We start from the raw sequence: 576,716 nt of genomic DNA on the forward strand, positions 1-576,716 counted from the left end.
AATCACAAAATGATAGTTAAAAAGATCACATATATGTCACGAACAGCAATAATGATGATATACAGCTTCAATAACGGTCTTAATTTTCTCATAGGCTAACTGATTTTGAGACAATTAATATACGAAACTTGTTCTTTCTAATATAAATAGAATTTTAAACTGATAGAATACAGAAAACATAAAATTCACATTAAGAGTATACATATGATGCCGATTTATACTTATTGACAATACTATTTAATGGTTAGAAAACAAAATAACAAGACAATAATCTTTACAACTGTAAACTTTTCAGATAAAGAATATGCATAATATGTTGGCAACTTTCACAGAAAACCACAGCTAAATTTGCCCAATATCCAGAAATGTATTTTATTAGCTGTATCAGAAATTACCCAAGAAGTCAAGGCCAATAAATATTCTTTCTGATTGTGCAGAGATGAATATATGAGCTATACCATGAGCTATATATTGCCAAACATTAAGACTGTTTAAAACCTTTAAACTTCCACAAACTTCTGGTATGACAGACTTCTAAAATTCAAGAATTAAAATTTACAAAAATAAATACCACTCTTGACACTCAACGGACATCTTCACTTTAAGGCCTTTGTCACAAATCTGAATCTTTATTGTTCTGAAATAAATGTTATAAACATAACTCAAAACAAAAACTTCAATATTCAGTCTAAGAAGAGGTGTGGCTCAATGCCCATAACATGTAACAAGAAAACTTCCTTTAAAAAAAAAAGGAAAAAAAAAAAAAAAAGTACTATGAGAAGTCTTTCATATGAATGAAAATGCACCCCTTAGGTTTTTTCCCCCTCATCTCATTAGCCTGTACACACATCAGGATCAAAAGGTTTGCATTTTCTTCACAATACTTCTTGCTATGATGCTTGACGAACTTTATGCCACTCAACAAATTCATCAAGAAGAACAGGCCCTAGAAATAAAAGAAACAACTTTTATTAGAATTCAGTGAACTTATCTCTTAAATTATATAAAACAAACTCTATGGTGACAATAGGGAACTGACCTTTCCCTTCTTTAGGTATTTTCCTTCCAGACTCCCTCTTCTACTTAATAGGTGCTTTCTTGGCCTTTTTACTTTTATTTTTTTAAAAAACATAAGGGACTTTCCACAATGGATATTTGCAGAAAACCATGTTCTCAAGATTCAAGTGTTTCATGAACTCTCTGATAACTCAGTCAATATTAACCTCTCCCTTTTTCTAACTGCCCATGGCTTTCTGCTAATTAATTATTAAATAATCTGAAAAGTGTTTAACATAGTATTTCTGTTACCTCACCAAGAAGTGTGTAAGTTTACTGAAGGTGTGGCCATATACTGTTCCAGGTACAGGACCTACTATAAATCTGAACACAAAGCAAGTACCTAATAAATATCAACACCTGCCTTAAGAACTATTGTAAAAAGATATTTTTATATTACAAGGAGTTCAAATTTACTTACTTACATAAATCAGATAGGCAATTTAAATAACCTCACTGTTTATTGTTTGGAAATGTAGGGAAAACTCACTGCCATAAAGAAATATGCTTGCCCTATTCTTACAACCCTCTGGTGAACTCACTTTTTCTCTCACTTTTAACGGGTATTTCTCTACTGTAAGAAAAACAGGAGACTAGCATAATAATAAATGACAACTGAAAAGCAACCTAGATGTTGTCATACTGTGGACCAGCACACCAGAAAGCAAGTGCAACATAAGCCACTATTTGGTTCCAACCTAAATCCTATAGAAGAACACAGGAACAGTTCTGTCAGATTTTGTAATTTTTCAAACAAATCTAGAAGCTGTATTTTTATTCAAAACCTCTCAGTTAAAACGTTGACTCAAATGTACATGGAAATACCTATCTACCGGCCAGATGGAAATACCTATCTACCGGCCAGATGGAAATGCCTATCTACCGGCCAGATGGAAATGCCTATCTACCGGCCAGATGGAAATACCTATCTACCGGCCAGATGGAAATGCCTATCTACCGGCCAGATACAGTCCTTGAGCTGCCAGTTTACTGCTGTGAGGTATTATTTACAAAAATATTAAGTTTTACACTATTGTGTAAGTGAAAGACACTATATATACAGAAAGAAATAAAGTTATCCTTTCTTCAGTATTTTGTTTCCTCAGTGTCACAAAAGTCCCTTAACCTCAGTTTACATTTATAGGAAGGTATCTTTTCTGTGTGGGCTTCCTTGGTGGCTCAGTGGTAATGAATCTGCCTGCCAATGCAGGAGACCTGGATTCAACCCCTAGGTTGGGAAGATCTCCTGGAGAAGGAAATGGCAACCCACTCCAGGATTCTTGCCTGGGAAATTCCATGGACAGAGGAGTCTGGAGAGCTACAGTCCATGAGGTCACAAAAGAGTTCAACATGACTTAGCAACTAAACAACAATAACAATCTTTTCTATACAATGCTTTGCAACATGAAAACAACAACATGCAGCCAAACTTGTGATGGGAGTGAAAAACTTACAGCTCTAGAAAATTCATCTGGCTTATCTAAATAATTCATCATTGCCTCCAACACCTATGGCATCCTGGGTTTTCCATTCAACGGGACTGACAGATATTTTAATTTGAACAACTGGAAATCACTGGGCTACCCTGGTGGCTCAGACAGTAAAGGCATCTGCCTGCAATGCGGAAAACCTGCGTTCAATCCCTGGGTCGGGAAGATCCCCTGGAGAAGGAAATGGCAATCCACTCCAGCACTCTTGCCTGGAAAATCCCATGGATGGAGGAGCCTGGTAGGCTACAGTCCATGGGGTTGCAAAGGGTCGGACACGACTGAGTGACTTCACTTTCACTCAATAATTTCTGACGGAAGTTACTTTGACATTATTTGCCATTACGTAAATGGATATTATGATATTAAATTTAAAGCTTTTGCTACTATAGCTGTTTTGCTTTCCTATTTTTAAAATCATGACTGCACTTTTCTTACATAGTAAAATGCCAGGAAAGACAGGAATAAAGCAGAATTTTAGCTTCTAGCTGCAGAAATTATATTCTAAATTTAGCTATAGTGCTCTGCTACCAAGTAATTGAAAATATTGTATTTACCAGCACAGATTTTATAATGGTGCTCAATCTAAGTTCCCTACCTTCTATACCTGCCTCCCCCCACACACTTCCCACACAATTAAAACAAGAAGGTCTGTTAGGAAGTTTAAAGTCTTTATGGTAAATCCATGTTCTCATTTAATAGCTTTAAGAACTATATTTTCATAAGAAAACATTGTATTATATACTTACAAGCACCATCTTCATCATAGTTACTAAGATCGGCATGGACTGTTCTGCTGAATTCTAACACATTGTACCACTGATCTTTGTTCATAACGCGATACTTTGATTGCTGTAGAAAATGATATAAACATTTGGATTACAGACCAAGCAATATCTATTAGGATTTGACGTCAATAAACATAGTTGTAACTTTGTTGTGATTTAGTCTTTCCTAAAACAGTTATTCCTCTTTTAATTATTTGTGTTTCTAAGAGAATTTTCAGGGTCATTTAGATGTTAACATCTTCAAATTTATTTTTTTCTTTTTTATTTCTGAGGAATAACACAGCATCAAGGGCACTAACAAAAAGGGTAAAGCTTAATAAATTTTTACCAATGTATATGCTGTGTAATCACCAGTGAGATCAAGCTATATAATGTTTCTTATACACAGTAAACTCCCTCCTGCTGCTTCTCATTAAATTGTTTCTTTGCATAAGATTTACTATTTAGCCACATGTGAAGTTGGCATTTTTCAGGCTTGGGTTCAAATCTTACTTCTGTTACTTAATTGAGTGACCTTGGGAAAGTTACTCATTGGCTAAGTAAAAATAAAACATAATTCAAAATGGTATTATAAAGATTTTAAAAGATAATATATGTTAAACACCCTCCACACAACAAACATTTGAAAATATTTAGTTCTCTCAGCAACCTTTACATGGGAATATTTTTACAAGGAATGATATTTATCTCTGTGCCCAAATTACTAATATGAGGAAGATAGATAATGTCCATCAACCAATCTACTTTATTAGGCAAAAAGATTTAAGTGTGCACATAAGACCTTTTTATACTGTCTCTTATCACAAGCTTTAAACAAAACTAATCTGGGGAACTTGCTATGATAAACAATCAGCTTCATGAGAAATTATTTTCAAAGCAAAAGCATCTATATTCAAGAAATGGTAAGAAGTACACCAAAAGACAAAATTGCAAAAACAAAAAAACACTACCAAAGAAAGAAATGGAAAAAAAGGACAGTCTCTTCTTAGAATCACGTTGAACAACAGGTACAAGAATAAAGCCTTTCTTCTAAAAGAATACTTCCTTTATAAATTCAGCATACATGTCTCAGTAATCACTCTGTCTAAGTACATTCTCATATTTGGGGACATAAAATAGTAAACTTTCTAACTGTGGTGTTGGAGAAGACTCTTGAGAGTCCCTTGGACTGCAAGGAGATCAAACCGGTCAATCCTAAAGGAAATCAATCCCTAATATTCATTGGAAGGATTGATGCTGAAGCTGAAGCTGAAGCTCCAATACTTTGACCGCTTGATGGGAAGAACCGAGCCACTGGAAAAGACCCTGATGCTGGGAAACATTGAAGGCAGGAGAAGAAGGGGACAACAGAGGACGTGATGGTTGGATGGCATCACCGACTCAACGGACATGAATTTGAGCAAGCACCAGGAGATGGTGAAGAAAAGGAAGCCTGGCGTGCTGCAGTCCACGGGGTTGCAAAGAGTCAGACACGACTGAGCAACTGAACAACAACAAGATATTTAAAGTTTATTCTAATTCTTTAGACTGAGCCTAAGCTTTAATACTAAAATTGGTTCTCTTAAATTGATTTTTTTCAGTCTAATATTCTGTATATAGAAAGAAACATGATTTAAAAGCTTGAGATTTGTACGCTAGCATCAATTCTCTCCTGAAAAATCCCAAGAAACTAATTTTACATTAAGGGCATTTGTGATAAAATATATTTTTTGAAGATTTATCTTTTTGTTTTTTTTTTGAAGGGAGAAGAGCTGTGAGGAAGAGAATACACACAGCTTATGCACAAAATATATTAATGAACATGAACTCATGTCTAAATGAGAGCAGTTAGGTATACACTTAAAACAAATTTTCAACCACTTATACAGATTTTTTTTTTAAAGCTACAGTCTTTTTGTTTTTATTCATTTAAAGGTATGCTGTTCATTCAGCTTAAGTTTTTAAATATTATTTTAAAAATAAAAACATACACATACCTCTAGGTACTGGTAAAATACTGAAAACAGTGGCCATGTCCTCCCAAGGAGAAGAGCTAACATAGACTTAGCAGTATCAATATCAAGGCTTCTCTGATCTTTATCCTAAAACAAAAGATTAAAAAAGTTCTCCTAAGTGTGGTTTCAAGATAATAAAAAAAATATTAAAATTGCAAACATGGAAATTCCACCTACCCTTGCAAAATCAAAGGCATATCTGTAAATATTCTTAAACGCAGAAATATCATTCAACTGTGAGCGCAAAAAGTCAAATTTGTTCTGTAACTTTTCTGTGCAGTCACACCTTAAATTAAAAAATCAAATGTTATATAATTAAGAAAATTAAATATAAGTATCTTTGGGGGTTAGAATGAATGCATTAAATAAAAAAGTGAGCACATTTATGAAGTTAGTTTAGCTTTAAATTCTCTCATTCACAAATTTAGAATAACTGTTGCCTTCTATCTACCAATACAATGCAAAAGGGAAAAAGGGAAAAGAAAACCTAGCAATCTATGAAAGGTCACTCCAATAACTTTTCTTTAAAAAAAGACACCTACAACTCAAGCATAAGCTCGAATAAAATCACAAATATTTGGTAAAAAGAAACATACTAAGATATATGCTTTTACCACAAATAAAGTTAAAATGACAGAACAAATAAAATTAATCAGGCCTCTGACACAAATTCGCAGGCACCATCTTGGTGAAAGAGACTAACCATGATTGCTTTTTAAAGTTTAGTAGGTAATACAGAGGAAATATATTAGTGATTCAGTCATAAACTCAGATTCCTACTACATTTTTAGTACACAAAAAATCAAAGTATATCAGTGACAGCACCTAACTTTACATAAGGTACATATACAAAAGAATGCAAAAAAGTAACAAATGTTATCTCTAAAGGTACAACTAACTAAATATAAGGAACTAAAGAGGTGGGATGTTCCAAAGTATTACTGGCTTTCTGATTTTACCTGGGTTGACTTACTCCACTATTTGGCAAGAAACAAGGCAGATAAAAGATAGAGCCTTTCACAATTGGCACAAAGCTCCAATCTCATCTCCAGCCAGAGCCCAATATCCTTAAAATGTAACTGTGCTCTAGTTATATTTCACTTACCATTCCCAAATGCCATATCTATGCTTTAAGCACATATTTTATCTACTTGATATGCTGTTCCTTCTAATATTTTGTCAAAAAATTACTCACCAAAACTAACTCAGTTTGTCCTCTCTCAGATCATCTGATTCCCTTCAATCAAATTAGTTGTGCCATCTACCGTGACCAATACTTTTACACGCAAAACTGATTTCAGTACTCATGACAACACACCTAGCATTCTCAGATTTAAGTGAGACCTTCACTGTTCTAAATCAACAATGTGACGTGTAGTAACTTATCATTTTATTAATGTGTAAAATATCTAAATAAATTTCTAGTGTTGCTTAACGCTTGCATTCTTAGAATAAGCCAAACTTGGTCATGTTACCTGTTTTATACACTGCTGGATATTTTGCTTTGTTCATAAATGAGACTGGCTGTAAATTTCATTCTTTCACATTCTTTTTGCTAGCCTTGTAACAAGCTTATAGCATAAACCTCAAAAAACCAAAATGAAAAATGGTACACTTTCTTCTATCTTCCAAAAAAATTTACTCAACATTGGATTTAGGATATGAACAAACTCAGCAGCTGAAAAACCACCTGGGCCTTTTTACTAAGAAAAGGAAAACCTTTAAACTACTAAATCAGCATTTTAAATGGTTATTAGACCATTTCGATTTGTTAATGTCTTTTTGAATCAGTTTTGGTCATTTATACACATTTCTGATTACTTATTTCACATATAATTTTACTTAAATATGCCAATTAAAATATTTTCTAACATGATTATATATTTTTGCCTTTTCTTTGTTCTTGATTACCTTGTGAGAATTTCTTAATTCTCTCAATTGTATCTTTTTTCTATTTTACCAGGGTTTGAACACTTTTAATCTCCTTTCTTTTTTCTTTGGGTTAATCCTTTTCCTAAGTTAGATACCAGTTCATATGGTTTTAGATTTTTCCCTCCCCTTTTAATATAATATTTAATGCTACCGACTTCCCTCTAAGTAAAATTTTAGCTTCACCCAAAGCTTTGTCAGTATTAATTGGTCTGATTAGTCACTTGTAAATAAGGCCTTTACAAGTGTGATTTCGGAGGAGCTGTAAGGATAAAGTCTTGCTAGAATAAGTTTAAAAGAGCGAATGAGGAGAAACTAGAGAAAAGAAGCCTGGACAATTGCTTTCAAAGAATCTGTTTCTAAAATGGAGAAGAGGAAAGAGGCAGTAGAGTGCAATGGGGAAGAAAGGCAGAAAGTTCACTTTAAGAAAAAAAAAGAGAAACAACTTGCTTCTAAGATGAAGTGTTATTTCACGTCTCTCCTGTTAATTCAATTAAAACCCAATACATTATATACAAAACAAACAAAAATAGACTCTGAAAGAATCTGAGAAACGATACAGTAGCATGTTCCCTGGGTTTTTTTCTTGCCTCATCTATCCCAGCTTGGAGCTGAAGGAGTCAGCAAAACAGAAATGCCAACGAGGGCAGACAAAAAATAAACATACAGAAGCCTGCTCTCCCCCTCTAGCCCAAAGTAAGCAATCTGGCAAGACAGAAATCGTTAAGGGAAAAAAAAAACAACAAACCACTCTTCTCCAGTCAAACACCAAAGAGAAAACTGGCTCAATCCCTACCAACGCCAGCAAAGGCTGAATGGGGAACCGAATGGTCCACCCTCACCAGGAAATGCGGGCGTTCTGGGGGCTCAGTGGTCAGGAATCCTCCTGCCAACGCAGGGGACTCGGGTTGGATCCCTGAATTGGGAAGACCCCCTTGAGGAGGAAATGGCACCCCACTCCAGTATTCTTGCCTGGAGAATCCCATGGACAGAGAGCCTGGCAGGCTAGAGTCCATGGGGTCACAAGAGTCAGACACGACTTAGGGACTAAACAACAAACAAAACACTAGGATATAAGCAGGTCGCCCTCTCAAATTCTGCAGTGTCAGTGGAAACCACAAGGGGTACATGAACTCCCACCAGGCAGTGAAAAGCAGACACTCCTCCTCCACTCTTGGGAGTGTCAGAGGAGGATTTCGAGTCAAGGCTTTCAGCTTTACCCAGGAATGCGGCCGTCACTCGAGCAGTGTCAATGGAGAGAAAGCATCTGTAGAGGCCTCTCACCTCTGCTGACAGTAATGAGGACTCCTCCCCAGACGTCAAGGATGCAGAGAGGAACTTCACTTGCTATGGGCACTGGAAACTAATGAGGCAACAGCCCTCAGTTCTCCTGCCCAAGTGGTATTAGAGGAAGCTAGCTAAAACAGAAGCCTCAACTAAGATCCAGACTTTCATAACAAAATAATACTCCAATCTTCCAGGTTTCAATTTTTTAAAAAAATTGCCTGCCTAAGCAAGAACCAAGATCTCAAACAGCAAAAGGGCAATCAATAGATGCAAACCCTGAAATGATAAAGATGTTTAGAATCATTCGACTCAGATTTTAAAGCAGTTATAAAAATGCTTCAGTAAGCAATCAAGAAGAAATTAAAATAAATGAAAAGATAGAAACTATCACCAAAGAAACTGAAAGTCTAAGGAAATAAATATATAACAAAAGAACCACAATTTTTGAACTGTAAAATACAGGGCAGACTTAAGCCCTAATACATCAGTAATTACATCAAATATGTGTTTTAAATAAACCAATTGTAAGATTAGAGACTGACAGAGTGGAACAACAACAACAAACACGGTAAACTCTATGCTGTTCAGAAGAAACTGACTTTAAACATAACAATATAGGTGGGCTGAAAGTAAAAGAATAGAAAATGATATATTGTACAAACAACTAAAAGAAATGAGAGGTGGCTAAACTAGTATCAGCTAATGTAGACTTCAGAGCAAAGAATTTATCCAACTAGAGAAGAATATTACATAATGACAGAAGGTCAATTCACCAAGAAGACGGAACAATCCCAAATGTGTGCACCAGACGAGAGCTGCAAAATGTAAGGAGAAATAAACAAATTCACAATTACAGTTAGATTTCAATCTCTCTCTCTCTCAGCAATCGACAGAACAACACAGAACATCAGTAAACGTGTAGAAGAATTCAACACCAACAATCAACAGGATCCAATGGACATGGAAAGAACATTCTACTCAATGGCAACAAAATACTTCTTTTCAATCCTAAACCAAAAAACACATCTTGACAGATATAAAATACTTGAAATCACACAGAATATGTTCTTCGACCACAATGAGACCAAACTAGAAAGTAAAACTTAGAAATTAAACAGCCAACTCCTAAATAGTCCATGGGAATGGAAACCAAAAAATATACTGAACTGAATGAAAATGAAAACATACATCAAATTTTTTGAGATACAAAACAGTGCTAAGAGGGAAATTTATAGCACTAAATATAAATACAAACATTAAAGAAGAAAACAGTCTCAATCAACAATCTAAGCTCCTGCCTTTGAAATCTTATCTAGATTCCAAAAACAGGAGCTTAGATTATTGAAAAAGACCAGATTAAATCTATGGAAAGTAGGAAAAGTAAAGAATTAAATTATCAGTATCAGGAATGAAACAAAGTACATCATTAGACCTGCAGATATCAAGAGGATATAACTTTGATAACTTAAGAAGAATAAGTTATCAAACGGACTCAGAACTTCCCTCGTGGCCCAGTGATTAAGAATTCTCTCTCCAGGACTTGCCTGGTGGCTCAGAGGTCAAGAATCCACCGATCAATGCAGGAGACATGGGTTCAGTTCCTGATCCAGGAAGATCCCACATGCCTCAGAGCCCTAAGCCCATGCGCCACAACTTGAGAGCCTGGAAGCTGCAACTACTGAGCCCACGAGCCGTACCTGCATGGGCTCTGCACAAGAAGCCACCACAATGAGAGGCCCACACACAACTAGAGAGCAGCCCCTGCTCCTCCCAACTAGAGAGAAGTCCTTGCAATAATAAAGACCCAGCACTGTCCTACATGGATGAATGAACAAATAAATTGAAAAAAAAAATTTTTTTTTTTAAAGAATTCACTTTCCAATGGAGAGGAGGCCGGTTCGATCCCTGGTGAGGAAACTAACATCCCACACGCTGCAGTGCGACTTAGCTCATGCTCTGAAACAAGAGAAGCCCCCATGCAACACAACAAAGACCCAACATAGCCAAAAACAAAAACAGGTGACATGGACCAATATTTGAGTTGTGTAACTATTAAACTATTAAATAAACTGAATGCAAAAGTTAGAAACATCTATAAAAGACATATACAGGTTCAGGTGGTTTTACTGGAGAATTTCACCGTCTTTGAAGATCAATTCTACAACCTCCTTCAAAAAATAAAGTATAAGCAAAAACTTTCCAATTTATTTTATAAAGCCAGTATTACCTTTACCCTAAAATCAAAGACAGTTAAAAATCATCACAGCGAAAAAACATTTACAGCTATATATACTGATGAATGTTAATGACTTATGGTGATAGTATTGCAGGAATCAAACCCATGTCACCTATGTCTCTGCACTACAGATAGATTCTTTACCCACTGAGCTACCTGGGAAGCCCTTAATTTTGTAATATATACATATATTGAATGTTTTACATCTGAAGCTAATATAACATTTTATGTCCAATATAACTCAATAAATAAGAAAAAGAAAATAAAGTTATAGACCAATATCCCTCATGAGTCCTTAACAAAATATTGGCAAATAGAAATTAAGCAATATATAAAAATAATTATATACCATGATCAAGTGGGATTTATTCTAACTATGCAAGATTGATTCAGTACTTACAAAAAAAATCAACATAATTACATTAATAGGCTAAAAGAAGAAAAACCACATGATTATGATTTAATGCAGAAAATGTGTATTTAAAGTATTTAATATCTACTCATCTTAAACTTCACAAAGAAACAGAAATAGAGAACTTGCTCAATTTGATTTAAAAAAAAGAAGAAACCTACAAACAACCCACCAGTAACAATACTTAATGGTGAAAAACTGACATCTTTATCTGTAACACAGGGAACCAAAACAGCATGTCCACTATCATCACACTTATCCAACATAGTAGTAGACATTCTAGCCAATGCAGTATGTCAAGGAAAGGAAATGTAAGATGTACAGAAAAGAAAAAAAACTGTCCTTATTTTGCATCATAATCATATGACACAACTGTCCATGTGGAAAACCCAAAGCACACACACACGAAAATCTTAAAATAAGTGTGTTCAGCAAGTTCATAGGATACAAAGTCAATTCTATTTCTATATATTAATAATGAACATATGGATGCTAAAATTAAACATACAATATTTATAGTGACCAAAATAAAGACGAAATATTTAGGTTTAATTCTTAGAATACATGTACAGGACATCCATGTTTTACAAAGAAATGATGAAAGAAACCAAGCACCTACGTAAATGGAGACATATCTATCCTGGAAGAGTCAAAGAGTAAAGATGTCAGTTCTCAAATTCACATGCACTTTAACAAGAATCTCAGTAAGATTTTTTGTAAATATGTAAGATTATTCTAAAATTTTTGGAAAAACAAAGAGACTGTAATAGCAGAACATCCCTGTTGGTCCAGTGGTTAAGACTCCATTCCTAGCATAGGTTTCACTCTCTGGTCGGGGAACTAAGATTCCACACGCCACACAGTGTGACCAAGAAAAAAAAAGGAGGTTAAAAAAAACTGTAGTAGCTAAAAAAAATTTGAGAAAAAATGAATCAGCCTACCTGACTTCAAGACTGAGTACACAGTTATAGTAATGCAGACTGTGTGGTATTGGAAGAAGATCAACAGAACAGAACAGGGAACCCAGAACAGACCACACGGTTAAGTCCAGTTGCTTTTTGATGAAGGTAAAAAGCAACTCAATAGGAGAAAGAGTTTCTGCACCAAATGGTAGTGGTGCAAATGGACATCCACAGATAAAAGAAATAAACCAAAAATCTAAGTCTCATATCTTTGATGGAAATCAATTCAAAATGCATCACTGATTTAAAAGTAAAATGTAAAAATATAGAACTTCTAGGAAAAAGAAAATAAGGAAAAATCCTCAGGATCTATGGCTAGGCAAAGAATTCTTAGACTTGACACTTAAAACACATAAGAAGGAAAAAACTAATAAACCAGATAGCATCAAAATTTAAAACTTTTATTCTGTATAAAAGTCCTTGTAAGAGAATAAAAACACAAGCTACAGACACGGAGAAAACATTTTCAAGCCACATATTCAATGAAGGACTTAAATCTAGAATACAGAGGACATACTCAAAAATCACAGAACACACTCAAAATTAATTTTAAAAAATTAATCCACTATAGCTCTTAGTCTCTTTTCTATTTTCCTCAAATATGGTACATCACCATTTTATTATATCCATCTCCTTTGCAGTTAGTTCTCTACTGAGTTTTAAATCTTTTATATATTTCGCTTTTAGAAATTATCTGAAATCTGATCATCTGAGACCATTCTTTTTTTTAATACACATTAATGTAGTTATTTTATACTGAGATTGTAGTAACTCAAAATACTAACCTTAAAGAGTCTTATTTTGAAGTTTAAGATCTGTTTCCCAACTTGTTTAGTGATTTCTGATTGTTAATGATCACTGAACTTTTCTCTGAAGAAATTGAGGCTTCTGTTTAAAATGCTTTCCTGTACAGAAGAACTGCTTCCACTAAACACATGGGAGTACTAATTACCTGAGACAACAGTAAAATGCATTTTTGGATTGTGTCTAGGTCCTCATGACAAAGAGCTCTTTATTTTGACAATGCCTCTCAGCTTGCAGGATCTCAGTTCCCAATCAGCAACTGAACCCAGCCAGGACCATGAAAGTGAAAGTCTTGAGATCCTAACCAACAGGAAACTCCCCCAAAAGCACTTTTAGTTAGGAATTCTCTCAACTAGAAGCCCATTGTCTCCAACTGCATATGTCAAACCAAGCCCAAGCAAACAAGTCTCCCTCTATTGGATAGATTTGGCATCAATAACTAAATGTGAGAGGTTTTAACATGATTCTCATTGCAATTTGTCTACAGTTCCCAACAGGCATAAAAGGTTAATCCAAGTGACTAAGAATAGGCAGGTATCCTCAGGATAAATGCCAGTTCCATAGAGCCCTATGGAATTACCATCTCTCATAATTTTTGGTTTCTGATTTATTTTTCTATAGTCAAGTACAAGTATTTTTTTAAAAGATGTTTTATATTTTAACTAACATTTAGGTGTGTAAAATGGGAAATGATTTGCTTGCATATTTAGGATGCTGTAACTGCCAGAAATGGAAATCAAAGTTTGGATAAGTTAATCATTTGTCTGGGGCCTACTTCCTTACATATGAATACGTACACAAAATGTTTCAAGAAGAAACAAAAAAAATTTATTCTTATCATTTATGAGAAATTTATTATTTACTATTTCAATAAAGGGCTTCTACTAGTGCAAACATTCAAAGTTTTAATGAAAGTTGAAAATGCAGTTAACTTCTACCAGAAGAATATGCAAAAGAAACAAATTCTCAGATTATATGCTATTATAATAGTGTTTGAAAACTGGGACATCTCAAAACTTGAGATCTCCAGAGTTGTCAACTGAGAATGTTCCAAAGGTCCTAGTATGACTAGTCACAGGTGCTCCCGTTCCCATCAGGACCTACCTTTAAGTAGGGGCCTCATTTTCTACATCTTTGAGCTTCATCAGCAGCTTTTCACATTTTTTTTTTAATGATGTGACTCACATTTTCACACAAAATCTTAACAGACTTGAGATTTAGGAGGTAAAACAAGTTAAAGGATACCTCCCTACTTTAAAAGCTTTTTTTCTCTCAATACCTCCAGAATTCAAAAATCGTCCTCATAGTATTAACATGGGGCCTGGCATATAGGCCCCAGCATTCCAAAACTGTCTGTTAAATAAAGGTATGAGTATCAAAAATAAAACACAAAGTAGATGATGTATTACAAAAGGTTTCAAAATTCCCATCTGGGAAAAAGTTAGTGGAAAACTATAGTTCAAACAATTGTTAAGTGTGTAAGTAGTGACTAACAAGTCTCTCTAGGAGATAATCTAAGAGATTACAATCCTTTCCAAATATTTTACATTCCACAGTTGTGTGTGCTCGGTCATGTCCGACTCTGTGCCCCCATGGATGGTAGGTAGCCCACCAGGATCCTCTGTCCATGCAATTTCCAGGTAAGAACACTGGAATGGGTTGCCATTTTCTGCTCCAGGGAGGTACACAAAGTAACAATATTACTTAGGATGAGACCTCAATAATACAGAGATAAAGAACAAAGTTTCAAGTCAAACAGAGAATTGAAATTCCAATTTTTCCACTTCCAGCCATGTGGCTTTAAGCAAGTTATTTAATCTTTTCCAGTCTGTTTCTCATTTTAAAACCACAAAAACAATGAGACAGCCATAAGGTTACTAATGAGGATCATGTATTAAATGTGTAACACAATTTTAGCTTGACAGGCTGAGTTAAACACAAATTTCCACATTTATCAGAAACATCATAAAGACATGGCTGAAGCCAGCAAAACCAGTAAACACGCCCACGCTGTTATTAACAGACAATTCTGATATTTAATCTAGCTCCAAAATAGACTCACAGGAGTTAATAATCTTGATACCTCTTAACTCAGCAAGTGTAGGAAGAATGTTTCTTCTGAACTAAAAAGAAACACGTACTATAAGTAGTACAGCATGGAAAATAAGAATAGTCTATTTTTGAATATCAAATAAAACTATAGTTTTCAGGGAACACTGGCACAATACAATAACCATCTTCAAAGTCACTGCTGTTAGAATGAATAGAAATGGGTTTAAATTTCAACATAAAGGCTTAGGGATTAATTTCCTAAATATTGTTAAACATTTTATTAACAAGAGAGACTTGACTTTCTGCTTCATTAAAATGAGAGAAAATTTTCATTTAGGTCTAAGTGAGGTTTTCTTCCTTAATCTTCAAGTCCTAATAAGAATGCTGTGACACACTGATGCTATAATAGGAAGAATTTTATTCACAAAGTTATGGATTTAGAACATTCTCTGAATCAGGTCTATTGACCTCAATACAAAAATTCCACCTCTGGAGGCATTTGGAAATGTGGAGAGGGGGCATTCTGAAACAGTCATGGTGACTCTGCGGGAGAGCAAAGGGGAAGAACCACACCAATGACAACTGGTACTTGGGCCCCAAATGCTAAGTGAATGATAAATCATATGCCACACACAGTATAGCATACAATCTACTCAGATCTTCTACTCTCACCAAAACAAATTATATAAATGCTCCCCATTCATCTCTCCTGTAGGAAAGTAAAGTCTGTCAAGCCTTTACTCTTCAAAGTACAGAGCTCAACATGGAGACCAGAGGGTATACAATTTGTAGTCTACTGGAAGACAGCTTAGTGTACTACCGTTCTCATCAGATCCTATTCTTTCTTTCTTCATGATCATAATCTAGTATACTCTTTTCAAAGATCTATGCCCACAATTTTTCTCATCAGATCCTATTCTTTCTTTCTTCATGATCATAATCTAGTATACTCTTTTCAAAGATCTATGCCCACAATTTTCTCTAACAGCATGGTAATTCATCTTTGCTCCAACAACAAACTTTCAGCTGGTACATGTGAGAAAAGTCCTTTGTTCCAGTAAGTATGGCAGAATAAAATTTTCAAGTATCCTTGGAATCTTGCCGCTATAGATCCAAGGAAGAAGATCCATATGCAACATTTTGTGTGTAGCAACGTATATGCATTATAACGAGGATAAGGTTCAGTTTTCCTTAAGATTTTCAAGAGTATATGATCTTAAAACATTTTTTTAAAAAATCAACTCTATTGAAATCATCCCCCAAATCTTTGATAATTCCTGTGCTCAATAACCTGCTGCCTTCCCAATCTAAAACATATGGTTTAAACTCTCTCAACATATTACTCAAAGTCCTGCATAATGCAGCCATATCTCAACTATCTGGAGTTTAAAACTGCTGTCAGTTTCTTTTATGTACCTTTTGATTCCAGCAAACTAGACATATGTTTTTCCTTCTCGAGGCTCTGCTTACAGTTTTCTCTTGAAACATTTTTCTATATCCTCAACCATTAAAATCCTAATCATTGTTCAAAGGTCTAGTTCAAACGCTACACCCATAGCGAAGACTTGCCTGTCTACTCAGTGGTAATTAATCTCCTTAGCAGCTGTGCTTTCACAGTATCTGTTACTTTTACTCAGCACCTGTCCCATCCCACATGGATCTATGGTTTGTTTCTCAGTCGTATCCAACTCTTCAGAGACCCCGTGGACTGTAGCCCACCAGGCTCCTCTACCATGGGGTTTCCCAGGCAAGAATATTGGAGTGGGTTGCCACTTCCTTCTCCAGGGGGCTTTTCTGACCCAGGGATGGAGCGCACATCTCCTGGATTGCAGGCACATTCTTTATCGCTGAGCCACTGGGGATTTATTTATATTTACAGTATTGTAACACTCTCCCGCCCTGCTAGAATGTAACTAAGTAAGAGCTGTGTCCCATGCCTCACTGTGATCACCAGTAAGCAGCACAGTATCTTAGATAAAATAAGGGTAAATATCTATTAAATCTGACTTGAAGGGAAATTTGACTATTAATAAACAACAATGAAAACAAAATAAAGCAAAATATCTGGAAAGGATATGGCAATCACATCCCCAAAACTTACAAAATGACCATTCTACTCCAATTATGTACAAATTCACACCCATAAATTCTTTCAAACAAGAGAAAACAATAATTCAGTTATGGAAAGTCTATGTGAATAACAGCTTTAAAATAAATAAATGTTTTCAAAAAAAGTATTATGAAAACAATTAAGTATTACACAATTACAGATTTTAATTAACCATGATTATGATATTCTACTATTCATGACCATAATGTATGTCTTAACTATCAGACTGTTTCTATTCTTTAGCAGAGCTCTACTCAAGTTTTCTAAGGGTTAAAATTAATTAATTTGAAACAGCTGATAATTACATTAAAGTGATTCAGGAGTCATCAAATAACCATGTTCAGGTTAAATTAAATCCTAAAAATAGAAACAGCTATAAAAAGAATGAAGTCTGTAAAATTTTATACTTCATAATTGTAAAAACCAAGTATACTAGAAAACTATACATTTTTTAAAAAACTGAGAGCTCTGTCTCTCTTGGTTTACTTTGAAAACTATTTTATACAGGTTCCTTATAAGAGTATTCAGGGGCTAATAAGACTTACCCAACTAAGAAAAGATACTTTGTACATCACATAGCAATCTAGATCATCAGAGGAAAAAAACTATTTTCCCAGTCAAGAATGCTTGCCTAATTTTAGTAACTTCAAGGCTCTACACTATAGAGCTCTAGGCAAATGGGTAGGGGATAACACATGAGTGAAACAAAAACCTCTGGGTCAATTTTAAGTGCTAAATATTGCTTTTATTATGTAAAGCCTGTGAACTTCCTGCTGGAAAGATTTGCTAATAATCAACATGTTCATGGGTTCATCAATTTTCCTAGCATATACCTAAAGCCATATGCAAATACTAGAAACATTTTTGTTTATATATGTTATACAGAGGCTCCTTATATAATATCAAGTTATTCAAAAGCAATTAGAAACTTTTGGTTTAAAAATATGCAAACACTTGTTAGCTGAGATATTGAAAAAAGTAGGACAAAAGCAGCAGCAGCAGAGTACAGAAAGCAACTGCAATGCCAAATAAAGGCCTCACAATTAACGAGCTATGTGACAACCAATACAGGTTTTAATAAAACAGACTGAGCTGTATAAAATTCTTTATATTCTTTGCATACTCCTGTATATTTATCTTTCTCTAAAAAGTTAATTAAATGGTGGCAAACACCTCAAAGAATTTCAGAAGCAACATTGTTTTAATCTGCCATGTTATGACACCTAGATGAATGGCAGAATCTGCAGTCTTGGTTAGAAACACTATGATTTTAAAAGTTAATAATGGCCTTCTATTTTATAAAGACTGCTAACAAAGGAAAACACAAAGGAATGTCACAATAGGAACTGCAGTATGGTAGACTGGTCATCAGGAAATTAAAATTCTAGCTCTGCTATCCTTAGTTCCATAGGAACTATGTAAACTTTGGCAAAAATGTTCTTCACCTCTCTGAATTTCAGACTCCTCATCTCATCTAGAAATAATAAAAGTGAGAGAGTTGACTTTGTGTTCTCTTTTCTTTATATCTTTGTGTTTGTATATACACACATAAAATATCTAAATGTTAATCCTGGTTTAAGAAACATTAGACACTGAAAATTCAAAAATATTTAAGTTTCATATGAACAAATACACTTGAAAAATCAGGTATCCTGAAAGTTAAGGATAGGCAAACAAGGAGTAAACAACAGCTAAGCGTGTTAATTAAAATCATACAACAGGAAACTAATTAACCTCCAGTTTGGGGCTCCAAAAATATTATAAGTTTATGCTTGCTCTATTTTAGAATGTTGACTATTAATTACTTCCTGGATAAACATCAGGAATATGACATAATATAAAATTAACACACAATTACCAATTGAAACTAAGCACACTGTACTCTGGAAAGCCAAAATCAAATTATTTTTATAAAGAAGCAATTTTGTGAAAAAGAAGTAATTTTGTAACTTATAAAAGCATTCAAAAGCAGCATACAATGTGAAAGTATACAACTATAAAATGGCTAAATGTTGCACACTTATTTATTAATGCCAAACAATATTTCTTTTATTCTTTAAAACTGTCATGTAAGTCACTTCAAATTTCTTTTTTAAGTTAAGTATAAAACTGAAGAGAGAGGAGGTCCCAGAGCTCAGAACTCCTGAAGAAAAAACTACTCACGTAGTAGAATTCTGTATTCTGAGAAGGAAGTCCCTCATTGCTCAAACATTCCATGAATAAATAACTTCTATCATAAAGCTCTAGTTCATGCATCAGGAGAATAGGTGGGTTTTAACAGAACTGTTCTTAAAGATTCTTTCTTAGAAAATATGAAAAATGGAGTAACTGTTCATTTCGCAAAGACCATAATATAATTTTTTTCAATCCTGAACTGATTATTATAGATAAAACTAATTTAAGGTGAAGACTTACTCCTGAAATTACGAAGCACAAAATATCAATTAAGATTTTCAAATAGGCCATCAAATTTGTTTTTTAAAAAAATTTCTTACTGTAATGAAGTCATCCCCTTTAACCATTCTTCCTTGGTAAAAAATCCCATGCTTTCAGCCTCCAATTTCCACGCTAAAACTAACATAATAATCTGGAAAGAACAGAACATAAAGGATAGGGGAGAAGTCAGCACAGAGATTATCATGTCTATATTTATCACGGAAAGCATTTTTATACAACTATTTCCATCCTTCAACTATTAAAGAGTACAATCTCTGGAATTATTAACTGTAAAGAAATTTAGACGGGTCAATTTCTTAAAAGCAAAACATTCTAACAGTTTCTGAAGGTAGAATCTCTCTTACTCTATTACAAAAGACATTTATATCAAGAAAGATAATACATGCCCAAGTTAAATTCACTTTAAAAAACCTAAATGAAAATCTGCAATATTCATGAAGAAACAAAATTTTCTTATAAGATTAAACTGTTCCAATTTTTAGAAATTTATGAATATTCTATACCCCACTTGCATTCCATTCTACTTAAAAATAAAACATACATTTTCAGGTTCAACACCAATGTCTTCACAAAATTTTTCCATTCCTTCTGGCCCTACAACTTCATCAGGACCTTCAAAGACAAAAATAATTTATATATTTTATTGTTATAACTTTATATCAACATAAAACAGAAGCCACTGTGTTAAAGGAATTTATGACTACATAACATTTTTTTGTGAATAACTGACTTTGAATTTTTATATACCTTTGATAAAGTATGAATATTTGTACAGATTAAATTTTTTTAACTTTGAAATCCTCTTTGAACACATTATAAAATATAATAAAGGACATAAAAACAAACATTAATGACAATCACTAGGTTGTACAATCACTTGACTCTATCCTTAAAAATACATTTACTGAGAGCTTCCTCTGAAGAAATTTTTTGACAATGCATCAATATAAAAAAGCACAAGGTTTGAGCTCCTTATTCTACTAGAATGTGCCAGTACCAATCCACAATCCACAATTCAAGACAGTAAACAGAGGAGAATATCTGTTTCTTACTAAAACAGACGGTCATTCATTAACCTTCTGAAATATATCCATAAAAATTTAATATTTTTTAAGATATAACAATAATGATATAAGAAAATGGCTACATTGAGATTCCAGAATGAGAAATTTTCCAAGTAAAGCATGAATACTATGTAATCTTAATGTAAAAATAAATGCTTAATCCCTCAATTAGCTATGTCTATTATTAGTTCAAAAATTAAGGACATTTTTCCTATTTTTTCCCTTAGTAACACTAAGTCAGTATATCAACTTTCCTATTTTTTATGTTATCTTTTGTTTGGTAAGAGTAAAACAAATTTGCAACAACATAGATGAACCTCAAGGGCATTCTGCTAAGTGAAACAAGTCAGAGGAAGGGAAATACAACATGAGCTCACTTGTATAAGGAATCTACCAAAAACAATCAAACTCAAATACAGAGAAGTGATTGGTGGTTGCCAGAAGCAAGGGTGGGCAAGATGAGTGAAGGTGGTCAAAAGGCACAAACTTCCAAACGTAGTAAATCCTGAGGATGTAACATGGAGCAGGATGACTATAGTGTTAATAATACTATTTCGAGTATTTCAAAGTAGCTAAGAGATTAAATTCTTAAAAGTTCTTATCACAAGGAAACAAAATTTGTAGCCATGCGTAGTGACAGGTGGTAATAATTTTGTGATAAAATCATATATCATTATGTTGTATACCTGAAATTAATATAATAATATACCTCAATTTAAAAGGCTAAAATAAAATTTAAAACTAGATATGATACAAATATGTTTACCACACCTGGTTTTGGAAAGAAAACACAGTCTTCAAACATTAAAGTAGCTAAGAGAAACTTGTTTCCTTTCTTAAGGACTAAAAATACTCCAGCTTATATGTCATGGACTAGACCAAGGCTGCTCAGGTGGCATTTTATATCACCATCTTTAGTTCATAAGCACAACATGGGGCCAATGTCCTATGGCTTTTCTTAGTAGAAAAATGTAACTACCCAGTATGGGACCAGTTAAGTTTTTATTGTCTCAGATGAGGTCCAGACTGCTAAGATGATATTAACACATGATCTGAAACTAAATGTTTTAAAAATTCTTTGGTCTAAATAAGTATTGTACTTTTTTATACAGTGAAATGTTAAAAGGTTAAGGAGTGATAATTATAGGAAACTTTCACTTCCTAATATACATTTGGAGACTCTTTTATGAAAATGTGTTAATTACATAATTTTAAAAGCACACATACATAATTAAGGTGTTAAAAAAATAACCGAATATGCATCCTTATATGTGGTTTGGATGAAAATAAAAACCAGATAAAGAACTGAATGGAAGAAAACAAAGCTTTTTTAAGTCATGATTGAAATATATTTTAAACTTTTTTAATGCAGCAAGAAAGCAAGCTTGTCCTCCACACTGTCATCACTAGTAATTATAAGAGAAAGCTGAAGAGTCATATTAAGAAATATCAGTTACTGTCATAAAAAATAGCCTCCCTGGAAAATGGGAGACTACTGATTAAAATTTGATAAAAATCAAATTAAACTGTGTTATATAAAGATACATAAGATACATATAAGACCTTTTTGTAAATGTCAAGTGACTTTCACAAAACAAATAACAACAATCTAAATCTAAAACCAAATCTATACTATAATGTTCTTTTCCCCAGATCACATAACATCAATTATACTTCTTCAAACAAACTCTTCCAATAAAACTACTTCCAGGGTAAAACCTCTGGAGTAGAATTTAACTATTTCAGGCACAATATGGGTTTCTACTCAACTTAAGAAGCTATGAAAATGATTTAGTTCACTCTACCAGCTGGTAACTTTACTGCTGCTGCTGCTAAGTCAGTTTACTAGGACTAAGCAATTATATCCCCCTTTTTTTGATTCTTTTTAAGACTTTAAAATGCCTTTTCACTTCCAACACCTTTCTTCAACAACAGGCCTAATATATTCCTGAATTCTTGCCAATGCAAGTATCACTCAAAATGAGAGGTCTTATGAAAGGGAAAAACTATCAGGCTTTTCACACACCACTTATGACCTACAATATCTTATTAACAAGATCTGTGGCAAAACATTTTGTTGCAGTTGTTTCGCTCAACTGTGTCAGACTCTTTTGTGACCCCATGGACTGCAGCCCGCCGGGCTTCTCTGTTCAAGGGATTTTCCAGACAATAATACTGGAGTGGGTTGCCACTTCCTCCTCCAGAAAACGCTTTTAAAATTTAAAAGAAAATCAATTTTCTGATGGTTTAATAACCATATAGTTCCCAGCTATATCTGCAGGGTCTAAAACAATGCCAGCCGGAGCAAATGCTCAGGGGAAAAAAAAAATCTGCTCAAAGCATGACACAGCACCTTAAACATAAGCTACATAGGAGCTACATTGTTAATTTTTTGGAACAGTATTATAAAAATATACAACCAGTAAATCTGATGCTGCAATACTATCACTCTTTTAATAATAGCTAACATTTATTGGGTTCTAACTACGTACCAGGTACAGTACTAAGTGTTTTCTTTACATGTTTTATCTCAGAAGGCACAATTATTGCCTCCATTTTAAACAAGGACATCTCAGTTACTCTAACTGACAGACAACTAGCACCTCCTCATCGTTTAGGTCTCTGATTGAAGTAATCTCCAGAGAGGCCTTCCCTAGTCAGTTTATTTGAAAGTCTATCCCAACTTTCTACTTTCCATCCCTGCATCACACCACATTACTTTTATAATCTTCCACCATGTGTAATTATCTTGCTTACTTACTGTGTCTTTCCCATTAGAAGGCAAGTCCCCCAACGGTAGGGATCTTGTCTGACTTGTTCACCACTATATTCCCAGCACTCAGCACAGTGCCTGACACATGGATACAAGTGCTCCATAAATATGCATCATTAGATGAATGACAGAATATTAGTTAACCTCAAGTATACTTACTAATATATTTTTTGGAAAAAGAAAACTGGCTTCTGCGTACAAATTTTAAAACAAGATAGTAGCAGCTAAGCATAGGCTACATGGTCAGAATGACCAGGGTTTGAATCCAGGCTCTTGTCATTGTATGATCTTGGGCAAATTACTTGATCTAAGCCTGTTTCTCATCTATAAAACAAGAATACCACCAACTACTTAGCAGAATGGTCACAGGAAAAAAATTAGATAAAGAATAAAGATAGCAATTAGTTTGCTGGCTATTAAAAAATGTTGGCATAGAAAATAAATAGTTAACTAAATCTAATCCTACGCTACCCAGGAAAGTCCCTATGAGAAGTAAAACAATCAAGCATGAAAGAAAAAAAAAAAGACTAATTAATTTTATGTATTATTTATTATTTATTATGTATTATGTACCCTTTATAGGTGAAATAAGATGACCAGCCTTTGATTCTATATCTTACCATGCATACCAGTAAAACTGGCATTTTGAATACTGGGTCAACATTTCAAATGGAGGTCAAAAGAAAATGAATTCCCTCTATTTAATTTGGGTTAGTGGTTGTCTTGGGATGCCAGTAATAGCAGCTTTTCTGGTCTATAAAGAATCTGTTCTGTTACTAAACAATTTTTAAATTATATTGTTGAGATTGCTCAGAGGATACCAACAGTGAAGCTACTGTCTCTCAAAATAGTCTTTTTCCATACATAACCTAAAAAACTAAATCTTAAGTTCAAAATTCCCTTGAGATCTAAGCCTTATTATCACTAAATATAAGACAATGACTGCATATACAGTGTTTTATTCTAAACAAACACTCTGAGGATGATAGGTAAAAGGGGGAAAAATCTCCAAAAAACCCAAACAGGGAGGCAGGTAAAAGAAGGAAACAGTTGGGGGTGGAGGGCAGATTTAAAATCAATAATTCCGAAAAAAACTAAATCATTCTAATGATTCTATGGGGAAAAAAATGTATAAAAGTTAATATGAATTAATCTCCCCTTTAACTGCTATGAAGAAGTTAATAATAAATGAGAAACAAGTTTCTTTTTCATATACTTAACTCTGGCCTCATCCCAGGCTTTTGACTTTTACCTCTGAACTAGTCTCATCCTAGACCTAGAGTTGTTCATTCACCACCTATAGGATTTAGTGCAGGTTAAACTAGCTTCTTCAAGAAATTTTCAATGACACTTTCAAGGTTGGGTTATATACTCCTCCTATGAACTCTCACAGTGCATCTCCCTAATATATTAATAGCATATAGAACACTATACTAACATCAGTCTGTTTACTTCCTTATTTATTATTGCATCTCCAGTGGAAGTGAATGGCTAAATAAATGACTGTGCTGCTGCTGCTGCTAAGTCGCTTCAGTCACGTCCGACTCTGTGTGACCCCATAGACGGCAGCATTAAAGGGTAAAACTGTCATGGAATGATATATGAGTTTTACATCTTTTACTATGTCTTCCCAAAAGTTTCACAAAAAAAAGTTTCAGAAAATACAAGCTTATGGTTCAGAAAAACTTCAAAGAAAACTGAAAAGAAAAGCAAGAACCATATAAAGTATAAAATGTTCTATTACACAGTTTTCCAGAATACTAACTCTACTGTAGCCAGTGGACACAAACCAATAATGAATCTATTTACAAATTTTACTAACAGTAAATGAGTTTCACCCTACCCACTAAACATATACTGAATTACATATTTAAAAAGATATCAGCCTGAAAGGGCACGAAATTCTTGGCCTAACCATAATCCTCAGTCTTGACCCTGATCTCATCACACAGCACTAACACAGAGCAGGCCTGCAATAAATATTTGTCAAATGAATGAACCAAAAAAAAAAAAAAGTTTTAAAGCATGTGACTGATATCTTCTTATATTAATTTCATTACCTGCATACTCATAAAACCAAGCCAGGCACTTCTTGCTTGAAAAATGTTCCTCTCCACTTATTAGTCTAGCAGGGGGTTGGGATCTGCAATAGCTTAGAAAACACACAAATGCCTAAGAATTTTATCAAGTCTCAACTTTTAGTGAAAAGCTAAGTTCAATATGAACTACTTCAATTCAAACCAAAGTCTCTCTCTTTTTTTTTTTTTTTTACAGTTGGTGTTACAGGGAAAAACTGGAATTGTTAAATATATGCAATTTGAAACAGTAATCTACACATAAAAATTTCTGGCTAACAAAGCCCAAATGCTACTTTGCTCACTATCAAATACCAAAAATATCACTAAAATTATTGCTCCCAGATTTCAAAAGACCACACAGAAGTTCAACCTAATGGTCTCAATGCAGGACTGATAGTTGGGAAAATATAAATCTTTACAGTGATTCTGTTGATTTGCATAGAAGTTCTATATCTGTATAATTTGAAAATGAACCTTACAAAGTATATTTTGATACCCAGTGAATCAATATTTCAGAATATTATATATTAGGAGTTGTTTATTTACCATCTACCAAGCTTAAACAAACATTTTAAAGATAAAAGATAATATAGGACTTAAGGTATAATTAGATTCCACAGATTAAAAAGAAAGAAAATAGATCATACCAGTTCAAACAATTGAGCCAAAGCAATTTAATCCCAGGATCTACCTTTTTCATAAAATAATTAAAATTTAGAAAGTTTGTAAGTGGCCTCTAAGATTTAACGAATAGAGAAACTTTTCTCAAGGAGCTCAGTTATACTACCACAGTGACAGGAATGCTATAACTTCTGCAACTATGTAATAGTAATGTAATATAAAATAAGGGTGCCAAATAAAAATTTTAAGTTGACAGAGCAAAGTATCACCTGAGTGCTAATACTAACGGCTCAGCTGTTTTAATGTGCTTAATTTAAATACTTTTAATACGTTATACATTTTAAGATTGCTACAAGTTAAAGTAAAAGAAATCTAATTTGCATGCTTCATACAAATATGAGCTAGTGGAGTATATGTCAAATTCTAGTATGAGTTATTAAGAGGTATAAGAATACAGCAGTATCTTTCACAGTAATAGTCAAATACCCTCGGGCTCTTCCGCCAACCACGGTTAATAAGAGGAAAAATCCAACTATTTACAAAAAGATGAAGCAGACTAAAGAGGTCACCTACCTTACATTTTAAGCAGATTTCTCTTTAAGGAGAGCTCTACCATTATCTCCTCTTAATAATGCTGGCTACTTTAAATGGCAGCATCTTAAGTTCTTACATTAAGTGCCAACCAGTAAGACAGTCAAGACACCCAATAAGGAGATTTAAAAAACCCACTTCTGACACGTAAATTGCAATGATTTTTTTGCAGCATACAGTGTTGCTGTAATGCCTTAATGACATGCTACAACGGAACCAAACCACTATACAACTACAACTCTGCCTTGCTTTTTCTCCAAGAAATGCAGAGTATAATAGCTCTCAAATTATTAATATTTATGTTGAGAGCTAACAGTATCCTGATGGCTAAACAACAAAATGCATGCAGGGCCTTTTCAACTTTGCACCCAGCGACTTGGCTATGGAGGCACTATAGCCAGGCACTTTATTTGGCAGGTGGAGGCACTATGCTTCCAGAAAATGGGGCTCCTGCTGGGATGGTGCGGGTTAGATCACTCCAAATACTAAATCTGGAGGCCAATTCCAGCACAAGGAGCTTCTCTTTCTATGACTCCCAAAGCAGCAGTCAGGACGAAATTCCTCGCGCTCTGCTCCTTTCTTCACGGTCTACAGAGAAATTCTAGAAGTGACCCTTGCACGGATCTGTACACTGCCAGGTCTGGATTGAGGGCGGGGGAGGCTTAGAGAACGGGGGGTACTCGTCTCCCCCACCCTCCCCGGCACGCAGAGTCGGACGGGAAGCGACTCTCAAGAGTCCCTCAGCGGCGCTGAGCACACAACCCAACACGAGGTGGAGCCCGGCACAGACTCACGCGGTCCGGCGCCTGCCACCCCGGTTTATCAGAGGGGGCTCGCCTCTCCCCGGCCCGAGGCCTGCCCGGCCGCCTCCTCTTTCGGTCCTGAAGCAAAAAGAAAAGACTGAAGGGCAGGGGGCGGCGGTACCTGGAGATTTTACACTTTTTGAGGCCTCCGTCTTCCACCGCTGCCGCTGCCACCCCAGGAGATTTTCTCTTCTTCTTCACCGGCATCTTCCGCCCTCCCCGGCGGGCGGGCAGGCGAGCCGGGGAAGGGGGTCGCTACCCGCTGAGGACTCCTCAGGGCTGGCTCCCGCTTCCCATAGACAGCAGCAAGCGAAGGAGCAGAGCTGCCAGCCCGCCCCCGAACGGCGGAGCCCTGCCGCCGCTCGCTCCCAGGTCCCCTGCCCGTCCTTCTCAGCGCAAAGCCGCGGGGGCTCCCCGCCTGCAGGCACTTCGGCGGATCACACCGGCAAGAGAACGCTGACGGCACCGCACCGCCGCCAGTCACACACTACTACAGGCAGAAGTGCAGCATGACCCGGATGCGGATCGCCCGAGCCCGGAAGTAACGCGTCTCAGAGAGGGCCGCCGGGGGCGTGGCTCCCGGAGGGGCGTGGCTCCTCTCTGCGTGGCTCCTCTCTGCTTGGCCTGGTTAGTCTGTGAGGGCGCCTCCAATGAAGGAGTTGGGCGCTACCGACTCGTTGACCGCCTTTAGTTGTCAAAGCTATCCTGACTTTTCTCACGAAGCTTCCAATCTACCTTAATACTGATGGTAATCCCCCCAAAAATGTCTTAGGAAACCACTAATACTCTGCAGAATGCCATTAATTGGTTCAGAATGGACATGTGATTCTAGGCAGGCCAGCAGTGCCAAAGACCTGAAACTGAAGCATCCGGAAGCAACTTTATTTCCTATGGACTTGAACCTGAGAGGAGGTGGAGAATGAAGCCAAAACTCAGAAGAGAGCTGAATCAAGCAGAAAGAAAAATCAAGAAGACATTGTATGATATGAGTCTGTGCTGTACCCTAGAATTTTCAGATACTTGAGCAAATAAATCTCACTGCTTTGCTTATGCAATTAAGTTCTCTGTCAGTAGACCAAAAGAATGTTATTTTTTAACCCAAATTAGAACAAAATCAAGTTTCTATAAAGACATACCACTTGTAAGTAGAGAACAGTTCAGTTCAGCTCAGTCGTGTCCGGCTCTTTGCAACTCCATGAATCGCAACACGCCAGGCCTCCCTGTCCATCACCAACTCCCGGATTTCACTCAGACTCATGTCCATCGAGTCGGTGATGCCATCCAGCCATCTCATCCTGTGTCCTCCCCTTTTCCTCCTGCCCCCAATCCCTCTCAGCATCAGAGGCTTTTCCAATGAGTCAACTCTGCATGAGGTGGCCAAAGTACTGGAATTTCAGCTTTAGCATCATTCCTTCCAAAGAACACCCACGACTGATCTCCTTTAGGTTGGACTGGTTGAATCTCCTTGCAGTCCAAGGGACTCTCAAGAGTCTTCTCCAACACCACAGTTCAAAAGCATCAATTCTTCAGTGCTCAGCTTTCTTCACAGTCCAACTCTCACATCCATACATGACCACTGGAAAAACCATAACCTTGACTAGATGGACCGTTCTTGGCAGAGTAATGTCTCTGCTTTTCAATATGCTATCTAGGTTGGTCATAACATTCCTTCCAAGGAGTAAGCATCTTTTAATTTCATGGCTGCAATCACCATCTGCAGTGATTTTGGAGCCCAAAAAATAAAGTCTGACACTTTCCACTGTTTCCCCATCTATTTGACATGAAGTGATGGGACCAGATGCCATGATCTTCATTTTCTTAATGTTGAGCTTTAAACCAACTTTTTCACTCCCCTCTTTCACTTTCATTAAGAGGCTTTTTAGTTCCTCTTTACTTTCTGCCATAAAGGTGGTGTCATCTGCATATCTGAGGTTATTGATATTTCTCCCAGCAATCTTGATTCCAGCTTGTGCTTCTTCCAGCCCAGCGTTTCTCATGATGTACTCTCCGTAGAAGTTTAATAAGCAGGGGGACAATATACAGCCTTGACGTACTCCTTTTCCTATTTGGAACCAGTCTGTTGTTCCATGTCCAGTTCTAACTGTTGCTTCCTGACCTGCATACAGATTTCTCAAGAGGCAGGTCAGATGGTCTGGTATTCCCATCTCTTTCAGAATTTTCCACAGTTTATTGTGATCCACACAGTGAAAGGTTTTGTCATAGTCAATAAAGCAGAAATAGATGTTTTTCTGGAACTCTCTTGCTTTTTCATGATCCAGTAGATGTTGGCAATTTGATCTCTGGTTCCTCTGCCTTTTCTAAAACCAGCTTGAACATCAGGGAGTTCACGGTTCACATATTGCTGAAGTCTGGCTTGGAGAATTTTGAGCATTACTTTACGAGCATGTGCTGCTGCTGCTGCTAAGTCGCTTCAGTCGTGTCTGACTCTGTGCGACCCCATAGACGGCCTTCTACCAGGCTCCTCTCTCTCTGGGATTCTCCAGGCAAGAACACTGGAGTGGGTTGCCATTTCCTTCTCCAATGCATGAAAGTGAAAAGTGAAAGTGAAGTCGCTCAGTTGTGTCCAACTCTTAGTGACCTCATGGGCTGCAGCCTACCAGGCTCCTCCGTCCATGGAATTTTCCAGGCAAGTGTACTGGAGTGGGGTGCCATTGCCTTCGTGATATGAGTGCAATTGTGTGGTAGTTTTAGTATTCTTTGGCAAGTAGAGAAACATGTTAAAACTCAGTGTGATCAGCAAAATCTAGACTACCAAAAGATGTACAAAAAATGACAGAGATTCAACAACAAAGTATTAGAGTGAGGGAAAAAGAAGGAAATTGTAAAAGATTTTTTTAAAAAAGATCAATCATTTTTCACATGTGATTCTTACATCTTTATTCAAATGACATAAACAATATTTTGTCCTATATTTGTCCCAATGTATGGGACAATTGGAAAATTGAACATGAGCTGATATTTCAGAAAATTCTAGAGAAGTCAAAATTGTGTTTAGGACAGGTATCAGTGATGCTTGGGAACTGGGTTGGAGTGGTGATGGAGGTTGAAAACTTGACTGCAAAGAGGCCCAGGGGAATTTTTTTTTTACCTTTTAATTAGAGTATAACCAATTAACAATATTGCGATAGTTTCAGGAAGACCGCAAAGGGACTCAACCACATATGTACATGTATCCATTCTCCCCTAAACTCCTCTCCCATCCAGTCTGCCACATAACAGTGAGCAGAATTCCAAGGGGACTTTTTAGGTAATTATCATATTCTATGTCTTGATTGATGTGGTGATGTATATACTTGTTAAAACTCACTGAAATGTGCATTTCAAAATGTATACCTCATCAGGCACATAGAGAGGCATAAATAGGAATGTTTATTGTGGTTATTGTGTCCCTTCTCCGCTGTCATTTGTTGCGTGACAGTGGGGAAAGACAATCGTTTCTGAGTTTACATGTCACTGGATGATAGAGAACCACTTCCTTATGTAAGGAAGAAAGTCCTTTCATTCTTGGAGATTCTGGAGATTCAGCAGAATGTAGTGACTGGTTAGGAGACTACCTGCATCTATAGAATTCTCTGAGGAAAAGACACAAGTCTGGGTCCATGTAAAGTATCAACTCATTCAGTCAGTTACTCAAACAATAAGTGATCACTTAACCCAAGAATTACTGAATTTAGAGATATAAAAGGAAGGCATGACTCCTGCATTTATGAAGCTTACAGTTTGGAGGAGGAAATATAGGTAGCCTATTTGCATTTAAGAGAACTTTATGAACAAATAAGGTCAATAATCTATGCCTGTCAGTTATATGAAAGGGAAGGTGATTTCCCTGGGAATCACTTAGATCATTTTCTTCATTGCTTTCCCTGATCAGTACCTAATACCACCACTGTACCTCCATTCTCAAATGGAGTATTCCCTTACTCCAATTACAGTTAACAGATGGAACATACTGATAGCATCACTGTCTGTGAGCGGTATAGAATTGCCTAGTTATGTAGTTTTTATCATTTTTTTGCTGTCCACCAATATACAGATATACATTATTTTTCATTAAGAAGGCACTTGGAATGGATATACAAAATATGGCAGTACTATCATTCTTTGTTGTGTACTATGTTTTTTTAGAAAATAAGAGTCAGTGATAAGGAAAGGGTGTGTTGAAGCATTTATCTTAAATAGGAACTCATGTGGTCTGGTTTGAGAGCCAAAGAAGACACTAAGTGACTTTAACCAAGACACAACTTCTTTTATCTTTCATCATATTCTACTGTTACATAGAAGGCTATAGAGAAAAAAAAAAAAAAGCTACTGAATACTATCCATATATAAAACAGAGGGCATATATTTATGCCAAATAGGGCAGTAGGCAAAAGGACCAAGACTGAGGCATAGCTTTGATCTATTTGACATCCTGGTTATAAATTCATCCCTTAGTTTTTGGAGTTATAGAATGAAGCCATGAAAAAAATCTTTTTAAATGGTTGCGTCTATATCAAAGCAGCTAAAAATAGTGTCCTAAAATGTGTTAATTCATATATCCTGTATGTAGTCTATTTTTTTCTTAATCCTTATTTGAAATAAAGCATTTCAACTTGCCAGAAAAATAAACAATACAGAAATTAAGTGATTTATGAGGTATCACTTTATCGTGGTCCTGGTTCTATACAAATACTTTCCTTCCCATACGTTAGCATTTATTCTTTCAAAACAACCTTATAAGTAAAAATTTTCTAAAATATTTTTGTATGTATCAACCTAGAGAAAGAAAACTATGGGACTTCCCTGGTGGTCCAGTGGTTAGGACTTGTCACTTACACTGCTCAGTCTCTGGCATGGGTTCAATCCTTGCCTCTAGGAACTAAGATCCCATTAAAATGAAACAGGGCAGCAGCATCATCAACAACAGAAAACAACGTCTAAGAAAACAATAGAAAGGCAAGTGACAATGAAAATATGACAATCCAAAACCTATGGGATGTAACAAAAGAAGTTATAAGTGGGAAGTCTATAGCAATACAATCTTACCTCAAGAAACCAAAAAATCTCAAATAAACAACCTATCATTAATCCTAAAGCAGCTAGAGACAGAAGAACAAAAAAAACCCCAAAGTTAGTAAAAGGAAAGAAGTCATAGAGATCAGAGCAGAAATAAATGATAAAGAGATGAAGAAACAATAGCAAAGAATGATGAAACTAAAAGCTGGTTCTCTGAAGTTCTAAAATCAAAACTGATAAACCTTTAGCCAAAATCATTAAGAAAGAAAAGGAGAGGACTCAAATCAATAAAATTAGAAACTAAAAAGGAGAAGCTATAACACACACACCAGAAATACAAAGGACCATAAGTCAGTCAGTTCAATTCAGTCGCTCAGTCCTGTCTAACTCTTTGCGATCCCATGAATCGCAGCACGCCAGGCCTCCCTGTCCATCACCAACACCCGGAGTTCACTCAGACTCACGTCCATTGAGTCAGTGATGCCATTCAGCCATCTCATCCTCTGTCGTCCCCTTTTCCTCCTGCCTCCAATCCCTCCCAGCATCAGAGTCTTTTCCAATGAGTCAACTCTGAGCATGAGGTGGCCAAAGTACTGGAGTTTCAGCCTTAGCATCATTCCTTCCAAAGAAATCCCAGGGCTGATCTCCTTCAGAATGAACTGGTTGGATCTCCTTGCAGCCCAAGGGATTCTCAAGAGTCTTCTCCAACACCACAGTTCAAAAGCATCAATTCTTCACCGCTCAGCCTTCTTCACAGTCCAACTCTCACATCCATACATGACCACAGGAAAAACCATAGCCTTGACTAGACGGACCTTAGTCAGCAAAGTAATGTCTCTGCTTTTGAATTTGCTATCTAGGTTGGTCATAACTTTCCTTCCAAGCAGTAAGCGTCTTTTAATTTCATGGCTGCAATCACCATCTGCAGTGATTATGGAGCCCCCCAAAAATAAAGTCTGACATTGTTTCCACTGTTTCCCCATCTATTTCCCATGAAGTAATGGAACCAGATGCCATGATCTTTGTTTTCTGAATGTTGAGCATTAAGCCGACTTTTTCACTCTCTTCTTTCACTTTCATTAAGAGCCTCTTTAGTCCCTCTTCACTTTCTGCCATGAGGTTATTGATATTTCTCCCGGAAATCTTGATTCCAGCTTGTGTTTCTTCCAGCCCAGCGTTTCTCATGATGTACTCTCCATAGAAGTTAAATAAGCAGGGGGACAATATACAGCCTTGAGCACTCCTTTTCCTGTTTGGAACCAGTCTGTCGTTTCATGTTCAGCTCTAACTGTTGCTTCCTGGCCTGCATACAGATTTCTCAAGAGGCAGGTCAGGTGGTCTGGTATTCTCATCTCTCTCAGAATTTTCCACAGTTTATTATGATCCACACAGTCAAAGGATTTGGCATAGTCAATAAAGCAGAAATAGATGTTTTTCTGGAACTCTCTTGCTTTTTCATGATCCAGTGGATGTTGGCAATTTGATCTCTGGTTCCTCTGCCTTTTCTAAAACCAGCTTGAACATCTGGAAGTTCACGGTTCACGTATTGCTGAAGCCTGGCTTGGAGAATTTTGAGCATTACTGTACTAGCATGTGAGATGAGTGCATTTGTTTGGTAGTTTGAGCATTCTTTGGCATTGCCTTTCTTTGGGATTGGAATGAAAACTGACCTTTTCCAGTCCTGTGGCCACTGCTGAGTTTTCCAAATTTGCTGGCATATTGAGTGCAGCACTTTCACAGCATCATCTTTCAGGGTTTGAAATAGCTCAACTGGAATTCCATCACCTTCACTAGCTTTGTTCATAGTGATGCTTTCTAAGGCCCATTTGACCACACGTTCCAGGATGTCTGGCTCTAGGTGAGTGATCACACCATTGTGATTATCTTGGTCGTGAAGATCTCTTTTGTACAGTTCTTCTGTGTATTCTTGCCACTTCTTCTTAATATCTTCTGCTTCTCTTAGGTCCATAGCATTTCTGTCCTTTATCGAGCCCATCTTTGCATGAAATGTTCCCTTGGTATCTCTAATTTTCTTGAAGAGATCTCTAGTCTTTCCCATTCTGTTGTTTTCCTCTATTTCTTTGCATTGATCACTGAGGAAGTCTTTCTCATCTCTCCTTGCTATTCTTTGGAACGTCTGCATTCAGATGCTTATATTTTTCTTTTTCTCCTTTGCTTTTCACTTGTCTTCTTTTCACAGCTATTTGTAAGGCCACCTCAGACAGCCATTTTGCCTGTTTGCATTTCTTTTCCATGGGGATGGTCTTGATTCCTGTCTCCTTACAATGTCACGAACCTCCGCCCATAGTTCATCAGGCACTCTGTCTATCAGATCTAATGAAGCTTAATGAGGGTCAAAACGGAAGGAATTCAGGAATTTGAGAGCCAAAGTGGTAGGTAAGAAGTACATTTATTTAGAGAGATACATATTCCATAAACAGAATACAGTCCATCTCAAAAGGCTTGAGTGTGGCCCTGAAATATGGGGTGGTTAGTTTTGATGCATTGGTTAATTTCATAGGCTAATAAGTGGAAAGATTATTCCAACTATTTTGGAGAAAGGGTGAGGATTTCCAAGATTTTGACCACTTCCCATTTTCTGTCCTTTTATGGCTGGCCTTGGAAATATGTCACGGCTGGGTGTATCATTTAGTGTGCTGTGTCATTCATATTGCATGTGCCACTGTGTTACAGTGCGTATATAATGAAGCTTGAGGTCAGCTGGAGGTCAACTCTTCCACCATCTTGGACCTAGTTGGTTCTAACCAGTTTTTGTGATATCCTCAATGGCTATGCCATTCTTTTAAAGATTGTGCCCTGCCACCTTCCCTCTCATTTCAGTGAATATATTTCACAGTGGTGTAAAATTTCAAATTCTACATTATTAGCTGTCTTTAGTGATTAACAGTGTCAATCAAGGAAATGCTTGAAAAAATGGGAATTGCTACTATTACCCGAAAACTGGATTCACCTCTTGGTGAGTGTGAGGCATTAGGTAAAAACAAGCCAAAGATCAGGAGAAAAAAAAGATATATTATTTGCAGCAAGTAAGTAGAATACTGGGGATCTTTCCCCTAACGGCAAAATTCAAGGAAGTTTTAGGCTAAGGGTACATGCGTATTCATGAAGGGCCTTATTGGAGGAAAATTCAGCTTTGAATTGGGGCAGAGGTTGACAGACAAGCTTTAATTGACCGAAGTCTGGAAGGTCAACATCATCATTCCATCCTCCACCTCAGTACTGGCCGTAGCTTCTGCATAACTCAAAGCTATATTATTATTTAGGAATATTATTAATATTAATATTATTCAGCTATATTATTATTGAGGAACCAGGACCTTGCTCAAGCCTGCATTATTGTGTCTTGACTATTGTGTCTTATTTTCCGCCTTCCTTCCCTTAAGATCATTAATTATGTGACATGTTCACAGGCAAGCATTGTGGCCAGGCTTAGATCACAAAATGACTTAGAGCAAAATGGATTCTTCTGTCACGAAAGCCAGGGACCCCCGACCCTATCTGCCTTGTGGCTCAAACAGTAAAGAATCTGCTGGCAATGCGGGAGACCTGGGTTCAATCCTTGTGTCAGTAAGATCCCCTGGAGAAGAAAATGGCAACCCACTCCAGGATTCTCACGTGGGAAATGCTATGGACAGACTGGTGGGCTACAGTCTATGGGTCCCAAAGAGTTAGACACAACTGAGTGACTAACATTTTCACTTTCTTTTCTTTAAATTTATCCGAAGCCACCTTGCTGAGTAAACTGATGCTGCCAATGTTTTGATGTTCTATTCTTTAGGCAAAAAGCTGTGATGTTAGAGGGTTATTCTATCATAGAACTTATTTTTAAAAAAGATGCTAGGCTCTGAAGCAGAAAGCTCTGATTTAATTGCATGTTATTTAACAATCATTTTATGTAAATAAAAATGGAAATAGCAATGGAAAATAAAAGACTCAAAATAATAGTTTATGTGAACATTTTAAATTAATAGTTACCATGGTATAAAACTTCCTTTTCCCTTTAGCACTTTACAGCAGTGGTTATGCATAGTTTAAAAATAACATTAAAGGGCATTCAGCTGCAAATCTGAGTAAGACTGTTTCCTTTTAAGCTGGATCATGCACACAGTAAGCACCAAAGCATCTAAAAGAAAAATCAGTATCATGTTAAGGAACTGTTGACTGAAACTGTCCACCTTAGCCAGATATGATGATAACTGCTTGCCTGAGCTTTCTCACAACAGGAGGTTCAGATAAAGAATGTAGTACCAACATTGGAAACTAACCAGGAGAATTTGAGAGGGGCTGAAAGGAAGGAGGAGATATCAGTCTAGAATTGTTGTTCAGTTGCTAAGTCAGGTATGTCTTATGAAAATAGCTGGAAAGAATTCAGGAGGTGCACAACGGAGTAGGTAGGAGATGCCAGCCCCATCAGCCTCCCAGAAGCCCTCACGCTGGAATCCATATTGGTTGAGAGATGTGCATGTCACTAGGAAAGACCCCGAGCCAGACCAAATTTGGCAACAAGCAAGGTGATTGGCTAAAGACAGCTTGGAAAGCTAACCCTATTACCTTGAAACCTGAGACTGCAGGCTGCATGGCAGAGCGTCTCTCCTGGCCTTCCTTACCTTATTTGCTATCTGCCAAGGTGCCCCTGCCCAACAGTCTTTTGCTTTGTCAGTATGTGTGACTTCACAGTTCATTTCTAAGTGTTAGACAGGAGCTTAGTCTTGTGGTCTCAGAGAAGGCGATGGCACCTCACTCCAGTACTCTTGCCTGGAAAATCCCATGGATGGAGGAGCCTGATAGGCTGCAGTCCATGGGGTCATGAAGTGTCAGACACAACTGAACGACTTCACTTTCACGCACTGGAGAAGGAAATGGCAACTCACTCCAGTGTTCTTGCCTGGAGAATCCCAGGGACGGGGGAGCCTGGTCGGCTGCCATCTCTGGGGTTGCACAGAGTTGGACATGACTGAAGAGACTTAGCAGCAGCAGCAGCAGCAATCTTGTGCTCTGGAAGGGGTCCTTTTTCCTACAACAATTATAGAGGAACAGATTACCTATGAATGCATTTTTAAAATTTTTTATACTAAGAATATTTTAACAGTATTTTTCACTAGCATATCTCATTACACTGAAAGGCAAAATTAAAAACTCTATATTTATTAGACAAGTAATTATCACATAATTTGGTATATATGCAACAGGCTTCATTAAGACAGCGTTCTGTAAAACAGCTTTACCTACAGGGTAAAGTAGGCTATGTAAATTAAACTGGTCTGGGTGTGAGACTATGGGGTAGGTGAGTACATACCCTATCTGCAGTCTGGATGAGTTAGCTTAGCACAGAGCAACAAAGAAGTCAATAACTCAGTTGTTTAAAACAACAAAATGTGTTCGCTTGCTCTCATGAGTTGGTCAAGGGTCAGCTGGGGACCCTGTTCTTTGTCATTAGAACAAATCTATCCAGATTTGACATATCCATCAAAAGTCACAAATGTCATTGAATGTCTAGAACATTATTGGTTACTATGGCAGAGGAAAAAGAAGACATTTTATTTTGCTTAGTCTAAGCAACATTTTTTTTCTTAATTTGAAAGATGTTAGAATGTATGATAGTCATTAGAACTGTTCTCAGATAAATTTTTAGAGCCTCAAGTTTTCTTTCTCCTCAATGTCAATAAGATATATTGTCAATTAAAGAAAATTGTGACTATTCAAGAGAACACTTATATAAGGTAATTAATAACGAAGTTCAAAAGGTAGAGCAAAAAGTTACCACAAAGTTTACAATTAACTTTCACATTTAATTTTTAATATGTAACAAAGCCTTAGTATTCAAATAAATAGTAGTTAACATCTGACAGAAGACTCAAACTATCTAAATTATTTAATCATAGTGTCTGCATTTTCTCATAGTGAAATCCAAAAGTATTATCTGCAAGGAGTTCCAAACTTTGACTTTGTTCTCCTCCAAATGTCAGCTTCTGATTGTTTTTGTTAGTGGAGACAGGGAAAAATCAACTCCACATTATCACATTTCTTGCTATTCCCCCACCATGCCCAGGATTCGTTGTGGGAGTGGAGGTAGACAGAAGTGCAGATGAAAGAATAAACTTCAGTTATACGATGACCCAATAAATACTAACTCCTTTACTCACATGGCTCCTTCCTCTCACTCCTTATATTTTCAACACAAATGACTACAGGAAGCATCAACTGCTTCCTAGACTCCAGGGTAATGGTTAAAGACTCCTTTATGACTTAGGAACAAAGTTTGAAGAAATAGAACTTCTATTATTTCATGGGGACACATAAAAATGTATAGAGGTAAACATATTTAAGTATTTGAGTTGAACATTAAATGTCATATGAGAATGTACATTTCATTGTGCTGGTGATTGAAATCTGTAAATAATTATGCCTCAGAGTAAGTTTCAGCTTCTCTAAGTCTGAAGAAGAGGTTCTGAAATTACATCCTTTCATGTACAGCTCTCCCAACATTGTCCAAGGATAGTAACTAGATGATTATTATACTTTAATATAAAAATGATATTATAACAATCCTATGGCACTTTGTTTTTAATATAATTTGCCAATATTTGTCAACCATAATGGATAAAACATAAAAAGCCTTTTCTTATCTTCGTTTTCTTAAATAGATATAGATAACGTAGAGACTGTCTAGAACAAATGATCCCCAGTGGAAACTTGAAATATTTTCGGGGGTCTCTAATGTCAAACTATTTCCACAATAATAGATGTTTTGTGCCTCTTTCATTGTGCTTGACCCTTGATGGTGTAAAAGTAATGGTGGGCAGAATTCTAAAACAGCCCCAAGGTTTCCACTCCCTGGTGGGCACAATTTGTATAACCTTCTAACCTTGAATGTAGGCAAAACCTGTGAATATGGCGGGCTATCACTTCCATGCTTCAGTTGACTTTGAGTTAATAAAGGAGATTATCCTCTGGGCTAGGTAAATGCTTGAAAGGAATGGGGCCCTTAAAGAATTGAAACACAAGAGAGATTTGTTGTGTGAGAAAGTTCTCCATCCTTGGCTTTGAAGATGAAGGTAAAGAATGTCAGCTTATGGTTGGCAAAAAAGTGGGGACCTTGGTCTTGCAGCCACAAGGAATTTAATTATCTCAGCTATATGAGCTCGTATGGATGTGAATATAAGAAGGTTGAGTGCTGAAAACTGGTGCTTTCAAGCTGTGGTGTTGGAGAAGACTGCTGAGAGTCCTGTGAACTGCAAGGAAATCAAACCAGTCAATCCTAAAGGAAATAAACCCTGAATATTCATTGGAAGGACTGATGTCGAAGCTAAAGCTCCAATACTTTGGCCACTTGCTGTGAAGAGCTGACTCATTGGAAAAAACCCTGATGCTGAGAAAGATTGAAGGCAAAAGGAGAAGGGGGCAGCAGAGGATGAGATGGTTAGGTAGCATCACTGACTCATTAGACATGAGTTTGAGCAAACTCCAGGAGATAGTGGAGGACAGAGGAGCCTGGCATACTGCAATCCATGGGGTTGCAAAGAGCTGGACACGATTTAGCAACTGAGCAACAACAAAACGAGCTTGGAAAAGGACACTAAGGTCCAGATTAGAACTCAACCTGGCCAATATATTGAACTCAACTTTGTGATACTATTAGTAGGGGCTGAGATGCAGTTCCCAGACTAATAATGGACAGAATTGAACACTAATAAAGGAGGGTTATTTAGGCCACTGAGTTTGCAGCCCTGGAAAACTAACCCAGTGTGGCTAAACTGCTGGCACCTTTGCACAAATCAAGGCTGGGACACTGAAATATTCTAGTAGACATCCTTTCTTCTCCTCCATGTACTCAAAGGAAAAGATACCAGTTTCATTTAAGAATGTCTTCAAAGACAGAGTAAATAATTTAGTCAGATCTCAAATCTTGAGTTCAAGTCAGTTTAATGTTCTGATGGATGAAACACCAAAAGCATTTATGCTGAATACTGAAGTACAATGGTTGCCTTAAGGAAAAGAAAAGAAAAAACAAAAACAAAAACAACCAGGAACTTGTGTGACTGTTTGAGTTTTGATCAAAACTAGCAGCTTTTACCACTGAAGACAATTTTTACTTGAACAGATGACAATTACCCTTAAGACTTGGGTATTTGGCAGACATTTTTTCCCCTCAAAAATAAATGAAATAGGTCTATCATTTCAAGAAAAAAATGAACAATATTTGTTGCCAATGATGAAATTCAGGCTTTCATGAAAAATTAGAATTTTGGAAAACTTAAATTCTCTACTACTGTAAGCTTGACAACCTCTCCATACACAGACTTTTTCTTCTGGTATCAGTGGTTTATTAATGAATGTGATTTTATAACACTATATAATGAAATGTATTAACATTTGGAAGATCTACATAGCTCAAATGTTTTCCAAATGACCAATACATGAAGTTACAAAATTATGTATGGGCAAAATATCCATTCAGAGTGCAAGATAACCAACGGGTTTTAATGTAACTGAGTATGAAATGTTTATTGATATGGTTCCAGATTCCAAATTTCAACTGTCCTTCAAGAAACTGCTGTTTGTGGGGAATTCCATGGTGGTCCAGTCATTAAGGCTCTGTGCGTCCACTGCTGGGGGCATGGGTTTTACCCCGGTCTGGTACTTAAGGTCCCACAGGCCATGCTGCATGGCCAAAATAAGTGCCCACACACACACACACAACACACACACACACACACAAACACACACAAAGAAGGAAACTACCATTTGTGGAGTTTTGGTTTAATACCATGGCTATCTGAAAAGACCATAAAGTTCTTTCTGTTTTCCAGCTACACATGTTTCTGTTTTCCAACTACATATCTGTAGTGTTCTCCACATACTTCAACCAAAACAACATATTGCAAGGGATGGATACAATAGTAGATAGAAGATATATTAAATAACTGCCTCTTACTAAGGCATATATATACTAAAGAAATTTGTGGAAACGTAAAACAATATGACTCTTCTGACCAAACTTATTTTTATATTGGGAATTATAATTATTTTCATCAAAATATATTATTTATGTTAACAAGTCATGTTAACTTATTACTTTTATATTTAAAAATATTTATTTATTTGGGTGCATTAGATCCTAGGTGCAGCATGCAAGCTCTTTTGTTGAGTTCTGAGGGCTTCTCTCTGATTGTGGCTTTCGGGCTCCAGAGCATTTAGGCTCAGTAGTTGCCCTGTCTGAGCTTGGTTGCCCCAGAGCACATGGGAAATTAGTTCCCTGACCAGGGATTGAATCGGTGTCCCCTACATTGCAAGGTGAATTCTTAACCACTGGACCACCAGGAAAGTCCTGCTTATTATTTTTAATTGGATGAATAAATACATATTTTATAATCTGTCTCACTTTGAATGACTACTGTAGTAAATTTTTACAGAAATAATGCACAGAAACAAATTTTTTCTAAAGGCCTCAATAAATTTTTAATGTATAAAGAAGTCCTGAGACCAACAGTTTTGAGAAATGCAAATATTTTAAAAAATTAGAATCCTTGGTTCAGAAAGATTTTGGCCCCTGATCTCTGGTTCACATTGTCTGTTTGAATGTTACCTGCTGGCTAACTTCTAAATCAATGCTCCACACTAACTTTTTAAATTTAATTTTTTTTTAATTTTTATTTTTACTTTATTTTGCTTTACAATACTGTATTGGTTTTGCCATACATTGACATGAATCTGCCACAGGTGTACATGAGTTCCCAATCCTGAACCCCCCTCCCACCTCGTACCCCTTATGGCTGATATCAATTACTCTTTGGTTGTGTATGTGTGCTAAGTCGCTTCAGAAGTGTCCAAGTCTTTGCAACCCTGGACTGCAGCCCTCAGTCCATGGGATTCTCCAGGTGAGAATACTGGAGTGCGTTGCCCTGCCCTCCTCCTGGAGCTCTTCCCAACCCAGGGATGATCTCTTATTCCTTCTGCATTGGCAGCCAGATTCTTTACTATTAGCTGCACCTGGGAAGCCCTACTCTTCAGTTCAGTTCAGTTCAATTGCTCAGTCATGTCCGACTCTTTGCGACCCCATGAATCGCAGCAATGCCAGGCCTCCCTGTCCTTTACCATCTCCCGGAGTTCACTCAAACTCACATCCATCGAGTTGGTGATGCCATCCAGCCATCTCATCCTCTGTCGTCCCCTTCTCCTCCTGCCCCCAATCCCTCCCAGCATCAGAGTCTTTTCCAATGAGTCAACTCTTTGCATGAGGTGGCCAAAGTACTGGAGTTTCAGCTTTAGCATCATTCCTTCCAAAGAAATCCCAGGGCAGGGTCCAATTGCTATTAAAAAATAGGCCCACACCACATAATATAAAATGGTTCAAACACAATAAATGTTATTCCTTGCTTAACAATTTCTGGCTCTACTCCACACTGACTCAGGAGCTCTGGTTCTGACTTTTTCATGGTTCTGCCATTTCTTGTTGCTTTGTTAGCTCCATCCAGCTGGCAAAAGGTAAAGGTATAGTTACTTCTTTGAAACTTTGCCTTGGAAGTGGCACACATTACTTCTGCCCACATTTCATTTGTGAGAATTAGTTAATGGCCACACCTGGATGGCAAGTACTTCTTAGCTGTGAAAGGGGAGACATGATGTTAGAGGCTAACCTGCTGTCTACCATTGTGATAAAGTGTCTGGAGAATGAGTCAATAGGATTTGAAATAAATCTTCATTCCGTAACTTACTATCTGTGAGATTCTTTATTCTTTATTCAAGCTTCCTGAGTCCAGGGACATTGTCTTGTTTTCCACTCTAGGCTTAAGTCTGGGTAAACAGCTGTGAACAAGATATACAACATCCTTACCCTCATTGGGTTTACATGTCAGCTGGACATCTAGGTTAATTTTTTTTTTTGACATCTGGCTTAAAATGGATTGAAAACTCAAATTTCATATCTTGCGGAAGGCCAAAGGGCATCAAGATTTTAAATATTTCTGGGAGGATGAGATTCTCATGATCTCAACAGCTTTCTATATTCATGTCCCTACACATATTGTCTTTTCATTCATTTTAATTCACAGTGCCAAGGATACTTAGACATTTTATACATTTCCACCAAAATAACTCATCTAGACTAAGCATTTGTGAGTTATGGAAGCTTTCCTTAAGATCCTGGGAAGGGTCATTATGCCCATTGCAGAGCAAGAATCTCTGTATCCATAGTAGTCATTTTTGTTTCAAAGGCCTTTTTGGCTACCCAGTCACCCTGGGTTCCTATTTGGAGTTGCCAGCATTCTACCTCATTGACTTCTCTCCCACATTTCAAACTGTTTGTAAGAATCTAATTCATTTCCTTTTATAATTTAAAGAACTTCAGGTTTCTTTAGTTTCCATTCCCAGAATTCAATCAAATAAAGTTAGCCACTGTTTCCACTCTTTCCCCATCTATTTCCCATGAAGTGATGGGACCAGGTGCCATGATCTTAATTTTCTGAATGTTGAGCTTTAAACCAACATTTTCACTCTCCTCTTTCACTTTCATAAGAGACTTTTGAGTTCCTCCTCACTTTCTGCCATAAGGGTGGTGTCATCTGCATATCTGAGGTTATTGATATTTCTCCCAGCAATCTTGATTCCAGCTTGTTCTTCTTCCAGCCCAGCGTTTCTCATGATGTACTCTGCATAGAAGTTAAATAACCAGGGTGACAATATTTAGCCTTGACGTACTCCTTTTCCTATTTGGAACCAGTCTGTTGTTCCATGTCCAGTTCTAACTGTTGCTTCCTGACCTGCATACAGGTTTCTCAAGAGGCAGGTCAGGTGGTCTGGTATTCCTATCTCTCTCAGAATTTCCCACAGTTTCTTGTGATCCACACAGTCAAAGGCTTTGGCATAGTCAATAAAGCAGAAATATATGTTTTTCTGGAACGCTCTCACTTTTTCGATGATCCAGCGGATGTTGGCAATTTGACCTTTGCTTCCTCTGCCTTTTCTAAAACCAGTTTGAACATCTCAAAGTTCACGGGTCATGTACTGCTGAAGCCTGGCTTGGAGAATTTTGAGCACTACTGTACTAGAGTGTGAGATGAGTGGAACTGTGTGGTAGTTTGAACATTCTTTGACATTGCCTTTCTTTGAGATTGGAATGAAAACTGACGTTTTCCAGTCCTGTGGCCACTGCTGAGTTTTCCAAATTTGCTGGCATATTGAGTGCAGCACTTTCACAGCATCATCTTTCAGGATTTGAAACAGCTCAACTGGAATTCCATCACCTCCACTAGCTTTGTTCGTAGTGATGCTTTCTAAGGCCCACTTGACCTCACATTCCAGGATGTCTGGCTCTAGGTGAATGGTCACACCATCGTGATTATCTGAGTCGTGAAGATCTTTTTTGTCCAGTTCTTCTGTGTATTCTTGCCACCTTTTCCTAATATCTTCTGCTTCTTAAAGCTAGGTCCATACCATTTCTGTCCTTTATGGAGCCCATCTTTGCATGAAATATTCTCTTGGTATCTCTAATTTTCTTGACGAGATCTCTAGTCTTTCCCACTTTGTTGTTTTCCTCTATTTCTTTGCATTGATCTCTCAGGAACGTTTTCTTATCTCTCCTTGCTATTCTTTGGCACTCTGCATTCAGATGCTTATATCTTTCCTTTTCTCCTTGGCTTTTTGCTTCTCTTCTTTTCACAGCTATTTGTAAGGCCTCCTCAGACAGCCATTTTGCTTTTTGTCTTTCTTTTCCATGAGGATAGTCTTGATCCCTGTCTCCTGTACAATGTTAGGAATCTCTGTCCATAGTTCATCAGGCACTCTATCAGATCTAGTCCCATAAATCTATTTCTCACTAGGTCATACCTGAATGGTCTACTGGTTTTCCCTACTTTCTTCAATTTAAGTCTGAATTTGGCAAAAAGCGATGTTTAAATAATATTCTGTTAAAATCCTCACTACAACCTAGATAATATTTCCCTAGTTTACAGATGTGGAACTTGATGCTGACAGAATGGTTTGCTAATGAGTGCTGGGGAAAAGGGAGCCCTAGAACTCCTTCAGCCTTCCTAAATCCACGCCATCCTGTTGCACTTGAAGACTAGTTCCATGTCTCCTAGTAATGATGCGTCCTAAGAAGTCAGCTGCTGCTGCTGCTGCTGCGTCGCTTCAGTCGTGTCCGACTCTGTGCGACCCCATAGATGGCAGCCCACCAGGCTCCCTCGTCCCTGGGATTCTCCAGGCAAGAACACTGGAGTGGGTTGCCATTTCCTTCTCTAATGCATGAAAGTGAAAAGGGAAAGTGAAGTTGCTCAGTCGTGGCCGACTCTTAGTGACCCCATGGACTACAGCCTGCCAGGCTCCTCCGTCCATGGGATTTTCCAGGCAAGATTACTGGCCTGGGTTGCCATTGCAAGAAGTCAGCAGAAAGCACTAAAGGCGGACTTGGCCACCTGACCCACACTTGCCCTAATCCCCCGCAATCGATGACGGCGGCGAGCAGCTAAGGAGCGCCGAGGTGGTCGATCGGCCCTTGAGCTTGGCGTGCGCGTGCCCGAGGCGGTTAATGCCGCCACGCAAGGACGTGTGCGCCGTCGCCATAGCGACTGCCCCTGGCAACGGCGAAGCCCCGCAGGCCGCGGGCGAGCTAGCGGCTGGGGCTGTCCGCGCCTCTCTTCTCGTTCATCCGCCTGCTTTCTCCGTCGTTCGCTCTTGCTGCCCACCCTCCCCGGTCCTCCTCTCCGGAGTCATGGCTGGCGTGCCCGGGGACGTGCGGAAGCTCTTCATTTTCGCCACTACTCGGAACTACTTTGGGCTGGTGTCGGAATCCTGGGACCACGCGCTTCTGGGCAATGGCCCCGAAATCAACAACTTTTTGGACGACGGGAACCAGATGCTCCTCAGAGTGCAGCGATCCGACTCCGGCATCGCCTTCTCCAACGTGGTATGCCTGCCTGCACCCCGCCCCGGCCTGCCTTTCTGTCCCGGGCTCAGCCGGACGGATGCCGGGTCCCTGGGAGCCTCCTGGCTTGGGTCCTCCTCCAGGGCCCGTGGCTATCCCTTCCGGACGAGCTGCGCGGGCCCCTCGCTTCACTTCGTTTCCAAGCTTGCATCCCGCCTGGCCGGAGGAAGCTCCCAGTCCGCTCACCAGCAGAGAACAATTACAGTCTTTCTAGTTTTTTTTTTTTTTTTTTTTTTTAATACTACATTTACGTTATAACTAAAAACACTAAATTTATCTTATTTATTTAAACTTTTTTTTTCTTTCTCCCTTTTCAGGTTCTTTGGGGGCAAGTTCTAGTGTATCTTTATATATATATTCTGAGTTTAAATTTACTCGAGGCAAAGAATAGTTAGAAATTAAAGTCTTTTACGAAATGATAAGATAGTTTAAATTCTTTTTTGTTGTACAACATGTGATGTATTGACGTTAATATTTATTTCATTGCTGCTTCTTCTGGCAGGATTGTTTAAGAAATGGGTGTACCTGCAACCAGCAGATAAACACACATAGGCACTCAGAGTAATGTAGAGAAACAATTGCCTCACATGTTAAAGGGGCTCAGTAAATGGATGAAAGTTAACAAATCATAGTCATATTTTTAAACCTCTTCCTCTGGTGTTCATCCATATCCCTAGGTCTAGCAGAGTATTTGATACACAGCAAACATTGAATGCATTTTTGTAGGATGATTGAATTATTCACCCTGTTATGAATCTTTAGTCTTGGATTTGACTCAATTCTATTCAATCACTGTATTTCCAACTCACTATATATAAGGCACTTTCCTTGGTTTAGTAAGTTTACAAAGATGTAAAAAGCATGGATAATCATAGTTGACAACTGCAGTCCGCCAGGCTTCTCTGTGCATGGAATTCTCCAGGCAAGGATACTGGAAGGGGCTGCCATTCCCTTCTCCAGGGGATCTTCCCGACCCAGGGATCAAACCTGTGCGTTGCAGGCAGATTCTTTACTGTCTGAGCCACCAGGAGGCCTGCTCCGATAAGTTAGTATTATATAATTCACAATAAGACCCCCTGCTTCTGCCTTCTGGAGCTTCACTCTGGATAATCTAGAATGACACATACTCAACAAATGATAAAATCAAGCACACTGCTGTAAATGCCTCTGAAAGTTTCAGTTCAGTTCAGTCACTCAGTCGTGTCCGACCATTTGTGACCCCATGGACTGCAGCACGCCAGGCTTGCTTGTCTATCACCAACTCCTGGAGCCTGCTCAAACTCATGTTCATCCAGTTGGTGATGCCATCTAACCAACTCATCCTCTGTCATCCCCTGCTTCTCCTGCCTTCAATCTTTCCCTGCATCAGGGTCTTTTCCAGTGAGTCAGTTCTTCGCATCAGGTGGCCAAAGTATTAGAGTTTCAGCTTCAGCATCAGTCCTTCCAATGAATATTCAGGACTGATTTCCTTTAGAATCTGAAAGTTTAGATAGAGTGTAATGGGAAAACAAGATGAGGGGTTTGGATTTGTAAAAAATATATCTTGGGTTGGGTAATGAAAATTGAATCTATAACTTTTTTACTTAAATACTTAAGCTAGTAGAGCCCAACAGTGTATTTTGTATACAGTCATACATCACAGTACAGATACTTAGTCATATTTGAAAATGTTTTTCTATATCTTAAGTTGTACTTTAGATGTCTGAGAGTCAGCATGATTTAACAAATTAACAAATATTAATTCACCCACTATGGTCTGGCATTGTCCTGGGTGCTAGGGATAAAGCCATGAATATGTCAGTTTATCTTCAAGGAGTAACATTCGAATGGACAAAAATAGGTTAAACACATCCACACAGATGGGGCTTCCCTTCAGCTGGTAAAGAATCCGCCTGCAATATGAGAGACCTGGGTTCGATCGCTGGGTTGGGAAGATCCCTGGAGAAGGGAAAGGCTACCCACTCCAGTATTCTGGCCTGGAGAATTCCATGGGCAAGTCCATGGGATTGCAAAGAGTCGGACACGACTGAGCGACTTTCACTTCACTTCACTTCATCCACACAGATATGTAATGTAACATAATTTTAGGTATTGATAAGTGCTGCCAGTAAAAATAGAGTAATCTTAAAGTAGTGATTGGGGTGGGGTGAGGAACTGCATTAAAATAGGGAAGGAGGGAATGCCTGTTTGGATTGGAGCCCTTTGAAATGAGATTTGAATGGTGAATTAGTTGTAGGCAGATTTAGGGAGGGGCTTCCCTGGTGGCTCAGAGGATAAAGAATCCGCCCCCAATGCTGGAGACCTGGGTTCAATCCCTGGGTTGAGAAGATCCCCTGGAGGAGGGCATGGCAACCCACTCTAGTAGCCTTGCCCAGAGAATCTCCATGGACAGAGGAGCCTAGAGGGCTATAGTCCATGGGGTTGCAAAGATTCCAACATGACTTGAGCTGGATCTCATCTTGGTTTCAAGGGGCTGGGAAAAAAAAAAATTACACAGTCATTGCTGAAGTTTAATGAATAACCGAAGAGTGGAAGTTTAAAATATGGACTGAGCATTTTGGACCTTATACACCATTTAGGTTGAAATACCAAGTTGTTGGTAGTTTTAAGCAAGAGAGATGTGATCTGGTTTATGCTGTAGGATAGAAGCTGGCGCATTTGTTTTTTTTCTTATAATGGGCTAGATAACAAATATTTTGGGCTTGGGTAGATTGTAAGGTCTCTGTCACAACTTGGCCATTGCCGTGAGAAAGCAACCTAGACTATGTGAATGACCGAGTGTGACTGCATTCAGCTTCATTTATGGACACTGAAGCTTGAATTTCATATCTTGAAATATTATTCTTTTGATTTTTTTTTTAAAAGTAGAAATAATTTTGAGCTTGTGAACTGTACAAAACAGGCAGAAGGTTGTAGTCTGCTGATCCCTGATGGATCCCAGAAGGTGATAGAGACATTTTGCAACCTCAGAAAAGAAATTATACCTTGCTTGCATGCTAAGTGCTTCAGTCATGTCCATTGACACTATGGACGGTAGCCTCCAGGCTCCTCGGTCCATGGGATTCTCCAGGCAAGAATACTGGAGTGGGTTGCCACTTCCTTCTCCAGGGGATCTTCCTGACCCAGGGATCGATCACATCTCTTATGTTTCCTGCGTTAGCAATCAGGTTCTTTAACATTAGCACCACCTAGAAAGCCCAATGTATACCTTAGTAATTATCAGATTAGAGTAAGTTAAGAGTAGATAGCAGTTGCTGATGATAGGGAAACTGGAAGATTAGGCTAGGAGTGCTGATTCTTTACTCAGGGAAGGATGAACAGCTGTAGCCACCTTACCTTTTGCTTTAACTCTGACTTTGGTTAAGGCAAAGCTTGTTGTCCTGATGCCCCACAGCACCTTGGCCAGTGACATAGTTACTGTTTTCAAAGTATGATATTAAAATGTGTGTTTTGTGAATATTCTTTCTTCACATAGGTGGAAGTAGAAAAGTTCAAGTGTATGGTCTATTTAATTACCAAGAAATGAATTTTTCAAATTACTTATCTGCAGTCTGCAGTTCTCACTTGCTTGTAATGGGAATAAAATGGTCATACTATATAGAACTCTACTGGGTGAAAATGAGAGTCTGAGAAAAGCAGTAATGCCAAGTAAATGACTGGTCCTTCCTAGTGGCTAAACAGATACAATGATTAGGATAAAAGTAGCACAGAAGCTCACTCATCTTTAGCGTGTTTCTTCACGCACAGCAGTGAACTTGTTTGAATTTTTTTTTTTTTTTAACAGCATAGACTTCTCTTCCTGGAAAAAGAAATGAGAACAATTTTGTGAATATGTGTATAATGCAAAAACTTCTTTAAAAAAAAAACTATTCTAAACAGTATAGTTTACAGCTCATGAACTAGTTGCTGTGAACTGGCCTATTTTAAGCATGATTGGGTTAGTGAATTCCAGTTTAGCTCAGACAGTTTTAATTTTAAATAATCTAGGTGTATGACAATTTAATAATAGAGTTTGATGCTCAAATACTTTATGCAAAAAACATTGGTTCAAGTAAAGATGATTTTAGGCGATAGACAACCTGTTTTTTTTTTGTTTTTTTTTTTGGTTTTTAGGTTGTCTGTTTATATAGAACTTAGTTTTGGGTAAGAGGGTAGTTGGGCTTCCCAGGTGGCATTAGTGGTAAAGAGCCCACCTGCCAGTGCAGGAGACGTGAGAGATGTGGGTTAGATCCCCGGGTCAGGAGGATGCCCTGGAGGAGGGCATGGCGACCCACTCCAGTGTTCTTGGCTGGAGAATTGCGTGGATAGAGGAACCTGGCAGGTTGCAGTTCATAGGGTCCCAAAGAGTTGGACATGACTGAAGTGACTTAATATGCACGCAAGAGGGCAATACACGTCCTTGTTACGGAGTTTCTGGAGTAGGGTGGAAAATTATACTACTCACCAATATGTACCTGGGCACACAGTTTTGATTTGTAGTATTAATGAATCTGGCTGGAGTGGAGTAGTTAGCAGTGTATGTCAACAATATTTTTGTAGTGCTTTTGTTAATAATCACATCAATTACCAAAGTAGCTTTATGATACAATCACCTATAAGTGGGGATACAATTTTCAAACCCAGGTTTTCTTACAGAGCAAAGACAGACTGATTATAATATACTATAATTATTTCTAAAGTATACTTTTACCAAGGGATAAAATTATAGATACAGCATTTTAGGATAATATTTTCAAATACTAACTTCATGAAAATAACATTAAAAATCATTTGTTTATCACTTTAGATTGATTTTGCTGACACAAAAGATAAAGTGCTGGTGTTTTTCAAGCTGCGACCTGAAGTAATTACTGATCAAAATCTACATAATAATATTCTTGTTTCATCTATGTTAGAATCACCTATTAATTCCCTTTACCAAGCTGTTCGGCAAGTATTTGCACCAATGTTACTAAAGGTGAGTAAATTAAAGTAGCTTGCATGATTATTGATTTTAGCCTAAGTCTTTGGATAAATGCTTTCATATACACAAATATAAATATTTATTGGTAATGTTGGTATTTTAGTTTATAAATTAAAATTTTTTTTAATTAAAAAAATAATGTAAGCTTTGTTGACAAATAGAGAAATTGGAAAAAGATGTAAAATGCAATCCACATCCATTCTTAAATTGTGATAGTAAATGACCTTTATAAAGTTTTAACTGTTGAAAGGACTTCTATCCCTCTCTTAAGAGATGGAGGTAGTGCCAGGCTTTGAGTGAAACTGGTATATTTGGACTTAGTTTTTGACAAGGTTTTAGGAAGCCTGTTTGGCAAGATATTGATCATCATGTGCTCTTGTCTGATTTTATTTAGGATCAGGAATGGAGCAGAAACTTTGATCCCAAACTTCAGAACCTTTTGAGTGAACTAGAAGCTGGTTTGGGTGTAGTTCTACGAAGATCAGATACTAACTTATCAAAACTGAAATTTAAGGAAGATGACACACGAGGTATTTAGCCATAATTTTATCAAAGAAAGTCAAAACTGTTGCCTTATTAGTACATAGTAAATTAATATACTGTTTCAAATATTTCTTTGCACCTTTGGATCGTCTCTGAGCTTGAGCTGATTTTCAGTGTATAGATTTATGTATGGATATGGAGAAGGGGAAAGTGTAATCTTTTTTAATGTGCAGTTTATGGAAATAATATGGTTGATTCTCATTGTTTTCAGCAGTTCTGTTTTATTAGGTCACGGTGAACACTGAGTTAGCAAATGCTGAAACATTGTGCCTAGGACCCTGTGAGCCTCTGGTCGTAACATTTTCACCAGCTGCTCAACATACAACTTCTTTTAGGTGTGTTTTTTAGACACATTATTTAATATATATTGTTGATGAATTATCATTGAGCTCGTGGGCAACAGCACTGTAACTCATGCCTGTATGAAGTTCATCTAACAGAAGCGCGTTCTCTTTAAGGCGCATCACAGTGCTCTAGTGCTAGGGACAGGAGACAGCACTGTTGTGCTCGGGGTCAATTTAAATAGCAAAACCACCCACAAAAAGCACAAAATGTGAAACTATGACACTACATAGACTATGAAAAACACATTTATTTACAGTAGGAGATAGAAAAAAGACAAGCAGTGTTGCTTTGTTCAACCTTCAGTTCAGTTCAGTCGCTCAGTCGTGTCCGACTCTGTGACCCCATGAATCGCAGCACGCCAGGCCTCCCTGTCCATCACCAACTCCCGGAGTTCACTCAGACTCACGTTCATTGAGTCAGTGATGCCATCCAGCCATCTCGTCCTCTGTCCCCTTCTCCTCCTGCCCCCAATCCCTCCCAGCATCAGACACTTTCCATTGAGTCAACTCTTCACATGAGGTGGCCAAAGTACTGGAGTCAGCTTTAGCATCATTCTTTCCAGAGAACACCCAGGGCTGATCTCCTTCAGAATGGACTGGTTGGATCTCCTTGCAGTCCAAGCAACCTTAGCTGGAAACAAAGGTGTTGGGCAACTAAAATTTCTCACAGCTCTGTGTGTCTGCAAATGACCATGAGTGCTCTGAGAGTAGTGACTTTGGATACATATAAATGTTAATGAGTAGGTGACTTCATAAATACAGAATCTGTGAGTAATGAGGATTGATACTAATTGTTTATTTGCAAAGATAATAAACCAGTGACTGTTATTTTAAAATGTATTTTTTTCTGAAGCTGATTATAATTTTGTGGCCATAGATAAATTATTTCCTAAGAACAATTAAGATGAAATTCATGACATACAGAAATCATTGGTTTAAAATATTAGATGTAGTTTTATACTCTGCTTGAATAGTAAAATAAATCCTTTCTAAATCCTTTCAGAATCTCATACAACCAGAAAGATTAGTGAATTTATTTCCAGCACGTGATTAAGCAACTAGAGATTGTCCATTTCATTAGGAAACTTCAATGCAAATTTGAAAGAAAACTGTTTTAATTTAATTAAAACTGTTTTAAAACCTTTATTTTTTCTTCCAGTTTTATTGAGATATGATTGACATACAGCAGTGTAAAAGTTTAAGGTGTATAGTATAACGATTTGACATAAAATACATCAAACAATGATTATCACGTAAGTTAGTGAATATCCATCACCTCATGTGGATACAAAATTAAAGGAATAGGGAAAAATCTTTCTTGTGATGAGAACTCTTAGGAGTTACTTGCTATCTTATCTCTCTCACGTATGACCTATCAGTGCTGCTTACTATTTATCATGCTGTCGCTCCCTTGGCGGCTCATTGACATAGAATCTACCTGCCAGTGGAGGAGGCATGGGTTCTATCCCTGGCCTGGGAACGTATCTTGGAGGATGAAATAGTAGCCCACTTCTGTATTCTGCTGGGATTCCCTGGTGGCTCAGAGGTTAAAGCATCTGCCTGTAATGCAGGAGTCCTGGGTTCGATCCCTGGGTCGGGAAGATCCCCTGGAAAAGGAAATGGCAACCCACTCCGGTATTCTTGCCTGGAGAATCCCATGGACGCAGGAGCCTGGTGGGCTACAGTCCACAGGGTCACAAAGAGTCGGACACGACTGAGCGACTTCACTTCTGTATTCTTGCCAGGAGAACCTCATGGACAGAGGATCCTGAGGACTGTAGTCCATGAGTTTGCAGTCAGACGTGACTGAGTGACTGAACCACAACAACATTGCATCCCTACTAATTTATCTTTTGAAATTTGTACCTCTTAACCACCTTCATTCAATTCACTATGATGAGTGTAGTTATAATATGTTGCCATGGAAAGATATTACATATTTCTTAACTATATTCCCTACAGGGTACATTTGATACCAGTGACTCGTTTATTTTGTAACTGACGGCTACAAAGCTTAGGTTTCTCCAGAAACTTGTAGTTGAAGCCAGGCATGGCGGGTGGGCAGGGGTAAGCACATGGTGGCCCTATAGCTCGTGCCTCACTCTGGCCATGAGCTGGTGGCACCAACTCTTTATAACTCTGCTTTTGTTTTATTGTTCATTTGTTTCTTAGGTTCCACATATAAGTGAGATTATTCAGTATTTGTCTTTCACTGCCTGACTTACTCAGCATAATGCCATCTAGGCATATACATGTTATCACAAATGGCAAGATTTTGTTCTCTTTTATGACTAAGTAATAATATTCCATTGTATATATGTACTACATCATCTTTTTCTATTCATCTATTTATGGGCATGTACCTTGCTTCTGTATCTTGGATATTGTAAATACTGCTGCAGTGAACATAGGAGAACATATATCTTTTTTAATTAGTGTTTTTGTTTTTTTCATTTAAATGCCCAGAAGTGTAATTGCTGGATCATATGATAGTTCTAGTTTTAATTTTTTGAGCAATCTCCATGCTGCTTTCCATAATGGCTGCTCTACTTTCCCTTCCATTTTTCATGTGCCTGTTGGCCATCTGCTTCTTTTCTTTGGAAAAATGTTTATTCAGATCCTCTGGCTATTTAAAAAAGTTTTAATAACAAAGCAATGTTATTTTTTGATATAGAATTATATGAATTTTTTGTTTATTATGAATATTAACCCCCCTTCCCCACCTTACTGGGTTTCCCTAGTGGCTCAGACTGTAAAGAATCTGCCTGCAGTGTAGGAGACCTGGGTTTGATCTCTGGGTCAGGAAGATCCCTTGGAGAAGGGAATGGCTACCGACTCCAGTATTCCTGCCTGGAGAATTCCATGGAGGAGCCTGGCAGGCTACAGTCCATGGTGTTGCCAGTATCTTGTGGTTTTACCAGATTCATTGATGAGATCTAATTTTTTTTTTCTTTTGTGGCATTGTGAGGATTTCCTATGTATAGTATCATGTGCAAACAGTGACATTTGAGCTTCTTTCTTTCCAATTTGTGTTCCTTTTATTTCTTTTTCTTGTCTGATGGCTGTGGCTAGGACTTCCAGTACTATGTTGAATAAAAGTGGATGAGAGTGGCCATCCTTGTCTTGTTTCTGATATTAGAGGAGGTGCTTTCAGCTTTTCACCCTTAAGTATGATGTTAGCTGTGGGCTTATCACATATGACCTTGATTATGTTCCCTCTATACCCCACTTTGTTGTTGAGAGTTTTTAATCATAAATGGACTCTTACTTTTGTCAAAAGTTTTTCTGTATTTATTGAGGTGATCTTGTGATTTTTATTCTTCAGTTTGTTAATGTGGTATCACATTGATTGATTTTTGGATATTGAATCATCCACATCTCTAGGATAAATCCCACTTGACTGGTGTATGGTCCTTTTAATGTATTGTTGAGTTTGGTATGCTCATATTTTGTTGAGGATTTTTGTACTCATATTTATTGTGATACTGACCTTTAATTTTCCTTTTTTGTGATTCTTTGTCTGGTTTTGATTTTAGGGAGATGCTGGCCCTGGAAATTGAGTATGGAAGGATGCCTTCCTCTGTAGTTTTTTGGAATAATTTGAGAATGATAGGTGTTAACTTTTCTCTGCAATATTTGGTAGACTTCACCAAACCATGTGATGTGTGAAGCCATCTAGTCCTGGACTGCAGTACTTGGGAGTTGTTTTTTACTAATTCAGTTTCATTACTGGTAGTTGTTCTCATATTTTTCTATTTCTTCCTGATTCATTCTTGGGAAATAGTACATTTCTAGGAATTTGTCCTTTTCCTCTAGGCTGTCCATTTTATTGGTGTATAATTGTTTTTAATAATATCTTATGACTCTTTGAATTTTTGCAGTGTCAGTTCCTTTTTGTTTCTGATTTTATTGATTTTGGCCCTCTGTCCTTTTTTCTTGATGAGTCTGGCAAAGTTTATCAATGATGTTTATATTTTTTTAAAGAACCAGCTCTTAGTTTCATTGATCTTTCTATTACTTTTTAGTTCCTGTTTCATTTATTTCTGCTTTGATCTTTATGACTTCTTTCCTTCTGCTAACTTTTGGCTTTATTTATTCTTTTTTTCTAGTTACTTGAGGTGTAAAGTTAGGTTGTTTGAGATTTTTGTTGTTTTGTGGAATAGGCTGTATCACTATAAACTTCCCTCTTAGAACTGCTTTTGCTCCATCATGTAGATTTTAGATTGTTGTGTTTTTATTTTCATTTTTCTTCAGGTATTTAAAAAATTTTTTTGCTATGATTCATTGTTTGTTTGTAGCATGTTGTGTAGCCTCTACTTGTTTGTGATTTTTTTTTTTGCAATTTTTTCCCTGCTAGTTGATTACTTGTCTCAGAGCATTGTAGTCAGAAAAGATGCTTGATCTGATTTCAGGTTTTAAAATTTGCTGAGTTTTGTTTCTGTGGCCTAGCATGGGATTTGTCCTAGAGAATGTACCATATATATTTGAAATAAATGTATATTTTGCTGCTTGTGGGTGTAATGTCCTATATATGTATCTATAAGTTTATTTGGTCTAATGTGTTGTTTAAGGCCATTGTTTCCTTATTCATTTTCTGTCTGAATAAGATGTCCATTGATGTAAGTGGGAGGTTAAAGTTCCCTACTATGAATTTATTATTGTCAGGTTTTCCCTTTATGTCTTAATATTTGCTTTATGTATTAGACGTTCCTATGTTGGTTGGATATATACTTACATTGTGTTATATCTTCTTGGATTGATCACTAATCATTGTGTAATGTCCTTCTTTATCATTTGTGACAGTCTATTTTTTTTTATTTGACATGTGTTGCTTTCTTGATTTCTATTTACTTTGAATACTTTTTCCCATCCCCTTTCAGTCTCAGTGTGACCTTAGATCCAAAGCAAGTCTCCAGGAGGCAACATATATATGGGTTTTGTTTTCATATCCATTCAGTCATTTTTAAAGTACTTATTGATAAGTGTGTACTGATTGCCATTTTGTTAATTGCTTAGGGGTTGTTTTGTTGTTCGTTTTTGTTCATAGAAATTGTAAAATTCATTTTCTGTACTTCGTGAATAATACAGAAATGTGCGAAATCAGCAAATGAAGCCAATTACTTTCTGGCTTTTCATTTTTAATTGTTTCCTTCTTTTTCCTAGTTTTTTTGGGATAATTGACATGTAGCATTATGTAAGTTTCAGGTATATAATATAATAATTTGACTTGCATGCAGCATGAAATGGTTGTCACAGTAAGTTTAGTGAACATCCATTATGCTGTAGATACAAAGTTAAACAAAGAGTTTCCCTTATGATAAGAAACCTTAGGATATATTCTTTTTAGAACTTTCACATATAACATAAAGCAGCACTATTTACAATATTGTACATTATATCTTTAGTACTTATTTAATCTTATAACTAGTAGTTTGTATCTTTTGAGCAGCTTCATCTACTTCCCCCTCTCCTCATTCCCCACCTCTGGTAACCAACAGTCTAATCTCTTTTTCTATTAGTTTATTTGTTTGTGATATTTTGAAGTTATAATTGACTTATAATAATATATTAGTTCCTGGTATACAAAATATAGTATTTCATTTTTTCTTTACATTTCAAAATGATAACCATGATAATAGTTGATATTTCTTATTTTTCCCTTTCACTTTTCAGGTATTCTTACACCAAGTGATGAGTTCCAGTTTTGGATAGAACAAGCTCATCGTGGAAGTAAACAGATTACCAAAGAAAGAGCCAGTTATTTTAAAGAATTATTTGAAACAATTGCAAGAGTATGTGATTCGTATATAGTTATATATCAGGTTTTGATAGAAATACTGTAGCATTCAATTTTTTATTAGCTTTATCTCTGTTTTAAAATCATTATTTGATGGCTTTGGACAAAATATATTCTTCAGATGTAGCAGAGTTTACTTAAGATATGTTATTAAAATGAGTACAACTTAGAAGTCCAAACTTCTGAAAAGTTAAATTCTAATCACTAGAAAGTATTTTTTGCAAAAATATTATTACTTTTGCTGTCTTGCATACAGGGTTATCATTACCATCTTTCTAAAGGTTCGATACAGGTTACAGGATGCTTGGGGCTGGTGCACTGGGATGACCCAGAGAGATGATATGGGGAGGGAGGTGGGAGGGGGGATTCAGGGTTGGGAACTCATGTACACCTGTGGTGGATTCATGTCAATGTATGGCAAAACCAATACAGGATTGTAAAGTGAACAAGAATATATATATATATATATATATATATAAAATTACTTTTATGCAGGTATATAGAAAAAAATGAGAAGCCCAATATTAAGAGGTTTGTCCATGTGGAGATAATATGTTCTTTTGGAAAATTGTTCACTTTTTTCATATTAGCAGTTTGGAGGAATCTGAAATATAAAAAGTCTTAGTTTGATACTTTATTAGATTATTGATTATTATTTGATTATTATTTATTGATTATTCCTTGATATATCTATGGAGAGGTTAAATAAGTGACCATTTTGTTTTACAAAAATCTATTCTTTTCAAAATATTTAGTAATTTTTTTATTCATTCTAAGTATTATTTCATTATTGCCATTTGAATGAAGTGTTTGAAGTGGTTTAAAACTTTTTTTGTGGCAGTGATGAAATTTAGAATAATATACCATGTACTAGATTTGTACTATCAGTAACATTGTGCAACCCAGGAAATGAATGAATAAGAATAAATGAAGTGAAAAAGGTAGTGTATAAATAGTGTTAAATAAACACTCTATTGGATAAATAAAACATGAATCCAAATTTAGAGGAAAGTAGGCCAAGGGTAAAAATAAGTTTATAGGGTTTATGCAATTCTTATTTTTTCTTCTTGCTTTTATGAAATTTATGTTTGTGAAGGATCAGATAGGGTATTTGCATAAAGAAGTTATATAGCATCTGATAGAAGAAGAGGAGAAAATAATGGCAGATATTAGAATTGTAGCACTTCTGGCAATGTTTTGTTAATATTGCCCTCGGTGCAAATATGATTATGTTTAAAAATGAATGCATTTCGGTTTTAGGAATTTTATAACTTGGATGGTCTGTCCTTATTGGAAGTGGTTGACTTGGTGGAGACAACTCGGGATGTTGTAGATGATGTGTGGAGACAAACAGAACATGATCCTTATCCTGAATCACGAATGTTACATCTCTTAGATATTATAGGTACTAGTAAAGAAATACACTTTTGAAATTTTGGAAGCTTGCTTTATTTTATTTTCTATTTTTTCCTTTAAGTCCTTCTCTGAAATGCTCCTTAATAGAGTAATTGTTGCTTAAAGTAACTCTTAGAGCAAATTATATAGGATTATTTAAGTAGATATTGGTACATAGTTAATTTAAATCATAGTGTCAATTTCTTTGATAATCAAATTAACATAGATTTTTTTATGTATGTGAAAAATGCATGTATTAGTTTAGACTTTATTTTTAACCAACTGAAAAGTTTAATGTATATTGGATTATCTGTCAATAAAAAAAATATAAGTTTTGACTTAGAATATACCTTTCTCATTATTATCCTAAGGAGCTATCAGACAAGTACATAAAAGGACATTTTTTACAGCATTGTTTGTAAAATGAGAGTAGAAACAAATAGCAGTTGAGAACTGATTATGTAGTGTCATATCCATACTGTGAGACTGAGGCCTTTAAAAAATTCTATGTATATTTCTGCGCTTCAGAGATATACATAATATAATGAAAGATGCAAATATATAAATACATGTGTGCGTGTGTGTTTTAAAAAATATTTATTAACAGTGCTTGTCTAAAGGTGTGGATGTGGTATTTCATAGATTGTTGACCTGTTAATTTATATATCATTTTAATTTAATAAAAAGCATGTATTCCATAGTTATTTGTTAAAAAGATATGTTCATTAAACGTTCGTTTTGCACCTTCTTAGGTGGCTCATTTGGAAGATTTGTTCAGAAGAAGTTGGGAACGTTGAACCTCTGGGAAGATCCTTATTACCTTGTGAAGGAAAATATGAAAGCTGGTATTTCAGTTTGTGAACAGTGGGTGACTGCCTGTAGTCATCTGACAGGTCAGGTGTGGCAGCGCTATGTTCCTCACCCGTGGAGAAATGAAAAATATTTTCCTGAAACACTTGACAAGCTTGGCAAACGCCTTGAAGAGGTATCTTCATTTGGGGCTTTGTTTTTAAGTGTGAAGTAGGTTCTTACTTGTTTGAGAGTACATTTTATAATCATGAAGAACTACACATCGGATGGAAATTGTTTAAACTCTCGGGAGAGGAGAAGCGCTCACGTTCACGTGAGATGATTTGTGCGGCTTGTGACACAACATCAGGTGCCCAGGGGGTGCTGAGTGGTGGTGTCCACATCCTTCCTTTTTCTTTGGTGTGTGGCTGTTCAGTTTTTAAGTCATGAACTTCTATTTTGTTGTTCTTTGTTATAAAAAAGATAACCCACCCATCTACGTATGGAAGCTTTCAGAGTTTCTCTTGGCTATTGAAATTATTTTGCAAGCAGAGACAGTATTTTAGGGAGTATTCAGTGGTAATATTTGAAATAGCTGCTTCATTTATGTAAATCAGAGTTTCAGTATAGAACTTACATACTTAACTTGAAGAGGCAGGCAAAGATTGCAGAGCTGACTTTTTCCCTTTGTGCTTAAGGGAGTCATTGTCCTTTGGGGATTTTTTGTTGTTGTTGTTTTGGTAGTTTATTTCATTTTTTCCTGCCTGTGCTGTGTGGCTTGGAGGATCTTAGACCAGGGACTGAACTCAGGCCCAGGCAGTGACAGTGCTGACAGGGAATTCCTGCTGCTGTTGTTTTTAACCTCTTATGAGGAACTTGAAGCATACATAAAAGCAGCATGGTATAATGAATGTCAGTTTCAGCAGCCACTGGCGTCCTTCAGTTCTTGTTCCATCTTTGTCCTCCCTGCCTTCCTTTTTTTTTCTTGCTGAAATATTTTTAAAGCCAATCCATGAAATCTTGTACTTTTACTCTTAAAAGGTAATCATAATATCAATATCACACCCAACAAAATGAGAATAATTTCTTAATATCATTATTTATGTAATCAATATACAAGTTTACTGATTGTCTCAGAAATATTTTTAGTTGCTAAATGTTAGTTTACTTGAACCAAGTTGCTTTGTAGGCAGTAGCATGTAGCTCTCATACATTAAAGGAGGCAAGTAGTGTCTGGTTTTCCCGCTTTTCATGAGTTAAGTTTGATCTGTGGGTTCATGTACGATTAATCTGATTTATCTGTTAAAATGCTGTTCACCAACTTTTTCTTAATGATTGATTGTGAGATGGTGTTTTAATTCTGTTCTTTCTGCGTTTATTAGTGATGATGGAAGAACTTTTTATCAGTTTTTTAGGTACCTGAAATATATTTTGTATAGGAATGGCAATATAGACAATTACTTTTTTCCTTTTGTTTATCACTTTTTAGAACAATGCATAGTAAGTATCATAGTAGGTTTCATAGGCAGTCAATGATTTTTAAAATAATACCATTATGAAACTATGATTTTTTTAAATATTTCAACCTGTTGTATTTATTATTGTAGTTATTATTACTATACTCAATTTGTCCCACCTTGTACAAAGAATACCCCTTTAAGTTGTGTCTCTATCATTTTGATATGAAGCCAGTATTTCTTTGGTAACTTTTTTACATTCAGACCTCTCAAAATGTACCTACCCATCTTCTACATTTTCCATTTTGTATGTGGAATTAGTCATTTCTCCGAAGGTCTTGTTAGAGGAAAATAGAGTTTAGTGACAACAGTCTGGTTGATGAAGTAGTAAACATTTAACTGTCAATGCTTTTAGGCTTTCTCAGTAGACAGCATTGTTAAATCAGTATTTTTGTTTTTATGAAGAGAAAAATAAATCGTGAATTTGTGCTGATAATTTCAACACAAATGAAAGATTATAGCATTTTTACTTAGCCTTTTAATTCCTTTTGATGGTTGGTAGAAAATTTAAATAAAAATGAAATGTTTTCCAACTGTTTGTAAGTTATACATAATGGAGTTGTTAACAGATTGTTTCTTTATTAGAAGAGCAAATTTAATGCAGACTAATGAAAATCAGAAGGTTTGCTATAGTGAGGAGGAGAGACTAAAACTTTACTTAAAATAAGTATTAAAATCAGTTTAAAAATATTTAGATTTTATATGTATTCACTAGATTTGAGCACACTGATTGATAGTACAGTGTGTCTTTGAGCATCACTTTGAGTATTGATGAGTAGTAATTATCACGTTTATAGTTTCAGTTTTATTTTTCATTTTAAGAAACTGAGGTTAAAGAAATTCTTGCCCAATAACTTTAGCTTTTGGATTATTTGTGTTGATTTATTGATATGAGTAAATTTCTTGTTTTAATATTTTATGTTTTAGGTCTTGGCTATTAGAACAATTCATGAGAAACTTCTCTATTTTTCACCTGCCAGTGATGAGAAAATCATATGCCTGGCTCGAGTATTTGAACCTTTTGCTGGCCTGAATCCTGTGCAATATAATCCATATACTGAGGTTGAGTATATATATGTTTGTCTGCATAATTTCCTATTTGTGTTGTTCTTTTTAAAGGCAAATTTTGAAAATATTAAAGTCTAACTGTATCGTTATTTTTTTTAGCCTTTATGGAAAGCTGCAGTGTCTCAGTATGAAAAAATTATTGCACCTGCAGAACAAAAAATAGCAGGAAAATTGAAAAGCTATATTTCAGAAATTCAGGACAGTCCACAACAGGTAAAATATTCAAATAATTAATTTTTAACATTTCTCTTAAGCTATTTGAGGAGATATGTGTATTTTTACCTAGTTGATTCATTTGGGATGAACATATACTCATTTTGTTTTATATTAGCTTCTTCAGGCATTTCTGAAATATAAAGAGTTGGTGAAGCGTCCAACCATAAGCAAAGAATTGATGCTAGAAAGAGAAACTTTATTGGCAAGGCTTATGGACTCAGTTAAAGGTAAAAGTTATCAGAGATTATAGTGTTTGCTTAAAAATTATTTTTGTAGATTACTTTTCTTTTGTTGTATACCATTTTTGATTAAGATATTTTTATGGCATCTATATGTTGAAGATTAATTTATTGTTTCTGTAATAGATGACAGGCTTTTAGAATTAGCTGGTTATTTCCTTTCTCTCACTTGATACATGATGAGGTCCCTGAGGATGACCAACTATTACTATTTTTCTATACACAATATTTGACATAGTGTTTGGTACATAGAAGTCATTTTGGAAAACTTTGCTGAATGTATGTAATCATTTATATGATTTAAATGTTTACAGATTTTCGATTAGATTTTGAAAATCGATGCCGTGGGATTCCTGGCGATGCATCGGGACCACTTGCTGGCAAAAACCTTTCCGAAGTTGTCAATAATATAGTTTGGGTTCGCCAGCTGGAACTGAAGGTATTTATTTAAATAAAAGTTGAAGGACACAGTTGTGAAATGTGCTAAATTAATGTAAAGGCAATCTAGAACTGTAGTGAAAACATTAAGAAAATATTTCCATCTAATTTCGTGTGATAATTAGAATTCTGAGAAACTGAAAAATATGAAAAATAGATAATTTTCAAAGGATCTTTAAATTATTTGAAGTGTATATTTACAGGATCCTGGTAGGTGCAAAATATATATCTATAAGTATGTTTATATAAATAAATCATCCTAGGTGGAAAGGAAGTTAAAGAGATAGAGAAAGGTAATTATAGTATTGCTTAAGGTAGTGTCAGCAATTTATAGATTTAAAGGACTATTATTTTAATATTTTCAAAGTTGATCTAAGAATCTTATATGTTTACTAATTTGTGTGTGGTACAATATCTTGCATTTGACTCATGTAATAAATATTTGTTGGTTATATGATTAAGAGCAAGCAAATTATTATTATTAGTAACAGTATTATAAAGGCTGGCATATTTGAGAATTCTACTTACTCAAGTTTATATTTTGATGTTTTTTTCTCTAATACTCTGCTTAATTTTGTCAGTCAGCTTTCCAAAATGCTGCATTGTTCTTTGTATAGTTGTGGAGGAAAGGCATTCTTCTTTAATTGCATCCACATTGGCCTAATTATTGTTTGAGCTCTTAACCAGAGCATTTAATAAAGAGCATAAAGTAGTACATAACATATTTAAGACTATTGTTGAGTTCTTAGAGTTTCCTCTAAATTTCCTTTATCGTACCCTGCAAATTATGCCTTGTATGTGTTATTGTCTGTGTTTTGCTATTCTGAGGTGGTGTAATTCAGAAGCACAGTAGCAGTTGATATTCTTAAATTCACTGGAAAATCTTCTATTTTACTGTTTATGGATAAATGGGAAAATAGTTTCTGTATCACAGACCAGAGAAGTGCTGATTTTATGCTAATTTTGTGGGAATTTAAATAATAAATATTCTTGTAATTTGGCTTTTTAAGGTGGATGATACTATCAAGATTGCAGAAGCTCTTTTATCTGACTTGTCAGGGTTTCGATCTTTCCATCGAAGTGCTGAAGATCTCTTAGACCAGTTTAAATTATATGAACAAGAACAATTTGATGATTGGTCCAGGGATATTCAGTCTGGTTTGTCTGATTCCAAATCTGGTTTGTGGTAAGTATAAGTATACTACACAGTGAAATCTACATAAGAATCTTTTTCCTTATATTATTAATTCAGTGACAAGATTGTTTTCTGTTTGGTTAGTTTTTGATGATCAACTTTTAAGTCATTGAAATTGGAAACTTTGACCCCCTTTCCTTTGCTTCTATTACCTGTTCCCCAGAACAGCAGATCCTTAATTTGAAATTAGGCTTGCATGCTCCATGGTTTTTTGTTATTGGTATATGAATGTTTTCCTACCTTTTTATATTAATATTATATATCCCCCACACAGACACTGTAAATGAAAATTTCATTTTTCTAAGCTCCTTGAGATGAAGAATGTTTCTTTTTGGTGTCTAATATAGTAAGGGTTTATAAATATTTATTAGGCTATATTGAATGTAATTTAATTGGTTAACCTTATTATTCTAATGGGTATCTAAAATGGATGGCCTAAAAATCACCATTGTTTCTTTGTTCAGATCAACTTTCCCTAGTGTGTTATTGTCCGTAGTTTAAAAAACTTGCCACGTTTTCATTTTTAGAAACTTGGTACTTTTTAAAAGTAACTTTGGCATAATATGAAATTCTGTTTGTTTCACCTATACTGCTGTAACAAATAATTAGGCCAAAGTGGTAGCTTCCTAAACTGAATGAATGATTTTTTTTCTTTTATCTTGCATTTTGGCTTTGGAAGAAGAATTAAAGAACTAAAGGTGCTAAAGCATAATGATTATAATTTTATGCCATTTAATTCTTTCCTTTTCTACCCTGAGCCTAAAATATGAGAGGTGGTTCTACCTGCCCCCTTCACCCAAAGTAAAGAGTTCTTTGGTCATTTGGTTTTGGAGAATTAGTACATTTATCACTACAGCTCTGGTGGAGATCCACTGTGTAGGATAGTGTATCAAAAGCGTTGAGATCTGCAATAAAAACCATATTTAACTTTGTTCAACCTATGTGTTTCATATTTGGTGATGAAACTCCAAACTCTCACTTTGTTTTTTTTTTTGGTAAACCCATCATTGTCACATAGAAATAAGTGTGTTTTGGAACATATTTCAATATATGCTGGAATGTAGAAACTAACTTTGAATATTAGTTTCAAACAAAGGCAAAAAGTGTCACTGTTATAATATTCTGAGAGGCTTTATGTTCTTGTAGGACAGTTTGTGTGTGTGTGTGCTCAGTCACTCAATCATGTCCAACTCTGAGACCCCATGGACTGTAGCCCACCAGGCTCCTCTGTCCGTGGAATTTTCCAGGCAAGAATACTGGAGTAGGGTTGCCATTTCCTTCTCCAGGGGATCTTTCCAACGCCGGGATTGACCCTGCGTCTCTTGTGTCTCCTGCATTGGCAGGTGGATTCTTTACAGATGCATCACCTGGGAAGTTTGGACAGTTTGGGCTAAATTATTATTTTAAGCCATTTAAAAATATCTGCTTTTTATTATACTTCATTTTATGTGTTATTAAGAAGACTGAAAGATTAGTTCTTTGCTTTTCAGTAGCTTACTTTCTAAGACCTGCAAGTTCTCCTAATTGTGAAAGTGATTTGAAAGAAAGAGTATTATATAAACCTGATCCTGAAAGAAGGGTCATAAAAAGGTAGTACTTTAAATTTATCTCAGTGTTTTCACAATCCAGGGAGACTTGAGTGTCCCAATGTAAATTTTGCTATTGTGGCTTTAGAAGAATCAGGAAAAAAACAGTCTTTACATAGTGAAACAAAGAATAGGGGAATAAAGTATTTGAATATCTCTGTGTTCATTGGAAGGACTGATGTTGAAGCTGAAACTCCAATACTTTGGCCACCTGATGTGAAGAGCTGACTCTTTTGAAAAGACCCTGATGCTAGGAAAGATTGAGGGCAGGAGGAGAATGGGATGACAGAGGATGAGATGGTTGGATGGCATCACTGACTCAATGGACATGGGTTTGGGTGGACTCTGGGAGTTGGTGATGGACAGGGAGGCCTGGCGTGCTGCAGTTCATGGGGTTACAAAGAGTCAGACACAACTGAGTGACTGAACTGAACTGAACTAATATTTTAATATTCTTTATTATTGATCCTTTAATAGAAGTATTAAAGAATCAGATAGACTGACTAAAAATCTAAAATATATTTTAGAAAGTGAATCAAATTATGATGGATTTGATGTCTATTTTGAATTTTAGCTGAATTTTAAGAGATTGACTTTTCTGAGTTCAAAGACTGCTTGGTTGAAATATTACTATGATGGTGTATTTTGGATATTATAGTTTGTTATCAAGATCTGAATCATGAAATGTTATGTGAAATAAATGTAATTTGAAAAATAATTAAAAACTGTTTTTTTACTTGAGTTAATTTTGTTTGTTAGGCTTCCCTGGTGGCTCAGTGGTAAAGAACCCACCTGTCAATGCAGGACATGTGTGTTCAATCCCTGGGTGGGGAAGATCCCGTGAAGAAGGAAATGGCAACCTCCTTCAGTAATTTTGCCTGGAAAATCTCATGGACAGTGGAACCTCATGGGCTATATAGAGTCCATGGGGTTGCAAAAGAGTTGGACATGACTTACTGACTACTGCCGCTATTAATTTGCTTCAGTCGTGTCCGACTTTCTGCGACCCCATAGACGGCAGCCCGCCAGGCTCCGCCATCCCTGGGATTCTCCAGGCAAGAACACTGGAGTGGGTTGCCATTTCCTTCTCCAGTGCATGAAAGTGAAATGTGAAAGTGAAGTTGCTCAGTCGTGTCTGACTCTTCACGACCCCATGGACTGCAGCCCACCAGGCTCCTCTGTCCATGGAATTTTCCAGGCAAGAGTACTGGAGTGGGGTGCCAGTGCCTTCTCCGGATTTAGTGACTAAAGAGCAACAATTTTACAGCAAAGTTGTAAAAACTGTTATGTTTTTAATCAGTCAAAAGGGTGAGAACATGAAATTGTGAAATTCAAAAAGTTATTTATTTTGTTTTGTAGTATTGAGGCTAATAGCCGAATTATGGAGTTGGATCCTAATGACGGATCATTAAAAGTGCATTATTCAGATCGGTTGGTGATTCTTCTGAGAGAAGTTCGTCAGCTTTCTGCACTTGGTTTTGTTATTCCTGCCAAAATACAGCAAGTTGCAAACATTGCACAGAAATTCTGCAAGCAAGCAATTATTCTGAAACAAGTATGAAATGATATTTTTGAAAACATGGCTATTCTGAGTTTATTACATTAGAATATTTTAAGGGCTTTGTTTTCTGCTTTTGATTTTATTAGGCTAATAGAATAGCACCGTTAAGTCTTATGAAGTTATAGTTTGTAAATGACCGCATTACAAACTTGGCTTTGTAATCCTCTTTGTGGGAATTTTATTAGCTTGAGGTATTAGTTACTGCTTTTCATTCTCAAAGCATTTGGAAAAATAGAATATTATTCTTTCTCTTTTTTTTTCTTTTTTCTTTCATGTTGCTATCATGGACCCTAAAGGGCTTTCTAATTAAGAGCCCTCTGTCTGCCTGCTAGGGGCCGATTCTTAGAAAATTATCCAGCTGATGGACAGGTTTCTGTTTTTGTTCATTTTCTTAGTCTTCCTGAAGCACACTGTCATCAAATCATCTGCCTGTTTAAAATCAGCTATTATTACCTCATTGTCTGTCTCCTGAGCATAGTATCCAAGGCCTCTCTTAATCATGCCCTAGCTGACGTTTCTGAACGTGGTGGATACTCACCCCCTCATGTTGCATGCTTGCTTCGGTAATATGAACCTTGGCTCTCCTCTGAACCTGTCTCTCTGCACTGATTCCTGTTCCCTCTGGTCGAAGAATTCCAAGTAATCCTTTAACTTGCACTTTATTTGTTTTGTCTTCTTTTAATCAATGGTTGTTTATTTTGTATGCAGTGTGTAAGTCATTCTTAGAACAGTTTTATATAGTTTTGGAGTTTTACATTTTTTCTCTCATTTAATTAATAGAGGACAAGAACAGTATCTTTTGTGTATTTAGTTTCTCATTTATTGTTTCATCCAACAAAGATCCATTGAGCACTTGTACTGCCGGGTGCAGTGTAGTGAGTATATAAAAATGAATATATTGCTATCATACTCAAGTGTAGGGCTTCTCAACTTTCACACTTTTGACATTTTGGACTACTTTTTTTTTTTTTTTTTTTTGGTGAGGGATGGCCTGTGCATTGTAGGATGTTTAGCGGCGTCTCTGGTCAGTAGCACCTACTTAGTCCTTACAATTGAAAATATCTCCAGACATTGCCAGATGTCCTCTTGGGTGCAGATCATCCACAGTTGAGAACCACCGGTCTAGTGGGAGAAAGCAAACTGAACATTGAGTTCTCCTTAACTATCAGGCCTTCTGGTAAATACTGTATTTATGTTATTTCGGTTTACTCCCACTCCCAGTTTTACTGATCTAATTGAGGGTCAGATTTGTGAGGCAGTGTTCTAGTGCTACTCTGCTAGTGAGCTATGAAGCTAGAATCTGAGGTCAAGTCTCCCTGACTCCAAAGCCCGTGTTCATCCCACTGCAGTTCATGCAGTGATGACATGTGCACGAGACTGAGTGCTGTATTACAGGTGGGCTTCTCTGGTGGCTCAGCAGTAAAGGGTCTGTCCGCCAGCGCAGGAGACACGAGTTTGATTCCTGGGTGGGAAGGATCCCCTGGAGAAGCACACGGCCACCCACTCCAGTATTCTCGCCTGGAGAATCCCATGGACAGAGGAGCCTGCCGAGCTGCAGTCCATGGGGTTGCAAAAAGTTGGGCTCGACTAGTGACTAGAAAACAGCAACAGTATTACAGATAGAATTCAGAAAGTCCTGTGAAAGAATAGAGGTGGGGGTTTTTATTTTCCTGGGTAAGGTAGAGATGTGCTGCTGGGCTTAGTCTGTCCGTCATGTCCAACTCTCTGTGACCCGATGGCCTGTATCCTGCCAGGCTCCTCTGTCCATGGGGATTCTCCAGGCAAGAATCCTGGAGTGGGTTGCCATGCCCTCGTCTAGGGCATCTTCTCAACCCAGGAATCAAACCAGGATCTCTTGCATTGCAGGGAGATTCTTTACCAGCTGAGCTACCAGAGAAGCCCAGGGTAGGGATAGTATCAGATAAATCTTTACAGAGGGATGATGTTTGATGTGAGTTTGAAAGCGTATACATATGTTTTCTCAGGAGCACAAGGTGGAGTGAATGATCATTTCAGAGAGAGGGACTCTATATTCTAAAAGCTGAGAAACGTTCCCAAACATGAATCCCCCTCCCACCTCCCTCCCCATAACATCTCTCTGGGTCATCCCCATGCACCAGCTCCAAGCATGCTGTATCCTGCATCAGTTTGGGAACGCATGTAAGAATTAAAGATTTTAAAATTTAAAAAAAAAAAAATAAAAAATAAAACATTTTAAATCTTAAAAAAAAAAAAAAAAAAAGCTGAGAAGCTTACTGACTTCTCTATCCTAAGTATTTAGTGTAACAAAATAAAATCTCAGAGGATAAGTGAATGGTTATATGGTATTTATGTTTACTCCTAGAACAACCACGGGAATCTATTGTGTTTAGATTTATTCACCTATTTTTGGCTGTGCTGGGTCTTTATTGCTGCCTGTGGCCTTTCTCCAGTTTCTGGCCAGCTGGGGCCACTCTTGTTGTGGTGCAAGGCTCTGGAGCTTGTGGGCTCAGTAGTTGTGGTACTCGAGCTTAGTCCTCTGTGGCATGTGGGACCTTTCCAGACCCAGGATCGAACCTGTGTCCCCTGCATTGGCAGGTGGATTGTTAACCATGGGGCCACCGGAAAGTCCCCTGTAGATATACCTTTACTTGTGAGCACACATTTAGCTAGAGTGCGGAGTATGCAGTAGGATATTTGACAGGTAACAGTCTGGCCAGATTGCTGTAATTTTATGTTTTATTTTGCTTCTGTTTTTCCTGACTTGTTTTTTTTCTGGAACTACTATTATGATATAGAATAAGTAGAGTGAGTATTCCCTACCAAGTACATTTTTATGCATGTTAGAAGAAAGAAGTGACCTGCTATAAAATTAGTTAAATATTTTTTAAGCACCTGCTCTGTGCCAAGAATTTTGTGACATGCTGGGAGTACAAAAATTAAGACAGTGTCTTTAAAGTCCTTAATTAAATTCACTCCACAGCGTCCCCTTGATCTTCTTCCCTGAACCTGTCTTTTGCCTCTCACAGAGTTAGCAGTGTCCTCTTTTGTCCACCACTAATCCTTGTAGGTATGTCTTATTTTTTTTTTTTTGATTCATTGATTAATTCAACAAACGTGACACTATTGTTGCATGGATTAATTCAACAAACATGTGACAAACATGTGACACTATTACCTGTGACACTATTATGGGAAATAGCAAATGCTTGAGTAATACAGTATAAGGTAGTGATGAGCACATAATTGAAGAAAAAGCAAACAGTAAGAGGATTGAGACAAATCCTGCCATTTTATACTGAATGGCCAGGGGAGACCTTAACGAAAAGGTAGTAAGAGACGTGACATAAAATGAGGGACAGAACCATGCAGATATCTGGAGGAAGACTGCTGCAGGCGGAGGGAATGAAGGACGTGGAGAGTTGCTTAGGGAAGACTCACCAAAGTTAGAGAAACGACACGCAGGCTCATTTGGCAACAGTGCAGTTCAGGAGGGGATTGTGCAGGACTAAAGGCCAGTGTGTGTATAATGTACCAGGGTACGATTTTAGATTTAGGTTTCATTCTTAGGTGTATTGACAAACCATTGTAAGTTTCAAGGTAAGAATTTTAGGATTTTGCGTTTTATTCTCAAATATATTGGGGATTCATTTGAAGATTTTGAGTAGGTAAAAGATACGATTTACATTTTAAAGGACTGTTCTGGCTACTTTGAATACTTTGACTAGACTGTCGGGCCGCAGTTGGAAAGAGAGACCAGTTAGGAAACTGTTGTACTGGTCTTGCCAGGAGATGAGGGTGCTTGAAATGGGGTGATGCTGATGGAGGTGGGGAAGGGGTTCAATTCAATATATGTTCAAAACATATATTAAAAATATATTCTGAGTATAGTCTTTTACTTATAGTAGAAGTATAGAGTTCTACTTATATGGGATGTGAGAGAAGAATTAAGGACAACTCAAAGATTTTTTTGGTGTGAGAAATGGATAAATCATTGTGTTATATACTGACAAGGGAATTGGTTTCAAGAATTGCAGGAAGAGTTCATTTTTTGTAGCACTTTAACATGCTTAATGGTTTCCTCTGATTCCCTGTGAGACTGTGAAATTCTTGATTTCAGGGACTAGGTTTTATAGTCTTTGTTTAATCAGCCCCTAGAATATGACTTGGCAAATTAGAGGAACTCAGCACATACTTACACTTGTTGCTTTTGTACGTTAGTACATGCATAAATGCTCTATTGGAGATAAACTAATTTTTTGTTAAGTTTTATACTTGAGAAGGGTTAATATTTCCATTCAAATAATTAAAAATGAAGAATTGAAAATTAAGTGTGCTATTTATTATTAATTATTGCTAATTGGAATTTTTCTTTGTAGGTGGCACATTTTTACAATTCTATTGATCAACAGATGATTCAAAGTCAGAGACCAATGATGTTACAATCTGCCTTAGCATTTGAACAGATAATTAAGGTAAATGGACTTTTTATATTATTATAATTAGATTTTACATGTAAAGTGTTTCTTATTTGTTGGTTTTTAGTATACCCTGAGCTTACCATAGCCATTGATCTAAGGCTATATTTTGCTCCCCGATGACTTCCTCCAGTTTTATTAAGTAATATTTTTTACAGCTGTATTTAAACAGTTGTAATGTTTCACATGTTTTGGTGCTTATTTTGATCAATTGAATATATATATATTATACTAGCTTATATGCTGTTACATTTACTTTTTCACTGAAGTGTGAGGTCCTTGTACACAAGACTCTCTAGTACTTTTCCGTTCTCTCCTGATCTTATAATTTACTTTATTTGCTCTTTACTTATACTTATTTAAATATCCACACATATGAAATTAGGAAAACGCACAATAGTTTTTAAACTGTTAGTATGTGACTGTTCACTTTTTGAAATACACATTTTTAGTCTTCACAGACATGAAATATTTTAAAAAATTAGTAGAAGAGGACTATACCCTATAATTCTTGTTTTTACAGTGGATAGCTGGTGTCATGGTTCTTAAGACTACTCCCAGGTTCGGTGATTTATAGGAGGACTCATAGGACTCAGGGTATTGTTGTACTCACAGCTAATTCATTTATGATTTATTACCGTGAGAGGATGCAAAGCAAAATCAGCAAGGGAAAGGTATATGGACTGAAGGCCTGGCTAACCCTGGTGCAGGCTTTCAAGAGTCCTTTCCCTGTCGAATCACCCAGGGCATGCTTAAGTCCTCCAGCAACAAGTAACACATGTGAGCTGTTGCCTTCCTAGGAAAGATCATTAGCGACTCATTGCCGAGACTTTTACTGGTCATGTAGGTATTTTCCTCCTTAACATGTGCCAAAATTCCGGAATTCCAGAAGACAGTCAAGTGTTCAGCATAAACCACATTCTTTAGTTGCAGTGAACCACTCTTAAAAATTAGAGTGTTAGGAACTCTTGCAAAATCCAGCTTTTCAGATGCCAGCTAAGGGCCAATCTTTTAAGCAAACCTTTTAAGGGACAGCAGTCAGACCTGCTAAGTTAGCTATTTTTTTGCACACTAGTACTCAGGCTTAAAATTTACTAGAAGTTACATAATTCATATTGTACATGTTATTATTATTTTTTTCTATTGCCAGAGTTCAATATGAGTTTATGGTGGAAAATTTCAAAAATGTAGGTGAACAAAAACAAAAAATGTTTTAGTATTGTACTACTGAGACTTGGCCATTCTTAAACAGTCTGGTGTCTATACCCTTTTAAACATTTTTCCTGTGCATATTTACAAGTGTACTTTTTGAGAATAGGATATTACTTTATTATTTTTAACCTTTTCATAGATAATGTTTTAAATCAAGTGTTTAGAACTCTTTCTTCTATAATAAATATATTCAAAATTATATCTGTTGATATTTCTAAAGACAAAGCTTATTTTGAGGATTTGAATAACGGGAAGTAAACAATTACGTTTTTTGGTCAGTTACTGAGTTGTCTGACTCTTTGTGACTCCTTGGACGGCAGCATGACAAGAACTCTTTTTTCCCCCAGAGCTTGCTTACATTCATGTCCATTGAGTTGGTGATGTTATCTGTAGCATACATCTCATCCTTTGCCACCCCCTTCTCCTTTTGCCTTCAATCTTTCTCAAAATTAGGATCTTGAAAATGAGTTGGCTTTTTGCATTAAGTAGCCAAAGTATTGAAGCTTCAGCTTCATCAGTCCTTTCAATGAATGTTCATGGTTGATTTCCTTTAGAATTGACTGGTTTGATCTCCTTGCTGTCCAGGGGCTCTAGTCTTCTTCCGCACCATAATTCAAAGGTGTCATTTCTTTGGCAGTCAGCTTCCGTTATGGTCCAGCTCTCACATTCATGCACAACTAGTGGAAAAACCATAGCTTTGGTTAGATGGACCTTTGTTGGCAAAGTGATGTCTCTGCTTTTTAATACACTGTCTAGGTTGGTCATAGCTTTTCTTCCAAGGAGTGTCTGTTTTTTAATTTATTTTTTTATTGAAGGGTAATTGCTTTACAGAATTTTTTTAAATATAAATTTATTTATTTTAATTGGAGGTTAATTACTTTACAATATTGTATTGGTTTTGCTATGCATCAACATGAATCCGCCACAGGTATACACGTGTTCCCCATTCTGAACCTCCCTCCCACCTCCCTCCCTGTACCATCCCTCTGGGTCATCCCAGTGCACCAGCCCCAAGCATCCAGTATCATGCATCGAACCTGGACTGGCGATTCATTTTATATATGATATTATACATGTTTCAATGCCATTCTCCCAAATCATCCCACCCTCTCCCTCAGAGTCCAAAAGACTGTTCTATACATCTTTGCAGAATTTTTTTGTTTTCATGTGTTTGTTAGCCATCTGTATGTCTTCTTTGGAGAAATGTCTGTTTAGGTCTTTTCCCCACTTTTTGATTGGATTGTTTTTCTGGTATTGAGTTGTATAATCTGCTTGTATATTTTGGAAATTAATCCTTTATCAGTTGTTTCATTTGTTATTATTTTCTCCCATTCTGAGGGATGTCTTTTCACCTTGCTTATAGTTTTCTTTGCTGTGCAAAAGTTTTTAAGTTTAATCAGGTCCCACTTGTTTACTTTTGTTTTTATTTCCATTACTGTAGGAGGTGGGTCATAGAGGATCTTGCTTTGATTTATGTCGAGTGTTCTGCCTGTGTTTTCCTCTAAGAGTTTTATAGTTTCTGGTGTTACATTTAGGTCTTTAATCCATTTTGAGTTTATCTTTGTGTATGGTGGTAGGAAGTGTTCTAATTTCATTCTTTTACAAGTAGCTGTCCAGTTTTCCAAGGAGGGTCTTTTAATTTCATGGCTGCAGTCACCATTCACAGTGATTTTGGAGCTCAAGAAAATTTGTCACTGCTTTGACTTTTTTCCCTTTTATTTGCCATGAAGTGATGAGACTGGATGCCATGATTTAGTTTTTTGAATGCCGAGTTTCAAGTCAGTTTTTTCACTCATTCACCCTCATCTACAGGCTGTTTAGTTTCTCTTCATTTTCTGTTAGAGTGATATCATCTGCTTATCTAAGGCTGATGATATTTCTCCCTGAAATCTTGACTTGACCTTAAGATTCCTCTAGCCTGGAATTTCACATGATACAGTAAGTATGTAAGTTAAATAAGCAGAGTGACCATATATAGCCTTGTCGTACTCCTTTCCCAATTTTGAACCGGTTCCATGTTCAGTTTTAATTGTTGCTTCTTGACTCACATACAGGTTTCTAAGGAGATAGGTAGGGTGGTCTGGTACTCACATCTTTTTAAGAATTTTCCACTGTTTGTTTTGATCCACATAATCAAAGGCTTTAGTGTAGTCAAAGAGGCAGAAGTAGATATTTTTTTTGGAATTCCCTTGCTTTTTCTATGATCCAGTGGATGTTGGCAATTTGATCTCCGGTTCCTCTGCCTCTTTGAAACCCAGCTTCTACATCTGGAAATTTTTGGCTTGTGTACTGCTGAAACCTAGCTTGAAGGATTTTGAGTATAACCTTGCTAGCATGTCAAATGAACTCAGTTGTTCAGTAGTTTGAATGTTCTTTGACTTTGCTCTTCTTTGGGATTGGAATGAAAAGTGACCTTTTCCAGTTCTATGGCCACTGCTGAATTTTCCAAATTTGCTGGCATATTGAGTGCAGCACTTTCACAGCATCATCGTTTAGAACTTGAAATAGCTCAGCTGGAATTTCATCACCTCCACTAGCTTTGTTTGTAGTGATGCTTCCTAAGGCCCACTTGACTTTGCACTCTGGGATGTCTGGCTCTTGGTGAGTGACCACACCATCGTGGTTACTGGGCCATTTAAAATGTTTTGTATAGTTCCTCTATGTATTCTTGCCACCTCTTCTTAATCTCTACTGCTTCTTTTAAGTCCTTAACTATTTCTGTCTTTTATCATGCCCATCCTTGCATGAAATGTTCTTTTGACACCTCAGGTTTTCTTGAAGAGATCGCTAGTCTTTCCCATTCTATTGTTTTCCTCTATTTCTTTGCATTGTTCACTGAGGATGGCTTTCTTACCTCTCTTTGCTATTCTCTGTAACCCTGCATTCATATGGGTATGTCTTTCCTTTTCTCCCTTGCTTTCCATTTCTTTTCTTTCCATGGCTATTTGTAAAGCCTCGTAAGACAACCACTTTGCTTTCTTGCATTTTTTTTTCCTTTGGGGTGGTTTTGGTCACTGGCTCTTATACAGTGTTACAAACCTTTGTCCATAGTTCTTCAGGCACTCTGTCTACCAGATCTAGTCCCTTGAATCTGTTTGTTACCTCCACTGTATAATTATAAGGGATTTGATTAATGTTTTTGAACTGAGGTGTTGGAGAAGACTGTTGCGAGTCCCTTGGACTGCAAGGAGATCCAACCAGTCCATCCTAAAGGAGATCAGTCCTGGCTGTTCATTGGAGGGAATGATGCTGAAGCTGAAACTGCAATACTTTGGCCACCTGATGTGAAGAGCTGACTCATTTGAAAAGACTCTGATGTTGGGAAAGATTGAAGGTGGGAGGAGAAGGGGATGACAGAGGATGAGATGGTTAGATGGCATCACCAACTCAATAGACATGAGTTTGGGTAAAGTGCAGGAGTTGGTGATGGACAGGGAGGCCTGGCGTGCTGCAGTTCATGGGGTCGCAAAGAGTCAGACACGACTGAGCAACTGAACTGAACTGAACTGATACCTGAATGGCCTAGTGGTTCCCCCTACTTTCTTCAATTTAAGCCTGAATTTTGCAATAAGGAATTCATGGTCTGAGCCACAGTCAGCTCCAGGTCTTGTTTTTGCTGACCGTATAGAGCTTCTCCATGTTTGACTGTAAACATAATCAGTCTGGTTTTGATATTTAGCATCTGATGATGTCCATGTGTAGAGTCGTCTCTTGGGTTGTCGGCAACGAGTGTTTGCTGTGACCGTCATATTCTCTCGACAGAACTCTGTTAGCCTTGCTCTGCTTCATTTTGTATCTCAAGGCCAAACTTGCCTGTTGCTCCAGCCACCTCTTGACTCCCTACTTTTGCATTCCAACCCCCTGTGATGTAAAGGACATCTTTTTTTGTTGTTGTCGTTAGTTCTACAAGGTGGTGTTCTTCATAGAACTGGTCAACTTCAGCTTCTTTGGCATCAGTGGTTGGGAGATAGATTTGGATTACTGTGATGTTGAATAGTTTGCTTTGGAAATGAACTGAGATCATTCTTTTCTTCTTGAGGTTGCACCCAAATAATGCAACAGACTTTCTTGTTAACTACTGAGGGCTGCTTCATTTCACCTAAGGCGTTCTTACCCGCAGCATTAGGTATAATGTTCATCTGAATTAAATCTGCCTGTTCCTGTCCATTTTACTTCACTGATTCCTAAGATGTCAGTGTTCAGTCTTGCCATCTCCCCTTTGACCACGTCTAATTTACCTTGACTCGTGGGCCTAACATCTCAGGTTCCTATTCAATATTATTCTTTATAGCATTGGACTTTATTTTTACCACCAGACACATCTTCAACTAAGTGTCATTTCTATGTTGGCCCAGCCTCTTCATTCTTTCTGGAGACATTAGTAATTGTCCTCCACACTTCCCCAGTAGCAGTTTGGACACCTTCCAACTTGGGGGTTCTCATCTTCTGGTGTCCTGTCTTTTTGCCATTTCATAATATTCATGGGCTTCTCCTGGCAAGAATACTGGAATGGTTTGCCATTTCTTCCTCAGATGGACCACATTTTGTCAGAACTCTTCAGTATGATAGATCCATCTTGAGTGGCCAATAGCTTCATGGAGTTCTGCAAGCCAGTACAAGGCTGTTTTCCATGAGGGCGAAATAATTATACTTAGCATATGTTAAATGAGACACAGTAGGGCACAAAAACTGAGATGGAAGGAAAAGGAACACTAAAGTTCCTTGTACTCCCCTTGCTACTCACTCTAGGGATTCTAATTTATTTACTTTTATATTCTGTCAGTACAACAGTAAGAGGTGTGTGTAACTGCTCAGTAAATACTTTTTGAACGGATTCACTACATATTCTGTTGAATATTATAATTGTTTATTTTCACCATTCATCAGCTATTTATTGAGGTCACTGTATGGCAGAGACTTTCTTTGTCTTACCATTTGCCAGTTCAAGTGAAGTGTAGAAACTTTGCTTGTAGCTAGGTCTCTTTACTCCATTCACTTCAATTCAGTTCAGGTCAGTCGCTCAGTCATGTCCGTCTCTTTGTGACCCCATGAATCGCAGCACGCCAGGCCTCCCTGTTCATCACCATCTCCCGGAGTTCACTCAGACTCACGTCCATCGAGTCTGTGATGCCATCCAGCCGTCTCATCCTGGGTCGTCCCCTTCTCCTCCAGCCCCCAAACCCTCCCAGCATCAGAGTCTTTTCCAATGAGTCAACTCTTCTCATGAGGTGGCCAAAGTACTGGAGTTTCAGCTTTAACATCATTGCTTCCAAAGAAATCCCAGGGTTAATCTCCTTCAGAATGGACTGGTTGGATCTCCTTGCAGTCTAAGGGACTCTCAAGAGTCTTCTCCAACACCACACTTCAAAAGCATCAATTCTTCAGCGCTCAGCCTTCTTCACAGTCCAACTCTCACATCCATACATGACCACTGGGAAAACCATAGCCTTGACTAGACGGACCTTAGTCGGCAAAGTAATGTCTCTGCTTTCGAATATACTATCTAGGTTGGTCATAACTTTTCTTCCAAGGAGTAAGTGTCTTTTAATTTCATGGCTGCAATCAACATCTGCAGTGATTTTGGAGCCCCAAAAATAAAGTCTGACACTGTTTCCACTGTTTCCCCATCTATTTCCCATGAAATGATGGGACCAGATGCCATGATCTTCGTTTTCTGAATGTTGAGCCTTAAGCCAACTTTTCCACTCTCCTCTTTCACTTTCATCAAGAGGCTTTTTAGTTCCTCTTCACTTTCTGCCATAAGGGTGGTGTCATCTGCATATCTGAGGTTATTGATATGTCTCCCGGCAATCTTCGTTCCAGCTTGTGTTTCTTCCAGTCCAGCGTGTCTCATGATGTACTCTGCATAGAAGTTCAATAAGCAGGGTGACAATATACAGCCTTGATGTACTCCTTTTCCTATTTGGAACCAGTCTGTTGTTCCATGTCCAGTTCTGTTGCTTCCTGACCTGCATACAGATTTCTCAACAGGCAGGTCAGGTGGTCTGGTATTCCCATCTCTTTCAGAATTTCCCACAGTTTCTTGTGATCCACACAGTCAAAGGCTTTGGCATAGTCAAGAAAGCAGAAATAGATGTTTTTCTGGAACTCTCTTGCTTTTTCCACGATCCAGCAGATGTTGGCAATTTGATCTCTGGTTCCTCTGCCTTTTCTAAAACCAGCTTGAATGTCAGGGAGTTCACAGTTCACATATTGCTGAAGCCTGGCTTGGAGAATTTTGAGCATTACTTTACTAGCATGTGATATGAGTGTAATTGTGTGATAGTCTGAGCATTCTTTTGCATTTCCTTTCTTTGGAATTGGAATGAAAACTGACCTTTTCCAGTCCTGTGGACACTGCTGAGTTTTCCAAACTTGCTGGCATATTGAGTGCAGCACTTTCACAGCATCATCTTTCAGGATTTGAAACAGCTCAACTAGAATTCCATCACCTCCACTAGCTTTGTTCATAGTGGTGCTTTCTAAGGCCCACTTGACTTTACTTTCCAAGATGTCTGGCTCTAGATTAGTGATCACATCATCATGATTGTCTGGGTTTGAAGATCTTTTTTGTACAGTTCCCGTGTATTCTTTCCACCTCTTCTTAATATCTTCTGCTTCTGTTAGGTCCATACCATTTCTGTCCCATCTTTGCATGAAATATTCCCTTGGTATCTCTAATTTTCTCGAAGAGATCTCTAGTCTTTCCCATTGTTTTTTTCCTCGATTTCTTTGCATTGATCGCTGAAGAAGGCTTTCTTAGCTCTTCTTGCTATTTGGAGCTCTGCGTTCAGATGCTTATATCTTTCCTTTTCTCCTTTGCTTTTTGCTTCTCTTCTTTTCACAGCTATTTGTAAGGCCTCCCCAGACAGCCATTTTTCTGTTTTGCATTTCTTTTCCATGGGGATGGTCTTGATCTCTGTCTCCTGTACAATGTCACGAACCTCATTCCATAGTTCATCAGGCACTCACTCTATCAGATCTAGGCCCTTAAATCTATTTCTCACTTCCACTGTATAATCATAAGGGATTTGATTTAGCTCATACGTGAATGGTCTAGTGGTTTTCCCTACTTTTTTCCATTTAAGTCTGAATTTGGCAATGAGGAGTTTATGATCTGAGCCACAGTCAGCTCCTGGTCTTGTTTTTGTTGACTGTGTAGAGCTTTTCCATCTTTGGCTGCAAAGAATATAATCAGTCTGATTTTGGTGTTGACCATCTGGTGATGTCCATGTGTAGAGTCTTCTCTTGTGTTGATGGAAGAGGGTGTTTGCTATGACCAGTGGATTTTCTTGGCAAAACTCTATTAGTCTTTGCCCTGCTTCATTCTGCATTCCAAGGTCAAATTTGCCTGTTACTCCAGGTGTTTCTTGACTTCCTACTTTTGCATTCCAGTCCCCTATAATGAAAAGGACATCTTTTTTGGGTGTTAGTTCTAAAAGGTCTTGTAGGTCTTCATAAAACCGTTCAACTTTAGCTTCTTCAGCATTACTGGTTGGGGCATAGACTTGGATTACTGTGATATTGAATGGTTTGCCTTGGAGACGAACAGAGATCATTCTCTTGATTGCATCCAAGTACTGCATTTTGGACTCTTATGTTGACCATGATGGCTACTCCATTTCTTCTGAGGGATTCCTGCCCTCAGTAGTAGATATAATGGTCATCTGAGTTAAATTCACTCATTCCAGTCCATTTTAGTTCGCTGATTCCTAGAATGTCGACGTTCACCCTTGCCATCTCTTGTTTGACCACTTCCAATTTGCCTTGATTCATGGACCTGACATTCCAGGTTCCTATGCAATATTGCTCTTTACAGCACCAGATCTTGCTTCTATCACCAGTCACATCCACCACTGGGTATTGTTTTTGCTTTGGCTCCATCTCTTCTTTCTTTTTGGAGTTATTTCTCCACAGATCTCTATTAGCATATTGGGCACCTAACGACCTGGGGAGTTCCTCTTTTGGTATCCTATCATTTTGCCTTTTCATACTGTTCATGGGGTTCTCAAGGCAAGAATACTGAAGTGGTTTGCCATTCCCTTCTCCAATGGACCACATTCTGTCAGACCTCTCCACCATGACCCACCTGTCTTAGGTTGTTCCTCAGGCATCGCTTGGTTTCATTGAGTTAGACAAGGCTTTGGTCCTAGTGTGATTAGATTGACTAGTTTTCTGTGAGTATGGTTTCAGTGTGTCTGCCCTCTGATGCCCTCTTGCAACACCTACCATCTTACTTCCGTTTCTCTTACCTTGGGCGTGGGGTATCTCTTCTCGGCTGCTCCTTACCTTGGACGAGGGGTATCTCCTTACCACCTCCGTTCCTGACCTTCAACGTGGGATAGTTCCTCTAGGCCCTTGGGATGCTCCTCCCAGCCACTGGCCCTGGCCTTGGGCGTGGTTGGCTCCTCCCAGCTGCCTCCCCTGGCCTCCGGCTTGGGATGGCTCCTCAGGGTCACTGCCCTTGGCCTTGGGCGCAAGGTGGCTTCTGCTGTCCGCCCCTGACCTCGGACATGGGCTGTCTCCCCCCGGCCGCCCCTGACCCTGGTTGTGGGGTAACTCTTCTCCCCGCTGCCCTGACCTTGGCCCGCGGGGTGTCTCCTCCCAGCCGCCACTGACCTTGGAGTTGGGGTAGCTCCGCCTGGCCGCAACTGACCCCGGATGCGGGGTAGCTCCTCTCAGCTGCCGCCCCTTACCTCGGATGCAGGGTAGCTCCTTTCAGCTGTCCTGTGCCGTTGCAGCCTTGCGCTCTAGGCCTCTGCCCCTGACCTCAGATGTGGAGTAGCCCCTCTTGGCTGCGCTTAGTGCGCCGGCCCGCTCGCAGCCGCCTGCGCTTAGTGCGCCGGCCCGCTCGCAGCCGCCTGCGCTTAGTGCGCCGGCCCGCTCGCAGCCGCCTGCGCTTAGTGCGCCGGCCCGCTCGCAGCCGCCTGCGCTTAGTGCGCCGGCCCGCTCGCAGCCGCCTGCGCTTAGTGCGCCGGCCCGCTCGCAGCCGCCTGCGCTTAGTGCGCCGGCCCGCTCGCAGCCGCCTGCGCTTAGTGCGCCGGCCCGCTCGCAGCCGCCTGCGCTTAGTGCGCCGGCCCGCTCGCAGCCGCCTGCGCTTAGTGCGCCGGCCCGCTCGCAGCCGCCTGCGCTTAGTGCGCCGGCCCGCTCGCAGCCGCACGTATTTCGTCTTAATTATTTAGTATCCTCTACACACAAAGAATACTGTATCAGATTGGGTTTGCTTCAGTCATCAAATATCAATAAGAAATTTATGAGAAGAAGGCTAGTTTATTTTTTAATTTGCATTTTCTGCATCCTAACATTCTCTTTTCCTTTCTGAAGTTCTATGCTTTTTTAAAAAATCATTTTCTTCTTATTGAGAAAACTTTCTTTAGCCATACCTTCAGTAGGTTTGCTGGTGACAAATTCTCTTAGTTTTCCTTTCAGAATGTTTTTATTTTACCTCATTTTTGAAGGATGTTTTCAGCAAGTGTAAAATTCACAGCTGACAGTTGTTTTCTTTTAGCACTATATTTTGACTTTGCTTTTTTAAAATTTAGAACCTAGGAAGTAGTTAACATATCAAATCAGAATCAAATACACATGAGTAATAATGGCAAACCATTTGTGGAGTACATACTATGCTAAATGATTTGTATAATTAGGTAGTCCTTTATTTGTATGAATATACATGCATACATAGATATACATATACATACATTCATAGGTTTTTTTTGGTATATGTTATAATTTCATCATATCATCATCATTTCTGTTTCGTACATGAAACCCATGCCTTTAAGAGGTTCAATTACAAGCTTACTCATGCAGCTAGCAAGCAGAATGCATAGGACTTGAACTCAGAACTCAAATGTTCAAACACTACCCCCAATTGACTATTCAGATGCTACATTTCAAAAAAAACCTTTCCAGAATTGCTGTTGTAATCTATTCATATATCCTTATAGTATAAGCAGCAGCTAGTACATTACAGTATGTTTTTCATAATTAAACTTTTAGTCAGTTGTAATGAGGCCATGGACCTACAATCCTAAGGCAGTTCCTGTTTTTGGAGGCAGGGTTTTCTTAGCACTTTTTTTTACATATTCTATCATTGTTTTTTAATTAATTAATTAATTTTAATTGGAGGATAATTACTTTACAATATTGTGATTTTTGCCATACATCGACATGACTCAGCCACGGGTGCATGTGTCCCCCATGCTGACCCCCCATCCACCTCCTCCCTTCCCCATCCCTCAGGGTTTTCCCAGAGCGCTGCCTTTGAGTGGCCTGCTTCATGCATCGAACTTGAAAGTGTCGTTCCACTTCCTCTTGTCCCTCATGGTTTCAGCTAAGAAACCTACTGCTATTTTCATTCCTTTCTCAGTGACACTTTCTCTCTGACACAGTGAGGTATAGCTGGAGGACAGGGTGAGTGTATATATTAAATTCTGCTTGTGTCTGCAGATGCCATCCTGACAAAAGTGGAGTACTGCCTCGCACTGCTTCCTTTTTAGTTGGGTGCAGTGGGAGTCTGGTGCCCCCTTTTGCCCCACTGAAGACTTCCCACCAAAGCGGGATACCAGCTGGCGGTGTCTTATTGCCTCCACGCAGAGGATCGGCCCTGCTACCCCCTGAGCTCTGGGACCTGGTGGGAGGATGCGGAGCGTGGTGCACACGCGCTGTTGCAGGCTGGGGAAGGTGGCGCCACTGACCTAGCAGGGGATGGAAGAGAAGCGCCTCTCCTGGTCCCCTGAAACTGCAGAAATGGCTGGGTTTCTACTCTGTTGGGTTGGAGTAGGGGGTGTGTGTGTGTACTTAGTCACTCAGTTGTGTCTGACTTTTTGCGGCCCCATGGACTGTAGCCCACCAGGAGTAGGGTGTGTACCCTAAAAAGGTTTCCCGTCATTCGGCCACTGTTTTCCTGGTCCTGTGGCTAGAGGGAACAAGCTTCTTCTGGAGCCTTTTTCTGTCTGTCTCTGGGGGTGTTTCCAGGTTGTAGACTTCTCCAGCATCCTGTCTGGGATATATGACACACTAAGGAAATCCTGTTGTGGTGTTTCTTAACTCCCAATGTTTTTAGGCTGTCCACCTCCTTATTTCTATCTTTTAGTCTTCCTATGCTTGTTTGGTGTGTTATGCCTAGGTGTTTTAGTTATAAGAGGGACAACTTAGATGTGATGGAGCTGTTCAATCCTGCCCAGAATGCCTTATCGTTTATAAAATGGAAAAACTATTGTGTGCTTTTTTATTGCAGGTTAGTGTTATGGACAGTTGTACTAATGATGTAGATTATTGAATCTTTAAAAAAAAAGAACTATATTTGAACACTGTCATTTGTTCTACCTTAGAATTCAAAAGCAGGAAGTGGGGGAAAGTCACACATTACCTGGGATAATCCTAAAGAATTAGAAGGCTACATCCAAAAACTCCAAAATGCTGCTGAACGACTTGCCACTGAAAATAGGAAACTGAGAAAATGGCACACTACATTTTGTGAAAAGGTATATATTATATATAAAATTTAATAAGTTATGAATAGTATTATTTAAAAAGTAATTTGGATATACTTTTAAATAACTTCTTGGGAATAATTTGAGACTTGCTGGTGCTGGTGCTGGTGCTAAGTTGCTTCAGTCATCTCCGACTGTGCAACCCCATAGACGGCAGCCCACCAGGCTCCCCTTCCCCGGGATTCTCCAGGCAAGAACACTGGAGCTGGTTGCCATTTCCTTCTCCAGTGCATGAAAGTGAAAAGTGAAAGTGAAGTCACTCAGTCGAGTCCCACCCTTAGCGACCCCATGGACTGCAGCCCACCAGGCTCTTCCATCCATGGGATTTTCCAGGCAAGAGTACTGGAGTGGGGTGCTGGTGCCTTCTCCGAATTTGAGACTTAAAGTTGAAAATAAAGGGTTCACAGTTGTCCTTCACCCAACTTCCCCTATTGTCAACAACTAATGTAACCATAAGTGAAGTGAAAGTGAAGTCGCTTAGTCATGTCCGACTCTTTGCGACTCCATGGACTGTAGCCTACCAGGCTTCTTCGTCCATGGGATTTTCCAGGCAAGGGTACTAGAGTGGGTTGCCATTTCCTTCTCCAGGGGATCTTCCTGACCCAGAAATCGAACTCAGGTCTCCTGCATTGCAGGCAGACGCTTTACCCTCTGAGCCACCAGGGAAGCCCATGTAACCATAGTATATTTATCAAAACTAGGAAATGGCATTGCAGGCAGACGCTTTACCCTCTGAGCCACCAGGGAAGCCCATGTAACCATAGTATATTTATCAAAACTAGGAAATAAACTGTTTTGAATTTTACAACTTTTTCATTGAAGTCCTTTTCCTTTTCAAGGGTCCAATCCCAGATCCCACCTTGTATTTACATTTGAAGGCTCTGTAGTCTTTTCTCCCTGAGTCTTACCTTGTGTTTCATGACCTTGATACTTTTGATGAGTACTGATCAATTATTTTGTCTGTTGGCTTGATTTTATATGATGCCTTCTCATTTTTTAGATTGAGATTATATGGTTTTAATAGGAATACCACAAAAGTGATATTTTGCCTTTCTCAGTACATTGATCAGATATTGATATGTGTTGTTATAGGTTGAGTTAATTTTGATCACTTGGGTAAGGTGGTGCCTGTCAAGTTTTTCTATTGAAACTTTTGTGTTCTAATTTTTGACAGGTGGTCGTTCTTATGAACATCGATTTGCTTCGGCAGCAACAGCGGTGGAAAGATGGATTACAAGAATTGAGAACTGGCTTAGCAAGTGTAGAAGCGCAGGTAGAGTGTTTTACTTTATGTCTACACTCAGAAATATGAAATTTTCAGGATTTGAATATATTAATTGATGAAAAGTTCATAAAGGTTATCTGTAAATCTTTGCTAATGAATTTCTAATAAATTTAGGATTTAACTGAATTATATATAAAGACCATAAATTAGCAGCACTTTTACAAGTAAAAGTACAAGCTTTTGTTTGTCTTATGGAATGCCAAATCCCTTAATTTAGACTCTGTAAACAGGTTTTCTGACTTGGTGCTTAAATATCTATCATTCGTTAGTTTTCTTTTAAAAGGTGATACGTCTATTGCGACAAAGTTAAATGTAGGCAGAAGTCAAATTACTGAAATAACTGTTTCAGAATTTCTTTTTGTTATATTTTAGTAAATGTCATTTCCACATATATTTTGATATTAGATGATCTGTGTAAAAGTAGTTAGCACAGAATCTACCTTGAGATGTTGGTGGAATATGAGTTAGGTGTTTTAAACATTTATATTTTTCGGTTCAAACGTTAAAAAATTAATAAAAATTTAAGTATTAGAATTTATATGTTTATGGTTATATGGAAGCAGAAAAAGTATGTAATGTATTCTGAGCATTCTCATATTTTAAATTTATCATATTTTTAATGTGCAAAATATTTAGGGAGTGGGAAGGGAATAGAAGAGTATACTTGATGGGAATTTTGAAAAAGTGCTAAGAAATTTATAAGATATGGTTTCTGTTATTACTGTTGTTTTTATAGGATCATAAAATAAAGTCCACGTATAAAATTCATTTACTAGTAACTTGATTTTTAAAATTTTGCTGGTCTTTTTGTATACTTTTTATGAACACAAAGATTAGAGATTTTCATATTTGACTTTAGATATACAAGTAGCAATTAATATATGTTTAAGATATTTAAGATGAGGGATTTTTTGCTTATAATTTTACCAAATGTTACGTAAAAGCATTAAATGGAAACCTATTCTACCACCTAATTATTAAATAAAAAAATGTGACTATAACTTTAGGGATTTCAAGCAAGTGACATGCATGCGTGGAAACAGCACTGGAATCATCAACTGTACAAAGCCCTGGAGCATCAGTATCAGATGGGCTTAGAAGCGCTTAATGAGAATCTGCCAGAAATAAATATAGATTTAATATACAAGTAAGATTTTTAAAACCCAATTTAGTTTTCAGTCTATAATTTTTCAATAATTTATATTTTAAGGTTATTTATTTGCTTTCAGACAAGGACGGTTGCAATTCAAGCCTCCTTTTGAAGAAATTCGAACTAAATATTATAGAGAAATGAAGAGATTCATCAGCATTCCTAATCAGTTTAAGGGAGTGGGTGAAGCAGGAGATGAATCTATTTTTTCTATTATGATTGATAGAAATGCAAGTGGATTTCTGACTATTTTCAGCAAAGCAGAAGATCTGTTTAGGAGATTGTCAGCTGTTTTACATCAGCATAAGGTATGGGACATGAATTTGTCAGTCCTATTATAATATTCATCTGATTGAATTAGTATCAAATGTACAACTCAATAGTTGATATTGTGTGGCATAAAATAAAAATATGCAAACCAGAGGGCCAAAGTTGAGGATTCTGTTAAAAATCTAGATTTATGCTACAGATGAGAAAAAAGTTACCGTTAATTTTTTTCTCTTTGATTATTTGAAGATTTGAGAAACTAATTTTTCTTTCTTTTCTTCTTTTGAATGATATATCAACTTGCAATTTGATATGACTCTCTTGTGTCATTTTTAGTTCCTTTCAGAAAAATATATAGAAAAATGTATCCTTTTCTTCATTCTTTGGACTGAGAATATGCCATGGCGGGAAGCCTTCTGCGTTAATGAAATTGACATGATTTAATTTCTTACTTTTGTGTAGATGAATGTGAAAGTGAAAGTTGCCCAATCTGTTCCACTCTTTGCAGCCTATACAGTCCATGGAGTTCTCCAGGCCAGAGTTCTGGAGTGGGTAGCCGATCCCTTCTCCAGGGGATCTTCCCAACCCAGAAATCAAACCCAGGTCTCCCGCATTGCAGGCGGATTCTTTAACTGAGCTGCTGAGGAGTCCCAGGAATACTGGAGTGGGGAGCCGATCCCTTCTCCAGATGATTTTCCCAACCCAGGAATCAAACTGGGTCTCCTGCATTGCATGCAGATTCTTTACAAACTGAGCTATGGGTGCATCATACTAACTCTTCAGAAATAAACTCTAATTGTATTTATTGTTCATTTTATTGATCCTGAGGAGTGACTGAGAATTCAGTAAATTTCTTAACTGCCACTGCAGTGCTGCTTCTGCATTTTATTTTTCTAGGATTAATTGAATCTGGACAATGTCAGATTTGTAACCTATAGTAGCTCTTGGCTTGGTAGAAGTGGTTTTGTGTTTGTATACATCAAACTTGAGAATGTAAAGCAAAGGTTTTTTGCAGTCTCTTCAAAAAAGTTTTATGATTACTGTACTTTTATATATATATTTTTTCCCTGTTCATTTTTTAGGCTTTATGGTAATGATTATATGTGCATAACTTAAGTTGGAATTTACCTAAAACTTCTCTTTTGCCTCTTTTTATTGTTCTTAATATTTGGACTCTAATCTTTTAAATGTTCATTTATTAGTTCTAATTTTTAAAATAATATGTTTTTCATTTAAATAGGAGTGGATTGTAATTGGGCAAGTTGATATGGAAGCTCTAGTGGAAAAGCATCTTTCTACAGTTCATGATTGGGAGAAAAATTTTAAAGCACTGAAAATAAAAGGGAAAGAAGTAGAACGGCTTCCAAGGTATAATACAGAAGTTAAAGAAGTTAAAGTAATGTTTAATATAGTGGCAGTTTTTACCATGGGTATAGACAGGTGCTCTTCATTTAGTGGTACTGAAGACAAGTCATTGTCTTACCTTCTCCGGAGCTCAGCTATAATGCTTGAGAGTCATCTGAGTGGAGCATTGCTGAGACTGAGAGAGCCTCTTCTAGAGGTTCCGCTGGCTGAGACCTAGTTGGATAGAATAGACTGGGGAAGAGGCTTCTCTCAGATCTAACATTTGATGTGCCCGGGCATAGTCTAAGAACTGTGAGAAGCTACTACTAGTGGGAGCATCAGTTCAGTTCAGTGTAGTCGCTCAGTCATGTCCGACTCTTTGTGACCCCGTGAATCGCAGCACGCCAGGCCTCCCTGTCCATCACCAACTCCCAGAGTTCACTCAGACTCACGTCCATCGAGTCAGTGATGCCACCCAGCCATCTCATCCTCTGTCGTCCCCTTCTCCTCCTCCCCCAATCCCTCCCAGCATCAGAGTCTTTTCCAAGGAGTCAACTCTTTGCACAAGGTGGCCAAAGTACTGGAGTTTCAGCTTTAGCATCATTCCTTCTGAAGAAATCATAGGGCTGATCTTCAGAATGGACTGGTTGGATCTCCTTGCAGTCCAAAGGACTCTCAAGAGTCTTCTCCAACATCACAGTTCAAAAGCATCAATTCTTTGGTGCTCAGCCTTCTTCACAGTCCAACTCTCACATCCATACATGACCACAGGAAAATCATAGCCTTGACCAGACGGACCTTAGTCGGCAAAGTAATGTCTCTGCTTTTGAATATGCTCTCTAGGTTGGTCATAACTTTTCTTCCAAGGAGTAAGCGTCTTTTAATTTCCTTGGGGGATATTTGACCTTAATTTTGTATGGCTCTCCTTTCAGAATGCCCCGAGAAGCACACAAAGCAGCGCTGCATCTAGGTAGTGCCCTAAATGTGGAGGAAACCCTCTGAAGGGCATTTCATAACCCAGAATATCCCCTTTACTCTCTGAAATTCATATCAGTTCTGGGTTCTGAGCGGTCAAGAAAAAATAGGAATTACTAAAATGTAAATAGCTCATTTACAAGCTGGTTTTAGAAAAGGCAGAGGAACCAGAGATCAAATTGCCAACATCCACTGGATCATGGAAAAAGCAAGAGAGTTCCCAAAAAACATCTATTTCTGCTTTATTGACTATGCCAAAGCCTTTGACTTTGTGGCTCACAATAAACTGTGGACAATTCTGAAAGAGATGGGAATACCAGACCATCTGACCTGCCTGTTGAGAAATCTGTATGCAGGTCAGGAAGCAACAGTTAGAACTGGAAATGGAACAACAGACTGGTTCCAAATAGGAAAAGGAGTGCTCAAGGCTGTCTATTGTCACCCTGCTTATTGAACTTATATGCAGAGTACATGATGAGAAACGCTGGACTGGAAGAAACACAAGCTGGAATCAAGATTGCCAGGAGAAATATCAATAATCTCAGATATGCAGATGACACCACCCTTATGGCAGAAAGTGAAGAAGAACTAAAAAGCCTCTTGATGAAAGTGAGAGAGGAGAGCGAAAAAGTTGGCTTAAAGCTCAACATTCAGAAAACGAAGATCATGGCATCTGGTCCCATCACTTCATGGGAAATAGATGGGGAAACAGTGGAAACAGTGTCAGACTTTATTTTTTTGGGCTCCAAAATCACTGCAGATGGTGACTGCAGCCGTGAAATTAAAGACGCTTACTCCTTGGAAGAAAAGTTATAACTGGTAACCTAGATAGCATATTCAAAAGCAGAGACATTATTTTGCTGACTAAGGTCCATCTAGTCAAGGCTATGGTTTTTCCTGTGGTCATGTATGAATGTGAGAATTGGACTGTGAAGAAGGCTGAGCACCGAAGAATTGATGCTTTTGAACTGTGGTGTTGGAGAAGACTCTTGAGAGTCCTTTGGACTGCAAGGAGATCCAACTAGTCCATTCTGAAGGAGATTAACCCTGGGATTTCTTTGGAAGGAATGATGTTAAAGCTGAAACTCCAGTACTTTGGCCACCTCATGCAAAAAGTTGACTCCTTGGAAAAGACTCTGATGCTGGGAGGGATTAGGGGAGGAGGAGAAGGGGATGACAGAGGATGAGATGGCTGAATGGCATCACTGACTCGATGAGTGTGAGTCTGAGTGAACTCCGGGAGTTGGTGTGCTGCCATTCATGGGGTCGCAAAGAGTTGGACACGACTGAGTGACTGAACTGAACTGAATCTATCTTCACTTTCTGTGTTTGTTTTATTTCTCCTATTGTTGTTTGTGCTTTGAGTCCAGGATAATAATTTATTTTATAAATCTTTAAATAAGTATGTTACATACTGTGACAAGTAAAATATTTAAAAATTTGAATATATTCATGTTGATACTTTAGTATTTTATAATGTGCTGCTGCTGCTAAGTCGCTTCAGTCGTGTCCGACTCTGTGCGACCCCATAGACGGCAGCCCACCGGGCTCCCCCGTCCCTCGGATTCCCAGGCAAGCACACTGGAGTCGGTTGCCATTTCCTTCTCCAGTGCATGAAAGTGAAAAGTGAAAGTGAAGTTGCTCAGTCGTGTCCGACTCTTAGCAACCCCATGGACTGCAGCCCACCAGGCTCCTCCATCAATGGGATTTTCCAGGCAAGAGTAGTGGAATGGGTTGCCATTGCCGTCTCTGTTACAATGTGCTACTTTTTAAAAAATGATACATTGGATTATTAAAAACTGTAGTATTATAACAGAACCATTGTTTAATGAAAAGGTATTATGTATGAGTATGTGGAAGACATTTTTGTTAAATAAAATCTAAATGGGCTTAAGGATCACAGTCTTTTTCATGTCAAAATATGTCCTTTGGCATTTTTCAGTGCTGTCAAGGTAGATTGCTTAAATATTAATTGTAACCCTGTGAAGACTGTGATTGATGATTTCATCCAGAAATTATTTGACTTGCTTGTTCTTTCTTTGAAGAAGTCCATCCAGGGTAAATATACTTGTTAATTGTTTTTAGTTATGAATATGAGTCTCGATGTTTAAAATAAAAAATAATCTAGAGAAAAGTATGAAATAAAAATCAGCTTAAGATGATAATTTTAGTAAAGTAGGAAACTCCATGAGGTCTAAAAATTGAAGACTTTTTATTATTTGCAGTGTGAGCTAATATCAGTTTGTTGCATATTTAACTGAAAAAGGGGGTAATTCTGGTATAATGTATATGTCCTTACCTTTTCAGAGGACGTCAGGCATGCCTCAGAAATATTGCAGGTTTATTTCCAGACCACTGCAGTAAAGAGATTATTGTGAGAGTCATGTGAATTTTTTGGTTTTCCAGTGCATATAAAAGCTTTGTTTACATACACTGTAGTCTGTTAACTGTGCAGGAAGCATTGTGTGTAAATAAACAATATACATGCCTTAGCTGAAAAACGCTTCATTGCTAAAAATGCTAGCCATCATGTGAGTTCAGTGTGTCATGATCTTTTCGCTGGTGGAGAGTCTTACCTGGATGTTGATGGCTGTTGACTGATCAGGGTAGTGTTACTGAAGGGCGAAGTGGCCGTGGCAGTTGTTTAAAATAACACAGTCAAGTGTGCTGCATTGACTGACTCTTCCTTCCATGCAGTTTCCCTGGAGCTTTCAGTGCTGTTTGATAGCATTTACCCACTGTAGTACTTCTTTTAGAATTGATGTCAGTCTCCTCAAACCCTCCACTTCTTCGTTGACTAAGTTTATATAATATTCCAAGTCCTTTGTTGTCATTTCTGCAATCTTCATAGCGTCTTCAGCAGGACTAAAGTCTCAGAATTATAAGTAACCAGTTGTCTGCTCATCCATTAGAAGCAGCTCCTCATTTGTGAAAGTTTTATCATGAGATTCCAGCAATTCATTCACATCTTTAGGCTTCACGTCCAGTTCTAGGTCTCTTGCTGTTTTTTAAACCACATCTTTAGTTACTTCTGCCGCTGAAGGCTTGAATCTCTCAGAATCATCCAGGAAGATTGTAATCAGCTTCTTCCAAACTCCTGGTAACATTGATGTTCTGACCTCCTCCCATGAATCATGAATGTTTTTAATGGCATCTAGAATGGTGAATCCTTTGCAGAAGTTTCCAATTTACTTTTCTCAGACCCATCAGAGGAATCAGTGTCTGTGGCAGCTGTAGCGTTATGAAATATATTTCTTAAATAATAAGAAAGATTCGAATGTTGAAATTACTTATTGATCCATGGGCTGCAGAATGGATGTTGTGTCAGCAGGCATGAAAACAACATGAATCTTGTTGTACATCTCCATCAGAGCTCGTGGGTGATCAGGTGCATTGTCAGTGAGCAGGTGTATTTTGAAAAGAATCTTTTTTTTCTGAGTAGTAAGTCTTAGCAATGGGATTAAAATATTCAGTAAATTATGTTGTAAACAGATGTGCTGTTGTCAGGCTTTGTGTGTGTGTGTGTGTGTGTGTTTTTTTCCATCAGCCTTTGTTGTTCTATTTCAAGAGCACAGGCAGAATAGATTCAACGTAATTCTGAAGGGTACTAGGAGTTTTGGAATGGTAAATGAGCATTGGTGTCAACTTACCTGCATTAGCCTCTAACAAGAGTCAGCCTGTCGTTCGAAGCTTTGATACAGGCATTGACTTCTCTCTAGCTGTGAAAGTCCTTGATGATATCTTCTAATCGAAGGCTGCTTCATCTGCTTTCCAAGTCTGCTGTTTAGTGAGCTGCCTTCATTAAACTATCTTAGCTAGATTATCTGGGTACCTTGCTGCAGCTCCTCCATCAGCGCTTGCTGCTTCATCTTGCACTTTTCATGTTACGGAGATGGCTTCTTTCTTTAATCTCATGAAGCAACCTGTGTTGGCTCAAGCTTTTCCTCTGCAGATCCCTCGCCTCTTAGCCTTTATAGAGCTGAAGAGGGGTGGGCCGCGCTGTGAATCAGGCTTTGGCATAAGGGGCTTATGGCTGGTTTCATCTTCTGCCCACATCACTAGCACTTTCTTTGGATCAGCAATAATGTTATTTCACATTGTTATCATTTGTGTAGTCACTGGAGTAGTATATTTAATTTCCCTTAAGATCTTTTCCTTGGCTAAATGTTTGGTGCAAGAGGCCTAGTTTTTGGCCTATCTCATCGTTAGGTATGCCTTCCTCACTAAACTTAATCTTTTCTAGCTTTTGATTTAAAGTGAGCGATGTGTCACTCTTTAACTTGAATACTTAAGAGGCCATTAATTGACCCAATTTTAATATTTTTGTGTCTGAGGGAATTAGAGAGGTGGAACAGTCAGAATATATACAACACTTATCAATAAGTTCGCTGTCTTATGTGAGTGTGGTTCATGGTACTCTAAAACAATTAATAGTAACATCAGTGATCACTGATTAAAGATTACCATAGCAAATGTAACAATATGAAAAAGTTTGAAATATTGGGAGAATTACCAAGATGTGATACAGAGACATGAAGCAAGCAAATGCTGTTGGAAAAATGGCACTGATAAACTTGCTCCATGCAGGGTGGCCGCAGACCTTCAATTCGTGAAAAATGCAGTAACTACAAAGCACGATAAAGTGAAGCACAATAAAACGAGGAATGCCTGTACTGTTTTCCAAAATATCCGTGTTTCTTTTTTATTTAAATTGAAATGTGTTCTAGCATATTATTTAAAAGACTGAAAAAGTTGCCAACTTATAGTAAAACTTACTAAGAGTGAGTAAATACATTTTCACTTTCTTCTAACAGTTTTTAAATGTGATATGAAACAATTTCATGAGAAGAGTTCTTTTTGCTTATTCTATACTTTGGATTTTTCTTTATGAAAGCAAATGACAACTTAGGATTTACTGTATTTCATATAGTGATTGCTTCTAACATTACTTGGTTTAGAAATTATGTAATTGAATTTTTTGATGATCATATTTCTTATATTTCAGTGTTTCCTTTTCAGCTCATTTACATGAAATTGACACGTTCGTTACTGAGGCTATGGAAGTCTTAACAGTTATGCCCCAGTCTGTGGAAGAGATAGGTAATGCAAATTTACAATATAGTAAGCTACAAGAACGGAAGCCAGAGGTGAGAATCACAAAGTCATTTATTTGCTTTTAACTGTACTGGAATGATTAAATCATGTAATATTATGTGACTGCACATATCATATAATTATAATATTATAAGGAAGTCTATAAAATTAGTCTGCTTATGACTGGACTCTTGATGTTATGTTGTTGTAATGAAACAGTAACCACAATATATATTGTTTTCAGAAGTATTTGTGACCTTTTATGATGTGGCTTATTAGAATAAGACTAAACTTAAATAGTTCATGCTGTTACTTCCAAGGTTGTACTTTTATGATGCTTAAATATGAAGTTAGTGCTGAATTAGGAGTACACACACACACACACACACACACACACACGATGGAAGAGCTCTTAATTAGAGACAAAGATAAAAAGGTAGTTAAAGATTCATAAAAACAGGATCCAGAAGGCTAGAACCTAGAATAAACAAGCCAAAATTTATAGAATATGTTATAGGTGATCTTAGTTATGTTTGGAGGAAAGAGGAGAAATAATTCAAAACAGATACAAACTTTTATGTATTCCTCTTACATGATAGGTTGAAAATTATAAGATATATTAGAGGTGAGAGAAATAATATACCTTCATGGGAGAATGAATTATAAATTTTATATGGTAGGCTTAAAGGTATAAAGAGGGTTTAAAGGCAAATAAAATAGTGTACTTGTCTAGTGGAAGGAAGTAGCTAAAGAAAGAATAGCATAGTGAACTGTGGCAGTTAGCTAAATCATGGAGGCATTTATTTGACAAACACTTATTATAGATTGAAGGGAGGAGGAGAAGGGGACGACAGAGGATGAGATGGTTGGGTGGCATCACCAGCTCGATGGACATGAGTCTGAGCAAGCTCTGGGAGTTGGCGATGGACAGGGAGGCCTGGCGTGCTGCAGTCCATGGGGTCACCAAGAGTCGGACAGACTACAGATCACCTGATATATTGCAGGCTTTGTGCTAGGCACTGTGGTTGCAAGTATGGTTGCTCTGTTACTGAAATCTGCGTTCGTGTGTAAGTGTGTGTTGTGTGTGTGTGTGAGAGATGGAGACGGAGAGAAAGAAAGGAGCATGAGGAGCTAGATTAGTAAGAGGATGAGCGTGCCCAACTGTGCAATGTTTCTCAGGGTGGTGATCCTGGAGACCGTATCAGACAGATGACGTCTGTATGCACTGGGACCTGCAGGGTAAGGAGGCAACCGTTCCGAGATTTAGAGGGCAGATGGAACATTGGATACGAAGATCTTAAGGTAGAGGACCTTGATATACTTAAGGAAGTGAGATAGGTGTAAATATTGTCAAGAAACTTAGTTATCAAGAAAGCCATATTATTCAAGGAAAAAGTGGTTTGAGTGAAATTAGAGAAGTAAGCAAGGGCCAGATTATGAAGGGACTTTCAGACAATCCTAAGGAGTTTGAGTTCCTTTCTGAGAGTAGTGGAAAAATTTTAGAGGGATTTAAGCAATGAGAAGATAAATGTGGATTGCATTTTGAAGTGATTACTCTGGCTGCTTCGTGGAGAATGGATTGAAGGGAGACAATAGTAGCAGAGAGTTAGTAGGATACTTCAGTTGGTGTACAAAGGATGATCCAGGCTTATACCATGGTCTTCTGATGTGTTAGAAGTAGACAGGGGATTAGAGGAAAGGAAATAAACATATCTCTTAGGTTTTTGGCTTAAGCAGCTAGGAAGCTAATGGTACCATTTGCTGAGATGAAGATGACTATAGAGGAATTGTTTGGGGATTGGAGGTAGCAGGGATTGACATGTCATGTAGAATGAGGAATTTGGAATTTAGAGTAAAGGTGAAGATTAGAGATATACATTTGGAAATCATTTTAATATTCATGATGTTTAAAGCCATGGAATTGAACTAGCTCATCTGATTGACAAACTGTAGAGTGTATAGAATAAGGTTTAAGCATTTCAAAATTTAGAGTTCAAGTATAGATGGAGGCAGCAAAGGAGATTGATAACGACGTGGGATGAAAGACATGAAGCATATCATCACAAAAACTAAGGGAAATAGATGTATGTTGGGAACTACATGTGAGGCAGGGTGTGGCATGAGACAGAATAAAGAGCTAGGCAGAATCCAGGTCATGTGAGCCACACGATTCTATGGACACTGAGGAGTCACTGCTGAGTTTTCAGCGGCAAGATGTTACAGAAGGGTGTTTTGATATGTATCTCTGTTGGTGTGTGGATAAGTAGCTTTGCATGCAGATAGACTTGGAAACGGGCTTACAGGTGACACTAATGGTAAAGAACCCTCCTGCCAATGCAGGAGACAGATATGGGTTTGATCCCTGGATTGGGAACATCCCCTGGAGTATGAAGTGGCAACCCACTCCAGTATTCTTGCCTGGAGAATCCCATGGACAGAGCAACCTGGCAGGCTACAGTCCATGGGGTCGCAAAGAGCTGGACATGACTGAAGCAACTTGGCTCGCTTACATGCACGACACAAACTTGGAAACTTGTAATGTCTTCACAGGCTTAAGTTCTTTTCACACTGGAAATGAGAATCCTACTCTTTATGGCTTCACTGATAGCTCAGTTGGTAAAGAATCTGACTGCAATGGAGGAGACTCCAGTTCAGTTCCTGGGTTGGGAAGATCCCCTGGAGGAGGGAAAGGCTACCCACTCCAGTGTTCTGGCCCAGAGAATTCCATGGACTGTAGAGTCCATGGGGTCCCAAAGAGTTGGATGCAACTTTTAGTTTCTGTCTTCTCTCTCACTGGTGTTCCTAGTACAACATGGGTTCTTGGTTAATTGTTTCTCTGTTTCTCAGGAATTACAAACTGGCCATTGAGATGTATTTGATTTTGTGTTGTTGTTGTCTGTTATATAAGCATAATTATTTTTAAATATCTTTCAGTGGATTTTACTGCTTTGATGAGTAGCAAAAGTACAGTTATAAATTACAGGACACTATTGTTTTATGGTGCTTTAAAAGATCTAGAAGCAATTTGAGCAGTTTAGCACTTATTGACCTACACCTGGACTGTTTAATGGACTGCTCATTATATACAACTCAGGGCATTTCAGGCAGAAGCTAAATACAGAAGCTTGATTCTGATTCTTCAGTTTTTCCTTTCTTTCTTTCTTTCTTTTATTTTTTTCTTAATATATATATATATTTTATTGAAGTATAGTACTTACAATGTTTCAGGTATACAGCAGGGTGATTCATTTATATGCATATATTATTTTTCAGATTCTTTTCTACTATAGGTTATTATAAGATATTGACTGTAGGTCCCGGTGCTATACAGTAAACCTTTGTTGCTTGTTGCAACAAAAATTGGAAAACATAAACTAAATGAAATGGTAGCACTGAATATGAAATAGAAAAAGTGAAACAAACTAGATAAAAGTAAAAGATCATATAGTCCAGTTGTTTTTGAACATGACTGCTCAATAGAAACATATCTGGAACTTTGGAGGAAAAAAAGCAATACCTGAGCATTTGCATTTTTCAAAAAATTTCAAGATAATTCTGATATGCGTCTGGATCATAAAAAGTGATTACAGATTTTTCTATTAAATGGTAGTTTTGGTGATATAGAATTCTATAATTTTTCTGTTTGTTGACCAATCATGATACAATCATATTAAGTGGGTAATTGCTACATAATCACAATAGTGAAAGATGTTTCTCAGATTTCACAATCAATAGCCAGACAAAAAAGATAATTAATTGCAAACCATAAAAGTCTCCAGCATTTTCTTTGAATGGAACCTGTATAATAAGAATGTTACTTTGAACAGGTATAGTATTGTCTTTCTATAATCACGATTTAATTTAGTTTCATATTACCACTTTCATTATCCTTTTTAACTGATGTTTGAGTGCTTTAGTTGAGTTTGCATGTAATAATATATATTTGAAACTATATCTAGAAATTTAACAAATTATATAAAAGCAAAAATCCTGAAAAAAAGCAAATCATAAAACAATTTTAAATAAGTGGAATCTTAATAAATTTGATAAAGTATGTTGTTTTTCACATATTATTTTTTACTTTTAGATTTTGCCCTTATTTCAAGAGGCTGAAGATAAAAATAGACTTTTACGGACTGTGGCAGGTGGAGGTGTAGAAACAATTAGTAATCTGAAAGCTAAGTGGGATAAATTTGAGTTGATGATGGAAAGTCACCAACTTATGATTAAAGACCAGGTAAGAAGCTTTCTTTGTTAAAATGAGAACAGTTTTTTCCCTCATTTACAATTTCTTGTCGTTATTCCATTATAGCTCACATTTTTAAGAATTTTAGATTGTTGATGGAATTGATTTCCCTCAGCACTTCTATATAATAAGATATTTGTATAAGTGATGATCATGTCACAGAGTTTACCTTCACTTTATGCCATACCAAGAATATATGTGACAGTCTTATCAGACTTGCTTATGAATGGTTTGTTACCTGCTGTGTGTGGTGTCCTGTAAGAGTGCAGTCTGGAAGATTGTGCTCATATCCTACTGACCAGAACCTAGTGTTCTGGTGGTGAGCTGCATGGGAGACTGGGAGATGCCCTTCTTTATTAAGCAGCTGTATAATCAGGTAGAACAACTGCATGTCACTGAGTAAACTTTTTTCATCATATTAATTAATTTTGTTGATAGTTATCACAGATGCTGTTAGTCACATGAATGGTTTTGTAATGTTGATGTTTGCAGTATATCTTTTCTTATTGTAAATTTAGTGTCTAATTTATTTTTGAGTTAATTTATTGTACTTAAATAATGAAGAAGAATCTTTAGAAAAGTTGATATTGATGGTTTTTGACCTTTAAATAGAAAATATTGGAAGTAAAAATGTGAATATAAAGTAGAAATTTACATTGAGTTAAATTATGTATACTCTTGACTTACAGATTGAAGTGATGAAAGGAAACGTCAAATCACGTCTTCAGATTTATTATCAAGAACTTGAAAAATTTAAAGCTCGTTGGGACCAACTAAAGCCTGGTGATGATGTTATTGAAACAGGCCAACCGAATACTCTTGATAAAAGTGCAAAGTCAATAAAAGAGAAGAAAGTTGAATTTGATGATCTTGAAGTCATAAGAAAAAAGCTGCTGTATGTTTATTCTTTAAAACTGACAGTGCTCATTTTGGAAAAAAAGTTTTATGTTTATATCTTAAGCTAGTAATGTACCTGTATCTGTTATATTAATGTCTTTTTATAAGCTTCAGCAGGTTTAAAAATACCAGTATTAAGTGCCCATGCTACTGTTTTCTTAGGAGTTAGGAAAGAGAAAAGCAAATAAAACCAAGTTTCTGGTTGGGCCTAGAAATAGAAATAATAGAAGTAATAATAGCAAATTAAATAATAATAGAAAATTAAATTTATTTAAAAGTTAAATTAAGGAGTTGGAATATACTTGCTTTATATGATCTCATTGTATTTGAAAATGGAATATATAAAATTAATGGAAAATTACTTTTAGAGCTTCTGGAAAATGAACCTAGTGAAAAGATGAAACTTAAAAACATTCATTGTTTTATGTTATAATAATATAAAATATTAAGTTTAATAATTGCATTAAATATTGTATATTAATGCATATTCATGGAATCTAGAAAAAGGGTATGCTGCTGCTGCTGCTGCTGCTAAGTCGCTTCAGTCGTGTCTGACTCTGTGCGATTCCATAGACGGCAGCCCACCAGGCTCCCCCGTCCCTGGGATTCTCCAGGCAAGAGGAAAACGGTATAGATGATTTTATTTGCAAAGCAGAACTAGAGACACTGATATAGAGAACAAATGTATGGACACCAAGGAGGGAAAGGGTGGAGGCTGGGATGAATTGGAAGATTGGGATTTATATATATACACTCCTGATACTATAAAATATAAAACAGATACCTAATGAGAACGTACTGTCAGTTAGTTCAGTTCAGTCGCTCAGTTATGTCTGACTCTTTGTGACCCCATGGACTGCAGCATGCCAGGCCTCCCTGTCCATCACCAACCAGCTCCTGGAGTTTAATCAGACTCATGTCCATCGAGTCGGTGATGCCATCCAACCATCTCATCCTCTGTCATCCCTTTCTCCTCCCAGTTTCAATCTTTCCCAGCATTAGAGTCTTTTCAAACGAGTCATTTCTTCACATTAAGTGGCCAAAGTATTGGAGTTTCAGCTTCAGCATCAGTCCTTCCAGTGAATACTCAGGAGTGATCTCCTTTAGGATGGACTGGTTGGATCTCCTTGCAGTCCAAAGGACTCTCAAGAGTCTTCTCCAGCACCACAGTTCAAAAGCATCAATGGTTCAACTCTCACATCCATACATGACTACTGGAAAAACCATAGCTTTGACTAGATAGACCTTGGTTGGCAAAGTCGTGTCTCTGCTTTTTTTTTTTTTAATTAAAAAAAATTTATTTTATTATTATTATTATTTTTTTACTTTACAGTATTGTCTAGCTTGGTCATCCCTGGTGGCTCAGATGGTAAAGCATCTGCCTACAGTGCAGGAGCCCAGGTTCAATCCCTGGGTCGGGAAGATCTCCTGGAGAAGGACATGGCAACCCACTCCAGTACTCTTGCCTGGAAGATCCCATGGATAGAAGAGCCTGGTGGGCTGCAGTCCATGGGGTTGCAAAGAGTCCGGACACAACTGAGCGACTTCACTTTCACTTTCACTTCTAGGTTGGTCATAACTTTCCTTCCAAGGAGCAAGCGTCTTTTAATTTCATGGCTGCAATCACTATCTGTAGTGATTTTGGAGCCTCCCAAAATAAAGTCTGACACTGTTTCCACTGTTTCTCCATCTGTTTGCCATGAAGTGATGGGACCAGATGACGTGATCTTAGTTTTCTGAATGTTGAGTTTTAAGCCAACTTTTTCACTCTCCTCTTTCACTTTCATCAAGAGGCTTTTTAGTTCCTCTTCACTTTTTGCCGTAAGGTTGGTGTCATGGAGTTATTGATATATCTCCGTGCAATCTTGATTCCAGCTTGTGCCTCATCCAGTTCAGCATTTCTCATGATGTACGATGCATGTAAGTTAAATAAGACAATATACAGCCTTGATGTACCCCTTTCGTGATTTGGAACTAGTCTGTTGTTCCATGTCCAGTTCTAACTGTTGCTTCTTGACCTGCATACAGATTTCTCAGGAGGCAGGTCAGGTGGTCTAGTATTCCCATCTCTTGAAGAATTTTCCACAGTTGGTTGTGATCCACACAGTCAAAGGCTTTGGCATAGTCAATAAAGCAGAAGTAGTGTGTTTTTCTGGAACTCTTGCTTTTTCGATGATCTGGTGGATGTTGGCGATTTGATGTCTGGTTCCTCTGCCTTTTCTAAATTCAGCTTGAACATCAGGAAGTTCACAGTTCACGTACTGTTGAAGCCTGGCTTGGAGAATTTTGAGCATTACTTTGCTAGCATGTGAGAAGAGTGCAATTGTGCAGTAGTTTGAGCATTCTTTGGCATTGCCTTTCTTTGGGATTGGAATAAAAACTGACCTTTTCCAGTCCTGTGGCCACTGCTGAGTTTTCCAACTTTGCTGGCATATTGAGTGCAGCACTTTCACAGCATCATCTTTTAGGATTTGAAATAGCTTCATCTGAAATTCCATCACCTCCACTAGCTTTGTTCATAGTGAACCTACAGTACACCTCAGGAAACTGCATCAGTGCTCTGTTGTGACTGCAATGGGAAGGAAATCCAATAAAGCAGAGACATATGTATTCATATAGCTGATTTGCTTTGTTGTACAATGAAACTAACAACATTGTAAAGCAACTATAGTCCAATAAAAAGGAATTAAAATATTAAATGTTCATAAAAATTGATATAAGTTTGGTCTGTTTAGGCAAATGCATCCATAAATTAATTGCTTTCATAGATGATTGGAGGCTTTAGTACCATGCTTATTAAGTGACATTACACTAATTAGGAGAGGAATATCTTTCATTCTCTGTTGGCTCAAGCAGTAAAGAATCTGCGTGTCAGTACTGGAGGTGCAGGTTCAATCTCTGGGTCAAGAAGATCACCTAGAGGAGGAAATGGCATTCTTGCCTGGGATATACCATGGAAAGAGAAGCCTGGTGGGCTTCAGTCCATGGAGCTGCAAGAGTTGGACACAACGTAGCAACTAAACAACAACAATCTTGCGTTCTAGAAACTAATTCTTTCAACCAAGAAGAATGTTAATGGATATTCTTTAATCTATTCTCAGATTTATCCACAAATTTGTGTAATTCTCAACATTTGTTATATATGATCTATATTATGTATATAATATATATTGATATATTATGAATTTTACTTTGATTCCTTTGGAAAAAGTGCGTATTAATGAATTTAGAGGAGCCCATTGGTAAGTAGTTAAAGTAAAATTCTCATGTTAAGTAGCCATAGCCTCCTACTGTCTACCTCCACTGTCATATCCACGCACACAAACATACACAGGGAATGCAGTTAAGTTGTTAGTTTAACTTACTGACATTTAACAGTTTTTCTTTTGTAAAAATCTGATATTTCACTACTTGTTTCTGCAGTGATGATTGCCATCATTTTGGCCTAGAAGAGCCCAACTTCTCTTTGGCATATAGCATCTCTAAGGATATTGAGAGCTGTGCACAAATTTGGGCCCTTTATGAAGAGTTTCAGCAAGGATTTCAAGAAATGGCCAATGAGGACTGGATTACTTTTCGGTCTGATTCATAAATAATATTTGCATTCTGATAGTTTTGTGGTATTTTTTGGGATGTAAACTTTAGGATATTTTTCTACTGTTTTACAGGACTAAGACCTATCTGTTTGAGGAATTTTTGATGAATTGGCATGACAGATTAAGAAAGGTTGAAGAACATTCAGTAATGACAGTGAAGTTACAATCAGAGGTTGACAAATATAAAGTAAGATAGTTTTATTTATGCTATTGTTTAAAAATGTAGTGTTCATGTATGTTTTTATTATGCAGTGATGTCACCTGGGAAGCCCAAACTGTAATTTTAGTTTATCTATTTTTAATGATTCCATTACACACAAAAAATACAAAGTATAGAGTAAATCAGAAAAGTTACTAATATTTCTGCTTCAATGTGAAATAAGTTAAAAGTAAGAAATTTATGGTTAAATTTATTATAAAGTGGAGTATTTGAAACTTAGCAATTAGGATGTGGGCCATTTAGCATATTTAGGATATAGGTCATTTTCTAAATTTATAAAAATAGAAATATTTTAGGTCATGTTTTAAAATATATCAAGTTAACAAAGGGAAATTTGCATGTATCCACATAAATGTTTAATAAAAAGTATTATACAATTCTTTTTAATCATTTCAAGATTAAGTAAGATAATATAGTTATTAAAATGTTTATACATAACTGTAATAAAATTAAATAGTAATTTGCATTTTGCTAATATATATATACATGCATATCTTTTTTTTTTTTTAAACAGATTGCTGTTCCTGTCTTGAAGTATGTGAGAGGGGAGCATCTTTCTCCAGATCACTGGCTTGACCTTTTTCGTCTTCTTGGCCTTCCGAGGGGGACTAGTTTAGAGAAATTACTATTTGGTGATCTGCTTAGAGTAGCTGATACAGTTGTTGCCAAAGCTTCAGACCTTAAAGTAAGAATCATTTTTATAAATATCCCATAGATCTGACCTTTGTTAACAGATATTTTTGCTTTATATTTTATTTAAAACAGCAAGTTAAATTTCTTTCTTCCCTTAAAGTGACAGTGTTCCACTATTCTTTTATTCTTTCATTAGTATATCTGAATCTGTAGATGGGGCTATTGAAACAATATAAACCCCTTCCTTGAGAAAGAGAAAAAAAATCTGAAATAATAGATGTCTTACTTTAAGATAGAAGTCAGCAGACACTTACAAAGCATTTTACATGAAGTACACTTAAGATCATAGGGTATATTATAAACAGAAGCTCAGGGATACAGAAATCCAGAGAACTAAACAAGGAACCAATTTGCTGATCAGTTTTAGCATAAGCCACAGGTAGAAGTAAAACTTGCACAATTATGTCATAAGTAGTAGACTCTCTGTTTTGTGTTCTGCCTGTAAAAGGACTTTTGATGTTAAGTTGTTTTATTTTTCTAATACATCTATTTTCATCTTTGCTGATTACCCTGGCACATATGAAGATAATCATAAGATTATAAAGCATGACTTCTATAGGAGGTAACTCTAGATGATTGTTAATCATTTTAGATGTATTGGAACTTCCAGTTAAGTTACCAAAAATACTGCTGAGTTCTGCAAAATTTAAATATTTTTGTGGTTTGGTTTGCAATGGATGTTTAAAATTTTTTTACAAGTAAAAGCATAAGGCAGAACTTTGTATATATTTTGACTATGTGAACCAGACATCCCTTCATATTTTAGCCAGTAATTCTTTGGATTGCATCTAAAATATATCCACTTACCTTTTTTTTTTTTGCTTTACAGTGAAAAGTAAAAATATATCTTCTTATAAAATAGATATAGCTTACCTATTTGTATGTTGAAATAATAAATATGGATATTTTGTTTTAAATAGGATTTAAATAGTCGGGCACAAGGTGAAGTTACAATCAGAGAAGCTTTGCGTGAACTTGATCTGTGGGGAGTTGGAGCAGTATTTACATTGGTTGATTATGAAGACAGCCAAAGTCGAACCATCAAGCTGATTAAAGACTGGAAAGATATAGTAAATCAAGTTGGAGATAATAGATGCCTTCTTCAATCCTTAAAGGATTCCCCTTATTATAAAGGGTTTGAAGATAAAGTGTCAATTTGGGAAAGAAAACTTGCAGAGTTAGATGAGTATCTACAGAATTTAAACCACATTCAGAGGAAGTGGGTATATTTGGAACCCATTTTTGGCCATGGAGCATTGCCAAAAGAACAGACACGCTTCAACAGAGTTGATGAAGATTTTAGGTCAGTACTCTACATAAATAGAGGACACATGCGATGAGTTTTTATTCATATTGTGAGGTACTTAATAAAGCTAATTACTTTTTACATTGTTAGTATTATCTGTGTCCTCAACTTTTTTTTTTTTCTTGGTTCCTTTTGAGAAACTATTTTCTCTCATTGAGTCGTTTACTTCTTGAGTAATTTTGATGTGGTGTCTATCTTTACCTATATTAATATTATATGTGTGTGTGTGTGTGTGTGTGTGTGTAGTCACTCAGTCATGTCTGACTGTGACCCTATGGACTGTAGCTCACTAGGCTCCTCTGTCCATGGAATTCTCTAGGCAAGAATACTAGAGTTGGTTGCTATTTCCTTCTCCAGGGGATCTTCCTGATTCAGGGATTGAACCTGGGTCTCCCGTATTGCAGGCAGATCCTTAACTGTCAGCCACAAGAGAAGTCTAATTGTATAGGTAATATTATTGTATAGGTAATATTATTGTATAATTGTATTGTATAATTGTATAGGTAATATTATCTATATAATATTAATATTGGGGATTCTGAAGTGGCTCAGTGATAAAGAATCCACCTGCCAAAGCAAGAGATGCAGGTTTGATCCCTGGGTCAGAAAGATCCCCTGGAGAAGGAAACGGCAATCCACTCCAGTATTCTTGACTGAAAAATCCTATGGACAGAGGAGCCTGGTGGACTGTGGTCCATGGGGTCACAAAAGAGTCAGACACAACTGAGGGACTAAACAACAACAATATGAATATTATTATAATAATATTACTATATTATAGCAATAGTAAACTTACTAATATACCCTTCCTAAAATTGCCAGTTACTTTCCCACTGTAAATCTGATGGACATTGTTTTTTACTTTATCTCTGACTAGTATCTAATAGAGTTGAGCATTTCCTCCTTCTTAGAAAGTCTATTCCTTTGGCTTCTGTGATCCTGTCCTGTTTGGTTGGACTATCTGGCCTGACTATCTGGTTCTCCTCCTGGTTCCTAGTCCTCAGCTCTCTCTAAATATTTAGATGCAGACATTCTCCAGGTTTCTGCCTGTAGGTTTTCTCACTCCATATTCTCTGTTTAATGAGCTGAACTTCTTTCAGAATCTATTCACGTCTAGTTGCTGAGGTCTCCTCAACTTGTTTATTAAGCCTATCTTTCTTTTCTGATCTCCAAATATATTAAATATCCTCAACATGTCAAAATTAAATTCATAACTTTATTTCAAATCCCTTTCCCACAAGTATTTTCTCTGTCATTTCTTTCCCAATAAATGGTACCACCTAACTGCTGAGAACAGAAGCATAATGGATATCTTTGACTCCTCTCTCCATTTCCAAGTGCACTGTTACCAAATTTTGTTGATTGTAGCATACTTATCTATTGTATTACACCTTTTATATCTCTACTTCTTTGGTTTTATTCTAAAGTATTCTAAACTTTTCAGACTACTGCAGAATCTTTTGACTTGTTCTCTTCTTCTCCAGTAAGTTTTTCACACAGAAGCCAGAGTAATCTTAAAAAAATAGTTGCATTACTTGTTTCCTTTATTAAGTAAAACTTTAAAATGGTTTCCTATTGCTCTAAGGATAAAACATATCTGAGGATCTACTCCTATCCCATTTCTCTAAAATACTGAGCTCTTTCTCATGATCTTTGCCAGAAACTGCTTCCCTCCTACTCATTGCCTTTTTCTTTGTTACTTAAATCTCAGCTTAAATTACTTTCTCAGATAAGTCACAGGTTAAGGGTTTTCCCATTAACCACTTTAACAAGTTTTTGTACTTTTCTTTCTTAGCATTTATCATAACTTTATTTGAATATTTGGAGAAATTGTTTAATCTCTTTATCTGTCACTGGGCCATTAGCTCTATGAGGTAAGGCTTAATATTTGTTTAGTGAGTTGATAAGAGAATATGCAATAAAGGAGATTAAAAATGGTAATGGGTTATTATTAACTTTAAGGATTGTGTATTAGATTTATAATAATGTATTACTGTTATACTGGTATTACTAGTTTGTTTTAAGCAGACAAAGAAAAGCCTCCATATCCCTTTTTCAGCCAAAGACTATTAAAACAGATGTGAAAGTAAGTTTTTTTCTTCTGCAGATCAATAATGCTTGACATCAAGAAAGATAATAGAGTCACAACATTAACTACTCATGCAGGAATCAGAAACTCTCTATTAACGATACTTGATCAGCTTCAAAGATGTCAGAAATCATTAAATGAATTTTTGGAGGTATTTTTTTTTTAATCCTTGTATAATAAATTGCAAAGTGCTTTAATATCTTAGTTATTTGAAAAGATAAGTTTTTTCTTTTTGTTTTTAATTTTTAAGGAAAAACGCTCAGCATTCCCAAGATTTTACTTTATTGGTGATGATGACTTATTAGAAATACTGGGCCAGTCTACTAATCCATCAGTGATTCAGTCTCACCTTAAGAAGCTTTTTGCTGGTAAGATTCAACATTTATTCAGCAGATATTTATTGAGTTTCAGCTATCTTACAAGCATAATGTTAGGTTCTTAGGCAGACTGTTGAATAAAATGCAGATCATGTATTCGAAGAACTCAGTTTAGTGGGTGAGGCAAACTAGTAAGTTGACAAATTTCTATGATCAACATAAGCAGTGGTGTTATAGCTGCGTCCATGAAACATCTGTGAATCATTTAGCTCAGTTTTGCATATGTCAAGATGACATCTTGAGTGAGATCTAAAGAACATATGTCTTAGTGTTAGACACTCAATTGTGCCCGACTCTCTGTGACCCCATAGACTATAGCCCGCCGAGCTCCTCTGTCCATGGAATTCTCCAGGCTAGAATACTGGAGTGTGTTGCCATTTCCTTCTCCAAACATAAGTCTTGAAAGTGAAAGTGGAAGTCACTCAGTCATGTCCAACTCTTTGCAACCCCATGGACTGTATACAGTACATGGAATTCTCCAGGCCAGAATACTGGAATGGGTAGCATTTCCCTTCTCCAGGGGATGTTCCCACCCAGGGATTGAACCCAGGTCTCCTGCACTGCAGGTGGATTCTTTACCAGCTGAGCCACAAGGGAAGCCCAATATAAGGTCTGGAAGTGAGGAAGAACATGTCCCTTCATTACTAAGTTTAAAGGTCTCCAGAGTATCATCCTGGAATGGAGATGTAAAATTGGGAGTCATCTGTGTAGAGATGATAATTGTTTACTAGCTAAGTTCTGTCTGACTCTTGTGACCCCATGGACTATAGCTCGCTAGGCTCCTCTGTCCATGGGGTTTCCCAGGCAAGAATACTGGGATGGGTTGCTGTTTCCTTTTCCAGGGGATCTTCCCCACCGACGGATGAAACCTGAGTCTCTGGCATTGGTAGGTGGATTGATTACCACTGAGTGACCAGGAAGCCCATAAATGATGATTAGGTTATAGGAATAGGAGAGATTACCTGGTAAAGTGGAGAGTTACAGTGCCATATGCTTTGATGTTGTTGAATCATTTCAGTTGAGTAATTGCATTTGGAGTTGGTTTGCTGCACAAACAATGATTGTTATTATTTTCTTAAAATATTATTTGTTGGAAAAAGAAATTTCATCTTCACTTATATTCAGGGATTAGCGGATTATAGGCCTACAGGCCAAATCTGGTTTACTGTCTGTTTTTTTTTTAAAGAAGCTTTTGTTGAAAGGAATACCGCCATGCCCATTATATCTGTAGCTGCTTTTGTACTACAAGCATAGCGTTGAGTGATTGACAAAGAGAGAGGACCGTAGAAACCGCAAATAATTACTCTTCGTTGTTTTACAGAAGTATTTGCTAACCATTGTGTGTCCTAAGCTTTAAAGTGCTTATATCTATAACTGATTTGGCCTATGGAGATAGTAGAAAGAGTTCTTCTAATCACAGAGTTTGCTTTCAAGTTCTACTTCTACTATATGTTAGTTACTAGTTTACCTCTCTGAAATCTAGTTTCTTTCTTTAAATTGTAAATAGTAACCTATGGAGTTTTTCTGAAGATACAAACTAGGTCATGTCTATTTTTTATACCATAAAGTGAGTGTAAATTTTGGGAAAAGGAAGTGTTGTTTGCTTTCCCCCTTTGCTCTTATCTTTTCATCTCACATAAGTGGAATCATCAGTATGTATTCTTATGCGCTCATTTGTGCCTGGCTTTTTTCAGTCATCATAATATTTTCAACTATATTTTATTCCTTTCTTTGCTGAAAATAGTTTCTCATTCACCTTCTGGGTATTTGGTTTGTTTCTAGTTTTTGGTGATGAAAAGCTGTTCTTTTTTATTATATAACTGAACTAATATAATTCTAATATATAAATATGTTATGAAGTATCCATTTTGTAATCATATGTAATATCTAATAACTGTGTTTAAGGAAGCTTTGCATTTAAATTGTTTCTTTTGTAATATAGGCATACACAGCGTCTGTTTTGATGAGGAATTAAAACATATAACTGCAATGAAATCTTTAGAAGGAGAAGTTGTACCTTTTAAAAATAAAGTTCTTCTGTCCAATAATGTAGAGGTAAGTAATTCTTTTCAAATGTGAAAGTATAAAAAATTAACAGTATGAACTTTGTATCAAAAGTAATTTGGTCAATTTGTAGAGTATGTTGGTTAATTTAGGCCTTTTAGGAACCTTTCTCATATCTTAAAAATAATTTTTTTTGTTAAGTTCACAATGATTTAATATTAAGGACAATATGAATTTTTAGTTTTTAGAACTGCAGCATGTAACTTTGAAAAGAACTTTTGCTTTGAAGTCAAAAAGACTTGGATATTAATTGTAGCTCCACAACTTATTAGCTAAATAACTTTGAGTCTCAGTTTTCTTAACTATTAAATGAGAAGTCCTACTAGCTATTGCAAAGCCTTTCATTGAAACTTAAACGAGATAATTGGTGTTAGGTACACTATAGTGTGACTTCCCAGTGGCACCAGTGATTAAGAACCCATACACAAGACACAAGGGATGTAAATTTGATCCCTGGGTCGGGAAGATCCCCTGGAGGAGGGCATGGCAGTCTACTCCAGTATTTTTGCCTGGAGAATCCCATGGACAGAGGAGCCTGGCAGGCTACAGTCTATAGGGTCGCAGAGTCAGATACAACTGAAACAACTCAGCACGCTCACACGCATGCACACTATAGTGTTTGGAATATAAGTTCTCAATAAGTCTTTGTTCTTTTTTTCTTCAGGATCTGAGTTGTATAAGATGATTTAAGTGAACAAGTAAACTTGAAACTAGTGCATTTATACTACCACTATTGATTAATTTGTTCTATTGGACTAGAAGTGCACTGTCAAATGTCTATTACAGTTACACAGATAAAGCCAACAGCATTAGGATGTATGCATCAAATTATAATTTTTAAGTTCCAAAGTTATCTTCCAACTACAAGTCAGGTCCATGCCTTATCATATATATATCTATACAGTTTATAAAATGTCCATTCTTGGTTGGGCCTCTACATCTTATTGGATATGGAGTGTATCAATCAGGTGGCTGTAAGCATAGATTTGTTAGGTAGATATCATGTTTGGTGAAGGGTTTTGTTGTTTTTGCTGTTGTTTTCCTTTATTGTAATTTTATTAGGACTGGTGGAACACACAGAGAAAAAGCTGTTAGCAGCTGAGGTAGCACAGAACTCTGGAAGCTCCTGTGATGGTCGCAGAGTAGGTGTCTGCAGCCTCGCACCGAAAGCTCTTACTCTTTAGCTGCAGTGGCTTTTGAACTGGGCAAAAGCTTGTGCTCTTTTTAATACCGGAAAACACTCTAAAAATAAACAGTAGAAAGCTAGAACTTAGAGTTAAAATAGGTAATGATGAAAAGCTATTGAAGCTTGCAGTTTTGTCCTTATATTTTGTTGAGAATGATGTAGTTTTTTAAAGTTAAGTAGCGATTCTTAAATATTCATTGCTCTTTTGATCAGTTATCATTCTTATTTTGACCTTAGTTAACTTTTATTCTTTTATCTATAATCAAATAATTGAAAAATTGTTTTGACCTTGGAACAGAATTAATTTTGTTTGAAGAGGGAGCTTAACTCCTTAAATAATATAGTTCACCTTAATGAAGCAATCTCTTTTTATAGTTACAGTTTTCTAAATATGAGATCATCAGGTTAGCATGAGCCAAGGGACTTAGCCAGTCAGTGTGGCTCTGATTTTCTGGCCCAGCTGTCTAGTTTGGTTTGTCATAATGACGAAATGAATGAGTTACTTTTTAAATGTTCATATTTTTTTGGTTTGTATGGATGATGATAGTGATCACTAACTACAAATTTTTGAGTTTCACACTTAGCATTATCCCAAGAGGTGAAAAAAATAGTTATTTTCAATTTATTCAAATAATTTATTTAAAAATATATGCCATTTAGCACATTTTTGGAATGTGAGAGTCAGTAAGAAATTATAACCTTCATGAAATAAAAAATAGAGGCATTAGGTTGTGTTTTTGTTTTATGACTGGTGTAATAAGAAATATATTTTCTAATCTTATTTTCAGACTTGGTTAAATGATTTATCCTTGGAAATGAAGCAAACTTTGAAAGAGTTGTTGATAGAATGTGTTACTGCTGGTCGAAGTTCTCAAGGTGCAATTGACCCATCCTTTTTCCCTTCACAGGTAAGGGAATGTCTTCGTTAGAAGTAGGCATGGTGTCACTGGGAGAGCCCTGATCTAGAGGTCAGGAGGCTTAAACAGATGGGATCTTTGTTGTCCCTTTATCTAGCAGTGAACATTTGACAAATTGCTTACCTTCCTCAGTCTCTCAACAGTAAAATGTGAGGTAGGAACTGCATGATAGTGAAATTCCCTTCCAGCTCCATTAGTTTGCTATAATTTGGATGCTTTCAAAGCAGAAACCTGTTGACATTGCAGCTATCAAGCCAGTGGGGGGTAGAATTGGGAGGCAGAATCAGTGATATAGTACTTTCCTGGTTCCAGATGCTTAGTCCTTCACTGATGAAGAGTCACAGGCTCTATAATTTTGTCTCTCACCCTTCCCATGAACTAATATAGGAGACTGGAGCTGGCAGAAGTTTAGCAGAGTGTTATTGTAGGTCTTACGGCAGGAATACTGAAGTGGTTTGCCATTCCCTTCTCCAGTTGACCACATTTTGTCAGGACTCTCCACCATGACCCGTCTGTCTTGGGTGGCCCCACACAACATGGCTCATAGTTTGACTGAGTTAGACAAGGCTGTGGTCCATGTGATTAGATTGGTTAGTTTTCTGTGATGGTGGTTTTCAGTCTGTCTGCCCTATGATGGAGAAGGATAAGAGGCTTATGAAAGGTTCCTGATGGGAGAGACTGACTGAGGGGGAAACTGGGTTTTGTTCTGTGGGCGGGGCCATGCTCAATAAATCTTTAATCCAATTTTCTGTTGATGGGTGGGGCTGTGTTCCCTCCCTGCTATTTACCTGGGGCCAAACTATGGTGGAGGTAATGAAGATAATGGTAACCTCAAAATGCTTTTGAACTGTGGTGTTGGAGAAGACTCTTGAGAGTCCCTTGGACTGCAAGGAGATCCAACCAGTCCATCCTAAAGGAAATCAGTCCCGAATGTTCATTGAAAGGACTGATGTTGAAGCTGAAACTCCAATACTTTGGCCACCTGGTGTGAAGAACTGACTCATTGGAAAAGACTCTGATGTTGGGAAAGATTGAAGGCAGGAGGAGAAGGGGACGACAGAGGATGAGATGGTTGGATGGCATCACTGACTCAATGGACATGATTTTGAGTAAACTCTGGGAGCTGGTGATGGACAGGGAGGCCTGGCATGCTGCAGTCCATGGGGTCACAAAGAGTTGGACACAACTGAGCGACTGAACTGAAGTGAACTGAAGTGTAGGTCTGAAACAATCACAGCTCTGAACTAGAACTTTGACAGCAAAGAACAGAGCTAGGTTGCAAGGTTGATATAGATATTGCTGCAGGTCAGTGTGTATAGCAACTTATTTCTGAAACACTGGATGTTGGATATGTATCACAAAACTTGTTCTCACAAAACTTGTTCTGAGCCATATTAACGTATAGCACTAGGACTTGGATTAAATATCCTGCCTTGTTTAGGATTAGTTTTATTACTGGTTGAGACTAACACTATACAGGTAGGATATCAGGAACTTTAGTTCTTAGGGACTATGAAAGGCAGGCATTGAGATAATCTGTGATTTCTCACAGGAAAATCTACCTGTTTTTTGTTTTTCAAATTAAAACATTTAGCAGCTATTGGAACAGGTTTTTATGTTGGTTCTTCTAAAGCATGAGAAGTTAGATAGGAAACTTGCAACATTTTAGACTGTTAGCTATTTTGCCATTTGTATCAGTTGCAACTTTTAGCAGTTTAAGTCAAGTTAAAATATGTTTTAAAAAAATCTTAAGTTCTTAGAGAAAAATAAAAATAATCATTGATGAATAAAATAATGCCATTGCAAAGCCAGAATTAAAGTGTTTTATTACCTCTGGAAATCTTTCCTAGTATTCTGTCAATTTCCAGGTAGGATTTAAATTGACTTAGAATAAAAGACACAATATTAAAAAATATACAAAAGTAAGAATTGCATAAGAATTAGATTGAGGAAATGAGAGTTTTATCAGGAGATGTATTAGGGGTTACAGTCTAAAGATGGTTGCTGAATTGAGCATGAAACAGTTCTGGGTTCTGAGCAGTCAAGAAAAAATATGAATTACTAAAATGTAAATACCTCATTTACAAGCTGGTTTTAGAAAAGGCAGAGGAACCAGAGATCAAATTGCCAACATCCGCTGGATCATGGAAAAAGCAAGAGAGTTCCAGAAAAACATCTATTTCTGCTTTATTGACTATGCCAAAGCCTTTGACTGTGTGGAACACAAGAAACTGTGGAAAATTCTGAAAGAGATGGGAATACCAGACCACCTGACCTGCCTCTTGAGAAACCTATATGCAGGTCAGGAAGCAACAGTTAGAACTGGACATGAACAACAGGAAATGGGAAAAGGAGTATGTCAAGGCTGTATATTGTCAGCCTGCTTATTGAACTTATATGCAGAGTACATCATGAGAAACGCTGGGCTGGAAGAAGCACGAGCTGGAATCAAGATTGCCGGGAGAAATATCAATAACCTCAGATATGCAGATGACACCACCCTTATGGCAGAAATTGAAGAGGAACTAAAAAGCCTCTTGATGAAAGTGAGAGAGGAGAATGAAAAAGTTGGCTTAAAGCTCAACATTCAGAAAATGAAGATCATGGCATCTGGTCCCATCACTTCATGGGAAATAGATGGGGAAACAGTGGCTGACTTTATTTTGGGGGGCTCTAAAATCACTGCAGATGATGGCTGCAGCCATGAAATTAAAAGAGGCTTACTCCTTGGAAGAAAAGTTATGACCAACCTAGATAGCATATTCAAAAGCAGAGATGTTACTTTGCCATCAAAGGTCCATCTAGTCAAGGCTATGGTTTTTCCAGTGGTCATGTATGGATGTGAGAGTTGGACTGTGAAGAAAGCTGAGCGCTGAAGAATTGATACTTTTGAACTGTGGTGTTGGAGAAGACTCTTGAGAGTCCTTTGGACTTCAAGGAGATCCAACCCGTCCATTCTGAAGGAGATCAGCCCTGAGTGTTCCTTGGAAGGAATGATGCTAAAGCTGAAACTCCAGTACTTTGGCCACCTCATGTGAAGAGTTGACTCACTGGAAAAGACTGATGCTGGGAGGGATTGAGGGCAGGAGGAAAAGGGGATGACAGAGGATGAGATGGCTGGATGGCATCACCAGCTCGATGGACATGGTTCTGAGTGAACTTTGGGAGTTGGTGATGGACAGGGAGGCCTGTCATGCTGCGATTCATGGGGTCGCAAAGAGTCGGACACGACTTAGTGACTGAACTGAACCGAACTGAAATAGCTCATTATCTTTGTAAAAATGTGAACTACTAAAAATATAAATGTAAATAGTTCATTAGCTCTGTAAAAATGTGAACTACTAAACTGTATCTAGAAGATAATTCTAGTTTACTAGCAGTTAATGTTAAGAAAAAATTATCTCAAGAGACCATATATAAATGGATTGAATAGTATAATTGTCTACATGAATGTCTGAAACAGGTTACTGTGTGCTGTTATTCCATTCTCTAAAGACATCTTTGTGAGGACCTGAAATAAGGTGGGGAAGGCACTTTCTCATCTGGGAAGGAGGCAGCATAATAAAGTGGAAAGATTCTGACTTACCTTGGTTCACATCCTATCTTTGGAGTGATTCTTTTGGCCACTTAGTTAAGAGGGTGTAATAACACCTCCCTGGCAACTCATTTGAAGGTTAAATTTTATTAGTGGAGTAGGACCCTTAATGACCATTATATTTTAGGCAATTAAAATCTTAGTGTCTGTTCAGGTATCTGAATGGTAATGTGACATGAGAATTAGTCAAGACTAATGTCTTGAGTATCATTTCTGTTAGTCTCTCATAGGAAGTGTAGCAGACTGTTAAAAATTGAGATATTGATGTGCACTTATTTATAACACAGAAATTCAGTAGTACCGCCTGAATGAAACTCCACATATGTACATATTAGTTTCGAGGTGGCATGTGAACATTTTCATATGAAAATTAAAGAGCAAAGTCTTTTCTTACAAAGCAAATTTGGATTTGTTGAAATACTTTCCAGTTCAGTTCAGTCACTCAGTCATGTCTGACTCTGCGACCCCTTGAAGTGCAGCATGCCAGGCTTCCCTGTCCATCACCAGCTCTCAGAGCTTACTCAAACTCCTGTCCATCGAGTTGGTGATGCCAACCAACCATCTCATCCTCTGACATCCCCTTTTCCTTCTCCTTCAATCTTTCGCAGCATCAGGGTCTTTTCCAGTGAGTCAGTTCTTCACATCAGGTGGCCAAAGTAAATGCATTACCATATACTTGATGAATTAAATGTTTTACCATATACTTGATTAAAGAATCTGGTGAGTTTTGTACTACAAAGTATGAGAGATGACTTTGCCTTGGAAAGTTACTAATTGATTTTCTTTTTTGTTAAAGAACTTGATGTGGTACTTATATAATGTTCTGACTTAGAGCAAACAACCCCTTAGCCTGCTATATTGTTTTAAAATGTCTATATAGATAATGAGTTCATCTGAGAAATAGAGGTATTTAATGATATTTTCTGGATGCTAAAAGGTAAATATAAGAAAAAGACGATCTGTTCAGTAGTAATTGGTCAGTAGCTTTAGCGCTTTATATGATGATGGATGGTCCATCTTTATATGATGATGGATGGTCTTTAGTTTAAAGGAGGGTCCTTTTCCATCTAAGAACTGTTTCAAAGTATTTTAAAATATGTTTTTAAAATCTGGTATTTAAATGTATCGTTTGCTTTATCAGTAACCTTGCTATATAGGTTATATTACAGAAATCCTCACAAACAGCATTAATATTTCATGTTTTATGGGAACATGAAGATGATCTATGTTTAGTCTCTATTTATGGGGATTAGATTGAACATACAAATCTTGCTTTAAGATAAAATTGGTATTTTGAAATTGTAGACTTCAGTGGTATACTGAGAGATTTTCGAATGCTACAAGATTACTCTTTTTATTAAATAGGATTAAATATTCTGATATCTTTGCTGGTTAACAGAAGCCATTTATGAAGCGAGTCATGGGAAGAAAGTACAAAGGCACTTAGGTTATAATAAACTTAGTGCGTTCAAAGGCCCAAAAATAGGCCTGTAGAAGAATAGTGAGAGATGATTTCTGAGAAGTAGGCTTCAGCTGCATCACACAGTGCTTTTCCTACAAATGTATTACTCTGTTAATATTTGAGGTGCCAGTAAGACATTCACGTAGGGAGATCCAGTATGTAATTGGAAATTTGGAAAGAGGTATCTTTCCTTACATTTATAAAATATTTCTAAATAAATTCACCTTTTAAAAATAATTTTTCTCTTTATTCATTAGATATTATGCTTGGCAGAACAGATTAAATTCACTGAAGATGTAGAAAATGCTATCAAAGATCATAGTCTTCATCAGATTGAAACACAGCTGGTAAATAAGTTAGAGCGCTACACTAACATTGATACAAGTTCTGAGGATCCAGGGAATACTGGTATGGAAAAATGTTCCATTTTTTGCTGACTTTTGTTATTTGAACATTTCTTTTAGTATTCTATCTTAATTTATCTATTGTGCTTTTGTCTGTCAATCAATCAGTAATCTGTCTATTTTGGAGGTTAATTTAGGGATTATAATAGATATACTTAACTTTTGGAATCAATACTTGGAATCAATAATTTATTATTTTTAATGGAATGTAGAAACCTTACCATTGTATAGATTTCTTTATCCTCCCCCTTTTATGTTTTCAATGTGTATAGATATTTACCTTTATCTATATATTATATATTAGATATATATTTATGTGTATATATATATATAGATATTTATCTGCATACATTGAAAACTCCATGAGAGTCTAACTTTTCCTTTTACCATCACCTGTATCTCAGAGGACCTGAGAATAGTTTATTGTATTTAGATGCTTACCATTTCTGTTGCCGATCCTTCATCTTGGTTTCTTCCGGTGTCATTATCTTTGTTTGAAGAATTTCGTTTAGTGTTTCGTTTAGAGATTCCCTGGTAGCTCAGAGGTTAAAGCGTCTGCCTGCAATGCGGGAGACCTGGGTTCGATCCCTGGATTGGGGAGATCCCCTGGAGAAGGAAATGGCAACCCACTCCAGTATTCTTGCCTGGAGAATCCCATGGACGGAGGAGCCTGGTGGGCTACAGTCCATGGGGTCGCAAAGAGTCGGACACGACTGAGCCACTTCACTTTGCTCACTTGCTGAATGTGAATCTTACAGATTTCCTTCACTTGAGAATATCTTCATTTCACCTTTATTAACTTTTCTGATGTGAGTTGGTTTTTTTTTTTTTTTTTTTGGTTCTTTTCATGTTGAATGATTTCAGATTGTATCCTGGACATTTTGAATATTGTGTTACAATAATCTAAGTCTTATTTAAATTTTCCGGATAGTGTTGATATTTTTCTGTGAGCAAGTGCTCTCGTTAGGTTCAGCCCCAAGTTCCAGTCAGCCTTCTGTGGGCTGTGGGTCCCACGTCTCTTCTGTCTGTGCTGTGTTCTTCAGATCCTCGGACCTTTCCCACATGTGTGCCGCCTAGTGGCCAGTCATTAAAGTCCGATTTAATCGGCCCCTCAGGCTAGGTTCAGTTCTTTCATAAAGAAGTTTCCAGGATGTCTTCCCAGGCTCCTCCTGCTCCGTGAACTCCCCCGGGTTCTGTGGTTCCCTCGGGCTACCCTTTTGACTTCCGGTCAGAGAGCAGGGGCTCCATGTGCTCTCCCGCACACTTCCTGTGACTGGGCCCGTGTCTTGAACCATCTGATGGAGAGAAGAGAGAAGAGCAGTTTGGGTTTGTCTCCCTTTCATGGGGTCATGGCTCCTCTAATTTGAGAGGGCGGTTCTCTTCCTTCAGAGTTTTAGGCATTTCTGGGATTCCCCTGCCAGCGCTGTGGCTATGGGGAGACTCCATTTTTGCTTTTCAACTCGGAGGTAGAGGCCTTGTCCTTGAACTCTCCCTGGTAACACCACTGTGGTTTCTGGCAACACTGAGTCCGGGTCCATGCATATAAGAGAGAAAAAAGGAAAAAGGTAAACTTAGCACTGGTTTGGTTGTACTTCTGATTCTGTCCTTCCCCAGTTTGCCTGATACTCTTTACTTTTGCAGAGTCTTTAATAGCTGTTCAATGCAGGTTGTCTGTGTTTTATACCTGCATTCAGAGGGAGAGCCAGGCTGAGTGTTCCGACTCCCTTGGAGAAGGACCTAGAACCCCTGTTTCATTGAATTTTTAGTTTTTACACTCACGGTTCTTACTGGTGCATTTGACGTTCTTTTGAGTTGCATGATGTATGTTACTGTACTGTTAAGATGGATTATGAAATTAAATGCACTAAGGAATCATATATATATAAATTTGCTAAGGAATCATACATATATATACATATAAAATGTTAAAGTGCATAAATCACAGGCTAACATTTTCTCCAATTATTTTAATTGTATACAGAATCTGGCATTCTGGAGCTTAAACTAAAAGCACTTATTCTTGATATTATTCATAATATTGATGTGGTGAAGCAGTTAAACCAAGTGCAAATTCATACAACTGAAGACTGGGCTTGGAAAAAACAAGTTAGATTCTATATGAAAAGTGATCACACATGTTATGTTCAAATGGTGGATTCTGAACTTCAGTATACTTATGAATACCAGGTATGCCTTGTGGAAGAAATGTTTAATTTTTCCAGTTAGGAATTATTTACTTTAAAGGAAATTTGCTATTGAATGAAAGGGTTATTTTAATTTTAGTTGCAACTTTTAAGAGTTTTGTTTGTGTTATTATCTTCTATTTCATCCTACTTAGAAAGATGCTATATTGGAAAAATTCTATTTACAAAAAAGTTAAAATAATGGCAGTGTTGTGCTGAATTTTTTAAATGTGCCATTTCTTGAAGTAGTATTTATTTATGTAGACTGAAATATATCTCTAATCCAAAGAGAAGTGAATATTAGGCAACCTTGGTAGAAACAATTTGGTTTGTGTCTCCTTTTACAAGGCCAAAATTAGTTAATATGTTAAAGTATGTTTGTTAAATATCTTCAGTTTGCAAGGTAAAAGAATTTTAAAGCAAATAATGTAATCTATTCTCAAAAAATCCATCTGTATGCTCTTTGCCTTTTTCCATCATAGTGAACCAGTCATCAGGATATGTTTGACATTTATGTTAATAAGCATGTTAGGAGAATTGCCTGCTGGCTCTTTCAAAAACGAAATGAATTTTGAGACCCAAATCTGTCCACTTAAATTGATGAAAAAACTCTATAAAATGCAATTTGAATCTGTTTTTTGAGAATTATTTGGTAATTTAAGATTATTAATTTCATAAGGAATTTTCCAAATTAATTATACTTTGAGATTTCCAAAGTAGTTCTGATTTGTGAAGATGGCAAAATTTAAGGAATTTTAAAATACAAAATAAAATTATTGTATGCAATTGTATTGAGTTGTATTGGAAAATGTGTAATTGTATACAGGTTTTGAATTTATCTGTCTTCGAGGTATATATTTGTGACATTATCAAGAACTTGATTGGGGGATATATACATATGTATGTATGTATGTATATATATGTATGTGTATATATATATGTGTGTGTGTGTGTATATATATATATATATATATATATATATGGCTGAGTCCCTTCACTGTTCACCTGAAACTGTCACAACATTGTTAATTGGCTATACCCCAATACAAAATTTTTTGATGTTAAAAACAAAAAGGAACTTGAGAGACTATATGGAAAACCTAACAGTTTATCAATTGAGGATAGAATAAAATGCATGTTTGAGAAATAACTAAGTTTAATTCCATTTTGTGCTTTAGAAAGTTTCTTTACTAAAGTATTTTTTAGTAAACAACTTTAAACTTTTGTTGCCTTTTATACTTTTTAACTAGAATCTCTCACTATATGATATTTGTAATGTTGAATAGAATAGGAATGTTTGAAATTTATATTTCTCATATAGGGTAATGCTCCCAAGCTGGTTTACACTCCTCTGACGGACAAGTGCTACCTAACTCTCACTCAAGCCATGAAGATGGGACTTGGAGGAAATCCTTATGGTCCAGCTGGAACTGGAAAAACTGAATCAGTAAAGGCTTTAGGTGGACTTCTTGGAAGACAAGTTTTAGTTTTCAATTGTGATGAGGTAGAATAAATAATTATCTAACTATGTAATAGTGTCTTAGATGTTTGAAATAGTTTTTACATATTTATATATATGAAATGCTATCTTTTAAATCACTCTACTTCTGAAAATGAAATTTGTTTTGAGAAGTAAAATGGAGAGAGGTTCCATATAGTATAGTCTAAAAGCTTTTCTAAATATAACTATTATAAGACATAATTTTAAATATTGAATGAAGATTTATGTTAGAGTATAGAAAAACACTTTTTGTAAGGAGAATAGTGAAGATAGGAGGAGAAAATCTTAAATTCATTAAAAGTACCATTTTCAGAGCATTATGTGTAGGATTTATATTTTGATTTAAAGAATAACTAAAACAAAATCTTTAGTTCTTGTGCTTTTCAGAATGCTTTCACATGAATTATTTTGTTTATTCCTTGAAACCACCCTAGTTTTTAAAAGAATAGCTATTTATTAATAAAGACCAAAGGGCATAGATGGATGAAATGATTATCTTCTCACTAAATGATATAAATTATTAGATTATTATTAGAGTTTTAAATTATGTTTAATGAATATAATTTTAATTGTTATTTTCAAGGGCATCGATGTGAAGTCAATGGGACGAATATTTGTTGGCTTGGTAAAGTGTGGGGCCTGGGGTTGTTTTGATGAATTCAATAGACTGGAAGAATCCGTACTGTCTGCAGTTTCTATGCAAATCCAGACGATTCAAGATGCTTTGAAGAATCATAGATCTGTGTGTGAGCTGCTTGGCAAGGAGGTATAGCTACATCGGAAATTTAAAGAATTAAAATATTTTATAAAACTTTGTGTTACTCATACTCAGGCAGATAGTCTATCTTTATTGCTTCTGGCACCCTTGTTTCTAATTTGTGACCAGTGTGTTAAACCTTTTTACCTGTGAATTGTCTCTGAATTTCTCACCTTTTTTTGGTCCCATTTCCACTATTCGTTTTCAAACTTTCAGTACTGAATAGTCCAGTTATAATGTTTGCTAACGTTTATCAAACACTCTATGCTGGCACTGTGGTTAATGCTTTTATATTTTGTTTTACTTAGTACTCACCACAGTTCTTTGAGTTAGGTACTGTTATATTTTTTTCACTTTATGGATGAGGAAACTACAGCTTGGTAAGTTAGCATAAGTAGTGGTGTTGGAAATTGAACTCAGGTGTGTCTAACTCTGAAATTCATGTTTTTAATCACTATTCTATATGAATCTTCATAAACATTTAGCTATTCTATTGCTGCTTACTTCTCCACATAGGAAATATACATTCATGTCATTAGAATGTAAACTTATTTGTATATAAAATATAGATTTCTCTCTATATATGTAATGGTGAGCACACTGGAAGTAGAAAGAGCTGTGAAATTATCCTCTTCTCCATAATGACATTTTCACATTACGAGTTTTTCAGGGTAGGCTAAGTAGAACCAATTCCAAATTTCTTGTAACTTCTGAGTTTACCTGAGTAAAATTTAAATGTTTAAACTCTTTCTTCACAAAGAAAAGACAAACTATTAAGTACCCTCAAAATATATTTTTTCCCCTGTTCATTTTTGTCATTTCCTCCTCTTAGAAAGAAAAATTGTCCTTTTTGCCAACCCAGGCTAAATTTTCCATCTATACTTTGGGATCAGCTTCCCAGGGACTTTCTCTTCAGAGTTCTTCCTGTCCTCTTTCTTCCCATTTCTCACAGGCTTTTAAACATAATCACATAATTTTCCTTCTAAATGATGTACAATATTATATATACTAATACTGTAGTATGCTATTAAGTGTAATTAAAACATAAGCAAAGTGAAAGTGAAAGTGAAATTGCTCAGTCTTGTCCGACTCTCTATGCGACCCCATGGACTGTAGCCTACCAGTCTCCTCAGTCTATGAAATTTTGCAGGCAAGAATACTGGAGTGGGTTGCCATTTCCTTCTCCAGGGGATCTTCCTGACCGAGGGATCGAACCCGGCTCTCCTGCATTGCAGGCAGATGCTTTACCATCTGAGCAACCAGGGAAGCCCAAAACATAAGCAAACCTTCCCTTAATTCATCTTTTCTTCCACCATTCTCTTTTTCTTTTCTTTTCTTTATAGCCAGATTTTTTACTCTAGGTATTTCTGCTTCACTGTTGTTCATTCATTGTTCACACATTATAATTCTAATTTTCTATTCTTACTGCTTTGTTGAAAATACTCCCACTAGATAACTCTCAAGATATTTTACTCTTCACTGTCATAGCGTTTATTAACTATAATTGCTTGACTGTAGTATTCAATAGATTATAAATTCCAAAAGAGCATGAACTATTACTGACTTTAATTCAGAGTTGTGTTGTCTCTGTATACTTAAGAAAGCACCTAACACAAGGAAGGCTTTTAATAAACATTAATATTGAATAAATGGACAGTCAAACTGGTTACCGTCACTGAAACTTTCAGCCTCAAAAAACTGAAGAATCTCTATAAAGTAATATAGTTCATAAGGAGTTTATTATATGTTGAGTAGATGTTTAGCAGCCTAGTGGTTACTTTTTGCTAAGGTATAAGATGTATGTGTAGAAATATGTCACAATAAAACTTCTATTGGCAATATATTTTATAGTTACAGTTTCAAATACTTGATGACTGTGTTTTAAATGAATATTTCAGGTAGAAATAAATTCTAATTCTGGAATCTTTATCACTATGAATCCTGCTGGAAAAGGCTACGGTGGAAGACAAAAACTGCCTGATAATCTTAAACAACTTTTTAGGCCAGTAGCCATGTCTCGTCCAGACAATGAACTTATTGCAGAAGTTATTCTCTATTCAGAAGGCTTTAAAGATGCTAAAGTGTTGGGCAGAAAATTGGTAGCTATCTTCAATCTATCCAGGTGAGTTTTCTTGTTTTAAATTTTGAAATACTTTGTGTCTCCAATGATTTGTCATGGCTATTAATGACCATTTTCCACGTTTGTCTAATTATATTGTACCTCAGGTATAGATAGGACAGATTTTAGTTTGAATAACAAAAATGTCTGGCTCAAAAGTACTTGTTTTTAAATACTATTGATTTAATTTCACTTTTTTTTTCCTGTAAAACATATTTAATGGAGTACTCTATCTAAATGATATTTATTAGACTAAACTAAATTTCTGATTTATGAAACTAATTTTCTGATTTCTATGTGTTGGTAGTTGGATTCTGTATCTTTTAGTATGATAATTAAATGAATTTCTTATAGCTATTTGATGCTTTATGATTTCCATGTCTTTACTTAAGGGAACTTTTGACACCTCAGCAACATTATGATTGGGGGTTGAGAGCTTTGAAAACAGTTCTAAGAGGAAGTGGAAATCTTCTTAGACAGCTGAAGAAAACTAGTGTTAAACAAAATGGTATGATTCATTATTTCAATTATAATCTCACTTTTTAAAATAAGTTTTAATTTAGTATAGTTTTATAATATAGAGGGCTTCTGAATGTTATGCCCATCCAGTTTCTCCTGTGTTAACATATTAGTATGATACATTTATTAATTATAATGAACCAATGTTAATTCATTATTTTTTGATAAAGTCCATAATTTATCCAGATTTTTCATAATTTTTTCTTAATATCCTGTCATAACTTTTAAACATGCATTAAATATTAAACATTTGCAGTATATAGAGGAATAATCTAGTCCACTTGTTCTTAATCCTTAATGTGAATTAGAATCACCTAGAGGCTTGTTAGGACACAGATTTTTGGATCCTACCCTTAAAGTTCCTGATTTGGTAGGTCTGGAATAGTGTCTGAAAATTGATATAGTCTTAAAACAGCAACAGAAACCTTAGAAAAACATGGAGATTTTCTCTTTCAAGGAGATAGTATACCAAACAAAATTATTCTTTTAAAGAGATATTTAAGATTTCAAAAAAATGCCTTTTAACCTAAGAATAATTCTAGATTTATTACAGTTGCAAAGTTGGCATTCCCATTGTTTCATCTTATTTGTTATTGTTTAGTCGCAAAATCATGTCTGATTTTTTTTATGACCCTGTGGACTGTAGCCCACCAGGCTCCTTTGTCCGTGGAATTTTCCAGACAAGAATACCGGAGTGGGTTGCCATTTCCTTCTTCAGGGGATCTTCCCGACCCAGGGATTGGACCTGTGTCTCCTGCACTGGCAGGTGGATTACAGGTGGATCTTTACCACTGAGCTACCAGGGATGCCCCCTTTACTGTGGTACATCTGTCAAAACTGAGAAACTAAGGCTGATACATGAGTATTAACTAAAGTACAAACTTCATTTGAATTTCACCTGTTTTATCACTGCCGTCCTCTTTCTGTTCCAAGGTTGACTATAGGGTGCCGTGTTGCGTTAAGTTGCCATGTCTCCTTGGTGTACTCTGCTCTGTGACAGTCTCTCAGTCTGTTTTTGTTTTTATTAATTAAAGTCTGGGTACCCTAGAATTCAGATTTTATGGAAAAGCGTTCATAACTCAGTAATACTTGTTTTTCAGCAGTTAAAAGATAGTTGAGTAAGCTTGCTAATTAACATAATAGCATATGCCATAAATGTTACTAAATTCTAGTATGTAAGTTACTTACTAATACTGCACATCAAGGCACTTAAAAACTTTACAGTCATTAGATTCATAACTAGTTTTAAAATGAAACTTTTTTTCTAGTTAATGAAAGTCATATTGTGGTACAAGCACTGAGACTTAATACAATGTCAAAGTTTACATTTGCTGATTGCACTCGGTTTGATGCACTGATTAAAGATGTGTTTCCTGGAATCGACTTTAAAGAAGTAGAATATGATGAACTGAGTGCTGCACTAAAGCAGGTCTTTGAGGAGGCCAATTATGAAATCATATCCAATCAGGTAACTGTCGAGAATACTGCATAATATATTGATCCTTTCTCCTGGTTAATTTTTATTAACTACCTTTATCCTTTATTCTTCAGCTTATCTTTCACCTTTCAGTTTAAATCTTCCTCACTCTTTGAAGCCTTCCCTAATTTTCGAATCTAAATTAGATCCCCTAGCTGTGTGCTTTCTTTACCTTTGTAATATATACATTTTAGTGTTCAATTGGATGATTAATATTGATTCTCTCCCACCAGATAGTTGTCTCCACGAAAAGTGGGATCCATGTCTATTTTACTGTTTTATTCCCAGTGCCTATAATGGAGTCTGGTACTAATATCAATAGATCTATCATATGTATTTTTGATAGTTGATTATGTATGATTTAAACTTTGACAGTATCTTAGGAGAACTTCACTTTAGTAGGTCTTTTTATGAAGCAAAAATGAATGTTCAAAATGAATACCTTTTCCTCAGAATTTTTTTTTTTTTGGAGAGAGATGGGTTATAAATGAATGAATCAATTGGCAAAGTGAATAAAATATTGAATATATTTTGTTTGAATGATTAAATGAGGGAAGACAACCGTGAACATTTGATAACTTGCTTCTTTTAAAGAAATATGAAATTAAAGGTTATGTTGTGTGTTCAGATTTATTTTATGATTCTTTTATTTACGGCTTTATCTTCCATTGAAGAAATAAAAGGTTTAATTTATATGTTTGAAATAGAACAACTGTTACAGATTGAAAGTAAAATTGTGTATGATTGTACATGGTAAATCGTATATGAATATATTTCTTTTCTACTAGATCAAGAAGGCTTTAGAATTATATGAACAGTTACGCCAGAGGATGGGAGTTGTTATTGTTGGCCCAAGTGGTGCTGGAAAATCTACTCTTTGGAGAATGTTAAGGGCAGCACTTTGTAAAACTGGCAAAGTGGTAAAACAGTATACCATGAATCCCAAAGCTATGCCTAGACATCAGTTACTAGGCCATATTGACATGGATACAAGGGAATGGTCTGATGGTGTTTTGACAAATAGTGCTCGTCAAGTAGTTCGAGAACCTCAAGGTTGGTCTCCGTTGTGTGACTCATTGATTTATTTTAGAGGATGTTAGAACTTGTCTGTAATTTTGTCTTTTTTGAGTCTTATACATGACCATAACCTGCTGTATCGTGATCTACATTGATATTTCACTTTGGAGTTAAAGACATGTTATTGTTTTTATCTGTACTCTATAGCAAAACTTTTATTATAATAGAAACTTCCAAGTAATCTAGGTAAATTGTAGTTCATAACTAGATTGATCTATTAAATAAATATAAAACCTTTGCTTAATTGATATTGTAATGCCTCATAAATAAGCAAATTGACAAATTTTTATTTGGGATTAAAATTTGTGTGTGTACACGAACTTACCATTTTGAATACAGCACTTTCAAGAATTTTGAAAATTTAAGTCATATGATTGTAAGCTTCTGGTCTAAATTTTTGGCTTGGTATATAACAGAATTTTTAGTCCTAATCTAAGACTACTCCCTACTTTTTGTTAGGTCACAATTTAACAGCTTGCTCACTGCTTCTCCCCTTTGAAGTTACCCTTTTATATATAAAAGAGATTTGACAGTGGTGTAGTTTTTACTTCTCATGTGGAACACTGAAGTGTAGCTTTCTCATATTTTTTTAAAGCACTATCACATAGAAAGCATTCATACATTCTAATGACATGGTGGAAGACAGAATGTAAAGAATATCTCACAAGCTTGTGGAAATAGAAATACCTAGGTCTTACTTAAAGCTCAACATTCAGAAAACTAAGATCATGGCATCCAGTCCCATCACTTGGTGGCAAATAGATGGGGAAACAGTGGCTGACTTTATTTTTTGGGGCTCAAAATCACTGCAGATGGTGATTGCAGCCATGAAATTAAAAGATGCTTATTCCTTGCAAGGAAAGTTGTGACCAACCTAGATGGCATATTCAAAAGCAGAGACATTACTTTGCAAACAAAGGTCTGTCTAGTCAAGGCTATGGTTTTTCCAGTAGTCATATATGGATGTGAGAGTTGGAATATAAAGAAAGCTGATCGCCGAAGAATTGATGCTTTTGAACTGTGGTGTTGGAGAAGACTCTTGAGAGTCCCTTGGACTGCAAAGAGATCCAACCAGTCTATCCTAAAGGAGATCAGTCCTGGGTGTTTATTGGAAGGACTGATGTTGAAACTGAAACTCCAATACTTTGGCCACCTGATGCCAAGAGCCGACTCCTTTGAAAAGACCCTGATGCTGGAAAAGTTTGAGAGGAGGAGGAGAAGGCGACGACAGAGAATGAGATAGCTGGATGGCATCACCGACTCAATGGACATAGGTTTGGGTGAACTCCAGAAGTTAGTGATGGACAGGGAGGCCTGGCGTGCTGTGGTTCATGGGGTCGCAAAGAGCTGGACACAACTGAGTGACTAAACTGAACTGAAGGTCTTGCAAACCATGTTTTCTTTTATTGAGATTTCAGTTCTGTATGTTCATTAAATAAATAGAACCTTCAGTTCAGTTCAGTTCAGTCACTCAGCCTTTACCATGGAGTATATCATTGGGTCTTTGTCCAGCTGAGCCAGGATTGCCTATGGGTTCTCCACACATTTGTAGTATAAATTCACATGAAAAACTTAAACTTGTTCAATTCTTTGTTCTTTATATTTGGCTTCAGAAATATAAAATAATATGAAAATTGCTTCTAAAGAATAATAAATTTTTTTTATTCTTTAATTTTAAATATTATTATCCTTACGTTTATTTTGCTCTCTCTGATTTTTGTTTGAAAATAGATGTTAGCTCATGGATAATCTGTGATGGTGATATTGATCCTGAATGGATAGAATCTCTGAATTCTGTTCTGGATGATAATCGACTACTCACTATGCCCAGTGGAGAAAGGATTCAGTTTGGCCAAAATGTTAACTTCGTATTTGAAACTCACGATTTAAGTTGTGCCTCACCAGCTACAATATCTAGAATGGGAATGATCTTTCTTAGGTAAGTGCGCTTGTATGCATTGTGTTAGAATATTCTCAATTATTATTTTGGTTTTATAGCTAAGTGACATAAGTGATACATGAGTAATACGTGAATATTTGTTTTTTTCATTGTTTACTAACTTCTTTGTTACGTTTTTATTCATTCAGAGTTCCTGTTTATTTAGTTGAATTATTTCAGCAGTATAGTGGTATCACAGGAGAAGAACATAGCAACACACTCCAGTATTCTTGCCTAGAGAATCCTATGGACAGAGGAGCTTGCTGGGCTGCTGTCCATAGGGTTGCACAGAGTTGGAGGCGACTGAAGCCACTTAGCATGCATGCATTGGAGAAAGAAATGGCAACCCACTCCAGTGTTCTTGCCTGGAGAATCCCAGGGATGGAGGAGCCTCGTGGGCTGCTGTCTCTGGGTTCACACAGGGTTGGACACGACTGAAGTGACTTAGCAGCAGCAGCAATAGTGGTATCACAATTACTAAATAATTATGTTTTGTTTGCATAAATGAAACAGCAAGTATTAATATTTGTTTTTTCTTTTTTCTATAACTTTTCTTTAAATATTGTGAATGAGTTCAGAGAAGTGAACATACTACTTATGAGCTGGAGGCTAGTAGTTTAAAGCTGAAGGCAATGGCACACCACTCCAGTACTCTGGCCTGGAAAATCTCATGGACGGAGAAACCTGGTGGGCTATAGTCTGTGGTTTGCAAGAGTCAGGCACGACTTAGCCACTAAACCACCACTGACAACAAAGACTTTATGCTGAAAAGAGTTTAGCAGCTTTCCTTTGTCTGTTTTGAGTGTATCCAATGTAATTTACATATTTACCTTTGATCTTTTATTTCTTTTCCTTATTAAACTGGATAGAAATGTACGAGGAGAAATTCAAGGACTCAGTATTTACTCATGTTACTGTGAAACACTGGTAGAGGACAGGAGAAATGACAGAATTGTGGGCCCTTGTAACTTCTAAAGTTATTAGTCTATAAGTTGTTCTTACTATAATTTTTATAAATGTGTAACATGTAATTCAGAGAAGGCAATGGCAACCCACTTCAGTACTCTTGCCTGGAAAATCCCATGGGTGGAGGAGCCTGGTAGGCTGCAGTCCAAGAGGTCGCTAAGAGTTGGATACAACTGAGTGACTTCACTTTCACGCAGTGGAAAAGGAAATGGCAACCCACTCCAGTGTTCTTGCCTGGAGAATCCCAGGGACGGGGGAGCCTGGTAGGCTGCCGTCTGTGGGGTCGCACAGAGTCAGACACAACTGAAGCGACTTAGCAGCAGCAGCAACATGTAATTTTGAATAAGATGTCAATATTATGTATAATTTCAAACATTGGATGTTACTCAAATAATTAAGTGCTTTGCTAAAAAAAAATTAGATTTTACTTTAGCATGATTTTCAAGTTTCAGTAGTGGCATGGGAATTTAGGTGGTCAGCTTTTTTGGAGGTAGAGAAAAAGAAAAAGTATGTTTAAAGATCTGCATTAAGATGCAGTGCAGCTTGTCTAATGTGCATCTGAGTCACCTAGGGATATTGTTAAAGCAAAGATTTTGCTTCATTAGGTCCAGGATGGTACTTGGGATTCTGTAGACCCCACTTTGGGTAGAAATGGTTTAGACCACTTGTGGCTAACTTGTAGATGTGTAATTCTTCTTTAATTTATACTTACAATGATAGAGGTGAGGTTTATTTGGTTTGTTTTATAGAAAATAACATTATATATGTATACACACTTATATATGCTTATATAAGTAGAAGTAGTGTATACACACTTACATATACAGAAGTAACTAAAAAATGAACTCTTGTATACTAGCAGATAGAGTGCATATGTAGAATAATGTTTATTGGAGCAGAAATTTATTTTGAAAGTAAATTTATGATTTACTCCTAAACAATTTTTTTTGGTCTTATAGTTTATTATTTTTAAAAATTTTTTCAGTTTACAATACTGTATTGGTTTTGCCATACATTGACATGAATCCACCACAGGTGTACATGAGTTCCCAACCCTGAACCCCCCTCCCACCATCCTCCCTATATCATCACTCTGGGTCATCCCAGTGCACCAGCACCAAGCATCCTGTATCGAACCTAGACTGGCAATTCATTTCTTACGTGATAGTATACATGTTTCAATGCCATTCTCCCAAATCATCCCACCCTCTTCCCTCTCCCACAGAGTCCAAAAGTCTGTTCTTTACATCTGTGTCTCTTTTGCTGTCTCACATACAGGGTTATCATTACCATCTTTCTAAATTCCATATATATGTGTTAGTATACTGTATTGGTGTTTTTCTTTCTGGCTTACTTCACTCTGTATAATCGGCTCCAGTTTCATCCACCTCATTAGAACTGATTCAAATGTATTTTTTTTAATTTAATTTAATTTTTTTTTTTTTTACTTTACAATACTGTATTGGTTTTGCCATACATCAACATGAATCTGCCATGGGTGTACATAAGTTCCCACTCCTGAACCCCCCTCGCCCCTCCCTCCCCATACCATCCCTCTGGGTTATCCCAGTGCACCAGCCCCAAGCATCCTGTATCCTGCATTGAACCTAGACTGGTGATTCATTTCTTATATGATATTATACATGTTTCAATGCCATTCTCCCGAATCATTCAGCCCTCACCCTCTCCCACAGAGTCAAAAAGTCTGTTCTGATTCAAATGTATTCTTTTTGATGGCTGAGTAATACTCCATTGTGTATATGTACCACAGCTTTCTTATCCATTCGCCTGCTGATGGGCATCTAGGTTGCTTCCATGTCCTGGCTATTATAAACAGTACTGCGATGAACATTGGGGTACACGTGTCTCTTTCAGTTCTGGTTTCCTCGGTGTGTATGCCCAGCAGTGGGATTGCTGGGTCATAAGGCAGTTCTATTTGCAGTTTTTTAAGGAATCTCCACACTGTTCTCCATAGTGGTTGTACTAGTTTGCATTCCCACCAACAGTGTAAGAGGATTCCCTTTTCTCCACACCCTCTCCAGCATTTATTGCTTGTAGACTTTTCACCTGTGGACACCTTATCTTCGACAAAGAAGGCAAGAATATACAATGGATTAAAGACAATCTCTTTAACAAGTGGTGCTGGGAAAACTGGTCAACCACTTGTAAAAGAATGAAACTAGAACACTTTCTAACACCATTCACAAAAATAAAATGGATTAAAGATCTAAATGTAAGACCAGAAACTATAAAACTCCTAGAGTTTTATAAAACACTCTCCGACATAAATCATAGCAGGATCCTCTGTGATCCACCTCCCAGAATAGTGGAAATCAAAGCAAAAATAAACAAATGGGATCTACTTAAAATTAAAAGCTTCTGCACAACAAAGGAAACTAAACAATTTTTAATGTTTGTTAATATGTTTCAGTGATGAAGAGACAGATCTTAATTCTCTGATAAAATCTTGGTTGAGGAATCAGCCTCTTACATATAGGAATAATCTTGAAAACTGGATTGGGGATTATTTTGAAAAGGCATTACAATGGGTTCTGAAACAGGTAAGATAATTATAATATTTCATAATTATTTAGGCAGAAAGTATAATGACTGACTGACGGTTACATTCAACCGCCTTCTAGTGGCATTCTGACAGAATGTGGGGGTATAGTGAAGGGTAGATGTCTTCACTGCTCTCCCACTGTATTTCATGGTATAACTTCTATTGTGTTACATCTGAAAATACTTTAATTCTTCCATCCATGGTACCTTGCAACACTTATCTAAAAATCTTGAAAACTGGCATGACTTTTGAAGTTTTACTAGCAAAATGATCTTTCTGCCCCATTTTACTATGTCAACAAATACTTGCCTGTATATCATGCTAAATATAATGACGGTATTAAAGTGGAGAAACATGATGAGTTATTTATAATATTATTGAAACATTTGTTTATTTAGCAAAAATTTATTGCTTTTCAAATAGATGTCCTTGATGAAACTTTGCCAGGTGAACATTAATAAGACAGTCCCTTTCACTGAGAAGGGTTTGTGTTACAGAGGAAACTGACATGGGAAAAGATAATCACAATATAACAGGATGAAGAGAGAATTGCTGCCTTCTAGGAGAGTTTTAAAGATGACATACAATTTTGAATTTGAAACATGAATAGAAGTTTGGCATGCAAAGAAGACAATATTCGTGTACTTACATGATCTTCTCAAATTTTGATTTCTCTCATGTCATTGTTTGTATAAAAAATAAACATAAAAATAGAGAAAATAAATAGCAATGAGTTTTTATAAAGATGATTGTTGATGTGAACTTAATTTAGAGGTTAATACTTCAGGGTTGGGCAAATCATATAGAGAAATGGCAATTTCACTTTAGTTTTCTAAACTTTTTTCTTTCCTGACTTTGTAAAAATGAATGGTGGAGGACTAGGGACTTGGGCGAAATGACACAAATGAGATAGGTTTCCCTGGAGACTTCAGGGAAGAGCCGCTCCCCCCAGCCCTCGGTCTGACTGAGCTGTCTGCCTCCTTGTGCTTCTGCAGCAGTGTACTACGCCTTTCAACTATAATTGCTTTCATGCAACTGCAGGCACCTTGAGGGCAAAGATTAAGCCTGTTATATTCCTTATTGTATCCCCAGAAGCAAAGTTTGGTAATAACAGTGTGGTGAATAAGAGTATACAAGCTTGCGACTTCCCTGACAGTCCCGTGGTTGAGACTTCACCTTCCAGTGCAAGGGGTATACTTTGGATTCCTGGTGGGGCAGCCCACCAGGCTCCCCCGTCCCTGGGATTCTCCAGGCAAGAACACTGGAGTGGGTTGCCATTTCCTTACTTGGCTTCCCAAGTAAGATACCACATGCCTCATGGCCAAAAAACATAAAACAGAAGCAGTATTTTAACAAATTCAATAAAGACTTTAAAAATGGTCCACATTAAAAAAAAAAAAACTTAGAGAAATGAATATATGAGCTTAGTTAAATAACTGATGCCTATGCAGCACCTTTTCAGTAGGTGTGTTGTTATTTTGTGAGTATAAAACAAACAAACCTAACCATGCTTTCCAGCGCAGGTGCCCTGAAGTCATCAGCTTGCATGCTGTCAAGTGTTGGAATGAGAGATGTGGCGCTGCATAGAGTGTATTGACTCTTTGACTCTCGCCTATTTGGGATTTGTGACACAGTCACGATGACAGGATAATATTTTTAAGCTGTAGAGTGGATAACCAAAGATTTAGTTAGAAAATAAAGTGATTCTATTCTCAGGTCCTTGTTCTTGTTTGAGAGTTTATGTGTTGAGTGTTCCTTCTTTCTTGATTCTGTGCTTTGTTTACCATGTTGAGGTTCTGAGAGATATACCGTAATGAATGCTCTAGTCAAGTGTTGATTTTATTTATAAGTAGAGCTTTGCTTTCTTGTATTTAGCAAATTAGACAGTCTAGAGGAAAATATGTCAGTTTCCTTTTCCTTTATCTTGCTTTAAAGCTTAGAACTCAGTATGGCCTAAGGTGCTGGATTTCTATCCATCTCCTTCTGTTTTCCCCCCTTTTCCCATCCTATTTCTGTTCTTTGAAAATTATTTATTATGCAGGCAGAGAGATTTTTTTAAAATGTAAATTTAGTCATTTTATTCTCTTAGAGTTTAAAGGCACTGAAGATACAATTTGCACTCCTTATCATGGCCTATACAGTTCCGCATACTCTGGCCCTTGCCTGCCTCTCTGTCTTGAGTCACTCTGCCTTTGCTTGTTCAGGAATATGTTTCTTTTAATTCCTTAAGTGTGCCCATTGCTTACCATTGCATATGCTGAGTTCTCTGTATGCCAGATAGGTCTCACTCTTCAAATATTAGCAATTGTCATCTTCCTTAAGGACACCTTGAGTCCTCAGCCTGAGTTATCCTTTCTCAAAGCACTCTCTTTTTCTGCCCTATAACTTCTACCACAGTGAATTAACCATTTCCTCTACTAGACTTCTGGAGAAGGAAATGGCAACCCACTCCACTATTCTTGCCTGGAAAATACCATGGACAGAGGAGCCTGGAAGGTTACAGTCCATGGGGTTGTAAAGAGTTGGACATGACAGAAGCGACTTAACATAGCATAGTATGTCTGTTAGAGTTGACTTCCATTAAAACAAGCTGCTGCTGCTAAGTCACTTCAGTTGTGTCTGACTCTGTGCGATCCCATAGGCGGCAGCCCACCAGGCTCCCCCGTTCCTGGGATTCTCCAGGCAAGAACACTGGAGTGGGTTGCCATTTCCTTCTCCAATGCATGAAAGTGAAAAGTGAAAGGGAAGTCGCTCAGTCGTGTTTGACTCTTGGTGACCCCATGGACTGCAGCCCACCAGGCTCCTCCACCCATGGGAGTTTTCAGGCAAGAGTACTGGAGTGGGGTGCCATCGCCTTCTCCAATTAAAACAAGTGCTCTGTTTAATTCTCCCTTTAAAAAAAGCTACCTAGCACTACATACAGATTCTAACTATTACTGGTTTTCCCTGTTAACTACCCAGGGCCCCAGAGGCCCATGGATCTCAATAATCTATACCACCTGAGCCCAAAAGTTTCATTTTAAAATTCTGTATAGAGGAAAAGCTCCAAATTGTTTTTAAGCTGCCTTTACTAACGTTTTTTGGTCCAGAATCATTAATCTAGCCTTTGCCTCTAGCTTCTTTTTTTAAAAAATTAGTTAATTTATTTTTATTTTTGGCTGTGCTGTTTCCTTGTTGCTGTGTATGGGCTTTTTCTAGTTGTGGTGAGCAGGGGCTACTCTGTAGTTGAGGTGTCTAGCTTGTTTTTTAATTATCAAGAAGAAATGAGCAAGTGTTATGTTTAGACTGATATTCATTGATTTACCTTTTTAAACATTTTTTTTCAGGTTTAGGAAGTAAACAAACTGGTATCTATTTGAGGACTCACACTTATGGCTAGAAATACACAATTGTATTTTTATTATTACTCTTTATTTTCAATGTTTATGTATAAGTTGAAATCTAAATTTTCTACAACTTGAGTAGTGGGATAAATTTAAATATGATCCTTGAAAAGATGAGTAAACAATCTGTGTATGGTGTTAATTTGCTTGTTAATATTTTCCCTTTGTCTCTAATATGGATTTTAATCAACAGAATGACTATGTGGTAGAAACAAGTTTGGTTGGAACTGTGATGAATGGATTGTCACATCTACATGGATGCAGAGATCATGATCAATTTATTATTAATCTCATAAGGGGTCTTGGTGGAAATCTGAACTTGAAGTCACGTCTGGAATTCACCAAAGAGGTAGTACACATTTAAAGCCTATGTTTAGTCAACATTTTTTGTTAATTTTCATTGACCCTGGGTGTGTGCATGCATGCGTTCTAATAAGTCGCTTCAATCGTGTCTGACTCTGTGCAACCCGTTGGTGGTGGTCTGCCAGGCTCCTCTGTCTGTGGGATTCTCCAGCCAAGAATACTGGAGTGAGTTGCCATGACCTCCTCCAGGGGATCATCTCAACCCAGGGATCGAACCTGCGTCTCTTACCTCTACCTGCATTGGCAGGTGGGTTCTTTACTACTAGTGCCACCTGGGAAGACCTGGATATAGCATTTGGAAGTTACACGTTTAATACAATAATAATACATTTATATTTGGCTTCCCTGGTGACTCAGTGGTAACGAAACTGCCTGCCAGTACGGGAGAAGCTAGTTGGATCCCTGGATTGGGAAGAACCTCTGGTGAAGGAAATGGAAACCCACTCCAGTATTCTTGCTGGGGATATCCTGTGGACAGAGGAACCTAGTGGGCTACAGTCCATGGAGTCTCAGAAGAGTCAGATATGACTTAGTGATTAAACAATGACAGTATTATAGTGAAATGGTTCTTCAGAGGGATGTTAAATGTGACTAAATGAGATGATCAATGTAAAGTGCACTTGGAAACAAGTAATAAGCAGCAGTGTTGGCTGCTGTACCTGTCTTTAAAAGTAGACTAATTTTCAGCCTTGATTGGAGTGGAGTTTGAGAGAGAATGGGTATATCTATATATATGGCTGAATCATTTCACTGTTCACCTGAAACCATCATGGCATTGTTAATTGGCTATACCCCAATATAAAATAAAAAGTTAGCAAAAAAGTGGACCAATCTGACTTCATAGCAAGGACTCTTTTTTTTTTTTTTTTTTGAGAAAGAGAATTAAAACTTATGAAGCCAAAATACTATGTATTATTTGATTCTCTTAAACCATTGTTTAATAAGATTAAGTGGTGGGATTCTTTCTCAAGAGAAATTATTCCTAGAAGCACAGTATTTAATAAAACAGAGCAGACTGACATGCTCCAGGTAGAGTAGGAAGCTCCTAAGTCTCTCTCTCTCACTGCCACTGTCACTTCTGAGAAACCTCAAACCTCCGTCGCTAGCTCTCTGACTGCATGTTTTGAAATCTGCTGCTTCCGCATTTGCACTTTGGCCTGTCAAATGTGAATAAAGTTATAGATTGAGAAGGCTCAGACCCTGTTTAGTATGGACTTCTCAGGTGGTTCAGTGATAGAGAATCTGCCTGCCAATGCAGGAGATGTGGGAGATGAGGGTTCCATACCTGAATGAGGAAGATCCCCTGGAGGAGGAAATGGCAACCCACTCCAGTATTCCTTCCTGAAAAAGCCCCCAGACAGAGGAGCTTGGCGGGCCACAGTACATGGGGTCGTAAAGAGTCAGACACGACAGACACTGAGCATGCATGAATACATTTATGTACAGATTTTCTTTGAATTATGATGGGATTACAGCCAAATAAACTCATCATAAGTTGAAAATATCCTAAGTTGAAAATGTATTTACCTCCTCTAACCTATCAAATATGACTTAATACAGTCTGTCTCAAAGTGCTCAGAATGTTAGCCTACTGTTGGGCAAATCATCTAACACAAAGTCTACTTTATAATAAAGTGTTGAATAGTGTGTAATTTCTCAACTACTATGCAGAAAGTGAAAGACAGTGTGGTTTTAAGTTTATCAGTTGTTTACCCTGGTGATTGTGTGGCTGCCTATGAGCTGCAGTTTGCTTCCACTCACTGCTGCTGCCCGGCATCATAGGACGGTATCATACCTCATATCACTAGTCTGGGAAAATATCAAAATTCAAAGTATGGTTTTTACTGAATGCATATCACTTTTTCCCTGTTGTAAACATGGAAAATCATAAGTAAAGCCATTGTAAGTTGGGGACCATCTGTATAAGTACATAGGTTCAGTTCAGTTCAGTTTAGTCAATCAGTCCTGTCCGACTCTTTGCGACCCCATGAACCACAGCATGCCAGGCCTCCCTGTCCATCACCAACTCCTGGAGTTCACTCAGACTCAGGTCCATCGAGTCGTGATGTCATCCAGCCATCTCATCCTCTGTCGTCCCCTTCTCCTCCTGCCCCCAATCCCTCCCAGCATCAGAGTCTTTCCCAATGAGTCAGCTCTTTGCATGAGGTGGCCAAAGTACTGGAGTTTCAGCTTTAGCATCATTCCTTCCAAAGAACACCCAGATCTCCTTCGGAATGGAATGATTGGATCTCCTTGCAGTCCAAGGGACTCTCAAGAGTCTTTTCCAACACCACAGTTCAAAAGCATAAATTCTTCGGCACTCAGCTTTCTTCCCAGTCCAACCCTCACATCCATACATGACCAGTAGAAAAACCATAACCTTGACTAGACGGACCTTAGTCAGCAAAGTAATGTCTCTGCTTTTGAATATGCTATCTAGATTGGTCATAACTTTCCTTCCAAGGAGTAAGCATCTTTTAATTTCATGGCTGCAGTCACCATCTGCAGTGATTTTGGAGCCCCAAAAAATAAAGTCTGACACTGTTTCCACTGTTTCCCCATCTGTTTCCCATGGAGTGATGGGACCGGATGCCATGATCTTCATTTTCTGAATGTTGAGCTTTAAACCAAATTTTTTACTCTCCTCTTTCACTTTTATCAAGGGGCTTTTTAGTTCCTCTTCGCTTTCTGCCATAACGGTGGTATCATTTGCATATCTGAGATTATTGATACCACCCCCGATTATTTTATAAAATGTTAATAACACCATAAAATACCATAAACTAGTTCAAAGAAGAAAATAAATATGTACCTATGTACCTATATGTATGTACTTATGTACCTATATTATGTATGTACATATATAGTACCTATGTATGTATGTGCCTAAATATATATGTACCTATGTACATATATATTCATTTTCTTCTTTGAACTAGTTTATGGTATTTTATGGTGTTATTAACATTTTATAAAATAATTGGGGGTGGTGTTTGGTGAGCAGCTCTCTTGAGTATGTGGCAGTGGAAGGAGGTTGGTATCCTGGACAAAAGTGGAACTTCCATACACCCTGCCCTGTACGTCTTTTCCACTTGACTGTCTGTTCCTGGATTATGTCCTTGATCATAAACCACCAGTCTGGAGCTGAGGAATCCAAGTCTGGCTGCCAGGAGAAATCCAGAAGCTCCAAAGAGCCCAACCATGTCAGACCTTCCTGTAGCCACACACACACCTCAAACCCTGAGGAAGTGAGTGAGGATCAGTGGGAAGAAGACAGCCAGCCAGAGACCAAGCCCTGAGCCTTTAGAGTGGGAGCGCTGACTGCAAGACCTAGACTACCAGAGAACTCCTAACCCTAGGGAGTATCAAATATTAAGAACTTCCACAAAGGAAACGACTTGAATACAAGACTAACCACCAAGTAACACCCTGTGCAAAGAAAAACAAGACAAAAATACAAGCCCAATCATCAGCAGACAAGATTACCACCACACTCAGCCCTGCCCATCAGAGGGAAAAAACAAACTCAGCACAAATCTCACTGTATAATGAAGTGTACACAAACCACCGGACCAACCTAAGGAGGGCAGAAACCAAAAGGAAGAAAGAATTCAACTTTGAAGCCTGGGAAAAGGAGACCTCGAACACAATAAGTTTAAAAAAAAGAATACATTTGAATCAGTTCTAATGAGGTGGATGAAACTGGAGGCTATTATACAGAGTGAAGTAAGCCAGAAAGAAAAACACCAATACAGTATACTAACGCATTTATGTGTGGAATTTAGAAAGATGGTAGTGATAACTCTATGTGAGAGAGACAGCAAAAGAGACACAGATGTATAGAACAGTCTTTTGGACTCAGTGGGAGAAGGCGAGGGTGAGATGATCTTAGAGAATAGCATTGAAACTTGTAAATTATCATATGTGAAAGAGATCACCAGTCCAAGTTCAATGGATGAGACAGGGTGCTCAGGGCTGGTGCACTGGGATGAATGACTCAGAGGGATGTGATGGGGAGGGAGGTGGGAGGGGAGTTCAGGATGGGGAACACATATACACCCATGGCTGATTCATGTTAATGTATGGCAAAAACCACTACAATATTGTAAATTAATTAGCCTCCAATTAAAATAAATAAAACTGAAAAGGAAGAAAAATACTGCACAAATGAAGGAACAAACTGAAAGCACAGATGTTCAAGTAAATGAAGAGGAAATAGGCAAATTACCTGAAAAAGAATTCAGAGTAATGATGGTAAAGATGATCAAAAACCTTGAAAACAGAATGGAGAAAATGCAAGAATCAATTAACAAAGACCTAGAAGGATTAAAGAGTAAACATACAGAGACAAACAGCAAAATTCTGAAATTAAAAATACTCTAGAAGGAATCAATAGCAGAATATCTGAAGCACAAGAACAAATCAGTGAGCTGGAATATAAAATGGTGGAAATAACTTCTGAAGAGCAGAGTAAAAAGAATGAAAAGAACTGAGGATGGTCTCAGAGATGTCTGGGACAATATCAAATGCATCAACATTCGAATTACAGTGGTCCCAGGAGAAGAAGAGAAAAAGAAAGGGTGTGAGAAAATTTTTGAAGAGATTATAGTTGAAAGCTTTCCCAACATGGAAAAGGAAATAGTCAATCAAGTCCAAGAGATGCAAAGAGTCCCCTACAGTATAAACTGTATGTCCACAAGGAGAAACATGCCAAGACACAAACTAATCAAACTAACAAAGGCTAAACACAAAGAAAGAATATTAAAAGCAGCAAGGGAAAAGCAACAAGTAACATACAAGGGAAACTCTGTACATTTAACAGCTGATCATTCAGGAGAAACTCTGCAGGCCAGAAGGGAATGGCAGGATATATTTAAAGTACTGAAAGGGAAAAATCTACATCCAAGATTACTGCACCTGGCAAGGATCTCATTCAAAATTGATGGAGAAATTGAAAGTTTTTCAGACAAGGGAAAGTTAAGAGAATTCGGTACCACTAAATCAGCTTTACAACAAATATTAAAGGGACTTATATAGTCATGAAATAGAAGAAAAAGATCTACAAAAGCAAACACCAAATTAAGAAAATGACAGTAGGAACATATATATCAGTAATTACTTTAAGTGAAAATGGATTCATTGCTCCAACCTAGAGACACAGACTGGCTGAATGGATACAAAAACAAGACCCATATATATACTGTCTACAGGAAACCCACTTTAGACCTAAAGACACATATAGACTGAAAGTGAGAGGATGGAAAAAATTATTCCATGCAAATAGGAAGCAAAAGAAAGCTGGAGAAGCAATCATCATATCAGACAAAGTAGAACTTAAAGAATATTTCAAGAGATAATGAAGGACCACCAAATGATCAAGGGATCAATTCAAGAGGAAGATACAACAATGGTAAGTATCTATGGACCCAGCATAGGAGCATCTCAGTACATAGGACAAACACTAACAGATGTAAAAGGAGAAGTTGACAGTAACACAATAATAGTAGGATACATTAACACTCCACTCACACCAATCGACAGATCATCAAAACAAAATTAATAAGGAAACATTAAGTGTTAAATGATAAATTAGATGAGATGGATCTCGTTGGAATCTTCAGGACATTCCATCCAAATGCAGAAGAATGCACCTTCTTCTCAAGTGCCCATGGAACATTCTCCCGGATAGACCATATCATGGGTCACAAGTCAAAACTCAGTAAATTTAAGAAAATTGAAATCGTATCAGGCGTCTTCTCCTACCACAACGCTATGAGACTAGATATCTATTACAAGAAAAAAGACTAAGAAGCACAAAGACATGGAGATTAAACAATGTGTTTCTAAATAATAAACAGGTTACTGAAGAAATTAAAAGGGAAATCAACAAATTCCTAGAAATAACAATGAAAACACGACAACTCAAAACCTATCAGTTCAGTTCCATCACTCAATCGTGTCCGTCTCTTTGTGAGCCCATGGACTGCAGCACTCGAGGCTTCCCTGTCCATCACGAACTCCTGTAGCCTGCTCAAACTCATGTCCATTGAGTCGGTGATGACATCCAAACATCTCATCCTCTGTTGTCCCCTTCTCCTCCTGCCTTCAATCTTTCCCAGCATCAGGGTCTTTTCCAAGGAGTCAGTTCTTTGCATCAGGTGGCCAAAGTAATGGAGTTTCAGCGTCAGCATCAGCCCTTCCAATGAATATTCAGGGCTGATTTCCTTTTGGATGGACTGGCTGGATCTCCTTGCTCTCCAAGTGACTCTCAAGAGTCTTTTCCAACACCACCATTGATGTTGAAAAGCATCAATTCTTCAGCACTCAGCTTTCTTTATAGTCCAACTCTCATGTCCATGGTGACTACTGGAAAAAACATAGCTTTGACGAGACGGACTTTTGTTGGCAAAGTAATGTCTCTGCTTTTGAATATGCTGTCTTGGTTGGTCATAACTTTTCTTCCAAAGAGTAAGTGTCTTTTAATTTCCTGGCTGCAGTCACCATCTGCAGTGATTTTGGAGCTCAAGAAAATAAAGTCTGTCACTGTTTCCATTGTTTCCCTATCTATTTGCCATGAAGTGATGGGACCAAATGCCATGATCTTAATTTTCTGAATGTTGAGTTTTAAGCCAACGTTTTCACTCTCCTCTTTCACTTTCGTCAAGAGACTCTTTAGTTCTTCTTTGCTTTCTGCCATAAGGGTGGTGTCATCTGCATATCTGAGGTTAATGGTATTTTTCCAGGCAATCTTGATTTTAGCTTGTGCTTAATCTCAATAGATGCAGAAAAAGCCTTTGACACAAATCAGCACCCATTTATGATTGAAACTTTTTAAAAAATGGGCATAGAATGAACCTCTGTCAACATAGTAAAGACCATATATTATAAGCCCACTGCAAACATTATTCTCAATGGTGAAAAACTGAAAGCATTTCCCCTCAAATCAGGAACAAGATGAGGTTGTCCATTGTCACCACTGTTACTCAACATAATTTTGGAAGTCCTCGCTACAGCAGTCAGAGAAGAAAAATAAAATGAATCCAGATCAGAAAAGCAGTAAAGCTGTCACTGTTTGCAGATGACATGATACTATACTTCTAGGGATATAGCGAAGTCGGTCAGTCGTGTCCAACTCTTTGCAACCCCATGGACTGTAGCCTGCCAGGCTCCTCTGTTCATGGGATTTTCCAGACAATAGTCCTGAAGTGGATTGCCATCTCCTTCTCTAGGGCATTTTCCCAACCCAGGGATCGAACCTGGGTCTCCTGCATTGTAGACAGACGCTTTACCGTCTGAGCCACCAGGGAAGTTGATAGCCCTAAATATACTATCAGAAAATGCTAGATCTAATCAGTGAATTTAGCAGAGTCACATGATATAAAATTTGTACACAGAAATCACTTGCATTTCTGTATACTAACTGAATAATCAGAGAAATTGAGGAATCAATCCCAGTCACCATTGCAACAAAGAGAATAGAATATCTAGGAATTAACTGTACCAAGGAGACAAAAGAATATATACAGAAAATTACAAGACGCTGATGAAAGAAATCAAAGATGACATAATCAGATGAAGCGATATTGCATGTTCCTGTGTTGGAAGAATCAATATTGTGAAAATGACTATATTGCCAAATGCAATCTACAGTTTCAGTGTGATCCTTATGAAAATTACCTATGGCATTTTTCACAGAACTAGAACAAAAATTTCACATTTCATATGGAAACACAGAGGACCCTGAATAGCCAAAGCAGTCTTGAGAAAGAGGAATGTAGCTGGAGGAATCAACTATAGTGACTTCAGATTACACTACAAAGCTACAGTCATCAAGACAGTATGGTAATGGCACAAAACAGAAATATAGACCAATGGAACAAGATAGAAAGCCCACACATAAACCCATGCACCTGTGGGTACCTTATTTTTGACAAAGGAGGCAAGAATATACAATGGGGCAAAGACAGCCTCTTCAGTAATTGGTGCTAGGAATACTGGACAGCTACGTGCAAAAGAATGAAGTTAGAACACTTCTTAATACTGTACACAAAGATAAACTCAAAAGGGATTAAAGATGTAAATGTGAGACCGGAGACTGTAAAACTGTTAGAGGAAATCATAGGCAGAACACTCGACATAAATCAACACAAGATCCGCTATGACTCATCTCCTAGAGTAATGGAAATAAAAACCAAAGTAAACAAGTGTGACCTGGTTAAACTTAAAAGCTTTTGCACAGCAAAGGAAACTATAAGTAAGGTTAAAAGGCAACTCTCAGAATGGGAGAAAATGATAGCAAATGGAACAACTGACAAAGGATTAATTTCCAGAATATACATACAACTCAATACCAGAGCAACAACCCATTGAAAAAGTGGGAAAAAGACCTAAACAGACATTTCTCCCAAGAAACATACTTATGGCTACCAAACACATGAAAGGATGCTCAGCCTCCCTCATTATTAGAGAAATGCAACTCAAAACTGCCATGAGATATCACCTCACACCAGTCAGAATGGCCATCATCAAAAAATCTGCAAATAATATATGCTGGATAGGGTATGGAGGAAAGGGAATCCTCTTGCACTGTTGGTAGGAATATAAATTGATACAGCCACTATGGAAGATGGTATGGAGATTCCTTAAAAAACTAGGAATGAAAGCACCATATGACCCAGCAGTCCCACTCCTAGGCAAATACTCTGAGGAAACCAAAGTTGAAAAAGACACATGTATACCGTTGTTCACTGCAGCACTGTTTACAATAGTTAGAACATGGAAGCAACCTAGATGTTCATTGACAGATGATTGGATAAAGAAGTTATAATACATATACACAATGGAATATTACTCAATCATAAAAAGGAACACATTTGTGTCAGTTGTAATGAGATGGATGAAGCTAGAGCCTATTATACACAGTGAAGTAAGTCAGAAAAAGATAAATTTTGTATACTAATGCGTATATCCTGAAGATAGTACTGAAGAATGGTACTGAAAGATGGCACTGAAGAACTTATTTTCAGGGGAGTAATGGAGAAACAGACATAGAGAATAGACTTAGGGACATGGGGAGAGGGGAGGAGAGGGTGAGATGTATGGACAGAATAACATAGAAAGTTACATTGCCATATGTAAAGTAGGTAGCCAATGGGAATTTGCTGTATGGCTCAGGAAACTCAAAACATCGGCTCTGTATCAACTTAAAGGGGGATGGGGAGGGAGGTTCCAAAGGGAGGGGGTATATGTATACCTATGGCTGATTCATATTGAGGTTTGACAGAAAACAAAGTTCTGTAGAGCAATTATCCTTTGATTAAAAAATAAAATTATGAAAGATTTTTTAATAGGCTAAAGTCTGGACTGCTGGCAACGGAATGAAACACCAACACTGCAGAGTGGTTTGAATCTTTATATTTTAACACTTGCTTCTTACAGCTGCTTTATTTTATATCCCTTGCACAACAACCTACAGGGCAAGCTGCCAAGCACTATGATTCAGAGACTATACAGTGCGCAGGCGCAGGGCGAGATAACTTTTACCTTGACTTATTTACTGCAGCTAAGACTTTGTTTTGGGGAACTTCCTTATCAACTTAGAATCCGTTTTGTCCCAGGGTCTGTTCCTTTTGAGGAATCAGAGAAACATCCTTGTGTGCAAGAAATGTTCTTTTCCCATGGGAACAAACAGGATTCTTAGCTGAACATCTCATTTGCAAGAATGTTCAGCTCAGGTTGAGAGTCTCGTTTGCAGGCACTTCTCAACCTTTCTTAAACCTAGTTCCCTACACTGGGCAGAACATCTCGTTTGCAAGAATGTTCAGCCCTGGTTGAGAGTCTCATTTGCAAGCACTTCTCAACCTTCTTTATACCTTGTTCCCTACACTGGACTATGTTTTTTGTTAGATATTTTTGTACCTTTTTAGCTATATAAATGGAGAAGGCAGTGGCACCCCACTCCAGTACTCTTACCTGGAAAATCCCCTGGATGGAGGAGCCTGATGGGCTATAGTCCATGGGGTCACTAAGAGTTGCACACGACTGAGTGACTTCACTTTCACTTTTCACTTTCATGCATTGAAGAAGGAAATGGCAACCCACTCCAGTGTTCCTGCCTGGAGAATCCCAGGGATGGGGGAGCCCGCTGGGCTGCCATCTATGGGATCGCACAGAGTTGGACACGACTGAAGCAACATAGCAACAGCAGCAGCTATATAAATAAATATAGTTATTTTATTCATTTTAATCTTAAAGTAGCATATTTTTAGTCATTTTTTTAACCAGAAGAGTTTTCCAGTTGTAAATGCTTAGATGGAGCAATCATTATAGATCTTTTCTTTATTTAGTGCAAAAGTCGTTTCAGCTACATTGTTTATAAAGCCAAATTCTATATATTAAGGAATTTCTTCCTGTTGACTTCCACTGAAATAATTGAACACATATTCATTGAGGTTGGTTCCAACATTATGTTTCTGCATTTTTGTCATTTTGTTTCATTGATACTACCGTTTATTACTTTCTCTGTTGTGTTTTTCTTTCCGTCGCCCATTTGTTGCCAGATGCTTCTTATTGTTACCACTCAATATCTTATTGACAAAGTCAATAAAGGTATTGAGTTGCATTAGGGTTAGCTCCCTGCTGTGTATCTGTATGGATGACAGTTTTTGAAAGAGGAACAGGTTGGGAGCAGTAGTGGTGACAGTGTAGTGGACAGTTATACTGGAAATGACAGGTTTAGGAGTCCTACATTGTGTTATTTGTAGTTTAGTTTTCATAAGAACTCAATTGGAAATTGAATGTGTTTATACGATATATGTGCGGACTGCTCTTAAGTCACTTCAGTCGTGTCCGACTCTGTGCGACCCCATAGACGGCAGCCCTAGATGAATTTTATTTATTTGCTTGAATGATCATTTAGAGAATAATATGTGAGATAAAATGTTACTATAATTATTAAGGATATTTAGTAAGTTTAGTGCATGTGACGGAGAAGCAAATGGCAGCCCACTCCAGTGTTCTTGCCTGGAGAATCCCAGGGATGGAGGAGCCTGGTGGGCTGGCATCTGTGGGGTCGCACAGAGTTGGACACGACTGAAGTGACTTAGCAGCAGCAGCAGCCGTGCACGTGAACTTTTTTAAGAAGTAAGATGATTCTCTTCGGAGCATTTACTTTAAAGAATTAAAATTTCACATATTCTGTCTGGAGTATATGAAAATCTCTCATAACTTTTTCTTCTTAAGGTTTTTAACTGGGCACGACAATCTCCTCCAGACCCTCACAAACCACTGGACACGTACTATGACTCAACTAGAGGACGATTAGCATCTTATGTGCTGAAGAAGCCAGAAAACTTGACTGCTGATGATTTCAATAATAGCCACACTCTTCCAGTTATTCAGACTCCTGACATGCAGCGAGGTCTAGACTATTTCAAACCTTGGTTAAGTCCTGATACTAAGCAGCCGTTTATTCTTGTTGGACCAGAAGGATGTGGCAAAGGGTAAGAGCGGAAAAATAGTAATCAAGATGCCTGTAATGGATTTATGCATCTCTCCTGTTCTAAAATGATTTAACAGATTTTGTTACATGTTTTTGGTTAAAGTGGCAGGTACATTTTCATGAAGGACTCTTTATTATCGCTATTTGTAAAAATAATATTACTATAGAGAAAAATATGCCCTTTTTTCCCCACCAAGTTACGTGTTTCCTGATGGAATCAGAGAAATCTGAGAAAATAACCTTAAAAAAATCTGTGCATAGAATCACAACAAAATGATTAGTGCATGTGAACATTTTTTTGGATTGCATTACCGACTCAATGGATTATGAATAAACTCTGGGAGTTGGTGATGGACAGGGAGGCCTGGCTTGCTGCAGTCCATGGGGTCACAAAGAGTCAGGCACGACTGAGTGATTGAACTCAACTGAACTGAACTGAGCATTTTTTTTTAGAGGTAAGATGATTCTCTTTGGAGCATTTACTTTAAAGAATTAAAATTTCACATACTCTAGAGTATATGAAAATCTATCACAAATTTTTTGTATACTTTTTATGTATACATAAATGGTTTTTATGTATACTTTTTTTCAAACTAAATTATTTTTTGTGAACCTTGATAATTGTTTTGGCTGAGTCTCAAGAATGCCTTAAAATATGAATTTATTTTTTTTTCCACTCTAAAACTTAGAAATCTTGTTTAGTAGCTATTGATAGTTGTAGAAATCATATCTATTGTTACTACTTTTTCCTTAAACAGCATTGTAAATAATTTAGAAATGGAAATATTTAGAATTAGAAATCTTTGGGGCTTCCCTGGTGGCTTGCTTAGTGGTAAAGAGACCATCTGCCAGTGCTGGAGACATAGGTTCAATCCCTGGTCCAGGAAGATTCCACATGCCGCAGAGCACCTAAGCCTGTGTGCCACAACTATTGAACCTGGGCTCTGGGGCCTGGGATCTGCACCTACTGAGCCCCTGCGCTGCAGCTGCTGAGTCTGTGTGTCCTAGAGTCTGTGCTCAGCCTCGAGAAGCCCCCATGAAGAGAAGCCTGCAAACCGCAGCTAGAGTAGTCCCTGCTTGCTGCAGCTAGAGAAAAGGACGTGCAGCAGTGAGGACCCGGCACAGCCAAAAGTACTTAGGTACTGAATAATAGAAATTGTATTTTGAATATGAAGAGTATTTCTCTGGTTGCATTTATGAGGTTGAGTGTTTTGTCTTTCACAGGATGCTGCTCAGGTATGCGTTTTCCCAACTCCGGTCTACTCACATCGCCACAGTTCACTGTAGCACACAGACTACTTCCCAGCATCTCCTGCAGAAACTGAGCCAGACTTGCATGGTCATCAGTACTAACACTGGCCGAGTGTATAGACCGAGAGACTGTGAGAGACTCGTTCTATACTTAAAAGACATCAACCTACCCAGGCTGGACAAATGGGGCACCAGTACTTTGATAGCTTTCCTGCAGCAGGTGGGTAGTATCCCTTGAAGTGTTTTGATATAATTGGAGACAATTTAATTTCACTAACTTTTCTTATAGATAGAAAATCTGCTTCCCCCCTTAGGACCATTGTGGGAATTAAATGGAAATTAAACTCCTGAAGCACCTTATTCCTGTCCCAGGGCTACTTTCTTTGATCTTACATTTAGAAATTAGTATTACATAGAGACGCTGTTTCAAAAGAATGGAAACAGCTGCTACCCCACACTGTTTACCTGCCCTTCATTCCTGAAAACAGAAACTGAGGATGGTGTTAGAGTTGCACAAGTTTTGGCTTCATTCTTCTGCGTGTGCACTCTTCCAAAAACAGTTGTGTTAATATATTTCCTCAGGCATGCCTCAGTCATTGGGGAAGGTTTTCTTTATGTGATTTATATCACACTGGGAACTCGAGCTTGATAATCAGGTTCACATTTTGCTTTTCTATGTAACTGCTGAATATATTAAAACATGTATAGAAAAAACCCAAACTGTTTTCCTTATATTTTCCCCTATTTTTCACTTTTTTTGATAACTGCAAGTAGATTTATATTAATAGTATGATCTGGACTTTAATATTTATTTTGAAAAGCATTTTAGAAGTGAGCATAGTTGAGCTAACATTAACTGAACAGTCTTTTTTAATTAAAAAAAATTTGTATTGGCTCATAGTTGACTGACGTGCTGTGTTGGTTTTTGCTATGCATTAGTGAATCTGTCATATAGAATATATTTACTCTTTTTTTATATCCTTTGTCCATACAGGTCATTGAAGAGTATTGAGAAGACTTTTCTGTGCTAGGCAGTAGATCCTTACTTGTTATCTATTTTGTGTGTATATAGTGTGTATATGTCAATTCCAACCTTCAGTTTATCCCACCACCTCGCCAGTAACCATAAATTTGTTTTTGACATTGAACACAGAATCTTGAACAGTAGTATTTTTAGTGAAATAAGTAATTAAAGTATATTTCAGCCAAATTTTTGAGTTAGAGGATGATTTCATTCAGAAACAATTGTTTTACGCAAAATATCTTATGATTATAAAATCTTAAGCATAAAACATTTAAACGTATTTATTTTTAAATAGGTACTGACATATCAAGGATTTTATGATGAAAATTTAGAATGGGTTGGTTTAGAAAATATTCAAATTGTGGCTTCTATGTCAGCTGGAGGAAGACTGGGAAGACATCAGCTTACTACCAGATTTACTTCTATTGTTCGTCTTTGTGCTATAGAGTATGTATTATTGTATTAAAATTTTGTTTTTGATGTGGAGAGACATATATTGCATTTTATGAAAGTCTTAATGATATTACTTCAAAATACAGAATATAAAAATAGTCCAACTTAAGCTCTGATATTATTTTTTTCCTGCCCTTCCTAAACTGTAAGAAGTTAGGGTGGCGAAGGCTTTAATCAATGCTTCTTATGTAGTAGAAATAAGGTGGGGACTTTGTATTGTCTCTAAATGTAAGTGTCAGGAATCTGAATGATGAGTTTTAGGCTTAACTGTTTTATGGGTTATATAAAGCAAAAAATACAATCAAATTTTTTGAGATAACTAAAAAGAGAATTTATATCTGAGCAAGGTAGAGTTAGATCATTTAGTGTCCTATAATATTAATCCTGATTTAGTAACTAAACAACAGCAACCACAGATATTAACCCTGTTATACCCATCCATTTCCATCGTCCATGATTGTTACATGAACTGGAATTTTATGATATTTTATCCTTGGTTATATTTTGCTTTACAAAACCTTTTTTTAATTAAAAAAACTTTACTGAGGTATAACTTACATGCCATAACACTTATCCATATATATTCTAGTAACCACAGTACTGTTTTATGGTTTTTTTTTTTGACCACAGCACATGACATATAGAATCTTATTTCCTGCCCAGGGATTGAACCTGAGCCCCTCTGCAGTCAAAGTATGGAGTCTTAACCACTGGACCACCAGCGACGTCCTCCAACTCTTTTTTATCCTGTTGTGCTAAACTGCTCCCATCCATTAACATTCTTCTTTTAGAATGTTAGAGCCACCAATTAAGCTGTACTGAAATAGATTTTGGTTTGGGAGGAAAGGTTGATTTTATTTGATGTTTTCTACTTCCATAGTTCTAAGGTGGATTACTGTTCTTTGTGTAGACTGTACTTAATTGAAAATGCTTTTTTCTTAAGCAAACTTTTCCTCTGGCCCTTTCCAACAATCAGTGGTCTTTTAAACAATTATGTTTTTAAGTAATTTCATTAGAATTCTCTATTAGAATCCTTAGTATTTGACAACAGATAATTAGGGATCTGATTGAGTTGAAGTAAAAATAAGGGCTGTGAGCCTGGCTTAAGCCTTTGAGTAAACCTTGGAGGTAGCTAGGCCTCCCAGTTTGAAAACCACACAGTTTGGAAACCAATTCTATACCTTAACATTAAAATAATAATTTAGAATATTTATTTCAACTTCTTGTACGATTTTTTTTTTTAGTTACCCAGAAAGAGAGCAATTACAGACAATTTATGGAGCATATTTGGAACCAGTTCTACATAAAAATCTGAAGAATCATTCTATTTGGGGTTCTTCTTCAAAAATTTATCTCTTAGCAGGATCTATGGTACAAGTGTATGAGCAGGTATATATTCACTTATATTGTAGTTTTCATGTCTATTAGTATCACTTCCAGAGGGCTGCCTTTAATCCTAACCTGTGTTGATGCTCAGGCTTTATTTTCCTGTCATTTATATTTTTCTCCTAGAGAGTAACTCTCAAGGGTAGATGTTTGTGTGTACCTCCTTCACTATTACATCTTCTGGTACAGTTTCTAATAGACACCCAACAAATACTGAAAAAACAAATCAGTGGGTCAGCGGTTATTCTGCTTTGAGCTCAAATTTAGCATATGTACAATGGAGTTTGTTTTCTTTCTAAAACTAGATCTTTCTCCTGACCTCTGTCAGTTTCTGTCTTCCAGGATTCAAACCTGAGAGTAATTTTTGATGTTTATTTCTTTCCTTCTGTCTGTGAAGAAATGTTTAAAAAACTCTGATAAAGTAAGGATGTAGAAGATATTTATTGAGTATCTTCTCTTTCCGTTGCTGGTCCTAAGGATACAGAGATAACTGCGTCACTGTTCCTCGAGAGTGCACACACTGATGAGGGACCTGATCATATAAATAAACTATTAATAAGGTGTAGTAAGTATATCAGGGGCTTCTCAGGTGGTACATTGGTATAGAATCCACCTGCCAATGCAGGAGACACAAGAGATGTGAATTCAATCCCTGCATCGGGAAGATTCCCTGCAGTGGGAAATGGCAACCCACTCCAGTATTCTTGCCTGAAAAATCGCATGGACAGAGGAGCCTGGCAGGCTGCAATCCATGGGGCCACAAAGAGTCAGACATAGCTGAGTGACTGAGCACACAATATGTATATCATTAGCAGTATGTACTAGTTACAGAGACAGCATGAAAGAGGGAGTGAGTAACTTTGTTGTGTGTGGTATATTTTTAAGTGGAAATGTGGTCTAAGTTTTGAAAAATGAAGAGAAATTCACAAAGTGACCTAAGATGAAAGAGGGTCTTCCTGGGTAAAGGGAATAGCATGTGAAAGTTATGAAAGTGTTTGTGGAAGATGCTCCCTATAGTATTCGAGTAGAAGTGCGTGAATGCTCCGTTGCTTCATTCATGTCCGACTCTTTGCGATCCTATGGATTGTAGCCTACCAGGCTCCTCTGTCCATGAAATTCTCCAGGCAAGAATACTGGAGTGGGTTGCCGTACCCTCCTATAGGAGTCTTCCTGACCCAGGAATTGAACCTGAGTCTCTTATATCTCCTGCATTAGCAGGCAGGTTCTTTACCACTAGCACCACACAGAAAGCCCACAGTAGGAATAAGGAAAGAAAAAACTATGTTTTTATAAATTAATTCATATGTTAGGTGATCAGGGCCAGAGCAAGAGAAGTGGCCCCGTCTATAGGGAGGAGGGCACAGGCTGTACACTCGTTGCTGAAATATATGAGTTGTGGCACTTTGATTTGTTCAAAGTTCTGTGACCTCTTGAACATAAGATAGCTCTGTCCTGCTGTTACAAAGTGGGTCTATCTTACACCCATGAGCACCTTGGAATTATAGCTCCCATTTTACACTTAGGTTGGCTTTCCTTTGGCATCTGGTCCCATCACTTCAGGGCAAACAGGTGGGGAAACAATGGAAACAGTGACAGACTTTACTTTCTTGGGCTCCAAGATCATTGTCTGTGGTGACTGTAGCCATGAAATTAGAAGACGCTTGCTGCTTTGAAGAAAAGCTATGAAAAACCTAGACAGTGAATTAAAAGGCAGAGACGTTACTTTCCCGAAAAAGGTCTGTATAGTCAAAGCTGTGGTTTTTCCAGTAGTCATGTATGGATATGAGAATTGGACTATAAAAAAGCTGAGTGCTGAAGAATTGATGCTTTTGAACTGTGGTGTTGGAGAAGACTCTTGAGAGTCCCTTGGACTACAAGGAGATCTAACCAGTCCATCCTAAAGGAAATCAGTCCTGACTATTCATTGGAAAGGACTGATGCTGAAGCTGAAACTCCAATACTTTGGCCACCTGATGCAAAGAACTGACTCATTGGAAAAGACCCTGATGCTGGGAAAGATTGAAGGCCGGAGGAGAAGGGGACGACAGAAGATGAGGTGGTTGGATGGCATCATTGACTCGATGAGCTTGTGTTTGAGTAAGCTCTGGGAGTTGGTGATGGGCTGGGAAGCCTGGCGTTCTGCAGTCCGTGGGGTCTCAAAGAGATGGACACGACTGAGGGACTGAACTGAACTGGCTTTCCTTGAAATCCTTTCTTTAGGAGGACTTTTTAACTTTTTATTTTGTTTTCTTGCATGGACAACCTTTTATCATCTTACTGAAGTTTATGAACAGCTTACCTTAGATAATGTTTTTTAGGTGCATAAAATATAGTATACAAGATAACTAAGGAAATCAGTAATGTTGAAATACGGTTCCACTCACTGGTAGAAACTGACATTCCTGTAAATTTAAAGTGACTGAAAAATTTACATCATGATTATAAATTTAAAAGAATAGGACAAATCATTTGCCTTTTTTTTCAGGTGCGGGCCAAATTTACAGTTGATGATTATAGTCATTATTTCTTTACTCCTTGCATCCTTACCCAATGGGTTCTTGGCTTATTCAGATATGATTTAGAAGGAGGTAAGTTTTGCTTTTATGATTTCAAATCACTTATCTTTCTTTAGAATGTCATAGTGTGTCTCTCTGTGTGTATATATGCTGTATATTATATTTATAATAGATAAATGAGTATTGTAATGATAATATTTTAAAAATTATAATTGAAATAATGTTGATATTAAATTTAAACATGGTATGAAAATTGTGATATTTTAGTACACTTCCTTTTCTAAACTATGATTGTCACTATTAAAACTTGATTTGAGAAAAAATGTAATCATTATTCTTTATAGCCAAAACAAGTTTAATATGCTTTTAGGGATTGATATTTTTATTAAACTACTAGAGATAATAGTGTTTAACATATCCTTTAAGTAATCAAAAAAATTGACCTACTCATTCATAAAATGAATTTTAACTGTTTTCTCCTTTTTTTTCTATTTATCTGATGCCAAAATTATGGTATGTAGATTCTCATTCTCTAGTTCTTTCTAACATTATGTTGAAATAGCCCATTTTTAAATCATTTGAATTTTACTATAATTAAAGAAAATTTGGTCTCTTTTAGGATCCTCAAACCATCCTCTAGATTATGTGTTAGAAATTGTAGCCTATGAAGCACGGCGCTTATTCCGTGACAAAATTGTTGGTGCAAAGGAACTTCATTTATTTGACAGCATTCTAACATCAGTGTTTCAAGGAGACTGGGGCTCAGATGTACTAGATAATATGGCAGGTAATATAGTTACAGAGTTTTTTGTAAATATATAAATGTTATGAGAACTTTCAAATTATTTTTCTTTCTGATAGTATGATTTCATATGTCTAAACAAATCAAACCTTTGGATAATTTAGGTATTATTGAATCACTTTACTGTGGAGTAAAAATTAATACAACATTGTAGATCAACTGTGCCTCAGTAAAATAAAATGAAAAGCCCTAAAACCTTGGATAATTTTAATGTTTTAACCATAAGAAGTTGCTTTGTCTTTTGTGCTAGATTTCAGTAGTTATTTTCCAAACAAAATAATGATGGTAATTTTTTTCTTGGAAACAGTTGTTTAGACTGCAAGTGTTTTATATTTGCAGTTCAAAATTGTATTTCCTGAAGGACTTTTACTAATAAAAATAACCGTATATGTGTGATACTTAAAAGGTCATAGCGAAGATCCATATTTAATTATAATGAACTTTCATTTGAGAATAATGGCAATTCTCATTCCTGTCTCTATTAGTGTCGTTAGCACAGAACGTGTACCCTATTAGCAGCTTTACCCGTTGTTATGATAAACAAAGCATAGCACCAAAGGAGCTATGTTACATTTGCAACTGTTACTGCTTAATGACCAATTTGTATTATGAAAATGCTGTGGGAGTGATGCATGTAATAGGAAAATCAACCTGGTGAAAAGGACTTTGACAGAAGAAGACTATCATTTGAATCTATTCCATAATAAAACTGCTTTTTAAGCTACAAAATGAGTTTCTGTTGTATTAGAGTGTAAAGCTAGGCTTCAAAAATATTACATATAGTACATTATATTGTATCTTTCTACATTTGATATTGGTTCCAGGGTCATAATAACATAAGTGAAGGGGAGTCTTAAAGAAGAAAGGGATGTTAAGATTGATGGAAGGAATTTTCTAGGTGCTGCTTGAGTTTTAGAATCAGGAAATAAGACAATATGAAATGCTAAGAGAAGCCTGATAATAGTTCAGAGTTGACTTGATTTTGAGTGAGGTTTTATTCATTGTATACTGTAGCTTTCATGGCTTAGCATGGAGAACTTTTGTTCTCAAATACTACCACTTTTCTCAGTCAAAAAACTAAGTTAATAATGTCTCTTCCTGTTAAGAAAATGATATATCCTTTGGACATTAGATAGTATTAGTGTGTTTTTCTCTACAGTTTGTATCTTTTAGAGTCTCATGTAGGACTCAATACATAATGTCTTTTCTCAATATTTTACTTTTAAATAAAGGATTGTATTTTTTTAAAAAAACAGACTTGATATCTGTTAGATCTTGGCAAATAGGATTTTCACATAGTAGAATATTAGTTTATTAAGAAAAAATTAATTTTAGATACTTAAAAATAAACTAGATACATTCTGAATATATTTGGGATAAATGATGGAATTTAGGGTATAGCAGTTTAGAGACTAATTCCTTATTTGAGGAATTTACTTTGAAATTTTTAAAAATAATTTTTATTTTGAGATAATTGTAGATTCACATACAGTTGTAAGAACTAATAGAGAGAGAGAGTGAACTTTGTACTTGTTTTCCCACAGTGGGAGCATCTGACAAAATTATAGTACAAGGTCACAACCAGGATATCAACATCGGTACATTTAAAATGGATCAACTCCTCTCCCCTCCTCTGGAAACGACCATCTTTTCAGTATTTAATTTTGCCATTTCAAGTATCTTACTTTTCATGCGGGATAATTCTCTGGAGATATGTGCAGATTCTCAGGTGTTTCAGTGGTTTATTCCTTTTTATTGCTGAGTAGGTATTTTGAAATGCTACCATTTCTTTCACTGTTTCCTTACTGAAGGGCATCTGAATTGTTTTTGGTGTTTGGTTCTTAGGAGGAAAGCTGCTGTAGCCATTTATGTACAGGTTTTCTGTGGACTTTTTTGTTTCTCTGAGATAAATGCTCAGGAATGCGGTTGCAGTGTTGAATGGTACTTGTATGCTTAATTAACAAATAACAAAACTGCCACACTGTTTTCTAGAGTAGCTCTACTTCATTTTATATTCCCATCAGCAATATATGAGTGATCCGATTGCTCCACATCCTTGCCAGCATTGGGTGTCATCACTATTTTTTATTTTGGTCATTCTGATAAGTGTATATTGATGTGTCGTGGTGGTTTTGTTTTGTGTCTTGGAAATGAAGTCATTCAATGAGGTTGAGCATTGAGAGTCTTCTGCATGTCCTCTTCAGTGAAGTGTCTCTGTGTCTTTTGCCCACATTCTAGTTGGATTTTTAAAATATTGAGTTTTTAGAGTTCATTATGTATTTTAGATACTGTTCTTTTAGTGATTAGCAAATATATTCTCCCACTCTGCAGCTTGTATTTTCATCTTCTTAATAGAGTCTTTTGTAGATAAAAAAGTTTTAACTTGATGAAGCTCAATTTATTAATTTTTCAAAGGTTTTTTTGGTGTCAAGATTAAGAACTAGGTGTAGTCCTAGATTTTGAAGATTTTCACCTACGATTTACCCCTAAATAGTTTATAGTTTTATATTTTAAATCAGTGATCCAGTTTGAGTGAATTTCTCTGTAAGGTGTGAGACTTGGGTCAGAGTTCATTTCTTTGCCTGTGGCTGTCCACTTGATCTAGCACTGTTTCTTGAGTAGTTACCTTTCTGCCTTGAATTGCATTTCACATTTTTCAAAAATTAGTTGTGTAAGTATGTTCCTGGGCTCTCAATTCTGTTCTGTGATATATGTCAGTCTTTCTGCCAATAACATAGTTTTGAATGCTGTGGCTTCAGTTCAGTCGCTCAGTTGTGTCCAGTTGTTTGCGACCCCATGAGTCGCAGCATGCCAGGCCTCCCTGTCCATCACCAACTCCGGGAGTTCACTCAGACTCACGTCCATCGAGTCAGTGATGCCATCCAGCCGTCTCATCCTCTGTCGTCCCCTTCTCCTCCTGCCCACATCCCTCCCAACTTCAGAGTCTTTTCCAATGAGTCAACACTTCACATGACGTGGCCAAAGTACTGGAGTTTCAGCTTTAGCATCATTCCTTCCAAAGAAATCCCAGGGTTGATCTCCTTCAGAATGGACTGGTTGGATCTCCTTGAAGTCCAAGGGACCCTCAAGAGTCTTCTCCAACACCACAGTTCAAACGCATCAATTCTTTGGCGCTCAGCCTTCCTCACAGTCCAACTCTCACATCCATACATGACCACTGGAAAATCATAGCCTTGACTAGATGGACCTTTGTTGGCAAAGTAATGTCTCTGCTTTTGAATATGCTGTCTAGGTTGGTCATAACTTTTCTTCCAAGGAGTAAGTGTCTTTTAATTTCATGGCTGCAGTCACCATCTGCAGTGATTTTGGAGCCCAAAAAATTAAAGTCTGACACTGTTTCTATTGTTTCCCCATCTATTTCCCATGAAGTGATGGGACCAGATGCCATGATCTTCGTTTTCTGAATGTTGAGCTTTAAGCCAACATTTTCACTCTCCACTTTTCACTTTCATCAAGAGACTTTTTAGTTCCTCTTCACTTTCTGCCATAAGGGTTGTGTCATCTGCTTATCTCAGGTTATTGATATTTCTCCCAGCAATCTTGATTCCAGCTTGTGCTTCTTCCAGCCCAGCGTTTCTCATGATGTACTCTGCATATAAGTTAAATAAGCATAGTGACAATATACAGCCTTGACATACTCCTTTTTCTATTTGGAACCAGTCTGTTGTTCCATGTCCAGTTCTAACTGTTGCCTTCTGACCTGCATATAGGTTTCTCAAGAGGCAGGTCAGGTGGTCTGGTATTCCCATCTCTCTCAGAATTTTCCACAGTTAATTGTGATCCACACAGTCAAAGGTTTAGGCATAGTCAATAAAGCAGAAATAGATGTTTTTCTGGAACTCTCTTGCTTTTTCCATGATCCAGCAGATGTTGGTAATTTGATCTCTGGTTCGTCTGCCTTTTCTAAAACCAGCTTGAATGTCAGGGAGTTCACGGTTCATGTATTGCTGAAGCCTGGCTTGGAGAATTTTGAGCATTACTGTACTCGTGTGTGAGATGAGTGTAATTGTGTGGTAGTTTGAGCATTCTTTGGCATTGCCTTTAGTTGGGATTGGCATGAAATCTGACCTTTTCCAGTCCTGTGGCCACTGCTGACTTTTCCAAATTTGCTGGCATATTGAGTGCAGCACTTTCACAGCATCATCTTTCAGGGTTTGAAATAGCTCAACTGGAATTTCATCACCTCCACTAGCTTTGTTCGTAGTGATGCTTTCTAAGGCCCACTTGACTTCACATTCCAGGATGTCTGGCTCTAGGTGAGTGATCACACCATCATGATTATCTTGGTTGTGAAGATCTTTTTTGTACAGTTCTTCTGTGTATTCTTGCCACCTCTTCTTAATATCTTCTTCTGTTAGGTCCAGATCATTTCTGTCCTTTATCGAGCCCATCTTTTCATGAAATGTTCCCTTGGTATCTCTAATTTTCTTGAAGAGGTCTCTAATCTTTCCCATTCTGTTGTTTGCCTCTATTTCTTTGTATTGATCGCTGAGGAAGGCTTCCTTATCTCTTCTTGCTGTTCTTTGGAACTCTGCATTCAGATGCTTATATCTTTCCTTTTCTCCTTTGCTTTTCCCTTCTCTTCTTTTCACAGCTATTTGTAAGGCCTCCTCAGACAGCCATTTTGCTTTTTTGCATTTTTTTTCCATGGGGATGGTCTTGATCCCTGTCTCCTGTACAATGTCACGAACCTCTGTCCATAATTCATCAGGCACTCTGTCACATCTAGTCCCTTAAATCTATTTCTTACCTCTACTGTTCAATTATAACGGATTTGATTTAGGTCATACCTGAATGGTCTAATGGTTTTCCCTACTTTCTTCAATTTGAGTCTGAATTTGATAATGAGGAGTTTATGATCTGAGCCACAGTCAGCTCCTGGTCTTGTTTTTGTTGACTGTATAGAGCTTCTCCATCTTTGGCTGCAAAGAATATAATCAATCTGATTTTGATGTTGACCATCTGGTGATGTCCATGTGTAGAGTCTTCTCTTGTGTTGTTGGAAGAGGGTGGTTGCTATGACCAGTGCATTATCTTGGCAAAGCTCTTAGTCTTCGTCCTGCTTCATTCCGCATTCCAAGGCCAAATTTGCCTGTTACTCCAGGTGTTTCTTGACTTCCTACTTTTGCATTCCAGTCCCCTATAATGAAAAAGACATCTTTTTTGGGTGTTAGTTCTAAAAGATCTTGTAGGTCTTCATAGAACCATTCAGCTTCAGCTTCTTCAGCCTTACTGGTTGGGGCATAGACTTGGATTACTGTGATATTGAATGGTTTGCCTTGGAGACGAACAGAGATCATTCTGTCGTTTTGAGATTGCTGTAGCTTAGTGTCTTAAAATTCAATTGACTGTTTCCTTATTTATTCTTTCTTTCTCAGAATTATTCTATGTATTTCAGTTCCCTTGCCTTTCCATATAAGTTTTAGAATAATCTTGTCTTTATATACAGTGTTGCGGATTGTGGTAAGAATTGTATTAGTTCTGTATATTGTTTTCAGGAAAAACTGACCTCTTTATTATGTTGATTTTTCTAATCCATGGGCATAATATATTTATTCATTTATTTACTCTTTGCTTTCTTTCATTAGTGTTGGATAATTTTTAGCATATGTCCTGTAACATATTTGTTAGATTAACACCTAAGATTTTAATTTTTTTTGAGCAGATTGCAGAAAACCAAGTTTTGTCTTGAATTTCCCTTGTAGCTCACTCAATAAAGAATCTGCCTGCAATGCGGGAGACTCAGGTTTGATACCTGTGTCAGGAAGATCCCCTGGAGAAGGAAATGGCAACCCACTCCAATATTCCTGCCTGAAGAATCTGATAGACAGAGGAGCCTGGCAGGCTACGGTCCATGGGGTCACAAGAGTTGGACGTGACTTAGTGACTAAACTGTACACAAGCTGTATCTTAAAGAATGACTCTATTAAGTGAAGAAGAGAGGAAAGGCATTCTAGACAAAGGAAAAAGAATATGCAAAGAATCAAAGGTTTGAGAAAACCAGAGTATGTCGTAGGATACAGAGGAAGATAAGAGGTTCAAGCAGTCCGTGAAGCCAAATTTTAGCCAGATCGCCTTGATGAGGACAAGCAGCGGGAAGCTATCTGTGATACTGGAGTGCGGTGGCACTGCCAGATCTTGCTTGTGTTTGTTGCTCTAGTAGCAGTGAGGATACATTTGATGGGGCAGAGGCTTGTAGCAGGGATACGAGTTAGGAGCATGCTCTTCAAGTTGAGAAATGATGAGAAATGAAGGCAATGAGCTGTTTTTCACACGTGTTTGAATGTTTTTCAAGAGTCTTTTGGGAGTCCACATAAAGTTTATCCTTTCTATGAGGGGAGAAATTAGGTTTGTCTTATTCATTACTTATTTCTAACAAAGTACAGTGTTTAAATACAGGTCTGTGGTAGATATGTGTTTAATGAATGAATCTGCAAGTTATATGTCTGTTAAGCAATTGGAAATATGGGACTAGACTAGAGCTGGGAGGCCTGCCTATAGATCATGAATCAGATTTTGGTATATATTTAGATAGTTGATAATTTAATATACTAAGATTAAATAATTCCAAGGGAGTTTTTATTATAAAATTAAAGCATAACAGGCTGCCTTTAGATCCCAATGAAACTAAAAAATATGAGTGATAAGTGGACAGCTGAAAAGGAATAGTGGTAGTGACTTGATGAGCCCAGTATAGATTCAAGGAAAAAAGCTCTGTTAAGGAGATGCACACAAGTCATGTTAGGATAATGACTATAAGGAAGATTTGGGTTGGGCACTTGTGGCAGTACTGTTGTTCCCAAATAACAGTTTAGATAGTGGTTTTGCTAAGTAGAAAATGTGAGGAATGTGATGGAGAAAGAAAGAAGAATGTGAGTCTAGGGAAGGGAGGTCTGTTGCTGAACGCACTATATGACAAGAAGGCTGGTGGAACAGTCTCCCAGAGGAATTGGGAGGGGACGTTTCAATAATGGTGAACAGATTTTCCTTATATGGTAACAGGAACACTGCTATAGATAAATTTAAGGAAAGTTGTGGTGTTTTTTTTTCTAATTGCAATTTGATTAATTTTTCTTTTATTTTAAAAGATAGGGCTCTTGATATTATTTATAAATCTGTGTTCTTTTTCAAGAATAATTTTGAGATTGTTTTATTTATTTGCCATTTCAAAGTAATCTTTGCCTTTTTGGGGATATTCTTATTTGGACTAATAAAGTTAAAAATGGTTTAGTGTGAAATATATTTATTGATACTCCCATTAGAAATAACACATATGAAGAAAAACTATCTTTCATTTGTACAGATAATTTCTACGTTACGTGGGGAGCCCAACATAATTCAGGAACAAGGTCAGTCCCAGGACAACCTTTGCCTCCCCATGGAAAACCACTTGGAAAACTAAATTCTTCAGATCTTAAGGATGTTATTAAAAAGGTATGATATGAATCATGAATTTGAATTGGGATTTGATTATGATTAAAGCCATTTTCAAAATATTTGTTGCCAGCTTTCTGAGGTCGTGAAGTGAAAGATCTTAGCATAGGAGAAACTGGTTTGTGAAGAAACACAGAAGCCAGCCCAGTGTGTCAGATCTAACCAGAAGCACATGTACTTACACAGATAAGTCTAAAATTGCTAAGATACATGCTGGGAAAAGGTATCTGAGGTTGGAACTATTAAAAAGACAATATTAATTGGGAAATACCACTGTTAATATACTAGTAACAGTTAATGTACTATTGACTGCTCATCCTAGAGCAGTGGTCTTAGCCTTCAGTGAGCATTGGAATCACTTTGAGTACTAGAAAATATTGATGACTGGGTCCCGTCGTGGGAAGTCTGATTCAATAGGTGCTAATCTGAACTTAAAAAAATCAGAAAAGAATCCAAATTTTTAATGGGCTCCTAAATGATATTGATGTTGCTGTTTCACTGAAACTTTTAACAGCACTGTCCTACAGAGTGTTTTTTTTTTTGATATTAATTGTAATAAGAAGCAACTGTCTTGCATATGATTGCTTCAAAGATTAATATTTGTATGGAAGTTAGTATGGATTTTATACCAAGAAAAGCTTTTCATGGTCTGGTAAACTGATTTATTTGACTGGAATGGGTATTGCAGTTTGGGAATATGCAGATGTTGTTAAATGTGAGAAAGTTGTCCTCTCTCTCTCCCTTCCCTCTATCAGTGGCTCCTGGGAGGGCATACTACCTCCTTATAGGCTTTTGATTTGTATCCGAGCTGTACATAAAAATGAGGGTTCACAAAATATTTTCATTTAGGCACTGTGTTTTGAGAGTTTGGAAATTGTCTTATACTCTGTGCACACTGACTTCATGGCTTTCGTTCTGTTGTTGAGTCGCTCACTCGTGTCCGACTCTTTGCCTCCCCATGGACCGCAGCACGCCAGGCTGTGCTTCACCATCTTTTGCAGCTTACTCAAACTCGTGTCCACTGAGTCAGTGATACCATCCAACCATCTCATCTGCTATTGTCCCCTTTTCCGCCTGCCTTCGATCAGCATCAGGGTCTTTTCTGATAAGTCGGCTCTTCACATTAGGTGATGAAAGTATTGGAGTTTCAGCTTCAGCATCAGTCCTTCCAGTGAACACCCAGGACTGATCTCCTTTAGGATGGACTGGTTGGATCTCCTTGCAGTGGGACTCTCAAGAGTCTTCTCCAATACCACAGTTGAAAAGTATCAGTTCCTCGGGCTCAGCTTTCTTTATTGCCCAACTCACACATCCATATGTGACTACTGGAAAAACCATAGCTTTGGCTATATGGGCCTTTGTTGGCAAAGTAATGTCTTTGCTTTTTAATATGCTGTTTGGGTTTGTCATAGCTTTTCTTCCAAGGAGCAAGTGTCTTTTCATTTCATGGCTACAGTCACCATCTGTAGTGAATTTGGAGCCCAAGAAAATAGTCTCTCACTGTTTCCATTATTTCCCCATCTATTTGCAATGAAATGATGGGACCAGATGCCATGATCTTAGCTTTTTAAAGGTTGAATTTTAAGCCAGCTTTTTCACTCTCCTCTTTCACCTTCATCAAGAGGCTCTTCCTCTTCACTTTCTGCCGTTAGGGTGGTATCATCTTCATATCTGAGGTAATTGATATTTCTCCCAGCAATCTTGCTTCCAGCTTGTGCTTCATCCAGCCCTGCGTTTCACATGATGTACTCTGCATACAAGTTTAATAAGCAGGGTGACAATATATAGCCTTGATGTACTCCTTTCGCAATTTGGAACCAGTCTGTTGTTCCATGTCCAGTTCTAACTGTTGCCTCTTGACCTGCATACAGGTTTCTTAGGAGGTAGGTGAGGAGGTCTGGTATTCCCAACGTCTTGAAAAAATTTCCAGTTTGTTGTGATCCACACAGTCAAAGGCTTTAGTGTATTCAGTGAAGCAGAAGTAGTTGTTTTTCTGCAACTCCCTTGCTTTTTCTATGATCCAGTGGATGTTGGCAGTTTGATCATTGGTTGCTCTGCATTTTCTAAATTCATCTTGAACATATTTAAGTTCTCAGTTCATGTACTGGTGAAGCCTGGCTTGGAGAATTTGAGCATTACTTTACTAGCGCGTGAGATGAGTACAGTTGTGCGGTAGCTTGAGCATTCTTTGGCATTGCCTTTCTTTGGGATTGGAATGAAAACTGACCTTTTCCAGTCCTGTGGCCACTGCTGAGTTTTCCAAATTTGCTGGCATGTTGAGTGCAACACTTTTACAGCACCATCTTTTAGTATTTGACATAGCTCAACTGGAATTCCATCACCTCCACTAGCTTTGTTCATAGTGATGCTTCCTAAGGCCCACTTGACTTCACATTCCAGGATGTCTGGCTCTAGGTGAGTGATCACACCATCGTGTTTATCTGGGTCATGAAGATCTTTTTTGTATAGTTTCTTCTCTGTATTCTTGCTACCTCTTTTTAATATCTTCTGTTTCTCTTAGGTCCATACTGTTTCTGTCCTTTATGGTGCCCATCTTTGCATGAAATGTTCCCTTGGTAACAAATGGCAAAAATTGGATAGTTTCAAGTCTTTATACAACCTGCTTATCTTACACTGCTTTTTACTAGTTATATTAAAGATATTCAAAAGTAACTGACTGTTGTGGACTCATGCACTTGTTTGACATCATGTAAATTTTTCCTTAGAAGGTGCCATGCAGCTGGATTATTGAATAGATAATAGAGTGTGAGACAACACATATTTACTTAACCTCTTTTCTTGAGTGCACCAAAAATAAAATATCTTAATCTAGATCATTAACAATTTGTTATATAATTAAGACTTACACTAATTATGTACTATTGTTTGGGGTTTTTTTTTAAAGGGCCTTATTCATTATGGACGAGATAACCAGAATTTAGATATTTTGCTTTTCCAAGAAGTCCTGGAATATATGTCTAGAATTGACAGAGTGCTGAGTGTTCCTGGAGGTTCACTTCTGCTAGCAGGACGCAGCGGTGTGGGTCGTCGGACCATCACTTCCTTAGTCAGTCACATGCATGGAGCAGTGCTGTTTTCACCGAAGATTTCCAGGGGATATGAACTGAAGCATTTCAAGAACGATCTCAAACATGTAAGTGCCTCACAGTCTTTTACTTTATTTGGTTTTAAATCCTAATTATTTAATATTCTAAAAGGCTTTAATGGCCTTTAAGTCTCTGATATACAGTATAGTCTTTATTTTATTTTTATGATTGTTTTCTTCATGATTTTGCAACATTATGTTTTTAGCTCTCAGTACCTCAGATTATGGGATGTCATATGGCTTGGTAAGATAAACAAAAAGTAGAATTTAAGACATATGTGGGTGTATTTAAAAATCATCCTCTAGCTTTTAATGTTCTAGCTATAAAACAATTAAATATTCTCCCAGTAGTATTTATGAACTGAATTTACTTTCCAAACTATGTTTTGATTACTCAATAAAGTATCAGTCAATAAAAATAACTTAGTTCACCTACAGAATGAACGTTTTCACCAATATTTGCCAAAAGACGCTTAGCGGGCTCCGGATGTGCTCTCTGTGCAGGCGCTGCGTCTCGCCGGCGTTGAAGCCCAGCAGGTGGTGTTGCTTCTTGAGGATTACCAGTTTGTGCATCCTGCATTTCTGGAGATGGCCAATAGCCTTTTGTCTTCAGGCAAGTGAACGGGTTTTATTGGAAGAAAAATAAAGAATGTAGATATTATTCAAGTGAAGTTATCTTGTATGAAATTATGTTTCAGAAAATATTTGGCATAGCTTCTACTAAAGTGATGGAAGGTTAAACATTAAACATGCTCAGAGCAGGAGAACTGAGAAATCCTGTTTTTATGAAACCAAGAGGTTGTGGAATTATATAAAAATGATGATTAAATATTGATATCGGTAAATATACTGAATAATTTGCCTTCTTATATACTTTTGGTGGGACTATTAGATAATATATATAACCTTTTGGGAAAGTTATCAACCAGTATTTATTTTAAAAATGTGCTATACCCTTTGATATAAACATTATATTAAATTATAGAAGTTTAGTTTGTAGAAATAAAAGAACTGTAAAGAAATATGTAAGAAATAAGAAATATCCTAGAACCTCACTGTCCATCATTAGTGGAATAATTTAATAATTGTAATATGGCCTTAAATATGGCTATATAATAGCAGATATATTTCAGATATATTAGATCTCATATTTCTTGAATTGTGGTATACTCTTGTCTCTGGAGCCAGCTTATATTTTTGGTGAGTCCCTGAGGAAAATACCTGCAGTTTCCTATATTTCTCCTTTCCTGCAGACTTTATGGTGGTTATTAGAGTCTGCTTGTAATGTATAATCGTTGTTAGTAGAATTAGTGTGAGATAGCTTTGTTTTGGGTCTTTCATGGTAGCTCAGTCGGTAGATAATCCGCCTGCAGTGTGGAAGACCTGGGTTCGAAGATCCCCTGAAGGAGGTTATGGCAACCCACTCCAGTATTCTTGCCTGGAATCCCCCGTGGACAGAGGAGCCTGGTAGGCTGCAGGAAATGGGGTCACAAAGAGTCAGACACAACTGAGCAACTAAGCATGGCACAGCTTTGCTTTGAACTTGGACCAAGAGTGTTTTGGTACTTAAGTATAAAATAAACTTGTTAAATCTAGTTTCAGCTCTCTTAGTTGCTCCACTCCAGGGACTGAGGACAAATTTACATGATGCTCTTGTGCCATTGTGGTTTTATATAATACATGTTTTTAATCCTGCTACGTAGACTCTGCATGAAGTAGTCTTTTTGTTTTCAAAATTTAATAGCTTTGGTTGAAGAAAACATTTTGTTTGTAAAGTAAGGTGCCTACACTTTAGTGCCCAAATGAGAAAGACTCAAGTTAGACAAGTAGAAGATCAACTTTTGTCAAAGTGGAGGTAATGGTATAGTGAAAGTACTAGGCCTCTCTTGTAAATAACCTATTTTTTTAGGGATTCCCAGATAACTCAGTTGGTAAAGAATCTGCCTGCAATGCAGGAGACCCTGGTTTGATTCCTGGGTCAGGAAAATCCCCTGGAGAAGGGAAAGGCTACTCACTCCAGTATTCTGGCCTGGGGAATCCCATGGATAGTACAGGGGTCACAAAGACTGAGCGACTTTCGCTTTCACTTCATTTTGATTTTTAAAGTTCTTATTTCTGCATATTGCTTAAATTGTCACTAGATGGCGACTCTGTTCCTTTTGGCTGATGTAAAGTAGTAGGCCAGGTATTCAGGGTTTTTGTTTTAATTTGTGAAAGCAAACATTCAGATAAGCATTAACCCAGTACTTATTATATGATAAATTGGTCTTTATTATCAACATATAACAGCAAAAATAATAAACTTAAATTTTGGTTGTTAATTTTTCTAACTTTTTTTGGCAAAAATATTTATGTGAAAAATACTTTCAGAGAAAGTACTTAATCGGCCCTTTGGTCTCTTTTCTATATTTAAAATTCTTATTCTCTATAGAGTATGTAAGTAGAACTAACTTTCTTTATTAAATTTAAGGATACAAGGGTATCTTGGTATGGCTCAAATTTATAGAAAGACAGAGCATATTTACATGTATGTGCTTGTGTTTGAATACGTACACGACTGATGGCTGGGTCATGATCTGGTACCTCTGAGATAAGCATAAAGAAAAGTAGTAATTTAGACTGTGTTGGACTTTTCATGAATGCAGAAAAAAACTTTTCATTTAATCTTACAGTTTCTTGTGAACTACAGATATATTGATTTAATACATATTTAGTAAATAACTGGATTTATGGTGGTGAGCAAGCCCTCTATCAAGTTCTTATAGTCTTACCACCTTTATTTGATTTTCATCATTCTGTTGCATAGTAGCACGCCATGACTAGTTCTCCTGATTTCCAGTAACAAGCTCATTCATTAATTTATTCATTTATTTAACAAGTATTTATGGTTTAGATTCTTTGCCAGGAATGTCCTAAGGTTAACATTGATCATAATTAAGTATTTGCCTTCTTGGAATTTAGAATCTAAGTGGGCAGGGAGAAGTAAGTCATTTATTATTAAATGATGTGATAAATGCCGAACAGTGATGTTTGGATATTATATTCAAGAGAAAAGAGTACTTTCCCTAACATGTTGGTATTCAGGAAAGGCTCATGGGCGTGGCAGTTGGCAAAGTAGTGTCTTGAGGGTTAAACAGTATTTTTAGTGGAAGATTTGGGGCAGAGCAAGACTGTGGTATGATGTATTCCAGGAAGAGGAAATATTTCACTAAAGTTTTAGAACACAAAAAAGTTCACTGAGGTTAGAATACAGAGTCTTGGAAGAGGGTAGAGAAGGACTTGGAAAGGCAGATAGATGAACGGTTAGTGGGAAGAGTTTGAATTTTTTTGAATGAAGGTTACAGGTAATATAGAAGTGATAGGGCTTGCTTGTTTTGGAAACAAAGATTGAATAACATCAGATTATTTAATATGAAAATAGAAGAAGCATCGTATATGTAAAATGTGTGTTGAATTTAGTGTAATGTAGCTAAATCTCAGAAGAAATATAATGTTCTGCAGGTGAAGTTCCTGGACTCTACACTCTCGAAGAATTAGAGCCCTTGCTCTTGCCTCTTAAAGATCAGGCTTCGCAGGATGGATTTTTTGGACCAGTCTTCAACTACTTCACATATAGTAAGTGCCATAGAACTTATTAATTTAACTGTGCTCGATGTGAAATAGATGCCATTGAATCTACCTTATTTTCTCTTTAGATTGCAAAGGTATCTTAAATTTTGGGTCCATTTGGTAATTTATATTTTTTTCTTTTTTAAAGAACTTTTAGAAAATAGCCGCTAAGTAGACTAAAGGCTAACCTATAATAAAAGAATGTTAAGTAAAATTTTAGCAAAAGGTAAGGATGAAAGTATGGTAATGTCTTTTGGGATATTTACTTTGCTGCTTTTGTTTCCATGTGGTAAACTTAGTACCTACCTATCTTAGAGAGTTAGTGAATTATTTAGATTGTGCCAAAAGGCAATCCACTCCACTACTATTGCTTGGAAAATTCCATGGACAGAGGAGCCTGGTAGGCTACAGTCCGTGGGGTCACAAAGAGTCGGATACAACTGAGCGACTTCACATTCTGTTAATGAGATGACTTTTGTTAATGAGATGACTTTTGGCCAGCACCTAGGGGTGGAGGCTGGTTGCCAGGGAAACCAACCACATGAGTCCTTCCTCTTTCCCAGGAAGCCACATCAGAAGGCCAGTGATCAGCTAAGCCCTTATTATTGTGTCCTGGTGTAGGGGAGGGGTGGCCTTCCCCCTTCCCGCCCTAGACTCACATAATACAGAACATATATTCACTCCATCAGCCCAGGCCCCTCACTGCTCTCAGCTTTCTGCTCCATGTCACCTCTTCTTAATCTTTTTTTTTTTAAAGAAAACTTCTAGATTTATAGAAAAGTTGCAAAGATGGTCGGGGGAGTCCCTGTGTAGCCTTCACCCAGCTTCCCCTCATGTTAGCATCCTACTGTAACAACTGCAGTACATTTGTCTGGCAGCGAAATTAATGTTGGTTCAGTGCTATTGGCTTCCCTTGTGTCTCAGCTGGTAAAGAATCTGCCTGGAATGCAGGAGACCTGGGTTCCATCCCTGAGCTGGGAAGATCTCCTGGAGAAGGGAAAGGCTGCCCGCTCCAGTGTTCTGGCCTGGAGAATTCCATGGATCTCTTTAAGAAAATTAGAGATACCAAGGGAACACTTCATGCAAAGATGGGCTCGATAAAGGACAGAAATGGTCTAGACCTAACAGAAGCAGAAGATATTAAGAAGAGGTGGCAAGAATACATGGAAGAACTGTACAAAAAAGATCTTCACGACCCAGATAATCATGAGGATGTGATCACTCATCTAGAGCCAGACATCTTGGAATGTGAAGTCAAGTGGGCCTTAGAAAGCATCACTACGAACAAAGCTAGTGGAGGTGATGGAATTCCAGCTGAGCTGTTTCAAATCCTGAAAGATGATGCTGTGAAAGTGCTGCACTCAATATGCCAGCAAGTTTGGAAAACTCAGCAGTGGCCACAGGACTGGAAAAGGTCAGTTTTCATTCCAATTCCAAAGAAAATGCCAAAGAATGTTCAAACTACCGCACAGTTGCACTCATCTCACACACTAGTAAAATAATGCTCAAAATTCTCCAAGCCAGACTTCAGCAATACGTGAACCGTGAACTCCCTGACATTCAAGCTGGTTTTAGAAAAGGCAGAGGAACCAGAGATCAAATTGCCAACATCCGCTGGATCATGGGAAAAGCAAGAGAGTTCCAGAAAAACATCTATTTCTGCTTTCTTGACTATGCCAAAGCCTTTGACTGTGTGGATCACAATAAACTGTGGAAAATTCTAAAAGAGATGGGAATACCAGACCACCTAACCTGCCTCTTGAGAAATCTGTATGCAGGTCAGGAAGCAACAGTTAGAACTGGACATGGAACAACAGACTGGTTCCAAATAGGAAAAGGAGTACGTCAAGGCTGTATATTGTCACCCTGCTTATTTAACTTATATGCAGAGTACATCATGAGAAACGCTGGACTGGAAGTAACACAAGCTGGAATCAAGATTGCTGGGAGAAATATCAATAAACTGAGATATGCAGATGACACCACCCTTATGGCAGAAAGTGAAGAGGAGCTAAAAAGCCTCTTGATGAAAGTGAAAGAGGAGAGTGAAAAAGTTGGCTTAAAGCTCAACATTCAGAAAATGAAGATCATGGCATCTGGTCCCATCACTTCATGGGAAATAGATGGGGAAAGAATAGAAACAGTGTCAGACTTTAATTTTTTGGGCTCGAAAATCACTGCAGATGGTGACTGCAGCCATGAAATTAAAAGACGCTTACTCGTTGGAAGAAAAGTTGTGACCAACCTAGATAGTATATTCAAAAGCAGAGACATTACTTTGCCAACAAAGGTCCGTCTAGTCAAGGCTATGGTTTTCCCAGTGGTCATGTATGGATGTGAGAGTTGGACTGTGAAGAAGGCTGAGCGCCGAAGAAGTGATGCTTTTGAACTGTGGTGTTGGAGAAGACTCTCGAGGGTCCCTTGGACTACAAGGAGATCCAACCAGTCCATTCTGAAGATCAACCCTGGGATTTCTTTGGAAGGAATGATGCTAAAGCTGAAACTCCAGTACTTTGGCCACCTCATGCGAAGAGTTGACTCATTGGAAAAGACTCTGATGCTGGGAGAGATTGGGGGCAGGAGGAGAAGGGGACAACCCAGGATGAGATGGCTGGATGGCATCACGGACTCGATGGACGTGAATCTGAGTGAACTCCAGGAGATGGTGATGGACAGGGAGGCCTGGCGTGCTGCGATTCATGGGGTCGCAAAGAGTCAGACACGACTGAGCGACTGAACTGAACTGAACTGTATAGTCCATGGCGTTGTAAGGAGTTGGACACGACTGAGTGACTTTCACTTCACTTCACATTCTGTAGTTTCTTTGAAACTAAAGAAACATATTATAGAAGCAGTTTCGTGGACACAGTGGATATCTAAAATTGATAAGCAAAAAATAAGGCAATAGTGACACCACCCAGGCACTGCTATTACAGTGATCATCTTTATTTTTCTGCAAGAACGTTTATTATTGATGAAACAAAGAAAGTTGTTAAAGAGCTACCTTCCCTTCTCTCTGTTTTAAGTTTAGAGGGGATTTCTACCACACCTTGAAGAAAGGGATCATTTCAATGCTATTTTAAAACTACTTCAGGACATAGAAAATAAAGGAGAGTTTCTAAATTCAGTTTTATGAAGGGAAAATGATATTGACATTGAAACACGGAAAAATATTTCTCCTAAAAGAAAACCAGAGATCAGTTTTGCTTCTGAACATTGAAACAAAAATCCTAAAAATAAAAAAGTTACTTAATAGAATCCGGTATGACATTTGAAAAGGAACAGCAGTATCATATCTTTTTGGGATATTTTATCTCAGCTTGCACAAACACAGCACATTCATGTGCATTGCAGGCATGTTCATCCGTTCCGTCGTGTGCGACTTTGTGACCCTTTGGACTATAGCCCTCTGCACTTCTCTGTCCATGGGGTTTTTCAGGTAAGAATAGTGGAATGGGTTGCTCTTTCCTCCTCCAGGGTATCTTCCCAAGAGGAGGATCAAACACGCATCTCTTGTTTCCTGCATTGCAGGCAGATTTTTCACTTAGAGTATAATTCTATTTCATAGATTGCTCTTTTGTTAAAAAGCTTCTGCCATCCAATTTCAGAAAATTTTAATTTCATAAAACCGGACCATATATGGATTTCTTCAAATATTGTTATTGTAATATTCCATGACTATATTTATCTTATTTTTTTAGGAGTGCAACAAAACTTGCATATTGTTTTGATAATGGATTCCTCAAATTTAAACTTCATAATCAACTGTGAGAGCAATCCTGCTTTGCATAAGAAGTGCCAGGTGTTGTGGATGGAGGCTTGGTCAGATAGCAGTATGAAGAAAGTAAGTTTAATGTTTAAATACGGAAATAAAAATAAGCACATTTTGTTTTTAAGACACCAAGGACTTCCCTGGTGGCTCAGATGGTAAAGCGTCTGCTACCATGTGGGAGACCCGGGTTCAATCCCTGGGTTGGGAAGATCTCTGGAGAAGGGAATGGCAACCCACTCCAGTATTCTTGCCTGGGAAATCCCATGGATGGAGGAGCCTGGTAGGCTCTAGTCCATGGGGTCACAAAGAGTCGGACACGGTTGAGCGACTTCACTTTCACTTTCTTTTTAAGGTTACTAATTGTCACAACTTCCCCTTGGTGTTTATTATAATCCTTAATTGTGGCACTGAGCATCTCTCATATATTTGAAGATAACTGTCTTTTCTTCATACTCTTATACTTGACAGATTAGTTGACTACAAAATGTTAGGAGTAAGATTATGTTCTTAATTAAGGACCACAGAGATATTTATTATATTTAAAAAATTTTATAAATTTCATTACTTAGTCTGTTATAGACTAGCTTATGATTAAAATATCACAGCAATAATTTTAGCAGTTGTTTCAATTAAAATTTAGGTGCCTTAAGAAAAAATTCTTTCATTGTTATGATATGTGTTTGGAAGGATACGAGTGTAAAGTGTGAACTCAAAAACCATCTCAACTGGAAGCCTTTTACATTGCTTAATTTGAGTAAATAATAATTTTCAATATTGTCTCCTTGAATGATGCTCATATTCCCAATCAGTGATTTATTTTTGTATAGTAGATGTGCAAACCATTGCCTATCACGATTCAGAGAAAGGAGCACAATTTGAGATAATAGACAACATTTTACAGTTGAGATGATCCTTTAAATAGATTTCAGTAAGTAGATAGCGGAAAGTTATTCCAGTCTGAAGAGGCTACATGAACAAGAAGTATTCATTAAGAAGCAGTAATTATTGGATGCTTAATATGTGTCACTCTTTTATATACTGGGGATATAGCAGAGAAAAGAGTCCCTGCCCTCATGGAGTTTACATTCTTTTGGGGGATATTTGGAGGGAAAGCTTTCTACAGGAAGAATCTGAAATGAGAGCAGGCCTGGTGATTTGAGGGCCAGTTCATTTGTAACAGAGTGATCAAGGTGGAGAGTAGTTGCAGATGAGGTTGGGGGATTAAGAGAACAGTTAGGGTGGGGCTTTGGATGCTATTATAAGGATTTCAACTTTTCTGGAAACCAGTAAGGGACTCCTTGGAGGCTTGTGAGGAAAACTGTTCTGATGTTTTATGGGATTACACTGGCTTCTGTTTGAAAATAGACCGTAGAAGACCAGGAGGAAGCAGTTACAAAGCTATTGCAGTAATCTTGGTAAAAGACAAGGATGACTTGCTCTCAGGGTACATACCAGTATCTACCAGTTCTCACTATAGAGAGGTAGAGGTGGTGAGAACTGGTAGATTCTGGTATGTTTTGCAGTAGAAATGATAGGGTTTGCTGACAGATAGTAATAAGTTATTAGGGGAAGTGGGGAGTTGAGGATACCTGCCAATCTGTTGGCTTGAGCTCCTGGAAAGACTGGAATACCTGTCAGTTGAAGGGAGACTATGAGAGGAAGATTTTGAGAAGAGAAGATGAAGCTTTCAGTTTTAGATCTATTAAATAAGAGGTGTGTCGGACATCTGAATTGGAAGATTGAAAAGTTCAGGGGAAAAGGTCAGGCATACAGGCAAAATTATGGGAATTATCAGAGTTTAAGTGGCATTTAAAGCTTTGAGAACAAATACTACTGAAGGAGTGAATGTTGGCAGAAAGGGAAGAGATCCAAAGGCTGACCCCTGGGGCACTTTCAGCATTAAAAGGCTGAGATGAACAGGAACCAGCAAAGGATACTGAGAAGGAACCGCTAGGGAAATAGGAAACAGGAGTTGTGAGTGCAAGTGAAGCCTGGAAACCAAGTGAAAACAGCATTCTGAAGGAGCAAGGAAGGATGAGCTGTGACACATGGAAGCCCATGAAGGCTGGAAACTGAGCATTGGGTTTAGCAACTTGTGTCCCTTAGTGACTTTAATGAAGCAGTTTCAGTTAGTAGTGGAAAAAAATACTGTATTGAAATGTGTTTTGGGAAGAATGAGAAGAGTGGAGAGTGAATATAGTCACTTCTTTTGAAGAATTTTGTTATAAAGTGGAAGATAAAATGGATCAGTAACTGCAGGAAGTGGGAATAAAATAGTTTTTTTCTTTAAAAAAATTTTTTAAGATGGGCTAAACTGGAGCATGCTCATATGCCATTGGGAATGCAAGAAAGGAAACAAAACATGTATTTTATATGAAAGGGGGCGAATTGGTAGAGCCGTGTCCTTGGGTCTAGACACCATATGGGTCTACTACACACATGGAAGGATTGAGGACAAGCCTTTGCTTGGGCTTCCCTGTGGCTCAGCTGGTAAAGAATTTGCCTGCAATGCAGGAGACCTGGGTTTGATCCCTGGGTTGGGAAGATCTCCTGGAGAAGGGAAAGGCTACCTACTCCAGTATTCTGGCCTAGAGAATTCCACGGACTGTATAGTCCATGGGGTCGCAAAGAGTCGGACACAACGGAACGACTCTCACTTCACTTTGCTTGGAGAATGGAAGTGTCATATGTAGCAACAGGAAAGGAAGCAGAGTACAGGGATCTGGGTCCACGCAGGTGGGCAGCAGTAGCATTGGGAAGTTTTAGACACTTCTGGTTGTTTCTGTTTTCCAAGTGAAATCAGAACTAAGATTAATCACTTGAGAGAAAAGTTGAGGAAAGAGATTTTGGAATCTTGAAGAGGATGTGCAAAATAGTTTTGGAAGAGGGAAGCAGTGAAAGGCTTAGGAGAGTGGAGTATGACAGTAATAGCTAGATAGCATTACAGGTTCACATGAGGCTAGTGATGGTAAAGTTCAGCTGAGGCCATTCAGTATAGTTGTGTGCTTTTTCTCCAGTCACATGTGCACTCAGGGTTACAGACCTGCAATAGTGGTGACTTGCATTTAAGCAGGATTGGGGCTTTGCTTTGCTGCTTGAGTGTGTGCCAAAGAATGTTCAAACTACCACACAATTGCACTCATCTCACATGCTAGCAAAGAAATGCTCAAAATTCTGCAGGTAAGGCTTCAACAGTACGTGAACCGTGAACTTCCAGATGTACCAGCTGGATTTAGAAAAGGCAGAGGAACCAGAGATCAAATTGCCAACATCTGCTGTATCATCAAAAAAGCAGGAGAGTTCCAGAAAAACATCTACTACTTTTTACTGATTATGCCAAAGCCTTTGACTGTGTAGATCACAACAAGCTGTGGAAAATTCTTCAAGAGATGGGATTACCAGACCACCTGACCTCCCTCCTGAGAAATCTGTATGCAGGTCAGGAAGCAAAAGTTAGAACTGGACATGGAACAACAGACTGGTTCTAAATAGGGAAAGGAGTACATCAAGGCAGTATATTGTCACCCTGCTTATTTAACTTATATGCAGAGTACATTATGCAAAATACCGACTTCGTGACCCCATGGACTGCAGCCTACCAGGCTCCTCCATCCATGGGATTTTCCAGGCAAGAGTACTAGAGTGGGTTGCCGTTGCCTTCTCCAGATGAAGGTGAAAGGAGAGTGAAAAAGCTGGCTTAAAACTCAACATTCAAAAAGCTAAGTTCATGGCAAATAGTTCGGGAAACAATGGAAACCATGAGAGACTTTTATTTTTTGGGCTTCAAAATCACTGCAGGTGGTGACTCTAGCCATGAAATTAAAAGACACTTGCTCCTTGGAAGAAAACCTATGACCAACCTAGACAGCATATTAAAAAGCAGAGACATTACTTTGCCAACAAAGGCCCGTCTAGTCAAAGCTATGGTTTTTCCAGTAGTCATGTGCCGGGGTCCACCCCGGGTGGATCCAGGGTAGTTCGAAGAGCGGACAGCGTCGGCGTCCTAGGAAAGAACTATTTAATTAGAAATATAAAGAGAGATTAGGAAAGAATAGTGTAGTAGGAAAATAAGTGGAGAAAAGATGCTGAATAACTTGGTTTACATGAAAAACCAATAAAACTCCAAGACAGGGAGTTTGCACCACCTATGTAGGCCGCAGGCATCTTCCCATTCTCCCGAAGGAGAGGAGACACAAAGGCCTCCCTGGTCAGATCTTAGAAGCCCCAGCAAAATTAGTAGGCTTGGCGAGCCTCCACACTCCAGATGGGAATTCAGCCAGAAAAGAAGAGAACAAGAAAAGACCACACGGGGGAAACCAGTCTTTCCAGGAACTGGTCTGTTTCTTTATTTTTCAGGTCCACTTTTATACTTTTAGTTATACATAGAGATAAATGTAAGACACAGAGTTACGCAGGGTCAGCTGCTCCGACCTTTATCTAAAGACAGTGTTCTCAGCATATCTTTGTTCTTACAAGGGTCTTAAATTTGTTTTACAATATCTTCTGGTCTGGAGACCGATTAACATTTTATGGCCTCACCTTTCTTTCTATTGATAAAGGTTAATCGATCAGATAACTTGTTTCCCCTTAAGATCTATTTAGTGTTAAGATAGTGATAAAGTTACATTTTTACATAGCAAGGACACAGTGATTTATAACAAAGAAAGAGGAGTACAGTGATCTATAACAAAAGAGAAAATTCATTAACTCAAAAGTCTAGTATTGCTAACATCAAAACTACTATATTTCTTTTTCTACATTCCAATTACATTGATTAACATACTTCTAGGTGCCTAAGGATATGGAGGCCTGGTGGCAGTCATTAGCTCAGCAATGAAACCCTTCACCAACATGATTTTTATCCTTAGAAAAACCCTATGCTAACTGAGACTTTCAAAATACTCCAAACTCTCTGTGCTGTTTATGGTTGAGAGGTTGCAAACAATCATGTACATAGTAGCAAGAGTGTGGATAATCCTGTCACACAAGCTAGTCTGCCAGCAGAGAGGTTTATGGACTGAAACATCCTTGTCACGCCCAGGAGATTTATTAACTGGAGTCCTAAGTTAACTCCTTTTCAGAGAGAGATGGTGGGGGATAGCCCCCCGTATAATGTCAGAAGAGTAGGCGAAAAGCGCAGTGCAGTAAGGCAGGCAGACTCTGGTTTTGGGGCAGATGCACGAGCAGATCCAGCGAGGCTCCCTTAAGGCCCAACTCGCTTTTGCCTTTCGGGCCCCTTAACCTCATGACCTTTGCCACGGGCGGGACTCCTTGTGCTGACTCCCGGCAGTCATGTATGAATGTGAGAGTTGGACTATAAAAAGAAAGCTGATCGCAGAAGAATTGATGCTCTTGAAATATGGTATTGGGGAAGACTCTTGAGAGTCCCTTGGACTGCAAGGAGATTCAACCGGTCCATCCTAAAATAATCAGTCCTGAATATTCATTGGAAGGACTGATGCTGAAGCTGAAGCTCCAATACTTTGGTCACTTGATGTGAAGAACTGACTCATTGGAAAAGACCCTGATGCTGGGAAAGATTGAAAGCAGGAGGAGAAGGGGACGACAGAGGATGAGATGGTTGGATGGCATCACCGATTCGATGGACATGAGTTTGAGCAAGCTCCAGGAGTTGGTGATGGACAGGGAAGCCTGGCATGCTGCAGTCCGTGGGGTTGCAAAGAGTTGGACATGACTGAGCGACTGAAATGACTGAGTATGACAAAGTAGGGGAAGGCCAAGGAAACTGAGGAGTTATGGTAGGAAGATGGTGAATGACAGTATAAAGGTTGTTGAATGAATAGACTGTAGGTCTTGGTGAAATTTGAGAATTGTTTGCACTGCAAGAGGAATGAGCTGGTTAGACAGGAATGTAATGGTAAAAGGGGGATGTTTGCAAGTGAGATTATGAAATGATTGCAGTTATTGTTAATGACAAGGTATTAGGATGTGACCATTTGACATGGTAGGGGAGAGTGGCTGGTAAAAAGGTGATAGATAACAGAAGGAGAAGAATTCAAGGAATTGAGAGGTCAAGATATTAGTAAGAATGAATAGTGTTAATATACTCATTCAACTCCAAAGTGCTGTTTTTATCTGCTGGGAGGTAGAGTGGAAGCAAAGTGGAATGTGGTTGAAAACAGGCAAGAAAACTTTCCTAACGTGGGATATTATTTAGGAATAGATTCTTTCCCACGCCTCCCAGCTTTATTGAGGTGTAATTGACACATAAAAATTGTATGTGTTTAAGGTGTACATCATGTTGTTTTTGTTTATTTTATGTTGTGAAATGATTAGCACAATCAAGCTATCCTAAAATACTCTATCCTAAGGGAGAGTAGAGTATCCTAAGGGATAGAGTATTTTAAAGAAAGTGAGTTTCCAAAGAAATTTTCTTTGATTTAAAAGTGTGTATTTAAAATATTCTCTCAGTTGCTTCAGTATATGTTCAGAAATCAGTGAAAATATTTGAGAAAAAAAATATTCTTTGGCTCAAGAATCATGGCACTTTCAAACACTCCACTAGTTAAGGGATCTTAATATTTTATTCTGTCTGATTTTTGACCTAATTACCTGGATTACTTGCACTTGTTCTTATTAGGCATGTGAACTGTATCGGTGAAATAAGTTGGAGGTTTTTGGCTTAATTTTAAAATTTTGGAGTTCTACTTAGTTTTTGTTCCCCAGAAATAGGGTTTAAAATTTTTTTATATAGTTTAATATCTGTTCATTACTTAATTTTCTTATTTGCGATAATGGCAAAAACCTTGCTATGACTAGACAATAGATAGTTTTTAGCATTATCAATTATGTTGATATCAATTATGAAATTATTTTTATTTATTTTTCCTTATTTCTTGTTTAAGAAATCTAAGAATCCTTCCTGTTCCTTTATGTCATGAAGGCATTTTATTAGTTTGATACCAAATAAAACATTTGATTTTATTACTTTGTGATTTTTAAATGGTATCTGTGATTATTTTCTAATTCAATCAAATTGTTAGTTTCTTCATTTCATAAATCTAATCATTTTTCAAGTGAGATATTGAAGCTTTTCCTGTGTTCTATTAATTTCCAGTCAATGGTTGATATATGTGTCAAAGCATCAACTAGGAAATGTTTTCTGAAGACTGATATACTGTTTTTTTTCCTTAGTCTGGAAGGAATCCTAGAAGAAAAGTCCAACTGATACTTTTTATGTGTTACGTTAAGTGTTTTTTTACATCTGATACTGGATTTACTTAAACATTTTTCATACTGAATTGAAGTTTAAAGAAATGTTCTTCCTGTTTTAGATACCTGAAATGTTACTCAGTGAAATGGGTGGTGAAGAAAGATATAGTGACAAAAAAAGAAAAGAAGAAAAGAAAAAGAAATCAGGTAGTATTTTGATGAAACTGATTTTACCGAGCTTTTATTGATGAAATAATTGCCGTTTTCTAATGTCATAAGGTAAGCAGGGTCAGTAATGAAGAGCCTTCCATGTCATGTTACGGAAGGAATTTGGATTCTGACTTCTTAGTGATTTGGGATAATTGACAGGTTTTTGTTAGAGATGTAACGAGAGTCTTGTTTTAGAAAGAGAAGTCTCTGCATCCACCTGTTTTTTCAGATATTAGAAATAGGTTGGTATACAGAGAAACAGGGGTTCTATAGACCAGTATATGGGTTGCCATTTCCTTCTCCAGTGTAGAAGGCTATTGCCTTCTACTCCAAGAGGAAGGAATGGACTTGGGTGGTATCAGGAGGTAATCTAAAGAGGATTTGGTTATATAATGGCTGCTGTATGCAAGGAAGAAGAAGGATGCAAGAATATTTCTCAGGGTTCTGCTTGGAAAAATTTATTAGAAGTTGATTTTGTTCACTGGGGTAGAGAATACAGAGGGGAATAGGTTGAGACAACAAGAGAGAGAGAATGTATTTGGTCATGTATATGTTGGCTTCCCAGGTGGCTCAAGTAATAAAGAATCTGCCAGCCGGTGTAGGTGATGTGGTTTGATCCCTCGGTCAGGAAGATCCCCTGGAGAGAAAATGGCAACCCACTCCAATATTCTTACCTGGAAAATTCCATGGACAGAGGAGCCTGGCGGGCTACTACTGTCCATGGGTTTGCAAAGAGTTGAACATGACTGAGCACACGTGTATATTGAAGCTAACGAGAGCTTGTTCTTAATTTTTTGACTTTTGAAGCCCTGTTTCTTCCCATGTACATAGGAGGGAATAGGTGTTATTTGGTTTGGTGTATCTTTTCCACTCATACAGCTTTTAGTAAGCTTACTTTTAGACTACCTGTTACGTAGTCCCAATTAATTGACATGGGAAACTGTAGATTTATCTTTCTTGCAGCAATAAAACTTGTCAGGGGAAATACAGGGAAAGGTATATACGTACAGTTGAAGTGTAGAGACCACTGGAAAAAATAATGCAAATTAATAAGAAAAATGGAAGCTATGCATGGATACCTAGGAATACCTGTTCACCTTTAAGCAAATATATTATCTCATAATTTCATTGCGTAGAAAAAGATATAGTTAAATTTATTTTCTGTAATTCTTAATGGACCATACTTACATTGTCATCTTTTTTTCCTCTTTCTAGTTGATCCTGATTTTCTAAAATCTTTTTTATTAATCCATGAGTCTTGTAAAGCATATGGTGCTACACCAAGCCGATATATGACCTTTTTACGTGTATATTCTGCCATTAGTAGCAGCAAGAAAGAGGAATTATTAAAAAGACAAAGTCATTTGCAGGTACATTATTGGTGATCTAAAATTATTTTATTTATGTTGTAAGGGACAAGGATTATGTAAATCACATGCCATAAATAAATATTGTACTGTATTAAGTATCCTGGAAAACTGTCTCACCTATCTATATTGCCCATTAGCTTATAGTAATGGTTTTGTATTTTTTTTGGTTGAATAATTATTTCTTTGCTTCACTATGCATGTTATTTGTGTGCTTTTGATAGCTTATTGTGCTGGTTTTAAATGTCTTTTTCATATGAACTTATTTTAGAAATCAAAAGTGCCTATTATTAATTAAAACATAATATATGATATGTTTTATAGTAGACTTTATATTTATAATTATATTTTATAAACATTCTTAAACGTATATTTTATTATATTTATTTTGTTATTATGTATAATTTATTATATTCTGATTTATGTCACTTAGTACATTTGGAACTCTTTGTATTTCTATAATTGTAGAGCTTCAGCTTAAGTGTGCTGTTAGAATGCTAACCTCAGATTCTGTCAGAGAGCATTCTGTCTCCAGAGTTCTTGCTTCTCTTTGTAAGGGTAGGAAACCAGGAGCATTAATTGACAGAGTTATCTTTATCCTTCTTTCTACTGATTTACTTTCATTTATATTAAGCCACTAACTGCACATGCTTTGAAAAGTTAATTTCCTGATTTAGTTCTCCATCGCATTTGAGGTAGATTTACTGAGTGATAGCTTTATTGGGTCAGTGTCTTGTGTACGTGAGATGAAGTGCTAATGTAGAGAGCCAGCATGATGCCTGTCCTCTGTACTGGGTGCTCAATAAATACTGTTTGAAGTGAAGTGAAGTGAAGTCACTCAGTCGTGTCCGACTCTGCGACCCCATGGAGTGTAGCCTACCAGGCTCCTTGGTCCAAGGGATTTTCCATGCAAGAGTACTGGAGTGGGTTGCCATTTCCTTCTCCAGGGGATCTTCCCGACCCAGGGATCAAACCCATGTCTCCCACATTGTAGGCAGAAGCTTTACCATCTGAGCCACCAAGTTTACATTCCCTTTTTTTGCCATTGCTATCTTTCTTCTGATTCGTTTTGTGACAAAAATGCAATTGTATTGAAGAACAGAGAGAATAGTTTTCATGTTCATTCCTTGGATTATTGATGGACAGTGGAGTGGAGTGTTAAAATGGCCAGACCAGGGTCACCCACCCACCCCGCCCCCCTCCCCAAAGAATAGCCGAAGCATTTGGAGTGATTGCTAACCAGCACCCTATGTAAGGCAGTCTCTTATAAAATAGTTGGATAATGGACAAACAAAACCAAGGCATGTCCAGTATAAAAAGAGTGGTCCCTGAGGTCCTTTTGTTCAATTAATGAGACTGAAAAATTAGAAAGGTTTACTGAATATTTTTCTTTCTATTTTCTTTCCTGTTTAATGCAGTTGAGTAAAACCCCACTGGTTAAGCTAATTAATATATGTTAATGTATTCAGCTTTACTGTGATGCTTTAAGATCCATTTTCCTCTAAGGCCTTTGTGGAGTCTTTTTCTACATCTTAATGGGTAAAAAGTTGACTAAATTGTTATAATTAGCAATAAGAAAAAACCTAAGTTCACTTGCAGATGTGGTATTTGTACACATTTATATTTCTTTTATTCATTCTTATAGACTTTGTTTACCCTATGTATATAAAATTCCTTTTCTTTTAATATTGTCAGTCTCTTCTATTAATGTAGGCTGGTGTATCCAAACTAAATGAAGCTAAAGCTCTTGTGGCTGAATTGAACAGAACAGCTGGAGAACAAAGTATATTACTTAAAACTAAGCAAGACGAAGCAGATGCTGCTCTTCAAGAGATCACAGTATCAATGCAGGTAACATTTAGAGGAAGCACAGAGATGCAAACAACACGAAGGCCATTTATACCTGGTTGTGGTTCAGTGTGAAAAATAATGATTTTACTTAAATGGATTTAAAAAGTATCGCTTGTCTATATTGAGCAGATTGATAGTGTTGTGTACTTGAACTTTTGGAAAGAGTGTATTATTTTCCCATATTGTTTACAGTCACAACTGTAGTCTCCTCAGTTGTTCATACACTAATTTATCTAAATCCTATAAATATAAAAGTATAAACATTTTGATTGGTATAGATTTGTCTGTAAATGCTTTAGCTTACCCTCTGTTAGTTAATATTTTCTTTTATTTTTCTTAATATTATCTTCTTCAGGCTTCAAGCCTGTTTTTGATATTCTTAGGATTTATAAAATGTCTATTTATTCTATTTATACTTTCATGATATTTTTAATATTTTGTATCTTCTTTTTACATTGCCTTTCTTTGGTTGAACCGTCCCAAGGGAGATTTCTCTGCATTCTTTATTGCCAGGGTTTTCTTTTTTTAAAAAAATTATTTTTTTATTGAAGGATAATTGCTTTACAGAATTTTGCTGTTTTCTGTCAAACCTCAACATGAATCAGCCATAGGTACACATATATCCCCTCCCTTTTGAACCGTCCCACCCCTCTAGGTAGATACAGAGCCCTGTTTTAAGTTTCCTGAGCCATGCAGCAAATTCCCATTGGCTATCTATTTTACATGTGGAAATGTAAGTTTCCACGTTACTCTTGCCCTACATCTCACCCTCTCCTCCCCTCTCCCCGTGTCCATAAGTCTGTTCTCTATGTCTCCTTCTCCATTGCTGCCCTGTAAGTAAATTCTTCAGTACCATTTCTCTAGATTCCATATATATGTGTTTGGACTTCCTGGTGACTCAGACGGTAAAGTATCTGTCTACAATGCGGGAGACCTGGGTTCGATCCCTGGGTTGGGAAGATCCCCTGGAGAAGGAAATGGCAATCCACTCCAGTACTGTCACCTGGAAAATCCCATGGACAGAGGAGCCTGGTAGCCTGCAGTCCATGGGGTCGCAAAGAGTCGGACACGACTGAGCGACTTCACTCACTCGTATATGTGTTAGAACACGATATTCATCTTTCTCTTTCTGACTCACTTCACTCTGTATAATAGGTTCTAGGTTCATACACCTCATTAGAATTGGCTAAAATTTGTTCCTTTTTATGGCTGAATATTCCATTGTGTACATGTACCACAACTTCTTTATGCATTCATCTTTCGATGCGCATCTAGGTTGCTTCCATGTTCTAGCTATTGTAAATAGTGCTGCAGTGAACAATGGGATATGTGTCTTTTTCAATTTGGTTTCCTCAGGGTGTATGCCTAGGAGTGGGATTGCTGGGTCATATGGTGGTTTTATTCCTGACTTTTTAAGGAATCTCCATACCATCTTCCATACTGGCTGTATTAATTTGCATTCCCACCAACAATGCAAGAGCGTTCCCTTTTCTCCACACCTTCTCCATCATTTATTCTTTGTAGACTTTTTGATGATGGACATTCTGACTGGTGTGAGGTGATAACCTCATTGTAATTTTGATTTGCATTTCTTGAATAATGAGTTGTGTTAAGCATCTTTCCATTTGTTTGTTAGCCATCTGTATGTCTTCTTTGGAGAAATATGTTTAGGTCTTTTTCCCACTTTTTAATTGGGTTGTTTTTCTGGTATTGAGTTGTATGAGCTGCTTGTATATTTTGGAAATTAATCTTTTGTCAGTTGTTTTATTTGCTATTATTTTCTCTCAGCCTGAGGGTTGTCTTTTCACCTTGCTTATAGTTTTCTTTGCTGTGCAAAAGCTTTTAAATTTAATGAGGTCCCACTTGTTTACTCTTGTTTTTATTTCCATTACTCTAGGAGGTGGGTCATAGAGGATCTTACTTTGATTTGTGTCATCGAGTGTTCTGCCTATGTTTTCCTCTAAGAGTTTTATAGTTTCTGGTCTTACATTTAGGTCTTTAATCCATTTTGAGTTTATTTTTGTGTATGGTGTTAGGAAGTGTTTTAATTTCATTCTTTTACATGTAGCTATTCCATAGATCTATATTTCTGTTTCTGTTATACTGTATTGATGAATGTAGCTTTTTAGTATAATCTGAAGTCAGGAAGGTTGATTTCTCCAGCTCCATTATTTCTCAAGATTTCTTTGGCTATTCAGGATCTTTTGTGTTTTCATATGAAATGTGCAATTTTTTTGTTTTTTGGCATTTTGTGAAAAATGCCATTGGTAATTTGATAGGTATTGCATTGAATCTGTAGATAACATTTGGTAGTATAATCATTTTCACAATATTGATTCTTCTTACCCAGGAACATGGAATATCTCTCCATCTGTTCTTGTCATCTTTGATTTCTTTCATCAGTGTCTTATAATTGTCTGTGTACATTTCTGTTGTCTCCTTGGGTAAGTTTATTCCTAGATATTTATTTTATTTTTTGTTGTAATGGTGAATTGGATTGAGTCCTTAATTTCTCTTTCTGATTTTTCATTGTTGGTATATAGAAATACAAGTGATTTCTGTGTATTGATTTTGTTTCCTGAAACACTGTGAAATTCACTGATTAGCTCTAGTAATTTTCTGATAGTATCTTTAGGGTTTTCTAGGTACAGTATCATGTCATCTGCAGACAGTGAGAGCTTTACTTCTTCTTTTCTGATCTGGATTCCTCTTATTTCTTTTTCTTCTCTGATTGCTGTAGCTAGGACTTCCAGAACTATGTTGAATAATAGTGGTGAAAATGGACACCCTGTCTTGTTCCTGATTTTAGGAGGAATGCTTTCAGTTTGTCACCATTGAGAATAATGTTTGCTGTAGGCTTATCCTATATGGCCTTTACTATGTTGAGGTAGGTTCCTTCTGTGCCCTTTTTTTGAAGAGTTTTAATCATAAATGGGTGCTGAATTTTGTCAAAGCCTTTTCTGCATCTGTTGAGATTATCATATGATTTTTATCATTCAGTTTAATATGGTATATCACATTGATTGATTTGCATATATTGAAGAGTCCTTGCATCCCTGGAATAAACCCAACTTGATCATGGTGTATGACCTTTTTGATGTGTTGCTGAATTCTGTTTGCTAAACTTTTACTGAGGATTTTTTTTGATTCACCAGTGATATTGTCCTGAAGTTTTCTTTTTCTGTGTTGTCATTGTCTGGTTTTGGTATCGGGGTGATGGTGGCCTCATAGAATGAGTTGAAAAGTGTTCCTTTCTCTGCAGTTTTTTCAAAGAGTTTTAGAAGGATCGGCATTAGCTTGTCTCTAAATGTTTGATAGAATTCACCTGTGAAGCCATCTGTTCCTGGGCTTTTGTCTTTTGAGAGATATTTGATCACAGCTTCAATTTCAGTGCTGGTAATTGGGTTGTTCATAGTTTCTATTTCTTCCTGGTTCAATCTGGGAAGATTGAATTTTTCTAAGAATCTATCCATTTCTTCCAGGTTATCCATTTTATTGCCATATATTTGTTCTCAGATATGCAGATGACACCACCGTTATGGCAGAAAGTGAAGAGGAACTAAAAAGCCTTTTGATGAAAGTGAAAGAGGAGCTTGAAAAAGTTGGCTTAAAGCTCAACACTCAGAAAATGAAGATCATGGCATCCGGTCCCATCACTTCATGGGAAATAGATGGGGAAACAGTGGAAACAGTGTCAGACTTTATTTTTTTGGGCTCCAAAATCAGTGCAGATGGTGACTGCAGCCATGAAATTAAAAGATGCTTACTCCTTGGAAGAAAAGTTATGACCAACCTAGATAGCATATTCAAAAGCAGAGATATTTCTTTGCCGACTAAGGTCTGTCTAGTCAAGGCTATGGTTTTTCCTGTGGTCATGTATGGATGTGAGAGTTGGACTGTGAAGAAGGCTGAACACTGAAGAATTGATGCTTTTGAACTGTGGTGTTGGAGAAGACTCTTGAGAGTCCCTTGGACTGCAAGGAGATCCAACCAGTCCATTCTGAAGGAGATCAGCCCTGGGATTTCTTTGGAAGGAATGATGCTAAAGCTGAAACTCCAGTACTTTGGCCACCTCATGCGAAGAGTTGACTCACTGGAAAAGACTCTGATGCTGGGAGGGATTGGGGGCAGGAGGAGAAGGGGACGACAGAGGATGAGATAGCTGGATGGCATCACTGACTTGATGGACGTGAGTCTGAGTGAACTCTGGGAGTTGTTGATGGACAGGGAGGCCTGGCGTGCTGCGATTCATGGGGTCGCAAAGAGTCAGACATGACTGAGCGACTGAACTGAACTGAACAGTGCCAATAAAATGGACAGCTATATCAGAGGGGAGCATAAAACAAGGAATAAAAAAGAAAAATACATCTACAGAACAATGAAAAGATAAGAGTAATGAATGTTTTTTTTTGTCACTGCTGTCAGGGTCCTTTCCCTCCCTGGGACTCACAGCCCACCTCACCTCCCTACCATGCCCTCCAACACTCTGCTGGTCTCTCGACCTGCTGTGGGGGCAGCTCAGATTTGAATCTGGTCCTACTTTCTGTGTGTTCTTGCTTCCAGTGTCCACAGCTCTCAGACTAGTGTGTTTTCTTTTGTGGGAGCTCTCAATGGCCTTTTATATTTTCCATAGACAGAGTCTACCTATTTGTGTGGATTTAATCTGCAGCTTGTACAGCTGATGGGAAGGTTTTAGGTCTTATTCCTTAGCCACACTGCCCCTGGGTTTCAATTGTGGTTTTATTTCCACCTCTGCATGTGGGTCGTCCACTGGGGTTTGCTCCTGAGGCTGCCCTGGAGGACTTGGGTTTGCCCCAGTGAGGGCCAGGTGCAGAGGTGGTGCAGCTTCTTGGGTCGCAGGGGTTCTGGCAGCACCAGGTACTCAGAGAGTTGGTGGCTAGGGCAGCAGGAAATACAGTGCTCTAGAAGGGTATGGCAACCAATGCTGGCTAATACACTCCAGTATTCTTGCCTGGAGAACCCCCCTGACAGAGAAGCCTGGCAGGCCACAGTCTACAGCGTTGCAGAGTTGGACAGGACCGAAGTGACCCTGCGTGCATAGATGCAAGACTTTTTTGCCTATGGCAGCTCTGCCTCAGTGAGGGTTGAACATGAAGTTGGCACAGCTGCCTGGCCTGTGGGGACCCTGGCAGCGCCAAGTGTTCAAAGACATGGGCTGCCTTAGCTGCAGGAGTTATGGCCCGCCTCAGCTGCAGGAGTTATGGCCCTGTCAGAGTCTTTTTTTGAGCTTCTTGTAGCTGGCGATTAGAAGGCCTCTTTGGCCTGTCTTTCTCTGTAGCTCTGCCTGTTCAGGCACTTAGAGGTCCTCCTTGCCTGGGGACCTTCTCTGTTTTTCAGGGCATCAGACACATAGCGGAGAAGCCAATGGCAACCCACTCCAGTACTCTTGCCTGGAAAATCCCATGGACTGGGGAGCCTGGTAGGCTGCAGTCCATGGGGTCGCTAAGAGTCAGGCATGACTGAGTGACTTCACTTTCACTTTTCACTTTTATGCATTGGAGAAGGAAATGGCAACCCACTCCAGTGCTTTTGCCTGGAGAATCCCAGGGACAGAGGAGCCTAGTGCGCTGCTGTCTATGGGGTCTCACAGAGTTGGACACGACTGAAGCGACTTAGCAGCAGCAGCAGCAGTAGCCGGCACATAGAGGGGCCCCCTTGGCTAGGGTACTACTCTGTAGATTGACGGGTCAGACACTTAAAGGAGGACCCTGCGTGGGGTCCCACTGTGTAGTTCATGGTGTCAGGCATTTGGTGGGCCAGCCTCTATACTGTTCGGCTGCTGATGCTGGCGTGTCGGGGGAGAGAGGATATGGTGATGGCTCCATCCCATATATGTGACTCAACATATCTCCTTGCTTCCATGGCTGCCTGGCTTTCCTCCACAGGCATTTCCCACCACAGTCTCCTCCCTCACATCTCCTTGATCCGTCTCTCTGTAGTCAACAGCAGCCCTCACCCTGGGATTGCTCCACAGTCCCTAAGCTCCAGGTCCTAGCTGCTGCTCCTTCTAGGGGACCTGTGTCCCTGTCCAGGGATGTATGGCTGCGGCAAGGACTGTCTGATTCTCATTCCATTTAGGCTGCCACGGATCAGCTGCTTCACTCTCAGCCTTAAATGTTTCTCCTCTAACCCAGTCAGTTGCCCCGATGTGGGGATCAGACCCCAACTTCAGTTCCCTCACTGCAGAGGGCAGGTCCAGTCCTGTTTTCCTCCCTAGTTCCTTCATCCTACTGAGTTCTGTGTGGTTCTATGTATTCTCTTCCGCTGGTTGGTTACTCCTCCTGTCCATTCTCAGCCTGTGTTCTGCATGCACTTCTGTGTCTGAAGGTGTGTTCCTGATGTGTCCGTGGAGAGAGATGTACTCCACGTCCACCTGCTCCTCTGCCATCTGTTCTCCCTTGCCAGGATATCCTTTCACATTTGCCTACCTTTTCTGTGTGCTTCTGCTCATTACCTTGCTTTTTGGTACTGATTGCTTACTACCACTAAGTCCATAATTTTTTGTCCTTTACCCCTATTCCTCCTCTGAGCTTCAGACTTACATAATCAGTAATCTGTTAGATAGGTCTTCTTGAAAGTCCTGTAAGCCTTACAATTCAAAACAGTTCAAAACTAAACTCATTATTTCCTTTCCTGTATTCCTTTTCTTAGTTATGGCACTACAATATAGCTAATTGTTCAAAACAGAATTTATAAATTGTGTTAGACTTCTGTTCCCTTAACCCATGCATCTAAAGAATCCTTAAATTCTGTTAGTTTTACATCCATGATTGTGTCTTAAATATGTTTCACCATCTCCATGTAGGTGATGTTAACCTTACTTCAAGTCTAATGCCTCTTTTATTTAAATTAATTTCAGGGTTTTTCAGACTAGAGTATATATCTCAGTAAAAGTAAATGACACTTTTAGAAAGTCTTAATATATAAAGACCTACTATAAATCTACAGGAGTCAAGGTAGGGTAACACTGGTGTAGTGGTGAGCATAGTGTTTATCGGAACACTATGGAATCCAGAAACAGACTCAAACATACGTGGTCAATTAATTTCATACAATGATATTATTTAAATGTGGAAAGGAATATTCTTTTAAGAAGTGGTACTGGAATATTTAGATATCTATGAAGAGAGGAAAAACACCTCAGACATATGAAAAATAACTTGACATGAAACATAGATCTAAATGTACAGCATAAAATTATAAAACTTCAGAAGAAAATTAGGGAGAAAATGTCTATGATGTTGGGTAAAGCAGGGATTTCTTAGATATAATACCAAAGAAGAAGAGGAAAATAAATGACAAATTGGACCTCATAGAAGTTAAAAAAGAAAATGAAAAGGCAGGTCACAGACTGGGAGAAAATATTGACAAATGTGTATTTGATTAAAAAAAAAACTTGTTTCCAACATGTACAGAAATGATTACAACTCAATATTAATAAAACTAACAATTCAGTTTACAAATAGGCAAAAGATTTGCACTGGCCTTTCGTGAAAAAAGACTTATATAAAGGGGTCATACGTTTCACAAATATATGAAAAGATACTCAACATTATTAATTAGCAAATAAATGTGATGCCCTTGTTTTTCGTCTGAAAATCTTGTTCTCAACCTTAGCTTTGTAGTCCTTGGCCTGGTAATTCCAAATCCTGAGCTTCTTTGACTTAATTTCTTAGACGAATAACCATTTTTCCTCTGACTTCTGATAGTTGGGAAGGGAAGTGGTAATATGACTTCATAAACTGCCTATTTAAAAATGTGTTGTAAATATTCTGTGAAGACTTCCCGAAGCCTCTGCTGTTTTATGGTTTTCCTCAGCCCCTGTAGCGTTCTCTCCTGGAGCCTTGTGGCTTGCTTCCTTCTCTGCCTGGTCTCAGTTGCTGTCCTGCGATCTTTCTTTACCATCTCGGTCTACTGCCTCATGTCTGGAGCTTGGCCCTAGAAGCTTCTGGAGAAAGGGTACATGGAAGATAAGTTTTGAGATCTCATGTATATGAACGTTCTGCTGTGTTCTTGGTTGGTTGGTTGTGTGATAGGAATAGTATTCTAGGGTGGACTATTTATGTTTTCTTCATGAGTTGAGTTCATTTTCTCCTAGCTTCCATTGTTGGTGATTAAAGCACTGTTTTAATTTCTGATCTGTGTTTGGATAACCTGTTTTTTTTTTTTTTTCCACCCCCCTTGGAATCATTTAGATCTTGGTTTTCATTGTTCTAAAGTTACAGTGATTTGCTTTGGTTTAGGTTTATTTTCATCCACTGTGTCCAGTATGAGTTCTTACTACCTAAAAATTTGCCTCCTCCCCACAAGGGAGGGAGGTGGGAGGGGGGTTCATGTTTGGGAACGCATGTAAGAATTAAAGATTTTAAAATTTAAAAAAAAAAAATTTGCCTCCTTCAGTTTTGGGAAATTTCCTTAAATTATTTTATTGATAATTCCTTTTCCTTTATTTCTCTGTTCTTGCATTTTAGAATTCTTATTTGGGTTTGGGCTTACTAGTCTGGTTCTCTAACGTTCTTATATTGTCTCACTTTATATTTGTTCTGCTTTCTTCAAAATTTCTTAAAGTTTGTCTTTTAACCCTCCTATTCAGTGTTTCATCTTTATATTGTTTCTCAGGAGATGTAAAACAATCTCTAGGTGTTTCCTTTTGGCTGTAGTGCCTCTTGTGGTATTTCATTTGTTGCAGCATCTACAGCTAGCTCTCAGAGGGAATTTTATGAAGTTTTCTTTTTCTTGAACATGTCTCATTATTATTTTTTCTTACATGATTCTTTGTACTTAGTTAAAGAATAATTCTTATGCACCAAAGCTCTATGAGCATGGAAAAGAAGTTTATTGTCTGTAAATTTCACAAGAGAGTTATCTGGGCTGAACTGAGGGTGGCATAAGCAAAAAGATTTCACCTGTCATGTCAAAATTAATTCATTGGCAGATGGAAAATCTTCAGAAGCAATAGTATTTTCAGATAACTGATGATTATGTTCACATATGGTGTTTACAATATACATTTATGGACTACCTGGCCTGGAAGTAACAGATCAGAAAATCATTTTAATTTTTATACTGTAAAACTTTAGCATACTTTTTCTCAAGGAATTTTAGAAACAAAATAATATAAATACTTATCTGAAGCAGCTAGTCATTTTTATTGTAAAAATATCTATCAGATATTGTTTTTTTATGCAGGAAGTTGAAAGCTTTGTTTCATATTCTAACGTCTGTTGTTGCAGTTGGAACACTTTTGGGTTACTTACCGTTAACTAGTAATTTGAAAAACAGTAAAAAAAAACCCATAAAAGATCATATCATTGATATCTGTATATTAACAAAGGGAAATATTCAGTACTCGCTGGGCCTGTGCACTTCCACACTAGTGAATGTTATTGAGATTCATAGTGTACTGTGCTACTCTTTTCTCTGGGCTGTTCTGGGAAGAGAGATTTCTAAGACTGTAGCTACCTAGATTACCTAGATTAGACCTAGAAAAATAACTCTGCATCTTGTATTATAAGTTAATAATTTTGCTCAGTGATAAATAGACGACAGTTCTGTTTGTTATTTTATACATAAGTATGTTCAAGCTGGTTTTAGAAAAGGCAGAACCAGAGATCAAATTGCCAACATCTGCTGGATCGTCAAGAATGCACGAGAGTTCCAGAAAAACATCTATTTCTGCTTTATTGACTATGCCAAAGCCTTTGACTATGTGGATCACAACAAACTGTGGAAAATTTTGAAAGAGATGGGAATACCTGACCACCTGACCTGCCTCTTGACAAATCTGTATGAAAGTCAGGAAGCAACAAAACTGGACATGGAACAACAGACTGGTTCCAAATAGGAAAAGGAGGACGTCAAGGCTGTATATTGTCATCCTGCTTATTTAACTTCTATGCAGAGTACATCATGAGAAATGCTGGACTGGAAGAAGCACAAGTTGGAATCAAGATTGCTGGGAGACATATCAATAACCTCAGATATGCAGATGACACCACCCTTATGGCAGAAAGTGAAGAGGAACTAAAAAGCCTCTTGATGAAAGTGAAAGAGGAGAGTGAAAAAGTTGGCTTAAAGTTCAGCATTCAGAAAACTAAGATTATGGCATCTGGTCCCATCACTTCATGGGAAATAGTTGGGGAAACAGTGGAAACATTTAGAGACTATTTTTTCTGGGCTCCAAGATTACTGCAGATGGTGACTGCAGCCATGAAATTAAAAGACACTCCTTGGAAGCAAAGCTATGACCAACCTAGACAGCATAGTAAAAAGCAGAGACATTCCTTTGCCAACAAAGGTCCACCTAGACAAGGCTATGGTTTTTCCAGTAGTCATGTATGGATGTAAGAGTTGGATTATAAAGAAAGCTGAGGGCTGAAGAATTGATGCTTTTGAAGTGTGGTGTTGGAGAAGACTCTTGAGAGTCCCTTGGACTGCAAGGAGATCCAACCTGTCCATTCTAAAGGAGATCAGTCCTGTGTGTTCATTGGAAGGACTGATGTTGAAGCTGAAACTCCAGTACTTTGGCCACCTCATGCGAAGAGTTGACTCATTGGAAAAGACTCTGATGCTGGGAGGGATTAGGGGCAGGAGGAGAAGGGGACAACAGATGATGAGATGGTTGGATGGCATCACCGACTCAATGGACATGGGTTTGGGTAGACTCCGGGAGTTGGTGATGGACAGGGAGGCTTGGCGTCCTGTGGTTCATGGAGTTGCAAAGAGTCGGACATGAGCGAGCAACTAAACTGAACTGAACTGATGGCATAGAGAGACAAATACTAAATTGTGCAACTTTTTTTTTTTTCTTGATTTTAATTTTTTTGACACCAAAAGGTCTTTTGTATTGAGATGTAGCCAGTTAACAGTGTTGTAGTTTGAGGTGAATAGCAAAGGCACTCAGCCATACATATACATGTGTCCATTCTCCCATCCAGGCTGGCGTTGAGCAGTGTTCCATGTGCTTGCACTAGGTCCTTTTGGTTTTCCAGTTTAAATATAGCAGTGTCTCATGATCTTTCCAAAGTCCCTGTCCGTCCCTCTCTGCCTCATTCATAAGTTCACCAAACTGTGAGACTTTTAAAGCCTGCTGCTCCAGGTTTGCGACATAAGGAAAGAACACACATATTAAATGCTGTACATATTCAGAATAGTTGTAACTTACAGTTGGAAAAGTAGGTTAATAAAATGTGAAACACATGAGTAGGGCCTTTAGGGAATATTTTGATGCTGTGGAGTTTGAGAAAGGAACTTTCCCCTTTGGGGACTGGTAGCAGAGATACACAGGTAGAAACACTTGTGGAATGTAGAATATTTTAATTGAGTTCATGTGTCAGGTGCCTGAGGGATATGGTAATAGGACGCAAGGCATTAGTTTTGTTGTTGTTGCCAGCTTAAACAGCAAATTTGTTTCTTTCAATTCAGGTAGAGAGAGAGAGAGGGAGGGGACTCTGGTCTCTTTTTGATTTAATTGAGATATAATTGACTCACACCCCTTTATTAGTTTCAAGTGTGCAAGATAATGATTCTGTTTATGTATGTAATGTGATATATTTGTCACAATAGGTATAGAAAGGACACCAAACATTAGTCTTAAAACTCCTTGGATGATTATAATATGGTTGGGAATTTCTGTTATTAGAACTTTTGGAAGGTTTCTTGACAAATTTCCTCCTTGGCTTTTTGATAGTATAAATAAATACATTCATAATGTTTAAGCATGTTTATATATGTGGGACTCTTGATTTTTGAATATATGAGTAAAAACATCATGTGTTATTAATATATCATTGTGTTCTTTTAATCTTAACTAATTTTTGTTCATATATTTGCATATTATTGTGTAATAATTTCAATTAGTTTTTGTCTAAAATATAGAAACAAAGTTTTAGAATACTATAGCTTGTCTCTAAGAATTATTACTATTCTACTATTAGAATTAGAGAAGACTTCTATTTTTAGTTTTCTTGTTTATGAAATGAGCATAATAGTATTTCTCTGGGGTTGTTGCAAGTGTTAAATGTATATTATTAGGATCATTTTCTAAATTACGCATTTCTGACAGTTTGATTTTTATATAGTAAACATTTATTGCTTTGCTATCCAGAAAAATTAAAGCATATTTCCTAATAGAAATATAGAGTAAATTATAAATTATATAAATTACTATAAATTATAGCATCAGTTTCCTAGGCATGTTAGAAATTCTGATGTCAATTAATATTAGGAAAACATTTAATAGTGATGTTAAGATAACATTTTTGGTATTATGCTTTTAAATGTTGAGTGCATTAAAATCAATTGGAATACTGCTTATATATTCCTGTAGGATGCTAGTGAGCAGAAGACAGAACTTGAAAGACTGAAGCACAAAATAGCGGAAGAAGTCATTAAAATTGAAGAAAGGAAGAACAAAATTGATGATGAATTGAAAGAAGTACAGGTAAGATAAAAATAGGAAACACTGTAAGAGCCATTTATAGTTTTGATTTTCAACTTTACATTGGAGTTTAAACATTATTTTCATAAGTTATTTCCTAATAGTATTACCAGTGTGGCTTTCACGTAATACTGTTTATAAAAGAGAAATAGGAAGGAAAGTCTGCTAGGAGAAGTAACCAAATTAGCTAATGGTTGCTAAAAATAATCTTTGTTTTCCATGAATCATATTGTTTACACTGTAAGAAGAAGAAATATTTTGCAGATAAATTAAGACAAACTCTCAGGCTTTTTTTCTTTTTTTCCCCCTTGAGGCTTGATTAAATAAGCAAGCATGTATTAGAAAAGAAAGGACCTCTTGAAAATGGCAGATTGTCTCAAAACAGATTAGATTTTCCAAATTAGACTGTGGAAGTTATGGTGCCAGAAACTCTAGCTTTCCCCACTTGAACATTTTGTACTTTGTGTGTTTTAGAGCATTTTTATATTGGAAGAGAAAGGGTATTAATAACTAGTTGTTTTAAATAAAATGACAATATTAGATAATTTGTAAAGAGTTAGCATATTTCCATATATATTTTTTGAATGTTTAAATACCCTTTTTGTTTTCTAGCCTCTAGTCAATGAAGCTAAACTAGCAGTTGGAAACATTAAGCCAGAATCTCTTTCAGAAATCCGTTCCCTGCGTATGCCTCCTGATGTCATCAGAGACATTCTTGAAGGCGTTTTGAGATTAATGGGTATCTTTGACACATCTTGGGTGAGCATGAAAAGGTAAGTTTTTGAATTTGTGAAAAATGTTATTTCATGAGTAAATTATACATTGTTTCATATTTTTATAATTTCTTATATTGTTTCTCAAACTGAACTTCATCTAAGTATGGGGTTACACACTTTCCCCTAATATTTCAGGATGGTCTATGTAGTCATATTTCAAGAACTATATTTTCCTTCCTCTATAAGTGATTGTTAAAAGTGTCAAAGGAGAAGACGAATGCCTTAAAGTGTTTAATCACATCTTAATAAACGTAAATATTGATTTAGTCTTTACATGGTGCAGAGTAATGTATTTGCTGTGGTGTGCTGATGAAGAAAATATAGTCACTGTTCTCAAAGAGTTTTTCACTCTTGGCAGAGGCAGAGAGATACAGAGAGCAAGTGAGAGCTCCATGAAAATATAAAAGGGATGTAAACTAGAGGAGAAAAGGCTGACTGTTAACTCAGTATATACTGTGGAACATTCAGTTTCACAGTATAGCAATGGCATTATAGTTTGTGCTGGTATTCATTTTGATAGCAGAGTTCTTTTTCAATCTGAAATGGGGGAGGAGATTTAAAATTGAGAGAGCACTTAAAATATCTTTCTTATAAAGGAGTCAGAATATTTTCTTGCACATCTCATAATGTGTTAGTTGCTCAGGAGTTCACATAAAGGGATGTGGATGGAGTTCAGTGTTATCATTCCTTTATTGTATTGCTTCAGTGTATTCACAGAACCTTAGTAAAGCTGTTGTGCATCTTTCTGGAGCTCCTTGTCTATAAAAAACGATGAAGAAATGTTACTTTAGAGACTTAAGTACTTTAAAAGTACTCTATTGGTTAACTAATAGATTGAAAGTATTGTATATACCACTGTATTAAATTGATATTTTTGTTAAAAATAGCAAAGTATATTTAGCCTCATTTGAATTAATATGCTTTATTTCTAGCTTCCTTGCAAAGAGAGGTGTGCGAGAAGACATAGCAACCTTTGATGCACGAAATATTCCAAAGGAAATAAGAGAGAGTGTTGAAGAACTTCTACTTAAAAATAAAGGATCTTTTGATCCAAAGGTAATTTTACAGATACCTTAAATTCCCTTTCCATACTCTTGTTATATTCTTCTTGTCAAAATGTGATGGTTTACGTTATTTGTTTTTTAGTTTATTTAAAACAGTAAAAGTTTTTTATAATAAGTTCTAACTATTATAGCTGGGAGGTATTTACCAGAAGAATTGGGTAAACTAGAATCTAGAGGGCTGGAGACAGGTTTATTATCTTAGGTGGTGTTTGAGTCTTACGATCTGCTCTCATTGGTAAGTTCCTAAACAGTCATAACTTCCAATTTGCCTGTATGCTTTTATTTCTTCTTGTATATTAGTCATATAATAACACATCTCTCTGTTGGAATGCTTATATCTAATTCGGCAAACAGTTTCAATTTCATGATTCTTGTCTTTCTTAGATCTTTTATTTAAAATGTCATGTACTTCTTTGACGCCAGTAGCAGTTGTTTCAACAGTGCTTTTATCTAATAAAGATCTATTCTTTGTATTGAAGAGAGAGAAATGATGCTTGAAGATTGTTGGGGATGGCACATGTATTCATTATAAATGTGTCTAATAATTATTTATGTCAATAGAATGATAGATTTCTATTAAAGATTGTATGTGGTTCAAAAAGATTTGTTCTTAAGGAAAAATAGTTTATATATTTTTTACTTAAAACAGCAATTCACTTTATTTTTATTTTTGCTGTAAACCAAAAACTTCATTATTTGGGTTAAATTATTAAACAAACCCTTAAAACACACTGGAACTAACCTTACCTTTACTTCAAATGGAGTTAGGATGTGGGATGATTTCCGATGTGTTTTTTCAGAATGCTAAGCGTGCCAGTACTGCAGCTGCTCCCTTAGCTGCCTGGGTTAAAGCCAATGTCCAGTACTCCCATGTCTTGGAGCGAATTCAGCCTTTGGAAGCTGAACAGGCAGGATTAGAATCGTAAGTTAAATATAAAATATAAACAACCCTAACCTTCATTTTTATCAATTGATGACATATTATTAGGGTTTATTTATTGTCTGTAGCTAAAAAGGCAGCTGACAACACTGAGTCATTTAAATACAAATTAAGAATGTAGATCAAGATAATGGAGTGGAGAATGTAGAGCTCACCTCGCCTAAACCACAGACACATCAAAAACACATCTCCACGTGGAATGATTATCATGGAAAACTAATTAGAAACTGGCAGAAGAGCTAGATAACAAAACTTGCAAGAAAGATCTGTACGTAATTGGGTTGTTGCTTTTCAGTAGCCCAGTCATGTCCGATGCTTTGTGACCGCATGGCCTGCAGCACCCCAGGCCTCCCTGTCGCTCATCTTCTCCTGAAGTCTGCCCAAGTTGGTGTCTGTTGCATCAGCAGCACCATCCTATCATCTCATCCTCTGGCGCCCTCTTCTTCTTCTGCCCTCAGCCTTTCCCAGCGTCAGGGACTTTTCCAGTGAGTCGTCTGTTCACATCAGATGACCAAAATATTGGAGCTTCAGCTTCAGCATCAGTCCTTCCAACGAGTATTCAGGGTTGATCTCCCTTAAGATTGACTGGTTTGATCTCCTTGCTGTCCAAGGGACTTTCAGGAGTCTTCTCCAGCACCAAAGTTCAAAGGTATCAATTCTTTGGTGCTCTGCCTTTATGGTCCAGCTTTCACAGCTGTACACAACCACTGGGAAGACCATAGCCTTGACTATGCAGACCTTTGTCGGCAGAGTGATGTCTCTGCTTTTCAACACTCTGTCTAGGTTTCTCATCACAGGAGCTGTGATGTCGTCTGATTTCATGGCTGCAGTCACCATCTGCAGTGGTTTTAGAGCCCAAGAAGAGGAAATCTGTCACCATTTCCACCTTCTCCCTTTCTATTGCCATGCAGTAGAAACATGTAGAAACATGCCATGCCTGTCCTCCATGCACAGGACCAGATGCACGTAGGATCATGTAGGATCATGCGTCTGGTCCTGTTAGCACTGGGGTGCAGCACTATTTACAGATGAGGAGTATATTATTAAAAGACAAACAATTATGCATAAAATAGGGAAGTAAATGGTTTTATTATATAGCATAGGACATTTTATTCAATATCATATAAACTAAAATGGAATATAATTTGCAAAAAATAACTGGATCACTGTGCTATACACCTGAAAGTAACACAGTATTTCAGCTGTACATCATCAGAGAAGTCACTGTGCTGTGTACTTGAAGTGACACAGTATTGTTACTGTTTATCATCAGAGAAAAAAGAAAAAATGAATAAGTGAAGAGTTAAATAGACCGAAAATATGAAGAAAAAGCAATTGAAAGATGGATAGCAGAATGCACTCATTCTTTTCCTACTATTAAGTTGTTGGATAGATAACGTGGGAGAAGTTTCTTTAGAAAGAGCAAAATTTTGTAAAGGAATACTGTTAAGGTACAAAAAATAAATTCTAGAAATTTCAGTTCAGTTCAGTCACTCAATAGTGTCTGACTATTTGCAACCCCATGGACTGCAGCACACCAGGCTGCCTGTCCATTACCAACTCCCGGAGCTTGCTCAGACTCATGTCCATTGAGGAGGTGATGCCATCCAGCCATCTCATCCTCTGTTGTCCTCTTCTCCTCCCACCTTCAATCTTTCCCAGTATCAGGGTCTTTTCAAATGAGTCAGTTCTTCACATCAGGTGGCCAAAGAGTTGGAGTTTCAGCTTCAGCATCAGTCTTTCCAATAAATATTCAGGACTGGTTTTCTTTAGAATGGACTGGTTGGATCTTCTTGCAGTCCAAGGGACTCTCAAGAGTCTTCTCCAACACCACAGTTCAAAAGCATCAATTCTTCAGCCCTCAGCTTTCTTTATGGTCCAACTCTCACATCCATACATGACTGCTAGAAAAACCATAATTTGACTAGACGGGCTTTTGTTGGCAAAGGAATGTCTCTGCTTTTTATTATGCTGTCTAGGTTTGTCATAGCTTTTCCTCCAAGGAGCAAGCAAGGTGATTCATGGCTGCAATCACCATATGCAGTGATCTGGGAGCCCAAGAAGATAAAATCTCTCACTTTTTCTATTGTTTCCCCATTTATTTGCCATGAAGTGATGGGACCATTAGTTTTCTGAATGTTGAGCTTTAAGCCAGCTTTTTTACTTTCCTCTTTCACTTTCATCAAGAGGCCTTTTAGTTCCTCTTCACTTTCTGCCATAAGGGTGGTGTCATCTGCATTTCTGAGGTTATTGATATTTCTCCCAGCAATCTTGATTCCAGCTTGTGCTTCTTCCAGCCCAGCATTTCTCATGATGTACTCTGCATAGAAGTTAAATAAGCAGGTGACAGTATACAGCCTTGATGTACTCATTTCCCAATTTGGAACTAGTCTGTTGTTCCATGTCCAGTTTTAACTGTTGCTTCTTGACCTACATAGATTTTCTCAGGAGCCTGGTAAGATGATGTGGTATTCCCATCTCTTTAAGCCTTTTCCACAGTTTGTTGTGATCCGTGTAGTCAAAGGCTTTGGTGTACTCAATAAAGCAGAAGTAGTATGTTTTTCTGGAACTCTCTTGCTTTTTGAGTGATCCAACATATGTTGGCAATTTGATCTGTTTCCTCTAACTTTCTAAATCCAACTTGAACATCTGGAAGTTCATAGTTTACATACTGTTGAAGCCTGGCTCGGAGAATTTTGAGTATCACTTTGCTAGTGTGTGAGATGAGTGCAATTGTGCAGTAGTCTGAACATTCTTTGGCATTGCCTTTCTTTGGGATTAGAATGAAATATGACCTTTTCCAGTCCTGTGGCCACTGCTGAGTTTTCCAAATTTGCTGGCATATTGAGTGCAGCACTTTCACAGCATCATCTTTCAGGATTTGAAATAGTTCAGCTGGAATTCCATCACCTCAGTTAGCTTTGTTCGTAGTGATGCTTCCTAAGACCCCCTTGACTTCACATTCCAGGATGTCTGGCTCTAAGTGAGTGACCACACCATCGTGGTTATCTGGGTCATGAAGATCTTTTTTGCACAATTCTTCTATGTATTCTTGCTACCTTTTCTTAATAGCTTCTTCTTCTGTTAGGTCCATACCATTTCTGTCATTTATTTGCATGAAATAAAGAGCCCTTCTTTGCATGAAATGTTCCTTTGGTATCTCTAATATTCTTAAAGAGCTGTCTAGAACTTTAGTGCTAATATTTGTTTTCCTGTAAGCTTTTGAAAATTTTTAGCATATATTTTCTAAAATATTATCTGGCAGGTGTGGGAAAAATTTAATGACTTTAGGGGCTTAAATTGCAATTTGCTACTGAGTTAGTGTTATATTTTATCTCATTTGTTCTGAATTCAAACTAAGAAGTATGTCATGTTTTTCACTGTTCTATTTTTGGAATTATCTTTTCTTTCTTACTCTAGACAAGAAGATATTAGCTGCTTAAGTCTCTTATTTTTCTCAATATAATGCATAAAATTTTCATGTTAAATCATACTATTTATATTATTGTGATCATTTTTATAGCTTAAATATTATTTTATGAGTATATTTCCTTTCTTGTATACCATTTTTGATTCTTAATAATTGCCTTTTTCTTCAGTTGATTTTCTTTTTTCTGTTTTTGTGTCACATACTTATCCACAGTCTATCAGAAGCTAAAATATATTTGGAATCTGTGTTCTTTTTAACATTCTCTTCAGGTCGCTCAGTTGTGTCTGACACTTTGTGACCCCATGAATCGCAGCACACCAGGCCTCCCTATCCATCACCAACTCCCAGAGTTCACCCAAACTCATGTGGATCGATTCGGTGATACCATCCAGCCATTTTTATCCAGAAATCTGTTTGCACAAGTGTTTTAAAATGTAGATTACTGGAAGTGATGTGGTTAGGTCACAGAATACACTTTTAATTTTAGCATTGCTTTTCAAATAAAATTCTAAATGAAGATATTAAAACTCGTGAATTACTGACAATTTTCGTTGTTATTTGTTTACTGCAAGATTATATATTACAGTGCCGTTCCTGCTTTTTGTTGATAACTAAAGTGATTTCTATGAAATTGAATTATATTTTAGAAATTTGCGGAAAACTGAAGATAGAAAAAGGAAACTAGAAGAGCTTCTTAATTCTGTTGGTCAAAAAGTATCAGAACTCAAAGAAAAGTAAGTTAAGTTTTGAAATATATTTTGAGTATTTAAAAACCTACTGCAATTGATACTTAAGTTTTAAAAAACTGTTATAATTAATATATTAATTTTTTGATTTATCACTTTAAAATGGTGAATGATATAAAATCGTAGTGTATTCCTTTTTAAAAAGTTTAATAAAACAAAAATATTATAACTTTCCATTTGTATAGGTATCACTGTGTATATTTCCAAGCAATGGAAAACTGAGCAGGAAGAAGTGAATGTACTGTGTTAATGCTGGGAGTGTTTACATTTGGTATTCCTACTTCTTTATTATTTTGACCTCAGCATTTTAGACTTCTGTATTGCTGATGATGCTACAGTACTACTTATTCCATAGTCTGGAATTGTGAATGGTACATGATCATGTTAAAAATGTTTTATCTTTTTAGTTTTGCTCTTTTTGGTATTAAAAATGTTCCTTCATGCAAATATGCTCAAATCTAAAATCTCTTTATAAAAGGAATTAATCTTAAAGCCCTCATGTACCTCTTTGTTCCTGTGATTGTTTTTAATATAGGACAAAAAAAAGTACTGGTATGGAACTTACAAATATGGAAACATTTTCATTTAAGAATTGTAAAGACTGGAAAACTGGAGAACATGTCATTAAATATAGCATTTGTTATCACTTGCTACTTTCTTTAAGTCATGTATTACATTTCCTTTTTTTCTTATGGAAGAAATGCACATTATTGTACCAAGAAAAAGTTCCATTAGACTAAAATCTATTAATTGTTTTTTCTATGTATAGTCAGGAAACAATCATCTCTATTTACATTTTTATATATTTACTTAATATACATAAATTAAAGGTATAGTGAAAACTCCGGATTCAATGTTTTTAATATTCTTGAATTTTTTTATATTAGACATATAGATATAAAATCACATCATTTCCCTCCTGGTATTTAATTAAAGTAGTATAAGGAAAATGATATATTCTTTTCAATATTACATGCTCAGAATCAGTACTTACTCATACTGAAGTAATTATCAAAGATTTATTGAGTAGTTAGCTTATAGTGCCAGTGTTTTAACTCCATTTATTAGCCGTTTGCAAGTGTCAGATGTTGTCCTAGGCACTTTACATAATACATGTTTTTAGCATCTAGAACAATATTGAGAGGCGGATATTCTTCCATTATTTGCAATTAGAACGCTAAGGATTAGAAAGGTTTGCTTAAGTTGAACAAGTAGTAAATGAGTAAGCAAGCATTAGGTCCTATATTTGTCTGGCTCGTTTAAGTTCCTTTTCTTAGTCACTGCATCATATTACTAGTATTTTGGGAGGATTATTATGAAAACCTTCTGAATAATATGATTGAGGACTTGTGGAGAATGTGACTGAGGAATTGGATTTTTAATTTTAATTAATTTAAATTCAGATAGCCACATGTGGCTGCCATATTGGACAAGTGACTCCTAGAGTCTTATGTCTCGGGGAGGGAAGAACAGGGCAGTTAGAGAGGCAATAAAGAATAGAGGGCCTGCAACTTAATAGCACACCCGTATATGAATTTCAGGTCCTCTACTTACTATTGGCAAGATCTGTTTGGACCCAAGTCTCCATATTTATAAAATGAGAATTATAGCACTAATTTTGAACTGTTCCTAGAATCAGCATGATCCTACGTGTTCTCTTTTATGTATTTATTTATCTATGGCCGGGCTGGGTCTCTGTAGCTATCCGTGGGTATTCTCCAGTTGCAGCTAGCAAGGGCTGCTCTCTAGTTGTGATGTGGTTGCGGCTTGTGGGCTCTAGAGTGTGTGGACCTCAGCAGTTGTGGTGCACAGGTTGCCTCGCAGCATGTGGGATCTTCCTGGGCCAGGGATTGAACCTGTGTCCCCTGCATTGGCAGGCAGATTCTCAACCACTGGACCACCAGGGAAGCCCAGTCCTCGGCATTTTGAAGGCACTTACATATTTGTTGAAGGACTAAGTAATCATATGGAATCTGCTATTGTATTTAGTAAAATAATAAATTTGTACAAGCATTTTTAAGGAGAATAATTTAAAAAGAAGTTTTAAACTTTGGCAGTTGGGCACATAGGGAGAGAATATATCTAATGGGATGAATATTTGATGTGAGTTGAAAAATTTTATTTGTAATTTTCATAGGTGTGTATTTGTGGGAGTTAGAATGAGGGGTGAGGTAGGTGTAAGGAAGAAGCTGGATAATGGAACAGCCCATTGACAGTCATGGCAGATGAAAGATAGCGCATTGTTTGAAAATATACAATTCTTCTGATGTTGACATCTAGTTTTATTGGACTGAATAAAATTAAATAAAACTGAAAAGACAAATTAGATCAATCTTATGATAGGAACTTTGAATGTCATATTGATGTTTATACATAATGTAGTAGGATATCACAGCCGTGTGAGAATATTCCCCTTTAAATGTAAGCATTGGTATCGTGTCTATTATAATAATGATATTTTATATGTAAATATTATCAATATTATAGTTAATTAAAATTCTAGTATAAAAGTTTACTTTACTACCTAAGCATAATGTATTAAATCTATCTTAAATCTGATTGTCTTTAATTAAATTTTAATGTTTTCATAGATTTCAGAGCAGGACTTCAGAAGCTGCCAAACTTGAAGCTGAAGTAAGCAAAGCACAAGACACAATTAAAGCTGCAGAAGTCTTAATTAATCAGCTCGATAGAGAACACAGGAGGTGGAATGCGCAGGTTTGTCTGAGATCACACAGCGAAGTGAGAGTTGCTCAGTCCTGCCGCAGCCCCGTGGCCTGTACAGTCCATGGCCATAAAGAGGCATTGTTTAAGACAGGAAATCTGTGATATATTTGTTTTTTTTTTTTTTTTTTTAATTAATTAATTTATTTTTTTTAAAAATTTTAAAATCTTAAATTCTTACATGCGTTCCCAAACATGAACCCCCCTCCCACCTCCCTCCCCACAACATCTCTCTGGGTCATCCCCATGCACCTGCCCCAAGCAAGCTGCACCCTACGTCAGACATGGACTGGCGATTCAATTCTTACATGACAGTATACATGTTAGAATTCCCATTCTCCCAAATCGTCCCACCCTCTCCCTCTCCCTCTGAGTCCAAAAGTCCGTTATACACATCTGTGTCTTTTTTCCTGTCTTGCATACAGAGTCGTCATTGCCATCTTCCTAAATTCCATATATATGTGTTAGTATACTGTATTGGTGTTTTTCTTTCTGGCTTACTTCACTCTGTATAATTGGCTCCAGTTTCATCCATCTCATCAGAACTGATTCAAATGAATTCTTTTTAACGGCTGAGTAATACTCCATTGTGTATATGTACCACAGCTTTCTTATCCATTCATCTGCTGATGGACATCTAGGTTGTTTCCATGTCCTGGCTATTATAAACAGTGCTGCGATGAACATTGGGGTACATGTGTCTCTTTCAATTCTGGTTTCCTCGGTGTGTATGCCCAGAAGTGGGATTGCTGGGTCATAAGGTAGTTCTATTTGCAATTTTTTAAGGAATCTCCACACTGTTCTCCATAGTGGCTGTACTAGTTTGCATTCCCACCAACAGTGTAGGAGGGTTCCCTTTTCTCCACACCCTCTCCAGCATTTATTGCTTGCAGATTTTTGGATCGCAGCCATTCTGACTGGTGTGAAGTGGTACCTCATTGTGGTTTTGATTTGCATTTCTCTAATAATGAGTGATGTTGAGCATCTTTTCATATATTTGTTAACAAAAATGAAAAGGCAAAATATCCATTAACTGTCAGCCGGCTTAGGATAAATGATCTAGATATTAATGGCCCTGTTGTGAATTAATCTTTAAGCACAATATCTTTATATGAATGGATTTTAGACAAAGCAATCTATTTCTCTTTTAGTTAGGGGAGATCAGTTCAGTTCAATTCAGTTGCTCAGTTGTGTCTAACTCTGCGACCCCATGGACTGCAGCACGCCAGGCCTCCCTGTCCGTTACCAACTCCTGGAGCTTACTCAAACTCATGTCCATCAAGTCGGTGATGCCATCCAACCATCTCATCCTCTGTCATCCCCTTCTCCCACCTTTAATCTTTCCCAGCATCAGGGTCTTTTCAAATGAGTCAGATCTTTGCATCAGGTGGCCAAAGTTAGAGTTTCAGTTTTAGCATCAGTCCTTCCAGTGAATATTCAGGACTGATTTCCTTTAGGATGGACTGGTTGGATCTCCTTGCAGTCCAAGGGACTCTCAAGAGTCTTCTCCAACACCACAGTTCAAATCATCAATTCTTCAGCACTCAGCTTTCTTTATAGTCCAGCTCTCATATCCATACATGACTACTGGAAAAAACCATAGCCTCAACTAGATGGACCTTTGTTGGCAAAATAATGTCTCTGCTTTTTAATATGCTGTCTAGGTTGGTCATAGCTTTTCTTCCAAGGAGCGTGTCTTTTAATTTCATGGCTGCAGTCACCATCTGCAGTGATTTTGGAGCCCCTCCAAATAAAGTCTGTCACTGTTTCTGTTGTTTCCCCATCTTTTTTGCCATGAAGTGATGGACCAGATGCCATGATCTTAGTTTTCTGAATGTTGAGTTTTAAGCCAACTTTTTCATTCTCCACATTCATCAAGGGTAGGAAAGAAAATGAGTAGATGGAAAATTTAGTACTCTTTAGAGCCTTTTTTGGATTTCCTTTACCAAGACAGTCCTCTTAGGATTTGACACTTTTGGGCATTTATTTGTTTTTGAAATCCTCTATTTCAACTTTTCTCATTTGTTTTGATTTTGCTTTTCTTTAACCAGTTAGATTCCTTCCCTCACGGGGTGATCCTCATCTGCTCATCCAGTAATGTTGATTGCCTCTTAGTATTCTCCTTGTCAGATCCCTTCTCAGCAAATAGAGAAAAACTCTGGGGTTTCTCATATAGTCTCTAAAATATTAACCCATATGATGATATTTGATCAGATGTATATTTCTAGAATGCTGACTTTAAAATTCCTATTTCTAACTATACTTAGATATTGGCCTTCAACTCAGGAACTCAGACACCTCTGAATTTTTTTTCTTGTCTCATATCAAATCTCTTTTCCAGTGTCCTAAGGCATCCTTCTTCTATGTGTCAAAATGAAAAATATGTGATTTTCTTAGACTCCTTTTATTAATTTGTATCCCTTTGCATATATTCCTCATATTTGTCTTCCATCCTTAATGCTCTTTTTTTTTTTTTTTCCACCTGAATTCTCCTTGTCTTTCTTCTCTCTGACCCTGAAACTAGTTGATACTTTGTCAGCTGAAATCTTTCTGAAACCTAGGCTCATTATACCACTCATTGCTCTGTGTAAACACTTTCAGTGGCTCACTATTAACCACAGGTTAAGACTGAAGCAACTTTGCATGGCATGGGAAAATGTTAAAATCCCCCTTCTTCTAGCCAACTGTTTCTCTTTTTATTATTCCTCTATTGGTAATCTTTCTGTGCAGGCTTATGCTTTAGGCCCCCTATGCTTCTAAAAAAGTCTCCTTGCTTAATGTTTGTTTTTTGGCTTTGTTCATACTCTTTGTGTCTTAATCATATTTTAGAAAGTGATGGTATTTTCACAATGTTTATTATAATCATTAGGAAATTTCAATGAAAGAATATATTCTTCTTTATAGATATGTTGGGATATCATACATTGTTTTAATATCACAGCAAGATCTAAGGTCTTGCTAGTATTTCAACATTTTGAAAATTGTATTCAAGATAGGTAATTACTTTAAACCAATGAATGATTTTTTCCTAGAAACAAAGCTTGAATTTGTGAAGCTTTTTTTTTTCCCCTCTTAGGACATATCCATCTCTCTCTCTCTCTTTTTCAGGTTGCAGAGATGACAGAGGAATTAGCTACTCTTCCTAAAAGAGCTCAACTAGCTGCTGCATTTATTACATATCTTTCTGCTGCTCCTGAGGGTCTGAGAAAAACCTGTTTGGAAGCATGGACCAAGTTCGCTGGTCTTGAAAGTGTGTATTTAGTTAATTCATAAATTTGAAGTTTTAGTATATGAAAAGCATATCTTTTGATTTTTATTATTTTACTTTTTTAGGATTAGGAAAACTTTCTGTAAGTTAATGGATACCATAAGTGCTTAGATTTACTAAATTCTACGAATGTTCTGAGAATCAATCTATTATGTTGACTCTTGTCCCCCTAAAACCACTTTTGAAACTGAGACCACTGAATTATTTTGATATTGTATGAATGCAGTTAAACATTTTATTAATTTTTACACTGATTTCATATGGTAAAATGCGATGTAGGAATCCCAAAATTCTTTGTGAATTTTGTGTTTTATAATAAATTATTATAGTTGTGAAACATTTATTTAATAGAAGAAAACTAATCCAGTTGTTTCATTTCTTTGCATCGTTAATTTTTTTTTTTCTCGTTAACTTCTGGTACTAAATGCAGAAGGATGGATTGAATTTTAAGAATGATCATTGGACTTTTGTTGGAGTATATTTTAAATAGTTTTATTCTCTTTTCTTCATCAATCACAAGATTATTATTAAGTATCATTGATATCTTTAATTTTTCAGAATTTGATTTGAGGAGATTTCTTTGTACTGAAAGTGAACAGTTAATTTGGAAAAGTGAGGGCCTACCATCAGATGACCTTTCCATAGAAAATGCTCTTGTTATCTTACAGGTAATTAATCTACTTAACTTTTCTCATTAGAAATGTTTCTTTTGAAGCTTGCTGCAGGAAGTACCTTCTTAAAATCCTTAGGCTTTCACAGTTAGTCTTTAGTTACCTAAAAGTAAAAATATTTTCCTAACAAAAACCCATTTAAGATTCAGTTAGCAACTCTACAATTTTAGTGTAATTTATTTTTACCTTCATATAAAATTATAAATTAAAATGGTATTATTTTGATGGCCAAATATTATTAATTGAACTTCCTGATATGAGTAGAAACATTTTAGGGATACTTGATTTATTTGGCTGTATAGCTCTTCCATCTAAAGTATGTTTAAAATAATTTTATACTTTTATTTCATTTTGTTTTATAAACAAATTTATGCAGAATGAAGATAGGTAAGTTTGGGTTATAAATTGAAGATGACCATGTGTGTATTTTGGAAAATTTTCCTTTTCCATAGTATGTTTGGAAAATTTTCCTTTTCCATAGTATGTGTTTCCCAGAAGTCATTATTTAGAATTGAAACTATTATGCCTTAATTAGCAGGGAATGTGAAAACTAAACTCAAAACCTTGTGTACAAGCAAATCATTTCTTTGTATGAAGTTGAATTTTTACCATTAATTTAATTTACCTTTCTGATATAGAATTTGAAAGATAACTTGTACCTCTTGAAAATATGTTTCATTTTTTTCTGTTCGTTTTATCTGAATAGTTTATATTACTAGTATTTTCTTTTATCTCTACAACTCTTTTCTCTGTCCACACACCATTTCTTTATTCTAAATGCTTCTCCTTAGGGAGTGTAAGTCATATTATTATAAGATTCATATTGGGGTCACTGTTTATTCCCATGTAATTTATTGTTTTATTCAACTATCAACTGACTCTACTTTGACTCATTACATTGGAGTTACAAGTATAAGGGTCACTGAACAAAGATTAAACAATTTTACCTTCTTTTAATTTGAATTGGCCTAAGCTTTACTTTTTAAACATTTTTATCATTTTTCACACTAGAATTACAAATCTGGAACTCTAAATGTGTATATACTCAGTACAGCCTAGTACTTTTTCTCATGTTTGGTATTCTTTTCCTAAGGTTTCATAGTTGCTTCTTCATTTTCAGTATTCCAAGAAAGCAGTTGTTTGAAGATTTAAAAAGATTAGTTTAAGATTTTTCTTTCTTATTCCATAAGAAATCAGAGACCTTTAGAAAAAAATTTATCACAATTGTTTTTGTTTTTCTAATAATAGTAAGTGAAATATTTACTTTTCTATTCTGAATTTGTCTTTCATGATGAATTTGGGAAATATTGTCTTTGAAATTCATTTTCATAACAAGCTTAGTACACTTTGTATTTAATGTTGCCAGCTTTCTTATAGACACATACGCATTTATATGACAAAACAAAGGGCTTCCCTGGTAGCTCAGCTGGTAAAGAATCTGTCTGAAATGCAGGAGACCCTAGTTTGATTCCTGGGTCAGAAAGATCCTCTGGAGAATGGATAGGCTACCCACTCCAGTATTCTTGGTCTTCCCTGGTGGCTCAGCTGGTAAAGAATCCACCTGCAATGCAGGAGACCTGGGTTCAGTCCCTAGGTTGGCTAGACACCTTAGAGGGGGGCATGGACAGAAGAGCCTGGGGGGCTACAGTCCATGGAGTCACACAGAATCGGACACGATTGAGCAACTAAAACAGCATGACAAAACAAAACCATCTGGAAAATTTTGTTAGAGTAATTAATTAAATATTTTGTTGAAATGGGTTTACCATTGTGTTCAACATTCTGTCTGAGTTCTAAAATAAACTTTGTAGTTGAGGGTGTGGTTGGATAGCCCAATTCTATAACATCTACTCATTAACATTACCATGTGATATGAAATTAGATGTCTATATGTTTACAGTATGTGGTTCTGGGATTATTTTCTGAGAAAAAATGACAAGGTGTGATGAATTAAATACCATTTAACTATAATAAAGCTTTTCAGAGATTCTTTCTCATAGTGCAGTCTTTCCCAGTTTCAAGGCCTATAGCCACTCCGTCACTTATAAGCTAACTACTTATTTGTGCCTTGTATATTCAAAATTATTCCTTTGTATTATCACAAAGGGTGCTTTGGAGTTCTCATATTTGTGTTCAGTTAACTATTGAAGTATATGTGTTGTTTGGGTGAGGAAATAGTCAAATAATTATCTACCACTGGCCTTGTAACAAAAGCCATTAGTTCTGTTACATAAGCAGAAAGCTTCTATGACTGTGTCCTTGAGGAGGGGGAAGAATTTGGCCATAGTGACCGTATGTCTTGGATTGCTTGGACTATGATTTACACGTGTTGCTGCTGCTGCTAAGTCGCTTCAGTTGTGTCCAACTCTGTGCAACCCCATAGATGGCAGCCCACCAGGCTCCCCCAACCCTGGGATTCTCCAGGCAAGAATGCTGGAGTGGGTTGCCATTTCCTTCTCCAATGCATGAAAGTGAAAAGTGAAAGGGAAGTCGCTCAGTCGTGTCCGACTCTTAGCGACCCCATGGACTGCAGCCCACCAGGCTCCTCCATCCACGGGATCCTCCAGGCAAGAGTATTGGAGTGGGGTGCCATTGCCTTCTCCGTTACATCTGTTATCCTGATGTAATTATTAAAAAATTTGTTTTGGGTGATTTTATAATCTTCCTGCTTTTGTGCAGCTCAGGGGATAAGTGGAGAGTGTGAGACCCAGGTGGCACAGTGGTAAAGAATCCGCCTGCCAGTTCAGGTGTAGGAGATGCAGGTGCAGTCCCTGGGTCGGGAAGATCCCCCTGGAGAAGGAAATGGCGCCTCACTCCAGTGTTCTTGCCTGGAGAATCCCATGGACAGAGGAGCCTGGTGGGCTAGTCTGTGGGGTTGCAAAGAGTTGGACATGCCTGAGCGATGGAGCATGCATGCACATGTCTGTTAGACACTATAGAGAGGTGTCAGTAAAGAGCATCCAGAAAGAAGATGGAAAATATGATTCATTTAAATTTCACAGTTTATAAGTTTTTCTCGGTTTAATCTTCACAGTATTGTAAACTTTTCTTGTAAAGACATGTACTAGCTATTTGTTTTTTGTTGTTTATGGACACTTCAGTGTCAAATTAGTTTTCTTTAAACCACTCACACGTATCTCAGAATGTTTTTCCCTCCTGCCATTTATTGTGCGTTGAGGCAATGCAAGCTAATTTGGTATTAGTCTAAAGAATATAGACTTGTAAAGGTAAATTGCATTGAGACAAATCTTTGTCATCAAATCCCCAATACATAATAATAATAAACACTTTTGTATACTTACTATGTTGTTTGTGCATGCTCAGTTGATCAGTTGTTTCCATCGCTTTGCCACTGTGTAAACTGTAGCCTGCCAGGCTTCTCTGTTCATGGAATTTTCCAGGCAAGAATACTGTAGTGAGTTGCTATTTCCTTCTCCAAGAGATATTCCAAATCCAGGGATCCAACTGGTGTCTCCTCTGCTTCCAGCATTGGCAGGAGGGTTCTTTATCTTTGAGACACCTGGGAAGTCCATTTTGTTCATATATTATTATTTAAAAATTAATAGAAGTAAAGCACTTAAATACTTAACTCATTGAATTTTCAAATCAACCCTATTTAGTCAGTCAGTCATTTCAGTCACTCAGTCGCATCTTGACTCTTTGCGATCCCATGTACTGCAGCACACCAGGCCTCCCTGTCATCAACAACTCCAGAGAAGTTGTTTATGCAAACTCATGTCATTGAGTTGGTGATGCCATCCAACCATCTCATCCTCTGTCGTCCCCTTCTCCTCCCACTTTCAGTTTTTCCCAGCATCAGGGTCTTTTCCCATGATTGAGTTCTTTGCATCAGGTGGCTAAAGTATTGGAGTTTCAGCTTCAGCATCAGTCCTTCCAATGAATATTCAAGACTGATTTCCTTGATGGACTGGTTGGATCTCCTGCAGTCCAAGGGACTCTGAGGAGTCTTCTCCAATACCACAGTTCAAAAGCATCAATTCTTTGGTGCTCAGCTTTCTTTATAGTCCAAATATCACATCCATACAGGACTACTGGAAAAACCATAGCTTTGACTAGATGACTCTTTGTTGGCAAAGTGATGTCTCTGCTTTTTAATATGCTGTCTAGGTTGGCCATAACTTTTCTTCCAAGAAGCAAGCGTCTTTTAATTTCATGACTGCAGTGACCATCTGCAGTAATTTTGGAGTCCCCAAAAGTAAAGTCTGTCACTGTTTCCACTATTTCCCCATCTATTTCCAGTGAAGTGATGGGACCAGATGCCTGACCTTAGTTTTCAGAATGTTGAGTTTTAAGACAACTTTTTCACTTTCCTCTTTCACTTTCTCTTTCTGCCATAAGAGTGGTGTTATCTGCATGTCTGAGGTTATTGATATTTCTCCAGGCAGTCTTGATTCTAGCTTGTGCGTTTCTCATGATGTACTCTGCATATAAGTTAAATAAGTAGGGTGACAATATACATCCTTGACATACTCCTTTCCCTATTTGCAACCAGTTGTTTGTTCCATGACCAGTTGTAACTGTTGCTTCTTGACCTGCATACAGATTTCTCAGGAGGCAGGTCAGATGTTCTGGTATTCCCTCTCTTTAAGAATTTTCCACAGTTTTTTGTGATCCACACAGTCAAAGGCTTTGGCATAGTCAATAAAGCAGAAGTGGGTGTTTTTCTGAAACTCTCTTGTTTTTTTGATAATTCAGCAGATGTTGGCAATTTGATCCCTGGTTCCTCTGCCTTTTCTGAATCCAGCTTGAACATCTGGAAGTTCACAGTTCACGTACTGTTGAAGCCTGGCTTGTAGAATTTGGAGCATTACTTTGCTAGTGTGTGAGATGAGTGCAGTTGTGCGGTACTTTGAACATTCTTCGGCATTGCCTTTCTTTGGGATTAGAATGAAAACTGACCTTTTCCAGTCCTGTGGCCACTGCTGAGTTTTTCAAATTTGCTGGTATATTGAGTGCAGCATCATCTTTTAGGATTTGAAATAGCTCAACTGGAATTCCATCACCTCTACTAGCTTTGTTCATAGTGATGCTTCCTAAGGCCCACTTGACTTCACATTCCATGATGTCTAGCTCTGGGTGAGTGATCACACAATTGTGATTATCTGGGTCGTGAATATCTTTTCTGTACAGTTGCTCCATGTATTCTTGCCACCTCTTAATATCTTTTGCTTCTGTTAGGTCCATACCATTTCTGTCCTTTAGGTACACATATTATCCTTTTGTAGATAAGGAAGTTTAGATGCAGAAGGGTTAAGTTTCTTGTTTAAGGTCACAGAGCTGTCTAAAGGTAAAGCCAAGATTCAAACATTGCCGCCTAGCCAGTCTATGCTGTAAGACTGCCTTTGAGAGATATGTGTTTATGGTTCTGTATATGTTTTAACTTTCTTATTTTGTGTTATTTCCATCAATGTAATTCTCCTTATGTTATCAAAAGATGACTTTTAGTTGTATTTACAAAATATTTCTACCCTTACCCCACTTGTGGTTATTAAAAATAAAAATAAAGTTGTAGTTTTATAAATGTTTTAAGCAGTACTTTCTTTCTTATTGGATGAAAGTCAGAAGGGACAAACTTTCAAGTATAAAATAAATAAGCACTAGGGACATTATGTACAACATGATAAATATTGTTGCCACTGCTCTATGTTATATATGGAAGTTGCTTAGAGATGAAATCCTCAGAGTTCTCAGTGCAAGAACTGAGAAAAAAAAAATATTTCTTGAATTTTGCACCTGTGTGATATTATGGATATTCACTAAATTTACTATGACAATCATTTCATGATACATGTAAGTGAAATCACTGTTTTGTACATCTTAACTTACACATGATTGTCAATTATATCTCAGTAAAAGTGGAAGAAAAAAATCGCTTTAAAAAATGTCCCCTAACTAATCTTTTTTTTCCCCCCAAGGAGAGAAGAATTACAATTGATATCATGTTTGACTCTAACGTTTGACGTCTGTTCTGAGCCCCTGATCTGTAGTTCTAATTTCCTATTAGATATTATTTTCTGGAGCTTTGTATGCAGTTCAAACTTTGTCTTTAATCATTAAAAAAAATTTTTTTTAAGTTTAGAATCAGTGGCCAAGTATATATAATACATTTTCTTTTTAAAAAGTAATTTATGCTTTAAAGTAACTGAGATGTTCAAATGGTTTAAACTAGCTTCAGGATTCAAATGATATTACCAGGACATCTCTCTCTCTCTTTCCTCCATCTTAAGAGGTGGATTTATTCTTCGATATTCTTAGATGGATTTATTCTTCGATAGGTTCTGCCACGTGTTATTGATAGACGTTGGTGACTCGTGAGTTTTACCAGTATCGCAGTTTATGTTCTCGGACTAACGCTATCGCTTCTCATCCTTTCCATTATTCATGTCAGTCCTCAGCAAAAGTTTCTTATTGGTTAGTTTGGGTCACTTGCTCACCCCTTGTATGCAGTTCTGGAGGATTGATAATCCCATGAGAAATGCATGATTGGGGCCTGCATGTTAGGCAAAGGTAGCTGTGTTCTCTAGTAATTGTTTCTTTTCCTCTCTGACTTAGTATAACCTGCTTTTCTTCTGTTTCCTAATGCTGGAGATGTCACTGTTTTGGTCTAGTAATGCAGACTGCAAATCATTCTTAGTTATGTCTCTTTAATTGTTCACTCAGTTAATTATTCAGCCAGTCTTCTCAAATCTATTTCTCAAATGTGTCCTCAGTTCATTCTGTTCCAACCATGCCTGCTGCCAGTGGCTTCACTGAGGCCTACCTCATGTTGTGGTAAATACATCATAATAGCAGCTGGTCACTTGCCCCCAGTATCAGTTCCTTTATTGTTTTTGGACTGATTCTCCTAAAATGTTAATCTGATCATAACAGTTCCTTGAATAATATATTTCAATGGCTGCTCATGACCTGAAAAGAAAAGTTTCATTATCCTTAAACGTGGCATGAAAGCTTCTTTATGATCAGAAAGACCTCTGATTACTCCTACCATTTTATATGCATCATCTTTGCCTAAACTTTTTTTTGGCCATCACTATTTATATTGATAATTTATTGCAAAAAGCCAAAAGAATCAATGTATAAAATTTCAAAAATAACAAAACTGCCTGTACTTTTACTCCAACTATACTAAGTCACTGGTGGTTTTCCAAATACTCCCAGGCCTTTCACTCTTCTATCAATCATGCTGTTGTCTGGACCAAATTTGCTTTCTATTTTTTAGCTTCTTTCCCTGGCAAAGTCCTATCTTTTTAAATCTAGTTAGACTTGAATTGCTTCCGAGCAGCTTCTCCTAACTCCACTTATGATCCACTTACAATTTTGAGTTATCTTTGATTTAAAAAAATTTTTCATTTTTTGCTTCTTTATTGGATGGTGGCCAGTAAGGGTGAGGGAATGTATTTTGTTAGTTTTTGTATCCCTTGCATTGTATGGTATATGAATGAATAGCATGAATGAATGAAAGCTCAACATTTTTGGATCTATAATTTGTTAAATGTAGAATTTGACCACATTTAATCATGGAACACACACCTAAAGTATACCTTAGAGGTCTTCTCTGTGTCTCTGGAGAAGTATAAATAAGATGAACACAAACTTGTAAGTATTCTTTGAAATTCTTAGGCATATTTTCTGTGCTAAATACATGATTTTTTGAAACATTATCTTATTCTCTTTTTAACTGCTTCAGATCATTGGCTTGAAATCATGGGTAAGAACTTTTTAAAATTTAAAATAATTGTTTTTGTAGTTAAGCAGAATCTGGTTTACTTGTGGTATGTTGGCTATTGAATGCTGGCATAAAATGAGATCTAAAACCTAGGGTGTAATACTTTGATAATACTTAAGAGGTTTGCTAGCCATGTTATTTTGCTTGCAGTAGCACATATATGTGGTGGAGCAATAAGTAAAGCCTCCAGAAGTAGATGCTGGGTGAAGATCATCCAGTGGGGTAACGCTGGGGGATTCGTGGTGGTAGTGGTCTCCTCTGGATACAGGTGAAAAGAGGCTGCAATATTTAGAGAGAATTTTAAAACAGTAATAAAGCTGTTTTAGAGTCAGTCAGCTCTTTATTATAACCGTGTGTTGGCAGTTTTCAGCATCCTTGCAGATAAATGCTGTTGATCCCCAGGACATGTTATCCCACCATCCCCCTCCTCTTGAGATGCCAGTAAGGTAACATCCGTGGCCTTATTAAATCTACCCCAGTTCTAAGTCTTCACTTCACTGTTGCCCTCACGTGTTATCTTATCCTTATATCCTGTAACTGCATGTTTTCAAATAAATGTGAAAATTTAAGAAAAATTGGGTCAGTTATTTAAATCTGATTTGCTAGGTAACAATGACTATTAGATGGTTTAAAATTTATCATATATTTATGATATATGGTCAACTTAAATATATGTAAATATACATAAATATATAATTGGCTTTATATAGGTACGTATATATGTAAAGATATATAAATATATAATTGGCTTCCTTTCATTTTCTGAATGGCATGTGTATGTAGTTTTCTAATTTTATGTTTGTTTCAGAGTTTAATTAGTGCAAGGTGTGAAGTAATGAATTTAGTTCATAGTTTGTTAGATCTTAACCAATCATCTTATGTAATTTTCTCTTCTAGGGTAATCCTTTTTTAATAGTAATTATGTACACTACTTTAGAAAAATTATGAATAATTATATCACTGATTATTTCAGCAATACTTTTATGATTAGCTCTTACTTCATTTATTCAACCAAAGAATATCTAAAGTTTAGGGAATGACTTGTATATTTTAAAACCAAAAAGAGAAGTGAAAATGGCATCTACTTAGGACTAGAATGCTTGCTTACTGTGTTGTTAATGTACATTTTCTGTGTTATTGAGTAGTAAATAAGACTATGTTCTAACTTTACTGTGGTCAAATTTAATAACCTAATATTAATTTCTGGTAAAATTTATTTAGCCTCCAGTGGAGCTAAAAACTACCTTCATTTCCTCATTATAGTTGTATATTCGTGTTCTTCAAAACCTGAGAGAAAAACTCACTCATTAATTGTTTAATAATTTTTAGGCAATTATTTTCATTTAATGAAAGCTTATAATTTTTTTCTTTAAATTAGAGTCGAGTATGCCCATTTCTTATCGACCCTTCTTCCCAAGCTACAGAATGGTTAAAGACGCATTTGAAAGACTCACGCTTGGAAGTTATTAACCAGCAGGTATGTGTTACTTATAATGTAGATACCAAGTAGTAATGGAGTAACGACATCTTATGGTAACAAGAACTCTGGGTCTGTAATCAGAAAACATAGGTTCAAACCGAGTTCTTATAAGTTAACCTGGCATGGGCCCTGGGGAAAGAAATGTAGCTTTCTTAGCTTTAGTTTTATAATTTGTGAAAAGGAATAAGAATCTTTGTTTGATTCCTTCTATATGCAAAGTATTGATCTAAGCCCCAGGAATTTATGTTAGTAGTCACAGTTCATGCCCTTATGGAGATAATAATTTGTTTAGTTCCACTAAACAAGTAAGCATTTATCCTAAATTATGATTAAAGTTAAGTGCTATAGAAGGATGCTATAGAAGTAAGTTACTTAGGGATAGGAAAATCCCCTGGACTTTTAAATTTCCTCTTCATGTAACTCAGCAATGATCATCTGTGTTGTGTCTTGAGATTTGACAATTGGTCAATAAAGTGTAATAGTGTTTTGTGTAGTGACTTCTCGCTGTCATGTTTATCTTGCCAGAGAAATTATTTTTCATGTTTTTTGAGAAAATCCTAATGCATGATTAATTTTTTAATCAATTTTTGAATGTAGTCAACTTTTTAATCATTTTAATTCAGATGCTTGAAAAATTACCTCTTTAAAATGTTCTTCACTTATCAAATGGGGATATCTAACTCATTTGTGTTTAAGAATAATTGTAATATGTAATTATTTATATAATATATAAAATATTTAATGTCACTTATGGGGGTTGTAGTGAAAGTGAAGTCGCTTGGTCGTGTCCGACTCTTTGCCACCCCGTGGACTGTAGCCCACCAAGCTCCTCTGTCCATGGGATTCTCCAGGCAAGAGTACTGGAGTGGGTTGCTATTTCCTTCTCCAGGGGATCTTCCCAACCCAGGGATCGAACCCAGGTCTCCCGCATTGCAGGCAGACGCTTTAACCTCTGAGAGTAGGATATTTAGATAATGATTATTATAATAAATCCAAATATTTAACTTTTTTAAACAAAGTTGGAGAATTGGAGTGGTATTTAAAGTGACTTTTTGCCTACTCAGAAAGACTAAAAATTTGTGCCTGGTTATAAAATTTTGTCTAAACGTTTCTTTTCAAAATAATTAGAACTATCACAGCAAGATAAGTTTACTAGAATTCATCAGCTTGTCTTTGTTACTCCATTCAATGTTTGATATTTAATATAAATAGTTTTTATTAATAGCTAGATGAGTAAATTATTGCATATAGAATTTGAAAACTTTTTTCTGCATCAATTTGAAATTCTAGAAAATTTTAAAGGCCGTTTTTATTATTAACTTAAAATTCTTTTTTTCTAATATATATATTTAAATTATTTATGAATTTATTTGATAATTTATCCAGTAAACTTGGTTCATCATCAAATACTTATAAGTTGAAGATAATTATGAATAATTTCTGTTATTAACATATTGATTTTAAAATGTTTGTATTATTCCTGTTAATATTCTCAATATATATATGACCTTTATAAATCTAAGGTAATAAAGGAATTCATATGTATTCTTATTTATTCTCTTAGGATAGTAACTTTATCACAGCTCTTGAGTTGGCAGTACGTTTTGGGAAAACCCTTATTATACAAGAAATGGATGGTGTAGAACCTGTACTTTATCCACTATTGAGACGAGATCTGGTTGCTCAAGGTAAATGAATATTTGACAGTTTCCAAAGAGTAACTATTTTTTAAATATAAAATATTTAACTTTACACTGCCTTTGACTTTTTTTTGTCTTTCCACTGTATCTGAGGATATGAAAACTTTTTGGAGGTAGATGATAGTAATGTCAGAATCTAATAGTAATAGCAGTTAAAAAACTTTTAATTGAAGTGTATTTATACAAGAAGGGCCATATCAGGGTCTCCCACGCCATTCCCAGGTACAGTGTCTTACGAGGAAGGCTCACAGGACTGAGCACATGGGTGCACTCATGGCTTATGTTCATTGCAGGAAAGGCTACAAAGCAAAGTCAGCAAAGAGAAAAGGCACGTAGGGTGAAGTCAGGAGTCAGGAAACCAGGTGCAAATTCCGAGTCTTCTTTCATTGGAGTCACTCAGGCTGTGTTTAAATCCCCCAGGACAAGTTGTGACAACACATGTGTAAGTTGTCTACACACCAAGGAAGACTCAGTGTCCAGAGAGTTCAATGGGGCTGATTATGTAAGCATAGTCTGCCTAGCAGGGAGCAAAATTCCAGACTTCCCAAAGGAAAGGAGGTGTTCAGCATACACCGTTTTGTTTGTACAACAGTTTAAGCACAGTGAGCTACTCTTTCCTGTTCTGGTAAACGTACGAACCTTAACAAAATCCCCAATTCCCAGACAGCGGTTAAGGGCCTTGCAAGCTGGTCACCCTAAGAATACTGGTCTTAGAATGTTAAATCACCTCTTTGTGCAGGTACCTAACCCAGACTTTGATATTAGGAAATAATGCCCTTAAACTTTGCATGTTGTGCAAAGTGTATATGTGGACATACATAGACGTGTACTTATTTATAAATACATAGTTACTTGCACGACACACTTTGCTAGCACCACAGAGTTTAGAAAATTGAAGTTATTGGGGGCAAAGTGATGAAATAGCAAAGCCTGCACTATCTATTGATCGCCTTTTATCCCACTAATAGTTATGCTTGGCAAGCAGTGGTTGATAAATTATGGAAAGAACTCTAGGAGTGGGATGGTTTCTGATGTAACCTGGAGTTACCTCCCAGAGTTCAGTCTCTGGTCTCAGTCTGTTCTTTACTAGAGCTATTTCAGATCTGTTGAACCACCTCTTGCTATACTATCTTAAAGGAAGTGGAAAGGAATCTTTTGATCATCTGAATTTGACTCTCTTTATAGTCTATGTGTTGTCCCTTGGGGTCATTAAATTTGTCTTAATGAGCTCTGACTGGTGTTAGGTCTTAACTGTATCTGCTTCACTGTCTGAGAATGGAGTTTGACAAGGTCCCCTAAAATTGAATGTGCTGAAAAATGATAATATTCTATGTCATGATTGGTTCACGTGATGAACCACTATTCCAGATAGTTGTTCAGGGCTGATTGGGTGAATTTGTTAATTTCTATTCATTTCATTGAGAAAAAGGCAGTTAAAAGTCTTGACCCTACCTTACTTTTTCAACCTTCAGTCCAGAGTTGGATGTGTTCATGTGACTTCAGCTGAAGTCTGTTATCCCCTTTGATTATACTTCACATTGTCCTTTTCCACAGTTTTGAGTTCCTCGTGAATAGTCATTTGTTATTGTACATTTCCGCTGAGGACAGAGGATGGTTGTCCTAAAATGACATAAAGCAAAGCTTGGGTCCAAGTTCATTTATATCCCTGTGTTCTTAATCTAAGCAATATAAACTGCATTTCTGCATAGTGATGTTGAAACAGGTACAAATAATAGGAATAGAATGTACTTGTCCTCAAATTTATGCAGTTCAAAAATCGCTTCAAATATGTATTGATCCAAAAGAAGAATAAGGTATAGTTCCTCCTCAAAGTCTCTACTGACTTTGGGCTTTATTTGTTTTTTATTTTCTAAGTGCTCCAGATGGTCGGTTAGGTTGCCTATTTGAGATTTTTCTTGTTTTTGGAGGTGGGCTTGCATTGCTTCTGTTGCGGTCTCTAGTGGCTGCCTTTGTGCAGGAGTGTCCCTCTGCAGTCTGCTTGTGCCTAGAGGCTTCCATGGGAGCGCTGAAACTGATGTAAACCCCAAACCTGCCTTTCCTCTGGTTTGCTGGTGGCTGTCGCCTTGTAGGTTAGGCTGGAGATGGAGTTGTTCTTTCACAGCCAGGTGTTTCTGGGGCTTGTCCTCTGCTCCGTGGCCATCACTGGCTCTGGAGGGGATAGGGCCTGTTCCCAAGTGGTTGGAGCAGAAGTTTTGAAGGTTGGGTCTGAGCTGGTTCCATCCCCTTTAAGTGTATTCCCTCCCTGATTGGCATCAGCCTCCTTTCTCAGGAAGGGAGCCATGCCTGGATAAGAGGGGCTGGATGGGCCCTTGGTATTGGCCTGGGTACAAATTGTGGATGTCTTACCAGAGACAGAAGTTGTGGCTGTTCTGAGGTGCTGCCTGTGTAAGTACCTGTAATAGCTGGAAGGCAATGGCACCCCACTCCAGTACTCTTGCCTGGAAAATCCCATGGATGGAGGAGCCTGGTAGGCTGCAGTCCATGAGGTCGCTAAGAGTCAGATACGACTGAGTGACTTCACTTTCACTTTTCACTTATATGCATTGGAGAAGGAAATGGCAACCCACTCCAGTGTTCTTGCCTGGAGAATCCCAGGGATGGGAGAGCCTGGTGGGCTGCTGTCTGTGGGGTCGCACAGACTCGGACTCGACTGAAGTGACTTAGCAGCAATAGCACCCTGCTCAGACATTTCTTTAGGTCTGAGTTTTCTTTTTCCCAGCTGAGCTTTCTACTCATCTGTAGCAGCCCTTACCCCAGTTGAGCGGTTGTAGGCTTGGATTGGGGTATGTGCTGAAGCCTTCATAGGAACAGAGTCAGTTACCTGTGCAGCTTTAATCCCTGCTCTCCCCCTGATTTAGCGGTAAGCAGGCATGTATTGTGGCTCTTTGTGAACAGCATCCAGGCTGCTCACGGTCCTCCTGTTAGTCCCAGCAGGTAGCACGGAGACTCATTTCTCAGTGTCAGACCTTTGGACAAGACCTTTGCATGGTTTGTGACTCAGACCACCTACTCCCTTGGGAGGAGCTCTGCCTGTATGATCCCTCTTCTGAGTCATCTCTTAGGGGCACAGCTATTGACCTGATCACTTCCCATGCCTTTTTACACAAATCTGTGTTTTTACATCTTCTAGTTCTGCTGCAGTTGGTTTTCAGTGAGGATTGTTTCACACGTAGACATATTTTTGATGTTTTCTGCATCCTCCTCCTCTACCGTTTGGATTTCTTATCTCTGGGTTAATGTTGTTTTGTTTGTATTATGTTTATGTCAACTTAGGTTAATTTTTTTAGGTATTTGTCTATTGCATCTAATTTGTCAAATGTATTGCTGTATCTGTATGTAATATTCTTATAACTTTAAAACTTCAGTGAGGTTTTCAATAATGTGTCATTTATCAATAATGATATTTTGTTTCTCTTTTTCTTTGGTCAGTCTTGATAACAGTGTATCAGTTTTATTGACTTTTCAGATATAAATTTGAAACTTTGTTAATTTTCTCTATTGTATTTTCAATTTTTGTTTTTTATTGATTTTATTCCTAATATTTTCCTTAGATTTTGTTTGGTTGTCTTTTTTCCTAGATTCTTGAAATAGAAATAAAAAGCATTGATAATTCAATATTTTCTTTTTTCTAACATAGTCATTTCTATCTATAAATTTTCTGCTAAGTCCTTCAGTTTTATACCACAAGTTTTGATCTGTTTTTTTAAAAATTCATAAGTTACATAATGCTTTTTTATTTAATGTCCAGGGAGTTGGATATTTGCTAGGTATTCTTTTGTGATCAGTTTCTAGCGTAACTCCATTGTGGTCAGAAAACTTATTCTGAAGTGTTCAGTTTTTAAGTCCTATTGAAGTTTTCTTTATGATCTGGCATTGGCTCATTTTCATAAATGTTTGCTAATTATAATGCTTACACTTTCTATATCTTTACTTTTTACTTCTATTTGCCCTATTATGTATTGAGAAAAAAAGTCTCTTATGATTTTGGATTTGCTTTTCAGTTCTGTCAATTTTTATTTTAAATATTTTGAAGCTACGTGTTTGTATACATACATATTTTGATATGTGCTGTCTTTCTGTTTGGTTATTTTCTTTATCATTATCAACTGTCCTTTGACTCTAGAAATGTCTCAAGTTTTAGAATTTGGTGTTAGAATAATTACACTAAGTTTGAAGATTGGTATTGGAATATTTTTGAATTCTTTTATTTCAGCTTTCTATTGGTTTTCTTTAAAAAATGTGTTTCTCATAAATAGTGTATCATTTGGTTTTTTATTTCTATTCATGAGACAATCTTACTTTTTTGTATGTATAATTTAGTTAACCAATTCTTGCAATAACTAATACTGTTTTTTAAGGAGCCTGATTGATTTTTAATCAGATGTTTGTTTTTCATGGCTATTCTGTGTATAACAATATGCATCTGTGGCTTAACTTTAATAGATAAATGATGGCCACTTTTCTATGATCTTTAATTCCATACACCCCGTACTTGCTTTTGCATCATTATTGTGCTGCATTATCATGCTCCATATGATGTTATAATTACTGATTTTAAGATCTGTATTTATACATGTTTAACCTTTATGGTGTTCTCCCAGTGTTTCCATTGTCTCATTTCTGCTGGGATTATTATTTTCTGTCTGAAGAATTTTGTTTATCATTTCATTTAGTGTAGATCTATTGAAACAAGCATATTTTTCATTTTTAAGTGATATTTTTTTCTCTGTATCTAACTGAATTCTAGGTTGACAGCTATTTTCTGTAGCACTTTCAGGTTTTTATTCTAGCTTATGCCTATTGAGAAATTGCCTGCTGGTTTATTGTTGCTTTTTTGTAAGTGATACATCATTTTTCTCTGGATAATATATAACTTTTTCTTTTTAATTGGTTTTCATTGATTTTACTCTGATGTCCTTAGATTAGTTTTCTTTGCATTTATTCTGCTTGTATTGTTTTGAATCATTCTATTTGGTATATAGTTATTACATTGACTCTTTAAATTTGTATTTTTTTTTTCAATATTATTTTGATTTTTTTGATCCTTTGAGTATCCTCTTTCATAAAGTATGTTTTGAATTCTTTTCATGTTGAGTTTAGAAAGTTAAGTAAAATTTAAAAATCTATTCTAGGATTCTCAAAAATTCTTTACATTGGTTTTTGTAACATTAGAAAATAATCTTTGCTAATGTGTGTTTTTTTACCTAAAAAATTAGTTACTTTTATCAGTTGAAATCATAAATAATAGATGTAATATTTGATTGATTTTTCTGTATATGATATATAATTAAAATAATTGTTATTTATATTAGAATATAAAAAGCTTCTTTATGAGGCAGAAGTTTACTTTTTCTCATTTTCACTTGTTGCAAAGCTCCTGTGCATGATAGTCTGAATAAATTCTTTTTGACATTAATAATGGATTCTTTGCAATTATTGATATGTTGTTTTTTCCAGGTTTTACCAGTCATTCTGTTTTTAAGTGTTACATCTTAAATACTAGCACAATAAATACTTTGAAACTGATAAATTTTGAAGTAGAGAATAATTAAGCATTTCCATTTTTATCATCTATAATCAAACATTTCAGAAAATTTGATAATATGAAACATATAGTTAATGTTAAAACTGTATCCCTGGAGAAGGGAATGGCAACCCACTTCAGTAAGTATTCTTGCCTGGAAAATCCCATGGACAGAGGGTTCATGGGGGTCACAAAGAGTTGTACATAACTGAGCACATATTAGATATAAGTAGATATTCTTTCGATGCTTCAGTATCCTAGGATTGTCTTAATAAGTGTTATTTATCCTTGTTTGCCTAAGTGCTGACTGATCAGTAGAGCATTCTTGTTAACGGTCTTTTGGGCAGCCTCACTGTTGCTGTCTTTTGGACTGTATTGAAAAGCCTGTAGTAAAAACTATTTAGAAGTACTAAAAAATTGTCTTTTTTAATGTCATGTAGCAAAATACTGCATATTCAGACCAGCTAATTATGTCATTTTAAAAAATAGGACCACGTTATGTGGTACAAATAGGTGACAAAATTATCGACTATAATGAAGACTTTCGCCTGTTTTTGTCAACAAGAAGCCCAAATCCCTTTATTCCACCGGATGCGGCTTCCATTGTTACTGAGGTTAACTTTACTACAACAAGAAGTGGATTACGAGGACAGGTATATGTGGACAGTCATAATTTGCCTTAGAAATCTTAGAAATCTTCTTTGTATACTTGTGAAATACTTTGAGTGAGAAGCTATTTTGTTAAACTGATTGGCATTTAAACTCATGATTTTGAAAATATACTTGGAAATATATGTCCATTAGTGTTAGAATTATATATTTGTTGCTAATGTCAAATTGCTACTTCTTCCAGTAAAACTTTAATTTTACAGTTTACTTATATTTGTTAGAATTTGAGAAATGGAAGGATCATACACGTTAAGTTAGTAACTTTATTTTTTAATTGTGAAAACTAAAGTTTTAGTGTTAAAATTTCATTTAGTTGACTTATTCAGCTAGTTGAGTATCTTTGATTCCAAATCCAACATTGTTTTTGACTGGAACATTTGTATGTTTGAATTCTCTTTTTCTGTGTATGGCTTATTACATTTTATAATTATTGCATAAACTGCAAAATAATTTTCATGTACAGGCTTTTGCTTACACACTCAGTTACTAATTTTATTTCCTTTTAAAAAATATCCTGTTGATTTTTTAGTATCATCTTGTTTTTTTACTCACTTAACAATAGTATATATTTTTTCTTTTGATTGAAATGGTAGCATATATATTTGCTGTGATTTTTTATTTATTTTATTGTATTTTTTAAAGCTCTCCTTTTGAATATTATTCTTACCATATTAGATGACTCACTGCATATTTTCATCAACAGTGTCTTTTGATAGCCTTAATGATTCTTGTTATAAATAAAACAAAGTCCAAATTACTCAAAAGTTGGCAGAATTTGACAGAATGGCTTCCTCTATATAAAAGATCTCCACCATAATTGCTAAAAAGTGCTATTTAGGTATTACTTTAATGAGAACTATTTGAACATGTTTATACAATAGATTTTAAATTAGCATATTTTATGACATGAAAATGTCATTCCCTATTTTAAAGTTTTAAATTTAAGACTTTGACATAGCAGTCTTCAACAGCTTTATTAAGATTCAGCTCATGTAGCGTATGATTGACCCTTGAAAGTTTACATTTCAGCGTTTTTTTTTAGTGGAATTTCTGGGTCTTATGGTATCAGTGTCTCATGGTTACAGTGCTTGCCTGGTAGTTTGGCTCGTAAAGAATCTGCCTGTAATGCAGGAGACCCCAGTTCAGTTCCTAGGTTGGGAAGGAATCCCCTGGAGAAGGGATAGGCTACCACTGCAGTGTTCTTGGGGTTTCCTAGTGGCTTAGCTGGTAAAGAATCTGCCTGCAAGGTGGGAGGCCTGGGTTCAATCCCTGGATTGAGAAGATCCCCTGAAGGAGGGAACAGCTACCGACTCCAGTATTCTGGCCTGGAGAATTCCATGGGCCGTATAGTCTATGGGGTTGCAAAGAGTCGGATACGACTGAGTGATTTTTCACTATGGTAACAATATGTTTAAATTTTTGAGGAATAGAAAAAAATTTCCAAAGTAGCTACACAATTTTAGTTTCTTGTTAGTAGTATATGATGGTTTTTCTTTTTACACATAGTTACAACATTTATTATTATTCATCATTTATTATTTAATTGTAGCCGTCTTAATAAGTATGATATGGTATCTCATTGTGATTTTGATTTTAAGTAAGATATCTCTTTATTTTTGTGACTAATTACCAGGAAAAAGTTAGCTTTTATAGTTTTTATATATAATCTAAGAACTGAATATTAGATGTTGATACGTTAAGTGATATAATTTCTTACAGTTGTTCTTATAATAGGTAACATTTTATCAGTTAGCTTCACTATTCCTTTTGCCTTTTTTGTCAGAAATAATTGTGGTAGTGTCTCATATGTTTAACCAGAAAGAATGAAGTGTACAGAGTAGTATATTTGTAATATCCAATCAAACATAAAGTCTGTTTGTGGGAAGTTTTCACTTTGGTTTGTCTTGCTTAATCTTTATTGTTAAAATAACCTTGGCCCTTTTAATTTTTTAATATAGCTTTTGGCATTAACTATTCAACATGAGAAACCTGATTTAGAGGAACAGAAAACAAAACTATTACAACAAGAAGAAGATAAGAAAATACAGTTAGCTAAGCTTGAAGAATCTCTTTTAGAGGTAAAATTTAGTTATTCAGGATGTTGATCATATTACATTTTTTTGATTATAATCAAATGCTGTTTTTTTAAAGATTATAATACCTTCAGCATGTTTTTGGTTATAGCAGAAGAATATCTATATATATATTAAAATCAAAATTCAAACAGAAAAAGGGTAGCTATCTTGGAATATGAGACTTGGGAGTAATGTTTAAGACCAGTGATTTTTAACTAATACTGTCTTTATACTGTATTTCATGAATGTTTAATTATATGCTCAGGACAACATTCTGAGTAGCATGAGATTATGATTTGATCTGTAACTTTAAGTGGTTTTAATTTTTATTAAATTGATAAAATTAATATATATATAAAGCTTTAATGATATAGTATCATCTAGTGATTTGCAATATCTTTTCATATACAAGCCTGTAAAATATTGAAATTCTTTTAAAAGTACATAAGTTCCCGTAAACATCATCAAATTAATAGTAGTTAACTTGGACTTCCTTTAATTGATCATTTTAGTATATATAATAATGTCCATATTATTTTATTAATTTTTCTACAGACACTTGCCACGTCTCAAGGTAATATTTTGGAAAATAAAGATTTGATTGAATCTTTGAATCAGACAAAAGCAAGCAGTGCACTTATTCAGGAGTCACTTAAAGAATCTTACAAACTCCAGATTTCTCTTGATCAAGTAAATATGTTCTTTATGATCTTATATTGTTTTCTTAAATGTTCATGTTAATATGATAAAAATCATAGTATCAAGACTTCAGTGGAATGATGACTGCAAAAAAGAAAGCTATGCAAAAATGCCAGGTCCTTGGGTCTAATTCTTGTTATCGTGGAGAGGGTGATCGATGTTGAGCGCATCAGGGATAAAGAGTGCTGGTCATGTTTGCCCCCTGCTGAGTGTCACTGATTTCTGGCGCGTTGTCTAGAGTCGTAGGGAAGCCCAGGCGGTGCGGTGGTAGGTAGATAGCCTGCCAGTGCAGGAGATGCAGGAGGCACAGGTTCAGCCCGTGGGTGGGGAACTTCCTCTGCAGGAGGAACTGGCACCCAGCTCCAGTATTCTTGCCTGGAGGATTTCTTGGATAGAGGAGCCTGGTGAGCTGCAGTCCATGGGATTGCAAAGAGTCGGACATGACTGAGCACTCATGCACACTAGGGTTCTCAGTTCAGTTCAGTTCAGTTGCTCAGTCATGTCCAACGCTTTGCGACCCCCTGGACTGCAGCACTCCAGGTCTCCCTGTCCATCACCAACTCCTGGTCTCCTCAAACCCATGTCCATTGAGTCAGTGATGCCATCCAACCATCTCATCCTCTGTCTTCCACTTCTCCTCCCACCTTCAATCTTTCCCAGCATCAGTGTCTTTTCAAATGAGTCAGCTGTTTGCATCAGGTGGCCAAAGTATTGAAGTTTCAACTTCAACATCAGTCCTTCCAGTGAACACCCAGGACTGATCTTTAGGATGGACTGTTGGATCTCCTTGCAGTCCAAGGGACTCTCAAGAGTCTTCTCCAACACCACAGTTAAAAAAGCATCAATTCTTCAGTGCTCAGCTTTCTTTTAGTCCAACTCTCACATCTAAACATGACTACTAGAAAAACTAGGCTTGACTAGACGGACCTTTGCTATAAATTTGTACTGAAATTGAAACTGAATGTGTTTTTGTGTTTAGTGACTATTTTTTTTTAATTTTTATTTTTACTTTATTTTACTTTACAATACTGTATTGGTTTTGCCATACATTGACATGAATCCACCACAGGTATACATGAGTTCCCAAACATGAACCCCCCTCCCACCTCCCACCCCATATCATCTCTCTGGGTCATCCCCATGCACCAGCCCCAAGCATCCTGTATCCTGCATCAAACATAGACTGATGATTCATTTCTTACCTGATAGTATACATGTTTCAATGCCATTCTCCCAAATCATCCCACCCTCTCCCTCTCCCTCAGAGTCCAAAAGTCCACTCTACACATGTGCATCTCTTTTGCTGTCTCGCATACAGGGTCATCATTACCATCTTTCTAAATTCCATATATATGTGTTAGTATACTATATTGGTGTTTTTCTTTCTGGATTACTTCACTCTGTGTAATCGGCTCCAGTTTCATCCATCTCATTAGAACTGATTCAAATGTATTCTTTTTAATGGCTGAGTAATACTCCTTTGTATATATGTACCACAGCTTTCTTATCCATTCATCTGCTGATGGACATCTAGGTTGTTTCCATGTCCTGGCTATTATAAACAGCGCTGCGATGAACATTGGGGTACACGTGTCTCTTTCAATTCTGGTTTCCTCAGTGTGTATGCCCAGCAGTGGGATTGCTGGGTCATAAGGCAGTTCTATTTGCAATTTTTTAAGGAATCTTCACACTGTTCTCCATAGTGGCTGTCCTAGTTTGCATTCCCACCAACAGTGTAAGTGGGTTCCCTTTTCTCCACACCCTCTCCAACATTTATTGCTTGCAGACTTTTGGATTGCAGCCATTCTGACTGGTGTGAAGTGGTACCTCATTGTGGTCTTGATTTGCATTTCTCTAATAATGAGTGATGTTGAGCATCTTTTCATGAGTTTGTTAGCCATCCATATGTCTTCTTTGGAGAAATGTCTATTTAGTTCTTTGGCTGTTAAAGAGCATCTTTGCCATTCCTGAAACTTTTCTTAAGTTAAGGCAAATTAAGTATATCAATAAAAGAGTTAAAAGTTATTGTTACATTAAAAACATCTTTCTTCCCTTTTCATCCTCTACCCTACGAATGTGATGACTGAACTCTTTTCTTATAAATAATTAAAATCGTTTTTACTTTATTATTTTAACATTTCCTAGAGTAAAATTTCAACCCTGTATCAGTACAATGTATCTTTTTTTCTCCTACATTTGGCGACAGATCTGCTGAGGAAAAGCAATAAAGATGAATGATACTGTGAATTCTTAGTCTCCAGCCTGATGTGGTCCCTTGCTGACATCCTTTAATTCTTTCCTATTTCCTTGAACGACTTTTCCAAATTTTATTTTAGGTGTTTTTCAGTTCTTGCTCAAATTCTGCACATTCATAGATTTCTTTCTTCCCTTGAGAAAGTGCTCTGTTGAAACCAGAATTAGAACAGGCTTAGAGCCTCTTTTCAAACTAGTCATCCCACTTTCTCTACCACTACTAAAATGGCAGATGTCATAACTGTCACTCTCTACCAGAAGGATTGTGACCTTTGTGTGCATTCTCTTTCTGAACAGGCATCCCTGAGTCACACACATAATTTTGCCGATATCATATTTGTAATCCTGTTTCTTTGATCAGAGTGACATAGATAACTTTCTCAGAGTTCCATTCATAACCTCAAGGCCATTTAATCCTATGATTCTTTCATCTTTATCATCCTTTACCTTCAGTCAGAACAAAAGCCCTTGTGCTTATTGGTTCGTTTTATGCTTATGTTGGACAATGCTAGGTGCTCTATTATCTTAATGTGGACCCTCAGTTGCAGTCTTCTTCTCTACCTCTGTGTCCATCAGTATTCTTTTGGTACCAGTCCCACATGCTACATTCATTGTTCTGACTTTTCTCCACTTCAGGGATAGCTGTAGTGCCATGCTGTCTCACATGACCGACGTGGCCTCTAATCACGACTGTTTACCATTTCATCTTACCCCAATACAAGTGTTTACCTCTTTCTCCTAATGCAAGTGTGCTTGGTCTTCAGTAAAACCATCCCTTGTACTGCTCTGTAATCAGAGTAGAGATGTATTTAGAATACATTGATGTAGTTTCATCAAAGTATAAAAGTGTAAAAATATAAAAGCTGGATTATGATGTCTGAGTAGTAGGCTTCTGTGGTTCATCTGTATTCATTGTCTGTGTGTTGGCAGAGTAAGGATGTGCACAGGAGCCTGCAGGTGGCCGTGAGCGCTGGTACTAAGGTGTTATCCCCCCCTCCACCCCGCCTTGTTCCACAGGAGCGGGATGCCTATCTCCCTTTGGCTGAGAGTGGCAGCAAGATGTACTTCATTATCTCTGACTTGTCCAAAATTAACAACATGTATCGCTTTAGCCTGGCTTCATTTCTCCGACTTTTCCAGCGAGCTCTGCAAAACAAACAGGTATGCTGATGGCTACCCTATAGCTGAGACTGAATAAGAGAGATTGCTTTATTAGGTGCTGAATTTATAATAATTTCTTGAGTGAAGTTGCTTAGAATTACATTTCAAAAGACCAAATATAACACCTTTAAACTATATTTAAAAGAAGTTGGTTCCTTAGTTGCATTTTGTGTTTTTAACAAACTGTCTCAATGTGACACCCATCTTAATGGAAATGATTTATGATTATAAATTAATAAATGATTATGTTCTAAGATGATCATAAAAAAACCTGGAAGATCAGAAATTAACCACATAATCTCATTACCTGGGGAAAACAACATTTAAAATTTCATAATATACCCTTGTTGTTTGGGGGCTTCCCATTTGGCTCAGCAGTAAAGAACCTGCCTGCCAATTCAGGAGACCTGGGTTTGATCCTGGGGTTGGAATGATCCTCTGGAGGAGGGCACGGCAAAGTGATTCTTCCTGGAGAATTCCGTGGACAGAGGAACCTAATGGGCTACAGTCCATGGGGTTGCAGAGTCGGACATGACTGAGCAACTGAGCACACACTTGTTGTTTGAGACTGTAGTATGTTATAGGTATTCTAGAAAATGGAAATACAGGAATATACACTCTTTTATCAAGTTTGTATTCTAATGGAGGGAATATGTTAAAAAATACACATAAGTTTACCCAAAAGGTATAATACTGTGCTTTAAAAATATACTGTACACAATTTTCACGTCCATAAATATAAACCTACACGATGTTTTTGAGAACTTTTGAGGCTATATGTGTGTGTGTTAGTTGCTTAGTCGTGTCCGACTCTTTGCAACCCCATAGACTGTAGCCCACTAGGCTCCTCTGTCCATGGGATTCTCCAGGCAAGAACACTGGAGTGGGTTGCCATTTCCTTCTCCAAAGGAAATAGAAAGAAAGAAAGTGAAGTCGCTCAATTGTGTCTGACTCTGTGTGACCCCATGGACTGTAGCCTACCAGTCTCCTCCATCCATGGAATTTTCCAGGCAAGAGTACTGGAGTGGTTGCCATTTCCGTCTCCTTTGAAGTTGTATCCTTTATTTAACTACCTCCTGTGGAGTGTTCTGGTTATCTCTGCTGAATATGTATTTACATCTAAAGTTGGCAGGTTAAAGTGTTCCTTTTATGCTAATCGATTCTGTGGGGAATTTGGTCAGGGCCCGGCAGGTCTGGCTTACGGCTGCCTCACAGGGCCTGGGGCTCGGCTGGGAGGAACTGAGAGGGAGTGGGTTCAGAGAGGCCCACTGGGGCGGGTGGACCTGATGGCGGGCTGCAGACTGCGGCACCTCTGTGTGAGGCTTGGTTTCCTCACAGTGCAGAGTAGGTGAGTTTCTCATAGTGCACACTGAGATACCAAACATGAATTCCAGTGGAAAAGGCAGAAGCTGAATTGTGGGGGTTTTTAAAAATTTTTTTAAAACTTTATTTTACTTTACAGTACTGTATTAGTTTTGCTAAAAATTTTTTTAAAACTTTATTTTACTTTACAGTACTGTATTAGTTTTGCTATACATCAACATGAGTCCGCCACGGGTGTCACGTGTTCCCAATCCTGAACCTCCCCTCCCACCTCCCACTTTATAACCCAACCTTGGGTCATTTCTGCTGTATTCTTTTGGTTGAAGCAGTCAGAGCCTGCCCAGATTTAAGAAGGGGAAAGGGAGGGACTTCACCTCCTGACAGACGTCAAAGAATTTGTGGGTTATGTTTAAAATAGCTAGATACTTATAGGATTGTTTTTCCCTAGTTTTTTGTTTCTCTAATTATTTTCCTAGTTAACTTCCTGGACTTGGATAGTTGGGATAAAAATGCATATACGTAAGTCTTTAGACAAATGGTGTCTAATCATCCTTTGGAAATATATGCTGTTGGTGTATTAAAATAATAAAACAACAGGGACCTTTTTCCATCATTCCTTATTCAGATGGTTAAGAATCTGCCTGCAATAAGGAGAACCAAGAATACAGGTCAATTCCTGGGTTGGGAAGATCCCCTGGTGCCGGGGTCCAGCCCCGGTGGATCCAGGGTGATTCGAAGGTGGGGGGACGGAGTCGGCGTCTTTGGAAAAATACATATTTAATCACAGATATAGAGAGATTAGAAATGGATAGTGTAGTAGGAAGATTAGTGGAGAAAAGGAGGCTGAATAACTTGGATTACGTGGAATAGCATACATGCTCCAGATGGGAATTCAGCCAGAAAAACGGGAGCAAGAAAGAAGCGACATGGAGGAATCAGTCTTGCCGGAAACTGATCCGATTTCTTTATTTTTGGGTTTGCTTATATACCTTTTGTTACACATAGGGATGAATACAGAGTCACGTGGGGGTCAGCAGTCCTGACCTTTATCAAAATCAGGTGCTTCACATAAATGTATAAAAAAAGGTCTTAGGGATATTACATCATCTTCTGGCCATGAGTGAGACCTGCTGACATTTTATGATCCTTTCTTTCTGATAACCAAAAAACTTATTTCTTCCAAGGGTGTTTTTTCTTAAACCAGGCACCACCCTCCAAATAAAGTTACATTCCTATAGGGTGAGGGTATAGTGAGTTACAATCAAGAAAGGAATTTATTTAACCCAAGGTTAACATGATTAATCTTAAAGGTTAATACTTATTTCTCCTATATGCTTAAAGGTTAATACTTATTTCTCCTATATGTTAGTTATATTCATTATAAGGGTAGGGAACATGGAGATTTAGCAGCAAACATCAGCCCAACAAATGAAAATCCTTTCACCAATGCTCCCCTTAAGATCTATTTAGTCTTAAGATATGATAAAGTTACATTTTCACATAGCAAGGACACAGTGATTTATAACAAAGTACAGTGACCTATTACAAAAGAGAAAATTCATTAACTCAAAAAGTCTAGTATTGCTAACATCAAAAACTACTATATTTCCCTTTTCTATAGTCCAAATGTATTGATTAATATATTCCCAGGTGCCTAAGGATATGGAGGCCTGGCGGCAATCATTGACTCAACAAGAAGAAAAAGTCCTATGCTAATTAAGACTCTCAAAATACTCCAAAACTCTGTGCTGTTTATGGTTGAGAGGTAGTAAACAATCATGTGGCAGGAGTATGGATAATCCTGTCACACAAGCTGTCTGTCAGCAGAGAGGTTTGACCTGAGACATCCTTGTCCCGCCCAGGGCAGGGAATTAGCAGCAATTATTGACACAACAAATGAAGAACCCTTCACCAAATAATTCCTAACCAACCCATTATACTAATAATTTCTAACTCCCCAAAAGAATTCGCCTTTAATAAGTCTAAAACATCTCATGCCTCTCAGATTTGGAGGCTGTAAACAATCACATGTGGCCGGACAAACGTATACAGGTGGGCTAGATTTTCAGAGGAGTCCGTAAGCTGAAACACTCTTGTCACACCCAGGAATTTTTATTGCCTTGGAGCTGCGCGTTTACTCCTTCTCCAAGAGAAACGGTTATGGGGGAGAGCCCCCCGTAAAGTCAGAGGTGTAGGTGAGAGCATAAAACAGACTCTGGTTTTGGGGTTAGATGCTCGGGAACGGGGTTTCCTGAGGCTTGATCATGCCTTTGCGTCTGCCAAGCCTCCTTCCTCATGACCTTTGCCATGGGCGGAATTCCTCACGCTGGCCCCCGGCACCCTGGAGAAGGGCATGGAAACCCACTCCAGTATTCAGGCTTGGAGAATCCCATGGACAGAGGAGCCTGGCAGGCTGCAGTTCATAGGGTTGCACAGAGTTGGACACGACTGAATGACTTTCACTAAGCAAAAATGGATATTATATATCTTTTAATAATTAGCCTATTAGGTAATTGAAAAATATTTCACTATATTTGAAAGTCTTTAGCCATTTGTAAGGTAAAATCACTTGTAGAAATCAGATTATTTGTGTTTTTTCTTTGGTGAATTATGATTTTTTTATATTCTGTTATATTAGTATTTTGAAATTTGATTTATAAGAGATTCTTATATATTAAGGACATTAAATCTTTGTCATATGTTACTAATATTTAAGGCTTATTGTTTGCTTTTAATTTATTTCAATAATATTTTTTATGAAACCAAATTCAAAAATTGTTTTTTATAGTTTTTATGTTTGATATAATACTAATATAAGTATTTTTAGGATTATATTTTGGGTGCAAATACTTTATTCTTTTAGATAAATTAGGGAGCAAAATTTCATATCCAAGTAGGTTTACTTAAGTCTGTCTTTCTGAGGAAAGACATTCAATTAATATTTAGTGCAAACTTAGCATATGGCAGGCATTTTCTAGTTGCACGGGTGATATACTGGAGCATAAATCAAGAAAAAGTATTGTCTTCATTGGCGGGACTATTAATATTTTCATTAATAAATTATTTCAGAAAATCTTTGAGTATGTGATTAAGGTTTACTAATGTCTTTTCCACTAAAATAAATCATCTAAAGTTCTTACATTCAGATTGGAAATAAAATGACAGCTGACAAAGAACTTATATTTTGGAGGTAGGCGTTTTTAGTAAAACCTATTTATCACTCCTGGGAAATAAGATAAGCATTTCTCCCACATATATTCATAATGTCCTTTGGACAAAGACTAGGTTTCAGGTTGCAGGGTTGTGCTGCAGAATACTTAAATGTGTTAAAAAATTTTGAGTTTTAATTGTTAACTTTAGTTATACCATTTATAATATTGTGTTGGTAGAAGAGTTTTACAAAAACAGTAGTGTGAAGTTTGTGATAGCTCATTCATGACATATTGATCTTATTTCTAATTTACTGTGTCAACAAGTAAACTTAAGAGTCATTTATATTATACTTCTTTTCCATTAATAATTTTTTATAAAACTTGAGAGTGTATAGTAAAAAGTTCATTTAAAATTGATTTTTATCTTTTAGTAAAAAGGTATTTATGTTAAAATTCAGTGATCACATAAAATATAAGAACTGAAAAACACATTACAAGGTCTAAATTTAATAAAAATACTGATTATTTTATACTGTTTAGAAAAGCTTATAGCTTGGTATTTTTTCAGTGACAATAGTTCTGTGATAATATGGCTGTTGAATAACATTTACCTTTGAATATGTATGTATGTGTATTTGCACCTATGTGTTGAGGTGGGCATTTGAGTTTATTTAAAAAAGTAATATAATCTTAAATTTTGTTTTCCATTGTTTTGAAAATCTACTCTGTCTTGTAGGTACTGTATTCTGTCTCACATTAGCTTGTTTTTTAGTGGATCCAAGTTTTAATTTCACATATGATCTTTGTTATTAAATAGTAGAATTAACAAGAGTGTTTGTGATGTGAACTGTGAATAATGAGCTCTCTTGGTTAGAACATGCTACTAACCAGAAGCTTGAAACCAAGGTCAGAAACCTATGTTTGATATATCTGTGTACCAGGTCACAATGTTTTCTGCTAATTTCACACATTTTATTTCTCATTCTGGGTGTACTTCTCTAAATATTTTGCTTGTTTTTTTTTCTTGTCTGTTATCATCATAAGGAAGTAAGCAAATTTTGTCTAAATGTTATACCAGGATTGAATTTTACAAGGCATGTATTCTCCAAATGTACCCTGAATAAAGTGAGATGTGACACTCATATTACAGTTAGGGAAAAGGCCAGCTTTTATACCATCCTTGTCCACTATTCCTAACCCAAGCCATTTTTCATTAATTAAATAAAATAGCCATTAGTGATATTTTTCAAATTATGGCAATCATATATATTGAAAATACAAAAATAGGTAAAAAACTAAAACTTATATGAATTTTGACACCTTAAATTTCAAATTCATGAAAGATGAGCAAGATTTAAGATTATTTAGGTTCTTATGCTGGGGATAAGAAAATTCTTTATAGTATGGTTCTGGTCATACTATTTTGAGACTGGATTGGTAATTATAATACAGGTCATTAAATGAGTTTAACCCAGGTTGATGCAGTATTTTTAATGCCAGTAGAAATTAAAAATGGTAGGCCAAATTCAATTCATATTATAATTGATTATAATTTTCATTTATTGAAAGCTTCAACTCTATACATTAAAAAATACATCAGTTTTTTATTGTGTTAATGTAGAAATTTAGTATATTTATTTGTTTAGTCCCTTGAGTCTGACTGATGAAGATAATTGCTCCAGAATCAGTTTTGAGTGTGGAACAAGAGTTTATAAGCATGATTAAACTGTGAGGTACTTTTTAAATGTTCATGAGTTTCCTAATGGTTTCTCAATTTTCAAATTATCATCTGCAGGATTCTGAAAATACAGAACAGAGGATTAAGTCTCTTATCAACTCATTAAAACATATGGTTTATGAATATATATGTCGTTGTCTATTTAAGGTAAGAAATATTGTCTTTCACTTATAAAATATTACCTGAACCTTTATTTAATACAGTATTAGGTTAAATTATATTAAATTGTACATCCTTTTACCTACTGGAAAGGTATTAGAATTGACATTTCTGATATTTTTGCAGAATGTCTTCGAGCACCCAGGTTGTAGTGGAGAGAAAAGGGACAGCTTCACTAGCTGGCTTAGCCCTGCACTTGTCAGTGACCAGAGGGGAGGGGACAAGGGGGGGCTAGGGAGATCATCTTCTAGCAGATGTTTCTCAGTCTTAGTACTCAGGACATTTTGGGCCACATGGTTATTTGTTGTGGGGGTCATTTTGTGCATGTTATGCTATTAATGTCACCTCCGGCCTCTACCTTCTGGTACCATTAGCATTCCCTTTCCCCATTCTGACAATCAAAAACACCTCAGCACTGCCGGATGTCCCCTAGGCTGGGGACAAAACTTTCCCTGAGTTACAAGGTAAACTAATACATGATTCTGTGTTTTGAAGGAAATCTGTCATAGACGTCTTCAAATTGCAAGGCAACCAGAGGAATAAACTGAATCATTTTTAGAAATTTTAGAATATTATAGAAAATACAGAAGGTTTTCACATAGGACTATTTTATTAAAAAAAAATCAATCCTTGGAAATAGCTTGAGACATGATTTTTAAAAAAGCACTTTGTAAAGGCAGTTAACTGTAAGAGAGAAATAGAGTTACTATGGTCCAATTATATAGACTTCTTAGAAGATCTTGAAAAAGATATACTTTTTATATTCTTCAGCACGAGATAGTAGTTTTTATGATTAGAGTGAGTTTATTGAAGATGTTTACTTTAGACAGAGAATAAACCCTTCAAAGAGTTTATTGACAAGGAATGTTATTGGAAATTTGAAGAATTATAGTTGAGCATTTCTGCAGAATTCCTTCTCTAATGAAAATTGTGGATATATATATATATTTTTGAAAGGACTCATAGCTTACTGTCATTCTAAAAATCAGCCATTCAGCCTTCAATTTTAGTTTGTATAAAAGGAGGAATTGTAAGAGAATAATCTCAAAGCCCATTTTGTCACTGGTTATGATCCTAGATATAAGGATGATATGTCAGTAGCTTCATTGGTTATAGGTTCACGAGATATTTAAACATTTTCTATAATCCACTGCCTCATATAAAACTTTGTAAAATTTAATTACACAAAATTTAAAAATATTGTCATAAAATGTTTCAAATTTAATGAGCCATATGGAAAACTCTGTAAACACTTATTTTCAGTTCAGTTCAGCCGCTCAGTCATGTCCGACTTTGCGACCCCATGAGTCGCAGCACACCAGGCACTCTCCTCCAACTCAGTCCTTCATTAGAGTAAATCACTTTAACGTTCGATATGTCCTTATAGTCTGTTTCTTCTCTCTTCATATTCATATATGCAAATATGTATACGTACATACACATGTATACCAAATGGGGGCTCAGCTGGTAAAGAATCTGTTTGCCAGTGCAGGAGATGCAAGAGACACACAGGTTCAACCCCTGGGTCACGAAGCTCCTCTGGAGAAGAAAGTGGCAAGCTGGTCCAGTATTCTTGGCCGGGAAATTTCCATGGACAGAAGAGCCTGATGGGCTACAGTCCATGGAGTTGCAAAGAGTTGGACATAACTGAGCATGTTCCCCCCACCCCATATGTATATACAACACCTCTTTATCCATTCATCTTTGGATGGACACTTAGGATGCTTCTATGTCTTGGCTATTGTAAATAATAATGCACTGAGCACAGAGAGGCATGTATCTTTTCAAATTAGTGTTTTGTTTTTTTTTTTTTGGAAAAATATCCCCAAAGTGCAATTGCACTATTCTATGACAGTTCTATTTTTTAGCATTTGAAGAGCCTCCATACTGTTTTCCATAGTGGCTGTACTAATTTACAATCCTACCAACAGTGTGGATTCTGTTTCCTCCACATCCTTGTGAACCCTCGTTATTTGTTGTCTTTTTGATCATAGCCACTCTGGACAGATGTCAGGTAGTATCTCTTTGTGGTTTTAATTGGTCTTTCCTCAGTGGTTAGTGATGTTGAACATCGTTTCATGTGTCTGTTGAAATCGTTTGTCTTCTTTGGAAAAATGTCTATTTAAATCATCTGTCCATTTTTAAAATAACAATTTACAGTTGTTATGTCTGCTCATTGGATTGCTCCCTTTATCATTATGGTGGTGCTAGTGGTATAGACTCATCTGCTGTGCAGGAGACATAAGAGATGTGGGTTTGATCCCTGGGATATTCCTCTAGGAATATCCCCTGGAGGAGAACATGGTAGCCTACTCCAGTATTCTTGCCTGGAGAATCCCATGGACAGAGGAGCCTGGCGGGCTGCATACAGTCCATAGCATCGTGAAGAGCTGGACCTGACTGAAGAGGCTTAGCATGCCCATACACTGTCTCTTTATGTCCTTTGTTACAGTCTTTGTTTTAAAGTCTGTAAAATTGTGTTTTAAAGATAGTTCAGCTTTATTTTCATGGAGTAGATTTTCTGTCTCTTCAATGTAGTCTATTTGTCTTTAGTTCTTAAGTGAGTCTCTTGTAGGCAGCATATACATGGCCCTTGTTTTTTTATTCATTCAGCCACTCTACAGCCTTTAAGTGGAGCATTTAGTCTACTTACATTTAAAGTAATTATAGTTTTGCCAAGAGAATGCGCCAGTCATAGCAAGCACCCTCTTCCGACAACACAAGAGAAGACTCTACACATGGACATCACCAGATGCTCAGTACCAAAATCAGATTGGTTATATTCTTTGAAGCCAAAGATGGAAAAGCTCTATACAGTAGCAAAAACAAGACTGGGAGCTGACCGTGGCTCACATCATCAGCTTCTTATGCAAAATTCAGGCCCAAATTGAAGAAAGTAGGGAAAACCATTAGGCCATTCAGGTATGACCTAAATCAAATCCCTTTTGATTCTACAGTGGAAGTGACAAATAGATTCAGGGGATTAGATCTGGTAGACAGAGTGCCTGTCCAGTGTCATGGACAGAGGTTCATAACATTGTACAGGAGGCGGTGACCAAAACCATCCCCAAGTAATAGAAAGGCAAGAAGGCAAAGTGGTTGTTTTAGGAGGCCTCACAAATAGCAGAGAAAAGAGAACTGAAAGGCAAAGGAGAAAAACAAAGATATACTAAACTGAATGCAGAGTTCCAGAGAATAATAGAGAGACAAGAAAGCTTTCTTAAGTGAACGACGCAAAGAAATAGAGGAAAACAATAGAATAGGGTAGACTAGAGATCTCTTTACGAAAATTGGAGATACTAAGGAAACATTTCATGCAAAGGACGAAAATGGCAAGGACTTAACAGAAGCAGAAGAGATTAAGAAGAGGTGGCAAGAATATACAGAAGACCTAAACAAAAAAGCTCTTAATAACCCAGATAGCCATGATGGTCTGGTCACTCACCTAGAGCCAGGCATACTGGAGTATGAAGTCAAGTGGGCCTTAGGAAGCATCACTATGAACAAAGCTAGTGCAGGTGATGGATTACCAGCTGTGATGTTTCAAATCCTAAAAGATGATGCTGTTAAAGTGCTGCACTCATGATGCCAGCAAATTTGAAAAACTCAGCAGTGGCCACAGGATGGAAAAGGTCAATTTTCATTTCAATTCCAAAGAAAGGCAATGCCAAAGAATGTTCAAATTACCATGCAATTGCACTCATTTCACATGCTAGCAAGATTATGCTCAAAATCCTTCAAGCTAGGTTTCAGGGTTACATGAACTGAAAACTTCCAGATGTTCAAGCAGGATTTAGAAAAGGCAGAGGAACCAGAGATCAAATTGCCAACATTTGCTGGATCATAGAAAAAGCTAGAAAATTCACTTTAATGGCAGAAGGTGAGGAGGAACTAAACAGCATCTTGATTAAGGTGAAAGAGGAGAGTGAAAAAGCTGGCTTAGAACTCAACATTAAAAAAATGAAGATGATAACATCTGCTTCTATCACATCATGGCAAATAGATGGGGAAAAAGTGGAAACGTGTCACATTTCATTTTCTTGGGCCCCAAAATCAATTTGGATGGTGACTGCAGCCACCAAATTAAAGGATGCTTGCTCTTTGGAAGAAAAGCTATGACAACCTAGACAGTGTATTAAAAAAGAGAGACATCATTTTGCTGACAAAGCTTCTATAGTCAAAGCTATGATTTTTCCAGTAGTCATGTATCGATGTGAGAATTGGACGGTAAAGAAAGCTGAGCACCAAAGAATTGATGCTTTTGAACTGTGGTGTTGGAGAAGACTCTTGAGAGTCCCTTTATTTTTAGTTGTTTATTTTTTACCTTTCTTACTTGCCATATTTGCCTATTTGTGTTTTAAAGAATAAGTTTTGCTTTATAGAATGTCTACTTTAATTACTCTTTTAATATTTTATTTTTAATCATTGATTTATTTTTGATCTCTGTATTAAATAATTTACATAATTACTTTTTGTCTTAAACTGGAGTGCTCTACCCAATAAACAATTGCCCATCCCCCAGCCCCTGGCAACCACTGCCTACTTGCTCTTTCTATGACTCTGACTGCTCTTAGTATCTCGTGTAAGTTGGGTCAGGTACGTATTTGTCTTTTGTAACTGCTTTATTCACTTAGCATAATGTTTTCAAGGTTTGTGCATGTTGTCAGTGTGTGTTTTAAAATGCCTCTTCTGTCCCCCTTCCTCCCTTAGCCCTCTCCCCTCCCTTTCCCCGACCAAGTTTAGGAATACCTTGAACTTGTGTTCTCTCCTCTTACCTCTCTTCCTCCCTAAGCAGAAGGACTTTTCCCAGAGACTCTGCCATCCTCATTCACTTAATGATTCATCTCAGAACCAGAGCCAAATGCAATGCTGTTTCATGTCCAGCAGGGCTGGTCTGAATGTCTGTGCTCACACACTTGCTCTTCAGCAGTCGATGTGCATTGAGTTTTCCTGCTCTGGCCGCTCTTGTCTCTCTTGACTCCGCCAGAGGCCTTGCTGCAGTGCACCCAGGAGCCCCAAGCTGTGGGCGGCCCCGGGATGGCCTGGGGTGGTTAGAGTGGTGACTGATCGGGGATAGTGAAGCATGGAGTTACTTCATTGCTGCTGATGCTGTCACCAAGAGGGTAGGGGCTCCTGGTACAGCACTTCATGCTGTAGTGTCTGACCCTAGGAGGGAGTGTGAAAAAGCTAAAGGGCACTTGAGGGATAGAGAGAGCCAGCGCCCGCAGCAGCCCTGGGCTCTGGGCCCAGCAAGTCCTCCTGAGTGTAGCTGCAATCCTTTGTATTTTCCAGGGAATATATGTTCTTATTTTACTTTTAGTGATACATTATATTTACTGATGAGATCTGAACCTTTTTGTCCTATTTTAATAATGTAATTAGAGAGTGATGCAGTAAGCTTTTCAGTGCCAACATGATTTAAAGCCAGCATTTTGTTGCACTAAGAGAGGGGTTATAGGCTTACTATCCTCAACATTTAGTACCCAACTGGAATTTTTCATTAGCTGTCTTGATAATACTTTTTGTTGTGAGCAGTTGAAATTATTTTTAAAAGGGCTGTAGTTTGTAATTCTTAAGACAGGTTTTTAATTGATGATGGAATATCTGTTTTGTAAAATCCTTATTTTTGTATGAATAATATTAAATCTATTCATAGTGAATTCAGCATTCCATAGTTTCAGCGGTGAATAAAAATGCAGAAAGGACAGCAATTACAAAAATGAGATGGTAAAACATTCTGAAGATTTAGCACTCTAAGCTTACATAGGATGGAGACAGTTTCATATTTGAGTGAAAGTTTCGGGGTTTTTAGCAGTCAGCGTCGCATTAAACTGAGTGCCAGAGCTGCTCTCATGCTCATTTGCTGTCGTGTTAGTGGTGGTAATGTGGCAACAATATACTCTTGAAATAGAGGATTGTTAGTATTCACATCACAGTGAGTTGAAAGCATTTTGACCTGGAATAGAAAAATGATTGACTTATAGTAGAAAATTTAGAATTTTAATAAACTATAAGCCAAATGGAGAAAATTGTCAGTTTTTATTATTTGCTGTATCTTTCTTTTTTTTTCTTCATGAGGTCAAAAGTGTTTATTTTAGTAACCTAAGTACTTTAGACAATTCTAGGATAAGCAACACATTTGACTCCCCCAAATGTGTTTATGATGGTTATAGCAAAACTGTGTCCAAGTTAATACCTTTACACATCATTTCTTCATCTCAGTTTATTGCTTGGAATAGATACAAAATAATGGAATTTGTAGGGAAGTTAAATAATTTCCAACTCTGCTGGGCAAGAGTAGGGAAAAGAGTTTAAGGAAATTTGCGGGGAGTATATGAATTTTGGTGTTTCCCTGTCCTTGTGGAAGTATGTCTATAAGATCTGAAATGGTATAGGAAGACTGTCTGGTGATGAATGAATAGAAATTTTTTCAAGGAAAGTGCTTCTAAGCTTGTGCTTATTCAGCTTACCTAGTCTCTTTCTTCAAATGAATTTGCTAGTTCATTGATTTTGAATATTGATGGCATGTCATGATTGTATTTATCTTACATATCATTTAATTTGAATTGCATATTTCCTATAACAATGAGTTTTCTTAAATAAAATAAAATGTGGAAATTCTCTGGTTGCATGTTTAAAAACTATATAACCTGTGACTATTAAATGACTTGATAATTTAGATACTTCTGTGTTGATAAACTAAAAACTTTTAGTATTATGTATAACACTTTAGAATTTCTGGAAGTGTAGGTGAATGTGCATGGACTGCTTTATAAAAACGTATGATTTAGGTTCAGGCACAAACTTAGGCACTTGCGAGTGCCTAAGATCTATCCTATATCAACTTCTTTGAGATTAAAACAAGACTTTTCTTCATATGGTAACATCTATTCATTAAACATATTTAAAAGAAATGAATATTATAAAATATAAATCAAATGAATGAATAACACTTTTCACTTCTTACTAGTCTCTGAGATTTATGGGATTTATGAAATATTTTTGAAATAAATTTCCTTTCCAATATTATGTAGTATATCTTATTACTGTAAAGCAGGTAGTTTTTACCTGTCGCTTTTTAAAATTTACAGTGTCCCAGGAACTAAGTGCCTTTAACATATTGTTAATTGATTCCTTCAGCAGTTCTGTTTTATAAGGGAGGAAACCAAGATAATAGAGATCTAACCTTTCTCTAGGGTGCTCAGATATAGTAGGTGTTGTAGCTACAATTCAAACCCATTTTTCATGATGTCAAAGATGTCTTGGTAATAGGATGTCATTAAAACATACCATTATATCTGGAAACGTGATTTTTTTTTATCAGCTGTAAAGTAAACTTTGAGATTCCCTCATATTGTATTAATCCTGTTCTAATAGGCTCTTTTAGAATTTTGACTAGAGTGTGTGTGCTGGCATGGTGGTATCATCCAGTGGCCTACTTTTCTTACTGTTTTTCTTTCGCCTAGTTAATTATGTAGATGATCAGTTGAAATTTTGCTTATTATGTATTCTCTTGATATTTAATTATTTTGTAACAGATCCCAAGCAAACTGATATAAATTTAACTTAAAGTAAAACACCCACATTTTCTGACTCATGAGCTGTGTAGATCCAAGAATATTGTAGGTACAAACTATTTTTAAACCCTGGTTATTGACAGTTTTTTTTTTTTTAACAAGTATTCAGAAAATTCTTAAGCTTGATTAAATTCATTCTTGATTTTGCTTCTGTATAATTGAAAATAATGTGTTCTCTCTCTGTCAGTAAACTATATTTTTAAGTTTATTCTTGAATTATTGTTTTCCCCTTTATAAAATCATTGTTAAGTCTCTGCTTCTGAATATGCTATCTAGGTTGGTCATAACTTTTCTTCCAAGGAGTAAGCGCCTTTTAATTTCATGGCTGCAATCACCATCTGCAGTGATTTTGGAGCCCCAAAAAATAAAATCTGACACTGTTTCCACTGTTTCCCCATCTATTTCCCATGAAGTGATGGGACCAGATGCCATGATCTTCATTTTCTGAATGTTGAGCTTTAAACCAAATTTTTTACTCTCCTCTTTCACTTTTATCAAGGGGCTTTTTAGTGCCTCTTCGCTTTCTGCCATAAGGGTGGTGTCATCTGCATATCTGAGGTTATTGATATTTCTCCCAGCAATCTTGATTCCAGCTTGTGTTTCTTCCAGTTCAGCGTTTCTCATGATGTACTCTGCATAGAAGTTAAATAAGCAGGGTGACAATATGCAGCCTTGATGTACTCCTTTTCCTATTTGGAAGCAGTCTGTTGTTCCATGTCCAGTTCTAACTGTTGCTTCCTGACCTGCATACAGATTTCTCAAGAGGCAGGTTAGGTTCTCTGGTATTCCCATCTCTTTCAGAATTTTCCAAGTTTATTGTGATCTACACAGTCAAAGACTTTGGCATAGTCAATAAAGCAGAAATAGATGTTTTTCTGGAACTCTCTTGCTTTTTCCATGATCCAGCGGATGTTGGCAATTTGATCTCTGGTTCCTCTGCCTTTTCTAAAACCAGCTTGAACATCAGGAAGTTCACGGTATGTATTGCTGAAGCCTGGCTTGGAGAATTGTGAGCATTGCTTTATTAGCATGTGAGATGAGTGCAATTGTGTGGTAGTTTGAGCATTCTTTGGCATTGGCTTTCTTTGGGACTGGAATGAAAACTGACCTTTTCCAGTCCTGTGGCCACTGCTGAGTTTTCCAAATTTGTTGGCATATTGAGTGCAGCACTTTCACAGCATCATCTTTCAGGATTTGAACTAGCTCAACTGGAATTCCATCACCTCCACTAGCTTTGTTTGTAGTGATGCTTTCTAAGGCCCACTTGACTTCACATTCCAGGATGTCTGGTTCTAGATGAGTGATCACACCATCATGATTATCTTGGTCATGAAGATCTTTTTTGTACAGTTCTTCTGTGTATTCTTGCCATCTCTTCTTAATATCTTCTGCTTCTGTTAGGTCCATACCATTTCTGTCCTTTATTGAGCCCATCTTTGCATGAAATGTTCCCTTGGTATCTCTATTTTTCTTGAAGAGATCTCTAGTCTTTTCCATTCTATTGTTTTCCTCTATTTCTTTGCATTGATCTCGGAAAAGGCCTTCTTATCTTTTCTTGCTGTTCTTTGGAACTCTGCATTCAGATGCTTATATCTTTCCTTTTCTCCTTTGCATTTCACTTCTCTTCTTTTCACAGCTATTTGTAAGCCCTCCCCAGACAGCCATTTTGCATTTTGCATTTCTTTTCCATGGGGATGGTCTTGATCCCTGTCTCATGTACAATGTCACGAACCTCATTCCATAGTTCATCAGGCACTCTATCTATCAGAACTAGGTCCTTAAATCTGTTTCTCACTTCCATTGTATAATCATAAGGGATTTGATTTAGGTCATATCTGAATGTCTGAATTTGGTAATAAGGAGTTCATGATCTGAGTCACAGTTAGCTCCTGGTCTTGTTTTTGTCGACTGTATAGAGCTTCTCCATCTTTGGCTGCAAGGAATATAATCAGTCTGATTTCAGTGTTGACCATCTGGTAATGTCCGTGTGTAGAGTCTTCCTGTTACTTGCTGGTAATGATTACAGGAGAGTGTTGTTTTTGTTGTTGTTTTTGAATGTATCATATATATATATTGTATCATAATATCCTTCTATTTGTAGGTTTATAATCATACATACCTGTAATACTAGATATAAAGTATGATTTACAGTATGGAAAAAGCTAAATAAAATTTATATTAGAATTCAGTAGGAAACATGGTGCTTTAGCAGATGGTTTTGTTTATATTGGTAAACTCATTACTTTCTTTGACAGAAATGACCGAAGCTTATTTTATAAAATTTCCAAAATACATCAAATAAGGAAACAAAACTAAACTGTAATTTCAAATCACTGATAAAAACTTTATTATCTGTTTCTAATTTCTTTTGCAGATATATATGCATGTCTGTTTATATAAAAATATTTGTTTAAATAAACTATGAACTATGCTGTGTACTTCTATTTGACTATTTTCATGATAGACTTGGAACATTCATGTTGTTTCAGCTTACCCCTCCACTGTAAAAAGCCTTGCAATGAGTACCCTCATTTCTTATTTAGAGTACATTTGTAATCTATTTGCACAAATTTCTAGAAATGCAATTTCTTGCATTCTATGGGGATATGGGATGTTCGTGAGCATATAACATACACAATGACAAACTGGAGATTACTAATGCAAGAGGTTGATGTGGTTAATAATGTCTAATCTAAACCTTATAGTTAAATCTGTTTTGTTGTTGTTGTTGTTTTTGTCTTTTTTAATGAGATATATGCACTGATTATTCCTTAGCACTGCTTCTAAATATTAGGTCTCTCTCTATACTTCCACTGCCAACTTAGAAGAATTGTCCTATGTAGATGCCATCTGAATAGTCATTTTTATATTGATCAAAGTAGATTATTGGATGATAGAGCATAGAATTTATGAACCAGAATTTAAGGACTATGCTTTTCCAAAAACAGACATTTAGAAAAAGCAAAATAATATCTGTTATTCTTTTCAGGCTGATCAGTTGATGTTCGCTTTGCATTTCATTCGAGGCATGCATCCTGAACTTTTTCAAGAAAATGTAAGTAGAAGAAAAGGAGGAAAATTGAGTTGCATAGAAATTTGGTAACGGGTGGACTTTTAGTTAGATTAGAAATTGCTTAAGGCTGGAAATTCCATATCGACCTATTCATTGTTTACTTAGTCAGAAATTTAGTGTATGATGCTGATTTCCAGTTCTACTCTCCTGTGGTTGAGCCAGATATTCTGAAGGAATGATAAGGCAGGGAAAGAACTCTAACTTGCCATGCAAGGTCACTTGAGTCGTGTCCGACTCTGTGCGACCCCATAGACGGCAGCCCACCAGGCTGCCCCGTCCCTGGGATTCTCCAGGCAAGAACACTGAAGTGGGTTGCCATTTCCCCCTCTAATGCATGAAAGTGAAAAGTGAAAGGGAAGTCGTTCACTTGTGTCTGACTCTTAGTGCCCCCTTGGACTGTAGCCCACCAGGCTCCTCCATCCATGGGACTTTCCAGGCAAGAGTGCTGGAGTGGGGTGCCATTGCCTTCTCCCTAACTTGCCATACTACCAAGATTTTTCTGAGCACAAGTGTACTTTTCCAGGACACCAGAAGAATCAGCCTTATTATTTTCCTTATCTAAGCAAGGGGGCTGATATATAAAAATATGAAGCTATACGAGTATAGCAGTACATTATTTACCATTTACATTCGCATGCTTAGAATCAGCACGTGAAACAAGAGTGAGTCATTCTCAGAAACCTCCTTCTTGAGTCTGAAGATTTATATTAATCTTTTCATGTATAATTTATCTTATTTTGTTTATGTCTTCATTTCTGCTCTGCCATATAACCCCCTCTCAGACTTGAAAGAAATGTCCTTTAAGATAGGGCTAAGTAATCCATCTCTAATTTACTTCTAATGTTAAAAAAATTCTTTGTAAGTGATTTTCCTCATTATTTCTGCCATTTTCATTAAAGTGGGCTTGCTGTAGCCAGAGTGGCAGGGAATAGTGTATGGACAGTGCACTTTGACCTATTGACCTGGTAACCTTTAACAGTCTATGATCAGATTTTAACTACGCTCTGGATTCTCCTTATTTGAATACGTGCCATTCCATATGACTGTTCTCTCTCTCTTTCTAACTCCAAATACTCTGGATGACTTGTATACATTTATCCTGATTTTGATTTGGCTACTTTTATTTATACCATTTACTTTGATGCATTTCCTTCTTCCTGTATACTTTTCATCATGATCAATAAGCTCTGTTGTACGAGACTTAGTTTTCTCTCTTGAAGTATAAATAACTTATCACTGGGAAAAGAGAACACTTTTCCTTGACTCACATAAAATAGTAGTAATAATTTGCATTTTATTTATTTGTGACTGTATAACTCCAGTAGGAAGAGTGAGTAGAGGCAGTATGTTGCTTTGGTAGTTTTTCCATATTGCACTCAAATATTATTCTTATGCTGGCCAGTGTATAACAAATAATATGGTAGTGCCCATAATTATCTGATCGGGTAACCCAGAGTGAAGACATAGATTTTCAAAGAGCTCTAGATTCTGTAACACTTGATCAATTTTGATTCCATGAGTTAATTAGGGAAAAAAAGTAGCAATGGCCATCTTCTCCCTATACGTTGGAAAAGATAAGTTAATGATGTGACTTTTCTCTATTTTTCCCAGTATACACAATTTTTAAACTTCTGATGCATCTTACTGCTTATATATTAGTGAAGAATAGCATGTAATAGGACAAATTAAAGATAATGACAATGCTAACTGTATAGACATTTTGATTTTTAGATGTTGAGACTCACATGTGTTTAACGTGGTTATATTTTTTCTTTTAATTATTCTAATAGATTTCATTTTAATGTTGGTATGTTACCAACATAATGTTTTATATTGGTAAGGTACATAAACTCATAATATATTAAGAGTTGGGAAGATATGAAAGGAATTTTTTCCTCCATGTTTTTTAGAAAGCTAAATTGTAAGCTGTCTTATGGGGAAATTTAAAAAGATTTGTTAAATGGTTAGAATATTTATCTTTTTGTGTTTCTCATATTTTTGTTAAATAGGAATGGGATACATTTACAGGTGTGGTGGTTGGAGACATGTTGCGGAAAGTTGTAAGTTAGAATAATTAAAATTATTATTTCATTCTTAGGGAAAGTAATTCTGATTTTGACTTCATGAAATATAATTTGCTTCAAAGTAGTTTTAAGTTACTGTTGAAATTACATTTTAATTAGAGGAATATGTCCTTCCCTCTATTGCCCTAATATAAAATGGACTGATATATATTTTTTGTCCTTAAGGACATATTTTTTTGAGAATATTTAATTAAACATAAGAAATTAATATGGTTTCTTTTTTCAGTATATGTATTTTGAAACTCTAAGAAAATTAAATCTTGTAGGATAGCTAGGAAAGTTTTCTTAACTAAGTGAAATTAAAAATTACTTCACTTATCTTTTGAAACTTTATTCAAATTAGCTTTTTTTTCCAGTAATTTTCTACCTTGACAGGTAATGGATAAAATTATTCTTCAAAGCAGCCTATCCAAACTGTAATGCAAAACCTAGATTATGTTGGAAATGCAAGATATAATAAAAAATAATGCAGTCTTATGGTGATTTCATATTACATTTGAGTTTTTCTGAAGTTTTACAAAGGAATAAACATTATGAAAATAAATGTTGCATTTTTCTAAATTGTTATCTATACCTTATGTAGAATTTTACCATATTGATTTATAAAATAGATATAAATGAAAAATACATAGAATGAGGTTCTTCTTAAAAACCAAAATAGTGTTCATAAAATTAGCTGGTCAGTTTAACAAAAATTTTTTAAAGTCTGAATTTTACCAAATGTACTAAGGGAAATAATTGCTCTAATTAAAAAGGACTCTCAACAAAGAATACGTGATCAACTTCCATCTTGGATAGATCAGGAAAGAAGCTGGGCAGTGGCAACATTAAAGGTATTCCTTTCTTACGTTGAAGGATATTTAATTTTTTAGTAGTTACATTAATTCTGTTTATATTTTTATGTTCTACCACTTCATACTCTGTATTGCTATTTCGGTGAAAATGACATAAAATCCGTGGGTAAAAGAATATCCAAGAATTATTCTGATTAGCTCTGTAATGAATAATTAATTAATTGAATCTTTCATTAATTGTATAACATATTGAATCTCCACATGGTCAAGATTCTGTGCTTTATACCTATAGAGAATAGAAAGGTAAGTAAATGAAATGTCCTCTAATATGGTATGTGAATGCTTTATTAATAGAGTAATTTAGGATCAGTAATAAAATACAGTATAATACTTATGTTGAAAAGGTTTCAAAATCAAATTATTTCTCTCACTTCTATTCACCTTTTAATATCTTTCACACTCAACTATTCACTTAGGGTAAGAAACATTTTTTTTTATACAACTTTACTAAAATGCAAAAAATCAATAATTATAAAAAATAGTGAGAAATTGAAGGTATTTCTGGATTATTGGGCAGGAACTGTGAACTATTTCATGAGCTCCTAATGAAAAATTAATATTAATCATTATGGTACAGTTAAAATTGTTTGAACAATTGATCTACTGAGAGGTTATTCTTGGCAAAAAAATCTTAACTGTATTAACCTATAAAAGTATAGTTATTTTTTTTTCACATACTAATTTCTTGTTAAGTAAAGAAATGCAAAACATTGAGGAAAGGCAGTTTTCCTTTTCAGAGAATGTTTATAATATATATTAATGTTTTATTATCATTTTAGTTTATAAAACATTTTCAAATGAACTATTTAATTATCACACAAATCTTAAAAGGGAGATATTATTAACTTTCTTTTTATGGATAAGAAATGAGAATCTGTGCAGTGAATTGCTAAATGCTTGAACCTGAATTTCCACTTAAATTTCACACATATTTTTCAGGACTTGTTATGTGCCAGGCATCATATTAAATGCTTCAGATGTATTATCTTACTTAATATCACAATAACATATTCAAAAGGTTATAGTTATGCTTGTTTTTGAGAAGGGCAGGCTGAGGTATAGACAAGTTAAATAATTTACCCAAGATCAAATAGCTGGGAAGTTTTGAAACTGTGATTTTAATTTGAGCATTCTGATACCACAGTCCATGCCTTTGATATATGTTTTCCAAATATAGTGGGGTTTTCCCCACTCTTTTATCCTTCTCTTCTTTCCCCTTCCCACCTTCTTATGTTCGAGGTATTATGCAGAATTTAAAAATGGATGTTCTCATTAGATATTTGCAACATTGCTACCCATTTCACAGATGAAGTAGCTAAGGCATAAAATGATAATAGTCACTTATGGTTACTTAGAAAATAAAGAGTTGAAGTTGTAACTAGGCATATTTTTACACTCTAACATGGAACTCTTATTGTGGCAGTGTTTAAAATTTGCTACTTGGTTTTAGTGAAAGTATTCTTTTCTCCACAAGGGGGAGATAGGTACACATGTTTTTACATAGAGAAAAGATTTGTTAAGGTACAAAAGTTGATGTCGTATTACTTTAGAAATACTTGCTTTTAATTCTGGATTAGGTACATGCACCATACTATTTCTGACTTAGACGTGATTGAATAAGCCAACATGAGTTAGAAAACATAGTATCTATCAGGAATTCTGCTTACTGTTTTTTAGTATGCATGTGTGTGTATGTATTTAGTATGTATGTTTGTATGTCTGTATTTATATTTGTTTGTTGCTCATTATATATGTTTATTTTTATTTTTTAGATTGCTCTTCCCAGTCTTTATCAGACCCTGTGCTTTGAAGATGTAGCTTTGTGGCGTACCTATTATCATAATTCAATGTGTGAGCAAGAGTTTCCATCTATTCTTATAAAGAAAGTTTCTTTATTTCAGCAGGTAAATTATCTAAATGCATAAAAGTCTTAAATGTTTCTCTTGTTGTTCAGAAGCCGTTTAAATGAAAGCTTTGTCCATAGGGTGTCACTTAACCTTGGGGCATATGTGGGAAAGGGCTCTCTGGTCTTCCCACCCTATCCAGACAGGGAAATCCCAGACAGTGTTTCTGGGCAGCGTGTTTCCCACCAAGCTTTTATTACTCCCCCTGCCTCTGACCCAATGGGGATCTTGGAATAGATCTGTATAGAAAGCGATTAAGGTATTTATTGTTCAGGTTCTTCACACATTTCCCAGGGTTCTGTCTAAGGAAAAGAAAGACCTTATGCTAAGGAATGGGGAGCTTGTGTCCCTGTTGGCTAGACCAAACCTTAGCGTTGGAGAGGACAGGGGAGTTGATGCTCCAGGAGATGATGGTTCCGTTTATGTGTGCGTGCATCCTCAGTGCTGAGTCGTGGCCAACTCTGCGGCTCCATGGATGGCAGCCCGCCAGTCTCTTCTGTTTACTGGTTTCTCTAGGCAAGAATACCGGAGTGGGTTGCAGTTTCCTTCTCCAGGGGATCTTCTGGACCTGGGATCAAACCCTCGTCTCCTACATTTCCTGCATCGGCAGGCGGCTTCTTTATCACTCTGCCCTTTCTCTCCACTGTGCTGCTGGTTGTCGTTCTGTCCTCTTTGCTTTTTCCTTTTGAAGTTTTGTTTCATTAGGTGTGTTTAAGAAAAAGGAAAAAAAAAAAAAGAAAAACTTCATTTGAAAATTTAAACTTCTGGAACTAGATAGAAGTGATTCAGCATAAAATCGGTGATTTGAAAAATCTAGGAGTTTTATGTCTCTGCACTGCTGTCACCGGGAATGCCTCAGCTACAGACTCTTATTTTCATTGTCACTGGGCCCTTTGTTAGCTTCTGAAGACAGCTAGCACTGCGACCGGTATATGCTGATGTTTACCTCTGATGATAGATCTGAGGGCTTCCCAGGTGGCTGAGCGATAAAGAACCTGCCTGCCAAGCAGAAGACGCGGTTTCAATTCCTGGGTTGGGAAGATCCCCTGAAGAAGGAAATGGCACTCTGGTGTTCTTGCCTGGGAAATCCCATGGACAGAGGAGCCTGGCGGGCTACAATCCAAGAGGCAGCAAGAGTTGGATACGACTTAGAGACTAAATAACAGCAATAGATCTGATGGATTTTAGTAATATTTTGGCTGTTAAAGAAATGTATTTTTATATACCTATTATGACAGTTTTAGGCATAGGAAATATTGTGGTAAGCATTTTTTAAATTAATTAGCATCATTGCTCAATTACAGTTGTTGTGGGAACTTTATTATGTAAAAATTCTCTGCGCTTACGTTTTAAGGTTCTTGTGGTACAGGCGCTCAGACCAGACAGACTGCAAAGTGCCATGGCCCTATTTGCATGTAAAACTCTGGGTAAGTACACTTCTTTTCTAGACCTAGACCACTGACCTGAATTATTTGTTTTTATTTTTTAATTAATTTTTTTACGGTATAGTTGATATACTGTGTTGTGTTACTTTCTGCTGTATAATAAAGTGAACCAGTTAAACATATATCTACTTTTTAAAAATTGTTTTCCTGTATAGGTCATTGCAGAGTGCTGAGTAGTTTTCAGTTCTCTACAGTAGGTTCTTATTAGTTGTATATTCCATACGTGTAGTGTGTATATGGGCTTCCCAGGTGACACTAGTGGCAAACGATCCACCTGCCAACGCGGGAGATGCAAAAGACACTGATTTGGCCCCTTGGTTGGGAAGACCCACTGTAGTAGAAAGTGGCAAGCTACTCCAGTATCCTTGCCTGGAAAACCCCATGGACAGACGAGCCTGGTGGACTACAGTCCATGGGGCTGTGAAGAGTCAGACATGATGGGAACACATGTGCAGTGTGTATGTCAGCCCTGGTCTCCCAGTTCACTCCCCCCTTTCCCCTTTTGTAACCATAATTTTCTGTTTCTACACCTGTATCTCTATTTCTGCTCTGTAAATAAGTAGATTTAAGCCATTTTTTTCTTTTTGATTCCGCATGTAAGTGATATCATATAGTATTTGTCTTTCTCTGTCTGACTTCACTCAGTATGATAATCTCTAGGTTCATCCATGTTGTTGCAAATTGCATTATTTCATCTTTTTATGACTAAGTAATTATATATATATATATATCACCTCTTCTTTATCCATTCTTCTGTTGATCCACATTTAGCTTGCTTTCATGTCCTGGCTGTTGTAAATAGTGCTGCATTGAACCCTGGGGTGCATATATCTTTTTGAAATTTTTTTTCTGGGCATATGCTCAGCAGTGGGGTAATTGGATCATATTGTGGCCCTGTTTCAGTTTTTTAAGGTCTCTCCATACTGTTCTCCATAGTGGCTGTATCAATTTACACTCCCACCAGAAGTGTGGGAGGATTCCCTGTTCTCCACACTCTCTCCAGCACTGATGGTTTGTAGACTTTTTGATAATGGCCATTCCGCCTGGTGTGAGGTGATACCTTATGTAGTTCTGATTTGCATTTCTCTAGTAATTAGTGATGCTGAGCATCTTCCATATGATTCTTGGCCATCCATATGTTTTCTTTGGGGCAGAAGATCTAAATTATTTGTTTTTAATTTACATTTTATTTTATGCTGACCTTAGTTTAGAAAGATTATACACTTTCCTCCTGTATCCTATTTGTCTTACAACTCTACTTGGTTTAAAGAAATATTTGTTTGTGTTGGATATGACCATAATTAATTTTGTGTTAAATTTGATGCATAATTGACATCCTATACCTAGCTAGAATGTTTGAACTTTTAAAAATTCTTTTCTTATGAAAACACTTTAGATTTTTAGACATTCATCTATGATCAGAATTTCAAAGCAGGGCATCAGATGTATGATTTAGATAAAATTAAATATACAGATTCCATGCGTATGTGCTAAGTCGCTTCAGTAGTATCTGACTCTGTGACCATATGAACTGTATCCCACCAGACTCCTCTATCCATGGGATTTCCCAGGCAAGAATACTGGAGAGGGTTGTTGTTTCCTTCTCCAGAGGATCTTCCTGACCCAGAGATCAAACCAACGTCTCCTGCAGCTCCTGCGTTGGCAAGAGGGTTCTTTAACACTAGCACCACCTTAGAAACTGGAGCCAATTATACAGAGTGAAGTAAGCCAGAAAGAAAAACACCAATACAGTATACTAACACATATATATGGAATTTAGGAAGATGGCAATGACGACCCTGTATGCAAGACAGGGAAAGAGACACAGATGTGTATAACGGACTTTTGGACTCAGAGGGAGAGGGAGAGGGTGGGATGATTTGGGAGAACGGGAATTCTAACATGTATACTGTCATGTAAGAATTGAATCGCCAATCCATGTCTGACGTAGGGTGCAGCTTGCTTGGGGCTGGTGCATGGGGATGACCCAGAGAGATGTTGTGGGGAGGGAGGTGGGAGGGGGGTTCATGTTTGGGAACGCATGTAAGAATTAAAGATTTTAAAATTTAAAAAATAAAAAAAAGAAAAAAAAAGATTGTAAAGCAACTATACCCCAATAAAAATTAATTAAAAAACCATAAAAAAAAATAAAAGCCTATAAAGAAAAATAAATAAAAAAAAAATAAATAAAAGCCTATACCTTTTTAGACTAACTTTTAAAGATACAGTGAGATTTATTTGGATTTTTGGCATCTTTAAAGCTGAACTGAAATTCATTTTCTGGACAACAAGCTATCACCAGGCTCATTAGGCATGTCACTTCTACTTACAAATCTTCTCACTATTTTGCCACACAGATGAGTTGGTTCTTAATAAACTGTTCATAAGTAGCTCATCTGGTTTTTGGTTACTTAGCTAAAATTCGCTTTGTTAAGTTTTTTGCTAGTTAACTAATTATGCAAAATGTAAAAGGGGTTTTCTTTGCTTTTTTGTAATTTAATTTTTCTTTTCATCATTCCCTTGAGGTACTTACTCTATAGCGCCATATTTAGAATTTCTATCTCCTATACCTTATTTAAAAAAAAAAAAAAAAAAAGAAGTTCCAGAGTCCTAGATAATAAAGCCTTCAAAATGAGTTATTTTTGCTGTAAACAAAAATAATTTGTATATCTTTAGTTTGTAAACATCTGTGCAATACGTATTTGTTAAGCCTTTTAATTAGTCTTAAAGGAAGCATTTAAAGTTATCACTCATTTGAACATTTGTATGAACGTTTATACTAGAAAAGTTTGGAAAAACTATGTCAAAGAGAATATGAAAAGAATTTTACTTGAAGCTCAGTCATCCAAGAATAATAGATTTTTGTTATTCTAAACCACAGGAGGTTATAGAATTATGTTGGAAATATGTTGGCACAATTAAAGTAGTATGCTGACAATTTATATTTAATATTTCCACATAATATATATGAAATATATATAAACTATGTTTAATCAAAGCTTACGTATATTTCAATCAAGTAAACCTAACATATGCATGTTTTTCTCTATATTTGAATTTCTCATATAAATGAGGTAGCACAGTGTTTGATGAAATTGAAAAATATACTGGGCCTTCCATGCTTATCATAGAAAAACTTCACAGTACCAAATAGTCATTCTGTTTTTAATATGCAAAACTATTATATTCACATGTATCAGGGTATTATTTGAGAAATTATCTCTTAACTCAAAGGATTAATTTTGCCCTAGTGAACTCATTCTTTCCTTAAACGTGAATGTTTATAACAATAATAATCACTGCTAATATTTTAATAGCTTTTACTATATGCCAGGTACTAGTTATAAGTGGTGTATAATTTAATCCTCACAGCAACCATATGAGAGGCTATTTTTACACCCATTTAAAAAAGAGGAAACAAGATCACACAACTAAATGATAGAATTCAAACCCAGCTCCAAAGTCTGTGCTCTTTAAATACTGAAGGACTCAAGATTTATTCTCAGTTTGGAGAGATGTTCTTGGCAGATGCTAACATAAAAAAATCTGCCTCAACCTTCGATGAAGCTTTTCCATATGCACCTCCATTTCCACTCTTACCAGTATCAGTATTCCAAGGCTGCCCTCAGGACCACAAGCTGGGTGGATTAGAACAACAGACGTGTATGGGGTCATAATTCTGGAAGTTAGAAGTCTGAATCAAGATTGTGGCAAGGCCATGTTCCCTTTGAAACCTGTAGAGGAATCCTTCCTTGCCTTTTCACAGATCCTGGTGGTTTGCTTGCAATCTTCCATGTTTTTTGGCGTGTAAGGGTGTATAATTTGAATATTTGTCTTTATTATCACTTGACATTTGCCCTGTGTGTTTCAGAATTCACACAGCTGTCTTCCTATAAGGAAAGCAGTCGTGTTTAATTGGGAGTTCACCTTAGTCAGTGTGAACTCATCTGAAGTTAACTAATTATATCTACAATGACCCTGTTTCCAGTAAGGTCATCTTCTGAGGTCCTGAGGTTAGGCCTTCAGCATGTCTCTTTTGGGGGGCTGCATTTCAGCCCATTATGCTCACTTATCCAGTGTTTCACATAATAGCTATTTTCTGTTTTGGCAAGATGTCCTTTTTCCCTGTGGGTGTACTTGCACACATGTTCACACATATGCCCGCACATATTTTTGAGGCTCCATTTAGAATGGTCACTTGTCTGGTTAGTGAAGAGTATGTCAAAGTATGTCTATGGATATATTCTTTGCTTTCCTTTTGTTTAGCATGGAGAGAAAATATCGCTATTAATGCATCCCTGTTGAATGTTTATCTGCTAGGTACTTTTTACTCATATCTGATAGAGTGTTTATCCACCTAACTCTTGGTTAGAAAAAGTAGGGGTGGCGTCTGGGCCAGTTGGTTTTTTGGACTCCGATAACAGCAGGAGGTTTCCTTCCTTTGTCCCAGCCTTGTAGTTTCTCTCTGCACATCTCTGCCCATTTATCTCTCCCTATCTTTGTCTTTTCCTTTTTCTTTTTTTTCTGTCTCTCTGATTCCTGCTTATGTGTTGCCCTTAATCTCATGGTTCATACATATGCTGAAGGATAAGGCTACTGATATCATATCATGTAGTTTAAAGCTTGTAGTGAAAGAAACTTTCTTTCCGAATTTTACTATAAAAAACTCTATAGAAGGACTCTGATTTTCTTGCTTGGGTAACATATCCACCTCTGCAGCTAATACAACAGTAATATCTGAAACAAGATTTTTCCCCCAAAGAAGTCACAGGTAGAGTGGGGCTGTACTCAGAAATGACGGGAAGGGGTGCAGGTACAAAACAGGAGGTTCCCATCATAGTCAAACTGCATATGATCTATTTTAGCTGATTTTCATATTAAAGTAATTTGATAGTGAGCCATTAATTTGTAAAGTACATTTTGAGACTATGGCTTCTTTAAGAGTTATAAATCAGTTCTGCTGCTGCTGCTAAGTAGCTTCAGTCGTGTCTGACTCTGCGACCCCATGGACTGCAGCACGCCAGGCTTCCCTGTCCATCACCAACTCCCGAGTCCACCCAAACCCGTGTCCATTGAGTCGGTGATGCCATCCAAGCATCTCATCCCCTGTGGTCCCCTTCTCCTCCTACCCTCAATCTTTTGAAGCATCAGTTCACTTCAGTCGCTCAGTCGTGTCTAACTCCTTGAAACCCCATGAATCACAGAACGCAGGGCTTCCCTGTCCATCACCATCTCCTGGAGTTCACTAAAACTCACATCCATCGAGTCAGTGATGCCATCCAGCCATCTCATCCTGTGTTGTCCCCTTTTCCTTCTGCCCCCAATCCCTCCCAGCATCAGAGTCTTTTCCAATGAGTCAACTCTTCGTATGAGGTGACCAAAGTACTGGAGTTTCAGCTTTAGCATCATTCCTTCCGAAGAACACCCAGGGTTGATCTCCTTCAGAATGGACTAGTTGGATCTCCTTGCAGTCCAAAGGACTCTCAAGAGTCTTCTCTAACACCACAGTTCAAAAGCATCAATTCTTCGGCGCTCAGCTTTCTTCACAGTCCAACTCTCGCATCCATACATGACCACTGGAAAAACCATAGCCTTGACTAGACAGACCTTTGTTGGCAAAGTAATGTCTCTGCTTTTGAATATGCTATCTAGGTTGGTCATAACTTTTCTTCCAAGGAGTGAGCCTCTTTTAATTTCATGGCTTCAGCCACCATCTGCAGTGATTTTGGAGCCCCCTAAAATAAAGTCTGACACTGTTCCTGCTGTTTCCCCATCTATTTCCCATGAAGTCATGGGACCAGATGTCATGATCTTCGTTTTCTGAATGTCGAGCTTTAAGCCAACTTTTTCACTCTCCTCTTTCACTTTCATCAAGAGGCTGTTTAGTTCCTCTTCACTTTCTGCCATAAGGGTGGTGTCATCTGATTATCTGAGGTTATTGATATTTCTCCCAGCAATCTTGATTCCAGCTTGTGCTTCTTCCAGCCCAGCGTTTCTCATGATGTATTCTGCATAGAAGTTAAATAAGCAGGATGACAATATACAGCCTTGACGTACTCCTTTTCCTATTTGGAACCAGTCCGTTGTTCCATGTCCAGTTCTAACTGTTGCTTTCTGACCTGCATATAGGTTTCTCAAGAGGCAGCTCAGGTGGTCTAGAATTCCCATCTCTTTCAGAATCTTCCACAGTTTCTCGTGATCCACAGAGTCAAAGGCTTTTGCATAGTCAATAAAGCAGAAATAGGTGTTTTTTTTTCCTGGAACTCTCTTGCTTTTTCGATGATCCAGCGGATGTTGGCCATTTGATCTCTGATTCTTCTGCCTTTTCTAAAACCAGCTTGAACATCAGGAAGTTCACGATTCACGTATTGCTGAAGCCTGATTTGGAGAATTTTGAGCAGTACTTTACTAGCGTGTGAAATGAGTACAATTGTGCGGTAGTTTGAGCATTCTTTGGCATTGCCTTTCTTTGGGATTGGAATGAAAACTGACCTTTTCCAATCCTGTGGCCACTGCTGAGTTTTCCATATGTGCTGGCAAATTGAGTGCAGCACTTTCACAGCATCGTCTTTCAGGATTTGAAAGAAGTCAACTGGAATTCCATCACCTCCACTAGCTTTGTTTGTAGTGATGCTTCCTAAGGCCCACTTGACTTCACATTCCAGGATGTCTGGCTCTAGGTGAGTGATCACACCATCGTGATTATCCCAGCATCAGAGTCTTTTCAAATGAGACTGTTCTTCACATCAGGTGGCCAAAGTATTTGGAGCTTCAGTTTCAGCATCAGTCCTTCCAATGAATATTCAGGATTGATTTCCTTTAGGATGGACTGGTTGGATCTCTTTGTAGTCCAAGGGACTCTCAAGAGTCTTCTCCAACACCACAGTTCAAAAGCATCAATTCTTTGGCGCTCAGCTTTCTTTATGGTCCAACTCTCACATCCATACATGACTACTGGAAAAACCATAGATTTGACTAGATGGACCTTTGTTGGCAAAGTAATGTCTCTGCTTTTTAATATGCTGTCTAGGTTGGTCATAGCTTTTCTTCCAAGGAGCAAGCATGTTCTAATTTCATGGCTGCAATCACCATCGGCAGTGATTTTTGAGCCCAACAAAATAGTCTCACTGTTTCCATTGTTTCCCCATTTGCCATGTTTCCCATGTTTTCCCTATTTGCCATGAAGTGCTGCCTTGATCTTAGTTGTCCTATGTACTTGCTGCTTTTTTCCTTTCTTTTTAAATGGTTGTCTCCTCTGTATCATTCAAATGTTAACATTTCCAGAGAGGCTTTTCTGGGTCATCTAATCAGTACCAACATATCTACCTACTTTAATTCTTTACCCACTTCTTAACACTAACTGACATATTTCTTGCTCATTTATATACTTCTGTCTATTTGTATAAGTGAAATGGAGGTTTAAGTAGAATGAGGCAATTGCAGAAGGGTTCTCAGTAGACTCTTCTTCCCTCGCCCGTTCAGTCATTGAAAGTATTCTCTCTGTGCCCCACTGCACGTGACCTTTCTCACTGAATCTGTTGTTTGACCCTCTGTCTGTCCTCTGGAGTACTTCTGCATTGTACTATGTCATCTTAGGTTAAATGATATTTAAGTTTTAATGTCATGAACTGAAAAACCTCATAATATTCACATATTCAAATTCTTTGAAAGTTTAATATACTTTTAAAGTTATACTCTATTTCTAAGCAGAAGTTATATATACTGGTGTATGGCTGGGTGACTGTTTGGTCAAGTGGTTTTATTAATGCAGTTTTTATGTAAAATGGGGCACTTTATTTCATGAATAAGTTTTAAAAGTTCATACTGCTGCAAAATGACAAGCACTTATCTTTTAAATAAAATTTTAGAGATTTGATTTCAAGTATAATTTCTTGAGCATCATTCATATGGAACAACAAATTTAAGTTAGTTCAGTTAATAACACTAAAATGGCCTCAAGGCAAAGGGTCACACGTCTCTCCTTAAGCTTAGCGAGGAAGTCATGTCCAAAGCTGAGACAGACTAAAAGCTAGGTTTCTTGTGCCAAATTGTTAGCCAAGTTGTGGTTAGAGAGGAACAGGCCTTGAAGGACGTTGAAAGTGCTCCTCCAGCTCACAGGCTTGGAGAACGAACCCATGGTTGCCAGAGGAATGGCTAGTCAGGGACTTTGGTGTTGCCATGTGCAGAGTGCTGTGTGTAAGATGAGTAACCAGCAGGGACATGCTGCGCAGCGCGTGCAGCTCTGCCTGGTGTCATGTGCAGACTGGGTGGCGTGGGGGTTTGGGGGCGAATGATGCACGTGTGTGTGACTGAGTCCCTTCACTGTTCACCGGAAACTGTCACAGTACGGTCACAGTACGGCTAGTCAGCGATACCCAATACCAAGGAAGAAGTTTCTAAAAAAGTGCTACTCCAGTGAACACGTGGTTGATAAGAAGGTGAGACAGTCTTATTACTGATATGGAGGGAGTTTTAAAGGTCTGTATAGACCAGATCAGCCACGACATTCTCTTAAGCTGAAACCTAAACAGGAGAGGGCTTCTCTGGTGGCTCACGAGTCAAGTAACCTTCTGCCAGTGCAGGAGACTTGAGTTCAGTCTCTGGGTTGGGAAGACCCCTGGAGAAGGAAATGCAGCTCACTCCAGTATTCCTGTCTGGGAAATCCCAGGGACAGCCTGGCCGACTGTGGTCCGTGGGGTCACAGTGAGTCCCACACAACTTGGTGACTAAACAGCAACAATCTGAAGAGACACCCTAACTCTCTTCAATTCCGTGAAGGCTGAGAGAGATGAGGATGCTGCAGGAGAACAGTGTGAAGCTAGCAGAGAACGGTTAATGAACTTTAAGGAAAGAGGCTAACCTTAAACATAAATGTGCAGAGTACAGCAGCAAATGCTGATTTAGAAGCTGCAGTAAATTACCCATCTGGATGCACAGTTCCAAGGAACAGCAAGGAGAGATAAGAAAGCCTTCCTCAATGATCAATGCAAAGAAATAGAGGAAGAAATAGAATGAAAAAGACCAGAGATCACTTAAGAAGATTAGACATACCAAGGGAACTTTTCATGCAAAGATGGGCACAATAAAGGAAAAAACAGTATGGACCTAACAGAAGCAGAAGATATTAAGGAGAGGTGGCAAGAATACACAGAAGAACTATCCAGAAAAGATCTTGATGACCCAGATAACCACAATGGTCTGATCAGTTGCTTAGAGCTAGACATCCTGGTATGCAAAGTCAAGTGGGCCTTAGGAAGCGTCACTACGAACAAAGGTAGTAGAGGTGATGGAATTCCAGCTGAGCTATTTCAAATCTTGAAAGATGATGCTGTGAAAGTGCTACAGTCAATTTGCTGGCATATTGGAAAACTCAGCTGTGGCCGTAGGACTGGAAAAGGTCAGTTTTCATTCCAACCCTAAAGACAGGCAATGGCAAAGAGTGTTCAAACTACCGCATAATTGCGCTCATCTCACACAGTAGTAAAGTAATGCTCAAAATTCTCCAAGTCAGGCTTCAACAGTATGTGAACCGAGAACTTTCCAATGTTCAAGCTGGGTTTAGAAAAGGCATAGGAACCGGAGATCAGATTGCCAACATTCGTTGGTATAGAAAAAGCAAGAGAAATCCAGACAAACATCTGCTTCTGCTTTATTATCTACGCTAAGGTCTTTGACTGTGTGGATCACAACAAACTGTGGAAAATTCTTAAAGAGATAGGGATACAGACGACTTTACCTGCCTCCTGAGAAATCTGTATGCAAGTCAAGAAGCAACAGTTAGAACCAGGCATGGAACAACGGACTGATTCCAAATTGGTGAAGGAGTACATCAAGGCTGTATACTGTCACCCTGCTTGTTGAACTTATATGCAGAGTACATCATGTGAAATGCTGGGCTGGATGAAGCAGAAGCTGGAATCTAGATTGCCGGGAGAAATATCAATAACCTCAGATATGCAGATGACACCACCCTTATGCCAGAAAGTAAAGAAGAACTGAAGAGACTGTTGATGAAAGTGAAAGAGGAGAGTGAAAAAGCTGACTTAAAACTCAACGTTCAGAAGAGGTAGATCATGGCATGTGGTCCCATGGACTTCATGGCAAATAGATGGAGAAATAATGGAAACAGTGAGAGACTATATTTTCCTGGACTCCAAAAACCTGTAGATGGTGACTGCAGCCATGTAATTAAAAAGGACCCTTGCTCCTTGGGAAAAAAGCTATGACTAACCTAGACAGCATATTAAAAAGCAGAGACATTACTTTGCCAACAAAGGTCCATCTAGTCAAAGCTGTGGTTTTTCCAGTGGTCATGTATGGATGTGAGAGTTGGACTATAAAGAAAGCTGAGCACCAAAGAACTGATGCTTTTGAACTGTGGTGTTGGAGAAGACTCCTGAGAGTCCCTTGGACTCAAGGAGATCCAACCAGTCCATCCTTAAGGAAATCAGTCCTGAATATTCATTGGAAGGACTGATGCTGAAGCTGAAACTCCAGTACTTTGGCCACCTGATGTGAAGAGGTGACTCATCTGAAAAGACCCTGATGCTGGGAAAGGGTGAAGGTGGGAGGAGAAGGAGATGACAGAGGATGAGATGGTTGGATGGCATCACTGAATGGACATGAGTTTGAGTGAACTCCGGGAGTTGGTGATGGACAGGGAGGCCTGACGTGCTGCAGTTAATGGGGTCGCAGAGTCAGACACGACTGAGCGACTGAACTGAACTGACTGAATTCATTTATTTTGGCTGCTTTGGGTCTTCACTGCTGTGTGAGGGCTTTCTCTAGTTGCACTGAGTGGGGACTGCTCTTCATTGTGGTGCATGGTTCTGTTGAAGAGCTCCGGCTCCAGGGCACGTGGGCTTCACTAGTTGTGGTGTATGGGCTTAGTTGCCCTGAAGCATGTGTTGTCTTCCCAAACCAGGTATTGAACCCCTTTTCCCTGCACTAGCAGGTGGATTCTTATCCACTCTACCACCAAGGAAGTTGCAGAAAGCAACTTGAAAATGGATGAGAGCATCCTAGGATGCTCTCTTCAAGCAGTGCTAATTTGCTTTTAGTAAATTTTCTTTTAATTCACCATTTTTGTAACTTCTGTTATATCACTCAGAAATTACTCATTCAGACTACTGTTTTTTTTAATAATTTATTTCTCCCAGGTTTTAAAACTAAAATTAACAGCTAAAATGAAAATTATTTTGCATACTTCTACATTTATTTTCTGAATTATTTTTTAACTTAAGTGTAACTTAAATTTCTGAGTCAAAGGCAGTGTGCATTTTAAAGACTTTTGATGCATTGTATGACATCACAATACACTTGGTTGGCCTAGAGTGCTTATGAGAGTTTATGAATAAGTAAAGGAATATTTGAATAGATAAAAATGCTTATTACATTGCGACAAGTATATAAGAATTCTTTTCTATTAGGAAGCATGAGTGGTACCAATTTAAGTTTAGTTAAAAGCAAAATTCATAAAATATACCTCTAGAAGCAATTGACCCGTTTTTAGGGTAAATTTCACCTAGTATTAGGAATATTTATGCCTTTGAGAATGCTTTCATAATATTATTGGTTGCTGTTGTGAAGACTAGAAGGGAGTAGTTCAGATGTGAAATTTGTTTTTTCAGGATGATCATCTAGAAATGACTGTTTTAGCCCATTTTTGTGGCATCAGATTCGTATTTTAATGTGATCATTACAGAAGTCCTTAAGAATATCTCTTCCTGCTATATTTAGGATTTCTGAGGTGCAATGTTATCTATTCCTTTCCACAGTAGAAAGTACAAGGAAGCCTTCCTTTCTCTGTTCTCATTCTGTTACATTCTAATCCTCTATTTTTAAACTCTTGTGTCATAGTCTTTTTAGCTCAGTTCAGACATGTATATTTTTATTTTTATTTAAAAGTTGGTCATCTTTGTCTTGGTTTTTGCTAAATACAGTAATGGAAACATTAAAATTTTAGCAGAAGTCTTGTGTGTATGGGACTTTATATTTTTTGAAAAGCTTCAGAATAGAAGAAAGAACAGATAAATTATTTTGAATGCAGTTAGTTAGCAACTGGGTGGTCTTTGGGAAGGCATTCAATTTCCTTGAGTATGCTTAGCATAGAGTAGATGATAAATAAGTGGAATCTGTTTTTATTTTGTATCCTGTTTTGCCTCCAAATGAGCTATGAATTGTTGTATCCCTGTTTTACAATTGGGGAAATCAAGGCATAATACATTTTAGTGATTTGCATAGCATCACTTAGCTAATGAGCATAAACTGAGATCTATATGTTTCTGTCTCCAGACTAAGCATTTTTTCATTCTGTACAACTTTTTCTTCCCTCTTAATGCATGGACATAATTTTTTAATTTTTTATCATGACAGTGATATTGTTTACTAGATCTTGTGGAAATCTGATTCCCCAAATATGTGGCACAGAGTAGGCACTCAGTTATCATATAAATGAATGAAAACCTGAATGGAAAGATTGTTGGGTTCAGTCTTCTCTTGTAGGGAGAGACTTATATATTAACACAATGCTGATTGTGTGCTTCTTCATCTGTTGAATGTGGTAATTAGAGTTCCTGCTCCTTAACGTTCTTATTAGGGTTAGATGATATCATAGATGTCGAGCATTTAGATAAATGCCTGGCACTTTAAGCATTCAATAAATGTTAGCTCTTACTAGTCTGTGAATGATTTTAGAGTGAAAAAACTTTAATATGTATGGGATTGTAGTTCACCTAGTTATTCTGTTTCATGTAATTAGTCTTAATAGACTTCTTCTGGTTCACATTGCATTTTTTTCTAATGCGTTTATTTTATTTATTTATTTTTTTTTTTAGTTTTTTTTTTTAATTTTTTTTAATTTTTTTTTTTTAAAATTTTAAAATTTTTAATTCTTACATGCGTTCCCAAACATGAACCCCCCTCTAATGCGTTTAATATATCTTTTAGGACTAAAGGAGTTGTCCCCACCTCCTCTAAATCTCAAACGATTATACAAAGAGACACTAGAAATTGAACCCATCTTGATAATCATTTCCCCGGGTGCTGATCCTTCTCAGGAACTCCAAGAGCTTGCAAATGCTGAGAGAAGTGGAGAGTGTTATCACCAGGTCAGTGCACATTACTCTGCTGCTTCTGTTACAAACCCAATGGACTTTAGCCTGCCAGGCTCCTCTGTTCATGGAATTTTCCAGGCAAGAATGCTGGAATACTTGACTGTATTAGTAAAACAGTTTTTTGTTTTTATGGTAGGGCAACTAATGTCCCTGAAAATTGTCCACATTGTCCACATTCTGATCCCCAGAACCCATGAACTTGTTATTTTACATGGAAGAAAGAACTTTGCAAATATAATTAAGCATTTTGAGATGGAGAGGTTATCTGAGATTATTCAGTTGAGCCTAATATAATCATAAAGGTGCTTTTAAGAAGGAGGTAGAAGAGGCAGAATGTAGGTGGAAGAGGCAGATGCGATGAGGCATAGGTCAAAGAGGTGAGGAGACGCTGTGCTGCTGACTCTGAAGATGGTAGAAGGGACCACAAGCAGAGAAACGTAGAAGGTGGAAAAGATAACAGGAGTCTCTCCTACAGCCCCTAGAAAGAGCAGCCCTGTAGTATCACCTTAGAGCAATAGATTAGTGGGATTCTGAACTGCAGAAGTCTAGTAAGATAATAAACTTGTCTAATATAGTGTGATTTTTTCCTGAGCTAAATTTCTGAGTTTTAGTTTATTCAGATTAGCACCTTTTTTTTCAGTTCAGTTTGCGTACACATTTTAAAGTGTATTAATTTATCCCCAATTTTTGACATCAAAATTTAAATCTTTTTCATTGGGAAAATAATAATGACTAAGAAAGCAAACTACTTTAAAATAAACCAAAAATTGAAAAGAGAATGTTATGAGGAATGTAAGTGGAAGATAGCAAAACAGCAGAGAGTTTGGCTTCGTTGCATTTAGGTGTTGCGCTAACTCTAGGGAGTTTCCTTCAATCCTGGTTATAGTGTTAATACATCAGGACAGTATTCAGTTGTCAGTGAGATGTCTTGGGGAAAGGGAGCTCTGTTCTATGGGCTGTATCTCTTAGCTCTGATGTTGGCAAAAAGATAAAACCACTTACGCTCATTGTAAGTTTAACTATGTAAATTTCTAGAGTTTTGTGTTACACAATTTTTTAATACTGTAAAACCTTTATACAGATACAGATATTCATAAATCTGTTACTTTAAAAGTGTTGTTATGCTGAATATATGTGCTAATAATAATAATATATTCTTAATGTAAAAAATAATTTTTATTTCAAGGAAGTCTGGTGTGTCTTACTTTTTTAATGTGGGGGTTAACCATCTTCCTGACACTTTTCTGTTGTACTTTTTAAATGTTTTTTCTTATAGTTTTCTTCTAAGATTTCATGAACCTTCAAGCTATTCTCACACAGTTTATACCTTATAGAAAATTTTGAGTTCCTATTTTTAGCTACCATTTCAGTTCGGCAAACACTTTTTTCCCCTTCTGATTTTCTTGTACATGCCTTCCATTTGGGGATTTTTGTATTTTAATAATGGCAAACTAATATGTGTCTCTAAATATTTCAACCAGTGTTTCTTTTATCCCTTCTGTTTGCTTAGTTCTGGATTAGATCTTGAAAATTAAAAAGAAATATATATTAGTATTTATTACCTGGTTTGTTACCTGCTTAAGACACACAGTTCCCACTCTCTAAGACTTTATAGTCTAATTGAGAAACAAAATCAATACTTATGAAAGTCATCTAAGAAACAATGAAAGGCTGTCTTGTATTCTTTATGAAAGGAGAAATCACTGTGGTTTGAAGTTGTCTGTAACAATTCTCTTCAAAGTGTTTTGACCACATACTCAATAAAATATTTGAGCTAGGACTCTCAATACACATATATCTGTCATATATACAAAGACAGACACAGCTGTACTGATACATAAATACTACATAAATTATCCATAAAAAACCATATCGAGGAGTTTACGCATGTAACCGTTTAGATTCTTGACTAAAACTTTTTATAGAATCTTAGATTTAGTGCTAGTTGCTCAGTCGTGTCCACCTCTGTGACCCCATGGACTGGAACAGCCAGGTCCCTTTGTCCATGGATTCTCCAGGCAAGGATGCTGGTGTGGGTTGCTCTTTCCTCCTCCAGAGGCCTTCCCGATCCAGGGATGAACCTGCCTGGTTCTTTACTGCCTGAGCCGCCAGGTGGTCACCTGTCCATTCAGATACAGATGTCTTACACACTGAAGCCATGTTTTGGGGTCTTTGGCTTCTGCTTGGAAGTTTCTGCTTTATAATGTGACCTGTCATACTGCGTCAGTGTCCTATGTGCAGATAGACGATAGGGATCAGAAGTTCTGGAGTGGAAGTCCAGTGAGATCAGGTCCGCCTTTCCCCTCCCTCTCCCCTCTCCTCTTTTCCTCCCTTTCCCCTATCATCGTCTCGCCTCTTTTTGCCTCCTCTCTCTAAAAATGAAAAGAAAAACAGAGGGTTAAATGTAGAGTCTTGAGGCTCAGAAACATATTAGGATTTTCTAGATGATGAAGGGCTTGGGAAATTACAGTTCAATAGACCAAGTAGCTTGAGAGCCAAATAAATGCAACATTGGAGAAAGATTATTAAAAAGAGAAAATAAATTCAAAGAAGTGCTATTGTTAATGTTTAATCCCTCAAGGAGTTCAACAACAGTCAAAAAAATTATTTTTTTTAAAGGCCCATGTTTCAGAGTAAGAATTGCAGGAAATAGTGAGATGAGGAATGAAAACACTGTTGAATAATTCTGTATTCTGTAACTTGAAAACTTGTAATGATAATATCTCTCCTAAACAGAAGAATGTTATAAATCTGCCATTGATATAAGGACAAAAGCAAGACAATTGTAAACAGCAACAGAGTCTGATATTTCTTAGTAAAAATTTGGAAACTTTATTACAGTACTTTTGAAACGCTTATGTTACAACATGTTATCAGAATTTTTTTTTTTTTTTTAGTTTTTAATTTGTTTTTGTTTTTCAGATTGCCATGGGTCAAGGTCAAGCTGATTTAGCAGTTCAAATGCTAAAAGAATGTGCCCGCAATGGAGACTGGCTGTGTTTGAAGAACTTACATCTTGTGGTATCTTGGCTGCCAGTTCTGGAAAAGGTAGATTCAGATCAGTGTGGCACAGACTAAATTCACAAACTAACTTCTCACATACTAAATTCAGTAGTCTCCAAGGACCAACAGTATTAAGATATGTTGTGCATTATTTATGATGTTTTTAAAGAATTAGTATTTGATGGGGAATCATTTAAAATCTATATTTTCTTTAATATATGTACATTTGTACAAACCAAAATGGATTTTTTAGTAAAAAATATATAAAAGTCTCCTTTTTGAAAGGCATTTAGGGAGAGTATAAAAATTAATCAGGACTGAACGGAGGCTTAGAGAAATCTTTCAGATGAAAATTAGGGAAATGCTTTAAAGAATTGTAGAAGACTGTTTAACATTAAATTCTCTTTATGCTTTTGTTTTGTTGTGTCTGTAAAGGGGAAAAGATATAGAGGAGTCAGAGGGAACTGCAGAACTTCCTTGCTGCTGAGGAAGCTGGGGTGTAAACTGAAGCAGTTTGCATTTTATTTAACTAAATATTTATTTTAAAATATTTTTGATATTAATTTTTAATATTTATTTAACTAAATAAATATTTTATTTAACTAAGCAGTTCATTTTATTTAACTAAAATGGCCTCAGCATAAGAATAACCTTAAGACAGAACAAATTGATGGATCGCTTTGAAATGAAAACCTGGAATTAAGTCTAGGTCTTTTTAAAGAAAGATGAATATGGTCTTGGGTAGTTAGAGATGACTCCTAAGACAAGATGTTTCTTGATGGCCTTACGGGATTTAGCTGAATGTAGGGGGAGAAAGTTTGTGGTTGATTCTAGCAGCAGAAGTAGAAACATAACGGCAGGAGTGTGGCTTCCTAGTACAAGAATGGAGACGTCCTTAACTGTACTGGAAGGCCAGGCAGGGTGCTGTGGGGCAATGGAGTTAGACAGCTAGGAAGGGGCGAGGTTGTGGAATACCCTGGAGGTCCTGCACAAGTGTTTAGAATTTTTGTCCTAGGACACAGAATCAAAGGAGCTTCTTAGCAGGGGAGTTAATAATTAATTAATTGATCAATTAATCTGGCAGGAGAAATAGAGCCAAGCGGAACAGAGTGGGAGGCTGTAGCCTAGTTGTATAATGTTGAATATTTGTATAATGTGTTGAAAATAAATGGGCAGCTATATAAAATAGGTAGTTAAAAGCTACCTAAACTATGTAAAATATGTATTTAGATAAAATAGGTAGTTAAATAGGTAGATTAAATAAATCTTTGATGAATGAGTTAATGATTGAGTGAATGAAGTGATAGACCGTGATGACTCATTATTTATAGTCAAAAGAAGGTATATATAAATATTCAAGTAATTCCTACAGGTTTATGTAACACTAATGTATAAACTATAGAATTCATGTGTGGTGAATGATACATGTTTTAAAACATATAAGGAAGACTAGTGAATACTTGAATCCTGCTTTTTTGTTCCAAATAATAGATTGATAGCTATTAATCTATGTAAAATACAATTGCAGTTGTAATTTTGGAAACAAATCTTAATTGGAACTTTTTCTATTCTGCAGACAAGTAAAAAAACTGGAGTATAGTTGATTTACAATGTGGTGCTAATTTCTTTTTTAAACTATTTATTTTTAATTGAAGGATAATTGCTTTACAGTATTGCATTAGTTTTTGTCCACATGTGCTAATTTCTGCTGCTGTACAGCAGAGTGAGTCAGTTGTACATGCATACATTCCCTTATGGTTTATCCCGGGAGATTAGGTACAGTTCCTGTGCTATACGGTAGGCCCTTGTTGTTTATCCCTTCTAAATACAGTAGTTTGCATCCACTGGCCCCAAAGACCCCATCCATCTCTCTCTCTCCCTCCCCCTTGGCAACCACAGGTCTGATTCTTTATGTCTGTGAGTCTGTTTCTGGTTTGGTTTTGTTTTGTTTTTCATTTATTTTTAGTTGGAGAATAATTATTTTATAATATTGTGTTGGTTCTGCCATACAACAACATGAATCAGGCACAAGTCCACATAAGTCCCCTCCCCCGGAACCTCTCCCCACTCCCGCGACCCACCCCACCTCTCTTGGTTGTTACAGAGCGCTAGATTGAGCTGTCTGTGTATGCAGCAGCTTCCCACTAGCTATCTGTTTTACACATGGTAGTGTATCGATGACAATGGTACTCTGTCAGTTTGTCCCACCTTCTCCTTCCCCTGCTAGGTCCAAAGTCTCTTCTCTATGTCTGTATCTCTATTCCTGCCCTGCAAATAGGTTCATCAGTACCATTTTTTCTAGATTCTGTATATATGTGTTAATATACAAAATTTGTTTTTCTACTTCACTCTGTATAATAGGCTCTGGATTCAGCCAACTCACTGGAACTGACTCAGTCTGTTCCTTTTTTATGGCTGAATAATATTCCATTGTGTTGGAGAGGGAAATGGCGACCCACTCCAGTGTTCTTGCCTGGAGAATCCCAGGGACGGGGGAGCCTAGTGGGCTGCCGTCTGTGGGGTCACATGGAGTCAGACACAACTGAAGTGACTTAGTAGCAGTAGCAGCATGTGTACCACAACTTCTTTATCCATTCATCTGCCAGTGGATATCTAGGTTGCTTCCATGTCCTAGCTAGTGTAAATAGTGCTTCAGTGAACATTGGTGTTCAGTTCAGTTCAGTTCAGTTGCTCAGTCGTGTCCGACTCTTTGCGACCCCATGAATCACAGCACGCCAGGCCTCCCTGTCCATCACCAACTCCCAGAGTTCATTCAGACTCACGTCCATTGAGTCAGTGATGCCATCCAGCCATCTTATCCTCTGTTGTCCCCTTCTCCTCCTGCCCCCAATCCCTCCCAGCATCAAAGTCTTTTCCAATGAGTCAACTCTTCGCATGAGGTGGCCAAAGTATTGGAGTTTCAGCTTTAGCATCATTCCTTCCAAAGAAATCCCAGGGCTGGTGTAGATGTGTCTTTCTCAATTATGGTTTACTCAGGGGGTATGTGCAGTAGTGGAATTGCCAGGTGATATGGTAGTTTTCACTATGGAGAAAAATATGGAGATTCCTTAAAATTCATAGTGACTGTATCAATTTACATTCCCACCAACAGTGCAAAAGCATTGTCTTTTTTCCACACCCTCTCCAGTATTTATTTTTGTAGATTTTTTTGATGATGTCCATTCTAAGTGATGTGATTTCTCTAATAATGAGCAATATTGAGTATCTTTTCCTGTGCTTGGTGGCCATCTGTGTGTCTTCTTTGGAGAAATGTTTGTTTAGTTCTTCCACTGTTTCATTGGGTTGGTTGCTTTCCTTGTATTGAGCTGCATAAGTTTTTGCAGTGTATATAGGGTAGATTATAAAAGTTAAAAAATTACTTTAAATTTTTTGCTATTCTTTTGGGAAGTTTGGATGAATTGTATGGATATAAATTACAGGTTATTTTTAAATTCACCTAACAGGCAGAAAGAATCTGAGGAAAAAAGACACAGAGACAAATATTTGAATAAGTGACTAAAGCATACAGCACGGGCAGAAGAATTTGAGTGAATTTGAATGGTGAATTTTGAGTATTATAGGCAATATGGTATACTAAAAATTGTATTGAAAAGGAATTGATATCATTATATATCTTTGTGGAAGTGTGAATGGAAGCAGTAAGGACTTGAGGCCTGAGGATGGCTTGCAGTTTAGGCATAGTGATTACAACTAATATTTATTTTGTATTTACTCTGTGTTGGGCCCTATTTTAAGTATTTTACACTCTCCTATGAGAGTAGGTACTATTATTATCCTTGTTTAAAGAGTGTAAATCAAAGAATCCCCCAAAGTCACACAGCAAGTAAGTGGCAGAATTTGGATTTCAATCCAGTTCACCCAGTTCTAGATCCAAGTTCTTACCTATTCCACTGAGCTAGTAACAGACAAGATGAAAATTTAAAGGGAATATAATCAGAACATTAAGAAACATATCAGAATGTCAGAGAAATATTTAATTAAGATACTTATTAATAGTATATTTATTTATAAAATGGAAATTCGTGTGTGTATTTAAGTCGAATTTTATTCTTGTTTTTGAAAACAAGGAATTGAATACTCTTCAACCTAAAGATACCTTTCGTCTTTGGCTCACTGCGGAAGTCCATCCCAACTTTACTCCGATTTTGTTACAGTCAAGTTTGAAGATAACATACGAGGTATGAAGATTTAGAATTTGAATCCCTAGTTGTGTAAGTGCAGTAACCTTTGCAAGCCTTCTAAAGTCCCGTAGACAACTGTCTACTATAGCAAACATTCAAAACCTTCTAATACAACATTTACAAAAATGCATTTACCTTTTTCTTTTAAATATTATTTAATGTTGTGTTTTGTTGTAGTAACAGACATAATATAAAGTTTACTGTCTTAACCATTTGTAAGTGTATAGTACAGTAGTGTTAACCATATGTACCTTGTCTCTAGACTTTTTTCATCTCACAGAACTGACCCTGTGTCTCCTGAAGAGCAGCTCCCTGTTTGCTTCTGCTCCACCCTTGCAGCCACCATTCTGTTTTCTGTTTCTATGAGTTTGACTACTTAGGTAACTCACATAGGTGGAACCACGCAGTGTTTATCTTGTGGTAGCTGGCTTATTTTACTTGGCGTGATGTCCTCAAGATTCATCCACGTTGTAGCATATGACAGGATTTCCTTCTCATTTAAGGCTGAATGATATTGTGTATACTACATTTTCTTTATTCATTCATCCACAAACATTTAGATTTTCTACCTGTTGCCTATTATGAATAATGTCACAATGAACATGGGTGGGCAAATATCTCTTCAAGATCATATTTTCAGTATTTTTGGACATATACTCAGAAGTGGGGTTTCTGGATCATGTGGTATTCCTGTTTTTAATTTTTTGAGGGACATCCATACTGTTTCCTTGTGGTGTACCATTTAACGTTCCCACCAATAGCACACAATTTCTCTGCATCCTTACCAACACTTGTTATTTGCTGTTCTTGTTTTTATTGGGGCCATCCTAATAGTGTGAGGTGATAACTCACTATGGTTTTGATTTATATTTCTATGCAATTTAATACTATTGAACATCTTTGTATATGCTTGTCAGCTATTTGTATATCTGCTTTGGAGAAATGTCTATTCAGTTCTTTGCCCGTCTTTAACTGGATTTTTTTTTTTTTTAATTTTTTATTTTTTTTTAATTTTAAAATCTTTAATTCTTACATGTGTTCCCAAACATGAACCCCCCTCCCACCTCCCTCCCCACAACATCTCTCTGGGTCATCCCCATGCACCAGCCCCAAGCAAGCTGCACCCTACGTCAGACATGGATTGGCGATTCAATTCTTACATGACAGTATACATGTTAGAATTCCCATTCTCCCAAATCATCCCACCCTCTCCCTCTCCCTCTGAGTCCAAAAGTCTGGTATACACATCTGTGTCTTTTTTCCTGTCTTGCATACAGGGTCGTCATTGCCATCTTCCTAAATTCCATATATATGTGTTAGTATACTGTATTGGTGTTTTTCTTTCTGGCTTACTTCACTCTGTATAATTGGCTCCAGTTTCATCCATCTCATCAGAACTGATTCAAATGTATTCTTTTTAACGGCTGAGTAATACTCCATTGTGTATATGTACCACTGCTTTCTTATCCATTCATCTGCTGATGGACATCTAGGTTGTTTCCATGTCCTGGCTATTGTAAACAGTGCTGCGATGAACATTGGGGTACACGTGTCTCTTTTTATTGTTGTTGAGTTTTACGAGTTTCTTAGGTTTTCTGCATATTAACCCCTTACCACGTGTACGGCTTAAAAATATTTTCTCTCGCCCCATAGGGCCTCCTTTTAATTGTGTCGATTGTTTTCTTGGCTGCACAGACATTTTTCAGTCTAATATAGTCCCATTTGTCTGCCTTTGCTTCTGTTACCTGTGCTTTTCATGGCACATCCCAGAAAACGTCATTGCCAAATCCTGTGTCATGGAGCCTTTTCTCTGTGTTTTCCTGTAGAAATTTTATAGTTTCAGGTCTTCGGTTTAGGTCTTAAATCTATTTTGAGTTAATTTTTGTATTTGATGTAAAGGGTCCAACTTCATTCTTTTGTACTTGGGTACCCATTTTTCATATCATTTGCTTTTTGAAATATATAAGTTGGATTTTCAGTCTTTGTCTCCTTCTGTTTTTTTCTTGCTTCTTTCCTTCCTTCCATCCATCCATCCTTCTAACATGTTTTGACAGATCCCCCTAAACATGATATATCCAAAATTATATGTGTTAGTAATGGTATGATATAACTGATAAAAATCATAAATAAAATAATAAACTGAATTAAATCTTAAAGAAAACTGGTTTGAAATGTTCTACTTGCATCTTCTCTCAATTTGTAGAATATAATCTCTTTTCAGGTGAAAAATGTCTTCTTAGTGTTTATAACTACTTGCTATTTTATATCAGTACTTCTGTTTTTCACCTGAAGGCATTAAACCTTATGTAGGGAGGAAAAAGGCTAAGAATCCAGAGACTGCAAAAATGACTTAATACTTGAAAATATGTTAATTGAATGAATGTCAATTATAATGTCTCATAAGAAAGAACGGTTCCAGGATCTTCTCCAGCCGCTCTCTCAGTATACTTTTCTACTGAACTATATTGAAGAACTATATTGTTAAAGTCATAAAGGCAAGGGCTATGTTTCTCTTGCCCTTTTTTTTTTTCCACTTATATAATACCTGGCATGTAGGAAGAATGCAGTAATATTTCAATAAATGAAGAGTTAATGTATCAGGTCTTCGCAGGTGGCGCTAGTGGTAAAGAACCTGCCTGCCAATGCAGGAGACTCAAGAGTCATGGCTTCAACCCCTGGGTTGGGAAGATTTTCTGGAGGAGGGCCTGGTCCATACCAGTATTCTTGCCTGGAGAATCCCATGGACGGAGAAGCCTGGTGGCTACAGTCCATAGGGTCCAACAGAGATGGACATGAGTGAAGCTGCTTAGCATGCCTGCATGCAGTATATCAGAGGTTCCTTGACTATTTTAACTTACTCTACAGCCTCTTCTGGTATCCTTTTTTAGGAAGTAATTTGATCACATTTTTATGAAGATTTTCAGATTCATTTAAATTATTGGTGAATTTTTTTGTATTTCTTAAATCAGTATAAAAGATTTTAATTATTCCCAGAAATAGTATAGTTCACTGTGTTCAAAATTATTACTGTATATGTCCATATATGTATACACATATTATTGTATTTAAAAATTGCTAAATATTCATTTTATTATCTCTAATCTTTTTGATGAGTTGTTTTAAAATTTATTACAAATAATGTCATACTTACTGATTTACTTTTTCTTATTATTTTCTAATCACTGAATTTCCTGCTTTTTTTTGTTATAATTTCCTTAGATTTGTATTGGCTTCTGTTATTTCTAATTTCTTATGTGGAATGCTTAATTTATTTATATTAACTTGAAATAATTTCAATTATTTTAAGCCTGTGAATTTTCAGTTGAGTATATATTTTAATTTATCTTATAATTTGACATACTGGTGTTTTGTTTAGTTGCTCAGTCATGTCCGACTCTTTGTGACCCCATGGACTTAACTTTGCCCTATGGAGCCCACCAGGCTCCTCTGTCCGTGGAATTCTCCAGGCAAGAATACTGGAGTGGGTTGCCATTTACATTTTGTCATTTTCTGATAGTCTGTATTTGTGTATGATTTTCTCTGAAATTGTATATGGTTTATTCATTTTGCATAATCTTTAGTATAGGGCTTTAAAAACCCTAGGTGATTGAAGCTGTTTCATAAACAAAACATTTTCATTTTAAAAGTGTACATTTGAAAATGTACTTAGTAAAAGTACTTGGGTATTTTTTCTTTTAATTTAAGAAAAGTTTTTATTTAAGAAAAAATGCAGTGAAAATTTACTTTTAAAACAAGCTAATTTTTGAAATGGGTTAAACAAATTAGACACATTTATTTTGTTCTTTTTCCAAGAATTCATAATTTTTCTTCTTTCATTTTTATAATTCAACAGTATAATATAAATGGATTCTGGACATGTGGACAAGTGTTGTTGAGTAGTATTTGTCTAATGTACAGTTTCAGTTCCTGGGTTTTGGTTTGTGTTATAAGCCTAGCAAGGTCAGGTAATAAGCACTTAGTAAAGTGGACTAATATTCAAGGAAGATTAGTTGATATTGTAAAGAGTAATTTTAAGTCCTCCTAGAATTTTAAATAGTACTAGAGCGAAAGAACTGACATATTGAACTATAAAACACCTGCCTTGTAATAATCAGTATCATATTTGTAATGTAAATGAATGTTTCAGTAAAATAGTTCAGTAGTCATATAAAACTTATTTGGTTATTTTGAATATTGCTGGTTATGTCAGTTCAGTTGCTCAGTCCTATATGACTCTGTGACCCCAGGGACTGCAGCATGCAGTCCATCACCTGTCCATCACCATTCCCTGTTCATCACCAACTCCAGGAGCTTGCTCAGATTCATGTCCCTCAAGTCAGTGATGCCATCCAACCATCTCATCCTCTGTCATCCCTTTCTCGTCCTGCCTTCAACCTTTCCCAGGATCAGGGTCTTTTCCAGTGAGTCAGCACTTCGGATCAGGTGGCCAAAGTATTGGAGTTTCAGCTTCAGCCTCAGTCTTTCCAATGAAAAGGCTGTTTCCTTTAGGATGGACTGGTTAGATATTCTTGCAGTCCGAGGGACTCTCAAGAGTCTTCTTCAACAGCACAGTTCAAAAGCATCAGTTCTTTGGTGCTCAGTTTTTTTTTATGGCCCAACTCTCACATCCATACATGACTACTGGAAAAACCATAGCTGTGGTTTTTTTCAATAAAAACCGTAGACAGACCTTTGTTGGCAAAGAAATGTCTCTGCTTTTTAATATGCTGTCTAGACTGGTCATAGCCTTTCTTCCAGGGAACAAGCATCTTTTAATTTCATGGCTCTAGTCACCATCTGTAGTGATTTTGGAGCCCAAGGAAATAAAATCTGTCATGGTTTCCATTGTTTCCCCATCTGTTTACCATGAAGTGATGGGACCGGATGCCATGATCTTAGTTTTTTGAATGTTGAGTTTTAAGCCGACTTTTTCTCTCTCCTCTTTCACTTCCATCAAGAGGCTCTTTAGTTCCTCTTCACTTTCTGCTATAAGGGTAGTGTCATCTGCGTATCTGAGGTTATTGATGTTTCTCCTGGCAAGCTTGATTCCATCTTGTGCTTCATCTAGCCCAGCATTTTGTGTGATGTACTCTGCATATAAATTAAATAAGCAGAGTGACAGTATTTGAAACCAATTTGGTTATGTAGGTTTTTTAAATTAAAAAATTGTTAAAATTTTGAGATGGGCTATTAGGTGTAAGGATTTTAAAACTTGTTTTATATTTATACATTTTGAAGTTAACATTAAAATAGTTTATTAATCTTGGTAATGATGAAAAATTTCTTCATTAAAATATGTTTTCAAGTATGTTAAATACTGATTTATTTGTAAGGTTTTAAACAATAGATTCATTATTTTTTCTCTAGTCACCTCCAGGTTTAAAGAAGAATTTAATGCGTACTTATGAATCTTGGACTCCTGAGCAAATTAGCAAAAAAGATAACATACATCGGGCTCATGCTCTCTTCAGTTTTGCATGGTTTCATGCTGCATGCCAAGAAAGAAGGAATTACATTCCACAGGTGAGTAAGAGCATGTCTTGGATATATTCTAAGGTGAACACTTTTTATTAGAATATTTTTACAATTTAGTGTAAGTAGCTAACTATTATGTCTTAATTTGATTCATGATTTGTGTAGTGTTAATCACTTAGTTGTGTCTGACTGTGACCACGTATACTGCAGCCTGCCAGGCTCCTCTGTCCATGGAATTCTCCAGGCAACAATACTGGAGTGGGTAGCCATTGTGTTCTCTAGGGGATCTTCCTGACCCAGGAATTGAACCTGGAACTGCAGGCAGATTCTTTATCATCTGAGCCACCAGGGAGGCCCCATAGTTTATAAATGTATATCTCTAATTCCGTCTTTTCTGTTAATCTTCTGGACTGTATATGGCTATCTAGTTTACATCATTTTTTTTTTTTTTTTTTTAGCTAGAATTTAACAAAATTTTATTTGTTATTTACTGAGAAACATTTTTCAGTACAATTTTTATTGGTATTAATCTTATGGTTAGTATCAATTTATGGTGATACTGGTTTTCTATGTATGGTAACAATTCATTGTTTCCTATTATAGTGCATTAAGTGAAAACATAGATTAAGTTTAAGAAAAATGTTACTTGTATTTCAGATTTTATGCAGATATGGCAAAGATCAGAAAGGAGTATGTCGATGACTAAAGTTTGTATATTTTCACTCCTTGCCTTAACTCTATCAGGAAAATGCTATTTTAATCTCAATTTAGTTATTACAAAATTGAGATTTAAAGAGGTTAAATGATTTGGTCAGGGTCAATCCGCTAGAAGTGAGAGATGAGGATTGAACCTGAGTCCATCTGACTCCAAATCCCATGTTTCTAACCTTGAGGACATAGACAGACCTCTACTGACCAGATATCTGGCAGCAGGTAATAGGAGGGTTCTAGAATGTTAGACCCATCATTTTGAATTAAAGTGTTGAGAATGATGTGTGAACCGTCATAACCCATCATTGTTAAGGTATTATTTTTATGGTTAAATTCTCACAGTCATCTCAGTGTTCAAAAACTGAATTCTCATACCTATTTTTCCTTCAGTATAGCCTGCTCAATAATAGGCATTAATATCTGTCTACTTATGTTGGAAGCATGGGAGTTATTCTTGATACTGTGTTTTATCCATAGCCTCCCTACACTTCCCATTTGTACTCGACACCACAGTCACACGAGACTTCTTTATTGTCTTTGAGTCCATTGAGTGTTCTCACTATAGCCTCTGGCTTTTTTTGCTAAACCACCAATGAACTATTCACTCAGTCGTGTCCTACTCTTTGCGACCCCATGGACTGCAGCCTACCAGGCTCCTCCGTCCATAGGATTCTCCAGGCAAGAATACTGGAGTGGGGTGCTATTTCCTTCTCTAAGGGATCTTTGCAACCCAGGGATTGAACCCAGGTCTCCCAGATTGTAGCCAGATGCTTTAACCTCTGAGCCACCAGGGAAGCCCCAAACTACCAATAGACCACGTTTTTTCATTGCTATGGCAGTCCTACCTGGTACCAATCCCTCACTTTCTCTCCAAATGCCTATCTTAGCTCCAAATTTTGTTGCTCTTCCATCTTTAAACTTTTCCTGTCTTCTTTGTTAAACTTTCTCTATTTATGTTGGGATACTCTTCCCCAAATTGCCCTCCTCATCTGCCCACCTTTGAGCCTTTCTCTATATTTCAGTTACATGTCAAAATGAGAGTAAAGGTTCTGCAGTTTGAGTCCTGACTCTAGAATTTCCTTGCTTCAGTAAATTACTTTAACTCCTGATTAGCAACAGTTCCCTTGACTGTACAATGATCATATTTACCTTCATTGTGAGGATTAAATGAGATAAATGTGTGTTTAGAAGTGCTTAACCCAGTGCCTAGCACACAGCCTGACAATAAATACTTGTCAGACCAGTGGAAGAGTAAATAAGAACAGCAGCGTGTTGTTTCATACAGTTATGTATGATCCTTATCAACGGGTATGCTTATCATTTTCATTTTACAAAGGTGGGACCGTGAATTTCAATGCTAATTAACTTGCTGAAGGAATCATTCCTAAACCGCTGTAGAGTTTGGAAGTGGCCAGGCTTACCTTCCCCTAAAGCCTTTTTCCCTAATTTCTGTGACAATTGTCCTTAGCTTAATGTACCAATTAATCCTGATGGATACATGAAAAATAGTGATGCACTTTTATTGAGAAAGCAAAACTCACATTTTAAAAACAAAGTCAGATTCCATTTTTCTGTTGTGACACATGGTATAAGTTTAAAAGCGATGAAAACGCTTCCAAGGCAAAGTTCAGTCTCCTCCCTCCTTATCCCCTGTTACTCAGTTCACATTCCCGAGCCGCCAGCTCTTCGCCATTTCTTGGATGTCCTTCCGAAACGCTATGTGAATTTGCATATTTTATGTAAGGTTTAATAAAGTTTAGCTGTATTGTCTTATTGTTTTTATTAATTCTCAGGGGCTGTATTTTTTCTTTTAGCCTATATTGAATTTTCTTTTAAAGAGTATAAGGACAGTTATACATGCATATATATCTTTGAATACTGCTTATAGTTCTTTAACATTTTTAAATTTGTTTGGATAGGGTTGGACCAAGTTTTATGAGTTTTCTTTATCAGATCTTCGAGCTGGGTACAACATTATTGACAGGCTCTTTGATGGTAAGTTCCCATGATGAAAACTTTGATCTCTGGTGTCAGTGGAAAAACTTGAGGTCTTATTAAAAATATGTTTTTTTCGAGAGTGACTTGACTTCCTATTATAAAACTTGCTTTATATTTTGTATTTTATGTTCTGAATGCTATGCTTGTGAAAGTTTTTATATTATCGATTGTGGTCATTAGCTTTGATATAATCCGTTAGATTTCTGATTGATCTGTAGCTCCCAGAAAGCAGAAAGCTAGGAAGACTTTGTCTTTACTTTGTGGCCTTCAGCAGTTTCAGGCTTCTACTGAATTATTTATAACTGAATTATTAATAATTTTTAAAGGAGCTATTAAAATTCAGGAATATGGTAGACTAAGAATCTGTGGAATCATAATTGCGTGATTAAGTAAAATCAGGAATAAAGGTACAAATAATAGAGTAAAATAGGACAGCAAACAAAACCATACAATAAGATCCCTTGAGACCACCTAACTTGCTGCCTCCGGAAGACAGGACTGGTCCAATCCCTGAGAGTCACTGTTCAGGGCCAACTCAAGGGGACACCAGAGTGTAGAGGAAGAGAAAAATATGTAGCTTAAAACCGTCCTAAACAGAACTCTAGATTCTTGTCTTTCCCTCCCACCCTGCAGCCTTGCCAAAGTACTCTTCCCTGAGTCTGCCCCATTCCAGTAAGTGGTACCACCATCCATGTCGTTGTTCAGCTTCAAAACCCATCAGTCACCCTGGATTCTTCTCTTTTTTTAATCCTCAGACATCCAGTGTTTTGGCAGTTTCTGTCCCCTTCATGTCCAAGTCACATCGAGATTCTGTTCAGTTTTTTCAGTTTCATCAATGCCTTGGTGGTCCAAGCAATAGCTTCTTTCAAAAATTCTCCGCAGAGTAACCAAATTTAATTTTTAGAAAATTAAAGTGACAGTGAAAGTCGCTCAGTTGTGTCCGACTCTTTGTTGACCCCATGGACTATATAGTCCATAGGCTTCTCCAGGCCAGAATACTGGAGTGGGTAGCCCTACCCTTCTCCAGGGGATCTTTCCAACCCAGGGACTGAACCCAGGTCTCCTGTGTTGCAGGTTGGTTCTTTACCAGCTGAGCCACCAGGGAGGCCAAAAGTAAAGTAAAGCAGACAATTTCCTTTTAAAGCCTATAGCCACATTTAGCTTCTTTCTGTTCCTTGAACAAACCAGGCTTGTTCCTACCTGAAGGTTTTGATAGGTATTCTTCCGTTTGTCTGAAATGCTCTTCTTCCAGATCTTTACGTGGTTTTCTCCTTTTCTCATTCACATCTTGTCTGAGTGGTGTCCTCTTCAGAAAAGTTTTTTATTACCGCCAAATCTAAAGTAATCTTCCAGTTGTTCTCTATTCCCTTGTTCTGCTTTATTGTTTTAATACATTAGAGGTGCTTTCTTATTCATTCATTTATTTTTAAAATTTTGTTCATCTCTTTCAACTAAGTTTAATCTATATTAAGCAAGGTCTCTGACTATGTTTTTTGCTCTTTATCTCCTTAACGCCTGCAGCAGAGCATATCCCATGGTAGTAGGCACTGTTATTGTTTGTTAAATTAATGGCATGAGAATTTATTATGTAACTTGTTTCCACAAAAGCATAAGGATAGACATCTAGCATGTGGCCAAGTCCCATTTTTTTGAAGTTTTCTTCTTTTTGTTTTAATTTTATTGAAGTATAGTTGGCTTACAGTGTTTCATGTGTACAGAGAAGTGATTCTTTTGTACATATATATGTGTGTGTGTGTCCTTTTTCAGATTGTTTTCTACATAGATTATGGCAAGATATTGAATATAGTTCCCAGTGCTGTATAGTATATCTTTGTTGTTTATTTTATATGTAGTGGTGTGTATCTGTTAATTCCAAATTCATCCCACCCCCTATGTCCTCTTTGGTAACCATAAGTTCGTTTTCTGTGTCTGTGAGTTTATTTCTGTTTTACAAATAAGTTCATCATTTTTTTTAGATTCCGCATAGAAGTGATCAGTTAGTTCAGTTCAGTCATTCAGTCACGTCCGACTCTTTGCAACCCCATGGACTGCAACATGCCAGGCCTCCGTATCCATCACCAAGTCCTGGAGCTTGCTCAAACTCGTGTCCATCAAGTCGGTGATGCCATCCAAATATCTCATACTCTTTCATCCCCTTCTCTTCCTGACTTCAATCTTTGCCAGCATCAGGGTCTTTTCCATAGAGTCAGTTCTTCGCATCAGGTGGCCAAAGTTTGGAGCTTCACCTTCAGCATCAGTCCTTCCAATGAATATTCAGGACTGATTTCCTTTAGGATGGACTGGTTGGATCTCCTTGAGTCCAAGGGACTCTCAAGGGTCTTTTCCACAATTCAAAAGCATCAATTCTTTGGTGCTCAGCTTTCTTTATGGTCCAACTGTTATAGCCATACATGACTACTGGAAAAACCATAGCTTTGACTAGACAGACCTTTGTCAGCAAAGTGATATAAATGATATCTTATGATATTTGTTTGTTTGTTTTCCTTTATGACTTAGTAGAATAATTTCTAGGTCCATCTATATGCTGCAAATGGTATTATTTTATCCTTTTTTATGGCTGAGTAGTAGTCTCCTCTGTGTGTGTGTATGTGTGTGCGTGCGTGCACACATGCACGTGGGTATATATATATATTTACACATATACCATTTCCTCCTTATCCATTCATCTTTTGATGGGCACTTAGGCTGTTTCCATGTCTTGGCTCTTGTAAATAGTGCTTTATGAATGTTGAGTACAAGTTTCTTTTTTAATTAGAGTTTTCATCATCCCTGGATATATGCCCAGGAGTGGGATTGCAAGATCATATGGTAACGCTATGTTTAGTTTTTTTAGGGAACTTCCTTACTGTTCTCCATAGTGGTTGTATCAATTTACATTCCCACCAACAGTGCTAGAGGCTTCCCTTGTCTCCACACAGTCTAGAATTTATTGTTTGTAGACTTTTTAATGATGGCCATTATGACCTCATTGTAGTTTTCTTTTGCATTTTCCTAATAATTAGCAATATTGAGCATGTTTTCATGTGCCTGTTGGCCATCTGTATGTCTTCTTTGGAGAAATGTCTATTTAGGTCTTCTATCTGTTTTTTTGGTTCAGTTTTGGGTTTTTTTGATACTGAATTGTATTTGTATATTTTGTATACAGAATGCTATTTGTATATTTTGGAAGTTAATCCCCTCTTGGTCTCACTGTTTGCCAATATTTTTTACCATTCCATATGTTATCTTTTTGTTTTTGTTGATGGTTTTCTTTGTTATAAAAAACCTTTTAAGTTTAATTAAGTCTCACTTTTTCATTTTTACTCATTTTTCTTTAGAAGACAGGTCCAAAACAATATTGCTATGATTTATGTCAAAGAATATCCTGCCTATGTTTTCCTCTAGGAGTTTTATAATATCCAGTCTCACATTTAAGTCTTTAATCCATATTTAGCTTATTTTTGTATTTCATGTTAGAGTATGTTCCAATTTCATTCTTTTACGTATAGCTATCCAGTTTTCCCAGAACCACTTACTGAAGACTGTCTTTTCTCCATTGTATATTCTTGGCTTCTTTTGCTGTAGATTAATTTGCCCTTAGTGTGTGGATTTGCTCTTTGGCTTTTTATTCTGATCTATTGATCTAGGTGTCTGTTTTGGGGCCAGTACCACACTGTTTTGACTACTATAGCTTTGTAGTATTGTCTGGAGTCAGGGAGTTTGATTCCTCCAGCTCCATTATTCTTTCTCAAGGTTGTCTTGTCTGTTCAGGATCTTTTGTGTTTCCACAGAATTAAACATTTTGTTTTTGTTCCAGTTCTCTGAAAAATGCCAATGGTAATTTGATAGGGATTGCATTGAGTCCATAGATTGCCTTGGGTAGTATGGTCATTTTAACAATATAGATTCTTACAGTGTAAGGACACAGGATATCTTTCCTTCTGTTTATGCTGTCTTCAGTTTCTTTCATTTATATCTTCAGGGTATGGATCTTTCACTTTCTTTGGTAGGTCTATTCCCAGATATTATATACTTTTTATTGTGATAGTACATGGGGTTATTTCCTTAATTTCTCTTTTTGATATTTTGTTATTTTATAGAAGTACAACAGATTTCTATATATTAATTTTTTATTCTGCAACTTTACTAAACCTACTGATGAGCTCTAGTAGTTTTCTGGTGGCACCTTTAGGATTTTATGTGTATAGAATGTAATGTGGAAGCAGCAGCAGTTTTACTTCATCCTTTACAATTTGAATTCCTTTTATTTCTTTTTCTTCTCTCTTTTCTGTGGCTATGAATTTCTAAGCTGTTTTGTATAAAAGAGGTGAGAGTGTCCAATCAAGAAACAAACATTACCAATACTTTAGATTATACTCTAATGCTGCCTTTCAGTCGCTTCTGTTCTCCAAGTTCCCTCACCCTTGTTCCTGTGATAAAACCAGGTACCTATGTATATAGACTAGGTTTGCCTGTTTTTATAAAATCGAAATCATACATCAGGTACTCTAATATTTAGATTCTTTCAGCTAATGTTGTATTTGAGAAATTGTTATGTATCAATTATAGTCCATTTATTCTCAGTGCTATATAGTATTCCACTCTGAGATTGTATGTCTTCTGTCAGGTGTAATATATTTCTGTCAGGTATGTATTAGCAGTAGATAGGATATTAATTTATTTGTTCCCCATTTTTAGTTAATGCCAAATAGTATTCCAGGTGATTTTCTTGCTTATTTAAATTTTTTTTTAAATTATACATCAGAAAAGTACACATAAATGTACAATTCAATAGATTTTCAAAAAGTGAACCTTTGTAACTAGTCCAGAATCAATAAAAAGAATGTTACCAGCATTCTGGAAGCATCTCCCCCATTCCTTTCTCTACATGATGCAGCATTCCCCATTTTGTGCTAAGGGGCAATTCATTTTATTATTGAGTTGTTTTCAGGTTTATTTTAAAACATATTTTTGAGGATATTTACTGGTATTTTATCTTGCTTAGAAACTTGGTAATTTTCCAAAAGGCTGTTGAACATTTATTTATTTTTATTATATCACTGTGAGGCATATATTATTAGTACCCTTTTAAGACGAGGAAACCAAAGCATAGAGAAAGTGAATGATTTCATTATGTTTCCAGCTTATGATGGAATTAATTAATAACATCATGATTTATATATAATATATTATACCACTGAAATTATTATAAAATTAAGATGCTTTAAAATTATATTGAATCTCGTGATAAAAGTCTTTGCTGTATAATCTTATGATTACAAAATTTCCTGATATTAAGGGACTTCCACATCTGGAGAATTAAATGTAAAAATGGGGAAAAGTTCATTGAATTTTATAGTAATGGAATAGAACTAAGCTAGTAATACTATCAGTGATCTTAATAGGTAGATTAAAATAGTGTTTCTGCATTTACTGCTGTCGTGGAGGAAGAAATTTTCCTCTACCCTTCTAGGTTCTTCTGGCTGGTCAAAGAATTAAATAGACATGAAATGAATTAATAAGGGAAGATGGTGGCTCAGGTGGTAAAGAATCTGCCTGCAATGCAGGAGACCTGGGTTTGATCCCTGGGTTGGGAAGATCCCCTGGAGAAGGGCATGACAGACCACTCCAGTATTCTTGCCTGGAGAATCCCATGGACAGAGGAGCCTGCTGGGCTACAGTCCTTGGGTTTGCAGAGAGTCAGACATGACTGAGTGAGTAAACACAGCACAACAAATAAACAACAACAAAAAATAATAATATTTGTATATGTGAGAGATCCAAGAAAACTAAGTAACCTGTATACTGGCCGAAGCTCTCACCCTAGATACCATCTTCAACTAAAGACAAAAGAGTAGTGAAGTGGGGGTAGTGGTGTTAGCCTTCAAAAGGGAGGAAGGCAGTTTATGTGGAGATGCAAAAAAGCAAATGTTTGGAAGGAATTCGCTGGGTTATGCAGACAGTGGGAAACAGAGGAAAATTGAAAGACTTTGCCAGGTTCCTTCCTGACCACCATATCTAGCTTATACTGTACTTATCTATGGTGATAACTCCCTTCCTGGAATTGGTCCTCTATGATTATATTAACAATATTAGTGAGCATTAGTGTTAATATCAGGGCCAGAAAATGACAGTTGCTTGGTCATGTCTGACTTTGCAGCCCCGTGGACTGTACAGTCTGAGGAATTCTCCAGACCAGAATATTGGAGTGGGTAGCCATTTCCTTCTCCAGCTGGTGTTCCCTTCTCCAGGAGACCTTCCCAGCCCAGAGACCAAACCCAGGTCTCCCATATTGCAGGTGGATTCTTTACCAGCTGAGCCACAAGGGAAGCCCAAGAATACTGCAGTGGGTAGCCTGTCCCTTCTCCAGGAGAGCTTCCACACCTAGGAATTGAACCCAGGCCTCCCTCATTGCAGACAGATTCTTTACCAGCTGAGCTACCAGAGAAGCCCTAATATTGATGAACATTAATATTAATATCAAACCTTAAGGAGTAATTTAAATGCTTTAAATATGTATTATTATAGTCTATAAATATAGCTAGAGCCTGAAATTTGTTTAATATTTTAGAATATTTTTAGAAAATTTCTAATATCTTAGAAATGAAACAATTTTTTTTAAAATTATAGGTTCCAAAGATGTACAGTGGGAATTTGTACATGGTTTGCTTGAAAATGCTATTTATGGAGGACGCATAGATAACTACTTTGACCTTAGAGTTCTTCAATCATACCTGAAGCAATTTTTTAATTCTTCAATAATTGACGTATTAAGCCAAAGGAACAAGAAAAGCGTTTTTCCATACTCCATATCTCTGCCAAAATCCTGCAGCATTTTGGTAGGTAAAATTAATTGTTTTCAATTTATTACCAGATTGAAACTTGCATAATTTCTTACATTATTAAAATATGTTGCTTCTTTTCACAAGTACAAGCAGTCTTCACTCACAAATACAGATTATTATTTATTATGCCAATATGCAGCCTGATTCTCTAAACTCTAGTTAGGTGTCCTATTGCTTTTGGATACTTACTGAGCACTGATTGATGATAATAGTATTGATAGATAGATAAATCTTGAAAGCAGTGGCCTAGGAAAATTTTTAAATTGTAGGGCAGTTGTGAAGATCTGGAATGGGAGGATATACTACTTGTTTGTAATTATGGTAGTGCTCTGATACAGTAAATTTGAAAAAAGCAAATATTATTCAACAGATGTCTATTTCATACTCTGGTTTATAAATTTAAAGTAGTTCTAAAGCTACAAGAGATGTTAACCTAAAAAGATTTCATAGAAACATTTTTGTTTATATGAATTTATTTTATTTGACTGTAGCTTTTTGCTTTGAGTCATCTTATAGAAGTTTCCTAGAATGCAGTCATCTTTTCCAAAAAATAGTACAAAATGTAGCCCAAAGATTTGGGTTATTTTGCTACCAATTTGTATTTGTGTAAATGCCCCCGAAAAATGTTTTTATTGCCTAGAGTTTTAAATTACATGTTTCTTCATGAATTACAATATATACATATATTTATATACTTCTTTCAGTATTGTGCCTTTTCTCTCATTCAAATATTTTTCAAGAAAATGCCTTTGTTTTAGTAGCATAAATCAAAAAATAAAATCTTGACTACCAATATTAAATATGTTACTCTTGTTGATATCTGGTTTTTTTGAGTATTCCATCTTATTTTATTTTTCAGTATCTTCCATTCATTTAATCATTCAACAATACTCATTGAACATTTGCTCAATAATAACCCTGTTCAAGAACTGTGGATCTCTTGATGCATCGGTAGAGTTTACTTTTTAGTAGAAGAAACTTGGAGTCAGTGTGCAGACAGAAATATCACAGATATTTATTATTGCATATTTATTTCTGATAAATATATAGTACACGTGTTAGCATACCCTGACAAGTCTTTTGTCTCTATTGTTTGAAGTTTAAATTGAAAAATGAAATATATATAGGAAAATAGATGTCATAAGTGCACAATTCAGTGCATACTTGTACACTGAACACATGAGTGTAACTAGCACTGGAGTCAAGAAACAACATTATCAGCTCCCCGGAAGTTCTTCCACTTTTAGTTACTATCTCCCCACACAGGATACATTAACCTAATTTCCAAAAACCTGTGTTCAGTTTTGCCTCTCTGTTTCATGTAAAGGATATCATTTGGTATACATTCTTTTGTGTCCAAGTGAGAATAAATCAGTTTGGATACGTAGAAGTCTGTTACTTAGGAAACATGTCCAAAGTAGAGACGATTCCCCAGTCTCAATGAGAAAGTTTCACAGATATTTAAAAATGAACCAAGTGTATAAATACAAAGAAAACAGTAGTTTTAAAATTATAAGATGGTTATGTGATTTCCCTGGTGGTCCAGTGGTTAGGACTCCATGCTTCCACAGGCAGTGGACATGGGTTCAATCCCTGGTCAGGGAACTAAGATCTCACATGCTGCAAGGCACATCCAAAAAAGATGATGAAAAGAAAAAAGGAAAAACAAGAAAAAAATTTTTTTAATTTAAAAATTATAAAATGATTCACTAGAGTCAATGTTTAGCTTTCTATTTAATTGAGTTACATAGAAGGAGAAAGCCAAAGTTTCCCAGGAGAGAACACTTAGACACGCATGCACACACACACACATGCACAAATGCATGCATATACACAAGTATACACGCACATATAATACATGTACATTTATGCATATCTATTAATATGATGTGACTGAACACCTTAAGGAAGTTTACTGCACTATAGGAGAGAAAACATTTCAGAGAACAGCATTTCTTTTCAAGCTTTGACGTACTTCCTGGAGTTTAACTCCAGCACCTGTGTCTTGGAAATTCTTGAGAGGCAGCTGCGAAGGATGAGAAAAGATGAAGGGGGTGGGGGCAGAAGATGAGGCTGCTCCATTAAAAACAATTTATCCCACTTCAGCAAGAATAGTTTAGATGCATATAGAATACCTGCCTTAAAATAAACTTGTCTCTTCATGAAAACAAACAAAACAATTCCCATCTTTGGACCAGACTGAATAAATCATCTTGGTCTACTCTTAGTTTCCTATCTAGCATCTGAAGTGGAAACTGTTAGGGTGCATGCTTGGCAATCAAGCCTTTGTAGTGCTTACAGTAAGTCTTGGGATGAAAGGATAGGATTATCGATGCATTTCATCACACCTCACCAGTGATGACTAACTGGAATTGCTTTATAGTAAAGCAATTTACAAAGCAGTTCTTGTACATGAGACTATGTATGTATATGTTTCTGAGGGTTCTATAAGTATTTTTAAAAAAAGATTGTTAGAGTATTTATTTCATTATAAGCAGAGCTATACTCTGCTGATTAGTCTTTGGTAGGTTACAGGATTCCAGCTAAGCTATTTAAAATCTTAAAGGATGATGCTGTTAAAGTGCTACTCAATATGTCAGCAAATTTGGAAAACTGAGCAGTGGCCACAGGACTGGAAAAGGTCAATTTTCATTCCGATCCCAAAGAAGGGCAGTGCCAAAGAATGCTCAAACTACCATACAGTTACACTCATTTTGCATGCTAAAAAGGTTATGTTCAAAACTCATCAAGCTAGGCTTCAGCAGTACATGAACCAAAAACTTCCAGATATACAAGCTGGATTTAGAAAAGGCAGAGGTACCACACAGTGGTAAAGAATCTGCCAGTGCAGGAGACACAGGAGATTATAGTTCGATTCCTGGGTCGGAAAGATTCCCTGGAGAAGGAAATGGCAGCCCACTCCAGTATTCTTGCCTGGGAAATTCCATGGACAGAGAAGCCTGGTGGACCATAGTCCATGGGGTCTCAAAGAGTCAGACATGACTGAAGCAACTGAACACAAAGGAACCTGAGATCAAATTGTATTCATTGGATCATAGAGAAAGCAAGGGAATTTGAAAAGAAACATCCACTTCTGCTTCACTGACTACGCAAAAGCCTTTGACTGTATGGGACCACAACAAACTGTGGAAAATTTTTAAAGAGATAGGAATATCAGACCACCTTACCTGTCTCCTGAGGAACCTGTATGTGGGTTAGAACCTTCTATAGAACAACAGACTGGTTCAAAATTGGGAAAGGAGTACAACAAGGCTGCATATTGTCACCCTGTTTATTTAACTTATATGCAGACTACATTATGCAAAATGCCAGGCTGGATGACGCATAAGCTGGAATCAAGATTGCAAAAGAAATATCCACGACCTCAGATACCATGGCAGAAAGTGAAGAGGAATTAAAGAATCTCTTTTTTACATTTTATTTTGCTGTTTTTAAATTATTTTTCATTTCTGAAGAATAAACTTTTTTCTTCTACAAACCCTCGTGTCGAGGGCTGACTTTCAGTAGATTGCAGCAAGGGAGCTGCTCTGCTACCTGTGAAACCCTGGCCTAAAAACAGGTCGTCTAGGCATAGTTTAGCACCAGCTTCCCCATATACCATTTGTGATGGGGGAGGGAGTGACTGCCTTTCCAGTTAAAGAGCCTGTTGATAAGGGTGAAAGAGGAGATTGAAAAACCTGGCTTCAAACTCAGCATTCAAAAACATGAAGATCATGGCATCCAGTCCCATCACTTCCTGGCAAATAGAAGGAGAAAAAGTGGAAGCAGTGACAGATTTTCTATTTGTGGGCTCCAAAATCACCCTGAATGGTGACTGCTTCTTGGGAGAAAATCTATGACAAACCTGGACAGCATATTAAAAAGCAGAGACATCACTTTGCCAAAAAAGGTTCATGTAGTCAAAGCTAGGTTTTTCCAGTAGTCATGTATGGATGTGAGAGTTGAACCTCACATAAAGAAGGCTGAGTGTTGAAGAATTGATGCTTTTGAACTATGGTGTTGGAGAAGAATCTTGAGAGTCCCTTAGACTACAAGGAGATCCAACCAGTCCATCCTAAAGGAAATCAACCCTGAATATTCATTGGAAGGACTGATGATGGAGCTGAAGCTCCAATACGTGGACCGCTTGATGTGAAGAGCTGACTCATCGGAAAAGACCCTGATGTTGGGAAAGATAGAAGGCAAAAGAAGAGGGCAGCAGAAAATTGGTAAGAGCATCACCGACTCAAGCAAACTCCGGGAGATGGTGAAGGACAGGGAAGCCTGGCGTGCCAGTCCATAGTCACAAAGACTCATACACGACCTAATGGCTGAATAACAACAGACATAGCCACTCATATATGTTTGCTTTAATCAATTCAGGGTCCCTTCAATTATGAGAAATGTCAGCTAAAAAAGTATAATATTACCTAATTTAAGTATGAAGAAGCCATGACAAAGAGAATTTCCATTAGATAACTGAGTTAATACTATACACACTGAAAGTGAGGTTTACCTAGACAGTGTGACATGGATAACTAGTGATACTAGTCATACTTAGTGATATTCTGGTTCTTTCTGATTTCAGTGGTTGTAAACTTGATTTTTGGTGAAAAACTGTTTTTTACTTTTCTGTGTTTAGGACTATCGTGCCGTCATTGAGAAACTTCCAGAGGATGACAAACCTAGTTTCTTTGGTCTGCCTGCTAACATTGCTCGCTCATCTCAGCGCATGATCAGTTCTCAGGTAACATTTTAGAAAAAATTCTAAAAAGAATTTTTAGAGCCTGAAAGAAACATTACATTTTATTTAATAGTACAGATCCATATGTTTTATCTAGTTTTTATATTTTATGTAATATAATAGATTCTGTCTTAAATGAATTTAAAATGTTTCTGTCTTAATACATTTGTTAAAATTAGTAAAATAACGCTGAATACGATACATTTTATCCAAAATACATTGGTTTTACTCCTGTAATTTATCTTCTTAAGGGTATTTTAAATTTAGTTTAAGAAATTGAATATATCATTAAATTTAATATTGTCATTTGTGTATTATTTGATAAAAGATAAATATTTAATTATTTAATGATTGAATATTGCAAAACATTGAGGGAAGTGTGGATTTTTAAATTATTGAGATACAGAAAAACATAAGCCAAGAACACTATATATTCTAGCTTCTGTTTGGACCAAGAATAAGTTGGTCAAGTAATTAAGAGCTAACATTTATTGACATTTAACTGTGTGCCTGGTGTTTTAAGTGCTTTATACTCAGAAACTTTAGTCTTCATAAACTCTGTGAGGTAAGATCTGTCACTTTTCCCTCACAGTATGTGAAGAAACTGGTGGAGAGAGTTAAGTTTACTTGCCGAAGATCATAGAGCCAGTAAGAGGCAGGACTGATATTTAAATTGTCTGAGTAAAGACATGGCTTCTCCAACTGCTCCTCAGGCATGAATGTACTGCTAAGCTATGTGTACCAAACTGTGAACTGATATATAGGTTCACTGTGGGTCAGCTTATGGAAAATTATTAAGGCTCTTAACAATTTACTTTTGGTAATTTATGGGCATCCTAGCTAGATTATCATATTTAGCTCCACAGTTTTGTATTTGTTTACTATTTCAGCCAACATTTATAAAATTGATAGTTTTCTCTCTTATTATTCACTAATTTTTCCTCTGATTATTTGCTGAAATGTTCCTTGTGGAATTTTAATGTTCATTTTCACATCTTTGTAAACAATGTTCGAGTATATAAATATATGCTTATTTGCATAATATATAAATATGTATAACTGTTTTCTGGAACAAATGAGATCTTAACAACCTCTCTTCACCTATGCTAGCTGAAGACACTCTCTGGTTCCTTTTCCCTTTGTCATCCAAAGTGTTAAGTCAGATAGTCCACGAGAGAATATAAACTCCTACGTGTTCCTTAGCTTCATAACATATTTGATTACACTCTTTTCTTGTCCCTCCATCCTTTTTGTTGACCTAAAATAGTTATTTTTTAATAAGTCCACCAATAACATAAGAATGTGTACATTTGAGCCTGTGTGTGTGTTGTATATGTGTTTGTATGTAATTTTACAATGCTTAAGCAAAAAGGTTAAAAGAATTAAAAAGTCATTAAAAGAATAAAAGTTTATTTTATAGAATCCAAGGGAGTATTTACTTTAGGAACCTTATAAATAGAAGTTCAAGAGTCTGTCTTTAACTTCCTGTTATTAACATAACATGGCTTTCACAACTTCTTTCTCAGTATCATTCAGCTTCTGAAAGAATTTAATTTAGCCAATGAAGGGAAAGAGTAAAGTAGGATAGATATAGCCTTGGAGACATCAGGGAAGGATAGAAGACAAGAAATAGAGAATACTGAGCATCTTTATCATATGGAAGGGCCCACCAACCACCTTCTTTTTGTACCTTCTTTTTCTCCTGGACCACGGATGGCTGCCACTGATGAGAGCTCAGAGTGTGTGGACTTGGCACTAAATCATAGCCTTGAAAAGTGAAAGTGAAACTGCTCAGTCATGTCCAACTCTTTGTGACCCCATGGACTATAGCCTACCAGACTCCTCAGTCCATGGAATTTTCGAGGCAAGAATACTGGAGTGGGTTGCCATTTTCTTCTCCAGGGGATCTTCCTGACCCAGGGATTGAACCTGGGTTTCCTGCATTGCAGGCAGACACTTTACCATCTGAGCCACCAAGGAAGCCCAATCATAGCCTTGGTTTTCCACAAATCTTCTATTACATTTTAGTCGCATAGGTCCAGGGTTTGCATGTTATGCTAACCTGAAGTTCATCAGTCTAAGTGGAATCTCAAGAATTAGGGATTTCAAAGCAAACTAGGCAGACAAACATTTTACATTTATGTTAACTCTGTGGTTTCTAGGGAAGTAGGACAGAGGAGTCCATAAGGTTGCACGGAGTTGAACATGACTGAAACAACTTAGCACAGTACTGTAGGAAGATAGACCCCAATCTCATTTTCCCAGATAATCCTGAGACAACATAGGCTTCATTTTTGCTTTTTACTTATTCTAGTTAGTATGACAAATAGTTCTCCAAAAGTTATATTACTATGAGCTAATCTCTGGTGTTTTTTCTTGTGTTAGTATTTAAATTTTTATAAATATTTATTAAATGAAAAGAGGATAACATGTTCTTCCTTGATGTTTTTTGGTGACATACTCTCTTTATATTTTAACTGTCAGTCTGGTTTACTGTTAATTTATTTAACTGTTTAACAATTCTTAATTATAATTTTTATACTTAAACAGCTTTCAGAGTACATCAATTACTGCAACATCTCTTGTTCATAATTATAAACATTTATATATAAACTGATACAAATGTCTATATTTAGAGCATATTTAGAGGTTTTAGAGTATAAGTCACATTTGTAGCCACACTGAGAATGCTTGTTCTTCTTGAAAGTGAATGTTCAGATATGAAGAAGCCTGACTGACACTGAATAGAAGAATTCCTTTATTGATCATATACAAGTTCAGGGATATGGAACTGATATTAAAGCAGGTATTTGATGATTTGGCATTTTTTAATGAACTGAGTACATCCCTCCTAGGCAGTTACCACATCTGGTTTATAACAGTGTTAGTGATGCTTATTTACAGGTGCTGTGAGTCAGCTGTTATTAGCTTTTTTTCTTTCTTGCTGATAGGGATATTTATTATATTACATATTTATAGTATGATATTAGCGCTTATGAGGCTTCCCAGGTGGTGCTAGTGACAAAGAACCCACCTGCCAATGCAGGAGACATGAGAGACGTGGGTTTGATCCCTGAGTCGGGAAGATCCCCTGGAGGAGGAAATGACAACCCACTCCAGTATTCTTGCCTGGAGAATCCCATGGACAGAGGCATCTGGCAGGCTACAGTCCATAGGGTCACAAAGAGTTGGACACAACTGAAGTGACTTAGCACATTATTGCTTATATTCATTATACTGTGCATTAGATCTCTATAGCTTATTTATTACTTGTTGTAAGTTTGTACCCTTAAACACTCTTATCTCCACCACCCTCATCCCCTGGTAACAGTCATTTTACTCTGTTTTTCATTTTGACTTTTCAGATTCAATAATTTAACTTTTATCTGTCCGACTCATCTCAAATAGTACGTGTGCGTGCTAAGTTGCTTCAATCGTGTCTGACTCTGTGTGACCCTATGGACTGTAGCCAGCCAGGCTCCTCTCTCCATGAGATTCTTCAGGCAAGAATACAGGAGAGGGTTGCCATTTTCTCCTCCAGGGGCTTCCCAACCCAGCGATTGAGCCCGTGTCTCTTAGGCTTCCTGCATTGGCAGGCAGGTTCTTTATCACTAGCACCATCTGGTACGCCCATCTCACATAGAATAATGTGTTTAATGTACATCCATGTTGTCACAAATGGAAGGCTATCCTCCTTTGTCGTGGCTGAATAATATTCCACTGTGTATATGTTCTACATCTTTTTTATTTATTCATTCATTGATGGGCACTTGGGTTGTCTTCATATCTTGGCTGTTGGGAACAATGCAGCCATCACCATGAGAGCGCATATATTCTGCTGAAATCCTATTTTCATTTTTGGGGTATATACGTAGAAGTGGAATTTCAAGATTGTATAATACATCTATTTTTAATTTTTTAAGGAAATTCCGTACTGTTTACTACAGTGGCTGCACTAGTTTACACTCTCACCAGTGGTACATGAAGATTCCCTTTTCCTGACATCCTTCCCAACATTTGTTATTCTTTGCCTTTGATGATAGCCATTATGACAGGCGTTTGGTGATATCTCGTTGTGGCTTTCATTACCATTTCTCTGATCAGTGATGAGCATCTTTTCACGTGTCTGTTGACCATTTTGATGTACTCTTTGCCTCTTGTTCTTTGGCCTATTTTTTAATTGCACTTTTTTTGTGTGTGTGATGAAGGTGACTAAATTCTTTATACATTTTGAATGTTAACTCTTTATCTGATATATGGTTTGAAAAAATTGTCTCACATTCTGTAAGTTATCTTTTCATTTAGTGAATTGCTGGTTCTGCTATGCAGAAACTTCTGATTTTGACGTAGTCACATTTGTTGATTTTTTTGTTGTTTGTCCTTTTGGTGTCATATTTAAAAAATCACTGCCAAGACATTGCTTCTTCCCTACGTTTTCTTCTAGGAGTTTTATGCTATCAAGTCTTACGTCTTTGATCTCTTTTGAGTTAACTGTTGTGAGTGATGTGAGATAGTATAATTTCATTGTTTCGCATGTATTTTTCCAGTTTTCCAGCACCATTAGTTGAAGAGACTACTGTTTCCCCATTGCATATTCTTGGCTCTCTTGTCAAATATTAGTTGACTTTATCTACTGGAATTTAATTCTGGACTTTCTATTCAGTTCCATTGGTCAATGTGTCTGTTTTTGTGTGAGTACAATACAGTTTGGTTCTTTTTTAGAATTTCAGCCTTTGGTAAAATACTCCTTAGTTTATTCTTAAGGTCATTGTATTGTCATTTTGAGCTTTCTTGTAGCACACTGAATTTCTTCATAACAGCTACTTTTAATTCTTTATCAGTTATTGCAATATTCTGTGTCTTTAGGTTTGACTGCTAGAAAATTGCTGTTTTCTTTTTGTAATACTTTATTGCTGGAATTTTTCATGGTGTTTGATGAAAAGTGTCTTTGCCATCACATTTGAGTTAGTGAATCTCTTTCTCACTTAGTCAGAGTTTGTTTACTGTGGTTCTAACTGTTCAATATGTTGGTAATTAGGAGCCTTTTTGTTTCCCAGAAGGTGGCAGTATAGCACAAGTTTTTGTTTTTTTTCTTATTAGAGAGGACTTGGCTGCTGCTAAGCTGGGGGAAAAGAGCATGCGTTTTAAAAAAAAAATGTAAAAAGGTGGCAGCTAAGTTGGAGGAAGTGTGTCCTTAGCACTTGTGTATTTGGCTTACCCATGGCCCAGTAGGGGGTGTTTCAGTCGGAGGGCTTCCAACAGTCGGAGGGCCAGCATCCTGGAGCAGACAGTAGGAAGCTCTTCCCTCATATCTTTTTGTCGGCTGCCTCCCTCTCCCTTGCCCCGTCACTGCCCTCTGTTCTCAGAGACAGGAGTGAGCCCTTGCTGCAGAGCAGGAGGCACTCTCTGCCTTGCCTTCTGCTCGCTCCGCCTCCTCCACCAGGAATGTTGTGCGGTTCCACTGCCTGATGCTCCGCTCCCACCTCAGCGCCACCTCCGCTCCTTCAGCGCCACCTCCAGCCCACCTCCACCACCTCAGCCACCTCAGCGCCACCTCTGCCACCTCCGTGCCACCTCAGCCACCTCAGGGCCACCTCTGCCACCTCAGCACCACCTCAGCCACCTCAGCACCACCTCAGCGCCACCTCAGCCCCACCTCAGCGCCACCTCAGCCACCTCAGCGCCACCTCAGCCACCTCCACCACCTCAGTGCCACCTCCGCCACCTCAGCGCCACCTCAGCCCCACCTCAGCGCCACCTCAGCCACCTCAGCGCCACCTCCGCCCCCTCAGCACCACCTCAGTGCCACCTCCGCCCCCTCAGTGCCACCTCCACCACCTCCGCCCCCTCAGCGGTCCCTCAGCGCCGCAGCCGAGCCCTCGTTCTGCTGTCTGCTCCCTTCTGGTGCACGTGTGTGGGTCTCATAGGTGTCACGGTGTGACGTGCAGAGTTGCTTTTTTTTTTTTTTTTCCATTTAGAGATGTCCAGTTAGTTGTAAATCAAAAAGGAGAGAAAAAAGGAGTGATTCATATTTCCACGAAGCTGGTGGTCACCTTTCTGATTTTTTGTTTTAATCTGTTGCAGTATCTCCACAATAAGGTATTTCATCGACACTATCTATTACACTGTCCCTTTTTCCTTCAATTCTTCCACCATGTTATAAATATTGTAGTTTAACGGATGTTGTAGCAGTAGTCAAATTGTGAATGTCAAAAGGAAGAAAATTCTTCAATTGGTTAATGATTTTGGCTGCCTCGGGTCTTCAGTCCCTGTGTGGGCTCTCACCTCGGTGAGCGGGGCTCCTCTAGTTGCCATGTGCGGGCTGCTCATGCCCTGGCTTTCTGTCTGGGGGAGTAGGGGTGTGCAGGCAGCTTCAGCAGTTGTGGTATTGCATACTTGGTTGCCCCATGGCATGTAAAATCTTCCTGGACCAGGGATCGAACTTAAGTCCCTTACACTGGCAGGTGGATGCTTTACCACTGGACCACTGGGAAACCCCAAAAGGAAGAAACTATGGGTTTTATTTTACGTTGTTTTTAAAGTTATTTTTTATTGAAATAATGTTGCTTTGCAATATTGTATTAGTTTCTACTGTATAGCAATGGATCAAGAGACTACCATACAGAGTGAAGTCAGAGAAAACAAATGTCATATGTTAACACCTATGTGTGGAATCTAGAAAAGTGATATAGATGATCATATATGATCATACCATTTTATTTTTGATGATGGGGAGGGGGAGATATCATCTTGATATATTAATTTGATATATAAATGAATATTATTTCTAATAACAATATTTATTTGAAGTGTCCATGTAAAATATCTAGTTTGAAATGTCTACTGGGAATTTTGACTAAATAAACATAGGAGAGAATTCAGATATAGATATGATTTAAAAGGGGTTGACAAACAGCAACATATTTGTGGGAGAGAAAGTCATGGGAATCAGAGATTATAAGAAAACACTGATAAAGCAAAAAGCGAAGATACCTGAAGATAGAACCCTGGGAAATACCTACATTTAACGTATATGTGAACCTGGAAAGGTTTTAGCAAGAGTAAACTGCAGTCGGAAAATAAGACAATCAGAATTTTAAAGGCAGGTTCCAAGGTGATGGTAGTGTGTGGCAAGAGTTTTAACCAGAATGGAGGAGGAGTTATCAGTGTTAAAGATTGATTAGAACTGAGAGTGAGTCATGTGGCTTCCCAGGTGGCTCGGTGATAAAGAATTGCCTGCTAATGCAGGAATTGAGGGTTTGATCTCTGGGTCAGGAAGATACCCTGGAGGAGGAAATGGAAACTCACTCCAATATTCCTGCCTGGAAAATTGGATAGATAGAGGAGCCTGGTGGGCTACAGTCCACGGGGTTGCAAAGAGTCTGTCTGATATGACTGCGCACATACCACGCACATACACACGGGCTTCGACCAGTTTTTCAAGACTTTCTACAGCCTCTTCCTGTAGAAATTTAGAGGATAGATATCAAATTACAGGGTTTGGGGAAGTGGAGAGAGGAGAAGTTGTGCAAGTGAATATTGTTGTTTTTCAGTCCCTAAGTCACGTTTGACTCTGTGACCTCATGAACTGCAGCATACCAGACTTCTCTGTCCTTCACTACCTCCCTGAGTTTTCTCAAACTTGAGTCCATTGAGTTGGTGATACTGTCTTACCGTCTCATCCTCTGCCACGTTCTTGTACTCCTCAAAGATTGCCCTCAATCTTTCTCAGCATTAGGGTCTTTTCCAGTGAGTCAGCCCTTTGCATTAGGTGGCCAAATTATTGGAACTTCAGCTTCAGCATCCGTCCTTCCAGTGAATATTCAGGGTTGATTTCCTTTAGGATGAACTGGTTGGATCTCCTTGCAGTCCAAGGGATTCTCAAGAGTCTTCTCCAGCACCACTATTTGAAGGCATCTATTCTGTGGCACTCAGCTAGCAGCCTCCTATTTTAAATTCAGGGTTCAACTGAGATTTTCCTTCCTCTACAAGATGTTTCCTTATCCCTTCAAATCTGGACTTGCTTCCCTGGTGGCTCAGATGGTAAAGAGTCTGCCTGCAGTGTGGGAGACCCTGGTTCAATCACTGGGTCAGGAAGATCCCATGGAGAAAGAAATGGCAACCCACTCCAGCATCCTTGCCTGAAAAATCCCATGATGGAGGAGTCTGGCAGGCTACAGGCCACTGGGGTCACAAAGAGACACGACTGAGTGACTTCACTTTCACTTTCACTTGTTTCTGTGGTATACTGTTCTTAGTTGAATAGAGCTCTTACTCTATATTGATTTTTAACTGTTTCCATGTGTTTTTCCCCAAGAACAGAGGGATATATGTATAAGATTAGGTTGCTAGCTACTGCCAGGAATGTGGTAGGCTTTCAACAAACATTCACTTACTGAGTGAATACCTGAAACTACCAAATGGAAAGCATCAATTCTTCAGTGTTCAGCCTTCTTTATGGTCCAGCTCTCACATCCATCCATGACTACTGGAAAAGCCTCAGCTTTGACTAGACAGACCTCTGTCGGCAAAGTGATATCTCTGCTTTTTAATATGCTTGCCATTTCCTTCTCCAGGGGATCTTCCTGACCCAGGGATCGAACCCAGGTCCCTGGCATTATAGGCAGACGCTTTTACTGTCTGAGCCACCAGGGAAGTCCAATATGCTTGTATAGGTTTTCTTTATCATAGCTTTTCTTCCAGGGAGCAAGTATCTTTTAATTTTTTGGCTGCAGTCACTGTTGGCAGTTTTTGGAGCCCAAGAACATAAAGTCTGTCACGGTTTGCGTTGTTTCCCCATCTATTTGCCATGAAGTGATGGGACCGGACGCCATGATTTTAGTTTTTTGAATGTTGAGTTTTAAACCAACTTTTTCACTCTTACCTGCCTCCTGAGAAATGTGTACGCAGGACCAGAAGCAACAGTTAGAAGCAGACATGAAACATTGACTGGTTCAAAATCAGGAAAGGAGTAGAAGGCTGTATATTGTCACCCTGCTTATTTAACTTATATGAAGAGTACATCGTGAGGAATGTCAAGCTGGAAAACTCACAGGCTGGACTCAAGATTGAAGGGAGAAATATCAATAACACCAGATATGCAGATGTTACCACTCTAATGGCGGAAAGCAAAGAGAAACTAAACAGCCTCTTGATGAGGGTGAAAGAGGAGAGTGAAATAGCTGAGAGTATTGAGTAGAGTTCTTGTATATATTAGTAGGTCCTTATTAGTTATCTATTTTATAAATAATAGTGTATGTCAACCCCAATCTTCCAATTTATCCCTACCTCCCCGTTATCCTCTGGAAATCATAAATTTATTTTCTACATCTGTAGCTCTATTTGTGTTTTATAGATAAGTTCATTTATACCCTTTTAAGATTCCACGTATAAGCGATGTCATATGATATTTATCTTTCTCTGTCTGCCTTATTTCACTCAGTATGACAGTCTCTAGGTCCATCCATGTTCCTACAAGTGGCATTATTTTGTCCTTTTTATGGCTGAATTTTATCTTTTTTATTGTTAAAAATAAGTTCTAGTTGATACAGCTTGTTTTGTTAAAAGTTTTTTATATAAGAAAATGAAAGCTAAACATAATTAAGTTTAATATTTAAAATCATGTTCTTGGGACTTCTTTCATAGTCCATTTAGTGGGAATCTGCCCTGCAGTGAAAGGGATGTGGGTTTGACTCCTGGTCAGGGAACTAAGATCCCCCATGCAGTGGAGCAGCTGGGCACGTGGGCAGCAACTCCAGAGCCCATGCACCACAGCTAGAAAGTCCATGTGCCACAGTGAAAGATCCCATGTGCCACAACTAAGACCTGACCCAGTCAAACAAATAAATATTTAAAATAATGTTCTTTAATCAATAAGTCCCTAAATTGTTATCATTAGCGTGTGTCCTTGTTTACGAAGGTGAGGCAATATCTTCTGGGGACATATATTGATTTTTGTCTGTCCAGATACATGATACACTTAAAATAGCACTCAGGAAATTGTCAATCTCATTATTTTGCTTGGTTCTGGTAGAACTGTTAATGACAATGCCATTTCTCCATCCATCTCTTTCACATCCCTTATCCCCTCCAACCAAAACTGAGCAGGAAACAGTTCTCTTACATCTTTGGTGGAAGTACAACAGCAAAGTCACTGGATTTTTTCCCTGGATTAATATTTAGATGCTGAGACCAAACAGGCTGTCTTTTCATTGGATTATATAAGTGAGAATATTAGAAATCTATTCTTGATTATGGCCATACTTGGAGTGAAAGAAGGATCAATAATAGATTAACCTCAGAGACAGATAGAGCGATGAAAAGAGCATTATTTCTATGCTTACAATAAAAGAGTCCAAACCAAGTTCATGACTTTTCTTGAACCTGTTGGAGAGATGACTTCGCAGAGCAATGACCTGAAATCTAAGGAGAGACAGGTGCCTACGGGTGATTATAAGATACAGGGTGTATCTACCTGGAGCAGGTGCAAGCAGACACTGGTAGGAATTAAGCTTAGTGAATTGGTCAAGGCCACAGGCAGACTGGTAGAGAAGGAAGGCCACAGATAACAGAGTGAGTTCTATTCATGGTCCTCTATATGGTGAGAGTACTTAGAAAGCTTCCTTTGTGGTGGGTGGCCCAAGGGCAGAGAAGAGTGTCATTTGGGAAGGAGGAGAGGGCTGGAACTCTGTCCCCGTATACTTCATGGGGCAGAAGCCTTATCTGCAGAGAGATACGAAGAAACACAATGAGAAGGATAAAAACCGCTCTTGACCTTATAGTGAAAGTGAAGTCGCTCAGTCATGTCCGACTCTTTGCTACCCGTGGACTGTAGCCCACCAGGCTCCTCCATCCATGGGATTCTCCAGGCAAGAATACTGGAGTGGGTTGCCGTTTCCTTCTCCAGGGGATCTTCCCGACCCAGGGATCGAACCCAGGTCTCCCACATTGCAGGCTGACGACTTAACCTCTGCACCACCAGAGAAGCCCTTAAATACAAGAATCCAAGTACTAACATCAACGATTTCAAGGGAGGAAAGGAAGCCAGGTTGAAAGAAGAAGGGGGAGGAGGCGGGAGAAGGGGGGGCGAAAGGGGTGGCCTTACAGACGTCTCCTGCCACCTATAGATGCCCAGGCGTAATGGGACTTTTCCCTGGGCCTCCAGAGAAGGGAGGACTGGAACTTGGCCCTACCAGAAATCATACCAGACCAGAACCAGAATTCGAGTTCTCTGCCAAGAGGAGGTGATCAGTCTCCAATCCTCAGCTCAGGCTGAGGGCCCTTCGACCAGATTCCTGCGTCCAGGACCGGGGGACTAGAAAAGCAGGGAAGGATAGGAAGGGTTAAGGAGAGGAAAGAGAGAAGGAAGGGGAGAGAGGTCAATAAAGTCTCTTGACCTTATAGTACTGAATGAAACTCAACTAGGAAAATGGAGTAGGGAAAACTCTCTACCCCTCTGTTAGGGAAAGGAATGTATGCCTGAGTTATAGTTCAGAGGGGCCACATCCCTGAGCTCTGTGGGCACAGTATCCACCTATGACTGAAGTCAAATCAGGACAAGAATGCTGTCATCCCTTCTCCACCATCAAGAAAGAAGTGGCAGTGATTTCAGTGCCAGGGGTTATCATCAGTGCAGGCAGACCCTCTCTGAGACACACTGGCAAACAGGAAAAATCCCCCAGCCCTATGGGAAGGGGCGGGAGTCTGTGCAGAACTACAGCTGGGACGAGGGAAGGGGCTCCGAGAAGGCCACGTCTCTAAGACCCAGGGACACGGTGTCTAGCTAAGACTGTTAGTTGTACTTATTTATATGCAAGATCAAATGGTTTCAGCTGTGATATAGAAATTATAAACACGGATAAAATGAAAGTGCTAGAGATACAGTCTCCACTAACAGAGGTGTAGGATGTGTTTGACAAGATAATCAATAGGCTTGAAACAGCCGTGGGGAGAATCACCGAAACTGAAGGTAAATCAATAGAAATTACCCAGACTGAAACAGAGGAGAAAAAAGAGTGAAAAAAAACATGGAAGAAAGCATCCAATATTGTGGAATAATATGGAGCAGTGTAACAATTATGTAGTTGGGATCCACAAACCCATGAAGTTCAAAGAGCACCTTGCTGCATAAATCCCCATCCTACTAACACCAAGAAAAACAAGCCCACCTAAGCATAGACTATTTAGACTGTTGAAAACAAAAGTATAAAATACTGAAGACAGTGAGAGGGGGAGAAGACACATTACATACAAACGAACAAAGACAAGTAATAGAGCTGCCTTTTTCTCAGAAGCTATTCAAGGCAGAAGACAGTAGAATAGTGCCTTTAAAGTGCTGAATGAAAAAGCGTTCAACCCTGAGTTCAATGCTTAGCAAAATGTCTTTCAAAACTGAAGTGTTGAAGTTTTTCTTAAATAAAACCAGAATTTATTGCCAGCAGATTTACTCTACAAGATTGTTACAGGAAGTTTTTCAGGCATAAGAGCTGTGGTTGCAGACAGAATGTTGGTTCAATACAAGCAAATGAAGAGCTCTAGACATGGAATAACGGAGAAGACAATGGCACCCCACTCCAGTACTCTTGCCTGGAAAATCCCATGGATGGTGGAGCCTGGTGGGCTGCAGTCCATGGGGTCACTAAGAGCTGGACATGACTGAGTGGCTTCACTTTCCCTTTTCACTTTCATGCAGTGGAGAAGGAAATGGCAACCCACTCCAGTGTTCTTGCCTGGAGAATCCCAGGGACGGGGGAGCCTGGTGGGCTGCCGTCTCTGGGGTCGCACAGAGTCGGACACGACTGAAGCGACTTAGCAGCAGCAGCAGCAGACATGGAATAAAGTGAGTCAAACTAAATTTTTATTTGATTTCTTTGAAAGATAACTAACAGCCTAAAACAGAAAGTACTAATAGTTTCAGACTCCTGTGGGTCTAAGGTATATGTGAAAATCAGACAATAACAAAAGCACAGAAGTTAGGAGGAGGGAATTCAGAGTATACAGTTTAACTTCCTTAGAACATGTAGGGCAATATGTGCGTTAGTTGCTCACTTGTGTCTGACTCTTTGTGATCCCATGGACTGTAGTCCTCCAGGCTCCTCTGTCCATGGGATTTCCCAGGCAAGAATACTGGAATGGGTTGCCGTTCCCTTCTCCAAGGTATCTTCCCAACCCAGGGATCGAACCCAGGTCTCCCGATTAGTAGGCAGATTCTTTACTCACTGAGCTACCAGGGAAGTCCTGTGGAGCAGTATAATAATATTTGAAGGCTGACACTGATTAATTAAAGGTGTAGAGTATAAACTGTAGGGTAACTACTGTTTTTTAAACAAGTTGCAGATAATAAAGTAAGGTGGAGATAAATTAACAAAAGTGCTCAATTGAAGATTAGAGTTAGATATTAGCATATTTTATGACCATTGAGAACAGAATATTTTTATCCAGAGTGCAAATAATGTGATGTACAGAATGAACTGTAAGTCTAATACTATAGGGGAGGAAACAAATTTTTTTTTCCAAATCTTCTAGATTCTCATCTGTGACTTTATTAGAAATATAGGTTAACAAGAGAAAAGCCTGCAAATTCATGTTTTGCATACCATAGGAACCTTCACAAGAAAACAAAGAAGCTGTTAAACTTCAGCAATTTTAGGCCAGGTCTGATGAAGGGTGGAAGGTCATGGAAAAATGTGAATAGGACAGAGTGGTATGAGCTAAGAATTACAAGCTGGGGGAAATTTAGTATGGCCTGCTTGTTAAGATTTCTCTGTGTTCTTCTGACTTTAAAGATCAATATACACCTTTCCTCTAGATTATAGTGAGGATACCTCTCACTTGAGGGTGTTATCACTGTTCAGGAGAAGAAGGTCCTTCCTGTACTGGCTGTGCCTGTAACTTATAATACCCGATATGCCAAGGTGCCATATTTAGGGGTAGTGTCCTGAATCCCAGCAATACTCTTTTGTTAGTATTAGTGGTGAATGTGTCTTGAGTAAGCTATGGGTTTATGACAAATTTTAAGGTGATGGGCAACTTAAACATGTTTGATGACTGAGATAAAGCAACCAGTGTAGAGGTGGAGATTGGATGTGCAAGAAATGGGTTGATACATGCAAACAGGGAGACTTGGGCAGGTATGCTAGCCTTGTAGAAACAGAAAGGACAATTGTTCCTTAAAGATGAGATGAAAAAGAACACAGGTCACAAAATGAGGTGTTTTGAAGCAGACAGGAGAAATTTGAGGATTCTCGTGTCCTTGGTTTTCTGAATCTTTACACTAAAGGGTAAGGTTAGAAGTTTAGGAAAGTGGGAAAAGTTTAGATAAGTGTCTGTGTTCAGGGTGTTTTCAGAAAGAATCAGTGATATGTCAAATAATGTTCAGTGAGAATGGATAGCATGAATTTGTAGTGAAATGTCTTATCCTGTTTCCTTTCTTAAATATCTAATTATTTTCTAGTTGTTGGTAACATCTACTTTTTGTCTAGTACTTAATGAATGATAAAGATATTTTTAATCTTTTTGGATCATTAGCTTTAATTTTATATATAGACAATTTTAGTGCTCATGTGAATTATCCTGCTACTGAGATGTATTAAAATTTCATCTCTAAATGTACTAGTATTGCCTATTTTTTAGTATTAGCCATTCTGGTGAATGTGAAATGATATTGCAATATTGTTTTAATTTATACTTTCCTGATAACTAATATTGAGCGACTTTTAATATGCTTACTTTAATATGCATAACTTTAATATGCATGTCTCATCAAATCTTTTGCATGTTTTTAAAAAATTCAGTTATCAGTTATCTTACTATTGAGTTGTAAGTGTCCTTTATTGTTTTCCCCATTGAATTACTTTGGCTCCTTTGTACAAAATTAGTTGACCATATATTTATTTATTTATTTAAGATCTTATACTTGTATGCACTCAGAGTTTATTTCTATTATGAAGTCTCTCCATATTATTACGTTAATGACTTTTTTTGGGGGGTTTCAGGAGTCTTTACTTTTTTAAAATATAAAGTTATTTATTTTAATTGGAGGGTAATTACTTTACAATATACATCAACATGAATCTGACACAGGTATACACGTGTTCCCCATCCTGCACCCCCCTCCCTCCTCCCACCCTGTACCATCCCTCTGGATCATCCCAGTGCACCAGCCCCAAGCATCCAGTATCATGCATCGAACCTGGACTGACGATTCGTTTCATATATGATATTATACATGTTTCAGTGCCATTCTCCCAAATCATCCTACACTCTCCCTCTCCCACAGAGTCCAAAAGACTGTTCTATACATCTGTGTCTCTTTTGCTATCTCACATACAGGGTTATCCTTACCATCTTTCTAAATTCCATATATATGTGTTAGTATACTGTATTGGTGTTGTTCTTTCTAGCTTACTTCACTCTGTGTAATAGGCTTCAGTTTCATCCACCTCATTAGAACTGATTCAAATGTATTCTTTTTAATGGCTGAGTAATACTCCATTGTGTATATGTACCACAGCTTTCTTATCCATTTGTCTGCTGATGGACATCGACGTTCCATGTCCTGGCTGTTATAAACAGTGCTGCGATGAACACTGGGGTACACATGTCTCTTTCAGTTCTGGTTTCCTCGGTGTGTATGCCCAGCAGTGGGATTGCTGGGTCATAAGGCAATTCTATTTCCAGTTTTTTAAGGAATCTCCACACTGTTCTCCATAGTGGCTGTACTAGTTTGCATTCCCACCAACAGTGTAAGAGGTTTCCCTTTCCTCCACACCTTCTCCAGCATTTATTGCTTGTAGACTTTTGATAGCAGCCATTCTGACTGGTGTGAAATGGTACTTCATTGTGGTTTTAATTTCCATTTCTCTGATCATGAGTGATGTTGAGCATCTTTTCATGTGTTTGTTAACCATCTGTATGTCTTCTTTGGAGAAATGTCTATTAGTTCTTTCACCCATTTTTTGATTGGGTCATTTATTTTTCTGGAATTGAGCTGCAGGAGTTGCTTATATATTTTTGAGATTAGCTGTTTGTCAGTTGCTTCATTTGCTATTATTTTCTCCCATTCTGAAGGCTGTCTTTTCACCTTGCTTATATTTTCCTTTGTTGTGCAGAAACTTTTAATTTTAATTAGGTCCCATTTGTTTATTTTTGCTTTTATTTCCAATATTCTGGGAGGTGGTTGACCATATATTTAATGAACTCAGTACTATACTGTTCAGTAGATCTATATGTCTACTGGTATGTTAAAACAACTTCTTGATGATTATAATTTTGCAGTGAGTCTTTAAATCTGATAGTCTAAAGTTTTCTAAGTTTTTTCTTCTCAAATATTATTTTGGATAATATTGGACCTTCCATAGAAAGTTTAGAATCAGTTGCTATCAGTTTCCACACAAAAAACCTTACTGGAATTTTGATTGGGATTATATTGAAATGAGATCAATTCAGGAAGAATCGAATTGATTCTTCAGTTTTACTGGCCTAAACATAGAGAATCTTTCAAGTTTTAGGTCTTTTAAAATATATTTCTGTGATCTTTTTGAATTTATCTGTCTTTTCTGATGTGATTTTAAATGATATTGTTATTCTGTGACCTTGCAAAGCTAAATTACTCATTTTAACAACTCTTTTTTTAATATAAATTTATTTATTTTAATTGGAGGCTAATTACTTTACAATATTGTATTGGTTTTGCCATACATGGACATGAATCTTCCACAGGTGTACATGTGTTTCTCATCCTGAACCCCGCTCCCACCTCCCTCCCTGTACCATCCCTCTGGGTCATCCCAGTGCACCAGCCCCAAGCATCCTGTATCATGCATCAAACCTGGACTGGCGATTTGTTTCACATATGATAATATACATGTTTCAATGCCATTCTCTCAAGTCATCCCACCCTTTTAACAGGCTCTTTTGTAGCTCCCTTAGCTTTTAATGGGCATCCCTGGCAGCTCAGATGGTAAAGAATCTGCCTGCAATGCAGGAGACCCGTGTTCGATTCCTGGGTTGGGAAGATCCCCTGGAGAAGGGAATGGCTACCCACTCCAGGACTTCCCTGGTGGCTCAGATGGTAATGCATCTGTCTACAATGCGGGAGACCCAGATTCTATCCCTGAGTTGGGAAGATCCCCTGGAGAAAGAAATGACAATCCACTCCAGTAGTATTGCCTAGAAAATCCCATGGACAGAGGAGCTTGGTAGGCTACAGTCCATGGGGTCGCAAAGAGTCGGACACGACTGAGCGACTTCACTCACCCACTCCAGTATTCTTGCCTGGAGAATTCTATGAACAGAGGAGCCTGGCGGGCTACAGTCCATGGGGTTGCAAAAAGACACAACTAAGTGACTAACACTTAGCTTTTTATATGTAAGCAATTATCTTTTCTACAAATAAGGACAGCTTGACTTTTCCTTTTCATTCTGTATGTATTTTATTTATTATTTATTTTTGCCTTTCAGATGTGACAGGGGTTGCCAGTAAATGTTCATTAGGCAGAATAGACTTTGCCTTGTCCATATGTTAGTGGAAAAGCATTCTTACCATTAGATATTACGTGAGCAGAGAGTTTTTCATAGATGTCCTTTATCAGATTGAGAAACTTTCCTTCTTATCTTACTTGTTAAGTAATTGTGTGGTCGTTTTGGTATCCTAAATGACTTGAAGCCTGCACATCAGTTCTTTTTTACAGGCTGATCAATGCAATGTCACATTTCTTACTTGGCTATAAACTCAGAATTTAAAAAACAAAACAGATGCTAAGGCCTTATACTAGTAGAACAGACTTTAGAAATAACCTGTTCAAAACTTGTTTAGAGACATATTGAGTTCTTATTGTTATACATTGGTAAGCAGTGTATACCCAGTACTCTAATTTTAAGTTTCTTAAATTATTGTATTCCCCTCTTAGGGGAAAATTTTGTTTTCAAAAATTCAGTTCTTTAGGAATATTTTTTTCTGAAATGAGTTACTACGCATAGGAATTCCTAAATTTGGTAATTGCCAATTTCATTCTTCTATTTAAAACCAAAAAAATAAATAGATAAATAAAAGTATTTCTGAGTTTGTGATTTGATTCCATGGCTATAATGGAAAAAGTCATTATTGAATCTGGTATTTAAGACTTTCCTCTTCAACAATTTTAAGCTGTGATTTATAGAATTAATAAACTCAGGGAAATGGTAAAGTGCAATTCTTAGAGTAGTCTTCAGCAAAATCACTCCATCAATTTCTTTAGAAATCAATGAATCTCTAGAGCAATCATGTAAAATTTTGGTGCAAATAATTCTCACTTTTATACATCTAGTCAATACCCTACATGATTCAGAAAGTTTTAAAAGTCATTTGAATTCACGTTTACACAAACTCTTGAATCTTTCTATGAAGATTTTATGTGTGTGTGCTAGGTCGCTGAGTTATGTCCAACTCTTTGTGACTCCATGAATAGTAGCCCACCAAGCTCCTCTGTCCATGAGCAATCTCCAGGTAGGAATACTGAAGTGGGTTGCCATGCTCTCCTCCAGGATGGGGATTTTAGATATGGTCAAATAAGGGTTGGCTTCTGGAAAAAGACTTCCTTATTTTAGGCCAATCCAACTCTAGCTGGAAAATAAGGTCTTCTTACAAAAGGCTGAGCACCGAGGAATTGATGCTTTTGAACTGTGGTGTTGGAGAAGACTCTTGAGAGTCCCTTGGACTGTAAGGAGATCTAACCAGTCCATTCTGAAGGAGATCAGCCCTGGGATTTCTTTGGAAGGAATGATGCTAAAACTGAAACTCCAGTACTTTGGCTACCTCATGCGAAGAGTTGACTCATTAGAAAAGACTCTGATGCTGGGAGGGATTAGGGGCGGGAGGAGAAGGGGACGACAGAGGATGAGATGGCTGGATGGCATCACTGACTCAATGGACGTGAGTCTGAGTGAACTCCGGGAGTTGGTGATGGACAGGGAGGCCTGGCGTGCTGCGATTCACGGGGTCGCAAAGAGTCAGACACAACTGAGCGACTGAATTAAACTGAACAAAAGGAAGGACATTTTCCTATTTTATGAATGGTGATAGCAATAGTTATTTTCCTATGGTCACTTCCCACCTAACTCAGAAGAAAAACATTTATTACATGGTCTCCCACCTTGATCAGACCTTCTACTCCCTCTCTGCCTTGTCTTTGAATCCTTTGTTCCTTGCTCACTCAAGGACCGCCACACTCACCTCACTTTTCTTGAGCTTCTGCCTTCTGTTTCCTTTGCCTGGAGCATTTATCCCCTAGATATCTGCTTGGCTTACTCTTAACTCCCTAAGTGTTAACTTATCAAACAGGCCTTTTTTGACCACTTGCATAAAGCAGCCATTTCCCTCAACAGTTATTGCTTATTCCCTTAACCTGTTTTTCTTCTTAAGACTTAATGTGCTATAGGATTTATGATCCAATGGGACTTTTACATATTTCTCTCTCAAAATGCAGTCTTTGATATATATAAGAGATGACAGATGTAAAATTTAAATATTAATATTTGTAAACATTAAGAGCATGATGATACAATGAAAATTGAGCCAATAATGACTCAAGGATATAGAAACTTGTATCAAATTAATCTCTTCAATCCTATCCCCCCACCTTCCTGCTAAAGGAGCAGACTTTTATTTACAACTTTTTTATAGCTTCATACTGTTTTAATAGTTGTGTTCCATGCATGTTCTTACACAGACACATTTGTGCCTAAAAATTCATTGTTTCATTTTTGAACCTTATAAAACAGTATATTATTCTAGATATTCTAGGGTTTGTTTCATTCCACTTTGTTTTTCTAAGATTGTTCATGTTGCTGGTTTAGCTAATATTTCATCATGTAAATATAACACAATTTGGGGGTTGTGGCTATTACAGATATTGTTACTGTAGACATTTGTGTGCTTGTCTCTTGGAATGTCTGGGAAAGAGTTTCTCTTGGTTTTATGTTAATACTTAGGAAAAGAATTGTGTCAAAACTGTCTTCAGTAACTGTACTAATTTACTCTATCACCAGAAGTAGGTAATCCCTATATCTTTTTATTCACTCCAGTACTAGGTATTTTGATGTGCCTTCATATTTACCAATCTACTGAGTTAAAATGGCATTTCACCGCAGTAATAATTTGCACTTGTGATAACTAATGAGACTGAGCGTCCTTTCACACGTCTGTGGGCCATCCCTGCTGTTCTAATTGGACGGACAGCGGTGAGAGCTGTGGCTGGAGCACAGTGAGGGAGACGCAGAATGTGGGTGTGCTGTGGGTGGGGTCGGTGGGGTAGGGGCGCTGGGTAACGCCGAGCCTCATGAGTGAGCTGCGGCAATGACGAGGTCAGTCTGGGGCTGTGTGACTTACAGAGAATCGACAAGGGGTTGAAGACTTGAAGCAAGTTAGAAACAATTGCAGTAGGCTGCTGTATTGCTCAAAAATGGTAGCGAATTTGTAGAAGCAGTTATTATTGATCATTTTCCTTGTTTGCTTTAATTTTTCTGTAAACAAGAAGTTCTGTAGGAGTAACTTTTATTTTTCTATTAAAGCTACGTATTCACTTATTTTTTTTCTAAAAACCATGCTTTGAAGTTCTAAAAGTTTATTATTTTTTTTCACAGACTCACTAGTAGTTTCACAGCAAAATTCTTAAAATGTGTTATATTTATTCTTAAAATATAACGATGGCTTTTCTGTCGCCAAAGATGGAGGATTAATTGCTAGTGTAATAATTTTAGCAACGTTGCGTTGAATGGCTTTTATGAACTCAGCAGCTGTGGTTACTCAGACTCAGCAGCTGCAGTTATCCTGACTCAAATGGTTTTGCATCAGTTATTAGAAAAGTCACAAGTTCCTGGTAAATTCATTTTTTGAAATCAGGAAGCTTAAGATAATCTTTTCTTGCAGATATCCTTCTATTTGAATATATTAACTCACATGTCAGGAGCATTTATGATTTATAGCTTTGCCAGTAGCACCACCGGCAAAAAGAAGTAATACAGATGTACTTTTACACAGCATGTATATGTAACCTTTTGGCTTCTAACTGTAAGCAAATCTGAGTTGGAATACTTGTAACATTTTGAGTTTTATGACCATAGCAAGACAAAAACAAGTGGATTGGAAGACTTTATCAGTCTGCTTAATTTTGTAGCATATGCAATGATTTTGTATTTATTACTTATGAGTGCTTATAAGGAAATACTAAGGTCACTAATATTATATACTTAATTTTTTACTTCTATAATTGATCATTTAGTTAAAAAGCAAAAATGTCTCTTAGTTTGAAAAGCTGGCAATTAAAGGGAAATAATTAAGCATTATTTCATCTTTCCTTTGTAAATTATATTTTATGGCAATGAAAGAAAAGTTGATAATAGAACATTTTTCTTTATTGAATAATTCTACATAATGAATATAAAAGGAATGAAGAAGTTGAAAAGTCACTATTTTACAAACCCTAATAACTGATTCAGAAAAGTATTATCAAAGGTTGAAACCATTAGATGGAAAATTGATGGGGAAATGTGCGCGAGGGAACAGCTCTCACCACGTGTCCCCAGCGACCAGTCTTTGCATCACAGGAAGTTCTCTGACTCTGAGCCTCCTGATGTGATCCATAAATATTCTTTCAGCAAAGTGAACCTGAGCTTAATCAAGCCTTTAGAAATAATTGCTACCTAACAGAAAGCACAGAGGGTAAAGGAACAATATAAACGACTCCGTTCATTCCAGAATGTGGGACATCATGCAGGGTAACTCAGTTTTATCAGCAGTTGAGGGCGTGCAAAAGAGGAAGGGCAGAGACTCCTCTGCATTAAAGAGACTCAAAATACAGAACAACTGCTTACCTTTTCTGTGGATACTGAGTTGAACAATACAATTTAAACAACTTTTGAGACCAATCAGGGAAATTTAAATATAGGCTGTGTATGATATACACTCATGATTTTTTATTAACATTTTAGGTGAAATAATAGTGTTCTGGTTATGTTCTTTTATTTTTTGAGCTGCGTATTACTAATAAGAGAAGTAAATAACATGCCCTGGGTCTTGTTTTGCGGCTCTGCCAGGTCTTTGTTGCTGCACCTGGGCATGTAGCTCTGGCTGTGGGGACTGGGGGCCCTCTCTGGTCACAGTGACAGGCTTTTTGTTGCAGAGCACGGCTCTAGGGCGAGCAGCGGTCAGGAGTTGTGGCACGTGGGCTCAGTGCTTGTGCCTCGTGGGCTTAGTTGCTCTGTGGCAGGTGGAATCCTCCTGAATCAGGGACTGAACATGGGTCTCCTGCATTGACAAGCAGATTCTGGACCACCAGGGAAGTCCTTGAATTTGTTTGTAAACACTTAAGGAAAAATGCCAAAGTAAAAGAAAATAAGAGATTAGGGAAGTAAGTTCAGGAAAATCTTGACCATAGTTGAATCTGGATAGGTATCTTTAAAAATATTCTTAGTAAAATCAACTTCTGTATATCTTTGAAAAGGTCCACAGTAAAATTAATTGTACAGAGTTACAATAAATGTGATAGATATTTATGGGTCTTCTTCACCTTGTCACCCAATTAAAATGGAGACAGCTTTCAGTACTTACCTCCAAAAAATTCTTGGTAGTAGGCAGCAGGTCACTCCATGGTAGATGGTGGAAAAAGCAAATATTCTGAGCCCACTTCTCAGTCGGCATGACAGGCACCAGCAGCTGCCTGAGAGCACAGATCTAGTGAATCAAGGAGGCAGGGACACCTGAGACAAGCTTTGGTTCCTGAGCCAAGGCCAGAGAGGAGAGTGAGAAAAGTCACATCCTCTGTGTGCACCAGAAGAGTCAGCTTTTGCTTATTTATTCTGACTGAAACAACCCATGTTTTCACTGGCCCTAAATGCCCACTTTTCTACTCTCCTGTTTGTTATGCGAACTCCCCAACATTGTTTTAATGATTATCATGGTTCAGGTTCACCTCAGTTCAGCTCAGTCTCTCAGTCATGTCTGACTCTTTGCGACCCCATGAATTGCAGCACACCAGGCCTCCCTGTCCATCACCAACTCCTGGAGTTCACCCAAACTCATGTGCATTGAGTTGGTGATGCCATCCAGCCATCTCATCCTCTGTCGTCCCCTTCTCCTCCTGCCCCCAATCCCTCCCAGCATCAGGGTCTTTTCTAATGAGTCAGCTCTTTGCATCAGGTGGCCAAAGTATTGGAGTTTCAGCTTCAGTATCAGTCCTTCCAATGAGCCCACAGGACTGATCTCCTTTAGAATGGACTGATTGGATCTTCTTGCAGTCCAGGGACACTCAAGAGTCTTCTCCAACACCACAGTTCAAAAGCATCAATTCTTCAGCATTCAGCTTTCTTTACAGTCCAACTCTCACAGCCATACATGATCGCTGGACAAACCATAGCTTTGAATAGACGGACCTTTGTTGGCAAAGGAATGTCTCTGCTTCTTAATATGTTGTCTAGGTTGGTCATAGCTTTTCTTCCAAGAAGCAAGTGTTTTTTTAATTTCATGGTTGCAGTCATCATCTGCAGTGATTTTGGAGCCCCCAAAATAAAGTCTCTCACTGTTTCCCCATCTATTTGCCATGAAGTGATGGGACCGCATGCCATGTTCTTAGTTTTCTGAATGTTGAGATTTAAGCCAGCTTTTTCACTCTCCTCTTTCACTTTCATCAAGAGGCTCTTTAGTTCTTCTTCACTCTCTGCTATAAGGGTGGTTTCATCTGCATATCTGAGGTTATTGATATTTCTCCCAGCAATCTTGATCCAATTTGTGCTTCATCCAAGCCAGCGTTTCCTATGATGTACTCTGCATATAAGTTAAACAAGCAGGGTGACAATGGACAGCCTTGACATACTCCTTTCCCGGTTTGTTGTTCCGTGTCCAGTTCTAACTGTTGCTTCTTGACCTGCATACAGATTTCTCAGGAAGCAGGTCAGGTGGCCTGGTATTCTCATCTCTGTAAAAAATTTCCACAGTCAATAAAGCAGAAGTAGATGTTTTTCTGGAACTCTCTTGCTTTTTTTGATGATCCAAAGGATGTTGGCAATTTGATCTCTGGTTTCTCTGCCTTTTCTAAATCCAGCTTGAACATCTGGAAGTTCACGGTTGACATACTGTTGAAGCCTGGCTTGGAGAACTTTGAGCATTTCTTTGCTAGTGTGTGAGATGAGTGGAATTGTGCAGTAGTTTGAGCATTCTTTGGGACTGCCTTTCTTTGGGATTGGAAAGAAAACTGACTTTTTCCAGTCCTGTGGCCACTGCTGAGGTTTCCTAATTTGCTGGCACGTTGAGTGCAGCACTTTCACAGCATCATCTTTTAGGATTTGAAAGAGCTCCACTGGAATTTCATCACCTCCACTAGCTTTGTTTGTAGTGATGCTTCCTAAGGCCCACTTGACCTCACATTCCAGGATGTCTGGCTCTAGGTGAGTGATCACACCATCGTGGTTGTATGGGTCATGAGGATCTTTTTTGGATAGTTTCTGTGTATTCTTGCCACCCCTTCTAATATCTTCTGCTTCTGCTTAGGTCCATACCATTTCTGTCCTTTATTGGGCCCATCTTTGTATGAAATGTTCCCTTGATATCTCTAATTTTCTTGAAGAGATTTCTAGTCTTTCCCATTCTATTGTTTTCCACTATTTCTGTGCATTGATCACTGAGGAAGGCTTCCTTATCTCTCCTTGCTGTTCCTCAGAATTCTGCATTCATGTCTGCATATCTTTCTTTTTCTCCTTTGCCTTTTGTTTCTTGTCCTTTGTCAGCTATTTGTAAGGCCTCCTCAGACAACCATTTTTCCTTTTTGCATTTCTTTCATTTGGGCATGGTCTTAATCACTGCCTTCTGTACAATGCCATGAACCTAGGTCCATAGTTCTTCAGGCACTCTGTCTAGCAGATCTAACCCTTTGAATCTGTCACTTCCATTGTATAATCATAAGGGATTTGATTTATGTCATACCTGAATGGTCAAATCCCTTATGATTATACAGTGAAGTCGGAAATAGATTTAAGGACTAGATCTGATAGATACAGTGCCTGATGAACTATGGACTGAGGTTCATGACATTGTACAGGAGACAGGGATCAAGACATTCCCATGGAAATGAAATGCAAAAAAGTAAAATGGCTGTCTGGGTATGCCTTACAAATAGCTGTGAAAAGAAGAGAAGAGAAAAGCAAAGGAGAAGAGGAAAGATATAAGCATCTAAATGCAGAGTTCCAAAGAAGAGCAAGAAGAGATAAGAAAGCCTTCCTCAGTGATCAGTGCAAAGAAATAGAGGCAAACAACAGAATGGAAAAGACTAGAGATATCTTCAAGAAAATTAGAGATACCAAGGGAACATTTCATGCAAAGATGGGTTCAATAAAGGACAGAAATGATATGGACCTAACAGAAGCAGAAGATATTAAGAAGAGGTGGCAAGAATACACAGAAGAACTGTACAAAAAAGATCTTCATGACCAAGATAATCACGATGGTATGATCACTCACCTAGAGCCAGACTACCTGGAATGTGAAGTCAAGTGGGCCTTAGAAAGCATCACTATCAACAAAACTAGTGGAGGTGATGGAATTCCTATTGAGCTCTTTCAAATCCTGAAATATGTTGCTATGAAAGTACTGCACTCAATATGCCAGCAAATTTGGAAACCTCAGCAGTGGCCACAGGACTGGAAAAGGTCAGTTTTCATTCTAATCCCAAAGAATGGCAATGCCAAAGAATGCTCAAACTACCGCACAATTGTACTCATTTCACACGCTAGTAAAGTACTGCTCAAAATTCTCCATGCCAGGCTTCAGCAATATGTGAACCGTGAACTTCCTGATGTTCAAGCTGGTTTTAGAAAAGGCAGAGATCAAATTGCCAACATCTGCTGGATCATGGAAAAAGCAAGAGAGTTCCAGAAAAACATCTACTTCTGCTTTCTTGACTATGCCAAAGCCTTTGACTGTGTGGATCACAATAAACTGTGGAAAATTCTTCAACAGATGGGAATACCAGACCACCTGACCTGCCTCTTGAGAAGCCTATATGCAGGTCAGGAAGCAACAGTTAGAATTGGACATGGTACAACAGACTGGTTGCAAATAGGAAAAGGAATACTTCAAGGCTGTATATTGTCACCCTGCTTATTTAACTTACATGCAGAGTACATCATGAAAAACGCTGGACTGGAAGAAGCACAAGCTGGAATCAAGATTGCTGGGAGAAATACCAATAACCTCAGATAATCAGATGACACCACCCTTATGGCAGAAAGTGAAGAGGAACTAAAAAGCCTCTTGATGAGAGTAAAAGAGGAGAGTGAAAAAGTTGGCTTAAAGCTCAACATTCAGAAGACGAAGATCATGTCATCTGGTCCCATCACTTCATGGGAGATAGATGGGGAAATAGTATCAGTTTTTATGTTTTGGGGCTCCAAAATCACTGCAGATGGTGACTGCAGCCATGAAATTAAAAGACGCTTACTCCTTGGAAGAAAAGTTATGACCAACCTAGACAGCATATTCAAAAGCAGAGACATTACTTTGCCAACAAAGGTCCGTCTAGTCAAGGCTATGGTTTTCCCAGTGGTCATGTATGGATGCGAGAGTTGGACTGTGAAGAAAGGTGAGTGCCAAAGAATTGATGCTTTTCAACTGTGGTGTTGGAGAAGACTCTTGAGAGTCCTTTGGACTGCAAGAAGATCCAACCAGTCCATTCTAAAGGAGATCAGCCCTGGGATTTCTTCGGAAGGAATGATGCTAAAGCTGAGACTCCAGTAGTTTGGCTACCTCATGCAAAGAGTTGACTCAGTGGAAAAGACTCTGATGCTGGGAGGGATTGGGGGCAGGAGAAGAAGGGGATGACAGAGGATGAGATGGCTGGATGGCATCACTGACTCGATGGACGTGAGTTTGAGTGAACTCCAGGAGTTGGTGATGGACAGGGAGGCCTGGTGTGCTGCGATTCATGGGGTCGCAACGAATCGGACATGACTGAGCTACTCGACTGAACTGAACTGAACTGAATGGTCTAGTGGTTTTCCCTACTTTCTTTGATTTAAGTCTGAATTTGTCAATAAGAAGTTCATGATCTGACCCACAGTCATCTCCCGGTCTTGTTTTTGCTGACTGTATAGAGCTTCTTCACTTTTGGCTGAAAGAATATAATCAGTCCTATTTCAGTATTGACCATCTGGTGATGTCCATGTGTAGAGTTTTCTCTTGTGTTGTTTGAAGAGGGTGTGTAATCCATGGTGGTTAATTTAATGAACTGCACGTTTGGTTTTTATGATTTGATGAAGTTTGGCATTGTTGCATTGTGAGAGCATCACAATATAGCAAACATTTCCATCACCCCCAAAGTTTTCCCTCACAGTTTACAGTCCCTTCGTCTTCTCTTCCCTCCCCTATCCCAGGCAACTCTGATTTCTGTTTTGTCAGTTTGAGTGAGGGTTGCATTTTCTAGAGTTTTACATAAGAGTAAGAGTTAAGTACTCTTTTTGGTTTAGTTTCTTTCTCATTCAACATTATTACTCTAAGATTCATCTGTATGATATTATTGGGACCATGGGTTTTTAAATTGCTGATTAGTAGACCATCGTACAGAGAAGGCAGTGGCACCCCACTCCAGTACTCTTGCCTGGAAAATCCCATGGACGGAGGAGCCTGGTAGGCTGCAGTCCATGGGTTTCGCTGAGTTGGACACGACTGAGTGACTTCACTTTCTCTTTTCACTTTCATGCATTGGAGAAGGAAATGGCAACCCACTCCAGTGTTCTTGCCTGGAGAACCCCAGGGACGGGGGATCCTGGTGGGCTGCCATTTATGGGGTCGGACACGGCTGAAGTGACTTGGCAGCAGCAGCACACCATCGTATGGATATACTACAGCTTGCTTATTCATTCACTTCTTGAAAGACATTATATTGTTTCCAGTTTGAGGCTACTAAGATTAAGTTAAGTTTTGAACATTTGAACCTTTTATGTTTTCTGTGAGCATATGCTTTTATTTTGCTTGGACAAATACTTAGGAGTGAATGGCTGGATCATATGATATGTATATGTTTACTTTTTAATTAACTGCCAAACTGTTTTTAAATGTCAGTTAATAAATTTTTCATAATAAATATATGAAAATATTAGGAAACATGAAGTCTTTTATATCTGTGTGTGTAGGTATGTATATGTCATGTAAAGCATTCATATATTCTGTGTCTGTCTAAAAAATAACAAAGTGCAATTTTACTCCTAGCAAGTTGGATTGTTAGAGCCACTAATTATATGAAAATTTATGATTATACAAAAAATTATCACTCTACAAAACATCATGATTATATATATCTCCACAAGGCAGAGATGGTTCCAAACATTTCATATAGTCTAATGATTAATTGCAGATTTGAGTTATTTAATATTAACCAGAGATATACATAAAACACCAATATCTATGATTTATACTGAAGTGTTCAGGCTATCACTTCAAATAATATATACCTCAGTATTTGAAAACTGATATATTCACTAGTTTTAGTAATACTTAAACATCTTTTGATGAGAAATTCATTCTTAATTTGCTTGTTAAAATGGAAAAAGCTAGATGATCTCCTCCTATTCATTTTCAGGCTTTAAATATCATATTGCCTAGAAATATGAGAGAAAAATGGTGATATGAGTGCTTGATATGGTAGATTGCCTGCACATTTCACTTTTGATCTTGAGTGCAATCTTATCTGTCAAATCACCAACATAAATTACAGTTTGGGCTTGAATGTGACTGGCATAAATATTATTATTGAGCACAAGAGGGGCATAGAGAAAGGATTCTCCACCCTTTATCTTGCATTTTTTAACAGTAGAAAGATAAACCTCTGGATTTTCTCCTATATCTCACTTTAACAGCTTAGCCTACTGTTTTCCTTTTACAGTATGTAGCAAGATTTAATATAACTTCTTACATCCTGATACTTTTGGTAACACAGTGAAACATATTGTACGTAGCCAGGCACCTGGAGGGAAGATGACAATGGCAGGGGGTGAGTGAAGAGAGCATATGGACTAAGTAAACTTTTACGGGCACCCAAATAGCTATTGAAAGAGCAAATATTAATACTACTTGAGCTGAAATTTAAAAAATAATATTATTTAATGAATTTATATTTATTTCAAATACAAATAGAAAAATGTAATGTATGCATATAAAATGTTACACATTATATGAAATGTATTATAAATTCTTTTTCTGTAAATTGTCATTGGAAGAAAAGATGATTTAGCTATTTTTCTTTCTGATATGTATACATTTAATTGCTTTTAGCGTGTTTTGGGATTACTAGATACTTTTGTGCAGATCAGTTCCGTTCAGTCGCTGATTCATGTTTGACACTTTGTGACCCTATGACCCTATGAACTGCAGCACACCAGGCTGTTCATCACCAAATCCCAGAGCCTGCTCAAACTCATATCCATCGAGTCGGTGATGCCATCCAACCATCTTGTATAGCTCTTCTGTGTATTCTTGCCACCTTTTCTTAATATCTTCAGCTTCTGCTAGATCCATACCATTTCTGTCCTTTATTGTGCCCATCCTTGTATGAAATGTTCCCTTGGTGTCTCTAATTTTCTTGAAGAGATCTCTAGTCTTTTCCATTCTGTTGTTTTCCTCTATTTCCTTGGTTTGATCACTGAGGAAGGCTTTCTTATCTCTCCCTGCTAGTCTTTGGAACTCTGCATTCAAATGAGTATTTCTTTCCTTTTTTCCTTTGCCTTTAGCTTCTCTTCTTTTCTCAGCTATTTGTAACGCCTCCTCAGACAACCATTTTGCCTGCATTTTTGCATTTCTTTTTCTTGGGAATGGTCTTGATCACTGCCTCCTATACAATGTCACGAACCTCTCAGTCCATAGTTCTTCAGGCACTCTGTAGCAGATCTCATACCTTGAATCTGTTGGTCATTTCCACTGTATAATCATAAAGGATTTGATTTTGGTCAGTCTGAATGGTCTAATGATTTTCCCTGATTTCTTCAACTTACATCTGAATTTGGCAATAAGGAGTTCATGATCTGAGCCACAGTCAGCTCCTGGTCTTGCTTTTGCTAACTGTATAGAGCTTCTCCCGGAGAAGGCAATGGCACCCCACTCCAGTACTCTTGCCTGGAAAATCCCATGGGTGGAGGAGCCTGGTAGGCTGCAGTTCACGGGGTCACTAAGAGTCAGACACGATTGAGCGACTTCACTTTTCACTTTCATGCATTGGAGAAGGAAATGGCAACCCACTCCAGTGTTCTTGCCTGGAGAATCCCAGGGTCGGGGGAGCCTGGTGGGCTGCTGTCTATGGGGTCGCACAGAGTCGGACACAACTGACGTGACTTAACAGCAGCAGCAGCAGCATAGAGCTTCTCCATCTTTGGCTGCAAAGAATATAATCAGTCTTATTTCTGTACTGACCCTCTGGTGATGTCCGTGTGTATAGCCTTCTCTTGTGTTGTTGGAAGAGGGTGTTTGCTGTGACCAGTGCGTTCTCTTGGAAAACTCTGTTACTCTTTGCCCTGCTGCATTTTGTACTCCAAGGCCAAACTTGTCTGTTACTTCAGGTGTTTCTTGACTTCCTTCTTTTGCATTCCAGTCCCCTATAATGAAAAGGACATCTTTTTTGGTGTTAGTTCTAGAAAGTCTTGTAGGTCTTCATAGAATTGTTCAGCTTCTTTGTTCAACTTCATTAGCGGTTGGGGCATAGACTTGGATTACTGTGATTTTAAATGGTTTTCCTTGGAAACGAACAGAGATCATTCTGTCATTTTTGACATTGTACCCAGGTCCTTTTTTGAACTCCTTTGATGACTATGAGGGCTGCTCCATTTCTTCTAAGGGATTTTTGCCCACAGTAGAAGATATAACGGTTATCTGAATTAAATTCAAGCATTCCGGTCCATTTTAGTTCACTGATTCCTAAAATGTTGATGTTCACTCTTGCCATCTCCTGTTTGACCACTTCCAATTTACCCTGATTCATGGACCTAACATACAAGGTTCCTATGCAATATTGCTCTTTACAGCGTCAGACTTTATTTCCACACCAGTCACATTCACAACTGGGCATTGTTATCACTTTGGCTCTGACTCTTCATTCTTTTTGTAGTTACTTCTGCAGTCTTCCCCAGCAGCATATTGGGCACCTACCCACCTGGGGAATTCATCTTTGTATCATATCTTTTTTCCTTTTCATGCTGTACATGGGGTTCTCAAGACAAGAATACTAAAGTGGTTTACCATTCCCTTCTCCAGAGGACCAGCTTTTGTCAGAACTCTCCGCCATGACCTGTTCCATCTTGGGTCACCCTACACAACATGTCTAATTATATTCCTTGTAAAATTAGAATTTTAAATACATTTTTGCCTTCTCTTGTTTTATCATGTAGCTATATATCTAGTTAGAAGTCTCATAATTTTAGTTACTTTAAAAAATCTGATCTCTTTTATATCTGTTTTCTATGTTATTAATTATGGTCTTACTTTTTTCTTCCATCTATATTCTCAACTTTATAAGTTGTTATGTTTGGGTTGGTTTTCAGTATTGCTTGTGTTTGAACATAAGTGGTTTCTGTTTTAATTTTCCTCTATGAATTTCATTCACTGTAGTTCTATCAGTTTTGATTTGTAGAATTTTCATGATTGCAGTGTGTGGTGTGTAGTTTGAATTTTGATCACTGTATTTAGACATATCACATTATCACCCAAAAGCCAAGGCAACAAACAGCAAGTGCCCCTGCTCTTTCCCTCTGCAAGGCAGTTTGTTTTCTAACTAGCCTATTGAGTACTTTTATTGAAAGTTCTGGAGTTCTGTTTTCTCTCTTTGAAAATTTGAACCTTATGAACTCAACGAGGGACATTTTACAAAGTAATTGACCAGTGTTTTTCAAAACTGTCAAGGTCAGAAGGAAAAAGAATGACTGTCACAGTTTTGGGTGAGACTATGATAAATAACAGCTAAATGCAATGTGTTATTTTCCTGAGAGAATAATAGAAAATCTGTGGGAAAACTGGTAAAATTCGAACATAGTTTGTAGTAGATTAGTTAATAGTATTGTACAGTGTTAATTTCCTGGTTTTGTTAATTATATTGTAATTATGTAAGATGTTACTATCATTAGGGGTTAACTGTATAATTGGAATTTTCTGTACTATTTTTGCCACTTTTATATAAATCTAAAAATAGTTCACAGTAAAAAGTAAACAGACAAACCAACCAAGCTGTAGGCCCCTTAGGCAGATAGACCAGGGCATATGCTGGCTTAAGAGCCCACCAGGTCTCTAGGTCCACTCTGCCTCTTTGGCTCTACAATTTAACGCTTTCCAAACTCAATTTTCCTTGCATTTCAGTGATAAATTTTAAAAGATTTTTTGTTGCTAATATCTTTATTTGTGCATAATTTTAAATTGCACTGTTATAAAATTTTCTCCAGGTATTTAAGCTACTGCCATATACCCCGAGACAAACATGTAATTTGCTTAATTTGTTTGACAATCCATTTTCTCACCTGTAATTTGAGAATGAGCATTCATTTGTAAAGTCTATATTCTTTCTCATTCCAAGAAGGACCTTACTGGAGGTGACTTACAGAAATAAAAATAATCTATTTGTGTAAAATCAATAGTTGAGGAAATCAAAGAGAAAATTAGGAAAAGAGAACTAGGGAAATAGTTTATGCCAAAAGAAGACAAACAACAACTCATACTCTCAGGTTCTGTAAAGCTGTTGTTAGATTAGAAATTCTCCTGTGTGCTTTACAACATCAAAAAGAAAGGAAAAATAAAATTGTAAGATTTAGTATACTGCAATAAAGACACAGCTGCTCAGGAGAAGCCTAGGCATTCCCTAGGTGTCTCTCGTCGTTTCTAGTGAGCGCTGATGGAGAGCAGTGGTGGTGCCTCCTGCGGGCCCGACAGCATTGCCACTGCCCTGGAGCGTGCCAGGGGCGTGGTGCAAGCTGTGCAGTACGGTTAGCACATGGAAGAACTGATGTGCTTTTCATGGGAAATTTCATTCCCTTTGACACCATTTTAAAGGATTATCATTGAAAAAAATATTTTTAATTGTTTTAACACATGAGTATTGAAAACATATTTTATCATCTGTACTTTGTAAAAAGAGAAATGTGTCAGATTTTATAAAAACAAAAGATGATCCATTGTTACAAGTTATAACCCCATCCTCATTATACAATATTTTTATTATGCATTTGAAATCCCTTTTCATTACTATTTGTTCAATAAAGATTATAATTGTGTTTTTTTTCTAGCATAGCTGATGAATTAGATGCTGTTGTAGGGTTCAGCTAGAGCAAATGAAAATAACTTATCAGAAAAACAAAGAAAATGAAATATAAATCTGCTTTTCATAACAGTGCTCATATGTTATTTTTCTGGGAAGAAAACCTTTTTGGGCTGGTAAACATTTTATTTTAAAATAGTTTTTAACATCAACTGTAAAAAACATCATGTGTAGAAAAATACTTGAACCTTTTTTCCTTTAGACATCTCTTTGCATTCTTATTTTGTTTTCTGTCATGTTTGACAAATTTTAAACACAAATAGGTGATAGCAATTGTTACCAGAGTCAAAATAGCACTTCTTCTGACTACCAACTAGTGATGTTTGTGGTCTAGCAGAGCTGATGAATTAGATGCTGTTGTAGGGTTCAGCTAGAGCAAATGAAAATAATTTATCAGAGAAACAAAGAAAATGAAACAATGAATCACCACAATTTTTTCTAGAGTAGAGAATCAATAAAAAACTCTATAAGGAACTTGAGTTTAACAGCAGGAATCTGTATGTTTATCAGTTAATTAGTGCATTTATTTTGAAAGATTTATGGTCCTTATTTTATTGTGAACTTTAATAGTATAAGAACCCTCAGAATCTGTTAAAAAGGAAAAGCAGCTTATTTCTCTCAAAAAGTAAAACAGAAAAAATAGTTGATACCCTGCAAATGTTGATGTATAAAATATTAGCTTAGGAAACATATAGTTTGGATTTGGGGATTTATTTTGTTTCTGTCAGATAAGCAATGAGCTAGCACAGTTTTAATATTCAGTTGAAATATTTATGAAAAACCATCAAAAGATACTTAACTGATTTTATACACCTAGTCTAATATCTGTAATATAATATATAGAATACTCAGTGATATCCTGGATCATTCTTAGTAAATGATTAAGAAGACATTGATATTATTGAAATGGAAGCCATTATACACTATGCTGAAAAGAAAATGTGAGTGAATTGATTTTGATGAGAATGAGGTTGTGTGTGTGTGTTAGTCGCTCAGTCGAGTCCAACTCTTTGTGACCCCATGGTCTGTCCATGGGATTCTCCAGACAGGAATGCTGGAGTGGGCTGCTGTTTCCTTCTCCAGAGAATGGTGACAGAGAAGCTGATAACTTGAAAGTTACAGAAGTGAAGTAAAGTGAAAGTTGCTCAGTTGCGTCTGACTCTTTGCAACCCCAGGAGGCTCCCCGGTCCATGGAATTTTCCAGGCAAGAATACTAGAGTATGTAGCCATTCCTTTCTCCAAGGAATCTTCCCCACCCAGGGATTGAACCCAGGTCTCCTGCATTGCAGGCAGATTCTTCACCGTCTGGGCCATCAGACACCTTTCACAGAAGTGAAAGCCCTAAGTAGGAAAGAATTTATTTTGCTTGATTTTTACTAATTGATCTATAACTTCTTTCATTTGAGTCTTATATATAGAAGAAACATTGAGATGGCAACTTAAAATCAATATAGAAACCTAAAAGCTTAGATTTATTGTAATAAGTACCAACAGTTACTTAAAATTGTTCTACTATTTCATAGTTTGCTATGCTATTTATTGGGCTTCCCTGGTGGCTCAGATGGTGAAGAATCTACCTGCAATGCAGGAGACCCTGGTTCCATCCCTGGATTGGAAAGATCGCCAAGAGAAGGGAATGCCTACCCTCTGCAGTATTGTTGCCTGGAGAATTCCATGGACAGAGGAGTCTGATGGACTACAGTCCATGGGGTCATGAAAAGTAGGACACAGCTGAGCGACTAACGCTTTCACTTCACTTTCATACTATTTACTATCTTATCTGTCATTTCATCTTTTCAAAAAATTATATCAGTATTTTGAGGTTATGCAATTTAAATCATTCCAATTGAAAAATATTTTTATTTCATAAGTGAGCAAATGGGTTATTAAGAATGGATCTAACTAAAGAAGTAGCTTTTCAAATGAAAAGTCATTATAATATGTACATAAATATATATATATATACACACACACACAGTCTTTATAAGTTAAATATGGCTGTTTTTGTATCCTACTGAATGGTTGTGTTCATTTATTGCTTTTTATTTTCTTCATTCAGGTCATTTCGCAGTTGAAGATCTTAGGCAGATCTGTAACAGCTGGTTGCAAATTTGATAGAGAAATCTGGTCTAATGAACTTTCTCCTGTCCTCAATCTCTGGAAGAAATTAAATCAGGTTAGTAGTGGAACATTCTTCCTTGGTTTTTTTCTGTTTTCCTCCATATCCTTTTCTTTTTCCAGTTTTATCTCTAAATATGTTGGTAAATTTTGGTGTTGATGTGCCCTTAATGTATGCAGTATCCTGGAAAAAGATGAAGGAAATAATAGTAATAGAAGTACATCAGCCCAAGAAGTAGTGTCGCCAGTGTAGTTTGTCTTATCCTGGTAATGTACTGTGACATCCTCTGTGGCTGATACATATTTTGTTCACTCTTTGTCTTCTCTTCCCTCTTTCTGTAAAGTTAATGACTTCTCTTAAATGTGAAAATTTTCAAAGGAATCCAAGTGCTAAGAAAAAGCAGTTCATCGGCTAAAATTATTTCTATATTGCAGAACAGTTATAGATTATAGATAGTTGCTTGCTCACTAGGCAAAACCATTACAGTATTAATGGTTACTATTCTAATTGAATAAGGGCTTACTTTCTGAAGTTAAAAAATATAATTTTACAACTCATATGTTTAGTAATGCTATAAAAATGTTTATATATCGATAGCCTTCTCCAATAAGGGAAGTCAAATTAGGCTTATTTCAGAACCTATAAGATTTTAAACCCTCAAATCTTAGTTTTCAAGTTATTCTTAGTGTCAACAATTGGTGATTGTTGGGAGTCTGAATAAATAATGACCTCAGCTAACTGGAATTGCCACTTTATTTAGACCATCAGATTGATAAAGCTTGAGGAAGAATTAGAGAGTGAAAAGATACACTGCATCCCTTGGTATTCCAAACCCAGGCTCTCCACTAGTGCCTGAGGCATACAGGTAACCTCATTGCACAGATTCCTGACCATGAAGTCATGGCCCTGATTTCCATTCTTCGTATCAGTTCATATTGAAGTTATTATTCTTTAACCTTCTTTTTTTTCTTATACCAACCCTTGCTTATACATTAAAATCAAATTTATACAAATTTATTGAGGAAATTTGCTGTTAATCTGATTCTTATTTCTTTGTAACTCATTAGTTTTTTGCCCGCGGAGAAGGCAGTGGCACGCCACTCCAGTACTCTTGCCTGGAAAATCCCATGATGGAGGAGCCTGGTAGGCTGCAGTCCATGGGATCGCTAAGAGTCGGACATGACTGAGCAACTTCACTTTGACTTTTCACTTTGATGCATTGGAGAAGGAAATGGCAACCCACTCCAGTGTTCTTGCCTGGAGAATCCCGGGGACGGGGGAGCCTGGTGGGCTGCCGTCTGTGGGGTCACACAGAGTCAGACACAACTGATGCGACTCAGCAGCAGCAGCAGCAGAATATTTTGTCTCTATTTTCCCTAAATTTCACCACATTAAATACAGGTGTGGATTTTGTTTTGTTTTGCATCCATTCTGTTTGATACTCTGAGAACTTGGAATTCTAAAAGCCAGCCTTCCCAGCTATACCTTTTTCAGTGTATTCCTCACATAGCTGGGCTGCATGCTATGAAATATCGAATACTGTGCTGTCATTGGTGGGTGCTTAATACTGCTATTTTCAGCCCTGAAATGGTAAGATGGTGAGCAGTATTCTTTCCAGGGAAACATGAAAAGATAAGTTTGCAACCCAGAATTCTTCTAGCTTGACCCCACCCATGCATCCAGCCCTCAGCCATAGGTTACTATATTCTCTACTTGGCTGTTACCCAAACCCTTTCTGTCTCCCAGATGTTTTCCATTCTTTTTGTGCCATTTTCTGGGTTCGTTGTCCTCTTGTTTTGTCCAAGACAGAATACAGAAGTGGGAGATATGTGGCCCATTTTGTCCAGAACCAAGCATAACTTTTTTTTTTTTTTAATTTTTATTTTTACTGTATTTTACTTTATAATACTGTGTTGGTTTTGCCATACATTGACATGAATCTGCCATGGGTGTACATGAGTTCCCAATCCTGAATCCCCCTCCCACCTCCCACCCCATATCATCTCTCCAGGTCATCCCCGTGCACCAGCCCCAAGCATCCCGTATCCTATATCGAACATAGACTGGCAATTCGTTTCTTACATGATAATATACATGTTTCAATGCCATTCTCCCAAATCATCCCACCCTCTCCTTCTCCCTCAGAGTCCAAAAGTCCATTTTATACATCTGTATCTCTTTTGCTGTCTCACATACAGGGTTATCCTTACCATCTTTCTAAATTCCATATATATGTGTTAGTATACTGTATTGGTGCTTTTCTTTCTGGCTTACTTCACGCTGTATAATCGGCTCCAGTTTCATCCATCTCATCAGAACTGATTCAAATGTATTCTTTTTAATGGCTGAGTAATACTCCATTGTGTATATGTACCACAGCTTTTTTATCCATTCATCTGCTGATGGACATCTAGGTTGTTTCCATGTCCTGGCTATTATAAACAGTGCTGCAACGAACATTGGGGTACACGTGTCTCTTTCACTTCTGGTTTCCTCAGTGTGTATGCCCAGCAGTGGGAGCATAACTTTTAAAATGTCATTTTGTTTTATTCATAAGATAACTATAGATTCATTAAAAGATAATTGTTATTATATTATATTCATATAATATATTATAGTCAAATTAATCTTTCAAATATCTTGTGCTTCATCCTGTTATAATGTTTTATTTTTTTATCTCTCCCATTTCCTTCCTAACGCTATTGCCATAATTGAGGCTTTTATTCTTTCTCATACATATTATTGCAGAAAACAACAAATTTGACTCTCCTTATAATATGTCCATCCTCGAAGTCATATTTCAGATTATTACGTTAATTTTCCTAAAGAAAATTGTTTTCCACAACATGGCTCCATATCCAACCTAACTTGTAAGCCTGACAGGCAGACCTCAGTGGTTCTGTCTATGAGGACTTTCCAAATGCTGTTTCCTTCTACTGGAATCTCCTGGCTATGCTAAACCAGGGATGGGCAGGTAAAGTCCCAGAAGCTTCCAGAAGCCTGCTCAGCTGTTACTCATTTCCCTCTTCATGTTTCTGTAGTATAGACTTATCATTTGCATAATAATTCCCATAAAAATCATATTTTAAACTAAGCAAGTTAAGATTGGGCACTGAGGAATAGGTGTTCTCTTATTTGGAGTAGAAAAAGTGAAAGTCGTGTCGCCCAGTCATGTCTGACTGTGACCTCCATGGACAGTAGCCCGCCAGGCTCCTTTTCAATTTAGAGTATAGGAGTAGGCTTTGGTTTGTGTTAAGATAAGGATCATGCTTCTTTCAAATACTTGGCGATAGCACTAGTTTGGAACCATATAAATTAAAGTTTCTTCTTGAAATTTATTGGAAATTCCAAGGGAGTGCATACAAACTAACATTAATGTTTTGATTGTGGCTATTTTTTGACAAGAGATTCTAACACATAAACTCCCCACTCCAGTTAGTACCAGATTTCAATGTAGGCAGTTTCCTGTAGTCCCTGAGACACAAGTGATGGGTGGAAGGCAGGTGGTTTCTATTTCAGTCTTCTATCGAGGATGTAATCATTTGGGGTTTCACGTTTTTTGGATGTATCATTTTTACCTCTCCACCTTGAGCGGATATTGGACATTATCCCTGGTCTCCCAAGCCGTGTATATGAATACCAAGGCTCAGGTTCACCAGTGTCTTTGAACTTCAGTGGCTTGTTTGCTACTCTCTCATTCTTAGTATGGAGAAATAAAAACCTTTCTGGATGTCTTGTATTCTCATAAAAAAAACCCCAGCCTTACATGACTCTTCATATACTATGGAAATTAACTTTGTAACTATTTATGTAGCTAAGTGCTATATTCAAAAAGGATAATAAAACTTGTATTATCTCTCTGAGAGCAACATATGTGACAGCTGTAAATTTCTTCTAAGCCTCAGTGCACTGGCAAGACTAGAGCATTATCTTCATAGGTATTTCCATGACAGAAGGATAAAGCCCAAACTTGGAAACATCTCTAGATCATTGTGTGGATCACAACCAACTGTGGAAAATTCTTAAAGAGATGGGAATACTGAACCACATTACTTGCCTCCTGAGAAAACTGTATGCAGGTCAAGAATAACATTTAGAATCAAACATGGAACAATGGATGGGCTCAACATTGGGAAAGGAGTCTGTCAAGGCTGTATATTGTCACCCTGCTTATTTAACTTGTATGTACAGTACATCATGCAAAATCCAGGCTGGATGAAACACAGGATGGAATCAAGATTGTTGGGAGAAATACTGATAATCTCAGATATTCATATGACACCACCCTAATGGCAGAAAGTGAAGAGGAACTAAAGAGGAGAGTAAAAAAAGCTGGCTTATAACTCAACATTCAGAAAACTAAGATCATGGCATTTGGTGCCATCGCTTCATGGCAAATAGATGGGGAAAAAACAGAAACAGTGACAGACTTTATTTTCTTGGTTCCCAAAATAACTGGGGCAGATGGTGACTGAGCCATGAAATTAAAAGACGCTTGCTCCTTGGAAGAAAAGCTGTGACCACCCTAGACAGCATATTTGGATAAGAAAGCTGTGGTACATATACACGATGGAGTATTACTCAGCCGTTAAAAAGAATTCATTTGAATCAGTTCTGATGAGATGGATGAAACTGGAGCCAATTATACAGAGTGAAGTAAGCCAGAAAGAAAAACACCAATACAGTATACTAACACATATATATGGAATTTAGGAAGATGGCAATAACGACCCTGTATGCAAGACAGGAAAAAAGACACAGATGTGTATAACGGACTTTTGGACTCAGAGGGAGAGGGAGAGGGTGGGATGATTTGGGAGAACGGGAATTCTAACATGTCTACTGTCATGTAAGAATTGAATCGCCAGTCCATGTCTGACGTAGGGTGCAGCTTGCTTGGGGCTGGTGCATGGGGATGACCCAGAGAGATGTTGTGGGGAGGGAGGTGGGAGGGGTTTCATGTTTGGGAACGCATGTAAGAATTAAAGATTTTAAAATTAAAAAAAAAAAAAAAACTAGTTCTCAATATTTGGGAAAATTAATCCATGAATGATATGAAACAATATTATTTTGTTGATATGTGATGAAACAATATTATTATAAATGTTTTGAAGATAATTTTATGTCCTATTTATTGTAATTATTGATCAATAGCTGCATGTACTATTATGAAGTCAAGATTAGAGACTATAAGGCTATATGTACAAACTTTAAGAGTTATTTAAACAAAAACTTTTTAAAAGGAAATTTTACTTAATTACTGAAAGTAAATAAAGATTGTGTGAATAAACTAAAAAAAAATAATAAAAAATAAAAAAAATAAAAAAAATAAAAAAAATTAAAAACAAGAGACATCACTTTGCTGACAAAGGTCTGTATAGTCCAAGCTGTGGTTTTTCCAGTAGTCATGTATGGATGTGAGAGTTGGACTATAAAGAAAGCTGAGCACTGAAGAATTGATGCTTTTGAACTGTGATGTTGGAGAACACTCTTGAGAGTCCATTGGACTGCAAGGAGATCCACTCAGTGGATCCTAAACGAAATCAGTCCTGAATATTCATTGGAAGGACTGATGCTGAAGCTGCAGCTCCAATACTTTGGCCACCTGATGTGAAGAACTGAGTCATTAGAAAAGCCCTGATGCTGAGAAAGATTGAGGGCAAGAGGAGAAGGGGGCAGCAGAGGATGAGATGCCATCATCAACTCAATGGACATGTTTGAGCAAACTCCGGTGATAGCAAAGAACAGGGAAGCCTGGGGTACTGCAGTCCATTGTATAGCATAGTCAGACATGACTGAGCGACTGAGTAACAAGTAGACCATTTGGCTCCAGGAGAGAGTTTTATTTACATACTACAGGGTTGGTTAGATTTCCTAGGACATCCTCTTTGGAGGGGAACATAGCAGCGTCCTTCTTCCTCTTTATAAGCAGAGAATAACCTCTTCACCCATCCTTTGCACACCTTGCTCGCTGAGTGTGTGGCTACTTGCATAGGATAACTGATCTGGCTGTCATTCAGTCACCCCAAAGGTAAGACCTGGAGCAAAGGTGTAGGAGCAGCACATTATTTGCTGTGAGCTGATAAATAATCTCGCTAACGTTAACTTTGTGTTAACATTCAGGATGAAATTAATAAATATGAAGTTTAAAAATCCAACACTCACTTGTTTGAATAATTATTTATCTCTTCTCAGATCATAGTTGTAATTAAGTGTATTTAAGACGTTGCTTTACTATTTTACTCAACATATTTAGTTGTTTTCAGCAGTATCTTAACTCTGCTAAAAACAGAAGCTGAAAATCTGCTTCTGATTTTGAAAACATTGTAAGTTAACGTGTGTCTCTAAAGTGATTATGCTTTGTAGACTCTCTTTTTCTGTTAAGTAATATTATGCAGTGTTGCACTTCAAAGTGTTTTTTTTCCTCAGTGGATATCTGCACTGACTGTTGAGATGCTGACTGTTCCTTTTAGTCTTAAAATTATGAACCAGTTTGCTCACTATATTAGAACAGTTGGTCACTTCTCAAACTTTTAAGCAACACACCTGCACATGAGTACATACACAGAAGCATTTTATGCTGTTGTATTTATTGTGTTTCTAACAGTTAGTTGAACACACAAGAATGCCAAAAAGCATTCCACTGTCATGAAAATATATACACCATTTTTAAGGATGACATGGAAGGAAAGATAAACTATTCATTGTGGGTCCATTTTATAAAATGTGCTCTAGTGTTTCCTCTAAACAGGTATAAGTTTTCAAATTTGTGACATTTCTTAACATTCTTCATAATCTGCTCTTCTTACTCCCTTTCTTTATATTGCTGAAACTGTTAAAAAAAAAAAAAGCTCCATATGAAATTCATGATGTGCCTGGCACATAGTAGCATTCTCGAATGTTACTCATTTTTCCATTTAAATGTCATGATCTGTGTAGATCTTTTAAATTGAGATTTTGTTATTACTCTGTTATTCTGCTGTGTGTTTAGCTCAGTCGTGTCAGACTCTGTGCGACCCTATGGACGCTGTAGCCCCACCAGGCTCCTCAGTCCATGGGGGTTCTCCAGGAAAGAATACTGGAGTGGGTTGCCATGCTCTCCTCCAGGGGATCTTCCAAACCCAGGAAGAATTTATGCTACTGAATTACCTCTTTTCTTGGTAGTTTGACAGAGCAGCAGAATCATTCCTCTAACCAAGTTATGGAGCTGCTGCTGCTGCTGCCAAGTGGCTTCAGTTGTGTCCGACTCTTTGTGACCCCATAGACGGCAGCCCACCAGGCTCCTCTGCCCCTGGGATTCTCCAGGCAAGAGTACTGGAGTAGGTTGCCATTTCCTTCTCCAATGCATGCATGCATGCTAAGTCACTTCAGTCATGTCTGACTGTGTGACCCTGTGGACAGCAGCCTACCAGGCTCCTCTGTCCAAGGGATTCTCCAGGCAAGAATACTGGAGTGGGAGTTATGGAGCAGATAGCCTATTAAAGTTCTTCCCTAGAAATAAATGTGGTTTTATTAATATGCCATTTCTGTATTAATCCATGTTTTTTTTAATTGCCATTTTGTTTTACATACCCAAGTTATAAATGAATAATGACTTTCTATTAGAAACCCAAGAGATACAGACAGATCTAAACATCCTGTTGAGTGATGGCTGTCAATCCTGTACTAGTCTCCCTAGGGGTACTGTGTTTGGTGTATATTAATACCACAGTATTATAAGTAAAAGTTATGAAATTCTCAGGCATGTAAAATTAGTAATTTGTATTTAATACAAAAGCTTCTTTCTATTAGCACTCACTAGCTTCATTTCAGTTTTTCTTTTAGAAAGGTATAATAGCTTACAGTATCAGCTTCAGTGTAGCAACTCAAAGTACTCCCCTCTTCTGTCTTTCGGCATTGACCCTACTGGCTGCTAGTCAGCAGCATCTCTCTCTTTCCTTCCCTCTCTCTCTCTCTCTCTTTATATATATATATATAGTTGTTGTTGCTTAGTCACTAAGTCATGTCCAACTCTTCTCAGTCCCATAGATATAGCTCTCAAGGCTTCTCTGTCCATGGGATTTCCCAGGCAAGAATCCTGGAGTGGGTTGCCATTCTCTTCTCCAGAGGATCTTCCTAACCCAGGGATTGAACCCACATCTTTTATCTGCATTGGCAGGTGGATTCTTTACTACTGAGCCACCAGCGAAGTCCCACCACACACATGCACACACATATATGTATGTGTGTGTGTGTGTGTGTATTGTGCTAAGGTGCTTCAGTCATGTCCAACTCTCTGTGACGCTATGGACCATATCCTGCTAGGCTCCTCTGTCTACGGGATTGTCCAAGCATGAATACTGGAGTGGGTTACCATGCCCTTCTCCAGGGAATCTTCTCAACCCAGGGATTGAACCTTTATCTCTTACATCTCCTGCATTGCAGGTGGTTTCTTCAGCACTAGTGCCACCAGGGAGGCATTATATATATACCCATATATATATATACATATACACACACATATATACAATTAGTGCAATATACGTGGTGTGTATATTCTGAAAGGGCTGATGCTGCACTGAAGCTGGTCTGATGCGTGTGTGTGCATGTGTGTGCTCCAGTTTTATGCAGCCTCTCTCTTTATTGTCAAAGAATGGCTGCATTGGTTCTCTACTTCATGATCTCTTCAGTTCAAATGCAGTGAAAAGGAAGAGTTGTCTGTTTATCAGAAGATGCAGGCAAGATTCTTACCATGTTTTATTATCTCTGGTAATCTGCCCATCTCTCAACCAGTGGCTATGGTCAGGAATGGAATGCTCTGATTAGTTAACTTCTAAAGAAGTTGGTGGTTCAGATGGTAAAGATTCTGCCTGTAATGTGCGAGACCCGGGTTCGATCCCTGGGTCAGGAAGATCCCCTGGAGAAGGAAATGGCAACCCACTCCAGTGTTCTTGCCTGGAGAAATCCATGGACAGAGGGGCCTGGTGAACTATAGTCCATTGGGTCACAAAATGTTGGACACGACTGAAGGGACCTAGTGTGCACACAAGTCATATACCAGAGTCAGCTCTACCAGAACCATTTGGACTTAGAGTTCGGAAAGTTTGTTTCTTCCCAGAGAGATATTAGGAAATTATTATCTGAAGTGGAATGAAGGATTACTGGAGGGCATAGTAGAATTTCTGCCACATGGAAATGAAGATATTGCCCCCTTTTCTGTAACTCCAAGCCACCCCACCTTTCTTTCTGATGTCTCTCACTTACATTTTCGCTTTTTAAATTGACTGTGCTAAGTCTTTTAGTATCTTTTTATCATAAAAAATATATCTTCAACAAAGACATGATCATATGATAAGAGGAAAAATACTTCTGTCCAATTGTTGATTATTATTCGATGAGTCATGGGTAAATACACACATAGAAACTACAGTTCACATCTTACTAATTTCATTGAACTGCAGATCTGGAAGGGACTATGATGTTATCTAGAGCAATATGTGAATCTCCATAATGCTTTGAATAAGTGGTAGTGTACCTGAGTGGTTGGCAAACTACAGCACATGGGCCAAATCTAAACTGTCGCCAGTTTCTGTAAATACAGATTTATTGAAAGTCATCCATGCCTGTTTGTTTATATATTGTATGTTGCTAAATTTACACTGTAACAGCCAGAGTTGATTTGTTATAACAGAGATTTATGTCCCACAAAGTCTGACATTTGCTATCTGAATCTTTATAGAAAAACTTGCTAACCTTTACTCATTGCTTGAATTTCCTTTAGTGGCAAAAATTCTTTCTGAGAAGGAATCATTTTCAAAAAGCTTTAATTGTTAAAAAAAAAAACAGAGAATAGTACTTCTATGTGTCATCTGTTTTACTTATGTCTAAATTATTATCTCGCTTTAGAAACTATTCTAGTTAAAACACAAAAATTCTGGATTAATACATAAATTGTACCAAAATTAGACTAGTTTTTTTCTTGCCCAAAAGATATTTCTTGCTTTATAGTTAAGTTTTTAAAAATCCACAATCATTTCTTCTCCAGCAGCTTCATAATTAGATAGTGATATCCTATGAACACTTAGTTTTTTAATGACAAGATGAACTTTAAAATGTCAAAGATGTCCTTCCAGAGTACATGATTCAACCAATTATATTTGTTCATAAAAAGGTTTTTCTTATAATCAACTTACTAAAGCTATGACTGCCATCCCTAGATAGTTTCATTGAAAAATGTTTTACAGTGATGTAATTTGTTCATGGCAATTTTAGCTACTTGAATTATAAATAATACTTAATTTGAGGTTGTTTTAAGATTAATGTAACACTTTAACATGTTTCTACTGCTATAAATCTCTATATTTAACTCTTTCAGAATGTATAAAATACCTATATTTTTATAGTTAAAGTTGTATTAATTTTTTAATACAGCTTTATGAAGGCTTGTAGGAAATGAATTGTTATAAAATATAATATTCTTTGATGTCTTCTGCTGTATTTCTCTCAGTCATTCATTTATCACAATTTATATCACTTTGGGGCTTCTTAATTTTTTTCATAATTTTTTTCATCTTTCATTAATCAAACACTTTTTTTAAGACCCCACTGTGTGCTGTTTTCTCCCATGTTCTTCTGTTCTTATTCCTGAACTTATATCATTTTACTTGATAGTTTCTAGACCAACACTATACAATAGAAATATAATGTAAAACACAAATAGATGCCATAGTTGTAATTTTAAATTTTCTAGTAGCCATGTTCAAATAAGTATGAAGAAATAAAATTGCTAATATATTTTATTTAACATGATATATTCAAAATATTAGCATTTCAACAGATGATCAATATAAAATTATTAATGTGGTATTTCACATCCTTTTTTTCATATCAAGTCTTTGAAATTCAGTTGGTATTTTACACTTACTACATGTCTCTAGACCATACTTCTTATCTGAACTCTCAATTTTAAGTAGTTTTGGCAGGTACTCTCTTAAATCAACTTTTTAAAAAGTTCAGTACACTAAGTTTTCTATTTTCGTGCATCATAAATAAATGGAATCTTGTTTGAGCGATCTGAGATTCCCTTTTTGTGTGTTCTTCTATAAAGTAACAGTGTGGACGGTGCAAATTTGACTAATCAGTTTAATAGAATGGATAAAAATCTATAAACTAAGTTATTATTCAGTAATCTTTACCAAGAGGCTCTTGATGAAAGTGAAAGAGGAGAGTGAAAAAGTCAGCTTAAAGCTCAGCATTCAAAAAATTAAGATCATGGCATGCAGTCCCATCACTTCATGGCAAATAGATGGGGAAACAATGGAAACTGTGACAGACTTTTATTTTCTTGGGCTCCAAAATCACTGCAGGTGCTGATTGCAGCCATGAAATTAAAAGATGCTTGCTCCTTGGAAGAAAAGCTGTGACCAACCTAGACAACATATTAAAAAGCAGAGACATTTCTTTGCTGACAAAGGTCCATATAGTAAAAGCTATGGTTTTTCCAGTAGTCATGTATGGATGTGAGAGTTGGACTACAAAGAAAGCTGAGCACTGAAGAATTGGTGCTTTTGAACTGTGGTGTTGGAGAAGACTCTTGAGAGTCCCTTGAAATACAAGGAGATCAAGCCAGTCCATCCTAAAGGAGATCAGTCTGAATGTTTATTGGAAGGACTGATGCTGAAGCTGAAACTCCAATACTTTAGCCACCTGATGTGAAGATTTGACTCATTGGAAAAGAGTCCTGATGCTGTGAAAGATTGAAGGTGGAAGCAGAAGAGGACGAAAGAGGATGAGATGGTTGGATGGTATCACCGACTCGATGGACATGAGTTAGAACAAGCTCTGGGAGTTGGTGATGGACAGGGAGGCCTGGCATGCTGCTGTTCATGGGATTGCAGTTTTGGACATGACTGAGTGACTGAACTGAACTGAATCTCTTCAGTCTTAGTGTAAGATTGATAAAGATTTAAGTACCACATATTATTCACTTCCAGGAATGGTTTTTAATATGAGGAATTATGGAAAGTCTATAATCCAAATTTTATGTCAGTTTTATAACTTGATTAAGGTTGGAGGTGTGTTAAGTATTATTTATGTCATGCTGTGGTTCAAATAATTCCAGTCTGCTACTGCTAAGTCACTTCAGTCGTGTCCGACTCTGTGCAACCCCATAGATGGCAGCCCACCAGGCTCCCCCGTCCCTGAGATTCTCCAGGCAAGAACACTGGAGTGGGTTGCCATTTCCTTCTCCAATGCATGAAAGTGAAAAGTGAAAGTGAAGTCGCTCAGTCGTGTCCGACCCTCAGTGACCCCATGGACTGCAGCCTTCCAGGCTCCTCTGTCCATGGGATTTTCCAAGCAAGAGTACTGGAGTGGGGTGCCACTGCCTTCTGCCAGTTCCAATCTAGGGGATAATATTTATAGTTAATTTTAATAATATACTCTTTTTCTCTACTAGATTTAGAGTTCACCACTGTGTACTTCTATAGGCACATTTATGTGCATTTTTTTTGTCTATCAAAGATGATTCCAACAGCTTTAATATTTTAAATGTACTATTAATACAAATAAAATGCCTAAATTTGAACTCATAGCCTGAATCTATTTTCAGGAATGACTTCATGCCAGTATAATTTATTTCATAGTTATTTAATGACTAGATTTTCATATTATGATATTAAATCATCATACCAAAAACATGAAAAACAGAGTGCTCTCATAGAATATGGGAATGTGACAACCACTAGAACAAGAAGAGGGGACCCTTCATTAGGACTGTAAGCAGAACATACAGAGGAAGTCAGGAAAATGGACAGTAGGTAAGAGTGCAGACTTCCCAGTGCTGTCTCTTTGACAGGTTTTTGACACTTTTAGAATACTAATGAGGTGATTTTTTTTTTTTCCTTAGCTATGTAGACTGTTTAGATATGGCTGGGATTCCTTGACTTTTATTTTAACAATTTGAGAAGCCCCAAGTTCCATGTATCAGAGCCTCTCTTAGAGTGTAGATGTAGAAATAAATACTAAGATACGATATTCACTGGTACAGATCTTTAATGTACTTTTTAAAGTTTACATACAGGTAATTTTCAAATTGAAGTATTTGCTTGCATATTTTTCAAAGCCGTGATTTCTTCTGCTTTCCTTGTAGCGATCGAGTGGTAGTTTAGCTGCGCTGCTCTCTCTGCATTGGCTTACAGCGTGCTGTTCTTACACTTTCCAGCTGTATCAGCTGCTGCCTTTTCAGTTCCCACCCACCCCATTTAAGTTGGTGAAGTCCAGAATTCTTTTCCTGTGTATTTATGGGTTTAATAAATTTGGCCATTCATAAGAGAGTATTTCAAAACAAGTATACTGACAAAAGGTTTAAATAACTTTTGAATGTTTTGATACATTTGTGTTACTTTTCAGCAAATATTACATGATACATTATTCTTTTAGAATTCAAACCTGATTCATCAGAAATTGTTGCCTCCTAATGATCGACAAGGATCTCCAATATTATCCTTCATCATTCTTGAACAATTTAATGCCATCCGCTTAGTACAGAGTGTCCATCAGTCTCTTGCTGCTCTCAGCAAAGTCATCAGAGGAACCACCTTATTGAGTTCAGAAGTACAAAAATTGGCAAGTGCTTTATTAAACCAAAAGGTAAGCCAATATTAAATATATGTGTTTTATTTTCATTAATGTAAATGACTCCTCCATCTTGTGTGCCTTTGTTAGAAGTCTTACAATTTACAGTAACAGAAAATCCAAGTTAAAGTAGCTTAGTGTGAAAGTCTCTCAGTTGTGTCCGACTCTGTGACCCCATGGATTATACAGTCCATGGAATTCTCCAGGCCAGTATACTGGAGTGGGTGGCTTTTCCCTTCTCCAGGGTAAACTAGCTTAAGCCACATAGAATTAATTGGCTGTTGTAACTGAGGGATCCAAGGGTAGCCACATTAAATCAGCTTGATGCAGCTTAAAATTGTCATTAGGATCTCAGCTTGTGTTATTTATCTACCTCTCTAGTCATAGTGTGTGTGTCTGTGTGTATGTGTGTGTATGCATCTTCCATACAACTTCACTTTTGGGTGGGTCGTCTACACATGGTGGTCTCCCAGGAGTTCAAGTCTTATGTTGTCTAAGTCCAAGAGAAAGAGTACCCATTTCCTGGCAACTCAAGCAAAAATCTTGGGATTAACTTTGCTTCAAATTGAATGGCTTGTGTTTTGTGCCTAGTCCTTTACTAGTTCTGTGGGCAGCTTGTGCGGAGGTCTCACTGGCTGGGGCTTAAGCCAAATGCATCTCCCAGAATCTGGGGAGAGATTCTGCTCCATCTGTAATTCATATACTACAAGTAAGGGAAGGATACTTACCAAATAGAAACACCATAAGCAGAGGAAAAGGAAATCAACACATCTCTTGATGAATAATTGGACCATTATAAATGATATTAAAATCCATGTTATTTCATATCTCTTGGATAAAAACAAAGCATTTAGAGTATCTTATGTAGATTCACTTTAGCTAATTTGGAGAATATAAACTTTGCAGAACCTGGCATTTGGGAAAGATGTCACTAGGGCTCTATAGGAATTTAGAAAGAAAAAAATGTATGTATGTGGTTTTTTTTTTTTTCCTGCTGTTTACCCTCAATATAGAGAAACTGATAGTCAACCTAAAAGTCTTCTCTGTTTGAAAATAAAAGATAGGCTTCCTAGAACTGCCTGTATCTCACTCCCTAACATAAAAAAGATTTCTGTTTTAATTCAGGCTACTATAACAAATTAACATAGAATAGATGGCTTAAACAACAAATATTTATTTCTCACAATTCTGGAGGCTGGAAAGTTGAAGACTGAGTTACTGTTAGATCTGGCATCTGGTGAGACCTGCTTCCTAATTTGCTGATGGCTGTCTTCTTGCTGTGTCCTCACAGGGTATAGAGGAATGAGAGAAAACGCAAACTCTCTCCTGTCTCTCCTTCTGAGGACACTAATTCCATCATGAAGTCTCCATGCACTCTTACAGCTCAGTTACCTCCCCCAGACCTCACCCATGTGACCTAATTACCTCTCCCAGACTTTAGCTTCAGGACCATGATAGCAGGGTTTAGGGTTTCAACATATGTATTTTCAGCCCATCTTAATATTCTTTATTCACATATATAAAAAGATCTATTCCAGGGGCTTTCTTGGAGATCCAGTGGTTACAACTCCCCACTTCTGCTGAAATGGGGGCAAGTTTGATCCTAATAAGATCTTGCATGCCACAGGGTATGGCCCCAAAAATTGAACATAAGAAATCAATAAATTAAATAAATTTTAAGAAATATTTCAAAAAAACACGTAGCAACTGTATGTTCCTCTTTTCTTTACCCTGGAAAAAATAGTCTCAGCTTTGCATTTTTTTTTTTTTTGTAGATTACTATCTCTATTAATCATTTGTGGTTATCAGAGTGGTGTAGTACTGTTCTGTATGACAAATTGCAACTAATTTGTTTCCAATTTAAAGTAGATACATTATCAATCATGAAAGCTTCATGACACAGTGAAGGAACCAATGGCAAAGTGTTCTAAGAACTTTAAAATTACATTAATTAACTCATTTAATCACCACATTAACAGTACGAGATGGTGCTATGTTAGCCCCATTTTACTGTGAGGAACCTGGGGCAAAGGAGCATTAAATAATTTAACCAGTCACACAATGAGTAATTTACACAGTCAGGATTTGAATCTAGACAGGTCTGATTGTCAAAATAAATGTAAATGAATTTAAATTTATTTGTGAAAATATAAATATTCATGAGAGTGTATATCTTTAAATCCAACTACATGCTGTATATGGGTAAAATGTATGGTGTAGACAGTTACAGTTGCATCAAGAGTAAGAGGAGACTAGTGATGCTGGAAGACCATGACTTGTGTAGAAGAGGACAGTAAGTCCAGTGGGGCTGGTATACCACGAAGTGCAGCGAAACTAAGGTTACCTCAGATTTCGGAGGTCTTTGAAGCCAAAGAAAAGAGTTTGTATTAAATGTTATAGGAAATAAGAATATTTTCATGTAAATGTAATGTAATAAAGAAGCTAGGAATGTGGCTTCCAGAATAGGTCTGCCTGTTTCATTCTGTTCTGCCGTTTAATAGCTGTGTGACTTTGGACAGGTCACTTAAACCTCTTAAACTTTCTCTTGCATCAGATCAGAGTAATAAAGGGACCTACATCATGTGATTGTTGTGAAAGTTAATTTGTTACCATGGATAAAGTGCTTGAGAATTCTATATCATATTAATGAAAAGTATGGAAGGTAATGACAAATGTGATTTCTTGTTTTGTTTCTGCTGTTAACCATTTGGGTAACCTTTGACATACGCATTTGAAAAAAATGGATAAATTATTTTTATGACTGTAATATAATATGGTTTACAATAGATCTTATTGAAAGATAGCAAAAAAAACTAAATGCTTTTGTTATATGAAACATGTTTCTTGAATAAGACCAAAGAATGATGTTTTAGGGAAGGGTTCTAGATTATTAATTGTTTATAACATTTCTTATCTTCACCTTAGCCCATTAAGCTCTGTTAAGTGTTTCTGTCCTTGATATAGGATCTGATGGCTTATTTCTTAAAAATATGTTTATGTAAGATACGTGCAATCTCATTGTTAATTATTGTATTCTACATTACACTTTGACTTAAGAAATATAGCCTCTAAAATATCACTATTTTCAAAATATTTGTATAATTTGCCTGAAAGTGAATTTGTTAAAATTCTTTCTAAGGATAAAAAATGTGCTTTGTGAAGCACATTTAAATTATATCACAGATAGTATCTTTAGAAATATTTCAGGGTGTTTGGTAAAACTCAAATAAGACAAGGCTGACTTTCACTGGGATAAGATCAGTAAAATAGTTTCTGACATTTACTTTCTAATGCATTTTACCAAAAATTTGAATCTAGTACTATCCCATTTATTTCAGGATAAAAATTTAATGTTTTATTACATTTGAATGTGACAAGTTCTGAATTATGTGATATGACTTAATGTAATTTAGGAAATAGTTCAGTACTTGACATTTTCTTTACAGTCTCTGAAATGAGTGGAGTAAGAATTTTCCTAGGGAGAATTATCACACTTTTTCCTTGACACATTTCTGGTGATCTACTGAAACTTTTTTGTAAAAATCACAGGAGTCACTCAACAGTACAGAAAAATTGCTAATAGATCTTGACTCATTAAGTTTCCAAACAACTGGTTTTTTACCTTTTATCAAATTAGTGACACTTCTGAAACTTGAAGGAAAGAGCTACACTTTAAAAAAATTACGCATGCACACACACACGCGTGTGCGTGCGTGCATGTGCACAGACACACTTACACACACACATACACACACACACAAGCTTTATTAAGATTTCCTCTGAGCTCCTCTGCTAGGCAGGTTTTTCCTTTCGCCCCTTTCTCTGCCATGGTCTTTAAGCAGTGTCTCTAAAAGTAGGTTCTCCAGACAATAACATCAGTATCATCTGAGAACTTGGTAAAATTACAGATTCTCAGGCCCCACCCCAGGCTAATTGGTCATAAATTCTGAACGTGTCGCCCTGCAGTCTGTGTTTTGTCAGTCCCTTGAGAGGGCCTGCTGCATGCCGAGGTTTCGGAAACGCTGCTCTTTAGACAGTCTCATCAGAAAGGGCAGCGGCAGCTGCTGCCTCACCTTTGTGCCATCCGCATACCACTGTCACCATCTGTGCGACCTCCATTATCCATCTTCCAGTCTTTGGGGGAAAAGAAAAGATTAAATGGTTGAAGACCACATCTTTTCTTAAAGGCCCCCCTTTTCAAATTTACCTACCCTTCATACAAATAAGTTCTAAGAAAAGTCACATACAAACTATTTTACCCAATGATAATTATTCATGTTGAATAATTTGCATTTGTCCACTAGAAGAGAGTAGTAGCTTATGTTTCATGTAACACTGCCAGTTATGGAGCCCTTGTGTACCCTCATCTGATTTTCTGCCCTTATCATCTCCCTTTTATTTCTGTTAGAAAACCAAAGCTGAAAGGAGTTGCTAACCTGGTAAAGCATCAGAGCCCATACTACAGTCCTGATGTATTTCCTAGCTCAGTGTTCTTTTTTTTTAATATAAATTTATTTATTTTATATGAACGTTAATTACTTTACAATATTGTATTGGTTTTGCCATACATCAACATGAATCCGCCACAGGTATACACGTGTTCCCCATCTTGAACCCTGCTCCCACCTCACTCCCTGTACCATCCCTTTGGGTCATCCCAGTGCACCAGCCTCAAGCATACAGTATCATGCATCAAACCTGGACTGGTGATTCATTTCATATATGATATTATACATGTTTCAATGCCATTCACCCAAATCATCCCACCCTCTCCCTCTCCCACAGAGTCCAAAAGACTGTTCTATACATCTGTGTCTCTTTTGCTGTCTCACATACAGGGTTATCATTACCATCTTTCTAAATTCCATATATATGCATTAGTATACTGTATTGGTGGTTTTCTTTCTGGCTTACTTCACTCTGTATGATCGGCTCCAGTTTTATCCACCTTATTAGAACTGACTCAAATGTATTCTTTTTGATGGCTGAGTAATACAGTACTCCATTGTGTATATGTACCGCAGCTTTCTTATCCATTTGCCTGCTGATGGGCATCTAGGTTGCTTCCACGTCCTGGCTGTTATACAGTGCTGTGATGAACATTGGGTACACGTGTCTCTTTCAATTCTGGTTTCCTCGGTGTGTATGCCCAGCAGTGGGATTGCTGGGTCATAAGGCAGTTCTATTTCCAGTTTTTTAAGGAATCTCCACACTGTTCTCCATAGTGGCTGTACTAGTCTGCATTCCCACCAACAGTGTAAGAGGGTTCCCTTTCCTCCACACCTTCTCCAGCATTTATTGCTTATAGACTTTTGGATTGCAGCCATTCTGACTGGCGTGAAGTGGTACCTCATTGTGGTTTTGATTTGCATTTCTCTGATAATGAGTGATGTTGAGCATCTTTTCATGTGTTTGTTAGCCATCTGTATGTCTTCTTTAGAGAAATGTCTATTAGTTCTTTCACCCATTTTTTGATTGGGTCATTTATTTTTCTGGAATTGAGCTGCAGGAGTTGCTTGTATATTTTTGAGATTAGTTGTTTGTCAGTTGCTTCATTTGCTATTATTTTCTCCCATTCCAAAGGCTGTTTTTTCACCTTGCTTATAGTTTCCTTTGTTGTGCAGAAGCTTTTAATTTTAATTAGATACCATTTGTTTATTTTTGCTTTTATTTCCAATATTCTGGGAAGTGGGTCATAGAGGATCCTGCTGTGATTTATGTCGGAGAGTGTTTTGCCGATGTTCTCCTCTAGGAGTTTTATAGTTTCTGGTCTTACATTTAGATCTTTAATCCATTTTGAGTTTCTTTTTGTGTATGGTGTTAGAAAGTGTTCTAGTTTCATTCTTTTACAAGTGGTTGACCAGTTTTCCCAGCACCACTTGTTAAAGAGATTGTCTTTCATCCATTGTATATTCTTGCCTCCTTTGTCAAAGATAAAGTGTCCATAGGTGTGTGGATTTATCTCTGGGCTTTCTGTTTTGTTCCATTGATCTATATTTCTGTCTTTGTGCCAGTACCATACTGCCTTGATGACTGTGGCTTTGTAGTAGAGCCTGAAGTCAGGCAGGTTGATTCCTCCAGTTCCATTCTTCTTTCTCAAGGTTACTTTGGCTATTCGAGGTTTTTTGTATTTCCATACAAATTGTGAAATTATTTGTTCTAGCTCTGTGAAAAATACCGTTGATAGCTTGATAGGGATTGCATTGAATCTATAGATGGCTTTGGGTAGTATACTCATTTTCACCATATTGATTCTTCCAATCCATGAACATGGTATATTTCTCCATGTATTAGTGTCCTCTTTCATGTTTTTCACCGGTGTTTTATAGTTTTCTATATATAGGTCTTTAGTTTTTTAGGTAGATATATTCCTAAGTATTTTATTCTTTTGTTGCAATGGTGAATGGAATTGTTTCCTTAATTTCTATTTTCTCATTATTAGTGTATAGGAATACAAGGGATTTCTGTGTGTTGATTTTATATCCTGCAACTTTACTATATTCATTGATTAGCTCTAGTAATTTTCTGGTGGAGTCTTTAGGGTTTTCTATGTAGAGGATCATGTCATCTGCAAACAGTGAGAGTTTTACTTCTTCTTTTCCAATTTGGATTCCTTTTATTTCTTTTTCTGCTCTGATTGCTGTGGCCAAAACTTCCAGAACTATGTTGAGTAGTAGCAGTGAAAGTGGGCACCCTTGTCTTGTTCCTGACTTTAGGAGAAATGCTTTCAATCTTTCACCATTGAAGGTAATGTTTGCTGTGGGTTTGTCATATATAGCTTTTATTATGTTGAGGTATGTTCCTCCTATTCCTGCTTTCTGGAGAGTTTTTATCATAAATGGATGTTGAATTTTGTCACAGGCTTTCTCTGCATCTATTGAGATAATCATATGGCTTTTATTTTTCAATTTGTTAATGTGGTGTATTATATTGATTGATTTGTGGATATTGAAGAATCCTTGCATCCCTGGGATAAAGCCCACTTGGTCATGGTGTATGATCTTTTTAATGTGTTGTTGGATTCTGATTGCTAGAATTTTGTTAAAGAATTTTGCATCTATGTTCATCAGTGATATTGGCCTGTAGTTTTCTTTTTTTGTGGCATCTTCGTCAGGTTTTGGTATTAGGGTGATGGTGGCCTCATAGAATGAGTTTGGAAGTTTACCTTCCTCTGCAACTTTCTGGAAGAGTTTGAGTAGGATAGGTGTTAGCTCTTCTCTAAATTTTTGGTAGAATTCAGCTGTGAAGCCATCTGGACCTGGGCTTTTGTTTGCTGGAAGATTTCTGATTACAGTTTCAATTTCCGTGCTTGTGATGGGTCTGTTAAGATTTTCTATTTCTTCCTGGTTCAGTTTTGGAAAGTTGTACTTTTCTAAGAATTTGTCCATTTCTTCCACGTTGTCCATTTTATTGGCATATAATTGCTGATAGTAGTCTCATAATCCTTTGTATTTCTGTGTTGTCTGTTGTGATCTCTCCATTTTCATTTTTAATTTTATTGATTTGATTTTTCTCCCTTTGTTTCTTGATGAGTCTGGCTAATGGTTTGTCAATTTTATTTATCCTTTCAAAGAACCAGCTTTTGGCTTTGTTGATTTTTGCTATGGTCTCTTTTGTTTCTTTTGCATTTATTTCTGCCCTAATATTTAAGATTTCTTTCCTTCTACTAACCCTGGGGTCCTTCATTTCTTCCTTTTCTAGTTGCTTTAGGTATAGAGTTAGGTTATTTATTTGATTTTTTTCTTGTTTCTTGAGGTATGCCTGTATTGCTATGAACTTTCCCCTTAGAACTGCTTTTATAGTGTTCCACAGATTTTGGGTTGTTGTGTTTTCATTTTCATTGGTTTCTATGCATATTTTGATTTCTTCTGTGATGTGTTGGTTATTCAGAAGCGTGTTGTTCAGCCTCCATATGTTGGAATTTTTAATAGTTTTTCTCCTGTAATTGACATCTAATCTTACTGCATTGTGGTCAGAAAAGATGCTTGGAATGATTTCAATTTTTTTGAATTTATCAAGGCTAGATTTATGGCCCATGATATGATCTATCCTGGAGAAGGTTCTGTGTGTGCTTGAGAGAAAGGTGAAATTCATTGTTTTTGGGTGAAATGTCTTAAAGCTATCAATTAGGTCTAACTGGTCTATTGTATCGTTTAAAGTTCGTGTTTCCTTGTTAAGTTGATCTATCCATAGGTGTGAGTGGGGTACTAAAGTCTCCCGCTATTATTGTGTTATTGTTAATTTCCCCTTTCATACTTGTTAGCATTTGTCTTACATATTGCGGTGCTCCTATATTGGGTGCATATATATTTATAATTGTTATATCTTCTTCTTGGATTGATCCTTTGATCATTATGTAGTGTCCTTCTCTGTCTCTTTTCACAGCCTTTATTTTAAAGTCTATTTTATCTGATATGAGTATTGCTACTCTTGCTTTCTTTTGGTCTCTATTTGCGTGGAATATCTTTTTCCAGCCCTTCACTTTCAGTCTATATGGTGTCCCTCGTTTTGAGGTGGGTCTCTTGTATACAACATATATAGGGGTCTTGTTTTTGTATCCATTCAGCCAGTCTTTGTCTTTTGGTTGGGGCATTCAGCCCATTTACGTTTAAGGTAATTATTGATAACTATGATCCCATTGCCATTTACTTTATTGTTTTGGGTTTGGGTTTATATACCCTTTTTGTGTTTCCTGTCTAGAGAGTATCCTTTAGCATTTGTTGGAGAGATAGTTTGGTGGTGCTGAATTCTCTCAGCTTTTGCTTGTCTGTAAAGCTTTTGATTTCTCCTTCGTATTTGAATGAGGTCCTTGCTGGGTACAGTAATCTTGGCTGTAGGTTATTTTCTTTCATCACTGTAAGTATATCTTGCCATTCCCTCCTGGCCTGAAGAGTTTCTATTGAAAGATTAGCTGTTATCCTTAGGGGAATCCCCTTGTGTGTTATTTGTTGTTTTTCCCTTGCTGCTTTTAATATTTGTTCTTTGTGTTTGATCTCTGTTAATTTGATTAATATGTGTCTTGGGGTGTTTTGCCTTGGGTTTATCCTGTTTGGGACACTCTGGTTTTCTTGGACTTGGGTAATTATTTCCTTCCCCATTTTAGGAAAGTTTTCAACTATTATCTCCTCAAGTATTTTCTCATGGTCTTTCTTTTTGTCTTCTTCTTCTGGGACTCCTTTGATTCAAATGTTGGGGCATTTTACACTGTCCTGGAGGTCTCTGAGATTGTCCTCATTTCTAACTTGTTTTTCTTTTTTCCTCTCTGATTCATTTATTTCTACCATTCTGTCTTCTACTTCACCAATCCTATCTTCTGCCTCTCTTTTTCTAGTATTTGTTGCCTCCAGAGTGTTTTTTATTTCATTTATTGCATTATTCATTATATATTGACTCTTTTTTATTTCTTCTAGGTCCTCATTAAACCTTTCTTGCATCTTCTCAATCCTTGTCTCCAGGCTATTTATCTGTGATTCCATTTTTATTTCAAGATTTTGGATCATTTTCATTATCATTATTTGGAATTCTTTATCAGGTAGATTCCCTATCTCTTCCTCTTTGGTTTGGTGGGCATTTATCCTGTTCCTTTACCTGCTGGGTATTCCTCTGTCTCTTCATCTTGTTTATATTGCTGAGTTTGGGGTAGCCTTTCCGTATTCTTGCAGTTTGTGGAGTTCTCTTTTTTGTGGACTTTCCTCACAGTGGGTTGGGTTGTACAGGTGGCTTGTCAAGGTTTCTTGGTTAGGGAAGCTTGTGTCAGTGTTCTGGTGGGTGGAGCTGGATTTTTTCTCTCTGGAATGCAATGAGGTGTCCAGTAATGAGTTATGAGATGTCAGTGGTTTTGGAGTAATTTTGGGCAGCCTGTATCTTGGAGCTCAGGGCTGTGTTCCTGTGTTGCTGGAGAATTTGCGTGGTATGTCTTGCTCTGGAACTTGTTGGCCTTTGGGTGGTGCTTGGTTTCAGTGTAGGTATGGAGGTGTTTGATGAGCTCCTATCGATTAAGGTTCCCTGGAGTCAGGAGTTCTCTGCTATTCTCAGGGTTTGGACTTAAGCCTCCTGCTTCTGGTTTTCAGTCTTATTTTTACAGTAGTCTCAAGACCTCCTTTTATACAACGCCATTAATAAAACATCTAGGTTAAAGATGAAAAGTTTCTCCACAGTGAGCGGCACCCAGAGAGGTTCACAGAGTTACATGGAGAAGGGAGGAGGGAGTTAGAGGTGACCCAAATGAGATGAGATGGAATCAATAGAGGAGAGAGCAAGCTAACCAGTAATCACTTCCTTATGCGCACTCCACAACTGGACCACTCAGAGACGTTCACGGAGTTATACAGAGAAGAGAAGAGGGAGGAAGGAGACAACAGTGGCCAGGAAGATAAAAGGGGGGAATCAAAAGGAAAGAGACAGATCCAGCCAGTAATCAGTTCCCTAAGTGTTCTCCACTGTCTGGAACACACAGAGATTCAGAGTTGGGTAGAGAAGAGAGAGGGGGTAGGGAGGAGACAGAGGCAACCTGGTGGAGAAAAAGGAGAGTCCAAAGAGGGAGAGAGCAGTCAAGCCAGTAATCTCGCTCCCAAGTGAAAATAGGTACTGAAGATTGGGTTTTTAAAGGTACAAAATTGATAACAAATACCAAAAAGCAAAGATTAAAAATCTAGAGTAGAGTTTGGAATTTCAAAAGTACACTATTAAAGAAAAGAAGGAAAAAAAGAAGAAAAGGTCACACAAATTATAAAAAATGTGTATATATGAAGTTTGCTTTAAAAAATAGGGTCTTTTTTTTGCAAAGTAATAGTAGGTTATAAAAGTGAAAATTAAAGGAGTAACAGAGGACTTAAAAATTTTTTAAAAATTAGAAAAAAAGGAATGATCGTAAAAATAGTAAAAATAGTATCTAGTACTTTCTGTGGTGGTGTTGTGGGTATTGTGGGGTCAGTTCATTTTTGGATAGTTCCTTGGTCCGGATTATATTTCTCAAGATCTATAGGCCCCTTCCTATGTAGTCAGTACTAATGACAGGGTTTTAATCTATTGCACCAGTCACTTCCAAGGTGGTTCCCTCTGTTTTAGCTTCTTCTGTTTGCTGGTCTCTTGAAATGGCAACCCACTCCAGTATTCTTGCCTGGAGAATCCCATGGACAGAGAGGCTTGGTGGGCTACAGTCTACGGGTCACAAAGTGTCGAACATGACTGAGCGACTTCACTTCACTTTCACTTTCAGTATCTGATTTCCACCCTGACACAAAGAGGGCAGTGGTGGACACTTTATTTAGGCTCACTTGTTCAGTCGCGCTGTGGGGAGGGAGGGACGCTGCAAACAAATAACACTGGCGTGTGCTCGCAGTGCCTCAGCCACACTGGGCCTGCCCCCACTCACGGCGCGTGTACCCTCCCTGCCCACACTGCTCAGGCTCTAGGTTGCTTCACTGGGAACTGTCCGAGGCCGGCCCTGGGCGGCATGCACCTCCCAGGTCTAAGCCACTCAGGTTCAGGCACTCAGGTAGTCCTCAGTGGCGCAGACTCGGTTGGGCCTGCATTTTGTGCCCTTCCCAGGTCCAGGCAGCTCAGGTGATGGGGTGTTTGGCGAGCGCAGTTGCTGCCACTTATCGCCTCCCCCGTCCCTGCCACTCAGTTTCCTGGGTGTACAACCGGCGCCCCTTCTCAGGCGGATGGTGACCGTCCAGAACCCCAAGAAGCCTTAGTTAGCAAAGAAGCCTGCTTGCAGTTTGGTAGATAATGTCTCTGGCGCTGCGATTGCCCCCTTCTGGCTCTGGCTGCCTGTCCCCGGAGGGGGATGGTCTGCAGCCAGCTAGTTCTGTTCAGTCCTTTGATCTGCGAGCAGGCCTGGCGGTGTCTTAGGGCTTTTCGTGTGGTAGCTATCCCACAGTCTGGTTTGCTAGCCCAAGATAGTTCGCTCAGATTGCCCTCGGGGCATTCAGGCCAGATTCTTACTCTAAGCAAGGCAGCCCGTGCCTCCCTCCCCAGTCCCCACTTGCTAGTGTCGGGTGCAGGCGTCTGCGCTGCTTCTCCACTGGGGGAGTTACCGTTGGGCTTGTAATCTGTGGGTTTTGATTATTTATTTATTTTTCCTCCCTGTTATGTTGCCCTCTGTGCTTCCAAGGCTCGCCACAGACTCGGCAGTGAGAGTGTTTCCTGGTGTTTGGAAACTTCTCTCTTTTTAAGACTCCCTTCCCAAGACGGAGCTCCGTCCCTACCTCTTTTGTCTCTTTTTTTGTCTTTTATATTTTTTCCTACCTCCTTTCGAAGACAATGGGCTGCTTTTCTGGGTGCCTGATGTCCTCTGCCGGCATTCAGAAGTTGTTTTGTGGAATTTACTCAGCATTTAAATGTTCTTTTGATGAATTTGTGGGGGAGAAAGTGGTCTCCCCGTCCTATTCCTCTGCCATCTTAGGACCGCCCCCTCAGTGTTCTTTCTTTTTCATCTCTCATTGAATGTTTTGTTAATTTGACCATGCAGCTAAATGGTAGTCTTTATTATGAGTGGCAGTGATCAGCTTTATGAAGAACGAACTCCACATACTCATCTCCAAAGGCCTACCAAATATTAGCATAGAATTGCCCCATCTCCTCATTCCTAGCTTTACTTATAATCAAAAATTAATTAGATGTACTTATATTAATAAATGGAAATCAGTTCCTATTGATGTATGTAATGACAAAGGGGCCTTCATACACCCCATCCCTAACTTATAACCTTCATTTGCCATAATAGAATATACTTAGATGAACTTAGATGAAATGTAGAAATTCCTTGAAAGATACAAATTACCAAAGCTCAGTCAAGAAAAAATAGTAACTTATGTATCTTTCTATTAATGAAGTTAAATTTGTTATTAAAAACCTTTCCACAAGGAGAACACCTAGAATTCACTGGTGAAATCTAACAAAAAGATAAGGAAGAAGTAATATCAATTCTGGAAACCATTTCAGAAAATAGAAGAGGCAGGAATACTTCCCTGCTTTTTTGTGAGACTAGCATTACCTGATAATAAAACCTAACAAAGACATCATAATAAAAGAAATCTACAGACTGAGTTCCTTCATGAATATAGATACTAAAATTGTCACCAAGATATTACCAAATTGAATTCAAAATAATGGATAACCAAGTGGAGTTTATCTTAAATTTGAGTTAATGAAAAATCAATGTTATTTACCATTTTAATAACTAATTTTAGAAATCATTATTAATAGATGCAGAAAAGGCATTTGACAGAATTCAGCATCTAGTCATGACAAAACCTGTCACCAAACTGGAATTTTAGGTGAACCTTCTTAACCAGAGAAAAGGCATCTATGAACAAACTATAGCTAATATAGGAGTAAAAGACTGAGTGTTTTTCTCCGAAGGTTGGGCATAGGATATTGAGGTCCTGTCTCACTGCTTCTCAGCATTATATTGAAGGGGCTGCCTAGTGCACCACATTAAGAGAAAGAGAGAAAAGGCATGCACCCTGGAAAGGAAGAAGGACGCCTGTCTGTTCTTTGCAGAGGACACGATCAACTACTCTTAAGACCTTAAGAATAGAACTACCTTATGACCCAGCAATCCCACTGCTGGGCATACACACCGAGGAAACCAGAATTGAAAGAGACACATGTACCCCAATGTTCATCGCAGCACTGTTTATAATAGCCAGGACATGGAAACAACCTAGATGTCCATCAGCAGATGAATGGATAAGAAAGCTGTGGTACATATACACAATGGAGTATTACTCAACCGTTAAAAAGAATTCATTTGAATCAGTTCTGATGAGATGGATGAAACTGGAGCCGATTATACAGAGTGAAGTAAGCCAGAAAGAAAAACACCAATACAGTATACTAACACATATATATGGAATTTAGGAAGATGGCAATGACGACCCTGTATGCAAGACAGGGAAAGAGACACAGATGTGTATAATGGACTTTTGGACTCAGAGGGAGAGGGAGAGGGTGGGATGATTTGGGAGAATGACATTCTAACATGTATACTATCATGTAAGAATTGAATCGCCAGTCTATGTCTGATGCAGGATACAGCATGCTTGGAGCTGGTGCATGGGGATGACCCAGAGAGATGTTATGGGGAGGGAGGTGGGAGGGGGGTTCATGTTTGGGAATGCATGTAAGAATTAAAGATTTTAAAATTTAAAAAAATAAAAAAATAATAATAAAAAATAAATAAATAAATAAATACTCTCTCCACCCAAAAAAAATAAAAAAATAAAAATAAATAAAAAGCTAGGAAGAGAGTTTAAGTAAATACATTAAAAATGTAGTGTGTATCCTGGAAAAAAAAAACCATTGAAAATTGAAATGTAAAAGTAACAGGAAGATGACGTATCAGGATAAAATTGACAAAAGATTTATAAAGCTTCTATACACACTGAAAACTATAAAACACTGATGAGTGAAACTTAAAAAGACCAAAATAAAGGGAAGCATGCACTGAAAGGTGTGCTGTGCTCACACACCAGGTTACCCAGTGCTGTTAAGATGTTAGTATTTTCCATACTGATCCTGAGATTCCACACAGACGCAATAAAAAAAAATTTTTAAATAACCTGCGTAGAACATTTTTTTTGGTGATAGAGAATTTGATTCAAATAAACTGCAAAGACCTGGTGTAGTCTCCACAATTTTGAAAACAAAGAGCAAAATGGAAGATCTTACTTTTCATGATTTCAAGACTAATTAAGATATTATAATCAAGTCAGTGTGCTAATGGTATAAAGATAGATACACAGCTCAGTAAAATGGAATAAGGAGTTCAGAAATAGACTCTGAGCCACCAGGGAAGCCCAGAAATAGACTCAGAGATAATCAATTGATTTCACCAAATATTCTAGCGCAATTAAATGAAGAAATGAAAATCTCTTTAACAAATGGTATTAACAATTAAATAGTAAATGGTAAGAACAATTGGTAAGAACAAATGGTAAAAACAATTAAATAGCCAAAAGCCTAATAATAATAATGCATACACCTGTATCTCCAAACATATAAAAAAATTATCCCCCAATTGTTCACACTGTTAAGAAAATGAAAAATAAGCCACAGACTAGGAAAAAAGATTTGCAAGATATACATCCAACCAAAGAACATGTATATGTATGGAAATATTAAAAAGAAATCAATTCAAAAATGCAAAGACAAACATCCCAATGTTATAAATGAGAAAAAAGATTTGAATAGACACTTTATCAAGAAAATATACATATATTTACTTATACCAACATGACATTGGCCTAAATGAATTTATCACAGAAAACAATACAGAAAGAAAGAATCCATGAAGTCATAAAATCTTAATGAATGTAAAAGCATAGAGTTTTTTATTGAACATTATTTTGAAATAAATTTCACAGAAGTAAATATACATTTGATCTGCTTTTATTAGATTTTATTAGATGAAAAAAAATTTAGACTATAACTTTATTACTGAACATACTTGAAGATAAGCTTAATCATCGTTCCCAAAACTTCATTATAAATATTTTTAATACTTGCAAGTATATGTGTATGCCATGCTGTGGATACTGTGAGTCTGTTACATATTGGAATGACAGACATTGAACAACATTTGTTTTAAAATGTATGTATATTTTGAATAGAGTTTATCGTTCTCCACCACTAGCCATTTTCGATCATCAGTTCTTTCCTCAATGTGCCTTTAAAATTATTTTGGTATGCTATGCAAAACCATCCCCAAGAAAAAGAAATGCAAAAAAACAAAATGGTTATCTGAGGAGACCTTACAAATAGCTGAGAAAAGAAAAGAAGCGAAAAGCAAAGGAGAAAAGGAAAGATATAACCAACTGAATGCAGCGTTCTAGAGAATAGCAAGAAGAGATAAGAAAGTCTTCCTAAGTGAACAATGCAAAGAAATAGAGGAAAACAATAGAATGTGAAAGACTAGAGATCTCTTTAAGAAAGTTGGAAATACCAAGGGAACATTTCATGCAAAGATGGGCTTGATAAAGGACGGAAATGGTATGGACCTAACAGAAGAAGAAGAGATTAAGGAGAGGTGGCAAGAATACACAGAACTATACAAAAAAACATCTTAATGACTGGGATAACCACGATGGTATGATCACTCACCTAGAGCCAGACATCCTGGAATATGAAGTCAAGTGGGCCTTAGGAAGCATCACTACAAACAATGCTAGTGGAGGTAATGGAATTGCAGCTGAGCTATTTCAAAACCTAAAAGATGATGTTGTTAGAAGCGCTGCACTCTTATGGCAGCAAATTTGGAAAACTCAACAGTGGCCACAGGACTGGAAAAGTTCAGTTTTCATTCCAATCCCAAAGAAAGGCAATGCCAAAGAATGTTCAAACTATCATATAATTGTGCTCATTTCAAATGCTAGCAAGGTAATACTCAAAATCCTTCAAGCTAGGCTTCAAGAGTATGTGAACCAAGATATCCCAGATGTTCAAGCTGGTTTTAGAAAAAGCAGAGGAACCAGGGATCAAATTGCCAACATCCATTGGATGGGCTTCCCTCATAGCTCAGTTGGTAAAGAATCCACCTGCAATGCAGGAGACCCCAGTTCAATTCCTGGGTCAGGAAGATCTGCTGGAAAAGGGACAGGCTACCCGCTCCAGTATTCTTGGACTTCCCTTGTTGGCTCAGCTGGTAAAGAATCTGCCCACAATACAGGAGACCTGAGTTCAATCCCTGGATTGGAAACATCCCCTAGAGAAGAGAAAGGCTACCCACTGCAAAATATTTGAGTCACAGGTGGCACAAATGGTAAAGAACCTGCCTGCCAATGCAGGAGACATAAGAGATGTGGGTTTGATTGCTGGGTTGAAAAGATACCCTGGAGATGGGCATGGCAACCCACTCCAGTAGTCTTGCCTGGAGAATCCCATGGACAGAGGCCCTGACAGGCTGTAGTCCATGGGCTTGCAAAGAGTCAGACACGACTGAAACAACTTAGCATGCGTGCATGAGTCACACCAGGTCCAATCTTCGGGGGTATTAGTTCAACCTAAAATACTTCCCTGGTAGCTCAGTCTGTAAAGAATCTGCCTGCAGTGCAGGAGACCCAGGTTTGATTTCTGGGTTGGGAAGATTCCCTGGAGAAGGAAATGGCAACCCAATCCCATATTCTTGCTTGGAGAATCCCATGGACAGAGGAGCCTGGCAGGCTACAGTCCATGGGGTCGTAAGAATCGGACACGACTGAGCGACTTCACTTTCACTTTTTACTTTCATGCATTGGAGAAGGAAATGGCAACCCACTCCAGTGTTCTTGCCTGGAGAATCCCAGGGACGGGGGAGCCCGGTGGGCTGCCGTCTATGGGGTCGTACAGAGTCGGACACAACTGAAGCGACTTAGCAGCAGCAATAGCAGCAATACTGCCATAGTCTCAGGAAGGAAACTGGTTTCTTCTTTTCTTTTTGCACGTTTTCTAATGAAGTTTTTTAATTGTGGCAATATACGTACATAATTTATCATTATAACCATTTTAAGTGTACAGTTCAGTAAAGTTAAGTACATTCACAGGGTTGTGCAACCAATCTCCAGAACTCTTTTTCATTTTACAAAATGGAATGGAAACACTACCCACTGAATACCTTCTCATTCCCCCACCACCCAGCCTCCAGCGGCCACCATTCTACTTTCTATCCCTATGAAGTTAAATATTCTAGGTGCTTCATATAAGTGGAATTTTCGTAATTTGACTGGTTTGTATCACTAAGCATATTATCTTCAAGGTTCATTCATTTTGTAGCATGTATATTTCCTTCTTTTTAATGCTGAAAAATTTTCCATTGTACATATATGAAAATGGTCCCTAACTTAAGGTGGTTTACACTTTAGGATAGTGCAACAGTGATATATTCAATAGAAACCATACTTTGAATTTTGATCTTTTCCCTGGCTGGCATATGTGGTACCTTTCTCTTGAAATGCTGGGCAACAGCAGTGAGCTGCAGCTCTGACTCAGCCATACAGTCATCAGGGTGAGCAACCGATACAGTTCAGTCATTCTGTACCCATACAGCCATCCTATTTTCACTTTCAGTGCAGTGTTCCATAAATTACTTGAGATGTTATATACTTTATTATAGAACAGGCTTTGTGTTAGATGGCTTTGCCCAACTGAAGGCCAACATATGAGTTCTGAGCACTTTAAAATAGGTTGGGATAAAAACTATGATGTTCCGTAAGTTAGGTCCATTAGATTGTGTTTTCGACTGGATATTTTCAACTTGGAGTGGGTTTATTTGGACAAGACTCTTTTTGGGTCAAGTTGGTTCTGTGTCAGATTTTATTTATCCATTCATTCATCAGTGGATTGCTTCTACCTTTCCAAACTTTTTATATAACTTAGTGTAATCTCTTATACATATTTTATAATTTTTAATGAAAGTGTGAAAGTGAAGGTCACTCAGTTACGTATGAACCTTTGTGACCCCATGGACTATATAGTTCATGGAATTCTCCAGGCCAGAATACTGGAGTGGGTAGCCTTTCCCCTCTCCAGGGGGTCTTCCCACCCTAGGGATCAATCCCAGGTCTTCCACATTGCAGGTGGATTCTTTTCCAGCTGAGCTACCAGGGAAGCCCAAGAATACTGGAGTGGGTAGCCTATCCCTTCTCCAGGGGATCTTCCCAACCCAGGGATTGAACTGGGGTTTCTGCATTGCAAGCAGATTCTTTACCAACTGAGATATCAGGGAATTTTTAATGGGATACTGAAATTACATGTCCTGAGAAAACAAATAATATGAGTCTCTTTAAAAGAAAAGACACAAACAAAAAGATTTTTGAAATAATACTCATATTTGAAAAGAAAGTAGTTCAATTAATTAAATCTCTTGGATCTGAAAGTCCTTAGTTGGTTCTGGTGATGGTTTATAAATTGTTCCTCTGGTAAGAAAATGGAAATCCTTGGAGCTAAATAAAGGTCTTAGAAAGATTAAATCAGAATGTATTCTAACTTGTATCACAAGCTATCTTCTGAGTTGTACTTTCTCTTCTGTATAGATGGTAAGGGCTCTATCATTAAAGTTGCTTTACTCTGAAGCTATATTTATCCTTCTGAAAAATATTCTCTCATGATGTATATGTGTATGAAATGGATTTTAGCTAATTTAATTAATTGTAAAAGTTGTAAGTTATGGCTAGTTTAGGAGTTAATGATAAACTGTAATATGGGTTAAGCACTTTGTATAAAATTGAAATCGAAGTGAATTATATTTTTGTTTTTCATTTTTTCTTTCTCCTTTTCATTAAAATATGTAAATTGAATTATTTTCTTTCCACATACTGTGAAATCCCAATGCAACTTATAGTGCTCAAAATAAATAGCAATTACAAAGCTTGCTCCCTGTTTCAGGCACTGCAATAAGCTTGAATCAAGTGAGAGTCAGTTCATTTCCATACACTACAAGCCAGTGTTGGCTTAACTTCAGCAGTGTGCAGATGATGGATTACCAGTGTCCCACTCAGGTGTGAGGGCCAGCACATCAGTTTAATCTGTAGGGTAGAGTTTGTCAGTAGAAGAGACAGTTACATTATTAAATGAAAAGGAAAAAGAGTTACTAACGGTGGTCCTTTTTTTAAAAGTTCATATAATATACATATTAAGATTGCAGAATGGAAATCAAACATCCAGGATTACATACTGGGATGTTTTCTGGTGCAAGTTACTTAAGCTTTCTCTACCCTGATTTACAGTAGTAAAGAACCCGCCTGCAATGCAGGAGACTTGGGTTTGATCCTTGGGTCAGGACCCCCCTCCTGGAGAAAGAAATGGAAACCCATTCCAGTATTTTCGCTTGGGAAATCCCATGGACAGAGGAGCCTGGCGGGCTACAGTCCATGAGATCACAAAAGAGTCAGACACAACTTAGCAATTAAACACTACCACCTTAGTTTCTAAATGTTCCTAGTAGGAATACTAAAACTGTATCCATATCAGAGGGCCCATGTGAAGTCTAAAGGGTTAATGTAAATAAAATGGTGAGAACAGGTCTGCACTTGTAAGTGCTGCAGAAGTGTTTCTGTTGTTATCCTTATTCTCACTGATGCATGTCCCCTTTGATTCATCCCTGTGTTACAGTACCTTCCAAATTCATTCTCTGACTGCAGTTTCCTCACTCTAGGGCCTGTTGTCCCTACTTCTACTGGGATAATCTTTCTGAAATCCAAATATGATTATGTCACTTCCCTAATTAATGTTCAGTTTTATCATCGCTTTCTAGACTAAGCTCCTCAGTATTAGTACTTAAAAGCTTCTGGCCATCAGCCCAGTTCGTGCATGTCTTTTTTGTTAATGCCCCTTCCTTTTCCTACTTCCCAGGTCTCTCTCCACTGTGAGCTGTTTACCTTCTGAGTCTCACCTCTAGCATTATGCCACTAGAAAGCCTTTCCTGACTTGCCCTGGTGCACAGGGTAGGATTGGTGTGCCTCACCAAACACGTCCGTGTTTCACAGACACAGTGCTTACCGTTATCAGTGAGCTCACTGTATTGTCTGCAGCTGCCTTCTTTTATTATCCATCTCCACCTCTAGCACTAGGATCGTGTTATACCTGTATCCCCAGGACCTAACAAATGATTGACAAGTAGCAGCTATTTAACAGATGATTGCTGAGTTATCAATTAATTGATTGATGCTTGAAAGGGTCTGCTCTTATCCTGTTTTGGTTTTATGACATCTTTCATGAAAAACATGGGCTAACAAAAAATGTTACATTTGGAGTTAGACCTTGATTCAAGTTCTATACCATTTAGATTTATTTTAAAAGTTTAGTTAATTAAAACTGCTCTGAGCCTTAGTTTCCCCATTATTAGAACATTAATTCCCAATACATGATTGTCTTATATTGAATCTTCCTGAGGCTAGGAGCAACCTTTTGCAAAATAAGTGCTTGATTCCATGTACTCCCCCTTCACCAATTTCAGAAATATACTGATCTTCCACCCCTAACTCTTTGGAGCAGTTTTTCAAAGATACCTGAAATGCTGTCTCCTGGGCTATAGTTCTCATTTTGCCACAAGTAAAGCTTAACACACAACTCTCACATGGTGTATTCTTATTCAGTCAACAGATTTCAAATGTTCCATGTGTACAGTACAGAAATATAAAGTACGTTGGAGGCAGTATTGATGCTGCAGACAGACACTAGAGTTAGATTACATGGGTTCAAATCTTAGACGTGTCATTTACCAGCTCAGTGATTTTGGACAGGCTATTCTCTTTGTTTCTGTATTTTTTCCTCTGTGAAATGGAAATTATAATAGTATCTGCTTCTGAGGATTATTGTGAGGAGTATATGAGATGATACACATCCAGCACTTAGCACAGATACTAACACATTAATGGTAGTTTAGACAGTCCCGTCCAGTTGTCTACCTTTGTCAAAATTCAGTACAACTTTCAAAACTTAACAGATACTTCTTTGATTAAATCACTGTTCCACTAAGCTCCAGAAACATGTTATATAAGTGATTTTTAAAACACCATTAGGGACTTTAGCCATCTATCTCTTTTATTGGTTGCTAGACCCTTACTCCTTGGAAGAAGACTTATGACCAACCTAGATAGCATATTGAAAAGCAGAGACATTACTTTGCCAACAAAGGTCTGTCTAGTCAAGGCTATGGTTTTCCAGTGGTCATGTATGGATGTGAGAGTTGGACTGTGAAGAAAGCTGAGCACCGAAGAATTGATGCTTTTGAACTGTGGTGTTGGAGAAGACTCTTGAGAGTCCCTTGGACTGCAAGGAGAGCCAACCAGTCCATTCTGAAGGAGATCAGTCCTGGGATTTCTTTGGAAGGAATGATGCTAAAGCTGAAACTCCAGTACTTTGGCCACCTCATGCGAAGAGTTGACTCGTTGGAAAGGACTTTGATGCTGGGAGGGATTGGGGGCAGGAGGAGAAGGGGACGACAGAGGATGAGATAGCTGGATGGCATTGCTGACTCGATGGACGTGAGTCTGAGTGAACTCTGGGAGTTGGTGATGGACAGGGAGGCCTAGCGTGCTGCGATTCATGGGGTCACAAAGAGTCAGACATGACTGAGTGACTGAACTGAACTGAATACTCTTTAGGATAAAGAATATACTTTATTCATTTTTTATTCCCTATAATCTTCTATCGTATCACTATCATTTCATATTTCTTCCATCATACCACATATTTTTCAGTGCTAAGTCATGTCTGACTCTTTAGGACCCTGTGGACTGAAGCATACTAGGCTTCCCTATCCTTCACTGTGTTCTGGAGTTTGCTCACACTCATTTTCATTGAGTCAGTGATGTTATCCAATCTCATCCTCTGTCATCCCCTTCTCCTGCCTTCAGTCTTTCCCAGCAACAGGGTCTTTTCCAATGAGTCAGCTTTTCACATCAGGTGGTCAAATTATCAGAGCTTCAGCATCAGTCCTTCAATGAATATTCAGGATTTCATTGAGGATTGACTGATTTGGTCTCCTTGCTGACCAAGGGAATTTCAAGGAATCTCATATCACAGATCCTGTTATAATTCTCTACATAGGGTTTCATTTCAGTTCACTTCAGTCGCTCAGTCGTGTCTGACTTATTGCAACCCCATGAATTGCAGCACGCCAGGCCTCCCTGTCCATCACCAACTCCCGGAGTTCACGCAAACTCACGTCCATCGAGTCAGTGATGCCATCCAGCCATTTCATCCTCTGTCGTCTCCTTCTCCTCCTGCCCCCAATCCCTCCCAGCATCAGAGTCTTTTCCAATGAGTCAACTTTTCACATGAGGTGGCCAAAGTACTGGAGTTTCAGCTTTAGCATTATTGCTTCCAAAGAAATCCCAGGACTGATCTCCTTCAGAATGGACTGGTTGGATCTCCTTTCAGTCCAAGGGACTCTCAAGAGTCTTCTCCAACACCACGGTTCAAAAGCATCAATTCTTTGGCACTCAGCTTTCTTCACAGTCCAACTCTCGCATCCATAGATGACCACAGGAAAAACCATAGCCTTGACTAGATGGACCTTTGTAGGCAATGTAATGTCTCTGCACTACCCTTATGGCAGAAAGTGAAAACGAACTAAAAGGCCTCTTGATGAAAGTGAAAGAGGAGAGTGAAAAAGTTGACTTAAAGCTCAACATTCAGAAAACGAAGATCATGGCATCTGGTCCCATGACTTCATGGCAAATAGATGAGAAAACAGTGGAAACAGTGTCAGACTTTATTTTTGGGGGCTCTAAAATCACTGCAGATGGTGATTGCATCCATGAAATTAAAAGACGCTTACTCCTTTGAAGAAAAGTTATGGCCAACCTAGATAGCGTATTGAAAAGCAGAGACATTATATTGCGTACATAGAGTTTAACACTATGTAATCTTTTTCTTATAACACATTTTTGCCTTTACCCCCCAGTAAAATGTAGGTTCCGTAATTGCAAGCACCTTATGATGCCTGCACCTTATAAGCTCTCAGTAAATGCTGAATGAATGGACAATGAGGATTTAAATATTTATGGAATGAATGTATTACATTGGACACTAATATATGATAGCTCTGTTATTATCTATTGCTGTATAATAAATTGCGTTAGAAATCAGTGACACAAAACAGCAAAGCTTTATCACATCAGTTTCTGTGAGTCAGGAATCCAGGTGTAATGTAGCTGGGCATGTTGTTTTAGGGTCGCTCGCAAACCTTCAGTCAGGCATCCCCAGGGCTGCAATTGCTGGAGCGTCTCCGAGCACATATGGGAGGGCTGTTGGCAGCCCTTGGGCCCTCACTGATTGGTGGCTGGACAAACCAGTTCATTGCTGCATGAGCGTTCCATAACGCAGCTCACAGCATACAACTTTTCCACTTCAAGTGAACAAGGAAGAAATGCAGAGAAAGTGAGCTAGACAGACGGCACAGTATTTGTAATCTACCCTCAGAAGTGGCTTCTCATCACTTTTTCCATATTCTTTCATTAGAAGGAAGTCCCCAGAAGCAGTTCATACTCAAGGTGAGGGAATTTCACAAGGACGGACATGAATACCAAGTGTAGGGATCTTTGGGACCAATTGCGCACCACAGTAACTTATTGTCTCTAATAAACTCTATTTAAAGGAGCTATCTTTCTACAATAGGAAAAGCATAAAACTGAGAATGTGAAAGCCTGATCTATCAGCTGTCTATTGCTGTGTAATAAACTACCCTGAAGCTTAATCGCTAAAAACAAGAGCAGTCATTTATTGGCTCATGAGTGTACATTTTGGGCACAATTTGGTGCAGTAGACTAGTCTTTTCTCCATGTGACACCAGCTGAGAAAGCTCATCGTAGAGCTGGAGGATCTACTTACCACGCGCTCAGTCACAGCACTGGCTAGTTGGTGCCGATTATTGGCTGGTATTCATCGGGACTGATGACTAGAGGCCTTGGTTGCTCTCTAGATGTCCCCACTTGGGCTTCTCTGTATGTACTGCTTGGCTACCTCACAACATGATATCTTGGTTCTAACAGTGGATACCCCAGGAAAGAGGAAATGAAAGATGTGAAGTTGTTAAGGCCTAGATCTGACAACTAACACAGCGCCGCTTCCCCCTCAATTGTATTGGTTAGGTTGTCAAGGGCAAGGGGACACAGACCTCACCTCTCAATGGGAAGAGTGCCAAGTTATTTGGGGGCCATACTTTGAAGCTGCTGCAGTCTGCCCTCTGGGCACAAATTGTTTGCCTTTCTCCTCCGTTTAAAATGCAGTCATCTCCTTCTAAGTTTCCCTAAATGTCTCATTCCATTCCAGCCTCAGGCCAAACGTCATCTAAATAAGGTGGAAGGATGGATGAGGCTTCTTAGGTATGGTTCCTCAAAAGCTCTTTCTCAAGTATGGTTCTCACCTGAGGACCTGTGGACTGCACAGATGAGTTATCTGTCCCCTACAAATCCAATATAAAATGGTAGGATGCTGCTGCTGCTAAGTTGCTTCAGTCATGTCTGACTTTGTGCAACCCCACAGATGGCAGCCCACCAGGTTCTCCAGTACCTGGGATTCTCTAAGCAAGAACACTGGAGTGGGTTGCCATTGCCTTCTCCAATGCATGAAAGTGAAAAGTGAAAGTGAAGTCGCTCAGTCGTGTCTGACTCTTAGCGACCCCATGGACTGCAGCCTACCAGGCTTCTTCATCCATGGGATTTTCCATGCAAGAGTACTGGAGTGGTAGGATAGGTAACTGCAATAGCCATTCCCACTTAAAAAGTGAGGAAATAGGAGGCTCATATGTCCTTAGCAATTCAGAAATCCAAGCAAGCTTATGTCTTCAGTTGTTTTGTTAGGATTCCATGTTGCTCACTGGCTGTGATTGTCCACGGCTCTTGGCTTTGAGCTGCTGATCCTCACATCTTAATTATGCATATGTTTCAGTAAGATGGAGCCATGTTTGCGGCTGAATGGTTTTCTCAGCCTGCTTCTTGCCTATAGCGATTCTGGGGTTCTAAATTCTCTTTTAATTGCGCTCTCTTTTCACCATTAATCCCAAACAGATGAAGCTTAAAACAGAACAGTTTTCTTAAAATCTTAGAGAGTTTGACTTTCACTTGAGATTCACAACATTAGACAAAAGCCGTGACCATAAATCTTATCAAGACAAGTCTTTCTTTCTACCTTAGGCTTCTTGTGCGTTGGCTGTGGCACAACACCCTTAAGATTTGCTGAAACCTTTTTGTCTAAGAGGGTGCAGGGCATGACCTGTAGGTGCTGAGAGTACTTCCGTCTGTCTGAGACTGTTTCCTCCTTTTAAGTTCTCAAAGTCCCTTATGCCTCCGCTGTTCTCTTAGAAGTCCTTTAGGTTTCCACTTACATTCTTCTGAAGGTCCTTCCAGCTTCAGCCCACCACCTAGTCTCAAATCCAAAGCCATGTGTTTTAGGTTTTTGTTAAGGTAGGATCCTGCTTCTGGAGACCAAAGAACTTTAGCAGTTAAGTCTTACTGTATAACAGATTTTACCAAAAGTTAGTAGATTAAAACATCATAATTTTCAAAAAGTCATTTATTTTAAGCTTCCATATCTGAAATTTGGGTACACCTTGGTAGAGAACGCTTGTGTCTTCCACTCTGCTCACTTATGGACTGGCAAATCAGTGCTGCCCAAGAGGTGGGAAGCTCAGTTCATCTCCACATGGGACTCTCCAAAAGTTGGGCTTCACAGTATGCTGGACAGATTCCAGGGTCAAGAGTCTCAAAAGACAGAAAATAATAAGAAACCAATTCCTTAAGACCTGGACCTGGAAACTGGTACCCCATCACTTCTGTTACATTCACAGGACTCTTCTTTCAGGAGAGCAAACTTCATCTTCACGGGCAAAGTGTCAGAGGTTCTGGGGTCATATCTTAAAATTACCACATCTATAGACAGTCCTGTAAATGTAGCGGAAGTGATGGCAGAAACCAACACAACATTGTTAAACAGTTATCCTCTGATTAGAAATAAATTTAAAAAAAATTTAAAATAAACATAAATAAAATCACCACACTTGCTTCAGTTCACAGGACTTAGCTACATATTCCTAAGAAAGCTTACTTCACTCATCGAGAGTACTGAACTAGATCTTTTCTTAGATCCTTTCCACTGTAAGATTTGTTATCTTATAATTTCTATTTTCCATACATTGTTGATATACTGTAGTGTGGGTTAGTTGTTCAGCTATGTAATCAAGACAGTGTTTGGGGTTAAGAAATTGATGGCTTCTCCTTATTATTTCCTCTTCAGAAAAGTAAATATTAAGTTTGAATGATATTTGCATAATATTTGTATAATATATGAAACTCTCATTGGCTTCTCTGTTGGCTCAGACTATTATAAGGAGTCCACCTGCAATCCAGGAAACCCAGGTTTGATCTCTAGGTCGGGAGGATCCCCTGGAGAAGGAAATGGCAACCCACTCCAGTATTCTTGCCTGGAGAATCCCATGGACAGAGGATCCTGGTAGGCTACAGTCCATGGGGTCACAAAGAGCTGGCCATGACTGAGTGACTAATGTAAAGCTTTCACAAAGAAGGTATGTTGTAATGAATGTATTCATGGAGAAGGTCAGTTAAAAGAAGATCAGATATTTAAAAGATAACTTTTCAGAAAGCTTTTAATTATAATATTTATTTTCTTTTTATTCTCTTTTTATAATATATCTTGGTGAGGTTTGGGAGATAAAATTTCCATTACAATGCTTTAGTTATAATTTAAATTCTGTAGCGACACAAGACTGGTTGTTTTTTGCCTTTTATCACTTATAAAATGAACTTGTCAAATTTAGTTTCATTTTATTATGCATTAAATATTATTTCAAGAAAACATTTGCTGCTTTCAATATACTCACTTAAGTTCATTTGTTTATTCTTTCAAGAATTTTTACTTAAGAATATTTCCTTTTTGGAAAACAGATTAATTTGTTCTGACTCTATATATTATTCTGTTTTAATGACATAAAATCAAAGAAACAGACATATCTTATTGAAATTAATTCATGATACACATGATGTGAATTATGCCAAAATATTTTCCCCATCACACAAATGTTGAAAGGTCTTTTATATGTAATATTATAATGTGTAAGCTTAATTTTTATCCTTTCAAAATTTCAGTGTCCTCTCACATGGCAGAACAAATGGGAAGGTCCTGAAGACCCATTACAATACCTTAGAGGTCTTGTAGCTCGTGCCCTTGCAATACAGGTAAGACGAAATTATTTCGTAATTGTATTATATGACTATATGACAGTTACATTATAAACTTTCATATTGTTAGCCATTTTGCTAGCAACTTAGTGAGAGTATTATGATTTTGTACACAAAGCACCATATATTCCTTCCTTGTTCTGTCATCTGTGATTTTATATAGCACTCAAAAAAAAAAAAAAAAACTGTGTTCTCTCTGTGTAGTGTGGGTTTTCATAATTTTTGAGAATTTAGAGAAAAAGCCTACAGTTTTAATTTAGATGGAACATAGAGATGTCAGCTGAAACTCTTTCATAACTGTGACTAATTGCTTTAGGGTGTGTCCCCCTTATAGGGAGCTTCTTTTTCTGTTTGTTTGTTTGTTTGTTTCCAAATTGATCAAATGTTTTCAGAGTGACCCAGTCAAATAACTGAAGGAAAATTGAACAGAATAAGGAATGAGATACAAGGATAAAGACAGGGTGATTTTTTTTTTTAAGTAATAACAAATAGTCGCTACATGCAATGTACCCCTTTTCCTGTGTGGTTTTTGCACTGTCTTACTGCCTTCTTCTCTGCTTATTACACTGCTTCAAAAATAACCTTCTTTGTCACATCGACTTATTACAACTTATTATGAGAAACTTGATCAGTGTCCTTCTAGATACAGTAATCTTCTTTTACTTTTTTTCAGTAGTGCACATACCTGTCCACATCTGTAACTTTTCCCTTAGCAGAACACCCTGCTTTTCACTTTACAGAGAATATTCAAGCTATGGAATATGCTGCTGCTGCTGCTAAGTCGCTTCAGTCGTGTCCGACTCTGTGCGACCCCACAGACGGCAGCCCACGAGGCTCCCCTGTCCCTGGGATTCTCCAGGCAAGAACACTGGAGTGGGTTGCCATTTCCATCTCCAAATGCCCACCCTAACCCACTACAAATTTGTCTAAACTCACGCCCATCATCTTTGTTCTAATGTAAAACTAGTTGACCTTCTGCTGTTGAAGCTCATCCCTAGCGGTTTCTACTTGATTTCATCTGCTCTCGTGTCTTTAGACACTTCCTCTAGGGGGGCCTTGCTTTGTTCTGTGTTTTCATCTCCTCTTACTCTGTCCTGCCAGTCTGCAAATGGTACTCCTTTGAAGGGGTCAGGGCTCATCTGAATGTTTGTTTGGCTTCTGGTGTAATCCATCTCTCAGTTGTAGGATTATCGGAGAAGAAATTACAGGATCTGAAAATGAAATTGAAATTAGCAGGTAGAGAAGAATGAGGCAGGGACTCAGATTTACTTGTCTTCTGTGTGCTGCTCCCTGTCTACCTATCTGATCTATCAACAAAAGCCCAAAGAATGGAGGAAATGATAGAGAAGGCAGGAGAGGAAGGGCAGATAGCCCATCACTGCTGTCGTAAAGATATGGAAATGCCCTGAAGTCCTTGATGTGTTGTAATTGCATGGCTGTGACTCTTTATCATTTCATGTATTTGTTATTATTTTATGTATTATGTATATATTATGTATATGCATTATTCACATTAGATTCTGTTATTTGCTGTAGACTGGTAGCTATTATTATACTGTATGTATAAGTGTGCTTAATAATTATACTATGTACATGTGACAATAAATGTTTCATTGATACTGAAATTAATATCATTTAAAACAATTTACATATTTTATTACAAATTTCTGGCCTGATGATTAATATTAAGTATATTGTATCAGTTCAGTTCAGTCCCACATCCATCGAGTCAGTGATGCCATCCAGCCATCTCATCCTCGGTCATCCCTTTTTCCTCCTGCCCCCAATCCCTCCCAGCATCAGAGTCTTTTCCAATGAGTCAACTCTTTGCATGAGGTGGCCAAAGTTACTGGAGTTTCAGCTTTAGCATCAGTCCTTCCAAAGAACACCCAGGGCTGATCTTCTGCAGAATGGACTGGTTGGATCTCCTTGCAGTCCAAGGGACTCTCAAGAGTCTTCTCCAACACCACAGTTCAAAAGCATCAATTCGTTGGCACTCTGCTTTCTTCACAGTCCAACTCCCACATCCATACATGACCACAGGAAAAACCATAGCCTTGACTGACTAGACAGACCTTTGTTAGCAAAGTAATGTCTCTGCTTTTTAATATGCTATCTAGATTGGTCATAACTTTCCTTCCAAGGGGTAAGCATCTTTTGATTTCATGATTGCAGTCACCATCTGCAGTGATTTTGGAGCCCCAAAAAATAAAGTCTGACACTGTTTCCACTGTTTCCCCATCTGTTTGCCATGAAGTCATGAGACCAGATGCCATGATCTTAGTTTTCTGAATGTTGAGCTTTAAGCCAACTTTTTCACTCTCCTCTTTCACTTTCATCAAGAGGCTTTTTAGTTCCTCTTCACTTTCTGCCATAAGGGTGGTGTCATCTACATATCTGAGGTTATTGATATTTCTCCCAGCAGTCATGATTCCAGCTTGTGCTTCTTCCAGCCCAGTGTTTCTCCTGATGTACTTTGCATATAAGTTAAATAAGCAGGGAGACAATATACAGCCTTGACGTACTCCTTTTCCTATTTGGAACCAGTCTGTTGTTCCATGTCCAGTTCTAACTGTTGCTTCCTGACCTGCATGTAGGTTTCTCAAGAGGCAGGTCAGGTGATTTGGTATTCCCATCTCCTGATCGTCAAAACTGAAAACTTTTTCACTGTGTGATTTTCTTAAAGGCTTTGTATACATTTAGCCTTAATTATAATGATGAAATATCCTCCTAACCCTCACGATAATTTTCCAGCTTGGCCATAGCTTATCTTATCTTCCTATGTAGGGAACAATAATAAGTGTATCACCACTTAAGGATATATTTTCTATGGTTTTTCTGCCTTAATATTTTGTTTTTTTGTTATAAATGTACAGATATCCATTTCCCTGAGATAAACTTTAATGTTGGGATCCACTTTCCATCTGGTTTTTCCAAGGGTCTTCTAGGTTCTTTGATTTTATTTGTGCCCTTTATTTTTCACAGAGAAATAACAGAGCAGCTCACAAAGTTGAGAGGAACAGTATCGCTCCTTAGGTGGGGAAGAAAGGACTGAGAATTTTGGGAGGGCAGGGAAAATTCAAAGTACTATTTTCAGATATCTGTGAAAATGGCAGCTTTTCTTTTTTTGTGCAATTGTAGTGATCAGACTGCTTCCAAACAGGTCTGAAGCAGGTTGAGCTCAGTTCCAACCATAGATTAAAATCCCAGAGCCTTTAATTTCAGGCATAACATAAGAAACAGAATAAGTTACTGCAGGTGTTACATATGCTGCTGCTGGTGCTAAGTTGCTTCAGTCGTGTCCAACTCTGTGTGACCCCAGAGACCACAGCCCACCAGGCTCCCCCATCCCTGGAATTTACCAGGCAGGAACACTGGAGTGGGTTGCCATTTCCTTCTCCAATGCATGAAAGTGAAAAGTGAAAATGAAGTCGCTCAGTCGTGTCCAACTCTTAGCGACCCCATGGACTGCAGCCCACCAGGCTCCTCCATCCATGGGATTTTCCAGGCAAGAGTACTGGAGTGGGGTGCCATTGCCTTCTCTGAGTGTTACTTATAATGCCATTCATTACAGGGGTTTTGTGCAAATAAGGTGAGAGTGACTAGGGTCAAGGTGGCATTCATTTATTCTGACTTGAACATATTGTAAGCAGCAACTGTATGCTAAGCTCTGAGTGAAGTACTGGAGATACAATGGTTGGTAAATAGGTGCAGTTTCTGCCTCACAGAATTTAAATTTCTTACACTCATTCATTTAGCAATTAAAAATTCTTTCTCCTTCCAACCCCTTCCACCATGGAACGCTGGGAAGCGTAATTTTCCCTGTTATAGGCATCAGCTCCTATACTTCCTTTACTTGTGTGTTTTTCTGAAAATTATTTTAGATGCTACTTCCCATCTTTCTTTCAAATATACAGGTACATAGGATTTCCCTGGTGGTCCTGTGGTTAAGGATCCACTTGCCAGTGCAGGGGACTTGAGTTTGATCCCTGATACAGGAAGATTCGCTGGAGAAAACCCAGAAGTCTCAGCACAGCCAACAAATGAAGATTACTAAACAGATATAGATACGTAGTTTCTTGCATGTCTGTAAAAATGCTTGTTGTTACCTTGACAACATGGATTACTTTAACTTTTCACATACATTTTATTTCTACCCACTTCAAGAAAACTACTTCTCCATTGAAACAAATCTGTGAGCTCTTGCTCTTATTTCTTCCCCTTTAACCCTGCTGCTGCTGCTGCTAAGTCACTTCAGTCATTTCCGACTCTGCACAACCCCATAGATGGCAGCCCACCAGGCTCCCCCATCCCTGGGATTCTCCAGGCAAGAACACTGGAGTGGGTTTCCATTTCCTTTAATGTGTCAGACTACAATTTCTAAATCTAGAAATGTGGCTCTTTATACCCTTTTGGAATTCATCTAAATAGCTCTTCTCACTTCCCTAGCAATAAAATATACTAGTTAACTATATTTGAGCTTCAGATCACTTTCTTTCCTTTTGGTGTGCCACTTCAAACATATTTTCAAACGTTTTAAGGGATCCAGTGAAGGATAGAAAGAGAAATGAAGATTTATGTGAAGTGAGCACATTTTGCTTGTCAGGCATTCTTGTGCTTTAAGTGGAATTAGGAATATTTAATGGAGAAGGCAATGGCATCCCACTCCAGTACTCTTGGCTGGAAAGTCCCATGGATGGAGGAGCCTGGTGGGCTGCAGTCCATGGGGTCGCTAAGAGTCAGACACGGCTGAGTGACTGAGCGACTTCACTTTTCACTTTCATGCATTGGAGAAGGAAATGGCAACCCACTCCAGTGTTCTTGCCTGGAGAATCGCAGGGATGGGGGAGCCTGGTGGGCTGCCGTCTATGGGGTCGCACAGAGTCGAGTCGGACATGACTAAAGCGACTTAGCAGCAGCAGCAGCAGAAATATTTAACATATGTGGTAGATACTTTGATTTCCAATTTTAAAGATGGGAAAAGTAAGCCCCATATTCTAGAATAATTTACAAAATTTATATGATTAATGACAGAACTTACACTGAAGTTCCCTTTCTGTAATAACATCCAAAGTTGTTGATCGCACCTATCAGCAACACTTTTAAAAGATCATCACTCTGTATCCCTTGAAACCTTTTTATAATTTAGGCCCAGGGTCACCACACACTTCTCTTTTTTCCTTACCTGTCTGCTTCTCTGGCTTTCCTTTTCCTCATCCCTAACTGGATTCCGGAGAGCACCGCCCTGTGACCTTTTCCATCTCCCAAAGTGATCTCATGACTTTGAATCCCATCTATATTTTGGTTATTCTCAGTTTTTCACTTGGATGTTTAATAAACATCTCAAACTTAACATATTCAAAACTGAACTCCTGCCCTTTACTACAAAGCTTGCGCTATCTGCAGTCATTCCTTAAAAGTAAATGGCACCTCCACCCTTCTAGTGGCGTAGGCCCAAAGTCTTAGAATCATCGAGGACTCTGTTCATACACTGCATCCAGGCAGTCAGAAAAGTTACCTTGGCTACGTATTCAAAATGCATTCAGAGACACTTCTCACCACTTTGGCTGCTGCTACTTTGACTGATGTCAGCTGCCTCCTGCATAGGCCTGCTGCCCATCGAGTTTCCTGTCTGGTCAGTTCTCAACCCAGCAGTCTAAATATCCTGGCTAATGTATCAGATGATATCACTCCTCTCTTCGATATTTCCCCATGGTTTCTCATCTCTTTCAGAGAAACAAAATCCTGACAAGATCTGGCCTATTACCTCTCTGATTTCGTCTCTTACTTTTTGCCCCCTAATTTATTCTGTTCCAACTATACTGGTCGCATTGCTTTTCAGGGAACGGCATGGCACACTCCCCCAAAGGAGTTTTATTCTTGCTGTTTCTTCTATCTGGAATGCTCTCTCTCAGATATCTACAAGGAAGCTCCTTTTTCTTTCTTTCTTTTTCTTTTCTTTTTGTGTGTGTGTGTGTGTATGAGGAAGGAAGTTTATTTCCTTCAGGTCTCTGCTCAGATATCACCTTCTCAGTAAGGCCTTCCCTGACATGCTATTTCAGATCATAACCTTCCCCTTCCTTGATACGTTTCATCCTGTTTCCCTTTCAGATTTTTTTTTCATAGCATATATATTCATGTGGTATTCTGTATATTTACTTGGTTATTTATTTGTTTATTTGTACCCCTCCATGAAAATGGAAACTTGATATGGACAGAGATATTTGTCTGTTCTCTGCTCTGTCCAAGCATGTTGAATAGTGGCTTACACAAGTAGGTTTTTTCAGTAAATATCTGCTGAATAAATGACTGATTCAGTCAATATTTGGATTATTCTCAATCAAAGTGACGTAAATCTCTTTCATGTTTCCCAACCATCATGATTCATCCTGCAGAGATGTATTTTTGTAGTACCCATGATATACTTCTGAGATTTTAGCTGTCTAAATCTACCCAATAAACACTATAGTTTAACTTTATATTCTATTCCACCATCTAACATTTGAAGACTTGTTTCACTTTCTCCTAAGATCCTGAACTTTAAAAGTAATCTTATTAGAATTATGTTTTCTTTTTATTCATTTTCTGAGATGTCTTAATCTGTTTTGTAAGGTTCTGCCCTGCTTTGCATTCCTGAAAAGTTCAGTTCAGTCGCTCAGTGGTGTCCAACTCTTTGCAACCCCATGGACTGCAGCATGCCCGGCCTCCCTGTCTATTACCAACTCCCGAAGTTTACTCAAACTTGTGTCCACTGAGTCGGTGATGACATCCAACCATCTCATCCTCTCATTCCTGAATCCATCTCATTCCTGAAAAGGGAAACTTTTTTTTCCTAACTCAGTAACTTTCACAGCCGTTTCTATAGTGTTTTACACATACTAGGTATTCAGTAAGACTTAACGTGAACAAAATTGGAAAAGTAGTCTGTATGTGGTCAAAAATCTCCAGCATCTTTATTTTTATGTACTAGACTCACCTAAAAGAGCTACCTTATGGATGTTTTTTATTCATATTCATTAATTTGTTCATCATTCAGTGAGAACTTACTGAGTTTTTATTATGTGCCATTTACTGTTCTGCCAATAAGAATCTCTGCATAGTGAAGGAGATATATAATAAATAATTACATTAAATTTTAATAGCATAAAATTTTAATTTGCCAAAATTCTGAGATGTAAGATTAATATACAGTCAAACTTTAATCTAGCTTATGACCATTATAGAATAAACTTAGGATATAGTATACCTGAAATTTTATCCACTAAAATATAGCTGTTACTGTAGCAGTAGAATTACAGAATTTTAGGAGTCAAATTTTGTAGAGGACAGTAATTTCTCAGTGTTGTCATCTGATAAATTCTGCCTATAGTCAACTGTCTTGCACATTTGGAATACTAAACAGTGGTCTATGATGATATGTGGTTTTACAGAAGCAGTCCTATAAACCGTGTGATAATATAGCAACATAATTGGCTTTCAAGATAACAGAATCTTCCCTGAATTTTTATCTGCATCTCAGCTTTTATTATATGCATACCAATTTCAGCATCTTCCTGGAGCATCATAGTAGGAGGATCTTTACAGATGAAAACATGCAGAGAATTTAAAATCTGAAGACAAGTTTGGTTTTTTGAAGAATTGGCAAGTTCTAGCAAACAAATTTCTTTCTCTGCAAGTAACCAGTGATAGTAATATCTGCTCTCTTGGTACCCTTATTTTCAAAACAGTATTTCAAGGCTTTCCTTGATTCATGAAGCCATTTTTACTATTTAAAGAGTGCTAGTACATCTTGTTTGAACAGAGTTTAGTAATATATGGTAAGACAATTGCAAAATGTTTTTTATGTCATACAATTTTATCTTTGGTTCAGTTCAGTTCAGTTCAGTCGCTCAGTCGTGTCCGACTCTTTGAGACCCCATGAATCGCAGCACGCCAGGCCTCCCTGTCCATCACCAACTCCTGGAGTCCACTCAGACTCACGTCCATCGAGTCCGTGATGCCATCCAGCTATCTCATCCTCCGTTGTCCCCTTCTCCTCCTGCCCCCAATCCCTCCCAGCATCAGAGTCTTTTCCAATGAGTCAACTCTTCACATGAGGTGGCCAAAGTACTGGAGTTCCAGCTTATTTAGCATCATTCTTTGGTTAAAGAACAATAAAAGTAGTTGACAGTTTTTCTACTGTAGTTAATGTCTGTCCTATCAAATACTGGTATTATTTCTGAAAACCTAGTGGAAAATTACAAACAAAACATATACTTTTGTTTCCTAAATCATTCATAGTCTTCACCACATGTATTCCATTGTCAGTGATAATTGCATGTTGATTTTCCATTTGGTAGTATATCTTCTATCAGCTTCACTTTTCTGTTAGCTATCTGCAACTGGAAAACTTTTCAAGAACAAGAAAAGCAGTGATTGATTTCATTGCTAATTTACATATTGTCCATACTTTAAAAGAACTTTCATATGTTTGTGTATATATGTACTAACTTGTCTATTGAACATAATATTAAAGTATACTTAATGATACTAGCTTGTTTGTGAATAGTAAAAATATAAGCTAATAATATTAGCTTGTTTGTGAATAGTAAAAATAGTTTCAGTCAGTTCAGTTCAGTTCGGTTGCTCAGTCGTATCCAACTGTTTGCGACTCTATGAATCGCAGCACACCAGGCCTCCCTGTCCATCACCAACTCCCAGAGTTTACTCAAACTCAGGTCCATTGAGCCAGTGATGCCATCCAACTATCTCATCCTCTTTTGTCCCCTTCTCTTCCTGCCCCAACCCCTCCCAGCATCAGAGTCTTTTCCAATGAGTCAGCTCTTCGCATCAGGTGGCCAAAGTATTAGAGCTTCAGCTTTAGCTTCAGCTTTAGTTCCTTCCAGTGAACACCCAGGACTGATCTCCTTCATGATGGACTGGTTGGATCTCCTTGCAGTCCAAGGGACTCTCAAGAGTCTTCTCCAACACCACAGTTCAAAAGCATCAATTCTTCGGCACTCAGCTTTCTTTACAGTTCCAACTCTCATATCCATACATGACCACTGGAAAAACCATAGCCTTGACTAGACAGTCCTTTGTTGGCAAAGTAAAAATAGTTTAGGAAAATATATTTTAATAATAGGTTTTTTAGGAAGAACCTTGAAAGTAAGATACACAGCTTAAAGAAATTTCAAAACCCCTTGTCCTTCATGTCCTGAAAATGATTGTTACTCTGTATTAATGACTTTGTCAAGCTTTTTTTAAACTTCACAAATTCAAAACCTCAATGAAAAATTGTTCCTAAATAAATATTTTTTACTGTCTATTGTTTTGAAACTGTATAAGTGAAGAATCTTTGATTATATAATTTATTTTCTATATTTTAAAAAATTTGTCTAATTAAAGATGATTTATATTGAATTTTTTTGTAAATGATAATAGGGCATTTTTTTTCCTTGAGAAAATTCAAGATGGCATAGATGATATTCCATTCTCACAAGATAGAAAGTATTCCCAAGTAGGACTTCCCTTGGACTCATTTTAAACACTACTAAATAACCTACAATTAAATTTTGTTCTTAAAAATAAATTTATTTAGTGTGCAAAAGCAAATATGTCAAAGAAAGTGAAAGTGAAGTCACTCAGTCGTGTCTGACTCTTTGCGACCCCATGGACTGTAGCCCACCAGGCTCCTCCGCCCATGGGATTCTCCAGGCAAGAATACTGGAGTGGGTTGCCATTTCCTTCTCCAGGGGATCTTCCTGACCCAGGGATTGAACCCAGGTCTCCCACATTGTGGGCAGACGCTTTAACCTCTGACCCACCAGGGAAGCCCAAACAATTTTACAAAGGTTTAGATTTTAAGATAGTCAAATGTGTATAATATACTTTATATTAGTTTGATTTTTGTTAATGTGTTTTGATGAAAATGTTTTCAACATTTTTCCTTAAACTTTTCTAGCTATTATTAATATATTCTCTCTTAATATTTGCAGTTTTCAATTTCTCTATTTATTAAGCTATAGGCTTCCCTGGTGGCTCAGAGGTTAAAGCGTCTGCCTGGAATGCAGGAGACCCGGGTTCAATCCCTGGGTTGAGAAGATCCCCTGGAGAAGGAAATGCAACCCACTCCAGTACTCTTGCCTGGAGAATCCCATGGAGGGAGGAACCTGGTAGGCTACAGTCCAGGGGTCGCAAAGAGTCAGACACGACTGAGCGACTTCACTTCAGAGTTCTTAATTTTTTATTTAAAATTTACAGTTTTCTTGATTATTTGTAAAACATTACTCTTAACAATAACAAATACACATTTTCAGTTTAGACTAAGAGAATTTCAACCTACAGAGTACATAAAGAGTTATTTTCACTCAAAGTGGCATATAAAATGCCCATTTGTATGTGATAGTATGTAATCTAATATTTATCTTAATATCATACCTTTTTGGCATTTGTAATGTTGTTATGAGATAGAGTAGTAACATCTGTTTATATTATTCATTTCTAGAAATATGGAGACAGTTTTAAAGTAAGCATCTGTCTATTGAGCCTACCAAAAGATGAAGGCAAATAGTAGATCTTGGCTAAATATTGAAGCTGAACTGAACTTTATTTCTAATAAGTATCAAGATGCTGTAGAGTAATTGATATAGATTAAAGATGTTAGAAAGGAAGTAGGTTGAAGAGGGTGAGACTTCAGCATGAGTGGTCACGTAAGGCTTTTCTTAGGAGGTGATGTTTAATTAGAGGCTTGAATGAAGTTAAGAAAGAAAACCATGAACATATCTAAGGGAAAATCAACTGTAATCAGGAAACAGGCTTGATAGTTAGGAAGTTATTGCAATAATCCAAGTGATATTATGTTGGTGTTATGGATCAAAATGGTGGCTGTGAAAAGGAAGATGTGCTAAGATTTTTATATCAGATCTGTGAATTTGGCTGTGGGGCATGGGAGAAAGACGCAAAAGTGATTTCAAGGTTTTGGCCTGAACAATCAGTTGAATTTTTCACTGAGCTGAAGGATTCTGGTGGTAGAGGAGATACCTTAGGGAAGAGGAAGATGGTCTTGCATGGCTGCTGTCTCTGGAGTCGCACAGTGTCGGACACGACTGAAACGACTTAGCAGCAGCAGCAGATACCTTTTAAACATCCTGGTGGAAATGTCAGAAAAGTAAGTGACAGGAAACAGGTAGGAGTGGGAGTCATGAGCATAGAAAGCTGATCTTTACGACTGTAGAATGAATGGTGCTTAAAACACTCCAGTATCAGTAAGTCCAGGAAAGGAAGAGGAGCCAATCATGACACCAAGAAGTGACAGTCAGGAAGACAGAAAAAGAAGCACTTGAGGTGATCCAGAAGCCAAAAAATAAGTGGTTTAAAAAGGTCCAAGTCCTCAGCTATCTCAAATACTATAGAGGAGAGTAGACAGTTTTTTAAGAGAGCTTTGTTATGAAGTAGTACAGATAAATAGGATAGTAGCTGATGAGGAGAAAGACCAAGGGAGTGTTTTTTGGTTTGGTTTTTAATAGGACCTGTATCACCATGTCTGTATCCCATATAAGAGGAAAAATAATGGTGCAAGAAGGAAGGAAATAATATAAGAAGTAAAATTCTTGGAAAGACAAGAGGAAATCGGTTCCTGTGTATATGTGAAGGATTGGTCTTAATAAGAACTTAAAATAATCAGAAATTATAATTGATTATTAAGAGAGGGCCTATAAATAGGATACACTATAGAAATTCCTGGCTTGCCACACTAAAAAATAAGTATATGTAAAAGATGACCTTGTTTCTCACAGTAGTTTAGGTTCTGCCTGAATCCTGTAAGAGTTGACTCGGTCCTGCCTTTGGAAGAGTCAGGGGAAGCCATCAGTGATTGAAAAAATGTTAGATAATCCAACTATAATTTCCAAAATTTTCTCCACAAGAGTATAAAAGAAAACCATGAGATTTTATTGAAAAACAACACTTCCTTGTATCAAATATTAAGCCTAGAAACTTAGATTTATGGTTTCTATTTTTTCAAATTAAAAACTATTATAGATTTAAATAGACTTCCCACTATTCTAAAAGATAGATATCTTAAGGGTTCAGTTCAGTTCAGTCGCTCAGTCGTGTCCAACTCTTTGCGACCCCATGAATTGCAGCATGCCAGGCCTCCCTGTCCATCACCAGCTCCTGGAGTTCACTCAGACTCACGTCCATCGAGTCCGTGATGCCATCCAGCCATCTCATCCTCTGTCGTCCCCTTCTCCTCCTGCCCCCAATCCCTCCCAGCATCAGAGACTTTTCCAATGAGTCAACCTTTCGCATGAGGTGTCCGAAGTACTGGAGTTTCAGCTTTAGCGTCATTCCTTCCAAAGAAATCCCAGGGTTGAACTCCTTCAGAATGGACTGGTTGGATCTCCTTGCAGTCCAAGGGACTCTCAAGAGTCTTCTCCAACACCACAGTTCAAAAGCATCAATTCTTCGGCTCTCAGCCCTCTTCACAGTCCAACTCTCACATCCGTACATGACTACTAGAAAAACCATAGCCTTGACTAGACGGACCTTAGTCGGCAAAGTAATGTCTCTGCTTTTGAATATGCTATCTAGGTTGCTTATAACTTTTCTTCCAAGGAGTAAGCGTCTTTTAATATCATGGTTGCAGTCACCAGAGGAAGAGTAAAGATTTCCCTTTTTAAGTGAAGTCGCTTAGTTGTTTCTGACTCTTTCAGACCCCGTGGACTATAGCCAACCAGGCTCCTCTATCCATGGGATTTTCCAGGCAAGAATACTGGAGTGGATAGCCATTTCCTTCTCCAAGGGGTCTTCTTGACCCAGGGATCGAACCCAGGTCTCCTGCATTGAGGGCAGACTCTTTACTGCCTAAGCCACCAGGGAATCCCTTTTTTTTTTTTTTAAATTTTTACTTTATTTTACTTTACAATACTGTATTGGTTTCGACATACATTGACCTGAATCCACCACGGGTGTACATGCGATCCCAACATGAACCCCCCTCCCACCTCCCTCCCCACAACATCCCTCTGGGTCATCCCCATGCACCAGCCCCAAGCATGCTGTATCCTGCATCAGACATAGACTGGTGATTCGATTCTTACATGATAGTATAAATGTTTCAATGCCATTCTCCCAAATCATCCCACCCTCTCCCTCTCCCTCTCCCTGAGTCCCAAAGTCCGCTATACACGTCTTGTGTCTTTTTTGCTGTCTTGCATACAGAGTCATCATTGCCATCTTTCTAAATTCCATATATATGTGTTAGTATACTGTATTGATGTTTTTCTTTCTGGCTTACTTCACTCTGTATAATCAGCTCCAGTTTCATCCATCTCAACAGACCTGATTCAAATGTATTCTTTTTAACGGCTGAGTAATACTCCATTGTGTATATGTACCACTGCTTTCTTATCCATTCATCTGCTGATGGACATCTAGGTTGTTTCCATGTCCTGGCTATTATAAACAGTGCTGTGATGAACATTGGGGTACATGTGTCTCTTTCAATTCTGGTTTCCTCGGTATGTATGCCCAGCAGTGGGATTGCTGGGTCATATAGCAGTTCTATCTGCAATTTTTTAAGGAATCTCCACACTGTTTTCCATAGTGGTTGCACTAGTTTGCATTCCCACCAACAGTGTAGGAGGGGTTCCCTTTTCTCCGCACCCTCTCCAGCATTTATTGCTTGCAGATTTTTGGATCGCAGACATTCTGACTGGTGTGAAGTGGTACCTCATTGTGGTTTTGATTTGCATTTCTCTAATAATGAGTGATGTTGAGCACCTTTTCATGTGTTTGTTAGCCATCTGTCTGTCTTCTTTGGAGAAATGTCTATTTAGTTCTTTGGCCCATTTTTTGTTTGGGTCGTTTATTTTTCTGGAATTGAGCTGCATAAGTTGCTTGTATATTTTTGAGATTAGTTGTTTGTCAGTTGTTTCATTTGCTATTATTTTCTCCCATTCAGAAGGCTGTCTTTTCACCTTGCTTATATTTTCCTTTGTTGTGCAGAAGCTTTTAATTTTAATTAGATCCCATTTGTTTAGTTTTGCTTTTATTTCCAGAATTCTGGGGGGTGGATCATAGAGGATCCTGCTGTGATTTATGTCGGAGAGTGTTTTGCCTATGTTCTCCTCTAGGAGTTTTATAGTTTCTGGTCTTACATTTAGATCTTTAATCCATTTTGAGTTTATTTTCGTGTGCGGAGTTTGAAAGTGATCTAATTGCATTCTTTTACAAGTGGTTGACCAGTTTTCCCAGCACCACTTGTTAAAGAGATTGTCTTTACTCCATTGTATATTCTTGCCTCCTTTGTCAAAGATAAGCTGTCCATAGGTGTGTGGATTTATCTCTGGGCTTTCTATTTTGCTCCATTGATCTATATTTCTGTCTTTGTGCCAGTACCATAGTGTCCTAATGACTGGCTTTGTACTGGAGCCTGAAGTCAGGCAAGTTGATTCCTCCAGTTCCATTCTTCTTTCTCAAGATTGCTTTGGCTATTCGAGGTTTTTTGTATTTCTATACAAATCTTGAAATGATTTGTTCTAGTTCTGTGAAAAATATGGCTGGTAGCTTGATAGGGATTGCATTGAATTTGTAAATTGCTTTGGGTAGTATACTCATTTTCACTATATTGATTCTTCCAATCCACAAACATGGTATATTTCTCCATCTATTAGTGTCCTCTTTGATTTCTTTCCTCAGTGTTTTATAGTTTTCTATATATAGGTCTTTAGTTTCTTTAGGTAGATATATTCCTAAGTATTTTATTCTTTTCGTTGCAATGGTGAATGGAATTGTTTCCTTAATTTCTTTTTCTACTTTCTCATTATTAGTGTATAGGAATGCAAGGGATTTCTGTGTGTTGATTTTATATCCTGCAACTTTACTATATTCATTAATTAGCTCTAGTAATTTTCTGGTGGAGTCTTTAGGGTTTTCTATGTAGAGGATCATGTCATCTGCAAATAATGAGAGTTTTACTTCTTCTTTTCCAATTTGAGGGAATCCCTTTTTAAAGGTAAGGGGAGGTCTATTCTATTTCTTTTTAATTTAATTTATTTATTTGGCTGTGCTGGGTCTTCATTGCGATGCACAGAAGCTTTCATTCTTCATGAAGCATGCAGGATCTTTAGGTGTGGCATGCAAACTCTTAGTTGTGGCATGTGAGATATAGTTCCCTGACTGAACCAGAGCCCCTGTGTTGGGAGTACAGAGTCTTAGCCATTGACATCAGGGAGTCCCTGGTCTGCATGTTGCTCAGTCACTCAGTCGTGTCTGACTCATTGTGACCCATGGAAGCAGCACACCAGACTTCCCTGACCTTCACCATCTCTGAGCATGCTCCAACTCATGTCCATCGAGTTGGTGATGCCATCCAACCATCTCGTCCTCTCTTGCCCCCTTCTCCTCCTGCCTTCAGTCTTTCCCATCATCAGGGTCTTTTTCAATGAGTTGGTTCTGTGCATCAGGCCAAAGTATTGGTGCTTCACTGATTTCCTTTAGGATGGACTAGTTTGATCTCCTTGCAGTCCAAGAGTGTTCTCCAACACCACAGTTCAAAAGCATCAATTCTTTGGCACTCAGCCTTCTTTATGGTCCAACTCTCACATCCATACCTGACTACTGGAAAAACCATAACTTTGACTAGACTGACCTTTGTTGACAAAGAGTGTCTCTGCTTTTTAATATGTTATCTAGGTTTGTCACAGCTTTTTTACCAAGGAGCAAGCATCTTGTAATTTCATGGATGCAATCACCATCTGCAGTGACTTTGGAGCCCAAGAAGATAGTTTGTCACTGTTTCCATTGTTCTCCCATCTATTTGCCATGAAAATATAGAACCGGATACCATGATTTTAGTGTTTTGAATGCTGAGTTTTAAGCCAGCTTTTTCACTTTCCTCTTTAAACTTCATCAAGAGGCTCTTTAGTTCCTTTTCACTTTCTGCCATAAGGGTGGTGTTGTCTGCATATCTGAGGTTGTTGATGTTTCTCCCAGCAGTCTTGATTCTAGCTTATGTTTCATCCATCCCAGTGTTTCTCATGATGTATTTTACATAGAAGTTAAGTACGCAGGGTGACAATATACAGCCTTGACATACTCCTTTCCTGATTTGGAACCAGTCTGATGTTCCATGTCCAGTTCTAATTGTTGCTTCCTGACCTGCATACAGATTTCTCAAGAGGCAGGTCAAGTGGTCCCATCTCTGTAAGAGTTTTCCACAGTTTGCTGTGATCCACACAGTCAAGGGCTTTAGCATAGTCAATGAAGCAGAAGGAAATGTTTTTCTGGAATTCTCTTGCTTTTTCTGTGATCCAATGGATGTTGGCAATTTGATCTCTGGTTTGTCTTCCTTTTCTAAATCCAGTTTGAACATCTAAGAGTTCTCGGTTCACATACTATTTAAGCCTGGCTTGGAGAAATGTGAAATGAACTAGCTGACTTGCTAGCATGTGAAATGAGTGCAGTTGTTTGGCATTGCCTTTCTTTGGGATTGGAATGGAAACTGACCTTTTCCAGTCTTGTAGCCATTACTGAGTTTTCCAAATTTGCTGGTGTATTGACTTTAGCACTTTAACAATATCATCTTTTAGGATTTGAAATAACTCAGCTGTAATTCCTTCAGCTCCAGTTCTTAGTGATACTTCCTAAGACCCACCTGACTGTACTCCAGGATGTCTGGGTCTGGGTGAGTGATCAGACCCTTGTGGTTATCTGGGTCATTAAGATCTTTTTTGTACAGTTGTTCTGTGTATTCTTGCCACCTCTTTTCAATCTCTTCTGCTTCTGTTTAGTCTTTGCTGTTTTTGTCCTTTATTGTGCCCATCTTTGCATGAAATGTTCTCTTGGTATCTCTAATTTTCATGAAGAGATCTCTAGTCTTTCCCACTCTATTGTTTTCCTCTATTTCTTTGCATTGTTCACTTAGGAAGGCTTTATTATCTCTCCTTGCTATTGTTTGGAACCATTCAGATGGCTATATCTTTCTTTTCTCCTTTACCTTTCATTTGTCTTCTTTTGACAGCTATTTGTAAGGCCTCCTCAGGCAACCATTTTGCCTTTGTGCATTTCTTTTTCTTGGGGATATTTTTGATCACTGCCTCCTATACGTTACAAACCTACATCCATAGTTCTTTAGATACTCTGTCTACCAGATCTAATCCCTTGAATCTGTTTGTCCACTGTATTGTATTGTACATATTGTATATACAATATATGTATATATACAGTATACATATTTTATATGTATTGTGTAAGGCATTTGATTTAGGTTATATCTGAATGGCCTAGTGATTTTTCTTACTTTCTTCAGTTTAAGTCTGATGGTAATAAGGAGTTCATGATCTCAGCCACAGTCAGATCCTGGTCTTGTTTTTGCTGACTGTATACAGTTTTTCTATCTTTGGCTGCAAAGAATAGAATAAATCTCATTTCAGTAACCACCATCTGGTGATGTCCATTTGAAGAATCATCTGTTTTGCTGCTAGAAGAGGGTGTTTTCTGTGACCAGTGCATTCTATTGGCAAAACTCTGGTGGCCTTTGCACTACTCAGTTTTGTGCTCCAAGGTCAAACTTGCCTGTTACCCCAGATACATCTTGACTTCCTACTTTTGCATTCCAGTCTCCTGTGATGAAAAGGACATCATATTTTGGTGTTAGTTCTAGAAGGTCTTGTAGGTCATCTTAGGTCATTCAACTTGTAGGTCATTCAACTTTTCTTCGCCATTAATGATTGGGACATTGGATTACTGTGATTGTTGAATCGTTTGACTCGAAATGAATGGAGATCATTCTGTTGTTTTTGAGACTGCACCCAAGTACTGCATTTAGGACTCTTTTGTTGACTATGAGGGCTACTCCATTTCCTCTAAGGGATTCTTAGAAGTAGGTATAAAGGTCACCTGAATTAAATTCACCCATTCTGATCCATTTTATTTCACTTATTCCTAAAATGTCAATATTCACTCTTGCCATCTCCTGTTTGACCACTTCCAGTTTGCCTTGACTCATGGACCTAGCATTCTAGATTCCCATGCAGTATTTGTTCTTTACAGCATCAGACTTTACTTTCACCACAGACACATCCTCAACTGGGATGTTGTTTCCAGTCTGGCTCGGCCTCTTCATTCCTTCTGAAGGTATTTGTCTGCTCTTCTCCAGTAGCATATTGGGCACCTACTGATTTGTGGAGTTCATCTTTCAGTGTCATATCTTTTCACCTTTTCATACTTTTCATGGGGTTCTCAAGGCAAGAATACTGAAGCGGTCCCTTCTCCAGTGGACCGTGACTTGTCAGAACTTTACTCCATGTCCCATCCATTTTGGGTGGTGCTACACATCATGGCTCATAGTTTCATTGAGTTAGACCAGGCTGTGATCCATGTGATCAGTTTGGTTAGTTTCCTGTGATTGTGTTTTTCATTCTGTCTACTCTCTGCTGGACCATGTCTATTAACTCAATGAAGTTTAAAAAGCTAGCGGTATCATTTCATTCAAGATGACTATAGAGATTAGTTTCATTTACATGTTTATGCACCTTGAATTTTTTTTTTAAGTCACATATACATGTGAGGGATCATTAGTAGAACCCAGTTAGAAAGCAATTCAGATTTTCAAAATTAGACTGGTTAACTTTATAGAGTTAGAAGTAAGCCTCTAGATGCGTATCATGCAATTCTTTTTGCTGCTGTTGTTTGTTCACTAACTGTGTCTATGGAGAAGGCAATGGCATCCCACTCCAGTACTCTTGCCTGGAAAATCCTATGGACGGAGGAGCCTGGTGGGCTGCAGTCCATGGGGTCGCTAAGAGTCGGACACGACTGAGCGACTTCACTTTCACCTTTCACTTTCATGCACTGGAGAAGGAAATGGCAACCCACTCCAGTGTTCTTGCCTGGAGAATCCCAGGGACAGGGGAGCCTGCTGGGCTGCCGTCTATGGGGCTGCACAGAGTCGGACACGACTGAAGTGACTTAGCAGTGTCTAAGTCTTTTGTGACCCCATGAACTGTAGCACTCAAGGCTCCTCTGTACATGGGATTTCCCAGGTAAGAATACTGGAGGGAGTTGCGTTTTCCTTCTGCAGGAAATCTACTGGACCCAGGGATTGAACCTGCATCTACTGCACTAGCAGGCGGGTTTTTTATGACCGCCACCAGGGAAGCCCCATGATGCTCTTAGCAAATTCATGTTTGAAAGTACTTTGTCCCTGAATCTTTATCCATTACCAAACTACATGGCCAGATATTGTTTTTCTAAAAGTTTTATTGTAGCTAAGTTCTTTTTTTTTTAGTTGAAATATAGATGGCATAAAATATAATGTTATTTTCACGTATTATATGTTTGTATACATAATGAAACTACCATGATAAGTCTAGTAATCCTCTATCCCCATCCAAAATGGTTACAGTGTTATTGACCATATATTCCATATGGTGTATATTATAGACAAGTCACTTATTTATTGTATAACTGGCAGGTGGTACCACTTAATTCCATTCACCTGTTTTATGCACTACCTCATCCCTGCCCTTCTGACAACCACCTACTTGTTCTCTGTTATCTATGGCTCTGTTTTGTTTGGATTTGTTTTACTTTTTAAATTCTACATGTGAGAAAATGTGGTATTTATATTTCTTAATCTGACATGTTTAATTTGCAGAACGCCTTCTAAATCCATCCATGTTGCAAATAGCAAAATTTCATTTTTTATGAAATACCACGTCTTCTTTTCCCATTCATCTCTTGATGGACTTAGGTTGCTTCCATATTGTAAATATTCCTGTAGTGAACATTCGAGTACAAATATCTCTGTGAATTAGCATTTTGTTCCCTTTGAATAAATACCTAGAAGTAAAATTGCTGGATCATATGGCAGTTCTGGTGCTACTTGGTGGCTCAGATGGTAAAGAATCTGCCTGCAATTTGATTCCTGAGTTGAGATGATCCCCCAGAGAAGGGAATGGCTACCCAGTCCAGTATTCTTGCCTGGAGAATTCCATGAACAGAGGATTCAGGCAGGTCACAGGCCATGTCAGACATGACTGACCAACTAACATTTTCACTTTTTCACGTGGCAGTTCTATTTGTACTTTTCTGAGGAATCTTCACACTGTTTCTATATGTTTCTATAATGGCTGCATCAATTTATAATCCCACCCACAGTACATGAGTGCTCCCATTTTTTCCATTCCTCATCACCAGTCATTATCTCTTTAATGAGGCTCTTCTGATAGGTGTGCAATAGTCTCTTACTGTAGTTTTTTGATTTTCATTTCCCTGATTAGAAATGTTGAGCATCTTTTCATATGTCCACTTGCCATCTCTGTATCTTGTTTGGGAAAATGTCTATTCAGGTTCTCTAAAACAATTTTTCTGTGTGGGGTTGTATGAGTCCTTTGTATATTTTGGACATTAATCCCTTATCAGATGTATCATTTGCAAATATTTTCTTTACTTTCTGTAGGTTGCCTTTTGGTTTTGCTGATACTTTGCTTCACTGTGCAGAAGCTTTTTAGCTTGATATAGTCTCATTTATTTAGTTTTGTTTTCCCTGCCTTAAGAAGAAAGACCCCAAAAATACTGCTAACACTAATATCAGTGAGCATACTGCCTATGTATTATTCTATGTTTTGTGATTTCAGGCTTTGTATTTAAGTTATTAATCCATTTTTAGTTTATATTTGTATATGGTATGAGAAAGTAGTCTGGTTTGACTCTTTTGAATGTAGCTGTCTGTTTACTGAAGAGGCTGTCTTTTCTCAATCATTTATTTTGGCATAGATTAATTGTCCATGTAAGTGTGAGTTTTTGGATTTTTCTATTCTGTTCTATTTCTGGGTTTTCTGTTCTGTTCCATTTGAATTATGTGTCTGGTTTCTGTTAGTACCATGCTGTTTTGATTACTGTAGCTTTGTAGTGTAGTTTTAAATTAGGGAGTGTCATTCCAGCTTTCTCAAGCTTGATTTGAGTACTCAGGATCTTTTATGTTGCATACATATTTTAGAATTTTTTGTTCTAGTTCTGTTAAAAAAAAAATGCCATGGGGATTTTGATAAGGATTGCATTGAATATGAAGATTGCCTTGGGTTTTGTCATCATTTTAATAATATTAACTCTTCCAATCCATGAGAAAAATATTTGTTTCCATTTGTTTCTGTTGTTTAGTTTCATTCATTAGTGTCTTAGTTTTCCAAGTACAAGTCTTTTACCTCCTTAGATTTATTCCTAGTCATTTTATTCTTTTTTATGTAATTTTAAGTGGGATTGTTTTCTTAATTTCTCTTTCTGATACTTTATATAAGTGCATAGAAACACAATAGATGCCTGCATATTAATTTTGTGTCCTGCAACTTTACTGAATTCATTGATAACTTCTAGCAATGTTTTGGTGTTGCTATTGGGCGTTAATAACATATTCTATATATAGTATCATGACATCTGCAAACAGTGACAGTTTCCCTTCTTTTCCAACTTGGATTCCTTTTATTTCTCTTTCTTGTCTGATTGCTGTGTGTAGCACTTCCAATACTATATTGAATAAAAGAGAATGGGCATTGTTGTCTTGCCCCAGATCTTAGAGAAAATGCTTTCAAATCTTCACCATTGACTATGATGTTAACTGTGGGCTTGTCATATATGGCCTTTAATATGTTGAGGTATTCTCTCTTTGCCCACTTTGTTGAGAGTTTTTATCATGTTGAATTTTGTCAGAAGATTTTTCTTGGTTTACTGATATTGTCATATGGTTTTTTATTGTAATTTGTTAATGTGGTGTACCACATTGATTTATTTGCAGATGTTGAAAAACCCTTGCATCCTGGGATAAATCCCATTTGATCATACTGTATGACCCTTTTAATGTATTGTTGGATTTGGTTTCCTCAGATTTCATTAGTGATATTAACCTGTAATTTTCTTTTTTTTTTTTTTATGGTATCTTTGTCTGATTTTTTGTATCAGGGTGATGCTGGCCTTATGATGTGTTCAGAAGTGTTCCTTCCTCTACAATTTTTTGGAATAGTTTGAGAAAGATAGGTGTTAACTCTTCTTGATGTGGTTGGTAAAATTCACCTGTGAAAACTTCTGGTTCTGGAGTTTTGTTTTCGTAGATTTTTTTTTTTTTTTTACTGATTCCATTTCATTTACTGGAAATTGGTCTGTTTATATTTTCTGTTGTTCCTGGTTCAATCTTGGGAGGTTACAGAGTACAGGAATTTGTGCATTTCTTCTAGGTTGTTCATTTTATTGGCATAAAATTGTTTCTAGTAACCTCTTATGATCCTTTATATTTCTGTGGTGTCAGGTGTAACTTTTCCACTTTTGTTTTTTATTTTATTTTTCTTTGCCATTTAACATTTTTAAATTCATATTTGCATCTTTTTCTGTGTATGTCCTTTAACTCCTTCTTGTGGATATAGGTGATTTTACTTCTTTTGTCTGTTAACATTCCTGTTAGCTTTATAAGTGATGGATACACTGCCTTTATTCCATGTTTGCCTTTAACAAAGAGATTTTTCCTTTCATAATTTTATGTTTCTAGTTGTGTTTTCTGTTTAGAGAAGTCCCTTTAATATTTATTGTAACACTGAGTTAGTGATGCATGAACTATTTTAACTTTTGCTTTTCCGTAAAACTCTATCTGTCCTTGTAATGAATGATTGCTTTGTCAGATAGAGTATTCTTGATTGTAGGTTTTATTCTTTCATCAGTTTGAATACATCATGCTAAGCTCTTTTGGCTTGCAAAGTTAATGCTGAAAAATTAACAAATAGACTTCTGGGGGTTCTTTTTGTATAACTAACTGCTTTTCTCTTGCTGCTTATAAAATTCTCTCCTTATCTTCATTTTTGCCATTTTGCATTAATTTTTAGTATGGCTATCTTTCAGTTCAGTTCAGTCGCTCAGTCGTGTCCGACTCTTTGCGACCCCATGAATCGCAGCATGCCAGGCCTCCCTGTCCATCACCATCTCCTGGAGTTCACTCAGACTCATGTCCATTGAGTCCGTGATGCCATCCAGCCATCTCATCCTCTGTTGTCCCCTTCTCTTCCTGCCCCCAATCCCTCCCAGCATCAGAGTCTTTTCCAATGAGTCAGCTTTTCACATGAGGTGTCCAAAGTACTGGAGCTTCAGCTTTACCATCATTCCTTCCAAAGAAATCCCAGGTTGATCTCCCTCAGAATGGACTGGTTGGATCTCCTTGCAGTCCAAGGGATTCTCAAGAGTCTTCTCCAACACCACACTTCAAAAGCATCAATTCTTCGGGGCTCAGCCTTCTTCACAGTCCAACTCTCACATTCATACATGACCACAGGAAAAACCATAGCCTTGACTAGATGGACCTTAGTCAGCAAAGTAATGTCTCTGCTTTTGAATATGCTATCTAGGTTGCTCATAACTTTTCTTCCAAGGAGTAAGCATCTTTTAATTTCATGGCTGCAGTCACCATCTGCAGTGATTTTGGAGCCCCCCAAAATAAAATCTGACACTGTTTCCACTGTTTCCCCATCTATTTCCCATGAAGTGATGGGACCGGATGCCATGATCTTCGTTTTCTGAATGTTGAGCTTTAAGCCAACTTTTTCACTCTCCTCTTTAACTTTCATCAAGAGGCTTTTTAGCTCTTCTTCACTTTCTGCCATAAGGGTGGTGTCATTTGCATATCTGAGGCTATCTTTGGGCTCATCTTATTTTTGATTCTGTCCTTCCTGGATATGGGTGCTTTTTTCCTTTGCCATGTTAGTGGAGTTTTCAGCTATTATTTTTTCAAATAAGTTCTCTGCCCCTTTCTCTCTCTTTTCTACTCCTGGAACCCCTGTAATATGAAAGCTTGTATACTTGATGTTTTCTCGGAGGTGTCTTAAGTTATTCTCATTTTTTTAATTTCTTCTTTTCTGTTCAGATGGTTTGATTTCCATTACTCTGTCTCACAGTTCACTGTTCTGTTTCTATGTATCAATTTATCTTTTGTTGACTCCTTTTAACTCATTTTAATTTTACTCATTGTATTCTTATGCTCTGTTTGATTCCCTTTTATATTTTCCAACTCTTTGTTAAACTTCTGTGTTCTTCCATTCTTCTGCATTTTTTTGAGCATCTTTGTGATTGTTACATTGAATCCTTTCCTAAATTGCTTATTGATACATCCTTTGAGGTTTCGCCTTGTTCCTTCATCTGGAACATGTTCCTCTGTCTCCTCATTTTACCTGATTCTCTGTGCTTATTTCTGTGTATTAGGTATGCTGGTTACATTTCCTGATCTTGTAGACATGGCATTATAAAGGAGATGTTCTGTGGGGCCCAGTAACAGATACCTCTCTGGTCTTCAGAGTTAGATGCTCTAGGGTGCCCCATGTATGGGCTGCCGGGTCCTTCACTGTGTCAGGACCAGTTACTGTGGACATGCTGGTGTGCAGGAGTGGCTCTGGCCTGGTTGGCTGCCAGGTCCTATCTCAGACTGTAGTTGCCAGTGTTGATGGTGGCCATAAATGGACCTTGCACAGGTGACTGCACTAGCCAGTGGGTCCTAGAACTGGTGCCAGCCACCAATGGCATGTAGTTCAGTTCAGTTCAGTTGCTCAGTCATGTCTGACTGTTTGCAACCCCCGGGACTGCAGCAAGCCAAGCCTCCCTGTCCATCACCAACTCCCAGAGTCTACCCAAACTCATGTCCATCTAGTCGGTGATGCCATCCAACCATCTCACATCCCCTTCTACTCCTGCCTTCAATCTTTCCCAGCATCAAGGTCTTTTCCAATGAGTCTGTTCTTCACATTAGGTGGCCAAAGTATTGGAGTTTGAGCTTCAGCATCAGTCCTTCCAATGAATATTCAGACTGATTTCCTTTAGGATGGACTGGTTGGATCTCCTTGCAGTCCAAGGGACTCTCAAGAGTCTTCCCCAATACCACAATTCAAAAGCATCAATTCTTCAGTGCTCAGCTTTCTTTATAGTCCAACTCTCACATCCATAGATGACTACTGCATAAACCATAGCTTTGACTAGACAGGCGTTTGTCATCTAAGTTATGTCTCTGCTTTTTAATATGCTGTCTAGGTTGGTCATAGGTTTTCTTCCAAGGAACAAGCATCTTTTAATTTCATGGCTGCAGTCACCATCTGCAGTGATTTCGGAGCCCCAAAATATATAAAGTCTGTTACTGTTTTCATTGCCATTTATTTGCCAAGATGGCATGTAACCTTGTAGCAATAATGGGTGGGATAGAGTTCTCCAATATGGAGCCTCCCAGCAGTGTTCCATGGTAGAAAGTTCGGTTCAGTTCAGTTCAGTCACTCAGTCATGTCTGACTCTTTGTGACCCTATGGACTGCAGCACACCAGGCCTCCCTGTCCATCACCAACTCCTGGAGTTTACTCAAACTCATGTCTGTTGAGTTGGTGATGCCATCCAACCATCTCTTCCTCTGTTGTCCCCTTCCCCTGCGTCCATCTTTCTGAGCATCAGGATCTTTTCCAGTGAATCAGTTCTTTGTGTCAGGTGGGCAGAGTATTGGAGTTTCAGCTTGAGCATCAGTCCTTCCAGTGAATATTCAGGACTGATTTCCTTTAGGATGGATTGGTTGGATTATTCTGTTATCTGGAGGATTTTCCACTAGAATAAATGTGGATGTTCAGGTTGTATATTTATTTTTGTCACAATTTTTCCACTTACTTTTTTTCATAATGTTCATGTTATGTACTCTTTTGTTTATCTTTAATTGATGGATAATTGCTTTATAATATTGTGTTGGTTTCTACTATACATCAACATCAATCAGCCACAGGTATACGTGTGTCCCCTCCCTCTTGAACCTCCGTCCCACCTCCCTCCCCTTCCCACAGCTCTAGGTAGAAGAGCATAACAGGCTCTAGGTTCATCCACCTCATTAGAGCTGACTCAGATTTATTCCTTTTTGTGACTAATATTCTGTTGTTTATATATACCGCAGCTTCTTTATCCATTTATATGTTGACAGACATCTAGGTTGCTTCCATGTCCTAGCTAGTGTAAATAGTGCTTCAGTGAACATTGGGGTACATATGTCTTCTTTAAGTTTGGTTTCCTCAGGGTATACGCCTAATAATGGGATTACTGGGTCGTATGGTAGTTTTGTTCCTAGTTTTCTAAGGAATCTCCATACTGTCTTCCATAGTGGCTGTATCAGGTTACATTCCCCACCAAGATTAATCCTTTGTCAGTTATTTCCTTTGCTATTATTTTCTCCCATTCTGAGGGTTGTCTTTTCACCTTGCTTATAGTTTCCTTTGCTGTGCAAAACTTTTCATTAGATTCCTTTTTTTTTTTTTTAATTTCCATTATTCTAGGAGATGGGTCATAGAGGATCTTGTAATTTATGTCAGATAGAGTTCTGCCTATATTTTCCTCAAAAAGTTTTATAATTTCTGGTCTTATATTTAGCTCAAATGGTTTGAGTTTATCTTTGTGTGTGGTGATAGGAAGTGTTCTACCTTCATTCTTTTACACATAGCTATGCAGTTCTCCCAGGACCACTTACTGAAGAGACTATCTTTTCTCCATTGTATATACTTGCCTCCTTTGTCAAAGATAAGTTGCCTATAGGTGCTTGGGTTCATCTTTGGGCCTTGTATCTTATTCCATTGATCAGAATTTTTGTTTTTGTGCCAGAAATGTATATGGTTATTATTTTTATATCCATTCATCCACTCTGTCTTTTGGTTGGAGCATTTTATACATTGTATTTAAAGTAATTATTGATATATATATATATATGTATATATATATATGTGTATATATATATATATGTTCCTATTGATTTTTTTCAGTTGTTTGGGGTTTGTTTTTGAAAATAGTTTCCTTCTCTTTTGTTCCTGCCTATAGAAGTACCTTTAACATTTCTTGAAATCTGATTTAGTGGTGCTGAATTGTCTTAACTTTTACTTGTCTGTAAAGCTTTTGATTTCTTCATCAGTTTTGAATGAGATCCTTGCCAAGTAGAGTAATCCTGGTTGTAGATTTTTCCCTTTCAGTACTTTAAATTTATGTCCTGCCATTCCCATCTAACCTGCAGAGATCCTGCTGAAAGATTTCAGTTGTTAATTGTATGGAGTTTCCCTCATATGATAACTTGTTGCTTCTTCCTTGCTGCTTTTAATATTCTTCCTTTGTGTTTAACCTTGATTAGTTTGATTAGTGTGTATCTCAGCATGTTTCTCTTTGGGGTTATTCTGTGTAGGATACTCTGTGCTTCTTGGACTTGATTGACTATTTCATTTTCCATATTGGAGAAGTTTTCATCTATAATTTCTTCAAAAATTTTCTCTGACCCTTTCTTTTTCTCTTCTTCTGAGACCCCTGTAATTCACATGTTGGTACATTTAATATTGTCCCAGAGGTCTCTAGGACTGTCCTCAATTATTTTCATTGTTTTTCCTTTATTCTGCTCTTCACCAATTATTTTCACCATTTTGTCTTCCAGCTCATGTATCCATTCTTCTGCCTCAGTTATTCTACTATTGATTCCTTCCAGAGTGTTTTTAATTTCAGTAATCATGTTATTCACTTCTGTTTGTTTATTCTTTATTTCTTCTAGGTCCTTGCTAAATGTGTTAATTGATTCTTGCATTTTCTCCATTCTGTTTTCAAGAGTTTGGATCACCTTTGCTATCATTACTCTGAATTCTTTTTCAGATAACTTGCCCATTCCCTCTTCGTTTATTTGGGCTTGAGAGTTTCTCCCTTGTTCCTTCATCTGTGCACTGTTTCTCTTTTCATTTTTTTCTAACTTACTGGTTTGAGGGCTTCTCTTCGCAGGCATTAGGGCCATATTCCTTCTTCCTTTTGTTTTCTGCCCTCTGTGGGTAAAGTTGGTCTAGTCATTTTTGTAGGCTTCATGTTGGGTGTGACTTGTGCCTGCATTCTGGTAGGAGGAGTTTTGTTTTTTGTTTTTTGTTTTTTTTTCCCCTCTGATGAACAGGGTTGTGTGAGGTGGTATGTTTTGGAGTGTCTGTGGAAATCCTGTCTGCTGATAATTGGGTTTGTGTTTTTATCTTGCTTGTTGTTTGAGTGAGGCGTTCTGCGCTGGGTGCTACTGGCAGTCCAGTGATGCTGGGCTTATATATGGATGGAGCCCTTCCTGGGAGTTCTCACTAGTACTCCCTGGGCTCAGGAGTTCTCCAGCAGCCTAGGGTCCTGGACTGAGTGCTTCCACTCCAAAGGCTCAGGCCTAATCTCTGGCCAGGTGACTGAGATTCTACAAGTCATTTGCTATAGCATTAATTTCTATTAATAGCATATAGAACACTATATATAAATGTAAAATGTATATAAAAATTTCTTGTGTTAAAATGGTAGAATTATGGAAGAAATCTTTGGTATGGTGGTATTTGACAAGGTCCTGAAGAAGTTGAGGGAATTGCCCTGCAGATAAGATATCAGCTAGGAGAAAGTTTCAGGCAGAGGAAACAGCAAGTACCCTGAGGCAAAAGATTATTTTGAGAAAGAGAAGCCAGTGTGACTGAAGGCTGGTAAATAAGGAAAAGGTGGTCAGAGAAGTAAAAAGCTAGAATGATATGGTTGGCAGAAAGACGTTGGACTTGGGGTAGGGACAGACAATGAGGACCTTGTATGCTGTTTTAAAGGCATTAACTTGTGTGAGTGAGATACGTGTGATAAATATTATGTTTGTTATTATGTTACTAATGTGACAATTACTATTATTAAAGCCATCATTTTACTCACTGAATTATTTTGCTCAGCCTAAACCCTAAACTTTTCTTTTATTTACAATATGTAGCTGTTTATAAGCTCATTTATTCCCTAAATAATTTTAAAATAAATCATTAAATAATATTCAAAGTTACCAACAAAAAGTTTTGGCAAATTTGTCAAATTGCATACAACAAAATCCAGCTAAGGTGCCATTATGCATCCAGGCATTGCACTCTAAATAAGGCAGAGATAGGTTGAAAACAAAATAATAGAAAAAGAGATGCCATGATTATGTAGCTATATTAATATCAGGGAAAGCAAGTTTCAAAGCATAGAATATAACAAGAGATAATGAAGGTTATTTTATAATGATAAAGTTATCAAGTCATCAGAAGAATATAGCAATACTAAACTGTTATACATCTAAAAGCAGAGTTTAAAAATATATGATGTATCTCTCTCAACAGTTGACAGAATACTAGACAGAAAAGCAGTAGCAATATAGAAAACTTGAACAGCTTTATTAAATAACTTAATTATAAAATCACTTGATTACATTCTACAACAGTATAGTACACATCTTTTCAAGTGCACACAGAATTATACTAAGGTAGATAGATCAAACTTGTCTCAAATAATCTATAAGTATTTATAATTGTTAGAAATTAGTAGCAAAAAGATTTTAAGAAACTTAAAATACTTGGAAGTTAAATATCTACTTTATAAAAAATATCTACTTTTAAATAAAATATGGGAGTCGAACTATGGATGGAGGTTCGTGACACTGTACAGGAGGCAGTGATCAAGACCAATCCCCAAAAAAAGAAATGCAAAAAGGCAAAATGGTTGACTGTGCCCTCCAAGAGCCTGTTTCCCAGTCCAGTGTAAATCAAATCCCTTACAATTATATAGTGGAAGTGAGAAATATATTTAAGAGACTAAAAGGGGCCTGATGAACTGTTAATGGAGGTTCGTGACATTGTACAGGAAACAGGGATCAAGACCATCCCGAAGAAAAAGAAATGCAAAAAAGCAAAATGGCTGTCTGAGGAGGCCTTACAAATAGCTGTGAAAAGAAGAGAAATGAAAAGCAAGAGAGAAAAGGAAAGATATACCCATTTGAATCCAGAGTTCCAAAGAATAGCAAGGAGAGATAAGAAAGCCTTCCTCAGCAATCAATGCAAAGAAATAGAAGAAAACAATAGACTGGGAAAGACTAGAGATCTCTTCAAGAAAATTAGAGATACCAAGGAAACATTTCATGCAAAGAGATGGGCACAATAAAGGACAGAAATGGACCTAACAGAAGCAGAAGATATTAAGAAGAGATGACAAGATACACAGAAGAACTATCCAAAAAAGATCTTCATAACCAAGATAACCACGATGGTGTGATCATTCACCTAGAGCCAGACATCCTGGAATGTGAAGTCAAGTGGGCCTTAGGAAGCATCACTATAAACAAAGCTAGAGGAGGTGATGGAATTCCAGTTGAGCTATTTCAAATTCTAAAAGATGATGCTGTAAAAGTGCTGCACTCAATACGCCAACAAATCTGGAAAACTCAGCAGTGGCCACAGGAATGGAAAAGGTCAGTTTTCATTACAATCCCAAAGAAAGGCAATGCCAAAGAATGTTCAAACTATGGCACAATAGCACTCATCACACAGTAGCAAAGTAATGCTCCAAATTCTCCAAGCCAGGCTTCAGCAATATGTAAACCATGAACTTCCAGATGTTCAAGCTGGATTTAGAAAAGGCAGAGGAACCAGAGATCAAATTACCAACATCCGCTGGATCATGGAAAAAGCAGGAATTCTAGAAAAAGATCTGCTTTTGCTTTATTGACTATGCCAAAGCCTTTGACAACAAACTGTGGAAAATTCTGAGAGAGATGGGAATACCAGACCACCTGACCTGCCTCTCGAGAACTCTGTATGCAGGTCAAGAAGCAAGTTAGAACTGAACATGGAACAGCAGACTGGTTCCAAATTGGGAAAGGGGTACGTCCATGCTGTCATTCTGCTTATTTAACTTATATGCAGACTACATCAGGAGAAACGTTGGGCTGGATGAAGCACAAGCTGGAATCAAGTTTACTGGGAGAATTATCAATAGCCTCACATAGCCAGATGACATGATTTTTATGGCAGAAAGCAAGGAAGAACTAAAGAGCTTCTTCACGAAAGTGAAAGAGGAGAATGAAACAGTTGGCTTAAAACTCAACATTCAGGAAACTAATATCATGGCATCTGGTCCCATCACTTCATTGCAACTTGATCGGGAAACAATAGAAACAGTGAGACTTTATTTTCTTGGGCTCCAAAATCACTGCAGATGGTGAGTGCAGCCATGAAATTAAAAGATGCTTACTCCTTGGAAGAAAAGCTATGACCAACCTAGATAGCATATTAAAAAGCAGAGACATTTGCCAACAAAGGTCTGTCTAGTCAAAGCTATGGTTTTTCCAGTGGTCGTGTATGGATGAGAGAGTTGAACTATAAAGAAAGCTGAGCACAGAAGAATTGATGCTTTTGAACTGTGGTGTTGGAGAAGACTCTTGAGAGTCCCTTGGACTGCAAGGAGATCCAATCAGTCCATCCTAAAGGAAATCACTCCTGAGTATTCCTTGGAAGGACTGATGCTGAAGCTGAAATTCCAATACTTTGGCCGCTTGATGCAAAGAACCAACTCATTTGAAAAGACCCTGATGCTGGAAAAATTGAGGGCAGGAGGAGAAGGGAATGACAAAGGAGAAGGGAATGACAAAGGATGCCATCATGTCGTGGCATCACTGACACGATGGGCATAAGTTTGAGTAGGCTCTGGGATTTGATGACGGACAGGGAAGCCTGGCATGCTGCAGTCCATGGGATCGCAGGTTGGACATGACTGAGTGACAGAACTGAACTAAACTGTTTTGAGAATAGGATATCAAAAAGAAAATTAGGAATTAATTTGCACATCAAAATTCTGAGCTACTATGAAGAGTTAAAATCAATTTACATGGTTAGCAGAATATAAATGGATGGAATCTAACTGCAGCACATTTAATACACTTTTAGAGAAACAGTTCTCTAAAGTTGATATGCAAGGTAACTTTATTTGTGGAGTACATGAGGCAAGAAATTATCTTTTTAAGGATCATAACTCAAAATGATTAGATCTCCAGAAAGCTTGTCCAAATCAGTCTTGTTCTCTTGAACTCCAGGTTTTACATCTCAGTCTCACAAGGCTGCTTAAAGTAATGACTTGAAATTGAAACTTGGGGAGCTTACTTAATTTATCTTTTCTCCTATGCTTATATTACTAGTACTAATTATTTATATTACTAGTATATTACTAGTACTAATGTAGAAGATTTGATCAATGTTGATGTAAACCTAGGTTAGCATTTAGAAAAAATTTAGACTAAAGAATGGCAAATATCTAGTAGTACACTCACTATGTTTTGAAGTTGGTATGGCAGGTCTTTCCTAGGAAGAAATATGTTATTTGTCTTTAATACTAATTCTGAAGTTTTAGTTCCAGTACAATTCCTGATAATCTACCTGTTGATGAGCTGCAGTTTATTACTATCTTTTTGTCCAATAAACTGAGAAACTTCTTATGTTCAGAGTTGTCAACCTGCTAATCACTTTTAATGTGTTGTTTACTCCAGTTAATGACTGGATGTACTTAATTTCAATCTGGATATATTAGATTTTAATTCTAGATGAATTTGTTCTCAAATTCTGAAATCTGTAATTTATACTAAGTAATTTTGACAAAAGATGAAGAAGCATAAAAGATGTCACACTGAGAAAAATGATTGCCTGAATTATTTGTTATTTGCCTTAAGCCATTTTTTGAAGAAACACAGTTCATTAAAACAAAATAAAAATGTTAACAGTTTGTTAATGTATTTCATCTTATACTAAATAATTGCTATAAAATATCAATGAAGACAGTCATTAGTAGAGTTTAGACCAGACCCAGTTGAAATGATGTAAGTTGATAGTGACTTTCATCAATGTTTTTTATATGTCCAATTATTTTTACATAAGTAGGCTAATTACTGTGTATACATTCTGATAAATATATTAAGTAATGTACACTTTCCAGTGTCATCAAATATTTTTCAAATACTAGTTTTTATTGTTATATAATGTTTTATTTTACTCATGTACCATAATTTAATTAGCTAATTTATATTATTTTGTATACATTATCATAGGGGCTTCTCTGGTGGCCCAGTCGGTAAAGAATCTACCAGCAATGCAGGAGACTTGAGTCTGATCTCTGGATAGGAAGATCCCCTAGAGGAGGGTATGGTAACCCACTCCAGTATTCTTGCCTGGAGAATCCCATGGACAGAGGAGCCTAGCGGGCTGCAGGCCATGGGTTGCAAAGAGTCGGACATGACTGAGCAAATAAGCACAGCACATATATATTATATATAATTTCTATTTTTAATTAAAGGAAAAAAATAGAGGAAAACATCGAATGGGAAAGACTAGAGATCTCTTCATGAAAATTAGAAATACCAAGGAAAACATATTATGCAGAGATGTGCACAATAAAGGACTGAAACAGTACAGTCCTAACAGAAGCAGAAGGTATTAAGAGGAGGTGGCAAGAATACACAGAAGAACTACACAAAAAGAGGTCTTAATGACCCAGATAACCACAATGTTGTGATTACTCACCTAGAGTCATATGTGAGTCATATGATTCACCTAGAGTCATATATCTCGGAGTGTGAAGTCACTGGGCCTTAGGAAGCATCACTCTGAGCAAAGCTAGAGGAGGTGATGGAATTCCAGCTGAGCTATTTCTTTTTTTTTTTTTTTTTACTTTACTATCTTTATTTTTATTAATTTTTTTAGTATAAATTTATTTTAATTGGAGGCTAATTACTTAACAATATTGTATTGGTTTTGCCATACATTGACATGAATCCACCACGGGTGTACATATATTCCTTTCAAATCCTAAAAGATGATGCTGTTAATGTGCTACACTCAATATGCCAGCAAATTTAGAAAACGCGGCAGTGGCCACAGGACTGGAAAAGGTACGTTTTCATTCCAATCCCAAAGAAGGGCAATGCCAAAGAATGTTCAAACTACCACGCAACTGCATTCATTTTTCATACCATCAAGGTAATGCTCAAAATTCTCCAAGCTAGGCTTCCGCAGTATGTGAACTGAAAACTTCCAGATGTTCAAGATGGGTTTAGAAGAGGCAGAGGCACCAGAGATTAAGTTGCCTACATCTTTTGGATCACAGAAAAAGCAAAAGAATTCCAGAAAAACATCTACTTATGCTTCATTAACTACATTAATGCCTTTGACTATGTGGATCACAGAAAACTGTGGAAAATTCTTCAAGAGATGGGAATACCAGACCACATTAACTGCCTCCTGCGAAACCTGTGTGCAGGTCAAGAAGCAACAGTTAGAACTGAACATGAAACAATGCACTGGTTCCAAATTGAGAAAGGAGTACATCAAGGCTGCATATTGTCACACTGCTTATTTTAAATCCATGCAGAGTAAATCATGAGAAATGCCAGGCTGGATGAAGCGCAAGATGGAATCAAGATTTCCAGGAGGAATATCAAAACCTCAGATATGAAGATGACACCACCCTTATGGCAGAAAGCAAAGAAGAACTAAAGAGTTTCTTGATGAAGGTGAAAGAGGAGAGTGAAAAAGCTGGCTTCAAACTCAACATTCAGACAACAAAGATCACAGCATCTGGTTCCATCACTTCATGGCAAATAGTTGGGGAAACAATGGAAACAGTGACAGACTTTATTTTCTTGGGCTCCAAAATCACTGCAAAGACATTACTTTGCTGACAAAAGTCCATCTAGTCAAATCTATGGTTTTTCTAGTAGTCATGTATGGATGTAGTGTTGGACTATAAAAATGGTGAGCCCCGAAGAATTGATGCTTTTGAACTGTGGTGTTGGAGAAGACTCTTGAGAGTCCCTTGGACTGCAAGGAGATCAAAGTAGTCAATCCTAAAGGATGTCAACCCTGAATATCCATTGGAAGGATTGATGCTGAAGCTCTAATGCTTTGGCCACCTGATACAAAGAGCCATCTCATTAGAAAAGACCCTGATGCTGGGAAAGATTGAAGACAGGAGGAGAAGGGGACGACAGAGGATGCGATGGTTGGATGGTATCACCAGCTCAAGGGTCTTGAGTTTGAGCAAGCTCCAGGAGATGGTGAAGGACAGGCATGCCTGGTGTGCTGCAGTCCATGGTGTTGCAAAGAGTCAGACACAACTGAGTGACTGAACAACAACAACGAATTTCTTCATACTGCAAATAATCTTAAATGAGCAAACCTTAATAATCTCTTGATTATTTCCTTAATTACATCCCAATAAAAGGAATTACTGAGTAAATGGCTTGAATATTTTTAAAGCTTTTGGCACATTAATCAAATTACTTATAAAAATATTGCACCAGTGTATACCCTACAAAAATTTTGTCCGTGTAGTATACTTACCAACACTTGAGCTTTTCATTTCTCATTCTGCTATTCTAAAGGACTAAAAGCATATCTTACTTTTTTAAATTAACCTAACTATTAAGGATGGTATTATCTTTTATGTTTCAATAAGCATGTATGCAGTCTATAGTTATTTTAATGTTACTAATTCATTTCCATATTTGTGGACATTTTTTTTCCAAATTTAATTTCAGTGGCTTTTACCTTTTCTATGATAATTTTTATAATCTAATATATTTTTCTAATCAGACATAATCTTATTTTTCCTTTGTCTTGAATCGGCTTTCTCTTTTTCAATATTAGTTCAACTCTGAATGCAATTAACATAAATTTAGGCTGGATAAGAATTAAAGTTTAAACTTTTTTCCTCTAAAAAGTTAATCATTTTCCACTAGCACCATTTATTGAACTTTTCCATTCCCCAGTGGTCTATGATAACTACCATTTAGATGTATTTCTATATTTAAATGAGTTAGTTTACTCCTACATCTTTAATAATCTTAGGTTTGAGTAGTACATAAAACAGGTGGAAAACATTTTTGAGTAGAATTTACAAGAAAAAAGATACAGAGGTATGGTTTGTTTGTTTTCTGAACTCTGGCATAAAGAATGATACTCATCTGTATTTACAAATGAACAGTAAGTTAACTAGATGTTAAATTCTTAGCAGAACAGTCATTTTCCTTCAAAACTGTATATATTTTGGTGCATATAGGAGCAGATCATTCCTGATACATTATTCATGTCTAGTATGATTTTTTCCCTTACCTCTTTTAGCACAGTGATTTATGCATGTTTGGTCTCTCCTAGCTAGATGATAAGCTCCTTGCCTTCAGCAAGTGTTTCTGAATGAGTGAAGGAGTGCCCTTTCTGTTTATGCATTCTACTTCATCATTAGCCTTTTTAAAATAAAATCTTGCAGTATTTTTAAACTGTCTTGTATCACCTGGGAAAAATCATTTTCTGTATATTATAGTAAGGAAATGTCGATGATCTCTGTGGTTCATCCTAGCTTAGAAGTTTTTCTGTCTGTGAATCTTGGTGTGTGTGTGTGTTTATAGTATTTAAGAAGTTGTCCAACCCCACTAAGTTGTTCAGTTCTATTATTTGTTTGCTTACATCCATAATTACCTCTATTACATAGCATTTGAAGAATTATAGAGATGTAGTCTCATAATCATAAGAGAGGCACACGTCTTCTGTTTAGTCTCAAGTGTAGTCCTTTAAAAAGAGCATGGCCTGTAATCTGGAGTGGAATAAAGGAGAAACATTTACTGAAAAATAACTGCCAGTAATGTCTGTAACTTTGTCGAAAGCTCAGTCCAAAGCTCATTAAAGATTATGCTGTGTAATTGTCTCTATTTCTGTTCTTTTAAATGAATATAAATGTCAGTTTTTAAAAATGACTATTTCTTAGACCAATCTTAGGCTTACAACAAAATTGAGATGAAGGTACAGTGATTTCCCATATATTCCCTGCACAAACACATGCTAGACTCCCTCATTATCAACTCTGAAGAACTGTACATTTTTACCAAGGGTGAATCTGTTGACACATCTGATCACCCATGCCCATAGTTTACCTTAGGGTTCACGCGATGGTTAGCGTTCTGTGGATTGGGCAAACATGCAGTGGCATATACCCATTACTTTAATAACATACAGAGTGTTTTCACTGCCCTAAAAATTCTCTGTTCTTCCTGTTTATTATCTCTCTCTGCTCCCTCATCCCTGCTAACCACTGATCTTTTTACTGTCTCCACAATTTGGCCTTTTCCAAAATGTTATATAGTTGGAATCATATAGTATGTAAAGTTTTTTTCAGAATTGTTTCTTTCACTTAGGTGTATGCGTTTACGTTTTCTCCATGTCTTTTCATGGCTTGATAGTTCATCTGTTTTTCGTACTGAATAATATTCGATTGTCACAATATACCAGAGTTGATTAGTCCATTCACCTACTAAAGGATATATTTTTGTTGCTTCCAAGTTTTGGCGGTTACGAATAAAAGCTTCTATAAACATGCATGAGCAGATTTAATGTAGTTATTAAAAATTTAAAGGACTTTCCCAGTGGCCCAGCTGATAAAGAATCTGCCTACAATGCGGAAGACCTGAGTTCAGTCCCTGGGTTGGGAAGATGCCCTGGAGAAAGAAATGGCTTCTCACTCCAGTACTGGCTCTTTATTTTGTGTAGTTTCCTGCTCAAAGATATTATACATTAAAAGAATCTTTCTTATTTAAACTTTATCTTATCAAATACACCTTTGCTTTAAGTTTAATAGACTACAGGTTATTTTTACTATAGATTAATAAAAACATTTTTAACTAAAGAAGCTTATTCTTGACTAATTTTTTTTTAATTTTATTTTTTTATTTTTTAAATTTTAAAATCTTTAATTCTTACATGCGTTCCCAAACATGAACCACCCTCCCACCTCCCTCCCCATAATTACTTTAATTGAAACTTTAATGAAGTAAAATTCTGATTATCAGCCACACTCTAAATTTTAATTAATTTGAACATATGCACATCCATTGTTAGCAACAACTCTTGGAGTTTTTGAATTCAAAATTAAAGGATTTTTTGAAATAATAGTATAATTTGATATATTTATACAGTAAGTGATTATTTTTAAATAGTTTTAAGATAATAGAAATTAATATTTACAATAAAAATGGGTCATGGAAGCATAATTTGTTGTCTGTGGTTAGATAATGAAAATAGAAGGCAGATATAAAATATTTGATAAGGAATAAATGATCTTTGTTATATGTAATTATAAATTATTTAATTGAAAAATAAATGCTTTATGGTATATCCACTTTATGGACTGTTATTTTAAAATGTCATTATTAAAAGGAGAATATCTAAGAAAAAGTAATTATACTTTGTTAAAGAGATATCTTTTTAATCATTTCTATATTTTAAAAAATATGTATGTATCTATTTATATTTTGGGGAGTTGAGGAATATAGAATAGAAATGAATCTAGGTTTTAGGCTTTATTTTAATTAAGAATGTTTTCCTCCCAAATAGGTAACTGATTTATCTGTAAATTTGTCTTGATTGAATGATTTATTTTAGTAACACATGTTTTGAAATTTTAAATAATTCCTCATAATTAACTTTATATGAGTAGTAGTCCAAAATCATAAATTTAACCATTAACATAATTAGTTCTGAACCTATTTTCATCAGATATTCTGTATGTGTCTTTTTTAGTAATAACTTGTGAAGTCTATGTTTTTTTAAATCTAAAAACAGATGAGTGGATATACATAGTATATGTGTAAGAATTCACCTTGCTGTACACCTAAAACTAATCCAACATTATAAATCAGCTATACTCCAACAAAAATTTAAAAGAAAAATACAGTCTTTTCTAATTATAAAATCAACATAGTATCAATTGGTAGGATGGACATAGGAACATTTTTGCTACTCGTTGTAAGGTGGGAATATTAGTTAAATGCATGAAGATATTAATTAATGCAAGCATACTAGCTTTGGAGATTTTAATTTCTCCTATTCTAGACCTGCTGACAGATATAAATGCTTATATGGATAACAAGAGTGTTATAGGACATGAAACCAGCCTGACTGCACAATAATCTTGTAGTTGCGAAGTCATGTCTGACTCTTTGCAACCCCATAAACTGTAGCCTACCAGGCTCCTCTGTCCATGTAATTTCCCAGGCAGGAATACTAGAGTGGTCCCAGTGGAGGAGTCCCTTCTCCACTACACAGTGATACATTAAATTATTTTTCCTAGACTTTATAAATCATGCAAAATTAATTACTGAGTAAATGAGAGTTCTGAAAGTTGCTATGGTACCATCTCTGTGTACCAGCTGAAATAGCAAACTGATTAAGAAATTGTCAGTAAAGCTCTCTATCTCTTAAGGTACAATAGTACCGCCAGGAAATATTACAGAGAAACAAATCATCTGAGTTTATTATCTGACTCCAACACTATATGACTTTGGGCAAGACCCTTAACCTCACCATGCCTCCATTTTCTGATTGTAAAATGGGGATATTAACCAATTTCAGGACTGTGGTAAGCATAAAATTGGCCAATACATGGAAAGAATATAACAAATTTGGACATGACTTTGTTGTTTTTATTTGTTCCAAATATCAATCTTTCATTATACTTACCAAACATACTTTATGATAATGTTTCTTTCTCCAAATGGAGTATAAATTGATTTACAAAGTGGCAGATAAGTAGAGAAGACTATTAAAAAAAAAACCTGTTTTAACAAAAAAAAAATCATTTTTTCTTGGACATTACTCTCCACTATAATACTTGATTTAGTAAAATGGCAAATTTACAATTAGATCTGGAACACAAATCCAGTTTGCCTTGCCAAGAATTAGCAACCTTGGGAACTCTAGTTTTAGACCTAGATACTAAGTATCTCCAGAGCACACTTTGAAAGGTGATTCATCAGTAGAAGAAGTACTAGTCCAGACTTAAATGCCATATATAAGATTAAATGTCATATTTTGCACTTTTTATTCTGAGTAGATCTCTACTAACAAAAAGATCCCCTGGAGAAGGGAATGGCAACTCACTCCAGTATTCTTGCCTGGCGAATTCCATGGACAGAGGAGCCTGGCGGGCTACAGTCCACAGGGTCACAAAGAGTTGGACACAAATGAGCAGCTAACACTAAGTACTGACAAAAGGTTGTGCAAAGAAGTTATTTGTGTGATAGATGGATATTATGCCAAAAAGCTACAGTATGTTTCATAACATACAGTGGAAGTTTATCCCTACACATCATTTCAGAGCATTTGGAAATTGCATAACTTCCTCATTGAAAATGATTTCTGCATAGTTATTCTTGAATAGATCTTTATCTTTCAAATCTGCAAAGTTTTTAAACGTGTATTTGTGTATTTCCCTCCTTCTAGAACTGGGTAGAGAGAGCTGAAAAACAGACTCTTCTCTCTGACACACTTGACCTATCAGAACTCTTCCATCCAGACACGTTTCTCAACGCTCTTCGCCAGGAAACTGCAAGGTAAATAGAGTGAAGTACTTATTTGTCTGAGAGGTTAATTGTACACTTTGTTCACTTCTGATCACATTTGCTTGATTGTCAAGAAATAAATTTATTGTCAAATCCAAATAGTTGTGTTATTTCGTAGTACTTTACTGTTAATAACAGTTAACTTTTAGAGAGCATTGCTTTTGAAAAATGAAGTGATTTTTTAATTAGAATTCAAATAAACAAACTCTAATTTTTAACATTTTGGTCATTTATCTTTCTAGACTTATTGTGTCCAGTATGGTAGGCAGAAGTCAAATAGAGCTATTTAGATTCTAATGAATTAAAATTAAATAGGATTAAGGCTGCCATCTATGGGGTTACACAGAGTCTGACATGATTGAAGTGACTTAGCAGCAGCAGCAAGGAGACCAAGATGGTGGAGTAGGAGGATGTGGACCTCACATCCCCCCATGAACACTTCAAAAATACCTCTATGTGTGGAACAATTCTCACTGAAAACTCACTGGAAACTGATAGAAGAACTCCTTTATAATCAAGACTGTAAGAAAAAAAAAATGTATAATTGTGCAGGAAGGAAAGAAAAGCAATCAAGTCAGGACCTGTGACCCTGAATAGGAGACTCAGGGAAAAGGGGATTTTATGGGCAGACCCTCATACTACATCAAACTACAGACTGGGCATCCCATTCCTGGGGTCCTGCATGGAGGAGGCAAACCCCCTTTGCTGGTTGGAGGACTGTTGGGACAGACAGAAAGCATGAGGAAGGCGGGACTCCATGCGAGACAAGTGTGTGCACAGTGGTTAGCCCTGAGGCAGGGTGGACCGAGGTCTGCTCGAGCAGCTGCAGGGCTTCCCGTGACTGCTTCATTGTACGCCCCGGCCCGAGGCAAGCAAATCTCTGGCCCCACGTGCTTCATGCCACAGTGTGGCCCTGGATCTGAGATGACCAGGACCTGGGAAAAGACTGTGCCTTAGGAGGCAGAGGGGACTCGGTCCTGAGCTGGACCCTGGGGGGTCTGTGGTGGCCATTGTTGGCACCTACTCAAGTGGTACCCCAGAAGCATCCCGGATTTATGAGAGTGGCTACTGTATCCTACAGCTTAACTTCCCACCCCACAGAGGTGAAGGGAAACCACACAGGCCCTGCCTCCCCTGTGGAACATAGAGGGTGTTGAAGATGTGATCAGCTGTGAGAGACACAGAGGCCTTGCCCCCACCACGGGGCAAAGAGAGGGCTGCTGCGGCGGATGCACGGTCCGCTGCAACCGCCCGTCACACGCCACAGCCCAAGCCAAGCAAACACCCTGGCCTCACTCAGTCCACGCCTCAGCACAGCGCTGGAGCTGGGCAGATGTGAGCAGGGAAGGACTTGGCCGTGTGCTCTATCTGAGCGGAACCACGGATGCCTACACGGTCAGCACACTGGGCAGCTTTAGGCACAGGAACCTCACTTGCTTCAGCACTCCCCTCCGGACACAAAATTCCTGGTGTGGGGAGAGGGGAAGGCATACGCTTAATGGAAAATGGAGCCAACTCATGCCTGACGCACAGATCTTCCACTCCAGCCACAGAGGATCAACCCTTCCTTTAATAGGGCGGGGATGGCCACTGACCAGAGAGGAAGGTTTGCCTCACACCCCGGGCCAACTCTGTCTTCAGATTCAAGCCTTACCAAAGTGACAGCTGACAGCACACTCTGAGGAAAGACGTGACTGGCACCCACATCAGATCTAGCTCTCCCATCAAATGCATTGAGCACATGCGGTCTACATCAAGATACTCCCACATAAGAATACCCCTATAAGATGTAATAAATAACTGTTTCACCTAAATTCATAGAGGCAGAGAACAGTAAGGAAAATGAAGAAGTCAGAGGAGCTACTCCTAACTGAAAAAAGCAAGAGAAAACCCCTGAAAAAACAGATCATGAAAGAGAAATAAACAATTGATTAGATAAATTATTAGAAATATTGGAAGTGAAAATGTTAACTGAGTTAGGAAAAGGAATTGATCTAAAAGATGAGCTTCTTCACTAGGAACCAGAAAATATAAAGACCCAGTCAAAAATAAATAATTATATAGCTGAAATTAAAAAAAAAAAACATTAAAAGGAATGAAGAGCAGACTAACTGATACAGAGGAACAAATAAGCAATCTGGAAGATAGAATAATGGAAATCGTTCAGTCAGAACATCAGAAAGGAAAACAAAAAAGCAATTCAAGAAACAAATATCCCTGAGAACATTGTATCCTCACTTTGACATTATATTAGTTACAGAAGGAGAAGAGAGAAGAATGGAAATGTACTTGAGGAAATTATGCTGCAACTTCAAAAACCTAAAAGAGGAAATAGATATCCAAGTATAGGAAGCACAGAGGGTCTCAAACAAATTGGACCTCGTTAAGCTTAAAAGCTTTTGTACAACAAAGAAAACCATCAACAAAATGGAATGCGGGAAATAATGGCCAAGGGGTCAGTATCCAAAATATATATATAAACAGCTTGTTCAGCTTAATATCAGAAGAAATAAACAATCCCATAAGAAAGAGGTCAAAGAAAAAATATGATTTCTCAATATACTAGCCACATTTGCAGTTCTCAATAGCCGCATGTGAGTAGTGGCTGCCATTTTGAACTGAATGAAAATATTTTCATCTTGTTTGTAGATGAAATTCCTCTTAGACAATGCTGACTAGGCTTCTTGGTGGGAAACAGTATTTAATGGTTAATATCAAACTGTTTTAAGACAAATATGGATTATCATGTCATATACAGTCTATAATTTTTAAGTTGGAATGTAATGAAAGAGACACTTCCAAAAATACACTGGGAAAAAATGTAGTTGTTTTTTGTGCTTTAGGGGATCTTCAAATTGGTTGCACCTTGAGATCTTATTATAAATATCAATATTTCAGTTGAGCTGGTAAACATTTATTGAAACCCCCTCATATACCTGCATTAAGGGTGATAGTCAATATATTCTATAGCTCCTGAAAATTATTGCTTTCTGACATTTGACATTTCACTTTTACAGAGCTATGGTCTGTTCTGTGGATAGCCTCAAATTTGTGGCATCATGGAAAGGTCGCCTACAAGAAGCAAAGCTTCAAATTAAGGTATGAGACTGAATTTAGATATTTATCTGAGTCAAAGATTATATAAGTACCAACTAGGATAAAAAAAATTCTCCTCCAGTCTCAAAGTCACCAGAGATAGATTGTATTACCTATGATGTGAAAAATCAAAGTAAGTTAAGATTTAACATGAAACTGTACAAAATACAACCTGTTCTAATACAAAATAAGAATATTAGGAATATAACATATCTGATAATATAACTCATTAAAAAATGATATGAATCTTGAAGTTGTTATATTACCTCTTCTAACATTCAAGTTAATAAATACGTGCTGTACAATAAAGAATGTGATAGCTCAGTTGGTAAAGAATCCGTCTGCAACACAGGAGACCCCACTTTGATTCCTGGGTCGGGAAGATCCACTAGAGAAGGGACAGGCTACCGATTCCAGTATTCTTGGGCTTCCCTTGTGGCTCAGCTGGTAAAGAATCCACCCAAAATGTGGGGCTGCGAAGATCCCCTGGAGAAGGGAAAAGTTACCCACTCCAATATTCTGTTCTGGAGAATTCCATGGACTATAGTCCATGGGGTTGCAAAGAGTCAGACATGACTGAGCTACTGTCACTTTCACTTTCAAAGTACGTGTAAATGTATGTTAACATTTTAAGTTAAATCTTGTCCTTAGATAGTTTACAGTTTGTTAATGCATTAGGTGTCTGCTAAAATCAAACCTACCATAGTAAAAAAAATTAAACTATCTTTTGCCATATAAATTTTCATAGCAGCTTTACTGCTAAAAGTACATTCGTTACTCTTGCAATAATAGATAATAATATCCATTCAAATATAATGACAAAACTAATGAAATCGTTTCCCCAGCAACTCCAGCCTACTTCCACGTCGTCTTCTTCACGTCTCTACCATTCCCCTTTCACATTCTCACACATAGAATTGCCTTCTTGATGTGAAAAACTGACTCACTGGTAAAGACCCTAATGCTGGGAAAGACTGAGGTCAAGAGGAAAAGGGGACGACAGAGGATGAGATGGTTGGATGGTATCACTGGTTCAATGGACATGAGTCTGAGCAAACTCAGGGAGGTAGTGAAGGACAGGGAAGCCTGGCACACTGCAGTTCCTAGAGTCGCAAAGAGTCAGACACGGCTTAGTGACTGAACAGCAGTATGTGATGCCGCGTGTTTTAGTGTGGTTATCTCTATGTATCTATATTGGTCTGTCTTATGAGAGAGTAATGTCATCGAAGGCAAAGACTGTCTTATCTATTTTCAGATCTTCCGCATCTAGTTCAGTGTTTTAACATATAGTTAAAGTTAATGTAAGGGCTTTTCCCGATGACTCAGTGGGTAAAGAATCTGCCTGCAACACAGGAGACCCAGGGGATGCAGATTTGATCCTGGAGTCAGGAAGATCCGCTGGAGGAGGAAATGGCAATTCATTCCGATATTCTTGCCTGAGAAATCCCATGGACAAGAGGAGCCTGGAGGGCTACAGTCCATGGAGTCACAAAGAGTCGGACATGCCTGAGAATGTGCACGCACGCACACACACACACACACACACACACACACACACAATTAATGCAAGACTATATTTCTTTAACTTAGTTAACCTTAGGCAACTGACCTATCAGAAGTTCTGTTTCATAATCCTAGTTTTCAGGTCAATGATTTTCTCTTCATATCACTACTACTTTCTAACATACTATACAATTTATTATATTTGTTATTTGTTGTTTGTCTTACTCTACTAGAATGTAAGCCCCATGAGAATAGTCTTTTTTTTTTTTTTCAGTTTTCTTGTTTCTCAAATACCGCCAACAATACCTCAAACATAATAAATACTCAGTTATATTCTAGTTGGATTGTTGAGTGGCGGACCAACAATAGGAGAGGTACTGTAATAGGCCTATTAACACCAACTGTCCGACTCTGTGCGACCCCATAGACGCAGCCCACCAGGCTCTCCCATCCCTGGGATTCTCCAGGCAAGAACACTGGAGTGGGTTGCCATTTCCTTCTCCACTGCATGAAAGTGAAAAGTGAAAGGGAAGTCGCTCAGTCGTGTCCGACTCTTAGCAACCCCATGGACTGCAGCCTACCAGGCTCCTCCGTCCGTGGGATTTTCCAGGCAAGAGTACTGGAGTGGGGTGCCATTGCCTTCAGCAGCAAAATCAACTGTAATGGTAGAGTGTGCCAGAAATTTGATCATTGACAATAAATTAGGTCTTTCCCTTTTGGCTTTATAGATTACAAAAACATTCTCCCTTGAAGCAGAATTAGCAGGTTCTTGTTCATCCTTTGGATTTTAACCTTAACCTGTAGCTCAGAAAAGCTAGCTTAATTATTATTGGTACACATAAACTGCGGCCTAGTCGTTCAGGAGAAGGAGGAAACCCATGAATCATGCATTTACCTGATTGTGTGGTCTCTTAGCATACACATAGAATGTAGTATCATTATTTAGGTAGACTGCTATAAAAAACAAGAGAAACATTTTATTTAATTCTGTGTCAAGGTGTATTCATATTTCCTGAACTATTATCCCCCTGTTCTTACAAAATGAAATAAAATTATCTACAGTCAGAAAATCCCAAGTGCATATGTTTTCTTTTATAAATGGGAGGGGGGAAGGTTGATAGTAAAACGCAATTCTGATCTTCAGTCACCCGACAGAGCCATGTGACTTTTTAAAGTAGCTAATAGAGCAGTCTGAGCCTTTGTTGTCTCTTTTATCATGGATATAAATAATAATTTCCTTGACATGTTTATTACAAGGTCTCTGAAAACCTATATTTGTGTGTGTGTTTTTATTTATTTCCCTAGATTCGGATTAGGTTTTATTAGGCAGCATGTGGTTTTTTTTGAATTAGAAACAAAAGTATGTTTGAGTATAAAGTTCTCTGCTTTTATCTAGTGAAGCAGAATTCTTTCATTTTTCATTTGACATTTATAAAAGCAACTTTATTGTTAAAAACTAAAATATTTGTTGGTCAGTATGTTTAGGAATAAGTTTTATAGAATTACGTCTTAAACTTTAAGTTAAAAAAAATCCTTTCACACGGGATTTGAGTTGCTTCAACAGAATTTTTCCTCTCTGTCCCCTCATTCGTGTAAACAATAGGAGCATATTTCCTAATTTCTTACCTGCAGTTTATATTTCTCAGATAAAAAGTTTTTATAACTTTTTATAGTTATAACTGCAACCCCTCACTGCAGTTGGCATAATCAGTAAGTTTTAAATAATTGATTTAGGTTCCTTTTAATTAAATTTTCAATGAAAGGATTGTTTTGATAGGAAAATTTTGAATTTGAATTATGTTTAAATTTTATTGTCACTGTAAAACTTAACTGGCTTTAAATTTCTTCCGTCTCTACCACCCTAGACTGAATTCAACTAGTGAGATCTTTAAGCAAGGCTATAGTTCCCACATCAATCAATATCTCAAACCCCTTAGACCTGCTTCAGAGAATATGTATGTATATTGATTTTTTTAGATCCTGAACATGGCCCTCTAAAATTTCCTCACTTCCATTATTGATTTGTTATTTGTTAACAGCAGTTGTGAAACTTAGTACTAGAAAATGCATCACATCACACACCTGTTCAGCCTGCATGCTTGATATGCCCAAGGCTGTGAAAGTTTGGCTCTGGCAAACCTGGGCCGCTTCCAGTTCCCTCCTTGACTGCCAATGCCGCCAAACACAAAGGGCAAAATCAAGTCTTCTACCTTGGCAAATCAGGCTTATTAAACACATTATACACTTGTTAATAATGCGTGGTTCTCTGAGATACCTGAAAGCTGCTGCTACTTTGGGACCTAGTAGCATATTAAAGCCACTTATGCTTGCCAGGTCATTTGGGCTGCTTCATGCCAGGCTAGGGTTGGCCCATTTACCAAGTGGTTCTACTATTTGTATTTCAACTCCCTCTCTTTTAGAGCTTACCAGGAAATAAAAGTTAAAACAATGAGGAAATTGGAGATTTAGACATTTGAGGTTTCATGAGGAGAATGGGCTCATTAGAATTAGGAGTTACAAGCTTCAGACGCATCTTCCCCAAATGAGTGTGAGCTGCCAGTTGTAGCTTATCAGTCTAGCAGTGGAAAACTTACCAAAAAAAAAAACCCTTAAATAATTCTTTTATTTTTAACTGACATTTTGAAATCATTTATTAGCATTACTATGGCCTTATGTCTACCAAATATGATAATTACAGTCCAGAAGAAAATACAAAATACAGCCTCTCTCTCTTCATCTTTCCACTCAAATAGACCAACCAGTATTCAGTGACAGGACCTCTTTTTTTTTTTTTTTTTTATTGAAGGATAGTTGCTTTACAGAATTTTGCTCTTTTCTGCCAAACCTCAACATGAATCAGCCATAGGTATACATATATCCCCTCCCTTTGAACCTCCCTCCCATCTCCCTCCCCAGCCCACCCCTCTAGGTTGATACAGAGCCCCTGTTGGAGTTTCCTGAGACATACAGCAAATTTCCATTGGCTATCTATTTTTCATATGGTAATGTAAGTTTCCATGTTACTCTTTCCATACACCTCACCCTCTCCTCCCCTCTCCCCGTGTCCCTAAGTCTATTCTCTATGTCTGTTTCTCCACTGCTGCTGCTGCTGCTAAGTCACTTCAGTCATGTCCGATTCTGTGTGACCCCATAGATGGCTCCCCCGTCCCTGGGATTCTCCACTGCTGTCCTGTAAATAAATTCTTCAGTACCGTTTTTCTAGATTCTGTATATATGTGTTAGAATATATACAGAATCTAGATATTTATCTTTCTTTTTCTGACTTACTTCACTCTGTATAATAGGTTCTAGGTTCATCCACCTCATCAGAACTGACTCAAATGTGTTCCTTTCTATGGGTGAGTAATATTCCATTGTGTATATGTACCACAATTTCCTTATCCATCCATCTATGGACGTCTAGGTTTTTTGCATGTTCTAGCTACTGTAAACAGTGCTGCAGTGAACAATGGGATACGTTTTCAATTTTGGTCTTTTTCAATTTTGGTTTTCTCAGGGTATATGCCCTGGAGTGGGATTGCTGGGTCACATGTGGTTTTATTCCTGGATTTTTTAAGGAATCGCCATATCATTTTCCACAGTGGCTGTATCAATTTACATTCCTCCCATCAGTGCAAGAGCATTCCCTTTTCTCCACACCCTCTCCCGCATTTATCATTTGTAGACTGTTTGATGATGGCCATTCTGACTGGTGTGAGGGGATATCTCATTGTAGTTTTGATTTGCAGTTCTCTAATAATGAGCAATGTTGAGGATCTTTTCATGTGTTTGTTAGCCATCTGTATGTCTTTGGAGAAATGTCTCTTTAGGTCTTTTCCCCACTTTTTGATTGGGTTGTTTGTTTTTCTGGTATGGAGTTGTATGAGCTGCTTGTATATTTTGGAAATTAATCCTTTGTCAGTTTCATTTGCTATTATTTTCTCCCATTCTGAGGCTTGTCTTTTTACCTTGCTTATAGTTTCCTTTCCTGTGCAAAAGCTTTTAAGTTTAATGAGGTCCCACTTGTTTACTTTTGTCATTTTAAGACATATATTTCTGATAGTTTTCATTTTTAAAACTGAGCACTTACTGTGAATATCCTTATATTGTCATCATCAAGTAGATATTATTTTTAAATCATGGGGGAACTTTTAAGAATGCTTAGCAATATGATTTTCTCTGAAAGTCAATCTCTAAAATGATTTGGTGTTTCCAAGATAATGTGATATAAAACTAGGTCAACAAATTATTTTTCTTAGAAATTCAAGTGACTGCAGCAATCAAAGGTTTTAAATCTGATATTCTCATAGCATTAAGTGCTTTGAGCGTCTTATTATATTTAAGCCAGTTTAGTGGGCTTTCAGAGGCTTCTCTCGTGGCTCAGTGGTAAAGAATCCGCCTGCCAGTGCAAGAGACACAGGTCTGATCCTTGATCCCGGAAGATCCCACATGCGAGAGAACAGCTAAGCCCATGCACCACAACTGTTGAGCCTGCGCTCCAGAGCCTGGGAGCTGCAACTACTGATCCCACATGCCGCAACTACTGAAGCCTGCGCTCTCTAGAGTCCATTCTCTGCAACAAGAGAAGCCGCTGCAGTGACAGGCCTGCACAACACAAGGAGAGGGTGGCTTCTGCTTGCCACAGCTAGAGCAGACCCCAGGCGGCAGCGGAGACCCAGCACTGCCAAAAAGAACTAAATAGATACAAACTCTCAGAAAGAAAAGTAAAAGCCTTTTAATTCGTCCTTGACTATACTGTTTCATAGCCTGGCCAACTTAATGCTATCTTCTCATGCCCTCCAAATATAGCAGGAGGCTGAGAACTGGCTGCAATTTCCTGTTTGGGATGTGTCTCTACTCTGAAACCTCTGACTTTACTTGACACCTTATTGGAAAAAATTCAAAGTGCTGGGATAATGTACTAAGTTCCATTAACTGTTCTAGTCCTTCCCCAGGTTTCAAAAACTTCTAAGAAACCTGTTTGTATTTCTTTCTGGAATATCACTTTCCCTATGCTCCTTTCTTCAACCTACATCAAGCCGCATACATAATTTTATATTTTCTAGTAGTGACACTAAAAATATAAAAGAAACAAAAATATTTTTAGTGTTATTTTATTTTACCTAATATATACAACATATTGTTGTTTCAGAATGTAATAAATATTTTAAAATTATGAATAACATATTACTTTCTCTTTTCTTATACAAAGTCCTTGAAATCCATCATATATTCTGTATTTATGGCACATCTCATTTCAGACTTGTAACATCTCGAGTGCTCAATAGCATATGTGACCTTGGCTACTGTATTGGACAGTAGCTCTAGACAGAGAAGGTAATTCCTTAGAGAAAATTAAACATTTTCTGGCATTCAAGTTTATTCCCAATCATTTTTAGTTATTTTTCTTATTAAGCAATTACAAACAAATACAGAAGAGGAAAGAATAGTAAAATGAATCTCCATATTCAAAGTTTTCAAAATTTAGAGATATTTCTTCTTTTTCTCTTTTTTAATTGTCTTTGCTGAAGCAAAGTCCAGGTATTTTACTTCTCCATTTCTCAAAAAAAAATTTCTTATATAAATGTAATATATTATCACACATAAAAAATTAACAATATTTCCTTGGCATCATTTAATAGCCAGTTCACAGCAATATTTACCACTCTCTAAAAAAAAATAATTTCCAATAGTGTGTTCAAATTCAGGTCAAAGTCCAGACACTGTGTTTGGTTATTGTGTGCCTCATGTCTTTTCACATCTAAATCAAGTTCATCTTTTTATTTCATACCACTGTTTGTTACAGAATCAAGGTCACCTCTGCTGTAGAATGATGTTTTCCTGGAATTCTCCTGCTTTATTTATGACCCAACGGATGTTGGCAATTTGATCTCTGGTTCCTCTGCTTTTTCTAAATCCAGCTTGAACATATGGACGTTCTCAGTCCACATACTGTTGAAGCCTAGCTTGGAGAATTTTGAGCATTACTTTGCTAGCATGTGCAATGAGTGCAATTGTGTGGTAGTTTGAACATTCTTTGGCATTGCCTTTCTTTGAGATTGGAACGAAAACTGACCTTTTCCAGTCCTGTGGCCACTGCTGAGTTTTCCAGATTTGCTGGTATCCAAATAATTTCCAATAAAACCTTTATTTTGTCTACTTTAAATGGATGCACTATATAAAATAATTCTCAGTGTCTAGAAACTAGTAGATGGACTAGCTTAAATGAACAGTAATAGCTAATACATATTGAGCACTTATTGTACAATATCAGGCAATTTTCCAAGTATTTTAAATATGATATTAGAGGAAAACTTTTATTTCCCTTTCCTGTGGTTTTTCCATATGGAGGAATGTTTACTAATGTTCATACTCCTAGACGCTCTCTACCTTCTACCTGACTCCTCCCTTTCCAGGAAAGGTGTCACTTTATCTGATATGAGTTTGAGTCAGGAACCCAGGGCTGAATACTCTGCCTTCCTATGCTTTTCTCTTGGGTTACATATTCTGCTCCGCCCCTTCAAAGTAGTCCCAGCATCTGGTGTAGCTGGCTCCTTAGTGTAGTACTGTCATAACTAGGAGTTAAGCCTTCCAAAATTCTTGTGTTTAGTATCAGCAAGTACATTTGCCTGGAGATCTATCACATCCATCAAACTATCTTTTTCCAGTAAAAAAAAAGTAGTATTTTAGGCCTCTCTGCTTTTTCTCATTCCATTGATGCAGAATTGCAGATGAAACAGGGTACCATTTGTTGATACCACTCCAATCTCTGATATATCAGTATTATCATTTTATTATATAAACAGTAGATATTGTTTTTTGAAACTCCATGTTTTAATTTTCTTTAAATTCTGCAGTTGGAGCATGATAGAGGATGAGAGAGAAAAGGACAAATTTAGAGGATTTGATTAAAGGTGGTGGCAGCCATTGGTAGTTGATAGTATATCGGAAGTTCAGGAGATGGGACCAAGAATGTCTCCCATGTGTCTGATCAAGCAACTACATGGTCAGTAGCGTCAGTTATTGAAATAAGGCTCTAAAGGACAGTATTTAACACCCCACCAACCCTCTGTTTAAAAGAGGAAAAGGCGAAGGGGGTGGTAGGGATGACTTGGTTAGATAGTGTCACCAACTCAATTGAACTTGAGCAAAATCCAGGAGACAGTGGAGGGTAGAGGAGCCTGGCATGCTGTGTAGTCCATGAGGTTGCAAAGAATTGGACACAATTTAGTGACATAACTACAACAATATACATATTACATCGTCAAGTTGTGATGCCCACCAGTTGAGCTCAAAACTCAATATATATCTCAGTTTATATCTCTGTATATGCATATTGAAAAATTAAATCACCAGCATTTGTTGGATCATGGAGAAAGCAAGGGAATTTCAGAAACATGTCTATTTCTGCTTCATTGACTACCGTAAAGACTTTAACTGTGTGGATCACAGCAAACTGTGGAAATTCTTAAAGAGATGGGAGTATCAGACCACCTTACATGTCTCCTGATAAACCCATATACGGGTCAAGAAGCAATAGAAATGGACATCAAACAACGGACTCATTCAGAATTTGGAAAGGACCATGACAAGGCTGTAATTATCACCCTGCTTATTTAACTTAAATGCAGAGTACATCCAGTCTTCCCAAGTGGCTCAGTGATAAAGAATCCACTGCCAATGCAGGAGACATGGGTTCAAACCCTAGGTCAGAAAAAGCCCCTGGAATAAGAAATGACAACTCCAGTTGTCACTTGTCCACTTGTCCAGTTGCCACTCCAGTATTCTTGCCTGGAAAATCCCTTGGACAGATGAACCTGGTGGGCTACAGTCCAAAGGGCCACAAAGAGTCAGACACGCCTGAGCCACTGAGCGCACATGCACTCAAGGTACAGCTTGTGAAATGCTAGGCTGGCTGAGTCAGAAGCTGAGATCAAGATCGCAGGAGAAATATCAACAACCTCAGATATGCAGATGATAGCACTATAATGGCAGAAAGTGAAGAGGTACTAAAGAGCCTGTTGACGAGGGTGAAAGAAGAAAGTAAAGAGGCTGGATTAAAACTCAACATGCAAAAAACTAAGATCATGGCATCTGGTCCCATCACTTCATGGCAAATAGATGGGGAAAAAGTGGAAACAGTGGCAAATTGTATTTTTTTGGGCTCCAAAATCACTGCAGATGGTAACTGAAGCCATGAAATTAAAGGTAAATTAAATTCCTTCCTTGGAAGGAAAGGTATGATAAACCTAAACAGTATTAGCAGAGACATCACTTTGTCAACAAAAGGCCCATATAGTCACAGCTATGGTTTTTCTAGTAGTCATGTCCAGATGTGGGACTTGGAACATAAAGAAGGCTGAGCACCAAAGAACTGATGCTTTCAAATTGTGGTGCCAGAGAAGAGTCCCTTGGACAGCAAGGAGATTAAACCAGTGAAGCCTAAAGCAAATCAACCCTGAATATTCATTAGAAGGATTGATGCTGAAGGTGAAGCTTCATCACTTTGGCCACCTGATGCAAAGAGCCAACTCATTGGAAAAGACTGACACTGGGAAAGATTGAAGGCCATAGGAGAAGAGGCAGCAGAGGATGAGATAGATAGCATCACCAACACAATGGACATGGATTGGAGCACACTCTGGGAGGTAACACACAGAAGAGCCTGGCATGCTGCAGTCCACAGAGTCACAAAGAGTTGAACATGGCTTCCTGATGGAACACAACAATAGCATATATACTATGCATATTACATAGTCAAGTTGCGACACTATCTGTGGGGACTGCTTTTACAAATTGCTATAGAGACCACTTGAGCTCAAACCTCAGTGAAATTTCTGAAAGAGGCCGTAGAAGAATTATGTTGCCTAAGGACTTTCTAGGGCTTCCCTGAGAGCTCAGTTGGTAAAGAATCTGCTTGCAATGCAGGGGACCCCAGGTTGATTCCTGGGTTGGGAAGATCCCCTGGAGAAGGGATAGGCTAGATAGGGATTTTCTAGCACTGAAATTAGGAAGCACTTAAATTTTAATCAAAAATGGGCCAAGGAACTAAACAGACATTTCTCCAAAGAAGACATACAGATGGCTAACAAACACATGAAAAGATGCTCAACATCACTCATTATCAGAGAAATGCAAATCAAAATCACAATGAGGTATCATTTCACGCCAGCCAGAATGGCTGCCATCAAAAAGTCTACTAACAATAAACGCTGGAGAGGGTGTGGAGAAAAGTCAACCCTCTTACACTGTTGGTGGGAATGCAAACTAGTACAGCCACTATGAAGTACAGGGTGGAGATTCCTTAAAAAACTGGAAATAGAACTGCCTTATGACCCAGCAATCCCACTGCTGGGCATACACACCAAGGAAACCAGAACTGTAAGAGACACGTGTACCCCAATGTTAATCACAGCACTGCTTCCTATAGCCAGGACATGGAAGCAACCTAGATGTCCATCAGCAGATGAATGGATAAGAAAGCTGTGATACATATACACAATGGAGTATTACTCAGCCGTTAAAAAGAATTCATTTGAATCAGTTCTAATGAGGTGGATGAAACTGCAGCCTATTATACAGAGTGAAGTAAGTCAGAAAGAAAAACACCAGTACAGTATATTAATGCATATATTTGGAACTTAGAAAGATGGTAACGATAACCCTATATGCGAGACAGCAAAGGAGACACAGATGTAAAGAACAGACTTTTAGACTCTGTGGGAGAAGGCAAGAGTGGGATGATTTGAGAGAATAGCATTAAAACATATATATTACCATATATGAAATAGATCACCAGTCCAAGTTCGATGCATGAAACAGGGCACTCAAAGCCAGTGCACTCAGACAACCCTGAGGGATGCGATGGGGAGGGAGGTTGGAGGGGATTCAGGATGGGGAACACATGTACACCTGTGGCTGATTCATATCAATGTATGACAAAAATCGCAATATTGTAAAGTAGCCTCCAATTAAAATAAATTAATTAAAAAATTTTTAACTTACTTTTCTTCAAGGCTATACTTAAGCAACCCTTAAAGTGGCCTTATAACATCATATCAGTGGTACAGAAAGAATATTGAACTTAGGAATTCAGTAATTCTGTTTTTATCCCAACTCTTTCACTGACAAACAAGTTGTTCATGTTTCCATGGTAAAGCGACTAATCAGAACTGTTTGTCAAGGCATACTCTACTAGTACTCTTCCCATAACCATCCCCTAACTATAATGTAGTTGAAAATGATTTCAGCTCTTTCAACTTCATGTATTCCCTTACCTCTAAAATTCTATAGTATGTTAAAACTTCAAAGGCACTAAACAATATAAGATTGTTTTATTTTCTATCAAGTTCAAATTGTGAGAATATAGATATGGATCTGAATTCAAAATGCAGACTCTACATTTATTATCAGAAACTGAAAGAATGAACTTAAGAAATATGAAGCTAACATTACCAAAATATTTATATTTTTATTTTCATAATTTCATAAATTTACACTAAGGTTAATTTAGAGTAAGAGATGAACTCCTTTTTTGTTTATTTTTTTAATATATTTATTTTTGGCTGTGGCTCTAGTTGTGGCTGGAGAAGGAAATGGCAACCCACTCCAGCATTCTTGCCTGGAAATTCCACGGACAGATCCTGGTGGGCTGCAGTCCATGGAGTCTCAAAGAGTCAGGCATGACTGAGCTACTATCACCCACACTAGTTGAGGCATGTGAGTATAGTTGCCCTGTGGAATGTGGAATCTTACTTCCCTGACCAAGGATTGAACCCATGGAAGACAGATTGGTTTTTTTTTAATTGATTAATTAATTTTAATTGGAGGATAATTACAATATTGTGGTGGCTTTGCCATACATCGGAATTGATTGGCCACAGGTGCACATGTGTCCCCCATCCTGAACCCCTCCGTCCCACCCTATCCATCTGGGTGGTCCCAGAGCACTGGCTTTGGGTGCCCTGCTTCATACATCAAACCTACAGTGGGGAAGACAGGTTCTGAACCAATGGACCACGAGGGGAGTCCCCAAGAGATGAACTCTGTTTTTTTCCTTTTATTTTATTCTTCTTTCAGCTGTGTGTGACATGTTAAAAATTATTTTGCATTAACCTTTCTGAATGTTGTTCTGTTCTTTAGAAAATTATGTCAGAATTCCAAGCAAGGAGCACTTGTTTTTTTCTCTAGTGTGCTTGTCTTTCCCCCTCCTGTAGAAAGAGTAACATTTTGGCTTTTGTCATTATATTTCTATTATTCTAGTGCCAAAGCACATGCAGTTGTATAACTGATGACATTTGTAAGTATTTTTTTCTCAAATATTTGCTAAAATTCAGGACTAAGCCTAAAGGAAGCTCACAGTGAGCACTGGTCCAGGCCTTCTCCTTCAGTATTTTCAGATAAAATACCATAGTCTTTGTTTTAACACTGTTTGAAATGTACAGTTACAATGGAAATTGTTGCCTTCCTTCTGAAGATATAATAGAGTAACTCCTGTCGTTTCAGACTGTAATATGTATTTTAATGGTTTGTATATCTCTATGGCAGATCAGTGGCTTACTGCTGGAAGGATGCAGTTTTGATGGAAATCGACTTTGTGAAAATCAGCATGATTCTCCTAGTGTATCGTCAGTTCTCCCTTGTTTTATGGGCTGGATTCCACAGGTAATACATTTTTAACAGGGACAACTTTAATCAATTCATTTTTGGATTATATATTTTTAATAAGATGTTCTTGGCCTATGAATTTTTTGTTTACTTTTTAATCTCACTGCATTTGAACAAATTCATACTCAAAATACTGTGTCCTTTATTATATTTAAGATGTATAGGACTTTTTTTTCTTTGAGGGGATGTTAGTTCTAGAAGGTCTTGTAGGCCCTCACAGAACCGTTCAACTTCAGCTTTTTCAGCATTACTGGTCAGGGCATAGACTTGGATTACTGTGATATTGAATGGTTTCCCTTGGAAATGAACAGAGATATTCTGTTGTTTTTGAGATTGCATCCAAGTACTGCATTTTGGACACTTCTTGACTATGATGGCTACTCAATCTTCTAAGGGATTCTTGCCCACAATCATTATAGGGGCTGCTGCTGCTGCTAAGTCGCTTCAGTCATGTCTGACTCTGTGTGACCCCATAGATGGCAGCCCATCAGGCTCCCCCATCCCTAGGGGACAGGAATGGAAAAGTAGGAAGTCAAAAAATGTGTGGAGTAACAGGCAAATTTGGCCTTGGAGTACAGAATGAAACAGGGCAAAGGCTAATAGAGTTTTGCCAAGAGAACACACTGGTCATAGCAAACACCCTCTTCCAACAACACAAGAGAAGACTCTACACACGGACATCACCAGATGGTCAATACCAAAATCAGCTTGACTATATTCTTTGCAGCCAAAGATGGAGAAGCTCTATACAGTCAGCAAAACCAAGACCGGGAGCTGACTGTGGCTCAGATCATGAACTCCTTATTACCAAATTCAGACTTAAATTGAAGAAAGTAGGGAAAACCATTAGACCATTCAGGTATGACCTAAATCAAATCCCTTATGATTATGCAGTGTAAGTGACAAATAGATTCAAGGGACTAGATCTGATAGACAGAGTGCCTGATGAACTATGGATGGAGGTTTGTGACATTGTACAGGAGACAGGGAGCAGATCACCCCCAAGAAAAAGAAATGCAAAAAGGCAAAATGGTTGTCTGAGGAGGCCTTACAGATAGCTGAGAGAAGCAGAGAAATGAAAGGCAAAGGAGAAAAGGAAAGATATACCCATTTGAATGCAGAGTTTCAAATGAATAGCAAGGAGAGATAACAAAGTCTTCCTCGGTGATCAATACAAAGAAATAGAGGAAAACAATAGACTGGGAAAGACTAGAGATCTCTGCAAGAAACTTAGAGATACCAAGAGAACATTTCATGCAAAGATGGGCTCAATAAAGGACAGAAATGGTATGGACCTAACAGAAGCAGAAGATATTCAGAAGAGGTGGCAGGAATACCCAGAAGATCTATACAAAAAAGATCTTTATGACCCAGATAACCATGATGGTGTGGTCACTCACCTAGGACCAGACATCCTGGAATGTGAAGTCAAGCGGGCCTTAGAAAGCATCACTATGAACAAAGCTAGTGGAGGTGATGGAATTCCAGTTGAGCTGTTTCAAATCCTGAAAGATGATGCTGTGAAAGTGCAATACGCCAGCACATTTGGAAAACTCATCAGTGGCCACAGGACTGGAAAGGTCAGTTTTCATTCCAATCCCAAAGAAAGGCAATGCCAAAGAATGCTCAAACTACCGCACAATTGCACTCATCTCACATGCTAGCAAAGTAATGCTCAAAATTCTCCAAGGCAGGCTTCTACAGTGCGTGAATTGTGAACTTCCAGATGTTCAAGCTGGTTTTAGAAAAGGCAGAGGAACCAGAGATCAAATTGCCAACATCCATTGGATCACCGAAAAAGCGAGAGAGTTTCATAAAATCATCTACTTCTGCTTTATTGACTGTGCCAGACCTTTGACTGTGTGGGTCACAACAAACTGTGGAAAATTCTGAAAGAGATGGAAATGCCAGACCACCTGACCTACCTTCTGAGAAATCTGTATGCAGGTCAAGAAGCAACAGTTAGAACTGGACATGGAACAACAGACTGGTTCCAAATAGGAAAAGGAGTATTTCAAGGCTGTATGTTGTCACCGTGCTTATTTAACTTCTGTGCAGAGTACATTATGAGAAACACTGGGCTGGATGAAGCATAAGCTGGAATCAAGATTGCCAGGAGAAATATCAATGACCTCAGATATGCAGATGACACCTTATGGCAGAAAGTGAAGAGGCACTAAAGAGCCTCTTGATGAAAGTGAAAGAGTTCGCTTAAAACTCAACATACAGAAAACTAAGATCATGGCATCTGATCCCATCACTTCATGACAAATAGATGGGGAAACAATGGAAACAGTGGCTGACTTTTATTTTGGGGGCTCCAAAATCACTGCAGATGGCGACTGCAGCCATGAAATTAAAAGATGGTTTCTCCTTGGAAGAAAAACTGTAACCAACTTAGACACCATATTAAAAAGCAGAGACATTACTTTGCCAACTAAGGTCTGTCTAGTCAAGGCTATGGTTTTTTAGTGGTTTTTCACCACATATATGGATGTGAGAGTTGGACTATAAAGAAAGCTGAATGCTGCAGAATTGCTGCTTTTGAACTGTGGTGTTGGAGAAGACTCTAGAGGGCCCCTTGGACTGCAAAAGGATCAAACCGGGCCATCCTAAAGGAAATCACTCCTAAGTATTCACTGGAAGGTCTGATGTTGAAGCTGAAACTCCAATACTTTGGCCACCTGATGTGAAGAGGTGACTCATTTGAAAAGACCCTGATGCTGGGAAAGGGTGAAGGTGGGAGGAGAAGGGGATAACAGAGGATGAGATGGTTGGATGGCATTACTGACTCAAGGGACATGAGTTTGAGTGTACTCTGGGAGTTGGTGACTCAAGGGACATGAGTTTGAGTGTACTCTGGGAGTTGGTGATGGACATGGAGGCCTGGTGTGCAGCAGTCCATGGGGTCACAAAGAGTCGGACATGACTGAGTGACTGAACTGAACTGATAGGACATTTTAAAGCCTTTATTTTATTATGAAAAGAATAACATCATAATTTTAATTTCTAAATAAGCTTTAGTCTAAAAAGAAAAAAACGCTAAATGGTTATGTGAACTTCCAGTGTTCCTGTTACTTTCAGCAATGTGCTAAATGCTTTATATACTTTACCTTACACTTTTCTGAATAGCCCTGCAAGGTGGATATTATTATTCCTATTTTCAAATATGAAAATGTGTTCACATAGCTTAAATGAGGAAATATGTGGTCACATAATTAAATGTGTTTCATATAGCTAAGCATGCAGAAATCGAAAGCAGCATGATGTTAATACACATCTGGCTTTTATATCATACCTTGTCATTATGCTCCTGTTTGGCAAATGAAGAAAACTGTCTTGACAGAGACTTATTAAGTTAACTTTTCCCTTTTAAGGGGCTTCCCTTGTGGCTCAGCTCGTAAAGAAAGAATCCGTCTGTAATGCAGGAGACCTGGGTTTGATACCTGGGTTGGGAAGATCCACTGGAGAAGGGAAGGGCTACCCACTCCAGAATTCTTGCCTGGAGAATTCCATGGACTGTGTAGTCATGGGTTCCAAAAGAGTCGTACATGATTGAGCCACTTTCACTTTCCCTTTTAAAACCTTCAATTTTTTAACAATGGAACTTGAGGGAAACTCTTACTTAACAATAGAATTTTTAAATGTAAGTATGAATACATGTAATCTTAAAGTTTTGATTGTATATATAGTCACCAACAAAACAATTTCTTATACCACTTACTATAAGAAAAAATAATTTTCTAGTTGGGAAATATTTTATTGAATTTTCCAATTATTATAATTCCTTTTGTAAAGTAAAAAAAAATTTAAAAATCAGAATATGTATTTTAAAATAGAAACTAATAAAACCATAGCAATTACTGCTCAGAGATATATAAGAGCATCCTCTGACCTAAAAGAACATACATTTCTGAGAAACTCTCCATTTCCCCCCACCATATAAGCTTCATTTTCTTTCATGAAATGAGAGAAGGTGAAATTATTTTATTTCTATCAAGCTATTGATTCATGTAAGAAATTGGTATATCAAACAATTATGGATTACACACATTAGGTGTATGAACCAGATTGAAAGTTACATATAAAAGTTAAGGTTAAGGTAACATATACAGTTGTATATGATGCCAATTTTTTAATTATGTAAAGTGTTAATTCTTTGGCAAACAAAATTAAAAGCCATATAGTGACCTTGATGAAGAGATAAGGTAGGACATGTATAAACTGGTTCACTTATGGAACTGCTGCTACTGCTAAGTTGTTTCAGTCGTGTCCGACTCTGTGCGACCCCATAGATGGCAGCCACCAGGCTCCCCCATCCCTGGGATTTTCCAGGCAAGAACACTGGAGTGGGTTGCCATTTCCTCCTCCAATGCGTGAAAGTAAAAAGGGAAAGGGAAGCCGCTCAGTCGTGTCAGACTCTTCGCGACCGCACGGACTGCAGCCTACCAGGCTCCTTCGTCCACGGGATTTTCCAGGCAAGAGTACTGGAGTGGGGTGCCATCGCCTTCTCCTCACTTATGGAGAAATCCCAGCAATAAAAATAGAGAGCAGGGAGAATACCTAAGTAGGCATAAATGCAGAAGACAATGACCTCAAGCAGTACCCACATAACTGACCATAAACTGAATGCAAACCAAAAATGCAGTGTTGTACTGGGCTGTATAAAAAGCAGCATAACCTTGTGAGACTTGAAATTTATCCTTCTACAACATTTTGCTCTGAGTATCATTTCTATACGATTTTATTTACCATACTTTAAAAAACAGGACTGGAATGGAAAGCTAAAAATAATTTAATTTGAAAAATAGCTCATGTAAAGAGAGATAAAATGATTGGCCTAGTCAATAAAAGTGATTATTGAGAGATAAGATGAATTTATTATTTTTGTAAAAGCGGTTTCCTCCAAGGCTTTTTCACTTTTTCCTGACACATAATGGAAGAATTTAAGGTGCTTCCCCACTTCTTTTTCCCCCGCCTTCCTTAAGTGAGGCTCATTTTCCCATATAACCTTCCTGTTTTGACTGCCTCTCCTGGATCAACTAAGAGGGGAGAGAATATGGGGCATGTTGCTAAATGTTTCAGAACACAGAATTTTGGAGTCTAACAGGCTTAATCCCATTCCCAGCTCTCAGACTTATGATCTGGGTGACTTGGGGCTAATTGCCCAGTCTCAATGAGCCTCATTTGAAAGTGGAGACTGGTGTTTCCTATAGAACCATGTTAAGGCCCTGGATCTGTGAAGTACCCAGCAGGGTAAGTACTAACTTACATGGTTAGTTAGTACACATGGTAAGTCTAACTTATCCTGATGTGATAATAATTATTTCATATGGTACTTTACAGTACACTAAGTGCTTTCAGTCATCATTCAATACTTAAGTTCCTATTATATACCATGTTCTGAACAGTGCGGTAACAAGATTAATGTCTTCCTTCAGAGAGTCTTCTGTTGAGTAGAGACAAAGGGGAAGAGAAACTATTCAGTTCAAAATTACAGAAGCACATTTATGGAGGATTACATAAAATGTTTTGGCAGATGAAGGAGACCTCAGCTCTGTCATGTGTAAGCAGAAGAGGGAAAGTCTGATGATCTCACAGGGAAAGGAAGAATCTTCCCCAAACTGTATTCACAATACAAGTATGAAAAGTTCAAGGACAAATTCAAAAATGGTAGGACCAAGGCATTCCGTACAGAAGGGGACGTAGTTTTGAATGCATGGAGATATGAGAAGAATTTAGGTTGTTCTGGGAACTGCAAATATAGTACAAATGTACTGGAATGGTTCCAATCGAAGAATGATAGGGGATGTAGTCAGGAAAAAAGGCTGAGCCCAAGTATGACAAGCCTTGGAACCATGCCAAGGAGTTGAGCCTGTCTTATGATCAATAGAAAGTCATTAAGAATTCAGAACAGGTGTGTGGTAAGATCAGATTTTTAGTTTTAGAAAATTGGTCTAGCACTGAGAGAACTGAAGATTGACATAGAGTGAAATACAATCACATATGTTTTCACAGTAATCCTCTGAGTTTGGTAGAGCAGTTTTTCTCTATGTTTTCCTGAGGAAGAAACTGCAAATCTGGTAAACTAAGTGACTTGTTATGGGTCCCCCAATAGTAGCATTAGTATTTGAATAATAGCAATGAATATTTATCTGTATTGATTATGTGTCAAACACTGTACAGAATGTTTAGAAATAAGATAGTTAGGCCTTCCAAAAATATTTGAAATAGGAAGTACTGAAATAGGAAAATGTTATAAAAACATTTAAAAACATTAAAAATGTTATCATTTCCCTTGTAAACTCAGAAAACATAAGTTTAATGTGTAGCTTGATCAAGGTAGGCAACTAAGTTTCAAATTCAGGTTATTTCTCTTAAATCTTGGGCCTGATACTGAGTCAACCTATAGTATAAACTAGTGTTTAGGAAACTACAGTCCATAGGCCAAATCCAGGGCACAGCTTATTTTTGTGCAGCCCACAGTAATGTGATCATGAATGACTTGTATCTTTTTAAACAGATGAAAAACTCAGAAGGATAGTATTTTATGACATGTAAAAGTTAACCGAAATGAATTAAGTGAATTTTGGTGTCCATGAAGAAAATTTTGTGTGGAAAACAGATCTGCTCATTTATGTAGACGCTTCCAGACTGCTGCAGCAGAGTTAAGGATGTAGTTACATCCCAGACATACAGCCCATAAATCCTGAAATTATTTACTATCTAGCCTCTTATGGAAAAGTTTGCTGACTCTGTATAAACTGTCAAACTCTCCAACTTCTGCTTGAGTTAAATATTATTTTGTTCAAGAAATTATTTTTTATTCCAGCTATATCCATCTTTAATAAGCTGTGTAGAATTTGGTGGGGATCATCATATTTTAATGCATTTTTACCAAGAGGGTAGGAACCAACATAAAATCGAGGGAAGCATCAACATCAACTTACATAAACAAGTAAACGAGTTCCTTTTCCACTTACTCTTACAGCTACTTTATTGCAGAAAGTGCAGAATCATTTAGTAAGCTTAAATAAAATAATGACGTTCAGAACTTTGGTAACTAATTCCTTTTGGGCCTGAATAAGGTTATTCCACAAATTATTTGCATCATATTATCTGATACCTAAGGAGAAAGAAGGGCTACCCCAATGGCTCAGCAGTAAAGAACCTGCCTGCAGTGCAGGTTCCACAAGAGAATCAGGTTTGATCCCTGGTTTGGGAAGATCTCCTGGAGGAGGGCATGGCAACTCTCCAGTACTCTTGCCTGGAGAATCCCATGGACGGAGGAGCCTGGCGGACTGCAGTCCCTGGGGTCGCACAGAGTCGGGCAGCACTGAGCGTGCATGCACACGTGCATCTGACACCTGAAAGTCCTGAACAACTCTACTTCAGCGGAAACAGGCCCAATAACCCAGTCATTTGCACAGCATTGCTATGAGGTGCATGGTGTTTTCATTGTAAAAGAGCATTTTAGGTTGTGAAAGACCGAAGAACTTACATGGTAATACTTAACAAAGGACATGAACAGCTAATTCTTAAGACTTTAATTGAGGAAAATGGGAGGTTTACTATTGCTTCTGAAACTCCAGTACTTTGGCCACCTCATGAGAAGAGTTGACTCACTGGGAAAGACTGATGCTGGGAGGGATTGGGGGCAGGAGGAGAAGGGGACGACAGAGGATGAGATGGCTGGACAGCATCACGGACTCGATGGACGTGAGTGAACTCTGGGAGTTGGTGATGGACAGGGAGGGCTGGTGTGCTGCGATTCATGGGGTCGCAAAGAGTCGGACACGACTGAGCGACTGAACTGAACTGAACTGAACTGTTATATGTAATGTACTTTGTCAGCCAACAAAATTCTAATTAGAAATGTCCAGAAGAATTAAAAGGTGGTAAAATGCTGGTGCTATTTTCCTAGTGTTTCTGTTTACCATTGTCTATGTTCAGCAAGTAATATATCCTACACTCACATGATTCCTTTATGCCTTCATTGACTCATTCATTCATGATGCAGATTCTTAAGGTTCTTCCAGTTACAGCTCAGTACTGGGGGTTAAAAAAACATACGTCCAAATTAAGATTCCCCTAAGGGATTTTACCCCAAAAAGCGTTCACTTTCTCCAAAGTGTTTACACTGCATTTTCCCATAATGGTTCTCAGAAAACTTGTTCAGTATACAAACTTAAATTTAGAAATTTATGGTGGTTTTGAGAATGTTAAAAACTGAGAATTCCCCAAAGTTTCCTAACACACAACCCTTTTCCTATACCTGCACCCCACCTCCATCAGGATCTAGTGTTCCACATAACAGTTAGGGCAATACTACCTTTTGAGGTAGGTCAGCCTTTATAATGCCCTGTTCTTACATTCCATAGGAAATCAGTTTGCCTTTGATCTATTTTCCCAGTGAAGAGCATTACTTAGGGTCTGTCAGCCACACAGTAACAGAAATTCTGGACCAGCCTGAACCCCACAGGCCTATACCTTCCAAGAGGTGTCACAATTGGCAGTTCAACTTTAGAAACAATTTCATTCCCAGGGAAATTATGACTATAAAATGATTGCACATGCCATTCACAGTATGAAATGTTATATGCTGAAAACGCTGCCTTTTATATACTCTGATTTAAAAATATTAAGCATTACCATTTTTTCTATGTGACTTTTTTTTCTTAAGGACTTACTCTGAAAGCAGTGTTGGTGGCATTGCATTGTTGAAAAGCAGTGAAGTAGTTCTCTACCAGAATGCATTTTAAAGGGCAGCTGGACGTTCTTGATAGAACAGAGTCTTTCAGCATATTTATTGTTGGCATGTTGTTTAATTTCCTGTTATGAAATAGTTATTTTTCTCAGGGTTGCATTACTTTATAAGTATGCCACTTAACTTCTGATTTTCTCACATCTTCTTTTCTAAAGCGAATAGCTGTTCATTGACTTGGTTCATAATAGAAGAAGTTAGTTGGACCTTATGCATAAATAAGTTGGACCTTATGCATAAAGCTATTTCTCATCATGTGAAGTTTGCCCTCACATGTTTTATTATAGTGAAATTTGAATTGATATTGGCAAAATAATTTATCATAATTCACCTGGGGTTAATTTGGTTTTTTGTTGTTGTTGTTGTTCTCTGGTGTTATTTTATTTTGTTATTTTCTTTGGTTTGTTGGCTAAATGATTATAAACAGCTTCTTTCACTTATTAGCATGTTGCCTTCTATTTGCAGTACATATATATTTTTAAGTCACTTTCCCTGGGGCCTAGGCATGAGTGTGAGTAATCACAATATATAGGTTTTTGTATGTTTAATTTTATATAAACTAACTTGTTTATATAATATAATATGAAATATTTGAAGTCCTTCTAATATATCTCTTTTTTTTGCATTGAGCTCTTAGTATATTTATTAATAATTAATAAACTTTTAGTTTCATCCAAATATTTCTGCCCAGCAGGGTCTTATGCTTTTTCTATTAAGATAAACATATTAAAGAGGGAGTTGTGCCATAAGAATTTAATTCAGTTAACAATGTTTATGAAACTTCTGTCTGCATAAGATATGCTGAGTGAGAATGACAAAGCACTCAGCTCTATTACTTTGATCATTTATTTATTGGTTACCTAAGAGCAAGTGCATTTAACTTTTTTACAGGAGGTTTTAACATTTACCATTTATGAGATTTTGAGAAGTTAAATGTTAAGAAGCAACTGTGGTACTTTGCTTTTAAAACACTGTGAGTTTTTGCTGGGGAGATTTGCACCCTCACTTAAACATAAAGCCTACAACCAAAAGCAGGTTAGGAAGGATTTGGAAATATATATAAACACTAGTAAATTGAGAGTGAATATTCAGAGAATCAACTTTGCTTTATTCTTAGATTCTTGATTTAAAGAGAAAATTGCTTGGTGTTAAAATGAAGAGATATAAAGAAATCTTCTGAATAGAAAGTGATAGCATTATAAAACATTTTAATGTGATGTTTTATTTTCATTTTTGACCATAGAAGTTAGATGAAGCAAAGCAAATATCGGGTGGCAGAGAAAGATAATTTAAGACCTTTCCTGGGATTATAAATAGACATTCAATGATTCACATCATTTCTGTTCAACAAATATGTAATGTTTGTCTGCTCTTTGCTAAAGAATTTAAAGGCAATACCAAAAGAAAGCCTGCACTAGGTTACTAACTTTAGGAATGGCTAAGGTGTTATGAAAATTACCGGAATTTCTGAATCCTAAAGCTTTGCCATTTAAGCAGAATTGGAAAAGAGGGAAGAGATTAGGCAGTGACTAATAATGGTTGAAAATTCTCTTTACTCCAAGTTCCATATTTTTTCTGAGGCCCCACTCAGGGTTCATTCTCTTCTTTAATCCTTGTTAGGTTAATATATCCCAGAGTAGTAGTTTACTTTTATTTTGTAAAGTACTAATTTTTCCAGAAATTGCATTCTTAATATTTGATGTGTATGCTGTTTCCTAAACTAAATTATAAGTTTCAAAGATGATTATTCTTTTCCCTATCTGAATATATAGTAAAATTCTTAATCTTTATAATTCCAAGGACAATGTTAGCAGATAGATGCTGGTAAATGAGTGGATAAGTAACTGACAGAATCATCAATACAAACATAGAGAGAAAAATTAGAAAGATTCAAGGCAGATGGCTTTTTTATCTATTTAGATAATGATTTTTCATAAAGAATACATTTTCTCATGTACATTTCTTATGTTATTGTTTAGAAATGAATGAGTTTTAAAGGGACTTAACTGATTTGTATCAAAGACTTAGAAAAGTTAGAACATTATTTTCATGTTTGTTTAATAGAGATGAGGCTTGAAAAAGGTAATCAAAATTCCATATGATCCCACTCTTAAAAACAGAATGTTTTAAATTTTTTCATGAAGCAAAAAATATTTTTATTTCTCTATATCCTAGAACCATCCATGACATGTAGCAGATGGTAAAAAGCTGGGACTTTTCTTAAATTGATTTTAGAATTAGTAAGAATTAAAGAAAATGTATGCATATGTAGTCCTAAGATTTGAAGATATGTGGATAAATAATAAACTCCTAAATACATCATTGGATTCAAGTGTTGTTTATGTCCCTTTTATGATAGGGAAACTGATACTCAGAGAATAATCTACACTAGGGTCAGGAGCTCCTAGACAAGCTAATATTCAAATACCAATTTTTTTTTTCAACTGTACTACCTATGACAACATTGCCACTTGCTTAACTAAGTTACCATGACAAATTCTCCATAAGTTTCTAATTTATCATTTGTAAAATTCTAGGATGAGTCCAACTTTGTCTTATGTTTCATTCTAACTCTAAAACATAATCCATACTTTAAATGAAATTATATATTCAATAAATAACATTAATCCTAAATTTGAACTGGAATTATTATGAACTTCTGATGATTTTCTTTAAAAAAATACATATTTCTGAGCTTCAGTCACTAAAAAATCCTAGAAGGAAAATGATAGGTCATTTTTAGCACTCAGACTGTGGTCCCTAGTACCACCCCAGGTGGCTCAGTAGAAAAGAATCACCTACTAGTGGAGGAGATGCAGGAATAATCCCTAGGTTTGGAGGATCCCCTGGAGGAGGAAATGGCAACCCACTCCAGTATTCCTGCCTGGAAAAAAATCTTACGGACAAAGGAGCCTGGCAGGCTATAGTCTATGGTATCACTAAGAGTTGGACAGGACTCAGCAAATGAGCATGCATGCAGGCACCATTTTTTCATTAAAGGATCTGAGGATCTTCAGAGTAATGACTGTCCTTTATTTCTGAGACAGCAGATAAACAAGATGAACTTACAGTGTCTTGAGACACTAGAAGGAAACAAAGCTTTTGAAGATGACTAGGGACAGAGTCAGTTAGGTCATGCAGTCGTGCCCAACTCTTTGCAACCCCATGGACTGCAGCACACCAGGCTTCCCTGTCCATCACCATCTCCCAGAACTTGCTCAAACTCATATCCATCGAGTCGGTGATACCGTCCAACCATCTCATCCTCTGTCATCCCCTTCTTCTCCTACCTTCAGTCTTTGCCAGAATCAGGGTCTTTTCCAGTGAGTCAGTTCTTCACATCAGATGGCCAAAGTATTATAGCTTCAGCTTCATCAATCAGTCCTTCCAATAAATATTCAGGCCTTACTTCCTTTAGAATTGACTGGTTTGATCTACTTGCAGTCCAAGGGACTCTCAAGATTCTTCTCCAACACTACAGTTCAAAAGCAGCAATTCTTTGACTATACAGACCTTTGTTGGCAAAGTAATGTCTCTGTTTTTTAATATGCTGTCTAGGTTGGTCATAGCCTTTCTTCCAAGGAGCTAGTGTCTTTTAATTTCATGGCTGCAGTCACCATCTGCAGTGATTTTGCAGCCCAAGAAAATAGTCTCTCACTGTTTCCATTGTTTCCCCATCTATTTGCCATGAAATGATGGGACTGGATGATATGATCTTCTTTTTTTTGAACGTTGAGTTTTGAGCCAGCATTTTCACTCTCCTCTTTCACTTTCATCAAGAGGCTCTTTAGTTCTTCTTCGCTTTCTGCCATAAGGGTGGTGTCATGTGCCTATCTGAGGTTATCGATATTTCTCCAGGCAACCTTTATTCCAGTTTGTGCTTCATCCAGCCCAGCATTTCGTATGATGTACTCTGCATAGAAGTTAAATAAACACGGTGACAGTATACAGCTTTGATGTACTCCTTGTCCTATTTGGAACCAGTCTGTTATTCTATGTCCAGTTCTAACTGTTGTTTTCCTGACCTGCATACAGATTTCTCAGGAAGCCAGTAAGGTGGTCTGGTATTCCCATCTCTTTAAGAATTTTCCACAGTTTATTGTGGTCCACATAGTCAGAGGCTTTGGTGTAGCCAATAAAGCAGAAGTAGATGTTTTTCTGGAACTCTCTTACTTTTTCTTTGATCCAGTGGATGTTTGCAGTTTGATCTCTGCTTCCTCTGCCTTTTCTAAGTCCAGCTTGACCATCTGGATGTTCTCGGTTTACATACTGTTGAAGCCTCACTTGGAGAATTTTGAGCATTACTCTGCTAGCGTGTGAGATGAGTACAATTGTGCAGGAGTTTGAACATCCTTTGGCATTGTCTTTCTTTGGGATTGGAATGAAAACTGACGTTTCCAGTCCTTTGGCCACCACTGCGTTTTCCAAATTTCCTGGCATGTTGAATGCAGTGCTTTCACAGCATCATCTTTAGGATTTGAAATAGCTCAACTGGAATTCCATCACCTCCACTAACTTTGTTTGTAGTGATGCTTCCTATGGCCCTAGGGATGCTTCCTAAGATTAGATACATGTAGAAACAAAACCCTCAGGGGCCAAATTAATGAGTTCCCGCTGCACAAAGATTGACAATTTGAACACCAATAAAATAATGATTACATTACATTGAAACACATTGAATATGTTTAAATCTACCAGTTCATAATGATACTTCAAAAATAGGTAGTCACTTATCACCTTTTCAGTATAACAGGAAAAAAATTCATTGTTCTAAAAGCACATAAATAAAGGGAAATTAGATAGCATTTATCTAGCCTTTCCTCCCTCATGGTAATCAAATGATTGACAAGTGGAATTTCCTCTTTATAGATATGTTTCTGTTTGGAAATGAAGAAATAATGTAACTAGATCATCATTTTGTAATCTTAAATATAAACAAGATTTATATCATCATCAATGGCACCTAATATCTATGGGAATTTGCTTTATGTTTCCGGGAACTTAAACAGGGGCTCTGTATCAACCTAGAGGGGTTGGATGGGGAGGGAGATGCAAGAACGGTTGAAGAGGGAGGGGGCATATGTATACCTATGGCTAATTCACGTTGAGGTTCGATAGAAAACAACAAAATTCTGTAAAGCAGTTAACCTTCAATTAAAAAAAAAGAGACAGCCACACTTTATTTGCTTCTTGATTGAAGTGTACACTATTACCTATGCAGTGTTTTTACCAAAAATTTAATCTGAACCTGAACTCACCTCCAGATCCCCTTCACAAGAATAAAGAGAACAAAAGAACAAGATACCATGGGGATGTAGCCAACAAAAGTTAGACTATGGGAAACTCTTTGGTATAGTACTTTAGCAAACAAATTGCAAAGAATAAAGGAGGGAAACTTGCAAATTTAGGAGATGTAAGAGACATAGCAAACCACAAAATGAAGGCTCTATTTGAACCACTGTTCTTAGAAAAAAATCTTTTTAAGAATGGGTTACTGAGATAATGGATATAAGGTGATATTAAGGAAGGAATTATTGTTAATATTTTTATGTGATAATATTGTGATTAGTTATACTTCATTTATAGACATTTTAATATTTAAGGAAATTTTTGTGTAGGATTTGGTTCAAAATACTGTAATGCTTGTTGCTGGGGGAAGGTTGAAATGAAATGCAATGAGTTGAGGATTGTTGCAGCTGAATGATGGGGTTTATTATGCTAATCTTTATTTTAAACATTTTATAATAAAATGTTAAATAAATCATATTATTTGGGAGGGTTTATGTTTATATCTTTAGTTATCTAATAATCTGCTTCAACACAGTATATTGCTGTATTTTAAAACAAAATTAATTCTTTTAAACAGGCTGCATATGGTCCGTATTCCCCTGATGAGTGCATATCTTTGCCTATTTACGCAAGTGCTGAAAGGGATCGTGTGGTGATCAATATCAACATTCCATGTGGAGGCAACCAAGACCAGTGGATTCAGTGTGGAGCAGCTCTATTTCTCAAAAATCAGTAGAACCTAATGTCAATAAAAGCTGTCTTAGCAAGAAGAAACATTTATTAATTAAGCTTTGAATAAAATATGTAATGAGTCACGGTTCACAATATTAGCATATAGTTGTCCTGTGTTGTTTTATCTTGAGTTTTTACTTTAATGGATAACGACAGCACCTTGTACCTTTTAAAGTAATAACTTAGGTCAATGTTAGAATAGAGTATTCCTTATATAATACAGTAAGTCCCCTACATACAGTCAAGTTCCATTCTGAGAGTGCATTTGTAAGTCCAGTTGGTTCGTAAGTCCAACAAAGTGTGCCCAGGCTACCCACTCCAGTATTCTTGGGCTTCCTGGGTGGCTCAGACGGTAAAAGAATCCGCCTGCAACGTGGCAGATGTGGGTTTGATTACTAGGTTAGTAAGATCCCCTGGAGGAAGGCATGGCAATCCACGCCAATATTCTTGCCTGGAGAATCCCATGGACAGCCTGGCAGCCATGGGGTCAAAAAGAGTCAGACACGACTGAGCGACTCAGCGCACAGCACAGGTCCCCAACTAACACAGTCTCCTATATAGTACTGTACTGTAATAGGTTTATAATACTTTCACACAAATAATACATAAAAACAAAATATAAAGAAGACATTTTTAATATACTGTAGTACCTTGAGAAGCACAGTAGTCCATCATGATGGCTGGCATACAGGGCTGGCATCAAGTGAACCAGCAAGCTGTGTTACAGGTGAGGAAGAGGAGGTGGGAGAGACAGAGCTGAAGGATCATCAGCAAGAGGAGACGGAGGGCAAACTGCAACTTCACTCACGCCTGATGTTGATGGAACACACGTTCTCTCTTTTAAAAGTTTGCATCTTGAAGGTTCACATGCAGAAGACTTACTGTATTAAGTATTTCTGTGAGGCACTTCACTTTCACTGGCTCAAAAATTTAATGTTTTAAGTTAATAAGAGTTTTAAAATATTTATTTAAGGAATCTAATATTTTGGCTATCATTTCTATATCATCATTATTTAATGACATATAATGTTTCAGTCTTTCATGGTTTTACATATATATATGCATATATGTTGGAGAAGGAATTGGCAACCCACTCCAGTATTCTCGCCTGGAGAATCCCAGGGACAGGGGAGCCTGGTAGGCTGCTGTCGATGGGGTCGCGCAGAGTTGGGCATGACTGAAGCTACCTAGCAGCAGCAGCAGCATGCATATATGTACATATATATATGTAAAATGTCTTTTTATTTTATTTTTTCTTTATATTTTTTAAAAATATGTTTATTTTAATTGGAGTTTAATTACTTTACAATATTGTATTGATTTTGCCATACATCAACATGAATCCGTCACAGGTAAAATGTCTGTTTAAACATTGGAGGATGCATTATATTTTAGTTAACCCAGCATCTCAAAGTAATGCAAAAGAAATGGGGAATAATTGCACAGAATCCAGGATAAGAATTTTACAAATAGAATAATTAAATGATGAAAAGTTGTAATTTCTCCTGTATATGGCTTTCCCTTGTGTTTCTGTGGAACAGTAAAATTCTACAATGGCTGAAAGTTTTAAATAAACAGAAAGGGAAAAGCAGGAAGGAGTATACAGGGAAGGTTTTGAGGGCTGTGTCTGGAAATGTAACACACAGCTTATGTTTACATTCCATTAGAGAGAACTGAATCGCATGGCTGCACCTGCTTTCTAGGGCATGGGAAATGTGGTCTAGCTGGGGAACTCAGAGAATGGAAGCAGGGAGGGGCTCGCTAGCTGTCCTTGCCCCTCCTATCCAGCGGCAAAAGCTCACTCCTAAAATGCCTCCAAGACAAGGCATAAAATGACTGAAAAAACATTAAAGAAGCATAAGGCCTTTAATTGATCTTCTCATTCCAAACCTTGTGCTTGTGAATTGTAACACTGAGCAATAAAATAACATGATCCAGACACTGGCCATATCCCAGGAATACACAGCTGAATACACTGTCCATGCTTTTGAGAGATTTAAGACCTAATAAGATAGTGAGAAGTAAAAACGATATCTCTGTAAATTCTTTTAATGATAGTCATATTACTGCTGCTGCTGCTAAGTTGCTTCAGTCGTGTCCGACTCTGTGCGACCCTATGGACAGCAGCCCACCAGGCTCCTCTGTCCATGGGATTCTCCAGGCAGGACTACTGGAGTGGGTAGCCATTTCCTTCTCCAGTCATATTTTGTATTTAATATATATTACATAAAAAGATATAGAAAAAAAATTGTAGTACAATGAAATCTATTATGTGACATACCAGCAAAGGGCTATAGAATTTCAGAGGATGGAGTGACTAATTCTATTTCTATATATGTTGTTTAATCAAAGCTTATCAAGAGTGGGCTAATTAGCTCCTTTCTTTCTGGAAAACTAACTTTGAAAATTTAAGTTACAAAGGATAGAAAACACATTTATTGGTCTTCCAAAATGAACAAATATTAGCATGCTCTGATGTTTACTTTATATTTTTTTAAGAATTGTTTAAAATTTTAAACAATTTCTAAACCAGTGAAACCCTTCATGTTCCTTTTACAGTCGCATTTTCATCTTTCCCAGTTCAGAGGCATGGATTTGCTGTGTACGCAAGCCATTAGTATTATGACAAAATGTATGGCCAAAAACAGTACAGGAGAAGTTATTGTTGTTGTTGTTGTTTTAAATTAATGGGAACTCTGAAACTTCAGAAAAACACAGTGAAATTCTCATTAGTAGAAGCAACAAACAATAGTTTTAGATCCCTGGGCCCTGAGATGGTGGAATGGCCCAATCAGGACAATGATTTTAAAAATAAAAACTTCAGTAAACCAGGAATAGAAAGGAACTTCTTTTCATGGATAGTGAATATCTAAGGGGAAAACAAACAAACAAAAAAAACAACAGCAATGGTCATTCTTAATGGGGAAATAACAAACATTCTCTTTAAAATGAAGAAGATACAGCTTATCACATCTATTCAACATTCTTCAGAGATCCTGACCAGCACAGAATGACAAGAAAAATAAAAGTGGAATTGAAAAGTCAAAGCAAATAAGAAAAAACAAAAACCATGTTTAGAAAGAAGACATTAGCAGAAATGAAAATAAAGGCAGAATTAAAAGGGCAAAAGCAAGTAAGAAAAATATGCTCAGGAAGAAGACCACTCCCTCCCTCCCATCAGTCCTTTGTTCATCTTTTAATTTTTGTAATTTTTAGCACCTGGACATACAAAGTTTAAGCGCAGAAACTGTGAGTTTAACAGTGTTAAGCGTTTCTCCAGAAATCTGTGAACGTTTTATTTTTTTTATTCTGAGACTTTGTGCTGTAAGTCCTGAAAGAGAGGTGGAGACTGATGTAAGGAAACAGAAATGACAATCACTCCACGTGATTGAGACACGTGGAGAGTTTCTAACATTTGACTTCCGTTCACTCATTTCCATTTGCCAAAATAAAATGTGTATAAATTATTACTTGCCACCCATCGCCTCTGGAAAGTGTGAGTACAAAGGGATCTGACCAGTAAACTCCCAAACATGCCCAGGACAAGACTGCAGAGGGCCCCGGGGACACACCGGAAACATACAGAATGAAGTACATTAGACTCAAAATCCGCCACCTTGCCCCTTGGTTTTGACCCTCTTACACGTTAAGCATCTCGAGAGTAGGAAGTGTACTTTTCATACATTGCTGGGTTTATTTACATTGGAGCTCAATACATATTTATTAGGTCAGTGACTAAAACCACTTCCAGACAACTTAATAATCAGATATGTCTCAAGTTTAGATTGTTCCCAAAATCAAATGCATACTCAAACCTTATGTATTTCCCATCACTAAGGATAGTTAAGACTATCCGAAAGTCCTTAAGGAAATTTGAGAGAGAAGTTCTAAAAATATTCGAGCAAGGGTAGCCTCAATTTCCCTATATAACTATGAAGAAGATAACTTGTTTGGATATGTAGTTTTTAAATCAAAATTCTTCAGAAATGGTAAGACCTGTTGGATAGAGACTGGTTGGAATTTTGTTTATGCTGTTTTATTTTTGCTTCATAGTCCTACCTTCCTAAATGATTTTCGTTTATTGGGAACTTGAGATTTTCTAACATTGCAGCTAGGAGGAAAATTAATATCATGAATGAGGTGGATTCTGTGATTGGCACCAGAGAATCTGTGTTATAAGGAGTAGAGGTATACCTGTCAGGGTCCAAAAGCTCAAACCAGTTCACCCCTTAGTTTATCTGAAGCTCTTTCAAATGTTAATACTGTAAACCTCTCACACAAGACATATTCAAATAGTTAAGTCATTGGTAGACGGACAAGAAAAATAAGCCTAAGCTAAGGAAAAAAAAAAAAAGAGCCTGTTGAGATAGAGTCAACATCTCTATTTATGTTGGTAGTTTCCACACATGTAGACATGATAATCAGCATTTTTTTTACCTTAAAGGGGAAAAGCAAATATCAGCCAAAGTACTGTGTTGGTCTTATTCCTTCTGATTATTCTATGCCTAATTTATCCTCCTCCCTCTTTTCCTGAAGGAAAACGGTTCCTGAAAACCATTTAAAAAGAGTTTAAATCAGTAGAAAATAAAAGAAAAGCAGAGACAGGAGGGTGGATGGATAGATAATCTTTGATTTCTTGTTTTCAAAGGGGACTAGTTATTGGTTAGCAAAGTAAGGGTAGAGAATAAAACATGAAGTTTGCATTTTATAGAAAGCTCACATGGCAATGAAGATACCGACTTAACCCACACAGAAAGAATAATAGAATCACATCATAGCCTAAATGTAGAATCTGAATGTTTATTAAGTCAGTGACACCCATATGATTTGGAAGTTGCTTTATTTCCATTTGAAATATCAACCAATTATTAAAATAGGAATTTGGCTGAACAGAGCTGGTTCTACTGTAGTTGCTATATCCTTAACAATGCTGCATTTGCTAACTGGTTTATAATTTCAGTCACAACTCTTCCCATGTTAGAGACTGCTACTTATTCTCCTGAGGAGAAGGGGATGACAGAGAATGAGATGGCTGGATGGCATCACTGACTCAATGGACATGAGTTTGTGTGGACTTTGTGAGTTGGTGATGGACAGGGAGGCCTGGCGTGCTGCGGTTCATGGAGTTGCAAAGAGTCGGACATGACTGAGTGACTGAACTGAACTGAACTGATTGCCATAATACAATGTTTATCTGGGTACTCAGAATAAAATCAATTCCGAATTTCTCTTAGATTCAAGTGTGACCATTTGACTCACTTCTGCCCAAAAGACTGTGAGCACAGATATCAGATGGCAACTTCTAAGAGCCCTCCTCATAGGACACGATCAATATGTCATTCTCTCGCCTCATTTCTTCCTCTGTTCTGCCGGGCACAAGGCCACCGTTATCTTGAGATGTGTTTATGGCCACAACAGGCGGAGCAGCAACATAGAAGAACCCTGGTTCTTTTATTGGAGCATAGATGCTCTCCCTGAACCATTTCACTCTGCACGTCATTTACTTAATTTATCAAGAGAGACTACAAACCCTCAATGGAGTGTATAAAAGCCACTTGATCAGTGGCATGGACAAATAGAACAGGACTCAGTCCCTCCAAAAACAAGGACTCAACTCTAACTCTCAAACTGAACTGAGAACCCTGAGTTGGAAGCACTTAACAACCTGAGCTCTCTGACTGAGGCAGGACCCAGCTGGGTGGACAATGGCTGTAAACAAAAACTTTTTCCGGTGACACCAGGGGTACCTTTGGGACTGCACTCCTCATGTGAAAGTCAGACATTAACCTGCCTCCCTCCAAAGGCACTTGCACTTCTGGCCGCTTTCTGGGTGGCCACAGGAGAGCTGCTGCTGCTAAGTCACTTCAGTCGTGTCCGACTCTGTGCGACCCCATAGACGGCAGCCCACCAGGCTCCCCCGTCCCTGGGATTCTCCAGGCAAGAACACTGGAGCGGGTTGCCATTTCCTTCTCCAATGCATGGAAGTGAAAAGTGAAAGTGAAGTCGCTCAGTCATGTCTGACTCGTAGCGGCCCCATGGACTGCAGCCCACCAGGCTCCTCTGTCCATGGGATTTTCCAGGCGAGAGTGCTGGAGTGGGGCGCCATTGCCTAGAAGAACTGCAAGTATATAGAAAAGCACTACCTATAGGTCATTCATCCATCAGACAGTGGATCTTTATCTGATCCACAAGATCTTTGTGGATCTTTCCAAAATGAGACTGCCTAGGGTTCCTTGGTGGAGAGTAACTGCTTCATTATTTAAGTGCTCCTTGGACAGTTTTCCCTATATGGGGAGTCATCTAAATGGTGGCGGGAAATATGTTCTATCTTCAGCTGAAGTGATCAATGACATCCATCTTGGCCCCGGAAGGCATTCAGACCAGCCTCAACTCACCATCCGTGGTGACTGTGATAAGCATCCCTGGACTAAATTGTGTTTGGCCTTCGTATGATAATTTAAAAAAGAAATGTTTATGACATAATGATAGTGGAAAAAGATATACCATATGTTATATCGTATAATTTAATGAGTAAATATGTATATGGCATATGTCTGATTGAGAGGGAGGTATTTAAAATATTTAATTATATTTATCTCTGAGTAGAATGATAGGTAATTTTTGCTTTACACTGGGTATATTTTTACATTTTTCAAACGCTCTGAGACTGTATTGCTTTCATAACTAAAACACTAGGTTTTTTTAAATGAAAGGAAATAAAAATATAAACTTGAAGCAATGTATGAACATTAACTTTTCACATACTGAGATAATTCCTTTCAGAGTCCCTTTATTTGCAAGCTTTCTAGTCTATTTGTAGTACTGTTGCTGTAGAAATTATTTTATTCAGCTTTTTATAACCTCAAGTATAGGTTCATTGGGATTTGTATATAACTGGTATGTGATTAATTATTTTAAATCAAAAACAAACAGGACATTTCTACCTTTCATATAGCTGCAGTCAGATATGTATGTAACTTTAATATCTACAGCAGTAAGAGAAGTAGTGAGTCAAGGGAGAGTTTACTGAAGTCAATTTAAAGGCATATATATAACTACAGAGTGGCAAGAGTCCTGGACGTGGGGTTAGGACCCCAGGCTCTCAGTCTTAAGGTTACCCCAGATTTGCCAAGATATTGGATCCTTCTGAGCTTAGGTTCCTTCATTTATGAGATGTGAATCACTGTTCCCATTCCAAAGTGTAATTTGGAGAGCAAATGAAATGTCACATCATAACATTATATAAACTAGTATAAATTTAACTTTGAGTTACTGTTTTAATATCTTGATGCTGGATGTGAATTTAAATGCTAAAATAAATTATAAATCACAATCTATGTAACTATTAATTCACTATTTAGAAATAACAAGCTGAGAATGATTTAATTGTAGTATTCTCAAGTTTTCCACTATCTGGCTTATTTGTGACTATTTTTCCAGTGTTAAAAATCCATTTTGTGTTCACAAGATAAACCAAAGTTTTATCAGATATTGCCATCTGTAGCATTTTGTTCAAAACCAAGTCTGTATATGACCAATGTATCAATATAATAACAATAACTAAGACTTAGCACTGACTGCAAGCTAAGCACTGCTCCAAATAATTGATAGATGAAAGAGAAGTAGACAGGTAATTATATTCATTTATGATGAACATTTTCCTAATGAGAAAAACAAGGCCAGGTTGGGTGACTTGCTCAGCTAACAAACTGGTAAAATACAAGGGAGAAAACTCACTCAGCACTCCCTCCCCTCAAGGAAAGAACAAAGTCAGCAAAGTTGAATTCTTTGGCGAGTTTGTTAAAAAAGGAAATGAGCAGGGCCACTTCAGCACCACAGGTTGGTCAGTTCTTCAACCTGGCAAATATTTACTACAGCAGAGTTTCTGGCAAGAAGATAAGAATTGACAGTACCAGTCAAAATACTTGTTACATTATGTATTTTCATTGAAAAGTCACCTCCATAAAACTTAGGAAGGGAATATGGGGAGGAAATATTTTGAATTGTGAACTCAGCTCCCAGAACTCAACTCTCAGTCTTTACTCCAAATTCTGAGTGTCTTTTGCACGCACCGTACAGTGCAAGGGGCCTTGAGGGCTTTCCCTTCATGATATGAGTGATAATGAAATCAAGACCATGCTTTTATTTTTCCTATAAAGAGCCCTGTGAATATGTCAAACATACAGATATGCACAGTGTGTGTATACAGCATAAAGAATAACAGAATGATTGCCTGTACTAACACAGCTTAAAAAAAGGACATTAACTAGCACCGCTTAACCTCCTTCATATGTTTTCAGGATCTCATATCCTGCTCTGCATTCAAGAAAATAACCCTTTGTTTTTTATAATTCTTTTGAGACTCTTCATGGATGTCCAACTCTCACATCCATACATGACTACTGGAAAAAACATAGCTTTGACTAGACAGACCTTTGTCAGCAAATTGATATCTCTGCTTTTTAATATGCTGTCTAGGTTGGTCATAGCTTTTCTTCCATGGAGTGAACATCCTTTAATTTCATGGCTGCAGTCACCATCTGTGGTGATTTTGGAGCCCAAGAAAAGAAAATCTGCCACTGTTTCCACTTTTTCCCCAACTATTTGCCATGAAGTGATGGGCTGGATGCCACGATCTTTGTTTTTTAATGCTGAGCTTTAAGCCAAATTTTCACTTTCTTCTTTCACTTTCATCAAGAGGCTCTTTAATTCCTCTTCACTTTCTGCCATTAAAGTGATATCATCTTCATATCTGTGGTTGTTGTTATTTCTCCTGGCAATCTTGATTTCAGCTTGAGCTTCATCCAGGCTGGTATTTTGCATGATATACTCTGCATAGAAGCTATGACAAACCTAGACAGTGTATTAAAAAGCAGAGGCTTGACTTTGCCAATAGAAGTCCGTATAGCCGAAGCTATGGTTTTTCCAGTAGTCATGTTTGGATGGAAGAGTTGGACGATAAAGAAGACCTGATGCTTTTGAGCACTGTAGTGTTGGAGAAGACTCTTGAGAGTCCCTTGGACTGCAAGGAGATGGAACCAGTCAATCCTAAAGGAGATCAATCTTAAATATTCATTAGAAAGACTGATGATAAGTGAAGCTCTAATACTTTGGCCACCTAATGCAAAGAGCTGACTCGTTGGAAAAGACCCTGATGTTGGGAAAGATTGAGGGCAGGAGGAGAAGGGGATGACAGAGGATGAGATGGTTGGATGGTATCAAAGACTCAATGGACATGAGTTTGAGCAAGCTTGGGGAGATGGTGAACGACAGGGAAGCCTGGCATCCTGCAGTCCATGGGATCACAAAGAGTCAGACATGAGCGAGGGACTGAACAACAACAGCTCTGCATATAAGTTAAATAAGCAGAGTATAAGACAATATACAGCCTTGACGTGCTCTTTTCCAAATTTGGAACCAGTCTGTTTTTCCATGTCTGGTTTGAACTGTTGCTTCTTGACCTGCATACAGGTTTCTCAGAAGGTAGGTAAGGTAGTCTGGTATTCCCATCTCATTAAGAATTTTCCACAGTTTGTTGTGATCCACACAGAGGCTTTAGCATAGTCAGTGAAGTACAGGCAGATGTTTTTTTGGAACTCCCTTGCTTTTTCTATGATCCAGCAGATGTTGGCAATTTGATCTCTGGTTCCTCTGCCTTTTCTAAATCCAGCTTGTACATCTGGAAGTTCTCAGTTCACATACTGCTAAAGCCTCGCTTGAAGGATTTTGAGCATAATCTTTCTAGCGTGTGAAATGAGTGCAATTGTATGGTTATTTGAACATTCTTTGGCATTGCCTTCCTTTGTTTTTTATTTTTATATGAATGACATCTATCTTGTGGCCTTTGTTTTTTCAATATGAATTGAACAAAATTTGCTTATGCAGTCTCTTCTGGAACATTTTAATTGTCATTTTTTTCTTACTATGACAAATTATGTTGCTGTAAGAATTCTTAGTATGTCTCCTGACATGTACTTACAAGACTTCTTCTAGGGCCATACCTAAAAGGGGAGTGACTGAGTCTCCAGAGAAAAACCATCAAGAGAAATTAAGGAATCAATCCCATTCACCATTTCAACAAAAAGAAATAAATAACTAGGAATAAACCTATCCAAGAGACAATAGAACTGTACACAGAAAATTATGACACTAATTAAAGAAATCAAAGATGACATAAACAGATGAAGAGATATTCCATGTTATTGAGTAGGAAGAATCAATATTGTGAAAATGACTATACTACCAAACACAATCTACAGATTCAATATGATCCCTATAAAATTACCAATGGTACTTTTCACAGAACTAAAACAAAAAATTTCATAATTCATATGGAAATACAAATTATCCCAAATAGCCAAAGCAGTCTTGAGAAAGAAGAATGGAACTGGAGGAATCAACCCTCCTGACTTCAGATTATACTAGATTATACAGTCATCAAGACTGTATGGTACTGGCACAGAAGCAGAAATATAGACCAGTGGAACAAGATAGAAAGCCCAGACATAAACCCATGCACTTATGGGTACCTTATTTTTGACAAAGGAGGCAAGAATATACAATGGGGCAAAGACAGCCTCTTCAATAAATGGTGCTGGGAAAACTGGACAGCTACGTATAAAAGAATGAAATTAGAACAGTTCCTAACACCATGCACAAAGATATACACAAAATGGATTAAAGACCTAAATGTAAGACCAGAAACTATGAAACTCTTAGAGGAAAACATAGGCAGAACACTCCATAGCATAAATCAAAGCAAGATCCTCTACTACTCACCTCCTAGAGTAATGGAAATAAAAGCAAACAAGTGGGACCTGATTAAACTTAAAAGCTTTTGCACAGCAAAGGAAACTATAAACAAGGTGGAAAAACGGCCTTCACAATGGGAGAAAATAATAGCAAATGAAACAACTAACAAAGGATTAATTTCCAAAATGTACAAGCAGCTCATACAACTCAATACCAGAAAAACAAACAACCCAATCAAAAGGTGAGGAAAAGACCTAAACAGACATTTCTCCAAAAAGACATACAGATGGCTAACAAAAACATGAAAAGATGCTTAACATTGCTCATTAATAGAGAAATGCAAATCAAAACTACAATGAGATATCACCTCACACCAGTCAGAATGGCCATTGTCAAAAAATCTACAAACAATTAGTGCTGGAGAGGGTGTGGAGAAAAGGGAACACTATTGCACTGTTGGTGAAAATGTAAATTGATACAGCCACTATGGAAGACAGTGTGGAAACTCCTTAAACAACTAGGAATAAAACCACCATCAGTTCAGTTCAGTCGCTCAGTCGTGTCCGACTCTTTGCGACCCCATGAATCACAGCATGCCAGGCCTCCCTGTCCATCACCAACTCCCGGAGTTCACTCAGACTCGCGTCCATCGAGTCAGTGATGCCATCCAGCCATCTCATCCTCGGTCGTCCCCTACTCCTCCTGCCCCCAACCCCTCCCAGCATCAGAGTCTTTTCCAATGAGTCAACTCTTCGCATGAGGTGGCCAAAGTACTGGAGTTTCAGCTTTAGCATCATTCCTTCCAAAGAAATCCCACGGTTAATCTCCTTCAGGATGGACTGGTTGGATCTCCTTGCAGTCCAAGGGACTCTCAAGAGTCTTCTCCAACACCACAGTTCAAAAGCATCAGTTCTTCGGTGCTCAGCCTTCTTCACAGTCCAACTCTCACATCCATACCTGACCACTGGAAAACCATAGCCTTGACTAGACGGACCTTAGTTGGCAAAGTAATGTCTCTGCTTTTGAATATGCTATATAAGTTGGTCATAAGTTTTCTTCCAAGGAGTAAGCGTCTTTTAATTTCATGGCTGCAGTCACCATCTGCAGTGATTTCGGAGCCCAAAAAAATAAAGTCTGACACTGTTTCCACTGTCTCCCCATCTATTTCCCATCAAGTGATGTGACCGGATGCCATGATCTTTGTTTTCTGAATGTTGAGCTCTAAGCCAACTTTTTCACTCTCCTGTTTCACTTTCATCAAGAAGCTTTTTGGTTCCTCTTCACTCTCTGCCATAATGATGGTGTCATCTGCATATCTGAGGTTATTGATATTTCTCCCGGCAATCTTGAATCCAGCTTGTGTTTTTTCCAGTCCAGCGTTTCTCATGATGTACTTACTCTGCATATAAGTTAAATAAGCAGGGTGACAATATACAGCCTTGACGTATTCCTTTTCCTATTTGGAACCAGTCTGTTGTTCCGTGTCCAGTTCTAACTGTTGCTTCCTGACCTGCATACAGGTTTCTCAAGAGGCAGATCAGGTGGTTTGGTATTCCCATGTCTCTCAGAATTTTCCACAGTTTATTATGATCTGACACAGCAATCCCATTCCTAGGCATATACCCTGAGGAAACCAAAATGAAAAGAGACACATGTATCCCATTGTTCATTGCAACACTATTTACAATAGCTAGAACATGGAAGCAACCTAGATGCCCATCGACAGATGAATGGATAAAGAAGTTGTGGTACATATACACAATGGGATATTACTCAACCATAAAAAGGAATGCATTTGAGTCAGTTCTAATAAGATAGATGAATCTAGAGCCTATTATACAGAGTGAAGTAAGTCAGAAAGAGAAAGATGAATATTGTACTCTAACATATATACGGAATCTAGAAAAATCATACTGAAGAATTATTTTCAGGGCAACAATGGAGAAGCAGACATAGATAATAGACTAATGGACATGGGGAGAGGGGAGGAGAGGGTGAGATGCGTGGAAAGAGTAACATGGAAACTTACATTCCCACATGTAAAACAGATAGCCAATGGGAATTTGCTATCTGGCTCAGGAAACTCAACAGGGGCTCTGTATCAACCTAGAGGGGTGGGATGAGGAGGGAGGTTCAAAACGGAGGGGATATGTGTATACCTATGGCTGATTCATGTTGAGGTTTGACAGAAAACAGCAAAATTCTGTAAAGCAATTATCCTTCTTTAAAAAAAAAAAAAAAAGCAGCAACAACAAAAAAATCTGCATATATCTTAGCACCTCCAGCACTGACACGCATGGCTTGATTCCAGTCCTAACTGGCCATATGTGAAACCACTGTAAAGTGTAAGCAAAGACAAGCTCTGAAAAAAGGATTTCTGCTTGAAAATAAGGGGTTATTAGAAAATGGGCCACTGATTGTATTCTTCAGAAATATTAATGTCTTATAAGACAGAGCAAGCTGGAGAACTCTTCCAGATTAAAGGAGGCACAAGAGGTAAATACAACGTGTGTTCTTGGCTCCATCATCTTCTGGAGGGAAAACAATGCTAGAAAGGACATTCCCATGTAGGTGAACTGGCAAAAGTGAAGTAGACAATTATATTTGATAATTTTACTGAGTTAAATTCACTGAAATTGATGACCAAACTATTGCTATATAAAAGACCATTACTTTTCTTAGGAAATTCACATAGAATTGTCTAAGAGAATTAAAGATTTTAAAATTAAAAAAAAAAAATAAATAAAACATTTTAAAAAAAAAAAAACCATGATGTATACAACTTATTTTCAAATGTTCAGGAAAAAGAAAAACATGTGTTTGCATACAAGAAAGGACATGGGACAAAATACTAATGATAGATGAATCTGGGTAAAAAAAAAAATTATGCATTCTTTATCATTTTTGTAACTTTCATTGAACAAATAATCATTTTATTTTTTCCAAATATAAAAAAAAAAGTTAAGAGTTTAACTCATTGACATCATCCCACTGAGGGTAGCCTCCCCTTTGAGAGTCTCTGACTTTGATTCCCACTGATGTCACCACCACCGCTACCTCCCATAAGTGTGCAAAAACCAGCACAATTTTGTAGAGGAATTAAATTAAAATTTTTAATTGCTTTATATTTTATCCCAGACAAAAGAAAATGAAATAAATACTAGTCTTTTAAAAAATTGTTTATAAAATGTTGTAACAAAAACATGTTTACAACATGTAGGTTTCAGATCTAAAGTATCCACTTTTTGTTTTTAGTTAGAAACATAAATCCAAATTCTTGCTTTGTTATGTGACAGATGTATGCCTCAAGATGGTCATTTTGGCTCTTCGTTCTTAAGTTTCTGCATCTGTTATATGGAGATAAATATCCTCAGCTCAGGGTTGCAGTTGGTATAACAGATAATATTGTGATAAGTCTCTAGTACATATCAGGAACTGAAGAAATAGCAGCTATGTTAAGCATTTGAAAAGACCCTGATGCTGGAAAAGATTGAGGGCAGGAGGAGAAGGGGACGACAGAGGATGAAATGGTTGGATGGCATCATTGACTCAATGGACATGCATTTGGGTAAACTCCAGGAGTTGGTGGTGGTCAGGGAGGCCTGGCGTGCTACGACTCATGGGGTCGCAAAGAGTTGGACATGACTGAGTGACTGAACTGAACTGAACTAAGAGTATGAATAGGGTTATCAAAGAACTTTACTAGATCTCACATATCTTTATTGAAAAATAGCTAAACTCTTACATGTGCTGTGCTTAGTTGCTCAGTCATGTCCAATTCTTTGCAACCCCATGGACTGTAGCCCATCACACTCCTCTGTCCATGGGATTCTCCAGGCAAGAATACTGGAGTGGGTTGCCATCCCCTCCTCCAGGGGAGCTTCCCAACCCAGGGATAGAACCCAGGTTTCCTGCATTGCAGGTGGATTCTTTACCATCTGAGCCACCAGGGAAGTCCAAGAATACTGGAATGGGTAACCAATCCCTTCTTCAGGGGAGCTTCCCAACCCAGGAATCAAACAAATGTTTCCTGCATGGCAGGCAGATTCTTTACCAACTGAGCTACCAGGGAAGCTCCAACCACTTGTATAGACATAAGTTCAGTTCAGTTCAGTCGTTCAGTCATGTCCGACTATTTGAGACTCCATGAATCACAGCACGCCAGGCCTCCCTGTCCATCATCAACTCCTGGAGTTCACTCAGACTCGCGTTCACTGAGTCAATGATGCCATCCAGCCATCTCATCCTCGGTCGTCCCCTTCTTCTCCTGCCCCCAATCCTTCCCAGCATCAAAGTCTTTTCCAATGAGTCAACTCTTCTCATGAGGTGGCCAAAGTACTGGAGTTTCAGATTCAGCATCATTCCTTCCAAAGAAATCCCAGGGCTGATCTCCTTCAGAATGGGCTGGTTGGATCTCCTTACAGTCCAAGGGACTCTCAAGAGTCTTCTCCAACACCACAGTTCAAAAGCACCAATTCTTCGGCGCTCAGCTTTCTTCAAAGTCCAACTCTCACATCCATACATGACCACAGGAAAAACCATAGCCTTGACTAGACGAACCTTAGTCGGCAAAGTAATGTCTCTGCTTTTGAATATGCTATCTAGATTGGTCATAACTTTTCTTCCAAGCAGTAAGCGTCTTTTAATTTCATGGCTGCAGTCACCATCTGCAGTGATTTTGGAGCCCCCCAAAAATAAAGTCTGACACTGTTTCCACTGTTTCCCCATCTATTTCCCATCAAGTGATGGGACCAGATGCCATGATCATCATTTTCTGAATGTTAAGCTTTAAGCCAACTTTTTCGCTCTCCTGTTTCACTTTCATCAAGAGGCTTTTTAGTTCCTCTTCACTTTCTGCCATAAGGGTGGTGTCATCTGCACATCTGAGGTTATTGATATTTCTCCCAGCAATCTTGATTCCAGCTTGTGTTTCTTCCAGCCCAGCGTTTCTCATGATGTACTCTGCATATAAGTTTAATAAGCAGGGTGACAATATACAGCCTTGACGTCCTCCTTTTCCTATTTGGAACCAGTCTGTTGTTCCGTGTCCAGTTCTAACTGTTTCTTCCTGGCTTGCGTACAGATTTCTCAAGAGGCAGGTCAGGTGATCTGGTATTCCCATCTCTCTCAGAATTATCCACAGTTTATTGTGATCCACACAGTCAAAGGCTTTGGCATAGTCAATAAAGCAGAAATAGATGTTTTTCTGGAATGGTCTTGCTTTTTTCTTGATCCAGCAGATGTTGGCAATTTGATCTCTGGTTCCTCTGCCTTTTCTAAAACCAGCTTGAACATCAGGAAGTTCACGGTTCACGTATTGCTGAAGCCTGGCTTGGAGAATTTTGAGCAGTACTTTACTAGCTTGTGAGATGAGTGCAACCTTGTTTTATTGCACTTTGCATATACTGCATTTTTCACGAATTGAAGATTTGTGGCAGCCATCCATTGAGCAAGTTTATCTGCTCCATTCTTCCAGTAACATTTGCTCACTTTGAGTCTCTGTGTCACATTTCGGTAATTCTTATAATATTCCAAACTTTATTATTATTACTATTGTGTTGTCATGGTGATCTGTAATTAATGACACTTGATGTTACTGTAGTAACTGTTTGGGGTGCGACAAACAATGTAAGATGGCGAACTTAATTAAAGTGTGTTCTGACTGTTCCATTGCCAGCTGTCCCACCTCTTTCCCTCTCTTTGGACCTCCCTATTCCCTGAGATACAGCAATTTTGAAATTAGGCCAGCTAATAACACTACAATGGCCTCTACATATTCAAGAGGAAGGGAGAGTCACAGGTCTCTCACTTTAAATCAGAAGTGAGAAATAATAGGAGAGAATGTCAGAAACCTAAGACAGAATGAGAGCTGTGCTTCTTACACCAAGTGAGCCAAGCTGTGAGTGCAAAGGGAAACTCTTGTAGGAAGTCAAACATGCTACTCTCATCCGCAAACATATGATAAGAATATGAAACAGCATTATGGCTGGTGTGGAGACAGTTTTGGAGGTCTAAATAGAAGTTCAAACCAGTCACAACATTCCCTTAAGCCAAAGTCTAATCCAAATCAAGACCCTGCCTCTGTTCAATTCAGTGACTATTACGAGAGGTGAGGAAGTGGCAGGAAAAGTTTGAAGCTAGAAGAGGTTGGTTCATGAGGTTTGAGGAATGAAGCCATCTCTATAACCTAAAAGTGCAAGGTGAAGCAGCAAGTGCTGACATAGGAAAGTAGGAACTGCAGCAGGTTATCCAGAAAAGCTTGCTAAGATAATTCATGAAGGTGGCTATGGCTGCACTATACAACAGATTTTTTAATATAGACGAAAGAGTCTTCTGTTGGAAGAAGCTAGGCTCTTTTGCTAGAGAAAAGTCAATACCCAGGTTCAAAGTTTAAAGAACAGGCTGACTCTCTTGTTAAAGGTTAATGCAGCTGGTAACTTCTGTAAGTTAAAGCTCACTTACCAGCCTGAAAATCCTAGGGCCCTTATGAATTATGCTAAATCTATTCTGCCTGTGCTCTATAAATAGAACAACAAAGGCTGGATGACAGCATAGCTGTTCACAACACAGTTTACTAGACACCTACTGCTCAGGAAAAAAGATTCCTTTCAAAATACTACTGTTCCTTGACATTCTATCTGGTCATCCGTGAGCTCTGATGGAGATGTGCAATGAGATTTGGGTTGTTTTCTTGCCTGTTAACAGAATATCTGTTCTGCGTCGCATGGATAAAGAAAAAATTTCACCATTCAAATCCTTTTATTTAAGGAACACAGTTCATAAGACTATAGGGCTGAAGATAGTGACTCATCTAATGGATATGGGCAAAATAAATTGAAAACTTTCTGGAAAGCACTCACCATTCTAGATGTCATTAAGAACATTTGTGATTCATGAGAAGAAGTCAAAATGTCAACTTTAATAAGAGTTTGAAAAAGGTTGATTGCAACACTCACAGATGACTTTGGGGGGTCAGGATTTCAGTGGAGAAGGTAACTGCCAGTGTGGTAGAAATAGCAAGAGAACCAGAACTGGAAGGGGAGCCTGCAGATGTGACTGAATTGTTAGAATCTCATGATATGAACTTCATGGATGAGAAGTTGCTTCTTAGGGTTGAGCAGAGAAAATGGCTTCTGGAGATAGAATCTGCTCCTGATGAAGATGCTGTGAAGATTATTGAAATGACAATACATGATTCAGAATATTACATAAACTTAGTTGGTAAAGCACTGGCAATGTTTGAAAGGACTGACTTCAATTTTGAAATGAATCTGCTGTAGGTAAAATGCTATCAAATAGGAGTGCAAGCTATAGAGAAAATTTTCATGAAAGAGTCAATCAATACAGCAAACTTCACTTTTGTCTTATTTTGAGAAGTTACCACAGCCACCCCATTCTTTACCCTGAATATTGAGGCAGCACTCTTTTGGTACATTGTATACCTAGTCACAAATGCATGCTAACATATAGAAGTGGTTTTGGATAAATTTATCATAAAACATATAGAAAAAACATTTTTCTCAAATCTAGTTAAATTTAATCTAATCTAAATTTCAGATTATGGTCTTAAGAAATAACATATAGACTTAGAATTTGCTAGTTTGAAGTAGCAAAATCACAGATGAGAACCAAGAAAATCTTTTCAAAAAATAGCTAAAAAATAATATGATAACCAATATTTTGATTCTTTGATTCCCTTACCAAAATCAGAATTAATTAGTCGCATTTCCTTGTAAATATTCAGAGGAAAGATTTCAAAAAGGGAACGTTAAAATTAAAAAAATAAGCAGTGTTAGACCTGAAGGTGCTCATAATTGAATGTCAGCTAAGGCACTGCTTGCTTGCGGTTCTCCATGGTGACCCTCAGAACTCAAACATACCTCTAAGTTCAGATATACCTATTTGCACTATTTGAATGTTCTACAAACTATCTTTAGAGACCCAATTTTTAGAAACCCCATAAACTCAAACAAACAAGAATAAACCCAGAAGATGAAAGAGGCATCATTAACTAAGGACAAGTATGAACAGCACAGAAAATAGAAATGCATTGTGCAGACTGAAGCTAGGGGCTGGTGGGAAACACTCACACCAACGTAAAAGGGCTTTTAATATTCTGTTCAGTGCAAGGAGGGGAAAAATACTACTTGGGACTTCTGGCCCGGTAGTAGATAATTCACTGTGGACTGTTAACTTCTATTGTGATTATTCTTTATTTATCAAAAAGAGTGACAGAAATATTTAAAATAGGAGGATTAACACTAACACAGCTGAAGCACAGAATTCATACAAAGCTGCTGTGAGATCACTCATCTGCTACAAATGAATCCTGTCCTCTGGAACCATTTGAGAAACCCACATCAGGTTTGTACTGGGTCCATCTTATTAGTTTTGCTACTCATAGTGATTATATATTTTTCTCAATATATGACAAATATAGAAGGGGAAAATAGAAGGGGTGAATAGAAGGGGAAAAAGTGAAAGCATTGACAGATTTTATTTTGTTAAGCTCCAAAATCACTGCAAATGATGACTATAGCCAAGAAACTAAAAGACACTTGCTCCTTGGAAAGAATATGAGAAACCTAGACAGTGTATTAAAAAGCAGAGACATCACTCTGCCAACAAAGGTCTGTATAGTCAAAACTATGGTTTTGCCGGTAGTCAGGTATGGATATGAGAGCTGGATCATAAGAAGAGCTGAGTGCTGAAGAACTGATGCTTTTGAACTGTGGTGCTGGAGAAGACTCCTGAGAGTCCCTTGGACTGCAAGGAGATCCAAGCAGTCCATCCTAAAGGAAATCAGTCCTGAATATTCACTGGAAGGACTGATGCTGAAGCTGAAACTCCAATACTTTGGCCATCTGATTCAAAGAATAGGTCTCATTGGAAAAGACCTTGATGTGGGGAAAGATTGAAGGCAAAAGAAGAAGAGGGTGGCAAAGGATAAGATAGTTAGATAGCATCAGCAACTAAATGAACATGAATTTGAGGCAAATTTGGGAGATAGTGAAGGACAGAGAAGCCTGATGTGCTGAAGCCCATGGGGTCACAATCAAAGTGACTTAGCAACCAAACAACGATAACAATCACAGGTGACTTCTGAGGTGGTCACTTTAGTCACAAAGACTAGCTTTCTTTAGCTATTTGGTGCCCACAGTTGACAAATACCAAGACTAAGAAATGGAAAGTTTTATAAACTCAGAGATCAAGAAGGAATACTGCAGTGGCTCTAAGCATTGGTTACACATTAGAATCACTTGCTTTTTAAAAAGACCTATATTCCTGTACCCATCTCAGCTCGGTAGAGATGGTCCCCAGGCACTGATATCTTTTAAAAAGCTCAGTAAGTCCTTCTAATGTACAGCAGGGGTTGAGAATCACCAGAGTATTGAATAAGTAGGGATCACAGTTAAGAGTGTTCAGTTCAGTTCATTTCAGGTCAGTTCAGTCGCTCAGTCATGTCCGACTCTTTGCGACCCCATGAATCGCAGCACACCAGGCCTCCCTGTCCATCACCAACTCCTGGAGTTCGCTTAAACTCAGGTCCATCGAGTCGGTGATGCCATCCAGCCATCTCATCCTCGGTCGTCCCCTTCGCCTCCCAACATGCCCAATCCCTCCCAGCATCAGAGTCTTTTCCAATGAGTCAACTCTTTGCATGAGGTGGCCAAAGTACTGGAGTTTTACCTTCAGCATCATTCCTTCTAAAGAACACCTGGGATGATCTCCTTTAGAATGGACTCGTTGGATCGCCTTGGAGTCCAGGGAACTCTCAAGAGTCTTCTCCAACACCACAGTTCAAAAGCATCAATTCTTCGGTGCTCAACTTTCTTCATGGTCCAACTCTCACATCCATATCTGACCACTGGAAAAACCATACCCTTGACTAGACGGACCTTTGTTGGCAAAGTAATGTCTCTGCTTTTTAATATGCTATCTAGGTTGGTGATAACTTTCCTTCCAAGGAGTAAGCGTCTTTTAATTTCATGGCTGCAGTCACCATCTGCACTGATTTTGGAGCCCAAAAAAATAAAGTCTGACACTGTTTCCACTGTTTCCCCATCTATTTCCCATCAAGTGATGGGACCGGATGCCATGATCTTCATTTTCTGAATGTTGAGCTTTAAGCCAAATTTTTCACTCTCCTTTTTCACTTTCATCAAGAAGCTTTTTAGTTCCTCTTCACTTCCTGCCATAAGGGTGGTGTCATCTGCATATCTGAGGTTATTGGTATTTCTCCTGGCAATCTTGATTCCAGCTTGTGCTTCTTCCAGCCCAGCATTTCTCATGATGTACTCTGCATAGAAGTTAAATAAGCAGGGTGACAATATACAACCTTGACGTCCTCCTTTTCCTATTTGGAACCAGTCTGTTGTTCCATGTCCAGTTCTAACTGTTGCTTCCTGACCTGCATACAGATTTCTCAAGAGACAGGTCAGGGGGCCTGATATTCCCATCTCTTTCAGAATTTTCCACAGTTTATTGTGATCCATACAGTCAAAGGCTTTGACATAGTCAATAAAGCAGAAATAGATGTTTTTCTGGAACTCTTGTGCTTTTTTGCTGATCCAGCAGATGTTGGCAATTTGATCTCTGGTTCCTCTGCCTTTTCTAAAACCAGCTTGAATATCTGGAAGTTCACGGTTCACGTATTGCTGAAGCCTGGCTTGGAGAATTTTGAGCATTACTTTACTAGTGTGTGAGATGAGTGCAATTGTGCAGTAGTTTGAGCATTCTTTGGCCTTGCCTTTCTTTGGGATTGGAATGAAAACTGACCTTTTCCAGTCCTGTGGCCACTGCTGAGTTTTCCAAATGTGCTGGCATATTGAGTGCAGCACTTTCACAGCATCATCTTTCAGGATTTGAAAGAGCTCAGCTGGAATTCCACCACCTCCACTAGCTTTGTTCCTAGTGATGCTTTCTAAGGCCCACTTGACTTCAAATGGTGATCAAAAATTCACTGGTTTAAAAGTAAGTGGCAGGAAAATTTATCTTAGGTCACACTAAATAACCTAAGTAGAAAATAGGACATGTCCATACCTTTGAAATAAAAAGACTGAGGAAATTTCACCCATAAGTCTTTTTTTCTTCCCGTGTTGCAATGTTATGTAATTCCCCTTCACTCTTTTCCTACCCAAAACTTTAGCAAAGTTTGCTACGTTCCTTTTAGTAGGTATGCTTTTAAGAGAGTGAAGATCAAAGGTTTGCCCAGTAGGGTGACAAGATATAGAAAACAGACACCAAGCATAGGAGCTGTAGTCAAAAGAAGCAAGAGTTTGGATTAGAGGAGACAGGAAGTCTAACTGCCTTCCACATTACCTCCTTTTATCCCCAAGGAATACCCAGAAATACTGATTAGAAAGCATATTTTATTTCAATGTCAGTGAACAGCCTAACTCAGAATGACTTTTCAGTTATTACAGCAATAAACTTTCAAAATATTTCACAACTGAAATAACAACCAGAAAATACTTTAAAGCATTTTAACTTTTTCTGTCCAGAAGGAAAAAAAAAAAATGGAAAAGAAAAAAAAAAAACTGATGGGAGAATTATTTTAGCCTTAGCCAAAATGCAAAGAATGTCAGTCCAGGTCAAATTAAAATCAATATTTTCTTAAAACTTAATACAATTTTCTCAACTGAAACATCAATTTTTCAAGGTTCAACTCCAGGGACAATAGTGGTGAGAGCTAAAGCAAAACAATATGATTAAATGTGTCTATTACGAATGTGGGTTAGATTGGTCACGCCTGTCACCAAACTACTTCAGATTAGCTCTTTGGTCCATAGTTTACAGAGAAAACTCTCTAAATACAAGAAGAACTTTTTTTTTTTTTTGGATACTACTTAACCATTTTCATGTCATAAGGTTAAATCAAACAATTTTCATGTCAAAAGTTATATCTTTTCAAGTGGAAAGCAGTGAGCATTAATGAAGATGACAGGGAGACTAAATGAGAAAAGGTGAGCAGTGTGACTAAGAGAAAATCAAAACAAGTGGATTCAGACCATATTGAAAAAAAAATTTAGGACGCTAAAGCCAGTTATCTGCTCAGGAGAGCAAGGGAAGAAGAGGTCAAAGGTAGGGAAAGACACGTCCACAGTGGGCAGGAACGGTTTCACGGTCAAGGGGACCTTCGAGTCGGGGCGAGTCTGCTGTGTGGACCGAGTGGGTGTGTGCTGGAGCGGAAGGTGCTGGGCAGAGTGGGGCCGGGCACGTGGCATCCTGGCACCAGCAATGTGAGAGGCGTGCAAGTCACACCCAAGCTCTCTTCCTTGGTGAGATGTTTCCAGATAGCCCCTCAGCCTCAGTTAGACTCCTTGTATCACACGGTCTCGTATGTGCATAATTCACTGTAGCACTTATGCAACAGCAAAGAGCAATTTATATGATGATAGCTTTGCTGGATGGGGAGGAAGCTGAGGTTTCCATCTTGGGTGACAGGTGCTGTTTCTGCTTGAGACAGAGCATACAGGAGAAGAAGCAGGTTGAAAGGAGTGATATTAATGAATCTGGCTTTGGATACAGGGATTTTGAGGTTACAGCAGGATATTTTTGTGTAAATGTCCAAAACACAAGAAGCCATTGACTGTAAGGGAGTCGGTGGAGTCCCACAGAAGAGAGGAGAGTCTCAGTGGGATAAGCACTTAACCCCAAAGACAACCTGTGTTCAGGAGGCTGGTGTGGAGGAGCCCAGGAGAGAATGGAGTGAGAAGCAGCGGTGCAGCAGGACATCTGCAGGAATGTCCACGGTCGCAGATGTGCCTGTTCATTTCAAAACTCTGATACCTAGGTCCTGATCAGAACTTCATAATCAGAATCTCTGCGAGTGAGACCTAGGAATTTATCAATAATTCCTAATGAAATTCTCAGGGTATTCTTATGACAGTCACTATTGTAATGAGATGGTTGGATGGCATCACTGACTTGATAGACATGAGTTTGAGCAAGCTCCAGGAGTTGGTGATGGACAAGGAAGCCTGGCGTGCTGCAGTCCATGGAGTCACAAAGAATCAGACACGACTGAGTGACTGAACTGAATTGATAGTAGGAAGAAGGGTTGATAAATCTAAGGCAGAAAATATTCTCAAGAAACAAGTGAGCAATACTTTCAAATTATAAAGATACATCAAATTCCATTAAAAAGTCAAACCCTGGAGTAAAAACTGACCACTGGATTTTACATTTAGGAGATCATTGGAGTCCTTCAGTTCAGTTCAGTTCAGTCGCTCAGTTGTGTCCAACTCTTTGCGACCCCATGAATCACAGCACGCCAGGCCTCCCCGTCCATCACCATCTCCCAGAGTTCACTCAAACTCATGTCCATTGAGTCCGTGATGCCATCCAGCCATCTCATCCTCGGTCGTCCCCTTCTCCTCCTGCCCCTAATCCCTCCCAGCATCAGAGTCTTTTCCCATGAGTCAACTCTTCACATGTACTGGAGTTTCAGCTTTAGCATCATTCCTTCTTAGTGAGAACAAATTTTGTAAAACAGTGCGTGTAAATGCTACATTGTTTCTAGACTGTAACTCACTTTTTTGGATATTTTGACAAATCTATGTCTTTCTGCTACTTTGAGAAATGCCTTTGTTTTTATTTCTATAGCACTGCGGTGTCACAGTCTCTCCCCAGCAATGTCAAACCTGTTTCTTCTAGCAATTTAGCTGGGTATGTTAAGATTTCTTTAAAAAAAGGCACTTTTGTAAATTTTTTTCCTTCCATTTAGCTCAAAGATAAGAAGGATTTTATTTCTTAAAGATTAAGAAAGCCAGTACACTGTGTTCTGATGCTAGAGTCTGCTTATTATTTTTCTACTGGAACCTAGATATCAATTTTAAGTTTTTAACTTTTCAGGTTTTTTTAAGTTCTGGGAAGTTTGATTCAATTACACTCTGACAAATGTCTCCCACTTATTCTGTATTCTCCTTTAGGGAATTTAATTAATCTTACGTTGCTTCTTCATGTTCTGTCGTCTATAATTTTGTCATCCTCTCTTGAATTGTCACTTTTGTTATTTTCTTCTGTGGTTTTGTGTGTGCTTATCCAGTCTATTTTCTGTTCTATTAATTTGTTTTTGTTTCATTAATTCTACTACTCAAAATTCCAATGAGCATTTGTTTAAACAGAGAATTTGTCCTTGTTTCATAACTTTGTTGCTATTCTCTGTCTCCCTAAATATAGATTGTAGATATTTCCATTAGGTTAGATGTTTTTATTGTTCCATTTCATGAGGAAAACCTATGTGATGGATCAGAACTGGCAGAAATGCAGGTTTGTTACTGCATCCTCTGCCTCCTCTGCACCATCGCGTCTGGACTGCTTTTCCTTCCTTGCTCACACTCCCTCTCTCTTGCTTTGACAATCTGCGGCCACCTGGCCAGGGCCACTGCCTCTGAGTGTGCAGACTGTGCTGGCTGAGGGGTGAGGCCTGGTATCCAGCTTGCACCCTGCTTACCTGTCACCCTAGGGTTGAACTGCAGCCCCTGGAGAAAGAGACACATCTTTCCAATTGTTGCAAGTACCAGCAGTCGTTGCTGTTGGTCATTTGGAAAGCTGCTTGAACATTACATTCTGGTCTTTTGCTTTCAGTAGAGGACTCTGTGCATCCAAGGTTAAGCACCCCTACAAACTTTGTAGCTTCATAATGACCAGGATAATGCAAGACAGCCATTCGCTTCCACTGAGTCAACCTATTCTGTTGTCAATTCAGTGACTTCTGGCAGATTTTACTCTAGAAGACACTTTGAGGTATGGGTCTGTTTTAAGAAATGTGTTGCTGTGGCTGTTCAGTTGCTAAATCGTATCCAGTTGTGGGTGTGACTGGTGATAGGAGCAAAGTCTGATGCTGTAAAGAGCAATACTGCATAAGGACTTGACATGTTAGGTCCATGAATCAAGGCAAACTGGAAGTGGTCAAACAGGAGATGGCAAGAGTGAATATCGATATTTTAGGAATCAGTGAACTAAAATGGACTGGAATGGGTGAATTTAACTAAGATAACCATTATATCTACTACTGTGGGCAAGACCCTTAGAAGAAATGGAGTAGCCATCATAGTAAAAAAGAGTCTGAAATGCGGTACTTGGGTGTAATCTCAAAAACGACAGAATGATCTCTGGTCATTTCCAAAGCAAGCTATTCAATATCACAGTAATCCAAGTCTATGCCCCAACCAGTAATGTGGAAGAAGCTGAAGTTGAACGGTTCTATGAAGACCTACAAGACCTTTCAGAACTAACACCCAAAAAGGATGTCCTTTTCATTATAGGGGACTGGAATGCAAAAGTAGGAGGTCAAGAGATACCTAAAGTAACAGGCAAATTTGGCCTGTACAGAAGGAAGCAGGGCAAGGGCTAATAGTTTTGCCAAGAGAATGCACTGGTCATAGCAAACACCCTCTTCCAACAACACAAGAGAAGACTCTACTCATGGACATCACCAGATGGTCAATACTGAAATCAGATTGATTATATTCTTTGCAGCTAAAGATGGAGAAGCTCTATACAGTCAGCAAAAACAAGACTGGGAGCTGACTGTGGCTCAGATCATGAACTCCTTATTGCCAAATTCAGACTGAAATTGAAGAAAGTAGGGAAAACCACTAGACCATTCAGGTATGACCTAAATCAAATGCCCTATGATTATACAGTGGAAGTGAGAAATAGATTCAAGGGGTTAGACAGAGTGCCTGAAGAATAATGGACAGAAGTTCATGACATTGTGCAGGAGGCAGTGATCAAGATCATCCCCAAGGGAAAAATAAAAAATAAAAAAGGCAAAATGTCTAAGAAGGCCTTAAAAATAGCTGAGAAAATAAAGAAGTGAAAGGCAAAGGAGAAAAGGAAGGATATACTCATTTATCTGCAGAGTACATCGTGAGAAACGCTGGCCTGGAACTAAAAAGCCTCTTGAAGAAAGTGAAAGAGGAGAGTGAAAAAGTTGGCTTAAGCTCAACAGTCAGAAAACTAAGATTATGGCATCATGGCAAATAGATGGGGAAACAGTAGAAACAGTGTCAGACTTTATTTTTTGGGACTCCAAAATCACTGCAGATGGTGATTGCAGTCATGAAATTAAAAGACATTTACTCCTTGGAAGGAAAGTTATGACCAACCTAAATAGCATATTCAAAAGCAGACATTACTTTGCCAACAAAGGTCCATCTAGTCAAGGCTATGGTTTTTCCAGTGGTCATGTATGGATATGAAAGCTGGATTGTGAAGAAAGCTGAACATAGAAAAACTGATGCTTTTGAAGTGTGGTGTTGGAGAAGATTCTTGAGAGTCCCTTGGACTTCAAGGAGATCCAACCAGTCCATTCTGAAGGAGATCAGCCCTGGGTGTTCTTTGGAAGGACCGATGCTAAAACTGAAGCTCCAATACTTTGGCCACCTCATGTGAAGAGTTGACTCATTGGAAAAGACTCTGATGCTGGGAGGAATTGGCAGCAGGAGGAGAAGGGGACAACAGAGGAGGAGATGGCTGGGTGGCATCACCGACTCAATGGACATGAGTTTGAGTGAACTCCAGGAGTTGGTGATGGACAGGGAGGCGTGGTGTGCTGCAGTTCATGGGGTTGCAAAGAGTCGGACACGGCTGAACGACTGTACTGAACTGAATGCAGAGTTCCAAAGAAAAGCAAGGAGAGATAAGAAAGACTTCTTCAGTGATCAATGCAAAGAAATAGAGGAAAACAATAGAATGGGTAAGACTAGAGATCTCTTCAAGAAAATTAGAGATACCAAGGGAACATTTCATGCAAAGATGGGCACAATAAAGGACAGAAATGGTATGAATGAACCAGAGAAGATATTGAGAAGAGGTGGCAAGAATACACAGAGCTATAGAAAAAAGATCACTCACCTAGAGACAGACATCCTGGAATGAAAAGTCAAGTGGGCCTTAGGAAGCATCTCTACACAAAGCTAGTGGAGGTAATGGAATTCCAGTTGAGCTCTTTCAAATCCTAAAAGATGATGCTGTGAAAGTGCTGCACTCAATATGCCAACAAATTTGGAAAACTTAGCAGTGGCCAAAGCACTGGGAAAGATCAACTTTTATTCCAATCCTAAGGAAAGGCAATGCCAAAAAATGTTCAAGTGAAAGTGAAGTCACTTGACTGTAGCCTACCACGCTCCCCCACCCTTGGGATTTTCCTGGCAAGAGTACTGGAGTGGGTTGCCATTTCCTTCTCTAGGGGATCTTCCCAACCCAGGGATCAAACCTGGGTCTCCTGCATTGTAGGCAGATGCTTTACCATCTGGGCCGCCAGGGAAGTAAGAATGTTCAAACTACTAAACAACCGCACTCATCTCACATGCTAGCAAAGTAATGCTTAAAATCCTCCAAGCCAGACTTCAACAGTAAGTGAGCCAATAACTTCCAGATATTCAAGCTGGATTTAGAAAAGGCAGAGGAACCAGAGACCAAATAGCCAACATCCTTTGGATCATCGAAAAAGCAAGAGAGTTCCAGAAAAACATCTCCTTCTGCTTTACTGACTACACCAAAGCCTTTCACTGTGTGAATCACAAACAAACTGTGGAAAATTCTTAAAGAGATGGGAATACCAGCACACCTTACCTGCCTCCTGAGAAATCCGTATGCAGGTCAAGAAGCAACAGTCAGAACCCAACATGGAACAACAGACAGGTTTCAAATCAGGAACGGAATAGATCAGGTTTGTATATTGTCACCCTGATTATTTAACTTATATGCAGAGTATATCATGCACAATGCCGGGTTGGATGAAGCACAAGCTGGAATCAAGATTGCCAGGAGAAATATCAATAACCTCAGATATGCAGATGACACCCTTATGGCAGAAAGTGAAGAACTAGTCAAAGCTATGGTTTTTCCAGCAGTCATGTATGGATGTAGGAGTTGGACTATAAAGAAAGCTGAGCACAGAATAATGGATGCTTTTGAATTGTGGTGTTGGAGAAGATTCTTGAAGGTCCCTTGGGCTGCAAGGAGAGCAAACCAATCAATCCTAAAAGAAATCAGTCCTGAATATTCATTTGAAGGACTGATGCTCAAGCTGAAACTCCAATACTTTGGCCACCTGATGGGAAGAACTGAGTCACTGGAAAAGCCCCTGATGCTGGGAAAGATTGAAGGCAGCAAGAGAAGGGGACAACAGAGGATGAGATGGTTGGATGGCATCACTGACTCGATGGACATGAATTTGAGCAAGCTCCGGGAACTGGTGATGGACAGGGAAGCCTAGCGTGCTGCAGTCCATGGGGTCACAAACAGTCGACTTAGCAACTGAACTGAACTGAACTGAAGTTGAATCCAACTCTTTGTGACCCCATGGAGTGTAGAAGGCCAAGTTTCCCTGTCCTTCACTATCTCCCTAAATTAATCAGTCTCATGTCCATTGAGTCAATGATGCCATCCAAACATCTTATCCTCTCTTGCCCCCTTCTCCTCCTGCCCTCAGTCTTTCCCAGTATCAGAATCTTTTCCAGTGAGTCAGATCTTCAGTAAGCTGGCCAAAGTATTGGAGCTTCAACTTCAGCATCAGTCCTTCCAATGGATATTCAGGGTTGATTTTCTGTAAGATTGACTGGTTGGATCTCCTTGCAGTCCAAGGGACTCTCAAGAGTCATTTCCAACACCACACTTTGAAAGCATCAATTCTCCAGTGCTCAGCCTTATTTGTGGTCCAACTCTCCCATCTGTACATGACTACTGGGAAAATCATAGCTTTGTGAGGAGCATTCAAAAAAAATATCACATTCTGCACAGTTAAATCTCTTCACGATAAGACTTTAGGATGCAGCTGTGAGTCATGTGGCTGTGAGAGCTCCTGTCCATCTGCTTCCAGGGTTGGTCTGACAGATCTGGCTGCTGAGCAGGCGATCCATCCTCTTCTCCTGCTTCACGTGTTCCTACAGAAGCTGCATAATTGTCGTGGGGAATGGCTTTCTCAAAATAAATTTTATTCAGGAAAAATATATCAGAAGATTGATTTTGGGTGAGAGGATTTGGATTAGATTATTTTCACAGTGTCCCTCAGTGGGTCGTGTGCCCACCCTTTGCTATGATATGCTGCACCTGGTATCAGGAAGGGGTAGCCTGTTCCCATCACCTTCCCGTTGAATCTGGTCTGGCCTCATGACTTATTTTGACCAATAGAATGTAGCAAAAGTGAAGTCATGCAGCTTCTGAAACTAGGCCTTAACAGAATACATAACTTCCTTTTTCCTTCCTTCCTTCCTTTTTCCTTCCTTTAGGTCTTTGCTGCCTATGGGCAGCCTGGCTAGCTTCCTTTCTCTGCCTAGAAGAGAAATCACAGAGAGAAAGACCCAATGGAGAAACAGATTCAGCAGAACTAATTGAAATCTCTCCTGCGAAATGAATGTAACCTCCTGAGTTCACTCAGGCTTTTGTACCCTGCCAACAACCCACAGAATTGTGAAATCTAGTAATCATTGCTGCTTTAAGCACTAACTTTAGCAATGGTTTCTTACACAAACATAGAAAACTGTTTAAGATTTAGCCCAGATGCCCCAGAAAGTACTTCAGTTCAGTTCAATCACTCAGTCGTGTCTTACTCTTTGCCACCCCATGGACGGCAGCACGCCAGGCTTCCCTGTCCATCACTAACTCCCAGAGCTTGCTCAAACTCATGTCCATTGAGTCATGGATGCCATCCAACCATCTCATCCTCTGTCGTCCCCTTCTCCTTCCATCTTCAATCTGTCCCAGCATCAGGGTCTTTTCCAATGAGTCAGTTCTTCGAATCAACTGGCCTAAATATTGGAGTTCCAGCTTCACCATCAGTCCTTCCAATGGATATTCAGGAGTGATCTCCGTTAGGATGGACTGACTGGATCTCCTTGCAGTCCAAGGGACTCTCAAGAGTCTTTTCCAACACCACAATTCAAAAGCATCAATTCTTCAGTGCTCAGCTTTCTTTATGGTCCAACTCTCACATCCATACATGTGAGAAACTAGAGTTTAAGGCAAAAGCTTCCTTGTGGGTAATTTCCAGAGGAGCAAAGAGGAGGACACAGGGATGATGCAGGGAAGGAGTAGAGCAATGCAAGAGTGTGTTCCTGAGGAGCGATCATTGCCATTGCCATTGATCACCCCATTTGGGGAAGCATCTTGTAAGGGCTCATTCAAATGGTTGCATCTAAGGAAAGGCTGGTTGTCCAGGGAAAGGATAAAGGGGAAAGCCTTAATCAGCTGACCTGTACTCCCCGCAGTCAATTATTTGTAAAATTTACAGTCTTCACTTAAGCTGAAGATGGTGGAGTGGAGGACATGCACTCATCTTCTGTGAGAACAACAAAATTGCAGCTAGCTGTTGAACAACCATTGATGGGAGGATTCTGGAACCCACCAAAAATAGACACCTCACATCCAAAGACAAAGAAAAAGCCACAGTAAGATGGTAGGAGAGGTGCAATCATGATAAACTCAAATCCCATACCCACCATGTGGGTGACCCACAGACTGGGGAACAATAATACCAAAGAAGTTCTCACACTATTGTGCAGGTTCTGAAGCCCACATCAGGCTTCACAGCCTGGGGATCCGACAAAAGGATTGAGAATCCCCAGGGAACCTGCCTGTGAGGGCCAGTGGAGTTTGGTTTTAGGCCTTCCAGAGGACTGAGGGAAACAGGGACTCCAATCCTGGAGGGCACAAGCAAGATTTTGCACATATTAAGACACAGAGGAGAGGAACAGTGACCCCAGAGGAGACTGAAACAAAACTACCTGCTAGTGTTGGAAGGCCTCCCCCAGGAGGTGTAGGTCAGCAGGGGCTCACCACAGAAACTGGAAGGTCCCCGTTGGTGTAAATTCTCTAGGAATTCACCATTAACCCTATAATAGAGCCTCAGGCAAACAACTACCAGAGAGGTAGTACAACCCCACCCATCAGCAGATAATTGGATTAAAGCTTTACTGAGCAAGGCCCTGCCCTCCAGAAAAAGGAAAGGGAACTTGTTCAGTCATGTCTGACTCTTTGCCACCCCATGATAGCAAAGAGTAGCCCATCAGGCTCCTCTGTCCATGGAATTTTCCAGGCAAGAATACTGGACCCAGGTCTCTTGCATTGCAGGCAGACCCCCTCCAGAGCAAGACTCAGTTTTTCCCCATCACCAGCCCCTCCCATCAAGACACTTACACAAGTGTCTTAGCCTCATCCATCAGAGGGTGGACAGAAGATGCAAGAAGCAGCACAGTCTCACAGTGGCTAAAACAAAAAACATATTACAGAAAGTTAATCACGATGAAAAAGCAGAAAGTTATGTCCCAGATGAAGGGACAAGATAAAACCCCAGAAAAACAACTAAGTGAAGTAGAGATAGGCAACCATCCAGAAAAAGAAATCAGAATAATGATAGAGAAGATGATTCAGAATCTCAGAAAAAGAATGGAAGCAAAGATTGAGAAGATGCCAGAAATGTTTACTGAAGACCTAGAACTAAAGAACAAACAAGCAGAGGTGAATAATACACTAGAAGAAATTCATAGCCGAATAACTGAGGCAGGAGCACAGATAAACGACCTGGAGGATAGAAGGCTGTAAATCACTGCCACAGAACAGAATATAGAAAAAAGAATAAAAAGAAAGGAGGACAGCCTTAGACACCTCTGGGACATTAAATGCACCAACACTTGCATTATATGGGTCCCAAAGGGAGAAATCAGAGAGAAAGGACCTGAGAAAATATTTGAAGAGATAATAGCTGAAAACTTCCCCGACATGGGAAAAGAAATAGTCAACCAAGTCCAGGAAGCACAGAGAGTCCCAAGAAGGATAAACCCAAGGAGGAATACACTGAGACACACAGTAATCAAAATGACAAAAATTAAAGACAGAGATAAAATATTAAAAGCAACAAGGGAAAAATGACAACATACAAGGTAACTTTCATCAGGCTACCAGCTGATTTCTCAACATAAACTCTACAAGCCAGAAGGGAATGGCATGATACATTTAAAGTGATGAAAGGGTAGAACTTACAACCAAGAATACTCTACCCAGCAAGACTCTCCTTCAGATTTGATGGAGAAATCAAAAGTTTTCCAGACAAGCAAAAATTAAGAGAATTCAGTGCCACCAAACCAGCTTTGGTGGTGGCTCAGACAGTAAAGTGTCTGCCTACAATGTGGGAGACCTGGGTTTGATCCCTGGGTTGGGAAGATCTTCTGGAGAAGGAAATGGCGATCCACTCCAGTACTCTTGCCTGGAAAATTCCATGGACAGAGGAGCCTGGTAGGCTATAGTCCATGGGGTCGCAAAGAGTCGGACATGGCTGAGCGATTTCAATGTCAATGTCATTGTCAAACCAGCTTTACAACAAATGCTAAAGGAACTTCTCTAGGCAGGAAACACAAGAGAGGAAAAAGACCTACTGAAAATAAACCAAAAATAATTAAGGAAATGTTAATAGGATCATACATATCAATAATTACCTTAAATGTAAATGGATTAAATGCACCAATGAAAAGACATAAACTGGCTGGGTGAATGAAAACATGTACATGTATGCACTTCCAGTTAACCACATCACTCTGCTTGAACCCACGAAACTGTATGTAATTGTTTTATATTGTTAAGTTAATCATGTTCCCATTATGGCTTGCAATCGTAATTGTCTGTTATTTCTTGTTTAGATATTGATTGTGAAAACTGATAAACACCTTTTGCTATTGTGATTATGTAACTATTACTCTCAACACCATTGTACCATGATTGGTCAACAGAAAAATAATAGAACTCTATATCGCCAGGACTAGGGTCTAATAGGAAAACTTGTAATCACTTTTTAAAATCCAGAGGCATATCAGAATTAGCTTGAAATTTTTTGGAAAATATAAATACTCAGGTATTACTTTTTTTCTGCAGAGCTCCAGATATGTTTCTAATGAGTAGTCATGTTTAAAAACAACTGGATGATTTGATGATCATTCACTTTTTTCTAGTTTTACTTTTTCTATTTCATATTCAGTGCTCCCATTTCATTTATGTTCTCCAATTTCTCCATCCTTTTTTTTATGTTCTTTCTCAAGCCTTTATCAAGTGTATTAGAAAAGCTTTTGTATACAAATGTATATAAATATGTATAATGTTATATTTTAGAAAACATGAATTTTTACCCAATTAATAAAATTATGACATTTTGATTCCACTTGTTTGACTTAGCATGAATAGAATGTTAGATTTCTAATTAAAAATAGATGTGCAACAAGCAACAAAGGTTTACTGTATAGTTTAGGGAACCATGGTCAATATCTTGTAATAATCTATGATGGAAAATTATTTCAAAAATAATATATGTGTATTTGTATAACTGAATCACTTTGCTGTGCACCTGAAGCATTGTAAGTCAACTATACTTCAACAGAATATATATATTGATAAAAAATTGTGCAATCTTCAGGATGTAAACTGCTCTGCACTCTCGGCTTCACATTTCTGGGCAACAGCAGGACTTGGGGAGTCCCACCGATGGGCCCAGTGGAGATGCCTCAGAGGAAGGCAAGTGGCCTACTGCGCAGTGCTGTCAACTGTGCCATTTGCTGGGAGTGGGCACCTGTAGCAATATCTGGAACAGCAGGACAAAGTCAGGCAGGGCTGAACAGATCTCACGTTGCAGGTGTGTTTGACTTAGGACTCAATACGTGTTCGTACTTTAACGCTGAGTGAACTCATAATCAATATCCTGTTCTTCCTAGCTACTCCAAAGCCTTTGACTGTGTGGATCACAATAAACTGTGGAAAACTCTGAAAGAGATGGGAATACCAGACCACCTAACCTGCCTCTTGAGAAATCTGTATGCAGGTCAGGAAGCAACAGTTAGAACTGGACATGGAACAACAGACTGGTTCCAAATAGGAAAAGGAGGACGTCAAGGCTGTATATTGTCACCCTGCTTATTTAGCTTCTATGCAGAGTACATCATGAGAAACGCTGGACTGGAAGAAACACAAGCTGGATTCAAGATTGCCAGGAGAAATATCAATAACCTCAGATACGCAGATGACACCACCCTTATGGCAGAAAGTGAAGAGGAACTAAAAAGCCTCTTGATGAAAGTGAAAGAGGAGCGTGAAAAAGTTGGCTTAAAGCTCAACATTCAGAAAACAAAGATCATGGCATCTGGTCCCATGACTTCATGGCAAATAGATGGGGAAACAGTGTCAGACTTTATTTTGGGAGGCTCCAAAATCACTGCAGATGGTGATTGTAGCCATGAAATTAAGACACTTACTCCTTGGAAGAAAAGTTATGACCAACCTAGATAGTATATTCAAAAGCAGGGACATTACTTTGCTGATTAAGGTCCATCTAGTCAAGGCTATGGTTTTTCCTGTGGTCATGTATGGATGTGAGTTGGACTGTGAAGAATTGTTGCTTTTGAAGTATGGTGTTGGAGAAGACTCTTGAGAGTCCCTTGGACTGCAAGGAGATCCAACCAGTCCATTCTGAAGGAGATCAACCCTGGGATTTCTTTGGAAGGAATGATGCTAAAGCTGAAACTCCAGTACTTTGGCCACCTCATGCGAAGAGTTGACTCATTGGAAAAGACTCTGATGCTAGGAGGGATTGGGGGCAGGAGGAGAAGGGGACGACCGAGGATGAGATGGCTGGATGGCATCACTGACTCGATGGACGTGAGTCTGAGTGAACTCTGGGAGATGGTGATGGACAGGGAGGCCTGGAGTGCTGCAATTCATGGGGTCGCAAAGAGTTGGACATGACTAAGTGACTGAACTGAACTGAACTGAATAAGACTATAAACTACCTATGCACAAAACCCTTAAATGATTACAATAATATGACTTTTGTTGGTGTGTATTTAGGTAATATTTAAAGTATTTTCCTACTTCAAAATATTTTATGAAGTGTTTTTCATTGTAAAAGTAAATTCACGTTCACTGTAACAATTCAAACCATTCAGAGATTACCTCCTTCCTAATATAATTTATATTATATAGTAGAATTTCCCATGCTTTCCCTCAGCATTATATTTGTGCAATTTTAAATAGAGAGATATGCAAGCCCATATGCACATTTGTATATACAGATTTACATTTTTCAACTAAGTGAGATTTGACTACTAGAGTAACTTGTTTATTTTCATTTTTAAATGTGTACCATCATGCAGCCACTTTGGAAACCATTTGGCAGTTCCTCAATATACTCATATAGAGTTTCAACATGACCTAGCAATTCGACTTGTATCCAAGAGAAATGAAAAAGTTGTTCACATAAAAACTTGTAAACAAAGTAGCACTATTCATAACAGCTCCCCCCAAAAAATCTATTTTATATCAGCTAATGTATGGGGATTTTTTTAATGTGGACGTGAGTCTGAGTGAACTCTGGGAGTTGGTGATGGACAGGGAGGCCTGGCGTGCTGCAATTCATGGGGTCGCAAAGAGTCAGACGTGGCTGAGCAGCTGAACTGAACTGAACTGATGCATACAATGAAATGTTTTTTTTTGTTCAGTCCCTAAGTCGTGTCTGACTCTTTGTGCCCCCATGGACTGCAGCACGCCAGGCCTTCCTGTCTCTCACTATCTCCCAGAGTTTGCCCAAGTTCATGTCCTTTGAATCAGTGATGCTATCCAACCATCTCATCCTCTGCCACCCTCTTCTCCTTTTGCCTTCAATCTTTCCCAGCCTCAGAGTCTTTTACGATGAGTCAGCTCTTCACATCAGGTGGCCAATATATTGGAGTTTCAGCTTCAGCATCCATTCTTCCAATGAGTATTCAGGGCTGATTTCCTTTAGGATTGATTGGTTGGGTCTCCTTGAAGTCCAAGGGACCCTCAAGAGTCTTCTGCAGAACCACAGTTCAAAAGCATCAGTCTTTGGTACTCAGTTTTCTTTATGATCCAACTCTCACATCCTACATGATTACTGGAAAAACCATAGTTTTGACTATACTGACCTTTGTCAGCAAAGTGATGTCTTTACTTTTACATATGCTGTCTAGGTTTGTCATAGCTTTCCTTCCAAGAAGCAAGTGTCTTCTAATTTTGTGGCTGTAGTTACTATCTCAGTGATTTTGGAGATCAAGAAGAGAAAATTTGTCCTTGTTTCCACTTTTCCCCCTTCTATTTGCCATAAAGTGATGGAACCAGATACAAGGATCTTAGTTTTTTGAATGTTGAGTTTTAAGCCAAACTTTTCGCTCTCTTCTTTCACCCTCACCAAGAAACTCCTTAGTTAATCTTCACTTTCTGCCATTAGAGTGGTTATCATTCACGTATCTGAGGTTGTTATATTTCTACCAACTATCTTGATTCCAACTTGTGACTCATCCAGTCTGGCATTTCACATGATGGACTCTGTATATAAGTTGAATAAACAGAGTGACAATATATAGCTTAGTCATATTCCTTTCCCAATTTTGAACTAGTCAGTTGTTTCATATCAGGTTCTAACTGTTGCTTCTTGACCTGATACAGGTTTCTCAGGAGACAAATAAGTTGGTTTGGTATTCCTATCTCCTTAAGAATTTTCCAGGTTGTTGCAGTCCACACAGTAAAGGCTTTTGAGTAGTTGAAAGAAACAGAGGTGGACGTTTTTCTGGAATTCCCTTGCTTTCTCTAAGATCCAACGAATGTTGACAATTTGATCTCTGGTTCATTTGGCTTTTCTAAACCCAATTGTACATCTGGAAGTTCTCAATTCAATTATTGCTGAAGCCTAGCTTGAAGGATTTTGACCATAACCTTGCTATCACGGGAAGTGAGCACAACCGTCAGGTAGTTCGAACGTTCTTTAGCACTGCCCTTCTTTGAAATTGGAATGAAAACTGACCTTTTCCAGTCCTGTGCCCACCGCTGGGTTTTCCATATTTGCTGATATGTTGAGTGCAGCACTTTAACAGCATCATCTTTTAGGATTCAAAATAGCTCAGCTAGAATTCAATCACCTTCACTGGCTTTGTTGGTAGAAATTCTTTCTAAGGGCCACTTGCCTTCACACTCCAAGAGGTCTGACTCTTGGTGACTGACCACACCATTGTGGTAATCCAGGACGTTAAGACTTTTGTACTGTTCTTTGTATTCTTGCCACCTCTTCCTGATCTCCTTTGACTCTGTTAGGTTCTTACCACTTCTGTGCTTTATTACGCCCATCCTTGTATGAAATGTTCCTTTGGTATCTCCAATTTTTAAAAGAGCTCTAGTCTTTCCCATTCTATTGTTTTCCTCTATTTCTTTGCATTGTTCATTGAAGAAGGTTTTCTTATTTCTCCTTGCAATTCTCTAGAACTCTGCATTCAGTTGGGTATATCTTTCCCTTTCTCCCTGCTTTTTGCTTATCTTCTTTCCTCAGCTATTTGTAAAGCCTCCTCAGACAGCCACTGTGCCTTCTTGCATTTCTTTTTCTTTGAGATGGTTTTGGTCACTGCCTCCTATATAATGAACCCCTGCCCATAGGCCTTAGAGCCTCTGACATAGTCCTCTGTCCCTACCAAATCTAATCCATCAGATCTATTTGTCATCTTCACTGCCTAATCATAAGGGATTTGATTTAGGTCATACCTGTATGGCCTAGTAGTTTTCCTCACTCCCTTTAGTTTAAGCCTGAATTTTGCTATGAGGAGCTGATGATCTGAGCCACAGTCAGCTCTGGGTCTTGTTTTTTGACTGTATAGAACTTCTCCATCTTTGGCTGCAAAGAATGTAGTCAATCTGATTTTGGTATTGACAACATGGTGATGTCCATGTGTAGAGTTGTCTCTTATGCTGTTGGGAAGGGTGTCTTCTATGAGAAGCGCATTCTCTTGGCAAGACTCTGTTAGCCTTTGCCTTGCTTCAGTTTGTACTCCAAGGGCAAACTTGCCTGTTACTCCAGATATCTGTTGACTTTCTACTTTTGCATTCCAATTCCCTATGATGAAAAGGACATCCATTTTTGGTGTTAGTTCTATAAGTTCTCATAGTATCATTGAACTGTTCAACTTCAGCTTTTCAGGCATCAATGGTTGGGGCAGGAACTTGGATTACTGTAATATTGGATGGTTTGCCTTGGAAACAAACTGAGATCACACTGTTGTTTTTGGTGTTGCACCCAAGTACTGCATTTTGGACTCTTTTGTTGATTATGAGGGCCACTCCATTTCTTCCATGGGATTCTTGCCCACAGCAGTAGATATAATGGTCATCTGAATTAAATTCACCCTTCCCCTCCATTTTAGTTCACTGATCCTAAGATGTCAGTGTTTACTCTTGCCATTTCCTGTTTGACTATGTTCAATTTACCTTGATTCGTGGACCTAACATTCCAGGTTCCTATGCAATATTGTACTTTATAGCACTGGACTTTACTTTCACCATCAGACATCCACAGCTGAGCATCATTTCCGCTTTGACCCAGCCTCTTCATTCTTTCTGGAGCTATTCAGCAATATAAAGGAATCAAGAGCTGATGTAGGCTATCACATGACTGAACCTTGAAAACAAGCATATTAAATGAAAGAAACCAGTCACAAAAGACCACATATTGTGCAACTATTTACATAAAATGCCTGGGATCAACAAACCCATAAGTCTTAATTCATTTGGACTGCTGTAACAAAATACCACAGATTGGGAAACTTATAAACAATAGCTATTTATTTTTCACGGTTCTGGAAGCTGGTCCAAGGTCAGGGCACCATGACTGTTTCAGGATCACCACTTCTAGATGCATCCTCACATGGTGAGAGCAGCTAGAAAGCTCTCTGGGGTCTTTTTTTTAAGCATACAAAACCCATTCATAGGGCCCCAGGCTCATGATCTGAGCATCCCCCATGGACTCCACTTAATACAGTTACATTGCACATTAAGATTTCACCATATGGATTTTGGGGCAACACAAACATTCAGACCACAGCACCAGAGTAAATTAGTTATTGTCTGGGGTTCAACCATATTGGGAGGGTAGGAAAGTGATGAGTGACCGCTGATAGGTACAAGGCTTCTCTTCAGGATGATAAAAATGTTTTGGAATTAATGGTGATGGTTGCACATGTTTGTAAATACAGAAAACCCCTAAACTGTATACTTTAAATGGGTGAACTTTGTGGTTTAAAGCTGCATTTAAAAATGTATCATGGACATTTTGCACATCATTTCATACAAAACTCATGTAGTTACAAACAACATTTCATAGTCTGCATCTGGTCTAATTTATTTCATCATTCTTATTTGATTGGACTCATATTTTTCCAGTTATTTTTTTTTTACTATTAACAATAATACTCTTCTAAATACTACTCTAAGTATATGTTTTTACTTCTCTAAGTTAGATAACTACAGATAAAATTGTTGAACCAAATTACATGTACCTATTTAATGTTAACAGATGCTGCTAGATAAATTTATGAAAAGAAAATAAATTCATCCTTTTATGGGTAGTAAATGAGACAATTCATTTTCTTATAGCCTCACCAGCACTGAATGCAATCAATCTTTTTAACTGTTGCAAATATGGAGATAACAACAATCAGTCATTATTGTTTTAATTTGCATTAAAATGACTGTTAGTGAGATTAAGCACATTTTCATATATTTATTAGGTATTTGAATTTAACCTTTTGTTTATTTTCTTTCCAACAATTTGCCAAGTTTTTATATGAAGGGCTTCACTGTATGGTCGTGCTATTAACGCTTTCCCTGCCATTTGTTTTCCAACTTTTTTTTTTTCTCATTATTTCTTTTGTTCTTGGTTTATGGGCTTAGATCGTAAAGAATCTGCCTGCCATGCAGGAGACCTGGGTTTGATCTCTGGGTCAGAAAGATCCCCTGGAAAAGGAAATGGCAACCCACTCCAGTATTCTTGCCTGGAGAATTCCATGGACAGAGGAGCCAGGCAGACTACAGTCCATGGGGGTCGCAAGAAGTCGAACATGACTGAGCAATTAACACTTTCACTTTACTTTCACTTTCAGGGGTCTATTGCCTTATGAAATTCTTCAGTTTTTGTGAGATAAAATCTATCAATATTTTCCTTAATGGTTTCTGAGCTCCCTGTGTAAATTAAGGACTACTCTCCCTCTGCACTTCAACCCCCAAGAATATAGTAACATAAACATTACACTGTTTTAGTTTGATTTTTTACAATTAGATAATTAACCAGATTGTTTTATATGATGTGGACTACCTGTCTAATTTTTATTTTTTTCTAGGTGATATTCTTTTTTACCCAGCAAGCAATCAATTCAGCTTTGTCTTATTAATAGGTTGTGCTGGTGTTAACAAAAAGATGTTCAACTTTGCAAAATCCTAAGACTCCTTCTTGCTCAGTCTTCTGGCTGCATTTAATAGATTAATCATTCCTTTTCTCTTTTCTTCTCTTGGCCTGAGGAATAATAGAGGGAGGCTCTGGGCTTTTTTCCCACATCTCAAATCCCACATCCAATCTATAAGCAGTCCAGGAGGCTCTGCCTGCAAAATAGATTAAAAATACAACCACTTTTCACAATTTCTAGCAGTTAACCCATGTCACTCTCTTTTTCTCCTGGAACGTTGCATTAAATTCCTAACTTGGCTCCTCATTTATGCTCTTGACTTCCTATCATCTACTTGCCATAGAGCTGTCAAACTGATTCTTTTGCAAAATATCAAATTTCCTGTATTCAAACCACCCCTGAAGCTTCCCATCTCACTCTGAGTAAAAGTCAAGAAAATATGACAATTATTTTGACTCTGGGCAACATTTCAATCTCATCTCCTATGACTCCTGCCTGCTTTTAATTCTTTTCCTGGAGCATGACAAGCTTCATCCCTTCTGGGTTATGGTACTTACTTTATTCTATTTCAAATATACTTCTTGCTCAAATATTTGTAAGAATTAACTTTTCTCTTTACTCAGGTCTGTTATATGTCACCTTCTCAAAGAAACCATTCTGACTCCTTTGTTACTTTCAATTGTCTTAACATGCTCTATTTTCCTTCATAGCACTACCTGGTTATATTTTGTATATCTATGTGTATAAAGACCTGATGCTGGGAAAGACTGAAGGCAGAGGAGGGCAACAGAGGATGAGATGGTCAGATGGCATCACCGATTCAATCGACATGAACTTGGGCAAACTCTGGGAGGAGGTGAGGGACAGGAAGGCCTGGTGTGCTTCAGACTACAGAGTTGCAAAGAGCAGGCCACAACTTGGCGACTGAGCAACAACAGCATAACTAATTAACTAGCTACTTAACTCAAATGTCACCTTTTTTATCCAGTAAGTTACCTAGGTATGTTTCTGGATATTGTGACCTGTTCCACTGATCTATTTCTACTTCTGGATCATATTCTTTTGATTACTGAACAATAATAGTAAATTTTAATATTTGACATAATAACTCTCCTTTAACTCTTTGTGTTTTTATAAATTTTCTTGCTAATTCTTCCATATTAATTATCAAGTATGGTCTTTAGTGTCATTTTAAAAATTTTTTATTAGAATATAGTTGATTTACAATGCTATGCTAGTTTCAGGTGTACAGTAAAGTGAATCAGTTTTACATATTAATATATCCATAGACCATTACAGAGTATTGAATAGAAGTCCCTGCACTATACAGTAATATTTTGTAGTTATATAAAAAATGTTTTGAAATTGTTAATTTTATCTATTAACTGAGAAAGGCTTAATACTTTTTTAATGTTAGAGCTTCTCTTTCAGAAATATGGACAATAGTCAATATTTTCAGATCTTCCTAGTTTTACAGATTTCATAATTTTTCCTGGACATTTTTAGTAGTTATTTCCACTATTGTATGTGGATTTTATTTTTATTGTTAATATTATTAAAACTTTTGATTTTTAAATCCTTACCCTTATATTCATCCACCTTAGCAGTTTTTTATTAGTTCTTATAGGTTTCATAAAAATAAACTTTTAATTTTCGAATACCCTTAGGTTTACAGAAAATACGCACATCCCACATGTGGTTTATCCTACTGTGAATAGCTTATATTGCCATGGTACTTTGTCACAATAAAGAAACTAACATAGGGACATTATTATTGACCAAAATACAGACTTTGTGTGGCTTCACCAGTTTTTCCATGAATGTCCTGTTCTGCAGTAGGAGCTAATCCAAGATAACATGTCATGCTTAGACGTCATGTTCCCAGACTCCTCTGGTCTGTAAGTGTTTCTCCTTCTTTTCTTGTTTTGAGAAGCATTTGTCAGGTATTTTCTGGAATGTTCCTCAGTGTGCCTTTGTCTGATGTTTTTGTCATGATTAGGTTGGGGTTGGTGCCCTTCTGATCCTTTCCTGTGGGGAGGTACATGCTGTCAACGTGACATATTGCTGCTGATGTTGATCCTGATCATCTGGCTGAGACAGTGTTTGCCAGGTTTCTCCCTTCACCTCTTTCCATATACTGTTTTTGTTTGTTTGTTTTAGATGGAGGTTGCTAAGGCCAGCCCACACCCAAGGGGGAAGGAGGATAATTAAGCTTAATCTTCTTGAAGAGAGAGTGTCTACATATCTACTCAAATCACAATCAAACACAAAATTACAATTAACATACTGGTGTATTTATTTCCTATATTCCCTTTGAAGTGAAGTGAAGTTGCTCAGTCGTGTCTGACTCTTTGCCATCCCATGGACTGTAGCCCACCAGGTTCCTCCTTCCATGGGATTCTCCAGGCAAGAATACTGGACAGGGTTGCCATTTCCTTCTCCAGGGATCTTCCCAACCCAGGGATCGAACCCTGGTCTCCCACATTGCAGGCAGAAGCTTTAACCTCTGAGCCACCAGGGAAGCCCTATTATGCAAAGTTATTTTGTTTTATTTACAGGCTTTCTATATTGCAGATATTAAATCATTCATTATTGCATCCCTGGGATAAATCCTACTTGATTATGATGTATGGTTCATTTAATGTACTGTTGGATTCAGTTTGCTAATATTTTGTTGATGATTTTCATCTGTATTCATCAGTGATATTGTCCTGTAATTTTCTTTTTTTGTGATACTTTTTCTGGCTTTGGTGTCAGGATTATGTTGGCCTCATAGAATGGATTTAGAAGTGTTTTTCCACAATTTGTTGGAGTAGTTCGAGAAGGATAGGTATTAACTTTTTAAAAAATGTTAGATTGAATTTACCTGTGAAGCACTTGGTTTTATATTTTGATTTGTTGGAAATTTTTTGTTAGACTACTTACCCAATTTCATTACTAGAAATCAGTATGCTCGTATTTCCTATTTCTCTCTGATTTAATCTTAGTAGATTGTATTTTTCTAGCAGTTTGTCAATTTTTTCTAGGTTGTTCATTTTCTTGGCATATAATAATCCTATGCATATCTGTGGTGTTGGTTGCTAGTTCTCTTTTGCACTTCTGATTTTATTTATTTGGACCGTCTGTTTTTTATGCTCCTTATCTTTTTCACTCATGCTTTCTATGACATTTAATTTATAATCTTTGTTGTGCTATATTTCTTCTGTTTGACCTTTCAGAATAATACAGCAGTTTTTCAACAGTGATCATTTTTTTAAATCTCTTTATCTTTAAAAATTTATAAAGTATTTTAAAATTCTCAGAAAGTCTTTTGTGTTCTCTATTTGAGAACCTTAAGGTAAATATCTTCAGTGTGTCTACTTACTGTTTAGTCTCTTGATTCTGACTTCATAGGAGCCACTCCTCCTTGTTATTTGGCTTAGCGTCCTGTGAGCTTTCTTCTCTTTACTATCATCATTCAGCTATTGTTTGTAGACTCCAGGGCGAGCCTTCTATTATGTCCTTGTGAATTGGGGCCTGGTGGGCCTCTGCAAACCACGTTCTCTTCTTTGTTATGTGGCTCTCTGTGCAGTTTTGCCAACAGGACCCTAGAGGGAGACAGGAAGGGTGGAGTAGGCAGGTGGATGCCCTCCTTCCTGTGGCTGCCTTGTTTCTCTCAGGGCTGGAGCCACCGTTTTCCCAGCAGAGAAGGTTGGTTTCAGATTTCAGTTACTCACGCTCCCATCCACACTCTCATGGGCCCTCAGAGATTCCAGCACTAGCTCCATAATGCTCTTCTCTCAGCAGCCTGAGTCTGAGTCCCTCAGGGTGCCTCTATAAGCTGTTACTGTGTTGACCCACAGGAAATTGCTGATATATGAACATTTTTATCTGTAAACAGACTGACTTTGTAATATTCAAACCGTGTGGCAGAACCAATACAACATTGTAAAGTAATTAGCCTCCAATTAAAATAAATAAATTTAATTTTTTCTTTAAAAAAAGACCAACTCTATAAGTTGAGGAGGCCTGTGCAAACGGAAATAGAGGAGGTTGTTGAAAAATTATTAAGGATTACAAGATGGTGAGAGCAGAGCAGTAACCACACCTGGCGCCCTTCTGACCATGGGGTGCTGTGTGGCTGCATAAGTCTACCCACGAAGCCCTGGTTGGAATGAACAGGTCTGATGAGCCCAGCTTCTTCCCTGACTTCCCCTGACCCTATGAAACAGTTTGCTGCCTTTGGTAAGTACTGCTGTGTGTTACCTTAGTCTTCCCCTTTTTGCTGGTTTGTTCTCTAGTACCTGTTTAAGTGTTTTCTACAATAACAGGTGTGGTTTCTCTTTTTCCTGAGTGAACTCTGACTGATTGTTCTTAAATTTCTTGTGAGACTTATCTGACCTCTCATATTAGCAGCTGTATAAGCAGGAACCCTTTTATTAGGGTTGTCTTGACTTTCAGGGGATATCAGGAAAGTCCAGCTGTTTTTTTAAGGAAAGGAAGTCAGAACGTCAAAGTCAGAAACTTATATCTTGAGACATGTTCAAACAGTTAAAAAGTAGAATGTAAATACTGTCTTGCTCTTACCTAGTTCAGATTTTAGTATTCTGTTAGCGTGCATTTCCTACAGAAATTGTTCTATCCAGTCGGAGACTTTGTTCTTGATTAAGTGGTATTGATACACTTTCCAGTGTATCAATAAGTGTATGCATACATTCCAGTGTATGCATAAGGCCAGCAGCACTACAAACTTTTTAAAGACTTTGCTAAAATCTGCACCAAAAATCTTGTTATGTTAAAACAGCACTGTTATTCCATAGGGAAACACTAGTACCTATAGACTGTTAGACACCTGTGTTCTATAGGACCAGAATGCAATATTTGATTTTGCTTTTAATGAGAACTTTAACTTTCAGAGCCTTATATGGGGTCTATGTTTGTTGCTAAACAATTTGGCACATGTTGGCATGTATTTCCATGCAAGCCCCTCATAAATCACAGCCTGTTGTAATCTAACTGCTGATTGTTTCAAAGGATAAGGAGAGTGCATCTGTGTTTCAGTGAATCCCATGCATTCAAATTGCCCTTAAAACAATAGAAGTCAAAAAAAAAAAAATAGAAGTTAAGTCAAAGCAGCTAAAATGTGGCAGGTATACTGGGAACACTAATATGCATAACCATAACCCCCCATATGGATGTATTTGGTGGAGAAATGTTTTTAGCTTGTTAGGGAGCTCAAATTAATGCAAATTTGAGAATGAGAAGTTATAATCACTAAAGGCAATTTTGTTTCTGAGCTACTTACAGAGACAGAAAATATTACATGACCGTTATAAAATTGTAAATTACATCTGATTTGAACTTCATTTGAAACTCTAGAGTGTGAGAGAACTTCCATTAAATACAAAAGCTTAAATGAAAATTCAGCACCCAGGAGACAGCTGACTGACAATGCACAATCTCGCTGAAGCTTGAGTGGGTACACACCAGCGCAATTAATCAAAATTCCACTCAGCTGCCAGCTCTTTCTGCACTTGGCAGAGCCCAGCAGAGAGCTTTGGGGACAGGAGATTCATATGTCAAGAATTCAGCTCTGCTTTCCTTGACACTCCAAGCAAATTAGTGCATGACAGATTTGTGCAGACCAGTAACTGGTGGAGATGACAAGCAAAGCTGTGGCATCGAGTGTCGTGGCCTCTTGTTCCATCAGACCTGGTAAGGCTGCCACCAAGGTTATCGAAGTCAAGTGGTTTGGAGAGAAGTATTTCTTTTAAATATGTGTCAGGAGAGAGAATGAATCTTCTGATCCTTATAGCAGGATACCTATCAAGCCTTCACCCCCCAGCAACACCCGCTGCTCCCCTGACACTTATTCATAGTATGCGTGTTTTGCGAAAACAACAAACATCTTTTTGTTCCTGGCCTAATTAAATCTAAAGTTTACTTTGAGTTAAACTTCACTTACAAAAACTGCTACACCCAGATATTCCTAATAATACTGTCCAACACTTGCAAATACCTCAACTTCTTTGAAAGCGAGTGCACATTACCTTATAAACGCATGGTATTTGTACATCCACATAATGGTTTTTTAGTTGCTTAAACAATTCGAACAAAACTTAAAATCTTAGTTGAATGTAGGAGTCAAATGAGGCATGGATTCAACTGAGCAGTGAGCTTTACCCAGAATCCGCATTTCCCTTGTATTGTAAACTCACTACGAACAAGTCTTATGTGTCTTGGTTGATAGTCAACTTGTTAAGGTTTTGTTTCAGATTAGGTGTCCTGTTAAAGCCTTCAGTTCAGTTCAGTTCAGTTGCTCAGTTGTGTCCAACTCTTTGCGACCCCATGAATCGCAGCACGCCAGGCCTCCCTGTCCATCACTAACTCCCAGAGTTCACTCAAACTCATGACCATCGAGTCGATGATGCCATCCAGCCATCTCATCCTCTGTCGTCCCCTTCTCCTCCTGCCCCCAATCCACCCCAGCATCAAAGTCTTTTCCAATGAGTCAACTCTTCGCATGAGGTGGCCAAAGTACTGGAGTTTCAGCTTTAGTATCATTCCTTCCAAAGAACACCCAGGACTGATCTCTTTTAGAATGGACCAGATGGATCTTCTTGCAGTCCAAGGGACTCTCAAGAGTCTTCTCCAACACTGCACTTCAAAAGCATCAATTCTTCAGCACTCAGCTTTCTTCACAGTCCAACTCTCACATCCATCCATGACCACAGGAAAAACCATAACCTTGACTAGACGGACCTTTGTCAGAAAAGTAATGTCTCTGCTTTTGAATATGCTATCTAGGTTGGTCAGAACTTTCCTTCCAAGGAGTAAGCGTCTTTTAATTTCATGGCTGCAATCACCATCTGCAGTGATTTTGGAGCCCAAAAAATAAAATCTGACACTGTTTCCACTGTTTCCCCATCTATTTGCCATGAAGTGATGGGACCAGATGCCATGATCTTCGTTTTCTGAATGTTGAGTTTTAAGCCAACTTTTCACTCTCCTCTTTCACTGTCATCAAGAGGCTTTTTAGTTCCTCTTCACTTTCTGCCATAAGGGTGGTGTCATCTGCATATCTGAGGTTATTGATATTTCTCCCAGCAATCTTGATTCCAGTTTGTGCTCCAACGTTTCTCAAGTTATGTCCTTGGGGACCTGCTTAATTCTAAGAGAGGTTGAAAAGTGGACCACTGAGGGCCCCTCCCTTCTTTCCCAATTTATCTTTCTTAAAGGCTGAAAAGTAGCATAGTGAATTTGAGAAAGCTGAGGGAGACATCAAGAAAAAGAGAAAACAATTCCTTTTTTGTTGAATAGGTAAAATAGAAATTGCCATAGTTTTTACAATGCATGAAATTTTATCAGCTGCCAGGAATGGGCGGGTTGCCTTCTGTTTCATAAGAAATATTCAAGATAAATAAGTAACATTAGAGAAGGCAATGGCAGTCCACTCTAGTACTCTTGCCTGGAAAATGCCATGGACAGAGAAGACTGGTAGGCTGCAATCCATGGGGTTACTAAGAGTCGGGCATGACTGAGGAACTTCACTTTCACTTTTCACTTTCATGCATTGGAGAAGGCAATGGAAACCCACTCCAGTACTCTTGCCTGGAAAATCCCATGGATGGAGGAGCCTGGTAGGCTGCAGTCCATGAGGTTGCTAAGAGTTGGACACAACTGAGCGACTTCACTTTCACTTTTCACTTTCATGCATTGGAGAAGGAAATGGCAACCCACTCCAGTGTTCTTGCCTGGAGAATCCCAGGGACGGGGGAGCCTGGTGTGCTGCTTTCTATGGGGTCACGTAGAGTCGGACACGACTGAAGCGACTTAGCAGCAGCAACAGCAGCATTGCAGAAGGAAATGGCAACCCACTCCAGTATTCTTGCCTGGAGAATCCCAGGGACAGAGGAGCCTAGTGGGCTGCCGACTATGGGGTCACACAGAGTCAGACAAGTGACTTAGCAGCAGCAGCAGCAGCAGTGATGACATTTTTTAAAAAAAATTCCAAAATGGAGAATCTTGCATCGAGCCATGTCTTAGAAATGTGCTCACAACCAATGTTGGGCTGGACCCTAGGGAATCCACACAGGGGAGGAAATGTATACCACAGAAAAGAGTAGAATGTGTTTTATTCATGCAATGAAATCAAGAGCATTAACTATGTTATTCTAAACAAGCTCTATTTTACTATAGCAGATGGTAAGTAATTTATGCAAGTTATGAAAGTATTGTTAGAAATTCATCACACAAAGTTTATTATAGATCATCTTTTAACCTTTTCATGTTTAAAAATTGAAGGTATTTTATTTTAGTCCCTTGAAGGTCCTACAAGGTATCATATATGTTAGCAATTCCATTTAGAATTAATTTGAAAGAAAGACTAATTGTCTAAAGAAGCACTGAGTTTTAATATAAAGGACAACAACATGGTATATGATGGAGGGAGTAGGGAAGTGGAAGGTATGAGTAACAGAGTTCTGAAGTGAGAGAGAGTGGGGAAGCCCATGGGATTAATTTTATGTATATTAAAAATATTTTAAAATTATTTCCTACATTGAAACCATTACCAAAAAATCCTACAAGCAGCACTGTTTTTGACTGGGAAACAGATTAGCATAGTGGTTAAGAAAGCTGATTTGAAATCAAACTAGACTTGCCAAATCATTCTTTGGTTAAATAGTCCTTAGGAGAAATACCCAGTCTTTAGAAAAGGCAGAGGAACCAGAGATCAAATTGCCAACATCCGCTGGATCATGGAAAAAGCAAGAGAGTTCCAGAAAAACATCTATTTCTGCTTTATTGACTATGCTAAAGCCTTTGACTGTGTGGATCACAATAAACTGTGGAAAATTCTGAAACAGATGGGAATACCAGGCCACCTGACTTGCCTCTTGAGAAATCTGTATGCAGGTCAGGAAGCAACAGTTAGCACTGGACATGGAACAACAGACTGGTTTCAAATAGGAAAAGGAGGACGTCAAGGCTGTATATTGTCACCCTGCTTATTTAACTTCTATGCAGAGTACATCATGAGAAACACTGGGCTGGAAGAAGCACAAGCTGGAACCAAGATTGGCGGGAAAAATATCAATAATCTCAGATATGCAGATGACACCACCCTTATGGCAGAAAGTGAAGAGGAACTAAAAAGCCTCTTGATGAAAGTGAAAAAGGAGAGTGAAAAAGTTGGCTTAAAACTCAACATTCAGGAAATGAAGATGATGGCATCCGGTCCCATCACTTCATGGCAAATGGATGAGAAAACAGAGGAAACAGTATCAGATTTTATTTTTGGGGGCTCCAAAATCACTGCAGATGGTGATTGCAGCCATGAAATTAAAAGACGCTTACTCCTTGGAAGGAAAGTTCTGACCAACCTAGATAGCATATTCAAAAGCAGAGACATTACTTTTCTGACAAAGGTCCATCTAGTCAAGGTTATGGTTTTTCCTGTGGTCATGTATGGATGTGAGAGTTGGGCTGTGAAGAAAGCTGAGTGCCAAAGAATTTATGTTTTTGAACAGTGGTGTTGAAGAAGACTCTTGAAAGTCCCTTGGACTGCAAGGAAATTCAACAAGTCCATTCTAAAGGAGATCAGTCCTGGGTGTTCTTTGGAAGGAATGATACTAAAGCTGAAACTCCAGTACTTTGGCCACCTCATGCGAAGAGTTGACTCATTGGAAAAGACTGATGCTGGGAGGGATTGGGCCAGAAGGAAAAGGGGATGACAGAGGATGAGATGGCTGGATGGCATCACTGACTCAATGGACATGAGTGTGAGTGAACTCCGGGATTTGGTGATGGATAGGGAGGCCTGGCATGCTGCAATTCATGGGGTCGCAGAGTCAGACATGACTGAACTGAACTGAACTGAACTAAGGCTTTTTACCCCTTCATTTTTTGATGGTCTGGTTGTTTGACAGGTGGTGCTATTGGTGTTATTGGTGTATATGTATAGTAAGCATATTACTATATACTTATGACACACTCTATATGTATCCCCTTAATTTATAACCTTGTGGACTTTTATGATCCCCATTTAACAGTTCAGTTGTCAAAATATGTGCAGGATAATTTCACAAGTATACAAAAGATTCTTGAGAGAAACTGAAGAACACCCCTAAAACAGAGCAATTACTACTCTTAGTGGATTGGAAGATGTTTTATCTTAAGATATTGATTATTTCCAAACTGAAACTTGCAGTCCTAATTATAATACTGGTAGACATTTTAAGGTAGGAATTTAAAAACTTATCCTGAAACTTGTGTAGAAAATCAAAGAACTTATAACAGTTTCAACAAATTAGAAAAGAAAAACAAAACATCATGTTGGACCTGTTGTATTACTCACTTTTACGATGACTTATGAAGCTTTAGGGTTTCCCAGGTGGCCACCTGCCAATGCAGGAGACAGAAGAGATGTAGATTCAATCCCTGGAGGGTAAGAGTCCCTGGAGGGGAGGGCATGGCAACCCACTCCACTATTCTCGCCTGGAGAATCCCATGGACAGAGACGCCTGCTGGGCTACAGTCCATAGGATCGCAAAGTCAGACAGGACTGGAGTGACCTAGCACTTTCTGGATTTGTAGTTTGTTCCAATGATCTATGCATTAGATTCACAGAATTAGCCTCTTTCTCCATACATATATATATATATATACACACACACATATATATATATATACACATTATATATAGAGAGATCTTTGGAACAAACTACAGATCCAGAAATAGACACACAATTATATAGCCAAAAGGTTTTCGACAAAGTCATCGAGTCATTCAGTGAGGAAGAAAAGTCTTTTTAATGCATGGTGTGGGACCATTGAGCAGCCTTGTCCAAACATAGTCTTGATCTTTAGATCTTCTCTTTAGACACAGAAACTAACCAGAAATCATAGGCTGAGACGTAGGTTCTGAAACTATAAAGCTACATAATAAAACAAACAGAAGATATTCCCAGTAGTTTTGAGTGTGACAAAGATTTTGTAAAAAGGACACAAATATCTTGAACTGTAAAAGACAAAAAAGCCTTATATTGGGCTTCGTAAAAATTTAAAACTTTTGCTTGTCATAAGACATCCTTACAAAAATGAAAAGACAAACTGAGACCTCAGATAAAATATTTGGAAAATATTAATCTGAAAAAGGACTTAAAACATTATGTAAAGAACTTTTCTTGTTTTCTTACTGAAGGAAGAATATAAAAATAGATAAACTATTTGAACAGACACTTCCCTAAGAATACAGATGGCAAATAAGCACATACAAAGATATTCAGCATTTTAGTTATTCAGGGAATTTTAATTAAATTCACAATGAGACACCTAGACTACATTAGAAAGTCTCAATTTATAAGGACTACTCAACAAATGATTTGAAGATGAGAAGTAACTAAAATTGTTACAAATTGTTAGCAAGGTTGTAAATTGGTACAACCATTTTGGAAAACATTTTGACTTTTCCTTAAAAAGTTCAGCATAAACCTACCAAATGACCCAGCCATTCAATTCCTAGGTATTTACTCAAGAAAATGAAAACACATGTCCACATATAGACTTGTACAAAAATTTTTATAGCAGCTTTGTTTGTAATAAGTACAGCTAAAGTGTCCATCAAATAGTGAATGAATAAGTGAATTGTGATACATCCACACAATGGAGTAACACTCAGCAATAAATAGGAATGAACCACTGATACTTGCATCAACATAGATGAATCTCAAAATAATTACACTGATTTAAGAAATCAAACAAAAATACATTTATGTGGTTTCATTTACATAAAATTCTAAAAAATATAATTAATCTACAGTGATATAAAATAGACAGTTGTAGTTTCGGGGTAGTGGTGCATGGAGTGATATAGGAAAGAATGGACTTTAATGGGCAAGAGGAAGCTTTTGAGTGTAATGCATGTGTTAATTATTTTGATAGTGTTGGTTCCACAATTGTATAAACACATCAAAACTTATCTAATTATATACACTTTAAACATGTGAAGGATTTGAACCTCAATTATTCCTAAATAAATCATTAAATTTTTGAAAAAAATCAGAGAAAATAATTCATTATAATTTTGGCATAAAATAATATAATCTTATTTTATGAATCTTTAAAAAATAAATTTGCGTTTATATGATTTATTTAATAACAAATTTTCTGCCTTTCTTTTTTTAACGCTATGGGATATTCCTAGTATCAATATAAATTCTCTATAAACATTCACACTGAAAGCATCATACTGTAAAATTTGCATGCTCTGAAACACACAGGTCTTAAATGTCTGTTTTGATGAGGTTGACAATTGCATTTAGCCATCTGAGCATATGCTGTCAAGATACAGAACATTTTATTACCCCAGAAAATTCTTCAAGCTCCTCTTTGGTCAGCCTTGACTTCATGCAAGTAACGACCTTTTTGATTGCTATAACTCTAGATCAGTTTCATCTATTTTTAAACACCATGTGAAAAGTGAAAGTCTGACTCTTTGTGACCCCATGGACTGTATAGGCAAGAATACTGGAGTGGGTTGCCATTCTTTTCTCCAGGGGATCTTCCCAACCCAGGGATCAAACCCAGGTCTCCCACATTGCAGGCAAATTCTTTACCAGCTGAGCCACCAGGGAAGCCCTTTAGACACCATATGAATGGGCATAATCTCTTACTTTGTCTTCCAGCATAACAGTGTTTTATTCTTTCCCTCAAGCTGGTGGGCAGGCCTCTGTAATACTAGAAGCATCCAGTCCTGGAGCTGCTTCTTTCTGCTTCACACTATTTCTTCCCAGACTCCAGCTCCACGCCCTCAGGGTGAGGCCAAATTTAGATTCTGGTGATTTAGACCAGACCACAAAATTCTGGTCTTAAGTCCTTTCTGTCTCAGCCTAGGTGAGCCAGCCCTTCTTAAACTGATAACAGTGTTATGTAAGTGTGTTGATAGACCCCAAGTAATGCACAGAAGAAAATGCACAGAAGGTTGTGAATCTCTCCCTACGCCTACAGGGAGAGAGCAGCAGATGCCACTTGAAAGGGGCCTGATTAGAGAACATGTTTGCCAACAGTGTACCTGATTGGCATCTGTGGCTCTGCAACCAGACCATCTGTTTTTGCTAATGCAGCCTCAAGTGAGGTGCGGATCAGGACTGTGCTGCTCAAGTCTGTGTCTAATGTGTGTCGCCTCCAGCTAGGGACACAGTTGGGGGGCACTACCAGGACCATCAGGGCAGGGGAAACTTCTCTGCAGAAATGTGACAGGAAAAAAAAGGATAATGGGCTCTATCTGTGTCTCTCCAGGGGGATCTCTAGAAAAGGAAATGGCAACCCACTCCAGTATTCTTGCCTGGAGAATTCCATGGACAGAGGAGCTGACGGGCTACAGTCCATAGGGTTGCACGGAGTCAGACATGGCTGAGGGGCTCACACACACACAGGGGGGTTTTAGATATGAAGACTGCAGAGCTAGAGCAGCAGTATACAGGCAGAGAGAGGGCAAGGCTGTGAGGTTCAGTAGTTAAAATAGGTGCTTTCACAAGTGGGAAGAAAAAAGCCTAAAAACAAGGAAAAAAATCAAGATGGACTAACAGGAAAAGAGGGAGACAGACATAAATATTTACGACTCTGTTGCAATATTTTGGCATTTATACAACGGACACTCCCCTACTCCCAACCCACTCCCAGCTCATTTGAATGGCTTTGTTTAGAATGTGGTAGAAGAGGGCACTTTAGTCTAAATATAACTCAAGTCCCTCTGTATTTTATGATGATTCCTTCTCATCCTTGTACTCCCTGAATTTCTGTCTTTATACCAAAGCCTGGGTAAGAATCCTGGTTCATTTAAACAATCTCTCTGCTTAAGTTGGCTGCAGAACTAGATTTAAAGTAGGTTATTTGACATTTGCATTTTATTCTGGCCCTTACATTGTATATTACATAAAATGTGCCCTTATCAAATTTCATGCAACTTAGAAACACCTCCCAAAGGGTCATTGTTTGATAATATTTACATAGGAGCAGTGTTTCTCAGGGAGAAGGCAATGGCACCCCACTCCAGTACTCTTGCCTGGAAAATCCCATGGATGGAGGAGCCTGGAAGACTATAGCCCATGGGGTCGCTGAGGGTTGGACACGACTGAGTGACTTCACTTTCACTTTTCACTTTCATGCATTGGAGAAGGAAATGGCAACCCACTCCAGTACTCTTGCCTGGAGAATCCCAGGGACAGGGGAGCCTGGTGGGCTGCCGTCTATGGGGTTGCACAGAGTCGGACATGACTGAAGTGACTTAGCAGCAGCAGCAGTGTTTCTCAGCAGTTCTTAATGCTAAGTTCTGGTATGTCCCTCTACACAGGTAATTCAAAACCTACCCCCAGCAGCCCAACAGCTTGACTCGAAATCCAGTGGATTAATACGCAAGGCATCCAATGAAGGTATATATGTTTTGTTTTGTTTTTTACAATTTATTGTTCAGGATTCCATACTAGGTCTTTCCTGTGTTGATCAGTATATGGTTTTTAAAAGAAAACTATATTCTGAATGTGTACAGCTCTGATGTTTTTCTTAAAGTATGTTTTTGTCATTCTGATTAATCGTGGCTGGAGGAGGTTTGTGCTATTGAAGTAAAACTACTCGGCACTCCCTGAATATTCCCCCAACAGCAGGTGTACCTTCCTTGTGGACTAAATGCAGATTGTGGCCTATGATGGAGCAGCTCCCTGGGTCCTCCTTGTCATGGCCTTTTAAACACCTGACCTTTCACACGTGCACACTGATACCCACCTGCTTCTTGTTGAAATTCAAACTTTGGCCCTGAGTGGATGAACATTTTGAGCTATACATGGTTTGCTGTCTTTGTTTAGTAGTGTTTGTGTATTTGCTGGATATTTCAATGTCTTTACCCTTATTAACTTATACAAATAAGTGATTATGGGGGAAATGAAAGTTCTTACACCAGCATTAAACAGCACAGAACTTATACATTCAACCTAATTGAGGCCATTATTAGATGAGCTGAAGCTGTGACTTTTTAGCCTCAATTAGATGCTTAATGAATTAATCTGGCTGGCTATATTAATTATGAAAAAAGGAAAAAAAAGTTAAAATTTAGAAAAAGTGAATTGTTGGAAATACTTATTGATGATTATTTCTATAAAGCAAAGTATTATTAAGAATTTCATAATGTTTCGTTTCAATGGAATACATACCTTCCCCCACCCACAGGACCTCCCAGGTGGCACTGGTGGAAAAGAACCCACTAGCCAACGCAGGAGACAAGAGATGCGGGTTTAATCCCTGGGTTGGGAAGATTCCTCGGAGAAGGGCATGACAACCCACTCCAGTATTCTTGCCTGGAGAATCCCAGGTACAGAGGAGCCTGGTGGGCTGCAGTCCATGGGGTGGCAAAGAGTCGGACACGACTGAGTGACTTAGCACACATACATGCACCCCTACCCACAGACACACACACCAAGTTTTTCCCTTTAACTTTCAAAAAGTCACTTTTAAAATATATTTTAAGGACATATTGCATACCAAAGATAGGAATTATTTGTACATTTTTCTCTTTAAAAGTTAGTCTGGAAAAAAATCACAACCTAATTTGTGTGCTTGGTGTAGGAGTATCTGTTGCGGAACACATTATAAATAAACAGATGATCTCAACACTTGTATCTTCTGCTTGCCAAAAGTGATATTCAGTGTTTTTAGCAGCTGATACACTCATACTGGTTCTATGGTTCTATTGATTTGGAGAGAAGAAATTCCTTGAGGTGATACTATGGTATATTGATATCTTACAAATATCCTTAAAGACACAATATAATTATTGCATTCACTATATTCTCAATAAATACTGTAAAAGTATGCTAAGAGTTTTGTGTATGGTTCTTTACCAGATGAAAATATTTCAAATCAAGTCTATGTTACAGGAAGTTGCAATTTTTAATCTAGTTTCTGTAATTTTGGCTATAACACTTGGACTGGGAACTTCCAGATGTTCAAGCTGTATTTAGAAAAGGCAGAGGAGCCAGAGAATAAATTGCAAACATCTGCTGGATCAAAGAAAAAGCAAGAGAATTCCAGAAAAAAATCTTCTTCTGCTTCATTGACTACACTAAAGCCTTTAATGTGTGGATCACAACAAACTGTGGAAAATTCTTAAAGAGAGGGGAATACCAGACCACCTTACCTGTTTCCTGAGAAATCTGTATGCAGGCCAAGAAGCAACATTTAGAGTCAGACATGGAACAACAGATTCCAAATTGGGAAAGGAGTACATCAAGGCTGTATATTGTCATCCTACATATTTAACCTGTATGCAGAGTACATCATGTGAAATGCCGGGATGGATGAAGCACAAGCTGGAATCAAGATTACCAGGAGAAATATCAATAACCTCAGATATGCAGATGACATCACCCTTATGGCAGAAAGTGAAGAGGAACTGAAGAGCCTCTTGATGAATGTGAAAGTGGAGACTGACAAAGCTGTCTTGAAACTCAGCATTCTAAAAACAAAGATCGTGGGATCTGGTGCCATTGCCTCATGGCAAGTAGATGGGAAACAATGGAAGCAGTGAGAGACTTTATTTTCTTGGGCTCCAAAGTCACTGCAGATGGTGACTGCAGCCATGAAATTGAAAGATGCTTGCTCCTTAAAAGAAAAGCTACGACAAACCTAGACAGCATATTAAAAAGCAAAGACACTATGTTTTCCCCATAGTCCTGTATAGATGTGAGAGTTGGACCGTAAAGAAAGCTAAGCGCCGAAAAATTGATGCTTTTGAACTATGGGGTTAGAGAAGACTTTTGAGAGTCCCTTGGATTACAAAGAGATCAAACCAGTCCATCCTAAAGGAAATCAGTCCTGAATATTCATTGGAAGGACTGATGCTGAGGGTGAGAATCCATACTTTGGCCACCTGATGGGAAGAACTGACTCATTGGAAAAAACTCTGTTGCTGGGAAAGTTTGAAGGTGGGAGAAGAAGGGGTGACATGAGATGGTTGGATGGCATCACCGACTCGATGGACATGAGTTTGAGCAGGCTCTGGGAGTTGGTAATGGACAGGGAAGCCTGGTGTGCTGCAGTCCATGGGGTCGCAAAGAGTCAGACACGACTGAGTGACTGAACTGAACTGATACCACTTGAAAGGATTCTCTTCCCTTTGTACAATTTGGCTGTTTAAGAGAATAACGAGGCTATGATATTTTCCTTTTCTCCAGGAAATATCTTCTTAGAAGCTATTTCTTCTGCCTCTGTCTTTTCATCACCATACAGTCTTGCACGTTCTCTAAGTTCTGGGTTCTTCAGTTCAGTTCAATCGCTCAGTCGTGTCTGACTCTCTGTGACCCCATGAATCGCAGCACACCAGGCCTCCCTGTTCATCACCATCTCCCAGAGTCCACTCAGACTCACGTCCATCGAGTCCGTGATGCCATCCAGCCATCTCATCCTCGGTTGTCCCCTTCTCCTCCTGCCCCCAATCCCTCCCAGCATCAGAGTCTTTTCCAATGAGTCAACTCTTTGCATGAGGTGGCCAAAGTACTGGAGTTTCAGCTTTAGCATCATTCCTTCCAAAGAAATCCCAGGGTTACTCCTTGGAAGAAAAGTTATGATCAAGCTAGATAGTATATTCAAAAGCAGAGACATTACTTTGCCGACGAAAGTCCGTCTAGTCAAGGCTATGGTTTTTCCTGTGGTCATGTGTGGATGTGAGAGTTGGACTGTGAAGAAGGCTGAGTGCCGAAGAATTGATGTTTTTGAACTGTGGTGTTGGAGAAGACTCTTGAGGGTCCCTGGGACTGCAAGGAGATCCAGTCAGTCCATTCTGAAGGAGATCTGGGTTCTTAACTCTTCCTAATCACAATATCAGAACTAACAGTTTCAACAACTCAATTCATGGATTTGGTTTCTAGAGGCTTTCCTGTGGGAAGACTGTGGTTTTGACATTGACTGAATAGAGTGTTTAGTCACCAAAAGTACTTATCAAATGGGAAAATGATTGTTACTTTTGGGTGTCTACTTGCCTGGACCACAGCGTGTCAGATATCTGGTCAGACACTATTTTGTGAGGGAGTTTTGGAATGAGTTGAACCATTAAAAGTTGACAGGCTGAGTAAAACAGACTGCCTTCCCTACGGTGATTGGGCCTTATCCAATCAGTTGGATGCCTAAATAGAACAAAAGGTTGACTCTTTCTTCAAATTTGAGGGAATTTCCTCCTCTTTGAGCCGAGACATCAGCGTATCCTGTTTTTGGGCTTGAACTGAAGCATCAGCTTTCCTGGGTCTTGAGACGTGTTTACTTCACTAATCGTATGAGCCAATTCTTAATAATAAATCTCTTTCTACATATTATACGTCTTATTGGTTCTGTTTCTCTAGAGAATCCTAATACTGTAACATCAGCAGATATGAACAATTTTTTTTTAGTTCAGAAACTGTCTTCAAAATCCAAAGACCAGACAACTTGAAGATGATAGCAAACATTTATTTCCGCTAGAAGTTCTTCAAGCATGCGATGAGTCCCCCTGCTACCACAGCTGCTACTGTGGACATGGCCGCACTCTACATCGTTTTCAGCCTCAAAAAATTACACCTGAGCCTTATTCAGTGGCTCTCATTTTTAAACAAGAAAGTGGCTTTCCTTGTCTTGATGAGTAAATCTGCTGCATTTCAGCCTAGAGCTAGCCTGGGAGTGATCACGGGACCCACCTCCTATTAACTTTTCTTTTTACACTTGGGATCTCTGAAGTAGCTGTCATGACTTTAAGGCATTACTATATTTTTACCAGAAAAGGAAATTAGAATTCTCTGGGAGAGGAACACATGTAGACGCCTGGGATTGTCAAGAAGGAAGGTTGAATACATAAAATTTTAAGGTTCTAAGGATTGTTTACAGTTTTCAAATTATCAGGCTTAATATCTAATCTTTCTAGCCACATAATGTCTACATTGTGTCACTGTTGTGGAACAGTATGTTACAGGTTCATTGAGATATGAGTATCTTTCTCCAGCTTCTTGCCTCAGACTCAAAAATACCCCTCACTGTAAATGTTTCTTAAACTTAACTTTGAAACCTTAGTTTTGTCTTTGATTCAACCCTCACATGATCAGTTCTATTGATTTTTCCGTCTTTTAAGTGACTCATTTTATTCCATTTGACTCTGCAATGAGTGCTGGTGGATTAACGGTTTAAAAGTGTATCAGACAAATAGATCCTGAGTTAGAATGGTGAGGCCAAACACAATAAGCTGTGTGTGTGTGTGTGTGTGGTCTCCCGCATCACATTGATGATTATATGGTTAGAACACCATAAAAACTAAAAAAAAATTTCTTAAGAGATTTATTAAAATAGCCACTAGACCCATAGTTCTGTTAATACATTACATAAGCAGTAAGCCCAGATCTAAAGAACCTGAAGTGAGGCCTGCCTAATTATGAGACAGAGGGCCTAGAAATCACATAGAAAAATATCTGCTGCTGCTGCTGCTGCTAAATCGCTTCAGTCGTGTCCAACTCTTAGCAACCCTGGACTGAAGCCCACCAGGCTCCTCCATCCATGAGATTTTCCAGGCAAGAGTACTGGAGTGGGGTGCCATTGCCTTCTCCAAGAAAAATATCTAATGCTTTCTAATTTGTAATGGTTAGGTGTGACTGAACTAAATATTTCACTTATAAATTAATGATGATAAGAAATGGTCACTTTAAAATCACAAAGCACCTCTTGAGTCATTAGCAATCAATATAATTGTATTTAATAGGCAATTTAGACTTAATAGAGTTTTAATTTCATTTTTTTTATGCACTATAATTCTCAGAAAATTCGGAACCTACAGTTAGCTTGCATGGATTGTCTCTAAAAAGAATGTTCCTGGGTGTCTCATTCTTAAATCTCTCTGGACAAAATAGAGTTTTTTTATAATAGATATGTTTCTTTGCTCATCCAAATCATTAGATCCTATATTTGTTCATAAATAAAAATGCATCATAGAAATACAGTTCCTTTTGACTACACCGTTAAGAGCAAAGCTTAATGGTAATGGCTTGGCTCAGAGAAGCTACAGTAGGGGGAGGTGGGTCCAGGCCCTTTGTCCTCTTTCCTGAGTGACAGGCCCTGGGCTGCCAGTAGGGGTGGCAGGTGACATTTGAAAGGTAAGTAAGGAAAATGAGATGAGAAGCACATCCACAGAGGAAGAGGTCACCCAGACAAAGGCGGGGCTCCAGGCCATAACCAGAACTGGATGAGGAAATCATTCTTTTTTTTTGAATGGAATGAAAAACCCAATTATAGAACCAAGGCACATTGCTGGGGGCCAGGCCAAGTTAGTCTGAGGTTCAAGTGTGCTTAGAGAGCCTATTAACAACAGTTGCTGTCTCTTGTATGTTTATCATGTGCTAGCCACCACGCTATGTATTTTGCATATATTAACCTCTTTGATCTTTGCAAAGGCCAGAGTAGAGAGTCCATTATATGGATGAGTAAACTGAACTTCTGTGTGGACACATTCCTGAGGTCATTTCGTTTACAGAAGACTTGAGTCAAAAAGCCCATGCCTCCAGAGCACCACAGGGCAGGTATGATATGAGTATTCGTATGCTTGAGAGTATGTCTGAGGGCGTGTGTGAACCAGGGTAAGCGTGTGTAATAGTATGTATGTGAAAGAATCTCCAGTCTAGGTTCAATGCAGGATACAGGATGCTTGGGGCTGGTGCACTGGGATGACCCAGAGAGATGGTATGGGGAGGGAGGTGAGAGGGGGGTTCAGGATTGGGAACACGTGGACACCTGTGGCAGATTCATGTTGATCTATGGCAAAACCAATACAGTATTGTAAAGTAAAATAAAGTAAAATTAAAAAAAAAGAAGAAAGTGAGCTGAGTATGTGGTGGGGGGAGCGGCGGTGGGGGGGGTTGTGAATGCACATATAGGGTAGAATAGAAAGGAATCCAGCTGTTCCCTTCTGGTTACTGAGAGACTGAAACTCAGGAACAGAGCAAGGACTCCCTGGGTACCCTGACCTCAGATCAGACTAAGGGCAAGAATGACCAGTGGCCAGGGAGCTGGGGTGACCAGCGCAAGAGAACTTATCTGTGCTTTACTTCTTGTCAGAAGTTGGGATGGGTTTGGGAACCGGGATATGAAGAACTGTGTGCCTTGCTGGTAAATGGCTATACCCAGTCACATAGGCAGTTCCTCATTCTAGAATACTTTCAGTAGGAAACTATGGCTTCGGATTATAGGTTCCAGAGTAATAACCAACCCCACTTCTGTGGTTTTCCAAGTTGTCTCTAGGCTTTTGAAATCCTACAAATAGTGATCTAAAATGAAATGAAGCAGAAAAAGGAAGAAATGCTATAATCTCACTAAAACACAAAGGCTCCTGAAGACCCAAATCACTTTTTATGTCTGGTACACCATCTAGCGCATAGGGCGACACATTAAAGACTCACTATAAACTCTCTTGCTCTGTGCGGTTTGTATATAACCTGTCCTCATTTGACAATGATGAAGGCCTAAGAGTCAGTGCTGATGATTTTATAGAAACCATTTCCAGGCTTGTTTTTTTTTTTTTAAACTAAACTGAAAACCTGAATATTCAAGTGGTATAGAAAAATAATACTGCCTATAGCAGATGTTTGGTGTAAATTTAAAACTTATCCCTAAATCATAAAAAAGCCACTTGAGTTTTATATGATTGTAATGAAATCCAAAGCTCTGTCAAACATCCAAATTTATTAGTATCTGAAACTGACAGTGTACCAAGGATGCTGATTTAATTAACACACTTTTGCAAGCCAGGCATGGGTTATGAGTGACTCTCTTTGACAATTTACGTAAAGACTGCAAAAAGAAATCTACCTTAGTTCAGTGATCTGCGCTGTGTCAGAAGAAGCTCAAATGGAACTCATTTGAATTATGGTAGTGTACGCTGTCTCTTTTCCATTTCATTCTTCAAATTTACTCAGACATAACTAGAATTTAGAAACATTCAGGATCTATAAATTCTTTATTCTTATTATATCACCTCTTTTTTGTACTTCAGATAATTCAAAGAAATGAATTTAATTGGAAGTTTGGCACGACTTTGGTCATTACTGAACAATTCAAGTATCTATCTTATTGAAATGGAATTCTTTTTGGTGAGTAAATAAAGCTAATATTTAAACATTTGATGATCTTGCAAATTCCAGGACTAAGGTAACTGGAACATGCTTACTGATTTGACATTATTTTCTAAACCAAAGGTAGTTTAAGTAGCTTATGAAATGTAAACAGACTATTATATCCTGTAGAAACATCATGAATTGTATTTCTAGGTGTTTAGATTTCCATGTTATCATTCACTGTTTTATGACAAGGAGATTCAAGGTGTTTTCTGGTTAAGAAGTCTTTTCAGAAACAAAAATGGTTCCAGAATTATAGGCTTTGTCAAGAAACCCAAAGGTGTTGGTGTGTGTGTGGTGAATCAGCATGCTTTTCTTTGGAATCTATAACTTTCCAGGCAGAGAGGATACATCATGAGCAGTATGTCGTGTATCAGTGCCTAGTGGAGGACATGGATGATCAATCTAGAGTAGTAGTCTTCAGTGTCTTTTCTGTACTTCTTAAAGACAAAGCCTCTGAAAGATGGTAGATTTTTTTTTTCTATTTATGAATTTATCACATTAATGCAAATATTTATATAATTTATTGCTAAAATATTACTGTGTTAATTACAAGGTGCTGCTACAGATACCGCTGCAAATTTCGTATAATAACCAGTATATGTACCATATTTTGCTATTGTTGTTTAGTTGCTAAGTCACATCTGAATCTTTGTGACCCTATAACTGCAGCCTTCCAGGCTTCCCTGTCCTTCACTATCTCCTGGAACTTGGTCAAACTCATGTCCATTGAGTCAGTGATGTCAGCCAACCATCTCATCCTCTGTCGTCCCCTTCTCTTCCTGCCCTCAATCTTTCCCAGCGTCAGAGTCATTTCCAATGAGCTGGCTTTTTGCATCAGGTGGCCAAAGTAAAGGAACTTCAGCTTCAGCATCAGTCCTTTCAAGGAATCTTCAGGGTTGATTTCCTTTACAATTGATTGGTTTGCTCTTCTTGGGGTCTAAGGGACTCTCAAGAGTCTTCTCCAACACCACAGTTCAAAAGCATCGACTCTTCAGTACTCAGCCTTCTCTGCAGTCCAACTCACATCCATACATGACTACAGGAAAAATCATAGTACCACATTACCCATCTAAAATGTGAAAAAATTGTAAGTGCCAAAACACAGTTGGCCCTGAAAATTTTGGATAAGATTTAAAGATCCAAAACATGATAAGTGGTTCACATAGTGTTACAGAACAGAGAACGGAGATACAGATATATATCCCAGATGGGGCAGGGAAAAGGCTGGGGAGAAGGAGAAAGTGACACTGTAGAGGTCTCTTTAAGATCTGCACGACTTAGAATGCAAAGGGGAAGAGGTGCGCTTGCCCTGCCCGGATAATACTTTGGGCGCTAACTGTGGTGAGGTTGTGGGGAAGGGGCAGGGAGAAGGTCTGATTATTCACTGCTGCGTACACACCATCTCAACACTTGGTGTCGAAAAACGACGATCATTCCCTTTGTTCATGTGTGGGCAAATTAGTGAGGATGGCTTGGGGATAGCTCATCCCCGTGTCACGTGGCCATGGCTGGAGCAGTTCCTTGGGGCTGGGGAAGATGCTTCTAACAGGAGTCCCCGCAGGCCGGCACCCCACTCCAGTGCTCTTGCCTGGAAAATCCTATGGAGGGAGGAGCCTGGTGGGCTGCAGTCCATGGGGTCGCGAAGAGTCGGACACGACTGAGCGACTTCCCTTTCGCTTTTCACTTTCACACATTGGAGAAGGAAATGGCAACCCACTCCAGTGTTCTTGCCTGGAGAATCCCAGGGTCGGTGGAGCCTGGTGGGCTGCCGTCTATGGGGTCGCACAGAGTCGGAGGCGACTGAAGAGACTTAGCAGCAGCAGCAGCAGCAGCAGCAGCAGCCGCAGCAAGCCCGCACGGAGGTGGCTGCTGAATGAGGCTGTGGGCGGGCAGGGCTGTCTGGCAGGTTCTCTCACGAGGAGGCTCTTCCTGGGGCTGCTTGGGCTCCCTCACAACATGGCAGGTGGGTGCAAGACCAAGTGTTTCCAAAACCGGGAAATGAGAGCTGTTCCTCTCTGACAGCTCAGGCTGGGAAGCTGGCACGGCCTCACTTTTACCATATACTGTCCTTAAGCTGTTACAGAGGAGGGAGGAGATGAGTCATAGATCCCACTTCTCAGTAAGAAGAATGCTGACAAATTCAGGCCATCTTTACTGCTTGAAGCTTAAAATAATAACTTGAAATAGTAGGGGCGGAGTGGGGGAGTTCACTGTCAAGATTCGGCTCCACCACCAAGAGGGTACATTCTTAACAGAGAAAAAAAAAAGGCAGAATAAAATTAATGTTACTCCTATTCTTATGGTCAACCTCTCTCCCTTCTATTTACATCCCTGCCCTTCACACACACACAAAGGGCTGGGAATGAAGAAAGGGAGGGAAATTGTTTAATCAAGTTTGAGAAGACACCTAGAAATTGAATTCCTTACATTCCTATGAGAGAATTTGATCACAGAAATGCCACTGTAAGTGGTATATACATTAGACGTGGTGTGCACCAGTCAGCTTGTGAGAGCTGATTGTGTACACTGCTGCTGAATTCTACACTCAGGGATGTCACACTTGTAGCTGACTCCAGTTGTGAATGTGGTGTTTATACTGCAGAGAGTACATACCGTTCACACCCTGCAAATCAGGAGTTTTTTTCTCTCTGGAGAGTGAATTTACCAGCATACCACTCTATCTATGTCAGCCTGACCCTGTCTAGGGAGCAGGAAAGCCAAACCTAATGGAGTCCTGAATTTGGAAATATTGGAATCCAGTTTTCTAAATGACTATTACTTTCTGAAAAAGAAATGGAAGGCAAGAATGAATAAAATAATTAGTTTCAGTGTCAAATGGACAGCATGGATATGGATAAATTACATAAGATAGAAAACACAGAAAGGCAATGGAACAGTTATAATAGAGGCTAAAAGCAAACCCCATCTGGACTGTAGAGGAATCTAGTCTGGTGCTTGAGGATTAGGGGTGCTGAGGGGGGAGTGGGGACCCTCTTTCAGAGGCTGGGAGTGGAGAGGACCTGCTCCGTGCGAGTTGCAGCCACGTGGCTTAGAACTAGCACTTCTTTAGGAGCACAGTGGGCTCTCCCCCCTATTTTGGAATTTCCCCGAAGCATCCTCTCACTTGCATGCTCCCCCAGGTATCCTTGACTGTAGAAGTTCCTTCCTTCCTTTCTCAGAGGAGGCAAGAGAAGATTCAACACTGTGTTTTCATGAAAAGAACAAGATGGTATTTGGAACACTTCCAGCTAAAAGAACAGCTCCTAGCTGTAAACTGGGAACTGCAATGTCAAAACAGATTTCCAGGAGCTGGAAGCTGCAGGAGCCAGAGTGCTTGCTAAGCTAGTAGGGAGGAAATTGCACCAGGCTGCATCAGCAGAGAGTCTGGCTATATTCGTGGGGTCTGGAAGCAGAAGCAATACCGTCTATAGAGATAAGGCTTTTCACTTGGTATTGTTTTGAAAAGCAATTACATTAGCATTTTTCCTACCTCGGCTCTTAATGGGGCTTGACTCTTCATCACTGATCACACCAGCCTTATCGACTGTGCCATGGCTCCTACGGTTGCAGTGAATCTTTCTCTGAGAAGCTATATTAAGTAACGCTTTTTCATCCAAACAGGGGTCTCCTACAAGCAAGGCTGTACTGGGAAGCATTAAGCCTCCTGTTCTTCAGTATCCCTTTGACGCGAATCTTATTCTGCATATTTACTTAAACTAAAAATTTGCAGAGTCTTCAGTTTACCCAGGAAATTTGCATAACCTATTCCCTCCTGCTCTTTGCCTTCTTAATTCCCAAACATAAGAGGAGGCTCTGGTTGCAAAATCCAAGGCAATGCACATTACATGAAGCATTCTCAAGTTCACGTTTTGCTTCAGGAGAAACTTGGAGATGTCAGGGGAAGCAGAAAACAGTGACTGGGTTGGGGAGGGCTGGCAATGGGCAGGTGGTTATTAGAAGCAGGGCCTTCACTAGGAGCGGACCCCAGGGTCATAGGGCATTTGCTGTCACGGGTCCATGTCATTAGGCACAGCTGACTCGTTCTCTTTCTCCAAGTCACTGGTGACATTGAGCATTTTCCCTAGCAGGTGACCGGCGGTGTGAGAGTGAAAGGAGAGGTGAGAACGTCTCCTCTGTGTGATTTGGGATATGGGACCATCAGACTCATGGAAAGAAGGTGACTCGTGATTGTTTTTCCTAAAAGAAAGTCATAAGTCAGGAAGAAATAGCTTCGTTATCAAGCTATAATCTTTGTCTGATTTATGGCAACTTAAGATAGAGGGGAAAAGACTCTTTTCCCTTTGAGGACTTCCTGGCCCTGCTCTCTGTTTCTGCCCTGGGAAAGTCACACCAGCCATATGGAGCCTCAGTGAGTTCACCTAGCCTTTCTGGTGATGAAGGTAAATGGAGTTCCCTTGAGTCCATTAATTTTTAAAGTTTGTCTTATAATTGTGTTATGGAATAACATCATCAGTTCAGTTCAGTCACTCAGTTGTGTTTGAATCTTTGCGACCCCATGGACTGCAGCACACCAGGCCTCCCTATCCATCACCACTTCCCAGAGTTTACTCAAACCCATGTCCATAGAGTTGGTGATGCCATACAACCATCTCATCTTCTATCGTCTCCTTCTTCTCCAGCCTTCAATCTTTCCCAGCATCAGGGTCTTTTCCAGGGAGTCAGTTCTTCCCACCACGTGGCCAAAGTATTGGAGTTTCAGCTTGAGCATCAGTCCTTCCAATGAATATTCAGGACTGATTTCCTTTAGGATGGATTGGTTGGATCTCCTTGCAGTCCAAGGGACTCTCAAGAGTCTTCTCCAACACCACGTTTCAAAAGCATCAGTTCTTCGGTGCTCAGCTTTCTTTATAGTCCAACTCTCACATCCATACATGGCTACTGGAAAAACCATAGGTTTGACTAGATGGACCTTTGTCAGCAAAGTAATGTCTCTGCTTTTTAATATGCTTTCTAAGTTGATGATAACTTTTTACCAAGAAGCAAGTGTCTTTTAATACCATGGCTGCAGTCACAATTTGCAGTGATTTTGGAGAACCCCAAAATAAAGTCTCTCACTGTTTCCACTGTTTCCGCATCTATTTGCCATGAAGTGATGGGACTGGATGCCATGATATTAGTAATGTCAATGTCACTCCCCAAATCAGATTTCAAAAAAGAACATAATTAAATCACTCACCTTTCTGCATTCTATGCATTTGGGTAGGCAGACACAAGTAGGTTGTTGGCTATACCCAAGAATAAGGTGTTGCAAAAGAAACCTGTGTGGAATACAAATGACTGAGTAGAAACATGCAAAAGGAGAATAAAGCAGTTGGGTGTCCAGGGATTTGTGATCTGTGCAGGGATGTCTGGAGATATCTGGGAGCTCAAAAATCACTGTAAAGTGCTTTCTCTATCCTGACAACTCTAAAATAAAACTTAGAAAAAGGGAAAAAGGAAGGGAGGGAAGGAGGAGAGGAAGGAAAGAAGAGGAAAACCAGCTTTTGTCTGTTTGTTTCCAACTCTTAAATGGAAATGTCACAGTATCCACTCAAAATCTTTACACAAAACCTGAACCAGAAATTTGGAACCACAGCTCTTCTAATTATGATGATGAACCTATTTGCAGGGCAGCAATAGAGATGCAGTGTATGGGGTGAATTGGGAGACTGGGATCGATGTATGTGCAGTCCCGGAGGTAAAACAGACAGCTAGTGGGAGGGAAGTTACTGTATAGTGCAGAGAGCTCAGTTCGGTGCTCTGTGATGACCTAGAGAAATGGGACGACGGGGTGGCAGGGAGGTTCCAGAAGGAGGGGATATATGTACACATATATGTACACATATAGCTAATTCAATTCATTGTACAGCAGAAACTAATATTGTCAAGCAAGTACACTGCGAACTTTTAAAAAAGTATTTCTCTGCTTCCTGCCACAGTCAACACACAGACTGTGCTAGATGTGAGGCTTATCCCTCCAGCACCAAAAGCAGGACCCGCAATTCTGAAGGGTGAGGCAGGTCAGCCCATGCAAAGGCATTCAATGGTGTCTTTTTTAAACACAGAACATTTTCCATAGCTGGAGCACAAGGCTTCAGGGCCCAGGCAACTATTTATGTGACAGTGTTCATCCAACCACCATTTATTTTATGTCAGCATCATAAACAGGGAAAAACAAAGTTTTGTGCGGTTAATCTTCATGGAGAAGAAAGATAGGCAGGAAATAAGGTTTGAAATTAGGCAGGATCTTACATGTTATGCTAAGGAATTTAGAATTTGGATATAATCTTTCTTTCCACCTTCTCAACCACATTTTCTTCCAAAAATAGTTTCTAATATCCCATTACTGTGCCACCAAGGTTATATATGGGTCATGGGTGGAGTTGCTGAAGGATTCAACCATGAAAATGACACAATCACATAGTAATTTCAAAATAATATTCTGGCACTGGTGTGATGAATGGATGAGAGGCTGCAAGATTAGACGCAGCAGATCTGGATGGCCAACTCTGATCATGGTCAAATGAGAAGGAAGGGCCTGAGGTAGGGAGATAACAAAATTTAAATTGACAGATAGGGCACTTGGAATGACAGGGAGGAAGCCAATGACTTCCTAGTTTCTAATCTAGGAGGCTGAGACTGTCCTCTCAGTCTATATTGCTTTGAGCAGCCAGACAACATCCTCATGATCACACTCTTTCTGGCCGACAGAAGAACACCCAAGGGCTGTCCAAGGCACCCACTTGGGACCCATTTCACTTTTACCCAACCGACTCCAGAACTAGGTGCCCCACTTGTGACAGGTGGTGGTCTTCTTGAACGTGCACCTCCATGCAGGAGCCCCCTGGCACTCTGGACGCGGCCTGCAGACCCGACTGTCTCTCAGTGCTCTTGGGAGGGCTGCGTCCTGGCTCTGTTTCTGGCATCTTCCCATCCCACTCTACTTAGGGGGGCTCTTTGCTCCACCGTGAGCTCCTTGGAATCCACCTCATGAACCAGGAAAGGGGCTGGCATCCTCCCTAAGCAGGGGCTTCACACAGAGAAAAGTGAAGGAAGAAAGGGTTATTTTAGGTTTGCTGCCTTTGACATGCTGGTGGGTCTGGTTCCCAGGGAATGAGCTGGCCTGGTGACATTAGTGTGGAAACACTGACACTGAGGCAGTCGATGAGATCAGCCTTCAAGTGTGTCTGAAGTGAGAAAAGAAGCAAGTCAAGGAAGAAGCCAGGGATGCTGACGCAAGAGGAGACATCAAGGGAGAGAAAGAAAACCACATTGGAGAGTGATCATGTGTGCTGAATATCACAAAGTTTCAGTGGGAAAGGACAAGATAGAGTCTTAGAACGGAGAAGGAAATGGCAACCCACTCCAGCGTTCTTGCCTGGAGAATCCCAGGGATGGGGGAGCCTGGTGGGCTGCCGTCTATGGGGTCACACAGAGTCAGACACGACTGAAACGACTTAGCAGCAGCAGCAGAGTCTTAGAATGGGTGTTAGAACCTAAAACGGACAAGTTCAGTTCAGTTTGATCACTCAGTCATATCCGACTCTGCAATCCCATGGACCACAGCATGCCAGGCCTCCCTGTCCATCACCAACTCCTGGATGACTCAAACTCATGCTCATCGAGTTGGTGATGCCGTCCAACCATCTCATCCTCTGTCATCCCCTTCTGCTCCTACCTTCAATCTTTCCCAGCATCAGGGTCTTTTCAAATGAGTCAGTTCTTCACATCAGGTGGCCAAAGTATTGGAGTTTCAATTTGAGCATCAGTCCTTCCAATGAATATTCAGGACTGATTTCCTTTAGGATGGACTGGTTGGATCTCCTTGCAGTATAAGGGACTCTCAAGAGCCTTCTTCAACATCACAGTTCAAGCATCAATTCTTCAGTGCTCAGCTTTCTTTGTGATCCAACTCTCACATTCATACATGACTATTGGAAAAACCATAACCTTGACTAGACTGACCTTTGTTGGCAAAGTAATGTCTCTGCTTTTTAATATGCTGTCTAGGTTGGTCATAACTTTTCTTCCAAGGAGTAAGTGTCTTTTAATTTCATGTCTGCAGTCACCATCTGCTGTGATTTTGGAGCCACCCAAAATAAAGTTTGTCACTGTTTTCAGTGTTTCCCCATCTATTTGCTGTGAAAGGATGGGACCAGATGCCATGATCTTAGTTTTCTGAATGTTGAGTTTTAAGCCAACTTTTTCACTCTCCTCTTTCACTTTCATCAAGAGGCTCTTTAGCTCTTCTTCACTTTTTGCCATAAGTGTGGTGTAATCTGCATATCTGAGGTTATTGATGTTTCTCCCGGCAGTTTTGATCCCAGCTTGTACTTCATCCAGTCCAGGATGTCTCATGATGTACTCTGCATATAAGTTAAATAAGCAGGGTGACAATATACAGCCTTGATGTACTTCTTTCCTGATTTGGAACAAGTCTGTTGTTCCATGTCCAGTTCTAACTGTTGTTTCTTGACCTTCCTACAGATTTCTCAGGAGGCAGGTCAGGTAGTCTGGTATTCCCATCTCTTTAAGTATTTTCCGCAGTTTGCTGTGATCCACACAGTCAAAGGCTTTGGCATAGTCAATAAAGCAGAAGTAGATGTTCTTCTGTAAGTCTCTCACTTTTTCAGTGATCCAGTGGATATTGGCAATTTGATCTCTGGTTCCTCTGCCTTTTCTAAACCTGACATGAAACTCTGGAAGTTCACGGTTCATGTACTGTTGAAGCCTGGGTTGCAGAATTTTGAGCATTATTTTGCTAGCGTGTGAGATGAGTGCAATTGTGTGGTAGTTTGAACAGTCTTTGGCATTGCCTTTCTTTGGGATTGGAATGAAAACTGACCTTTTCCAGTCCTGTGGCCACTGCTGAGTTTTCCAAATTTGCTAGCATATTGAGTGCAGCACTTTCACAGCATCATCTTTCAGGATTTGAAATAGCTTCCCTGGAATTCCATCACCTCCACTAGCTTTACTTGTAGTGATGCTTCCTAAGGCCCACTTGACTTCGCATTCCAGGATATCTGGCTCTAGGTGAGTGATCACAGCATCGTGGTTATCTGGGTCATGAAGATCTTTTTTATGTAGTGCTTCTGTGTATTCTTGCCACCTCTTCTTAACACCTTCTGCTTCTGTTAGGTCCATACCATTTCTGTCCTTTACTGTGCTCATCTTTGCATGAAATGTTCCCTTGGTCCTTCTAATTTTCTTGAAGAGATCTCTAGTCTTTCCCATTCTATTGTTTTCCTCTATTTCTTTGCATTGATCACTAAGGAAGGCTTCCTTATCTCTCCTTGCTATTCTTTGGAACTCTGCATTCAGATGGGTGTATCATTCCTTTTCTACTTTCCCTTTGGCTTCTCTTCTTTTAATAGCTATTTGTAAGGCCTCTTCAGACAACCATTTTGCCTTTTTGCATTTCTTTTTCTTGGGGGTGGTCTTGACCACTGCCTCTTGCAGAATGTCATGAACCTCTGTCCATAATTCTTCAGGTACTCTATCAGATCTAATCCCTTCAATCTATCTGTCACTTCCACTGTATAATCATGAGGGATTTGATTTAGGTCATACCTGAATGGTCTAATGGTTTTCCCTACTTTCTTCAATTTAAGTCTGAATTTGGCAATAAGGAGGTCATGATCTGAACCACAGTCAGCTCTTGGTCTTGTTTTTGCTGACTGTATAGAGCTTCTCCATTTGGCTACAAAAAATATAATCAATCTGATTTCAGTATTGACCATCTGGTGATGTTCATGTGTAGAGTCTTCTCTTGTGTTGTTGGAAGAGGGTGTTTGCTATGACCAGTGCATTCTCTTGGCAAAACTCTATTAGCCTTTTCCCTGCTTCATTCTGTACACCAAGGCCAAATTTGCCTGTTACTCCAGGTATTCCTTGACTTCCTACTTTTGCATTCCAGTCCCCTATAATGAAAAGGACATCTTTTTGCATGTTAGCTCTAGAAGGTCTTGTAGGTCTTCATAGAACTGTTCAACTTCAGCTTCTTCAGCATTACTGGTTGGGGCATAGACTTGGATTACTGTGATATTGAGTGGTTTGCCTTGGAAACAAACAGAGATCATTCTGTCATTTTTGAGTTGCACCCAAGTACTGCATTTCGGACTCTTTTGTTGACCATGATGGCTACTCCTTTTCTTCTAAGTGATTCCTGCCCGCAGTAGTAGATATAATGGTTATCTGAGTTAAATTCACCCATTCTAGTCCATCTTAGTTTGCTGATTCTTAGAATGTTGACGTTCACTCTTGCCATCTCCTGATTGACCACTTCCAATTTGCCTTGATTCATGGACCTGACATTCTAGGTTCCTATGCAATATTGCTCTTACAGCATCAGACCTTGCTTCCATCACCAGTCGCATCCACAACTGGGTGTTATTTTTGCTTTAGCTCCATCCCTTCATTCTTTCTGGAGTTATTTCTCCACTGAAAACCAGTAGCATATTGGACACCTACTGACCTGGGGAGTTGATCTTTCTGTGTCCATTCTTTTTGCCTTTTCCTACTGTTCATGGGGTTCTTAATGCAAGAATACTGAAGTGGTTTACCATTCCCTTCTCCAGTGGACCACCTTTTGTCAGAACTCTTCATCAGGACCCGTCCATCTTGGGCGGCACTACCTGGTATGGGTCATAATTTCATTGAGTTAGACAAGGCTGTGGCCCATGTGATTAGATTGGTTAGTTTCCTGTGATTGTGGCTTTCATAGTGTCTGTCCTCTGATGGAGAAGGATAAGAGGCTTATGGAAGATTCCTGATGGGAGAGACTGACTGAAGGGGAAACTGGGTCTTGTTCTGATGGGCAGGGCCATGCTCAGTAAATTTTTAATCCAATTTTCTATTGATGGGTGGGGCTGTGTTCCCTTCCTGATATTTACCTGACGCCAAACTATGGGAGAGGTAATGAAGATAATTGCCACCTCCTTCAGAAGGTCCCATGCAGGCGGTGCTGCACTCAGGGCCCCCAGCTCTGCAGCAAGCCTCCGCTGACACATGCCTCCACCAGGGATTCCTGGACACTCACAGGCAAGTCTGGGTCAGTCCCCTGTAGGGTCACTGCTCCATTTTCCTGGGTCCTACTGCAAACAAGGTTCTGTTTGTGCCTTCCAAGAGTCTGTTTCCCCAGTCCTGTGTAAATTCTGGCAGCTTTATGGTAGGGTTAATGGCAACCTCCTCCAAGAGAGCTTATGCCATACCCAGGTCTGCTGCACACAGCCCCTCTCCCTGTGGTAGCCCACTGCTGACCCGTACACACGAGATGCTCAGAGACAGTTCTGTCTCAGTCTCTCTGGGTTCTCTGGGTCCTGGTGCCCACAAGGTTTGTTTGGGCCCTGTGAGCGTCTCTGACTGGTATGGGGTTTGATTCTAAACATGATTTTTCCCCCTCCCGCCGTCTTGCTGGGGCTTCTCCTTTGCCCTTAGATATGGAGTATCTCCTCAAAGACACTCCAGCGCCATGCATCTGCCACTCCAATAGACAAGTACTGGTCTCTAAATGAAATTTTAATATTATTTCTAAATTCGAACACTGAATTGCCTCACCTTCTCTGAGGAAGCTCTTAGCCAAGGATCTAATAAGTTGAGACAGAGATACAGTGAGGGTAAATTTAACTAAGAAACATTGCCATATGATGAGTATATAAAACCACACAGGATGGGTTTAGGGGCAAAAGAGAGTTTTGCTAAAAAGTGAGGCAAAATGATTGTAATTATACCAAGATCTAACTGCTGCTGCTGCTGCTGCTAAGTCGCTTCAGTCGTGTCTGACTCTGTGCGACCCCACAGACTGCAGCCCACCAGGCTCCCCCATCCCTGGGATTCTCCAGGCAAGAACACTGGAATGGGTTGCTACCAATTAGTAAATGCACAGTAAAACTTTATTTTTTAATTCCTCATTTACTAGATGTACCGTGAAACTGGAAGTGTTAGTTTCTCAGTCATATCTGACTCTTTGTGACCTCATGGACTATAGCCCGCCAGCCTCCTCTGTCCATGGAATTCCAGAGGAATGCTGAAGTGGGTAGCCATTCCTTTTTCCAGGTGATCTTCCCAAGCCAGGCATCAAACCTGGGTCTCCCACATTTTGGGCAGATTCTTTACCATCTGGACCAACAGGGAAACCCAGAAATACTCTGATATAATACTAAATATAACCCTGAACTACAAAGAAAGATTTTTGTAAAATTCATTGTAGTGCATTATTTCATTAGCAAAGACAATCAATGTTTCCGAGTTTATCCTCTCTGGTAGCTTCATTACTTTCACTTAGAGTATTTAGTGCTTTATTACCGTGAGTCCAGATGTATATTTGTTTTGATAGTTTCTGCTCATGTTTTCTATCGCTGTTGGAAATTTCTTAGCTAGTATCTCTTTGGATATCATGTCTCATATCTTTTCTCTATTTCTTCTTCAGGAGCTCCGTGCGTGTGTGTGTGTGTGTGTGTATTTGTGTGTGTGTGTGTGTATGCACATGTCTTTTAACCTTTCTTATATTTTCTTAGTCTTTTAGCTTCTCTTTCAGATTTGTTATCACAATCTTATGTTAGGCTATTTTTTTCTTTCTAATTCATTATTTCTCTTGAATTGTATTACAATAATCACCACTTGAAGTTTGTTTTTTTATTTTTCATTTATAAAATTTCTATTTTGTTATTTTTCAAGTTGTTCTTTCTTCCCATACTTTCCTTTCCTCTCATTGATTTTTATTTTTTCCTTCATCTCTTTGAACGTTTCATCATGCTTATTTTAAAGTCTCTTTCAGGTAATTTTACCATCTTCAGATCTTATGGTACAAATTCTCTGGTCATGGTAGTTTATTTTTGTGCATTACAACTTTTTATTTAAATCTGTAATCTCCTGTTCAGGCTTGTTACCTTCTCTGGAGTTGTGAAGCTGAAAGTATGCTCAAAGATTTGAGTTTGCCTCTGGGACCTGTAGAACACACAAGACTTGGGCCATGCTTTACTTTTGTAGCAAAAGAGAAGGATTAATTCTGACCTTTTATCTATCTGTATTGAGGCTATGAAAATTAAGTATAAGCCTTAAATTTGCAAGCTATTTTCAAGAGACAATATTATACAATATCTCATAAATAACTTTTTTTTTTTTTCCTATTAGGACTCTGATTTGTTAGCAAACTAGCAAACATCCAATCTGCTTTCTTGGGTGGTAAACAGAAGTCTTCTAGAGTTCAATTCACATTTGGATCAGCCTTACAGGGCTGCTGGATTCGCATATAGTCCATAAGCAAGGGCCACATGCCCCTACTTTTATGGTCATTATAGCTGTACTTGTGCTAAGCCACTTCAGTTGTGCTTGACTCTTTGTGGACTCCATGAACTGTAGCCCACCAGTCTCCTCTGTCTATGGGATTCTCCAGGCAAAATACTGGAGTGGATTGCCATTCCCTCCTCCAGGGGATCTTCCCAATCCAGAGACAGAACCCGCATCTCTTGTTTCTCCTGTATTGGCAGTCAAATCCTTTACCACCTGCACAACCTAGTGTTTATGCCTAAAACCTCTGTGAGGATCTGAACTTGGATGCCACTCATTTCTCTGGCTTTGAGTTTCTCCTTTACCTATGGAACTAGGAATTTCCCTTTCTTGGTTTGAAGTAAGTAAAGTAGATCAGTCGTGTCCGACTCTTTGCGACCCCGTGGACTGTAGCCCACCAGGCTCCTCTGTCCATGGAATTCTCCAGGCAAGAATACTGGAGTGGGTTGTCATTTCCTTCTCCAGAGAATCTTCCCAACCCAGGGATTGAACCCGGGTCTCCTGCATTGCAGGCAGATGCTTTATCCTCTGAGCCACCAGGGAAACTCAGTGCTATATTTAACTGAGAGAAAGTGAAAGTGCAAATGTTGGTCACTTCAGTCTTGTCCCACTCCTTGTGACTCCCATGGACTGTAGCCCACCACGTTCCTCTGTACGTGGAATTCTCCAGGCAAGAACACTGGAGTTGGTGGCTATTCTCTTCTCTAGCGATCTTCCTGACCCAGGAATTGAACCCAAGTCTCTTGCACTGCAGGCAGATTCTTTACCTTCTGAGCCACCAGGGGGAGGGTTATGTTTTATTCATAGTTATTATATGTTTGTACATTACAGTAGCCTCCCAAACTGACTGGAGTACCCTCTGATCACACAATTGTTAGATATTAAAACATTCAAAATAAGCTTGCTGACCACTTTTATTTTCCCCACACCATTACTTAAGGGGTTCCTCCACAAAAGCAATGGAAATGAAATATGACACTGTTTCCACATTTTCCCCATCTATTTGCCATGAATGGATAGGACCATGCCATGATTTTTGTTTTCTGAATGTTGAGTTTTAGCTTAAAACTCTCCTCTTTCACCTCATCAAGAGGCTCTTTAGTTTCTCCTCACTTTCAGCCATTAAATTGTTATCATCTGCATATTTGAAGTTGTTGATATTTCTCCGCGATAGTCTATAAATCACTTTTCTTAATTGGAAGCACTTTCAAAACGATTATATTTGTTAATCTGACAAGGGAGATTTGGTGGGTTTTTTAATTCTCATGTGAATGGAAATGAAAATGGGGGGAGCCTGCAGTGTAACTGTGGATGATGAAAATGGGGTACACCAAAATTTAAGTATAACATTTATGGTATTACACCAACATTTACAGTGTTACACCAACATTTACAGTATGCTAAGTGGAGGAGGACGCTGTGAGGATGAGTCAGGGGGACAGCACAGGGGTGCAAGCAAGACCACCAGAGTGTGGCTGCTTGGCTTGAAAGTAAGGAAACTATTAAGAGGGAAAAGCAGAAAATGTAGATGAAAGAAAGGATTCCTAATGAAGTAGCTTCCCATAGGAAGCATTATGCCTGAAACAGAGAAGATGCTCAATAAGTATTTGGATGGATGAAAAAGAAATAAGGGTGGAGCTCTATGTTGGGTATTTTAAAACTAGGTAAGTGAGGAGGGCATGGAGAAGTATGGAGAAAAAATGATATGTGTACCAATTCACTTGCTTTCAGCTTTAAGTGCAGATCTTACTATTCTCACATAACAAAGAGATAGGAGTAAGGCTGATTAATTCATCATTTCAATGGTATCCTTAAGATCCTTGGTGTTGGGGTTTGTGGAGAAAACAAAAATTGCCCTCTTTATTCCTTATTGAGTTTTTAATTGATAGAGATATTCTTGGGAGTAGGGCTAATGAAGATCAAATTTCAGCTTTAGTATTAATGGTGTTGAATGTGCCTTAGATTCAGACTATTGTGGATTTCTCAACAGTGGCCACTGATAAGATGGCCTTACCAGCGTTCCCTGAAGAAGCCCAGGCTGTGACTCCAAGAGTGGCCACCTCACACAAAGAGAATGCAGAGCAGAATGTCCCATTACTTTGTAATTTCAAAAATTAATTTGCTTGGAAAAAATAATCAGAGCTTATTAAAAGCATATGCATCATCTTACATGGAGAAGTATAATTGAGATATTTAGTTATTTTGTACTTCAGTATACTAATATTTATTTCTGAAAACACATTGGATTCCTAAAATCTCTACTTCTAAGCAAAATGAACACATTCAAGACCACTTCTTTCTTCATATCCTCTCTTTGAGTGCTAGAGACAAACAGATTAAATTTGGAGAGGCTCTCTTTTTCCATTTAATTGAGGATTTTTTTCCTGTTCACATAATTGAAAATGAAGACTAATGAATCATGTCTTCTCATCAAGACCCATGTCAGAAATAGTTGCCTTGACCTTAAGAAACTTAGTCTGTGTAAATTCAAGTCTCAACAAAGGGAAAATAAATATATATATTTTTAAAAATAATTTTATTATTTTTTATTGACTTATTTATTTTTGGCTGTACAGGGTCATGTTGCATATGACCTTTTCTCTAGTTGCGGTGCATGGGCTTCTCATTAGAGTGGCTTCTCCTGTTGCAGAGCATGGGCTCTAAGGCACACGGGCTTCAGTAATTGCACCACGTGGATTTAGTACTTGCAGCTCCCCGGCTCTAGAGCACAGTCTCAGTAGCTGTGGCACAGAGGTTTAGTTGCTCATGGCATGTGGGACCTTCCCAGATCAGAGATCAAACCTATATCTCCTGTATTGGCAGGTGGATTCTTTACCACTGAGCCACTAGGGAAGCCCAAATGTATATTCTTTTATAGAAAACAGAAAGGTTTTGTTTAGTGAAATCTAGGAAATCAGTCATCAAAGAGACAACTTCCAAATTTTTGATTTATAATTTTTTTGCAAAAAAATTGTATTAAGTTTTCTTGTGGTAAATAAAGAATGTTAAAAATGTTCAGTTCTTCTTGGAAACACTGAGAGCATAGCAAGTATATAAAGTTTTCTGACAAATGCTGATGTGAATGCCCTTTGAAAACACTGGCTTCTCTTTCATGGCAACTAATGACATTACAATTGTGGCTTGAGAGTAAACAGAGAGATTAATTTTCTTTTTCATAAAGCCTTTAGCTTCAAATACATGGGATAGATGGTAGGACTTGGCCCAGAATATCAGTTAATCAGAGAACACTGCACATTTGGGAATCAGGTCTTCCTAAGGAGATCTGGGTTCAGGTCCTGCTTCTGACACCTTTTCAACACAAAGCCATCTTGATTCAATCCAAGTTCCCAAATTCCTTATCCAGCTTATATAGAGATGATTGTGTGACTAACGGGCAAAAGTGTTAAGAGTAAACATGTACTGAATGATTATTATGTGCAAACCATTCTTCTAGATGCTTTCCATTTATTAACATAGTTGTTCCTCACAATACCAAAGCCGTGATTTGAAAACCACTCACAGCCATCAGAAAGGCTATCAAATTATAATACTTGCAGTGAACTGATACATACTATGTTCTTCTTTACATATTATGTTACATGCTTTACTCACATTACACTATTTAATCTTCAGTGAGGTATTTAGTTGCAAACAGCAGATGCTAATTGACTGACTCTGCAAAAAGGATGCCATTATACAGAGGTCCACCTTTTTGGCCATTCCATAGAGATGTTTGGAGGGCTGGAAAACAAAGCTCAAGACTGAGCTATCTAGGGCAATACCTCTACCACCTAAACTGGTCTGATGAGAAAAATCACCGCTTCTACCACCAACTAGAGTGGTGCACCACTATCACCTTCTATGCTAGAAAATAAACTTTATAGCAGATGCTTGTACCATTAATATTACTGCCATTTTTGCCCCCATGAAGGTTTAACTGTTGTATTGCTGCTACATTACCAGTTTTTGAGACAATGGAAATATGGTGAAGAGCTGACATCATTTGGCTCTAAACTTGCAGCAAAGATGTTTAGAAAAATAACTAGCTAGCATTTTCAGCTCCTACCCAGAGGACAGTTTTTATTTCCTACCAATTTATTAAACATGAAAAGGAGTTCAGAGGAATGACAAATGTGCACATGTAGTAATTTTACAAGGAAAATTTTTGCTGTCCTCAATTTAATGGATCATGGGACTAAGATTCAGAGAGGCTATTTTAGACTGGGTTCTTAAAACAACTTTAAGATGGAAAATTTTGTGTAGAAGGGTGATTAGAGAGTGCTTTCAGAATATACTTCTCTTAGGAAATAAGAGCAGATTGGGGCTGAGGGAAAAGGTAACTTTCAATGCCTCAGTGCGATTGAGGCCTTGGTCAGATCTACAGGGAACATCATTGCTAGCTTGACAACAGAACTGTTCCAAATTATAGTTAAGGGGGCTAAGTATAGTATCTATATATGACAGTTTTGGATCATACGATGCCTTTTGGATGGGGCAAAGCCTCAAGTGAGGTCATTCTCTCTAGCTTAAAGGGAATAAATTACTTTTGCTTTTGCAATGGTAATGAAATAATCAATTCAATATTGATTAATTCTTAAAAAATATTAGTAAGGAAAAATTGTGCACATCTCTCTTCCTATGGTGGAATCTAAATGAAACATATTTAACTATTTTAAAAACATAAGACTTGAAACTAAAGATGGACTATGTAAAATGCTGTTGAGAATGTAGAGAAATGAGTTCTCATCAGTGCTGTGTAATGGAAAAAGGTGGAGTTGCTTTGCAAAAGTTTGACAGTTCTATATACTTGAAGCCCAAGAATGACCTTCTAGCTCACTCTCCTTTAACAGTTCTAATGATTTCATAATATGTAAATCCCTTTCTACTAAACTATATGGGATTATCTTTAGTTTCATGCACTTGATACCTGAGTGATATTAGCTGTAATACCTAGAACTAGGGTGGTAATATTCATTTCTTTGCCTAGACTACCTCTTTTAGTTCTGGGTATTATGTACTGAGGAAAATGGATCATTGAATCCATTCAATTGAAGGTGGTAGGAAACTTAAAATAGTGCCAGTTGAGCAAAAGTGGAAGGTACTAGACAAAATTTATGAGGAACATAAAGGCTATTTTCAAATACATCAAGTCTTATGTAGAAAAAATGCACAGAAAAAGAACTAGCATAATTTTGGGGACAAATGAAAGAAAGAAAGTTCTAGCAGTCAGTTTGCCTTGCCAGGCATTGAGATTCCCATTTCAGGAGTAGTTTAAGTAGAGGCTGGATAACCACTTAGTGGGAGAGTTATGAAGGAAATCCAAGGATTCTGAAGTAATCCGTTGTTAAACCAGATTAACAGCTCACAGCCACTCTGGCCTACATGATGCTGTAACAGATGGGTTTAGTTGTGAATACTTATGATTCAAGATTTATACAAGATTTACATGAAAAATCTGATATTTCAGGTTTTCTAGGGGAAATTTTTCAGAAATTACAGCACTGGGCCTGCATTATCATTTGTCAGTAGTTGGTGCTGCTAAGAATAGAACTTCCAAGGTATCCCTACTGATAAAGAACCCGTCTGCCAATGCAAGAGACTTAAGAGATGTAGGTTGGATCCCTGGGTCAGGAAGATCCCCTGGAGGAGGGCATGGCAACCCATTCCAGTATCCTTGACTGGAGAATCCCATGGAGAGAGGAGCCTGGTGGGCTATAGTCCATAGGGTCACAAAGAGCTGGATATGGCTGAACATGTACAGGGAACTAAGATCCCGCTTGCCACAGAGTGTGACAAAAAATAAAGCCAACAAACAAACGAAAGAACACATTACTTCTTTTAGACAGGTCAAGCACCTCCTAGTTCACCGCAGTCCCAATATTCCCCGTTATTTTGGCTTTAGCTCACATGTTTAACTTTTACTGCTTGCCTGGACTCTGAGTTTCCACCCTGGATCTCCAGATCTAAGATTCTTTCATTCTTTGATCCCTTGATTCAAAATTCTGTCCAAGTGCTAAATCTACGAGGAAGTTTTCCTACTCATTTCAGGTAAATATTCTTGCCAAGCTTCTTTGAGTCATATGGCATTTACCAAAACTTTCTTGAGTTTTTCTTGCAATTTCCCAATAAGATAGCTATATTCTTAAGGTCAAGGTTCTCATATAGAAGAGGTCTACATAGTTATTTGTTCAACAAATGTCTTGCATTGCCTGTTAATGCTGCCCTTTGACAAGCTGACTAATTTCACTACAGCTCAGAAATAGCTTGTTCTACACGAGGGAAAACTTGCCTGCTTTCACTTTAAAATGCAAAGTTTATTTTTGAAATTGGGTTTTATTTCTCCATGGAATTCAGGAATCTGGAAACAAGTATGAAAAATAATTTAAAGTATAGACTATGGAACTTTATAATTGTCATTTTACTAGGCATCATCAGAATGGACCTTTGTCGGGCGAAACCACTTTTCTCTTTCATTGAGAAATTAAAATTTAAGTCTGTATTATTCCACTATACCTAAAGTTTACATTTAAATTTATAATTGCTAGTCAATTTTAATATTGTATGAAGCATTATTTTATCTAATCACAATCGTTATTATGGAGAGAGGTAGTTTGTTACCTTTGATCTAATAAGGACTATTGATAATAATAGTACTAATTTAATTCTTGGTAGTGTTCTTTATATTATGAATATAGCATCTACATATTGCATATATAAACTTTGTCCAGAATACATTCTACATAAAACTATTTCTTGAAATGCCCCCTAAGAAAGGTCACGAAATATATATTATACCTCATTGACTGTCTTTCTTTTTAATTTTAATTTTTCATTGAAGTATAATTGCTTTAAAATGTTGTGTTAGATTCTGTTATACAACAAAGTGAATCAGCTATGTGTATACGTACATGCCTTCCGTCTTGAACCTCCTTCCCAACTCCCCATCCTACCACTCTAAGTCATCACAGAGCACTGAGGTGAACTCCCTGTGTGATACAACAGCTTCCCACTAGCTATCTACTCTACACATGGTAGTGTGTATATGTGGGACTTCCCTGGTTAACTAGTGGCTAAGACTCTGGGCTGCCACTAAGACTCTGCTCTCAACTTCAAATCCTAGAAGATGATGATGTTAAAGTGCTGCAGATCTTCATGACCCAGATAACCACGATGGTGTGATCACTCGCCTAGAGCCAGACTTCCTGAAGTGCAGTCAAGTGGGCCTTAGGAAGCATCACTGTGAACAAAGCTACTGGAGGTGATGCAATTCCAGTTGAGTTATTTAAAATCCTAAAAGATGATGCTGTTAAAGTGCTGCACTCAATACGCCAGCAAATTTGGAAAACTCACAAGTGGCTACAGGATTGGAAAAGGTCGGTTTTCATTCCAATCCTAAAGAAAGGCAATGCCAAAGAATACTCAAACTACCGCACAATTGTATTCATCTCACACGCTAGCAAAGTAATGCTCAAAATTCTCCAAGCCAGGCTTCAACAGTACGTGAACCGAGAACTTCCAGATGTTCAAGCTGAATTTAGAAAAGGCAGAGGAACCAGAGATCAAATTTCCAGCATCTGGTGGATCATAGAAAAGGCAAGAAAATTCCAGAAAAACATGTACTTCTGTTTCATTGACTATGCTAAAGCTTTTGTGTGGATTGCAGCAAACCAGAAAATTCTTCAAGAGATGGGAATGCCAGACCACCTTACCTGCCTCCTGACAAATCTGTATGCAGGTCAAGGAACAACAGTTAGAACTGGACATGGAACAATGGACTGGTTCCAGATCGGGAAAGGAGTATATCAAGGCTGTATATTGTCACCCTGCTTATTTAACATATAGGCAGAGTACATCATGTGAAATGCCAGACTGGATGAAGCACAAGCTGGAATCAAGATTGCCGGGAGAACATCAACAACCTCAGATATGCAGATGAGGCCACCCTTATGGCAGAAAGTGAAGAGGAACTAAAAAGCCTCTTGATGAAAGTGAAAGAGGAGAGTGAAAAAACTGGTTGAAAACTCAACATTCAAAAAACTAAGATCATGGCATCTAGTCTCATCATTTCATGACAACTTGATGGGGAAATAATGGAAACAATGACAGACTTTCTTTTCTTGGGCTCCAAAATTACTGCAGATGGTGATTGCAGCCATGAAATTAAAAGACGCTTGATCCTTGGAAGAAAAGCTATGACAAACCTAGACAGTGTATTACAAAGCAGAGACATTACTTTGCTGACAAAGGTCCATCTAGTTAAAGCTATGATTTTTCCAGTAGTCATGTGAGAGTTGGACTATAAAGAAAGTTGAGTGCCAAAGAATTGATGCTTTTGAACTGTGTTGTTGAAGACTCTTGAGAATCCCTTGGACAGCAAGGAGATCCAACCAGTCCATCCTAAAGGAAATCAGTCCTGAATATTCATTGGAAGGACTGATGCTCAAGCTGAAATTCCAGTACTTTGGCCACCTGATGCGAAGAGTTGAGTCATTTGAAAAGACCTTGATTCTGGGAGGGATTGAGGGAAGGAGGAGAAGGGGACAACAGAGGATGGGATGGTTGGATGGCATCACTGAATCAATGGACATGAGTTTGAGCAAGCTCCAGGAGTTGGTGATGGACTGGGAGGCCTGGTGTGCTGCTGTCCAGAGTTGGACATGACAGAGTGACTGAACTGAACTGACACCTACATGTCAATTCTATTCTTCTCCCCACTCCTCATGAAAACTTTGAAAAAGTTCTAAAACAGTTTCTGCTTCCAAAAAGGCTCTATCATTATTCTGAAAATTACTTACCACCTGTACTTCCTTTTAATTATGCAGTTAAACAAGTGTAGTTGCTAATTATATTTATACTTGAAATCTTAGCAAGTTGTTAGATAACTTGTCTCTACCATATAAAGTTTAGCCCATGCAAGGAGCCCCTCAGTAATAAAGTCTGAGGTTGGTTGTTGTAGTACAGGCTTTCAGAACAGCTCTTAGGATGGTAGTTGCTATGCCTCATGAACAGTGTATGAGTGAAGAATAGAATTCTCTCCTTGAGGCTGGAGTAGGGCACTAGAATTATTGCCATTAATACAGAGACAGCAAATGGATTATCTAAAAGACAGAAGGAAATAAAGTCAAAAAATGGCAGAGAAATTAAAAATTCTACCTAGAGAATGTCAACAGGATATTTCATCATAAAATTAGAATAAGACTTCATAAGAAGGAAAACTCTAGAGAAAAACTTGAAAATTTAACACACATACACAATTGCCACCCATCACCCCACCCCAGACTCATTTATACAAAACAGCCCAAACAAAGGATGTAAAAAGAATAGACCTGGCTAGAAATTGGAAAATATTACTAAGGAATTCTCTTCAAAAGTAGCACAAGTAGATAGCTTTTAGTTATATGAGGGAAAATTTTAAGGATAATTTCTGGATTGACTGAAGGAGGAGTTCTGTACATTTACTCACCAAAAAGCAATGATAAAGTGGAATAGATACAAATAATCATTTAAGGACTCTGAATGTCCTTAAGCACACTGAATATCCTCTGAATCAATCATACAACAAGTTGAAAGAATTTTAAAGAAAAAATAGTAAACCTTGGTAAGAACAATGAGAATCTGCGCTGTTTTAACTAAGGATGCCTTTATCCTCATTCTCCTCCCTCCAGCTCCACGGTGCAGTGGTTGTAACCAGGGAAGAGCAAGCCATGAGCACGGCAGCTTCACTTCTCTGCAGGATTGACTTGGAAAAAGACCCACACTCAGGGACATTATTAAAAACAATAGTTTTATCTTAGATGGCAATCAAGGCTATCTAATATTGCAGCTAACCTGAGACTCTTATACTTTGAGACAAGCAGCAGACTGAAGACAAGTCAAAAATTAAACAGCAATATTTGAGCTCTGATAAGCTCCTACATATCCCTGGTGGTCTGGGAGCTGAAAATATGCACAAGGCTGCATATATGCACAGGAGGGACTGAAGAGGTCTCTAGATACTTATGTACCCCTGGCTCAGTGCGATGGCTCAAGCACAGAAAGAAAGAAAAAAAGAAAATAGAGGAAACTTGAAAACTGTTTGAATTCTGAATGTATTCAACCCAGACACAGATCCACTAATGAAGAGTGGAAGGTTTACTGGTTCTAAGTGTTTAAGCACACAATCTGACCAATCATTGTGGATCACTCAGCTAGGCTAGCCCTACAGTGACCACTTGAATGTCAGACTTAAAATCTTAACAAAAGAGTTACAAAACTGATTGAGGCTTCAGAGGCCATACACAGTGTGGGACAGAGAATCAAGAGACTTAGTTCAGCTAAGTCACCAAAGGAATAAATAGCAGGTGATAAAAAACCACAGTTGCTATGATATTTTTCAAAGGTCCAGTTTTGACCAAGGTATGAAAAAAATCTCGTGAGTGAGTGTCCAGCATAAAAGCAGAAAATAGAAGTTATCTCTGATTTTCCCCTGATGTTCAACTTAGCAAAGACTTCAAAGTAGTATAATAAATATGCTCAAAGAACTAAATAAAAACATTCTAAAGTTTAGAAAAAATATTATTACAAATAGGGAATATCAACTAAGAGATATTATTTTTCAAAGGAGCAAATAAAAATTCTGGTATTAAAAAGTAAAATAACAAAAATGAAAAATTTACTACCCTGGTTTTTACAGTAGATTTCAGATGACAGAGGAAAGAATCACTGGACTTGAAGACAGATCAATCAAGACCATGTAACTTAAGAACACAGAAGACAATGATTGAGGAAAAATGAAGCGAAATAGGGGGCAGCATGATGCATCCCAACAAACATAGTGGCAATCACAGAAGAAGATGAGAGAGGGAAATGGAAAAAACACTCAATGAAATGATGGCTGAAGACTTCTGAAATTTGATGCAAACATTGATCAACACATTCACAAAATTCAATGAGCTCCAAGCAGGATAAACACAAAAATATATAAAAAACCTGAATAGTTTCACTCAACATGGCTCAACAGAATATTCAGCAACAGTAGGATGCAAATGCTTTTAATACATACACAGAACAATTTCCAGGTTAGACCACATGCTTGGCAATAAAATTTCTCAATAAATTTAAAAGAACTGGAAGTATACAAAGTATATTCTCTGACCACAGTGGGATTAAATTAAAAATCAATACCAGAAGAAAATCTGTGAAATCCAAAATATTTGAAAATTAAACATCATACTCTCAAAGAAGATCCATTCAGTTCAGTCACTAAGTCGTGTCCGACTCTTTACGACCCCATGGACTGCAGCATGCCAGGCTTCCTTGTGCATCACCAACTCCTGGAGTTTACTCAGACTTATGTCCCTTGAGTCGATGATGCCATCCAACCATCTCATCCTCTGTTGTCCCCTTCTCCTCCCACCTTCAATGTTTCCCAGAATCAGGGTCTTTTCCAGTTAGTCATTTCTTCGCATCAGGTGGCCAGAGTATTGGAGTTTCAGCTTCAGCATCAGTCCTTCTGATGAATATTCAGGATTGATTTCCTTTAGGATTGACTGGTTTGATCTCCTTGCAGTCCAAGAGACTCTCTCAAGGGTTTTCTCCAACACCAAGTTCAAAAGCATCAATCACAAGAGAATTAGAAAATATTTTAAATTGACCAAAAATGAAGACACAACATATTAATTTATGGGATGCAGCTGACACAGTAACTAAAAGGAAATTTATAGCTTTAAAGGCATTTATTAGAAAAGAAGAAAGATCCTGAAACAATAACCCAAGCTTCTGCCTTGAGAAAGCCGAAAAAGAAGAGCGAATAAAATCCAAATCAAGCAAAAGGAAGGAAACAGCTTCGATCTGAGTACAGATCAATGAAATAGAAAACAGAAAAACAATGGAGAAATCAACTAAACTAAAAGTTGATTCTCTGGAAATATTTTTCAAATGAACAAATATTAGCAAGACTGACCAAGAAAAAAAAAGAAGACACAAATTTCCAAAATTAGAAACGAAACTGGGGACATAATTACTGACAAAAATTAAAATTAAATGGAATATTACAGACAACTAATATCAATAAATTTGACAACTTAGATGAACTTTCTAGAAAGATACAGAGAAGTTTGAAACCAAAATGGTGTTTCACTGGTGAATTATATCAAACACTTAAAGAATAAATCTTATCAGTGCTCCACAAATTCTTCCAGAAAATAGAAAAGGAAAACTTTTCTATTAATTCTCTGGGGCAGTTAATAACAAAGCCAGCTCTACAGATCAATGTCACATGTAAAAACTGACACAAAAACGTTCAAAAAGATATTAGCAAATGGAATCCAGAAACATATGGTGAGGTAGCATTTATCTCAGGAACGCAAAGTTGGTACACTACCTATTGCCAAGTAAGAATATTACCATAGTTTTAGCAGCAGTTTATTTTAATTGTCCCAGTTTGGTTTGTTATCTCACAGGTTTTGTGGGTCAGGAGCCAAGGCACAGCTTCCTTGGGCCCCAGGGTTAGCATCCCACAAGGCTGCAATCAGTAAGTAAATATCCGGAGCTGCACAAGGCTCAGCTAAAGATAGATCTTCCTACAAGCTCACTCAGGCTTCTGGCAGTTCCTGATGGCTATAGGACCTCAGTTACTTCCTGGTCATTGACTGGAGACCACTCTAAGCTTCTGGAAACTGCTTCCATTTCCTTACTACTTGAAATTCCTCAGTGTAGCCCCTTGCTTCTTCAAAGCCCACAAGGTACAAAGAGACTCAAGGTATTACAATCTTATGTAATCATGTAATTTCATATATTCAGTCACATTTACTGTATTCTATTTATCACAAGCAAGCCACAAGTTTTGATCATACTCAGGGGATGGTGCTTAGTATCAGGATATAGGAGCCATGGGGTCACATTAAGAGTATGTCCACCATAGTCAGTTTAACACCTGAAAATCAATTAATGTAATACTCCATACAAACAGATTAATATACCCAGATCAATTGTATTTCTATATCCTTTAGTGAACAATCCAAAATTGAAATTAAGCAGACAATTCTATTCATTATAGTGTCAAAGAGAGAAATAGAGAAATATACTTAAAAATAAATTTAACAAATATAAGTACAACGTATGTATGCTGCAAACTACAAAATATTGCTGATGGAAATTAAAGATCCAAATAAACAAAGAGGTACTCCATTTTTATGGACTGGAGAACTCAATATTATTAAGATGGCAATTTTTCTCAATTGATTTTTAGATTCTGAGTAACAAACTTGAAAAGTAGTACCTGAAATAAATTAGTTCCTTTGTTTATCTCATTTAATAGGAACTCCGGAAATGAGCAGCCCAGGGTTGATGGCAACTCCGCAGTGCCATCAGGGACCAGTCTTTTTCTGCCTTTGCTTAAAAAACAAAACAAAACAAACAAACAAACAAACAAAAAACCAGTTTAGTATCTGATACAATTCCATTAACACAAGATAGTTGTTTTTTATCCATCATCATACTTGAAATTCACAAAAGAAGAAGGGGTGAGAAAAAAGCAAATCTGTGAGCCATCTAAGGCAGCCTACTCTTTAAGTACCTTCCCCAGAATTCCTGTCCAGTGACTATCACTTACTTCCCACTGACCCAAACTGGGTTACTTGGCTATTCAGCAGCAACTAAGAAGCCAGGAAACACAGTTCCTAGAAAGGCATGTTGCCTCCCAGTGTGCAAGTACATTCTGTCGTTCTAAAACGGGGAGGATAACTATTAGGTGGGCAAATAGTGTCTGGTACAACACGTGTTCAATTCAGACTGAACCATATTATTGAACCTTACTGAACCAGGGACATCAGCTAAAGTGAGTCACACTACAGATATCGAAAGCCAAAGTAGTTTTTTTAAGAACAAAATTAATCTATTGTCATTTCATTAATGGAACATGGAAATTACTGTTCTTTTCTGTTGTTTAAATGAAATAATTGGCTCCATTACAGGTTTAGAAGGTGGGTCTTTGGAATGTATTGAATTGGCAAGTTTTAAATTAATTCTGCTTTAGTAACATTTCACAAAAATGAATATAAATCAGAACAAAACCTGTAGGATATAGCAGGTTTCAAAGTTTCTTTGCAGAAATAGCAATGCACCAGTAACCACAGAGCAATAAAGAAAAATTAGAGAGGTATATTATAAGAGAAGAAATAATGGAAACCATTAGAGACTCAAAGAGTGCAAATGTGCCAAGGCAAGATGAATGGCTCTAACATTTTTATCACAGTTTCCAAAAAAATATAACAATAATCTACCAGGTACTGAAGCCATTTAGTTAAATTATTGGTATGGACCAATTATGCCCCCAAAGAAATGACACGGTCATTTCCCTCTTACTGGATTTAAAGAACGTTGTAGAACATAGACACATCCTGCTAGTGAAAACTTTGAATGGTGATTATAAAATGTTCTTCAGAATGAAATATGAGCTTGATTGAGACTCAATCAATTGAAGTTATACACAGTGAAACAAACTTTATTGACACTGCAGCTGTAGGAAGCGCTGTGGTCACTGTGACACCAGACGTTCTCTGTGCTGTATTTCAGCAAAAATGGTTGACAGACTGGTGAATTTCTTCTTCCAGATTCTCATGGCTGGGTTTAGGGGCAGAAGAACAGTGCTGCCAAGATTATGGAGATATGACTGGACAAATTCATGGGCTATACTAAAAAGCCCTCATGGTAAAGGAAAGAATGGAGACCCGATGGACTTCTGGGCATGACTGCCTGTTTCTGTATTTATACTAAAATAACCCAAACAAAGCCCTAATTAGTGGATCCAATCTGGGGATGAAAAGTGTTGGTGACCTTGAAGGGGTGCCCAGGAAAGAGCAGCTCCCAAGCTCTCTCCCTGCGGACAGAAGGTACTTCTGCCCTTCCATCAGGCCAGGCCATTCTCCTACTCTGTCCCCATGCCTGGAGCATGGCCCCCTCCACATGAGCTTAAGGAACTTACATGATTCGAAATGTGAGCCAAAATGACATGTGTTGATATGTTGCCCCTGAGAGGAAATATTTAATGACCAGTGAAGTTGACACTATTCTCTTGCTGAGTTGATGTTGGAGTTTAGAGATGGTGTCTCTCTAATGCTCTTCCACAATAACACCGTGAGCCAGGCTCCCTGTGAACAAAGAGGGAGCTGGTTTGTTACTGTAGCATAACCCCCTAGCCTATCCTGACTGACACACTTCATAGCAAATTAAATTGTTTGTTTACACTGTAGTTCATAATTTGTCATCTCTTTATGGATTTTTTGCTCTTGAAATGGAACTTCTATGTGGATAGGGACCTTATCTCTCTTATTCATTGATATTTCCATAGAACCTAAGATATTATCTGGAAAACAGTGAAAGGTCAGTAAATATTTGTTCAATTAATAAACATAGTCTTTAAATAAGAAATAAGGATCCCTTTAGACAAGGGACTAACATTTAATTTTTTTTTCCTTAGATGCATCCCTGAGTCAACATTTCTAACAAATTCAGCTGCATGACCTTGGGGAAATTACTCCACCTTTTGTATTTGATGTCTTAGCTCACCTATTAAAGTGGAACTACTCTTATAAATATTTTACAAGGTTGTTGTAAGTATTAAATGTGTTATGAAATAAAACAATGCAGCATACTGTATTTCCTACTTAAAATGATACAAAATAGACATTTAGGGCAATGTGCCATGTGCCAGAATGACTAAGTCTAGTTTCTATCTTATCACTGAATATAGTTAGGTTATTATGATCTGGCTAATAAGATGTAAGTTGAAATGTTGAGTGGGATGTTTGGAAGGATGCTTTCAAAGGGAAGATGTAAACTCTTTCTTTTCTTCTTGTCAGCTTAAAAAAGACACATGACACCAGAGTCACAAGCTAAGTTTTATCTAGGGCAAAATGTAGACCATCACCCAGGAGACAGCATTTCACATAGCTCTGAGATACTGCTCCAAAGAGTTAGGGAGGGAAGGTCAATATGTGTAATTTTGGTGAAAGAGGAGTTCATGCAACTAAGCGTTTATCTTTACAAAATTTTCTGCTAATCGTGAAGAGTTGATGTCACCATGAAGTGATTTAGCACCATCTGGGGAGCCTAGACTTTTCTTACGTATTGTTGAATTAGTCAATTCTATAAATTTTGACTGAGAAATTATTAAATACTAGGCTCTCACTGAGCACTAGGGATCAAAACTGAAAATGTTTCCTCATCCTTAAGGATGTTAGAACCTAAAGACAAAGACAAGAATAACTGGTTCATAGTTGTGTAATATAACTAATGTGACCAATGAACTATAATAGCTACTGTGATAATACATAGAGAGAAAGTATTTGCCCTAAAGGGTTAAAGATTGGAGTGTATTGTAAAGGATATTATAAAGAAGATGGCATTTTTAAACTTTCAATCAAAGGTTGAGGAATGTCAAGGACACAGAGTGAAGAGAGAAGACAAAGTATTCAGAGAGGTGTAAGAAGTTCAGGAGAGCTAGAACATGACATGCAAATTTTCAAGAGATGAAACCAGAGAGGTGAGTAAGTATTAGTAAGGACAATTAAGTATAATCATTTCAGATTTTGTTCTGATGAACCCACTGAAATATTATACAGAAGTAAGGGGAAGAAGTGATTTGATCAAATTTTCACTCTGGAAAGATCAGTTTTAATTGCAATGTAGAGGAAATACCAGAGGCAGATAAGATTAGGGGCAGGGAGATCAGTTTGGAAATAACTGCAAAAATCTAAGTCACTGAGGAAGAGAGTGGGCCTAAAGGAAAGAAACTGAAGTAGGTGATGACAGTCTTGCCAGAGCTGCCCCAGGTCCTTGCTCAGAATCTGCCAACTCCCACTTTTAGCAGGGATTAGCATAAATCTTAGGGTTTCCCTAGTGGCTCAGATGGTAAACAATCTGCCTGCAATGCAGGAGACCTGGGTTCAGTCCCTGGGTCAGGAAGATCCCCTGGAGAAGGAAACGGCAACCCACTCGAGTGTTCTGGCCTGGGAATTCCAAGGACAGAGGAGCCTGGCAAGCTACAGTCCATGGGGTCACTAAGATTTGGACACGACTGGAGTGGCTAACACTTACACTTCACTTTTTCAGCATAAATCTTTAAGTTAAAGAGTCCAGAGACAAGAAAGGAAGCTATTTATACAGAGTGAAGTAAGCCAGAAAGAAAAACACCAATACAGTATACTAACACATATATATGGAATTTAGAAAGATGGCAATGACGACCCTGTATGCAAGACAGGAAAAAAGACACAGATGTGTATAACGGACTTTTGGACTCAGAGGGAGAGGGAGAGGGTGGGATGATTTGGGAGAATGGGAATTCTAACATGTATACTGTCATGTAAGAATTGAATCGCCAGTCCATGTCTGACGTAGGGTGCAGCATGCTTGGGGCTGGTGCATGGGGATGACCCAGAGAGATGTTGTGGGGAGGGAGGTGGGAGAGGGGTTCATGTTTGGGAACGCATGTAAGAATTAAAGATTTTAAAATTAAAAAATAATAATAATAAAAAAAATAAATTGATACTCAAAATAAATAAATAAATAAACAAGAAAAAAAAAAGAAAGGAAGCTATAAACAAAAAAATTCAAATGGAGCCGGCTAAGGACCAAGATGACAATGACTCTGACTTCCAACAGACCCTGAGTTATACACCGATTTTCACTATCTGCAGTCAGGGCTCAGCCATGTCCGACTCTTATCAACCCCATGGAGTATAGCCCATTAGGATCCTCTGCCCATGGGGTTTCTGGGCAAGATTACTGGAGTGAGTTGCTATTTCCTCCTCCAGGGGAATCGTCCTGACCTAAGAATCCAGCCTGCATCTCCTGCATTGCAGATAGATTCTTTACCGCTGCACCACCGAGGAAGCCCATCAGCATATTAAATGACATATCTACCAGCAGCCTCGACTAGACATTGAGAATCAAAAAAGGATAGAAAGCTGTATCGCTGATCATGCTCATAGCGCCAACTATCTCACTGTATCTCACGGTGCACACGTTTACTGAACCCACGGTAGACAAATGATGAGCTAAGAGGCTGGAAGAAAATGCGAGGAGCCATAGGAACTGCAGATGAGTTTATTCTCTCCTCGCTGGTGCGGCAGCCATAACACAGCATAACCACGCACAACCCTTCTGGGCTTTTCCAGGTGGAACTTACACGGATGTACCACACAAAGTAGCCCGTGACCAAGTGAGTACCACGTGCAGTGCTATAAATGGTCTCAGCTGATACATAGTCATTATTTAGAAAATGTGGGGCGAGAGAGCCTGAACACACCATCTTGGCTAATTTGCTCTCCCCACACGCCACCCCTGCAGGGTCTCTCACCTCACATTCTGTGTGCAGTCCATCGTCTGTGATATTTGCTTGGTGAGTAACACTGACCCATGGATTTACATCTTGCAACAGCAGTAGCTACAACAACAGTCACATCCACAACACATGGCAAAACCCAACACCAGGTATCCCCTGGAACTCATGTTATGGTCCTCGCCTTCATGGGGCTAGAAGGGCCACCCACCGCATGTGCAGTGCCTTTATCTGCCTTGACCAAGTCCACTCTCTGACCTTGTGAGACTGCAGGAAAGCCTCCACAGAGGCAGCTCCAATCCTGCGTGGTTTTATTCAGGACCCGCAAAAGCGCCCAGAGGTGCCAAGTCCACCCCTTCCAGGAGGGGATTTTTGTGGCCTTCACAGCCCACCCACATGGTCACACTTTTCTAAATCTGAGGCCACAGCCTTTATGGGACACTGTTTTAAACCTACACCATAGGACACAGCCTGCATCTACATCCTTTGGCCTCCATAGCCATCAGAGCACGCACTAGGACCAGGAAACGGCTTCAGCTCGCCATAAACTAGGCTGCATTCAGCGCCGGTGTCAGCCAGGGCCCTTCCTCTCTGTATATCAGCAAGTGACCAGTGAAGCGCAGGGTCCACGTGGGCCTCCTGTCCCTGCTTGGGCTCTTCAGGAGGACACCTTGGCCTGAGCCCATTCAAAGCAGAAAAGGACATCATCTAAAGGAACATCCTTGGGCGCCATGCAATCTGCTCACTGAATCACCTGTACCTCTTGCTGTGGGCGCTTCCCAAGTTTGGTAAACTGCTGCTGTGGTCTCAGTTGCCTCCACAGCTCTAGGAGCAGAGCATTGGGCTGTCTATCAGTTTTATTTTTGCCTACTCCCACTGCCAGCAAACCAGCCCACATCTGCATTCTCATCACCCAGATGCAGCCTTTACCAGCTCAGGCGCCCTTCAGGGTCTTCACCCTTTTAATCCCCTTTGCCTGCCACCGTCCCTCTAGTTCTCCCAAGCTAGTCACCACCGAGGTCACCTCACAGATGGGGCGCCCCACGTAGGGTGCAAGAATATAAGTCCGGGATCCGAAAGTGGTAGACGGGGCATTGTTCAAACTGGCATCTCAAATGCTGCCAGTAAAACGCTCATCATCTGGGCCTCAGGTATTTGGGTTAAACATTGATAGCTTCATGCCCAGTTCCTCACCATGTGGGTCAACTCAGCATAGGCATACCATTCACTCACAGTATCCAGGACTTCTCCTGTGTTCGCCCACACAGTGCAGATGGCAGAGTTAATCCATTCTATGAGGGTGTGTGCTTGGCTGAGCGCCCCCTGCAGAAGTCGCCTAGCATTCTGCACCTTTGTCTCAATGACAAAGGGCTTCCCTGGTGGCTCAGACGGTAAAGCATCTGCCTGCAATGCAGGAGACCTGAGTTCGATCCCTGGGTCAGGAAGATCCCCTGGAGAAGGAAATGGCAACCTACTCCAGTACTCTTGTCTGGAAAATTCCATGGATGAAGGAGCTTGGTAGGCTACAGTCCATGGGATGGCAAAGAGTTAGACACGACTGAGCAACTTCACTGGTTCACTTTTGTCTCAACGAGGGGTTATCGATGCCAGCCATTCCACCTTGCCCCCAGCACACAGGATACTGTCCACCCCTGGGTACCAAAGTTGCAAGAGGCATGCTGCCAAGCATTCGCCTTGCTTTTGCTGAAATTGCCTACACAAGTTGACCAATTCTGCTTGAATATATGGTTGATACATCATGAACTCAGTCACACTGAGGGCCCCTTGAAGATGTCCCCCACTGGGCCGTAGGCTACTCATGCTTAACTTTCCACTTCACAACAGGCCTCTCTGCCAAGCAGGGACCCGCAGTCTCATAATGTTCACCACCATCATCTTTGTTCTCATAATGTTCATCATCACCGTCACTTACCGCCTCACTGAGATGCTGGGTTCTCCAGGGCCATGGGGTTCTTGCCCTAATACCAATATATGCTGCTCTAGTTCTTCCAAGCATCTCTACACTCTATGCCCTGGTGCATCATGTAGGGCACTATCCATATTTGCTTTCAGGGCAATCAGGAAAACCCAGCCCGTGGTGCCAGTGATAGACCGTGCCACCTTGTTCGGCAGATGGGAACTCACCACCTGCAATACCTTTTCAGTGCCTCCGGGGATGTGTCCACCACCTCTCAGACTTCCACTGGAGCCCACGCTGAGAGGATCACGGCCTCGTGGTACCACATGCTATGAGGTGGCCACTGGCTCCCTCCATCCAGCGGAGCCTCAGGCTCCCCTAGCTGCTGGGCATCCTAATGACTCTGCCAATTGTATCGCCGATCCTGTTCATGATGCCAGGTGTCTCCCTGTTCCTCCCTGAGCGCACTGCTTGCTGAATGCACGGTAGGCAAGGTGCGAGTGAAGACGCTGGAAGAAAACTTGACCAGTCACAGGAACTGCAGGCGTGTTTATTCTCTCCTGGCGGGCACAGCAGGCACAACATAACACAACATAACCGCGCACAACCCTTCCAGGCTTTTCCAGGTGAAGCTTACGCAAGTGTGCTGCACAAAGTAGCCCTTGGCCAAGTGAGTGCCTCATGAAGCGCGTGCTTGCAGCGCTGCAAGTGACCTCAGCTATTACATGATCATTATTTACAAAACGTGGGGGGAGAGCCTGGACACGCTGTCTTGGCTAGTGTACTCTCTTCACAAAGCTCTAGAACAAGCCCTGCTCCTTCTCCAGTAGATTAATGGTCATGCCTCCCCATCACTAACCCCATTCCTCTTCCCTTTGTCTTTAGTCTTAAAAATAAAGTCCCTCTTGCAAGGTGAGTGAGGAGTTTATCTATAAACTTAGTTACAGCTGCTCCATTCTTTGGACACTGAATAAAGCTTGTGCTGTGTCAGTTACAGCTTTATTGTTCAGCTGCTTAAATGGAAAGGGAAAAGAACTCTTCCCCACGAAAGCAGAGAGCCTTGGCTGTGTTAGGCTGCGAGAGCAGGGTCCATATGGCTTAATTCAGTTAATAAGAGGAGGGAAAGTATTAAGTGCTCTGCAGAATGTGGCATATACAGGCCTTGGTGGAAGATTTAGTGTGTGGGAGAGATGGCTAGAATAATAGCCTGATTACTTGCTAGGAATAAATGGTGCTATTTACCAAGATGGAGAATGCAAGAAAAGTCCAAATTTATGCAGTTGGGGTAGGATATGAAATTGAGTCTTTTGCCTCAAAAGAAGAATTGCAGCAAAAAATCTATTATCATATCTTCCTTCCCTCTTTCCTTATTTGTTGCTCATGTATTTACTTAGTGATCTAAAATGGAAAACTCAGGCCAAGTCCAAGGATAGGTTAATATCCTCTGCAGGGAACAATGATAAGCACATTTACAAACTGTTGTGTACAAGTCAAACTAGGCAATTGTCAGTGGAAGAGATTATGAGCTTATTTTAGGCCACTGAGTGTCTATTACTCAGTTAAATTATGTTTATATTCTGTAAACCTTTAATTTTACCAGAGGAAAGAAATTCAGCCTACATTTTCTATCAGAAACTCCCTAAGAAGACAGAGAATGACTTAAAAATTGGAAATAAGAATAAGCAATGGATTAAGGGATTTATTATTTGCCGTTTAAAACTTTGATTATTACCAAGAATTCAGTATTGAGTAATGTAATGGGCTGCCTGATTTGATGGATTTTTATGATTTTTTTTTTAAATAAAGCTTCTATGCAAAAGTTGCCAGCTGCATTATCATCTGGGTGCTGTTTCTAGAGTCCTGGTCAGGGCCCTCTTGTTGAGGCAAATGGGAGATAAATAGGCTCCTAACACTCATAAATTCTTAGGAAATAGGCAAATTGATAAAGGTTCTTGAAACTTCCTGCCAGAAGCACATTTGAGACTCCCAAGTTCTTTGTCTCTGAAATGCTTGAAATTAATGCTAGAAGAAGGTCTTTTGAGTTTAGAAGCTCCTGGTGAGGTTGAAAGACAGAAAAAAATGGAGCCCCAAGAGGAAAGTCTCCTTGGCCTCAGTATCCTGGCTGGGTTGCTAACCAGAAAGGCTTACTTTTAGTATCGGTGACTGTGCTCAGTAGGCCCAGCCATCCTGGAACTGGGGTCCTTTTTGTGAGTTGTGCCTGAATATGTAACAGTAAGGATGGAAATTTTGAAGGTTCAATGATCCAGTTTTCACAGAGACAACATGAGAAAGTGGCAGAAGGGAAAGCAGGTGGAAAGAGGTGGCTTCGGTCTATATTCCAGCTCCCAGAAGCATTTGCAGATAGAACAGCCTCCTCATAAAGGCAAAATAAAGATTAAGAGGCCAGAGATGAAACACTGAATGGGAGAAATTTTATGTTGAAAAGTCAGTCCAATTCAACACAAAGTCTAGGCGACGGAAGATGAGTTTGGCAGGGTGGGGGATTGGGTAGGTCTTCTAAAGTTGAGTCGCCTACCACCTGCCAGGGTTGATTTGTCCAGGAAGCAGTCTGAGACGGAGATTCGTGTTCAGGGCCATAGAGCAACACAAGCCAACAGGAGTGAACAGAGGGACGTGAACTGTGATGCAGGGACTTGAAAACTGAGCTGCCCCTCGGAGATGTCCTGAATTTAGCCCCGGCGGCTGGATCTTTGACCTTGCCTGGTCAAAGCCTCTTTGAGTGCAAGGTTACCAGAGAGGAAAGTGCCTGCGCTAAGAGAGAAGACACGTTCCTCCTGGGCAGGGACTCAATCGAGAGCCCTCAGCAGACAGCACGCTGGGTAGCTAGAGAAATCAGGGAATTTGGACAGAATAGGGACATCTAGGCTACACGGTAGGTCAGCCACTGCACTCTGTGTCTGATATTAGAGTGACTGAGGTCTGTGCCGCTGACTGTGTGCTGATAGTTGGGCTTGGACATTAAGTGTTGGGCAGGGGTGGGTGGGGGGCACTCTTCCCCAGGGGAGGAACACTCGGCTTGGGAACGGGGTCCAGTCACCTTGTCAGCATCCAGGTGTCTAGTGGGTGTTCTGACCTCCAGACCGCCTGTGTTGCTGTCAGCAGGCCAGGTGCCAGGTCAGGGTCTGTCATTCCTGCGGACCAGCTTCCCCTGGGTTGTGCTCAGTCACTCAGTCGTGTCCGACTCTTTGTGACCCCATGGACTTCAGCCCACCAGGCTCCTCTGTCCATGGGGATTCTCCAGGCAAGAATACTGGAGTGGGTTGCCATGCTCTCCTCAAGGGGATCTTCCCAATCCATGGATTAAACCCAGGTCTCCCACATTGCAGGCAGATTCTTTACTGTCTGAGCCACTAGGGAAGCCTAAGAATATTGGAGTGGGTAGCCTATCCCTTCTCCAGGGGCTCTTCCTGACTCAGGAATCGAACTGGGGTCTCATGCATTGCAGACAGATTCTTCACCAGCTGAGATACCAGGGAAGCCCATCAGGTTCCCATAGTCCTTGCATAATTGCTAAGGGAGATCCTGGGTTTTCTGCTAATTTGACCTATGAGGCTTTGATTAGTTTGACTTTGATTAAAAATAATGAAAGGTAAGTAAGATTGAGGGATACTCAAGTTATTCGATTTTGTGCAACTTGTAAATGGCCATACCCTGACAAAAATAGGGAAATTGAGAGAGCAAGCTGGTTTTAATAGGAAGGAATAGATGATGGATAAAATAAATCTTGGAAGTGGTTACAAAGCTGTAGGCAGGCTGTGGGTAAAATAAGTGTTGTCCTTGGCTAGGCATGAAGTGAGAGAGAGACTGTTCTTTCCTTTGCATCTCCATCACATTTGGATGAATTATCTTTTGTCACTGGTGTGTTTGACTCTTCTTACTAAACAGCGAACAGCTTAAGGTCAGGTGCGAGGCATTGCTTTACACTTGGAACCTAACATCATGGTCAATGTATGGAATAGAGTAGGTTCTCACTATTTGTTGAATGAAATTTGGAAATGAAAGAATGAACAAAAGTGAAGGAGAATTGTGTGTATGTGTGCATGAGTGTGTGTGTGTGTGTGTATTTGTGTGGTGAGTGGGACTGATACAAGCTTTTCATATTTGTAACATTTATTCCTTAAAGCTTAAAATGAGTGTTAAGTAGCAGTTCAGATCCTGCTGGGTTTGAAAAGCCTCCAAGTTAGAGTCCTGTCAGCATATTCTCATGCTTTTTCCCAGCACAGGGGAACGCTGGAGTAGGGAAGCGGAAGAGACTGACCCATGGTATTCTACCGCCCTTTGACTTGTGGCTCCATTAGTAAATTGAAAAGAGGCTAAATATTTGGCATATCCCTTCTTTCCTGCCATGTGGGAATGCTGGGAGGCTTGTTGTGACATAGCGTCAAGGTGATCCAAAAAGATTCACTGAACTGAGGAGATGTCTGTAAATTAATTTTTGCTTCTTAAAGAATAACCCTAAGCACACCATATAATTTATAATACTATTTGATGTGACTGTGTTAATTCCCTGAGATATTTACTATTTCCTTTTCGATTCCATTATCTTCCCAGGCACTGAAGTCTAATTTACATATTAATAGTTTTACCTAATCATCAGCTTATAGAAACTTCGGAGTATGTGTCCTGTGTTCCAACCTCTTGAAACTTTCGGAGTTTCTTCACTCACCCCACACTCCTGCATGTCTCAGACTAAGTAGTTCACAGTTGACAAGATGCATTTATGAATTTTCCTGATTGTAAATTTACATAGCACATTCAAATATGCAGAGAAAGTATAGCTTCTGTACTTTTCAAAATTCATCTAATCATCTCAAAAGAGGCCCTTCCTTATTTGGTAGCAGGTGCAAGAGGATACTAAATTTAGTCCAATTCAGTAAACTCAGTTGCTAATTTAAATAGCATCTGATATATAATTCCATCTTATAAAAACTTCTGGAGCTTCCCTGGTGGCTCAGATGGTAAAGCGCCTGCCTGCAATGCAGGAGACCCGGGTTCGATTCCTGGGTTGGGAAGATCCCTTGGAGAAGAAAATGGCAATCCATTCCAGCACTCTTGCCTGGAAAATCCCATGAATGGAGGAGCCTGATAGGCTACCGTCCATGCGGTTGCAAAATTCAGTCTCTTTTCGATAGATTTGTTTTTATATTTCCCCAGTTTCTGCTTCTCTCCAATATGGATCTTGGAATATGCAGGAGGGAGATTAGGTGACCACGTGGGGGCAGGGAAGGGGAGACGTCCCAGAGCTAAGCGCCTAGGTCCTTGGAGCATCTTTGTGGCTCCTCTAGACCCAGGCAATGCCATGTTTCCTCTGGTCAGTGGTGCCTTGCCGGCATCTGCTGTTAAGTCTACAGTTCGTAAACTGGGGAAATTTTCTTTCTTGGTTAAGTCAGATCCTGGTGAAGTCAGAGACTAAGGATTCAGTTCCCCAGCTTGGTCCTGGATTAGGCTGAGTGTCTCATTGATATTAGCATTTTGCTATAGTTTGCACCTTGGGACCACTTGTTCCCAGTGTAGTCACAATTCCGTATAAGTTCACCAGCCAGCATGATCAACTACTTTCCTTACAGGTTCACCAATCAGCATCATCAATTACTCTCCTTACAAGTTCACCAACCAGCATCATCAGCTACTCTCCAAGTCTGCCCCAGAACATGCAGAAATTCTGGAAGCCCTTCTACATCACATAGGATTTAAAGGTTTTCTAATTATGTCAGACTTCTGTTTCATTCAGCTACTTAACAAAATTTGAGTTCTCAAATTTCTTCTCTTGCCATCCTGTATTCACTCTTTTGGAGATCTTCAGTTCAGTTCAGTTCAGTCACTCAGTCGTGTCCGACTCTTTGCGACCCCAGGCCTCCTTATCCATCACCAACTCCCAGATCTTCTTTAGCACCAAAAGTGTAAATACCATCTGTGAGCTAATGGTTACCAAATATGTGTCTACATCCCAGACCTTCTGCCAGATTCTAGATTTGAATAACCAGTTACCTACTCAACATCTCCATTTAGCTGTCTAATAGGTCTTTTAAACTTACATGTCTGAGATGGAACTATTTCTCTGCCTCTCAAACCTCTCCTTTATCAGTCTTCCTCAACTCATTAAATAGCATTATCACTCTTTCAGATACTCAGCATAATATGTTAGCATTATCCATTATTTTCTCACAAGCATACCCAATCCATTGGGACATTCTCTGACTTTCTCTTTAAAATAAACCCAGGCTATCACATCAAAAAAGAATAAAATACCCAGGAATAAGCTTAACCAAGGAAATGAAAGAGCTATACTCTGAAAACTATAAGACATTGATTAAAGATTTGAAAATGATACAAAGAAATGAAAATATATCCTGTTTTTTAGATTTGGAAGAATTAACATTGTTAAAATGTCCATAGCACTCAAAGCAATCTTTGAGCAATTACAGATTTAATGCAATCCCTATCAAAATACCCAAGACATTCTTCACAAAACTAGAACAGCTAGTTTAGTTTTAGAAAACTAAAATTCATGTGAAACCACAAAACCCCCCAAATTGCCAAAGTGATCGTGAGACAAAAAATAAAGCTGGAGGTATCACACTCCCTGGCTTTGATACTACAAAGCTACAGTAATCAAAACAGCATAGTGTTGGCATGAAAGCAGACACACAGAACAGAACAGAGAGCTGAGATGAACCCTCACGTATATGGGCTGTTAATCTTCAACAAAGGAGACAACAATACACAGTGAAGGAGAGACAGTTTCTTCAATAAGTGCTGCTGGGAAAACTGGATAGCTACATGTAAAAGAATGAGATTTAAACATTTTCTCACACCAAATACAAAAATAAAGTAAAAATGGATTAAAGACCTAAGTGAAAGATCTGAAATCATAAACTCCTAGAAGACAACCTAGGCATAACACTCTTTGACATAAATTTTAGTAATATTTTCTTGGATCAGCTTTCTGAGGCAAAATAAGTAAAAGCAAAAATAAGCAAATAGGGTTTAATTAAACTTAAAAGCCTTTGTACAGCAAAGGAAACCAATGGCAAAATGAAAAGACAACCTACAGAATGGGAGAAAATATTTGCAAATGATATGACTGATAAGGGATTAATATCCAAATATATAAACAACGTATACAACTCAACATGAAAAAACAACAGGCAACCTAAGTTGGCAGAAGATCTGAATAGACATTTTTCTACATAAGACATACAGATGGCCAACAGTGACATAAAAAGATGTTTAACATTGTTAATAACAGAGAAATCAAGTCAAATTCACAATAAGATATTACCTCACACCTGTCAGAATGGCTATCATCAAAAAGAACCCAAATAAGAAATGTTGAGGGAGTGTGGAGAAAAATAAACCATAACACACTATTGGTGGAAATGTAAATTGGTGCAATCACTATGGATAAAAGTATGGAATTTTCTCAAAAAGCAATATATTGATTTGAAGAGATACATACAGCCCAAAGTTCATAGCAGAATTATTTACAATAAAAATATGGAAGCATCCTACATGTCCATTGATGGGCAAATGAATAAGAGATATTATAGATATACAATGGAACATTACTCAGCTATTAAAATGAATGAAATGCTACCATTTGCAACAATGTGGATGGACCTAGAGGGTATTATGCTTAGTGAAATAAGTCAAAGACAATTACTGTATGATGTTACTTACACATAGAATCTAAAATATTAAACAAAAGAATGTATTTAATAAAATGTAAACAAACTCACAAATATAGAGAAAAAACTGGTGGTTACATTGGGGAATGGAAAAGTGGGAGGGGAAAGATAGGGGGAGGCAATTAAGCGGTACAAACTCCTGTATATCAAATATGAGCAACAAGGATATATTATACAGCAGAGGAAACTATAGCTGATGTTTTATAATAACTTTAAGTGGTGTATAAGCTATAAAAATATTGGATCAACATAATGTACAACTGAAACTAATAATATTGTAAATCAATACTTCAATTAAAAAATTCTTCCAGACTCTGTACATATTAACATCTTTCCCACTACTACCTTGGTCCATGATATGGTCTCTTTTCTCTTGGATTAGCTTCGCAATTGGTCTCCCTGTTTCTGACCTTGATATAGACATCTACTCTCAATATAGCATTTAGAAAGATTTTTAAGACGTGATCTAGAAAGATTTTAAAAACATCGTGTCACACCATTTACTCTTCTGTTCAAAATTTTCCAAAAGCATTTGCTATTTTGCCTGGCATCCTCTTCCCCCAGATGGCTGTTGGCTGTTCCCTCACTTTCTTTAGGTCTCTGCTCAAGTATCGTCATGTAGTGAGGCTTTCTCTGTCCATTTTAAAGGTCATCTGAAAATGGCATGCTCCTCGCTTCCCTTGCCAACAACTGAAATCCCTTGCTCCGTTTTACTTCTCTTTGTAGCGCTTACATTCACAGATCTGTGCATTTCTTTCTTCATTGCCTCTTTCCTCAACTGAAGGGCAAGATCTATAATGTCGAGAACTTAATTCTGTTAATTTCTTTATTTCCAGTGCCTAGAATGGTACCTGATGTGGAGAGAGCACTCCGCACATTTGTTGATATAATGTCTCTTCTACGTTGCTTAGATCGTGATGTGAGAGAAGTCCATTAGATTTTGCAGCTCAGCTTTCACTCCTGCTCCCTGTCCTGGGTCCCTCTGTTTGATGGCCCTAGCAGGACTGTCCAGCGTCTTTCAGGGAGCTTCCTCTACATTTCTGTGGGTTTATTTTGCCATCTGAAAGCGTTTAAGTGTTAGTCGTTAAGTCACATCCACTCCTTGGTGGACTCCAGACTCCTCTGTCCTTGGAATTCTCCAGGCAAGAATATTGGAGTGGATAGCCATTCCCTTCTCCAGGGGATCTTCCAGACTTGAACCCAGGTTTCCCATGTTGTGGGCAGAGTCTTTATCATCTGAGCCACAGGGGAAGCCCTTTTGCCATGTGAGTCGTGAAGAAAACAGTACTTTAATATTGCAAATTCCAAAGTATATGAAATTTGTTATTACTTTAAAGATTTAACTAAAATTTAAGGTTAGGAGAATTCCCAGAACTGCTTGTTACAAAGAATGTGACAGAGAACCTGGCTTATTAGATGTAGGTCTAGATTTGAAGAAAGAAAAGAGGTAATAATCATAATAAAACAAATCATGTTCAGAGTTATTACTTACTGTGTGCTGACTTTGTCCCCAAACCTGTGTATATTACCTTCGCAACAGCCCTAGAAAATAGTACCTCTCTTTCCCAGATGAGAAATCCAGGGCCTGAGTCATTACTAACATGATTAAAAGTCAGAGATTTAATAAGAGGCTGTGCTGGGATTGTTAACTAGATTTTTTCTGCTATAGCACGCTGCATTCACAGTTGTCTTCAAAAGGATGTTGGCAGCCTATGCCTTTTGGGAAACGATCTGCAGCGCTGTTTGAAAATTATCTTAAAAGCCCTTCAAAGAACCATAGTGGGATAGCTTCTTATATTGGGAACTAAAAGGGCCCACCATTTCTGTGACTGTGCATGTCATTAAGCTTATTTGTCTGGGATTATGTGCAGGCTAATGATCAGCAATTACCATGATTATAGAACGATCTTTCATCTGGAACAGTGAGGCGGCCTTTGGCAGCACAGAGAGGGGAGAGTGGACAACGCAGGGCATCACAGCGAGAAGCGGGTGACCTGTCTCCACCCGGAGCTTCTGCAGAAGCCGCAGGTCGAGGAAGCGAGAGGAAGCTAATTGCCTGTGTATGAGTGATGAGTGCTGACGGCCGTCCTGCCCGCAGCAGCCGGAGCCTGGGTTTGACAGCCTCTGCATCAGCACGGGGGCTCTGCATCAGCAGGGGGGCTCTGCATCAGCACGGGGGCTCTGCATCAGCACGGGGGCTCTGCATCAGCACCGGAGGACGGGACGCTGACAGCGTGAGGGGAAAGCCGCATCCTCCGCCTTGGTGCTCCTGCCCCCGCTGCACTGCTCACAGCCCTGCTGTGTTTCTTAAAGGTCCCACGGGCCTCACCCATCATGGGGAACTGATCCTGCCCACTCATAACTAGGACTGTCACCTCGGGTCATACCACACAGCTTCTTTGAAGTCACATAATAACCTTATCTCTTTTGCCGGGTGCTGTTCATCTACTTCGTGATTCCACACACAATGACACTGTTGTAAAGGTAGCCTGCCCTTTCCTGAGGTTGTAAGCTCTTGCTGGCCAAACCATAAACTGGGAAAAAATAAGCTTCACAAGTCACTCTGTGTGATGATTTTGAAAATAGCATAATAGTGTGACACATTAGTATTCACAGGTAGAAAACAGTGCCTCTTTTTGCGTTATCAAAGCAGTGCAGAGGTCTTCTGTAAAAAAAGGTGGACCTGGCCTGCAAAATCATTTTCAGGTGCTACATCCTCCCCTAATTACCATCAATTGTACATTCTACCCTCTATTCCCCCAGCACTGCGGTTGCATTTATTATAATCTTGTTTGAGGAGGAGGGTGGTGATTGACACCAATTCTCTTTACAAATCCCGTGTGAAGTATGATTTGGTTTTCTAATTGTGCACGTTTACACAATCTGCTTCCTATCCCTGCTAGATTACTATGAGATGAAAGGCTCATCAGTGCGGAATTATGTTTTCTCAACAAGGTCTTGGGTCTGCTGCTGTGCCTCTGGTGATGAGAGAATTTGAACATTCTCAGCATTATGGATTTCTCACACGTATCATAGCTGCTTCCGTAGCTGTACCAATAGAGGGCAGTGGAAGCCAGGTGGAAGTCAATAGAAACTTCTCTGACCAAACACTTGAGTTGGGTCCTGAAGGGTGAGCAGGAGTTTGACAAGCCAAAAAGAGGGAGAGAGACACATGTTTTAAACAGCATGAATGGCAGATGGAAAATGCCATACGGCAGGGCAAGCCCTGTTTAGAAAATGGCGATCAGTTTGCTGTGCTACGGCAGTCATCTTTATCGTGTTCCTCTCTCTCTAGCTGGAGCTCTTTGTTTCTTGAGTTACGTGGAACTTGATGCGTCGCTCAAACCCTGATGACAGTTCTACAGTACTTATGGAAAGGTGCGTACTGGGACTGAGGGAGCCTGAGGCTTACAAAGAGCAAGAAGCGACTTCCATGTGAGGTTTGAGATTGGGGATGAATTCTCTTCCTGCTCTGGGACTCATTTTCCCCACTAATAAACCAAAAGTATCAACCACCCTCTGTCGGAAGGTAATCACTGAGTAAAACGTGATGGACCCACAGTCGGTAGACTAACCGCCCGACCTGGCAGCTTGTCAGTGTTTCTGGGGGAAGAGGAGGCAGAGAGGTGACGGGAGTCGTTACTGCCATCTCTCTGAGATGTACACACGATCTACGTGTGCTCTGGAGTGTACACTCACATCAGAACCTCACGGCTCTGGGAAAACAGACTGTACCTTTCCCCAAAGTGTGGGGAACCCATCCACATGGAAAGTGTTTGGAGCCCCTTGGAAGTCTAGGGTGTCTATATTATCCTTTTTCATGCAGTCACAGGGGATTTGGTGTCACTAATTTTAGGAAAGAAAACCATCAGGAAAATACACCCACACGTCTTCACAATGTTTTATAAACAGATAACCTATGAGTTAGATGGAGTGAATTTTATGTTAAAGAATAAGTGATTCTCTTGAGAGGAGAGAAGAAGAAAAAGAACAAGAAAAGGAAGCTAGAGACCAAGTGAAATCATGAGCCCTTTCCAATGCTTCTTCCTGCATTTTCTGTGACACTGGCTAGAGGCTGTTTTTTGCACCGTGGTTTCCTTGCTGTAAGTAACTGAAGTATCCCAAAAGGTCTGACAGAGTAACTCATGGAAGAATCCAAGGGTCCTGTTCAACGACGGCTGGTGATGTGGGCTGGAAGCGAGCAGAGAGCCAGGCCCCTCAATCCGCACGGCAGGCAGGACACCACAGCCCGTCCTTCTTGCTGGCTTCCTTCACACTTAAAGTGCGAGCTCTGCATTTCACATGAGCAGAGGACCTTAGACTCAGCTCTCAGACAGAAGGTCCATTTCTCCCTCTGGCCATCCTGTGTATAGCTTTCAACCTGGAAGGAGAGACCCTTGAGTTTAGCACAGAAGCAGCCCCTGGGTGAGGCCAGCCCCTTGGTTTCCACCAGCCTTTTCCATGCACAGAGAAGGCTGGGCCCCTTGAATGAGAGGCAACAGAAATTGATCAGAAAATCATCGAAGAAGAAAAATTGTAAGAAAAAAATAACTAATTTACCTGATTTATGAAGGTCATTATCAACCTACTAGAATGTTCTGATTCACTTGAGACAGTAAATTTTATGTGACAGAGATGACAATTGGGGAAAAATAAGTGGAGAAGCAAAGGAGCAAACATTTTGTTTTCTCCTTGTCCTCACATTATGCCTTCCCTGCTTCTTATGGTGGAAACTCCTACCCTTTCCTATGATGTATGCCTTGACTCTTTTCCAGGTTGAAATTGAGTCATGCTGTCTTGCCCTTCATTTGGACTGAAGGGTGTGATTCAGTTCTCTTAATAGTCTTGTAGTTTCAATTTCCTTGCTGTAGCTATTAATAATAGTCTCTATTATATGCTGGTCAAAGAACTGACTTTGATATTAGAGGAAATCTTCCATACTGGGAGATAAAAGTTTACGTTGTTCTGGCTCCTCTAACTGAAAAGGAAGTCATGAAGAGATTGAACAGCTAAAGAGTGCTTATTTCATACTATCTTTTGTTTATTTCTTTTCATTCAGACATAGCTGAAATCTGTGAACATGTATACTGTCATGTAAGAATTGAATCGCCAGTCCATGTCTGACGTAGGGTGCAGCATGCTTGGGGCTGGTGCATGGGGATGACCCAGAGAGATGTTGTGGGGAGGGAGGTGGGAGGGGGGTTCATGTTTGGGAACGCATGTAAGAATTAAAGATTTTAAAATTTAAAAAATAAAAAAAAATTAAAAAATTAAAAAAAAAATCTGTGAATTATAAGGAACTTAAGTGGTCACTGGGCTTCCTCGGTGGCTCAGACAGTAAAGAATCTGCCTGGAATGCAGCAGACCCAGGTTCGATCCGTGGCTCTGGAAGATCCCCTGGAGAAGGGAATGGCTACCCACTCCAGTATGCTTCCTTGGAGAATCGCATGGACAGAGGAGCCTGGCAGACTACAGTCCATGAGGTCACAGAGAGTCAGACATGATTCAGAGACTAACTCAGTGGTCATTTAGTCTAATGTTTCCCAAAGAATAGGCAGTATGATTCTAGCTTGTACAAGAAGGAATTGTTTTTAAAATTTTCACAAGTTTTATTTTAATATGCACTAATAAAGTTTTAAATATGCACTAATAAAGTATAAGGAAACCATGATTTCAAGGATACCATGGTATAGGATGAATATGTATATGGATATGTCAATAATTGTAAGGTTCTTGGGAATGACTAAAGTTTGGGGAACACTGACATGTCTATTCTTTCTTTCAATGGCTGGGGAAACTGAGACACTGAAGACAAGTGACTAGTCTAAGGTTGCACAGCTAATTCCTAGTAGACTCTGGTTTCTTTAAAATTAATTTTTGTTGAAGTATAGTTGCTTTACAATGTTGTATTAGTTTCTGCTGTACAGAAAAGTAACTCAGCTATACTTTTACATATATGCCCTGTTTTTTGGATTTCCTCCCCATTTAGGTCACCACTGAACACTGGGGCTTCCCTGGTGGCTTAGAGGTTAAAGCGTCTGTCTCCAATGTGGGAGACCCGGGTTCGATCCCTGGGTCGGGAAGACCCCCTGGAGAAGGAAATGGCAATCCACTCCAGTATTCTTGCCTGGAGAATCCCATGGACAGAGAAGCCTAGTAGGTTACAGTCCACGGGGTGGCAAAGAGTCAGACACGACTGAGCGACTTCACCTCTGAACACTGAGTTGAGTTCCCCGAGATATACACTGGATTTTCACTACCTGTCTGTTTTATACGTAGTATCAATAGTGTATGTCTGTCAACCATAGTCTCCTAGTTCATCCTACCCACTCCTCCCTCTTGGTGTCCCTACACTCATTCTCTAGGTCTGTAAGACTTGGTTAAACCCAGGATGTGAAACTCTTCATCTTTCACCACTTTCTTCATTTTTATAAATGTGTTCTTTGCTATAACCACAAATTCAATTTTTTTTTGTATTACTAAAACATGCATCTAATTTCAATGCATCAGACATACAAATATAATTTGCAAAAATGTTCAATGTAGTATCTAATGAATATTGAAAAGTGATTTTAACAACGTGGCTGTGAAGTCCAAGGGCCTCTGCTCCCTTCATGTCTTGTAGCATGTATAACCCTCTCTAGCATGCTTGTCAGTCTCTTTGGATTGTAGTTCACAGTTAACTGAGGACAGAGAACTTTTATCAACTAATTTGGATACCACCATTTTCTATGAGACCATGCCTGTCATCCACTATTCTGATTCTGTCTTTTTCTTCCATAACTTTGAACCCCATGTCTCTGTTACCATGGACTGTGAGAAACAGTAAGCATAGCTCATTAAGTTCTCACTCTGTGCCAGGCAGTCTCCTAAGTGTTTTCTACTCAGGAGTAAAATGTTTTTACTCAGCCTGGACACACAAAGATTAAGCAACTTGTCCAGTATTAGAAAGTGAGTAAAGATTGAAGGCAGGAGGAGACAGGGGTGACAGAGGACGGGATGGTTGGATGGCATCACTGACTCAATGGGAATGAGTTTGAGCAAATGCAGGGAGATAGTGAAGGATCGGGAAGACTGAAACAGTGCAAGTGAAAGTTGCTCAGCTGTGTTTGACTCTTTGTGACCCCATAGACTATACAGTCCATAGAATTCTCCAGGTCAGAATACTGGAGTGGGTAGCCTTTCCCTTCTCCTGGGGATCTGCCCAACCCGGGGATCGAATCCAGGTCTCCTGCATTGCAAGAGGATTCTTTACCACCTGAGCCAGAAGGGAAGCCCAAGAATACTGGAATGGGTAGCCTGTCCCTTCTCCAGCAGATAGATCTTCTTGACCCAGAAATCGAACCAGAGTCTCCTGTATTGCAGGTGGATTTTTTACCAACTGAGCTATCAGGGAAACCCATAGGGTGCTGCATTCCATAGGGTTGCAAACAGTCAGACATGACGTACAGATTGAACAACCAAAGAGGTTTTGTCCCGGGTCACCTGTTCCAGTGTCCCCGCTCTTGGTCTTGTATTCACAGCAAACCCAGTAATCTTGCCCCAAATCTTTACACTTTCATTAGCTTTTAAACCATATGACATTGAAAAACTCAGTGTAGTCTGTGTGTAATTGAATGGTAAAAGATTTTAAAAACAGCTTTGTTTTCAAACTGTCATGTTGTGCATAAAAATGGTATCATACATGATTTAACAAAATCCCTCAAAGAGTATAGGGGGCTGGAAATTGGTAGGGTAATTAAAATGTATTTTATGCAAACTAATTTCAAAATTATACAAAGCAGCATGGAAGAAGTGAGGAAGTGCAATGAGAAGGATGATTCAGAACGAAAACCACAATAACAATGGTGATATAATTATTGCATCTAAAATGTGTTGAGAAGTTAATATGGCCTAGCATTATGTTGAATACTTATATATTTAAATGCTCACAACAATCTCTGAGGTGTTTGTCATCATTCTAGTTTTACAGATAAGGCAACAGTCTCCAGGAGGTTGCGCTGAGTAGTGTGTCCCTGTGACCGGCGGGTGATCGCAGAGCCATGATTGCCACATTTCCCCTCGTTTTATTCCCAGCAGCTCAAAGAGCATCTTTGGTAGGAGCCTCCATATTCTTTTGTTCTGTCTTGGTTTGAGTCATGAAAGAGGAACGTACTGATTTTTTTTTCCTTCTGAGTAATAGCTGACCCACTATCGCCCAAGTTAGTCAGCAAGGATTCAGGAGACCTTTGGGGGCCTCAGCAAGAATTCATTTTAGAAATATCTGACATGCTTCCATCTCAAATGTTCAAGTACCACTTTGATTTTGAAATTCTGATTCCTCAAAAGTCTCATCACCCGCATTGTTCACTTCATTTGTGGGAGAGCATTTCTGCTCCTTTTGACTAATTCTGGAATCAACAGTGGTGGACTGGCCATCACAAAGACGTTTTAGGAGAAAATGGTCCACAGTTCAAAGAGGTGTTCTGATCTCTTCCTGGTCAAGGGCAGCCTCCCTGGAATAACTTTGTAAATTTCCAATGTGGCCATTTTAAAAGCAACTTATTCAGCTGAATGCTTGATTTATTTGGTAAAAAAATCCTCCAAATCTACAAAGTCGATGCTATAAAACTTTGCATATAACCAGTAAGAAAAAGTTCAACTTTCGAAGAACAGATTCCTCTTTTTTAAATTCCACTTTAGATTGGATTGAGACTTGTCTTGTAATTCTGAGATTCTGAACTATGTTTTCAAACATGACCTTGCAGAGCAATAGAAGTCAAGTGTGTTCCCTCTTCTAAATGACTGTCTTCACATATTCAAAAATAGCTCTCTTGTTCTCTCTGAATTGTCTCTTCTTCAGGTTAATCAAAGTTTCTTTAGAACTTCTTTCCTCTGTGAAAGACTAATAAAAGGATATTTCCTCCATAATGGTTTAGTGTCCTAGATAAAAACAGCCTAGTTCATTTTTGGTGTAAAAAAAATAAGAGATGCACAATGATAGAATGCCACTTGGCCTGTTTCCTCTTTGCAAGGCAGGCTTTAGGATGATGATAAATATTTGTCTAAACTGCGCAGCTGAGCCATATGTAAATTTGCATAATGGCACTCTAGGTGATGTGCTGCATGATAATTACTTGTTACTTGTAACTTGATAAAACCGGATTTTAGCAACATAGTCCTGACTGAACGCCCTGTCAGCAAATCAGGAGCCCCCTCTCCTCATGTCTCCTTGTCACCTTAGATGACATTCAGGAAGAAGGGAGATGTGGCAAGAGACAGTGGGAGCCTCATCCAAGGCCATCAGTATGCATGATTGCAAGCTATTTGTTTACAGTGCAAATGTTTTGATGTAATCAGTCCAAAATTTCAGAATCTTTGCCAACACTGATTCAGCTGGCCAGCTGGGTGAAGAAGAACGTGTATCAAACACGTTACAGGTCACGTCCTGCAGTGTTGCATGAAGTAGACATTCAAACTCTGGAAACACGCTTCCTGCTCTTGTGAAGGGCATCAGTCTCTCTGGAAAAATACTTCCTGTTAGGCAAGGATTCTGTACTTTTCTGCAGAGATCTAAGGAAGTCGATCAAATCAAATCAACAGATTCAACAATTCCAGGGAAAAGCATCATGTTAGGTTTTGGGAGAAGGAAATGAATAAGACATTCCCTATTACTGCTCCTTTTGAACAGTCATTTGGATTTTGAAATGGTTTATATTGTTATAAGTAAAAACTCCTTTTTTAAGGATAATGATATGGCGATGTTGATGATGTCAGGCATCAAAGGAGCAGATTACAAAGATTTGAGAGGCTGTGTAGATCAGTGGATGAGTAAACACAGCTTTGGAGTATGAATTCTTACCCCACCACTTATCTTGGCACATTATATAACTCACCTGAACTCCAGTTCTCTTTTTTTCAATGAGAAAAAGAATATAAAGTGCTTCAGAGAACACGTAGCCCATAGTTTAACATATATCAACTATTAGTGCGGTATCTGTACAATAGACAATACATAACATTGTAAAGTTAGTAAAAACTTGGAATGAAGTGAAAAAGTCCAATGGAAAATAAATAACTTTAATTAATATGAAAGGATTGGAAGGGATCTTTCAATTTATCTTGAAAGAATGTGATAAGTACAGATTATAAAGTAAAAAATAAAATTACTAAATAAAAATAATTTTAAACACAAACCAAAGACATAGTCTCCACCCTCAGGGACCTTATGACCTGGTGGAAGAGACATAATTATGGGAACAAATGTAAGTGTAGTTAGTAATAGCCAGAACCAAGGATGGAAGGATGAACCCTATTGGAGTAGGAAGGAAATGCCCTGAAATAGTCCCTAGAACCCATAATGTCTGAGATGTAGTCAGAGGAGCAATAATGGTTGTGGGGTTGCAGCTCAGAGAAGGAGGTCATTGGAGGCAGAAAGTCTCCACGTAACTATGTAGTGAAACCCCACGCACAGGGCCATGAGGGATGTGTGTGACATCCAGCGTGACATATGTTGGTGCTGGATTGTGGAGAGTCTTAAATATCATATCAGAAGTGAGGGCTTTGCTATTTAGTCTGTGAGTTCATTCCTCCAAACACTACTTGGAAAATGTATATGCTGTGAGGATGTATTAGGTATCCTGACATTTTCCTCCAATGATTAGATTCTCAGTATATTTTAAAAACTGAGAGTGGTAATTTTTAAATAAGATGACTGTTGAGATAAAAAAAAAACAATCAAAAATATGCTAATCAGGAATGGTGGTATTTGAGTCACTAAAAACGCGCCTCTTTACCCATTTTAGAAGGACCTGTGACCTTCTGCTTCATATGGCCAATAGAAGCCTCACATGGAAATTAGCATGACCAGTCAGCTTTCACATTTCTGGATAAAGCTGAAAAAAAATGAATAACATTTTAAGGCCCAGTGAAGTTTATCTTGACAGTGTACAGGAGGCAGTGATCAAGACCATCCCCAAGAAAAAGAAATACAAAAAGGCAAAATGAAGGTCTGAGGAGGCCTGACAAATAGTTGAGAAAAGAGAAGTGAAAGCTAAAGGAGAAAAGGAAAGACATACCCACCTGAATGTAGAGTTCCAAAGAATAGAAAGGAGAGATAAGAAAGCCTTCCTCAGTGATCAGTGCAAAGAAATAGATGAAAACAATAGAATGGGAAAGACTATATAGGAAAGCAATAGAATGGGAAAGATCTCTTTAAAAAAATAGAGCTACCAAGGGAAAATTTCATGCAAAGATGGGCACAATAAAGGACAGAAACAGTATGGACCTAACGGAAGCAGAAGATATTAAGAAGAGGTGGCAAGAATACACAGTAGTATACAAAAAAGATTTGCTGATCCAGATAACCACCACAGTGTGATTACGGTGGAACCAGACATCTTGGAGTGTGAAGTCAAGTGGGCCTTAGGAAGTATCACTATGAACAAAACTAGAGGAGGTGGTGGAATTCCAGTTGAGCTATTTCAAATCCTAAAAGATGATGCTGTCAAAGTGCTGCACTCAATATGCCAGCAAATTTGGAAAACTCAGTAGTGGCCACAGGACTAGAAAAGGTTTGTTTTCATTCCAATCCTAAAGAAAGGCAATGCCAAAGAATGCCTGTACTACCACACAATTGCACTCATCTCACAAGCTAGCAAAGTAACGCTCAAAGTCTTCAAGCAAGGCTTCAACAGTATGTGAACTGAGAATGTCCAGATGTTCAAGCTGGATTTGGAAAAGGAAGATAAACAAGAGATCAGAGTGCCAGCATCTGTTGGATCATACAAAAAGCAAGAGAGTTCTAGAAAAATATCTACTTCTGCTTTATTGACCATGTCAAAGCCTTTGACTCTGTGGATCACAACAAACTGGAAAATTCTTAAGGAGATGGGAATACCAGACCACCTTACCTGCCTTCTGGGAAATCTGTATGCAAGTCAAGAAACAACAGTTAGAACCAGACATGGAACAACAGACTGGTTCCAAATTGGGAAAGGAGTATGCCAAGGCTGTATATTGTCACCCTGCTTATTTAACTTATATGTAGAGTGCATCATGGAAAATGCCAGGCTAGATGAAGCACAAGCTGGAATCAAGATTGCCGGGAGAAATATCAATAACCTCAGGTATGCAGATGACACCACCCTTATGGCAGAAAGTGAAGAGGCCTTAAGAGCCTCCTGATGAAAGCGAAAGAGGAGAGTTAAAAAGCTGGCTTCAAGCTCAACATTCAAAAAATGAAGATCATGGCATCATCACTTCATTGCAACTTGATGGGGAAACAATGGAAACAGTGAGAGACCTTATTTTCTTGGGTTCCAAAATGACTGCAGGTGGTAACTGCAGCATGAAATTAAAAGACACTTGCTCCTTGGCAGAAAAGCTATGACCAACCTAGACAGCATATTAAAAAGCAGAGACATTACTTTGCCAACAAAAGTCTGGCTAGTCGAAGCTAAGGTTTTTCCAGTAGTCATGTATGGGTGTAAGTTTGACCATAAAGAAAGCTGAGTGCTGAAGAATTGATGTTTTTGAACTGTGGTGTTGGAGAAGACTCTTGAGAGTCCCTTGGACAGCAAGGAGATCCAACCAGTCCATCCTAAAGGAGATCAGTCCTGAATATTCATTGGAAGGACTGATGCTGAAGCTGAAACTCCATTACTTTGGCCACCTGAAGTGAAGAACTGACTCATTGGAAGAGACCTTGATGCTGGTAAAGATTGAAGGCAGGAGGAGAAGGGGACGACAGAAGATGAGATGGTTGGATGGCATCACTGACTTAATGGAGACAAGTTTGAGTAAACTCTGGGAGCTGGTGATGGACAGGGAAGCCTGGCATGCTGCAGTCCATGGGGTTGCAAAGAGTTGGACATGACTGAGTGACTGAACTGAACTGAAGTGAAAGTTTATCCTCCCCCTGCAAAAATAAGTCACCTCACCTTTAATTACTGACATAAAAATGGACTCAGGAACAAATAGCTTAAAGTACCCTGGGGTTCTTCCACTTCAAGTGAACTAGAGTTCCAGGGACACAGAAAGTACCAAACTTGACTTTAATGCTTTGAATTCATTTTATCAGACATACCATGGACGTGGTAGGATTTGAGACTGGGAGGTTTGTTGGGAGGAAGTCTGGCTTTTGGAGGGAGTGGCCGGTCCCACAGATGTAAAAAGAGGATTAAAACAATGCTTCTTCAACAGGGTGCTCTTAGAGACTGATGGGGAAACGTCCCCCTGCTCCCTGCTTTTAGAAATTAATCAGGGATCATGCAGTGACATGAGGCCACTCCACCTACACCACATTAATAGCAGTCTTTTTACACTGACCATCACTTAGGAAGATTCCTCAGTTATCTGAAGCAATATGTACCCTTTCATTTTCCATGAAGCCCCAGGTGTTCTTGGTCCATCTTTCATTTTCTCACTAATAATGGGGAAATGACTGTACGGTCATTGTATGACTTACCACGTCCATGCCCCATTGCTCAGTCGGGTCTTAACTCTTTGTGACTCTTTAGCCCTCCAGGCTTCTCTTGCCTGGTTTACAGGCAAAAATACTGGAGCAGGTTGCCATTTCCTTCTCTAGGGAAATGTCCCAATCCAGAGATTGAACCTGTATCCTTGTGTCTCCTGCATTGGCAGGCAGATTTTTATTTATTTTTTTAACCACTGAGCCACCAGGGAAGGCCCTGACCTGATCTTGTCAGCACACGTTTTCTGATTTTTCCAACAAAAGCTGGAACTCAAAATTTTAAATATATTCTGTTGATTTTCAGATGCTTCAAACTAACTACAAAATTTTAAGAACTCAAAACAAGCTATCAGGGATTCACAGAACAAGTTTGTGGTGTTGGTTGAGAGGTGTTAACTGCATTGTGGTTATAAGAACAGTCTCTGCAGCTACACTTTGAGTTCAAAACCCATCTCGTTTCTCATGAGGGAGTAAGTCATTCATTCGCCTCAGTTTCCTTGCCTGTAAAACCAGGCTTATGACATAAATGAGGATATGTGCCCCAACTTGGGCTTCTAGGGGATGCCAGTTATAAGGAACCCAACTGCCAATTCAGGAGATGGAAGAGACCTGGGTTTGTTCCCTAGGTCAGGAAGATCCCCTGGAGGGCAAGGCAACCCGCTCCAGTATTCTTGCCTGGAGAATCCCATGGACAGAAGTGCCTGGTGGGTTACAGTCCACAGGGTCACAAAGAGACTGAAGCAACTTAGCACACATGGACATGCCTTGAATTATTTGAATGAAGATTGAATGAGTTAATATAGATAAAGCTCCTAAACATGTGCTCCCAGGGCATGGTAGGCACTAGTAGGAACTTATTATTAGTTCTTATTATCATTCTGCCCCATGACATGAAATCAACTATCCACAATTGATGAGAAACTTGCACGGATCTGGGTGGTAAGCGAAGTAGGAAATAAGTTAACCTTCCTTGGAGAAGAATGTTCTATGTGGACATGAAATGACTAATGTTTAAAAATGACCAAGTTTCATGATGTTTTTACCTCTATTTCACTCCCAATCTAGATTCTACCTCAATTTCCATTAAGGGGAGTCCAGAGAAAAGTAAAAGAAGTAACTGATTTCTCATTTGGATTTTTTTCTGTCTAGTTTTATCTTTGTTTTAATTACATTTCCTCTTTGTGATTTTTCAGGGAATAAAATTAGTAGAAGAAGGAATAACACAAATTGAGTTTCCACAGTGCACAGAGAGAAGTGCTTAATTCTACAGGAAATAATGACATAATTAGATGACTCTTTCTGGAAAGAAAAATAGAAAAAAAGAGAAAGAAAAATAAAAGAAGGAAAAGTTCATCAGTTTCCGAATATGACAGTAATTATACTCAGCTAAACATTTACCAAGTACAGATGACATTAGAATATGAATTTTCATCAGATGAGGTCCCAAAGATTTTTGCAGTAGCTCTCAGTCTTTAATATGCTAAAGAATCATCCAAGAGCTTGTTAAAATGCAAGTTCTTGGACTTTACCTGGGAGAGTCTGCTAATTTAGGTTTGAGTGAGGGCCAGGAATGTGTTTGTATTAATCAGAGCACAGATTTCTGGACTGACCTTGAGGAATACTGTTCTCAAATAAGAGTTTAGGCTATTGGCATACATAGTTACCTATCGAACAACTCCCAGCTGCATTTTTAACTTAAAGATTCTTCAGTATTATAGGCCTTTTCTCAGTTCAAGGGGATGAATGTTGATTTGTTCAAATCAGTAACTGTAATTGCATTCACTTGACAGGCATAGACATGAGATGTCACTCTGGTCAATATGATAAAACGGTAAGCCTTCTGGGAAAGACTTTCACTTTGATTGAAGAGAGAAATACTCCAGTGCTTTTATTTTCTCTGCCTGTGAGATGAAGCTGTGCGGGAGATAGTACTTGGAGCCCCTAAAGCTAGATACTAACATAAAGAGAGTAGCTAGTACACTGAGGATGATGGAGAAGAACTATGAGCTCTTGGTAACATTGCTAATGATCACAATAACCTGTGAAATATCTTGTCTCTGGGTTTGTTGAGATAATATGTCTCATATAATTTAAACTACTTTTAATTAGGTACCCTGTAATTTAAAGCTTGGAGCAGATATATGACACAAATTTTGTTCCGCAGAGCTATAAGGAACAGACCATAAAATGTAAAACTTGCAGAGTTAAGTCGACAGAACAAGGACAGTGGTGGCTGGAGCTCTCCCACTTGGGAAGTAGGTAATACCTGTTATGCAGTCACAAAATACTTGATCCAACTACCAGTTGCTTCTTGGGTTTCAGACTATATTCTGATCTAATTTAGAAGAAAGAGAGGGAAAAATTCAGTGCATGGAGATTTATTGGCTGTCTATAGACTCCTCCACTAAGGTTCTATAAGAGACAAAGTGTCTGCATGTGGCCCCTGTGAGAACAAGGAAAAAGAAAACAGGCTTTGCTAAGAGAGGCATTTTTTGAGCACAGGCTGAAAGTTGAGTTGACTGAGAGTCTTTTAATTTGAAGTCTTGCAGTGCTGGAAAAGTCAGTTTCTGCCCTCCAAGCTAAAGCTAGTTTATAAAGCAGCAGGGAAACAGGGGATTTATCAGAAGATACAATTAATAAGCTGGGTGCCTCAGGCCACTTGCAGATATCCCCCATTGTTAATTATTTCTAAGTGAAGGAGAGGCAAGGCTGTATCAAAAGATTGGCAATTTCTCCAACAAAGACTATGCTTTTCAAAAGTCTTAAGGTAGGGATCATTAACCTAAGGAAGCGGAATAAAGTCAGAGGGCAGAGGTCAAATAATAGACCTCTGCCCTTGTTCAAATGCAAGCTTTGAAAGGCCGCATTGAATCAGACATTTTACCTGTAGTTACTAAACCATGAGAATGACTGGACAGGTGTGACAAGTTTGTGCATCACTGTGTTGCCGAGGAAAATATGATCCTGGCCAAGCACAGGTTCTGGAAGACTAAACCCAAAGGGAAACTGCAGGTTTGTACACCTGGACCAACAAGAATGGGGTGGCTAACTCAGTGCATACGTCAGAAAAGCTGTTTCACACTGTCCATCTTAGATGTAGTCAGGGAGGATGAACCACCGGAGAGCAGGACCAGTTTTGTGGAGGACAAGAGACAAGGGAGACCCTCTCCGAGGCAGAACCAGGTCTGTGGAGGATAGGGGCCAAGGGCCGGTCCCCAGGGGCAGAAGCAGGTCAGTCCACTGACAGCGAGTAAGGGCATCTTCCCAGGCTAGAACCCGGACTTCTAGCTGGCTGTCCTGGGGCTGACTGTGCCACCGGAGTGGAGTCTTCCCCCTTCTTGTCCAGCTGACTAGGGAGGAGTTTGCACCTCTCTGCTTTGCCTCTTTTTCCACTCTGTCCACACACATGTTGCTGTGACACTTACCATCTTCCTTTTCTTCCAGTGCACGTTGTCATTTTATGGGCAGGTAACTGGTCTTTGAACCATACTTTTGCAAACATGGACCCAGTGAAGAAAACTGTGCCTCACCCAGATGTCCAAGACCTGGAGCCAGAGACTGGAGGATCCTCGAGGCTTGTTTTCTTTCAGAAATGAAAGAATGAGTACCGTGTAAGTGTGAGGCCGCTATTTTAGCATAAAGATGGCACATATGGGTATCGGGTGCCCAGAGTGGAAGGTGCGAACTATTGTTAAATACCTAGCAGCTCTCTCTGCTTCCTGGCTCCCACTACACACTGCCTTGTTCAAAGACTTCAATTTCCGTCGAGCATTAGGAATGCATGTGGTTCATGGGGCTTCTCTTCAGCCTTCAAGGGGATTGACAAGAGAAAGCCAATCAGTCGTTATCAGCGACAGTCATCAGTTGAAGCCTGGGCTGTGTCTGCACTATCAATTAAACAGCAAGGAAACGCTCCTGAGAAGCTACTTGAAAGGACTTTCCTTCCTGTAAAAATGATAGTGCATGGAGAAACCCTCCTCCCGCCTCTTTCGGCGTCTGGAAGGCTCTGTGTGAGGACAGAGTCTGCGGCAGCCATCATCCGGCGGCTCCACTGGACGACAAAGCAGAAAGATGGAGCAGGCCGGGACCCCAGATAGCACTGCAAGGTCTTAGAGCCAGCCCAGAGCGGCTTGGTGGGCTACAGGCCATGGGGTTGCAAAAGACCTGAATGTGACTTAGTGACTAGACAACAACAGCTCTTCACTATTACCTTATTGATAAAGAATATTCTAGTTTCACCCTGGTGTAGAAGCTGTTGTTAGCATAGCAGCACTCTGATTTGAAGAGTGTTCCTGCATTTTAATTTCATTTAAATTTTTAAATTGAAATATAGTTGACTCATGCTTGTTTCAGGTACACTACATAATGATTTGACATTTGCATACATTATGATCACCAGGAAGTCTAGTTACCATCTGTCCCCACAGAAAGTTATTCCAATATTACTGACCTAGTCTTTGTGCCATATATTACATCCCTATAATTTATTATATAACTGGAGGTTTGTTCCTCACAATCCCCATCTCTTATTTTACTCATCCCACCCTGTTTCCTTCCACATTTTAAATAAAACAAAAATGCCACATAGTTCACGCTTCACTGCATCAGAATTAGAACGCTAATAAAACCAGGAGCAAGTTTGTTTTGCTTCAGTGGAACATTCTTGACCCTGCCTTCTTCCCAGCATCTCTGGTTAAACAAGTGTAGATGCTTTCCACAGTGATCCAGGTGGCTCAGCTGGAATATGTGATTTCTTGCTGATCTGATAATTGATGGAGAATAGGAGCTATCTGAACAGGGATAGTTAATTACATTCACCGTGGGAATAGATTGTGTTGGCATTGCTGTTGCTTAATTTATTTAAGCCACATACTCATTTTTGCCATTCTCTCTGCTCTTAGGAATTGGACGTGTCTCTATCTAGGATGGTATTTCATGCCTTCATGGACCATGTTGGAGATTTAAGTCCAATCAAGGACCAGTGATGAGATGGACATAAGGATGACTGAAGCTGAGAGAGAAAAAAAAGGTGATATTCTCACATATTTTACAATTCTTAAAAAATGAATTCACAGAGCACATTTTTATGAGGAAAGTTAACATAAATTCAATAAAAACTGCTAATTTGTTCACTATAGTTCCTTGAAAGTGTCTTGTACTGATCATGATGACATTTCACTTCAACCAGTACTTCCAAATTTGGTCTCCAAATAGTGGAGAATTACTAGCCCCTCATCATAGCACTATAGCTAATACTGGAAACGATAAACCCAATTTCTGCTTCAGCTACTATTTCAGATGTAACCCTAAGCTAAGGGGACGCATTTTAGGATGTTGGTGAAGGGGAGTGGATAACTAAATTCACTCACAAGAATTTCAGGTCATTACTGCCAACAAGTTACTTGATCTTGAACTATTTTCTCCCCATCATTTCCTCATTCATAAAATAGGGCTGTTAGTACTTTACCAGGGGATTGTTACTAGGGTCAAAACTGTATAAAGAAAATGAAGCTTGTGTCGGTTAGTTTGTTACCACATCATGTGAAACTGGTTAGGCAGATTATAACCCAAGATGGGGTGTATGTTCAGGAAAGGTGTACTCAAACTCTATAAAGCAAAATTCACTTGGAGGGCCCCACAGAGGCGACCCCAGAGTCAGTTTTCTTTCAGAATAGCTGAAACTGAGGTTCAATGAAGACATATTATTTGTACACTGAAGCAGAGTATCGGCTTCAAATAAGAGCTCACCTACCATTCCTGGTGGCTCACACGGTAAAGCATCTGCCTACAATGCGGGTGACTTGGGTTCAGTCCCCGGGTTGGGAAGATCTCCTGGAGAAGGAAATGGCAACCCACTCCAGTATTCTTGCCTGGAAAGTCCCATGGACCGAGGAGCCTGCTAGACTACAGTCCTTGGGGTTGCAAAGAGTTGGACACGACTGAGCGACTTCGCTTTCACTATACAAGTCTTGAGGGCAGGTGCTCCAGGTTACAGGGATTCATTGCCCACGCGCCATTAGAATCCTTGTGAAGAGTGAGTAGGGGCAGGACCTATCTTTTGCACTACAATGGCCTTGGTTACAGAAGACAAGGCATGGCATTCTTTCTATCCCTTGTGTCTGGACTGAGTTTCTCTTGGCCTGTAGTTAGAAAAAATCCACTTACTTCCTTGGCCAGATTCTGCTCATCTTTCACATCTCAGCGTAGGTGACACCCTGAGAAGGTTATCTTGACCCCGCTGTCCACTCCAGTTCTGGGCTAGGTGTTTGCTACTGTGTGAGCCCAAAGCATCCTGAACGTGCCCACCGCTGAACTCTTTATGCTCTTCTGTCGTTGTCTGCCCTCTCATCTCCACTCCTGCACAACTGTGAGCTTGTGACATCAAGGGCCTGGGCCAGCCTCTGTTCCCTAGAATAGAGCCTGACTTGCAGGATGTGTGAGTATCGGCAATAGGAAGTCATGTCTGAATGTATATCTAATTGTTATGACACTCTGAGGTCTCACCTCTGGGAAACACATTCATTTAAAAAATTCACTGTGAGACTTTAGGAAAAACACACAAGATTATAAGGAAACCTCATATAGTCATAACACATATTTGGCAATGATCAAGATCAATATGGTCACCTTTGCTTTATATTTCCTCTTTTGTAGTTTTGTTGCAAATTCCAGAACTCATGACATTTTACCCCTGAATATTTTAGGACACAGTTCTAAAATCACGATTATTTTCCTATGTAAGCACAATACCACACTTTCTTTTAGTGTTGATTGCTTAGCCATTATTTGGATTTCCCTGTCTTTATAATTAGTTTATTTCAATTAGGGAAAAAAATCCCATGAATCACTGGGTAGTTGTTTTTATTTTATTTATTTATTTTAAATTAATTTATTTATTTTAATTGAAGGCTAATTACTTTATAATATTGTGATGGTTTTTTTGCCATACATTGACATGAATCAGTCACGGGTGTACATGTGTTCCCCATCCTGAACCCCCTCTCATTTCCCTCCCCATCCCATCCCTCTGGGTTATCCCAGTGCACTGACTTTCATTGCCCTGTTTCATGCATTGAACTTGGACTGGTGATCTATTTCACATATGGATAATATACATGTTTCAAGCTATTCTCTCAAATCATCCTACCCTCGCCTTCTCCCACAGAGTCCAAAAGTCTGTTCTTTATGTCTGTGTCTCTTTTGCTGTCTCACGTATAGAGTTGTTACCATCTTTCTAAATTCCATGTATATACATTAATATACTATATTGGTGTTTTTCTTCCTGTCTCACTTCACTCTGTATAATAGGTTCCAGTTTCATCCACCTCATTAGAACTGATTCAAATGTGTTCTTTTTAATAGCTGAGTAATATTCCATTGTGTATATGTACCACAGCTTTCTTATCCATTGGTCTACCGATGGGCATCTAGGTTGCTTCCACGTCCTGGCTATTGTAAACAGTGCTGCAATGAACACTGGGGTGCACGCGTCTCTTTCAGTTCTGGTTTCTTCAGTGTGTATGCCCAGCAGTGGGATTGCTGGGTCATAAGGCAGTTCTATTTCCAGTTTTTTAAGGAATCTCCACACTGTTCTCCATAGTGGCTGTACTAGTTTGCATTCCCACCGACGGTGTAAGAGGGTTGACTTTTCTCCACACCCTCTCCAGCATTTATTGTTTGTAGACTTTATGATGGCAGCCATTCTGACTGGTGTGAGATGGTACCGCATTGTGGTTTTGATTTGCATTTCTCTGATAATGAGTGATGTTGAGCATCTTTTCATGTGTTTGTTAGCCATCTGTATGTCTTCTTTGGAGAAATGTCTGTTTAGTTCTTTGGCCCATTTTTTGATTGGGTCGTTTACTTTTCTGGTATTGAGCTGCATGAGCTGTTTGTATATTTTTGAGATTCTTTGTTAGTTGCTTCATTTGCTATTATTTTCTCCCATTCTCAAGGCTGTCTTTGCACCTTGCTTATAGTTTCCTTCATTGTGTAAAAGCACTGTTTTTAATTCTCTCCTACCACTTTTTTCATTTCATGCCATTGCACTTTTAAGAGCTGAATTTATTGTCCTGGAGGATGTCCCATAGTCTGGATTAGTCTGTTTTCTTGAAGTGTCATTTGTTTGTTGCTGTAGCCCCATATATCCTATAAATTGGAAGTTGATTCTACAGACTCAAGAAAGGGTCAATTATTTTTGGCAAAGATATTTCACAGGTTGTGCTGTATACTTTGTGTCACATAATATTGAGAAGCATACAGTGTCTGAATGTCCCAGAGTAGTGTCTTGTGGAGGCACTCTGCTTTATTCAACTAGTTCTCTGTTGGTAGACATTTGTATTTTATTCTCAATTGTTTGCTGTCACAAATCATGTCACAATGAATAATTTTGTGCATAAGATATATCTTTCATACAGTGTATCTTTAATAGGGTTTCCTAAGAATGAGTGTATTGCTTCTTTATGCTAATTTATATTATTACCATGACTGTTTTACAAATTGCGTTTCTATTTTTGAGTTTCAGTGCTTTTACCACGATGTACCATGGCAGGTTTAATCCCACTTAGATTTATCTTGCTTGGGGTTAGAATTCTTTTTGAATCTGATTTGATGATTTTTGTCAGTTTGGAAAATTCTCAACATCACATTAAGCATTGCTATGCTCATTCTCTCGTATCTATCTAGAACCCCAAGTGCCTTTATGTTAGACTTAACTATATCCTCTTTACTCTGTGTTCTTTCTGCATTTTACTCACTGATTTCTCTGTGCTTCTGTACTTAATATTTGGGATATTTATATCCTACTCATGTCCAGTTCCCTAAATCTCTATTCAGCTGTGTCTAACAATGTTTTAAAACTCATCCATTGTAGCTCAGTTGATAAAGAATCCACCTGCATTGCAGTTCGATTCCTGGGAGGGGAAGAACCGCAGGAGAAGGGATAAGCTACTCACCCCAGTATTCTCGGGCTTCCCTTGTGGCTCAGTTGGTAAAGTATCTGCCTGCAGTGTGGGAGACCTGGGTTTGATCCCTGGGTTAGGAAGATCCCCTGGAGAAAGGAACGGCTACCCACTCCAGTATTCTGGCCTGGAGAATTCCATGGACTGTATAGTCCTTGGGGTCACAAAGAGTCAGACAAGACTGAGCAACTTTCACTTTCACTTTTTTTCATTGTATTCTTGGGCTTCCAAGGTGGTGCAGAGTAAAGAATTCACCTGGAATGTAGGAGGTGCCAGAGATGCGGGTTTGATCCCTGGGTCAGGAAGATCCCCTGGAGGAGGTAATGGCAACCCACTCCAGTATTCTTACCTATAAAATTTCATGGAGAGAGGAGCCTGGTGGGCTACAGTCCATGGGGTCACAAAGAGTCTGACATGACTGGGTGAGCACAAGCTTCCAAGAGCAAGCATTGTATTCTTAATTTCAGTTACTGCATTTTCCTAAGGTCAAAAACATCCACTTGATTTTTTAAGAAAAATTCCTGATTTATTTTCCCAATTCTCATTTTTTCTTTTTCATTTCCTTGAAGTCATACTTGTTTTAAAAGCTATACTTAGTAACCCTTATTCAGAGTCTCTGATGTATTTCTCTTGTTTTTCTTTACAATTTCTTACATTTTTGTGTGATTTGTATTTAATAGAGTACCATTCATAATTCAAGACACAATTTAAGATTCTGAATGATATAATTTTCCTCTATGTAGGATTTACATTTACTTTGGTCAGGTAAGTTGGAGTATTAGAGAAGGAAATGGCAACCCACTCCAGTGTTCTTGCCTTGAGAATCCCAGGGACGGGGGAGCCTGGTGGGCTGCCATCTATGGGGTCACACAGAGTCGAACACGACTGAAGTGACTTAGCAGCAGCAGCAGGAATTTGAGATGGTTCAGACTGGGCTTCAGTCATAGTAGAGACATATGATTTCCCCTTATTTCTAGGTGGTGCCCTTCTGGGTCCCAACCTAAAGCCTGAGGAATGTACCAGAGTCCTTCCTGGATAGTGGACTGGGATATCAAATTTTCCTCATGCTCTGTTTGACCATCACAGGTATTACTTAGTTTCCCATCCTCAGCCACGTGTTCCAGAATTGAGTCATCTCTGTGGGGAAAGCAGTCTCCACCACAGAGTGTTCCTCTCTCAGTTTCCTTCTTCTTCTTCTTCTTTTTTTTAAAGTTAATCAGAGGATAATTGCTTTACAATATTGTGTTGGTCTCTGATGTGAATCAGCCATCAGTCCAGCTCAGTCCCTCAGTCGTGTCTGACTTTCTGTGACCCCATGGACTGCAGCATGCCAGGCTTCCCTGTCCATCACCAACTCCCAGAACCTACTCAAACTCATGTCCATTGAGCCGGTGATGCCATCCAACCATCTCTACCAAGTTGTCCCCTTCTCCTCCTGCCTTCAGTCTTGCCCAGCATCAGGGTCTTTTCCAATGAGTCAGTTCTTCACTTCAGGTGGCCAGAGTATTGAAGGTTCAGCTTCAGCATCAGTCCTTCCAATGAATATTTAAGACTCATTTCTTTAGGATGGACTGGTTGGATCTCCTTGCTGTCCAAGGGACTCTCAAGAATTTTCTCCAACACCACAGTTCAAAAGCATCAATTCTTCGGCTTTCAGCTTTCTTTATGGTCTAACTCTCACCTTCATAAATGACTACTTGAAAAAATCAAAGTTTTGATTAGACGGACCTTTGTCAGCAAAGTAATGTCTCTGTTTCTAATATGCTGTCTAGGTTGGCCATAGCTTTTCTTCCAAGGAGCAAGCGTCTTTTAAATTCATGGCTGCAGTCACTGTCTGCAATGATTTTGGAGCCCAAGAAAATAAAGTGTCTCACTGGTTCCACTGTTTCCCCATCTGTTTGCCATGAAGCTATGGGACTGGATGCCATGATCTTAGTGTTTTGAATGTTGAGTTTCAAGTGAACATTTTCACTCTCCTCTTCCACTTTCATCAAGATGCTCTTTAATTCTTCTTTTTCTGCCATAAGGGTGGTGTCATCTGAATATCTGAGGTTATTGACATTTCTGCCGGCAATCTTGATTCTAGCCTGTGCTTCAGCTAGCCTGACATTTCTTATGATGTACTCTGAATAGAAGTTAAATAAGCAGGGTGACAATATAGAGCCTTGATGTGCTCCTTTTCCAATTTGAAACCAGTCCATTGTTCCATGTCTCATTCTAAATATTGCTCCTTGACCTGCATACAGATTTCTCAGGCGGTAAATAAGGTAGTCTGGTAGTCTCTTGCTTTTTCTGTGATCCAGCAGATTTTGGCAATTTGATTTCTGGTTCCTCTGCCTTTTCTAAATCCAGCTTGAACATCTGGAAGTCCTCAGTTCACATAGTGTTGAAGTCTCGCTTGGAGAATTTTGAGCATTACTTAGCTAGCATATGAGATGAGTGCAATTGTGTGGTAGTTTGAATATATTTGGCATTGCCTTTCTTTGGGATTGGAATGAAAACTGACCTTTTCCAGTCCTGTGGCCACTGCTGAGTCTTCCAAATTTGCTGGCATATTGAGTGCAGCAGTTTCTCAGCATCATCTTTTAGGACTTGAAATAGGTCATCTGGAATTCCATTACCTCCACTAGCTTTGTTCGTAGTGATGCTTCCTAAGGCCCACTTGCCTTCCATTCCAGGATGTCTGACTCTAGGTGAGTAATCACAGCACTGTGGTTATCTGGGTCATTGATATCTTTTTGTATAGTTTTTCTGTGTATTCTTGCCACCTCTTCTTAATATATTTTGCTTCTGCTAGTTCCATAGCATTTTTACCTTTTATTGAGCCCATCTTTGCATGAAATATTCTCTTGGTATCTCTAATTTTCTTGAAGAGATCTCTAGTCCTTCCTATTCTATTGTTTTCCTCTATTTCTTTGCATTGATCACTGAGGAAGGCTTTCTTATCTCTCCTTTCTATTCTTTGGAAATCTGCATTCAGATGGGTGTGTCTTAGGTATACATGTCTCCTTCCCCTTGAACCTCCCAATCCCTTCCCACCCTATCCCACCCTTAGAGGCTGTCACAGATTACTGGGTTTGAGCTCCCTGCATCATACACCAAATTCCCACTAGCTATCTGTTTTACACATAGTAATGTATATGTTTGAATGCTGCTCTCTCAATTCGTCCCAGCCTCTCCTTCCCCCCCTGTGTCCACAAGTCTGTTCACTATGTTTGCATCTCCACTGCTGCCCTGCAAATAGGTTCCTCCATACCATCTTTCTAGATTCTTCTTTTTTCTAATTTGTCACTGTCAATTTTGTGTGCTTTGTTATTCCCAATGTATTAAAATATGTAAAATGTTTTCTCCTTATTTTCCAGTTGTTTTGCTGGGAAAGTTGACTTAAATAGTCTAGCCTGCTATTACTGAAAGAAGAAGTACCCTCATTAATTTTTAAAAGGAAAATTGTTCTAATATTTGATATTCTACTTAATGTTTTCTTCTAAATTAAGGTATAGTTGCTGTGCAAAGTTTTGCTAGTTTCTGCTATACAACAAAGTGAATCAGCAACACGTGTACACACGTCCACTCTCTCGTGAGCCTCCCTCCCACCCCACCATCCCATCCCTCTAGGTCACCACAGAGCACTGAGCTCAGCCCCCTCTGCTATATAGCAGGTTGCCGCTAGCTATCTATTTTTTACACATGGTAGTGTATATATGTCAACTACTTACTGATTTGATACCTATTCCTTAAATTTAAAATTTTGATTTCCTATATATCTGTGCCATCCTCACAGTGGAATCACTGACTTCTCATACATAGATAATCAGTTCTAGGTGACTATCTCAGTCAAAAGCATTGCTATGTTCCTGAGGAGATGTCAGTTAAAAGTCTTTCTCAAGTCTGTATATTTGGACAATTTTAGAATCCAGTGCCAAGCTGCATAGGTAAAAATTTCTCATTAGTGTAAATAAATCTTCTCATAATCAACTTATTGAAGTTTTCTTCTTCCTTAAAACAAATTGAAATGAATCTGTCACTGTGACATCATACTTGATTAATAGCTTTGTGAAGCTTAAAAATTGTGTGTGTTAAAGTTCCCCTAAAGGACATGCTCATTACACTACTTGTGCATCTGAGAAGGAATTATGCCCTTTCCTTCTTTATCAAGTATTCTGTAATTGTTTGGATAGGGAATTTCTGCATCTACTTTTGTGTTATGCCTAAACTATTCATTGTTGCTATGCTTGAAGATATCGCATTGGGCCATGTTTTCATGTAACACAAGAGAATGCTCAGAGCACCTGCAGAGACATGTCAAGTCCTTCAGACTATACATAGCAAGGCCATGCCTGGAGTGTGCTTCCAACATGGGA

General features: G+C 38.1%; 2 protein-coding genes and 2 non-coding genes across 7 annotated transcripts; 2 read left to right on the top strand and 2 right to left on the bottom strand.

The window, feature by feature from the left end:
* Positions 215–28,041, bottom strand: DCUN1D5 (defective in cullin neddylation 1 domain containing 5). Of its 4 annotated transcripts, XM_018059897.1 has the most exons (8): positions 27,626–28,041; positions 25,472–25,563; positions 20,116–20,186; positions 19,613–19,704; positions 5,503–5,611; positions 5,308–5,412; positions 3,293–3,395; positions 219–946 (listed from the first exon to the last, which is right to left on the bottom strand). In XM_018059897.1, exons 1-8 carry the CDS (start codon positions 27,709–27,711, stop codon positions 891–893), a joined length of 714 nt encoding a protein of 237 aa, XP_017915386.1. In that variant the 5' UTR covers positions 27,712–28,041; the 3' UTR covers positions 219–890. The 4 variants fall into 4 exon arrangements, with proteins under 4 accessions (XP_017915387.1, XP_017915388.1, XP_017915389.1 ...); XM_018059898.1 differs by lacking the exon at positions 25,472–25,563 and having other exon boundaries at positions 215–946; positions 27,626–28,029; XM_018059899.1 differs by lacking the exons at positions 19,613–19,704; positions 20,116–20,186; positions 25,472–25,563 and having other exon boundaries at positions 215–946; positions 27,626–28,029.
* On the top strand, positions 46,102–445,680 carry DYNC2H1 (dynein cytoplasmic 2 heavy chain 1). Its single transcript, XM_013969394.2, has 89 exons — positions 46,102–46,444; positions 51,249–51,419; positions 51,820–51,955; positions 57,986–58,104; positions 59,370–59,514; positions 60,257–60,489; positions 62,738–62,872; positions 62,978–63,091; positions 63,210–63,321; positions 63,648–63,772; positions 64,782–64,957; positions 67,912–68,107; positions 72,472–72,567; positions 85,119–85,271; positions 86,455–86,553; positions 87,573–87,712; positions 87,795–88,023; positions 89,223–89,350; positions 92,244–92,359; positions 95,321–95,448; positions 99,483–99,632; positions 100,331–100,536; positions 103,962–104,117; positions 104,207–104,321; positions 104,869–105,039; positions 105,968–106,350; positions 108,461–108,593; positions 108,693–108,810; positions 110,762–110,874; positions 112,858–112,977; positions 118,301–118,451; positions 120,429–120,634; positions 121,952–122,134; positions 122,715–122,897; positions 124,787–125,010; positions 125,400–125,515; positions 126,795–126,994; positions 127,792–128,056; positions 129,812–130,019; positions 133,417–133,546; positions 137,125–137,280; positions 148,536–148,795; positions 150,019–150,265; positions 151,365–151,516; positions 152,767–152,911; positions 155,394–155,496; positions 156,044–156,211; positions 163,551–163,681; positions 166,587–166,835; positions 167,292–167,400; positions 170,289–170,402; positions 174,098–174,240; positions 181,464–181,548; positions 182,767–182,921; positions 184,632–184,769; positions 197,119–197,232; positions 197,842–198,002; positions 198,938–199,061; positions 199,870–199,991; positions 204,087–204,173; positions 206,777–206,903; positions 210,018–210,159; positions 210,736–210,845; positions 219,974–220,072; positions 221,640–221,763; positions 227,810–227,973; positions 229,948–230,067; positions 230,620–230,754; positions 234,034–234,177; positions 240,448–240,537; positions 251,116–251,181; positions 253,209–253,259; positions 254,039–254,116; positions 255,910–256,041; positions 257,396–257,468; positions 270,435–270,595; positions 273,524–273,649; positions 277,693–277,803; positions 283,174–283,329; positions 285,912–285,987; positions 292,621–292,829; positions 297,478–297,582; positions 332,947–333,063; positions 346,426–346,635; positions 374,211–374,300; positions 414,410–414,519; positions 417,546–417,627; positions 430,675–430,791; positions 445,425–445,680. Exons 1-89 carry the CDS (start codon positions 46,250–46,252, stop codon positions 445,581–445,583), a joined length of 12,924 nt encoding a protein of 4,307 aa, XP_013824848.2. The 5' UTR covers positions 46,102–46,249; the 3' UTR covers positions 445,584–445,680.
* On the bottom strand, positions 144,530–144,601 carry TRNAC-ACA. The gene has a single exon. It is a non-coding gene; the product is annotated as a tRNA-Cys (tRNA).
* Positions 547,195–547,266, top strand: TRNAC-GCA. The gene has a single exon. It is a non-coding gene; the product is annotated as a tRNA-Cys (tRNA).

The sequence above is a fragment of the Capra hircus genome, chromosome 15 (genome assembly GCF_001704415.2).
Source record: "Capra hircus breed San Clemente chromosome 15, ASM170441v1, whole genome shotgun sequence".
Lineage (NCBI taxonomy): Eukaryota > Metazoa > Chordata > Mammalia > Artiodactyla > Bovidae > Capra > Capra hircus.

Excerpts from the sequence above, each read along its gene's own strand:
- DCUN1D5 (XM_018059897.1), bottom strand. The coding sequence starts at position 27,711 with ATGCCGGTGAAGAAGAAGAGAAAATCTCCTGGGGTGGCAGCGGCAGCG. Across the intron at positions 25,564-27,625 it reads AAAAAGTGTAAAATCTCCAG|CTATTGCAGATCCCAACCCC; the intron begins GTACCGCCGCCC and ends GTGTTTTCTAAG. Across the intron at positions 5,612-19,612 it reads AAGGGGATGACTTCATTACA|GTGTGACTGCACAGAAAAGT; the intron begins GTAAGAAATTTT and ends TTTTAATTTAAG.
- DYNC2H1 (XM_013969394.2), top strand. The coding sequence starts at position 46,250 with ATGGCTGGCGTGCCCGGGGACGTGCGGAAGCTCTTCATTTTCGCCACT. Across the intron at positions 230,755-234,033 it reads TCCAGATTTCTCTTGATCAA|GAGCGGGATGCCTATCTCCC; the intron begins GTAAATATGTTC and ends CTTGTTCCACAG. Across the intron at positions 346,636-374,210 it reads GTGCTTTATTAAACCAAAAG|TGTCCTCTCACATGGCAGAA; the intron begins GTAAGCCAATAT and ends TCAAAATTTCAG.